This window comes from Triturus cristatus, chromosome 2_1 (assembly GCF_964204655.1).
Source record: "Triturus cristatus chromosome 2_1, aTriCri1.1, whole genome shotgun sequence".
Taxonomy (NCBI): Eukaryota; Metazoa; Chordata; class Amphibia; order Caudata; family Salamandridae; genus Triturus; species Triturus cristatus.
This window is the reverse complement of record NC_140581.1, coordinates 766015109-766591824: the sequence shown is the minus strand read 5'-3', so window position 1 is coordinate 766591824 and position 576716 is coordinate 766015109. Positions and strand designations below refer to the sequence as shown.

Below are 576716 nucleotides of genomic sequence, written 5' to 3'. Positions count from 1 at the left end.
AAGCATCTGCCCAAACAGTTAGTGGTGCTCCTGCTTATTTTAAAGGCACCACCGAAGAAGATTATTAGGTAAATTCCTCCCTTGTGGTGCACTAATGGGGTTCTGTAGCCCCACATTGTGAATAATGAACAGAATCAACCACTTTTCATTTTTCAAGTGGCCTCATGCTATGTACATTCTTCTTTTGTTTTCCTTTTTTAAGTCCTGTGTAGCTGTGCTCACTAGGCACCCAGGTGCAGAAAGGTGTATTTCATGGCACTGGCACTCCAGCCAGCTCCCCAAGCAAGAGACAGCATTCTCTGTGCTCCAGCCTGCACTTTCTCCCTCCAGTGTATGCGAACAAAGCACACTGTTACTCCCACTGCGATAACCTCAGATAAGAGGCACAGAGTGGGGTGCATGCACCAGGCATGGGCACGAGGTGTGAGTGAGCATCCTGCAGGTCCTCCTCCTTCTTCTAGGTCCTGGAGATGAGATTATTGGACCCCGTTCTCCATACGCTCGCTTCTGCGGAGACGGGGGCACCCGGGGTCAATCCTGATTTGGGGGATGGGGCCTCATGCACACCTCTCCTAGAAGTCGGATACTACATTTTTGACAGTGACTGACAGGGGCTTGGCCCTCCCTGGGAGTACTTCCTTGGAAGACAGTGAATCATCATGCGCTTCATTCTCTGCTCAATTCCTCCTAGGGGACTGGGCTATATTTCAGGTCCCGTAGGGTACATTTTCTTTAGTAAGGTGTATTTTTTGCTCCTTGTTGTGAGTTTTATCCTCTGGGAGCATCGTCTGTAATCCTTCAAGGCACTTTTTGTGGGAGCTGGATATTCTGGCTCCCTGCGCTAGACGTGTCTTGCCTCCTGATACTTTTCTCCTGCTGGTGGGGGCGTCTTGCACAGCTTATCAGCATCCAGCCAGCAAATCACGCTGCTTGCTGCACTCCCCCAGCCCCATAACTTCCTGGCTTCTTGGAGGGCACCAGTGGGTCAGCAGAGTCCTGGACCAGTCCACAGAAGTCATAGGGGAACCATCCAGAGTCCCTCAGCAGGACAAATTCCCCGAACTGCTCCACACGGAACATAAGAGGCCCAGGCCCAGCACCAGCTCTGAAGCGACCCATCCTAGTCCTTGGGGTTAGTTGGAGTCCTTTGTACATTCTTGCAGGGCATCAGGCAGTTTCCCCTTCCATCAGAGCATTTGTTCGCAGTTGTTTTCCCAAGTCCAGGGTCTTCCCAACAGTTTCTCCCTTGTGGAGTGGTTTTTAAATGGGGATTGAATGTTTTAGAAGCCAGACATCCCTGACCAAACCTAGCATGCCACATCACCCCTCCACCCCTCTTGCACAGCATTCTGGGATAAACCAATATGGTGCCTTGAAGTTGTCTGTGGAAAGAGCTCTCCTTAGAGCCTTAGTTCGGAACATTTGTGACACAATGCCTGATCCATTCCCACCAAAACCTCAAAGGTGAGCCCCTCCTGTGTTGGCTCTAGATGTCTGGCCCTCCTCTTTTTTTCCAGTGGGCCTGGATTGTCCAAATGCAGTATCACAAGCTAATTTATCAATGTAAATTTTCTCTGGACCCCTTTCTTTCCCAGGAATTGGGTCAGGCACTGTTAATTGCTCTATTTTGTGGGGAGCAGAGTTATAAACTTGGGCCAGCAGGGGGCAAAGGCCTGGAATATGATTATGAGCTGAGCCAGGGAAACATGACTAATAAAAAAGTGCCATAAAGTGCATATGTGAGTTGTTGGGCATTGTAGATTGACACTCAGGGTGCATGTTGTACCCCAGTTTGGTACCTTGCCAGATTGTGGCCTGTAGGCCTAAGTAGTGCAAGACTGTCCTTTAGGACACATTTTGCTGATAATGTATACACAGTGTAAGCACCACAGGCCTTAATTACCACTACAAACCTACACTATGAATACCCACAAACATTAAAAGGCCTAGCCCAGTCCTGTATCAATTTCTGAAGTGTTCATCCTGTGACAGGCTATCAGTGCACAGATACTGGGCTGCACAAGATGGTAGTCACACATGTGCGCACATATGCTCATGTGTAATGAGACCAGAATCTGCAGCTTTATCTTCAAAGGCAGACACTTGCAGTTGGTACGCCCAGTTCAATTGCTATGAATTTGCTATGATTGAGACTCAGGTAATGAGACTCACTCACAGTAAAAGTAAAAAAAAGAGGTCCTCAAAAGAAAATAATTGTGGGGGACTACAAAGGTGGAACACATTTGCTATTGAGAACATATTATTGATTGACAGAGATGGATGCAAGCATTTGTTAATAGGTGTCAAGGATGTGTATTGTCAGACAAGCACCGGAAAATAAGTAAGGAAAAAGTAAATTTGACTTCATTGCATTGACGTCCTTGGAAACATCTGCTATAGATTTTGCAAGCATGTTTATTACCACACATCATGAGATATTAATATTTTTGTGATGGATTACTATTCTAAATGTATTTGTTATGATTTTGTACTACAGATAATGTTGCTGAGATTCCTCAAGAAGTTTTTTCAACAGAGATTGTTCCAGATGTTTTAGTGTCTGACAATGGCACACATTTTGTGTCTCAGAAAATGTTAATTTGTTTGAAATTCCATTCAAACAGGCACGAAAAAACTCTGGGCCTAATTACGAGTTTAACGGGATGGGATACTCCATCGCAAACTTGACGAATAGCCCGTCCGCCATATTACAAGTTCCATAGGATATAATGGAATTGTAATATGGCAGACGGTGTATATGCCACGTTTGTGACAGAGTAACCCTGTCTGCCAAACTTGTAATCAGGCCCTCTGTTGAATTATGCTGCTCTAATGGATAGATGGAAAGATCTATACATTTTTGAAAGAAGGTGTGCAAACCTCTATTGAATCAAGAATGAATGCCAGGAAGTATTTAAGAGAGAAAGGGTGGAGTTACTTAACTACACCCTCATTCTGTTACTAGAGTTACATCTTTCTACCTAGGAAAGTTAAGCAACAATGAGATTGACTCCCAGTATTAATAAGAGGTGTGATCAAGATGTGGATCAGTGGAGGAGAAGACATGTAGAGAGACAACATATTCCGGCAAGACAGCATGTAGAATGAGCTGGGTAATGTAAGGGGAAAAGTATTAATTTAAGAGTCGGAGATGGGGTTTTAATTTTTAAAAAAATGAACGTACAGAAGGGATCTTCAACATTTTCTGAACCTGCTTTATTTGTGCAGGTGTGCAATAGGTCTTTTTTGGTTCAAAGATCGGTGATGGTTGCATATGGGGTTTGTTGTTAAGTTACAACGTTTTTAAAAGGAGATTATAGATATCTTGAAAAATGTAACTCAATTTCTAATGCATGGTTGGACTATCATCAAGAAAAAGAACATGTTACCGGGGACACAGTGTTTGAGCATTCACAAGAAATTTTGCATACTGATTTTGCTCACGCAGATGACGTTCTGCTCATGCAAATAAAGTGTAAGGTGGTGTTGCAATTGTCATGAACAAAGACATCAACTTTGAGAGCAACTGAAGAATGGTCAGATTGCCAGTAAAATTACATGGCTATGTATTGTATTGAGTTTTTCTTATTCGTTTTGAATCTTTCTTACTTTATTTTTATCTTACCATATCATTTTTCTGTTTATTATTCCATCTCTTTTAACTCATTTTGAAAAAGGAGATTTTGCATAGTGTTTATAAACTGTAGAACAGTAAATGTTAGTTCTAATGATGGGTGAAAGGTTCTGTGAGTTCCAAGAATGTCCTGCTGCTTGAACGGATCCCTAGAAGCTTTCTGATGGATAATGGAACCAATGGTTGCTCCTTCATGCTCCTGTGGGCCTTTCACCTATTATGGAAGAAATCTTCATATTTGTTTGTCTATCTCGTCTGGCTCTTTCATTATCCTGCTACCCAAGTATAACAATCCTATTTTGAAAAGTGAATGGCCCATGACAGTTTAGGTAAACACGTCTGATTTGCTTGACTCTGACTGTCTATGAGCTGTCTACATGGAAATGGGATTTGAGAGGGTGTATCAGTTGTTCGGGTAACCCGGTTGCAACAAGCCCTTTTAAAAAGAGATCAAAATTGATGTTTCGAAATTTATCACAAAACACAAATTCTAATGTTTAGTGATAATTGTTTGCAGAGTTCAGCCCCATGAAGTTATCAAAATGCAGTCCAAATATGTACTTTTTTAAAGCGTTAGGGTGCAGATAAAAGACAGGAAGGGAGAGACAAAAATGTATTTATCTATCCATTATAGGAAAATAAACTAACTTCCTTTGTCTGACATTTTGGGACAGGCAACCATCATTGAAATTTATTCTGACTATCCAGTCATGCAGCTGAAGCGGATCTCATAAAATAGTCTGCATTTTGAAGTGTCAATAAAAGACAACTGTGTTGAGATCCCAGAGTTTTCAAAGTGTGTTTAGTTGTGCGTTTTTCTATTTTTCGAGGAAAATGCTAAAAAAAACTCTTATGGATAAAAAGTGGAATTTTGAAAGAATATTTGACACCTGACCAAAAGAGTAAAGCCAGCATGACATTAAAGGTTGTGAGTAAGTAAGGCTGTATCAGCATGGCAAAAATATTGAGTCTGAAGTGTCTTTACGAAGCAGGTTTCTGAAGTAATTGACTGTCTGTTGTCTAAACACCAATGTATCCTCCGATAGGAGTGCCAACATTATTAAGACTCCCTGACATTCGGGACAGTTCTGCCCTGACCTCCAGATAAAGGTCTAAAGGACCTGCAATGTTGAGGGAATAAGGTCTTGGCTCATGGTAACCACTGGGCACCCTGTTGGGTAATTTAAACTTCCTGAATTTGATATAATGTCTAGTAGTGCTGATACCACTCCTACTGATTCTGGCAAAACACAAGAGTTGAACACTGTGTAAAAGACACTTCTTTTTATCAACTGATGTAAATGCTTTGCAATAATTGGATGTTTCTGTGGGAAAAGTGGCCCCATTAGTAGTGTAACAATAGCCCCTGTGGTGCTGGGGGCCCGAGCTCTAGTACTGGGTCCAGAGCATGGTTGGTCCCTCCATATACGTTGGGTGGGCCCCCTCAAGTTATATTACACCACTGTCTCCCATATAATGAACCCTGTGTGGTTGGATCAGACTCTGTGGATGCTAAATCTCTGAGCATGGAATCAATGTTAATCAAAGAGACCATTACATCTCTTATGCAACGTAGCAGCACTGGTATTTCTGAAAACTTAAATTGGTATCACAATCCAATTGGCAGTTCATTTAGATTGATTGAACTTGAGCCTACTTTGGCTTGTTCTTCATTTCAAATATCATTCTTATTGACAACTATTGCATCCTACAATTTCTTTTCACACACTGACAATGACATCCTTCTTGAGCTGGAAAACTGAAGCAATAAGCATTTCACACAGATACCAGAGTGTACTGTGACATTATTGGTCACACTGAGAGGAGCAGTGTGTTCCAAAGCATTGTTGCTGCAGGTACCATTACTCAAGAGAGGAAAACTGCCATATCTCACAAGTGATGACACAGTGTACATAGAGAAAAACTATTAGAACAAGAATCCAACAGTACAACAACACTTTAACTGTATCCCAAATACAACAGTGCACTAACATGATAAAGTGAATTCAGAAAGTTAATGAAGAACTTAACTAAGGTCTTGAGCGGCAAAAGAAATCCTAACTAGGATTGACTGAGCACCATCAGGAGTTCATAGCATGCTGAGTGGAAGTTTCAGTGTTCTGTTGCTGGAACTGATTTCCCAGGGTTGCGGGATGTGCATTTGTTTAATGTTGTTAATTTAAAGGCTGCAATTAAAAGTCAACAAGGAAGTAAAACATATTAGGAGTCTTTAGTCCTGCCATAAAATGTGATGCAATTAAATTAATACACCAAACCTAAAAGCAGAATTCTTGCAGATATCAGGATGGGACTCTAACTACAAACATATGCACTGCAACAAGATGAATAAGGTTTGGAAGGGGTATATCAGACTAACAGTTTAACAATTTAGCTTAATTTGAGATTCTCAGAGTTTATTTGTGGGTGGCAAGTGTTCTGTGTCATAGGAAAGCTTAGCAATAAAGGTGCCTGTTCATGAGAATGAGAAACTAGTTGGTTGAGTGTGGAGGGTTTACATATCTTTATTGATATGATATTGATATTATTGTTATCGCCCTCTTCAGCCATCAAAGGGGTAAGGGAAGGTTACTGGGGAAAAACTGATCGATACTGATCCATATTAAGTGCAGTATTGAAACATTTCGCTGGTAAAGATCGGACAATAAAATAGTTAAGTAACATTTTTGTCATTGCGAACCTTGAAAAGGGAACAAGAGATGTAAAAAAAAGGTTGGTTCAGTATTTGTGCCTTTTGACAAACTGCTAATGACACATGATGGGTAAAATGTGAAGCTCCAAACGATGTCAAATTTGAGTATACTATGAAGTTAAACATGATCAAGAACAGGAAAGAATTTCTCATGAAGTATACTTCAGGAGGAATTTGTCTCTATGAAAATTTCATTTATTTAAGACACCCTTCAAAGAGCCATATAACCAAAATTATGGAGGGGAAGCACATGGTCCATCACACATCCTTCCATACAATTAGCCTTCACAAAATCTCTGATGATCCCTATATTATACTAAGGGAACATATAGTTTTAAATATTTATGTATTACCGACCCTAAGTGTCTCCTTCTCAGCATACACTGACCTTCACCCACCTAGGTGAGATGCTTCATAATGGGGTCATGCTGCACACTGGGTGGGGTGTGCAATACACAACGGGCTCCATAAAAGGAGCTCTTTTATGAGATATTTGTATGATAGAAAAAAACCTGCAAATGCAGTTTTTAAGATCTTTTTAGACATTGCAGTATAGTTGTTTAAAATTGCCTGAGGACATTATGGAGCAACTATTGGAGTCCTATTTTTACCATCCACATTAAGGTTAAAAAAGAGAATGGGGACTCATAGGAACTACTCTTTTAAACAGTCACCAGCTGATAAGTCAGACTGTATTAAATTAATAGTCATATTCAATTATAGTTTTACATTGCTTCTGTCTTATCTGAGAAATTCTGCCAAGCAGCCATTTAGAATAGATTCCAATAGATGTCCCAATGACAAGCCATGTTTTGGGTGAAACATAGTTGGCGTAAATCATTACTAATACAATGGATTAAGTTGTTTTCTTGTGAGTAATAAATCATATAGACGAACTAGCAAACAAAGAGGAAATAAAGGTAAATTGGTTGCTTGTGGTCTGATAATGGATTCTATTTTCTTTGTCCCCTCTTCAGTCGATGGCTAGCTTGTCTGCAAATTACAGGTGCATATTAGTGAAATATAATACATTTCCATGTAAAAATTTTAGTATCACGAAAATATCAAATTTCCTAAATGTATCCATTTCTAATTGTTAGGTATTCATTTCAGATAGCTTGTATGGGGCAATTTTATGTAACAAGACCACAACATGCAAAACCTCAGAGGTCAGTTAACAATCATGAAGTGGTAATTTGGATATTTAATCTTAAAGACAAATATGTGGTTTTATGTTCTGAAATTAGTATCAATTAGATGCATACATGTTGTGTGGTAGGTTAATTTGTAAACCATTTTCCCGTATGTTTCCAGTGTTACTTGCTCAATATTCGACTCCTTGTTTTATTGATGAAGCTAAGATCAGTAAAACATGTTTAAAATATGCAGTTAATGGAGTGGCAATATTTACTAGATCTCTGGATAGAGGTGGTCTCTTTATGGTTATCTTTTGAGTGTACTGCTCAAAGTTGAGACTAATATACTTATTACAGATTTATAATATTACCGGAACCTTTACCAGTTAACTCTGAGAGACTACGTGGACCAGCATTGGATGCTAGACATGCCTGACAGTGAATTTAATTATTTGATAAAGGTACAGCAGTGGGGATTTCTGACTGTGTGTGTTCTTCACATATTAAAGCACTTTTGTCTTCTGAGGCAACAAGGGGAAGAGCACTGTGATGTTGATGAATTTGCTGTAAATCTTTTTTATGGGTCACTAACGTTATTTGAATACACGCATGGATATGTATGTTTGGTGCAAGAGGCTGTGCATTTTGACTGTTGCAGGCATTATTGTCACACGTTGAGTGCATATCACGCGATCCCAGAAACTATAACTTTACTTTCTTGGCAGCATATTGGATAAATTTAGATCACTGGGGCATATAGGAATAATGTAAGTGACATACATTATTAAGATGTCTCCTTATATTGAATTTACGTCCCTGAAGAAGTTGATGGTTTCATAAACACTGTGACAAAATTCATGTTGGCTTTCTTTATGCAATGTATGTAGCTTATTTATGTGAACAGGACCACGTACAGCTGATTAGAGTGCTGGCAATGTTTATAATATATTTGTGTGCATGCTTACATTTGTGGGTGAAATTCCTCCCTAAACCACACACATTGCCTGTGTACTTACTGGACTAGGTATCAATTCAGTAATTTGGTTAATTAAGGGGTTTTAAGAATGTCTTGCCACATTCCTGCCAACTTAGAGTGGCCTAAAAATGTGGGGAGCACCAACTATGAATCCAGTGATGGTGCAAACCCCTAAGTTGGTTTACCGTGCTACAGTCACAGTCTGTGAAGTTAAGGTAGGAAGAAAATGCTTTCAAGTGTTTCGTTTGGTAATCACTTGTGTTAAGTCTCTTGCAAACTAGTATGCAGTTGAAAGAGTCAGTCTTATGCATGTGGCCAGCTGAGGGTGGGGAAGGATTTTGGATTATGGTTTGAGTTGTAGTTAAGAACTGGAAACTCTGAAACATATCCCAATGATGCGTGGCAAGATACTAGGAAGATGAAGTGGGCTTGGGAAGAGTGTTCCGCAGAGAAGATTCATTTACTTGAGACCTACCATCAAATCACTTTAGCAGATGATCAGCAGTAACACGTGTGGAAGAAACATTGTTGACTTCAGGTTAATGCAATGCTGTTTCATTGAAAGCCTTCACACAGGCTAGTGTATTTGCCATATCCTCCCTTTATCTCATAGCAAAGATGTAACATTGGTATAAGAAAAAAGTAGGTTCCTCAAGGTCAAGTTGCTTTCCAAAACAGGTTGATAATGCCAGACCAATTGCAAATTTCCGGAGTTAAGCTTCTGCAGCTTGAAACACATGGTAGCAATGTCAAGTTTTATTAATACAACAAAAGACAAAGAATAATGAGTTATTACTGCAGAGTGTTAACTTATGCAATATCATTTGAAAAAAGAGATGCAATACCGTTGAGATTAATTGTGAATACATCATTTCACAATAGGTTACCCTGACTGCTCTCCATTGTGCCTTAAGTTTTTAATTTCTTTCTGTTGGCATAGCACACAAAAAGTAAACAAACGTTCCTTAAATAATGACTTTAATTACTCTGGGAAAAAAGAGAACGTTCTTGCACCAAAATGATGCTTCTAACAATAAAAAAAAATCTTGAGATAATCAAATCACCCAGAAATACTTTGTTTTTACTTTGTATTTTGTGCGGAGGCAGAATTCAGCTTTGAGAAACTATGCACCTGGAACTTTTGCAGTGCCTGAATTTGGCAAGTACCTCTTGAGTAGTCCTCCATTTCGTGACACAGATGGTGTGTCTAGGATTTGGATAACAACGAATCTTATTTGCAATGTGCACTCTGAACTACTGTTCAAACCCTGGTGCTCTTACAATATGGTTGATGGTAGCACCCTACTTCATGGCCTCATAAACTCCACACTGGCACCGCATATCTCATCCACAGCCTGAAGAACTCCACTGGATCCCGATGGCAGCTCATATCATCTATAAAACCAGCTATAATGATTTACAAAGCTATTACATCTTGAAGACACGGTCAACATCTCTGGTGATTCTTGGCACACCCGCATCCAGGACAATATTAGACAGCACAATAAGAATTGTAAAAAATATCCTAACGCTGCTCTAATTTAACAAAGATTTGAAGACGCATCTCTTTAATGAACACTACATCACAATGCACTAGTAGTTCACAAACCAGCTAACTGTCCTATCACTTGTCATATTTATGCTGGTCGTTGCTCGTGTATTGGGTTCTGTGGCCTTTTGCTAAGCTCTCGCTAAAGAAATACCACATACATACATACACTTTATAGGGCCAATAGACTGTTCACACAACTTTATAATTAAAACAACAATTAAAAAGCACTATTGAATTAAAATGTTAGAATTTAAAAACAAATATTACTCTTTATCTAAAACTTGAAGAAATTGTTATTGGATAAATCTAAAAATGGCCTCTTTAAAATGCTTTGAGATATAGAAAATATTTCTGCTAAAACATCATATCATCATTATACATTTTAGAATTATTTATTGCTTCCATTGTATTGAAAAGTATTATTTAACCATCTCCCTTTACTATCACTTAGTAAGTCTGCTTTTTTTAGGCACCAACTTTGTGGTAGTGCATTCAAATTTTAGCTTTGCTGCTACTTTTGTCTTACACATTTTTCACAACATTCTGAAACTATTAAGATGTTTTCCTTGCTTGAAGAACACATGTTGGTTCATTTTATCATCAGATGCTTGAATGTGAATAACAAGAAACTAAAAGGTATCGGATAAATCAATGTCTCACAGCTTTGTGCAGTTATCTGCGGATTCGTTATACCCCAAACAAGTCGTACCACACTCAGCAATTCCTAAGCCATTAACTCGATCTATAAAATTTGGACATAACCACTGACCCAGTGGTTATTTCTACATCTTTAAAGGAACTGCTGTCATGGCAGTTCCCTTCAAAGTTCAAAACGTTTGGTGGACAGCCACTATTGGTTTCTACTGCCATGCACCAAACTTTGAACTTTGTTTGTTTACCAGAAAGAAAATCTCAAAGCGGTAGGTTTTTTTTCTTCAGAAAAACAGAAAATGAATGACCTTCACATCTTGGAAGTTTACTCCCAGGTTATGGGGGGGCAATCATTTCTTTTGTTCTGTCTCTCACCACCAGGTGTGCATGATGGACAGAAAAAATGACATTAAACATCCATCCTAAATATGGCTGTTGGTGTAATGCCCTATTCAGAAGCTCCAATGACCCCCACTCCATAGGGACTTCAGTGGAAGCTTTCTGTTAATGGATGGAGCCAGCTGGGGTGCTATTGATGGAAAGCCTTAAATCAGCCTATCTCTAATGAGGAGGTGGGCAGAGAGTTTGTCTGGGCACTTAACTTTAATTCAGATCCTAAATTACTTACACATTTTTTACATATGATAAAAAAATCTTTAACATCTTTCCTATACTTTCAAAACCAGGAAATCATTAAATAAACTGCTTAAAAACCAAATGTATTCTAAAAAATATCCACTGCACAAGCTTGTCTACTACGAATCAGAGCCATGTTTTACTTGGAGCAGAACAATCTGGAAAATTATTAGCAAAATACTTAGCAAATTATTTCATAATAAAAAAAAAACTAACATTGAGTCCATAATGAATATGGAAGGAACTGTATATAGAGATAAAGATATTATGTGGGAATTAAGAGACTTGTATATATGTTTGCATTTTCATGAGAAATACATATTAGATTATTTAGAATTGGTTAAAAAGTGCAAATCGCATGAAAATAAATATATATATAGATATATATATATATGTATACACACAAATGAAGAAGCTCACAATTGAGTGCCACTCAGAGCGAGTTTATTCACCTTTTATTACAGGAGGATTGCAGGGTACACAGCATGGCCTTTCCAGCAATTACATGCGCCAAACGCATTTTGGGCTTCCATAGCCCTTGCTCACTGGCATCTTGTGAGGGGAACAGCGGCTGGGATTTTTACCGCACTTGCAGTGATGGCTTTAAGTCCTGCCTTTAGTGGGCGTGTGCTGTTAGCATTGTGGTCTAAGTAGTTCTTTCAATGCCATTGTGCCCCAAAAGTCTCAATTTCCTCAATGGGTCGCTGCAAACAGGTAAGGCTGGGACCCCGCATATATCACCTCACCAAACAGTTCACACTGTTCCTTTGCGCCCGTAGTCCTTGGCGGTAGGAGCTGCAGAATCCGCAGCTGGGCTCCTCAAGACCTAGTGGGCCGCTATACATCCAAATGAAGAAGCTCACAATTGAGGTGCCACTCACAGTGCGTTTATTCACCTTTTATTTCGGGAGGATTGCAGGGTACACAGCATGGCCTTTCCAGCAATTACATGCGCCAAACGCGTTTCCGGCTTCTGTAGCCCTTGCTCACTGGCATCTTGTGAGAAAAATATTTCAATGTAGAGAGCATCAACACTGTAAGCTTATTAACCCCTTCAGCGCGGCGCGGATTTCCGCGCCACGCTGAAGGTTCTGAGCGCGGGCGGGGCCATGACGGAACGGTTCCGTCATAAGCACAGCCCAACCGACGTGCATGACGGAACCGTTCCGTCATGCGCGTCGAAGGGGTTAAAGATAGGGAAGGTTAATGGACATCATTTAGGGGGTCACAGCTGTGACCCCTGGCTTCTCCTTTGTGACACCTGGCTTAGATCAGAAGCACAGGTTATAGGGGGCTACAAATGAGCCTTGTTTTCTTTCATTGTTCCACTCCTCGCCTCTGTTAATTTTTCACTTTCGTTTAATTTTTAATTTTGAAAGTGCCCACAGGAGAGATCCTTTAAAAAAATATTAAAAATCTGCACTATAAATATGGAAACTGACAGAGGTAAGAGAGTTTTCAGCAATCCTATCAGATGCTGTAATAAGGCATTTTAACTATTAAGTTTTCATACATCTAGGTGAAAGCTGACAGCACATTCTGTACAGCATATTTGGGTATTAATAACCCAGCAACAGATTGCAAACCCAAAATGGCTGCATTCATATTAATTTGGAAGGATTTGGAAATAGTTTATAAATTGTTTATAAAAATGGCTCCCTTGAGCTTTGAGCTGACGAGCTCCTGGACGACGCACCTGCGTGCCTGTGCGGGCACTGAGGCCCTTGACGGTTGCTTGGCGGCCCTCTCTTCCACCCCTAACTATTTTCTCTACTGAGGAGGGAAGTTATCCCGAAACCCGAGCCATGTCTCGGGCGTTATTTTAAAACCCGGGACATGTATCGGGTCTAGAGATCATCAGTTCAACAAGTACTTACTTGCACCCATTGGGGTGAACCACTCAAGAACTCCATCAGAGATCATCAGTTCAACAAGTACTTACTTGCACCCACTGGGGTGAACCACTCAAGAACTTCATTTACCAGCTTCCCTTGGGGCGACCCGAAGGAGGAGCTAGCGGAGTGCGGTCCATTGCGGTTGTTTAGAGGATTTGGGAATAGTGGGCAGTAAGTTAAAATAAAATACACCTCTCTCTTACCCAGCCCTATATCACTAACTTAAATCAACGGTAATCATTCTAGAATATTCCTTTGTTTTATGACATCTGTTGGGTTTTGGGAGCTGTTGTGACACCATTCACTTGAATCCCCCTTTATTTATTTTTATTTATTTATTTATTTAGTTAGTGTTTTATAGAACGCGAACGTGACCCATTAGGGTATCAGAGCGCTTTACAGAGATAACACGTTGTATACGAGTATGAAATAGTCAAAGAAAAAAAAACATAAGTTGGAGTAGAAGGAGGTGGAATGTTTGGGGAATATCAGGGTGTATACAATGTTCAGATCATAATGCAGAGAAATCCATCAAAAACATTTGTGGGAGTACAGGGTCAGTACAAGATGGATAGCAGGCAGTCAGTCCAACTCTAGCGGCAACAAAAATAAGCAAGGCCACTGAGCGGTGTGTGCATTGCATGATTTATGGGAGAAACTTGCCCATTAGGAAGGTGTTGGCTTCCTTTTTAAATATTGACAGAGAGGGGATTTTTCTGATGAAAGTCGGCAGCGAGTTCCAGATTCTTGGTGCGGCCCCAGAGAAAGCACGATTGTAAGTTTTTCCTTTTGGAAGCGGGGTGGCTGGAGCACAAAGTCTCTGGCGGACCTGGAGTTTCTAGCCCCTCCAGAAACTATGATTTTCTGGCAAGATATGCTGGAGATTTCGTGTGTAGTGCTTTGTAGGTAATACATGCCAGCTTGAGTTGGATTCTGGCTTTAAGAGGAAGCCAGTTCAGCGCCTTCAGATGCACCTTTAATGTCTATAACTGTCATTGTACTGATAACTGCACAATAAAAAGTGTACTTCGGAGGCAAATAACATGTGGCATCATTTTCAGTAATGTCACCAAGGTTAAAGGGTGGATGATGTGTCTTCCTGTGATGTCGTTGAGGTTTAAGGTAATGGAAGTTCACTTACTGCAAAGTAATCAGAGAGTCATGTGACCTGTGATGTCACTTCCTCTACCCCAGGCATTTTGGAAGGTTTTGAACATTTTGTTTCCAAAAGTACTTTAACTATTTAATTTTTGTCTCTTCTAAATCTGCTCAGAGGTCCTTTCAGGAAATAATGATGTGTCAAAGAGAACCATGATCAAAATATTTGTAAAAATTATACACTAATCCCTTTAGTAAATATTGATTATATGATTTTGCCAAAAGTCTTGCATTGCAGCCCTATTGTGCCTGAACACATTGTTAAAGGTAGTCTTGCCTCAGATAATACCATAACCTTTTTTAATGTCATTAGTAAAGGATCTAAACTTACATGCCCATTCGCGGTCATTATTTTAGATGAAGAGAACACTTTGTACTAAATTAGTGAAAGTGGTACAGGTTTGGTACTAAAATTATACATCTAATTTCCTTGTTGTATGCTTTCATAAGGCTTCCATTTGTGTTAATGGAGTTATGATCAGATTTTTTTTTTGTAGAGAGTTGTTAGATGAGGTTGTCATTGCCACCTCTTTTGTTTATTCGGCCTTTGGAACCTTTTCTCTCCACAGTTAGATATAAACATATCTGATTTAGAATATGGTGAAAAATACTTAAAGATGATTGCATATGACATTCTCTCATACCTTTCCAACCCCAGTGTTTTCATCTCTGCTTTTTTGGGAAGAAGTCAACTTATTATCTAGTCTATCTGGCTTTAAACTAAATTTAGACATGTCTGAGATATAACCTCTTGAAATATTTTCATTTACATCCTCAGGCACTTCCTTGAATTTTACCCTTTTCAGGTGAACCTCTGTTTTCAGACTTCTTAATCGCACATACTCTTTGAGCAAAAACATCACAAAAACATTTAGGGCCAGATGTACAACCATTAAGTTTAGCAAATCATAAATTGAGCAAAATTGTGATTTGCAATTTGAGACTCGCTAAACTTAATGTACAACAGTGTCTCAGACTTTGTTTGTGATTCCCAATGGGGTCGCAATTTGCGAACCCATTGGGAATGGCTAGCACTCCTAGGGATGGTGCCCTGCGGGGTTAGCATACTGAGGAAATATGAATTTTATGATCAGTTATGTCCCCTATCTTAGACCCCAACGGCTCCATGTGCATGCTACAAGTACATGTATGTTCCCTCCAGTTCCAGTTATGAAGACGCAAATGCATGTGCGTCCACCGTCAACATGTCCTCTTTCAGATCCGCCATGAATGAGTCGGATATTCCGTTCCTAAGTATGAAAGGCCACCGACTTTATGTGGTTCACTTTCCACGTTTTACAGTTCAGGCGAGTAGGCCCTGAATTCTGCCATCAAGCCTTTTCCTGCCTTCTGCCTCTGAAAGCTCCAGTCCGAGCCCGCATCTGTATCCATGAACTTTGTCCTACTCCCTGCGCGGCTAACGGTGCCTGATCCGGCCTGTTGCCTGCCAAAAACTGTATTTCACCTTCAAAGATTATCTGCTCTGCTCCTCATCCGATGCATTCCTGTCTAGTAGTTTAGGTAAACATTCTTTCAGCTACCGAGCAAAGGGCCAGGCCTCACTGTCCTCATGCAAGTAATTCATAGCCCTGTTACTATGGAAGATTCCTGCCCCCTCGCATCTCATGTAGACACTTAGACGCTTGTACACGCACTAACAGTCAGTATAGAATAGATTCCGTCCGAGAGACCTTTCCTTTTGGATAATACAGTTCTTTAAACATAAGATATTAGATATGATTTGGGATTAGGTTGACATGACCCCCCAGACTTCTGTCTCCACATGTAGAGCTAAATGTCAAGTCCCCTTCACCCTCTAGTTGCAAGTCAATCACACGTCATGCGGCTGCGCACGCATCTCTGCCAAGTATTTCTGCTGACATTGCAGGATTCTCTTATGGATCCACCCACTTGTGACATCATGTTTAATGACGTTTTTAGTTACGCCTATGTTTACGCCTTTTTCCATTACGTATGTGTATCATTATCCGTATTATCAGCTGTTACGCCTCCTGCATCTGTCTTAATGTAATGCTTTTCATATAAATACCTTTACTTGTCAATAATGTATTGCCTTCCTTCCTGAACCCTCGTGGTGATGGAATTTGATGCCTATGGTTCGAACCATAATTCCTTTGTAGAGGAATAAAGCCTTTCAGAACCTCTAATACCACGGATTCTGCCTCTTATTTTTACTGAGTTATTCTTACTAGACTTTACCGCATAAAAAATAGTACAGGTAATTAAATATTTACCACATAATTGGCGCCCGAATAGGGACACTTTCTCATCTCACGCGCCGGAGGTGCGTTGCAGGCCCGGTCCTCTGCCACAGCTGAACGGACAAAAACGCGTACCCGCAGGATTTCCTGTATCTCCCTCCGGCCAAGCGGGGGTGACTGAGGCTGCGATCAACACCCAGACGAGGCGGTGAGAAGTGCGAAGTATCCCGACCAGAGCCTAGCTGAGAGAGCAAGATCCGAGGTATACAGAGGCCCACCAGGTTCCGAAGTTCCGAGTCGAGTCGAGTCCAGTCCGGTCCAGTCCAGTTCAGTTCCGAGGCCTTCCGTTCCGAGCTACCCGGTGAGTACCGTTGCCGGGGAGGCATTTAGACGTGCACATAGGTTGTGCCGGTCAAGACGGGTTTGGGTACACAAATCCGGTCTGCACTGTTTCAGCAGTGTATCTGTACTGTTTAGCAGTATATCTAGTATGTTTTGCATATAATTCAGTATTATCTAGTGTTAGTATTATGTCAGTAACTAGTTTTCTATTAGTTATCATCGTCCGTTAACTGTTAAATGTTAATTGTTTTAATACGTTTTACATATTGTGGTGTGAATGATTGTTCATTATTGTGTTTTATTGTATTAAGTGTGTTCAAGATCAAGTAATAAGGTCTAAAAATGCCGCTCTTTTCAAGATTAAGACAGATCAAAACCAGAAAAGGGGTACTCAAAGAAGCTGTTCCCATTCCACCTAGGGACACTCCAGGGTACTTTATGTATCATAAGCATGGCCTAGATGCCGTATTATTTCTTGATTTATGGGTGGAATACACCAAAGATTTACCAGAAAGTCAGAGATGGCCCACAGCTGGGACCTGGGATGCAGATTGCATCATGAGAGTAGAAGAAGAATTATGGAAAAATAAAGCCAGACAGTCACAGAAGGATGCCATTGAATTATGGCGTAAAGAATTATATAGACGTACAGAAAAAGCGCTCAGACAGGAAGAGAAAAGTAGGGAGACAGAATCCCTTACGCGAAGTACACCCAATCAGAGGTGAAGATAATATCTTTAAACGCGTGTTTGTGTACACGCCTATAACTAAAATTGAATTATTAGAAATGAAGAAAGTAGTACCCAGCCATGACAAGGATCCAGCGGGTTTCCACCGTGAGATAAAAGACATGTTACTCATGGGAGAGTATACCTACCCCGACATTATGAAAATATTAAAAGTATTAATGCCTGCCGGTATTTACGAGAAACTCAAAGAAAAGGAATGGGAGGTGGGAGACCAAAAGATAGATTGGACAGCATTAGAAAACGAAGAAAAGGCCCGAGCTGCAGGATCAGGGCTTGGGGAAAAGACTACAGCACTACCAGGATTACTAGTGCAGGTACTGCCACGTTTATTAACTACGAAAAAAGAGGACTGGGGTGCAATCTCAGCCTGTAAACAAAAGCAAGATGAAGACACTAGTGATTTCTATTCCCGATTTGAAAAATGTTTTGGTATTAACAGTGGCATAAAAGCAAGTAGCGAGTCATATCCACATCTGTTTGTGACAAAATTAGTTGAAAATTCCCTACCGCAGGTTAAGAATAGAGTATTAAAATTCGAGAGTACCTGGCAGGGTAACACCCCGTCACAGATGTTACAATATCACCACAATAGAATTAGAGAAGAACAAGAACATGAACAAAGACGTATGAAAGACACGAAAATGAAAATGCTTGTTGCCCAGTCAGTTCCAGCTGATGGTCATAAAAAGGGTGATTCCGCAGGTCCGGCGAAAGGGACATGTAACTATTGTAAACAACAAGGTCATTATATACACGATTGTGCAGTTCTGAAACATAATATCGCCACGGGTAAAACACAGGAAAGACCACGTCCACCTAGACAGGATCAGAATCAACAACAAATCCCTCAGCATGCACAATCTAGGCCAGCTCCGCAACAGGCAGCTCCACAACAGACCGTAGCAACCCCACAAGCGCAGCCTATTGCTGCCACACAAGCAACAACGCAACAGATGTACCAGTATGCACAGAATGATTATCCCGATTATCAGCGATACACATGAAATAGCCTAGAGAGGGAAGTTGGCTTACCCCTTATCGAGGTTCCTGTAGATCAAGAGGGACCTTATGTACATAGTGAACTACTAGGGGAAGACAGAAAGTTTTTACTTGATACAGGGGCAAGCAGAACAACTATACGACACAGTGAAGTTCCAGGGGCACCCCTCTCAGGCTCACAGAATATTTCCCTTGGATTCTCAGGAAAACCTATCATTAATGAAGTAACGCAACCCCTTCCACTTACGGTTGGTCCATTGACACGAACTACAGATTTATTGCTTACTAAATCATGTCCAGAAAACTTGTTAGGTATAAAAACATTGAAAGCTCTAGGAGCTATAATATGTTGTTCTCCGGAAGGAGTACGACTATTACTACGTGACTTCAAAGGTCACTACGTGTCCAGAGACATGGATCACCGATTGCAGAATTTACCTACACATTTATGGGCACAAGGCCCCACTGATGTTGGTTGCATGAACATTACACCATATCGAGTCACACTCAAAACAGGAGTAGTATTACCACGAATACGACAATACAAGTTACCACCAGATGCTGTTGTGGCTTTACTGCAAATCATTGACGAGCTCATTGCACAAGGAGTGGTTGTAGAAACCGACTCCAATGTATGTAATTCCCCGATAATTCCGATTATTAAAAGAACGGATCCAAAAGCACCACCAGTATATCGATTAGTTATTGATCTGCGCGAATTAAATAAATGTATTGTACCACAATACCCTGTGGTCCCAGATATCTCTTCATTATTAACAGCTATTGATTCAGAAGCAACGTTCTTTACTGTAATTGATCTCAAGAATGCCTTCTTTAGCGTCCCAATAGATCCGGAAAGTCAATATTTGTTCGGATTCAGTTTAAATGGACGAAGTTTTAAATTCACACGCGCACCTCAAGGATTCACAGAAAGCCCCAGCATCTATAGCCAAGCACTGAAACGAGAACTTGACAGTATCCACATGCCAGTTAACACTGCCCTGCTTCAATATGTCGATGATCTGCTGATCACCGCCCGAAGCGAACCTGAATGTGAAAAAGCGTCACTGACGGTTTTACAATTTCTGGCCGACAAGGGGCACAAGGTGTCCCCTTCTAAGCTGCAATTCTGTGTCCAGCAAGTTGTTTACCTTGGGCACTTGCTGTCCAAGGAGGGAAGACAGCTTACACCCGACCGCATCCAGTTAATTGCTAACATGCCACCACCCAAGACACAAAAGGAGGTGCGGGCTTTTATAGGCCTCACTTCATACTGTAGGCAGTGGATCCCTCAATATGCATTTCTAGCAAAACCACTCATTCAGTTGACAACACAGGAGGCAGCCACATCGACTGTCCTCCCTTGGACTCAAGAACATACGCAAACCTTTGAAAGCTTAAAGAAAGCTTTATGTCAAGCACCTGTTTTAGCAACACCATGTTACAGTAAGCCTTTTACACTCTTTGTTACAGAACGCGAAGGTACTGCCTTGTCAGTACTCACTCAGGAACAAGCAGGATCACACAAACCATGTGCTTATTTTTCTAGTACATTAGATCCCGTAGCTCAGGCTCTTCCTGCGTGCCTGAAATCAGTGGCAGCAACAGCTTTAGCAATCAGACAAAGCGATGCCATAGTGTTAGGACATCAATTGACAGTACAAGTACCACACGCAGTAGAGGTTCTCTTGAACCGCACACAAACACAACACTTGACTATAGCAAGACTCACCGGTTATGAATTAACATTGTTTCAGCCACACATAGAAATCAGACGTTGTAATACATTAAATCCTGCCACACTTTTGCCAGTAAACGGAACAGATCCATTAGCACATGATTGTATGGAAGTCATTACTATCACGACGAAACCCAGACAAGACTTGACAGACATCCCTTTATCAGATCCGGACTTGACATTATATGTAGATGGTTCATGTATGAGAACAAGTACAGGAGAGTTAGTGGCCGCTTACGCAGTCACAACAGACACTGAAGTCGTTGAAACAAATTGTATTAACAATTTGTCAGCTCAAGCAGCAGAGCTCATCGCTCTGACACAAGCCTGTATTCAAGCCACAAATAAGAAAGTCAACATATACACAGATTCACGTTATGCATTCGGAGTCGTCCATGACTTCGGCGTACTGTGGCGAGAGAGAGGTTATTTAACTTCTCACGGTGCCCACATCCAACACGGACCCCTCATTCAAGCTTTATTAGACGCAATTCATCTACCTACTGCAATATCGATTATGAAATGCAAAGCCCATACAAAAGTTACCGATATCATTTCTCAGGGTAACGACCTAGCTGACAGAACAGCTAAACAGACTGCTCAGACCCAGACTCATACAACTGACACGACAAAGACAATAGTTCCGACACCAACACATTGCATGACAGTTAAGGATCCCGCCCTTGATGTAATTGACATACAGACACATGCTACACCAGAAGAAATAAAGAAATGGACTGAATTAGGAGGGATCCAAACGGATCAAGGATGGATGACGAAGGGAAAATCTATATGGTTTCTTCCCGACTCCATGGTTCAAGTCATCATTAACACAATACATAGTCCAGCGCACCTAGGGGAAAAAGCTATGCTAGACAGCATTCAACACATTTGGTTCAAGAAACACTTGCGAGCAGCAGCCAAACAGAAAGTACGTACCTGTATGATATGTTGTCAGTTTAATCCAGGTAAAAGCATTCCCATAGAGCAGGGTGGATTTCAACCTCCCGATCACGCTTTTGAAGTCCTCCAGATGGATTATATCCAGATGGAACGATGTCGAGGATTCAAATATGTTCTCGTAGTTGTCTGTGCTCTTTCCCGTTGGACAGAAGCCTACCCGGTTTCAGATTACACTGCCCCGACTACTGCCAAACAGCTAGTTCGAGAATTCTTCCCACGATACGGTTTACCACGTGTTGTATACTCAGATAACGGCCAGCCATTCTCATCCGAACTAATGAAACACGTTTCACTTCTGTTAGGTTACCAATGGAAATTCCACTGTGTCCGACATCCCGAGGCAGCAGGTCTCGTGGAACGCCATAATCAAACTCTGAAAATTAGATTGTCCAAAATATGTAGAGAAAAAGGTGTCGATTGGATAGTAGCCTTACCAGTTGCGCTCTTTTACATGAGAATGGTAGCACATTCTCGAACAGGGCTATCCCCGTATGAGGTGATCTTCGGTAGACCACCAAATATGTGGGGGACGCCTATACCTCGTAAAATCACTGATGTTGACTGTAATATGCTGACAGATTACCTGGCTTCCTTGATGTCTGCACTACAATCTTGTCGTTCACAGGTAGCTGCAGCTTTTCCCGATAACACTGAGGTGAAGCCCCATGACGTGGTTCCAGGTGACCTGGTTCTTGTGAGGAATTTTGACCGGAAGACCCAGCTGGAGCCCAGGTGGAAGTCGCCCAAACTCGTCTTGCTGACAACAAGGACAGCCGTGAAGATCGAGGGACGTAAAGGGTGGTTGCACTCGAGCCATATCAAGAAATTTTATGGACTACCGTCCGATGTGAACACTCAGCCCTGCATTCCCTCACAGACAGACTCAAAGCTCCCCTTGGTTGAAAGGTCGGAGAACGAACTCTATAAACTAAAACTAAGGTCTAGCAAGTCAGACAATTTGATTGTTTAAGTCCTCTCCAAGGTGAATCGGTTGAATTTGTCTCTGACATGTATCCTCTAGACCGAAATAGAGAGAGAAATAGACCGATACAGCTTAAAAAACATGCGTATTGTAAATCGCTTCGTAGTCATTGCACAGTGACATTATTAATTTTGTTTTTTCTAAGTCTTTTGATCATCATTTCTAGTGTATTGCTACATATGTATTACCCTATTTCTAAGCGTGCTTATAATGCTACTGCTGAACATTCTTTTAGCGAACTACCTCCGCATGAGTTGTCTTATAGATTTGCGCTGCGCAACAACACATTCATTAGTATGCTACATCATTCCCATCAGACCAGCAATGCTACCAACTGTTGGATCTGTGGCCGACTCCCTCCCTATCAGAATTATAAGGAAGTTTTGCCTCTCTTTCCATATCCGTTCACACACAATGGCTCCTGTGGAGCATGGTTTAGTTTGATTAATTCCCTAGATTCAAATTCAGTAGTTTACCAAGACAACTGGGTATGGGGAAACCTGAACCTAGTTTTGCTTAAAGTCTGCTACCCTAACAAGGAGGGACTTCCCAAAAGAACAGGAACTGATCTAGAAAATGAAGTATATGGATTAGGTAACTTTACACTTAACCTCATGATTCTGAATGTTGAATCCGAAGCTACACCAATCTTGCCCGCTATGTCAGTATTTCCAGTCAAAGGAGAATTATGTGTAAGAAAGAATGGTTCCATACACATGGGCCATAGTAAATGCACTACTGTAATAAAATTCAGTGATCAAGGCAAGTCTACATTTAGAGCTTCCCGTCATTCCTACTTCATATGTGGCCAGACCGCATATATACGTTTACCTCTAGATTGGGATGGTACCTGTTACATAGCATTCCTTCTGCCACCTGTTTTCCTAGCCCCTCCTGATTATCACAGAAATACCCATTTAGTACACAATAGACAGCAGAGAGATCTCCCGATTGTCGATTACACTGAAACGGCATGGGAGCAATACACAGATTTCAATAAAGGTTTCTTTCCCTATATAGGTACAGTCACTAATAGTAAACTGATACGTAGATTAACTAGAACCCTTGAAGCAGTAGTGAACGAGACTACTTCCGCCTTAGGCAATTTAACAGAGGAGCAGTCTGCGATGCGGATTGTTGTGCTTCAAAATCGTCTTGTCCTTGACGTCATCCTGGCCGATAGGGGCGGAGCTTGTAGGGTCATCGGATCAAGTTGCTGTGTTTTCATACCAGAAAACTCGCCGTCAGTATATAAAGCCATAACTCGCCTTCATAAGATTATAAGCCAGATACACCAAAGTCCAGGCACCTGGACTTGGTCCGGTTGGTTCTGGAGTGTGTTGTCAGCCTGGGGATGGAGGATCCTATCCTTCCTGGGTATTGGCTTCCTCATACTATTCAGTTGCTGCTTATGTCTACAATGTGGGCCAGCGATTTGTGGTCTGTGTGCCACATCGTGTATCCCGCATCCAAGTTTTCGTTCAAGATCCCGGAAGAAGAAAGAAGAACAAATGATGCTATATGAACAGATTGATGGATTGATGAAGATCGATATCTCCTGAGGGTCCGTAGGGGACAAGGAGGGAATTAGGAAATATGAATTTTATGATCAGTTATGTCCCCTATCTTAGACCCCAACGGCTCCATGTGCATGCTACAAGTACATGTATGTTCCCTCCAGTTCCAGTTATGAAGACGCAAATGCATGTGCGTCCACCGTCAACATGTCCTCTTTCAGATCCGCCATGAATGAGTCGGATATTCCGTTCCTAAGTATGAAAGGCCACCGACTTTATGTGGTTCACTTTCCACGTTTTACAGTTCAGGCGAGTAGGCCCTGAATTCTGCCATCAAGCCTTTTCCTGCCTTCTGCCTCTGAAAGCTCCAGTCCGAGCCCGCATCTGTATCCATGAACTTTGTCCTACTCCCTGCGCAGCTAACGGTGCCTGATCCGGCCTGTTGCCTGCCAAAAACTGTATTTCACCTTCAAAGATTATCTGCTCTGCTCCTCATCCGATGCATTCCTGTCTAGTAGTTTAGGTAAACATTCTTTCAGCTACCGAGCAAAGGGCCAGGCCTCACTGTCCTCATGCAAGTAATTCATAGCCCTGTTACTATGGAAGATTCCTGCCCCCTCGCATCTCATGTAGACACTTAGACGCTTGTACACGCACTAACAGTCAGTATAGAATAGATTCCGTCCGAGAGACCTTTCCTTTTGGATAATACAGTTCTTTAAACATAAGATATTAGATATGATTTGGGATTAGGTTGACATGACCCCCCAGACTTCTGTCTCCACATGTAGAGCTAAATGTCAAGTCCCCTTCACCCTCTAGTTGCACGTCAATCACACGTTATGCGGCTGCGCACGCATCTCTGCCAAGTATTTCTGCTGACATTGCAGGATTCTCTTATGGATCCACCCACTTGTGACATCATGTTTAATGACGTTTTTAGTTACGCCTATGTTTACGCCTTTTTCCATTACGTATGTGTATCATTATCCGTATTATCAGCTGTTACGCCTCCTGCATCTGTCTTAATGTAATGCTTTTCATATAAATACCTTTACTTGTCAATAATGTATTGCCTTCCTTCCTGAACCCCCGTGGTGATGGAATTTGATGCCTATGGTTCGAACCATAATTCCTTTGTAGAGGAATAAAGCCTTTCAGAACCTCTAATACCACGGATTCTGCCTCTTATTTTTACTGAGTTATTCTTACTAGACTTTACCGCATAAAAAATAGTACAGGTAATTAAATATTTACCACAATACCACCATATCTGTGACTGCTTTTATAATAAAGCAGTTCAAAAAATATGCAGCCTGTTTTCCTTAAAGGAAAACGGGATGCATTTAAAAAATAAAAATGAAACTTTTCTGTTTCATTTTTTTAGGGCAGGCAGTGGTCCCTGGGACCACTGCCTGCTCTTAAAAAATATTTGCAAACCCATTCACAACGGGGAAGGGGTTCCCTTTTGACAAGGGTGGTAAACTGTGACTGTTTTGCGACCGCAAATGCGGTCGCAAATCAATGGTACATGGCAATTGCACCAGCTATTAGGAAGGCCTTGGCACGCCCTTTCCTAATGGCGAGTCACTAACCATATTTTGCGTGTCGCTAATAGGTTAGCGGCTTGCAAAATAGGGTTAGTACATTAGCAGACGGTTTTGGCGGTCGCAAAGGGGCTAAATTCCCACTTGCGACCGCAAAAAACGGTCATATATCTGCCCCGTAATGAAGAAATGCACAATATACCACATTGCGATATTAAGAGAAGGGAGTTAACACTTTTAAAGAGGAGCATTAAATTCGGTTGCAGGAGCATATAAATACTTTCAGGACTTTACCTGTAGATCTCAAGCTCTCACATCTCATTTTCCCCTCCATGCCATCTAGAACTATATTAGCCACATGCTTAGATTTTCCCAAAGTCAGTCATCTTTTATATTTTGGCCTTTCTTGGACTGGAAGTTTTCATAAACTTTTTAGGGATGTAATGTTGCAACGTCAGTGGCTGTAGAGTTTCGAAAGCATACAAAAATATCGGTGAAAAACAAAGTTTTGTACATAATATTTTAATTACTGTGCTAAAGTATTTAAAATATATTTCCCATGTTCATCTCAGTCCTAAATTTCAGCTACATATCCACTTTTTGTAGCTCAGTTCATCCCATTAGGTGTTTCAAAATGTTTAACATAATTGAACATATGATCACAGGCGTTTACTGATCAATGGGGGCATTCAATGAGGACATTATGTAACATTACTGTACTAAATCCATAATTGCAAACACATGCTCTCGCCCACTCATACACCCACCTGTGCATCTACAATCCCTCAGTGTGATGTTTAAAATGCATCAAAAAGAAGGGGCATGGCCAGCCATCATGGCCACGAGGATGTGATTCCGATTTCCACAGCGCAAAAAATGCAGAGAAGACTACCGGAGAATGGCGGAATAAAGCGCAGAAGGACTCTAATTGGTCCACCAAGAAGCTGCAGGAGTTCTGCTTTGGGTCCGGTGCCTGACCTGTGAGAGGAGGTGAACCGCAAGATGGCGGCGGTGCCTGCAGAGCGCTGACCGCAGCACTGAGACTGTTGCGCATGACCTTCGCGGCGGTCGGGGACATTGGAAAAGATAACAGCATGCGGCCCGGCCCTCATCGGGGCAGAACACCGAAGTCTAGCGCAGAGAGGCAGCGTGAGTTAGGCCCTGGCGGGTGCAATGGTCCCCCCCTCGCTCCACGCAGCTGTGAACAAGGACAGCTTAGCACTCAGGATTCAACCAAGGTGGGAGCGCGCCCAAATGAAGCAGCGGGGAGATGTCCTGGTCTTGCCCTCCGGGCTGCACCCTGGAACCTGGAGGGGACACAAGGCTTGGGGAAGACTCGTTACAGAAGAGGCTGCACTGTCTGATCCTAACATGGTGCCCGCATGGCCCCCGGCACCCAGCGAGACCCCATTCTGGGGCGAAGGCCACAGAGTCTCAGTCCTGGCCAGAAAGAAGTGGGCCCGGCGCTGGGAGAAGCACCCGCATTTAAAATAGCATAAGAGCGGGTTGGGCACCCGCCCGCCAAAATAAAATCATCAATGCGGAGTGGGCACCAGCGAAGCAAAAAGGTGAGTGCGGGGTGGGCACCGGCTAGGTCAGCACCAAATGCGGGGTGGGCACCCATAATTTAGATATTTATAAAGCGGGGTAGGCTCCTGCTCAGCAGGCACAATGAGGGGTGGGCTCCCACTCTCCAGGCATCAATGGGGGGATCCCCACGCAGGGATTCCCTCCAAACAAGTCTCAGCTCAGCGCTGCAAAGCTATGCAAAGAATAAATGCTCCACTCCTCCTAAAAATAAAGAGTGAGCGTTCTCCAGTCGCTATAGTCCTCAAGTCCATGGGCATGGCTGGGTCCCGGGAGGCCAGCACACAGGGCCCTATCCAGCAGGGAGACAAGCCCCTGTGGTGGCTCCTCCTGGGCCCCCAGCAGCCACAAGCCCCCAGCAAGTCCAAAAACATGGGGTCACAGCCCCTATACTTATACTACACATTCCTTTGTCTGCAGTACAGGTCTTGGGGGAACCAGATGCAACTGGTTCTGTGGGGAATTGGAGCACTTTGTTTACAAGGCTCCTCTTCCCCTTTGTCAGGTGGGGGCTCGGTGATCAGACACACCACAGGGGGCGGAGCCAGCATTGTACAGGCTAGGAAGAGACCTATTCAGGTAAATTAAATATGCCAAACAGGTGTAGACCAATCTTACCATATGTAACACAGAGAGCGCACGCACTTTATAATGGACAGCAGTGCTAAAGTGCCTAGAGGCCTAAAACCACCAACACCATGTCAGAGAAAAGGCTAGGAGAAAGGCAAAAAGTTTAGGGATGACCCTGCAAAAAGGGCCAAGTCCAACATAAACTATAAAGTTTTATTTTAAAACATTAATTCAACCAGTATATGTGCAAAGCAACAACAGTATTAAAAGATATAACAATGCAGTTCAGAGACCAAAACATTCCAGTAAACTGAGTCGTAATAAAATGAGATACAAAATAGTAACAGCCACAATGTAGAGGAAACAGATTGACACAATTGGGCATTCCATAAAGAAACTTTCCTCTCCTAATCTAAATCTAGGTTTAGAATGTGAAACTCTAAAGGGGATTTTTAAAGGAGATGCATTGAAGGTGTCAGGGTGGTCCTGCCTAAAGCCTTACACACAGGGAAACCCAACAGAGAGAGGTCTCCTCCCTCTCAAAGTCAGGATGAAGTCTGCCTATCTAACTATGAAACACAAATTAAAAGTACAACTAACAATTGCCAGAACATCCATATCTCATTCATACCACTGAGAGACAATCTTATCACAGTATTTGAGGGGTGTCAACATACCCCCTAAGTTCCCATCTCCACATAATGAGGTACAAACCCGTTGTACCCAAGTGTTGTAGCCTCCTGATACACCGTGAACAGGAGACTTTCTCTCACCATCATTAGTCCACAATTGCTGCCAACCTTTCTCTCAGGTCTCACTATCAGCCATCTAATACATAACAATAAGCCTTTCACTACCTAATGAGAAGCACAGTATCACACCTGCAGAAGAGAGAAAACAGCATACTGGCAGCATTAAAGCAAACATTGTCAGCTAAGGCCTAATGCCAAGCTAAGTTAACTCGAGAATCAAAATAGATGCACATTACAGTATTATAAATCAGCTGAAGGCAAATAATCATAAGTAAACACGAATATGCAATAAATAATGTTATATCAGTCTATTAATCAAACTAATACACTTGTGTGTAAATCATAGTGATTCTCAATGGTAACATATTATTGATTCATTCAAATGTACCACACACTTTAATGAAGTTGGACAACACTTTGGATATAAAGGTCGTATAAAAGTGCATAAATGTATATGCATGACGTATATAGGGTGAAGCTGAAATTTCGCTGCTCCTCATTCTTGTAAAAGTCCCATTGTTTGCTGAAAATGCAAAAAAAATACCATTCCTGCTAAAAAAGATAAGAAGATGTGACGCAGCCGCCAAAGCTGTCGACTTGGGAGATGGGGAGCCGGGTTACCATCTCGGCATTGGCTCAACATCCTGTGATTCTGAGAAAAACATAATGTCCCCGTGCCTAAGGACAGAGCCTGGATACTCTCACAGGTAATATGCCACTCTATATAAATTGACACATCTATCAAAAACATTCTAGCACTAGGAATTGTACAGTCAGTTTTGCCAACATCTACATCCAGATAAGGCCATTCAACAGCTGTATTTTAACGAGTGTATGGAAAAGGGCTATCAGCAAACCAGCCTGATTCCCCAACATGCTTACATATCTTGGATATGGATCAGCAGCACAGTCACAGTGCAGAACCATGGTGTATGTACAGTTCACTCTGTTACATAAGAGGTTGCTCTGTGCAGCTCCGAGCTGTGATTCAGAACATTACTAGCAACAAGCATGTTTGCCTCATCTACACTCAAGATAGATGTATTTTCAGATGGTGCTTTCAATCCCTCACCACCTCACTCACTGCAGGATCGCCATCTGTCCTTCACCGAAGGCCACGGTTCTCCTCTAAGATGGTATCCGACCGTGCTCCTGCTTGCCCAGCACCAGTATATAGAGGGCAGCTTCTGCTTTACATCTATCTCGCTTCTGTAAGCTACTCAATTTAAATTCTCTGTCCTGTACCAATGTCAACTTGGCACCCCAAATGGTAGGCCAGACTCTGACATCCAGGGCTCCTCGTATCCAGCATTAGTCCCTGGTGCTGGGAGACAAATACCAGAGCTTGAGGGGAGAGTGTTGTTTGTTTCTTCGAGCCCACTCCATGAAGCTCAAACAGGCACAACCATACTGTCAATGGTCCCAATAAGACTAGAAATGTAAAGGATTTTGGGCTGTGGGGTTAGAGCAGCAATCTCAGGCAGCCATAATAGATTGTGCTCAGCCAAGCCCCTGGTTGTTTCTCCTCTTGTATGTCAGACTATTTTCTGCTTCTTTCTTCTTTTTGAGGGTTATGTTTTAGTGGATTTATACCACGCTCAAATACTCAAGAGTGTCCTGGCGCGCAGAGTTACTGTTTCCTAATGAAGTAAAGAGTTAAATTGGCTGGTTAAAAAGAAAGGTTTTAAAAATGTCTGAAGTCCTGAATATACCGTAATTCCAAGGGAAGGGAATTCCAAGCAATAGCAGCTTTGATGGAGAGAGACTGACCACCCATCAGCATCCTGCGGAATCGGGGGATCGCCATCCGTCGTTGGGTGGCTGAGCGCAAAGATCTACAGGGGACATAGAAAGCAAAACGCTTCCTGATATACATTGGTCCAAGATCATGCAGAGCTTTATGGGCCAAAGTGAGAGCTTTAAATTGCACTCTATGGGCCAACGGAAGCCAATGCAGGTCTCGTAAATGCTGTCTTACGCTCGATCTTCCCGAGATGTTAAACAGAAGTCTAGCCGCGGCATTCTGGATGCTCTGCAGTTTTTTTAACAGATATCCCGGGATGCCAATGTACAAGGCATTGGCATAATCAATGTGAGAGAGAATGAGAGCGCGGGTGACCATTTCCTTGGCTGGCCTTGGAATCATAGGGAAGAACCTTTTCAATGATTTAAGAGTGCCAAAGCAAACTCCAGTGAGTTTCTTGATTTGCACCGAAAACCGAAGGTCATCTCCAAACCAGACCCCTAAATTCTTTGCAGGAACGCCCTCTAAATTGGGTCGGGGGAAGTCTGGTGGCCACAAGGCATCTCTAAAGGCAGGCGGAAACCGACCATACAGAAGGACCTCCGACTTGTCCTCGTTACACTTCAGTTGGACATGTGAAAGCCACTGAAACACAGACGAGAGACATTTCTGGGCAATTTCTGTCGACAAGTTGGAGTCCTTCCAGGTAAATAAGAGCTGGGTGTCATCGGCATAAGCTATTATTTTTGCTCCCAGCTCCTCTGCCAGAAAAATCAGAGGAGTCAAACAGATATTAAAGAGCAAGGGGCTCAAGGTAGAACCCTGTGGGACTCCAGTAGACATTTTCCCGGCAGCCAATGAGAAAGGTGGCATCCAGACCTGCTGAGTGCGTTCTTCCAAGAAGGATTTCATCCAATCCCAGGCGGGGCCCACCATGCCAATGTCTGAGAGTCGAGTGAGAAGCAATTGATGGGGCACCATATCGAAGGCGGCAGAGAGGTCAAGCAAAATCAAGGCTGCCCTGCCGCCCGCATCCAGGCATTCCCTAATCGCCTCAGCCATTTCCACCAGTGCGGTCTCGGTGCTATATGACGCCCTGAAACCGGATTGCGCCGGGTGGAGAACACTGGATGCTTCAACATAGGCCTCAAGCTGAAGGAAAACCACCTTTTCACACACCTTAGTCAGTGCCAGGAGGAGAGAAATGGGGCGATAACTGGCGAGTTTGAACGGATCTAAAGAGGGTTTTTTTTTTTAAAGTGGCAGAAGCTTTGCCTGTTTCCAGTTCAGAGGTACAGTAGCATCTGTAGAGATAGATTGATGATCGTGTTTACCTCTGGATAGAACAACTCAGCAACCCCCGCCAGAACTCTAGATGGACATGGGTCTGTCGGGGAACCCAACTTAAGTGATTTGAGGATGGCCAATGTATCAGACCCAGCTATGGGCAAAAACTTCATAAATGAGGAAGCCGATGGGGTGGGGGCTGGAAGGAGCAAAGGAGAGGGATCACTCGGCACCTGGGAGCCCGTCCCCAGGCTATCTTGAATGTTCTGTATTTGATCAATAAAAAAAGAAGACAGCTCCTCACACCATTGCGATGACGCTGGAAGGGCCGATTGTTCAGCGCAGGGTGCCAAAAAACGTCTAACAATAGAGAAAATCTCCTTACTATTGTTCAACTTATGTTCTTTCTATTTTCTACCTTTCCTAATAAACGGGGCACCTACCTCCTACTTCTGAATGATTTTTTTTTCCATTTCCCTTCCACCTTTCCTACTCTCCTGTTGGTTCATTGTTTTTTAGATTTTGAATATCCCTCTGCGATAAGTTTCCTACATTCATATAGGCTCACTAGGTTTCTTACATTTATATAGGCTCACTAGGATTTTGTCCTTTCTCTCGCAACTTTCCACATTGTCGGAGAGGATGGATCACCAAAGAAAATTAAAGAAGGATGATTTGGTTAATGTCGAATTCTGATACTACCTTTGGGGAAAAAGAAGGGTGAGTTCTCATCACCTATTAGAGGGAAACATTATACAAGGTTCCAACTCCGAGAGGACTTGGATTTTACTAACCCTAAGGGCTGAGATAATTCCTATTGGAAAAGCAGTTCTCAAAAACAGATGCTGCAATGAAACCCTGTAGATAGGTTCAAATGGTGGACCTGTCACTCTTTATAAGACCAAATTGAGCTCCAAGGAGAAAAAGAGACTTTGTTCAGGCTTTCAAAAAAGTCTTTAAAGGTAAACATTTTGAAAAAGGATGCTTGTTTTGGACCTTTTCTGTAAACTGTGATTGCAACATAATGGATTTTAATGAAAGAGAACACAAGCTTTACTTAAACCAGATGTAAAATGTATGGAAGAATGGCATCTTCTTTAAAGTTGATTGGACTGTAGCTTATATCTTGACACCATAACCACAATCTCTTACATTTGAAGGAACAGCAAGCCCTAATTGAACGATGTCTGGCTTCCGTCATATTCATAGTATGATTCAGGAAGGTTTAGACATATTATCTGATCTAAGGAGCAGTGCTGCAAAATTCGAGGATGTATGGTTTAGGTGGCATAGCTGACCCCGTGATTTGGTCAACAGGTTTGGTTTGCATGGCAACCTCTTGCGTGGCTTGACAGATATTTACAATAGTTCTTGAGACTACCACCGTCTTTGGCCACTGCTTAGCAGTTCCAGAGTTTCATTATGATTGTCGATATCAATGGAATTGGAGGAAAGGCATAGGGTAATGTCTTTGGCCAACTTATATAAAGGGCATTGCCCTATGAGCCTTGTTCTGCTAGGCTAGGAAAAAATGTCTTGCCATTTTTGTTTCATTTTGAGATGTTGCATAGATATTGATCTTTGAATATCCCTAATCTATGCAAGTTCGATTAAGAATGTCAATTTGATCAATTAGAATTCGTGCCAAATGAAATGCCAGTATTGATAGACCCATGGCCAAGGCCCATGACCAGATTTCTTGTGATTCCAACAAGAGAAAGGCCTCAACATAGTCCCAATGCTTTATTTAGCTAGTGCATAGTCATTGTATCATTCGTTTAAATAAGAATCCTGTTCATTGTCAGATATTCTAGGAAGATCTTGAGATTTAGATGTAGTCCCCTTGGCTATAGGAAATTGATCTGATGAAAGGTGTACTTCACATCTGTCAAAACAGTCTGAGTTGGTGGCTCCTTTTGGATAGGGAGTCCTTGAAATAGGTTTGCTCTTTTGCAGCACTATGGAAGAGTTTGCTTAGCAGATACTGATATGTGGGGTTTGTCATCCCAACTGCTGTTCTTCTGAGATCTTCCAGACACTGTTGGAGGCCTCATATGCAGCCTTCCATTTAGGGACACTGAAATGCAAGAAACTAATAGGGAAAATATTTGACATGCTGTTAGACTGAAAGGGTTTGTCTTTTTTTAAACCAAATTTACACTCCTTCAGGGAACAAGTTAAAGGTAGACACACTGCACAAACTTGGTGTGATCTGAGGCAGCTTCCTTCCTCCTAGATGAGTGACATAAGATAAAATAAAGTCTTTATACTTTTGCAAGTTGTAAAAGATGTTAAGTGACAACTAAAGAAAACAGAGTTCTGTAAGAAACGTATCTGAAAAACAGGTGTGAAAACAAATAAGGCCCAATTATGGCTTTGGCAGTGCAGCGCCGGGTCCTCCCTGCCACCGCACCGGCAGAGCTGTGGAAAGACCGCCCGCCAGATTATGAGTTTCCTCCTGTCTGGCGGACTGGTTTTTGACGTTCCCACTGCTGTGCCTATAAAAATGGGCACGGCAATGGGAATGCCAAAACCTGAGGGGCCTTAGTGGGTTCCGGGTTCCCATTCACATGAGCCAGAAAAAATGAACCGACCCAGTGAAGCAGCTGCCAGTACAAGGCATCATGGGTAGTGAATGTTGCAGGTATCTTACAGGGACTGTATGTATTTTTTCTAACTCTTTCAATGTAAGCCTATTAAGGTGCACTTTTCCTCTTTTCTTATATATATACACAGAGCAGCTTGTATCATTGGTGCAGTGATACAATTTTGAGAAGGGTTTTTTGGTATTCAATCAACCTAAAATTGTGGACAGTGCTCCACAACATACGGACAAGTCAGCTTTTTACTCGGTCTACCGCTATACATATATATACAACTACAGCCCAAACGCCTGAACATATTACACCAAATTTAGCAGAAAGCTACATCCTGGCCCAGAAGGAGAGCTTTTTGTGAAATGGTGTGAATCCATTCACTAGTTTTTCAGTCCATAATCCTAAAAATTAAAACAGAAAAAAATGACATAAGGGGGCAGGGAATGGACACCCTGGCCCCCTAGGCATGGTGGTAGTGTCAGAAAGGGACCCCACCTGGGGCCAAAACATTTTTCTTAAACATTCGTTGCAAATTCTGTGAATCCACAGCAATATATTTTTTTTAAAAGCTACCACTCTACTTTGAAACATCCTCCTGTAGTGGGCCAGGGCCAGGGCCCAGGGGCAGCGCAAATTCTCTTTTTTTTTTTAAGGGGGGGCTCGTGCCCCTCTCGACTCCAGCCCCAGGATCAAATGTGACAAAAAAAGGGGAAGGGCGCCTCGTTCCCTCTCCGAACCTCAATAGGCCCCAGGGACCCCATCCTCTGGGTCCAAATGAGACCAAAAAGGAGAGAGGACCACGTGCACCCACACAAGCCTTGATAGACCACAGGTACCCTACCCCAATGGGCCAGCTCAATTACTGTGCCCTGGGGAGGTCATTCCCGGGACACAGTAGTTTCACTGCTTGCATCAGCATGGCCAGTGAAACATTTGGCCATTTTATCTACCACCAGGTGGGAGCAGACATGCCTCCTCTGCCCACGCTTCAGCAAGAAGAAAAACACCCGGCTCCTGCCCAGATGGAGCATGCAGAAACAGCTGCTCCCACCGGCCCCCAACATGCTGCTTGGTGGATGCCCTGATTGTGCACCAACCTACAAATTAGATAGGCCACAGGGGGTGGGTCCTGGGGCCACAGTAGGCTTGGGGAGGGAGTGTCATTCACCCACTTCCTTTTAAGTTAAGTACTGCCCTGGAGATGGGGTCCCTGGGGTCTATTAAGGCTCGGGGTGGGCTGTGCACCCTTCCCCTTAACATAAATGGAGTGGACCCAGGAAATGGGATGCCATAAGACACTGTTTGCTTGGGGAGTGGGGACCATGCGCCACCCTTCACTTAAAGACCCCGGGGAGTAAGGTCCCTAAGGCCCCATCTGGCTTCAAAGGGGGGCCATGTGCCCCGCTATCCTTTACAAATATCGATTGGCCAGGGAGTCCCCTGTAAAAAATAAAATGCCCTGGGGAATGGGTCCACGGGGCCCAAAGGCCGACCATACGCTATACACGACCAAAGGTCATGCGCAACGTGAGGTTGGTAGCTTATAGGTGGTTGCCCACCTTGCCTGGCTTCAGAAGTGGGTTAGGGTGCATGTGGGGGATTAGATGTAGGGCATGGCCAAAGGCCAGGCCCTGCGGCCATCACTACTCCATGCATGGCCAAACGCTGTGCATCTCGTGGGTTTGGCAGCCTGCAAGGGGTTCGCTGCAGGGCCTTCAGCTCATGGCCAAAGCGCTGCCAATTACCCTGCTATGCACTGCTAAGTACCTTACCTATTACCTAACTCATGACATGATCCAAGACATCATTTATAACATCACTGCATCTTCCGAAATTAAATTATTGATGAAAACACTGTGCATGGTGGAGGCGCGAGTTATAGGTACATTAGAAAAAATAATACAAAGATAACAAAGTGATGGATGAAATGCTTGAATTAATCTCAGCCACTAGCAATCACTTGGGTCTGCATCCCAATTCATCATTTTTTGCCCACCATGCCACCTCAGTTCGGTCCCAGCCATATGCAAATCAGTCTTGACCTTGAACCTCATGGGAACAGTCCAGCTCGAGTTGCAATTCCAGGTCATTCCTAAACCAGAACACAGGCAACCTAGTACAGGTTTTGCCCTAGTTAGGGTTCTTCAGCCAGGTATAGCTTGACTTCGGTGACACAGTGAACCCGGGGAGCATGTCTGGGCATACCCAGTGCTCTTAGGGCATTGAATACAAAAACAAATGGGAGAGGCATGCCCAGATGTGGGTCCCGTGCACACTGTGTCACTGTAGCCAAACTGTAAACAGCTGATGTGACCATTACTAGGGTGAAACGGTCCTGGGTTGCTTTTGTTACGGTTCAGAGTGGACTTGGCTTGGCAGTTCGAGCTGGACTGTTCCAGTTGGAGCAACGTCAAGGCTGATTTGCATAAACTGTAGTGACGTGCAAAATAACGAAGGATTGGGATGTACCCGAGTAATTACCAGTGGCTGAGATTAATTTCACACACGCATTTAAATATTCATTACTTCGGTTTCCGTGATTGGAATTTTAGCGTTTTGGTGTTATTTCATTCATTACCATATGCTTAATTTTTTAAACCTTGGCTTGGGATTTTTCCTGTGTTGTGTTTTGACTTATTACTGTTTGGTGCTCCTTAAATACTTTACTCATTGTCTCCAAGTTAAGCCTGCCATCTCTGTGTCACAGATACCAGGTGGTTGAGCTCAGATTAATGTTCTGGCTTTAAAAATCCACCCCGACCAGGGGTTTTGGTTAATATTTGAGAAGGGTACACACTTGTCTAAACTAATACCACAGTTTCTTAGAGAATCTTATTTAGGAAGGACTTGTAATATCTCTGTGAACAATTCACTGATGCAATGACAAAGCAGTTGATAGTCTTGGTATCTGGTAAAGGGGGCTGAGTTTCACTCAAGACTAAGAGCATGGAGTGTGTGAGCATTGAGTGGAGAATGCAAACACAAACCATGATCCTGGATTGTTAGCTTGGTTGAATGTGGGGTCAAGTCTATAAAAGGAGGAGGACTTGGAATGCACAGAGTAAAGACCAATGGTTTTCAATGTGGGAAACCTAAATACACCACAAAAGAGACCATGTATGGTGTGTACATAAACACAGTAACCATTACCTCATTCTGATAATGCACAATGTAAATGTACAATGAAAAAATCAGCACTCTATGTAATTATGATTTAAAACACTTACACCCCTTTAGAGAGCTTGCAGAGTAACATTGTACAAGCAAAACATTTCAGCTTCAAAGAGTGTAAAGTGATAGAACAGAAATACAAACATTATGCAAATATATAAAAATATTAAAAAAGAAGCAGGCCTTTTTTTTCTTCTTTCATCTACCACTCAACAGCAACAAGAACAAATAATCAAGCAAAAAAACACCAATGTGCTGAGCCCCTGCACATTGTGGGAGTAGGATAGAAAGTGGAGGGAGAGCCATTTAAATGACACTTCATAACACTTCATCATACTCACCAAAAAATATAAAATCATAGTTTGAAGGACTAAAGATTGCAAAAGAATGGAGCACCCAAGTGATATTTGAACCAAGGATAATTTGCTGCAAATGACATGGAGTGTTTAAATAAATATAGAACAGAGACAGAAGCTAAAATTTGGAATGACCCAAATAACTGCCACAGTGACCAGAAATAATCAGTACACAAGAGGATACATCAAAGCCACAAATGTGTATCGTGTTCCAATATTACAGTCCTTCTATTTAAAACCAGAGCTACCAGTCAAGTGCCACCAGATAGGGAAGTCAGAATGGGTGTCCTGCAGGCCCACTGCACTAAGGCAGTTTTTTTCTCGCATGAAACATAGGGTTTGATTCAGGGTGATCTTTAATTTCCCAAATGACATGTATTGGTTTACCCCGCAGAGGAGCAAGTGCTTTCCAAGTTAATCCCTCCAGAAATACAAACCTGAATGCACACAGAAGCAGAATAAAAAGAAACACTTATTTCAGATGGCAAGAATGTATAAATGTATTCAAGTAGAAATTTGAGAGTATCATAAATCAACAAAAAGAACACATTATTGCTATAAAAGCATACTGTTGAGCCTTATGGAGACTGTTTCTCCGAGTGCAGGGTTCTCTTCTATTCTCAACCAATGGGCAGGGTTTGACTTAGTGGAAGACCAAAAACTGCTTCGTAAAATGTTCAAAGTTATGTGCAGTTGGGGTGCTGTTAACGACCAGCCATACCCCTCTCCCTATGCATGGAGGAGTATCATTTTAAATCCTCTTCTGAAACTTTCCCTGCAGATATAATGTTCTGACCAATAGCAAAGGGACTTACGGGATGGTGTTGGGAAAAAATATGAGTACAGAACCATCCTCTGCTACCAACTGGGCCTGGGCCCATTTGTTCAGTTCTTCTTCAATGCCAATCCTTCTATGGTTCTTTTTAGCGGCATGAAAGTGTAAAGGGAGGCAAATTTTGTAAATCAATTTAGTATACAGTGTAACTCAATAAATGGCTATAAAATAACAGAGGTCGACAACGAAATGAAAGTTAGTCAAAATTCATCACAAATTAAAAAATAATTTGACATGTACGAATCTTAGCAGAAGAGTATAAAAATACAGGGGAAACAGAAGGAATCCAAATTTCCTGAGATTCACTCGGTGCAGCAAGAAAAGAACAACAAGTTTTATAACTTTTATGCATGAAGTTAGAAAGCAAAAGTTAAGGTTCCCCTGCATTGGCACTTCATTGGAGTAAAGCATTTAATTCTATCTATCCCTACCTTATATTCCTAAGACATCACTCCACCATATGATGGGTCAGCAGCATGAAGCCATAAACAGGAAAGGAGCAAGCTAGCACTCAGGTGCCCTATGTCAAGAAGGCAAAGAGGAATGAGGGTATCTGTCCCTCTCTACAATGCATCATATACTAAAAGTTAGATTCAGCAAATGTCCCATAATGCTTTTCTCACATATACTCTACAGTAGGCTCAGCCACGAAAATTTCCATGGCGTTAATTCCTTCCACGGCCTTCTCCATGTATGCCCCTCTGCAACAGTCAGTCCTTGGCCTTCTCTCCTTCTCCTGTGTGAAAGCACCTCCCTCCACTTTATCCTTGCCAGGCCAAGCTAAATGCAACTCTTTCATTACTCAGCTATCTAATGGAACCATAAAACCATTAGCATGTTCAGTAGATGCATTCACTAACCAATATTAAATGTGTATTTCAACTACATCATTGGCCTAAGAAGCATTCAAAATACATTTAATATGTCAATGTGTCACCTCGCTAATGAGCCCTACATGAGTGGGTTACATCGTGATATGTTTTTGATACAATTGTATAAATTGTGTTAAAATTCACTCGGACACGTTATTTGGTTCACAATTCCACCAACATCCAGTTTCACCAAAAACACTGAATAATATGTGAGTGCATACTACAAGCGGTTACATTGCATTCCTAACAGGTCCCCCATGTGGATAGCAATCATTGCTCTATCAGGAACTAGAAAGAATAGAGTCACTACCTACTCCTGGGTCCATTTCCCAACCTCTGAGTAGATTATCCAGCAAGAAGAATAACAGAAAATTGCTGAGATAAGAATCTTTGACAGCTGATATAATATAATATGCTAACTGTTCCTCCCCACACCCTATAATACACATATGTTGCTGTGGAGACACATCTCAGTGGAGAGGCCAGTACCTCTGTACACCCTACTACGCACATCCGTCATCCAAGAGAGAGGTCTTAGCAGAGAGGGTAGTCCCTCCCCACTCACACTATTATGCATGCTTTTCACCCTGTGCAGAGGTTTTGGTGGAGAGGATAGCCCCTCCCCAGACCCTACCACATACACCCAATGCCATAGGGAAAGATGTCAGGATATGCCATTCCTTCTCCTGACAGAGAGGTCTCAGTAGAGAGGCTACCCACTATGCACACCTGTGATTTAAGAGAGATGTCTCAGCGGAGAGGCCAGTACCTTTCTACACACCACTACACACATCCATCATCCAAGAGAGAGGTCTCTGTGAAAAAGCTATTTCGTCTGCACGCACTACTATGTATGCTTGTCACCCTGTGGAGGGGTATTAGTGGAGAGGTCAGTCCCACCCAACATCCTACTACGTACACCCGATGCCCAGTGAATAGCTGTCAGTGGAAAGGCCTGCACATCCCTCCACCCTATTATGCACACCTGTCATCCCAGATACAGGTATCAGCAGAGAGGCCAGTCTTTCTACACCCTACTACGCACACAGTCATCCATGAGTGACATCTCAGCAGAGTGGTCAGTCTCTTCCTGAACCCTGTTATGCACAGCTGTCATCCAAGAGAGATGGTACAGCAGTATGGTCATTCCCTCCTCACACCTTACTATGCACACCTGTAATCCAACAGAGAGATCTCAGTGGAGAGGCCAGTCCGTCCCAACACCCGTTGTTTGAGAGAGATGTCTCAGTGGAGAGGCTAGTCCTTTCCCACAACCACCTACTATGGACACCCTTCATTCAAAATAGAGGTCTCAAATAAAAGACCGCTCCCTGTCTACACTCTACTAGTCTGAGTGGAGAATCCAGTTTTCAGCCTTTTTTTATATAATAGGTTTATTGTTCACAAGACCCTCGCTGGAGTTGGACAAATATATGGGGGAGGCAGCCATTTTGGTTGATCCCACTCTAGCTTGAGTCTCCCAATAAAAAGTGAGTTTAACAAGAAAAAAATGATTGGTTATAGTGTTAGTTTTGTAAAGAAGTATTCCATTGGATGAGTTTGAAAATCGGTTGCAATCCAGTGAGAGTCTTGCAAGGGTACTCCGCAAACTTCCACGAGTGAAGCTTGCTATAGAAGATTCGTACAATCCCACGAGACTCTAGCAAGATCCACATTGAAAATAAATGCGTTACCATGCCATAAAGTGTTTTACAACCCCGCAAGAGTTAAGGAGAAGTAGAAAAACAGGAACAGTTTATTTTAAGGTCAACCAATGGTTAACATTGTCACTACATGGTTGAAAAAATGTTGTGATATGATTGGTTGAATAACCACAGATATCTGAAATTGTGCTTGGTGGTTTGGAGGTGAAGGGAGTGTAATCTATTTAAATTGTGCTCAGAAGAGGTGATTTCATTTGGAAGTAAAAGAGAGTAGCGTCTTCAGCTGCTTTTAAGAAACCGCTTTAATTTCAGGTAAATAAAATTATAATTTATTTAATGTATGGTGTGTGTGAATGGAGAGTTTACTAATGTACTTTTTTAAAAATACATTTTAAAATTGTGTGATTTTAAGGGATTGGTGATTATTTGTTAAATTTAAATTGTGAATACTAAGAGAATCAGTAATGAAAAATTTGAAAATAATTCAGAAGGTCTAGTGTTTCTCTGAAATCTTGAACACAGGCCCTTTGCTTTCTTGAGAAATGTTAGTAGATGGACTGCTGTTTATAAACTTATTCTATACCATATGTACTGAGGGAAAAGATGTTTCTAGAGCTGTAGCTTTCTCAGTATAGTCTTTTACCTGTAGAATTACAACGTAGAGAGATGTCAGCAAAGATGGCATGTTACGCAAGAAAACCAAAGTGTTCACCCTTACACAGTTCCAAGAAAAGGAGGCAGCATTTCTTTAATTATTAAACTGAGAATCTGGTGTGTGTTAATAGAAAGCGTAGTCCTGAAGCTTAGTATACAGATCCTTTACCCTTTTCAGAGGTTGCAGTGGAGAGATTGTGGTTTCTAAAGTGAAACACGCTGCTCACTCTCAGCAAACGTCTCTGAACAGGAATGTGTTACTCCCTAAAGCTAAATACAACCACCTTTAACCCTGTACAGAGGTTTCAGTAGTTGAAATTTATGTTACACAATGTATGTGCATCTACCTAGTTTGTCACACTTTGAGCTCTGTAGAGTAAGCTTGGGATGATCTTTATGACTTTCCAAGGCTAGCTAATGGTAACATGGCAGGTATTATTTATAAAACACCTGGTTAATTGTGTTCTGTTGATCCTGCAAATGTTTGAGGGTACTTTAAGCATATATTTGAAGGCATGCTCCACTTTATCTGTAGCAAAAAGAATGATGCAGTGGATGAGGCTGTGAAATTTTTCAGGAGAAAGGTATATCAAATTGGTAGTGTACAAGATATGCATAAGTTACTGTGGGTGAAAGATGCACAAAGGTTTGGTGAACATAGTGATGATTCAGTATTATCATTCATTGAGCTGTGTGTAACTTTTAAATGTTTTGTTATTTTTTCTTTTTGCGGGAGAATAGTGGAAAGCGATGATCATTAAAAAACAAAAAAAACACTTGACAAAATATATAGTGGAAAAACCAAACATTTTCATTTTTGAAGAAGCAGGAAACAAAGGAGGGGTATTTATGTGTCTGTGACGCTTATCCTGGGCATGTCTAGTTGCAGAAGAAGTAATAATTTGCTAACACAATCAACAAAACAGAGCCTTATTTAAATAGGCTGGATTGGTATCAGCCTGACTAGACAGTACTTGAGGTGGTAGTGTATCCCCAGGTGCAAAAGATGTAGAACCTCCTGAGGTACTGTCAATTTCAAAAGAGCGAGCCATCTGAACACTGCCACATCTCTGTGGATGGATGTGGTGTAATGCTTCTTTGTCCCTCTGCTGAATTTTGTGTTAGAAATTTTGCAAGTCACAAAATTTTCATACACCTTTTTTCTCCTGCTCGTATGAAAACACTGTCAAACAAGAGCCTGTTTTACAAGTTGAGCCTCTTGAGCTGCTGGAACTGCAGGTGCCTTTTCATCACAGTTAGGTAAGAAAGTGAGATTGTAAATGAGTGAATTCAGTTGTACTCTTTTTTTTAGAATTGATGATACAGTTTATTGATATATTGTTATTGTAGGTTTGTAATATTGTGAATTTTTTTGTAATAAAAATTTGGTTCATTGTTAATAGTTATTTTAGATTTTATTATTAATAGTGATTTATTTTTACTTACTAGTTATTTTAGATTTTATTATTATTACAGCATTGGAATGTTTACTGAAATTGGCAGTTCACTCTCCACGGATTGCACAGGTGTTCCTGGATGTATATGTATCTATACAATATTATGCACATCGTTTATGCCAGAGAGAGGTGTTAGCGAAGAAGCCAATTATTTGTACACCCTACTTTACTTACTCGACATGCAAGAGTGAGGTCTCAGTAGAGAGATCACTCCTTGTCCACACTGTAGTATGTCTTTACCCACAGCCTACTACCCACGTGTTACTCTGGGGAAAGGTCTGAGCTGACAGGGCAGTCTCTCTCTATATCCTAATCGCTATCCTTATCACTGTGCGGGGACTGGTCAGTGGAGAGGTTTCTTGTCCTTGAGATCCCACTACATACATTAGTCATCACGAAGAGAGGTGAGGGGGGAGTGTCTCTTCAAATCATACTCTGTAAATGTGTTATCCTGGGGAGAGGTGTGAGCAGAGTGGCCACTCTCTCCCCACACTCCACTACATACACTTGTTGTCCTGGAGAAAGGTATCAGTGGAGAGCAGAGTTTCTCCCCACATCCTGCTATGCACACATGTCACACTGGAGAGAGGTCTTAGTGGAGAGGTCCATTCCTCTCCACAGACTACTATACATGCCTGTCAGCCAGGAGACAGGTTTTAGCTGACAGGTCAGGTTTTCCTTACATGATAGTATTTCTGCTTTTTACCATAGGGAGAGATCACAGCAGAGAGACCACTATCTTCTCGTACCCTACTATGCACATGTTGACTAAGAGAGAAGTAGAAGTGGAGAGGCAGTCTGTCCCCACAATCTTCTATGCACACTGGTTATGCTGGGCAGAGGTTTCAACAAAGAGGCCAGTCTCTCCCCACACCCTATTGCATACACTTGGGATCCTGGAAGGGGGTCTTATCATATGTGACTCCCTCGTGGCCTTCTTCCACCGCAAGATCGCCGACATACACGACAGCTTCGCAAACCAGACGCCTCCACCAGCCACAGAACCAACGCCCACCACCGCCCTACTCAGTCGCTGGACCCCCGTCAACACCGAAGACGTCACCCAGATCATGAACACCATCCACTCCGGCTCTCCATCCGACCCCTGCCCTCACCACATCTTCAACAAAGCAGACACCATCATCGCACCCCACCTCCGAGACATCATCAACAGCTCCTTCGAATCTGCCACCTTCCCTGAGAGTTGGAAACACGCTGAAATCAACGCCCTCCTTAAGAAGCCGACAGCAGACCCCAAGGACCTCAAGAATTTCCTGCCCATCTCCCTGCTCCCCTTCCTGGCGAAGGTCACCGAGAAAGCAGTCAACAAGCAACTGAACAAATTCCTCAAAACCAACGGCTCCCTCGACTCGTCCCAGTCTGGCTTCCGCAGCAACCACAGCACAGAGACCACCCTCATCGCTGCCACCGACGACATCAGAACCCTGCTCGACAACGGAGAAACCGCAGCCCTCATCCTCCTAGACCTCTCAGCTGCCTTCGACGCGGTCTGCCACCGCACCCTAAAAACACGTCTCCACAACACAGGGATCCAGGGAAAGGCCCTGGACTGGATCTCCTCCTTCCTCACCGACAGAACCCAGAGAGTCCGCCTACCCCCGTTCCACTCAGAGGCCACCAAGATCATCTGCGGTGTACCCCAAGGCTCATCACTCAGCCCGACGCTCTTCAACATCTACATGAGCCCCCTCGCTGACATCGTCCGAGCACACAACCTCAACATCATCTCCTACGCTGATGACACCCAGCTGATCCTCTCCCTGACCAGATACCCAGTCACCGCCAAATCCAACTTCCAAGAAGGAATGAGGGCCGTCCCCGAATGGATGAAGATCAGCCGCCTGAAACTGAACACAGACAAGACGGAGGTCCTCATCCTCGTACCATCCCCCTCCGCCTGGAACGACTCCTGGTGTCCCGCCACCCTGGACACAGCACCGGCACCCACCGACCACGCACGCAACCTAGGGTTCGTCCTGGACTCATCGCTCTCTATGACCAAGCAAGTCAACACCATCTCCTCCTCCTGCTTCAACACCCTCCGCATGCTACGAAAGATCTTCAAATGGATCCCCACGGAAACAAGAAGGACTGTCACCCAAGCCCTCGTCACAAGCCGGCTCGACTATGGCAATGCACTCTATGCAGGGACAACAGCCAAGCTACAGAAAAGACTGCAACACATACAGAATGCCTCTGCACGCCTCATCCTGGACATCCCCCGCCACAGCCACATCACCGCCCACCTGAGACACCTGCACTGGCTCCCCATCATCAAGCGGATCACGTTCAAGCTCCTCACCCACACACACAAAGCGCTCCACAACGCCGGACCCAAATACCTCAACAAACACCTCTTGTTCTACACCCCGACTCGCCAACTCCGCTCAGCCTGCCTCGCCCCCGTACCAAGCACCAGAAGAACAACAACAGGCGGCAGATCTTTCTCCTACTTCGCCGCCAAGACCTGGAACTCCCTCCCCACCCACCTCCAACTGACCCAAGACCTTCACCTTCAGGAGACACCTCAAGACCTGGCTGTTTGAGCAGTAGCAGCACCCCCCCCCCCCACCCTCAGCGCCTTGAAACCCTCGCGGGTGAGTAGTGCGCTCTATAAATGTACTGATTGATTGATATTCTACAATGTACAGCTGTTGCCCTGGGAGGAAGTGTCAGAATAAAGATCACTGCCACTGCACACCTTAATATGCAGAAAGGCCCCAACAGAGAGGGTATTATCTCCTCACACCCTACTTTACACATCTGTCACATTACGTAGAGTTCTTAATGGAGAGGTTAGTGTTTTCCCACACACTACTATATATCACTGTCACCGTGAGGAGAGGTCTCATTGAAAGAGCCAGTCTCTCTCCACACACTACTGCACACGCTTGTCACCCTGGGGAAAGGTGTCAGCGGAGAGGCATGTCCCCCCCACACCATACAATGCACATCTGTCTTGGAGGAGAGAGGTCTCAGTGTCCCCTTACACCCTGCTATGCACACTCATTAAGGTTCTAAGTGGATAGGACAGTGTCTCTTTACATCCTGCTGTGTGCACCCATTATTCTGAAGAGAGGTTACAGTAGAGAGGCCACTCCCTCCCCACACCCCACTACATCCACTCGTCACCCTGAGGAGACTTGTCAGCAGAGAGGTCAATCACTCACCACACCCTAGCATGTTTGTATATCACTCTGATGAAAGGACAGTCCCTATCTACACTCTACTATGCATGCCTGTTTCTCTAGGGAGAGGTCTAAGCAGAGTAGAAACTCTCTTCCTACACCCTAACATGCATTGCGGTCAACCTGGGAAGAAGAGTCAGAGGAGATACCATTCTATCTGCACACACTCTTATGTACACACATCACCCTGGGAAGAGGAGTTAGAGAAAAGGTCTGTCTCTTCCAACACACTACTATTTTAGGATGTGAACTTGGAAAAATATATCAGCACAGATGCAGTTGTTTGACACAATGTACTACACATGCACATCACCCTGGGGAGAAACCTGCACAGAGGACAACCTCTCCTTACACTCTATTACATACACCTGCTACTTTGAAGAAAAGGCAACTCCTGTCTATATCTTACTATGAATTACTGTCACTATAGGGCGAGCTCTCAACGCAAACCCATCATCCAAGACAAAGTTCTCAGCACAGAGGCCAGTGCCTTCACACATCATACTTGCACATCTGTCACCCTGGGGACATGTCTGAGCAGGGAAGTAAGTCCTTCCACACACCCTAGTATGCTCACCAGTCTTCCCAGAGAGAGGTCTCAGCAGAGGAGCCAGTTCCTTCCCACACCCTACAATACAAACCCATCACCTAAGAGAGGTCTCACCTATGAGACCAGCCCCTCCCCACACCCTACTATGCACAACCATCATTCCAGAAATAATTCAGCAGCGAGTCCAGTCCCTCTCTATACTCTACTACACACACAGATTTCCATGGATAGAGGTCTCAACTGAGAGGCAAGTCAGTCCTAAGATGCTAGTACAGACACCCATTACCCTGAGGAGAAGTCTCACTGGAGAGGCTAGTCCCACCCTGTTATGTATAGCTGTCATCCAAGAGAGAAGTCTCAAAGGAGAGGCAAGTACCTCCCCACATTCTAATATGCACAGCTGTAATCCATGAGATATAGATTTGATGTACAAGCTCGGAGGATTCTCGCAGGAGTGGGACAAATATATGGGTGGAGGCAGCTGTTTGGATGCTTCTAATCTTGTGGGTGCCAATATACCCATAAATGGGATTTATAAAATGAAACAATCACATAATGTAGGAGTAAGGTGGCTCTGACAAGAGCCTTTGTGTTTATAGAGTGTAGTGATTAGTTACATATAAAATTGGATGCATAGATTGATGTTATTGCAGAAGATCCTTCTGCAGTGATTTGCACTCCGTTTCGCCTGTAGACACATGGCATATTAAAACGGATATTTTTATGATAAAGAGAGCCCATGCCTTAGTCACGAAGAAATGCAGAAATTTTTTATTAGCATGCTTCTGGGACTTTCCAATCATAGGACAAAACTCTTTTAAGAATTCCCATTTTTGCCTTTGACATATATTAGAACATATTACGGCTGAGTTAGAAAAGAGAGACATCAATTGTGAAAAGGTGTCCTTCATTTGATTTCAAGAGCAACCCCTGTGATTGTGCCTAGGTCATTACCACCACAGTGCACTATCACAATGCAAAATCCTCTCAACCATTGGTACCAATTGGTGCCACTTCATATACTGTGGCCAATTCAAGGAATTTTCAAGTTTGGAAAACCAAGATTTTTGTCAATACCACAATTAATGGCAAATTCTCTAGCCCAGTTTATGAAGCTGTGTTCAAAAATCCAGAAGCGAACCATGACGCTGTACGGAGATCTCAGACACAAGAGGATGAATGAGTAAACTTCAGGAGAAATATGGAGTTACATGAGAGGAGAAAAAATGGGAGGGACGCTAAAGTACACATGTAATTTGCAGATTTTTGACTGTTAGAAAATTAGGTTAGGTTGTGAGCAGCTGCTATTTGCAAGGTACACAGCTATTTGTTAAACAGTATGAGGTTTACTATTTGATGAGCTTGAAATTCTGCTACAATTCAGCAAGATTCTCACGAGAGTAAAAGGCAAGCTTCTGAGATGAAGCTTGCTAAGTGACCTTGTGCGATCCCGCAAGAGTATTGCGGTATCCGCATGTAAATTTACCAGGTGAGTCTGCCATTTATAATCCTGCTAGAGTCTCACAAGCTGGATTATACAGGGAGAGAAAATGATGTGCCATGAGGTATTTTCACAATCCTGCAAGGGTATCATGAGTCATGTATAAGATTCTGCAGTTGAAGCTTGTTGTGTGGCTTTGTATGATCCAGCAAGACTCTCAAGAGAGAGTTGCATGGGAATTTACCAGGTGACCCGACCAGGAGTTCTTTTTACGATCCTGCTAGAGTCTCGCAAGCCAGCTTGTACAGGGAGAGCAAAAAAAATGTGTATTAGTCCAGTACAAGTCTTATTGACTGGTTAAAACAACCATAACCCACAGGTTGTCATGGTTAATAATTCAGTTAAAATAAAAGCTTACAACAAACACTGAAAAGGATTGTGGTACATGTAGTACATGTACTGTGGAAGAGATGCATTTGTTGTGTGGAGAATGCAAGACTGAGGTCATAATAGGGACAACTAATAGTTGACATTCCCTCGACAAATTAAAAAAAAAACGTTATGATGGTATTGCCTGCAAGGCTTGATGGTTCAGATACTTATATCTGTTGTATAACATCAGACACCTGAGGTTGCCCTTGGCAGTTTGGAGGTGAAGCAAGTGTAATCTCTTTGACTTGTGCTGAGCAGAAGTTTTTTTATTTCTGAGTAAAGGAGAATGGTGTATTCAACTACCTTCAACATACAGCTTTGTGTGCATGTACTTAAAAACATAGTGTAATTAAAGTAGGAAGCGCGTGACTAAATATTTAAATAATATACTTAGAAACCAGTTTCAATATGTCTTTTCATAATGAAAGTACTAATAATTTGAATAGTTTAAATGTGATTGCCAAAGTCTTTACTATTGAAAGATTTTAAACAAATGATAAGAAATTAACATTGAAATGTTTATTAAAATATTGTTGTTCTGGTGCTAATTAGACATTGGTGCTGGTTGTAAGTTTTTATTTTACTCTGTTAGTTGCTGTTGAAATTTCATAATTTTTTATAAAATTAAGTGCTATATATAAATGAAGAGGGCTTGCTATTGAACCATAGTTGATTCTATCTGTGATATGTTGTTGATTTCATAGGTGGCTTTTGAGATATTTTAGTATTGAGTTCCAGGTGTCTCTCCGGAGTAGCTGATGCATATTGCAAGCATTGTATTTACTATACAGAATTTTGGAGAGTAGATGTTTTAAACACAGTCATTAAACTTGTACACTAATATAAAAGATGTTTGAAGGTGTGAGACTTTCTCAATAAAGCTTACAGTACCTAGATATCACGCAGTAGAGAGGTGTCAGCTAAGAGGATAGAGTGCAATAAAAGTGAAGTAGTCACCCTGCATAAAGTACTAAGATAATGAGCTAATTCATCAAAATGTACTGCAGAGATTGTATACCCTGGTATAATGGGAAAAATAGGGTATATTGGTTCTGTTACTCACAGAAGTACAAAGAAGGGTCAAGGCACCCAAGTCCTGCACTAGTCAAAACAAAGTAGTGGTAATAGAAAAGAGTTCAAACGTGGTGCAATGAGCTAGAGACGTGACCCTCCTATATCTCCAAAGATGGGGAGAAGGATCCCCAAGACAAAATTAAACACAGATGGTTCTGCACTCAACCACACAAATAAGTTGATAAGTAATGGATGTTAGTGTCCATAGTCCATCACAAGAGTAAGCGAAATGGTATCTCCCAAATAAACCACTGTATAAGTCGTTCTTTTCTTTGAAAAAGTTAATTTTATTCTTTATTCAATGGTCGTTACTTAAAAACACACGACACAATAGACAGCCGACTAACATGATTCTACACAGGTGTGGGTGGGTTTGGCCAACTATAACAACGGCCTCTATGGTGATATTCAGCTCTTTCTTCCTGAACCGGACGTCACAACTATGTACGCTGGGAGACACTTTACCCCGTGAGTAACAGGTGTTGATGCCTGAGATATAATATTTAAGACTGTGTGTGGTTTGAACCAACCATTTTTCACAAGTAAGAGAATGTGCCCATTTCTAAATGGCGCTAACCCTCAGTGGCAGATTTTTAAGCATCACCACAATTAGAAATTTTGATGTGACCGCTCTATTACAAGTGATTTGCAATTGCTAATTCATTGTGGGGTAAAGGTATATCACATGTCTAATATGATATACCTTTTGATTTATTATATTTTAACATTTTATGCATAACACTCTTCAAAATCACGGATATGTGCTTGTTTCAAAATGGCGCTCATTTGTAGTGTCTGGTTCACAATGGAATCAACTTTGACACTGACTTGGATGTACTTGTTCTATGGTAATTGTTTTGTGATCACTATCTCGTCTTTGGACGAAGAAATATTACATGTCAATCTTACCTTAACCTGCTTTTTTACACAATAACATTTTGTGTGTAACATACAGATTTACAGTATCATGAGTTCATGTGAGTTTTAAAATTACTTTGATCTGCTATAGGACTTTATGTAGGTCAGCGGCAATTCAACCCGTTTCATTGTCCAATGGCTATTAGACTTTGTTGGGGAGTAAAACTTACATGACTATACATATTCGCTAAATATTTACATAGCACCAATGTATCAATGCTTTTTGACTCATCAACCCTTATGGACATGTGTATGTTCCATGATGGCGCTCACTGTAGCATTAGGTTTGAACACAAGACCGGGACATCGTAGTTTGTCCGCTTAATGATAACTTACCTGTGAACCTCCATGCTCAAACGTATTGTCCTATAATGTGACAAACTAATGCCGGTTTAAGAACAACTTAATATCGCAATATGTCATATGACACTCACACTGTAATAGATTAACATGAGTGTGAGCAGTTCCATGGTCCATTTAAAATGCTTGAGGGTTATTTATCCCTTATTTAAAGTTATTGATTGATAATAATAATAACCTTGAATTTGTAGAGCGCACAGCTACCTCCGAAGTGGTTTCCCAGCGCTGGGGGCCCTCAGGAAGATTGCGCGAGCTATTGTCCAGAGTCACATGGGGCTGGGCTGACTTGCCGCTGGCGCCGGGGATCGAACCGTGAACCCCGTGGTCTGGAGTCAGGCACCCTGGCCGCTGCGCCACTCCTCTTCCACCTCTTGATTCACTCCTTAAGTCATCTTGTTTCATAGTTTTTTGTTGGGACAACTGCACACTTATGTGTACTTATCGCGCACAAACATGTTCTTGTTTTCATGTATATTATCATTTCTATATTATAAACATGCACCTACTTCAAATAAATGGCTATTATAGCATTGGCTTTTCATGTGTGTGTAGATCAATGTCGCCGATTGTGTGCCATATTTTTTTAAACAGTTACGAATGAGGACGGTTTTAACCAAAGGTTCTTTTTCTGAACATGTGTCAATTAATGATTGTGACTATTGGTTTTTTGGAAACATGAAATTGGAGCCGCACCTTTATAATAAGGTTGTGGGTATGAGAAGACACATCAGTGCATTTCAGGTGACATACTGTCACTATGAGACAGCATGCTTTACAATATGGGTGTCTTTTGAAATATACCATGCGTTTGAACCATTCATGAGCATGAAAGAAAATCAAGATATATTTGACATTATATTAGGATATCTTTGTGACTTTTCTTGTTAGCTTAACTGCTATTCACGCAACAATTGAGTGAGCTTTTCCTCTAATATCTTTATAGATCTACTCTTCATATCGACATCACATTAGTTACAAGCACCGACATAGAGAATGTGCGAAACATGTTATTACTTGCTAAGGTATGACAGGTAATCTTTGTTACAAACTCACTTAGATGAGTGTCTCACTTTGATCTATGAGTTTTGTTCCTCCCAGTTGAGTGATAACAAGTGTAACTGATAAATCACCAACTGTCTGGATAATAATAGTGTATTACGTTAATCAAAAAGCTAATACAAACATGTGAATAATTTTGTTTTTGACTATCTCCCTGTAAATGTGTTAATATGTGCACAATACGCATTATGATACTTTAAAAAGTGTATACGAACATCGAATGATCTTGTGTTTGGTTATCTCCCCGGTATTTATTGCTCAGTATGCGTTAGTCACTAATGGACTTTTCGCATACAAACTTGTAAGAATTAACATTATGTAATGTCTGATTCAAGGAAGCCTCAGGCGGGACAAAATGCGTCCTGAGGAAGCCTCAGGCGGGACAAAATGCGTCGGCTGCCAATTGTGTGCTGTGTTTTTAAGAAACGACCATTGAATAAAGAATAAAAGAAACTTTTTCAAAGAAAAGAATGACTTATACAGTGGTTTATTTGGGAGATACCATTTCGCTTACACTTGTGATGGACTATGGACAATAACATCCATTACTTCAACTTATTTGTGTGGTTGAGTTCAGAACCATCTGTGTTTGATTCTGTTATATCATCTACATAGAGTCTTTACTTTGTATTGATGTGTTAATGTAGAGCCTGTTCTTTGCAAACCCCATTATTAACCCTGTTTACTGAAAACATATTTACTCCCATTCATGAGTTTTTTCAAACTAAAGCGTCTGATCTAACTAAATCCAATCATAGAAGCTGCTCACTCAGAAAAAAGATGCTTACAAAGCAATGAGTTCCTCACTAAACTCTTTAACACACATGTTTCACCCTGTAGGGAAGTGTTTAGTAGAGAGTGCATGTTGTCTTTAAACTGAACAATTCATGCTGTATAGAAATGTGTGAGATAGACTGTGTCTTATCACATTGTGCCTTATTTAATCTGCACCCTGTTAAAATGTGCTCTATTCAGATTTGTCACTATAGAGTGTTTTCTTTGTAAAAAACAATCATACATTTGGTTCCCTCTGAGAAAAGCACTTTGTAGAGGATGGGTTTTTCACTAAAGCCTTTTACACCCAGTCTTCATCCTGGGAAGAGGTCTCAGCAGAGAGGCCATGGCTGGTATAACCAGCATTTGCAATTCAATCGGTCTAGCATTTGTGAAAGTTTGAGTTAATGGAGTTGTAAATGTGTTTTTTTTATTATTTATGTTGAGTTTGTAGTGGAGTGGAAGTATGTTGTTTGTAGAGGAATTATGTTGTTTGAATTTGAATTGTTAGTTGTGCAATGGTGTGGTTTGGACTTGTGTGTTGTGTAGTTTATTTGTGTATTGTAATTATGTGACATGATGAATAGACAGGAGTGAGAGGTGTATAAAATAGAAAGTAAGAATGAGAGGATAGGTAGGATGTGTATGAAGATGTGAATTAATTTCACAGAAAGTAATATTAATATAGTGTGTGAGAAAGAGATAGAAGGGGAGAGAATGTTATAGAAGTATAAAGAGGTTGTGGTTGTGTGTGAAGGAGATAGTGAAATAAGAGGATATGTGTGTGTGTGTGTGTGTGTGTGTGTGTGTGTGTCTGTGTGTAGAAATGTGTTGCACCGAGTGAAAGTATATTGTGTGTAATTATCTGTTAATGTATGGAGTGTATTTGTGGAGTGTTATTGTGTGGTAGCAAGTGAAAGAGTGGCGAGTGGAGCGGTGTGTAGTGGACATTTGTTGTGTTTAGTGGAAAAGTGTGTTGTGAAGGGAAAGTTTTTGATGTGGAATGTATGTGTTGTAGAATGTAATTGTGTTGAGTTAAACTGTGTGTTGTAAAAATGTGTGGCATCGAGTGGAAGTGTACTGAGTGTAATTATGTGTTATAGTATGGAGTGTATTTATGTGGAGTGTGTATAGGAATTATGTGTAGTGTGAATGTGTGTGTATTTATGTGAGGTGTTATGTGGTGTATATATCAGATTTAATTTATATGGAGTTTATATATGTGGTATATATTAGAGTTTAATTTTGTGAAGTTATGTGTAGTTAAATTATGAGGTGTAATATGGAGTGGAATGCGGTGGATAGCAATTATGTGGTATCTAGTGAAGTGGAATTATGTGGAATGGGTTTGTGGGCTATGGAGTGTTATGTGTAGTGGTATTGTGTGCTATGTATTGTTATGTAGTGGTGTGGAATTGCCTGGTATGCTATTGATTTTTTTAGTATGATTTTAAATTGTGTGGTGTGGTTTGTATGTATGTAGTGTGTAGTGGTTTTATGTGGTGTTTAGCAGGAATATGTGTTGTGCATTGAAAGTACGTGTTGTTTAATGTATGTCGTGTTGAATGGAATTGTGTGGCATGAAAATATATGACAGTGAGTGAAAAAAGGGTGACAGGAGTTCTATGTAGTGGATTTATGTTGTGTTTAGTGGATAATTGTGTTGTGAAGTGAAAGTATGTATTGCGGGATGTATGTGGTGTAGAATGGAATTGTGTTGATTTGAATTGTGTGGCATGAAAATGTGTGGCACTGAATGAAAGTATATTGATTGTAAGTATGTGTAATGGTATGGAGTGTATTTATGTGGAGTGTTATTATGTGGTATTGTGTGGCAGTGAGTTAAAGAGTGGTGAGTTGAGTTGTTTGTAGTGGAAATATGTTGTTTTCAGTGGAAAAGTGTGTTAAGTGAAAGTATGTGTTGTGCATTAATATAATTTACAGATCTATTAGAAAGTGCTAGAGTGATATTAGAAGGTCTAGATAGCAAAGAGGCTTCTCATAAAGCAAAAGTCTGAGATGGTAGTGAAACAGCAGCAGTCTGAAAGCGTTAATCTTTCTGCAGAGGTTCTGTTGGTGCCCAGGACACAGTAGGACCATAGGAGTGGGGGGAGGAGAAGGCTGGAAGGGCTGGTGTAGAAAAAAAAACAGACTTTGGGGTATGAGAAAAGTTACTGACATTTGGCTGTTGCTGGTTTAGGCACTGTGGTGGGTGGGGAAACGTATCATAGGGCTAGGTGGGGATTACAGAGTACTTAATTTGATTACAATGCATCAACCTACTATGCATTTTTCGTGAGAACTGAAACAGTGCGCCTGTGCATTGTCAGTGACCTGGTCAAAGATGGCATGAAGGAGCTGAAACTGGATCATAAATATAAACCTGTTAGTAACAGGGGCCTACAAAATACATTTGGCCCACGGCCACTCAGCCCCCCAAATTTTTAAGATGTCCCTGAGCAGGTATGCAGAATGTATTTACAGTAACATTTGGTAACAACAAAGGAATGTTTTACAGTAAATAGGTTTCTGCTGTAGAACGATTTTAAAAGGTCCTTCTTCATGTACGAATAAGCGATGTCCTACGTTGTCCTCTACCATAATAGAGTGCTGGCACAGGGACAGCCTTACTGTGATCAGAGGATTGCCTGCACACTGAAAGAGCCTGTGACTATTGAGAAAGCTGGAATAAATAAACCACAGGTGCTTACATGGAACAAGCAATGGCAAGCCATGGTTCTTGGTATAATTATGTCTCAGTTTTTGCAAGTTGTGATATAACCAAATAACTGTCATCATTTGTCACCCCATTTGAAGACACTAGCTAAGGCAAGGACATTTCTTTAAAGCACATGTAGATTTCTGCAGCATATCTTTCCATTGACAAGTTTATACTTTCTTTTTTAATTCAAATCCATACTATGTAGTTATCATACAGAGAGGGAGTATAGCAGTAAAAACAGCTAGAAACTGAAGGAGAGGCTGCCCGCATTTTATACTACACAACGCTATCGGGAGGCTATAGTGAAATATTTGGAGATAGCCCTGCTTGATTTTATCAACCTTTCTTGTGCACTCAAGCACTCTGCAAATAAGACTGTTTCTACTGCGAACCCATTTATTAGTGCTGGCTATCAGTCAGGATCTCAAATTTCCATTCAGTCTTTCCAAGTCTGGACACACTTGTTTTGTAGTGACACGGTCTGAAAACAACAAATGCCCAAGAGAAACTGCTGTACTACTACTCTTACACACACAAAAACTGAACAAAAACATGCACGGAGATTAACAGCGTTATACTCCCTATTTTTCTGTTTTTATTTTTAAATAACGTAAAGGGTCCAAAACAATGAGCATAAATGTAACTGAGCTTGCACTCAAAGCACTCATGCATGCCGTGTGCATGTCTGCATATTAGGGAACTCCCGGGCATTGACAAGATGTGTTTGAAACCCAAACTTGCCAGACGTCATGGGAGAGAAGCGGGGAGGAGGGAGAGAGGCGGACAGGAGGAGGGACTAGGGGGAGAGGGTATTGCGCATACCAATGCTGAGAGCAGGCGGGTCCAGCGGAGACTGCAGAGAGACTGTGGAGGGCAGTGGAGAAAGGGGGGCAGTGGAAGGGTGAAAGAAGAGGCAGGATTGTAAACAACCAGTATGTGGAGTAACATATACAGCTGTTGACTTTGGAACTGGGTTCAAGTCTCAGTGTCAGCTCTCCCCCTGGTTACAATAAAAAATATTGTGCAGCAGACAATTGTCAATGCATTATTTCTATTGGTTATATTTGTCATAGGCCCCAAGCTTGTATCGGCTCGAGGAGGAGAACTACGAGGCAGCCATGCGCCTTGAAGAGGTTGTGGTACGCGGTGACATGCTGCTGGAAATGATATAGAGTGCCTGGCAGATATCGCACAGTCATAGTTGGAAACAGGAAGTGCACTACAAACGCAGCCTGTTCCGGAGTCCTAGCAGCAGAGGGGAGTCACCGGATTATAAAAGTCAACCTCCACCTGGCTCTCGGTGTCTGCTCTCACAAGCGCACTGTAGACAGCCAAACTCCCATCTGTGAAAAGCTGTTCATAATAAACCTGAGCCAAGGCAAACAAAACAAGAAGTCCCCAAAGGCACACAAACACTTACAGGGCAAGGACACTGTAGTTGGTCGGAGCTGCCAAGAGAAAAACAGAGGTGATGTATTGGGAGCACCAACCAATGAACAGCCAGCAAAGAAGAGTGAGGCAGGAGTGAACCAATGGCAAGCAGCAGGTGGGATTACACGACTATAGTCATTACAGCATGTCTTCCAGACAGCGCATGCGCTGCCCATGCTCGACCTAAAAATTAAGCATTTACCCTTCATACAGTTATTAGAAAAAAACACTCTTTCATCAAAATCTGCCCTGCAGAATCTAGACCCTCTTAAAATTAAATAACAGAAGGCATACTGTTTCTCTGGAGCTTTCTACATGGATCATTTACCCTTTTCAGACGGGTCAGTAGAGACATTTCTGTTTGTAAACTGAATGAAATACCCAGTTCACTGTGAGAGAAAGGTCTCTCCAGAGAGATGGGTTTATTACTAAAGTCTTTCACACCCACTCTTCACCGTGTAAAGTGATCTCTCCAGAAAGACTATGTTGTTATAAAAAAGAAGCATTTACCCTGTATACACATATAAGAAAAGGATCCCCTCTTTGATCAAACTCTACCATATAGAAACTGCGCCCTTTTTAAATGTGATATTAGAAGGGCTAGTGTTTCCATGGAACGTTCTACAGAGATTCTTTCTTCCTTTTCAGAGGTGTCAGTAGAGAGATTACTTTTTGTAAACTGAGTCATACACCATGTTCGCTCTGATAAAAGATCTGTAGTGAAAGATGGCTTCATTACTAAAGTCCTTCACACCCACCGTTTACCCTGTAAAGAGGTGTCATCAGAGATGGTGTGTTGTTATAAAACTGAACCATTCACTAGACTTAAATGAGGAGTTACTCTTTCATGAACCTCTACCACACACAATCTGTACCCTGTTTAAATCTGCTAATAGAGGGTCTAATTCTGTCTAAAAGCTTGTACAGTTATCCTTTACTTTGTTCAGCGGTATCAGTAGAGACCTTGATGTCTGAGAACCCTTTTGTACACCATGTTCTCTTAGATGAAACACCTCAACCTTTAACTCTACAGACCTATAGTAGAAAGGGAATGTTGTGATAGAAGTGAGCCATTCAGTCTATACAGAATTGTATTACAAAGGTTTACGTTTACATCCAACTTTACAATCCTCAAAATGTAGTAGCAGAGGGCCTAGTGTTTGTCTGAGTCCTTTTACACACACACATTACTCTGTTCCTAGATCTCAGTAGAGAGCTAGATGTTTCTAAAGCTATCTAACAAAACAGGCACTAGCTCTCTATGTTCCTCTACAGAAACCATTAGCTCTCCGCTGAGGTGTCACTACAGAGACTGCTGATACATGGTAGTATGAGATAGGATCTCTATTTCATCAAAGGCTATTATATAGAATGTAAAGCATGTTGAAAATATACTAGCACATGACCTAGTTTTTCTCTTATTATTTTTACACAGACTGTCTATTATGCTCAGAGTAATCACTAGAGAGGGTGGTCTTACTGAGGTGAACAAACCACCCTAGTCAGAGAAAAACACCTTTACAAAGGAATAACTTTCTATGTAAAGCCTTTCACACACCCAGCTTTCACCCTGAAACAAGGTCTCACCAGAGGCTATACTGTCATTAAAAAAGACACATTTACCCTGTATATACTTATAAGAAAAGGAGCCCTTCTTTAATCAAACAGTATCATTCAGAAACTGCACCCTTATTATTGGAACTGGGTTATGGTGGATTCATCGTCTGCAGAGATGGAATCCATCCTGGATTTACTTTCTATTGATCTCATGGGAGACATCATGGATAACTCCAACACACCTTAATCTGGCCACATTTACAAATTGACATGTAATGCTTTTTTATTATCATTATAATTTGTTTTGTATAATGTGCCTATTTGCAAACCATTGAATTTGTTTAGCTTGTGCTTTATAGTATCTACTTAGTTGCTCTGTTACTTGCCTGACCAAAGGGGGGGTGTTGTGAGTTTCCTTTAGGGCCTTCTTGGTTTTCCCTTATTTTAGCCTAACTGCAAGTTGTAGGCTGTTTTGCTTTGCACACGGTACACACAGCATGTGGCTTTTGTGCCATGATATTATTTTAGAAATATGCTGCACATGTTTTTGTTATTTGGTTCTTTTCTCTAGGACTCAGTCTGAACATTTCATACAAGGTCGAATAACACCAGGCCCCTGTCTTTCAGTGATCGGTTAGCAACGTACATTGGCAATTAGACCAAACATAAATTCACATCTCCTGTTTTCAAGTGAGACACCTCTTATCACTTACACCAAGACTTGCCTTTTGCAAACAGAGAGGGGAACTTGCAGAAGAAACGGTCCTGAAATGAACATGCCAGCTTTGCGCAACTTGAGATGTAGATAACCTAATTTCAAATGCCAGATATGGGGGACAGTTCTAATCCCAGAGCTTGCCGATCTATCCCTGTGCCCACATAGTGAGGATAGGCTGCGGTGGATACTTCTCAGTGTATACAGTTAACTTATGATGCTAATTACTTTGCTAGCATACACATGTTTTCTAGTTGCAGCATAGTTGTTTCATAATAGAGAACAATAGTTTCAATAAATATTGTAAACTTTCCTTGTGTCTTTCTTGTGTTTAATATGGGCATGCACGAGTGAGAACATGAAAGGTAATGATCTGTTTCCACTGTTTTCCCTGAGGGCTAAAGAGTTGTGTTCCGGGGTGCCAATTTACCTGTTGCCCTGGGAAGGTTAGGAGGGCAGGTAAGGCACTATAAGCTAGTGGGATTTGGCCCCAATGCGCACTGATGTGGTATGGTGACTCAGTTCCTACATTCTGGCATCCTGTGGTACCAGGCATAGTTCTGTTTCTAGACAGAATCCCTGCAACAGTATGGCAATATATTAAAAGACATGCGAATATGAATTATTAGGAATGAAGCAAAGAAAGCTCTTGTTTCTCGCATGGTTAGGTCTTTGATCCCACACAATGACTCACCAGCTTCTGCAATACAAGATCTTATAAAAAGTCACAAACAGCTTGTGTGCCTCATACCAAAATTGGACGAGTGAGTTCAATTTAACTTAGAAAGGCTTCATTTGAAAAAACAAGAGATTGAAAGATGTAATAGTAAAGATAAAATTGAACACCAAGGTTTAAACTTACTACTATATCAATAAGTGGTAAAGAAATTGGAATCACTTCAGAAAACAGTTTCACACACTGTTGGTTTAGAAAAGACCCTAAACCTGTGTAGGAATTGCAGAATAATTTTGCAACTAAATCTCAAATTCGAGAAGGGATTAGTGAATGGGGCAATAAGGAATGTGGTATAATTGACATCTCCCAATAGAGAGGAGTACAAATATATTTAGATTACATTTGATCATATTGAAGAGGAAAAAAATTGGAAGGTGTACTGCTTGATGTCTGTTAGTAAAAGGCCTCTATGTGAGAAGACAACAGCTTCTTCTGTGTTTGACCTATACTGTCACCAGTCACAAAACTCAAGGATTAAGTGTGGATGCACCAATGATACATATAGGTCACACAGTCTTCAAAGAAGGCATGTCTTATGTTCCTCTATCATGGGTTAGGTAATTGTCAGATTTGTACCTTCAGTTTGATGAAAGCAAAGACAATGCTGACTCATCATGTATGATAGAATGCAATCATTTGCATTGGATGCTCCTCATCTGAGCTTAATCCACACTGTTGAAAAAAATAGAAAGCAAATAACTGCTGAGGTTGCACATTTTTTAAATGTTTCTAAACTAAGTGAAGACTCTACAAAGACTTCCAAAAATGTAAAAACTAATGAAGTCAATAATGTAATATGTTTTCCATTTTCAAACACTTCAGGAGTTTCAGGCTTCTCTAATGTAGTAGTTAATGTTCTGTGCCACCTACAACCGGTGGTTGAAAATATTCAGCAAAACACAGACAAACATTTAAATCAAGCTTTCACATCTCTGCTCAGTTTAATGAACACTGAAAAACAAGTTGGTTCAATTGCATTTATATGCGATATTGTTGCCCACTGTAATGGTGGTTCACAATTCACTTTGCATTTGCAACAGGATGCACTGGAATTTTTAATGGTAGTGCGAAATGTGTTGGAAAATGAGGGAATTACAATTAATGACTATTTTCGAACTAGCTATTCATGGAACCATAAATGTGTTAATAGTCTTACTCAGGCAGAACAGACATTGATCCTGAGTGGTTTGGGTACCTTACAGTACCAGATTTCAAATCAGTAGCTTTTGAAAAACGTTTCGTCAAAACCGTGTAGAAAAACTGCTGTCCAGATTGCACATCAACACTACTGTTTACATTAGATGTGAAAGACAGTTCAAAATATCTTATTCTTATGCTACAAATAAGTTACCAGATGGCAGTAAAATCTGTACTGATATCTGTAACATTAAAGTGAAGCTGGTTAGATATCAATTTATAGGATAACATACTCCGCTGTTGCCATTATTTTTTATCAGGGACAGTCCATAAACTCTGGCCACAACACTGTGTACCTTAAAAATGTATGTGGCTGGACCGAATGTGATTTTCTTACAATAAAGCAAGTCTTGCCCTTGAAACCTCCAAACTCCTATCTCATAGTTTTAGAGAAAAACAATGTTTACAAAACTCTATGTGCAAATAATGGGCAAAAAGTTCATGTTCATTGTCGTTATATGGGTGAAGGTCTCAGTTGCTCAAAACGCTCTATTATACATAGTTATCATTTTGATTGGGACTCTCCCAAAAGAGATGAGTGTGTACATAGCTGGTGTAATTTTAGATATTTCAGTACTGACATATCTCACTAGGCAAGGTATTTTCTTCCCACAGTCTAATACAGACATTTGATCCAAGACAGAACTGTTACTAAAAAGGTGAGTTCCCTTCTACAACCTAGTGAAAAGAGTTTTCAGAGGAGACGTTTTAGTAGAGAAACCAGTGTAGCTCTACACTCTACTACACAAATCCATAATGCAAAACAGAGATGTAATTTTATAGACCAATTCTTCATAACACCCTACTACACACACCTCTTGTCCAAGAAATAATTATTAACTGATATTCTACTGTCAGTTTTAATATTACTGTGCAATGCATTATTTAATCTGGGAAGAGGTCTTAGTGGAGAGACCACTCTTTCATTACTCATTACGATGCACAAACATCAAATTGGAAAGAGGTCTCACTGAGACAATAATTTCTCTCCAAAAACTGCTATGCATACCCATCATATAAAGGAGAGTTGTAAGCACACAAACCAGACCTTTATCAAGATGATACTAAAGAAACCAGTAGATATATAAACTTGGAAGTAAAACTTAAAACGGGAAAACATATACTGTTTTGGTGGGCATCAGTACACCTTGACAAGTTTGTGTCAAGCATTTCTGCTCATTTCACAGGCAACATTTATTGTTCCACAAACTGAGCTTTAGACCACCTTTCTGAGATAGGCAGGCTTGCAATCTGCTTACCTAGCCTACGCATCTGAAGCCATTACTTCTTAAGTTTGCATAGACGCTGTTCTACTTTTAATAATGTAAGCCATTTATAATAATAAATCAAATGTCTTATATGGGAGTGTTTGCTCTTTTGTGGGCCTCTCGCGAGAGGCTCACTGGATCATAACAAGTAAGAAAAACATGCTGTAGGTATGAAAAGTTGCCATGTTTGGTTATTTTATGGGAGGCAGCCGACAACTGCAGAACTGGGAACACACGGCAGCCTTTGGCAAGCAGATCGGACTGTCGCTGAAGAAGACTGCACCGCTTCGAGGGTGATTGGAGCCACCTGCCAATACAAGATGGCGGCTCTGTATTGAATGCCGTTGCACCTGCAGCTCCATATTGCATATTGAATGCTGCTGCGCTCGCAGCACTCGCTGCTACCCTTGCATCGAATGCATCACCCGGGCCGAAACCAGTGGGGAGACAGCTTTTTACGGGAGCTACATTTCGCCTCCCCTTTCCTTCCTTATTTGCCAAACTGCCCGCATCTTCGAGTCAGATGGCCCCACCCACTTTCTCCTGCCAGTGGCCCTGTGCGGGTGAACAAGACAGTGGACACCTGTGGGGCAGCACGGCGGCGGACTGCCTTATTGCTGCCCTCCCCTCTTGAGGCTTTATACTACATGCTGGTGCCAGCTAGAGAGTGGCCCCAGCATTAAGGACAAATAGAAATTAGGGGCATAGAGTCTTGGGGCCTGTGATACTAGCCTACAACTCAGGCACAGGCGGCCTCTGGATTTAATCACCCCCTATCCTCCCCTTTCTACACTAACTGCTGGGCATGAGTGGCCCCCCTGCTAGTGCACATCACCAGTACCCCTTTAGGACTTATGGACCCACGTTCAGAGATTTCTGCAGCTGTGGGGGTGTGACTCACTAGTTGGAGGTTGCTCCTGGTCTGACTGTTCTACCAGCGGGGGTAGTCGGCCTGTGACGCCCTTGTCTGGCCTACATGGCATGGATGTGGATGGCTGGGCTTGAACCGCGGACAGATGGTGAAGGCCAGATCTGAGACACTGCTAGGAGAACACACGGTAGGGGGGACACACCCTTGCCTGTGCCAGCTGGTAAACACACCCATCCCTCTTTGAATGCTGCACTAGTGCCTGCCAGTTTACCTCTCAACACTGACACTGCATAGGTGCTCTATGAGGTTGTTCTTTGACTACTGCTACTTGTGGTGGACTGCCTCCCTTTATCCCACTATACCATGGGCCGTTTCCAGAGACTAAAAGACAACACCTCGATGGACACATCCCATGAGGGGATCAAGCATGGTGCCGTGTTTCAACATGGCCTCTCAAATCGATGACAATTACAATAGGCTGATGGTGGCGATTAATGCCTCTGGGGACTGGCTGGAACTCTTTGATGAGATGAATGTGCGGTCGGTCCCCTGGATTGGCCTGATAGCAGCGACCAAAGTGGTAGAGATCCCCTAAGCGTGGGGCACCCCGACCCACTAAGCAACAGGCAGCTGCGGAGCATACAAAGGCAGTGGAGGTGGCAGCCTCACTGAGTCACTTTGCGTAAGGGGTCTACCTCGAGTTTGGTGAACTCTGTGATACCGAGATTGGATCACACACTGCCTGGAGTTACCCCTGACACATCAGATTACCTCATTTGACCCTCACCGGTGGAACTGGGCTGCTCTGTTTTTGATGACTGAATTATACCTGTGTTATTGTATTCATGGGGCTGTTCTGTGGTCCTTGTTTAATCAACTCTATTCATGGAGGGGCTGGGGAAGAGTTGAGTCTGGCGGTGAGCCAGCATTTTACAGGATTCCTTATTAGAGAATACTAAGGCAGACACTATTGGCCTGGCAAGTCTCTCTCTCCTACAAAACGTTCTGTAACGGAACTTGTGTAAGGATCGGGTCGTGCGCGCCTGCATGGCCTACAAGCCCCAGAATGCTCAGGGACTGAAAAGGGGAGGAGTCGCGCAGTCATAAGGAGCGACGTTCGCACGGGACGTTGTGCGTAATTCCGGCTTGAGAGTTCGTTCCGGATTTCGGTGGAGAGGAGAGTTCGTCTGTGTTTCTTCAAGGCGGGGAGAGACTACGCCGGTTCCAGTCTCTGCCGCTTTTCAGGTGCACGTCCTGGTGTCGGTCCACGTTCCTGTTTCGGATGACGTCAGGTCTCTAGAGTTCCAGGAGACTTCCGAGGGGAACTATCAGATAAGTGTGGTCCTCGCATGAGGCGGGGGAGTGTCTCGTTTATTTCCTTTTCATTTCTGGAGGATCCCGGTGGCCCGTTGGTCCCATGGTGTGTAGTTGAACTGTACATACTGTCACGCCTGGTCAGAGACATTAATCCAGGAAGAGTGTGGGCTACGTTTTCTTTCGTATCTTTTGGAATTGCTTTCCTCACACGGTGACTTAACCGTGTTTAGAAGACTTATAGTGTGGAAACCATAATTCTAGGGAATAGGGTTTTCTCTGAACCGTTGCAGGATACGCTGTGTGAGGCCAATGAACACAGCAACCCATTTCTCCTAAGTTCTTTCAGGCAGCTCTGTTTCTACCTGTACACACATAAAAAGCGGCTCTGGTCTTTCCCTTCAAAATAGTCATGCCATGAATGAATGAGTGTGAGGAAGCGGGGTGTGTGCGGTGTTGTGTATATATGTATATCGGAAAGAAAATACTGGTGAGTGTTATTACTTTATTAAGGTGATGTGAAGGAGGTTTATTCCTTGAAGGGAGTTGTTTTGTAGTGAGAATATGCAAGAGTAGTGCGATTAGTGAGAATATACGAGAGTAGTCTATTCTGACATTGTTTTGCTATTGTTTTGTAGGTATATGTGTTTATTGCTTTACAGGTTCTACTCCCTGCTGTCCCCTTCCTTCCCTTCCCTCGCTTGATCACCCTAACCTTCCGTGCCATCAGTGCAGGAGTTGGGGGTGTCGAGAGGTGGAACCCTTATTGCATCGCCAGAATCCTGAGGAGAGTTGATCTGGGGAACGGAATCTTGACAGAATTACGCACCCAAGTATTAAATCTCCTCCCGGTTCTGGTTTGGGGTACAATAGGGAACTAGTATGGATGAGGTTTTACAAGCACTAGCGGCAGTTCAACAGGAATTGGTGGCGTCTAGGACAGAAACAGCGGCCTTAAGGGAGAAAGTAGAACGGTTGTCAAGGAACCCTTTTGATGCTGGCGCTGGCCCTACTCCCATTCAGGTCACTGTGCCCCCACCCATTCCGTTAGCAAATCCCGAAAGGTACACTGGGGATCCCCAAAAGATACAGGTATTTTTGACTCAAATCCTGATGCATTTTTCTTGTAGGCCGTCCTCGTTCCCGACTAACCACTCCAGAGTGGCGTTCGCCATTTCTTATTTAGCGGGTGACGCAGCAAATTGGGCGGTTCCGCTAGTACGACATAATGACCGTGTGTTGTCTGATTGGGACGAGTTTAGAGCAGCCCTGGAGGGGGTATTTGACCGACGCACTACTACATTCAGTGCAGACAAAGAGCTTTTGACTTTAAAGCAACTGGTGTCCACCCCCACCCACCTTGCCGGACACACTCTCGACGCCGTCTTCTCATCCAGCACAGACATCGACTTCAGCCACGCCACAGAGCTTCACTGGACGGACCACAGCTGCGTCCACTTCACCTTCAAGAGAACGCCGACCCACCATCACCAACAACAGGCCGCCCGCAGAAGCTGGAACAAGATCACAGCAGACCAGCTCGCCACCTCCCTGAGCCAGCACCCTCCTGCCAGCTCAGCGAACCCCAGCCAGGCCGCCGACAACCTCACGAAGTGGATCAGCAACTGCGCGGACGAACTCGCCCCACTAAGGACCGCGCCCAGCAGACCCGGCAGCAAGAAGGCCCCATGGTTCACCGACGAACTCAAGAGCTCCAAGAAGAACTGCCGAGCCCTCGAGAAAGTCTGGAAAAGGGAACCGACACCGGACAACAGGACCTCCTTCAAGCTTGCTACCCGGAAGCACCACCAGCTGATCCGCGCCGCCAAGAAAACAGCATTCAAGGACCGGTTGGACAACAACGCACACAACTGCAAGGAACTCTTCAACATCGTGAAAGAGCTTTCCAACCCCAGCGCAGGAAACAACGACATCACCCCATCGCAAGACCTCTGCAACTCCCTCGCCTCATACTTCCACAACAAGATCACAGACATACACAGCAGCTTCGACAACCAACCAACGCACAGCATGACCGAACAACCACCCCCCACCACCACCCTCCACGCCTGGACCCCGATCAGTACCGAAGACACCATCCGCACGATGAACTCCATCCACTCCGGATCACCGACTGACCCCTGCCCTCACCACGTCTTCAACAAGGCCGACGCTGTCATCGCACCCCACCTGCGAGACATCATCAACACATCCTTCAACACCGCCACCTTCCCGGAGAGCTGGAAGCACGCCGAACTCAGCGCCCTACTCAAGAAACCAACAGCGGACCCCACCGACCTCAAGAATTACCGCCCCATCTCGCTTCTCCCGTTTCCAGCCAAAGTCATCGAGAAGACCGTCAACAAGCAGATGGCCGCCTTCCTCGAGACAAACGGATCCCTCGACCCCTCTCAGTCCGGCTTCCGAGCCAATCACAGCACCGAGACCGCCCTCATCGCCGCCACCGATGACATCCGAGCCCTGATGGACAATGGAGAAACAGCGGCCCTCATCCTCCTAGACCTCTCCGCGGCTTTCGACACGGTCTGCCACCGCACCCTAGTACGGCGCCTCAGCAACGTCGGAATCCAGGACAAGGCGCTAGAATGGATCATCTCCTTCCTCGGCGGTAGAACACAGAGAGTCCGCCTACCACCATACAAGTCAGAGGCCTCCGAAGTCATATGCGGCGTCCCCCAAGGATCTTCTCTGAGCCCCACCCTCTTCAACGTCTACATGAGCCCCCTCGCGGCCATCGTACGCAAACACAACCTCAGCATAATCTCCTACGCCGACGACACCCAGCTGATCCTCTCCCTGACCAACGACCCCGCCGCCGCCAAAGCCAACCTACAAGAAGGGATGAAAGAGGTAGCCGAGTGGATGACGACCAGCCGCCTGAAGCTGAACTCAGACAAGACGGAGGTCCTCATCCTGGGCTCCTCACCCTCCGCCTGGGACGACTCCTGGTGGCCTCCCGCCCTGGGCACCGCACCCAAACCGACAGACCATGCACGCAACCTGGGCTTCATCCTGGACTCCTCCCTCTCCATGACCAGGCAAGTCAACGCCGTCTCCTCGTCATGCTTCAACATCCTACGCATGCTACGGAAGATCTTCTGGTGGATCCCCACAGAGACCAGGAAGACCGTCACCCAGGCCCTCGTCACCAGCCGACTGGACTACGGCAACGCCCTCTACGCCGGCACCACCGCCAAGCTCCAGAAGAGACTCCAGCGGATCCAAAACGCCTCAGCCAGACTCATCCTCGACATCCCACGAACCAGCCACATCTCCGGACATCTGAGAGACCTCCACTGGCTCCCCGTCAGCAAGAGAGTCACCTTCCGCCTCCTCACCCACGCACACAAAGCCCTACACGACCAAGGCCCGAGCTACCTCAACAGCCGAGTCAACTTCTACGCTCCCAAACGCCACCTCCGTTCTGCCAGCCACGCCCTCGCCGCCGTCCCCCGCATCCGAAGAGCGACTACAGGAGGAAGGTCCTTCTCCTACCTGGCCGCCAAGACCTGGAACTCCCTCCCGACCGACCTGCGCCTGACCCAAGACCACCTCTCCTTCAGGAAGAAGCTGAAGACCTGGCTGTTCGAGCAGTAGCGGCACCCCCCCCCCAGCGCCTTGAGACCCTACGGGTATGTAGCGCGCTCTAGAAATGTCTTTGATTGATTGATTGAAGCAAGGAAAGACTGAATTAGTGACATATCTGACCACCTTCAATAGATTGGTGGCGGAAGCAGCATGGCCCGAAGAAAAGAGGATGTCACTTTTCTACCAAGGGTTATGTGACGAGCTTAAAGATGTCATAGCCAGAATAGATACTCAACCTCAGACGTGCAACGATTTGGTCAGTTTAGCCTTGCGGTTGGATGGACGCCTAGCAGATAGAGGTGGTGAGAGGTTTAGAGGTGATAGAGCCAGAAATGAAGCCACCAGCAACACGGTGGTATCAGAGCCCATGGAGGTGGGAGCCATTCGGGCTCCACTATCTAGAGTGGAAAGGGAGAGCAGAAGGACTCAGGGGCTTTGCATGTATTGCGGAAAGAAGGGGCATTATGTCCGGGAATGCCCCTCTCGACCCAAGCGACCGGGGGGGAATAACCGGAATAGAAAGACAATAGCCACAGTCCAGAGTCCGGATCTGCATGAAGGATCGCAAGAAAAAACAGAGGCGACAGGAGAGCCGCTTTGGAGGATCCCTTCGCTTGCCACTACCCATCAGGGTGACACAGAAAAACATATAGAGATGGTTATGTGGTTAGAGAACGACCACCAGTCTCATCAGATTAAGGCCATGTTGGATTCTGGAGCTACAGGAAACTTTATACACAGTGGGTTGGTAGCACAACTGGACCGAAGGAAGGTTTCTCGCAATATCCCAGAGGAAGTGCTGGCGGTAGATGGAAAACCACTCACCTCCGGTCTCCTCATCGAACAAACAGAACAACTCAGGTTGATTACCAGAGTAGGAGACGGAAGACACATAGAATCAGTGGCATTGAACATCATAGAAGCTCCTCAGTATGAGGTGATTCTAGGAATGCCCTGGTTTTGTTTACACAACCCGACCATAGACTGGAGAAAGAGACAGGTCCTGTTCTTATCGGAGGAGTGTCAGGAGCATTTGGTTCCGGGATGGGGGTTGGGTGCGTCCGTCTTGGCCTGCCCGTTCGTAGCAGCCACTGCCGCGGAGAAAGAGGTATGCCTTCCTCCTGAATATTCTTGTTTTGCCGAGGTGTTCAGCAAGACGCAGGCAGAGTCGCTACCACCCCACAGGCCATATGACTGTCAAATAGACTTAGTGGAAGGAGCCACCATTCCGGTGTGTAGAGTCTATGCTCTCTCTGAGCCTGAGACCAAATACCTCAGGGCTTATCTGGATCACTTCTTGGAGATAGGGTTTATTCGTCCTTCCAGATCTCCTGCAGCATCTCCTTTGTTTTTTATATCTAAGGCCAATGGGGAGTTGAGAGCGTGTTGTGACTACCGCATGCTGAACAAGAACACCGTTCGCAATAGGTATCCACTGCCTCTCATTCCAGTTTTATTGGATCAAGTGCGCGAGGCCAAGATATACACAAGGTTAGACCTTAGAGGCGCACATCACTTGGTGCGCGTACGCGAAGGGGATGAGTGGAAGACTGCGTTCAAGACCCGCTATGGTCTTTTTGAGTATTTGGTAATGCCGTTTGGGTTATGCAATGCCCCGGCGGCATTCCAGTACTTCTTAAATGATGTGCTAAAGGAATATGTAGATAAGACAGTTGTTGTCTACATAGACGATATATTGATATATTCAGATTCGGTGAGAAGTCACACAGAACATGTGAATCAAGTATTACGAGTTTTGAGAGAACAGCGCTTATTCTGCAAACTGAGCAAGTGTGAGTTTGGTGTGACAGAAGTGGAATTCTTGGGGGTGATACTTCGCCCGGAGGGTTTGAGTATGTCAGAACGAAAGATCCAAGCGGTGCAAGATTGGCTGGTTCCAAGCAACGTTAGGGAAACACAGTGCTTTCTTGGTTTCGCTAATTATTACAGACGCTTCATACATGGGTTCTCGCAACAGGCCCTTCCGATCACCCGGCTCCTCAGAAAGGGTGTGCCGTTTGAATGGACTCCAGCAGCAGGAAAGGCTTTTGAGGTCCTAAAAACGGCATTTACTTCAGCCCCCGTGTTACGCCATCCTAAGCTGGATACTCCTTTCATAGTGGAGGCTGATGCCTCAGACGAAGCAGTTGGGGCAATATTGTCACAAAGGGACAAGGACACAGGAGAACTGCATCCTGTGGCCTATCTCTCCAGGAAACTTCTCCCAGCAGAAAGAAATTACAACATAGCTGAAAAGGAGTTACTATCCATAAAGAAGGCTTTCCAGGAGTGGCGTCCTTACTTATGGGGGGCTCGGTTTCCGATCACTGTGTACTCCGATCATCGAAATTTGCAGTACCTAAGAACAGCCAGACGTCTATCCCCCAGACAAATGAGATGGATGCTTTTCTTCGAAGAGTATAACTTCATTATTACCTTCAGACCTGGAGTGGACAATAGGAAGGCGGATTCCCTGTCCAGGATGCTAATCACAGGAGAGGAAGTCGAAGCATCAGAGACGGCGATCATTCCGTCCTCCAAGGTGGTCTGTGGGATACAGGCTGAGAAATATCTGGATACCATAAGAGATCACAAGAGTATGGAAAACTGGAATAGGTGGGCTGATCGTGATACTGAGCGGTCTATACGACAGGGGCTTCCTTTTCTGGATCAAAGACTGTATCTACCTACAAAGGCTTTGAGGAAAAAGGCTTTTGCGTGGTGTCATGAGTCTCCATTAGCAGGGCATCCCGGCATACACAAAACCACCCTTTTGGTACAACGTTATTTTTGGTGGGCATCGCTGGTACCTGACGTTAGGAAATGGGTGATGTCTTGTGAGAACTGTGCCCGAGGTAAATCAGATACATCTAAACCCAGGGGCAAGTTAGTTCCCATGCCCACACCTCAGGCACCGTGGCAGACCATCAGTCTGGATTTCATTACCGGACTTCCGGTGGATCAGGGGTATGCAGCTGTACTGGTGGTGGTGGACAGTCTGACCAAGATGGGACATTTCATTCCATGTAAAAATCTGCCTACAGCAAGCCAAACAGCGCAATTATTGTTGCAACATGTGGTGCGGTTACATGGAGTGCCAAAAGTTATAGTGTCAGACAGAGGCCCCCAGTTCATAGCCAGCTTTTGGAAAGGGTGGTGTCGAGCTCTCCACATTGACTCTGCAGTGTCCACCAGCTTCCATCCCCAGACGGATGGACAAACAGAGCGTTTGAACCAAACGTTGAAGAAATATTTGAGATGTTATGCGGAGGAGGCACGAGACTCTTGGGTTGCCCTGTTATGGATGGCCGAATTGGCCTATAACAACGCGACGCACAGTTCCATAGGCGTTTCTCCTTTTTTGGCCAATTTTGGTTTCAGTGCAAGGATCTTGCCAATAGCTATGCCACAAGTATCGAGCACTCAACCCTCGGTCCAGGCACACATGCAAGCGCTCCATAAGGGTCACGCTGCAGTAAGGAATCATCTGCTCAAGACCAAGTTGACATACAAGCAATGGGCAGACAGGCACCGCGCAGAGGGCCCACAGTATCGAGAAGGGAACAAGGTGTGGTTGTCCACCAAGAATATACGCTTCAAACTGCGTAGCGTGTTCCATCCCAGATTTATTGGCCCTTATCAGGTGGTAAAGAAGATCAATCCCGTGGCGTACAAATTACGACTTCCGGGCTCTCTTCGGATCCACCCGGTCTTTCATTGTAGTCTTTTGAAGCCAGCTGTGGGGGGACAGAAGAGGCGGCCACCAGAGATGGATAAGGAGATGGGACAGGAGTATGAAGTGCGTCGCATTGTGGACTCCAAGTATCGGAGGGGTCGGTTGTGGTACCTAATCTCCTGGAAGGGGTACACATCAGAAGAGGATTCATGGGAACCCAGCGACAACGTGCATGCCCCGGCCCGAATTCGGGCCTTTTATCGTAGACACCCGGACAAGCCTGGTTCTAGGAGGCGCGTGGGAGGGGGACCTACTGTAAGGATCGGGTCATGCACGCGTGCATGGCCTACAAGCCCCAGAATGCTCAGGGACTGAAAAGGGGAGGAGTCGCGCAGTCATAAGGAGCGACGTTCGCACGGGACGTTGTGCGTAATTCCGGCTTGAGAGTTCGTTCCGGATTTCGGTGGAGAGGAGAGTTCGTCTGTGTTTCTTCAAGGCGGGGAGAGACTACGCTGGTTCCAGTCTCTGCCGCTTTTCAGGTGCACGTCCTGGTGTCGGTCCACGTTCCTGTTTCGGACGACGTCAGGTCTCTAGAGTTCCAGGAGACTTCCGAGGGGAACTATCAGATAAGTGTGGTCCTCGCATGAGGCGGGGGAGTGTCTCGTTTATTTCCTTTTCATTTCTGGAGGATCCCGGTGGCCCGTTGGTCCCATGGTGTGTAGTTGAACTGTACATACTGTCACGCCTGGTCAGAGACATTAATCCAGGAAGAGTGTGGGCTACGTTTTCTTTCGTATCTTTTGGAATTGCTTTCCTCACGCGGTGACGTAACCGTGTTTAGAAGACTTATAGTGTTTTCTCTGAACCGTTGCAGGATACGCTGTGTGAGGCCAATGAACACAGCAACCCATTTCTCCTAAGTTCTTTCAGGCAGCTCTGTTTCTACCTGTACACACATAAAAAGGGGCTCTGGTCTTTCCCTTCAAAATAGTCATGCCATGAATGAATGAGTGTGAGGAAGCGGGGTGTGTGCGGTGTTGTGTATATATGTATATCGGAAAGAAAATACTGGTGAGTGTTATTACTTTATTAAGGTGATGTGAAGGAGGTTTATTCCTTGAAGGGAGTTGTTTTGTAGTGAGAATATGCAAGAGTAGTGCGATTAGTGAGAATATACGAGAGTAGTCTATTCTGACATTGTTTTGCTATTGTTTTGTAGGTATATGTGTTTATTGCTTTACAGGTTCTACTCCCTGCTGTCCCCTTCCTTCCCTTCCCTCGCTTGATCACCCTAACCTTCCGTGCCATCAGTGCAGGAGTTGGGGGTGTCGAGAGGTGGAACCCTTATTGCATCGCCAGAATCCTGAGGAGAGTTGATCTGGGGAACGGAATCTTGACAACTTGTTAGCCTTAGTAACAAGGCTTTAGTTTGTGGCCATTGCCTATACATGTTTGGACAGGATGTGTTTATATCCCTGGCAGGGTAGGGTGTTGTGAGTGTCTAGTTGGTTAGTTATGTTTTTGGTGAGGTTTCTTTCTTCATGGGTGTGGATGCGATGAGAGAGGCTGTAGGGAGCGCTTGGATGGTGGAGCTGCAGTTGAGCAACTGGCAAGGAAGGCCCTGGTGCGTAGAACCGCACGCTTTAATACAGCAATGGCCGACCACATGCAAGTGATTACCTGGAATGTGAGGGGGCTGAACACATCATTAAAGTATAATGTTCTTGTGTACATGAAGGACAGCAAGGGTAGGGCTCTCCAGAAGAGGTTGAGGAGGCAACTTTATTACACTGCCTACTCTGCATTTGCACAGGGTGCCTTGATCTAGATTAGACCTGGAGTACCCTTCTAATTGCATACGGTAATGGTGGACACCAAGAGATGCTATGTTTTAGTACTAGGTCTACGGGATAGTAAGGACATTGCATTATGAATATGTATGCCCAAACACCGACCTACAAGCTTTTTTGGTTAACTTGCCACACTGCACTTCCATAGATAATTGGCTGCTATTTCAACTGTGTGGAATATCCCCACCTGGAAAGGTCTTATACCCCCACTGCCTGCATCCCTGGCGCAGGACCTTTTTGAAAGAGGATTGAGCACTGAGGGTTGATAGATTGCTGCCGGGCATAGAATCAGAGGACACGGGCCTACTCCTTCTGCTCTGGATTGCACGGATTAGACGTGCGCTTATATGTACAAGTTACTTACCTTCAGTAACGTAGTATCTAGTAGAGGAACACTATAGCTGCAGATTCCTTAACTTGAGAACTCTCCCCAGCCATCAGACTGGATCTGGACATTTTTTCAGTGTTACCTCTGCGCGCCGGGGGGTGGCCCTGCTATGATGTCGTCTCCGGATGTGATGTCAGCGGTGCAATATATGTCTCATCCGGCACGCAGATATTTGCTTTTTCTGTGAAACCTTTCGGGCCAGAACGCAAAAGAAGTGCAGAAAGAAGTCTGCCAAAAAGATAAAAAACTTTGAACCATTAGTAAAGAAGGAACATCGAAACATGAAATGGTATATTAATACCAGACATGGATTTTAATGAAAAGCCCCAAAAGAATCAAAGAAGTATAGGACTACGTGATACCCTGCACGTGATACCCTGCACCTTGGTGAATAACCAGCATGCAAGGGAATTAAAAATCTTACACTTTACAGACCATTCATCAATGGTAATGAATGGCATGCTAATAGCAATAACAAAACAAAACCAATAAAAACAACAACAAGCTTTTTGTTAAAACACACCATTAACGTGACATAATGAGAGTGCTAATACAAAGTATAATGATACTAGACAGACTTTCAAGGAAAGAAACAAATTAATCAACACTGCTCACTGTGGTCTAATTCAGTGTAAAAGAGACCCCCCCCAATCTACCTATCACTCACCATTGGAAATGGGTGGTATGGCAAACATCTAAACAAAACCTATATGATGAGACCAAGTGGTTTTGGAGTCCCAACCTTAGTTGAAACAGTGATCACCGGTATATAAAACTGGTACTGAAAGCGGGTATAACCCTAACCTCATAGGTTGTTCGCTGAATGGGGAGGATGGGCAAGGCGTTAAGGAATCTGCGGCTAGACTGTCTCTACCAAATATTATATAACTATATATTAATATTATATTACTGAAGGTGAGTAACTTGTACATCTTATAGAGACATCTAGTAGCAGATTCCTTAACTTGTGAATCAAATAATATAGCTATACCCCGCTGGAGGCGAATCCGCAAACTAAACCTACGAATGTTCTCAAAGAAAACCAGCCGGTTATGACTAACTACTGCCACAAGTACATAGGAATTGCAGAACAAGTGCTTGGCTCTTAATAGAATCCATGATCACTGTCACAAAACATATAAATAATAAACAAATCTACGGGCCTGAAATAATCTTACCTTGAGGGAAAAAGAGGTAAATCCCAAAACAACCATCTGACAGTTATCAGACAATAATCCTGTATCCACAAAGGGAAAAGAAAACTCACTGACCAAAAGGGCCAAGTGCAAGACAAAAGTCATGCAATCTGCATTCTTCACGGCAAAGAAATTTCAGAAAAGGACTGTCCTGATAAAATCCAAAAAGAAGGACTCTCAGAACTCATTCTCATTATACCAAAATGAGTAAACATCAAAAGAAAGATGAACAATTATACCTCCGAGGTATAAAGAATTTTGTTGCAACAAAATGGCCACTCGAAGATTACATAATGCACTGTACAGAAGCTAAAATGACACAAATCACAATTGAATCCTGTATAGATATTCATCAATTATGCCACAAAGATGTATATATTTATGTGTATATATATTCATATAATTGGACTCCAGCTTTTATATTTGATATCCTCCCTCATTTCTCCAAGGGTAGCAACGATGTTTCCTTAAGATTTGTAGACCACAGATGTCCAAATTTGTCTTGTTGCATGACACAATAGGATAGGTTGGCCTTCACCATTTTTTCTTGTCTGCTTTTTTGCACAACCTTTGCACTTATCACTGGATCCAATTTTAGCATTGATACACAGCATGAATTTTATGTCAAACACACTGTACATATAGCTGATTTTTACATCATTAAATTCAATTATCAAGCCTGTTTAAAACCCTTTGTTGTTTTCCATGTGAACATGATGATTTTCATGTTTGAATGTTTGGTGCTACAGGCATTTATGCCATTATTTTTGCACTAACAACATTGGACATGGACAGCTACTTACATAGTTTTCTAGAGCTGCAGCAAATTCTTATACACTGGGCATTTAAGCCACTAATTTCGGTGTAAATTACTAATATTGTAAATAGATGGTTTGTTTTTATTGACTTACTAATTTATTTATTTATTGTTTTATATTTCAAAAACAGCGAAATTTGCACAACAAAACGGGCAGATCCAGTTTTATTACAGAGTAAACCATGTTTTGCATTTTGCACTTTATTTTCTGACCAAACAAGTGTTTTTTCCATGTTTATAACACCGGAGGTCACATGCCTATGATCTTGCACTTTGAACTCATTTTGTCTGCTATTTATTGGATCGTATTTCAAACTCACGTTGTCATGTGATCAAGGCTCTGCTGAGCCGAAACGTTATGACGGCAACCTAACGAAATAAACTAAGCACTTCAACGAAGGTCCGTGTCCGCCTGTGATTTTGGATTTTGATGCTCATCGTCATCCTGTTGCACTAGCGGTATTTGGATATATTCATATATACACACACACACACATATATATATATATATATATATATATATATGTTAATGAAAAAACTGAGAAATTCGGCTGTTATAGTTAGTTGAGCTAACTATAACTCACGCCCCCGCAATGCACTGCTAATAATGTCACATATTACATCACTCATGACATGGTCAGTGTCATCACTGATAACATCTCAAATGACATCACTCATGACATCACTGATGACATCGTCCACAGACTGGGTGTTTTTAAAAAGTTTATGAATGTTAATTATAGATAAGCAAAGGTGTATTGAAGAATGAGTGGGTGTATGAGTGTCTGAATGGATGATTTCGTGGGTGTGTGACTGTTTAAGTGAGAGAATAAACGTATCTTAGTGAATGCATGGGTGAATGACTAATCTGTGTGAATGTCTGTATCAGTCTGTCAGTTGGTGTGTAAGTGGCTGCATGGGTTGGTGACTAGCTACATGAGTGTCTATATGGGTTAATTATTAGTTGTCTTATTACCTGTATGGGTGCCTGAGTGTCTGTGTGGGTGGGTGGGTGGGGGTTGTGACTCCCTCCATATATGTGTGAGTGGGAGATTCCGTGGGTGTATGGGTTCATGAGTGCATCTGCGAGGGGCTGTATGGGTAAGTGTGCATATGCTGTGCTGGTGAGTTATGTCTCACTGATATATGTGTGAGTAACTACATATGTGAAAGGCAGTATATGTGAATGTTGGAGTATATAAGTGACTGTATGTGACAGTGAGTGATTGTGGGAGTGGCTGTATGGATGAGTGTGTGCTTGTGTCAGTGATTGTATAAGAGAGTAAGTATGTGTTAGTATCTCTATGAATAAGTGAGGTGGTGTGTCTATAACTGTTTTGGTGAGTAAATGGCAGTGTGTTTGAGTGTTTGGGCGACTGACTAGGTGTGTGAGTATCTCTGTGGATTTGTGGCAGTATGTGAATGTCTGTAATGGTGCATAAGTGCATATGTCAGAGGCTGTATTGATGAGTGACTGCGTGTATGAGTGACTATCGGTGAGTGAGTGGGTGGGTGTGTTTAGACCTATGAATCAGTGAGTGGGTATGTACTAACTGGTATTGCTGCGTCTATGGTTTTGAGAATGGTAGTCTGTATTTTAGAGTGGGTGTATGAAAGGTTATATTAGGGTGTGAGGAGGTGCATCAGATATTAAGTGGATGATGTCATTTGAGATGCCATCAGTGATGTCATCAGTGATGTCACTGACCATATCATGAGTGATATAATATGTGACATCATCAGCAGTGCATTGCGGGGGCCCGAGTTATAGTTAGCTCTACTAACTATAAGGGCCGATTTTCTCTGCTTTTGTACTAGTGAAATGTCCAACTAACTATAACATCCCTGAAACCTGCATTTTTTTCAATCTATTTTTAAGGTTTTTTAAATGCTAATTTCTAACTAGAACGTCCCTGAAACCTATGTTTTTTTCAGTGAATTACAAAGGTTTTTTAAATGCTAGTTCCTAACTATACCGTCCCTGAAACCTCTGTTTTTTTTCAGTGAATTTCTATGGTGTTTTAAATGCTAATTTCTATATATGCCTACATAGGTAGGGCATGTGCAGAAAGATGAAGAAAGGTGCAGAAAGAAGCAAGAGAAGTGCAGAAAGACCCAACAGAGGTACAGAAAGAGGTCTACTTTGACTGTATCTTACAACAGACTCATACAACGTAGCCTAAACACTAATCCTTCTCCCAAGATGTCTTAAACCTCACTTTTCTCTTGAAGGTTCACTATTAATCGACTGCTCAGAATGTTAGGCCTACCTACTAAATAAAAAACTGTTATTCTAAGCATATCACTGTTGTAAGTCTGACCAAGTTTGTGAAGGTATGCATGCATGTCTCTGGTTTACTGACTGACATGTTACATAAAGATAAACATAGAAATACTTGAATACCTGTGTTTCAAACAACATACTCTGTGAATATGTGTACAAAAATGTGTATGTATTTCTTTCTGCTCATAATACAGGGACATGGGTATTCAATACTATATTTGAGGGGCTCTATAACACCTATCTTCATAAGACATGTGTGCCTGTTCAACTGAATGACAGAGTAGAACAGAGAACATTTAACCACCTATAGATGAAGCTACCCACTTTTTAAGATACCATCTTCAGATGCATAACACATGTGAGAATACATATACAAGTAGACATATACCTCAGTCACAAGAGCATGCAGACCTTTAAACTTGACAGCTTGAACTTCCCATTTGAGTACAGAAAGAGGCGAGAGAAGTACAGAAAGAAGCAAGAGATGTTCAGAAAGAAACAAAAGAAGTGCAGAAAGAAGGAACAGATGTGCAGAAAGAGGCAAGAGGGGTGCGGAAAGAGGTGTGCAGAAAGAGGTAAAAGGGGTACAGAAAGAAGCAAGAGAAGTGCAGAAAAAAAGAAATACAAAAAGAAGGAACAGAGGTGCAGAAAGAGGCAAGAGGGGTGCAGAAAGAGGGAAAAAGGGTGCAGAAAGACACGAGGGGTGCAGAAAGAAACAAGAGAGGTGCAGAAAGAAGCAACAGAAGAGCAGAAAAAAGCAACAGATGCGGAAAGGGGAAGTGAGGTGGAGAAAGAGGCAAGAGGGATACAGAAAGAAACAAGAGGTGCAGAAAGAAACAAAAGAAGTGCAGAAAGAGGCAAGAGGGTGCAAAAAGAAGGAAGAGGGGTGTGAAAGAGGCACAAGGGGTGCAGAAAGAAGCAAGAGGGGTACAGGAAGAAGCAAGAGAGTTGCAAAAAGAAGGAACAGGGGTACAGAAAGAGGCAGGAGGGGTACAGAAAGAGAGAAGAGGCATGCAGAAAGAGGCACAAGGGTTGCAGAAAGAAGAGACATACATGCAGAAAGAAGCTGGAGAAGTGCAGAAAGAAGCAAGAGAAATGCAGAAAGAAGCAAGAGAAATGCATAAAGAAGCAACAGAGATGCAGAAAGGGGGAAGTGGGATGGAGAAAGGGGCAAAAGGGATGCGGAAAGGAACAAGAGAGGTGCAGAAATTAACAAAAGAGTACATAAAGAAGCAAGAGAGTTGCAGAAAGCGGCAAGACGAGTGCAGAAAGAGGGAAGAGGGGTGTGAAAAAGGCACAAGGGGAACAGAAAGAAGCAAGAGAGTTGCAGAAAGATACAAAAGAAACGCAGAAAGAAGGAACAGAGGTGCAGAAAGAGGCGAGAGGGGTGCAGAAAGAGGGAAGAGGGGTGCAGGAAGAGGCACAAGGGTTGCAGAAAGAAGAGACAGAGGTACAGAAAGAAGCATGAGAAGTGCAGAAAGAAGCAACAGAGATGCAAAAAGGGGGACCAGCGGTAGAGAAAGTGGCAAGAAGGGTACAGAAAGAAACAAAAGAAGTGCAGAAAGAAGGAGCAGAGGTGCACAAAGAGGGATTAGGGGTGGAGAAAGAGGCAAAAGAAGTTATTTATTTTAGAGTTTTATAGAGCGTGAACCAGACCCGTGAGTGTATCAGAGCGCTTTACAGGATTGACAGGTGGTACAAACTGTCTTAGGACGGGTGTATACAATTGGGATAGGTAAAACACAAGCACTTATAAACTCACCCTGGTGTTAACTACCAGCACTCTATCTACTCAGTCACTGTGTAGGTACTTGTACAATGTTTCAGGCATGAAGAGACACTGTGCTACAGTTAAATGTGCACAATGTATGCAGGCCCCTAACCCCCTGTAGACTACGGATTCACTTTTGCAATAATCTATGTAGTACTCATGCAATGCTCCAATCATACTCTCACTCTCTCTTCACTGTTGCAATCATCCTCACAGAACCATGCCCTCATCCAATCTCTGTGCTGAAACACAAGCACTTATAAACTCACACTGGTGTCAACTACTAGCACTCTATCTACTCAGTCACTGTGTATGCACTTGTAAATGATTCAGGCATGAAGAGACACTGTGCTACAGTTAAATGTGCACAATCTATGCAGGCCTGTAACCCCCTGAAGACTACTGATTCACTCCTGTAATAATATAAGTACTACTCATGCAGTGCCCCAATCACTCTCTCTCCACTCTTGCAATCATCCTCACAGAACCATGCCCTTATCTAATCTCTGTGCCGCAACACAAGCACTTATAAACTCACCCTGCTGTCAAGTACCAGCACTGTAACTATGCAGTCACTGCCCATGCACTTGGACAATGACTCAGGCATGAAGAGACACCGTGCGTCACTGCCCATGCACTTGGACAATGACTCAGGCATGAAGAGACACCGTGCTACAGTCAAATGTACACAATCTATGCAGGCCCCTAACCCCCTGTAGACTACTGATTCACTCTTGTAATAATCTAGGTAGTACTCATGCAGTGCTCCAATCACACTGTCACTATCTCCACTCTTGTAATTATCCTGACTAAAAATATACATATAGAGTGGCCTAGCCACTAACACAAGTACACCTCCAGCATTCACTGCACTATGCATGCATACCTCTAACCACATACATACTATTGGAACACTCTTGTAAATACTAAGGTACTACCCATGCAGTCTAGCAATCCTCCTGTTACTGCCTTGCACTTTCTTGATTTACTGGCTTGTAAATCTGCTCTTATGGAGCAGATTTACAAGCCATGTCATGAGTGATGTAATATGTGATGTCATCAGCAGTGCATTGCGGAGGCGCGAGTTATAGTTAGCTGAACTAACTATAACAGGGGAATTTCTAACTATAACGTGCCTGAAACCTATGGTTTTTTAGTGAATTTCAAAGGTTTTTTAAATGCTAATTTCTAACTATAACGTGCCTGAAACCTATGGTTTTTTCATTGAAATATATATATATATATATATATATATATATATATATATATATATATATATATATATATATATATATATATATATACAAGTATAAATAACCTACTGGCCGTCGCCAGTGGGTAGTTCTAGTTAGGACCTTGTTTCTATTCAAAAAGTGTTTTTTGTTTTACCAATATTTTTGACACCGTTTGACAAATCTTCATGAAATCTTCAAAACTAATGGCCTACTCACTTTAGCTGCTGTCTTGACAATTTTGGGTAGATCTGTCAAGCGGGGGCAGAGAAAAAGGGGGTTCCCGTAACGCTTTTCTCCATGTTAATTTCCATAGGAAACTGTTGACGCAGCTACAGCCTGAACTGCTGAACGGAATTATACAAAATTTGGCAAAATGGTAGCTTTTAGTCTAGAGTGCACTCTTCTTGTTAAATGGTGTATATCCGTTCAGTAGTTCCTGAGAAATTTAAACCTTTCTCAGATATACTAATATGGCCGCAGAAGATCCTCAAACCCTCCCAATCTCGAGCCTGCCATTTGATTGGCTGCCAACACTGCAAACCAGGAAGTGTTGGCAGCCATCTTGTGACTCGGTTGAACCGAGTCAGAAGCAAAAGGTAAAAAAGAACATTTAAAAACAAGAAAAGGGGGCAGGGTAGAAACACCCTGAACCCCTAGGCCTGCTCACGGGGTCCCACAGGGCCAAAAAATGCATTAAAAAAAAATTGGCGGAAGTTTGATCTGCGAATCGGACCTAAATTTTTGTTTTCAAACGAAGCGCTTCATTTTCTTCAAATGCTAATACCGAACTATAATGTCCCCGAAACCTGTGGGTTTTTTTCAGTGAAAATTTATATTACCCACTGGCAGCCATATTAGTTAGGACCACATTTTCATAGGAAAATCATGTTTTTCCCAAATAACTGTGATGCCATTCCAAACAAAATATTCTTTCACCTCAGATCCTAACTGGAAAGTTTTGAGGAAACCGCCAAGTAGGGGCCGAGGAAAAGAGGCGATCCCAAAACACATTTCCCACCATTCATTTTTCTATAGGAACTTTAGACACAGCTACAGCTGAAACTCCTGAACAGGTTTACACCAAACTTGGCAGAAAGCTAGATCTTGGTCCAGAAACAGTGCTTTTTGTGATTTGGTGTACATCTAATCAGTAGTTTTGAAGCAATAATTGTGCAAATGAATAGTATGTTTCATGCCGTGGAGCCATCAGACCTGATTGGCAACTTTGTTTTTTAAAAAGAGCTAACACGCTACTTTCAAACACCCCTCCTTCCGGGGTGGGCATAGGCCTAGAACGGTGGCACAAAATATTCTTTTGAGGGAGAGGCAGCAGCTCCCCCAAGCCGTAATAGGCCACAGGGACACCATTCCAGTGGCCGAACTTAACTTTAGAGGGAAGAGGGACATGTAGCCCCCTCCCTGTGCCAGTAAAGGCCCTGGGAACCCCCATCACCCTGGGCCGGATCAATTACTGTGTCCCAAGGACGCCAGTCCTAGGACACGGCGCAAGCAGGGAAACATATGTCCGCTCCCACCTGGTGAGAGCATTTTCAAATCTCCCGCCGGGTGGGAGCAGACATGCCTTCCCTGCCCACAGGAATGAGGGTAGTGAAGGCACATCTGCTCTCATGGCAGGAGCTTTTAAAATGCTCTCACTGGGTGAGAGCAGACTTCTGTTTCCCTGCCCATACTCCTGCGGACAGAAAAAACGCACATTGCTCCCGCCTGGGGGGCACATGCAGAAATAGCTGCTCTCCCCCATGGCCACCAACTTGCTGTGTGCCCCGGGTGGACACACATCTACAAATAAGACATATCATGGGAGATGGGTTTCTGGGTCACAATAGGCTCAGAGAGTGGGGCTGTGCACCACCTCCAATTGAAGCTAACTGTGGCCTTGGGAATGGGGTCCCGGGGCCTATTAATGCTCAGGGAGGGGTCCATACATCCCAGTCTGTTTTTTATTCAAATTGGGATTTGGGCTGGGGTCCCCAGGGCCTATTAAAGCTTGGGGAGGACCTCCAATTAACATATATGGTGTGGCCCAAGGGATGGGATCCCTGGGGCCACTATTGGCTTGAGAAAGGGGGCCATGCGCTCTCTCTCCTGAAAGACCCCGAAGCCCCTTCTGGCTCAGTGAGGGAGACCATGTGCCCCTCCCCTTCATAAATATAATTTGGCCCTTGGGGTTAGAGTGAAAAATATGCCCAAGGAATGGGATTCCCAGGACCCAAAGGCCAATTCTATGCCGCATGGATGTGAGGTTGGCAGCCTGGGGGTAATTGCTAGCAGGTCAACAGCCTGGAGATGGGTGCATGCGGAGGGGCTGGGGGTAGGGTGTGGCTGCAGGCCAGGTTCTGTGTTCAACCTTCCCACCACACATGACCGAAGCATTGTTAGTTGCCCTGCCCTGCCTACCCACCTATTAGATCACTCATGACATGATCTTAGAGATCACTGACAACATCACTGCAATTTCTGAAATTACATAATTGATTAAAACACTGTGCATGGTGGAGCCACAATTTGTAGTTAATTAAGGGCATGAGTACCAGATCAATCAATCAAAGCATTTATATAGCGCGCTACTCACCCAGAGGGTCTCAAGGCGCTGGGGGAGGGGGGTCCGCTACTGCTCGAACAGCCAGGTCTTGAGTTGCTTCCTGAAGGCGAGGTGGTCCTGGGTCAGGCGGAGGTGGGTCGGGAGGGAGTTCCATGTCTTGGCGGCGAGGAAGGAGAAGGACCGTCCCCCTGTGGTGGCTCTTCGGATGCAGGGGATGGCGGCGAGGGCGTGGCCGGTCGATCGAAGCTGGCGTTTGGGGGCGTAGAAGTTGAGGCGACTGTTGAGGTATCCTGGGCCTTGGTTGTGTAGGGCTTTGTGTGCGTGGGTGAGGAGCCGGAAGGTGATTCTCTTGTTGACCGGGAGCCAGTGCAGGTCTCTCAGGTGACCGGAGATGTGGCTGCGACGGGGATGTCCAGGATGAGTCGTGCTGAGGCGTTCTGGATCCGTTGGAGTCTCTTCTGGAGTTTGGCGGTGGTTCCGGAGTAGAGGGAGTTGCCGTAGTCCAGACGGCTGGTGACGAGGGCCTGGGTGACCGTCTTCCTGGTCTCGGTGGGGATCCACCGGAAGATCTTACGTAGCATGCGCAGGATGTTGAAGCACGACGAGGAGACGGCGTTGACTTGCCTGGTCATGGAGAGGGAGGAGTCCAGGATGAAGCCCAGGTTGCGTGCGTGGTCTGTTGGTTTGGGTGCGTTGCCTAGGGCGGGGGGCCACCAGGAGTCGTCCCAGGCGGAGGGTGAGGATCCCAGGATGAGGACTTCCGTCTTGTCCGAGTTCAGTTTCAGGCGGCTGCTCTTCATCCATTCGGCTACCTCTTTCATCCCTTCGTGAAGGTTGGCTCTGGCGGTGGCGGGGTCGTTGGTGATCTGCTCGCAGGACACTCCAGCGCCGCTCGGCCACCAGCCGTGCCGGTGCCCTCTCCCTTCGCTGCTCAGCCTCGCTCAGACCTCCGCCCAGCTCCAGCTCCAGATAACTGGAGAATTTCAGTGGTTTTGTTTATTTAAAATAGCATAATTTAACTGGCATTTTCATCGAACTATAACGTCCCTTCTACCTTTTTTTCAGTGAATATGTATATCTATCTATCTATCTATCTATCTATATATATATATAGGACTCCCAATGTCCTTCGTTATTACAGCCCTCTGGTGGGCCTCAGATCAGCTGTCCTGTTAATGATTCCATATCCCCCGGGCTGCGTGTGAGCTGTAATCCGGTTTCCAGCAGCAGACCTGCTTCCTTCCAGGCGGTGCAGTCTCTATCACGGCCGAGGCCGCCGTGTTTAACATCTCCAACAAAAAGCCCCCGAGCTTCAGAGATGCACTCCCAACAGAGGATTAATTCTCACTGAGCTTTTATTTGGCAAAACAGGACAAGCGTCACCGAAAAATTAACAATCCCTGACGCGTTTCGGTGCAGATGCACCTTAATCATAGGGCGGGGCTTGGCCATCCGGAAAGCGCCGCATTTTACTTTTTACCCCTCTTGGCATACATTCTCCAGTGAATGGTATGCCGGGAAATGCAGTGCCGATTCTTCCCCATCAGTGTGGTCCGTGATTTTTGCCAGGCATATTAAAACTCCCAATGTCCTTCGTTATTACAGCCCTCTGGTGGGCCTCAGATCAGCTGTCCTGTTAATGATTCCATATCCCCCGGGCTGCGTGTGAGCTGTAATCCGGTTTCCAGCAGCAGACCTGCTTCCTTCCAGGCGGTGCAGTCTCTATCACGGCCGAGGCCGCCGTGTTTAACATCTCCAACAAAAAGCCCCCGAGCTTCAGAGATGCACTCCCAACAGAGGATTAATTCTCACTGAGCTTTTATTTGGCAAAACAGGACAAGCGTCACCGAAAAATTAACAATCCCTGACGCGTTTCGGTGCAGATGCACCTTAATCATAGGGCGGGGCTTGGCCATCCGGAAAGTGCCGCATTTTACTTTTTACCCCTCTTGGCATACATTCTCCAGTGAATGGTATGCCGGGAAATGCAGTGCCGATTCTTCCCCATCAGTGGGGTCCGTGATTTTTGCCAGGCATATTAAAACTCCCAATGTCCTTCGTTATTACAGCCCTCTGGTGGGCCTCAGATCAGCTGTCCTGTTAATGATTCCATATCCCCCGGGCTGCGTGTGAGCTGTAATCCGGTTTCCAGCAGCAGACCTGCTTCCTTCCAGGCGGTGCAGTCTCTATCACGGCCGAGGCCGCCGTGTTTAACATCTCCAACAAAAAGCCCCCGAGCTTCAGAGATGCACTCCCAACAGAGGATTAATTCTCACTGAGCTTTTATTTGGCAAAACAGGACAAGCGTCACCGAAAAAGACTGCACCGCCTGGAAGGAAGCAGGTCTGCTGCTGGAAACCGGATTACAGCTCACACGCAGCCCGGGGGATATGGAATCATTAACAGGACAGCTGATCTGAGGCCCACCAGAGGGCTGTAATAACGAAGGACATTGGGAGTTTTAATATGCCTGGCAAAAATCACGGACCCCACTGATGGGGAAGAATCGGCACTGCATTTCCCGGCATACCATTCACTGGAGAATGTATGCCAAGAGGGGTAAAAAGTAAAATGCGGCGCTTTCCGGATGGCCAAGCCCCGCCCTATGATTAAGGTGCATCTGCACCGAAACGCGTCAGGGATTGTTAATTTTTCGGTGACGCTTGTCCTGTTTTGCCAAATAAAAGCTCAGTGAGAATTAATCCTCTGTTGGGAGTGCATCTCTGAAGCTCGGGGGCTTTTTGTTGGAGATATATATATATATATATATATATATATATATATATATATATATATATATAAAACGCTCCAAAGTTGCCCACAGGTGAGGACGCACTCAGGCTGCAGCAAATTCCCCAAATCACCCAAATCACCACACCCAAGCCGGGATGTAGCCTGACGCGTTTTGGATAGATTCCTTCTTCATAGGCTGGTTCGAAAGAGTACACAGCGTTTCTGACCACACCTTTATTTAAACAATAAACTGCCTTCCAATAGGCCAACTCTGCTCCAATGAACAATCCCCCAAGGTGTTGTGGGATATGTAGTGCGGGATTTCTACCCTGATGGGTGCTGCATGCTCAAGGTCCCCAATCAAAGCCCTCGGATGGGCCCAGAGTTGTGCGTGGTTCCTGGTGCTGCTGCCCCGTGATGTGAGCCTGACTTGATTCCAAGCTCCACAGCCCGCTCCAGAAGAGGACCGGACCTGCTGTCTGTGACCGGAGAAGACCTGGAAGACTTGACCATCTTCCCCTGTTGTACCCACAACAAAGAAGTGGACTTGCATGAAAAAAGGCAGACCTCCTGTTCAAGGGATACAGCCAGCAAAGAGGCCTTTTCTGCAAATCCCTAGCTGACCATTTCCAACTGGATCTACCCTGGATTCTTCTGCTGGCCTCTGTTTTCACCGGAAAATCACCGACATCCATGACAGTTTCAAACCCCGGACGACCCCTGCAGACCTCGCCGCACCGGACCTACCGCACCCCACCGCCCACGACACCCTGACAACCTGGGCCAATGTGAGCATCGAGGACACAATCAAGACCATGGGCACAATCAACTCCAGATCCCCGTCCGACCATCTCCCACACCACATCTTCAACAAAGCCAGCAATTCCATCGCACCCCACCTGCACAAAATCATCAACCACTCCTTCGAGACCGCTACCTTCCCTGAGAACTGGAAGCACACAGAGATCAACGCCCTACTGAAGAAACCCAAGGCGGATCCGAGCGACCTCAAGAACTTCCGACCCATCTCCCTGCTTCCGTTCCCAGCAAAGGTCATCGAGAAGATAGTTCACACCCAGCTCACCCGTCACCTCGAAGACAACAACATCCTGGACCCCTCCCAATCAGGATTCCGCAGCAACCACAGCACCGAGACCGCCCTCATCGCCGCCACAGATGACATCAGGATCCTTCTTGACAACTGCGAGACAGCGGCCCTCATCCTCCTTTATCTCTCCGCCGCCTTCGACACCGTCTGCCACCGCACACTACGCACGCGACTCCAAGACGCAGGGATCTGGGAGAAGGCCCTGGACTGGACCACCTCCTTCCTCTCAGGCAGAACTCAGAGAGTCCACCTCCCCCTGTTCCGGTCCAAGGTCTCCGAGATCATCTGCGGCGTCCCACAAGGATCTTCCCTCAGCCCGACGCTGTTCAACGTCTACATGGCACCACTAGCACGCATCGCCCGACAGCACGACCTCAACATAATCTCCTACGCCGACAACACTCAGCTGATCCTCTCCCTCACCAAGGACCCTCTCACCGCCAAATCCAACCTCCACCAGGGAATGAAGGCTGTCGCCGACTGGATGAAGGAAAGCAGACTTAAGCTGAACTCAGACAAGACAGAGATCCTGATCCTCGGGTCCAACCCCTCAGCATGGGACGACTCATGGTGGCCCGCATCACTGGGGACCCCCCCGGCACCCACCAACCACGCACGCAACCTGGGAGTCATCCTCGACTCGAAATTCACCATGACCAAACAAGTCAAAGCAGTCTCCTCCACCTGCTTCAACACCCTCCGCATGCTCCGCAAGATCTACAGATGGATCCGACAAACACAAGGAAAACAGTCACCCAGGCCCTAGTCAGCAGCAGACTCGACTACGGAAACGCCCTCTACGCCGGAGCCTCGTCCAAGCTCATCAACAGACTGCAAAGAATCCAGAACGCCTCTGCACGCCTGATCCTCGACGTCCCGCGCCGTGACCACATCACCCCCCACCTGAGGAACCTGCACTGGCTCCCCGTCGACAGGAGAATCTCCTTCAAGCTCCTGATCCACGCACACAAGGCACTCCACAAGACCGGACCAGCCTTTCTCAACAGTCGACTCTCCTTCTACGTACCCAGCAGGAAACTCCGCTCTGCTGACCACGCTCTGGCCAAGGTCCCACGCATCCGTAGAACCACTTCCGGAGGCAGGTCCTTCTCCCACCACACCGCCAAGACCTGGAACACCCTCCCCCTCTACCTACAACAAACCGAGGACCTGCTGACCTTCAGGAGACAACTCAAGACCTGGCTCTTCGACCAGTAGCAGCAGCACTGTCTCCCCCCCCCCCCCCCAGCGCCTTGAAACCCTTACGGGTAAGTAGTGCGCTTTACAAATTAAATGATTGATTGATTGATTGTTGGAGTGAGTCTTGGCCCACAAATGCTGTACCGAAGGTCCTGGATCCCTGGCAGGTGTCAAAGTGTACTCCTCCTAACTTGTCCAGAAACCAGACATCTTTTAGCTTGAAAGACCTCCACTGGACTGTAACCAACCTGCATAGCCGATTTGATGTACGTGTGATATTGCTGGGCCAAAGATTCAGGTTGCACCTGCTTGGAACTTTTCAACAGCAGCAAATTTGATTCAGCAGGACATCACAGAGACGGTATCAGGCCTTGTGGAGCCGTATTCAGCACCAGGCGACAGCCCCGCTAGAAGAATCAGAGGTCCAAAAAAAAGTGACTAAGTCTGAAATCTTCACCAGGTGAGGCCACGTAAATATCCAGCCTACGAGGGGCCTACCTTGGGTGCAAAATTCATATTTCTCCTGCTTGGAGCTTTCCTGCCAAAAGACAGTGGCTTCACAGAGACCTCGTCAAGCAGTGACCCAATGACATAGAGCCCTGTTGCCTGCTACTTATCCTGTCGAGGCGTTTTTACTTCCATTTTTTAGACTAAGTCTGAAAGTAAAACTTCGGACCGGATCAAACCTGTTTTCTCTATCTGAGCTGCACTCCATCATGGTCAGCCTTAACTTGTGCCTAAGTACTGGTCAAGTGCAACTAGATGACCATGGTTAGAACTTAACGCTTTGAGTGCTAATTTCACACAAGCTTTAAAAATCCGTAACTCTGGTTTCCTTTATTTGAATTTTGTCGTTTTGGTGTCATTTCATTTATTTAAATATTCATAATTATTTTTTAAATTGGCTTGGGATTTTTCTTGTGTTGTGTTTTGACTTATTACTGTTCTGATACTGTATGAATACTATACTCATTGCCTCAAAGTTAGACTTTCTGCTGTGTACCACAGTTACCAGGTGGTTGAGCTCAGGTTAATTTAGTGACTTTAACGATTCACCCTGACAAGGGCTTTGGTTATTATTTGAGGTGGGTACACACTCTTCTCAACTAACTCTACAATTTTTTGCAGGATCATATTTAGGAAGGACTTGTAATATCCATATGAACAATTCTTTTTTTTTTGTTTCCTTTTTTAAAAATGTATATAATACAATGACAGCAGTTAAGAAAAAAACTTACAACAGCCTCCTCGCTAGACACTCCATACAATAGACAATAAACAACAAAAAAGATAAATTAAAATAAAAACTAAGACCATGAGCAAGACAGGGGCTCCATATTATCTAAACATAATCACTTACAACATATATAAAAAAGAGCAACATTATTCACCCAATCCAATTAGTTACTGGAGCCCACAACTTCTTGCCCATATCCTGTCACTTACGGCCTTTCAGCCTATACACTGCTGACGCCATACTATATATGGCGAGTAACCTAGCCCTCCAGTTTATAAACCTGATCCTGAAAAGTTGGCGGAAGCAGCCCGACTGGCAGCAAAGGGGTGTAAGCATTTATATTTGAGATCCCGAGCAGACGCCTAGTTTTTTTCCAAATAAAAAATGCAGATTGAGCGATATTAAACTTCGTTTTCTCATAATAACTAGGTTTGATTACTCTAGTTAGACAATATTGTGCGTCCTCCCCTAATAGAACTTCATAAATAGTAGGTCTAACTGGTTCAGGGACAGATGCCTTGTTTCCGACCAACAATATCCCCATTTGCTGTAATAATATTACCCAGTGATATAGCCTTAAAGAAGGCAGCCACCCCTTAATCTCTGTAGAGTTAGCCATTTTGCTGCCCTTCTGGCTTTGTGGTGACCACATAAAAATCGATTACAAACTCCTTCTGCCTTTGAAATACAGAAAGCAGGAAATTCTAAAGGAGTTGTCCTAAACAAGTATAAAAATTTGGGGAAGGTAAGCATTTTAATAACGTTACAGCGTCCGTGCAAAGAGAAATGAAAGTGGTTTAATCTTGCAAGTGTCTGATCAACACTTTTAATAATCGGCTGTATATTCAACTCTGGTATTTGCTCCACCGCTGCTGTAATTTTTATACCCAAGGAGGTTGCTGATGTTACAGTCAAGATCTCCTGCGGTCTTAAAATATCTGTGTGTATGACCTGAGTTTTATCAGGATTCAATTTGTAACCAGCAACAGAGCCAAATTGCTCCGCAAGATCATACACTGCTGGTAACGCCGATCGTATGTTAGTTGTAAAGATGTCGACGTCGTCAGCATAGGCTAGTGTTTTGTATGAGACGCCATTAACCGTCGCCGCCACGATTCACGGATTGGCATCTAGCTTGCAGAGTAAAGGATCAATATAAATTGAAAATAATAGCGGAGAGCAAGGACACTCTTGTCGTGTTCCTCTGCTAATGGACAATGGTCTAGATTCTTGCCTGGAAATTCGAACACTAGCCTCAGGTGAAATATACAATGCCTGTAAAGCAGTGATGAAATCCTGCGGAAACCCTTTGGTCTTTAGCATCAGCAAAAGAAACCCCCAGGAGACCCTGTTGAATGCTTCCTCTGCATCCAACAGGATCATCCCCAGGGGCGACTTAGAGGCCTGAGCCCAGTCAAACAAGGCTATTGCCCGTCTGACATGGTCAGATGTGTCTCGACCCGGGATGAAGCCGTGCTGACGGATAGACACTAGAGACTATAACCCTTCTGAGCCTCAAAGCTGCTATTTCTTGCCGTCTGCACAGATCAGAGAGATGGGGCGGTACAATGAAGGATTAAGTTCTGGCTTGTCCTTTTTTTTAAGACTACAATGGTTGTTTTGTGCCATGAGTCAGGAGTCTGGCCCTTCTGTGCTCTTAAAAATAGGGATTCGAGCTCTTCAAGGATACTCTGCCTAAATGTACTAAAGTATTCTAGAGGTATTGCATCCGGGCCAGCGGCCTTGCCTGCCGCCAGCGAAGTTATGGCCAGTTCAATTTGCTCCCGCGAAATCGGGGCAGACAGCATGTCCCTCTGCTCCTGAGTAATCTGGGAGGTTACATAATCCCCGAAAAAATCCTCTCCTGAAATGGTTGGGCCGTCTTTCTCAGTAGAGTAGAGCCCCTGGTAGAATTCCTGAAAAATGTCCAAGACCTTAGCTGGGAGATCCTGAATCTGGCCCCTTTGATCTTATATTCGGCTAATTCCATTCGAGACAGCTCTTTGCTGTATGCGCTTAGCTAATAATCTACTGGTATTCTCTCCGAATTCGTAATGATCGGCCCGATGTTGCTGGTATTTAATAGCTAATTCCTCCCCATAATGTTGACGAATCTTAGTCCTTGCGGCTGCGATCTTTCTCTGACGTTCCTCTCCTTTCTGCTGATCCCCAATTACCCAAATAAGTTCCTCCTCTGCCTCACGTAGCTGACCTACCCAATCATTAATCTTCTCTTTAATCTTCCTCTGTTGATATAAGGAAAAGCTAAGGGTCTCCCCCCTTACTGCAGCCATGAAGGCATCCCAAACTGTTAGCTCGGATGCAGTGCCCTTGTTCCTCCCACAAAACTCCACAATCCATTTTGCCATATGTGCAATGTATTCCAGATCTAGTAATAATTTCCTGTCAAATGTCCAAGTTGCCCCTATTTGAGGCACGTTCCCTACTGGGAGTTGAATCACTAGTGGATTATGATCCGATATCAGTCTGGGAAAAGCTTGCACCTAGATGTTCCTATTATTAAATTGGACAGAAACAAATTATCTAAGCGTACACATTTTTATGGGGGGGCAGAGAAATACGTATAACCTAACCCCACTTGACTTTGCCAGATGTCGATCAACCCATGCTCCTGGCACAACCCCTGTAAGGCCTTGAAGGATTTAACCTTCCTGCCAGAATGGCAGGAGTATTACTGTGAAGATTAAAGTTGGCGTCTAAATGGATATTGAAATCCCCACAGAACACTATCGAGGGAGGCCACAAAGCCAGTTCAATATTTAAAAAGTCAAAACTCATAGGGTCATCTGAATTGGACCCATAGAGGGAACATAGAGTATGAACTGTTCCCCTTATACCTGCTTCTAAAATTACCCACCTCGCTAATTTATCTTCCTTAACTCGATTACAGGTTACAGTACCATGCCTTGCCAGTATTGCTACCCCTCGGGTATTAGTAGCGTGCCGGGTACATGCCAGGAGACAAAGGCCCAGATCTTTTAGCCAGCTACGATTATTCCAACAAATGTGAGTGTCCTGAAGGCATAATACATCGATCCGCATATGTCTAAGAAGTTTTGCAAGTATCCCCCTCTTTTTCCTGTCATTCAGGCCACTGCAATTTAATGAGCAAACTCTTAATAGATTTGTTCCTACCAAATCCTACTGATATACCATGATAGCATGAGATTTGTAGCATCTTCTTTACTGAAAAACCTGAAAGAACAGAAAATCTAGCTGAGTATTGATTGTCAGAACTGCTGTATTTGTCAAAACTGTAAGAATAAATGATTGCATGCCCCCCACCCTCACCCCCCTTGACCCCCCCACCCCGTAGCCACCCACTAAGGGTGCCCTCCCCGCCACCTCAGTCCCCCCCACCCCCCACCGCATAAGGCTTGGGGACCAACTGTCCCTGGTGATGCTGAGCTAGCACACCCACACCTCCAGAGGCCTAGACCTATGCTCCTTAACTGTGTAATCAAATAAGCCCAAGAAAGACAAAAGCGATTATGAACACCCCCCAAAAAAAAAAAAGAAAATGGAATAGATATTGAAGAAGAGCCCTAACAAGTAACATACTTAAGGCATCGAAACAGAAAGCAAGATGGACTGGCCAAAAAACAATCAAGTCGAATTCAATGACAATAGGAGTTCTTTGGCCTGAATTTCCGATTGAAAGTATTGGGTATGGCCCACAGAGACCACCTTCAGTTTCACAGGATTTTAGAGAAAAGTTTGAGCCCCTTTTGCTTGAAATTCAGGAATTAATTGACGGAGGAGCCAACGCTTTTCGACGGACAAAGAAATCACAGCCCTTCCCTGCCCTTTTCCGATCTGGTCTGGCAAGATCGTATGGAGATTCCCTGGTCAAAAAATTGTTCAGAGAAATTAAGATAGCACGTGGGCGGTTGTCGGATTGTCCTCCTGTTCTCCTCTGATTAAAAGGGAAGGGATGAGCACGTTGAATCGGAGTCTTCCAGTCCCATTGAGGCAGGTCTGGAAAGGGCTCTCCAAATAAGTCAATCACAAACTGACGAATGTCAGAACCTTCCTTTCCCTCTGGAATGCCCAAAATTCGCAACTTATTACGCCTAGCGCGATTTTCAAGATCAGTCAATTTCAGCAAAGTATCATCTCTGAGGGACTGCATTAAGTCTGTCTTCCTCTTCTGCTAGCTTAGCTCATCCTCCAATTGGGAAATCCTGGTTTCCGCCTCAACAATTCTGGTAGCAAAGACAGCACAAGTCTCAGCAATTCAGCGAATGGAGTTTTGTAATTTTCTACAGGCACCTTGTGTCTGGGAGCTCTCTGCCCTTGTTTCCTCTCGATGAGCCATAATCACTTGATAGATCGTGGAGAATGTCATCTTCTCGGCGCAGATGGGCATAGTACTAGGATCAGCCAGAGGCTCTCCCTTTCCCTCTTGGACTGTCTCACCCAGGTTTGGCGAGTACAAATAATCCCAGATCATACTGCCAGTGACCCCCTCGGCTCTATTAACTGGAGCAGGGAGGACGGGAAGTTTATTAACAGTGCCAGGATTGAGAAAGGACCTATCATTGTCTTCCTCCCAGTGTAGGCTGCTCGTATCACTCCCTTCCCCTGCCCAGTCTTTATCCTGGCTGTCCTCTTCAGAAGAGTTTGAATGATCCGATAATTAAAAAAACGTATCGGTAACATCCTCCTCTATGCAGATGAATTAATTGCTGCTGGAGGGATTTCCAGCCGCTTTGTTCTTCCCCGACTGAGCTTTAAACATCGCCGGTAAAGTCTGCTTGCCGCGTGTTACTGCTCCGTTCTTTGCTGGTTTCTGCAGCTCAACTGGACCCTGCAGCTCTGTTCCGGGCCGGCTGCCCGTAGTCACAGAGCCTCCTCCATCCGCGGAAGCAGCAGATGTCGTTTTCCTCGCACTTTCCAAGCCCGTCTGCATTCCGCGCCCCCTGATGCTCTTGCTGCCCGTCTTCAGCGGCATAGCTGCGTCTCCGAGGTCAAACGAGAAAGACAAGGGAATCACTATGCGATGGTAAACTCGAGACACCAATCGACAGGGGAGCGGCACACCCCACAGCCAATACCACGACCTCCAGAGCATGCAGACCCTCCGAGTGCAGGGCCCACCTAAGATGCGAAAATAATCAGTAAGTAGAAAAGGTCTATTCCATAAATCCAATTATTTCAACGCGTACATCGTTCAAATCGCTTTTAAACGTAGGTCTAGGCTGGAGAGAGTAGGAGAGCAGCTCACTCGACCGGCTGACCGGTCGCCATCTTGCCTAGTTGTCCCCCCCCCCCCCCCCCCCTATGAACAATTCACTGCTGGAATGACACAGTAGTTGATAGGGTTGGTGGTAGATGGTAAAGGTGCAGGGGCTAAGCTTCAAGAACATGGTGTGATAATTGAGTGGATAATGCAAACACAAAGGTAGCATGCATGGCCCTGGACGTTAGCTTGGGTGAGTTTGGAGACAAATGTATTAAAGAAGGAGGACTTGAAATCCACAGAGTAAAGTCAGATGGTTTTCAATGTGGGAAACCAAAATACATCGCAAAAAAGAACATCATGTATGGTTTGTACATAAACACAGTGACCATTAAATCATTCTGATAAACCGCAATGTTAAACAACAATAAAAAAAATGAACAATCTATGAAATTATGGTTTAAAACACTAACAGCCCTTGAGAGATCTTGCAGAGTTACACTGCTACAAGCGAAGAACATCAGCTGCAAATTGTGTAATGTGATATAACTGAAATAAACAAGCACTGGCATAGCCAAAAGGTCTCGCCTTTGGGACCTTGCAAGTAAAAAAAAAAACACTGAAGTATAAGACTTTACATTTACATTGTATTTATGATGCAGTAAATGTAAACGTGAAGTCTTACACTTCAGTTTTTTTTTTTTTACTTACAAGGTCTCAAAGGCGAGACCTATTGGCTATGCCAGTGCTTGTTTATTTCAGTTATATCACATGCAGGAAGGCCACGGACGGGAGGATTCTTAGGGCGTTACAATTTGCAGACTGAAGGACCTTATCATGGTGCCTTAGAATACTTGAACTCACAGGATATTTGACGAAAGCGGAGCATATATAGCTTGCTGGCGATCTCACTTTTATGTATTTGGATAGATTGACACGGATATCCATTACTTCTGGATGTAAGACCCTGTGTCCTTAGACTGTAACATGCTTTACTTTTTGCCAAATCGCACCAAATTACTCTGTATTTACTGGACTCCAACACTCTCCAGGACTTTGGAGGTTGTAGACGATCCTAGTGTAGGATAACCCTTTCTTTCACCCAAAAGAAGCCGAATAAGCTTTGGTATATTCCTAACCTTACGAGACAGTGGATATCCGGAGTCCTCGTGATAGTTCTAGGGATTCCGGAGAAACCTAGGGGATCAGGCCTACTATAGCCATCCCTAAGTCTTTCGCAAACACCAGAATTGAAGCCTTGAGGAAGTCACGGTGGTGACGAAACGCGCGTTGGCTGTTTCAGACAGAACGCTCCACGTGTCAACCCTTGCATTTACAAGAACTGCAAGAACTGAGATGTGTATACCAACACAAAAAAAGTCTTCTTTGTCTGATGTCTTATCTGACATGTGATGTTACACGCTAGATGAAGTGCTTTGTGTCTGACAATTATTAAAACTGAGTTCACAGCACACATTTGTACGTTTCATGACATTCTCTATACCAATTGGTTTCCTCTCTATATTACTTGGTGCGTGCAGCTCATATGATTAATTTCAAACAAATGTGATTGTTTTCAATTTGATAAAGAGTGCCGGGGTTTTTTTGTTTGTTCATATTACGGGCCATGTTTGACCTGTTTAACCGATATCCTTGGTAGTGGGGTATCTGACCTCGAGTCGGCACCTTCTTTACATGTGTCTCACAGTTGATTATATATACTGTATCAAACTGCCCCATCATCTGATTTAAATTGTTTATGTGATTGTGCGACTCACTATCCACCACTACCTTGTGTACTGATTAGACCTATTGGCTATGCCAATGCTTGTTTTTGCAGCAATCGATTACCCCAGCAAGCGTATTAAAGTACAGCGTCTGGTTCAACTTCAGCAATGCACCCTGAGTTACGACCTGCAGAGAACAAAGTCTGCATCAGCAACCAGTAGCGGTTGCAATCACGCACAACTCATGGCTAATTGAAAGGAATAGCAACACGCGGGAGTCCTTAAAAGAATTATTTGAAGGCGCAAACCATGATCCGCTGCAATCAGGGTGAAATAATGGGGCACTTCTGTTTTCCAGGCAGTATGGTGCGCGCTTTGCATGTTGGTAGTTGTAGTTCACTACCAACATGCAAAGCGCACACTTGACGATTCAATCACCACAACAAGAGCTATTAGAAACGCCTGGGGAGCATCGGCGGGTGCTTCCTCATTGCGGAGATGCCAAAGAGATTAGCCCGGGAGTGCAGGCTGAGGCTTACATCAGCATTCAGGCCAGTGATGCCACACGCAAGCAGCATCGCGATTGTGGTCTTCACTTTTCAAGCACTCGCACTCGTGCTTGTGGCGTCACCCACCTTGAGAGAGCGTGCAGCGGCCATATGTTGATAATTAATGTGGCCGCGCTGCTGCTCACTCCCGCAAGGTGGATGCCGCCACGAGTGCAGTGCTTGAAAAGTGAAGACCAATGGCTTAAGGCCCTCCTAGGGCAACGCATGCGCGCTGCCTAGGCGAGACCTAAAAATTATGCAAATATATTAGAAACTAGCCTCAGTTTTACCTTCTTTCATATACCCCTCAAAAGCTACAAGAACAAATAATCAAGCAAAAAACACAACGTCGTGCTGAGCCCCTTTACATTTTGGGAATAGGATAGAAACTGGAGGGAGAACTCTTTAAATGCTACTACATCGTACTCACCAAAAACATAAAATCATAGTTTGAAGGACTAAAGTATGCACAAGTATTCAGCACTCGAGTGGTTTATGAGCTAAAGGCTAATTGACGTAAATTACACTAGGGCTGTTTTAAAATGTATCGGTCTGAGACGGAAGTTAAAATTTGTGATCGCCCAGATAACTGCAACATTGACCAGAAATAACCAATACACAAGAAGATACATCAAAGCCATCAATGTATATCTTGTCCAATATTACAGGCCACCTACTTAAAACCGGAGCTAGCAGGCAAATGCCACCAGATAGGGAAATCAGACCGGGTGTCCTGCAGGCCCACTGCACAAAGGCAGTTTCTTTCTTGCATGAAAGGTAGGCTTTGATTCAGGGTGATCTTGAATTTCCCAAATGACATGTATTGGTTTACACATCCCATTAAAGAGGGGGATGGGGAGCCCCAAGAGGACCAGTACCCTTGCTCCCAAGAACAAGCATGTAGTACACAAGAGGGTAGCTGTTCCTAAAGAAGTAACGAAATATAGGTAGGAGGTTGAGTATTGGTTTACCGTGCAGAGAAACAAGTGCTTTCCAGGTTAAACCCCCCCCCCCCCCCCCCCCCCCCACAAGTACAAACCTGAAGGCACGCAGAAGCAGAATAAAAAGAAACACTTATTTCAGATCACAAAAATGTATAAAAGTATTCAAGTAGATATTCCACAGGGTATGAGAAAGCTGCAAAAAGAACACAAAATTGCAGTAAAAGCATACTGTTGAGCCTTATGGAGACTGTTTCTCCGAGTGCTGGGTTCTCTTCTGTGCCCAAACATTGGGCTGGGTGTGACCTAGTGGATGACCGGAAACTGCTTCGCCAAAATCTTCAAAGTCATGCGCAGTTGGGGTGCTGGCATCGCCCAGCCACGCCCCTCTCCTCATGCTGGGTGAGTACCATTCAATTCTCTTCTGAAAATCTGCTGGCAGATGTAATGTTCTGACCAATTCCAAAGGAACTGACGGATGGCCGTGGAAAAAGAAAAAGCAATAGAGTCACCACCTACTCCTGGGTCCTTTTCCCAACCACTTAGCACAGTAAAAAGAATAACAGAAAAGTGCTGCGATAAGATAAGATATATATAGATATATATATATATGCTACTTATTAGGATTCAAATTTTACCTTGAATGAACAACCATGAGGCATTATGGGACATTGAGGCCTTCACGTTTGTCAGCACATTTCCCGGACGAGGGGATGCCGTTTGTAGATTGGTCCAGAATCCCGCCAATGAGAGACATATTAAAATGTTAAATAACGCAATCCTGTGCTCGTTTTATTGAATTTGGTGCACTGAGGAAGGCCGATGCCGAAATGCATGTGCACATTACAAATCAAGCTATTACCCCGAGAGTGCTCCCTTACCTCTAGCTGTTGTGAAACAAAGGCGCTAGCACCCCCGCCATTGGAGGCGCCCGCCGGGTGTTCGACTGCCAGGGTGAACTGTGGAAGTCGCTACTTATTGCTAGAAGATAAATGAAGACTGCAGGGTGTTTTTCAGACGAGAATGGATTGCTGCTTTTTTAGGTGTCTGGAATTTTTCCTGTATGTAAGGCGGGTTTAGGATGTCCATGGCTAATGAAGCTTTTGATCCCTTAATTATAGTACTAGCTCAGATATTTAGAGGGGAGTCGGAGTTTTTACCATGTGCAGTTACTCCAATAGAAAGATGCTGGAACGGAATAAGCTGTAACAGATCTCTCCATTTGAGTGACAACTGAGGTTTGTTAGAAGTCTCGCCGAGTCCTTTCGTTCTGGTCAAGAAAATGATAAGAGATTTATGGCGAGCTGTTTGGACGGTATTGTCTCATAACCATTTGCTTGTAAATTCTGGAGCCCCTTAATTCTTTTAAAGCCTGCTCTACAGTTCTTGACAGCCGGAATATTAGAAGGATTATATTTCTTTTTGGTTCCCCATATCCTGTAAATGTTTTTTCTATTTTGGCAGGTGTACAGGATGTTATCATTTACCTATACTGATTCCGCTAGTTACTTTCTAAAGTTCTTAAAACATTTCCCTTCTCCTTCAACTCTTGGGAGAACTATTTACAACACTTGTCATTTTAACGGGTATGACGGGTGCTAATTTATCTAAACTATCTAGATGGCTAATAAATTATTTAAATTTATCATTACCATCAGCATTGTTTTTATTAGTGGGCAGTTTAAAATTTGATGTAGTGAGTGCCCTCTGTGGGCGGGCCCACAAACGCCTTGCTGTAAGGTTTAATGAACACATGCCTTTGATCATCTTAATGGGCAATGAACTGGTAGAGGTTTCTACCCATTTACTAAAGCCTCCCAGAAACATCAGGCTCCTAAACAGAAAGGTGCAGAGGTGCTAATGTCCACTGCTTTGGAGCCTCATGCTAAACCGGATGGATTGCCTACCAGGTTAGGCAATTCTCGATTTCTTCTTAAGGAGAGCCAGATAGTACTGCTGAAGGTGAAGATCCTGTTGAAGGTGCAAGAGATGATGGCAACGGTAGGCTGCAGAAACAAGGACAAACTGAGCACCTTAGGCTATGTTTGTACGTCTGGAAGACTAAGAAGCGAGGGGGGAGGCATAGAACGTCCCCAAGAAGTCAATCACGACTTTTCTCTCCATCCTCACAGAAGATGGACGCTCTTGCCCATCCAAGTGTTAAAGCTCTTGAACTTGATGTTCAGATAGATTTCAAACATGGTGATCGAGGCTGTAAAGTGCTGAATTGCCACTTGTGTGTTGTGTATAGGCATCCAGTCAGAATGTCCAACTTTTGTCTCAACACAACTATGTGGGCAACAGCAATAAAGCTTTCTGAAATAATGCCAAATTCTCGAGCTCCAGCAGGGACAATGGAAAGGAATGTGTTTTTAGTGTCCTGTTACCCGATAGAAAATCAGCCTCTGGTGAGCTCTCTGTGGGTCACTTAGGACTTGATCACCAAGAGAACAATTTTGACACCAGCAGCATTGCTGTCACCGCCAAAATATTTACGTGGAAGTACATAGGAGTTGTCCCATGAGGAGCGTGTGCAAATAATCACTAAGCACACCATCTGAAATCTAAATATTTCTTGGTTTCTAAGAAATAATGGAGTCAGAAAGGGCAGGGAGAGTGGTTTGTAATGGAAGTTTAATACCCAATCCTAAATATCTGCCAACTGAAGAGATAAGAGATCTGCTTGCAGTTCGGCACAGACGTCCTTCAGATGCACAACACACCAGAAGTCTCAAACCATCTCATGCTGTTATTGCTCTGTGTTGTCCCAAGGCATCTATAATGTTCTTTGTGACCGTCACAGTCTGTAAGGAAGGGAAGGGTTTTTGGATGCAACATGGTCAGATACCCTCATATCGCCGAGATCTTTTTAGGAAGATAAAATAAAAATTGTGAAAAGTTCAAAGAGCATACAAAATAGAAAATATCAGATCCAATGCAACTAGGTCAATATGGTATGGCTAGGTCCAGAGATGGTGCTCTTCTCAAGCAAACCGAATAAATAAGACAAGAGTCTTAAACAATAGGCGCACTACCCTAAAACTCAGACTGAGTGTATTAGGTTCAAATTGCAAAACATTATTCAAACATCAAACAAGGAAAGCTTTTACATTGTTAAACCACATTAATCCATGAGTCCATAGATGTATCTCTTGAAATCAAAAACCATGCGGATTGTCTTCAAGTCCATATTCACGATGCTTTATTCAGCAACTACAACGTGGTTATGACAATTCTTAAAATGAAAGCTGTTCCCATACAAGGAAATTCATCACTCCCAATGCATTTCGGGTGAACAAACACCCTTCATCAGGGGAAATCTACAAACAAATACATATATGTCAAATAAACTCTCACTAAATTCTGTACACAAAGTAATCTTAAACTATGGTTAAACCATTCAGGATTGTCACAGTCTCTTGTAAGAGCAACAGTTAATGTGCCTGTAATATGATCTCATTCAATGTAGCCTTCATTTCACTCAGCTAAAATCGGGGAAAGATGTAGTGTAACGTGACAGGCCCAACCACCAACTGGTGTCGCAAACCTACAAAAGCCATACAGTGATATTGACAAGAAAAAACCCGTGTCAGTTATAATCAGAATATTAAAAATAAAAAGAAAGCAAAAAGAGTAACAAACGTCTAAATCACTTGGATTACCTCCAGTCTCTGGGATAAGGTCAAAAACAACCATCTGCACCACTATGTGCGTGCTACTCTTATGCTGTGTACCTGTAATATACCAAAATATGAGGGTATGTAACAAAACGTCAGTGCATGCTTATGTGTGGACCCGTATGGACCATGTGTTCCAAAGGGCTTATAATTCTAGTACAACGATATCTCCCACATACACTATAACCAAAAGATAAATAGAAACCGATTGCTTCATATTTACCACATCACGCTAGAATAGTAAAACAGCCGGGTTTTACTCATAGTTCAAATCATGTATGAAAACCTCCAGTGGGCAGACTAAACCAGGTTAAACACTCATCGAGTACACACAGATGTGTCAAAGCTCAATGTTGCTGTTTGTATGACGATTTCTACAAACTCCTCACCAGGTAACGCGTGTCGCTCTAATGAAATGAATACAAAACTATCAGACTATTGTAATCCCACTCAAAAATTATTATTATAGTAATCTCTAGTGCACTGCCCTTCGGAAAAACTCACCCACAACTTTAGAACGTCGCGCCTAAATTCAAAGCCTGGCGTCCTGCTAACTAAGCTGTCCGACATCAATCGGACGCTAGAAAGTTTGCCGCTTTACGTGCTCCATGCAAACAATGAAAATAGAAATAGGACTACGATAGACACCTTTGGGAAAACCTTGTGTGTTACTAGGTGCCATGTTAGTAAAGAGAGTGATGCGTATGTTTCCACATAGCATTATTAACAAAACATTATTCACTATATTTAAAGATGCGATACAATCGTAAAATGCAAAAAATAGTTGTTAATCATACAGAGTATGCCATTCAGATTAACAAGGTCATGCTTGAAAATTACTAATAGTACAGTGCTGTATCTATATAGTTCTTAATGAGCGCACAGGACATGATTAATAAAACCCTTTACTACACCATATTTGAAAGTCAACAGTGATTTTGACACAGTAATAAAAACAGTAATGAAAACTACACTGCTATCCCCTCTAGCTGAGTGTATTAGAAGGAAAGAAATGCCGACGCTAAACTAATAGATCATTGATTCAATGTCATTCAAAATTAAGCTACAGGAAACAAGAGAGTTCCAACTTGTCATTGAGACCCTTCGGATGTAGCGTATTTAAAAACTTTATCCAGAATATTTCCCTTCGAGTGATCAATCTGGACATATCCCTGTCATTACGATACTTGACCACCTCCAGTACTGTAAATCTTAATTGCGCTATGGTATGTTTAAATTCATTCCAATGGCTTGCAAGAGGAGACGTCATCACTCCCGTCCTAATACGGCTTTTATGTTCTGTGATGCAAATTCGTAAGGGTCTCTCTGTCTTCCCAAAATAAAACATGCCACATGGGCACCGTATCGCATAAATAACGATTTGGGTGTTACAGTTATCCGTAAATGACAGTCGAATGGGAATACCCGACCATGAATGTGAAATGGTTGTACCTACTAGAACATTATTACAATGTGAACAATTATAACATTTTTGCATGCCTTTAATGTCCTGTTTAATTTGTTCTCTCTTTTTGAGTAATTCCCTGATATTATTAGACCTCTTGTAAGCGAAAATGGGTGGATCTTGAAAAAGATGACTAAAATCAGGTTCCATCTGCAATAGCTCCCAACGTCTTAGTATTATTTTCTTGATAGCTACAGCCTGAGTGGAAAATGTAGACACAAAAACTTCACGTCTATCCTGAAGTCTCTTCCTTTTAGTCAGTAACTCAACTCTAGGACTCTCATCTGCCCGTTTAGCTGCTGCCTCCACTACCCCTTCTGGATAGCCCCTTTCCAAAAAGAGCTTTTTAAATCGAATTAAAGTTGTCTCATATTCCAGGTCATCTGAAATGATGCGTTTAATCCGGAGAAATTGGGAACATGGAAGATGTTTTTTCAAGGACATCGGATGAAAACTTGTGTACAATAGAGTGTTAATTACAGTCAGTTGGTTTGGTAAACAACTTCGTGGTTATGACATTCCCCATTAGTGTAACCTGTACATCCAAGTACGGAATAGTTTGTCTACTCATGTTGTGTGTAAATTGAATCCTAGGATTCCTGCCATTCAACTGGTCTAATCTGAGTGTCAAGTCATGTGCTGTGCCTTGCCAGATAATGAATATGTCATCTATGTATCGGCGGTACAGAATTAGATGCATTGTCCAATCTGGATCATTCAAAATGTACTCCTGTTCAAACTTCATCATAAAAATATTCGCATAGTTGGGGGCCCCGGAAAAACCCATAGAGGTTCCGGTCGTTTGTAGGTAAAATCTATCCTGTCATTTAAAATAGCTGTGAAAAAGTCAAAATTGTAAAAGTGCTAACAGGAAAACCTTATCAGCCTTAATATCTCCCGATTGGAGTAGCGCCCACTCAACAGCCTCGATCCCCTCCGTGTGTGGTATGGATGTGTATAGAGCTATTACATCTATAGTACATAGCCAAATCTCAGCTCCTGTTAGCAAAATTATATTTTTGAGTAATGTCAAGAAATGTGTGGTGTCTTGCAAGTAAGACACACCAGATTGAACGATAGTCTGCAAAAACATATCTAGATACTGACCCAGAGGCTCATGTATCGAGCCGCAGCCCGACACTATGGGCCGAAAAGGTGGATCTTTAAGATTTTTATGTATTTTCGACAGCATGTAAATCTGTGGTCTGCGTGGAAATCGTGAAAAAAGAAATGCGGATGTTTTATCATTGATCCATCCCATATCTTTAGCATGTGCTAGAATCTGACAGGACTGCCTGAAACTCCAGAGTAGGATCATTATTCAAAGGTAAGTATGTAGTCTCATCTGATAACATGCATTCTACTTTAGCTTCATAGTAGCTTCGGTCCATGACTACAAGAGCCCCACCCTTGTCAGCCGGAAAAAACACTATCGTACTGTTGTTACGTAAATCCCTTAAGGCCTTCCTATCTACTATTGTCAAGTTTTGTTTCTTCTTGGATGGACTGGGTAACTTAGATAAGTCATTCTTATCTAATGTCTCAAATGTATCCTAAACTTTGTGAGATGTTGGCGCCACAACTGTACTTTTAGGTTTGAATTCCTCAACCCTAGCTACATCAGATGCATCTGTTGCCAGTTCTTTGTCAGCAAAGAAATAACGTAATCTAAGTTTCCTCATGAATTTATATAAATCTATTTCCATGTTAAGAGTGTTAGTGTAGAAAGTAGATACAAAAGTTATTCCTTTCTTCAAAAGTTTTAGCTGTGACTCCGTCAGTTGGACTGATGAAATGTTAACAACTAATGTTTCTTCTGTCTGCGACCTGTGTTTGTGGATCTGACCGCCGCCACGACCTCTACGGGTTTTTTTGATGTTATGTCTGGTTGTGCCACCTGTTGTTCTAATGGTGGATTGTTGGCAGCTGGACTGGTTTCTAAAAAAGTTGGCTTAGGGACTAATGGTGTAGGTGTCTCAATGTTGCCTGTTCCACTTGTAGATGAAACTGATGCCCTTGACATGCGTGTATCGCTAACAGATGCTACACTCTCATCCGATGAGTCCGTTCCAGTCTTCTGAAATGAGCGTTTTTGTGCATATACCTCCGCCCAGGAGTAAACCTCGTCTAATTTGTAATCTATAGTGTCTCTCCTGAACTTACAAACTTTTCGTTCATGAATCTCTTTGGCATATGTATCCAGCCTAATATTGATGTGGAATCTGCAAGAAAACGTTGCATCCACCAGAAATACCATTACAGGAAGAAAGTTTCTTTTGATGTACAATTCTTACTGCAGAATCTTCACTTTATGAATTGCGTCCCAAACCAATACTTTCAGGGAGGTGGCATTGAGTAGCACTGATCAACCAAGGAAGTCATGTCACACAGCCCTGACACGGTATCAATCACTGCATGCCTGAGCAGTGGCACAGTAACATACCATTAAGAAGGAAAAGCAGCCACCTAGCAGATATTGGCCATTAGGACACTCCTGGTATCAGCAATAAAAGCAGTCATGGCCCTTGTGGAGGTGGGGATAAATGCTAACCCAAGGGTCAAAGTGTGGGAGATTCTTACACAATGGATAACTCAATTCAATATTGTGTGTTGTTGCATTGCTTTGGCCTTCTTAGCTCAAGCAAAGTCTACAAATCACTTTGACCTGTTGTTTGCAGTCACAATAAGGTACAGCATGCCTGAGGTGCAGTCTTTTTAATCCATTCTTTTTAATAGGATGAGGAGAAAGGAAGGTTGTCGAGAACTTAGCTTAGCACTTGAGGATTCCAAAGGAAGATTTAAATCAGGAGGCATTTGTGTATGGTGACAACGTCACATCCCAGCTCTTCTAGATCAACCAGAACCATATCCACCTCATGGTACAATGGGACTTCAAGGGGTTGGAGGTTCCTAATAGGAGAATAGGTAAAGTGTTTTCCTGAGCCCAAGAGGCAAACTACTACAATGCTGGAATACTTCTGCTCAAAGCTTTAAGTATATGGTCCAGAAATATTTTACTTACCTTCATTTCCTATCTTTCTGGGGATAATCTAGGTGCAGAATCATCACCTTGTGTATATCACCAGGCACAAGACAGGATCTGGGAACATTTGTCATAGCTCTCCTCTGCTGGCAGGTGGCGCTGGCTCAATCTTGCCACCAGAAGTGGCTCAGTTGTGATATCACTGGAGCCATGTAGCACCACTCTGCAGCACAGATATCAGTTCCTTGTCCAGTTTTTCTAAGCGCTTACAAGCATAAACGAGGTGAATGACAGCGTAAGTCTGGATGTGCAGTCCGACAAACTAACTTAGAACCTTATTAATAAAAGTGTCCTACAACAATACTTTATACGGCTGAGGTGGATCAGAGAGGAATTTGCAGATAGAGCAGCTAGCAGAAAGATCATTACAGAAGCCAAGTAACCCTTGCTTCTGATGCATACCTAGGACTACAGATTCCTCATTTTCTGAATAGATACCAGAGTAGTATTTCCTCCCCAGGTGTAGGGCCTAAAAAGGTTGTCAGGCTTGGAAATCTTGTAGCATGGAACAAGCAAAATGACCACCCCTTCTCACTTCTAAGTTCAAGAATTAGTGCTATTTAGAAATATGAAGGGAAACCTATGTCACCACATGAAAATTCTCAGCCACAGTAATAACACCGCCAATTGCTGAAGTTAAAGACTTCGCACTGATGAAATGAGAACATATTCCCCAAGGTGGTTCCTTCTTGGAAGGGGCATAGCCCATCTTAATGCACAAGATAATCCAGCATGATAAGGTTCTCTTCTGGGCTGTCTTTCTCTTTTGTCTGATTACATAAAGTGCTGGTTCTGAGACCTAATCTCTATTGTCCAATCAATGTAATAACTGACTGCTTTAGGAGGATCCAGATGAAGTAGTTTCCCCTACTCCTTCATGGGATGAGGTAGAAGGAAGAAGGTGAGATGAATTGACTTGGATGTAAAGGAGTCTCCACCTTAAGCATGAAAGCCACTTTAGTCCTCAAGATCAATTTGTCTAGAGAGAATCATGTGATGGACATAGCACTTGCAACTCGCTAACGTGTTTCTCTAAAGCGATGGCTACAAGAAACAGTCTTAATGGTGAACAACCTCAACTGGCAACCATCTGAAATTTCAAAACCAAACACCGATCTCATTGGCATATCACAAAAGGTGTAGGAGGAGATATAAGAGTTCCTTCAAAAACCTGATGAAATTTGTGATTTAAACAAGGATTGATCTGGAAGGCATATAACTGCTGAAAGAGCAGCAATCTAACTTTTGGCCATGCCCACAGCACAAACCTTCTGGGCAAGTAAAATAGCAAAGAGCAGAATATCTGATCAATGCTCCTTCAGTGGATCCATATCATGCTCTGCACACCTTGCAACAAAGCGATTCCACCTTGCAGTTGGAGTGGGAGCCACAGGGGGATTCTCAAGAGGTCCGTCTACCACACCATCCTTGCGTTAACCTATGCCCTGAGCACATACGCCAAAAGACACACAACTGATGGACGGAATGCAGAACAAATCAAAACATTCACCCCCAGTCAAGAGATCTGGGTTAAATCCATCCTTCTTTTGCTCACCATGCCACCCCAGTTTAGACCTGGCCATATGCAAGTCAGTCTTGACCCTGTGCCTCATGGGAATAGTCCAGCCCAACACATGTTTCATCTTCAGGTTGTCACCCTAAGACTTCTTAAGGGCTGGAATTTTCAATCAATACAACATTGTCTAAATACACAACAGTTGGTATCAGTAACACCTAACCACTGGTGATGGTGTTCTACCCAAGTCAGTGTGTGCCACATTCTCAGAAAACCCAGAGCCACCTTGCTGCCACTCAAAAAACCACCATTCATGGGGTGAATTAATCTTTGCATAGTAACTGTGACAAATAAAACAAACAATACATGCATTGTCTCATGTTTACATCAAGTAATATCTTGATGTTAATAATAGTAGCTACCACCAAGAACATAGAAGTCTATAGGTATATCCCCATGCATAGAGTCATGAATAGGAAGAGAGCTGTGCAACCCAAGCCTAACTTGGCTGGAATAGCAAGGCAAATACCTATATATCTTGGCATGATATGAATGAGGGAAAATCCAATGAATGGAAATCAGTGTATGCCAATTGTGTCATTAGTGCTAAATCATAATGTAAATAACCTCCCAGCACATACTTCATGTGGCATTCTATCTCGTCTGCCAATTCAAATCGTTATGTTCAATCAAAAATTAACAAGAAAGCGTATTTGTTCTTGTGTCACCTCCTGCAAGGTAAAATAATATATATCTATGCAACCTACGACATGTCCTAACCATACAAGTTTCAACTATCCAATCGCATCTGGCAGAGTCAAAGTATGACTTTAATTCCAACATACTATGTCTGTGGTTCCTACATATAATTAGGTGTACTCACGTGTAAATTTGAGGTGGTAAGATATCCACCACTAAAGCCACATAATAATACTACTGCCAGTATCAAGTAACCAACCCAACCGTAAAACCATCAGTATCAACATCATTCAAATTAAAGAGCAAAGTCTCACCCCCTCACCAATACCCGTCTATACTGTATGCAGCTAGCATGCAAGTAAATACGACATGTGTAATTAGTCACCCCGATATAGCAACCAAATTCGCATGAAAGGGCATCCAATCTATCTAACAATATCGCGCCAGTTTAAATGGCCGTTGCTAAGTGTTGAAGCCGATTTATCATACATCAAAAATAAACGTAGGGGCCCACAGCAACCAGACTAACTCACCTGAGTATGGTCAAGCGATATTATTCCTCACGTTCCAATATCGTTGTGGCATTCAAGCGCCATGTTGTTTGTAACGTGCTATTTATACGGAAGTACCTGCCGGATCGAAGTTCCGCGCCATCTTGAAGTTGTAGAAGATCCCTAATATGGATCAAAAACAAAGTTTACTGTATGCATTGAAGAGCAAAGCCTTAACCCCTCACCAATACCCATCTATACTGTATGCAGCGCGTATGCGAGTGAATACAACATATATAAATCGCCCCCTGATTAATTAACAAAAGTCTCGCAAAAGTGCATCCAATCTATCTTATAATGCCAATCCAAAAGTAGTTAGGTAACATCTATAATTCGGCACCAACTAATTTTATCTCCAATACAAAGTCTGTAAGTGTAAATAAATATAATATGGCAAGGCCCGTAATTCGCTGTCATCTTGAATTGGTGTAAGTGAAACCAAGTTGAAAGACAAAATTGTTCTCATGCATCTCTACAGACCTAACAATTTCGCACAGGGACATTAATAGTTTGGCATTGAAATGGTGTTAATGGCTCAAAGTGGAAAAGTCATACATAAGACCATCAGTACAGTCCCTAGTCTAGCGTCTCCATAGATTCATCCCGTCTTGGTGTCTTAAAGTAAGTGCTTGTGACGCCTATCCACACAAGAATGTAAGGATCCCTCATCATCTATTCTTGATATCAAATTGGTCACAGATGGGATGGCATAGATTTCCACTACTTGGAAATAAAATGCTATATGTATGAATTTACAGAAAAACATGTGTATGAGTCACTAAGAAGATGATTATAGTATAACATCAACATCCTCAAGGAACCCCAAACCGGTAAGTTTCATGCTCCAAAATTCATTATTGCACGATATGTGTAATATATTCCTAGGGGCAGTGACCATTATAAACACCTTACATCGTTTAAACATATAATAGACATACTGTTTGGCATAGACCTTTACTATACAGCGGTAAAAAACCTCATTACTATCATGGAGCCTTTACAGTTAGCAGGAAGTAAGTATGCATTACTGTCGACAGAAACCGCAACAGAAATACAAGAATTTTTGGCATTCCTCACCTATCCCCTAAAAAATAACGAAGTTCATGGTCTGTATTCAGCCCAAGCACAACCTCCTGCAGACGCAATATCCATTTTGCTTCACACCTCGTAAGGTTTAGTTCTCTATTACCTCCCCTCGGATCTCGTGATATGTAGTCTATACCAAATAATTCAAAACTTTTGTGTAGCCCTTGTTGGCCACACTCTCTTATGTGTACTACTACTGGGTATCTGGGGTCCTGCATCTTTAATGCCCTCATGTGCTCATATATCCTGTCCTTGAGTGCCCTAACCATCCTTGGTTAGTCAAGGAAGATTACAATGGTATGGTTCTGGACCCAGCACCGTTTCCTCAAGCACCAAGGAATCAAGGCTTTGGGAGGAAATGTATAGGACAGTGGAAAACTCCACCTTAACTGAAACGTTCACCAAGATTTCCTAAAATAGATACTCAAGGGCAGAGAACTGTGGGTAGTGTGTCTTTTTGGGAGTGGTGAAGAGGTCCACCAGAGAGGTGGGCCACAGGGCAGAGATGTTCTGGACCATCTACAGGGGAAGTTGCCACATGTGGTAGCATGACAGTTCTCACTTTGGCTGTTGGCTCAAGTGCTCAGAGAACATGCACATGATTGGAGACCAGCCATATCCCATATACGTGAGCACAAGCCCAGAATTGCACAACTGCCTGGTAGAGAAGATGAAACCTCATGACTCCTTGCTTGCTGATATATGACACTGCGGCAGCCTTGTTCCTCAAGATCTGGACAGACCAGACACATAGGGTGGGTAGGAAGGCCTACAGGGCCGGGAGAGTCACCCACGATTTGAGCAGGTTGAAGTACCAAGAGTACTAGCCCTGCCCAATATTCTGCTCTGGGAACCGCTCCACTGATCCTTCTAACAACAGGGCCAGCACCTTCTGCTGCAGGATTTGAATATGATCCTCCGATTGAAGAGAGGTGCCTGGTGGAAGGGACGGGCATATGTCCTTTCTATTATTATATTATTATTATATTACAGAAAGGAAGATACCTTCCCTCCAGCTGGCTACAAATGCTCTTGTAAAGGGGAACTACATTGGCTTTCCTTGTAGTGAGGGGGAAAATGAGTAGGAGGGTTGCTGGGCGTATTTTCCTCTTTTACCTCTAAACCTGTATTGCCGTAAAATAGGCATGGCTGTTAGATGGTGAGGGCTTGAGGCGAAAGCCAAATCCCTTGGAGAAGCCATAAAATTTCCATAACAGTCATCTGCATCCATGTGCTGGGGATTGCAACCTCAAAGATCAGGCGGTAGCCCTACCATCATTGAACCTAACCTCGCAAAGGCTGAGTAGGCGTTGTCTCCAAACAAGCAAGCCCCATCAAATGGCATGCTCATGAGACTCGCTTGCACCTCACCAGAGAACCCAGTGGATCTTAGCAACACAATCAATTGTGTCCAGGTCTACCCTTATAATCTGCTTGGAATTGTCCTGTTCATCACTCACCACCTTTGAAAAAAGGTCTTTCAGTTAGACTAGTAAACTAGGGATCACTATAAGTACCTATACTCACAAGGCATGGGTAAACCAGACAAGCAGACATGTGGACTTCTTGAGCTTCAAAATCAAGTTGCAGACAACACATTTTTCTAACCACCTCCAAGTTTTTGGACTCGCTGCCCTGGGGTACTACAGGGAATGCTCCTGGGTTCCGCTTAGTACAGGAAGAGACATGCACCAGCCTTTTAGTGAAATATATGCTAAGCTGAAGGTATAATTCCCTAAAGACTGCCAATACCTGGCAAGGAGGCGGTTTTACAACTAGAGAAGTGCTAGGCTTGTCTGAGACTGCTTCAGTGTGGTTAAACAAGGCCTCATTAAATGGTAGCAGTCATTCCAACATCACCAAAGCAAGCTGCTAGACCTCTGTCAGTATGTTGAACCTGGCCTCCACTTTTGGTAGGGCAGTTTCAATACTTCAGCTGCCTTTCCTATGAAAGGATGGAAGTCCTTGCCAGTGGAGCTGTCCCCGAATGACACTACATCTCAGGAGAGGTGTCCAGAAATGCCAGGAAAGCAATGTCTGAAGGTGGAGGGGGCAGAACATTGGCCACCTAACTGCTGTCTTCATCATCAACAGCATGATGGAGGGATCCCTTCAGGCATTAGGGAATAAGATCTAAAGTTTGCCAATAGGCTTGGCACTGTGTGGGCCTTAGTTGTGATTCCTCTCGGTACCTCACCTCTCCGGGTAGCCTTTGGGCATCTCTCCTCTGTTACATAAGAAATGTATGGGCCTTTGATGGATGTGTCTCTGGAGGCACTGAAGTCAGTGTCAGTGGCTCTAGCTGTATACTGCTATGGGTGGAGGAGCTACCGGTAAGAATCATGGCTACAAACGGAATGCAGAAGTGGCACCTCTGGAGTCAAATGCCATCAGTAAGGGCAAATCGAAAGAAATCTGAAAGGAACCTCAAAAGTGTCTCAGAGGGCTGAAAAACACCACAGATGACAGCTCCTTGCCCAAAAAACACCATCATGGATTGGAGGAACTATGTCAGAAAACAAAACAGGCATGGGTATGGGTACGGGACCCTCTAGCCTTCAGCAGGCCCTGAATGTTCACCGAGGCAGGCGTCTGAGTCAGCAGCACTCCTGGAATGGGCTCCTCTGACAGGAGTGATGCCAAAAAAGTCTGAGGGACACTCCGCTTGAGATCCTACTATGTGACTTTAAGCAATATCAAGGGTTGTCTTAGTCGTCTCTTCTCTGATTGAGTTCTCTCCTCTTATCTTTGAAGGACGGTGAGGGATGATAATTGGATGCTGACCTTGAACAGCATCACATGCGTGAGCCATAAAAATTTGGCCTCCCATTTCTTGGCGTGCATGAGGCTGCATTTTTCACACAATTCATGCGTCTGCCCACGCTCTATAGCCTGACCTCTTGGGGTAAGTTATGGACATCTTTCTATAGCAGATGTGGCATGGCTTTTTTTTTTTTTTTTTGCACGGGAGCCACCCGGAGCACTGCACTTGCTGAGTTTTGGGAAGCAAAATTACAGAAAACTAACAGAAATCAGAGAGCATCCTCATTGAAGAGTGCGGAGCAACAGACATCAGTGCGACACTATATGGCTCCAGTGAAATCACACTTGTGCTTCCATTGTTGAGGTGGATCAGCCCTACCTGTTGGCATAGGAGCGCTATTACAAGATTTTTGGGATTCAGTTTAGTGCCTGGCGACAGTGGGGTTAGAAATCTGCTTGTAAAAGGATCCATCGAAAGCCCACTTGTCACCTATTGGAAGCTATTTTGGCAAAACAAATTGGGATGAGTTCTGAATCCCACAGTTTGGTGAAATTGGTCTTTAGGAGCGACCAACCACACACACAGATAAAGCAAGCCTGGTTGAAGAAGCAATTGCACGCCTCACACAATACAGAGATTTTCATCTGTTACCTGGGGACCAGCAAATGGAGATTAAGAAGTTCGTACCCTCTTTAGCTTTTGTTATGCTCAAAGAGGTCAAGCTCCTGTGGAAATCGGCCTTCTAATGTTCAATATTATCAGTATTAAAAAGGGGTAGCCTGAATAACTGACCGGACAGGATAGACTCAGACAGAGCAGCACTAGTAGTCTTGCACCCACAAAAGGAGGGGCTCTCAGCCCATGGTGCGATCCGTCCTACTTTATATACTGGAATCCATGACAGGTAACAGACTCATTGGCCCGTCACTAAAGTACGGAGTCTGACAACTGAGATGAGCCCAGACAGGGAGGCATCATTTATCCCACAAAGCAACATGCTTGGCCCACTGCCACCAGAGATCTAGCATCATTTTATATTAATAATGGAATGACTGTATGGAGTGACCCCTTTTATGGCGAGTAAGATCTGAACTTAAGATGCAACCGAGTATTGAGTGCAAACAAAAAGATGCCCTAAAAGCTATCAATTCATGGGAGAAAAATAAACCATTCCTGCGAAGCTCAAAATAGGCTCTGCAGGAAAATCTATGGAATGGGGGTAGAGATGGCTTCATAACCTAGCTGTTTCATCGTACTTGAAGTTACCTGCAACAGCTATGCACTCCCCAAGTGGGTGATCTAAGTATGGGAGGTTGGGAGCTTCAGTATAGAGCAGGTGTCTCCAACCAGTCGATTACGAGCTACCAGTAGCTAGTTGACACCTTCAAAGTAGCTCACAGCCTTAAGTTCATTTATTAATTTTAAAAAAAACACAAGGTCATATTTTTCTTTAAAAGTTGAAGGAATGCTTATGTTTATTTTACATTATTATCTTCAGGCTGGAGATGGCAGGGCCTGATAATGAGCACTGTTGGAGTAGGATTTATGACCCAGGGCACAGAGGTGAAGAACTGAAGCACTGACCTATTTAACTACTAAATAAGTACTTTTCAACTCAATCTGGATGTTATATGTGGAGCCTATAGGTGTGCCACTCCCACGTGCCGTAGTCAGTTGCTCTTGCGGCTGTTGGCGCTTCCAGAAGCAGAGCCCCAATAGCAAATTGGTTATAACCAGTGTGCAGATTCCTGGACTTGGGGTTTTTGGTTAGCCACAGATTCCTCAACTTTTAAATAGATACTAGAACAGTACTTATTCGAGGGTAGGTCTGTGAACATTATAAAGACCTGCAGCACCAAGCAGGCAGATAGCACCTCTCGGCAAGCCAGACTTTCGAGATAATAGTACTTTGTGACCACTTGGGGGGACGATCACGTAGCCACCTAGTAAATGTCCAGGATAGGGACTACGCATTTCAATGCAGTGGTAGGTGTTTTGGCCCTGGTAGAATGAACATGCAGTCCTTTCGGAGGCTGATGTTTTGCCAAAGCTTAGCAGATATCAATGCAAAGTGTGATACATAGGGAGATGGTTCTCTTCTGTACAGCCCTGGCTTGTTTACTCCAGAGAGCCCCTCAAAAAGCTGATCGTCCACATAGTATACTTTGATATGATTAATATAAAAGATTAGAGCTCTCTTGGGGTCCAAAAGGTGAAGTCTCTTCTTTTCCTTAAAGGGGGAGGCAGAGCACAGAACGCAGACAAGGTGATGTTGTGACCGACATGGAACATAGTCAGACCTTAAGTAAGAAGGATGCCTTATCTTCAAAACCAGATTCTGTGAGAAGGTGGTGGTGTACAGAAGGTTGACACCAAGTTAGAAGCTCACTCATAGGCTGCATTTATGGTAACCAGGAGCACGATATGGAGGGTGACAAACTGCAAGAGACATCAGTGAAGTGGCTCAAAGTGAGTTCACATCAGTAATGGGAGGACCAGGTTAAGGTTCAACTGTGGCATGACAAAGGGAGGAGAAAACAAACAATGTTAACCTTTCTAAATGTGACTAACAACTTAAGACAAACAACTAGCACCGTAAAAAGGATGAAAGAGCCAAAAGGTACCCTTATACCGTACCTTGCCAGGCTAAGGACAAAACAAACAAAACACGAGATAACTTTACCCAGAGGGGTAACCTGACGAATTCCAACACGGGAGTAATCACTTTTGGTCGAGGGACACCTGGCTTCCAAGATGGCATCCACCACCTCCGGAGGAAGGTCAAAGGTGTTCAGCTGTCGCTGCTCAACCTCCATCCTTGGAGGTAGAGATTGTGAATGCCTGGGTGAAGAACCCAGCCCTATAGTTGAAACAGTAGAGGGGGTGAGAAAGGGGTGGGGTACCTGATCGGAGGACAGATGCTCAAGCCCAAAAGTTCATGATACCATACTCTCAGTGCCCAATGCAGGCCCACTTAGATGACTTGTGCCCAGTTAGTCCTGATTTTCTTCATAATTCGAGCAGGGGTGGTATCGGTAGAAAGACATACAGGAGTCCAGAGTTCCACTTGCGGCAGAGTTTATCTCGGAGTGATAGAAGGCACAGAAGTGCTGACATTGTGCGTTCTCAGCAGTGTCAAGAAGATCAAGCCATGGTTCTCCCCATTGAAGAACAGATTTTGCTCCATTTCTGGGTGTGACTGGCACTCAAGATCCACCAGGCACCAATGGCCGACCTTGGCAGCCCTAGCATGCAAAGATCATGCCAGGTGGTTCACCTTCAGGAAAATTCCCTTGTAGTCCAGAGATATCCAGAGGTCCAAGACCTCCTGGCACAGAGTCCGTTACACCACCCTGATCACTTTGTCCTCCGAAAGTGTGCTGTTACCACTGCAATCAGAAGGCCACTGGTGACACCAAAGGGGAGCACAGCAAACTAAGCATGTTCCTCTCCCACCATCAACCACAAGTAGTGCCAATGTCCCAAAGGACAGGTATAGGGGAAAAGGTGTCCTGCAGGTCTAAGGCTACCATCCAGTTTCCAGGGCTGAGGGCAGCCAAGGCCTGGGCTAGCATACGTATATTCAATATTTCCTTCAGGAGATAGGCATTTAAAAGGAAGAGGTCTAAAATGGGAGAAAGGGATTGTTTCCTCTATGACACCAGACTGTAGTGGGAAAAACAATCATTCCCTACTTCTGGCATGGGCTCCCTCCCGATAGCTCCTTTGGACAAAATGGCTTGCACTTCTTGCAAAATAGACATATGGTCTTCCGCCAGTTACTGGGGGAAGAATGGTGAGGCAGTATGAAAAGAAAGGGTAGGGAATATCGATCTTGTTCAAATTGCAGGATTTACATACTCAATTTTAGGCTGCTAACCCAACAAGAATGGTCGAATCATGCCTCCCACCAGGTAGTTTTGCTCAACTAAGGGCACACTAAAGAGGTTTGGCAGGTGGAGCTGAAGGGGATGCAGGAAACTGGGCAGCTACTGGTGACATGAGGAGCAGGGCAGTAGCCACCATGGCCTTCACTGCGAAACTGCTGGGCGCCTTGTTGAGGTTGGATTGGCTGATGGGGTACCTCGGACAAAGCCTCAAAAGGAGCATTAAGGCTGCTGTGGTTGGCAAGGTGGGGCAGATAAGCCCAGGGAGAATGCCATAGCTCTACGCTAATTGAATCACTCAAGAGTGGAATCTTTCTTGACACAAAACAGGCCATTTCTTTCTAAAGGCATTTCTATGAGGGCTGAGTGGACATCGCCTGAAAAAATTGGTGGACTGCAGCCAAGCGTGGCAGCCCTAGTGCCAATGGCCTGCCCGATAGAATCAGTGGTGTTCAAGCCACAATGAATCGTAAACCTGGCCACTACATGACCGTCCTGTATAACCTGGGCATAGAGAGGTCAGGGACCTTCAGAAAATACATAGGAAGGCTTGACACCAAACAACATGGGATTAGCGCTCCAGGAGGCAGCAGGCCTTCCTAAGAGTCAAGCTGGTGGATTAGTAGACTGTCTTTACAAAATGTCTTCACAAGTTAGAATTCCCTTTCGAAGGGAGCAAAGGGAAATGTTTGACAGTCCTTGCAGGGCTTACCTTTAAAACCTGTTTTGTGTGTTGAAATTTACCTTGCACACAGAAATTACGAAGATTTTGAAAAGGTAAGGTTTCAAAGAGACTAGAGGTAGCTCTGGATTGGCGTCTGGCGGTATGGACAGAAAGGAACGGATGTCAGCACACGAATGGCGCCTATATAGGCTATGCATGTCACTTCCAGAGTGGTACAGTAGCAGTATAGAGTTGCACACCGCCGCAAACTGGCACAGAGATACTGCTGAACAGTTTCCAGGTCCAGTCTGACGCCTAGGGAATATTCAAAAGGGGAGGAGTCTGCAGCTAGAAGCCTCTATCAGAAGGAGTCAAACCATTTGTTCAATCACCTGTAGCAGAAATGGAGCTGCCTGTAGTAACATCTTCTGAGGAGTTTCCTGCCTGACACCAGGATATCTTACATCTGGATATACTAAATTGGGCTTCACCAATAGGAACTAGACATTAAGACTGAAGGAAGGGGTCTCAAATACATATCCACACTACATTGCTGGATATGGTACAGTGCATACAAAAAGTTTAGTATTTGATTATACAAACATAATTTGATTATTTAACATTTTAATACAATATAGCTAGGCTTTCCTGTTTTCCATTTTTGGTAGATTCTGGTGGGGTTTTTTCAGTGATTGCAATACCTTAAAAAAACAGTGGTTATCAGTGATTACACATTTTTGCGCCATTAAAAACAGAAACAGTGTTTTCTGGTGTTTATTGAATGTTTTGCTATCGATATTGATATTTTATTATTGCTTGCATTCTGCACTGATAGTGCAGGTGTAAAGACATTGTGCGTCCAAAGTATATGAGGTCCAAATACATTCTTACAAATCAAACTTCTTTTATTACACCATACAATACATCTTTAGTGAGTCTTTGGTCAAGCGTGCTCACTCTTTCCTTCCCATGTAATTGTTAATCTGTGAAAAGGCCCTCTCAACATTGGCACTTGAGACGGGCAACGCCAAAACAACCAGTACACAATTTGCTAAATCTGGCCACTGACATAGCGGCCCATGACAATACTGGTGCACCTGAAGATTGCAATTCTCGGGGACAGGTTCTCCAACATATGCGTTGAACTGGGTGCATAGAACCTCAGTTGTTGAAGCGATCAGAAACGAAGCAGCACTTTTTAAAAGTCCAGAGAAAATTCCCCTCAACGGAAGGGATCAAGAACTTGTGCAGAGTACCTCAGTGTGGCTTCATTGACTTCAAATGCCATGGTTGGCGAAGGGACATCTCTATGCATCATTGCAAGCCATTTCCCATGCATTGTAAAATCAAATTTCCTGAATTGCTCCTCCACATTTCTTTGCTTAACAAGGGGCAAGAATTCTAACATGGAACATGTTGCAGTGCCAGAGTCACTATAAGTATCACCCAGCCTACTCTCAAGAATATGTTTCACATCTTCACCAATTACACTGAACACTTGGTAGACAAGGGTATTTTCCGACACTCTTTTTTTTTTATTATGTCCACTACAGCAGTCATGTTTTCCTGTAAAAATCTAAGCATGAAGTAGAGTATACTTTTTTCACATCACTATCAATATGCAACTGAAAATCCTCACATTTCTTGCCTTTGCTATCATTACTAAGCTAAAATTCTGTACACAGTTGCCACATGGATAATATAGCATTCACGGCCTCAAGGGTCGAGAACCACCTGCTAAATGACAGTTGGGAGGACTCTTTCTTTGATGTCACACAAAGCACAAAATGAGAAATATTAGCATTTTAGTTCCTGTGCCTAACGAAACAGTGCACCAGAATGGACTGCAAAGTCAATAGCCTTCTTCAATAATTCTGAATACTGTAAAGATGCTTTCAACATACCATCTAGCAAGTGGCAAGGATCTCTTACAGAGAAGCACTTCAGCTAAGATGTTTTTTACAGGTCATCACACAATTTTTTCATATACGTAGCTGACTTACTGCACATACAAATAATATCCCTCCAGTCTTTGTTGAACATGGTAAGAACTTTTTGCAGCAACATTCCAAGTGACACTTTTACATGTTCTCAAAAGTCTGGTGTCATGTTTTCACCACTATCCCAGATGCTTGGTGATAGCCTGAGGTTTTTTGGCAGTTCACCTAGTATCAATACTGACTCGCTAGAAAAGGGGGCTGATATATCAAGGGGTTTCACCCATTCTTTGTCTGTGGGTAAATGTGTTGGTACATATTTTGAAAGATTCTTATGAAACCAGCTATTTTACCCATCAGTGAAAGAATAAAACAGTCAAAACATCAAATATGATTTTGATATTTCCTGATTCTCTACAGTTAATAGAATAATAAAATAAGACCTAAAACATGATTTTAAACACTGTATCTTTAGACCAAAGACCACAAAATTGAAAAAAGCAAAAGGAAGAGACAATATTTTAGTGACACCCCTAAACAACAAAACTCAAGCAGAATAATGTTAGCCCAGTCGTTCTTGCTGCTACCTTGTACAACAAAGTTACATTGTATTGGCCCCCTTCAGGAAGCAATACATTGACTCTTTCACTCACCTTTTCATATATTTGAATGGCATTTAGTTCGTAGTTATGAAGGTGTTTTTTCAGTGTTTATATGTTTACAATGGTGGGGCTATTTTCCTTTCAGTTGGGGTTTTTCAGTTATTTTAGGTTTAAACCTAAAACAGGATAGCCTTAATATGGCATAAACTTTGTTTTTTCCTTTTCTCTGTTTTCATGCTTGTTCAATATAATCAGTGGTCTGTATGAAGCATCACCAACGAATAGTGGGGGAAAAACCAATCAATGGATTGTAAAAAAAACAACAACAAAAACAATGTTGCATAGCACACTCGCTACAATTCACTAAACATTGACTTTTTCTAACGTTACTGCAATAAGCCTCACTAGAAGCATAGCGTTAAAAGCAAAATAGGCTAAAGAGGCCAGTAAGTCTTAGTAAGCCTTTGCAACCACCAGGGCATTGCCATATTCTGGCACATTTTGTGCCTAGGACAAACTATGATGTAACTACCTTTTTTCTTTTGATGGCTGGAGACTCCATGCTCTGCATTATGTCCACGGTGGCACCAAGAGCCTGAACAAGTTATACCTTCTGAAAGTCCCAACATGAACCTTCAATCAAAGGGCTGGACTTGATCTGGAATTTTTTGCCCACAATGTCTAGTGGCCGCTGCCAGGTTAGCACTGGGAGCTACGCAATCGAACTGGAAGCGATGTTACATCTTTGCAAAAATGATTTTTGACTTTAGATCTGCACATTTTTTATGCACTCCACAGAAACTAAGAGCACCTAGTGCTGAACCATAAAAGAACCATTTATATAAATTCCTTACATTCCAAAAAGAGGGGCGCTACAAAGGCTTCAGGAACTTTACCATCCATCAGAAACAACATCATAGAAGTAGCAACTAACTGATGTCTGCTCCCACAGATTTCTTAAATTAAGTTAACCAGTACTGAAGCATCAAAGAAGGTTGAGGAGCAAGCAAGCTTTGCAAATCGTCTAAACTGGAACTTTGCTTCAAAGGATATATGCCACTGCAATGCCCCTACTGGATTCCACACAACACACCTCTGGAGGAATAGTTCCTTCCAGCTCACAGCAATACTTCACGTTAGCGCTATCCACCTTAAGTTGGTATGCTTTTGACCACATTTCACACTGTGCAATCTCGTCTGTTCCTTAGAAGGATGATGAGAGGGCTAAAGGCAACGGCGGTTCCTGCATGAGGGCGTAGGGGGCGGAGCTCCACCAATCTCCAGAGGACGGAGAAGGAGATTGACAGGTCTGAGGCTGCGGCACTCACACTGTCCATTCTGGTGGCAGGGCAGCACATACACACGCTGCGCATGCGAGGTGGACGACTTCAATACCGCCCAAATCTCGCATGTGCAGTGTGTGTCTGTGAAGCAGTGGTGAGGGCAAGCAGGCGCTACTTAGTGCAGCAGTTTTGCCAGTACTTTGGTCGAATACGCGGCTCGACCGGATCGATGACGTATGTCATAACATCCTTCGAGGATCCCGCCTCCTCCTGTGACTGGCTGACCCTTGTTGCTGTCAGCCTATGAGAATAGGAGGCGGGATTTCCAACACTGCTTCCTTCGGTCTGTGCTGGGTAACGGTTCCTATTTCCCTCCTTCCTTCAACAAGGTGCATCTGGGCCCCTGAGACACCTCTGGGAGAAACACCGTGTCCCTGACCAAGTTAAAACCGGTGAGTACTTGTTTTTCAAGGGCCGCCACTGCCTCCGAGACGTCCAGGCATTACCTCCCTCCCCCCCTTTCCCTTCAGCGCGAGGGACCCCGGGTGCAAAAGGGGCATCTTGGAATGTTTTATCATCCCGCAGGGGGTGCCACTGGATTAGACCTTTGCACCAGGATCGGGTTGTGAACGCAGTACATACATTTGTGATGCGAGCCGCCTGATAATTCTCAAGGAAGCAGGGTTGTGTCCACGTGTGATAGGCTGGGAGTATATGGGGTCAGGAGGGAACAGCCGCCCTTTGTACCCGCACGTCCTTCCCAAATGGGAAACATGTTTTTGAAAGGCAGCCTGTGTCCATTCAAGAGCCAGGGACTTGGGGACGCAGCTCTCCACGAGGCCACGTGCGACTCGCAAGGGGGCAGAAACCCCTAGTACTACGACTCCCACAACAGGGCGTGGGCGAAAGTGATCTTTAAAGGGACTAGAATCTGAAGTCCCCGTACAGAGGAATAAACCACGGGACCCCCTCAAGCGTGGCTGGCTGCTGCTCAACCAAATGTTGGTGATAAGGAGTTTTTCCGATGACTGGAAGAAGCTGCGTTATGGTGAGTGTGTGACTGAATGAGAGAACTGAGTGAATGGTAGTGTGCTGGTGAGTGTGTCCTATAGTGTTAGAGGTGACCACGGGGAACTTGGGGGAAGAGCGTTGGTACTCGTTGGTGTGGTGTGTATGGATGAGCGATGAAGGCTGCGTGACTGGAAGCATGTGGGTGAGTGGCGGTGCTTTTGAGTGCTGTGTGCTCCTGTACTGTGTGCCCTGTGTTAAATGGCATCTGGGCTGTTTAGCAGTACCTGGTGGTGCTGCACCATGAATCACTGCGGTGTGCGAGCAGCAGGCCAGGTCACAGAGCTAGTGGCAGCCCGGCCTGCAGAGACATTAGAATATCCCCAAACATGGTCGTGTCTGCGACAGGCATGCACGATTTACGGGAGTGGCACTTCTGAACCCTCACAAAATATCCAATGCAGTTGGAATTTGCGTTAATTTCATAGCACGTACCTTCTTTAAGCGTTGCCTCTCAGCCCTGCTGCCCCGGTAAAAGTGTGTTGTGTCGTTGTTCTGGGCTGTTTGGAATACGTGTTGAAATACATCTACTGTCTGCCTATGCAAATGTGTTGCCACGTGCCTCTGGGGGGCATATTTGTCAGACATATTTGTCCAACACCAGTGCCTCAATCAGCAACTGAAATGTAATGTGTTGTAGGGTTCCTGGAGTCTGCGTACCTCTTCCTGCACAGTGTCAGGAGCCTTAAACATTAAAAACATCTCCTTCTGTCAGCCTTTTCCTATTTAAACATATAAATATTTACATTTATTTGGTCTATACACGCCAGAAAACTACGGACAAGATTTACTGACTTGCTCTCAATCTGCAGAACTGCATTGAGCGAACATTAAAAAAATGTGCAGCGCTGTGTTTTGGGGAAGTTGGGCAATTTTAGCGTGGTGCTAAACATTGTGCTATGGCATAAATGCGAACCAGTGCCAAGCCTCAACCTATCATGAAATGTGCCGGGCTGGTGTGAACAGATAAATGCCACTGCTTGATTAGATATGGAACTGGGGTGGAGTTTGGGCCGTGTGGCTGCCTTCCTGCGCGTGGTTGAACATCGATAAACCTATTGTTTTTCCTCGCATCACGACGGTCAGCATTTTCATTTTCTGTGTCAGGCACAATTGCGACTCTGGGGTTTCTAGATGTGCAGCAGCTGTGTTAAAAGAAGATGAATTTTTAATTTTCCAATGCCTCAGGAAGTTGTCAGGTTTCTTGCTTTCAGGAATGGATTACATTCAGAATGAAGCCTCTTTCTGGGGCATATTATCAAGCCAGGCGATAAAATTATCGCCGCTTTAGCGGCAGAAAACTGCCGCTAAAACGGCGATAATGGGCTTGATAATATGCTCTATGGAATTCCAATTGAAGCCCATGTTAAATGTGAAGGACGTCTAACATGGGCTTCAATTGGAATTCCATAGAGCATATTATCAAGCCCATTATCGCCGTTTTAGCGGCAGTTTTCTGCCGCTAAAGCGGCGATCATTTTCTCGCCTGGCTTGATAATATGCCCCTCTGTTTGGTAACAAAGGGTACACAATTAGTGTCCTAAGTCTGCGACCGCTGCAGAGTGTGATGCCTAGGCTTGTTTTTAATTTGTAGTGTCATTCGGTGACCATAATTTGTTACTTTAAATCGCTTGTGAGTCACGAATACAGGTGCTGAATGATAAGGAATGTGACCCCTGGGCTGCACGGCCCGTGGGCATGCAAAATATTCTTCTGTTAAATCTCGAAATCCGCAGGTCATGGCGAATGCTATTACACAATGTTGCAAGAAGCAAGTCATTATTAAGATGCATGCCGGCGCACAGAGCCTATAGGTTAACATTGAAACGGCCATGTGTATTTGGTGGACTTGTGACTACGCTCCACGTATCCATTGTAAATCACTTGAGAGTAACTCTCCACCCGTTCCTATATTCATATATTAGTATAGTCTACTCTCAAACTACATGGTTAACCTAACCATTTGGTTCTGTATTGGAATTGCTTTATTAACCTTCCTGCTTCCTCAAATTTGCTTGAAAATGCACCATGTTTCCACTCTTTTTTCAAAGTTTTCTAGGCGGGAAATTCCCCCGAACCCCCAGTAGGTTTTTCGGACTCGCTCGCTATGCTGGCATGCCGCTGTGCAGTAAGACAATAATTTTCCGCCCCACTACTTTCAAATGTCACCAGCCGCCCCTGGCTAAAGGTAGATAGCTATGTGGCATTTAACTACTTTTAAATCGGAACTAAGTATTTATTCACTGAACTAGCTTTGTTTTTGATAGAATCTTGTAAATGAAACTAAATCCAAAAGCACCCCTTTCCACTTTATTTCCATGCAGACAATATGGCAAAAAAGCAGTTTTCTCGACAACAACTTTCAAAGGACAATTCTTAGGCTCAAAGGGATACCCCATTAGGAAAGGAAAGTGAAGTTTCCCAAAGAGGAACCTGAAAAGGGACAGGAGAAAAAGTGTTCCACAACTTATTGATGAACCTAGATACTGCAGATGTCCTAAACCGCAACCCCTGCTCAGGAAAGTATATAGAAATGGAGATGGCAGTTTAGTTAATCCATCACCGTTTCAATATTAAGACCCTTCTTCGCAGCAAGGGCAGTAAGATTGAGAATCTGCACTGTCCTAGCTTGTAGCGGGTTTATAGATCTTTCATGGCACCAAGGATCAAACTGACCCCGAACTATAATGTGCAGCCCTCATAACAGCTGGTGGTAAATCCTTCACTTCATGTTCCACAAATGTAGTCTTAAAATAGGATGACTGAGATGAAGCAATTGGTCTTCGTTATTGTACGAAGGCAGGATCCTTCTAGGATGCTTACCCCTACTTTTTGCTGCTGTCAGTATGTTTTGTTTGACTAGTCTGAATGGGATCCTGCTAACCAGGACCACTGTCACTGTGCTTCCTCCCAAAATTTGATGTGGTAAGTACTTCTGTACCTCAAGAATTGGCTATGGTGTACCACTAGAAGTCCCTAGTATATGATACTGCGGTACCCAAGGCATAGGTACACCAGGGGTACCCCGTCGGCTGCAACATGTATTGTGCCCCCATGAGAGACCACTTAAACTGTGACTACAGGCCTGCCATTGCAGCCTATGTAAGGTGGTGCAAGCACCACTTACAACAGATATAAGTTTCCTTATATCGGAGGTCACTACACTTAAAACCTATAAGTCACCCCTCTGGCAGTCCTTTCAGTCCTGAAGGCAGGGTGCTTGGTTATAAGTGTGAGGGTGCCCATGCATGAGCAGGGCACCCCTACAAACCCTGGAGTCGATTCTCCAGGCTTTGCAAGTGTGGTCAGCCTTTTTAATACATATAGTAGATATCAGTCATTACGAAATGTCCAACTATAAAGTGTCTGCACCAAACCTGGTCATGTTTGGTATCAAACACGTTGGAATCATACCCCAACACTGATTACAGTGTTGGAAGTATGATCACATGTACTGGGGGGGCTCCCTTGGGTTACCCCCCTGAACTCCCGGTTACAGTTTTTCAGGATCTGACAGCAAGCTAGTGCTGCTTCTGCTGCTGAGCCAAGCTTGAGCAGGGGAAGGTAGAATGATAGGTTTCCTGTCACAGGGAGGTGTGCCCACCTCCCCAGACAGGACTCAGTGTAGTGGGCTGGGGGCATTTGCCAGCACCTGCTTTGAAGGGCAGATTTGGTGCCCTCCTTGCATACTCCAATGGAAGCGGTTTAGGGAAGCCCTGGCGCAAAACAGGACAAAGGACATGGAAGTATCCACCCCTCTGTCCATCCCTCCTCTGGGAGGAACTTGGAGTCGTCCCAACACCTTTCCTAGGGTATTTAAGGGCTTACCTGTGGGTGGTTCCTCAGATTAGTCATGGTACCAGACTCAGGCCTGAAACCAAGTCACTCTTTGACCATCTGTACACTTAAATTCACCGGACTTTGCCTGGAACAGAGACTGCATCAAGGAAGACACCTGCTGCTCCTGGTCTCGCTGTTCTCCAAGTCTTCGGCGTATATGCTTCTCCCAGGACCTTCAACAGACCTGTGGGCATCAAGGAACACAAAGAAATCTCCCTTGGAGTGAAGGAGTCCCTCCCCTGAATCTGCAGGCACTGCAACAATGCTGGCTGGCTGCTGTTCCTGACATACCACGGACTATGAAAGGCTCAGCAACACAGGTAACGGTTCTGCATCTCCCTCGAGGCCTGACCTGTCTGTTCTGCAATTTTGAAGCTAGTATCCCTCATCAGAACCTCTGTGACCAAACCACTATGCACCGTGTCAACTTGCCATTGCCAAGGCTTGTTGGCTCTGCACTCCAGCGATCTTAAGCTACAAGAAGCTCCAGTCTCCAGCATCTCTTCCTGCCAAGTACAATGTCTACACTGCATCCTCTGCACTGTGGGCCTTCCTTCTTGGTAAGCTGCTCTAGGTCCTCTTGCGACTCCTGTGACTTCGGCCAGTGGGTCCTTCTGAGGGTCTTCTCCTGCTTCAGCGGGCTCCACTGCTTGCTTGGGGCCTGCTCTGACTACCTTACTTGTGGCTAGTCTCTTGGACCTTACAGATCCCAATGATACTCCTTTGCTTTCCGTGCCTGTTGCAGCTGTCAAGGCTTGTTGGTGCTCCTGCTGGACACCAACCCCCTGTTTTTTGACTTTCGAAGTGGGACAGCTCGTGCTGGTCTTCCTCAGTGTTGCCTAGTCCTTACAGCTAGTGACGAGGTCACCATCAACTCCTTTGGACGGTGCATCACCGGTGGGCATTGCTCTTCAGTGCCTCCTGGTCACCTCCGAGTGGCATAGACACCGTTCTCTCTGCTTACAGGTTCTCCTCTTCAAGAATCCACCCTTTGATTCCACCGGACTCTTGCACAGTCTTCTCAAGCAGCATCTTACCTGAGGTCCTCCATTGTGGTCTATAGCGGTTTCTAATGTCACTTCTCACCTATGCACCCCGCTTCCCTGGTTTAGGGATCCTGGTTCCTGGGGTATCCACGGTTGGCATGACTCTCCAACCTTCTGTCTTCCCTGGGTTTCTTCAGGGTCCACTGGGAAGGGTCCTCCTTCTTTCAAACTGCAACCGCGACTTCTCCAATGACTTCTATTAAACACAAAGCTGTGTTTCCTCTGCAGACAGCCTTCGTGGGGTTCCTGGGTACTTACCTTGGGTGGGTCCTTGTGTTTCCGCTCCACTGAGTCTCCTGGTCCAAGTCCAGACTTTGGTCGCAGTTCACATGCCATATAGGGTTTGGTCTCCCCCCTGGATTCAAGCTGGCCTGGCAGATGAGGGGTGTTACCCCGAAACCAGTCCCAGGATGCTTGTTTCTGGTCCTGGGAAGACATGGCTCGGCAGTTCGGGCCTGGACTGTTCCCATAAGGAACAGGGTCAAGGCTGATTTGCATATGGCCGATTCTAAATTGGGGTGGCGAAGTGAGCTATGGAACAAGGATGGATTCAACCTAGATCAGTAACGGGGGGGGGGGAGGGGGAAGTGTCTGAAAAGTTTCAGCACTCGGTCCATCATCTTGTTGCGTTTGCTTTCTCTTCCCCTGGAGACCACTGTATCTTGTGCTTGCTTACCTATTCCAATTGAAGTACTTGTGTATTTGTGTTTATATCTCCATGTAGGAGATATCCGAATGTGTTAGTGAGTGTGGTGTAATAAATAGAACGATTTTTATATATACACTGTGTGGTTCCTTTTTATTTAACCTACGCTACCGATTAGATCTGGTAAAACAAGCTGTTTAACACTCCTACAAGATAAACCTGAAGGCTGCGCTTCACAGCTACCACTTGGAGCTTTCTATGGTTGTCTAAGCCACCTAAAATCACCATAAAGATTGTCTGGATTAGTGCAAGGTGCTCACTCAAATAAGTGTGCCAGCCTCCCACAGTTATAAGACAGTCAGTTGTCTGGAAGTGGAAAAGGTGATGGAGGGGTGCAGATCAGTAATTACAAGTCCAGATACCATGAATGCCTGGCTCAGTCTAGGATAAAGATAACTTGTGCAACCAAATTTGCATTTTATCTCTTCTAGGAGGTCGGGAGGAAAAGAATATTGGAGCTGCAATGGCCATTGTAGACCTTTTCAGGCACTCGTGTCACAAAGAAGTTTACACATTTGATCGCCACCCACCTGTAACTTGGGAAAATCTAATCCACTTCCTCTTGGAGCAGATCCCATTCATGTAGCTTAGGACATCTACCACCTTGATCATGCCCACGACGAGATAAGGTGGTGATAGATCAATTTATTTATCTATGGCTCGGTCCCACAGTTTCACTGCCACACAAAGGATTTTTGACCCCCCCCACGCCCTTTCATAAATTGTCATTGGATATTATCTGCACTTGATTGAGTCTCTAGCAACTGAGGGAAGAATACTCAAGAAGAACTTGATTCCTTTCAGCCCGATGAAGTTGTAGGGGGCTTGTTTTCTTGTGAGAAAGCCATTGTTCGCTGCTTGTTAGCATTTGTAAAAAAAAAAAAATATATGAACCTTGGGTCAATATATCTGTGGCTACTGTAGACTGCAGCTACAGGAGCCTGAAGAGTTCTCCCTTTCAAAGATTCAGATGGGACGTCCACCACTGCAGAGCAGTGATGAGCAATCACCTCACTGAGAGTAGTGCCTCAGAGACCAAGTAGATAAACAAGCCTCAAAGCCTAAGAGTCACAATCTCCATCTTGTAGTCCGACAAGGATTTGGTTAAGAATTGGATGCAAAGCTTTTCCCTTCTTTAATATTTAGAAATATGTGGATAATTTCAATTGTCCATTTCAGAGGGCGATACCATCTTTATTGCTCTTTCGATTAAAAACATCGAAATACAATTGCCTGTTTGAAGACACACGATGGGTAGATTTTCATCAGAAACTGAAGCACATGATGTGAAGAAAAGATTCCGCAGGACACCCTCGTCCCTGAACATTTCCTTGCATCAATGAGTCAATCAATGCATGGGTTTTACAGTTGTCAGGTTATGTGGGGTGGGGAGGAAGACTGAATTTGTTAGTATCCATTTGCACCACTTCCTCACAAGATCCAGAGTAGCAGTATTTTGTTGGTTTTGTTGGGGCTGTAGACCCTAAAGCTCCTGTAGTGCCGAAGGAATTTCATGGATGGCTAAACTAAACTCTGTTCTTGTTGTGTCTGAAAGAGTAAACCATGTTGTCATCAGACAATGCTTGTCAAAGAGCATTTGCAGGTGTTGCATTTTGCACATTTGCAGAAACATCTACAGTAATCATCCATGCGGGCTAGCTTAACACTAGGCTAGGAAGCACAGAATGTGGGAAGAATAAACTGTCTCCAACCCAGTCTGCATAGCTTGATTTGCAGCATCTGTACCATCATGCAGCAGATCTGACCAGAGCTTTCTGTACATCACAGATCAGGTGTCATTGGAGAGCTACCACCCAAAAAGACTGTGTATACCTGCCCAGGAGTCATGTTGCATTTGACACTTGTAAAGCCAGGCGGAAGGAAGCCACAAAAAACTCAGAGCTGGGCAGGTGTTGTTCCGGCGCCAGGTAATTAGAAGAAGTGCAGAGCTGACCCAGTTTCTGCACAGGAACCACCTGCGAGTGTGGTCAGGATTTGTGATGTTCCCTCGCATCGTCCGTAGAATGAGAAAGTCGCAGAGAAGTCGAAGAGCACTTCAACTTCTTATTATTAGACCTTGAGTGTGATGAGGACAGACGTGAGTAACTCGGGGAGCGGTCACAAGAACTCACACATGAACAGAACCTGGAGCGCCGTGAAGTGCACGGAGAGGAGCCAAAAGCTTCATGGCACGCTTGTGGATAGCCTTGGGGTTCATAGTTTTGCACTCTGCACACGACGTGGAGTCGTGGCCCCTTAACAGGCACCACAGACACAACAAGAAAGGGCCCATCACTGACATCTGTCGATGACAGGAGCCACAAGGTTTAAACCCAGAAGGCTTCTTTGGGGATATCTCCGAAAAAGAAGGGAAAAAGAGTTCGATAAAACATTGAAAGCAGTCAAAAAGGGACTGAGGGTAGTTCAATCCTGATCTGGGCTGACGCCGCTGTAAAAAAAAGGAACTGAGGTCAGCGCCCTGGGATGGTGCCTATATAGGCACCACACCTGTCACTTCTAACGCACCGTTGCCAACGATGTCACATGGACCTAAACGACGCCACCTACCAGTGGGAAGAGTAATTTGATTAAAAAATTCCAGACTCAGTTTTATGCCTGGGAATATTCTAACATTAGGAATCTGGGGCTAGACGTTTCCATCAGACATATTGCTAGAAACAAAGAACATAAGAAGCATCAACGGTCTCCAACTCTGTCTGCATAGCCTGATTTGCTGCACCTGTGCCCTCATGCAGCACATCAATCAGACATTTCTAGAGCATGCTACTCACCTGTGAGGGTGTCATCCGTCCATTGCTTCCTGCATGTCTCAGATCTGGTGTCACTGAAGAGCTACTACCCACAAAGCATGGTTATACCCAACTTGGAGTTATTTCCCTTTGACACTTGTAAAGCCAGGTGGAAGGGAGCCAAAATCTATCGACCCGAGAAATCCAGATATTTAGTCTCCCAGGAAGGGTGAAACAGTATTTTGTTTCGTTTGGTTGGAGAAGCCTTCACAAAAAAGATCTTTTAGAAGGGCAGATAAATACTTTGGATGAGTCAATGAGAATTTGGATTTCCTTGAACCCAACCCACCCCCCCAAACACAGTGAAGATGGAGGCTCAGTTTTTTTCCCAACAAAGCTTCTTGCACCCCTACAAGAACATTATTGAATGTAGGATTATAGCCAATGTATGCTTGTAAGCTAGGTCTTTAAGGAGAATGGATTTAGTGTAGAAGAATAACTAAAATCTCTGTTTTTAGTTGTGGAATTGAGTGGAGTTGATGTGTGTTTTGAAATTATGTGGCATGATGTGCAGTGGAATTATATGGATCGTATTGATGTGGTTTTGAGTGTACTGGAATTATGTGGAGTGGGACTATGTCATGGAGTATAATTATGTGGAATGTTTTTTGTTGTTGTGTAGTGGTATGTTGTGGAGTTTATTTTTGTGGTGTGTTGAATGTTGTGGCATACCATAGCGGTGACAGTGTGCACTTTACAAATACTGTTTGTTTGATTGAAATGGTATTCTGTGGTGTGAATTGGATGTATGTGTTGTGCTGTGTAAATGTGTTGTTCAGATGAATTATGTGGCGTGTTGCTAAATTATGTGGTGTGGAATGATAATTTGTGGAGTGGAATTGTGTTGTGTGGAACTGTGTGGCATTGAGCGAAATTATGCTGATTGGAATTATGTGGCATGCTGTCAAGTGTATTTATGTGGGTTCTTGCTTTGTGGCATCAAATTAACTGGGTCAGGAAAAACTACTGGTCAGGGTCTGAATGAGGGACAGAGGCATGGACAAATGTGAATGACTGGTGTAAGAATACCTAGTTTGTGTTTTGCATAAGTAGTGTGTGTTTCAAATGTGCGTGCAGCAGTTGTGGTGCTGGTCTAAGACATGCTTCTTTTGTAACACTGCTGACTGGCTTAGGTAGAAGCGTCTGCCTGTCAATACCACAAATCAGTGACGCAGTACCCAGCTGCAGTACCTGAGACAGTGCTGTGAAAGCAGCCACACCACATGTGCAGCACGCAAAGCAGCATACTCACTGCCTACCTGCAGTCACGCACTCCCTTCATCGATGAGGCTTGCCTACATTTGGTTTTACCCTTATGGACTTTACAGCCAACAGCACAAAATCAAAACCAGGACCCGGCTGGGGCTTTAAACCATCACCGTCCAATGTATTATTGAGGCTGAAGTGAATGCAGCGCCCTCTTCCAATGGCCTCATCACGATTGTTATTTGGCCGTCTGCATGCCAGACTTTATTTGCACTATTATTTTTGAAAAGTTGTATTACAAAATAAAAGCATCTGTCTCCAAAACAAGTCAATTTGGCTGTAACCGTTTGGGAGCTCTGGGGCAGTAAAATGCATTGTATACCTCGAAAGGTATATGAAATGTAAATCTTCAGCACTTACACAATATACATATGCATTTTGATAGTTCACATTTACAAACAGACCATGGTGCACCCCTTGTAACAAGAGGCCTTTCCTGCTGATTACCGCTCGTCAAGATGCAGGTGGCACCATCCACCAGCTGCTATCAACATGATTTACCCAACTACCTACCAGCCAACACGCCTTATTTCAACCTTCCCGTCTAACAACTTGGAAAACGAAGTATTTGGCATCAGTGCTGATCTATCATGAAATTAGAAGGCAGAGTGGGAATCCTTTGCATGTTAAGACCCTGAAAATAGATTTCTAGTACCTCCAAGTGGATGCTAAAGACGCAGTTGGAGAGGACAAAACAAGTGACCATTCAAGAGCATAGCCTCAAACTCTCCCATGTGAACACAGACAGACTTCGAACATCATGAAAATTGCACGCTCTCATGAACCCAAGCATCTCAACGCAAGAGCCCAGACAATATTGTCTTACATAATTCTACAGATTAGATACTCCCCTCTTGTCCATACATACCACTAATAAAACAAGCATTGGCATTGGCCAATAGGTCACACCTTTGGGACCTTATAAGTGTTTAGCCATGCAACAGTTGATGTTGTTGCACCAAGGATGCTGTGTTGCATAGCTAAATACTTATAAGGTCCCAATGGCGAGACCTATTGGCTATGCCAATGCTTGTTTCAATTATTTACCGATACAACTTAAATAAAAAGGCACTTGTAGCTCGATGGCACTGTCTACACAATGACAAGGCCACTAAATCATAGCACCATCTTTTGTTTGTTTCTTTAGCCATGCTGTCAGCTAAGCCAATGCTTGTTTAGTTAACGAATGAAGACTCCGCTGCACAGCCATATTAGTTTTAAGAACAGTTGATCAATTTACAGCAATACGCATCTACCTGTAGACCACAATATATGCACAATGAAATAGAAAACAAACTTACCACTGCCTGTCAGTCTGACTCCCAGTCTAATGCAGGGAGCACTTTCCTCTAAAAGCTAGAAAGTAGTAAGAGCGCCTGCGAGACTAATGAACGTATGTAATATGCAAATTAAGAGTCTTGGGTTGTCTGACTGTACCAGCATTAGTTTTAAAAACTAAATTTGCACACAATGGTTTATTTTGCTTGTCTCGGAACTTTCAGGTTATTGTACCAACGCCAGAGAGTCTGGTGGAACCGAGTAAGGTACCAAGGAACAGGTCAACTGGAAGATCTCAAGGAGTATGCAGGCAGATGAAGGGATGCCTTCTAGCATGGGGCGTCAGTTAGTAAGGGGAGATCAAGGTTTAGGAGGTGTAGGTAAGTTGGGCGTGCTAAAGTTTGTAAAGAGTCAGAGTGCGCTGTTAGGCAGCGCTCACCTAGAAATGCAGCAGAGTGCCAGTGTTACCTTACTCCGTAGCTTAACTGAAGGCTCCGGCTCCCCATCTGTTAATAACCAAAGGCAAAGTTGCTGATGCTGTGCTGCAGGATGCCGCGAAAATGCAGACAAGACCGTGAAACGAAAGCATCCCGGAGACTTCGATGCGTGCAGCTTACAGATGCAGCAGTCAATCAATCAATCAATCATAGGCATTTATAGAGCGCTCTACTTACCCGGAGGGTCTCAAGGCGCTGGGGGGGGGGGGGGGGGGGGTGCTGCCACTACCCGAACAGCCAGGTCTTGAGCTTCTTCCTGAAGGCGAGGTGGTCTTGGGTCAGGCGCAGGTCGGTTGGGAGGGAGTTCCAGGTCTTGGCGGCCTGGTAGGAGAAGGACCTTCCTCCTGTTGTCGTTCTTCGGATGCGGGGGACAAAGGCGAGGGCGTGACTGGCTGATCGGAGGTGTCGTTTGGGAGCGTAGAAGTTGATGCGGTTGTTGAGGTAGCTCGGGCCTTGGTCGTGAAGAGCTTTGTGTGCGTGGGTGAGGAGACGGAAGGTGATTCTCTTGTTGACCGGGAGCCAGTGCAGGTCTCTTAGGTGTCCGGAGATGTGGCTGTGTCGTGGGATGTCGCGGATGAGTCTGGCTGAGGCGTTCTGGATCCGTTGGAGTCTCTTCTGGAGCTTGGCGGTGGTTCCGGCGTAGAGGGCGTTGCCGTAGTCCAGTCGGCTGGTGACGAGTGCCTGGGTGACAGTCTTCCTGGTCTCGGTGGGGATCCACCGGAAGATCTTCCGTAGCATGCGCAGGGTGTTGAAGCATGACGAGGAGACGGCGTTGACTTGCTTGGTCATGGAGAGGGATGAAGCCCAGGTTGCGTGCGTGGTCTGTCGGTTTGGGTGCGGTGCCCAGGGCGGGGGGCCACCAGGAGTCGTCCCGGGCGGAGGGCGAGGATCCCAGGATGAGGACTTCCGTCTTGTCCGAGTTCAGCTTCAGGCGGCTGGTCGACATCCACTCGGCTACCTCTTTCATTCCTTCATGAAGGTTGGCTCTGGCGGCGGCGGGGTCGTTGGTCAGGGAGAGGATCAGCTGGGTATCGTCGGCGTAGGAGATGATGTTGAGGTTGTGTTGGCGTGCGATGGCCGCGAGGGGGCTCATGTAGACGTTGAAGAGGGTTGGGCTCAGCGAGGATCCTTGAGGGACGCCGCAGATGACTTTGGTGGCCTCTGACTTGTACGGTGGTAGACGGACTCTCTGTGTTCTTCCGTCGAGGAAGGAGATGATCCATTCCAGTGCCTTCTCCTGGATACCGACGTTGCTGAGGCGCTGCACTAGGGTGCGGTGGCAGACGGTGTCGAAGGCCGCGGAGAGGTCTAGTAGGATGAGGGCCGCTGTTTCTCCGTTGTCCATCAGGGTTCGGATGTCATCGGTGGCAGCGATGAGGGCGGTCTCGGTGCTGTGGTTGGCTCGGAAGCCAGACTGTGAGGGGTCGAGGGATCCGTTCGTCTCGAGGAAGGCGGCCAGTTGCTTGTTGACGGTCTTCTCGATGACTTTGGCTGGGAACGGGAGCAGCGAGATGGGGCGGTAATTCTTGAGTTCGGTGGGGTCCGCTGTTGGTTTCTTGAGTAGAGCGCGGAGTTCGGCATGCTTCCAGCTCTCAGGGAAGGTGGCGGTGGTGAAGGAGGTGTTGATGATGTCCCGCAGGTGGGGTGCGATGACGGCGTCGGCTTTGTTGAAGACGTGGTGAGGGCAGGGGTCGGTCGGAGATCCGGAGTGGATGGAATTCATCATGCGGACGGTTTCTTCGGTGCAGATCGGGGTCCAGGCGCGGAGGGTGGTGGTGGGGGGCGGTGGTTCGGTCGAGTTGGACGTGGCGTTCGTCGGTTGGGTGTTGAAGCTGTTGTGTATGTCCGCGATCTTGTTGTGGAAGTAGGAGGCGAGGGAGTTGCAGAGTTCTTGCGATGGGGTGATGTCGTTGTTTCCGGCGTTGGGGTTGGAGAGCTCTTTCACGATGTTGAAGAGTTCCTTGCTGTTGTGTGCGTTGTTATCCAACCGGTTCTTGAATGCAGTTTTCTTGGTGTCGCGGATCAGTTGGTGGTGCTTCCGGGTGGCAAGCTTGAGGGTGGTCTTGTTGTCCGGTGTTGGCTCCCTTCTCCAGGCTTTCTCGAGGGCTCGGCAGTTCTTCTTGGAGCTCTGGAGTTCGTCGGTGAACCATGGGGCCTTCTTGCTGCCGGGTCTGCTGGGCGGGGTCCTCAGTGGGGCGAGTTCGTCCGCGCAGTTGCTGATCCACTTCGTGAGGTTGTCGGCGGCCTGGCTGGGGTTCGCTGAGCTGGCGGGAGGGTGCTGGCTCAGGGAAGCGGCGAGCTGGTCGGCTGTGATCTTGCTCCAGCTTCTGCGGGCGACCTGTTGCTGGTGGTGGTGGGTCGTCGTTCTTTTGAAGGTGAAGTGGACGCAGCTGTGGTCCGTCCAGTGGAGTCCTGTGGCGTGGCTGAAGGCGATGTCTTTGCTGGAGGAGAAGACGGCGTCGAGTGTGTGTCCGGCGAGGTGGGTGGGGGCGGTCACCAGTTGCTTGAGTCCGAGGTTGGCGAGGTTGTCGAGCAGGGTGGTGGTGTTGTGGTCGTTGTTGTTCTCCAGGTGGAAGTTGAGGTCCCCCAGGAGGATGTAGTCAGCGGAGGGGAGGGCATGCGGGCTGACGAAGTCGGCGATGTCCTCGCTGAATTGGGTGCGTGGTCCCGGGGGTCGGTAGATCAGGGTGCCTCTGAGGGTGGTCTTCGGGTCGGTGTGGATCTGGAAGTGTAGGTGTTCGGCGGTAGTCAGGATGTCGTCGGTGTAGGTCGTGATGCGGATGGTGTCCCTGTGGATGATGGCGATGCCTCCTCCAATCTGGTTGGCGGTGCGGTCCCTCCGGGTGATCTTGTAGCCCTCTGGGATGGCGATGGCGATGTCGGACGCTGAAGAGGCGTTCATCCAGGTCTCCTTGAGGAAGGCAACGTCAGGAGCAGTGGTGTCGATGAGGTTCCAGAGTTCGATGGCGTGTCTGTGGACTGAGCGGGTGTTGAGCAGGATGCACTTGAGGTGGTTGCTGCTGGTGTTCGGCTTGGCGGGTGCTGGTGTGGGGCGGGTCCGGATGCAGGTGAACTTGCAGGTGCGGCAGCTGAAGGGTCCGTGGGTGCGTCTCGGGGTGGCACGGTAGCATCCCGGGACTCGTCCGTCGTTGAGTGCGATGAGGGTGGCGGCGTCGTAGGTCCGGCGGGTGGGCTGGGGTCTGCGGGGGCCAGGGGTCCTGGCACTGGGCGCGGTCCAGGCACGGACGGGCGCAGACGGGCTTACCTTTGGCGCACCTTCGGCGCTCAGTCGGTGCTCCCGCTGCGCGCGTCCGCTGCGCGGTCGCTGAGGCGGCGTCATAAGAAGGGAGCCGGGAGGGCGGGTCAGCTGGGAGGCGGGGAGCGCGTGGTCCTATCAGCAGGCGTGGGGGCGGGGTCGCGGCAAAACCGGCGCAAAAATCGAGTCGGTCGGCCCTGCGGCGGCTGGGGCGCCGGGCAGGAACGGCGATCGAGGCGGGCGGCCCTGCGGCAGCTGGGGCGCTGGGCTGGAGGCGTCAGCAGGTAGGAGGCAGGCAGCAGGCAGTGGGCGTGGGGGCAACCAGGCCGGAGGGCACAGTGGTCGCTGCAGAACCTGGGTCGGGGTCCCCTTAAGAGGGGAGCCGGGAGGGCGGGTCAGCTGGGAGGTGGGGAGCGCGTGGTCCTATCAGCAGGCGTGGGGGCGGGGTCGCGGCAAAACCGGCGCGAAAATCGAGTCGGTCGGCCCTGCGGCGGCTGGGGCGCCGGGCAGGAACGGCGATCGAGGCGGGCGGCCGTGCGGCGGCTGGGGCGCCAGGCTGGAGGCGTCAGCAGGTAGCAGGTAGGCAGCTGGTAGGAGGCAGGCAGTGGGCGTGGGGGCAACCAGGCCGAGGGCACAGTGGTCGCTGCCGTGAGCTTGAGTCTTCACGTGACACCTCAGCCCGTAAGACAAGCGTAAACGAGCGAGTCATAGACATGAAAGAAGGTCCAGTCCAACAGCCACCAGTACTGAAAGAAGAAAGCGCCACCAGTGCTCTAAGTGGCAAAAAATTATTGCGGAACCAACAAGTCGAGAGTAGGAGTTGGAGTACGGCAACGAGTCTTCACGGGGTCGTATCTTTGAGGGATGAGTAATGGCGCGCGGTGAGCAGAGCAGCAGAGTGTTTCCCTGTGTGTGTTCTTATACAGACTGGGCTAGCTAAAAAAATGATTGATAAAGCAGAAGCGCGATAGTAAAACTGGTCTACTCAACTGGCCAAAAAACAGAAAGCATATCGAGATATTTTTGTGGGTAAAATTAGTGATCAAATGTTATCAGGTGTGTTGGTCCAATTAGAATTAACCAAGGCTACTACTCCCAGAATGCACTTGTATGCAAATTAAAAATCCAAGCATAACAAGGTGATAAATATCCTGGTGCCATGGAGGCATTTGTTTATCTTAAAAGTAAGGCACGTGCGGTAGAGATCTGTACTTGTCAACCTTGTGGCTTTCAAACGAGGGTCAGGCTAGAAGTTGGAAGTTGTTGATTCCAGCAAAATGAAAGAAGAACAAGCCAAGTCAAGCACTCGTGCTTGTGCTGACATCCACAAGAGGCTGACATCCACGAGAGCGAGCAGTGGCACGCAGGCCATCTGTTTTCAATTAGCACGCGCGCCGCTGCTGTTCCCGCAAGGTGGATGCCAGCACGAGTGCTTGAAAAGAGCTGACCAATTTCTAAAGGTCATGTACTAGAGCAGCGCATGAGCGCTGCCTAGGCGAGACCTAAAAAGAGCCTCAACCTCCCGCGATATGATCCAACACTAAACAAATTCAATGTCATTGAGGAATGGGAAAATGATCAAAACTCCCCTCAAATGGGACAGAAGACCACATTTGTTAAAGTCCACACTTTGTATCACACTCCTGCAGGAAGCGGAAATGAAAAAACACTGATATACTGTAAGGTGCAGCCAGACCTCTAGGCAAAAACATAGGTAGTAACAAAGATATCTGTAAGCACAACTATGCCTCTGAACACAATCCCATCTGTAGGGCAAATCAAGAGATCCTGTTTCAGTTTCCCAACAAAGTCTGATCATTTTCAAAAACGACAGTGGTGCACAATTTAAATGACATAGAACCACTACATATTATTAACATTCCCAGAAACGAATCTAAAAACAGGAAAATAGTCACCTGTAACACGCATAATAATCTGTCCTGTACACAAAGATATAGCCTCCCTCCAAAATGATAGAGGGGTACGAGATGTGCCTTCTCAGGTCGAAGTCTCTACCGGTAAGAACGTGATCTTGTTCCTGTTGGATGCCAGCCACCACAAAGAAAGGATGGGGTCTAAAACTGGGCTATAATCATAGGACAGCATCAGTTCCACTCTGTAATACAACACGAGGGATTTCAGTGAACGGCCCAAAGTAAAAGTAAGGTGTGCGCAGAGAAGAGAAGTTGTTAAAGGTTTTAGGGCCCCTCAAAAGTTCCAATCGAAGTAACAGAAGAATTGTCCTGAATTTTATTGTGCAGTATCAAGAAGTTTAATTTCATACACGGAAGAGGGTGACCAAATGTCCCAGGTTTGATGGGAAGTCCTTGTTTCGATGGTCAGTGCTAGAAAATTTATTTTAATACGCTACATGGTCTGGTAATCAAGGAGGCTGGTCTGAGCACAGAACGAGAAGGGTCATCATGTGTGCTCTTGCAGGGTTGGTTCAGCAACTAATCAGAAAACAATTTGCATGACTGTTTGTCAAAGTTGCATTTAATTTTACACGTTTTGTTGGTGGTCTTTTTTGGCTAAGGCAGTCCATGCCCCCAAGTCACTACAAATTTGTAGTCCTGTTTTTTGTCTGCATCCATGTTCTGGTATTTTATTTTTTTATTTTTAAAATCAGGCCATCCAATATATGCGACATGCATCATGAATAACAGCATACACGGAAAGCAAGATACAGCCAGCATGAAACAAAATGGAGGCACTTCCTAAACAGCAGCAGGGCAGGATGGTAAATAAGCATCTGCAATGCAATAGGTCTCGCATTAATATAAATGTGAGCTTTTGGCGTTGCAGATGCGAATTGTTTTTTTTCCATTTCAAATTATGCCAGCAGTAGCATAATACACAAAGAAATTGCTTTCACGGAGGAAAGGGCGCAGTACCACAGGCTGTTAGTAGGTGCCACTATAACCTACAAAAGAAATTCTAGGGACACCTAGTAACAGCCTGTGGTACCGCACCCTTTCCTTCATTGAAGGGATTTCTTTATTAGGTGTCTCAGGGACACCTAGTAACAGCCTGTAGTACTCCGCCCTTTCCTTTGTGAAAGTAAATTCTTTGTTTAGCATGCTACTGCTGGCACACTTTGAAACAAAAAATAATTAGCATCTGCAACGCCAATAGCTCGCATTTTGATTAATGCGAGACCTATTGCATTGCAAAGGTTTCTTTTCTGAGCAGCCTCCTGTGTGACTTCATCTGTGAATAGGTCATTGCAGCAAGAAGCAAATAACACACCAATTTGCCGAATCTAATTTAAAAGGTAAGACAAAGTAAAAGGATACAAGCAGCGACAAGGGAAGAATCAATAAAAAAAGAAATTTCTCCCAAATAGGAGATAAAGTAGGCATGCGTATGAACACCATACTTTACCGGTGCTCATAAGCTAAAAGGAAGGCTGAAAGGAAGTGAGGTATCGGCTGCCACAACAAAACAGGAGAATGATGGTGGAAAGAGCCAACGGTAAGCAGGAGGTTGGAATAGAGTGGTTTTAGTGATAACAGGTCTTGCAGACAGCGCATGAGCACTGAAGCTCAACCTAAAAATGATTCTTGAAAAGCATCAATCGGCATTTTGAAAAGCTACCACTTTTGAACTAGTGTATTGCTTTGTCAGAAGGTGGTCAGCTTCGCCATCTTCATCTGCATCACCCTGAGGTGCTGGAAGAGAAAAATTCCTAACATTCTGAAAAAACTGGAACTAACTAAAAGTAGGGGTTCTTGAAATAGCATGTAGACGGATCACATACTACCTTATAATCCGGTTTCTATTTTTAGCTGCCAAAAATTGGCAACAAGGCAGACTGAATCTGAACCAGTGCGGACAACACCAGATTCAGTTGCACAATGCAGACTTCAAAGCCCATGGCACAGGTAGCTGCTCTGGTATTAGCTTCACTATTGGTATCAGTAAGACTGATGGTTTTCCCATGGAAGGGGACAGACTAAGAAATATGTTATTGTGACACAAGGCCATGAAGGAACCATCACAGCTATAGAAGTGCATCTGAGGGTGAGGTTATAACCAGCATAGCCCTTGGAAGGATTCAATGACCAGAAGAGGGCCAGGAGGAAGTAAACTGACCTAGGATATCACCTAAAGCACGGGCACGAATTCAGATGATGAAGTCTTTTTCCTTCGATGCTTTGAGGTTGTCGCATGAAGAGGAAAGTTGGTCCTTTGTCCGTAGTTCTAATACCAAGAGACACCTAGAGGAAGATCTAGTTTGTGCAGTAGAATATTAAAATTTACTTCAAATGGATGAAATGGGAACCTTCAATACTCTACTTCCAGATGACCTTCCACTAAATCTGGAAGAGGGAACCAAACATGATGTCGCATATCACAAATTCTGTATCTAGTCCAGCGGTGTGCATGTGAAAGTGGGCTGAGGAGGAACTAACAGCAAGAAAATTCAACCTGATTGAACTGAAGGTCAATATAAAACTTATCCTCAGTCAGAACTGCTTAAACAAGCCATACAAAACGGACTCCATTATATGCAAAACAATTATTGTTTTCTTTGAGTAAAGGTACTGATGCACTAATGGTTCCTTATAAGGGTACCCTGGAATAATGTCAGATATTAGCATCCGTGTGTTATTTTACTTGAGTAGTTAACAACCGACACAGTTAACGATCATAATTATCTGTGGTACAATTTAGGAAGTGTCTTGCATCTATAATTATGCATTGAAAAACTTTGCTTAAAAACATTGTTAAAATATTACAACTTTGTCATCCTTTTATGTGGCTCCACAGGACTAAGTCTTGTTGACAAAGTTTCAATTAGACTACTTTGGTTAGGTCTTTTTATGGATTGTGGTTGGTTGCAAAGCATTACTTCGACAAAAAAAACCTGACCACACGTCAAATCATGTCTGAAAGCACAACAATTTAGCACTCAGTTAAAAGTAAGACCACTGACATGCAACTTTAGGCAAAATTCATCCAGGAGCAAGAAACTAACCGGACCAACAATGAAGTTCAAGGTATACGGAGCAACTGTAACTAACTTATAACAACGTATAACTTATCGTTATAGCTAGAACATGTTATTGTTCTAGCTACAACATATCTACATGCTTTTATTAGGCTGAGTTAATTAACTCCACTGCCATGCAGCGTAATAAGTTAACAGGACCTACTGTCATGTCTTCCTTCAATATAAGAGTAAATACACATCTGAAACTTGCTAATTATGAGGATGTATTCAGACTTGTTGCTATTTAGTTTAGGTTTATGAAATCACTCCTTAAAGTAACTTAGTGCTATGGTACATAACAAGTTACTTGCCTTCGGTGATGATGTGTCTGGTAGAGATACAAGTTGTATGTTCCTTACCTTAAAATTTCCCCCAGGGGTCAGTCTAGATCCGAAGATATTTCATCAGCAGTACCCCTGTGCATCGGTAGGCTCGGTTTACATCGTCGTGGTTACCAGGATGACGTCGCAGGACCTATATAGACACCGCCCATGCGCGGACACCATTTCTTAACACTACTTTCTACGCCAGAAGCGCAGAGCCATGAAAGACTGACTACTGGTGCGTCAAAATTAGGGCCCTTTAGGGAAGTCCCTACCCCTAGAAATCAGTTGGCAGAGCAAAGGGGATGGGAGAGGCGATACGGAATCTACAACTAATATGTCACCACCAGATACAGATTTACCGATGGTAAGCAACTTATTCATGTGATCGAGACGAATAGTTGTAGATTTCTTACCTTAGAATAGATACCCCAGCAATACCATCCCCAGAGAAAGGTCTGCGAACCAAGATCAAACTAGGAAGTCCTAGAGGACGGACCGGACAAAGTACCCTTCCCTTCGGGCTTGGCTGTCCAGGCAGTAGTGTCTGGTGAACGTGTGCAGGGATGCCAACATTGCTGCTTATAGGATATTAAGGTGTGGGACTGTGTGTGCTAACACAGTGGTTGCCACTGTTGCCCTAGTAGAGTGAGCACCAACCGCACAGTAGGTTCCTTCTTAGCCAAAGCATAGCATATTTTAATGCAGAGAAAAACCCATCTAGAGATGGTCCATTTTTGAACAGCCTGACCGTTCTTGGTGCCCATATAGCCAATTGATCATAAAGTTGATCATCCACCTGGAATTCTCTAGTACGATCAAGGTAAAAAGACAATGCACGTTTTAAGTCCAGACAGTGGAGTCTCTCCTCTTCCTTGGAGAAATGTAGGGGCAGGTAAAGGATGGGTGAAAAAACCTAAGAAGGGTAGAGAGAGAGGATGGTGAATCCAAAAGGTAGTTTATTGTTCAGATTAAAGTAGGCCATCCTAGATTACAGGAATAGTAGGTTATAAGGTAGTAGAAGTTTCAGTAGCCCACCGGGAGCAGCATCCCAGCTGCTCAGCCTACATACTCCCACTGACCTTTCACTCAACCAGACACACAGGAACATTCAACATCACTCGCACTCTGGCTGAGCAGCAGGGCACAGAATACAAAAGAAGGAATAAATATCAAGAGCAGTAGGATACCACAGTGGGCAACCTGATGGATTTTACCACATGAAAGGTAGTGACCACTTTAGGAAGGAACAAATCTTTCATTAGAAGCACCACTTTATACGGAAGGACAGACAAAGAGGCCTGGAAGACAGAGCCTGGAGCTCGCCAACTCTGCGAGCAGAAGTGATGGCAATAAGAAAAGCAGTTTGAAGAGTCATCAGCTTGAGAGGACAATTATGAAGGTGCTCAAAGGGAGCACACGAAAAAGGTTAAAACCAAATTTTAATTCCATTGGGGCATTATGAAAGGAGATGGAGGAAGCAAATGAGTAATGCCCTAAAAGAATCTAGTAACAATGGGAGACTTAAAGAAGGCTGATCTGGAAAGCGTAGAAAGGCAGAGATAGTGCAAGAGATCCTTTAAGAGTGCCCAAAGCAGAACCCTGCTGGGCAAATTAAAGTAAGTACAAGAGAACATCTGAAAGAGGGGCTGAAAGTGGATCAACAGCCTTTGATGTGCACCATGCCACAAATTTGTTCCATCTACAGACACATGCCATTTTAGTGGAGGGACACCTGGCTGCCAAGATATCACAGACTTCGGGCAGAAGGTCAAAAGCGGTCAGCTCCTGCCGCCGGTCAACCTCGACGGATGGAGGTGGAGGCCGGACAGGTTCAAGTGAAGAACCATCCCCTGCTGCTGTGACAGAAGATACTCCTGAAGAGGCAGCCTGATCGGAGGATCGATACCATGCTCAGAAGGTCGTAATACCAGACTCTTCGTGCCCATTCCAGAGCCACAAGAGTGACTTGAGCCCGGTCATGCTTGATCTTCTTTAGAACTCTGAACAGAAGTGGTATAGCCAGAAAGGCATACAGGAGGCTGAAGCTCCACTTGTGACGAAAAGCGCCGCCGAGCGAGTGCCGCCTTGGAAACTCCAAAGCGCAATGCTGCTAACATAGCGCTTACTCTAAGTAAGCAAAAAGATCTAACCAAGGTTGAAAGAGACCTTGCGCCACCTCTGGATAGAGACGCCATACATGATCCACCAGGCACCGACGTAAGTAACGTCTGTGGGCAGGCAGGACGGGGATATGAAAATAGGCATCCTGCAAGTCCAACTCTACCATCCAGTCTCCTGGGCAGAGGGCAGAATGGACATGGGCCAAAGTGAACATCTTAAACTGCTCCTTCCGGAGGAAGAGGTTGAGGGTCCGGATGTCTAAGATAGGGCGCAGGTATTGGTCATTCTTGGGCACCAGAAAGTAGCAGGAATAACAACCACATCCTTCTGCTGGCACAGGGACTCCTTCTAGGCCCCCCCCTTCGCAAAGAACCGCAACTTCTTTGCGGAGAAGCGCCAAATGATCCGGACATTCGGTCGTAGGAGGGTGGCATGGTGGGAGGGGTTATCGCGAAGGGGAGAGAGTAGCCCTTTCGGATGATTTGCAGAACCCACCTGTACGTCGGGATGGATTGCCAGCGGAGTACGTGATAGCGAATCCTGCCTCCAACTGGCTGTTGATGGGTCTGAAACGTCAGACTAGGAAGGTTTGGAGGCTGTGACGAGGGGAAGAGGATGGAAATGCCCACCGCTGGCTCCCTGATCCATGAGGACGCTGCGTCCCAAGTCAGCAGCCACTCAGGGGCTGGACAGCTTGCGTGACCAGGTGGCTGGGCTGGACGTGGAATGGTGCCCCCAACGTAGCCATGAAAGGGACAAAAGGCAGACTGACGTGGACTGGAGGTAGCCATAAGGCCCAAGGATCTGGTCATAGCTCGAGAATCCTTGAAGCGCTGAGTCTGCCTTGTCGCCAAAAAGGCGAATGCCATCGAAAGGCGTGTCCATCAAAGATTAGACATCCCCCGAGAAACCAGACGTCTTTAACCCTGTGTAGCTACTGACGTGGCAATCATTCTGCCCAGTGAGTCTGTGGTATCTAGTCCACAACGGATAGTGAAATTGGCTGCGTCTCTATAGTCTGCAACTGCTTGGGAGAGAACGGCCCAGGCCGCTTCCGGGCACTGAGGCAGTACCTATGGAACCGTATCCCAGATAGCACGGGAGTATCATCACAAGAGACAAGCGGTATCCACCGACCGCAATGCCAAGCTGGAGGAAGAAAGTCTTCTCTTCCCAAGATGGTCGAGGACCTCTGCTGCCCTACTCACCACCACTCCTCACCACCACAGCATAGGAAGCCCCCACCTCCGTAAACAAGGTAGGGAGCGAAAGCAAGCCAGTGTGAGGGTAAGTGTCCAGACCACTGGCCTACCCAGGGCATCCGCCAGTCTAGTTCTTCCAGCTGGTCAGTTGAAGGGTCAAGCTGCCCCTCCCATTCCTCTTCACCACATACTGACCCAAAATGAATGCCAGGGATGAACATAGAGCCAAAAGTACTTTCTGGTTTCGGAACATACATCGATCGTCGGTCCGGCTCCATTTGCAGTTAGGGGACAGGATGGGGTCAGCGCCGACGGGGGGGCATGGTTGATGCCGGGAGTCGTCGTTGGGCAAGGACGAGTAAGATCAACCAGCGTTGATCTGGATCTGAAAACGGATCCATGGGGGCCCTCGAATAGAGTCCGAAGCCACGAGTGTCAAAGACCTCAGGTCCCCAACCTACTCCGTTGGGCCCAAAGGAGCACCAGCAGAGTCAGGCTGTCCAAAAATTAGTTACAGGGCCTCATAAAACATTTGGATTTGTGCAGGAAATGCTCCAGCTCCTGGAAAAGTGGGGAGGCGCAGAGTCATCTCAGCAGGAGGCTCTGGGACGAGAAGTCTAAGAATGTCTGTGCTTCTTCGTTGACTTCTCGTTGCACTCCAAGTCACAGGGTAAGTCTACAAACATGAGGAGTGTGAGCTCCGTGACCGTCCTCCTGACCTTCACCCGAAAAAGAGAGGTGGAGCCGAACACCGGGCCTCCAACATCATTCAAGACTGCTCCCACAAAGCCTTCAGGTTCATGGCCCGGCTTTCGGAGCACAACTTCGGGTCGTTGTCGCGCTGCAGACACCAGAGGCACACGAGGTGCCGATCAGTCATGGACATCCGGTTGCAGTTACCGCAGGTCTTGAACCTGGTCATACGCTAGGACATCTTTGATGCACCAGGAGTCTAAGACTTGAAAAAAAAGTTGACAAAAAGTCGATAAAGGTTAGCTAAAAAGTGGCTAGGGGTAGCTGTCTGAGGATCTGCAACATGGCTGGTGCGGGAAAATAATGAACTGACGTCAGCCACCTACTGATGTGCAGGGGTACTGCTGATAAAAAATCTCCGGATATAGCCGGACACCTGGGGGAAATTCTAAGGTAAGGAATCTACAACTAATAGCCTATCAGATCAAGTAACAAATACGTTATACTAGAAAGACTGAGCAAATTAATGAATCTGGAAAAAAGTGAAGCCTGTTGAATGGGTAAACCAAAAAACTTTGGTATTGCTATGAGATTTTTAAAGGATGCAAGGTACACTACTGAATGTGTGAACTTGTTTAAGTAACTCACAATTTGTTGCATTCCAACTTATATCCTTGTTACTGATTTGACAAAAGATCAAGGCATGGTTTGATGGAAGGACAGAAAATTTTAAAAAATGTCTATCTATTGTAACACACTAAAATCACACAGGTGAATATATGTGCATTTTATATTAAAGTGCTCCAAGGCACAGTCGATGTCCCACAGAAATAAGCACCAGAATGGGGTTCCTATATCTTCACTACTGTCAGACTCCAACAGTAAGGTACTCCAATTGTCCAGCAACTCCATTACAAATCCATAACACCTGACTTAAGTCTTTCTAGTACAATAAAATTAAAATAAACTGAGAAAGGCAACATCAAGCTGAAAAGCTTAGTAAAATCATTTTTGATGCTGTTAACAATCCATAAGAATGTGTTACTTACCTTTGTTCATGCCCTTTGTGGTGGAACTGCAGAATCCTCAGCTTTCTGAGAAATTTTCAGATATGCTCTCTTATGCCGATAGTAGGCGCAGTGCGGCTGCACAGGGACTCGGATTGTCCAGAAATACAGTGGAGTGCCATATAAGCACCATCCCTGCATGCTGTCAGATTCATAAACTTTCCCCTTCTACGCCCAAAAATGTGGAGTACTCTTAAATTGTAGGTAACAACGTGCCAAAATCTAACTTGGAATCTTATTATGATGGCCAGGAGTCCACTACACAAAGTAGTGGTGGGAGCGTAGTGAGGAATTTGTGGTTATAGTATCTACCAGAAAGAGCATTACAGAAAGAAAGTGGCTTGTTCTTCTTATTGGTATTTTTAAATATATTTCTCACCTTTAGAATAGATACCACAGCAGTATCAACCAAGGGCAGTGGGTTTAAGAAAAGCTTGCAGGACCAATCAGGCAACATGGCTCTCCTGTCTGACTGTCAAGGTAATAGTGTTTTGTGATAGCATGTATCAATGTCTACATTGCAGCCTGACAGATGTTCAGAACAAGCACCCATTTTCCAATGCCATCAATACTGTGGGATTGAGAGGGCCCTCATCTGCATTACCTTGCTTTCTTTCATTGCTCCAGAAAATACCACAAAGAACTAATCATCCACATGATGGTCTTTTGTTATGTAGATTTGTAGAGCACACTATCACCAGGGAGGGTATCCTGGCGATGAGCAGGTGCGATTCTTGTAAAACCTAGGCCCTAGTAAGACTACTCGAAAATCCAGTTATTCAGCTTCTAGCAAAATTCAGAAGCGAGGGGGCTCTTCTGTGCAGCAGCAGGTCATTCCATGCTTTAGGAGAGATGTAGAAGGGTTGGCCGCCATATTTTCTGTACGAGTGGGCTTTGTGCAAGTAGGAGTCCGGATGAGCGGAGGTGTCTGGGATGTTTGTGAAAGTAGATGAGATTGTTGAGGTATGCTGGGCCAGTGTTGTGTAGAGCCTTGAAAGTTTGGGTGAGGAGTTTGAATTGTGATTTGTTAACGTGGAGCTCCTTCAGGTGTGGTGTGATAAGTGCGGTATGGGAGAACGAGAATAATTGTCCACTGAGCTCTGAATGGCCTTCAGCCCCCTTGTGAGGTTTTTGTTGATCCAGATACAGGTGTTCCCATAATCCAGATTGTTTGAGACCAGTGCATGCGCGATGGTTTTCCAGGTGCTGATTGGGAACCATTTGAAAATCTTTCTTAGCATCTTCAGGCTATGTACCCATGAGTCAGTGATAACACCAACTTTGACAGCCATGCTGAGTTTGCTGTTGATGATCCCAAGATTCTTGGAATGGGTGGTGGGGGTTGGATTAGGTCCTAGCTTTGTTGGCCACCAGATGGAGGCCAACTTTGATGTGCCCTTTCCAAAAATCACAATTTCGGTCATGCCGGTGTTCAGCTTTAGACATCTGGTCTTCATCCAGTGGGCAATTTCAGTCATGCAGGCACAGAACTTGATCCAGATACTGGGCGTCTTACTGCGATGAATTGAATGATTTGTGATTCATTGGCGTAGGAGCAGACGTTGATAGTGTGAGCCGAAGGTACTGGCTATAGGGTAAATGTATGAGTGGAGGAGGGTTGGGTTCAGGGTGCCAGGCTGACTGACTGGGTCCTTCCTGTTAAGGAGCAGATCCATCAGAGTGCATGCCCTTAGAATCTGATGTGTAGCCGTTGGAGGAGGATGGGGTGAGAGACTGGGTAAAATGCTGTGAAGAGGTCCAGGAGGATGAGGGCTGCTGTGTCTCCGCTGTCCAGTCACACAGATTTCATCCTTGGCAGAGTTGAGGGCAGTTTCCACGCCATGCTTGGGTCTGAAACCAGACTGAGTGGTGTTAAGCAGCTGGTGCCCTTGAGGCATTCGGTGAGGTGTCAGTTGATTTTCTCAAAGACCTTAGCCAGGAATGGTAACAGAGATCAGTCTGTAGTTGAGCATTGAAGGGTCCATAGAGGTTTTCTTCAGCAATGGAAGGATGGTTGAATCTCCATGTGTCTGGGAACGTCACAAAAAAGGTGCCGACATTCAGAATAGTTGTCAGCATGGTGAGGATGGGCTGCAGTCCTCTGCAGTCGGCGTGGTGGGGGCAGGGGTCCGATGTCGCACCTTAGTGAGTGGAATTCACTGTAGTGGCAGTTTCTCCTAGGGTGATGGGCCATAGGATTAGCATTGGATTTGTGGATGCGATCGGGAAGAGTTTATCAAGGTCTGTGGTTCGTATGTAGGCTGAAATTGACTTTATTGCTAAAGAACATAGATTATTGCAGAGGTCCTGCGAGGGGGTTATTAAGTTGGAGATGGTCAGTGGTGAGACACGTTTGGTGGTCTGCATCATTTGTGGTCACGTCTAAAGGCGGATCTGAACATGCTCTGGTCTCCATTGCTTCATCTCATTTTCCATTTGAGCTCCAGTTGTTTGCAGTGGTATTTCATTAGTTTGAGTTCCTCTGTGCGCCAACCGGCCGGGATCTTCTTGTATTGCAGGGTTGGAGTCGTCGGCATAGGAGGTGATCCAATTGTTGAAATTCTTGATGGCATTGGGGATGCTGTTGCTGTGTTCAGGTCAGTGGGTGTTGAGCTGTGTTCCAATCCTTGTCAGTGATGTTCTAGTTTTGGCGAGCTGGCAGTGATGTGTGCACGTTGGACCAGGACGGGGATACTGAGTTTGATAAGGGGATTGTCTGGCTAGGGGACTGGTGTGGACTCATTGACTCAGATGTTGCTGAAGTTGGTGAAAATAGGGTCCAAGAGGTGTCCAGCAACATGGCTAGATCCCCTTCCTTGTTGGGTCAAGCCCAGGTTTCCAAGGTCTTCAATGAGAGCTCTTGAGTTGGGAGTCAGCATGGTCTTCCAGGTGGTAGTTTAGGTCTCCAAGTAGGATGTAATTGTTAACATTGAGGGCAAGCGGTGGGATGAAGTCTGAGATGGTGTAATTTAGTTGGTGTGCAGTCATTGTGGTCTGTAGATGAGAGTGCTGCATAGGGTGAAGTTGGCTGTGATGTGGAGCTTGATCGACAGGCATTCCATGTTGGAGGATTACCTGTCCGTGGATGTGGTGCAGCGGATAGTATTCTTGTGGATGATGGGGATTCAATCCCCGGGCTTGCGTTCTTTATCTTGCCTGGCATTCTTGCAGCTGGGGGGGATGGCTGTGGTGAGAGTCGTGTGAGCGATATGGAAAATCACTCGCTTTTAGAGTTGAGCTGATAGTCTCTCCTCTTTTGAAGAGTGAGGTAACATAAAAAATGTTAGTGGAGTGATAGACTGGCTGATGTGAAAAGGTGGCTTAACTTTAGGGTACGATGGCAGCCTGAGCTCTCACCACTAACTTATCTATGAAAAAAGTGGTCCAGGACGGTTGCACTAAGAGTCCCTGGTCTTCATTTATGAAGACGGCTGAGGTGAACGCAATCAGGAAAACAGTTGTGTGTTGGTAGTTGCAGTGAGCAGCTGATCATGGCTTGAAAAGTATGCACATAAGGAATATAAACACAAAGCTCAAATCCCATTGCAGTATGACATGCAGCTTTAGTGAAAACATGCAAGACAAACCCTTCATAAAACGCATCACTACAGATGAATAGATTTTATCAGGCAAACACACAACAGCTGACAGGGTCAACAGATAACCATTAACTCTGCCCATTACATTGCCTAGCTGGGCCAATGTTAGAACAAACAAGACAAAAAGTTTTAAAAGTAATGATAGCTTGGGGATGGTATAACGAGCACCATACTTAGAAACAAATTCTCCCAGTACAGATGCACTTTAGAGGGCTCAAACGATGATACAGACTACTGCGGTTTGAAAAACTGAGCACCGGTTAAATTCAGTCAATCTCCAAACATGGAGGTGTAGGCTGCAGCGGCTTGAGAGTAGTACCTTCTTTTGCGGAGAAAAGAAACGTTGCAGAAGTGGTAGTTGTATCTGGGGGCACATGCTCATGAGGTGTGGGTACAATACCGCCCGAGCCAGCTTGGGGCCATATGATGGCTCTGATCTGGATCAATTTTCTTCAGATTCGAGGCAGGAAAGGTAGAGGGGGAGTCACTGTTCAATTACAGTCTGAATGAGTCTCCTAGGGACATTTCTAGAGGAAATAGTGCACAACAGTGGGAAAGGAAAATGCCACTTACCCAGTATGCATCTGTTCTTGGCATATAGAGCTGTAGTCATAGGCTTTTGCATAGATCGCCATCTAGTGTTGGGTCTGGATGTTTGCACTTTGTTTTTCTCCGAAAAAGTCTTTCCAGTCACGAGGTAGGTGACTCCTTTCGGTGATAGTGAGCATGGGCATCAACTCCATTGTTAGATTGTTTTCCCGCAGAGGTTGATAATGGAGTTAGTAAGAGTAGTAAAAGGAGATGTCCATGAATGCATGTATCTAAGTAACATGTTACTGCAACAGGTATAGGTACCTGGGGAGGCGGGTGGGTGCATATGACTCTACAGCTCTATTTGCCAAGAACAGAGGCATACTGGGTAAGTAGCATTTTCCGTTCGAGGCATATGAGCTGTAGATCATATGCTTTTGCATAGACTATATAGCAGTTATCTCCCAAAGCCGTGGCTAATCTGTAGCAGTGGTCTGAAATAGTGTACGTAAAACTGCTTGGCCTACACTAGCTTGCTGTGCTGCCAACACATCCACAGAATAGTGTTTTGTGAATGAGTGAGGTGTAGACCATGTTGCAGCTTTGCATATATCCTCTATGGGTATATTCCCTAGGAATGCCATAGAAGCCCCTAGTTTGCGTGTAGAGTGTGCTCTAGGGGGAACTGTTAATGTTATTTTAGCCTTTGCATTGCATATTTGAATGCACTTGACTATCCACCTTGCAATACCTGATTTTGATATAGGATTGCCTTTGTGTGGTGGAGCAAAAGTGACAAAAAGCTGAATTGTGTTACGGAAAGGTTTTGTCCTTTCAATGTATTAAAGCAATGCCCCTTTCACATCTAATGTGTGTAGTGCACGTTCTGCCACTGAATCTGGTTGAAGGAAGAACACAGGCAACTCAACAGATTGATATGAAAAGCAGAAATGACTTTAGGAAGGAATTTAGGATTGGTCTGAAAAACTACTTTGTTTTGATGCATTTGTAAAAAAAGGTTCTTCTATAGTTAATGCCCGAGGTTCACCCACTCTGAGTGATGTGATAGCAACTAGGAAAGCAACTTTCCATGTGAGAAACTGCAGTTCACATGTGTGCAATGGTTCAAAGGGTGGACCCATTAGTCTGGTGAGAACAATGTTGAGATTCCACACGGGAGCAGGTGGACGTCTCGGGGGAGTAACTCTTTTGAGTCCCTCCATAAACGGGGTCTATTTTGGAGGTATGCAGATATAGCAGCTGGATGTAAACGTATGGATGTGTATGCTAGATTGGAACGTTGTAGATGTAAAAAAATCATATAATGTTTTGGACAGAAGCATCAAGCAGGTTGATGTAGTTATTACAGTAAATAACATACCGCTTCCACTTTGCTGCATAGCAGGCTCTTGTGGTAGGACATCAAGCTTCCTTGATAATATTCATACAATCTGGCAGTAGATTAAGATAGCCAAACTCTAGGACTTCAGGTGCCAGATCGAGTTGACTGGGGTCTGGATGTCTTATGTCTCCATGGCTCTGTGTGAGGAGATTGGGTGTAAGACTTAGTTTTTGATAAGGAACTACCGAGAGTTCCAATAGAGTTGTGAACCATGGTTGCCGTGCCCATGTGGGAGCAACTAAGATAGTGGCAGGGACGCTTGTTAGAGTTTCCAAACCACTAATGGAGTGAGAGAGGCGGAAAAGCGTAAGCAAATATCCTAGCCAAGTTCATCCATAGTGCACTGCCTTTGGACAATGGGTGTGGATACATGGACGCAAAGTTTGGGCATTTTGTGTTTAGGTGCGTGGCGAACAGGTCTATGTGTGAGAAGCCCCACATTTGAAAGAATGGGAGGAGAACTTGAGGGTGTAGTTCCCAATCGTGAATTTGCTGTCTGAAGACTTCGCAGATGTGCCATCTGATTGTCTACTCCTGGGAGGTGTTCTGCTAGGAGATAGATTTTGTGATGAATGGCCCACCTCCAGATGTCCTGGGCTAGGTGGGACAGTTGGAGGGAGTCTGTCCCTCCTGTTTTTGAATTTAGTACATGGCGGTCATGTTGTCTGTACAAATTAGTAGTCTTGCGTACTAGCTGAGCTTGAAATGCTTTCAAAGCCAGAACAATCCCTAACAGTTCTAGATGATTTATATGAAGCTGTTTTTGTTGGAAGCTCCACATGCCTTGAATTGTGTGGGTTTGGAGATGCGCTCCCCAATCTGTCAGTGATGAGTCTGTCAGTACTATCTGTGGAACCGGGTTGCTGAAGGGCCGCCCTTTCAAAAGGTTTTGTGTGTTCCACCACTGCAGAGAGCGATGGGTGAGGCTGTCTACCAACACTAGAACTGATAACTGACCTTGAGCCTGGTTCCACTGACATGCTAAGCATTCCTGTAGGGGACGCATCTGAAGTCTTGCATAGGGAACTATGAAAACGCAAGACGCCATCATTCCCAGTAATTGCATGAACACTCGAGCTGGTAAGGAGTGTTGAGGCTGGAACTGAGACATCCGGTTTCGAATATTCCTAATTGTGGCTGGAGTTGGGTATGCTAGGGCTTTTTGTGTGTCTATAGTAGCTCCTATATAGACTTGATACATTGATGGTTGGAGATGGGATTTGGTCTGATTTACTATGAATCCTAGTTGGTGAGGCAGTTGCACAGTATTTTGTGTGTGGTGTAGACAGCTGTTGTGCAAACTGGCTTAATGGGAGGGTCGGCCAAGTATGGGAAGACGTGAACATGTCTTCTCAGGTGGGCTGCGACTACTGCCAAACATTTTGTGAAAACCCTGGGAGCGGTTGTCACGCTGAAAGGAAGGACTTTGAATTGATAATGTTGGCCTGCTACCACAAGCCTGAGGTATTTGCGGTGCGCAGGGTATATTGGAATATGAAAGTAAGCGTCCTTTAAATCCATTGCTGAAGGAGAGGAAGCACTTGTTGGAGTGTTACCATATGAAAATGGTCCGACAATGTATAGAATTAGTTCTCGGAGGTCCAATATAGGCCTCAGAGAGCCGTCCTTTTTGGGTATTAGGACGTAGAGGGAGTTCTCTCCTGTTCCTGGGTATTGTAAAGGGACTGGTTATATTGCTCCCTTTTGCAACAGAGAAAGAACCTCTTGCTTTATAAGGGCGGGATGTTCTTGTGACATGAGGTGTGACCTTGGAGGAATATTCGGTGGAGTGCTTGTAATTTCCAGGCAATAACCAGATTGGTAATTTGTAGAACCTATTTGTCTGATGTAATCTTATTCCAGATGGGAGAAATTGTGAAAGACGTCCCCAGACAGGAGTGGAATGATTGGGAGTATGGGAAATAAGTCACTGCTTCTGTTTGCAAAGGAGGTGCGTGTTGAATTACCTCTGCCTCTTTCCTTGCCATGGTTTCCTCTATATCCTCCTCTAAAATAACCTCTTGAAGAGGGAGACTGATTGTTGCCCTTATAAGAGGAGGAGGGATTCTCTGTAGATACATTTTTGGAGCCGACCCTATAGAATGAGCAAGGGTAACTGGCCTTTGATACACACAGGGTCATTAAGTGCAGGTTTGTATTTTTTCTCCACCCTGGGAGTGATGATCCAAGCTCTTACAGTGTCTCTAGAGATAGCCTCATTGTGTTTGAGCATCACTTTTACCATTGGTAATGTTCGTGTAGCCCTTTGAGATGAACCCAGTGTCTCCAACAATAAGTCCTCCTCTAAACTTTCTTTATGAAGCTCTACTCCACGATACTGTGCGGCCCTATTAAGGAGCTCAATGTACCCAATGTTGTCATCTGGGGCTAGGGCCTGGATAGGTCAGTGTCATTATCTGGTTGAGGGACATTATAATGATCCCATGGATCAGGATCCTGTGGTACATAGTCCTCCATATCCCCATCCCCTGTATCTTGTGGGTCAGGGGATGTTGGTGTAGGAGAATGTGAAGGTGTTATTAGTAACTTTGGATCAGTAGGTGAAGAAGGTGGAATATATGGTGGAGAAGGGTTAGTGACACATTTTTCTTCTTTAGAGGAATGTGGTAGTCTTCTGGTAGGCCTATTTTCCTTTTCGCAGGAAGTTTGGCATGAATATGTCTAGATTCTGGGTTAATAACGATTTCCTTCTGTTTCGGATCCGAAGGTGGATTATCGGTCCGAGGCTCTTTAGTTGCGGTACTTTCTTTTGATGCCGGTTTTGGAGTAGAACATTTCTGCCCCAAAGATTTAGGTTTATGCAACGGTGCCACAGAAACCAGAAGGTGTTGTTTTCGACAAAGGTTTCGGGTTGGCACCGGCATGAGGATGGGTAGAGCCCGAGCTGGAAGGCTGTTTATGTTTCGGCACCGAGCCTGAAGGCGCGGTGCTCAAAACCTTTTGTCGGTGCCGACCTTGGCCTGAAGGCAGAGGAGGGACTGGAGCCTTTTTATTAAGGAGATGGTATGGGAAGGAAGTGTCTTTACTCACAATCCGCTGTCCCAGTGTGAGGCCTTCGGCATAGGAGTCTGCTTCAGACACGGAGATATGTTCCTCTTCCATTTCGGCTTCCTGCACTTGCGTTTCTTCATGTTCGGACTAGTCTTCGAGCAGGTCTGATGCAGAGCCGCTTTGTTGGTACATTTCAGGACGTCGAGCCAGACGATCACAGAGGGTTTTCTTCGACTGAAACTACGAACCCGCTTCGCAGTCTTTCTCGTCGTGATCTGGGGATAGGCAAAGGTTGCACACCTCGGGCAAGTCGGTGCGTCGAAACTTACAGGACACCCTGGAGTCCGTTCCATCAGCTGCTACCGATCCCGGTACGGGTAGGCCCAACGGCGTTCCACGAATGTTCCGATCAAAGGTTTAAGAGTAAACGATACACAGAGAATGGGAAATGTGATCGATAAACAATACTGTTGAGGGTAGTGGATTGCGTGTCAAAGAGGGCCCGAAGAAACTGTGCCAAACCGGAGCTCAACAATTCACGTCCGAACCAGATGGCGGATAGTCCATGCGAACTATCACCAAAAGGAGTCAACTACCTCGTGACTGTAAAGACTTCTTCGAAGAAAAAAACAAAATGCAAACATCCGGACCCAACACTAGATGGTGATCTATGCAAAAGCATATGATCTTCAGCTCATATGCCTCGAACACTATGTTCTCGATAGTGGCAAATAAGTCTTTCCAGGACATGCCCCATTGATAAGATGTTCCTTGCCACCTTAGAATGTAGATGTATCCTGTTTCACCAATCGAAGACTCCTCCGCTCATCTGTTCTGGCATTCAGCGATAATGCTAGTTAGTGGGCTGCCAGAAAGATATTCTGCTAGTAGTCACCTCCAGATTTATGGCTTCCTGGCACAGGATCCAGAAACTCACTCCGCCCTGCTTGTTGCAGTACTACATGACGTGTGTGGTCTTGAGGACCTCCACTAGCATTCTCTTGATAGATGGGAGGAAGGAGTTTGGGGTCAAGCAGATCATCTGGAATACGACACATAGCTGGCTTTTTGCCAGAGGCCTATTATTTCATCCTTCCTCAGGTGGCCCTGGCACCGAACTAAGCTGTGATGTATCGATCACAACTGTGAAGTCTTGGTGAGGAAATGAGAGTGGCCTGCTGAAGGTCATGTGGCTGCTTCTGTGCCACCACATAAGATCCCGATCAGTCTCCTGAAATAATTGAAAATGGGATAGGAGGCTAGGATGCTCAGTATCCTGCCTGCGGCCCAGAATTTTGCCAAAAACAACAGGATCACATCTTGAATGTTTCAGACTCACTGCAGTAGTGGAAAAGGCTTTGATCATCACTGTGTCTAGGACAGCCCAAATGAAAGAAATCCTCAGCATGGGAGTCAGGTGGGACTCTGGCTTGTTAGTGGAAAACCCCAAAGATTCCAGGAATTCGGCAGTCAGCCATAAGTGGTTCATGACTGACTGCAGCAAGCCCACCTTGATCAGCTAATTGTCAAGGTATTGAAACACATGTATTGTCGACCTCCGATAATAAGCAGCAGCTACCTGCCATCACTCTGATCAACACCTGAGGTGCTGAAGTAAGGCTTAAGGGGAGCACATTACATTTTAATTGGTCTGGCCCCACAGTGAACCACAGTTGACTGCAGGACAGGAACAGGAAAACATAAGGCCAGGAACAGCATCCATTCCGTGTCCAGAGCAAAAAGAATTGGAGACTGGATGAGCATTTTGAATTTGCTATTCCTTACAAAAAGAAGAAATTCAATGGGCTGCAGCCACCATAGGCCTGAGGCTTTGTCTTTCAGTACAAGGCAGTAGCGGGACTAGCACTCCTCCCTCTGAAACTGGCACCTGCTTGATGGCACCATTTGCCATCAGACGGTGGACTCCTTGCAGTAACAAAACAGAATGGCCAGCTGAGCGGTGCTCAGGGGAAAAAAAAAAAAAACCAGATGGGAAGGAAATGAAATCCATAGCCAATTTGAACGATCTGTAAGACCCATCTGTCTAATGTGATGGATCTCCATCGAGGGAGAAAATGTGTCCCGTCTCCCACCAGCTGAGTGTGAGCCTGGGAGAGCTAGCTAAAGCAGATTGGCAGTTGCTGCAGCAGCAAAGCAGCAGTAGAGAAGAGCTGTTCCAACTAGAGCAAACAACCTTGGCAACCACCAGGACCTCTGCCCCAAAAGTACCAGGTCTCCTTCTGCTGCACAGGTTGAGAGGACTGGCCTAATCCGTAAGCTAGTACCCCTGGAATAATAACACTTACATTTTCTGTACTGTTGGTGCAACTGCTTGGTTGGAGACAAGGATCGACTGTCCTTAAATTGTGGAGTGCCAAATCCGCCTTTTCTTGAAACAATCTGAAGACAAAGGGTAGGTCCATTAAGGACGCTTGTACATCTACAAACCCGGCTGATCCCATTTGGGTGTGTCTTCTAAGCACAACACTAGAATCAATAGACCTGCCAACACAGTTGATGGTTTTCAAGCCAGCACACAAGACACATTTTGCGGTTTACCGGCCATTATGAACAGTTCGCACCAGCGAGGCTCTGAGGTACCCTGGGCCTACCAATAATCTCTCACTGGCCATGTACATTACAGACTGGGTGCTGATGATCAGAAGGCACACAGAGTTCAACGATCGTAAGGCTAAACTAGCAAAACAGAACATTCTCTTACCAAAAGGTATCAGATGTTCTGACTCCAGTCAGAGGGTTGGTTGGAAAGACATTAGAAATTATTTCATTTGTGAAAGCCTGTCCCACCAGAATTTCAGCTTTAGAATGCTTCATCAGAAAATCAAAACCACTGGTAGCAGATCTAAGTCGCCTTCCTACAGGACAACTGATTTGAAGGCTCAAGCACAGTATAAATCAGGTAGCCTCAAGAGTGACAGAGCCTTATTGAATGGTAATGGTGGCACAGAAGAGGAAGGACCTGTTTGAAGGAGCTTGGTTACTATATTTGCCTTAGTTTCAACAGCCGGCAACTGTAGATCTAGCAGTTCTGCTGTTTATACTACTGCTAAAGAAGCACTTTCTTCCATTGGTAGCAAATCCAGCTTAATCTCTGAAGGTCTATCCAGCTTACTGCCATTCTGTAAATCCAAGTATAGCAGGTCATTAGAGTAACGTGAGGTAAGCAGGATGTCCACCTCATCATTGGTGTCGTAGGGAACATTTTGCATACCATGAACTATGCCAGTCTCTGATTTGAACTAGGCCTCCAGCCTCTGATTCAATTGGGTTTACTGGAGTAATCTTCTCAAAGGGCATATGCTTGGAGCTGAAGATTAAGGTTTAGGGTCAAAGACCAGCATTTGAGTCTTGTTCAGGGTGGTACAGGCAGAGTCAGCATTGGTACGTAAAGGACTAGCCTGGACCCCAAGCAAGGATGGATGATCTTTCGATTAATGTCCTGGGTTCAAGCTCTACTTAGATTTCTTTTGCTTAAGGTGAGTTTTCAACTTGGTCTTACCTAACATTTTTACACAGTACTCTGCACAGGACTTGGATTACAAGCAGCCCTGCAAGTTGGAGCTGGACCCATTTTTCACTCTTGATCTCTGCTTATGTTTGGCGATGTAGCTTCGCCCCCCCGTTTCGAATCACCATCAGGTGCATGAAAGTACATTTACCGCACAACTTTGATTTGTGACCGGAGCCTATGCAATAGACACATGCTGTGCAGATCTGTGACTAGCAGCTGCTTCCTGAAGTCGCGGCATGGCTTGAATCATGTTTTGTGTTACCTGGCTCACCGAGCTAAGTTTTGGAGTCAACGGAAAACTGACAAAGCTGGGAGCACAGCTCAATCTGCATCAAAAGGCAAAGAAAAAAAAAAAATGTTGGCGTGCAGAGGTGAGGCTTATATATGGCTCTTCTCCATCACTTCAATAGTGGTGCGGAGTCACCGCAGACCGATAAGGTGTCCCAAAGACTACAGGAGCACTGCAGAAAAATGCTTTGGATACAGTCTGGCACATAGGGATAATCTAGGATATTCGAAAGGAGAGGAATCTATGGTCAGAAGTATCCATCACAATGCAACAGTAAAATCAGTGCCTTCAAATCATTTATCAGCAGAAGAGAAACCAAAATGTACATGCTACAAGTAAAACAAAAAAAAGTAAAAGAATACATTGTAAAATAGAGTTTATGAACCCAGCTACCAGGGAATCCTATTAATTAAAACATAAGGTACTATGAAATGATATTATGCTTGGCTGGCATTAAATGCAAATCACATTTCTGGATAAAATTCAACCCTTAGATAAGCATGTAAATAACACCTTTATAGCTGCAGAACAAATAGTATACGAAAATGTGACTATCATTAACTGTGCAATAATAAAAAGGAAATAATTTAAAAAGTATATTTAAAATGTATAGTACAACATCAACAATGTGTATTATTAGCCTTATCCACCCACACCTGAAACTTTACATTTGAAATCAAAGGTAATGTTAGAAAAATGCAGCCCACTCGAACACGTGTAAACACAACAAAATAACTCAGTAAAAGAAAAATAAATATAAATAATCAATTTATTCTGATATTTGGTTCCTTCTTTATCCAAAAAAAAGCAATGACAATATTGTGCCCAAATATCAATTAACAACTGTTTACTTTAAATCTTCAAAGCAACTGTAATATAACAACTGGCGCAAAAATGATCAGAACTCTGCATAATGTGGGAATGGAATTTAAGACTACAGCACTCTTGAATTGGTAACAATTGACTGTTTGAACAATAAGACAACAGAGGCTTGAAATTGTAGACTTGGCTTATAGTTAATGAAGCATTTGCATTTCACAAGTGAAAATCATTCTATATTACAGGCTAGTCACAAACTACTCCCCATATAAATGTATGCATATTTAGTTTGTATATATTTTCTACATGTTTGCAAACCTTTATTTACACGCGTACGCACACACTTTATTCGGTTTCTGCGTTAAAGTTCAATGCGTCCTTCAATGGGCAAAATGTAAGGAAAACGTACCGGTGCAATTCTATTAAGATAGCAGCACTAAGTTTATGTCTCACACACCACCCATATTAACATTGCATTTCATTACTTGGAATCAATATTCTCTGAATACAAGACCACTGTGGTGCTTCCAAGGATCCTTCACTTGTCACTGCAAAATGTGCAAAACGCTGAATAGATTGCCAGGTAAGCATGGGTTTGAATTGCGTAATTACATTTTTGCAGTTCATACCTGTTCATTGCAGAAATAGCTTCAATTCTATACCGGTGAACATTTTTCTCTGTATCCCTCAGTCACCTGTAACACAGCCGTACTCGGTTGTGCTTCATTGACCACTTGCACGGAATTTACATTCAAATGTGTGGGCACCAGAAGCAGCAAAATCTGTTTTACCATCACATTTGGTGAATTAAATACAACTCAAGACACAAGTATGATGCAATTAACATTTTTCGATCTTCCAAAAGAAAAAAAAACAACATCTTGCAACAGAATGGTAAGCTTATTATCAGATTTGATCAAATCTGTAATTAGTTTCTTAGGTATCTTTAAAACGTGAAACAGTAGAAAAACATGAATCATTTGAGGTTTTCCTCACTGTACAACTAAACATAAAGAAGCATCTACAATACATTAAGGCTGTTGCATGTAGTGCCCTTGCGTGGGATTTGTAGTCTTCTTAAAAAAAGCAACTAACAGTTATTAGATAAAACATAATAGACAACTGGCAGTTACACTTCGAGATTGGTAACATGAATGAAGTGTACAGTTTCCAAAGGGCCCAACCTGAGTAAGCACTTGATACAATTAATCAACTGCACATAGAGCATAACAAAACCTGTCACACACGAAATGTGTTCAAAACGAACATAGACATTAATTGTGATTGATGTCCAATAAGGTCACACAGGCATTTAAAGGTAGAACCTGGTGCACTGCCGACCACAAGGTGGCAGTTGCCTTTGCCAATTCCTACTACCATGCTTTTTATTGATTTACGGTAATAAAACCAAACTTGATGAAGATGGTTCAAGCTCTTTCAGGAGGAAAAAAACAAATAAATATAAATCAGGGATGCTGCATATGTTACCACTGAGCCAGCAGACCAGATGTCAACCTACAACTAGGTGGACAAGACTGGAGTAGTTTTTCTTATTTATAAAAGATCGCTTCAGAAAATGTCGGAGGTTTGTAGACACTGCTCCATTGTGCAAAATAAGTACCGTTAAATAATACAAAACTAAAAGTTCAAACACTTGGATAAATTCTGTTTTTTATTGAAATAGCTGACCTGTCCCAATGTTTAACTTTGCTGTTTTTACTTAACAAACATCTCAAAAAATAACATGTAAAACACAATGAAACATCAGAAAAAACTAGCTTAATGGAAGACGGAAAAGCAGCATTTTGTTTTTATCATAACATGGAAGAGACTAGAAACTAAGTAAACTAATCTAACGTCTAAGAAGGCAGTTTTCTTATTCTATACAAGTTTTATAAAATAAGGTGTATGAATGAAATTTGGTTAATTTCAGAAGGCACCTCAAGGCTAAAAGGCTTTTATAAATCTATAATTCTTTCACTGGTCAAAAATAAAACACACTTATTGCTGCTATTCAAGTAGCAAAGAATAACTTGTTTTTTGCACTTCAGTTACCACAAGGAATCTCCAACATGAAGCCAATATTTCACTTGTAAAGAAACAATTGTAAAACTGAAGATTTCAAAAACTCCGGGATCCAGTGACTTTTCCTTGTGTGCTTTAAGTCCGTTGAAGAGTGTAAGAAAAGTCACAGCTGTCCTGCGAAGCAAGTGTTTGTAGCGGCTACGTTCTGCTTTTGCCACTAAAGTACCATCTTAACAAGGACTTTCGGATGCACATTGCACTAGGAGTAGAAGGTAAGCACGCTTTGATGATTTCCACGGACAAGAAGAATGGGTGGGAGGTCTCTAGAGAGAGCATCTATCCAGGCCATATACAGTGCACTTGACACTGCTCCTTTTCGTGCAACTGGTAAACTCCTAGAACAAAAATACAAAAAAAAGTACATGATTTTACTAAGGGACACACAATTTTGTAACTATTTAAACAGCAACAACAAGGTCTGAATGTAAACAAATACCGCTGTTCCAATAAGACTACCACAGAGTAAATCAAACACCAGCAGCGGGTAGGTTGCTCGTCCAGATATGGCTATTTCAGCCACTACTAAAGCCTCATGGATTAGATTGGACAAGTCAGGGACATTCTGTTTAAATAAATCCATTGGCCTAAAAAGTGCAAGTCTAAACTACACTGCTAAGGGCATGACCACTTGGTAGGATTATTGGATGGTGGCACTAGCATTTACTGAAGCATCACACGTTTGTAAAATGTTATGTGGTTCAGAAATATACTCTCAAATCTAATTATGGTTCATCAAACTTCTGTACCCATGCAAACCTGCTAGCTTACAAACTCACAATGAGTCACTGAACACCAAGGGGCTGCTATGATGTAAATCCATACCTATGTACCAAACATTCAACATCCATTTGTTGGCACTAGCCACCCTCCCAATGCTCAGCAACGATTAGCTGCCAAACCAGTGCCCCTCTAGGTTGCCTATCAGCCACAGACCCTTCTTTGTAAGAATATAGCAAGATTAGGCAAAACAATTATACACTAAGCACTCCTACACCATATGGACTATTCCATCTGCTAGGAGAAAATGACAAACAAGCAACCCGATTTAGCAAGGCAGATGTTCACACAAACTTAAGTAGGTTCATTTTCCTCTATCTTAACTTAGTGCATTAACCGACTGTACAAGAAATCATGTCAAAACCCGGCAATAACCCTGGAGGCAAATCAGGCAACTAAAAAACACAGATAGACATCGCCAACCAAGAAACGTAACTCCTATTTCTTCCACATAGAAAGATCTAAAACAATTCACAAAAGTAAATCTACAAAGTCTCACTGGAGCCACCTGTGGACATCTAAAACGGGTTATGAAAATAAATCACAGGTTCAGTCTAGATTTACCGACTTCAGTATTTAATCAGTGGCTTTCTTAACTTAATTAAAAAGAACTATGACCTTAAATCAATAAAAATATGCATGCCTAAATCCAGATTGAGGTAACTTGCCAAAGTGCTGCATTAGTGAACGCAGAGAAGCACAAGTACAATGCATGGAACCTTTTGAGAATAAGCATGCATGCACAAACAGCATATCTACTAGTCTAAAGGGATTAATGAAAACATTCTTCCCACTGAACTAATACTGGAATCATGTCCTGGTTGAAGAGTGGTATGTGAATTGGTCAATCAAATCCTATTAAGCTATAAGATTTTATTTACCGCGAGAATTTCTGCCACATATCGAATAACCACTATCGGAATAAACACAACAACATCCTAAAATGGGAATCTGTCACTTTTATTAAACTATTTTAGCTATCAAGGTCTGACTTTTAGAACTACTTAAAGCTCAGTAAGATCCTTGGAATCTTGCCAGACAAGTGACTATATATTTGAAGTGGAGAAATTCATGATGCCATGCATTCAGGCAATGTGAGAAACACACAATCCAAAAGGAAACTGTTCTTTATAAATGCTGACAAGACCTAGTTTGAAAAGTGCAGAGACTCGGATTCTTGATCACCAAGGGAATGTCCATTGCTTAGGAATATTGGCTAGGGCTACAATTGGATCTGCTTGAAATGCATGTTAACATGAACAATATTGGATCCACAGAAAACTTAATATCGATACAGTTTACTAGATTCAGACAAGTATAAGCTGCCCATGACTGAATGAGTCCTAAGCTGCAGGGGTCAAGAGATTTATGTGAATCTGAAAATATACTGGGAGACAGGTCTTGTTTTGTGGGGTAGGTAGTGACATGGATTAATTTCTTCAAAGCCCTGAATCTCAAAGATAATTCCAGGTTAATATTGGTTAACAGCCCATCTTGCTGGACAATCTCCACAAGCTGTGTTCCGAATCACATCAGCACTTGAGGTGGCAAAATGTAGAATTATGTCACGCACAAAAAAGCATGCATTGATTAAGGAAATCTCAAAGTTGGCAAATACGCAAAGTTTCACATCTATGTCAAAGAGGAGATCAGAGATAGTGAAGAAAATCTGAGATCTGTACATTGAATAATACAACTCAAATGAGCTAGGTTTAGGATACCTGTTTTAACTAGCTCTCCAAGTTACTTAATGGGCAGGAGAATGTAAGCTGAAGAGACAGTAACGCAGAAGAGCACAAGGCAAAGGCCCACGCGTTTTGTGAGCAGTAAGTTTAATATGAGGATGCACTTTACACAGTCATGTCAGCGACTGAAGCTGTAGTTACACCTACACCTTACTCCTCATAGGGAATGCATTACTTTTTTTTTGTTTTTCTTTTTTTTTCAACATTGCCCCTTATTTGATAAAACGTAAAGTAAATGGAGTTTAAAGTAGTTGAAAGGAGAAACGGCAAAGAGGGAGCAGGGTTCAGGGTGTCACAAAATGTACTAAAGCCCCTCATGTTAGTTCTCAGAGGGGAAAAAAAGTGTTGCAGCTACAGCAAAGGGAGCTTGATTAAAAAAAAGATACCATAAAACGTGGGATCAGGTCTCAAAAAGGTGTTTGCGTTGATAACTTCGGCACAGTTCAACAAATCTCCACTGGTTAGATACTTAGGGGGGTTATTCACAAAGGTAAACTTACACTCCTGGTGTAAGTTTACTATTTCTTTTGCTATTTGCAAACTAAGAGGGTAGTTTTACGTGTAGTATCTTTGCAGAGAGTGCCCAAGTCTTTATTTGTGGAGTTCTCTGCAGTCAAAGATAATACACGTCACTCTACACTCTAAGTTAGTGACCAGCAAAAAAAAAAAAAACATAAACTTACACTAAAAGTGTAAGTTTACCTGTGTGAATAAGGCCCTTAAGTATAGCTTACTTGTGGTATCTCAAGTTTCCTGCAGCTCTTTCAAGAGGATGTGATGGGGTAAAGGGATGTGTCAGAAAAGCTTTGATTTATCTTTTAATTATTTTGGGGGCTAGGGGAATTAAACTTTAGACATTCCTTCTATAACATGGAGATGGGCAATGCCCTGTGTCCAGAGACTGATCATAGCAGTTTGAACATCAGGTTTTGGTGAGGTGGTGGCTGTGTAGAGGCCCTGCTCGGGTGCTTTGGGTGTAGCGGGGCCTGGGTTCAGGCCTTCCACATAGCCATATGCCACAGCCCTTTACATAGGTCAGCTGGCATATTCCTTAATAATGGTGGTTACATCCACCTTGCAGTGTCGGCGCCACAAAGGAATAAGGAGCACAATTAAGCTAACAAATTACTTCAACACATTCTGATATTCTTATCAGAGGTCCATGAACTGGATCATGTAAAGTGAGTAATCAGTCCAGTTCTGAATTTCCGACCGCAAACATAGAAACATGAATGCATTGCGTGTTCCTGAGACGGTGTACAATTTGGAATGTCCATGATCAGAAACATAAGAGCAAAAACTTTGAGTGTGTAAGAAAATTCTGCAACATCAGAGGGCCATAAAAATGTTGATTTAAGCTTTCCGGTTGTTAGACATTTCATGGACTATCAAGAAAGTCAGTCTATGATGCTGATTTGTTATTTAGAATTGAAAAGATAATGAAAATTAGTCGAGTAGGGGACCACAAGAAGATGCTACGCAGAATGGAATTATAAGATAATTTGGAATTAAACAGCAGAAATCTGGCAGGATTAAATATGAATGAGCAATTGCCCGTGCTTATTGGTTAAGCCGAGGTTTCAAACAGATGTTATGATTGATATATATTGGTTTATCTGGATGGAGTCAAACTAAGAAAAAGACATTTACATTATGTTTTATGTAATGATTGCAATCCATTGCTCACTTGGGCATGATGCGCATTGTGGAAAATGGAAGGCCAGTCGATTATCAAGAATGTCAGGCAGACATGTCCACAAGAGGTATGCAATCTGTAAAAGCGTTGCTATAGGGCTAAGGTAAGTATTAAGTGTTTAGTCTCCTAGGGACTTTGAATTTAATATCTGGAGGAAGTGGGGTCTGCATGAGACGTTGTGTACGCACCAGGTACTTTCTCACAAATGCATGCCTAATTGTTCACAAGAGAATCAGCTACCTCCAAAGTGCTTGACACATGGTGACGGCTCTGACTAGTTCGGCCACCACACATGGTGCCTTGTGTGTCTATAGGGAGTGGTCCTTCCGTAGACTGGCTATGCACAGGGCAAAGACTGTTTGAAGTAGGTACTTTCCTATGCATGGGTGAGTCATTGCCCAAGAGAAGTCCGCTATGCATGAAGGGTTCAGTACAGGGCAAAGGCTGTGTGTAATAGGGGCTTGGCAACCTGAGAACATGTGTGAATTGGATCAATGGAATCTTCATCTAAGAAAAAGCCACTCCAGGGGTCATCCCTTTCAATCCTGTTCTTTAACAGCTTCAAGTGACAGTTGGCTCAGAACTACCCAGTATCACCTGAACCTCCAAATATATGTGGACAATGCTCAAATTCTCTTTCTACTAGAAAAACAGAGAAATCATGCCAATATTTTCCACCTACAGTGATCTAGCATTTTTCATAATTAGTTTCCATTGCCTGACAGAAACCACAACAGAAGTCTGCATAAGAGTACAGGAATTCACCTGTCATTCAAACAACTTGACAATATAGGAGCACCACCTTTCAAGGCTTTGAATGTTAGCTACCTAGGAGACATTTGACCCAGACCTCTGGATACTCTCGATCAATGTGCTTGTGAAAAGCATCAATCGGCAGCTCTCCCTACTATAGAGAATCATGCGCCCAGAGAAACTCCTCAACAGGCATTAAATGCTGTGTAAACAAATTGAGAATATGTCAAGTACTGTAAAACAAATAGCTCTGCAAGAAATTTGCCAACTCACATGACTATAATATTGGCGGTACTTGAATGCTCCTTTAGCAGTTCGTTTAATCTGATTTGACGGTTGGTCTGCAAAAGAAAGACAAAGATCTTTGTAAGAATTATTCAAGTGTAACCTGGCCTAATCGACAGTTTAGTTGCAAACCCCACATCTCAGGAAAAACAGTAACACATATCATGCAGCACTTCACGAAGACTGCTAGGAAATAACATTATTTACAAACGCAACTATTCCATCAATGCACAAAAAAACCTGAAGGCGCTCTAAAAGGCAAAATATTTACATTCGTCTTCTCTGTGTACAATTATTAGAATGTTTAGTGTACAGTATATAGCAAACATTACTGGCAAAATAACCTATTTTATAGCACCTGCTGTGGTTACATAAATTATTAAACGTTGTACCCTTTCAGCCAACATGGAAATAAACAGAAAAAATTCATTGTCTTCTTGGGTGTAAGGCATCACAATGTGATCTAGCTAGAGGATAAATGGCTAAAAAGCACAGGTAGCACTGTCCTTACTCACATAATGTTTAGAGGTTCGCAAATAAAGATGCCACATCACGACACCGGACATCCTCACTTTTGTTGCTGGGTCTCACGCAAAGATTAACACTTTAGCATTAAGAATGAGGTGCAGAACGCTAACAACTAGAAAGAAAATGATGGCACTGCAGAGGCAGGTGAAAGATGCTGGCTTCAGCACAGGACATCTGGGAAGCAAATGGTTAGGCACATATTACCTAGGTGCACAGGATCCTAATTAGTGAGCTATTATCGCTTAACTGTAACTGCACTTATTAACTACTTTGTCATGGTGGAATGGACATGGATATTTTTCTGACCAGTGCCAGAGGACAGAGTTACTTACCTTCAGCAGTGGAAGACCATCTTTGATAATGTACACATCAAGTGAGGATCACACAAATACATTTCAAACATTACATTTTTAGGCACACTGAGATTAAGTGATATCCCAGAATCACGTGATGCTCAGCCTGGTTCAGTGATCTGAGACTAAGTCATGAGGTTCCAAAGTCAGCAGCTCTAACCACTAGGCCACATCTCTTTCCTGCTTTCAGAAGAAGTAGAAGAGTAAACGGCTGATTACCACACAAAATGCTGTGGCACAGAGCAACCTAAAGCAGCTTAATTTCATGCATCCAACATGTAATGTTTACTAAACAAATAATGGTATCTGGGTAAGCTATCGGCTGATATCAAATGGTAAAACCTCTGAGTAGGACAGAAGCATCAGTTCTATTCCTAGAGGAACTCAACCAGATAGCTTCTGAGGAAGTCCTTAAACTCCTGGTTGGACAAGGAATGTGGAATGTCAAGGAGTCTCAAAAAGGATCAGCAACACTTTCGGAGCACTACAAAATAAAAGAAAATAATCAATCAATTGGTGAAAGCAGATGTTACTGAAACTGCCCGCTATGCACTATGTATATACTATGTTGGTGGAAAGCCATTGAAGGCAAGGCAAAGCCAACTGACTGAGCTTCAGCTCTGCTTGGCTTACATTTGAGCATCCATAAAGTAGTCGTCAGCTTGTGGGACATTCACCCTGACCTCCCCTGAGGCAAGAGATATGCCTATTGCCTCCAGCATCTTGGTCAGCACTGCAGTGAACAAAGGTGTCTACAAAAAGACTAAATGTGGGATGGTAACTTATGCTTCGAGGCATGGTGGTATTCAGTTTCCCCACATTTTCAAAGTCTGCCCGCAATGAACAACTCTAATTTAACAGTTGTATGTTGACCCCTTGGACCACTAAATTATTAGTACGTTTTAGGATAGACCAATGAGCTACAAATTACAATACAAAGAATTAGAATAAACAGATACGTAGTCCTCTGCGACAGATAGCTCAAGAATCACTCAAGTAATGGGTAACGCACTATTGTTATTTCAGGTATAGACAGAAAAGGTTGCCTTTTATGCACTGGAAAGGTGTATTTAAAAGGTATGGTTCTCAATCAAGAGGAAGCGAGTTCCAGAAATGATCTGTGGCTCCTTGATTTGAGCTTTGACTCTACTGAATCTTGATACAATGAACTAAGAACTCCTGCTTCTGAGCCCTCTTTAGCCATGTGAGCGAGTGAGAAGGTTGGGCAGATAAAGCTTATTCAGAAGTTAAGTATAACTGCTTTGCAATCCAGACAAGCCAATTTGAATTAGGCTCTTGCTTCTATGGTCATCCAATGTATGCTATTAGGGACTAAAGTGATAATGATCCAACTTTGATGAACACAGCAGTCTGGCACTGGTGTGCGACGAAGTTTCAAGCAGAAAGCTTGCAGACTTTGATAGCACAGCAAGAATGACCATGCCAGCAGTGTAAGCTGTATTTTGCTGTGAGGTCACTGGCATTAGTAAGAGCACGAAACCTTCAGTTTGGTAAAGTTTATTTCATATTACTTAAACATTTTTCATTCTTATCCATGTAGAAAATTGCAACCGTGCCACTTAGGGAAGACCCAACCACGCTAGACTGAGCAAGTGGTTTCTCAAGACAATAATAAGAATGTCTTTGGGTAGCTGATATTATTGAACAGATATTTTGAGGCAGTTGTTTTAATTGTGACTTTTCAAAAGAAAGTCTGCATCAGGAAATGGGCCTTGATAACTAGCAGCAGCTTCAGTGGCGGACTCGCCGGCAAAGATCGATGGATGAAGATTCAAGTGATTATGTATGCTTTGAGAAATACTTGGGTGGGTGCAAATCCGTGTTCACTATGATCAGCGTATGGCACCACCAAGGGTGGCCTCTAGCTAACAGGGTTTATTGAGAGACTGAGTACCTTGAGCCTCAACTGCTACTTACAGTCCTACTGGCAAAACTAGGAGATGCAGATGAACTGGTGCTAGGGGGCAGCAGGACAGGGAGAATAATAGGTGTGCCAGGCCTTAGAAATGGCTTGGTCAGCCTTTTCAGCTACTGAAGGATTCTCAATACCTGGAGACTTCAATGGCTACAAGGTCAATCCTATCAGGTCTCCACTTGGTGAGAAAGAGACCACGTCTTCTCAGCAGATCTATTTCCTTAACTAGTGCATCCGTGGCAGAACCGCTTCTACACTGGGTCCTAGTGAAGGTGAAAGACGCCAAAAAACATTTCTGGTAGCCATAGAACAGGGACAGGTAAACTAAGGCAAAAAGACAGATCATAAGACTACCCTAATAAAAGAATTTACTGAATGTGAGAAATGGGTCCTTAGTAACACAATTCAGTGGAAAAAAGGGAATTGGTGGTAGTGCCCGCCCGCCGATTGGATCCCGCGCTCCCCGCCGACCCTCCGTCCCGGCTCCCCTCTTAAGGGGACCCTCTCCTCTGCCCCAGTTGCGATCACTGTGCCCTCGGCCTGGTCGCCCCCACTCCTCCCGCCTGCTCCTCACCTGCTGGGCCTCCTGCTGCCGCCTGAGCCACCACAGGGCCGCCGAGCGCCGCCCCAGCCGCCACAGGGCCGCCGAGCGCCGCCCCAGCCGCCACAGGGCCCCCACGAGACCCCGCCCGCCGATTGGATCCCGCGCTCCGCGCTCCCCGCCTCCCCGCAGACCCTCCCTCCCGGCTCCCCTCTTAAGGGGACCCTCTCCTCTGCCCCAGGTGTGACCACTGTGCCCTCGGCCTGGTCGCCCCCACTCCTCCCGCCTGCTCCTCACCTGCTGGGCCTCCTGCTGCCGCCTGCGCCACCACAGAGCCGCCGAGCGCCGCCCCAGCCGCCACCGAGCCCCCAGGTTCCTGCCGCTTCCCACGAGACCCCGCCCCCCCACCCGCCGATTGGATCCCGCGCTCCCCGCAGACCCTCCCTCCCGGCTCCCCTCTTAAGGGGACCCTCTCCTCTGCCCCAGGTGTGACCACTGTGCCCTCGGCCTGGTCGCCCCCACTCCTCCCGCCTGCTCCTCACCTGCTGGGCCTCCTGCTGCCTGAGCCACCACAGGGCCGCCGAGCGCCGCCCCAGCCGCCACAGGGCCGCCGAGCGCCGCCCCAGCCGCCACCGAGCCCCCAGGTTCCCGCCGCTTCCCACGAGACCCCGCCCGCCGATTGGATCCCGCGCTCCCCGCCTCCCCGCAGACCCTCCCTCCCGGCTCCCCTCTTATGACGCCCACAGAGCGACCGCGCAGCAGACGCGCGCAGCGGGAGCACCGAATGAGCGCCGAAGGTGCGCCAAAGGTAAGCCCGTCTGCGCCTGAACCGCACCCAGCGCCAGAACCCCTGGCCCCCGCAGAGGCCACCCCACCCGCCGGACGTACGATGCCGCCACCCTCAACGCACTCAACACCGGCCGAACCCCCGGGTGCTACCGAGCCACTCCGAGACGCACCCACGGACCCTTCAGCTGCCGCACCTGCAAGTTCACCTGCATCCGGACCCGCCCCACACCAGCACCCGCCAAGCCGAACACCAGCAGCAACCACCTCAAGTGCATCCTGCTCAACACCCGCTTCCGTCCACAGACACGCCGTTCAACTCTGGAACCTCCTCGACACCACAGCTCCCGACGTTGCCTTCCTCACGGAAACCTGGATGAACGACTCCTCAGCGCCCGACATCGCCATCGCCATCCCAGAGGGCTACAAGATCATCCGGAGAGACCGCGACAACCAGACTGGAGGAGGCATCGCCATCATCCACAGGGACACCATCCGTATCTCGACCAACGCCGACAACACCCTGACAACCGCCGAACACCTGCACTTCCAGATCCACACCGACCCCAAGACCACCCTCAGAGGCACCCTGATCTACCGACCCCCGGGACCACGCACTCAATTCAGCGAAGACATCGCCGACTTCATCAGCCCGCACGCCCTCCCCTCTGCCGACTACATCCTCCTCGGGGACATCAACTTCCACCTGGAGAACAACAACAACCGCAACACCACCACCCTGCTTGACAACCTCGCCACCCTCGGACTCAAGCAGCTGATGACCACCCCCACCCACCTCGCCGGACACACACTCGACGCCGTCTTCTCGTCCATCAAAGACATCTCCTTCAGCCACGCCACAGGACTCCACTGGACGGACCACAGCTGCATCCACTTCACCTTCAAAAGAACCACGGTCCACCACCACCAGCAACAGGCTGCACGAAGAAGATGGAACAAGATCACAGCCGAACAACTCACCGCATCCCTGAGCCAGCACCCTCCCGCCAGCTCACCGAACCCCAGCCAAGCCGCCGACAACCTCACGAAATGGATCTCCACCTGCGCGGACGAGCTCGCCCCTCTGAGGACCCCACCCAGCAGACCCGGAAGCAAGAAGGCCCCGTGGTTCACCGACGAACTCAAGAGCTCCAAGAAGAACTGCCGAGCCCTCGAGAAAGCCTGGAGAAGAGACCCAACGCCGGACAACATGACTACCCTCAAGCTCGCCACCCGAATGCACCATCAACTGATCCACGCCACCAAGAAAACAGCATTCAAGGACCGGCTGGACAACAACGCACACAACAGCAAGGAACTCTTCAACATCGTCAGAGAGCTCTCCAACCCCAACGCCGGAACCAACGACATCACCCCATCGCAAGACCTCTGCAACTCCCTCGCCTCCTACTTCCACAACAAGATCGCTGACATACACAACAGCTTCAGAACACAACCAACGCTCCCCACGACCAAACCAACGCCCCCCCACCACCACCCTCAACGCCTGGACACCGATCAACCTCGAAGACACCATCAGCACGATGAACTCCATCCACTCCGGATCCCCAACCGACCCCTGCCATCACCACATCTTCAACAAGGCCGACGCTGTCATCGCACCCCACCTGCGGGACATCATCAACACCTCCCTCGACACCGCCACCTTCCCTGAGAGCTGGAAGCACGCCGAACTCAGCGCTCTACTAAAGAAACCAACGGCGGACCCCACCGAGCTCAAGAACTACCGCCCCATCTCGCTCCTCCCGTTTCCAGCCAAAGTCATCGAGAAGACCATCAACCAGCAACTGGCAGCCTTCCTCGAGACGACTGGTTCCCTCGACCCTTCCCAGTCAGGCTTCCGGGCCAACCACAGCACCGAGACCGCCCTCATCGCCGCCACCGACGACATCCGAACCCTGCTGGACAACGGAGAAACAGCGGCCCTCATCCTCCTGGACCTCTCCGCGGCCTTCGACACTGTGCCACCGCACCCTAGTGCAGCGCCTCAGCAACGTCGGGATCGAGGAGAAGGCACTGGAATGGATCATCTCCTTCCTCACCGGAAGGACACAGAGTCCGCCTGCCCCCGTTCAGATCAGAAGCCACGGAAGTCATCTGCGGCGTCCCTCAGGGCTCCTCGCTCAGCCCCACCCTCTTCAATGTCTACATGAGCCCCCTTGCGGCCATCGCACGCCAACATAACCTGAACATCATCTCCTACGCCGATGTCACCCAGCTGATCCTCTCCCTGACCAACGACCCCGCCACCGCCAGAGCCAACCTGCACGAAGGGATGAAAAACGTGGCCGAGTGGATGACGACCAGCCGCCTGAAACTGAACACAGACAAGACGGAAGTCCTCATCCTGGGCTCCTCACCCTCCGCCTGGGACGACTCCTGGTGGCCCCCCGCCCTGGGCAACGCACCCAAACAGATAGACCACGCACGCAACCTGGGCTTCATCCTGGACTCCTCCCTCTCCATGACCAGACAAGTCAACGCCGTCTCCTCGTCCTGTTTCAACATCCTGCGCATGCTACGTAAGATCTTCCGGTGGATCCCCACCGAGACCAGGAAAACGGTCACCCAGGCCCTCGTCACCAGTCGACTGGACTACGGCAACGCCCTCTACGCCGGTACCACCGCCAAGCTCCAGAAGAGACTCCAGCGGATCCAGAACGCCTCGGCGAGACTCATCCTCGACGTCCCCAGACGAACTCACATCTCCAGACACCTGAGAGACCTGCACTGGCTCCCGATCAACAAAAGAATCACCTTCCGGCTCCTCACCCACGCACACAAAGCCCTACACAACCAAGGCCCGACCTACCTCAACAGCCGCCTCAACTTATACGCTCCCAAACGCCACCTCCGCTCGACCAGTCACGCCCTCGCAGCCGTCCCCCGCATCCACAGAGCGACAACAGGAGGAAGATCCTTCTCCCACCTGGCCGCCAAGACTTGGAACGCCCTCCCCACCGACCTACGCCTGACCCAAGACCACCTCTCCTTCAGGAAGAAGCTCAAGACCTGGCTGTTCGAGCAGTAGCGGACCCCCCCCCCCTAGCGCCTTGAGACACTCCGGGTGAGTAGTGCGCTTTATAAATGCCTATGATTGATGATTGAGTGCGCTGTGCATGCCTGCAAGATTTGGGAGGGGAGCTTTACATGGAACTTGCATGCAAAGCTCAGCATTAAAACCGCTACAAAAGCAGTTTGATCAGTTTACTATTAAATTAAGTCTAAAAAAGTGCATGAAAGATGCAAAGACTGCATTTACCACAATGCTTTTAGGCAATAGGAAAATCAGCCTGACAGTGGCACACACTTTTGAAAAGTTGTGTGCTGCTTTGTGTAAATTCTACCACAATCTTTTCATGTCCATAAACAGATCTTTTCACAACCGGCAGTGACATCAAACCTGGAGTTGCTTAGTTACAACTTCTGAAGCCAATCAAACAGCAGCATTTTAAACTATATAAAAGGAGGTTCAGGAAGACTTTGGAGAGCCCAAGGCACACAGACTTGCATAATCATATGCTCCAGTTTAACACTGGAATTACTGAACATTCAAACTGCCAATTTGAGGCAAGAAATAGTTGGTAAACTGTTTTAGGTAATGAAAACAGGTCAGTTAAACTTCTGAAATCTGACTGTGGTGAAAGAACTTTACTAACATTGGACCACAGATTTGACAGTCTTTACCAGTTGAGAATGGCCATCTACTAAGCCAAAATGTGAATCCCTCATAATTCCACTCTACCCCCAGCAGCAATAATCGCAGTCTTGTCAGTTGATCCTTAGGCATTTTTCTTGTATTCAATCTAGCTCAGTCTTTCTAGGTCAGTTATTGGCAGCGGTCACCAACCAGACAAACTGTTACCTGGTACATAAAAGGTTCCAAAAACATAAAAACTACTTGGGGGAGTGAGAAGCAACGTGGCACAAGTTAAATGATTTACCACCGAGGCAAACCTAGTCAAAGCAAACTGTTGAACAAGAAATAAAAGTGAAGGTGGGTTTTTTTAATTATTCCTAGCCAGTGGTAATTGCTATGGACTGAAATAAAGTCCAGTTTTTGGTCTTGAGTGACATAGCAAGCGAAGAAGTATGGTTCAAGAAACTGGCAAGGAAGTCTGCTAAGACAGTTTAATTCAAACATCCCCTTTATCACTTGTTTGCTGCAGTAAGCACTCAAAGTGCAACTGATATTTCAGTCATGGGCCTCCTGCTCACTGTCACAGGATTTAAGGGATACCTCACAAGAGCCAAGTAGGCCAAAACCAGTCTGAAGTTGCTTATGTTCACCTCTGGTGAAGACCTGGCCTAGCAGATGAGGTTGGACAGTTGCTAATTGAGCAGGATAAAGACTGCTTTGCACATGGCATGTCTCCTAGTGTGGCACAGTGAGTGAAAAACAGTCTAGAAAGCAGCTCAACCGACTACTGCCCATGGTAAAATTAATTCAAGTATGCCTTCCATTACTTATTGTTCATGTTGAAAAAGAAAAAAACAAAAGTGATCCTTCCAAATCAACTTCCTATAAGTGAATAACAAGGTTGATGTAGCAAACTGTGCCAAGTGCCATAAGTAAGCTTCATGCATTCCTCTAGGCTATCAAACTATCACACAAAATTGTATAGGAAAAAGAGGAGGTGGTCGAGCAGTTGTGTTCAGGCAAACATTACATAACACTAAAGCCGACGAGGTCTCCAAACAAGGTTGCGAGGCCCTTTTCACCAGATGCAATCCTACACCATCTTCTTCCTGTAACCTCCTGTTTCTTTACAGACTTCCACCTAGGAAGGAAAAATGCTACTTACCAGTATGCATCTGTTCTTGGCATGTAGAACTGCAGATCCACACACTTAGCATTAGATCGCCATCTGGTGTTGGGCTCGGATGCTTGCACTTTCTTGTTGTCTTGGAAGAAGTCTTTGTAGTCACGAGATAGGTGACTCCTCCCTTGGACAATAGTACGCATGGGCATCAACTACATCCTCAGATTGTTTTTCGCCACGATGGGAAATGATAGTCAGTAGAAAAGAAAAGGATGTCCATGTGTATATATCTAAATAAGACAGTACTGGAACAGATACAGGTCCCAGGTGTTCAGGGACGGTTTGTCTTTCGGCGCCGAATGTTCTTTTGGCTTCGGTATCGAAAGGTGCCGGTGGGACTATTACATGCGGTTTGCTCGGTCCCGAGCTACCAGAAGGCTTGTCCTTCTTCGGAGCCGGACCCGGAGGCGGGGCTTCTGTGGTGTGCTTTTGGTCACGACTGGGGTCAACAGGCAAAGTCTTGACCAGTGCCTTCTGTTTTGGTTGGGTTGGGGCAGGGGCAGTAGTACTCACTCGTTGACCTGGCGTGATGGGGTCGTCTGAGTCTTCTGCCTCTGACACGATGTGTAACTCTTCGGAATCTTCTTCTGGGACATCTGGGCTTTTGTCGAAGATGTCCACTGGTTCCGAAGCTGACCTCAGCGCCATGATGTGACGTTGAGCCTGACTATCTCGAATGGTCTTTTTCGATCGAAAAGAGGCGCAGGCTTGGCAGCTGTACTCGTGTTCTGGCGAAAGGCACAGGCTACAGACCTTATGATGGTCACTGTGTGGGAACTTCGCTCCACACTGGGGGCATTTTCAAACTGCGTCCTTTCCATGAGCCGTAGGCCTTAACGGCGTGGATAGGGCCAGCGGCCCGCGTCGACAACTGGATGAAAGGCGATGAAAGGCGAGTCGAAGATAAAGTTCGAAGTCAATTCGAAGAGTTAGAGAAAGTTTTGCACGTCGAAAAAGTTTGAAAACAATGTTTTGAACCGGTGTGCAGAAGTTGCATCTGAACCCAATGGCGGAAAAAAACAATCTGAGAATGGAGTCGATGCCCATGCGCACTATTGTCCAAGGGAGGAGTCACCTATCTCGTGACTACAAAGACTTCTTCCAAGACAACAACAAGGTGCAAGCATCCGAGCCCAACACCAGATGGCGATCTAATGTCTAGTGTGTGATCTGCAGCTCATATGCATCGAACTGCAACATTTCCAGACACGGTTTCAAACCTGATAAAACTACACTCCAACCTATGCATTCTGGGTGACCTTAACATTTGGTTTGACAAACCCAATATGCCCCATCCAAAAACAATCATCACTGACCTAGACTCACTGAACCTGAATCAGATCGGCCGCAAATCCACACACATCGCTGGACACATTCTAGATGTTAATTGTTGCAAATACAGAACTTGCTACCTTTCAAACAGTGACTCCAGTCACAATGTCAGACCACCATTTGCTTGCTTTCCAACATAAAAGCAACGCACCCAACACTACCTTACGTGCATCCACCTATCGACTGTGGAACAAACTCAATTTGAAACACTTAGAAACACAACTAACACCAAGTTCAGATCTAGACACAAATTTGGTTTAAAAAAAACTATACGAGTGGCTACAGGAAGCTTTCGATGTCCTACTACCACTAAAACACCACAACAGAACAAAAGAAAACAGGCACCTTGGAGAAATACAGAGATGAAAGAGATAAAACAACAAATGAGAAAGCTACAAAGTGCCTGGCTCAAAACAAACCAATCAAGACAAACTTCGCCTACAGAAACTTAACAGATTATACAAGTCAGCTATAAAAAAAAGCTAAGAAAAGTACTACACAGACAGATTTCAAAATGTTAAATGTGCAAATAAAAGTTATTACAGAATTTTGAAAACCAATTTGCCTAAAAGCAGCTGATCATGCTACTCAAGGTTTTACAGACAAACTGGCAAATCATTACAGGGCCAAAGCAGACACATTGGACTTCTATTTAAAACAAAGAAAAGCACAAGTGCTGACCCTTTTCCAAAACAGCAATCCAATAATACTCGAACCCAGTCTCTTCATTCCTTCCAACAAATGTCACACAATGAATTTATGGACCTGGTCAAAGCAAGCAGGCCTGCCAGCAGCCCTTCTGACCCGTGTCCACCACAAACCTTCATGCCAACTTTAACAGCCTCTGCTGCCACACCAGTTAGAATCATCATCAACAATTCCTTAACTACGGAATATTTCCAGAAGAACTCAAAAAGTCATACATACGCCCATTACTGAAGAAAACGAACCAGGACCCGCTGTATCCCCACAACTACAGACCGATTACAAATTGACCTTTTCTAACAACCTGATAGAAAGAGCAGCATTCGCCCAGATGTCTTAATTCATTGAAGAACATGCCATACTTTTGGACTTCCAAACAGGATCCAGTCCTGGAAGAGGCACAGAATCTGCACTCGTTGCCATCTAGGAGGACCTTAAGAACACAGCGGGGTTGCTGCACTACTTCTCTTGGTCCGCTCAGCTGCCTTTGGCACAGTTGACTATGACACCTTGATACATAGACTCTAAGCAGCTGCCATAGAGGGGACTGCTCTAAACTGCATCGCTTCCTACCTTCACAACAGACTGTCATCCAGACTCCCCCTTTCACGTCCAAACCGTAGTTCACCAAAAGCAGGGGTCCCTCAAGGCTCAATCATCTCACCCATGCTTTCCAACATCTGCATGTCATTACCGGCACTGTTCAATCAATTTCATCTCACGTGCTATAACTATGCAGATGACACACAGATACTCCTTTAACTGGAATACCCCAAAGACATTAGAAACTCACCCATTTTCAGTTGTCTCAGAGCCGAGGATCAATAGATGACATGGAGCCATCTCAAATTGAATGCTTCCAAAATCGAAATACTCACGTGTGGCGATAGGAAAAATTATGACCCGCTCGCCGCATGGCCTGATGATCTGGGAACACCGCCTAAAGTACCAACGGAAATAAACAAACCTCGGAATGACCATGGACTCCAAGCTATCAATGAATGCCCAAGTGGACAAACTAGCAAGATGAAGCTTTGTTACTATAAAAACTCTGAGGCCTATTCCCCCATCTGGAATTTCCACACAAGGTCCAGGCTACCATCTCGCTTGTTCTGTCCAACCTCGATTACGCCAATAGCCTCTACCACCGATCACCTTTAACAACTATGAAAGGACTACAACGGATGCAGAACTCGGCTGCCAGACTACTGGGTGTCCAGGCCTGGAAACAACGATTATCTACTCACCAGCGTCCAAGAGCGCTCTGTCTGCGACCTACCCTGCCGCCGGAAACCGGGATGGTACAGAGTGCTGTGATTCCAGCACTGATGTAGTCTTCGGTCGCGATCAACGTGGGAGGGGTCGCGTGAGGATGCATAGTCTCGCGAGGTTTGGGTGCATGAATGCGCGTAGTACAGGGTGGGCTGTTGACGTTGCGACGTTTACTATAACTCGCGCGACCGCCACTCTATCACAAGGATGATGTCATGAGTGATGCCACTGACCAGGTCATGAGTGATACATGTGACGTCATGAGCAGTGGATTGCGGGCGCGTGAGTTATAGTTATCTGAACTAACTATAACGGGGGAATTTCATTGGTTTTTTACGAGTGAAATGTCCACCTAACTATAATGTGTGTGAAACCTATGGTTTTTTAAGTGAATATATATATATTTGATCTTATACCAATGTATATAAGAAACAGACATTTTTGCGGATATTTATCCAATCAGTAAACATGTTTTGGTATTTATTATAAAAATCAGAATGCAAATGTTTGGTCTATATTAACACACCAAACCTAAGTCTGTCTTCCTTTTCCATACCCCAATGATATCACGTGCTATACAAGGTTCTTCCTATTTAAGGAAGTGATGTATTTTCATTTGTTGTCATGTGATCAAGGCTCAGGGAGAGCCGAAAAGTTATGACGACATCGAGCAGTTGAGCAAATAAAACTCTTTGCACTACAGAAGGTGGTCCGTGTTTGTGTTGTTGCGCGGGGGCTACGAGGAGGCTGCCAGGGATGCAACTGAACTAATATTATATACATATATATATATATATATATATATATATATATATATATACACATATATATATATATATATATATATATATTACCTACTGGCGGTCGCCAGTAGGTAGTTATAGTTAGGACCACGTTTCCATAGGAAAACCTCAACATTCTATTTTGAATAACTTTGGCGCCGGTCGACGAATCCTCGCGAATTTCTCAAAATAGGTGGGGCGCTATGCTCCGCTCCTACCCTGAAAGTCTCGGGGGGATCCGTCAAGCGGGGGCTGAGATAAAAGGGGGGTCCCAAAACGCGTTTTTCCCATGCATTTTTCCATAGGACCTTTAGAACGAGCTACAGCCCGAACGGCTGAACAGAATTACTCAAAATTTGGCAGAGAGGTAGTCCCTAGGTCAAGGAAGTGCCTTTTGTAGGTTTGGTGTAAATCTGTTCAGTAGATTCTGAGAAAATAGCCTTTAAATCAATATATATATCTGAGCCCGCTTACGGTACGCTTACCGTACGCTTACGGTAAGCGTACGGTGGCGTGCGCGAGCGCGATTCTGATTGGCTCTTAGATCTTAGTAAACATTCGAATCGGCCGAAACCAGGAAGCGGCGGCCGCCATTTTGTGTATTTCACTCTGAAAAAAAAGAGTGAAAACAAGGAAAGGGGGCAATAAGGAGAGTCAAAGAAGGACTGTAAAGTACAAAGAAAACATTTATTGATTTTAAAAAAAATCACGGGGTACGCGTACGGCAAGCTTACGGTAAGCGTACGGTAGAAAAAAGAAAAAAAAAAAATGAAAATCAGATTTAAGTGTTTAGATATTAGGGGGCTCTAAAAAGAGCAGTTGTGTTTATGAAATGATTTTTTAGTGGTACCTACAAGTAAGTACAGATTTGTTGACGTGCTTTCTTGCTTTGTCATCGCACCTCGTGCCCACCGTGCGTGCACGGCACTAACTGCGTAAAGTGGGCACGCGGTGCGCGAAGCGCACCGTGCGCGCACGGAACGAACTGCGTTAAGTGGGCGCGCACGCCACGAATGGCGTAAAGTAACTTAGCATTTAAAAAACCGTACAAATTCACTGAAAAAACCATAGGTTTCACACACGTTATAGTTAGGAATTCGCATTTAAAAAACCTTGCAAATTCACTGAAAAAACCATAGGTTTCACACATGTTATAGTTAGCGGAAATTTTACTGATAAAAAACCAATGAAATTCCCCCGTTATAGTTAGTGCAGGCAACTATAACTCACGCGACCGCAATCTTCTGCTGATGACATATGTGTCTTTATGAAAAAAAAATATTTGTAATATATGTATAGCTAAAAATGTATGGAAGAAGACATGGGCAAATAAGTGTCTAAATACAGTATTAGCATCAGCAGAGGATTGCGGTCGCGTGAGTTATAGTTGCCTGCACGAACTATAACGGGGGAATTTCATTGGTTTTTTATCAGTAAAATTTCCGCTAACTATAACATGTGTGAAACCTATGGTTTTTTCAGTGAATATATATATTCACTGAAAAAACCATAGGTTTCACACACGTTATAGTTAGGAGTTAGCATTTAAAAAACCTTGCAAATTCACTGAAAAAACCATAGGTTTCACACATGTTATAGTTAGCGGAAATTTTACTGATAAAAAACCAGTGAAATTGCCCCGTTATAGTTAGTGCTGGCAACTATAACTCACGCGACCGCAATCCTCTGCTGATGCTAATACTGTATTTAGACACTTATTTGCCCATGTCTTCTTCCATACATTTTTAGCTATACATATATTACAATTTTTTTTTTTTCATAAAGACACATATGTCATCAGCAGAAGATTGCGGTCGCGTGAGTTATAGTTGCCAGCACTAACTATAACGGGGCAATTTCACTGGTTTTTTATCAGTAAAATTTCCGCTAACTATAACATGTGTGAAACCTATGGTTTTTCAGTGAATTTGCAAGGTTTTTTAAATGCTAATTCCTAACTATAACGTGTGTGAAACCTATGGTTTTTTCAGTGAATTTGTACGGTTTTTTAAATGCTAAGTTACTTTACGCCATTCGAGGCGTGCGCGCCCACTTAACGCAGTTCGTTCCGTGCACGGTTTTTATGAACTTTAATAAGCCCTGTACATTTGGTGGCCTTCGGCCACCAAAAGCACAGGGGGTGGGGTCAATGTGGATAGTGTTTTTTTTATTTCGATTTTATAATTTCATGTTGCCAAAATTTACTTTTTTTTTCCTATTAATAAGCCCTGTACATACGGTGGCCTACGGCCACCAAAAGCACAGGGGGTGGGGTAAGTGTGGATAGTGTTTTTTTTTTTTTTTTTTTTTTACCGTACGCTTACGGTAAGCGTACGGTAAGCGTACTCGGCGAAATTGCCGAAAAAAAAATAAAACCGTTTTTGCTCTTGGGGGATGTTTGGGGACTCCCTCAACATGACTATGTGGGAGGGAGTTGTCAAAACAGCCCCGTAACATGTTTTTGGCCATCTTGTTTGATAAACAACACTCAGTGCGAGAGACAAAATGGCGGCCGCCGCTTCCTGGTTTCGGCCGATTCGAATGTTTACTAAGATCTAAGAGCCAATCAGAATCGTGCTCGCGCACGCCACCGTACGCTTACGGTAAGCGTACGGTAAGCGTACCGTAAGCGGGCTCAGATATATATATATTGATTTAAAGGCTATTTTCTCAGAATCTACTGAACAGATTTACACCAAACCTACAAAAGGCACTTCCTTGACCTAGGGACTACCTCTCTGCCAAATTTCTAGTAATTCTGTTCAGCCGTTCGGGCTGTAGCTCGTTCTAAAGGTCCTATGGAAAAATGCATGGGAAAAACGCGTTTTGGGACCCCCCTTTTATCTCAGCCCCCGCTTGACGAATCCCCCCGAGACTTTCAGGGTAGGAGCGGAGCGTAGCGCCCCACCTATTTTGAGAAATTTGCGAGGATTCATCGACCGGCGCCAAAGTTATTCAAAATAGAATGTTGAGGTTTTCCTATGGAAAAGGGGTCCTAACTATAACTACCTACTGGCGACCGCCAGTAGGTAATATATATATATAAAAAATTTATTTTTCAACCGGCGCCAAAGTTATTCAAAATAGAATTTTCAGATTTCCTATGGAAACACGGTCCTAAATATAACTATCTACTGGCGACCGCCAGTAGATAATATATATATCCTCTACCTCAACTCACTCGTCTCAAATCTCATTCTACTACTCTTTCCAATGCACCACCCTATTTCCCACCCTAGACCTTTTATCAATATATCCTCTACCGTCTCATTCATCCCAAACCCCATGCCACTACCATCACCCCCAAAATAACCCTTTCTAGACACTTACCTCCTCTACCCCTCCTTGCATCATCTCATACCATTTTTACTATTCAGATCTCCCAAAAGGCCATTCTAAAACCTTCCCTCGGACTCTTCCCCATCCACCTCCCCTTTACTCATCCCAAATCCCTCCTACTGCTATGAACTCAACAAAAAACAAAAATCGTGACCCTGCCCTCTATCCCTCCACTATTCCTTTTCAATCCAAATAACAGACTAACCGGTCCAACACTCAAATTAACTTCATATTTCCCTATACCAACTCACTAATCCAGGTTTGGTTTCGGTGTAGTGTGCTACTCATCGAAAAAGGGCTTCAACACCTCATCAGGGGTAGCAAGCGCTATATAAATGCAAAAACGTTCCCTCTATCCCTCCACTATCCTTCTCAGTCCATTTAACAGACTAACATATCTGCCACTCAATTTACCTTTATATTTCAGTATACTAATTCACCACTAATCTTTTATTGGTTCGGAGTAGCATGCTACCTGCCGAAAAAACGCTTTGATGCCTGGTCAGGGGTAGCAAGTGCTATATAAATGCAATAACAATTGTGATTCCCCACACTATTTCAATGCTACTTGGTGGTCACTGAGAACATTGAAGAATTTTAGAAAATCATAGAAGTAAGAAAACAAGTTACTTACCTGTAACTACAGTTAACCAGTATTGGTATCTTTCATACATTCCCCGTCGCCGAGGCAGGAGTCCCATGGTAAATACAAAAATAGTGCCAAGAGTAAATAGTAGTAGGCTAAAAGAAAAAGCCTAAGGCCCAAGTCTTAGTAGCCGATCTACATTATAGTAAAAAGAACAAAAGATTGGTCCCAGCCAATCAGCTGCTAGCACCCTGTAGAACCTTCCCAGCAGAGGCAGTTCTCCTCAGATTTTCGTATCACAAGTGAGAAGTAAGTATCCCAGATATAGATTACTGACTAGCCGGGGAGGAGGGTGGGTGCATGTGAATCTATGAAAGATACCAACACTGGATAACCTTAGTTACAGGTAAGTAACTGGTTCTTATCCAGGATTGGGATATCTTACAAGATACACATGCCTGAATCAGAGTAGCAAGCAGTATAACCATATACTGTTTGCGGATGGTGGGAGACAGGTTCATAAACTCCCAAATAGGAACCTCAGTGTTTGAAAAACATCTTTCTCTCTCTCTTTTTTTTTTTAAATGGAGTAGTCTTAAAGAAAGCAAAGCTATATCCAAGTATTATATATATATCATGTATATAGGTCATGTGAACAAGGCTTTGACGAGCTGAAACGCGTCATGGCGATGAGGAGTAAAATATACCATCTAAGCACTTACGCTGGGTCCGTGTCCTGTTTTGTTCAGTGAAAATCGTGTACCGGATCTGGAAAGCAAGTAATATATATATACACATGTACACACACATACAAAATATTTAAAATCTTGCAGACATAAATCTGTACATTTGCATGAATATTAAAGAATGGAATAATGCATAAAAGGGCAAAAGTACCAGAGTCTGATCTTAATGAAAGATAGCGTAGAACAGCCTGTCCAACCGCTGCATCTTCTTGATGCGAAGATTGAAGACAGTAATGCTTCATGAACGTGTGGACATTTTTCCATGTCGCAGCACAACATATTTTCCCGAGTTACTCCAGCAAACCAAGCTGTCGACATTGATACTGTTCTTGTCGAATGAGCTTTGAATTTCCTCTGCAAAGGTTTGTTAGCCGTGTCATGGCAGAAATGATTAGCAGATGCCAGCCGTCTGGCTATTGTTGCAGCATTTCCAAGAGTTGCTTGACCATAGGCCACGAACAGCTGGTTGGATCGTCTGATATGCTTACGTTTTCTGTAGGTAGAATTTTAAACAGCGTTTAACATCCAGCGAGTGTAAAGCTCTTTCAGCTGGAGTGGATGGATCCGGAAATAATGTTTTTAATCTTACTGGTTCATTCAAGTGAAATTGTGTTGGTACCTTAGGAATGAACCTGGGATTTGTTCGAATGGTTACGTAGAGCAGAGTAAAATGTAAAAAGGGTTCCTTTATTGTGAAAGCTTGGATTTCACTAACCTTTCTTGCCGAGGTAAGGGCCAGTAAATGGGCAACCTTCCAAGTGAGGAATTTTAGATCAGCTTTATGGATCGGCTCAAATGGATGCTTCATTAACTGCACTAGCACGGTGTTGAGTTCCCACTCTGGAGGGGTGCTCGCACTGGAGGGAAGGCTCGGAAAAGTCCTTTCATAATTTGTTTGACAAGTGAAGAAGAGCAGAGAGAAGGGAATTTTGAGCATTTCCTGAATCTGGAAAGAGCAGCAAGATGTACTTTGACCAATGAAAAAGTAAGCCCAGACTTGGCTAGAGAAAGCAGATAAGGGAGAACTTGTTCTGCAGGAGCGTGAATTGGGTGAATATTATTCGCCTCACACCAATAGCAAAATCGCTTCCATTTGAGGCGACAAGACTTGATTGTGCTTTGGGCACGAGATTTGGCCAATATTTCACGACAGTCTTGTGAAATGTTGAGGTCCTTGAACTCTAAGAAATCAGGAGCCATGCGTGCAAGTACAGTGACTGAGTCTGGATGAACCACTTGGCCTCAGTCCCTTGACAACATCGCAGACGTCGGCAGTAGGCGAATGGGCTTGTCTTGAGACAATAGTGGAAGTTCCTGGAACCAATATTGTCTTGGCCAACGTGGTGCAATCAGAATTAGATGGCAATCTTCCAGCTTAATCTTGCGGAGCACCTTCGGAATCAATGTTATTGGGGGAAAAGGGTACGCACAAATCCCTGACCATCGCATGGACAGGGTATTCCCTCTTGATCCCTGTTGAGGGAACCTGCTGGCATAATATCGGCATTTCTTGTTTTCTCTCGTTGCGAATAGATCCAGAGCTGGTTTGCCTCAAGCTTGGAACACTGTTCGCCTGTTCCTGTTTCAGCTTCCACTCGTGACAGTCCGACTGAGACGTGCTCAGCGTCTCCGCCAGGGTATTGTGGAGATCCCCCCCGACGTGTTCGGCTCTCATGGCATCTTGTGGAATGTGACCCATTCCCACAATTCCTGAGCCTCTTGCGAGCGCGTAGCTGATTTTGTTCCTCTTTGTTTGTTGATATAATACATGCTGATGGTATTGTCGATCCGGACTAGCACAGAGGAACCCGCAATCCTCTGGAGGAATGCTTGGAGAGACAGAAAAATGGCGCGGAGCTCCAGCCTGTTGATCTGCTGTTTTTGTCTTTGAGACCATCTTCCTTGAATCTGCAAATCCTGCAGATGACCTCCCCATCCTTCCATGGAGGCATCAGTCGTTAAAACGAAATCTGGAAAGGTCTGTAGGAACGTGAGACCCTGGGTTAGATTCTCTGTCTGAGACCACCAATGTAGAGAATTTATCATGCGCGGCGTGACCTTGATGGTATCGTCGTACGAACCCATGGCTTGTTGCCATTGAACGTCTCATTTTGAGCCGTGCCAAGGGTATGAGATCTATCGCTGAAGTGCACATCCTCAGGAGCGAAGCAAACATTCGGACTGAAACGGACCTTCTTTTGAAATTAACTTTGCCAATTTTTGAAGACGCAGCTGGCGGTCGTGTGACAAGAACGCTTTGCACTGGACCGTGTCTAACCTTGCTCCGAGAAATAACAGGACTTTGAGAGGACGTAACTGTGATTTGCTGTCATTGAGAGTCAGCGCCAGAGAAGAGAAGAGATGGATACATTCTGCTGTGGCAATCTTGGTTTCGTGTTCTGAAGGACCTTTGAGCAGCCAATCGTCCAGATAAGGGAATACTTGTATTCTTCGAGCTCTCAATGCTGCTGCCACTGGTGCCAAGCACTTCGTGAAGATTCTTGGCACCAATTTCAGCCCAAACGGGAGCACTTTGAACTGATAATGGGCGCCAGAGACTTGAAAGCGAAGGTATTTGCTGCCATGTTTGGTGTGGATAGGTATGTGGAAATACATGTCTTCCATATCCGGAGAAGCCATAAAATCTTCTTTGTTTAAACAACTCAAAATCTCATGAAGACGAGGGGGACGGGGCCCCCTGGGCGGAGTAGTAGGTGGCTGTTTGATGAATTCCAGGGTGCGGCCGTTGGTTACTAGGTCTAGAACCCATTGGTCTGATGTAATTTCCTGCCACTTGTGAACAAAAGCCGAAATCTTCGCACCCACGGGTAAGGAGGGTAAAAGGGTTGGCGCCCTGTGGAGATCACTGCTTCCTGATAGTGTCTCTGCCTTGATACTGTGATCTCTTTCAACCACCCTGACGGGAGAAACTAGTCGTAGACTATTGACGGTATGATGTCTGGCTGTAAGGCTGTCTATACTGGGAGTGATACAGCCTCTTCCGTTGGTTTTGTTATCCTCCTCTTGATGAAAAACCACGTCCTCTCGCTCCTCTGAAAGATCAACGCCCGTATTGAAGGGTGCCTAATGATCGTGCGGTATCAGTATCAGTTTTTATAGCCAAGAAGGCCTCATTAATAAGTTTACCAAACAAAGACTCTCCATCATAGGCCATGTCTAGAATCTTTGTTTGCTCCTCAGGTCTGAAAGTTGTGGCTTTAAGCCATCCCTGGCGTCTAAGCATTGCAGCCCCTGCTAGTTGACGGAAGTTGGTGTTCACGATGTCCAAGGCGCAATCTATAGTTTCCGATGCGGCACGTTCTCCTTGCAACAGAATCTTGCTTGCTCCCTGCCTTCAGTCCTCAGGAATGAGGTCAATGAGACTCGTCATGTCTGACTACATTTGATGGTCATAACAGCCGATTATGGCTAGAGAATTGGCAGCTCTAATAGAGGCAGGTGCCATGGTAGAGAATTTTTTGCCTATAAAGGCCCAGACGACGTCCTTCCTTGTCAGGCAGTGTGGTGATAGGCGTTGCGGGATTTTTACATCGCTGTGGGGCGGCCTGTGAAATTACTGAATCTGGCTGAGGGTGGCCAATCAGACAGGATGGGCTGTTAGCAGGTGCACGGTATCTCTTTTCTATGCGCGGAAGCACTGCTGGAATAGATGTAGTCTATTATAGGTACCGCTCTCGTGATCTTCCTGGACTCTTCCTTGAAATCATGAAGGAAACATTCTGTCTGTTTGACTGTAACTGGCAGTTGAAATCTAGCTGCTGCCCGCTGCATTAAATTATGTACAGGATGCAGTCATAGATGAGGCCATCGTAGACAATCTCATCGTAAACTAGGCTGTCGTAGACATGGTTATGTAGGCGAGGTTCTCGCAGACTAGGCCGTCATCACAGATGGCCATCATGAACAACCATCATAGGTGAGGTCATCCGCAGGTGAGGCCATCCGCAGGTGGGGCCATCCGCAGGTGGGGCCATCCTAGACAATACCATTATAGATGAGGCAATCATAGGTGAGGCCATCCGTAGATGAGGCAATCATAGATGAGGCAATCGTATGATGGCCATCCGTGGATGAGGCCATTCGTAGATTGGGCCATTTGTGGATGAGGCAATTTGTTCATGAGGCCATACATAGAGGAGGCCATACATAGATGAGGCCTCATTGATAAGGCTATCATAGACGACCGTCGTAGATGACCATTGTAAATGAGGTTGTCATCGAGATGAGGCTGTCATAGGCAATGCCATTGTAGATGAGGCCATCGTAGATGAGGCCATTCGTGGATGAGACCATCACAGATGAGGCCGTCGTCGACGACAGTCGTAGATGAGGCCATCGCCCGTCATAGATGAGGCCGTCGTAGACTACCATCATAGACGACTGTCATAGGAGACCATCGTAGACGAGGCAATCGTAGATGAGGTCAATATTGGTGAGGCAGTAATAGTAGGCATGGAGATTTGTTATAGACTCCTTATTGTCAGGTTATGAGGATTTCCCTGATGTAGTGTCAGGGATGAAAAGGGAGTTGTAGGATCTGACTGAGGAAGTTTTTTTCAATTGCCTCTCTCTGTGAGAAGTGCCTATCAAGACTCAAGGTAAGTCTTTTTATGGGTTTTTTACGCGCCCTCTGGAGACTCCTGGCGTGACTTCTCCCTTTGACCTCTCCTAGGAGGTGAAGGAATCCTCGTTGTCCTCATCAGAAGCGACAGATTTAAGTCTCTGTAGTGCCAATAATAGCCTCATCTCTCAAAACGTGAGAGTTTTTGAGGAAAAGGTTAGACATATTTTGTACCTTGTTTTCTGCCATATTACTGCCTTATAGTGCCAGGGTCAGAGAAATTAAGTATAATCTTGGATGATCCAAAAAGAAGTAATAGCTGGAGAGACTGAGCAGGGCTCAGGGAGACTCCCTTCACACACAACGTGCGGTGAAAATCTGAGGAGAACTGCCTCTGCTGGGAAGGTTCTAGAGGGTGCTAGCAGCTGATTGGCTGGGACCAATCTTTGGTTCTTTTTACTATAATGATGTAGATAGGTTACTAAGACTTAGGCTTTTTCTTTTAGCCTACTATTATTATTTACTCTTGGCACTACTTTTGTATTTATCGTGGGACTCCCGCCTCGGCGACGGGGAATGATTCAGGCATGTGAATCTATGAAAGATACCCCAATACTGGATAAATTACAATGCAAGTTGCTGAGACTTGAAAACAGAATACAGGAAATGGAAAGTTCCTACTTTAGAGATCTCTCCCAACCCACTAAATCAATCCACTGACAACTGGACTGTGGGAGGATACACTGTACAGTGCTTGATCACTTGGTACAATGTTTAGATACACAAACACCTTGCCCCATCTCATTAGCACGGGTCTCCTCCACTGTGCAGAGTATGCAGACTTATTGTGTGCTAAAGTTACATAGGCAGCGCAATAAGTAAAAGGCATACGGAGAAAAATGGTAGAGGAATGCAAGGCAGACAATTTATACAAGAGGGGAGAGCACCTCAGGAAAAAAAATTAAACATTTTTGACTAGATTGTCCAAAGGACTAGTAAAATCAGGTACTAGTTAGGGTGCGTAGCGGAGTATAGGAGGAAGGATCTGTGCCTTCATATGAATAATGTAGTGTCGACTTTTCAGGGTTGGGTTGACAGCTTTGAGAAGTAAACCATTATGTTATGCAACATTGACACACTAAGAAAGGGAGAGGCCCAGGACAAGGGGCTTAGTATACATTAGCTTCTTGTTCATACTGAAGCTTCATTTGCAGATATAACTAGTACATCTGTTCGCTCCAAAAAATGAACAAAACATTTCATGAGTAGTTTATTACAAATGAAGATCGAGAAATGTAGGGCTGGAAAAAGCAAGTATCAGAAAAAACAATCTTTGAGTTTGAATATAGGACAGAAGAAAACACAAAGAATTAGTAAAGTGCTGATCCATTTAAAATAGTTAACACAATCCTGACAAAGGTGGGAGTTGAGGCTGAACTAATAGGCTGGCAAGGTAAAACGTACCTTTGTTTTATATAATTCAATCTCATTATCAGTTATCCTCCATGGTTCATCTTCTTTCATTTTGTCTGCCACGTCTTGGTCCAGATCATCTTCGTGTAGCCTAAAAGGTTCAATCCGTTCTTCAAAGGCAGCGACACTAAGGAAAACAGAAATTCTATAATGCCAAGTAGAAGGCAAGCAAAGTTGTAGTTTTATTTGATACCCCTAATAAAATAAAGAAATCTACAAATAAAGCCTAGTTTAAACCTTTTTGTCAATGAGAAATGTTCCCTGGATCAGGGTGCTGCACGTTCCTCTGTTAACCATGATCTTCTGCATACAAGGGCTTCTAGGTGTCCCATTCCATTTGGTGGAAACAATCAAGCATGTTATTTCCACCCATCCCACAAACACATTAAAAGATATGGAGGACTGTAGGTCCGCCAAGCAGGCTTCAAAGCTGCAGAATGCGGTTTCACTGAAAATGGGCTTTAAATTAGAGATGAGGTATCTAGGACACTTTTACAAGTTAACAGTTCAAATGATCAAGGTACTGTACAACTGTTCAAACATAGCATGTGCTACCCACCACCTTTAAGGTTTTTAATCCACCATCAAAAAATGGTCATTTACATTTTTGGTGAAGAATAAAAGATTTTCTTTCTCAACCTTCAGAAACTATTGTTGCTTATTTTGTAAATACTCTTACCTCAATAACAGTAGGGATTTCTAACAGAAGGGAGTTTATTTTCATAAATGCCACTCAGTTTTTTGGGTATAATGCCACTAGTATGTGTCACATCGTAGCAAGCCAATAATGTAGTTTTTTTTTTTTTTTTAAATGCAAATATAACAGACAATTGCACAACTGAAATTAAAACAAATTAATACAATTAAAGTTGACATACGTCAATGTATTTTGAGCCTTGTTGACAACTGCTTTTTGGCTAGCATGTGTACTGTTTCTAGGACCATCATTATTAGTGAAGTTGAGAATAGTTGCGTTGAATGCACAATGTGAAACTAAGTTTCAGTTGGGCGGAGGAAAGCATTCCAAAAGGTTTATGAAACTCCTCGCACAATATTTAAATACCTTTGCTATATCCTTTGTGCAATTGCAAAAAAAGAACGAAACCAGAAGGAAATCTTATAAAATGCTAACCAGATGCAGGCAACTCTGGAGAAGGCATCTATACCCAACACAGCACACCCACCGTTTGAAGACATAATTCACTTCTGCATTAAACATGAGCCGCATACAACAAAATGATTTTGCATCTGAAACGTATTGCAGGAGTGATTTGTATTGCGGCCGCCATCTTTACCATTTTTTGAACAAACGTAAGGAGTAGTTGAACGTGTAACAATGTAATGTTATTCTCTAAAGCAATTGCTAAATCAGCGGAATCTTAAATCAAACCCGTGATACAGAACTTCCTAGCTGCACAAGCCCTGAGTGATTTCCCAAGAGCAGACAACCAAATGCTACTATTTCAGGACTTAAGTTGCTAATGTAATGAAATGGATAGATGTAAAATACTCCACCAACATACTCAGACTGAAGACCTGAATGCCATGGATTGGCTGGGGTCCTATTTCTAGCTAGACGGCCAAGGTCTGAGATTGGATACTGACATTTGATACTGATGTGGCAACACTGAAACAACCATATTTGGAGACAGTTGCAGCTTCCCTTTAAATTTGGAATTACATTCCGATGGTCAAAACAAGAATCCTATTGGTGGATAAGAACTCTGCCCATCCGTTGATCAGAACGACATCTCCAAGGCTTCCCATGTTAAAGGAGAACTGTAACACACAGGCGCATTTAAGGTCAGTAGCAAAGTACTCCTTTGCAGAAGTCCTCTGGAAAAACACTTGGACGATCTCATGTGTGTGCTGCTCATGCTCCGCTTACTACTTACCAGTTTTCATAACCAGCAAGGGACACTGCAATTAATCAAATTAGCAAGCATATGGGATTTGGATATCTAACTCTTGCATCCTCAAAGTAGAAAACGTCATTCTCATCTTTGTACTACAGATTAGAACCAATTGTCTTCAAGAATCATGACCAAGGGTATCGGAGTCAGGAATGCCAAATTTAGTTTCAGACAATTTGTATGTTACCACCTATTCCCCTTTTACCATAATTAAGAAAAAGAGGATGTTACCAATGGGTTCAACCAAACTCTTGTTGAATCTTTGGCCTGTGTGGAGTGGAAGCACTCAGAAAGAGCTGAAAATGCAATCGAATATACACAATTGAAGCATTAGGCTTGCTTTCTCCTAGAGTTCTCTATTTTGATCCAAGAAGAGACATTTGGATCTGAATTGCAATCTAAGCCTGGCCTGAGGAACTGCCTAAAATGGGGTTAATAGTCTTAACTCTTACCACCACAAAAAGTCTTAAAGCCGGATTTAGAGTTTGGCTGCAGAAGTTGTCTGCTAGTGTGGATGATGTTCACCTTCTGCTGCATTAAGAGTTCTGAGCAATTGAACAAGGAGGTATTTAAAAAAAAAAAAAAAAAACTCACTACGGAATGAGACACTTAGTCGTTTGGGACAGAAAATTTGCCAATGCCTTTGGAAATCACGCCACCAATGTGGGCAATGAAAAAAAGTACAAGGAAAGCATTGGGACATTATTAATCATATATGTTTCACCTTTTCAATATGCTGGGTGAAGCGGAGCCTGGTTCAAATTTCCCATGGGAGCAAAACTACTTTTCACCAGTAACTCAACCTGAAGAAGCACACAGTAGAACTCTGTCCGGGATCTTGCTCACACTAAACTTGTGGGGAAATCTGAGATCTGATGGATTGGTCAGCTCATCCTACTCAGTGTTTAGGCAGTTTTCAATGAGGTACAAATCAAGCCAATTAAAAACTTTTACTTGTTCCTATGGACTTGCTAATACTATTTACTGCCATGTATGAATGTCAGGGATTGTCGGTCTGTTGATGGAAAATATTCAATCATGTGAATCTATAAAAGAGCGAGAGATGAGAATAGTGATTCTCAACATGAGACCCTTGATTTACCTTTCCTCGATCGTCTGCCACACTTTCCATAGCTCTTTTTCACATAGCTAAATTCGCCAAAGATGGTGGCACACCTACCATAGTACAAGTGGTATAATCTCTGGCAGAATTGGGCAGTACCATGGCAGACCAGATGGTCGAGATGTCTACCCCCAGTAGACCATCATCGATGGAGGAAACTCCTTTTGTGATGAATTGACTCATGGCAGTGCACACAGCGAATGCCTTTTTTTGGTGGCTCAGGCTGTAAGGGACAATCAGATCCTTAATCCTCAATAGGACGTGGGTTTTAGTTTCTTTGTTGATTCGTGTTTGCATGGTTGGTCAATAGCGCGTACTAGTTTTAAATGCACACAATTACCGAACCATATCCATGTATGTTTGTATTCAGGCCACTGTATAAACAGGAGCCAACTGAGCATGACTGATTTGAAGCCTTGCTGGTGGCTGTTTCGTAAACTGGCAAATAAAATTCCACAAAACCGCTGTAGGTTTTATTAACACTTCAGTACATGTTTGACAATGAATCCTAAACTAATACAGTTTCTAAGAAAAGGCATTCCTAGGAACACCTTTGTCAAAGGAATCCAATGATAATTATACAGCTGATATTTAGAGTGGTCTGGACTTACAACGGTAGGCAATTTCACGCATGTTGAGTGTTATGTTTACTGTTGCCACACCTGCGTTTCTTTTACAAACCTGAATAAAGACAATCCTTGCAACCACTGTGGTTATGTGATCAGTCAACAGTAAAATAAATACGGGCAAATGCCAACTCATTGCTTTCACAATGATTTCCTTAAAGATAACAAACACCTGCTTCTCTCATAAAAAATAGATTCAAAAGGATTTACGCTGAAAAGAGTTTAATGTATGAGATCACTTCTGGCTTAAATCCTTAAAAGCACACACCCAAGTATCGACAATGAAAACATGCCTAGCTTTCTGGAAACTAAAAAAAAAGGTGAAATCACGTCCTTGCAAGAGTGTGCATGTCAATGTATGTGGGGAGGGGGGAGTAAGGCAATAATTAGTCAATGGTTAGATGGAGGAGTGGTGGATGGGTTCATGCATAGAAGAATGGCTTAGTGCATAGCTGGATGAATGAATGAGGACAGGGATGTCTTAAAAGTCAATAGAAAATCAAGGTACCCATTGACACCAAGCAAGCCTCAATAAAAGGTCTCTCAAACCTCTCATGATTTATAACTAAGATTACGTTTGAATTTTGTTGAAAATACAGTATTTTCATTGGTTTCCTAAATGCTCGTTTCATGCTATCAAATACAAGCTATTCACTTTGGTTAAACAAAACGTCCAATTTGAATGAAAAAAACTATTTGTCATATTATAAGCATTTTTATTTTGTAGTAAGGACAGATTTGGACCCCAAACATTAGGTGGTCATCTTCATTAAGTACTCATGTATGCGACTTGTACACATGCAGATTATGCGGACCATGTACCGTCATCACATGGCAGAGATTTTCACAATTATGTGAAAGATGACCATAATCATAGAACAAATTTCCACAATATCTCATGGATGATGACCTCTATGCCATGGCCAGCATAAACAAGTGTTCAATCATGCGGAGAATTGCCGTAATTAAATCCGAGCAAGCATTACAAAAAAGAGTTGAGCATAATTGTTCCCACCGTATGAAAAGGATGCCCACCGTTTTCTAAAAATTATCACTGTACTTCCAGTGTAGCATTACACCAGATTTGCCACAATACATAAAAAACTGCCGCCAGTGCAACCTTTAAACAAGGCTTGGGCACTGCCATGCCAAGAACTTTTACAGTAGGTAAATATTTACGCCCATTATCCCGCTGCAAGTGATATCCAGGAGTAGGCACCACTGTACAGAAAATGTCAACATTCATATTAGGTCATGCACTACAGAGGAATAATTACCATTATGACAATGCTCACAATGTGTCAAGAATTGACACCATTATGGCACTGCTAGCATGCAGGAATGAGCACCATCATCTGTAAAGAATTATCTACAGGAGCCATTTCTGTCAGGATGACGCAGAGTCCTGGCATCAGTGTGGCCTACTTATTGCTAGCTGGGCTGATGAGGGGTGCTACCCTGAAACCGGTCCCAGGATGCTCGTTTACAGTCCAGGGAAGACCTGGCATGGCAGTTCGGGCTGGACTGTTCCCATGAGGCACAGGGTCAAGACTGACGGATATAGCTGGGTCTGAACTGGGGTGGCTAAGTGAGCTAAAGAACGATGATGGATTCAACCCAGATCTGTGGTTGGGGGGGGGGGGGGGGAAGAGTGTCTGGAAAGTTTCAGCGCTCCGTCCATCATCTCCTTGCGTTTGCTTTACCGAATGCTACTGGTTAGATTACTGCCGAGGGGAGCCACCAAATGCTAGGGGTCATGCTGGTGGTCATCTAAAACACTCACTGACACACAAGCACACATCTACCTCTCAAGAGCAAATATATTATATACCTATAGATACACATATCTAGCTGTGTACATATAGATATATACACACACACATTTGTTTTAATAAGTTACCATCTTTATCGCTGCAACCTAATATATGCAGATGAACACTGCAAGTACGCAGTAGTATAGGGCCGCTGCAGATGTGCTCAGTGTCTCAAGCCCAGAGAGGAGGATGAGGAACGCAAAAAAGTGATGGATGCAATTAAACTACTTACCTTTAACTCCAGTTCTGCAGCATTGATATCGTTCATATATTCACATGCTTGAATCATTCCCTGTCCTCAGTCTGAGAATCCCCGGTAATCTTAAAAAACAGCATTACACAGTGTTAAAATGGCCATAAGCCTCAACAACGTTTGTTCGGTGAGATAGTTAGTTTGAACTTGGTGGAGCTCCCATTTGTGACAGTCTTATAGTATTCAGCTGAGGGCATTTGTTTCCAGGGACTGTCCAGCTGTTAGATGGGTCTCATCTGGAGCCTGCAACAGGGTATAAAGCCTATGCAGGTTATCAGGCCCAACAGATACTCGCACTGCCTGACCGTGACAGACTGTCTGGTGGACAAGTCCTCTGCCATGAGCTGGGACTTCGTTGCTCTGCCTTATGAGAGAGAAGCCTTTTCCCAGTTGGCTGTCTAGTATCTCTACCTGAAATTCAAGAGTAAGATTTGGTTCTATGAAGGATTTGTCGAGTTGTGTCAGTCCTAACTCATGGTACAGACTGTTGCATGTGGTTGTAGAAGTTTTTGCCTTTTTTCCTAATGAGCCAGTTGTTAAAGTATTGCAACACTTGGTGCCCCTGTCATCTGAGGAAGGTAACAACTGATGCTAGACATTGGTAAATATCAAAGGTGGTGATCTGAGGCCAAAGGGAAGCACCTTGAACTGGTAGTGTTCCCTACCCACCCGTCACTAAAGAGGGAAGGTATTTCTTGTGCTTCCGGTGTATAGGGATAGGGAAATGCCCATCTTGAAGATTCAAGGTGATCAGGGAGTATCCTTCCTGGATCATCAGGAGGACGACTTGGAGCGTAACCAAGAACCTGTTCAGTTTATGAACGTCCAGGTGGTTTATGTACAAACTCCAACGTTTGTCTTGATGGTACAATTTTTCGTACTCATCTGTCTGATGTTCTGGACTCCGAAATGGGGTCAAAGAGAAATTCTCCACCTTCCCCACCTATTGAGATTGGGATGGTTGGGGACAGTTGTGGGAAGTCAATCTCTTTTGGTAGTCGTTCAAGCAGGTTTGAGAGGCGCACCTCTTCCATTCAGACGATCTATCACACCCTTGCTGTTGCATCACGTTGGATATGTAACCCTGGTCAAATCCTGTTTGTCAAGGGGGTAATATGACCTCACTTGTCCCCCATTCTCATTGAAGTCTCCCCTGAAAGCATCATATCTACGCGAGTCACAAAAAGTGGCTGAAATGGGACGGCAACACTGTAGAGCTCCAACTAATTTTGCTGTATCCTATTGGTCTTAATATTCTGGAGGGTCTCATCCACATGTTTTTGAAACTGGGTGAGACCACTGAAGGGAATAGAGGACATTTGCATGGACCTCTGGAGAGAAAGCTCCAGATCTCAACCATCCATGCTGTCTTAACACTGCTGCTACTGCCAGCTGATGGAAACCTTCATTATAAAAGTCCAGTGAGGCATCCGTGATTTCTGCAGAGGTGATTATTCCTTCTTTGATTATCACTCTTGGAGCTTGGAGATGTCCTGCTATAGCTGGCGATCATAAGGGCCCAACATTGCTAAAACATTGGCAGCTTTGGTTGATGTCGACATCATGATTGGCAGCTCTGAGTGATTCTGCCGACATGGAACTAGCCCTCTGGCCCAAATTATCAATTTGATAGCGGTCTCTGATTGGCGTTGCTAATGAGGCATTAATTGGGTTCTTTGGTCTGTGTTGGGCCGCTAATATTAGAACAGTGGCTGTCTTCCAGTGACCAGTAAGGCAGGTAGTGGCCTGTACATTTCTCCAGACATGGAACTACAGTTTGAACCTTAGCCGTCTTCCTCATCAGTTTTAAGCCTTCAGACCAAACGTGGACCATTACAGGCATAGACCATGGGGATTTGCATGGCAGTTTTTGAAAATTATAACTGCTGCTCCACTGAAACCACTGGGAGAAGAAACCTTAGAGCCACTGTCTCCATTAGAGCATGAAACCGGGCTATGTTGTCAGGATGGTAGAATGCTTGGGTAAGATTTAGTCAAACCATTCCAGATTATCTGCATTATCTCTATGTGGGAGTTCATCTTTTCCCCCCAAATCTGAATACACAGAATCGGATGAGTCTTCATCCTCCCATGTCCTTAAGAACGGGTGAGAGCAATGGTAGTTTGACAACTCTAGGGGTGTGTGTCCATTGGAGGTGGGAGCAGCAGATGAGACGAAGGTAGAAGAGGCGTGGCAGAGGGGAGGTAGATTAAGTGTAGTAGATACTAAGGGGCAGGCATAGGATACCCTGTAGGTTGCAGAGGAAGTAAACTTTGAACAGAGTGCATCATGTGGTGCAACATTGATAAAAATGACAGGAACCTGCATGAACTCAGATTGTCTACTATAACTAGGAGTTCCATAATATAGAGGAAGGTTGCCAACTACAAAAGACTTTCGTTGATATCCGCGATACTGATAATTATCCTGTTAATCTAGGGCTTCACCCTCCAACTCCAGGACAAAACTCATGTCCATTTGAATAGGACTGTAAGCAGTTTCTGGGCTTCCTGGTCACTGAGGTCTGCCTCCAATTCGGAGTCCAAAATCTGAATAGATAGGCTTGCAGTCACTTTTAAAGGTGAAGAGGTAGCTTGCATAGTAAAATCTATAGTTGATACAACTGTGCTGTTGGCAATATTCCTGGATTTGTCGAAGACATAAGGGGGCTTATCCTTTATGTGATATTCAACAGTGTTGTCATAGATGATGGTTTCTCTGTCATGTATGATCTTCTCATGGTCGTCGAGGCTCGTCCACTGGATGTCAATAGGAATGCAATCAATGGCAATAGGTTTTCTTCAATCCTGAGGATGGAAGATGAGACAGAACATTGTAGGAACCAGGTTTTTACACTTTTTTTGGGCATGTTGGAGTTTATCCTTCCTGAAGTGTTTTGCAGAGGAAACTATTGGCCGGAGGGTATTTTTTCTTCCTTTCCAAAATGCTCAGTGGTAGCCTCGTTTTCCTATCCTTCAGGGTCTTAGATGAATAAGTCTGATAAATGTCACAGCATGACACCTTGTGCGATGGATAAAGGCAATACAGTGCTCATGTGGATCATCACTATACATCTTTTACTGTCCACAGATAGATGAGAGAAGAAATGTCTTTTCAAATCCTGCTCTATCACTCATGATGACAGCTGGTGACAGAGCAGAGGTCTCATTGGCCCTGAAAATATGCATTATCCAGATAATATACTCTAAACAAAAAAAAAACAATTTACAGGAATTTGAAAAAGCTGAAAGTAGGGCAGGTCAATGAGCGGTTAGAGCAGAGCCCTCTTTGGGGACTGTCACACATGACATGCGGAAGAAATCTAAGCCCTTGTAACCTTTAGGGGGAATAGGAGAGCTAGCACTTCCACCTCACTGGCTGAATTTCAGGTTACTTTAAACGAGGTGGATGTACTACTAAACACACTATTATTGAGGCCTATGGCCATGTTGAGAAACGTACTTTCCTTCGATAACGCTCTTTGTGGTGGATACTCAATTTAACCGTGCAACAGACTGGATCTAAAAATTGTTCACAACAACTTCCTCACCTGTCCGTACAGAGCGTTGAGTCCATCCCCAAAGAAGTGACATTAGGGCTGCTACATAGCCACCACCTTTGTGCATGGTCAGTTTTTTCCTGCTCTCGATCTGTGCCATCTAACTAAGTCTTTTGAAATCTGATTGTGCGGGTGTGCACATTTCTAAATTGGAGACTTGGGAACATTGAACTAAATAAGTCCATTCGACAGAATGGAGAGGGGCGAGAGTCAGTGAGAAATCTGCAGTTTGATAAGAGTATACAACCACAAAAAGAAAAAAAAAAGAAAAAAAACCGCAAGCTATGGTATGAATATGCTACTTACCAGTATGCATCGTTCTTGGCATGTAGGGCTGCTGACATTCATATCTGTGCATAGATCGCCGCCTAGTGTTGGGTCCGGATGTTTGCACGTTGTTGTCCTGGAAGAGTCTTCGAAGTATCCTGAGATAGGTGACTCCTCCCCTGGACCACAGTGCGCATGGGCATCCTCTACATCCTCAGATTGTTTTTCGCCATTGTGGCAGTGATGGAGTAGATACAGAAAGTGATGACCATGCTATACAGTAATTCTGAGAGCTGCAGCTGCTACAGGCGCCGGGGAGGAGGGTGGGCGATATGAATGTCAGCAGCCCTACATGCCAAGAACAGATGCATACTGGTAAGTAGCATATTCAGTTCGAGGCATGTGGGCTTCTGAATTCATATCTGTGCATAGAATACATAGCAGTACCTCCTATTAGCGGCGGCCACCAGTGCCAGCTGCAGCAGTCTGAAAAAGAGTTTTGAGAACAGCCTGTCCTACAGCTGCCTGCTGTTTTGAGTGTACATCTACACAGTAGTGTTTGGTAAATGTATGTATAGTGGACCATGTGGCTGCTCTACATATATCCTGTAAAGGAATGTTTCCCAGGAAAGCCATGGATGCCCCTAACTTACGTGTTGAGTGGGCTCGTGGGGGAATAGTTAATGTGCGTTTAGCCTTTTGATAGCAAATTTGAATACATTTAACGATCCATCTGGCTATACCTGCTTTGGAGATGGCATTGCCTTTGTGTTGTGGAGAAAAGGCAACGAAAAGTTGTTTTGTCTTGCTAAAGTCTTTAGTTCTGTCTATATAGTACATGAGGGCTCTTTTGACATCTAGTGTATGGAGCATTCTTTCAGCGACATTTTGTGGATTTTGAAAGAAAACAGGCAGTTCAATAGTTTGATTCATGTGGAACTGCGATATAACTTTAGGCATGAATTTGGGGTTGGTACGTAGTACGACCCTGTTTGCGTGAACCTGTATGAATGGCTCTTGAATGGTTAGTGCCTGGAGTTCACTAACTCTTCTTAACGAAGTGATTGCCACTAGGAAAGCTACTTTCCAGGTGAGAAATTGAATCTCACATGAGTGTAGAGGTTCGAAGGGTGGGCCCATCAGTCGGGTGAGGACCAAGTTGAGGTTCAACATCGGTGCTGGTGGGTGTCTTGGGGGAATTACTCGTTTAAGTCCCTCCAAGAAAGCTTTGATGGCAGGCACTCGGAATAAAGAGAGGTGCTGCCTGTTCTGGAGATAGGCTGCTATTGCGGTCAAATGGATACGTATTGAGGTGTATGCCAGATTGCATCGGTAGAGGTGTAAGAGGTAACAGATTATATTTTGAATGGATGCGTCTAGCGGGTTAATGTCATTGTTGTTGCAGTAAATGACAAACCTCTTCCATTTAGCTGCATAGCAAGCTCTGGTAGTGGGTCTCCTAGCTTCTTTAATGATCTCCATACAGTCAGGTGGCAGGTTTAGGTAGCCAAACTCTAAGACTTCAGGAGCCAGATTGCCAGGTTCAGCTGTTGCAGATCTGGGTGCTGAATTTCGCCATGGTTCTGCGTTAAGAGTGCAGGTTTGATCCGCAGCCTTTGATGCGGCACCACGGAAAGTTCTAGAAAGGTGGTGTACCATGGCTGGCGCGCCCATGTGGGAGCAACTAGGATGAGTGTCAGTGAGTGCTGTCGCAGTTTGCGTGCCACCAGCGGTATTAATGGCGCTGGGGGAAAAGCGTACGCAAATCTGCCGGACCAGTTCATCCATATCGCATTGCCCTGCGACTGTGGATGTGGGAACCTGGCGGCAAAGCTTTGGCATTTTGCGTTTTCGTTTGTGGCGAATAGGTCTATCTCTGGATGACCCCACTGTTGGAAGTACGGTTGGAGTACTGACGGATGTAGCTCCCACTCGTGCATCTGGTGGCTGTGTCTGCTGAGCAGATCCGCCATCTGGTTGTCCTTGCCCGGGAGGTGCTCCGCCATGAGGAATAGGTTCCTCTGAATGGCCCACTTCCACATGCTCTGAGCCAGATGAGACAACTGTGGAGAGTGTGTTCCTCCCTGCTTCTGTATGTAGTACATGGCAGTCATGTTGTCCGTCCGGATCAACACGACTTTGTTGCACAAGTGTACCTTGAATGCTTTCATTGCCAGGAAGATTGCCATCAGTTCTAGAAGGTTGATGTGCATCTTCTTTTGCTGTATTGTCCATAGTCCCTGCACTGTGTAACTGAGTACATGAGCTCCCCATCCCTGGAGAGACGCGTCCGCCGTCAGTATTATTTGTGGAACAGGCTCTTGGAACGGTCGGCCCTTGCAAAGGTTTTGTGGATTCCACCAATGCAGAGAGTTGTATGCCCGACCGCTCACCAACACTAGGTCTTTTAATTGCCCGTGAGCCCGATTCCATTGACGTGCCAAGCACTCCTGAAGCGGGCGCATATGTAGTCTCGCGTGCGGGACTATGAAAATGCAGGAGGCCATCATGCCTATCAATTGTATGAACACTCGCGCAGGAAGGGAGTGTTGAGGTTTGAACTTTGAGATCAGCATTTGCATGCTGTTGACCCTCACTAAATTTGGCTGAGCTGTGGCTGCCAGAGTGTCTATGGTCGCACCTAGGTACTGTTGTACGTGTGCGGGTTGGAGATGTGATTTTGGGTAATTTAGTGAGAATCCCAGACTGTGAAGAAGGTGAATGGTGAGGGACATGTGGCTGGCACATTGTTGGGCTGACCTTGCCTGAACAAGCCAGTCGTCCAGGTAAGGGTAGACGTGGATGTGTTGTCTCCGTAGATGTGCAGCTACTGTAGCTAGGCACTTGGTGAAAACTCTGGGTGCTGTTGTCACACCGAAGGGGAGGACTTTGAATTGGTAGTGCTGCCCCTGAATAGTGAACCTGAGATATTTTCGGTGTGACGGGTGTATGGGTATGTGGAAGTACGCATCTTTGAGGTCTAGTGTGGCTAGGAAGTCTCCCTGTCTGAGCAGCGGGAGAACCTGCTGTAGGGTGAGCATATGGAAATGCTCTGAGAGAATGTAGTGGTTGAGGGGTCTCAGGTCTAGTATAGGTCTGAGTGACCCGTCCTTCTTCGGTATTAAGAAGTACAGGGAGTACACCCCTGTCCCTTGCTGGTGGACGGGCACGACCTCTATTGCGCCTTTTTGCAGCATACTTAGCACTTCCTGCTGCAATAATGCTAAGTGCTCTGAGGACATAGGACGGTGCTTTGGCGGTATGGTGGGTGGAGTGGAGGTTAATTCGAGACAGTAACCGTGTTGGATAACATCTCTGACCCACCTGTCCGTGGTGATGGTATTCCACGTGGACAGGAACCGCTGGAGTCTCCCCCCGACAGGTGTTATGTGGTCGGGGGGGAAGGGAGAGGGCGTCTCTGCTTGTTCTTGGGCGAGGACCTGGTGTTGCCGTAACCGCGTCCTCTGCCATTGGTGCTGGAGCCACGATATCCACCTCTGGTGTTTTTATCGTAGGTACTCTGTGTGCCCCCTTTATTGTAGGTTTGCTGTGACCCCTGTCCTCTAGCCGCTCCCCTATTTCCGGGGCGACGAAAGGAGCCACTACGAAATGTCTGCGTTTGTAGAGCCCCCATTGACTTTGCAGTGTCTGTGTCTTTTTTGATCTTTTCTAGGGTGGTGTCAACTTCTGGTCCGAATAAGTAGTCGGGGTTGACAGGCTGGTTGAGGATGTTATTTTGAACCTCAGGTTTGAATCCGGAGATTCGTAACCAAGCGTGTCGTCGTAGCATGACGCTGGTGTTTATTGCCCTCGCAGCTGTGTCAGCGGCATCCAGTGCACACTTAACCCCTTCAGCGCTGGGCGAATTCCGCCGCGGTGCTGAAGGGTTCGAGCGCGGGCGGGGCCATGACGGAACGGTTCCGTCATGAGCACAGCTCAACCGTGGCTCATGACGGAACCGTTCCGTCATGAGCATGGAAGGGGTTAATGGATGCGTTTGTGAGAAGTTGTCCCTCCCTGATGAGGAGCTCTGCTGCCTCTTTGTACTCGTCTGGTAGATGTTGGAGTAGGGACTCCAACGTGTCATAGTGTGAGCGATCGTAGCGAGCCAGGAGCGCCTGTGTATTGGCAATGCGCCATATGTTTGCCGCCTGGGCTGCAATCCTTTTGCCGGAGGTCTCCAGCACCTTGGACTCCTTGTCCGGGGGAGGAGCATCACCAGTTGTCTGCGAGTGCGCTCGTTTGCGAGCGTTAGCAACCACGATGGAGTCCAGAGGTAACTGGCCTCTAATGTACATAGGGTCCCCGGGCGCAGGCTTGTATTTTTTCTCGATCCTGGGGTTTATCACCCGTGCCCTGGTGGTTTCCTTGAAAATGTCCTTTGCTGGCTTGAGGACACCTTTTAACATGGGCAGAGTCTTTACAGTCCTCTCCTAGGAGGCGAAAGTGTCCACTAAGAAATCGTCCTCAATTGTGTCCGAGTGGAGTTGCACTCCATGATTGGCTGCGGCACGTTCAATGAGGGCGTTGAATGCAGCAGTGTCCTCTGTGGGAGATGTTTTTGCGCCATAAAGCTGCGTCTCCTGGGTATCTGTAGCGGCACCCGGGTCTACGGGGTCATCCCAAGCTTGATCTGGGTCCTGCTGCTCCTCAGGATCTATATCCCTGGGGTAGGTGGTGTCATCACCCATGTAATCCTCCATTGCGTCTGTGTCGGAGTGCGTCGGAGAGAAGGACTGGGGATCTGTATAGGAGGTGTGGAGGCGTTCATATAGAACTGGTTCCGATTCTGCTGGCAGTTTTTGCTTTAGAGGGATTCTGTAAGAGTCCAAAGCCTGCTCGGAAGTGACCTTCCGCTTTCGGAGCATGAGCCTGCCGGTGTCGGCGTCGATGAATTGGGACGGTGAAGGCCCAGTAGGAGAGTGTCCAGTAAATGGGGACCTTTTCTGGGTGACACGTGTTCGGATCTCGAATAGTTTAGGCGCTGTGGACGGCGGCAAACCAAAAGTGATGTTGGTTGATGCCGAAGGTGCCTTTGGAGCCTTTTTCGGCTCCGAGCCCGACGTGGCCTGGAGGGCTGCCTGTTCTGATACGTTGCAAGGACGCTGCAACTTTTCGCACCGAGAACGCCGAAGGTTCTTTGGTGCCGAGTGGTTCCGTAGAGGTAGGTGTGGACTTCTTCGGAGCCACAGGGTCATCGAGTCGAGGAGAGGTAGTAGCGGTCGACGGCGTCGATGACTGGACCGTAGTCGCTGCCTTCGAGGTGGATTCCGATGGAGCGGCCATTTTAACCTTGGTGGTCGGTGCCGATTGCTTCGGTGCCGGGGGCCGAGGCGCTTTGGTGGTACCGATGGCCTTCCTCTTTGGATCGGTGCCGACATCCGCTGCAGCGAGTTCGGCGCCGAAATCCCTTTTGGTGCGGTCGGAGCCGATGGTTTTGGCTGGCGTCGAAGGAGTGGAGGTCTTCGAGCCGACCAGTGCCAGTTTCACTTTCGGTTTCTGTTGAACCGGTGCGACTATTGGTTTCGGTTTCGTTGAAGGGAAACCAGTCTTTTTCGGTAATAATGGCTCTCGCTGGATGTTCGAGGCCGGGCCAGAGGGCGGGGCCGAAGAACTGCGGGATTGATCTCGGGTAAGGCCCGAAGGCGATCCCTCGACCGGAGCCGTAGACTGACGCACTTTAATAGCCTCCGTTTGGACGGGTAGGCCCTGCTCTTCACCAGAGCTATCTTCTTCGACCCCGAAGGCCTCATCGTAGTCCCCTACCTCATCGTCGGCTTCTTCCCTGTGAAAAAGCTCTTCATCTGCGTCTTCCGATCGGGAATAGTGTTCGGAAGCTGGGCTTGAGTTTGTTTTCCACGCTTTCAACATCTTCGTCCTCGGTGCTGAAGATGTTTGTCGGGGCCGGTGCCGATTGCTGCGCTTCTAATCTCGCGGCTCGTCGATTCCGGAGAGTCTTCTTGGATCTGAATCGGGCACAGGCCATACATTTCGATTCGTCGTGATCCGGAGAGAGGCATTTGTTGCACACCGGGTGGACGTCGATATGTGGATATTTTGCGTGGCAAACAGGACACCGTTTGAATGGGGTCCTCGATTCCATCGTCGATGTAAGGTCGATGGTCGGATGAAACGGATCTGAAAAAAGTTGATAAGGGTGCTAAACTAGCAAGTAAGCTGTCGATACCGATCGGGAACAGTACCGACGAAAACTAAAGGCCTTTTGGCCTGAAACTAAATTTTCCTAACTTGAGTCAAGATAAGTACATCCGAACCCAATGGTGGAAAAAAACAATCTGAGGATGGAGAGGATGCCCATGCGCACTGTGGTCCAGGGGAGGAGTCACCTATCTCAGGATACTTCGAAGACTCTTCCAGGACAACAACGTGCAAACATTCGGACCCAACACTAGGCGGCGATCTATGCACAGATATGAATTCAGCAGCCCACATGCCTCGAACATTAACGTTTCCTACTGATTGATACTTTTAAACGCACCCTGAATAGATACTAACGCAGTACCTCCCTAGGTAGTGGGTCTGTGGAATGACTTATAACAGGAAATCCTGTAGGACTGGCAATGCTAAATAATACCACTCCCTCCACTGGACCCGGTTATTCAAGTTATTCAAGCAGTAGTACTTCATGAACATATGGACTCATGGTCATGTAGCAGTCTGTGAGATGTTCAAGACTGGCCAGCACAGTGGTAACTGCCTTCACTCTGGTGGAATGAGCGCACAAGCCTTCCATAGGCTGCTTCTTTACCAGGCCCTAACAGATTTTGATGCACAAGACCATCCACTTAAAGATGGTCCTCTTCCGTACAGCTTTGCCCTTTTTCACCCCAGAGAAACCCACAAAGAGCTAATCATCCACCCGATGTTCTCTGGTGCGGTCAATGTAGAAGCTCAGGCCCCTCTTTGGATCGATATGGAGTCGTCTTCCCCCTGGGAGAAGTGAAGTGTGGCAAAGAAAGCTGGGACAGTGATGAACTGTCCTACATGGAAAGGTGTGATCACTTTTGGGAGAAAGCAGACCGAGCTTGTAGTTGGATTACGTGATGAGCTGAGGTAATCGCAATAAGAAATCTGACTTTTAACATCAAGAGACAAAGGGACCAGCTATGGATTGATTTGAATGGAGTGTTCATGAGGAAGGTGATAAATTAAGGTCCCAGTGGTGCTGGCAGGCACAAATGAATCAGCATTTCAAGAAATGCTGCACAGCGGGTGATTTGAAAAGAGATGGCTGATCAGGTAGTCGTAAAAAAAAAGGCTATACAGGGTGACAACCTGAAAGAGTTGCCACAGCAAAGGTCTGCTGGGCTAAAGAAAGACAATAACAGTATGTCAGCTGTGGCCAAATGTTGTGGGAGAAACACCATCCTACAAACTTAATACAGTACAAAGCTCAAAACTATAGAATGTCTTCAACCGCTTCGAGAACTGAACCTATTTGCATGCATTTCAAGAAACACTTGAAAACTGGGTGAACATAGCGGACCCGCTTCACCCTATAAGAACCATCTGCATTGTTATATTCACAAAATGTATTTTAGTCCTACCTGTCATTGAAGGAAGCAAGATAATTCGAAAGACAGCAAAGATTATGAAACATGTAGGAGAAAGTAATGTACTTAACAGAGATACTCTTAGATGCAATTAACAACTTACTGTTCCTTCTTAGGCTTTGTATTGATGTCTCCAATAACCATTATGTCTGAGAAGTCAATGCGAAATTTGCTGAGTAATGTAGCCATCCTAAAATAAAATACGCAAGCGGAGACCATTATAAACTACTTAACCAGTTTTGCTTTTTTTTTTTTAAATCTTCGAGCACAATTATAAACATTATTTATGATTTCATTGCAGTTGTGAGTTGCAGGACTCTGAATAGGCCATTTGTCATTCTGTTCACGATAAGGTCCATCAAGGTGCTAAAATATATAGAAGCACCACCACATCTAACAGAGGTTAGGAAGAGAGTAATAAGATGTACAAACCCGAATGGGATATCATATCCTCCCAATAAAACCCAAACCTATGCATTGGTTTCACTGGCTGGTGACAAGATAGACTCCATTGATCACTAAGAAAAACTTGCATTCAATGCACCATGCTTGTTCACTTGGGACAAGATTGGTCAATAGATTATTCTATTACTTCAACCCCTATTCAGAATACTATTCAAAACCACAACTGATAGGCGATCAGTATGGTCCACTAGAAAGCAAGGTATTTGACTCAAGTCAGCTGTCATTTTCCCTCAACAATGGTCAGTGTATCTTGAGGAGAATTAAATAGCAGCTACAGTTACTTAGCACTGTGCAGTCGCGCCTCCGGGTCCAGACATAAAATCCCAAGGTCTTTATCTTTGTGAGGGTAGGAATCTCGCAACCGTCAACTGAAGCAAGTTTATATTCTCACAGCAGATGGATTATAACGTCAACAAGTATAAGTTTAGTTTTGCTGATTTTCAAGGCAAGTAAATAGGAGTCTATTTATATTTTTATCATAGAGCAGTGGTTCATCAGGGATTTTTCATAACGCTTTTAAATTGAGACTCCACACGTACAAAAAAGTATGAAAATAGTAAAACATGGCTGTGACGAGCACAGGTACTGTTGGGGAATGGGTTGGGAATTTGGGGAAATAAGGCATTGAGACAAGTTGCAGTATCAACTAAGAAGGGAAAAACTCAAAGTCCAGGAGTATACAAGTTGGAGCCAAAGAAAGTTCAGCTGAAGGCAAATGAACGTTCATTGAGTGCTGAAGGGGTTTAAGTCTTTTAAGCACATAGTTAACAGGATTTCAATCTTGCATGTAAGTTTATCTCATCAACTTGAGCATTTGAAGAATCCACTGTTTGGAGTTCTGCAGTGGGACGACAGAGGACTTCAACAAGGATGTATGTAGTGAATCACATTAAGGGTTCTGCATTTGGAAGCTACACAGATCACGAAATGCAACGACCACGTTGTTACATCGCAGTATCATTACAACACAAGTTGTTGCATCGACTTGCTGTAGGGGGGTGTGCTAACCTAAGGATTATTACTATTCCAACACCTTCCCTACTGTTGCGCACACTGGAGTTGGAATAGTAAATTATACTATTCATAAGTCCAGTGCGCCCCCTACAGCAAGTTGATGTAACGACTTGCGTTGTAATCGTACTGCGATATAACAACGCGGTCGTTGTAACGACCTCATTGTAATCGCATGCATTGTAAACACATTAAACAGCCATCACCTCACATGCGTTACAACGCGGTCGTTACAACGACCACGTTGTTACATCGCAGTACCATTACAACGGAAGTCGTTACATCGACTTGCTGTAGGGGCCCGCTAACCTAAGGAACAGTATAATTTACTATTCCAACACCTTCCCCACTGTTGTGCACACTGGAGTTGGAATAGTAAATTATACTATTCCTAAATCCAGCACGCCCTCTACAGCAAGTCGATGTAACGACTTGCGATGTAATGGTACTGCGATGTAACAACGCGGTCGTTGTAACGACTGCATTGTAATTGCATGCATTGTAAACGCATGCGATGTAAAGGGCTATATTCCTCTGGCACTTAAGATGCAAAACTGCGTCGGTGTACAAGAATACTTTTCAACAATGCAGCTTCAAGAAAGCCAACAATGAAAGAAGAACTGGGTCAAAAAGGATAATCCCACTTTAAAGCAGCTTTCCTCAGTTCCAATCCATAATATTATCAACTACATTGTTACAAAAGTCACCAGTGGATTAGCACGTTCAGGACAGTGCAATTTCTATGAATGCATTCAAACTCCGATATCTTTGCATCTCTCTCAGCAGCTTTCAAATTCTACAGGAGGGCGCATGAGAAACAAAGAGCGGTCACATTAAGCCAGATTAAGACCGCAACTATCACTTAAAGTACTTTTGAAATAACTTACGCTCGTCTGTCATGATCTATTCTGTTTATTTTCCCACCAATAAACACTCGGATCTTGCAGTCCTTCCATTTCTTTTTTGTAGTTAGCAGGTAAGGGATCAATAGCGTGAGGCCTAGGTTAGAATGATAAGAGGGAAAAAAGTTCAACAGCAGTGCAGTTGTGCCAATGCGTAGCAACTTTATTAGTTTATTTCTTTTTATTTTTACATTCCAAGAATGAGTTTGCATTCATATGTACACCTTCACTGTGTTTCTTAGATCGTCACGTGGCATGCACTTAGGAGACCTTTGACACATGGGTGATCTGTGTTAATCAAGTTAAACTATTTTTACATTTGTCATCAAGTTGCATGACCACCAATAATTTGGTAAATGGAACAATTTTCACAATAATAAGCAACTCCAACTCTGGCAACTTGTGTAGCACGCTGCACATTTAAGAGAAGCTACAAGCTTCCATACATTTGGAACAGGCAAAGCACGCATTTAAGAAATGATGCACAGGGAACAAAAAAAATAAAAAGAGGAACTGGGCGAAAGCAGCCAAGATTATACTTATGTTGGAGACTGTTGAAAATATTCCAAGTGATAAATGCTATTTTTAAATCAAAGCCTCCCAGCTGGGCCAGAAGCCACAGATCTAGTTGTTCAACACTTAATAAGCTCAATGTTTTAGAGCTCTACGTACCTCTTCTAGTACTTTTATAGCATTCACAGTAGGCTTCTTCCGTAGCTCAAACCAAAACCTTCTCTAAATTATCAATCCCCTTGTTGTCAAAGACAATCTTTCAAGTTTAAATATAGCGCTCTCAAAAACTTGTCCAGAATTGTATGAATCAGTCTAGCTCTTTTTTCAAAATAAACCATAAACGCTTTTAGCATCATAGCAAAAACCATTCCACCCTTTATGGCCGACATTTTGTGAAGTGTTAATGTTTCTTATATTGCAGAGAACAAATCTATGCAGAGCATTCTAACACATTATTGTAAACATGGTCTAACTAGCATTGCTACTTCACCTCACCGACTTACACTATTCAAACCGGTTGTATTTGCCTCTCGAATCTTATTGGTTTTCAACATGTTGCCAACACGAGACTAATCTACTCCTAAAGATAATACCTGCCTGACAGAACCCTGCTCTTACCTCCGTCATCAAACAGCCACCAGACATCAATGGTGCTTTTGCCTTGCTTCCTCTGAAACTGTGAACTTGCATCAAGAAGTTTTTGGTCTGCTACATTCAAAGGAGCAGGAGGGCCCTTTGGTTCTGTATGTTTGGGAAGAAAGGGAAAACAATTACAAATGTAACCACTATAAATTTTTTTAAAAAAGACTGGTTTTATTTGCGTGGCATAGATGTGAGCTTGTAAAGATTGACAGCTATTGCTTTCCTGCTACCAAAGCGGCCATGTGTCCAAATAACAGCATATGAATGACCAGCTAGAACGTTCAGGCTTAAGGTATTTGAAATACCATGTCAATTGAGGGTGGTATAAGAATATTAGAGCATCTACATTTATAAATTATTTAGGGATATTGGGAACTGAAGGCTGAAAACTGAGTAAACAGAGTTAATAACCAAGTTTGTGCCCGAAGATATTTCAAAAATAAAATCAGGAAGGTTGTTGGCCACAGTGGGATATTTACTGTGAATTGCAACCACAGGCCCCAATAAATCTGCCCTACGTTATGAAACGGATAGCTGAGAGAGAAAGAGGTTACAAGTGAAACCATGAGAAGGATGGGCTGCGTCAGAACCAGAGAATGTGCGTGATGGGGTGCATGTTTTTTGGATTGTAATTAATGCATTATGGATTCAAATTTCACTGGAAATCCTGCTTTTTTTCATTCGAATTGGAGTCTGGTGATGTACATAAAGAAAAATGAAATGCTTCAAGAAGTGGAATTAACCTTTCGTTTCTGTTCCTACAAGGGTCAGTCAACACCTTACGTGTCCCCCGAGTTAGTACGGGCAGCCAGAGCCTGGGGTGGTACTGCTCCAGCTGAAACCAACGCCAGCACGATCCCCTGTATGCACACTCACGGGCTAGGAGTTTTATAGGGATTTTGTTTTGTTCCCTCCCATGTTAGCAGTGGAGGGAATGCTACCTGCAGCGGGAGTTAGAACAATTTACAGGAACATGCGGCATATCTGAGTAGTGGCAGATTCTGTTCCAGGCTGGAGTCCTACTTCTGCTCAGCTTCATTCTCTGGTGGCACTTGTTTCACATGGCACATATCTGTAGGAGACCGACATCTACTACAGCACATACAGCCCTGCTTTCCAAATCCTTGCTAAAACGAACAGTGACAACCTTCTAAAGCAAGCCTACCATTGCGAATAATGGTAAAAGAACTTACACACTCTAACAGACTACCACAAACGCAATACCCTGTTCTATTCTCAATCTAATACATGCTTCACTGCAGAAACCACAAACAAAGGAGAAACGATCCAAAATTCCCAGGAGTTCACTAAAAAACATCTGTTCAAAGACACCCTAAACACAATTACCGAAAGCATACACCAGGAGGCAGAATTCTAAACTTCAGATGAAGGCATCAACTGTTCACATCCATCTTAATCTCATAAACTAAGGAAATAGTTGCAGAATCCAGGGACTGTCCGCGTCAAAACGTGGATACTAACATATTAAAAACTTATTAGATACCCAAATAAATTGGTTATTCATCCGTAATGCCAGTTCTACAGCTTTGGAATCTTGCGTGCTTTAATCATTCACAAATGCCAGACTGTGAATCCCCGGTAATTTGGCAATAAACATTGTTAAAATGACCAAAGGCCCAACAACAGTGTTTAGCAGCACATTCACCTCATTTTGAAACAACTCAAACTTTAGGATAAAGAGTTCAAGTGGCTGAGCACTTTACTTTTCATAGAAGTAACCACAGCTCAGAACTCTACAGCACACTGTGTGAGAGTCCACGAATAGAGCTCTGCTCCTACCCATCTTTGACATAAATCTGTTGCATACTGACTTCTACTTGGTCTTCAGTAAACTTCAGTCAGCCCTAACTTAAGCTTCCACAAACTGACTTATTAAAGGGAGGTTTTAGCTTCTACCCAGGGGGTCATTCCCACCAGTCTCTAGGATACTGGAAGAACAAAGATCTCTTTAAGTCCTCGTCAGACTGCAAGCTAAATATTTATCCAGATAATATGCACAAACAATGCATTTGTTGTCTTTACCCTCTCGCAAGGTATTATGCTGGGTCATCTGTAAGCCACTGAATTACATTTTTTTGTCAGCTTTGTCACATTCACCTTTGAAGATTTCTGCACAACTGCCAGTGCTCATCTTGGATTCTGAGCTAGAGAATGACATCACAGACCTAGACCAAGTCTCAGACATAGCATATAGTAATGTGTATGTGTGCTACTTTCCAGAGAACAAGGAGGCGGCCGCTTATCAAGAGGAAGGAGGTAGACTTTCAGCAGGACTATGGTATTTATCAGCACCAAAATTTCCCATCTGAATGTCGCCCAAATATCTATGAGCTTCCATATGAACCAATGCACCTGAAATTTTCTACAGTGTAGGTAGCAGTTTCTTTAAAGTTAATACTGCAAGGGATTCAAGCTTTCCAAAGACTGACGACTCAACTGCCACATCTCTGCTGGATCTTGGATCATGACCCACACCACCACTTCTGCCACATCCACTGTTACTACCTCCTCCTCAAGCACAGGTTTCTAAACCGCTGCATTCACCGACGACACCTATACCTCCAACACCTAGGGACATTGTGGAGAATGATCCTTTGACTAGTGCTTGGCAATCTGCACTTAAAAGAGGATGAAGGTTAAGTCTTAGGAAGGCAAGAGGACAGAGATTCTCAAGACGAGGAAGAAGAACAAGAAGTAATTTGTCTTTGGTAATGCTCCTTCTGGTGAACATTCTCAATGCAGATTATCACCGCTCAACTTACCCTTCCGAAGCCAGACTTGATCAGGAGACTTTTTTTACCCAAAGTAGTGCTCCTCTGCAACGCAGGTGTTGTGCGACTCAGGCAGATTAGACTCACACCGGAAGTGACGGAGCAGAACCACATATAAATACCACTCCTGTGCACTTGTCAGTTTCTTATCCTACCTTTGAGTCCTAAGACACGGAGCGTGATAAATTGTTGGTAACAGTGTGCTGAATACTAACGTGGGATCTTTTAAAATGTCAAAAAGGGGCCACTTAACAGGGAGGTTGGCAGGGTACTGCATGTTGGATGCAGTATCCAGCATAAAGAAGGGAAGATACTCATTCTTCCGATGGATCCTTCTAACCACAGATTCCTCCCCTCAGTCTAGTTACCAAAGTAATACACCTCCTCTAGGTGGAGGATCCTTGGTGTTGGCTCAGACACAAAATGTTTAGCAGGATTGAGTGGGTGAAATATCGTTCCCGCTGGACCTGGCTGTCAAGTCAGTTGTGCTTCATAAATGTATGCACGAATGCAAACTTTGCAGCATGGCAGATGTCAAGTACAGGCATTCCATGTGCCAACACAGAGGTGGCAGCCTTGGCCGTCGTGAAATAGGCTCCAAGACATTCTGCAGACAGTTTCTTGGCCAGTGAATGCCAGATCTTAATGAGTACTACCAACATCAACAAGGTCCTCTTCTGCATCACCTTCCCTTTCTTCAATCCCACAAGTAGCGGTTCGTCCTTGGTATCAATGTAAAAGTTTAAAGTTAATTAGGGGTTTTAACTGGTGGAGCCTCTCCTTCTCTTCAAAGGGGTGAGAGGTGCATAGAAAACTAGAAGAATGATGGATTGCCCAATGTAGAAGTCATCACAACTTTAGGTAAGAAGGCTCCCATGGTCCTCAGGACCAATTTTCAAGGAACTAGGTACTTTACGGCAGATGCATAAAAAGTGCCTGAGGTTCACTTTTGCAACAAGTTGAGGAAGATGGACTTCAAGAACAGGAGATTGAGCAAGCAGCTATGCATCAGCTCAAAGTGTGCACATATGCGAAATGTCAAGACCAAGTCACGGTCCCACTGTCGCATCTGAAAGGGCTGGCTGGGGAGAGAACGTGTGTTAAGCCTTTTCTAAACCTCATCACAACAGGTGATTTGAACAAGGACGGTTGGCTCGGCTAACATAGAAAGGCCAGACAAATAACCATGGATAGTGCTCATGGCAAGGCCTTGCTGGGCTACAGATGAAACAATCAAAAGTACATATGACAGCATTGCCTGTAAGGGCTTAGTGCTGCTAACACCACACAAGTGCACACATTTGTCCAGTGGAAAACATAAACGTATTTTGTGGAAGGGAGTCTGGCAGCAGGAATGACATCCACTTCAGGCAGCAAACCAAGAGCAGCCAATTGCTGCCATTCAGTCTCCAAGCAAATGGGCGCAGATTGTGTCGATTTATGTGGAAGCCTGGACTCATTGTGGAGCTAGGAGGTCCTCACAAAGTGGCAGCCTGATTGGGGAACAGATGCATATTTCTAGAAGGTTCAGGTACTACACTTCTGGCTCAATCCTGAGCCACCAGGATGACTTTAGCTCTGTTCTTGCTCTTCAGAACTCTGGCCGAAACCGGAAAGGCTGGAAGGCATATAGGAGTGCTGTATTCCGATCCAGCCAGAATGTGTCTCTTAACAAATGTTCTGCGAGAAACTCTATTGTGCACATTTTTTGACACTGTGGGTTCTTCGTGAGAGTGAAAACATCTAGCCAGGGGTCTTCCACTATTGGGAGAGGCCCCCTGCATTCTTGGGATGTAGACACCACTTGTTATCTGCCAGGTGCTGCCTGGCCAGCTTAATTCAACCCTCTCCGGAGACACAAAACCTCTTGGCACAGGACCCCACTCCACCCTACGTGTTGCAGTGCCATATGGCGGGGACATTGTTTATCATAACCTGTACTAGCCTCCCCTTGATGGACAGTAGGAAGGCCTTGAGAGCTAGATGAATCGTCTGGAGCTCCAGCAGACGGAGGTGTAGCCGGCAGTTTGCCAGAGACCAGGGCCATCTAATCTCCGCCTTCCCCGGAGGACCTCATCAGCCCAGCAGCAACACTTATATCACCACCGTCCGCTCTGAGTGAGGAAGGAAGAGAGGCCTCCTGCTGGACCAATTGGGTTCCTACAGCCAGCATTGCAACCCTTGAGCCTTCTCTGAGACCTGGATGATGTCAGTAATGATGCTGGGCCCACTAAAACCTTAGGTGCCAAGGCAGCGCACGTGCTTCCTGGCATAACTGAAATGGAGGATGCTGTAGGCTGAGAGGCTTAGAAGCCTCTGAGCCACTCTCACTGTGCTCCGGGACTGAGTATGAAACATCAGGATCATAGCCAAAATCCTGGACGTGTTTTGGCAGAGGACAAGCCCTAAACCCCACTATATCCAGAATCACCTCAATAAATGGAAGGCTCTGCTGAGGAATCCGGTGGGGCTTAGACTGGTTTTTAGTGAACCACAATGATGTCAATAGGTCAGACGTCATTCACAGGTAATCCACACTGACTACACTGGGCCTGCCTGCATCGAGGTATGGTAATACAGGTATCCCAGACTGCGGAAGGTAGGCAGCCACCACTTCCATCACTTCGGTGAGCACCTGAGGGGCGATGGAGAGAAAGAAGGGGAGAATGGCAAACTGAAAATGCTCCTGGCCTACTTTAAACTCCAGATTACATCTATGGACCAACAAGTCGGAAATTTAAAAAATAAAAGTTGTTGAAGCCCAGTAAAACCAGTTTCCCCAGACAGGATAGATATGATTTGGCCCAATGTGAGCATTTTTAATTTATCCTTCTACAGCAAGCATTGAGGGCCCTAAGATCTAGGTAAAGTCTTTAGCCCGTATTGTATTCTTGGACAAAGAAATAGCAAGAGCAACAACACCCACCACTTTGCATATAATACCCTTTCAATGGAACCCTGGGAGAGCAAAAGGCGTAACAGGATATAAAGGTTCTTGTCTGAACTTTAGTATGGTATGAGAGGAATAGTAGCAATTTTGAACAATCTGTAAGACCCATCTGTTCGACCTGATGAATCACCAACCTGGGGCGAATCGTTTACTCCTGCCCGATATGTTGGACATACAACATTAAGAGGTTTGTTGACCACTGTAGCAGGGGACAAAAAACTGGACGACTGTTGCCCCTGCTGCCTAGCAGACCAGTGTCCACGGCCTTTAAAGGTCTGGGTTGTCTGATGCATCACTGCTGGGAAAGAACTCCTATTTATATGTCAGCACTTTGAAATTGCCTTTAAACTTTCAGAACTGATGCAGAAACTGTCAGGAGTCAACAATACCAAGGAGCATGCTGTAGCTCTGCTGATTTTAAAGCATTCCAATGTGGAGTTTGCCTTCCCCCTGAAAAGGCAGGACCCATCAAATGGCACATACATTACAGAGGGCTTTACATTATCAGGGAATCCTCTGGATTGTATCCACACGCCACTACAAAAGGATAACAAGTGGCCGCATTTGGTCCATCATGCATTATCTGGGTCAAAGAGGCCTTAAGATCTTTCAGGACAGATGTCAAGATCTCGCTGGCCAGATCTCATAGGGCATATGTACACCAGCCCAGCATGCAAATTGCATTTACAGAACATAGTGCTAGACTGGTGGAAGCGAACATGTGCATGCCAAAAGCAGCAATCCTCCTGGATTTCATACCCAGAGTAGTAGATCAGTGCGCATGACAGCACTTTCTACAAGTCAAGGTCGTCTTGTAATTTGTCATCAGTTCTGGTTAGACTCATTTTTATTTCAAGCAATCTTTGTTTACTCCTATTTAAAGTCACAGCAGATCATCAACCTGAAGATGGAGAAATTTAGGCAAGCAAATTTATGATATGACATCATTATGACCAGTCACCATTTCACCTGATTTACTAGAAGGAAGGCACACAGATGGCACAAAACGCGCAACACTGCTTCAACTGCCGCTAGCTTCCAGAGGAATTGATTAACTGCAATTAACGGACTTTCCAGTTTGCACTGATACAATCCTCAAGATTGAATACTTTTCTATTGAGGTATGGACTTCCTCCCGGCTCAACATCCCTCACTATTTCTAAACTCCAATTGAAGATACTGAGGACTTGGTTCTCAGAAGGCAGCAGAGTAAGACATTATCAATATCTGGAGAATTCTAGTTGAACTTTCCTGAAAGATGTCAGCAGTGTGAAAAGCTTCCTTTCCAGTCTTGAAAGCTGGTTTGCAACATTTTCCTTAGATTAAAACAGTCTACGAGGCAATGTCTGTTCCTTCAGGTAAACACTGTCCAGAAATCATTCTTTTGCTAGTGCATTTGTTTTGAACAATATGGAATTATAGCAATCCTTGCTGCAAGGGCAAAGTCCAGGATATTGACTACTTTAGACATGCAAACACACAACACTAAATCAACAATAAACCGAGCTGCCAATTCAGTTTTTATCAAGGAGGATCATGCCATTCATTTAACCTGAAGATTTTGCACATGTTGCTTAAGCTCTGGTTAACCAACAACCTCATATGCTTGACCCAAGCCACACTCTCCTTTGATGCTGCCCTTTTATTTGGCAGAAAGTTTAGCGATAACACTGTGAAACTTGGGACAGGTCATTCTCCCCTTCTCTTTCACTGACCTGTACTGCCACACTTTGAAATGAGAATACAATTTAAAGTCCTTTAAATCAAATTTAAAGTATTATTTCTCCACCAGAAGACTTTCCTACACAGAAACACTCTGCATGATGCTTCTGGCCAACAAGGAGTAAAACATCTCCTCCTTAAAACTTCCAGTACAGCTAAGTTCAAAACATTTAAACAAAGCTTCCAAATCTTGCTCTAATACTTTGGAATGCTCTGTCTGAAGACCTAAATTCAATATCACTGCCTGGCTTGTTAAGGTACCAGCTCATTTATTCATATAATCCTTCCAAAATACGTTCCTTTTCCAATCTGTACATGCCTTTGTATTGTGTATACGTAAAGATACACAAACCCACATGGTTTTGGCTGTGCAAGTAAAATGCCTCCAATATACACCAATATTATCTGGTGGGGTATATACGTACAGTTAGAATGCCGCAATTATGATCTAACCTGCCCAAAATGAGTGCTGTACCTATACTATCTAATGTGGGGTTTGTATGGGTGCCTTTTGTGATAGCTGCGTGTGCACGGAGCCAGCATGTGTAATATGAGTGCATTTGTAGCCATATGGGCATTGCCTCTATGTACTTTGGTGTCTCCAGTGAGAGTGATAAAGGGTGGGTTCACACTATACATAAGTCAGACTTTGTTAAAGGGTTAAATGTTGTTAGGTAGTGAGCAAGGTAGAGGTTGAGCATTCCATAACTGGAGGGGGGGGGGTGGGGTGGGTGGGAGCTAAGAACTACTGAACTCAAACTGGGAAGAGTGAGGCACGTGACAATTGGGGGGGGGGGGGGGAGAATACATTTAAAGACCATATACATGTCAAACTGAAAAAAATGTGATAAACCAATCCAATGAATTGTAGTTACATCATATAGAATAAACAATAAGGAACATGAAAATAAAAACTGAATGCAAGGAGCGGGACACATAGGCAGTCTAACTTTAGAATGACAAGAGTTGAAGTGGGTGGGAACAAAGGTCCAGAGAAACAAATAGCAGAGAAGGAAGAAAGATCAAGTATTAGTTATACAGAAGGAACCAATCAACCAAATCGTACAGCTTAGCATTCAAGTTTATCACCCATTGTCTTCACTGGTCACAAATAATGCACATCATGGTACAAATAAAAGGATGAAGCAATTAGAACGCAAGACAATTTGAATAAAATGGATTAAAATAAAAAGATGGAGAATGCCTGCCTTTTTTTAACAGTGGTTGATTTGGAGTCTTTCCATCGTCTTCCTCATCTGGATTAGGTTTAGAAAACAAAATAATGGTTAGTTGGTGGCTGATACAATTAGTTAAATAATAATGTACAGGTTCAAAAAAGGTGTTATTTGGAAAAGGCACTACCCTCAATATGCACAGTGCACAGATGAAATTAAATAGGCATTAGAGGATTGGGCTATGCTCTTTGGAAATTGCGAAAATGTGCTACACGTCAGAGAAAGACTTCAGGGGAAACGGATAAATGAGTCTATCTTCTAGTTCCAATATACTGCCATTTTAGAATCAGTTCTATGGTTTTAGGTAACTCTGTAGCCAAGTAGCTGAATAGCCCTATAATCACACGTGGCCTGGACATAAGAAAAACACTTTAAACATAAAATCGTGGCTTTTGGGATAGGCACCAAAAACTAAAAGATTATGCACGTCACTTAGTCCATAACGTCCCGTAGAAGAGCATTTAAAATTAAAAAAAAAAAAAAACACATTTTCATTAAAAGGAGCTGTCCTTGCTAAGAAGTCTATAAAATTTATAAAGTTGGATTGCGTTTTTGGTCAATTAAAACCGTAGATAAATATAGCCTTTGGAGCATATCAGCCAACAGAGTAAACTCAAAAAACACTAACTTCAACACAAAGTAAGCCGCTGTACATGCTCCAAATCAAATGCTACTAACCTGCCAGATATAGCCTCACTATTCAACCCATGAGAACTTGTTTATCAGAATACAAATCGCATCTTTAATGGCCATGGAGTATTAAAGGTTTCTTATAAATAAATCGGGGTTAACAACTTTACACAGGGACAAGATTCACCTTTTCCATGACTGGAAAGCGCTCCAAAAATGGAATGTGTATGTTATTGAAACCTACATTTGTTATTCAGGAGTTTTATTTTTTTCATTTCTAAAAATGGGCAGGTAATACAGCTGCACAGTAACCTTCCACAATTTTGCTTTGCATGCAGCATTGCGTAATCATATCACACTCAAAATAGTTTTTGCCTATTTATGCAAGGGGGCTTGTTTTAACAATTAATTAGATTATTGAATATAAATCTGCAAGAAGAGAACAAGAGTTTTTATTTATTTTTTAACATTGATTACGCTACCAATTGCAGTTCAGTTAATTATCACAGGCACCCAAAGCTGAACAAACCCCTTTCTGTGGCGTGACCTCCTATTTATTTTTGTGTAAAAGGTGCAGAGCCAGATGATTCGGGCAAAGACAGATAAGTTATTTGTTTTGTACCCGAGACGCGGTTTATGGGGCAAAAATATGAAGCAGCTATTTGTTCTCTAAGAGTACCACGAGCTGCAAATCATTTCTCACCAAGGTGTTTCCCCCCTTCAGTGACATCAGGCAGTCTTTTCTGGAGTAAATGGGCGACATAACATGGGTCACGCCTGGCCATGAATGGCTTGTGGTACATGCAGCCATAGAGGGGCTTAAGACCGTGAACTCCTGCCCAAAGGGAAAAGCATGTTCAAACTGGTTATCCCTTCCTACACAGCCTCTTTGTTGAAAATCGGCACTCTTTAATTGTTCAGGAACAATGTGGAGCCATTTGATTTATAGAGAAGCTTAACTAGCTCCTTACAGAAGACCTCTATCTAACCTTAAAACCCTTTACCATGCTAAATCTTAGCCACAGACTTGCTTCATTTGTACTGCACACAAATAGGGTTGGAAAATACTTCCCATGCTACAACACATCAGTGGTTCCGTGTGAATGATTAAACCCAGATCAGTTGACTGGGGGTGAGTGCTTGCAATGTTCAACACTCCGTCCATCATTTCCTTTGGTTTTTGCTCCGTGTGAATGTTCTATATATATATTTTTTTTAACTTGAAGGCAATAAAAGAAAACACTAAAATAAACCTGTTCAACGGTAAATTACTTCAAGGGCACTATTCTGAGAAGGTTTCACATTTCAGGCAATTTTTAACTGACACAGCTGAGGAAGCAATACTACTTTTAATTTGGGCAGGACAGACAACACATACCCTCCGAACATGAAGTCTGGCTAAAATATAACAAGACAAAATATAGTGAGAGTGAAATGGGGGTGGTCAATGGCGGTGGCTACTGTCCAGCAAGTTTAAGATGTTAAGAAAACTGCTCAATAAGGAACTCTTTCCTAAATCCAATCCCTCCCCACTGTGCCCATGCGAACAGGAGACAACCTAAAACATCTGGTTCACAATAAAGTGTTCCATCAATTACAAGTGCACAGCATTGTCACCACTTATCAAATCCCATTCGCACTGGCAGGCCTAGCGTGCAATTTTTCTCTCATGCAAATAAGGTTGTAAAGGCTGGCCTTCTAAATAAGCTAAAACATGATATTGTATAAGGCTAACCAATATCTGAAACGGTATTCAGATTCATTTTGCAACTCACCACCCACAATAATGCTACACATCTCGTGACACATTTAGCATTATATTTTACTTCTAATTCATTAATTATCAAGGCAATGATGAATGTAATTTTCATTACAGTAATGTAATTTTCATTACAGTAATGTAATTTTCATTACAGTACCTTTCTGCATGACAGGACTTTTGTCAGCAGATAACGAAGAGAAAGGTTTAGAGGCCTCGGCTTCTGCTTTCTTGCTGTAGTTTATGGACACAACCACATCTTTGGAGCTTGGAGACTTTTCCTGAGATGATAACAGTTCTTCTGCAAGTAGAACAAAAGTTTATTATTGAAACCGGAATATTTTAATCTCAAATAATACGGGATCTTAACATTTACAAGCAATCTGGAAAATTCATAAATAAGCTCACTGAATGGGTTTAATGTTTAGATAACCTACCATTCACACAGTTGTGCAACGCATTCTAGATAAGGACATGAGTTTGATTCAAACACTCCTTTGCTGCTTGCAGTCCAGACGATAAGAAAGAAAGGCCTCAGAATAAGCGAAGTGACATGCAGGCCTATAATTCATCAGTCTTCAGCATAACCTCCAGCTTACCTCAGTATTTACTTTGTTGGGAGCTAAAGATAAATAAGCATGGCTGCTCCAAAAGAAGCACAGGATAGACACGCCAATGTTTCTCCAAGCATTTGTCGTGACTTCACACAGTATAAATTCAGAGATTGTTCTACCAAAAACCTGAACTGTGACTTTAACAGACTGCTCTAGAAAGCGCAAACAAAAAACTTGAAGGGATAACCCTAACGTGGCCTAATGGATTTTTGCCGCTCTACCCCAGACAATTAGTGAGGCTAAAAAAAAAAAGTTGCATCAGGTGTTTATCAAGGAAAAGTGCTCCCATTTTGATCACCTCTTAAAAGATGATGTCCGGTTCATGATCTTGTCCCTAAAGAAATATATGCGCCCTGCATCACGTTTGTGAGGCTTCCCTGCCAGCTACTGCAAGGTCCATGGTATTCAGGCACTCTAAACAGACTCAAGGACACCAAGCTGGAAATGAGCAGTCTTGCTAGGTCAACTCTCTCAACTGGGGCATATCTGCTTTCACTGAGAGCTCTGCAGTAGTTAAATCAATGCAAAACTTTGGCTGCATCACTCCTGGATAGGAACGCTTGAAGGGGCGGGGGAGGGGGGGGGGGGAAGATGTGAGGCTGTTGGATTCTTAAATACCCATTGTGTGAAACCAACACCAAAAATAGGGTGGCAATCAGAGTTGTATTAGCACCAGACTACAATAAGCATTGGTAAATGCACTCGGTTTCGCCTATGGGTTTAATATTAACTTTTTTTTCTCCGAGTTGGAGCTTGGTGAGCAGTTGTGCAAATATGTTAAAGAAACTCTGTGAAAGTGTTCCGACTTGTTTAGAGAGAAAGGCAATATCATGTAAATACTTCATAATAGCAGTATTCTAAAATCCAGCTTACATACCATTTAAGTTCCAGATATTTGCAGCCCAACAGAGCGGTGGCAAGGAAAAATGTAGCCTTGACTACAGAGAGAATTCAACTTGGTGCTTCATTAGGAGTGGCTCAAGATTCCTGCGGGGGCCGTAGCAGAGAAAAGCTCCATCGGGAATCGTAAAGCTTGTGCAAGCCTCGCTCACATGCATGTTTCCCCAGAGATATTGGACTACTGAAAGAAACCAAAAAATCCGAGAGAACTTGCAAGAGCACAAGGAATTACCAGGGACATCAGAACTGGAATTACCGACCCCCTAGTTATTTATTCAGCTGGGGATTCTCAAATTTCAATTGCGAATTCACGTTAATTCTGCAAGACCGGAGTTAACAATGTGGTAATACTGTACTCAGCAGGAAAAAAAAGGCACTATGCTGTATCAGTAATGCTAAGTGTGGAATTAACATATCAGTTAACCGGGGTGCTCATAGTGAGGCCCAGAGATTTTGTAGGTGAGAAACAGACTGTTGGTGACAACAATCAGATGTAATAGAGACTTTCCTAGCAATAAAATTTATTTTGAATTGTAAGTGTATTTTATACTTCTACTAATCTTGGTGGTGCACTTCAAGGTAATTTATGTAACAATTGGTTTTTAAAATCCTGCCGGCTGCCACAGTTTTGGCATCGGTAAGCGGTGTAAATGATAGGAGGCACCTTTATCCTATTTACCAGCACCTAAATTATCGACCGGAGAAGGTTGAGAGGTTAAGGAGGCCCTGCCAGGTTTGAATAATTTGACTTGAATGGACTGACCCTGGGTTTTCACCATAGAACAAACCGGTAGCAAATGCCCAGAAGGCATTTAGTATGTCACTATCTCTGCTGGTATAGCACCACAGCGGTATTTAAAATAAAATAAAAATTGAGGTCAATCTCTCTGCTGGTATATCACCAAGTCGGTATTATTAATAAGAAAAAAATGACTGTACCTGGAGTAAATACGTGGTGTACTGAAAAAAATCTCGGTGACACATTATTCCATGTTTTTTTCCCTTCCACGCATGGCTCGCAGCCATTAACACAACTACAGTTAAGAGGAGTTCATTTTTCCTGGCACAGAATTCTATGGACATTTAACTTATGGCACCCCATGTGCTTCTATACCACTGGCACTATTTTCATAGTCTTTTCCTCTCTGCCAAGAGTCTGAAAGCCGTACACTAAAGACCAATAAGTGCTTCAATCTTTTATTATCGAGGGTAACATTCTATGTGGTTCAGGATCTAGAGTCGCAATTTCGTTCTTGCTAAATTATCCAGACGGTCAATATTTCATATAGGAGGAGAAAGTGATTTCTTTTTCAACATTATTAAAGATGAGCATTTTAATGTTTGGTGGATTCCAAAGAGGCAAGTATTTTAAGATGTGTTGTCCAAAATAATATTTCTCCATGCACAATATTCCACCGTAATAATTTGAGTCACTTGTTTTGAGTAGCTACTTCTTCATACTGGTGTACTGCGTGGAATTCTGCTAACAAGGTATCTGATGTTCAGAAGGCGTGCTCTAAAACTGCGGAGAATATTTGCTTTTTTTTTTAAACCATGAAATCAACTAAGAAATTATTTTGCAGACCGCACCCTAAAATTAAAGTCTGACTAATGCCATAATATTTAACCTGAACCTTATCAGCAGTGACTGAAATCATACTGTTCACTCTAGTGCTTGCATCTTTCAGCTGGACTGTTGGCAGGACCAAATAATGCCATTGAACTATATAAATGAAAATACATCATGTAGCGTATGGCAATATCTTCTCTCATTAAGAGGCAAAGCCACACAGCAGCCGTCTTCTGAAGTACTCATATCTGATCAGCCTCAGCGGGTAGCAGCTTTCGGCTGATAAACTCAAAAGCAGATTACCCAAATTTTAGAACACTATCTCGCACTTCTAACTTTCAATTAGAACCCAAATTCCCTTCCCACTCTAGTATTATGAAATCTCAATTTTAAAATGTTTAGCGTCCGATGAGTGTAAGAGTCAGACACTAACAACGAGGTTTAGGTCAGACTTGATAAAAATACTAAAGCTAGAACTAGTGATCCTCTATATGAAAGACTAAGCCGAAATCTAGTATGAAATGCAAAAAAAACCTTTTGTGCAACCATGTATTTTCAGTTTCTAAAACGATTCAATCCAAAGAGGTAAAGTCTTGTGGAACAGTTCTTACAACATGCTGGCAGCTATTACAATTCAACCATTATGGCTTTCAGAGGATGTCGTAAGAACACCAAGGACAGGTTTCTCCAGTAAATAAAGAAAGACTTCTTTGGATGCCAAAGTTCCACAGGTATTTCTGCATTGCAGTAAACAAGTACCAAAAATTGCCATCAGTGCCAAGATAAAGTAAACCACCGTTTCAAAATGAGCAACAGCGGTCTTGAACAGTACTATTTTTGAGCCAAATGCTAAAGAAACAGATGTTCTGCATTGACATCGTCCTCAATTTGAAGGTTGGTAATGTATTAAAATACATTCTCTTGTCCCTCCACACCACAACTACTGCACATTTTACATAGAAGAATTCCGGAAGTACCCAGTCATGTTTGAAGCCCATGCTAAACTATCAAGCGATTAATCACTGGGCAACAATACCCGACTCCAGCAAACTCCGCCCTCAATTTCTTGTGCTGATTTCAACCACTGGAGCACCAACGTTTTTTGATCATTTCTAAAGAGAACAGCTGCCATACAGGAAAACAGCATAATGGGAGTAGACTATTCCACTCAGTCACATCCTGATCAATCCTTTAATTGTACGTCGACCATCAGGAAGTGCTTTCCGAAGTAAATTTATTTAAAAAAAGAAATGTGGCCACCTTTATGTGCACATGTATGGACCAGTCCTCCGATTATTATTTTTTTTTTTTACCTTTATAAACCCATTTAAAGATGGTCACTCTTGCATACCCATGAAGATGCATACACGGCCAACTTTGAATTGGGTTCAATTAAGTAAAAGGTATTGAAAGGCAGGTGCATGCACATTTGAGATGTTTCCGTAACAAACAAAAAAAGCTAAATTAAGCGTGCAGCTGTCGAGACATGAGTAGCAGTGTTAAAAGAGCTGCAGACCCTTACCAATGTAAATGGAAGATAACATTTAAACAAAATAAAAAAAAAGTCACTAAAATTGAAAAGGTCTTGCCTAACGTCAGGTCTAAAACTGGAGAAAACCGTGCAAGTTAAGCACATCTGCCGAATTTACACACCAAATAAAGAAAAACAGCTACAGAAAGGTTTGGTCTTACAGAAAATGATATAGGCTTCCTGCATTAAAATGTAGTCTGAAGTACATGATTTCAAATATAAATGAGAAAAAAGGAACTTACAGGGAAATAGTACCGAGAAAAAAAGTTATTTAAAACCCTGCACATGACAGGACTTGACAAACTGAGGTAACATTAAGCATCTCTTCCAGCAAGCATTTTATGAGGTGAGAAATTAAAAGCTGCTCTGAACCTCCGCAGAGGGGCATTGGAGGTTCACTTGAGATATTCTGGATATATCTTTCATTTAGGATTGCACAACCCTAGCTAGCACATTAAAAATAAAAAACACTTTAATAGCTGTAATTAGGTATTGTAAATCCACAGCACTACTCTATTTGAATTCCCTATCCTTGAAACATTTGCGACAAAAAAGAATGAGGACACTGCTGTTGAAGTAATTGGCTACACTACAGAAACTGGCTGCCCTAGTATTATATAATGGTGAAACCCTGAAAATTAAAAGAAGCGTTAAGTTTTCTGGGTAACAGCAGGCAAGAGAATAAAGTCTTCCATTCTGGGAGGCGCGTTTCCAGCAACCACTTAGGAAAACATGCACACTAATGTGCGAATTACAATAAAGTGAATCACCGTGCTATGAAGAAACCTGTATATGGTCCAGTAAACGAAGAGTCATCAAAATCTCAAAGACTAACATTGCTTCAAAGCTGTGCTTTAAGAAATGTCGCTGGAAAAAATACAAATCAGAATTGTGTAGGTAAAGAAAGTAGAATGGACAAAGTGACTAACGTACTTCTATAGGGAAATAAAAAAAAATGTAGTTGTACCAAAAATGTTGAGATTTAATTCTTGTGCCCTTTTACCCTAAACTTAGCCATTACCTCAAACCTACTCTACCTCTTTAATCTTTATCGCATCCCTTACCTTCACTACAACCACAACCATAACACTTACAACAACCTTACACCAAAGCTACTCCAAACCTAACCTTTTAATAGAACTAAACCTAATCCCGGACCTAAACCAAAGTCCCATGCCTTTCCTTAACCTGAATCCCAATGCCAATCATTACTTCTACCCAAGCCCTACCTGGAATCCATCTGCTTATTAAAAAACCCACAAAAAAACTCCTAAAATGTACCTTATTCTTAAACCCAACCCGAAACCTTTCTTAATCTTAATTTTCTTCAGAAGCCCATCTCTTAACTCAACCCTTACGCAAGGAAATATTTAATTTTTTCACTTTTCTTTTTAATAAAATACATTTTCCATATTCTAGTTTGACTAAAAATTATGCACTACTTTATGCATTTTTTTTTTTTTTTTTTTTTTTTAATTGTAATCCAAGGGGGTCTTTGGCATCAGTAAATTGGATGGTGGAAAATAGTCCTAAGGAAGAGCAAAAGTCTCCCTGTCTGGAGAGAAGCTGCTGTTTGTCGATGGTTTGAGAAACGACTATAACAACAGGGTTTTTTTTATTTTGCAAACAATGCCAGTGATTTATTCGTGGCTATTTTAAAGGCTGAATGCACATTTCTGAATTTGTTCAAGTGTTGAAGCTTGCTCGATTTGGTAAGGCTGTAATTGGTATTCTGGTGTAAGTTTTCTGATGTCACCAAGAATAAAGTGTTGAAATTTCTTTTTACCTCCTTACACAAGTCAATAAGGAGAAATCTATTTTCCAGAGAAGACAGTGGTGAGGCCTTTTCTTGGCAGTCCAGTGGTAGTCTGAATTCTGGGCAGTATCCTGTTGCTTGTCATTGGTGTCTTACATCCCACAACACCACTACACTCCAACTGGGTAACAGTAGCGGCTCGTGGAGGGAGTGCCACGGGGCGGGGGTGGGGGTTGTAAACGCGACTGGAGTAATGTAAATAAATAAAACAAAATTCATTGCGCACTCTGAAACGCCAAATGCGTTTCAGGGTGCATAATGACATTTATTTTATTTATTTACATTACTCCGGTCGGCCGTGAGCCAGAGTTTACTACCCCCCCACCCTGCCCCTCCCCACCGCACTCCCTCCACGAGCCGCTACTGCTGAGTAACTAAGGTATTCACATTAAGGTGTAAGTGGTAATAGGCATGGTAGGGTAAATAACACAAACTCAATGTACTTGAAAGGTTATAATGGCAAAGAATAAAACATTTATAAACATGTAATTAATAAAGGTTGGTTACAATTATTATTAACCTAGAAAAACAGAAGGTGCTAGAAGAGTCTGAGATTGGGAAACAATCCTAAATGTTCTAACAGCCTATATGCACTAGGCACTGTATTTTCAAATAATATTTTGTCCCATTACTAGGCCTGGGCAGAGTACGCGGAACTCCGCAAAGGGACCCAAAAAGTACTTTTTATTATGCAGAGTGGTCCGGTAACAAATGCAGAGGCGCTCTCACACACCACCCACCCTCCCCCACCCCCCACAAAAAACGGGGGGGGGGGGGGGAGGTTTGAGGAGATAAGCACCCATGGGGGTGAGGGGAAGTGGAAAGAGAGAAGAGCACATGAGGGAAAGAGCAAGATGGAACATGGGGGCAGAAGCTCCAGAGGGAGAGAAAAGCTTGAAAACACATGGAGTACTTAACAAAAGAAAGACAGGCGAGGGAGAGTTGGAAAACACATGCTTTTTCATGGAGCGCTTAACCAAAAATAAAAAAGTAGTGCAAGTATGGGAGTCACCAAATCCACAGGAAGATAAAGACGCTATGCTCCAGGGAAGTGTCAAATATAAAACTAAGCAAATCATTGAATGAGAAACGCAAATGAGTGACAAAACCAATTGTAAGTAACAGCTAGGCCGTAAGCCCACTGCAAGTTTTTTGTAAGCCCACAATAGGTCTTTTGTAACGTAAAAAACAAACTTTTACAAAAAAGGCCAGAGCCCTCCGTACACGTGGACACAAACAATCTTCTTGTTTTTCCACACTTTATGCTTTTTGTGCAGCACTGGATAATATAGGATTAGGACAGTTTGTGTAAGAGAAATGTTTTAAATAAATGGCTAAAACAGTACATCACTTTCTGCAAACACGACAATGCAGGAACTATTTATACAACTAGAGAACTGACCCTGTGTCAACTACGTTCAAATCGTCATACAAGTCTAATTAAAGATATGGGGCGCTGGAGAAATTAGGGAGGGGGAGATATAGCTAACAACCACACATACGTATTGCTGACTTGCTTATAGGTGATGGTGCGGCCTAAAAACACAAGAGGGATGCAGTGCAAACTCTAGCTGACAATAGCAGATTTCTGGCGAGTTTTTAGGCACTGTCTGCACATCACCAAAGTCCAACAACTGTCAAACGTGTTTCAAGCTTATTTAGACAGCAATGGCAACAAGGTTCAGGACATGGAAATAACACAGCTGTGTTTATTTCAACGTATACAGTTTGCTGAGCAATTTTGCAGTTCTGTTTAATCTTTCAGTATTATGAAAACATGTCAATATAAAGGAAATGTACCTTGCCCCTGGAGATGAGAAATATCCAAGCCTTCCTTTAATCGAAGGACGACCACACCGTACTGAAAATCAAAGGCATCACTAAAAAGAAAAAAAACAGACGTTTTAGTGCTAAACACATGCAACTATGCTAAACCTTTTCTCTAATTTACTAGTTTACTTAATCTTGGCAATCTACAAGTCAAAGTCCAAAGCATGACATGTTAGCTACAGAGAAAACTCCTGGTTATAGAAATGGGAGCCAACACAGCAGTCCAGGAACACAAGATTATAAAATAAGGAAATATAAATAGCTTGTTATTTTCCTATCCTATGTGTAAGTAGCTCGGCCAGTATATGTTTAAACTGTGCATTCGAAGACTTGTAGTTATTTCATTCCGTTATGAAATCACGACAAGTCCCAGAATGCAAAGCAAAAACCTGAATTGGATAAGTTACTCACGCACAGACCCGCAAACCTGAGCAGTCAAAATATACATCCCTGCTACAGAATCTCTTAACATGCCATAGGTCTTGTGCAGTGCCTCGCATCTACTGTATATTGTGGGGTGTGGAGCCATAAAAAGAACAGATTCCCACATTAAACAGATTACCCAGGACTTGGAAGTGCTGTCTGCATCATACTACATGGAGGGATAGAGGTAAATGGCTCAGTGAGGTTTTTCATGCCCAATGCAAGGTTACGGAATCGATTTCCATTTCCTTCTTTCTACGCTTTATCTCCGCTTTACATGGGTTAACGCACAACTGATCGTGTTTTTCTGGGGTCTTGGGACAATCTTTACACATAAAAAGCCATCTCGATTTCCCTTTCAGCCACAGAAATAGGTAGGAATGCCTTGTTCGGCGACCGGCAGACGGGAAAAGACGAAGGTGTGCATGCTGGCACCTCTCCTTGACGAATGTGTGACTACGGGGGAGTGCCACCCTGCTCTGACCCGTAATAGTTCGGACCACCCTACGCTTAGGGTTTATCTGTTACATGAGAGAACCAGAAAGATGAGAGCATTAGGCCTCATTTGACTGCGTGGAATGCAGGTGTAGTTTGGCAGGTATTGTAATGGTCCTGACGAAGGCCGGAGAACTGTTTGGGCTTTGCGAACATCCTTAACATATTAGCGTAGTTCTATAGGTGGACGAGGCATCATATCTCATACGATATCTGAAACCGTGGCATTTTTAATCAAATCCGAGATACCCATAATAAAGGTAAAACCACCAGGGATATCTCAATATAATATTTTAAACTGGATCCCTGAGATTATCCAATATTCATTTATCTAAGAACTCCCAGCAATGATTGAGCCTGCCATGGTGGTATCACCTATGATGAAGCATACCACCATGAGTTGTGGATGAGGTGATATCTTCAAAATCTTCTTTTGATTCATGTAGATCTTACCCTATAATACATTTTTAGTGACCTGGCCACTCGTAGTGCGATTATATGTAGGGGAGAAGGACGTGACCAAGTTGTGTTCCTCGGTCCCTTTTTTGTGTATGAACAGGATTGCCTTGCTGCATACTCTTACGTCATACAGGGCTACTCCTACAAGAGCAATCTTAAACATCTCTTGCTCTTTGATAACAACCATACTTGGTTCACCACTTTTCTGGACTCCAACTAGGGGCATCCTTTCTACTCTAGAAAAATAGACAATTTCTGCCTTGGGATTAATGAAATTCTTGGTACATACAGCTCTTCTCTTATAGAAGTTCTTTGTTTCATTATGATGAGTTACCTAGCATATGTAACTCACGCTCCACACAATTTAAGCTATCTACAAGGCCTAGTGTTACCAATACTTTGAACAAGTACATGTAGAAATACTAAGAATGGGCTTTGGGTCCCCCACTTAAATAATTGCATGGATGAGTGGTCTATAACGGTCATCACATTTTGGGAATGGTTATGTGTGCTGTTTGTTTTGCCATTGGTGAAGGTGCTCAAGTAGTCCTTTTGTTAGACTGCACAATCAACAAGACATTTAGAGTGTAATTCAGAGTCCCAGAATTGTTCGATGTAGTTGCTTTACAGATATTCCATTTCAAGTGACGATTCATTCTTTTTTTTATTTAGGAAGTGTGTCTAAAAAATGATATCTCCATGAGCGTTCTCTCCCCTGTGATCTGCACTGCTTAGCGCTACCCATTCGTCTTGCTCTCTGCGGGACCTACCTGTTGTTGAGGGGTAAGTATGCCCTTTTGCCGGGGCTCTTACGACAGCCTCACGACCCCCGGCAGATTAGTCTCTCTCGGATTACCTTAGAGACTGACATGGCACCCTCCAAAAAGAGCGCGCTGTCTTGCATGCAGCGCTCAGCTCCCAACTGCGGCCGGCCAATCCTGAAGATGATCTGGTGGCCAGCCTCATACTCCATGAGTGACCGGGTGACAGATCAAACCCTGCTGCAGCTCCACCAAATGCTGAGCTACTGATGGAGATTGTGAGGGCTTGGGAGGTGGTTTCAGCTTCCCTCTCAGGTCCTTCTGCATTGTCTTTGCGATCTTCCAACAATGTATCTGTCACCTCGTTGGCTGACTCACATCAAGGAAACTCATTAACTTGGTTTGGCTCGCCTTCAAAACCCTTCACTTCCCTAGCTAACAATCTGGCACAGCAAGCTGAGCCCTCCAACTTAGAGGGAGTTAAGGAAGCTGGGGACTTCATTGCAGTGGCCATCGCCCATACCCCTCCGAGGTGGCACACCAGCTAGCAGCTCCCTGCAATAGTGGTGGGGGCAATATACCAAAAGTACTTGTTATCGACCTTTATCCCAGCCCCACAGCGAGGTCAATGGATCCCAACAGCTACTCTGGACAGTAATGGTCAAACATTCACTGCACCTAGCCAGGTTAATGTCTCCGGAGGGGCCCGGGAAGAGTATCATACTGTTTTTCCACATGTACGGAGGGGGTGCAAGGAGTACAGCGGGCCAATCTGGACCTCTGGTTTGAGTAACCAGCATACACCCCGATGTAAAGGAAACCCCAAGAGTAGTCCCCATTGGTAGGGGGTCCCTACTAAGAAAAAGGCTACAGACTCCCGTTGACTATTACATACCTGAGTTACGACTCTCTTGATCATCAGAGAGCTATTAGAGATAGCCAGAATAAGGAGGCCGCTGTTCATGTTGACATTCCGTCTCCATTCAGCAGTATGCTCAATTCAATATAGCTCCTTCTGCTGGGCATGATCGGTCATTTGCGCTGGTCTCTAATGAGTTATATCATATTACCTCTCCCTTTCACCTCTATGTCAGCCCTGTCAGCCAACAGACAACTATCAGTGATTAGCTTTCCATCATCCTACTTCCGTTGCTCCTGTCACATCCTCTATGTCCGAGCCATCATTATCTACCATCATTCCACTTATGCAGGTTCAACGCTCTGAAGCGCTGTAGCATTATGCCCAAGTTAGGGCAGATAACCTGAAACTACAGCAGACCCTGGCAGGGGTGACTGGGAAAGCGCTTGCATGTCGCAGAGCTCCAAAAGCGGGTCAGCAGCACCGAAGAGGTCAGAACAGCCTCTGCGAGAGCACTTAGAGAGCATGAGGGCCGAATAACCTTAGACCAATCCAAGATAGAAGATCTGGAAAACCGTCAACACCACAACTACCTAAGAGTCTTTAGTATCCCTGAAGAAAAAGGAAAGGGGTGACCCCTGGAAATTTATTGTTCGATTGGATCTCTGCAAGCTAACAATGAATCTGGTGTGGAAGCTGCATTAAATGATCGATCCGCTGAGAACAGTGAGGGCTCAAAACTTCCGAGTGCCAGCTAGCTCAAGATTATCAGGGATGGATGGAGAGAGATGTTATACTTAGTGAGACAAGGCTTGGATTCTTAGCCAATGGCAGGGGCCAATCACCCTTAAATGATCTAGCTTTCAATGTTTGCCTTTTACTGTTCTATGCTTTTGATTGATTTATGTATTTAGCATGTTGGCTTCTCTTAGGCCCTTTTTTTTAAATGCGTTTTTCTTGTCTGTGGCTGGCGGGGTCCGGTGGCAGGGTAAAGGGCTGGCATCTCACAAGAGCGGTCTATTCAGCAGACTGCTCTTGGGGTGAGCTGAACTTTTTTCTCCAGATAGAGGGTTCGAGGGGGTTGGGTTTTGTCTTCTCATTTTGGTATTTGTTCAGGTTTATCTTTTGGCTGGGGTTCATTGGTTCATGGGGTAAAGTAGAGAAAAAGGAGTTGGAACGATTACAAGTAACTATTTGATCGGGTGGTTTGTTATGTCATTCGAGATGGAAATACGGGTTTGGCATTTTATGTACTTAAAAGTTATTCACAGTGTATCAGCTCAAATTATTGTGCAGAAATGTAACTGGCCTAAATCGTCTGCTTAAACTCAAGACAGATGAGGTAAGAGATGACACTGGACAAGCCTCAGCTGTTGTGCTTATCTGAGACCCACCTTGCTTATAGAGACTGGTCCTTGCTGAAGCAGATTGGCATAGTTACTAGCTGATCTATATCCATTCGCGAGGTTGCTATACTCTGTTAGGCATCTTGAGTATAAAGTTCTCAAAACAGCCTCTGATCCCAGGGGTAGGTGGGCAATTTCTCAGGTGATCATCTCCCATAAGAAATTTGTTGTGCTATATATCTGGCCCAAACACGGACGTACCAGGGTTATTTGATTGGCGGAACCTAGAATTATTAGATCGGGTGGGTGATCTAATTCTGGTGGGCGATTTCAGTTGTAGAATGAACTATGGATTGATACCACTAATCCGCCCATCCCCTTATGGTCAAAACAAGGGCAGCTATTCTAGAATCTGCTCATGTGCATGGTTTGACACATGGATGGCTCTTCACCCCCTTAGGCCTGGCTATAACTTCTAGTCACCCCACAAGCGGTATTGCAGAATCAATATTATCTTCATTTGGCCTCGGTTAATTCAATCTGCTGAAATGGAGGTTTGCCCTATGATCACCTCCGCTCAAAACCTGGTTTCACCAAACTTATCCAATTCTGGCAGGGAGGGGCACCAGTTTATGTTCCTGTTCTATCCTTTCTTACCCCGCTTATAGAACTTGTTTGTCCAGGACGCTGGGAGTTCATCATTTCAAGTTCCGGCTCAGCTCCTCCTAATATTGTTTGGGACGCAATGAAGGCATTTAAACATGGGGTTACCATGCAGTTCACGCTGGACAACAAGTCAGAGCAAGAGGTAGCAATTAAGCTTAGTTACCAAATACAGGAGCTAGAGTACCGGCATGCCAAAGCTGTGTGAGTCAGATGCCTGAAGAAGCTAGCTATTTATTTTGAGTTAGTAGAAAGTCGCTGTACACTGGACGGAGGATTTAGAGAAAGAGTTGCTACTAATTATCATAAAAACAAAATGCTTCAATATGACTATGGAGAGAATGCCGGTAGGATGTTAGCTCATCAGATTTCAGAGAGGAAATACAGAAATGTAATACAATTTATCAAAGATAATGATAGTATTCCTCAATACGGCTCTCAGGCCACAGCTAAAGAGTTTAGTGATTTTTAGAAGGATATTTACAGTCAGCCACAGCCAGTCAGACAGTCTGAGAGCACAGAATATTTGCAGGCCGTGTGTTCACCCTGCCTCAATTCATTTTAGTTTTTATTTCTGGAGGGAGATATCTCTGTGTAAATGGTAGGAGGCGGCAATTATCGCTCTTCTGACGAGGAAGGCAGCAGGGGAAGATACCATCCCTCTGGAGTCTTATAAAACATTCCGCGAAATTCTTCTTCCTGAATTTATGAGGCTGGTGGACAATATCGATAAATGTGGAGCGAGCCCTGCCTCTTGGAACCTTACCAATATCATTGTCACTTTAAAGAAAGAGAAGCAACCGGAAGACAGAGGGTCATACCGGCCTATCTCCCTGATCAATTCTGAGGGCATTATCTTTTTACAAAATTGTTCGCCAACTGGCTGGCCCCTCTGAACTAGTATCTGGTCAAACCGCAACAGCATGGCTTTGTACCCAGTAGAGAGAACACCAATCATACAAACTTGCTGCGACAGACGCTGCAGAGTGATTGGGCAATAGGGTCGGTATGATATTGCTAGACAGAGAAGGCTTTCACTCTGGTTACATTGGATTTCCTATGAGAAACAAGGAGAGCTTTCGGAGTCGGCGGTAGATTCTTATTATGGGTACAGTTTCTCTACAGAAACCATATGGCCAAATCAGTCTTTTGACGGCTATAGTTCATTATTTAGGATCCTTAGGGTTACCCGTCAGGAATGTCCACTGTCTCCACTTCCATTTTGCCCCTATCATGAACCTTATTTAAGATCCCTTATTCTCAATTAACTGATCCAGCCAGTGTCATTCAACAGTATTGAGGACAAAGCCACTGCTTACGTGGACGATGTTGAAATTTATACCTCAGATCCTTAGTCTACTAGTGATTTAGTGTCAAGACACTACATGGTTCAGAGCCCTCTCTGGATTTAAACTATCTTACTAAAAAGTACGCCTCACTTAATATTCAATCAGAGAACTCCGTTCTGGGCACAGTTTAAACTGCCATTTATGTAAGAATCAGGCTTGACGCTAGGGTTGACCGTAACCTTCAAATGAATTACAAACCTTGATTACAATCTGCCATAGCTAAGATCCAATCCTGGAATTAACTCCCAATCTGCATATTAGGGTGTTGCAGTATTCTAAAAATGAGCATTATACCAACGTTGCTTTACCTCTTTTGTGCGATACAGATCTGGATCCCAGACTCATTTTTCAAACACCTTGAGGGTGCCTTCGGTAGCTTCATCTGGGGATATAGGAGTGCCAGAGCGGCCATTCGTTTTATGAAACTTCCATACAGTGGGGGGGGTCCATACAGTGGGGGGGGGGGTTCTTGGGGTTCAATTACTTCTGGACAGCCTTTGGAGGTCATATTAGGAATTGGACCGGTCTGTACTGGGATATCTACCAGCACTAGGGTCAGATGCCAAGTTCCTTTGTATAGATTTTCAGATCCTATCTACTTTAACCATGTCCAGTTCAAAATCGAACGAAGACACCACTCTAATCTGGGGAGAATCTGTTCTAAATATTCTTTACCTTCTATATATGCATACACCTCACTCTGGGGAATCCCTAAATTTCCATCCATCTTTCAATATCCTGTGGGTAAGGTCTTGTATAATCTTAGGTTAAAGGCGGTTGGGCAGCTCTTTGATGTGAATGGGGTTCGTTCATTTTCCTCTCTTCAAACCTTGTATGATCTTCCCCACAAGTCTCTCCAGGTACTTACAGATACGTGACTTCTTTCTGCACAACTGTACAGAGCGTGCAGCCCTGGAGGATTCTGACATTCTGTCTCATCCATGCAGAGCACCAGGCAAGTCGTTGTTCAGGGAATTCTTTCAGATCTTTAGTACTGGTAACTTCCAGTGTTGAGGTGTGCTTCCTTACCACCTGGTTATCTTTTGTTTTGTATGATGCCCAACGTAGGGGTTTCTGCTCATCATTATTGTTTTTTCTACAGAAGTTTGTAATTATGTTTTGTGATCATGGCCAACTTTAAATAAAAGCATAAATAACTAAATAAAAAGGAAGCGTATCTGGTTTGTCTTCGTGGCTATCAAAGCCTACCTACTAAATCACCCTTGCAAGTCCATGACTTTGCTGTCTTGATAAAAATAAGTATTCACATAATCTTTCTTAGGTTGCACTAAACATACTGGTCCATTCTCTAACGGATCTACGTAAAGCTCCATTTGAAAACACCCTTCTTTGATGCTATGGTTTCATTCTGCAAATGTAGTCTGTTGAACAAAGTAGCACCAAACACAGCTTCCATATTAGTGTAGTCCAAGAGGATGCTTCATTGTGGTATTTTCTTTCTAGGACAGCAAGGTACAATACAACTAAGTTACTCAACAATTACCAAACACTTCTCTTCACCAAAAGTCAAGAACTAATAGGTTTGCCATGGTGTGCCTAAGAAAAATAAAAACGTAATGACGGATTGCCAATGCTCGTTTAAGTAGGATGATGAACTGTCAACTCGCAAACCTGTGTAAAGCTATGAGGTTACAGGATGTTAGGGAAGGAAAAAGAAAAAAAAAAAAAACACAGAGCAAAGAAAACATGGCTGCCATTTATACATGGCCGATGGGCATATTACATTTTCCTTGAATTGGTCGGTATCTAGCTTGGAAAATGTGCCTTAAGTGAGTAACGGAAGGTGTCAACTGCAGAAAAAACAAGAATCATGAAATGTCTGTTTTGGTAATAAAGCATTCCTGATTTAGGCTTTTCCACCACTAAAGTACTCAAACTAGAGAAGAGAAAGGGGGTCCAAGACCTCCCACTAGAACGTGTAGAAACAACCAAAGACCATTACGCAAAGTAACAAGTCCCTTAATGTGAAACCACATCTGACTGTATAGAAGAGAAAGTTAATTATGTAAAATGGAAGCCACCTAAATGGATCACATAATTAAAATACTAAACAGAAGTTGGACAAAACCTACAGATTTTGGTTACTGACAATGGTGGATTCAATTGAGAGTTTTGTCTACAACCCAAGTACTCTACTTCTAGGTGGCTGCCCGAAGCCAAGCACCAGCCTGGCCCCTTCTCCAGGTAGGTGGTAACACATGTACCAAGGTCAGGGAGAACTTACCAACATGACAGACCTCTCTAAAAGGACGCAGTGTACAGATCCATAGGGTGCTCCAAACCAGTGGGCATGCAGCTGCTATCACAATTTACAATTTCAAAAAAAGCTTTATTCGACAGTTTGTCTTAAAAGCACATTAGTACATAAAATGCGGCACAATAAATATCATAAAACTATTTACAAACTTTAAGAAATCCATTAAATCCAATTATTTGTCGAAAATGTGATAAAACGATAAAATTAGCTAATATTTCATTGAACTTGGAAGGAATCTAGTCTCATTAAAGATACTAGTTGACAACTTATTGGGTAAGCATTCGAGTGCGGATTATCCAGGACCATCCGAAAAACTTTGCCACAGCCACCGCTATATAAGGTGAACAATCAGAGCTCAATATCCTTAGTGCCTCTTTACAATTTCGAGTTGCCAACCTAAAACAAATGGGTCTAAGCCACCTATGACGAGGGGAAGCATAGAGAGGGCATACAAAAAGGATATGGGCTACAGATTCACACAAATCTAAACAGTTATGGCATCTGTCATCTTTATTTAGAGACCAGTTACTTGTAAATGACTTAACCGGAAGGGTGCCAGCTCTAAATTGAAAATATAACTTCCGATCTAACGGCCTTTCAATAATGTCCCAATATAGTTCACATTTTGGGCGTGATTTATGATCCAGAAAACGACCAGTTAGATTTGTTGGGAAGTTAATTCTGTGAGACTGTCTGGATCATTTCCCAATATTTTTCTTTTAATTGATGGGAAATTTGATGCGTCCGGCTTGTTCCATAGGATACTCAGGTCTAGCTTTAGCAATAGAGACCTAATTTCTTTTAACCACTGAATTTTGTGGAATTGGTCGGCCAGGATCACATCCTTAAGGCCCCGAGCATAGTGTGTTAATTCTGGGGTCGTCCAAATGCGTCTCCAATACAGTAATGGACGCAGTCTGGCCAGGTCAGCTATGTTCTTTCTACCAAAGGCCAACAAAAGCGGGACAGTTGGAGTGCTTTGGGGTACGCCTACCAATTTACGCAGAAAAGAATTCTCTGCTCTTACCAGGCTATTCAAATTGGTATGACCCCAAAGTTCCGATCCATAAAGAGCTGTGTTAACAACTTTCATATTATACACCTCAAGGGCGGGAGTGATTGGCCTAGTTAAGGAAGACCTATGTTTAAGGGATAGGGCTCCTGCAAGTTGATGAAATTTTAGTAGGGCCGTATCCAAATGTCGATTCCATCCCATGTTTGTTTGTAATAACAGGCCAAGATAAACAAAAGAATCAACCCGCTCAAGAGGTAGACCATTGAGCAATATTTTACCCTTAAAAGAATTAGTCTGGTTCAGTGACATGAACTTTGTCTTTGAGATGTTAATCTCCAGACCGCGCTGGTGGCAGAACTCCCCAAATGCATTAACTGCCTTCTGTAGGCCGCTCGGGGTCCGTGATACAATTAAGGTATCGTCCGCGAACATGAGAACAGGTACGCGGAACCAGCCAATATAGATGCGTCAGTGGGGGAGCTTCCAAGATGTTCCACTATTCCATTTATGTATAAGGAAAACAGGGTTGGGGCCAGAACACACCCCTGGCGAACACCACGCTCAACCGGGAATGGTTCTGTAACCTCACCCTGGGCCCCCGCATCTGACTCTCGCGTAGTTGTTCTCATGGAGGCGGACAAGCAAAGTCAGGAGATCAGATGGCATCCCCTGGTTGGAAAGAACAGTCCAAAGTTTGCAGCGCGGGACTAAATCAAAGGCAGTTTTAAAATCGACAAACACTGCGTAAAGTGACCCCTTAGAAATCAGCACATTCCTCCAATATATCAAAATGAAGAAAAGGACTTGGTGGATTGAGCTGGTACATGGGCGAAATCCAGCCTGGAAAGGAGATAGGATAGCTTGTTCGTCAATCCACATTTGTAGTTTGCTCTGTATCAAACGACCAACCAGTTTTTGGGCTGAGTCTATGAGGCCAATAGGCCTATAGTTATTTGGTAATGATTTGTCCCCCTTTTAGAAAACAGGGATGATCTCGGCTCCCTTCCATGAGGGTGGAATGGGGGCACCCCTGGCCACTGAATTTGCTAATAGTGCGAAATACTGGCACCATGAGGACCTGTCACTCAGGAAAATCTCGGCTGGGATACCATCCATTCCTGGGGCTCTACCTCTGGTGACACAGTCTAATGCCCTGTCTACATCATCAACTGTAAACAAATTATGTTGGAAAAAGATAGGTGGGGAATTGCTAACTGGCAACTGCTGATTTCGGGCATATTGTGGTCTGAAGAATTCCAACCATGAGTGCTGGGGGACATTATTTTGTGGGGGGTCTCCTTGACCATCTCTATCCCATTTTATGATGTTCCAAAATTGTTTGGAATCCCTAGAAGCACATGCCGATTTCAGATCCTGCCATCTGTCCTCGTTCCACTGCCTTTTTGCCGCCTTTTGGGTTGATCTATATAGACCCCTTGCCTCACGGACTCTCGTGGGGTTCTTTGCCTTAACTTCTTTACCCAGAAGTGACCTTACATCCTTACAGGCTTTGTTATACCATTTAGCTGTTTTTGGTTTAAGATTTGTTTCCCCTGGGCAATGACTTCTGGAAGAATGACTTTAGTTTAGAGAAAAGATTTTCATGGGCCTTTAACATAAAGCTAGGGAAATCCTGGGTGTCATTTTGAGCATTTATTTCCGTTAGTGCCTTGTTGACTTCCTTCTTAAGAGAGGCCAGCTCAACAGGGTTCACTGCTATTTTATCCCATTTAATGTGACACAGGTTATTAGTAGCTACAATATTCAAAGTGGTAGTCACTCCAACTTTGAGCTCTACTTTGTCCCCAGTTGGGGCATTAAAAAGTGAGCAAAGAGGGTTGTGGTCACTTTCTAGCCGTGGTTTAATGACCATATCAACCAATCTATGCCAGAATCTAATGTCCACAAGTAAGTAATCAATCAGACTGCTGCACCGTCCGTTATCAAAGGTACATGCACCCTGTTGGTCAGAGGGGGTACTCCCATTGGCTGCGCGGAGTCCTCTTTCAAGGCACATAGATTTTAACTGAATAGCTGCAGCTGGCCATCTTTTGATGGGCGGGAGATCTAGCTTAGGGATCGCCCATCTATTGTCCTGTTCGGCAGAGATGTCCTGATCTTCTTGGCCGAGTGGTTCATAGGTGGTGTTAAAATCTCCACCCACTATCGGGACAAACTGTACTGGGAGCTCCTCTAGTTGAATGGCAAGAGCTGTAACCACCTCTGAGGCACGCCCTCCTTGTTGGCCTCTGGCATAAACATTAAAAACGGCCAATTTAGTGCCGTCGGGCCACTCAAGTCTGACGGCCAAGATATCATTTGTCAGGGCTCTGACCTTTTGTACTTTACAGCTGAGAGTCTGACGAATCCAGATCACCAGACCTCCCGAAGGTCGTCCTTTTAGCCTTTTTTCTGCGGGGATGTAAAAGTTGAGGAAGCCATCTCGATAAACCGCCTCTATCGACCAAGATTCTTGGAAAATAATAATGTCATGTTGATCAATGAATGCACACCATTCTGGGGATAGAATCTGGTTGCCAATTCCAGCAAGATTCCATGAGATGAAAGATAATCCATCCTTACCCGGTTGGGGGATATTCAATTTAATAAGATTATTTATTTGGCCTTGCAGAGCCACATCTTGTCCCTCCAAACAATACTCTATCTCTGGTTCAGATAAGAGATTAGGAATTTGGATTTCGCTATAGGTTATAGGGAAGCTTTCTACTCTCCGTGGGTCCACGCCCCTGGTGGTCGTTACATGATTATTATAGGAATACCCCATGTTCTTATTTGGATCCACCGGGTTATATGTGGGTAGGGATTGGCCGGAGGTGTCACCCTTATTAGGTGGGAGGTGATTATTCTGATAAGTCTCCCATTGTGGGCTGATAGGTAAATTATGAGCTGGGTTCAATAGTCAGTCACAGTCCTCCATATCTGTCAATGCCCCAAAGCGATTCCTCAGGTTAATTCCACCCAGGGGAGATGGTAAACCCCCTTTCATTAATGGTCGAGGGTGGGTAAGCAATAGACGGGGCCTTAAACTACGCCCTTTACACCATGATTGATCATAGAAAAATTCTAGGGTCAGTGGAATTATAGCCGAACTCCTATATTGAGGGGGGAATAAATTTGCTAAAACTGACGGCAATATTTGGGGGTTAGAAAAGTTTAAAACTATGCAGTCCCCCCTAAATCGCTTCTTACTCGTACCCAACCATTGTACCCTTCTGGCCATTATAATATCCTTGGCTAGTTGGTGTTTTCCCCTGTCCGAGATCCACATGTTATTGGATAACCAATAAAGAACTTTGTCAATTAGGTTACTTGCAGGTTCTTCTTTACCTGGGCTTAAACATTAGCTAAAACGAGTACTAGGGGGGTGGCCTCGGGGATAAGTTGGAATGCTTCCCTATCTGTAAGGGCCAGAGAATGATCACACCTGGCGTCCGAACTACTATTAGGGTTGGGAAGTGTGACCCCCCTCACTCGATTTTGCTGGAGCCCTGGTATTCAGAGGACCTTTAAAGCCTAGTGTTTCAGTTCAATGTAGAATCAACATCCTCGATTAAAATGTTAATCTGGCTCAAAGGTTGAGCTTGGTGTATGACAGTGGTTCTTGAGGTGGATGACTGAGACAATGGGACCGGGAGCTGTAATTCACTATGAACTAAGGGGGGGTTGGGTGGTCCATTCACTCCCCAGCTCTTTTCTATACAGGACGTTTTTTCCTCCAGAGAGGATAACCCATCTAAAATCTGAGCTAAGATATGGTCTAATTTCTCTTTAAATACCACCCAGAGGAGATCCATTTGGACCTCCAAAGGGGTATTCGGTTTGGTTTTTTATGCTTGGGCTTTTGTAACCCTGGCCCCTTAGGGGGGGCAATCTTACTTGTTAGCCCTACCCCTCCAGCCCTAGTACAGCGTCTTTTCTTTTGGGCGGGAGTGGGAGTAATACTGGGAGTAGAGTCATCTGTCACATCTATTGTGGGGGGTCTGGGCGACTGATCATAAGTAGACATAGCATTTCCTATTAAATCCCTTGGAATATCCGGCACTGTGGGGTCCAGCTGGGACTCTAGTCCCTCAGGTTCTGCATGAACCGACACAAAAGTAGTAGACCCTATATCCAAAGACAGTCTTTTCTCAGTTCTTTCTATTTCCTCATTCAGCATACTGGAAACTTTCACCAAGTAAGAGTCCAATGTTGCTACATCCCTTCCTTTGCCATTGGCAGCTCTTGTTTTCCTTTTCGCCGTCCTCCCGACAACGATTCCACATACAAATATTACAGTACCTTTGGTTGGTGGATCTTAAGGGGGTGGCCCAGCCCAGCCGCCTTCAGCCCCTGACGGCCCGCCCTTTGCCCGGGCTTAGCCCGGCGCTGCCCGCGCGCGGTCCCGCAACGCGGGGGAGTGCTTGGTTTAAATGCGCCTCAGTGCGCGGAAACGGCGTTGGCGGCTTTCCGGCCACTAGGGAGCCTGGGAACAGTAGTCCCTGTCCTCCTCTCCGCGGCCGCGTTGGAAGTAGCTGCGGCGGCGGGAGGCGGGAACCAGCCAGGCGATCAGCGTAGGATGAAGGAGGTTGCACCACGGCAATTGCTGCCCCTCTAGTAAGTTCAAAGCGCCCGCTCTGCCGGGGGAGTGCTTGGTTTAAATGCGCCTCAGTGCGCGGAAACGGCGTTGGCGGCTTTCCGGCCGCTAGGGAGCCTGGGAACTGTAGTCCCTGTCCTCCTCTCCACGGCCGCGTTGGAAGTAGCTGCGGCGGCGGGAGGCGGGCACCAGCCAGGCGATCAGCGTAGGTTGAAGGAGGTTGCAGCGGCTATCAACTTAACCAGCTACTGCAATAGAAGTATGTTGTTTGGGAGCTGAAGTAGACAGTCTGAAGAAAAATAACAATTTTGCACCAAACTGCAAATTAACAAACGAGGCATCACCAAATACTAGAGACTTGACAACTCTAGCATGGTTTCCTCTGACTTTTTGACTACCTCCTGCATTTTGACTGTGTACTGGATTTAGTTTTTGCTGGATTAGAGGCTTTGGGCACTTTGCCACTGCAGATCAGTTTCAAAGTGCAAATGCTCACTGCGTAAATTGTGATCATGATTGGTTATTCATAATTGGCATATTTGATTTACTGGTAAGTCCCTAGTAAAGTGCACTATGCCTGCCCTGGGCCTGTAAATCAAATGCTACTAGTGTACCTGAAGCAAGGATTGTGCCACCCACACCAGTAGCTTCTCAAGTGGATTTCAGACCTGCCACTGCAGTGTCTGAGAGTGCAGTTTTAACTACCATGTCGACCTGGCAAGCGCACTCACTTGCCAGGCCCTAACCTTCCCTTTTCTTATATGTAAACCCAAGGTACCCCCATGGGCACAGTGCAGAGAACAGTCCAGCCCGAACTGCTAGGCCAGGTCGAACTAGGACCAGACACAAGCATCTTGGACCAGTTTCGGGGTATCACCCCTCATCAGCCAGGCTAGCTTGAATCCAGTGGCAGTTCTCATAAGGATCTGGGTCATATGGCTGGGTCCAAACTGGAGTGGCATGGTGATCTTGTGACTGGGGCTGAGTGTTTGAAAAGTTTCAGTACTCTGTTCATCATTGTGTTGGGTTTGCTTTGAATGATGTTTCCCTACTAACAGCTCAGCCACTTTGTAGGAAGAAAATGTTACTCTTATTCATGGTTCTCCATCCAGAGTGTCTTCATAAGCATTTCTGCCTATGCATGTCAAAGTGGAAGAACGTTTACAGAGAGAAAACCTATTTGAACAATAAATTAGACATGTGGCATAAAATTATTTTATTAAATTATTAGATCGGAATTTTAAAAGAGGGAATGTTTCTCTTTTTAACACACTATTCTAAATGGCAAAAACAACAAAGCCAAAAAAAGGCAAATCTTCCAGAACTTCCTGAATCCCATTGTGCATTGCACTGACATTCAGCACCTTAGTTTAATTTTATGGTTAATCCCAGGCAGTAATTGCAGGCTGCGACTGAGGACGTGGGTGGGCTGTTTACGTCATGAAGATAATCCTAATTGAGAACCAACATTAAAAGCAACTTATGTCATGAGATCACCAGTGATTATCTGGGCCAGAGACAGATGGATAAGTCAGGAAAACCAGATCCAACAAGAAAAAAAAGTAACTTCTACGGAGGAAAGAAATACCAGAGTGGAGCTTGACCAACTTAAAAGTCCACTCTCGAGATGCAGTTAAGGCAGCAGATTTTTGCAAATAAATATGGACGAATTTTCCCATGGATGCTTTAAATACCTCACCAACGAGAGAGAACGCTTCGAAATGTGGTAGTAAAAGATTTGCATTGCAGCAGAATTGTCCTGCGGTTTGTTTGAAAGAGACAGCTTTTCTATCCTATCACAGATGGAAATGCATAGGAGTATCCGCTTTTCAGTGGAGAATGTAGTAGCCTGAAAGTCTGCATTGGAATCACCACGGTTTACATGGAGCCAATGTCCTTCATTTTATCTAGAAACTGCGGCCGTCCTTTAAAGCCTGATGGAAGGGGACTGTAGAGGTATGCCAAAAAAAAAAAAGTGGCAAGAGAAGCACAGACTCTACTTTTAGGGGACGTAACAGTCTGTATGAACAATTAGGAGGCTACACAGCAATCAATAGACTTAAGTAAGAACGGATAGTAAAGGACGATTAAGTTGTTGCAAACAGAGGAAGCAGTTGAGGTGCCCTAGACCACTTAAGTGGACGCAAAAAAATGTGGTCTAGAGAGAAGCAAGTATGTTGTCAGAAAAGTCAACCTTTCAGGGGGTTTGGATCCTTTCACCGGCTTCTTCTTTCCCCTGGTGCTTTACTGTTCGTTCTCTCATCCTTCCCCTTCTCCCCACCCGGTTCATCTGAGGCACTGTTCCCTTCCTTTGCATAGTTTCTGGGGCTTTTTCATCCAGTCTAGAACAAGCAACTGCATTTGTTCCAGTCATATAATAATGTGCGCTTATACTTCATAGTGCAAGAACATCCAGAGTCTTTTGATGTATTTCAGATACTGTGGCTAATCCTTATAGCTTAAAGTCTGTTAACACTCCAATGTTTTGATTGACAACAGATTGACGCAGAAGTCTTCCTGGTTTCTTTTAGAAAGAATTGCATTCTTATTATTCACTAGTTGGAACTTTACAACAGCATATAGGGTTAATACAGCTATCACTTGTTCACTTCAATGCACTTCTCCCTATGCTGTGTATTGATATCATCATTTCAAGTCGTTGTTCCTACGTTTGCACTGCAACCTTACTGACATTAACACTAATATTTTCCACAGATTGTTTTATGTTCAGTTTTTATTAGTACTCATCTAACTTACTAAGCTCACTTGCAATGCATGTTTTAGGATTCATCTCTAACCATTTAGTAAATTCAGAACACAGTGCCCTTTGGTCTTTGTAGGGTTGTTTAAACATTAGATTTATAGCGGATTTTATCATTGTCAATTTGACTATTTGTATTTTCACAAAACCATTAAAAAAAATTAAAAAATGGGGGAAATGGTGAGGGCACATTTCAAGAGCCACCGAGTTTCAGCTGCTAATAGTTTGTAATGGGTCAAATGAGGAGCTCCTATCCCTGAAGGCGATTGAGGTGGTGAGGGATGCAGAAGAGACCCCAGAAAGAGGTTAGAGGTACCTGTGAGTGCAGGGGTGCATGGGGTTGGAGAAGCATGGCACATTGATTGCTTGCATGATTAAGTAGGATGTGGAGCAAGAGACTGTTCTGTAATGCAAAGCATAGACATGCCTGCCTGCAGGATGCAATAGTTAGCCTTGTGCCACACTGAAATTCATTTCGAGATCACTTTTTTTACATGGGGTTCTGAATGGAACAAAAAGTCAATCGATGAAACTATGAAAGTCTTATGCTTTTTGGGTACTCAATTTATTTGAAGAAGTTTGTAAGCAGCATAACACAAGGTTATTAGTTGTTGAGGATCATTCATGAGAATACCTAACAGTGAAGTTAGCAGTTGTAAACCTATGTGCAGATGGAGTAGTAAAAAGCATGTGCAAAGAAAACCACTACATGCAGTTTAACAAACGTGCACTAAGATCAATAGTTATCAAAAGGACAGTTCTACATATACTGATGTTAAAAGTTAGAAAACAAGTTTAGATTCACCGTCGTATGTCACTAACTGGACAAGGTCAAGCAGGATGGATACCTGAAGCAAGGGTTGCCACCATGCAGGAAATTGCCAAGCAAAGGGCGAAAGAAAAAATGGGGGTTCCGTTAGTAACAGCAAAGGAACAACATGTGTTGTGTGTTGCAGAGATGTGGTCAACACGTCATATGGAAAGTTACAGTCCAGAGTAAGTTTTCAGAAAGTAAGTCTAGTGTTTGCTACTCTGACATGAACTTCTATACCATCGAAGATGCCAAAGATGTAAAGTTGGTGTAACGAGAATAGTTGTAGTTGAAGTTTAAAATGGAGGAACAAAAAGCAATCATGTTTTTTGAAAAAGCATACTTGATTGAGTTTTCTAAAGTTGTTGGGGAGCTTTACGTGTTCGAGCTGTTACAGGTTAATTTCTCCAGGACTCTGAATAATAAGGACGCCTAAAGGAAGGGAAAACAGTGTTAGGCAGGAGAGGTCTGAAAGGTCGGAAGAGGCGTTTATGTAAAATATTGCAATGTTGTTCTTAAACTATAAAAATAGCCCTAGTCCTATGTGTGGGTAAAGAATGCCCCAGTGACTTGCAAAGTTCCTAGACATATGTTGGGGGATATTCCACACTTCATCCACGATACATGATCACCCGGACACCTATTTAAGTCCCCCCTTCTATTGTTGGCTGATCGTACCTGAAAAAAAATGTAATATCACTGTAGCAAAGCTTCTATGCGCCGGTCTATTGCATCGAGCAAATCTGTATCCAGCATGAGCAGCTCAGATTTAGGTTCCAGCTGGAAGGTTAATTAAGAACAAAAAAATGTTTTCTTAACCACTCGTTTGAGAGGTGATAGAGGGATTGAATATAAATCTAAAATGCACAGAGAGCTACATGCTGGAGACGACAATTTATTCATGCCAACCAGACCAGATTAGTGCAGCCATTTGCAACATCACATCCCTATCATAACTTTACCACAGGTACAATAACATTTATCATGGAGGTAGTGAAATGCGTCCACTTCTTAAAAGGTTTCTCAATGACAGGATTGGGTGTGTAGCAGTAGCTGAAAGCCTTCTTTTGCACACAACACAAGAATGAAATGTTTAAACCGAAACGGACACCTCAGCTGTTAGGGAAAATTGGCTTGCCACTTATATGTGCTATTTGTTTCTAGCCACTTATATTGCAATGCAACCTGATTGGAGGCATATTTGATCACATAAGATTTGTGACTTGGAACAATAGGAGCATTTTATTTGGTGGAATTTACTAATGGGCTCCTGACAAATTATGCGTTTTTAGTAGAACAGCAGAACCTATATCCTAATGATTAAAGGGAGCACTGCAGTTACGTTTTCAAGGGTGGCTAGTCATGTGAACACATTGAGAATCAGTGAGACGGAATTGCTGTCCAAACAGGATTATATGGTCACGACACCTTCAGATGAACACTGTTTCCAGCAAGACAATACAACCACTCCGTGAAGATGAAAAACGTGCGTTTCCCTGATACCAGGATGCACACAAAAAATTGGCACAAGAACAAGGAAATGTTCTACAGGACATCCTGGGTCCCTGCAGCACACTTTTCGGTTCAGACTGAAACCTAAGGCTGTAATCGTATTACAGCTGAAATCCAGACTTAATTACATAAACATGCTTTCTTCCAGTAGGATGGCCATTAGCAAGGACGCTTCTCTTTTCCCCTCAACTATGACCACTGACAACGTTTTGCCAAAAAGTATTTACAATGTGTTCTGTACTGTAGGGGACAATATGCATAAATCAAGAAACTCTACATAGTGCCAGGAATCTAGACTTGTACTAATTTTAATTACATATTGTTGAAGGGGTGTTAAAATGTAATGGTTGTGAGAGGCCAATATCCATTGAATGAGAATTCTGTACATGCTCCTGTCCGCAGGCTCCACAAGTCATTCCAAGTAAGTAATTCTCTAAGAAGGACCTCCTATTCCAAATAAGATAACAGAAATCTGGAATAGGTACCTTACAGAGTCTGTCCTTATGGAGGTATATGCTCCAAACCTAACCTTATGGAGTATTTCAGAGCATCCAGTGCTGGGTGGAAGGGTGAACACCATTCCAATTTTCTGAAAGGAGGTAAGAATTTGGTGTTCCAGCGGGGCACATTCTGACACATGCTTCCTTAGTTATAGCAGCCTAGATACCTGCTTTGTACACCACCACTCAGTAGTTGCATGTGCAGTTTGCTTTCCGGGAAAATGGTAAATCAGACTTGAAATGGACTAAAAGCGAAGTGTCATTTGGTTCCGGATGAAGAACTATCTGAGCAAGAGGATGGCTGCATTCTATCAAGCTTGTGTCTTCAAAGAAGGTTGGATTCAAACTCCTTAAATTTAATTACTTACACGAAACCTACTTGACGACTAAATTGCTACATAGATGTACCAAGTGGTCACACATACTTGTGCTAGATGTAAGGCTGACAAGGTTTCATTCTTTCATATGAAGTGGTTATGTCCACAGATAGGCCCTTTCTGGATGCAGGAGATAGGCCCTTTCTGGATGCAGGCGACCAATGTAATATTGGAGTCAACCAACACATGTAATGTCAATACTCCCAGAACATGTTTACTGGGTTTGCTACCACAAGCTACATAGAACAATCCAACTGTAAAATCATTGATCTAGCACCTGTGCCAGCCAAGATATGAATGGCAATGAGCTGGTGATCCCAGCACACTTCCAGAGTGGGCACTCGGAAATATGAACCGTTAAACTTGGCCACTGCTGAAAATACAGTTTAAACCTTTATGCAGTGTGGGCAGTGATCAATAGATCACGATCTGGGGTACGATGCTTGTGGGCCGGTCTCTGATTCAGATGATAAACCCCCTGAATACAATGGGGACTAAATGACAGGCAGTCTCTGATGCAAGGAATATGGTGCAGTCCAGGTTGTGCTAGTTTATTGGCTCAAATGGTCCAGCTGTAGAGGTGGCAGTGCTCATTCGGCACAGATTTTACTATTGTTTCGAATAACCACAACAGGCACAAATAAACTTTTTATTGCTTTGACAGCAGGGCCAGCAAAAAATGCATTATAGATTTAATTGCATTTTATTGAATTTAATTTACCAAGCTTTACATTGCTCAGCAGCTCATTACAAACGGATCTAAGCACCTAACATTAAAGCCACGCAAACACCAATCCCAGGTGCCAGGATTTAATTGGCTAAAAAATTGAAAGTGTACCTGCAGGCAGTAAATCCTGTACTTAGTTCACAGATTTGACCGTAAATATGCAAGGAGACTAACTGAGACCCCAAGGTATTACGGGCCAGTGGAACTGCTTCTTGCCAGGGGCTGCATGACTTAGTTTTCTTAGGCAGTGCTCCACTTTGGCCCAATATACTTTTAATTCTGTAAATTTTTCCATTTGAAAAACGTACTACTTGGTGACAGAGTCCCGCCACCTCAAATACCTATTACACAGCTTTGTTTCAAGGAAAATACATTCAACATTTTTTTTGCTAGGGTAGCTTTTCGAAAGGTACTTAGATTTATATAAAAACAAAAAATAGTTCAGTACAACGTATTCAGGGAGGTTCCACATACTGGTGAGACTAAGCCTATCAGCGAAGATGCCAGGATCAGGAACTAAAGAGTTCACTCAACACACTCTTGGCAGTCCATCCTTCGAGCTGAAAAGTGACATCAAGGAAGGAGTGCAGGATCTAAATGGGTGGGGGGGGGGGGTTAGGAGATGCATGGTGGCAGGGATCAAGGAAGCCCACAGGAACTTGTGCCCATTCAGGAGCAAATAGCTGATGCTTTGAGGGTGTACCTAGTGAAGATGATCATCAAGCACTGAGAATCGTGACAACTGGGATCAGCTTCTATTCCTGTGTGTTGCAGTACGAGTTAATCTGCCTGAAAGGTTGCAAAAAACAGAATGCAGATGGAGGACACTGCGCAAAGGCCGGCTATAGCTGGTCTGTGCAAAGCAGGATCGGCCCTGGATTGTTCGGTCACGATAATGCAGTTGTGTCAATAAATATACTCCATATAACTGCGGTCCTAAAGACCTTACTTTAGAACCACCTTAAGCTGACCCTACATATAGGGACTTCCACTCCTGTTCTAGAGGTATTAGCAGTATGTAGGTAAGCCATATATTCAAACAGTTTTGTCTAGCCGACATAGAATCATCCGCATCAAAGAAATTCTGAGTAGGCTAGGAGAAAGAATACTTGAACATTGCTTATGCTGGCATTAAAAATACTTTCCATTGAAAAATACTTTCTATATGTCGACCATTTTGCAACGAGGCTTGTTGGGTTCATGCAGGTGTCTTTTTGTGTTTGGTACAGAGGACAATATCAAATTCCTAGTTAAACGATTTAGGGAACGAAGGCTTTACATTGTAATTATACAAGAGCGCTTTATAAAACACAAGAAAATAAACACCACATCACAGCCACGCATTGACTATTGCTCCCTTAAAACGCCACCTCCTGATCACTACTCTGTCAAATTCAGACTTTTCCTTTTTAATGGACTTCTCAAACTAGAGAAAAAAAAACTTCCATCCACTACATACAGGAATTGGAACAGTCACAATTTATTACAATGAAAACACATACGACCAATGAGGCATATAACATCAGTAGGTTTTAGCAAATTCACAGCACAACCCCTGGGGCACTATTGTCACAGCAAGCAGCAGCCAGAAAGATAAGGAGATCCTGCAATGTCAGGCAAACAATTCCCAACCCCTTCATCAATGGAGAAATCCTGAGCTAATATGGCTGCCACTGCCGCCCAGTCGCCACCTCCTCTTTAGAGCGTTATAAAAGATATGCACAAAACAATCCCCAAAAGCCCTGGCATCAGATAGCAATATGCATTTATTTAGCTGTTTATTACAACATTCAACATCCCTCAGCCAGTTTTTGAGTTTGGGTGGAACCACGCCGCCAGTGGATCGCAACTCTACTTTTAGAAAGCGGCTCAGCCAAGGCAGTGAATTTTGTTTTACTTTGCTTAGGATGTCTTTAACGTAGCACAGAAGAGCCATAAATGGTGTACTGGAAAATTGGCACCAGTCATGTTAGTAAGAGCGCCCAATACCTCAGAGCAGAAGTTAGAAATTGGCGGGCATCGCAACACTAGGTGAAGAAAATTAGCATCAGGATTTCAACATGTAGAGCAGTTTGGGCAGTCACGAAATCCAAGCCTGAAGAAGACGGCAGGGGTGCTGTATATTCTATGTAAGAATTTGCTATGAATAAATCTTAGCTATCGTTAGAGGAGAGACGTCCAGTCTCCACACACAAATATTTCCATTGTGCATCAGTCAAGAAGGTTTCCAGATCAGCACTTTATATCTTCCTGGCCGTAGGGACACAAGGGGGAGAGGATGTAGCCTTAAGGATAGAGCTGCAGACTTTGGAGCTGGGGAACTGGGTTCGAGCCTCTGCATCGGCTCAGCATCCTGTGATTCTGGGCAAATCACTTAATCTCCCTGCGCTTACCACAAAACCAATGTGTCCTTGTGTAACGTAACAGGTGCTCATGTAAAGTGCTCCAATACTTTTGGGTCTAGTTCGCGCTACATAGATCTGCGGAAAAAAAGTAGATTTCTCTGCCTGCATGATGGCATTTGGGAGGAGAATGAGTCAAAGTGGTTAATGTCATGAGTCTAAGGGGAGGATATGGTAGCTATGAACGCTTTGTGAAGTCTGAAGTAGAGAAAGACATCCAGCAGTATGTAAATAAGGCCTTCTTGAAAACTGGTAGCCGTCGGGTACAGAATGCCAAGAGTGTGCAGCTGCAAGCAGTGCAATTGCCTAGTCATGTTTGGTTAATTCTTCAGTGGTAACAGTGCCACGTGATTACCAGGGGAATAGAGCTGATCATGGAGAGCTCAGTATCTTAGCCTGTCACAAGCCTAGAGTGTACACCTCACAGTGTTCAGCTTAGCCATAGGCTGAGTGGAAAGCAAGCAGAGAATAATAGTGAGTGGGGTAGGGCTGGAAGTGTCCAACTGAATCAGGATGTGTGGCTGGAAAGGGGTAGGATGGTTTCCGTAGTATGGAAAGTGAGCTTGTGCACATAGGTAGCACAGCTCGAAGTCATGAGTGGAGAATCAATCTTGCTCAAATTGGAGGGTTTGAGCGTTCCAGCACAACTTGGTCAGCCCACACTAGTTTGACCATACAATACTGCAGCAGAATGACAAAGTGTTTGGTAAAAAGAATAGGGATACTTAAGAAAACATACAGTAGCCTGGGACACACTACCATCTTGGCTACGGTTAGATGTCCAAAAGAACATCATATGGGCCATTCATCTTATAAGTGGAACCACTGGTGCTTTAATTTGTCAAATAACGCATCTCCATTTGTCTATACGTTAATGGCACAAATCTAACAAAAAATGCCATCCAGCAGCAACATCAAGCTGCCCCTGCAACGCTGTGCGAGAACCGTTCAAATCAAACAAAAAAAAAAGGCCACCTTGCAACATCAAATCCAGTCCCTATTAGTGGACATGCACCTAAAGGACTTCTCTTATCTATCACCCACTGGTGGTCCTAAGGTGATTTGATGGCAAAGTGCGACTGTGGCAAAGTATCCAGCAATTGAATTCTCGCCAGCAAGCCTTTGTATTCTCGGAGCTGTATATATGTTTGTTAAATTGCCACAAGTGCAACAACATTTCTAAAATTGGAATACTTATGCCCAAATAGGATGGTGTCATCCAGGCCCCAGGGTAACTGCCAAAGACTGACAGTTTTGCAATCAGTAGGTCAAAAAGCAAATCTAAACAGTCTGGTTCAGGCTCATCCTCATGCCAACAATCAAAACGTTCTGGTCTCCTACATACGACTGCTCTGTCACACATATACAGTGGCAATGTCTTCATGCCGTGCCCCCAGGGACCACTTTGACCCATCAAAAATTGTCCTGGATGCTACGGTCAATCTGATCATTATCCAAAAGAACTCATTTCCACACTGACTTTAATGGCTGCTACAAACAGCCTGCCTTGTATTCAAATCTCCCTGTAAAATTAAGAGGATTCAAAAACATTGGACTGCCTTGCAAAAATAGCTTGCATGCACAGAAGCCTCCGAACAAATCATGTTCCATTTGCTATGAGGCTAGGTAGAAAAAACATGGAAAATCCTGGAAACAAGACCTCTCCTATCCACCAAGAGAGTGGAATGAAACACATGCTACTCCTCTCTGTGCCATGTTTGGCAGCCTTCCCACTTATTACAATGCTCATAACCTCGTACTGGAATTAGTGTTGGCAGCCTCCGACCAATCATGCTGTTCTCAGTGTTCCAGGTAATCTTAAGTGCTGCAACTCTGAGTAAGGTATTCACACTACATACATTGCAAAATAAAATAAAATTAATACCAGTTCTAAGCAAGAAAATAGCTTGATGCCGGTAGGTAAGATTAAGGTGTACAGGTTTGGTAAACAATGAAACACTTTAGTATGGGGTCAAAACCTTATATTTGAATTAACTAGAATAATAACCATTACTCACTGAAAGAGATTAATGTAGGTATCCACATCCTTCATATCAGATTGCACCCAGTTGTTCTTAAATCCAACAACAAGAGTGTTGGGTTTCATCCGACCCAAACCAGCAGCCTAAGGAAAAAACAGAGCATTAATAGAAGCCCAACTTGAATAGAAAAAACGATTCAAGTTATAACAGACAACATACATACTGGATAGAACACATTGAATTGAATATGAAACTGGAGACAACATATGTATTGGTTTCCAAAGCAAACCACAATTCCCCAAAGTACATTCTGTTCAGAGGCAAAAAAGTATACAATTTGAAACGGCTTGCTGCATTTACAACGTACATGAAATCTAGATGTAAACCGTGTTTTGTAAAATTTGTATTCACTGTGTTCATACCACTAAGATGAATGTCACCAGTAGTCCACTGGCTCATTTCCATTATTAACTATATGCGTGCCATGCTGCACAGCGGCAGGAGCAGAAATGTCTTCAACAGCTGTTACTTCACAGCTCTGCATGTAGGCCTAAAAAGAAACTCCTCTTGGTACAAAAAGCCAGTTGACAGTGTGAAGATCTGGGATAATGTAGTCAGTCTCAAGGATGAATTGTCTTGCCACAATGCCCCTAATCTAGTCAACGAAGAAGGTATATGCAAAGAGTTAGAGAACACAAGCATGATTCAGACCTGAAAAGCGCAGGACCATGAGCTCCTGACCCCGGAGTAAGAATCCCTAAAGTAGAAAGTTTCTCCGGAGTATTCTCAAATGGTCAGGTCATGGCTGGCGATTTGAGGCCCAAGAGTGATGCCAAGTCTTTTCACAGAGTCCTCGAATGTGTAGTCCCCCTCAGGTCAATGCTCCATTGTTATGCCCGTAATGAAAAGGTATTTGATCATTGGTTTGCATTTTGTAATATGTGGTAAGGAACACATTTCATACTGGGAATCCCTGCGACAATATGCCTCAAACATTTTCATTAAGCAAAATACCTGATAAGCCAAAATAACTGGCAAGATTACTGGCTACAAACAAGTGCCTTGGGGTAGGAATTAATGAACACGGCAGAAAAGGTGCACGGTGGTAACAGTTTAGGTGGTGGCCGGACTACTTAGCAGAAGGTGGATAACATAACAAAGATCAAGAACAAAAGTCAAGTGGTGATCTGAATGAAGGCATGAACGGGAGTAGCAAACCAAGGCTAAAAAGGTGACATGTCAACAGAGCAGACTGCAAATTTCTTACAAGGCGATTGAGGTTTGAGAAATGCAAAAACAAAAAAAAACACAGACATGACAAAATAACATGTGGGACAAGCAAGAAAGTTATTTTCTAATAAATGCAGATTCATTTGAATGCCTTTTAGTTACAGAAGAGGAATACCAACCAAAAGGCATGGTTACTGTACACAAAGTTTGACATTTTTCGTAGTGAAATTACCTGCATCAAGTACTGTGTCCCATCTCTCAAATCCTCTGCATGCACTGGTGCATAAAATGCCTTCATTTTGTTCTTAATGAGCCATCTCTGGTATCTAGACTGATCCGTTACCAGCTCTTTCATGGCTTGTCTACGAGGTCCCTTTAAAAAGCAGTATTACATTTATTTTTAGTGCTTCAGGAAACTAACCCAATTGCAAGTGATCCAAAAACTTAGTGACTTTATTACAAACAAGAAAAACATTAAGCACTGGACATGCTACTGAATCAAATATATGTTTTTTTTAAAGCAATCTAATCTAATGGGTATGAAGAACTAGAAAAAAGACTTTGATTTACTTAAAAGAACAGGAGATTTCAAAGTAAAAAAAACTGGATAAAGAAGTAGGGCAAAGCTCAATTGCGGTGCAAGCCAAGTATTATTGTGGCAGAAAAGGTACTCCCCACGACTCATGATGCTATTCATAAAATTGCCACATCCCTGCTACTCAATAAAAAAATTAATTAAGCATACTCATCACTTGCACAGGAGGAGAATAATTCCCCTCTGAAGTCGAGACGGCTGAAAACCTTCACACTAGCGTAATGGAAATGCCCTCTTTCCCCCCCACCCCCGCCAAGAACAAGCATTAGTCAACATGTAGCTACAAGATTACACAGTTTTAATGTAAAACAATCTTATATAAAAGTGTTAATGACAGGTGACTAGGTAAAACGTTTTTTACTCAACTACGTGTAGGATTGTGTGCAAATGTCTACTCGCCATAAACTGCTACAATTTCTTTGAGCTCAGATATTTTGCCAGTGCTGGGAAATGTCAGAAATATGAGTGCAAGTCTAATGAACTGCTCCACTAACAAAGTAAACACTTTGCCAAGAACAAACTTACCATGTGAACATGTCCACAGACCATCAACCCAACATTTTTCGTAAAGGCATGGACCAATTGAAGTAAAGCTGGCCGTGAGTTTGGAGCACCAATCAAAACAAGGCACTGGGGCCTTCCATGTGGAGAAAAGAAACAAATGCTTGTTACAATTTCAATGAAATGTTGGGCGTTTGAGCAACTTTAAAACCAAGTACAAACAAAGCAGACTTGGGAAATAACCACTGAATGTAAAAGTAATGTTAATGCACTTAGGCAATGACTGACTTACCAGACCCAATTTAGCACTCTAACTTTATGTACTAAAGATAATATCATTCTGCATACTCATGGGGGTTGGAATTTGGGTGACCCTGTGGTCCCCAATGTCTGAATATGATAAAAACTGACTAAAGAACCAATTACTCACCTTTGGTAAAGATCTTTCTGGTGGACACTCCAACTATAGATTCCTCACCCAGGGGTTGGACTGGATCCAGTCGGCAGAGTTGTGCTAATCCACACTAGAGTCTTTCTGCTCCGGAAATGACAAGCGGAGCTCCATACAAGCGCCACCCATATGCACGGACTTCAGTTGTTTTGGGTGCCCACAGCCGGAGACACAGAGCCCATCCACAGATTGCTATGACCAGTGTACAGCTCTCTAGCTGTGGCGGAAATGAGCCCATAAGCCTTATGGAGACTGCCTTTTAGCCAGTGCGTGGCAGATGTTTATGTAGAGAACAATCCATTGGGAGATGGAACATTTTTACACTGCGTTGCCCATTTTTGCCCTAGAGAACCTCACAACTAGCTGATTGGCCATTCAATGTTCCTTGGTGCGATCAATATAAAAAAGTGGTGCCTTCTTCGGGTCTAATCGATGGAGTTACTCTTCCTCCTTAGAGGGGTGAGTGGGGTAAGGAATGCCTGGAAAATGACAGCCTGCCTGGCATGAAATAGAGTGACCACTTTTGGCAGAAAGGAAGCCTGGGGATTCAACACCAACTTATCAGGGATAAATGCTATAAAAAGCGGGTTTCAGAAAGTCTGCAGCTTGCTCACAAGCCTAGTCAAAGTTATGGTGAAGAGAAAGTTTTTAAAATCAAAAGTCTCAATGGACAACTGTGCTCCAGCCCCAAATGGGTGCACATCAAATAGTGAATACTTAAAGTCCCAATGTGGTATTACACAGGGTTTGGTTGAAATTAAAGATGCAAACCTGTAAAAAAAAAAAAAAAAAAAAAAAAAAAAAAAACTCATCACAAAAGGTGAATTAAAGAAAGAATGCCGATCCGCTAACCACAACATTATGAAGGAGCTGAAACATAGCCTTTAACAGTGCCCAAAGTAGGTCCTTGGTGCCTTGCTGAACAAAGAACAAAACGTCAGACATCTTGGCTCTCAGTGGATCAATTTGGCAGGTGCCATTCCAAGCCACAAATTTGAACGACTGGCGTACACCAATTTTGTAAAGGCACACCTCACAGCCAAGATGACAGTGACCCCAGGAAGAATGTCAACTTCTACCGCTCAGTCTCCAGACATGGAGATGCAAATTGCCTGCCCTCTTGATGCAACAGAAGATCCACCCGAAGGGGCAGCTTGCTTGGAGGACAGATGCTTCTTTCCACGAGTTCAAGGTAGCATACTCTCCTAACCCAATATAGTGCCGTTAGGATGACCTGGCTCCAGTCATTACTAATCTTTAGAATTTGAGGCAGCGGCATCAGCAGTGGGAAGCCATACAGAAGTTGCGCGCTCCACTCTAGACAGAATGAGCCTCCAAGAAGGCCTTCTAGGGACACAAAGGCGCAATCTTATTGACACTGAGGGGTCTTGGCAGTGATAGAAGATCGAGTCTGGGTTCTCCAGATTGATGGAAGATGCCCTGCAACACTTCAAGGTGTAACTGCCATTTGTGGTCTGCTAAGTGTTAACAGCTGGGTTTGGCAACACTGGCATTTAGAGATTCCACCAGGTGGTTCACCAATCGACATTTCCTGGCAATTCAGCTACTTTCCAGAGGCATAAAACCTCCTAGCACAGGACGTGAGACCACAAGCCCCACTCGGATTTTTGCAATGCCACATGGCAGTGGTGTTGTCCGTGAGCACCTGCACAAACTTTCCTCGGATGGTCAGCAAGAAGGCATTCAACACCAAGCAAATTGCCCTAAACCTCAACAAATTTATGTGGAATCGAGCTTCCGCCAGGTACTAACGCCCTTCGATCTCCTCCTCTCCCAGATGGCCTCCACAAACATGAAGCAGTCAATCCCTCACCCCTATCAAATCGGAGTCAGTTCAGGTAAGTAGTGGGGAACGGTCACAGACTCAACTGTGGTCCAGCACGACTGCAGATCTTTTAGAGTCTCCTCCAAAACCTGTGCTGGCCCACAGGGATTTCAAGTCCCACAATAGGGCTCACATATGCAACTGTTTACAATTTACCAGCAGTATGCAGGAGGCAAATAATCCCAACACCCTCAGAGTTATCCAGTATAGAGGTTGAAACATCTGGATCATAGCTCAAATGTCCTGGATTCTTGGCTCAAGGGTAAAGGCATGAAACGTTACTTTATCCTGAATGGCTCAGATAAAAGGGAGTGTCTGGATAGTGAACCTCAATAATATTTTGAGGTGGTTCACTGATGTGGAGTTGCTTGATGACGGACTGGGGCCAGTCATCTAGATAAGGAAAGACTGGCACCCCCAACTGCTGAAGGAGTGCTGAGAACACCTCCATCACTTCTTGAACACATGAGGAGCACTTTTGAAGCTGAAAGGAAGAACAGTGAACTGAAAATGCTCTTGCAGGTCCAACGTCCCCATCCAGTCTCCGGGATCAAGGGTAGATTGGGCCTGCATGAGCATCTTTAATTTGCCCTTCCACAGGAAGGCGTTCGGGCAGAGATCTAAAACAGGACAAAGGCCTCAGTTTTTGACACCAGGAAGTAGGCGAAGGATCACTCATCTACTACCTGAACCCACTCAATGGCTCTTTTGGCCAAGAGGGCCTGCACTTTGTGATGCAAGACGTACAGGTGGCCCTCCGTCAGCTGTCCCAATGGTGGTGGAAGGTGCGGCAGGGTGGAAAGAAATGGAAGGGTTTAACTTCAATGTACAATATAAAAGACACACTTGTCTGAGGTGATGGCTTACCACTCTGGAGGAAATATTGAATCCTTCTTTCACCAGGATTGCTGTGTGCCAGAAAGGACATCATACTAAAGTGGTTTTACAGCTGCTAGAGGGGCAGGAAACAGCTGCACGTTCTCAGACACCCTTGGCACAGTCTTTGTGAGCCACACCCACTGCCACAAAAAGGGTGTAAAGCCCGCTGGGATGGCTGTGGGGTCTGACATCAGTATAACTGAAACCCATGCCATAACCACGGAGGCTGGTGTGATTGTCCATAAGGGAGGCATGGCAGACCGACCCAAAGAATGTGCTGTGGCTCTGCTTTCCGTAATTCGTTCCAATGCTGCATTTGTTACCAAAAATGTGACAGCCATCAAATGACATGTCCATTAAAGATGCCTGGATATCCCCGGAGAAGCCTGTAGACCTCATTTAGATGTAGCTCTGAAGTGTCACACATGTGCCCATCGCCCAACCTAAGCAGTCAGTCATTTCCAAGCCAGAGCGAATTACAAATTTAGCAGCGCCACACCCATCCTTGATAGCTTGGGTCAGGGATGCCCAGTGTCGCTCGGAACTGCCGATAATACTTGGTACACTGTGTCCCATTGGGCATGGGAGTAGCAGCCAATAAGACAGCAGACTTTTACTGATCTTAGAGCAAGGCTTGTGGAGAATAAGATGGGCTTGCCAAATATTTCTATTTTCTTAGACTCACAACCTGGTGGGAAAGATGTTGGAATTTACCTTACTGGTGGATCCCTGCACCACCAAGCTCTCTGGTATGGGAAGTTGTGTGAGAAAGTTAAAGTCGCATGGTGCTCCAGAATGGCGCAGAGTGGCCGGCCTATTAATTGGTGGTCATGAACATGTTTTCACCCAAATGACCAAGACGGTATCCATGAGGGCCTAATTATATGGCAACAGAGGTTCTATAGGTGCTTGACCAAGTTGGAGTACATCTGTCAGAATATAAATCTTCACCTACATGGTAGGTTACGTCTAGAACTTCTGCCATCCTCTGCACAATGGCAGCAAAAAAAGTTCTTTGGAGGCAGGGCTGGGAGGAAAAACAAGGCAAGTATCTGGAGAAGTATCCAAGCCCTTGGCACCTTTTAGTTCTCACCAGTTGTAGTCATCATACTTTTGGGCAAAATCAACCCCTTTTAAAAAATGGTCATGGTCAGTGCCGAAAAGACGGTGCAGAGTCTGAGCCCTACGCGGGTTAAGGGCAAAGTATCAGACTCAGAAGAGCTGCTGGCTGTCTGCGATCCAATGGGAGTAGGGCACAGCCTCCATCAGAGTTGTGGTGGAGGCTGCTTGGTGGCGGACAGTACAATCTACTACAAATGTTCCTCCGCCATCGATGTCGATGCAAAACAACTAGCACAGTAGGTGGCGCAAAAACCAAAGGTAGCACTGGTGCTGAACCGGATTTGGGTTTGAGGGACAAATCTGTATTAGGACCTTCTTTTCAACCAGTCATGGCGTGGAGTCTGAGATTTGGCAATGTCTAGCTTCACCTCCCGGTCCCATATCGTTTTCAGATTCATTTGGCATAGTCACAGGCCCTTGAATCATGCTTTGATCCCCAAGCTCCAGAGAAATACTATCTGAGGGTCTGTTACAGACATCTGTTTGCAACACTTCCTACACACCTTGAACTCTATTTAGGAGGTGACACTTTCCCCTCGCATACTGGAAAATATTAGCAAAAGGGTCTTGAAAGGTCCAAGCAGCGACTACAAGTCCACGTCTGAAGTTGCAGAAAAAAAAGGAACTGAAGTCAGCATGCATGGTTGGCTCTTATATGCACTTCATCACTTGCAGAGTAAAACAACGTCAGCATGGACCGGCATCACCAGCCGGCATGCAGGGGTACTCGTCTTAAAGTTTCTGGGTTCCAGTCTGTCACTCTAGGAATTTTCACATGGTGAAGTATCTGCAGTTAGAAGTATGCATCAGATGCATCATTATACAAGGCTTACTTAATGATTGCGATATCTGCATGGAATATTGATGACTGCATCTTTTTTCCTATGTTAAGCACACTTAAAGCACAATGCGCACAGTTGGTTATGTTATGTGTAGGTGACCAATGAGTAAAATGGTGAGAACATTGTATGAAGAACAAAGGCAGTAAGCTGTTAACCATGCACAGACAAACACACACAATGGGCCGTCATACCTCAATTACCCTGAATAACCAAATGACATTTTCCAGGGCAAGAAAGATGTCTGACTGAAAAGGCTAAATTAAAGATAAAGAGGAGTCCTTAGGGACTTTATTTAAAGAAACTATGCAGTTTGAAATGTAAAAGTTCATCCAGGATACATTTATGTCTTGTAATTCAAACTAATAACAGAGGTAGTTGTGCGAAGGTTACATTAATTTTAACTGCTTGTGGTACCACTTCAATGATCCCTGGGTAAAGGGACAGTAAACTACTGTAGCGTGGGAGAAAGGACAGAGGACTGCATTCATCAGAAGATAGTTATTTGAGATCTCAAATTCAGCATCTTGGGGATCGAGTAATTGGAGTTCCGTGAATATTTCGTCACTATGCTGAATGAATAACCAGACAGTATTTCATAGCATTCAATCTCGCAAAAGAATGTGAACTGCTAACATGTTAGGTTCTTTAAACATTAGTAATTCAACTGTTGAAATGTTTCTTTTAAAATTAAGTCTACCTATCCAGTACCAGCTGACATTCCAGATCCTTTGACTGTGCAATACATTTCATCATCAATAAAGAAATAAAATTAACAATCCTAATTGCACGTTTTACTTTGTCATTTGAAAATACTCTAATTGTAGCAGGATTAGAAATTTAGCTAAATTATGACTAATATTAAAATAAATTAAAATCAAATAAGCGTAACTGGAATTAGGGACCAAGTAAAATCTTTAATAAACCTTTTTAAACACATAATTCTCGTTTCTGGCCACACAGCTACAAAACCCTAGTTACAGACGAGAAAGAGGGCATTAATCCGACATGGTTTAGGACCACTGTACATTTTTATGGAGCCGATGTGTCAATCCACCCAAGCATTGTTGAATTCTGCTCCAAATAACAGCAGAAGAAACATCCATTTAGAAAACGGAGCATAACGCTGTATGCTTCAACAGGACTATCCAGTGATTGATGTCATAATGTATCTCAAACCCCAAGCCTACTTCAAACAAAGCAATACTTTAGTAGACATAATGTTAGTGATTGTGGGCAATCAGGAGTGCCCAGCCTTCTCTCAAATATACCCTTATTACAAAAAGATAACATAGAATTAAGTAATTTAAAATTATCAGAATACTGAGCCTTGTTCACGGATTTTGAGCTTCCTATACAGATTTTAAAATGCCTAACATTGATATTGAACTCCTACAGAAGCCCCAACTCAGAGCTTACTAACGTTAGATTACAGGCTGGTTGGATCAGAGAGGCACACTTTGCTCTGTACTCTGCAGATGCAAGATCAGTAGATCTAGGACGCCTGAGGTGGGAAATTTAGCTGCGAAGACCCTGGCCTACCAACTTAGTAGAAAATAGAAAAGCTCTTACATAACTGAAAGCACATTATGTATCGAACACGAAGATGTCCAAGAGTGCTTTGATTCAAATAAATTATTCTGTCTCGCCAATGCACATAGGCAATACTTAGAGGTCCCATTTGATGCGCAACAATGCTCAAATCTCCATAGCTCATACTGTATGTATACATATAGTGTTATACCTACAATACGCATGAGAGTATATATGTAAATAAATAACACACACACAGGATATGACCTACAGATAAAAACTATAGTGCACAGAGGAGCAAACTGCACCCCATAGTCAGACTACCAAAAAAGAAACCTAATATACACTCTGTGTTACTGCATATAGCAGAGCAAAATCTAAGGATGTACAATACAGATACATTACACCTGTATGTATACTAACAGAAAAAAAGAGAGAAGGGTGCACCTACCATAACCGATACAGGGCGACTCAGCATTAAAATAATGCCAACGGCTTAAAGTCTGTCAAAGAGAAAACACAGATAAGAACACCTGTAAGGCATAAAGAAGCAATTGCCGTACAGAGGAAGTCCTCAAGAAGACAGAACATCCTGCTTCCTACAGGAAAATACACATCTACACTTGCATATTAGAAGACATGGAAAGGATGTTTTAAAGGAAGAGATGATCCATAAAAGTGAACATCCTTCGTAAGGAGAGATAAAAGATATCCTTTCTGAAAAACATTGGGGGTCAATATTCTGATATACCCTTCCAGACATCACAAGCAGTGCTCATAGCACAGCCATATTCTAATAATGAAAGCAGGCCATGGAACATCCAGAAATGGAGGAAAACATTAGTAAAATAATTATCCTGAGAATACAATATAGCTTGAACCTGCCACATGTAGCGTCTCTCAGAAGAGACAGACACCCCAAGGAAGGCAGCCCCGTACAGAGGCAAGGAACGCACAGTGTATTACAATAACCTAATCACCCTAGGGGGGGTTGAAGGCAACAGGACACACAGAAAGGGTGCCACAAAAGAAAAGAACGGCTATAAGCCCACAACATTAGCCCTTAAAGAGCATATAACAGGTTCAAGAAGGGCCAGGCTGTATAGCAGTGATGCCAGCACAGGCAACTCAGGGAAGCTATACAATAGTAACCAAATAGCCCACATAAGTGGGATGCAGAAAAAGCTATACAATAACAAACCTACTCCACGCAGCGTGAGACGCATACCAAAAAGGGTATGACCTCAAGACTAAGCTCCTCAGAGTAGAATAAAAGAATACATGAACATATTCATGGAGTAACAAGGAGAACCAAATGTAGCCGGAAAGACAATCCAGAGAGCAAAATAGGTAAATCCGGAGGCAAACATTCCGCAGCAAGGGCGAAGCAGTGCTTAATACTTCAAAACCACAAAATGCAACTATAGCAGAATCAGAGGTGTGGAATTTAATAAAATATCTACTTGTCCATGGGGCAGGTTGCTTCATAAATGTACTTGTCCTGTAACAAAATCCACTTGTCCCTTTTGTGCCATGTAATGCAGTGACAAATTATGGAAGCAATCTCATTAAAGAAGAGCCCCGAAAGAGCCTCTCTGATCATAATCAGGGCTCCTTCCATAGTAGGGTTTGAATACTTGCAATTCCCTTATGTTGCCACATTATTGCAGCTCTACTTACTGGCGATGAAGGTAATGGTAAGCAACAGTTCCAGGGTTGGAATGCCCTTTTGAATCTGTGCAAACCTATTAACTTGCATGTTTTAAGGGTTTTCACCAACTCTTCTCCAATCTTTTCCCATACTGAGAAAGGTTGAAAATGTAATCCTGACAATGGTTGACATAACATTTCTTCCAGGGTTGGGGAAAAAAGTGGTTGCAGGGAAACTGAACTTACAAATACTCGCATGAGCAAATCTACACCTGCATATTTGCTCATACGCAAATGCAGTTCACAAAATATTTTCTAAGAGTACTTTTTCTTGGGCTACTTCTGTAAAGTCTTGTGAATTCACAAAAATCTACACTTAATGCAAGGACATGAGTGCACTTTTGAGACTTTATTTAATAATTGGGCCCCTAATTAGGTCTGTCGTTAACCATGACCTTTTGTGTTTATTAAAATGCTGTCTCTCTATGTCCATCTTCTAGCTTCACTGTGATTGATAGTTCTCTTCTTTTACAAAGGAGAATAATCGACAGTCGTTTTGTTCTGTGCCAGTATCTACTGTGGCATGTGTGCTTTGAGACCAAAACAATTTTTGCTTTTGCCAATGTTTGTTATAATAATGAGAGCCCGGAAGCTCCCACACCAATAAGGTTTTACAAAAACCATGCCAAAACAAGTAACGCCTTTACAAAACTAAAAGGCTGACCAACAATTTCAAACCTATAGGCTTTACCAATGCTGGTTTATTTGCACGTTTCTCATAATCCTTATTAAAACTGGTTACACTGGTTTTCCATTCTGAATATTTTTGGGAAATACTAGCATACAACACATTTTACTAAATGATGCTGCAAAAAAAATGCTACCTAAAATGTAACAGTAGTTTGGCACATTTTATTTTGAAAGCAAAGAATCATCAATCTTGCTTTCAAGCTTCTGCATATATTTGCATTGAATCAGAGAGCATTCTGGGAGCAGTATACATAGCCTCTTATTGCTAAACATTGAAAACGTGTGTACACATTTTTATACTAGAACCACTGTCAGTAGTACCGTCCGAGCTTACAACATGTACTTAGGTCGCTCACCCTAATAATAAAGGTTTTGCATAAGGAACCATAAATACAAGTTTGAAGAGCCTTAATATCCACATCTGTAAGGCGCGAACAATCACCCGTAATGGTCTCTAGGCGCTGGGGGCCGTCTGGAAGATTAATCAAGCTAATGCCCAGAGTCACATGGTGCTGGGCAAATCTGCCATCGGGGATCGAACCGTGATCCCCAGATTCCGGAGTCAGTCGCCCAGGCCGCGGCGCCACACTTCTTCCTTGCAGCAAAGCATTAGCACACGGACACAAATATCACCTTAACTGCAGGCTGTGCCTTTCCCTGATCCATACTGTGGTACTGTAAACTGGCAGTCAAAGGGTTTGTGATGTAGGGCGTTGGGCCTACTTGTCCCAAGGACAGAATACACATGAAAACTTGTTGCCCTTGACCCCAAACAATATGTCCCGGGCGTCAGGCTATAGGAATTCCACATCCCTGCAGAATTAGGAATTAAATCCTTAACCTAACCTAAAGATCCTCAACCGTGGCTATATGAAAGGGAAAGCAAAAGACACTTCAAAATAGGTCCATCAATAGAGAGACCAGCAATGCTGAACATGAATAGATATGGACATGAAGGATCTTCCCAAAAGGAAGGTCTACGTCACCTTATCAGCGACCAGCCCCGAGGCGTAGCGCAGAATCTGCATGGCTGTCAAATAAACAGACATCATCAAAATTCATATCTATTAAACTCTCTCGAACAGTGTCAGGGAAATTCGAATCACGCAACCAAGAGTGTCTGCGAAGAGCAACAGACTTAGCCATGGCCCTACCAACAGAATAGGTGGGGTCCATAGCAGACAATAGTAAACTTTGCCATATAAAGGCCATCTTGCACAAACCGAAAGAGTTCAGTCCTGACCCTTCATGAAGGGAAGGAAGTAGATGGGCAACTAAATCCCATAAAGTGCAAGAAGCTCTGCGCAAGACTTGTTTAACGACCTCAAGGCTGAACTAGCTGAAGAAAATATTTCGGCCACACAAATCCAGCCACCTGGATTCTCTACCCAGTGGAAGCAAGGGAGCAGCATCTGAATCTGGCAAAGCCATAGCAGCTTGCACCACAAGCCCCTTAGTGGTGGGGTGTCGAGAAAGACTGACAGGGTCATCCGGAGAAGGACAATGGGAAAAGGCACGAAGACAGACCCCGGTCACTGGCCTCGTCCAAGTTCCAAGTAAAATATCATAAAGAAACTCTCCATAGGGCAGTGTGGGTTCAACTCCTGTCGCACCCTGATGAAGCAGATCCACTAAGGGATCATATGACAAAGTTACAGAAGGAAGTTGCAATTGCAAGATATCAGCAGCTTTCTTCACAACTGCTGCATATGCTGCACTAGCCTCAGTCGCCATTCATGGTGGAGAAAGCATGTCAGAAGCAGGGGAAGATTGCAGATCACCGTCCTCACCCAATGCAGCCCAAGGAGCCTCCATGAGAGGCTGAACAGGACCAACTTAACAGTCAACGTCCCCGGCGTCACAGGCTCCTGGACAACCTTGCAATGCTGGGGAAAACAGCAACAGAGACGGTACCGACTCCAGAGTGCAAAGGAGAAGATGCAGGAACTGCAATGTCTAAGAGCGGTGTCTCTGGCGCACAGCGATGTTGGGGCGGAATTGTATCGACTTTAACCTCTACGACTTCTTACAATGCCCGCAGTGTCACAGCTGGAAGTCGCACTGGGCTGTGCAGCGATGACTCTCGGAACGAAGTCAGGAATCTCGACTGGTGCCAAGTGCGAACCCACCGGTGTGGGCCCAGTCAGAGTACCCTCTACCTCCTTGAGGCCCGAAGGAGCTCCAGGGAAAAGCACTGACCCAAAAATGGCATCTAGAGCATGGTACTATGCCTGCATCTGTGTCATAGTCGCCCCTGTTCCAGGATAAAGAGGGAGTTGCAGGAGTTGACCCTTGTGCAACGTCCTCCGCTAAGGAATGGGAAAAGCCAGCAGAAACTACGTCGCGAATCAGTGTGACCGAAGGCCACCGCAACTTCGATCCTTTATGACGGGATTTTCGCGACATATGTGAGCGACTACTACAGGAACGGCTCCTTGGCAGGAACAGCTCCTCCACCGGCCCAAGGGAGGAACCTCAGAGTGGGAATGAGACAGACGTCGCCTGGACACCAGGAGAACCGCACTGCCAGAATCTTAAGCCGCCTCTCCCGCAGGGCCTTTGGCTTCACTCGCTTACAGGCGTCGCACTCCTCGGAGTTGTGGTACTCCCCCAGGAACCACATGCAGATAGAATGGGGGTCCCTAGCAGAAATCTGTCGAGCACAGGATTCACAGGTTTTAAAGCCTGTAGGCAAGGGTACACTGTTCCGATGCAAAAAGGGCATCTAAGTTGATGCAAAAACGGCCAGAACGGCTATTTCAGATCCACAATGTAGTGCGGAAAAGAAACTGGTTTCACACGCGCCAAAGGGACTTATACAATTCCATTGACGTCACATCCAGAGTCAACGTCAGCATGGAGTCGTACGATACCACCCCGGGGGTACTGCTGAAAAAATTCCTGGATCCAGTCTGGCACCTGGGGAGAATTCATAGTTAAGGAATCTGCGGCTAGAGGTCTCTTTCAGATCAATTATATTCAGTACAAAGTTATTGCTGGATGACAACCCACGATTTATAACAGTGCAAAAATGACACAGCTTTAAAACTCATGCTTTGATGAAGCATGACGGCATATAAGGAACTGAGGGCGAATCATTTTGTTTGAAATAACTTTCTGATTATCAAGAACTTTTCAAAAGTAGCTGAATTTCTTAACCCAGATATCAAACAAAGCACAATGAATAGCATCAATAAACGGTAAAAAAAATGTTCAAACCAAAGTAGTAAATGCTAATTATCTCCAAAAAGGATAATCAGGCGCTACATTCTCTTCTTCTAATAAGAGGACCAGAGACCTCGAAATCAAAACAAGTTGTGAAAAGTGGACCCAGTACAGACTAGAACTATCCTAATGCAATCTTTAGACGTGTGTAAAGAGTAGAAGATAGTCAACACAAGAGCAAACTGAAAAAGATTGACAGAAGTGGCACAAATTAGTGTAGACATGTTTTCCTTGGTTTGCAGGGAAAAAAAACTTAGATTGGGCAAAAACCAGGAAATTAATGTGTTGCTTAACAAGGTTGGGCAGAATTTTAAGAATAGTAGATTTTCACCGGTTGGCAAGCTAAGTCGAGCCAAAACTGAAGTAAGATCAATCAATGAAATTATTTTGCATGGGCTCTAACAGACGGCAGGGTAGAAGTATGTGTTTTCAAAACCATCATCAGGGATTCATGCACGAAGTGGATAAATGGAGAGCAAATACACGAGATGGGGTAGAGATATTAGTTTGGGTAATTTGACGGCATGTAATTATGTTCCATTCAACTATCTTTATTACTTAGACTTTGAATCAGGATGGTGCGGAGGTTCCAAGCGAAAACGGACAGCAAAAACATGTTTTTCTAAAACAAACTCTAAACAACCTGACAAAACCTCGACCTTACAAAAATACATCGCTACAAAAAGTCCTGACCTATATAATTCATAATTCCAGTTAAAAGCACTATCAAACGTATTTTACAACTGGGAAAATGTGCTATTGTAATTCCAGTCATAGCATGTTAGTTGCACCGATGAGGGTCGAATTTGTTGTAGGGATACAGTTTATGCAAAGTGGAGATTGTCGCAGTCTATCTATATTTAAACATGCTAACGGTGGACAAGCTCGTTAAAGATTTTGGGCTACTTCTCACACAATCTCACTTACAAATGGACATTCTAAAATGCAACCTCTACTGCGAAAGAAAGAGGAATACCAATGACGTTAAAAAGTGGTAAAATAGGTTTCCATAGCCCACCAATTAATTGCCCACACTGCCATTCACGGCTATTGCTGTGGAACTAAGGTGGGAGATCCACAGCTGCAAATGGCTGCAATCACTAAGGGGATTCCAGCACCAGAATTCCTTGCAGCTCGACTGTTACGCCCTGCCATATGAAAGTTAAGTTTACAGCTAAGCCTGGGCTTTACATAGGTTGGTGGTCCAGTCTGTATCTTTACTCCAAAAAGGGTGTAAAGATCAGACTGGGGATACTAACTTGATGGAAAGAGATGCTCCAAATGCTTTTCACTTAACAAATATTACTTTTTCAGATATGAGGATAGCTGAAGGTACAAAGTATGGACACAATAAGCTGTAAAAAATAAATAAAAGACCCTTGGCTCCATTAGCACTTGCAATGATGCCAGTCGAATCATTTTAGTTAATAAAAAAAACTGTGCAGGCAATGTGAAAGGGATAGAGAAGTCCATATCCAATGCCAAAGCCACTAACTTGGGCAAGGAAGAAGATTTGCACATTTATCAACGAACAATGACGAGCAAACGGATGTACACATCATATGCCCAGGACCCTCCTGGGCATATGATGTGTACATATGTTTGCTGAGAATACCCTATTGTCAAAAACCAAAAGCTTGAATACTGGAAAGTTCCCAAAATGCGCTGTGCATTATATCAACAATTTAACCTAGCCCCCCGACACACTGAGCAGAGTAACTATGCAACCAACACTTAGGTTTTGCAATGATCACTTTGCCACACACTTGCTAAAAGCACTGGTGTCCTTCTGCCCAGCAGACAGTGTCAACACTACTTGCCAGTGTACTTGAAAGTGCTTGGCCCCTAGATTTCTCTTGCATGGTGACCGCACCTCTTTCCAAATCCCAACTCACCATCCCCCTGCTCCATACTATCTTCTCACTGCTGCCACGGTCTTGTTGCACAGGGAGTTTTCAAAATCTCATCACCAAAAGAATGGAGCTCTGATAAGAAGGACCAGGCTGTGGCTTTAACTTGGCCAATCATGGCCAGATTCTTGCGGAAAGTCCTTGCTCTCAAATGGCAACAACTATGTTCATGTTGGACCTCATTTTCCAACATGGGCATTTTCATAATATTTCCTGTAACATCAAAAATGGATGTCAATTGTTTGTGGTCTTTCTACATTGAGATCATAAAAGGTCTGTTCACTTAATTACCTGGTAACAAACGCTATTAATACTTCGGATCCAAGAGCTTAAAATGTAGCACAAAAAAAAGCCGAAGATTAAAAAGCGTATGGTACAGTAAAAACTATGTACAACAAACACCCTGCCTAACTAAAATACAACCATACAAAGAATAAGCAACAAACAGTACATCTCTTGATACCAACCTGTTGCCCCGTAAGCGCCCTACGTTATATTCTGCCACGTTAATGTGCACTTTAAAGGTTGGACCTAGACGACCAGGCAAAAAGGTGTTTTTAATGAAACCTCGACCACTTAAGACAGCAGTTTGATCACGAATAGCTTCAAACCCATAATTGGCTGCCAAGACGATTGTCAGCATAGTTAGTGTTCGGAACGTCATCCTAGCAACGCTTTTATGAATCGACAGAAGAATCAAAGTTTTGTTGCTGGAAAATATATCTTTCCAGCTAATACGAGAGCTTGATCAAGTAGTAAAAAAAAAAAAAAAAAAAAAAAAAAAGAAGACATGAACCTGAACCGCAGTAACATCAACACTGCAGGACCTGTTATGAAAGCCCTTTTCTGGCATCGAACCTAAGCTGCATAACCTAGCAGAAAGTTTTTCCATTTCACGTGGCTCACGTTTTATTTAACATTCCACCAAAAAGGGGCGAGTCACTGGCGAGCCTGCTTTATTGCAGAGGGCCCCTACATGCAAGGAAACAAACGCCCTAAAATCGGACTGGCATTGTGCATTAGTGAAATCGGCATTTGTAAAAACAAACCATTTTAGCATAGTTTTCTGTACGTGCGACAGATTTTCTCAAGTCCCATATGTTATGAAAAAGTCGGTAAATCGGACAGACCATACACGGAGACGGAAAACGGCGCCATGTAAACAAACCGTGTTTGGCAGCTGAGAAATGTGTGCTATTCATGATTACCTCAAAACAGATGACACCTGCCAGTTTCATCTGGTTCCTAACGAGGCTAGCCTTCAAGTGTAACATTTAAAGCTTAACTGGTCCAACTCAAAGGGCGTTTATCTGTTTTCAAAGATGTGGCGTAACGACCAGAGCTCCCGACTTTGGAGCATCTTGAGATTCTGGGCAAATCACTTAATCTCCACATGCCTTACAAAAACAAGCATTTTTAATGCAAGACGTCTCGCATTTTCGAAAGTTTAAGCTATTGGCTTTGTAAATGACAAGCCCTTTTATTTAGGTTTTTAAAAGCAACACACATAAAAGGCATCGTTATTTCCAATCGAATAGCTCAAATCCTCGCAAATGTGAGCCCTCTTTAATGGTGGCCGTGCCCCTTTCTTTAGACGCAGCTCGCCATATTCAAGTTACAGTGAGCAGCGTCTAAAGAAAGGGGTGAAGCTAACATTATAGAAAAAGCGCAGTATGGGGCGCTTAAGTGAAAGTGGACTGCGCTGTAAATTAAATAAATACATTACTAATAATATAAAAGCGGGTAGCGTGCTGCGACATAGTGGGCGGAATAGGGGAAGATCGTTAAAGAAAATAGTGCTCACAAACTACATAAAGCAGACCGTGTAACACCACAAGTAAAAAGTCCAGACCTTATGGGAGGTTACAAAAGCAGACAAGGCGGGAACAAGGAGAGACTCCTAAGCCTATTCACGAATGAAAAGCAACGATTTTGAAAAAAGACAGTAATAGGAGCCAATTGAAAAGATAGGCGAGAAATGGGCAGAGTTTATGGACATGTCCTTGTGTAATGCAACTGGTGCTCATGTAAGGTACTCCAATACCTTCGGGTCGAGTACACACTATTATAATACAGAAGAAAAAAAAAAAATCAGCACTGGAGCCAAAAAGTTGAATGAGGTCTCAAACGCTAACTGGACAAACAACAATTGTCCTTCAAGGGCCATGACGATATCTTAATGACAGCATTAGGTTTGTAAACCGTAAATAGGTCTGTAAATAGATCGCCATCTGGTGTTCGGCTTGGATGTTAGCATGTTGTTTTTGTCTTCGAAGAAGTCTTGTAGTCACAAGGTTGGTGACTCCTCCTTCGGTCGACAGTGCACATGGGCATCAGCTCCATCGTTAGATTGTTTTTGCCACGTAGGGTTAGATGGAGTAGTGAGAAGTAGAAAGATGTCTCTGCATGATGTATCCAAGTAGAAAGATGTCTATGCATGATGTATCCAAGTAAGATCATACTGGAACAAATAGAGGTAACCGGGGAGGCGGGTGGGCGTGTACAACTCTGCAGCTCTACATGCCAAGAACAGATGCATACTGGTAAGTAGCATTTTTCGTTCGAGGCACATGAGCTGCAGATTGTACACTTTTGAATAGACTATACAGCAGTTACCTCCTAAGCGGTGGCTACCTGTATATGTTGCAGTAGTCTGAAATGGTGTTTTTAATACAGCCTGGCCCACACTAGCTTGTTGTTTTGCCTGTACCTCTATACAATAGTGTTTTATGAAGGTGTGTGGTGTAGCCCAAGTTGCTGCTTTACATATATGTCATCTAGAAGAATGTTCCCTAAGAATGCCAAAGAAGGAATGCGTTACTTACCTGTAACTGCGGTTATCCAGTATTGGTATCTTTCATAGATTCAGGCATGTGAATCTATGAAAGATACCCTAATACTGGATAAGCCCCTAGTTTGCGTGTAGAATGAGCTCTAGGGGGAATGGTTAATGTGCGTTTGGCTTTGATGTAGCATATTTGTATGCTATTTACAATCCCCCTTGCAATTCCAGTTTTGGATATAGGATTACCTTTATGAGGTGGGGAGATAGCCACAAAAAGTGGTTTGGTTTTCCTAAAGGATTTTGTTCTGTCACCGAGTCTGGTTGAGGAAAACATGCTGGGAGTTCAGACTGATTCAGATGGAAAGCAGATACTACTTTGGATAAAAAGTTTGGGTTAGTTTTAAGAACCACTTTGTTATGATGAATTTGTAAAAATGGTTCTTGTATGGTTAATGCCTGGAGTTCACTCACTCTTCTGAGAGATGTGATAACAACCAAAAAGGCTACTTTCCAAGTGAGGAACTGTAGTTCACATTTGTGGAGAGGTTCAAAAGGAGGACCCATTAGTCTGGTAAGGACTACATTAAGGTGGAGCCCTTGGTGGAATTATTCGTTTAAATCCTTCCATAAAAGCTTTGATAGCGGGAAATCTAAACAAAGACAAATGTCTGTTTTGTAGGTAGGCCACTATGGCGGCTAGATGTAGCCTAATAGATATATACGCTAGGTTACATTGTTGTAGATGCAAGAGGGAACAGATGCTCTGAATGGAAGCATCTAGTGGGTTGATGTTGAGCATGCAATACATGACGAATCGTTTCCATTTTGCCGCATAGCATGCCCTTGTTGTAGGGCGTCTGGCCTCTTTGATAATGTTCATACAGTCTGGCAGGAGATTAAGGTAGCCAAACTAAGATTTCAGGAGCCAGATCGCAAGGTTGATTTGATTGGGATCTGGGTGCCTTATCTCTCCATGGTTCTGAGTAAGACGTTTGGGTGAGAGGTGTAGCTTTTGATGTGGTACTACTGATAGTTCCAATAGAGTTGTGAACCATGGTTGTCTTGCCCATGTTGGAACAACTGGGATCATTGTGAGGGAATGTTTGAGTTTCCTCACCAGTAATGGAATGAGTGAGAGAGGCAGAAAAGCATAATCAAATTTGCCTGACCAATTCATCCATAGCGCATTGCCTTTGGACAATGGGTGTCGATACCTGGATGTCAAGTTTGGGCATTTTGCGTTTGTGTGTGGCAAATAGATCTATTTCTAGGTGTCTCCATATGCGAAAGAATGGAAGAAGAACTTGAGGATGAAGTTCCCATTCGTGGGTCTGTTGTGCCTGAAAGCTGAGCAGATCCGCAATCTGATTATGTACTCCTGGTAGATGTTCTGCCAGGAGGTATATCTTTTGCGGAATGGCCCATCTCCATGTTTTGCGCTAGGTGTGATAGCTGTAGGGAGTGTGTCCCCCCCTTGCTTCTGTATGTAATACATTGCTGTCATGTTTGTACGTATCAGGACAGCTTTGCCTAGAATGTGTAGTTGAAAAGATTTCAACGCTAGGAAGATTGCTAACAATTCCAGGTAGTTGATGTGAAATAGTTTTTGTTGGGGGTTCCAGATACCTTGAATGGTATGGGTTTGAAGATGAGCTCCCCAGCCGGCGAGCGACTATCTGTGGGACTGGCTCGCGGGAACAACCGCCCTTTGGAAAGGTTCTGTGTGTGCCACCATTGCAGAAACCGATGGGTGTGGTCGTTCACCAACACCAGATCTGTTAAGTGACGTCGAGCCTGGTTCCACTGACATGCTAGGCACTCTTGTAATGGACGCATTTGTAGTCTTGAATGAGGAACGAGAAAAATGCAAGAGGCCATCATCCCTATTAGTTGCATGAACACTCGTGCTGGTAGTGTGTTGTGGCCGAAATCTTTGAACTAGCGCCTGTATGCTAGGGCTGTGGAAGTATTTACTGTAGCTCCTAGATATTGTTGTATTCTGGACGGTTGGAGATGGGATTTGCCCAGATTTACTGTGAATCCCCGACTGTGAAGCAGTTGTATTGTACGTAGTGTGTGTTGAACACAGCTGTTGTGGGATTTTGCTTTTATGAGCCAGTCGTCCAGATAAGGGAAGACATTAATCTGCGGTCTTCTCAAATGGGCTGCAACCACTGCGAGGCAGAAACCCTGGGTGCCGTGGTGACTCTGAATGAATGGTAGAACTTTGAACTGGTAGTGTTGGCCATCTACCACAAACCTGAGATATTTCCTGTGAGCGGTATGAATGGGAATGCGGAAGTAGGCGTCTTTAGATCTAGAGTAGAGAGAAAGTCACCTTGCTGGAATAGTGGGAGCACTTGTAAAGTGACCATGTGGAAGTGGACCGATTGGATGCCAAAGTTGAGCGGTCTGAGGTCCAGTATTGGCCTGAGAGCCGTCCTTTTTTGGAATTAGGAAATCGAGAGACTAGACCCCTGTGGGGAAACGGCCACTACAACGTGGCCGTTTCCACGTATAACCATAACCACGCTTGCATTAAAATGCATGCGTGGTTACCACAAAATGCCTTTACCACGCATACCTTTACTACGAGATACATAGTAAAGGCATGTGTACTAAAGTAATCCCCCCCCCCAAAAAAAACATACCCGATTCCGTCGCGATGTGGAGGCAATCTGCATCATTAAAGGAAACGGAAAGACACTTCCGCTTCCTCTTTACGACATGCGACGCAGATCGGAAGAGCTTACAGAGAACAGAGGACATAGAGCGGTAAGGGGGAATTTAGTTTAAGAAAATAATGAGGGGGATGTGTAGCGAAGGGGTAAATTTAAGGGTTTGTGGGTGGGGGAATCGCACAGGGAAAACATTTTAATGTTGAGGGCAGGGGAATTTATGAGAAGGCATGGGGGCGGGGGGTCACACAGGGAAGGGGTATTATAAAAAATAAAAAAAAACATTTACCACGAAAATGCCTTTACCGATATGCGTGCTAAAGGCATTTTCGTGGTAAAGGTTATTCGGGGTAATGGGATTCGCGTTGTAACGCATGCGTGGTAAACGCATGCGATGCAACAGAATGCGTTGTAACGACATACAACCCCCCGGGTTCTTGATGAAGCAAGGGAACTGGCTCTATTGCATGTTTTTGTAACAGTGCAAGAACCTCCTGTTTGAGAAGCGTCAGGTGTTCTGATGACATTGGACGCTGTTTGGGAGGAATGTTGGGAGGGGTTGAAGTGAGTTCCAGGCAATAACCATACTGAATAATTTGTCTTACCCGCTTGTCTGTTGTAATGGATTTCCAGACAGGCAGGAACTGTGAGACGTCCCCCGACAGGAGTGGGATGATCGGGGGGGGAAGCGCAGGGAAGTCACCGTTTGGTATTAGGGAAGCTGCTGGTGTTATTACCCCTGCCCCAGCCCTTGTTGTTGTTCCCCCTGTAACCTCCTCTAGTGTATCCTCTGGAAAAGGAGCCCTGGTTGGGACTTTTTGTAGGTTGAGGACGGGTGTTCTGGTGTATTTGTTTGGAGCCTGCTCTACAGAAGGAACACCGAAAGGAGCCTCTGGGAGAGGATGATTGTAGGGCTCGCATAGACTTGGCAGTCTGTGTCCTTTATCTTTTCCAAAGATGTGTCCACTGCAGGGCCAAAGAGGTGCTCCCGGTCAAAAGGCTGATTAAGGATGGTATTTTGTACCTTTTGTTTAAAACCAGATACCCTGAGCCAGGCATGTCTGCGAAGCATAACACTGGTATTTACTGCGCGGGACGCGGAGTCTGCTGCATCGAGCGCGCATTTGATGGATGTATTAGTGATTAGTTAGCCTTCCTGTATAAGGTCATTGGCTTTGTCCTTCTATTGTTGAGGTAGGTTTTGAATGAGCTTTTCCAGCTCATACCTTGCTAGAAGGGCTTGTGTGTTATCTATTTTCAAGGCGTTTGCAGCTTGAGACGCCGTACGTTTGCCTGATGTGTCTAATAATTTAGATTCTTTGTCGGGAGGTGGTGCGTCACCTGACCCCTGAGAGTTTGCTCTTTTGCGTGCATTGGCTACAACCAGGGAATCTAAAGGAAGTTGACCCTTGATATATATGGGGTCAGTGGGAGCTGCCTTATATTTATCTATTGTGGAGTTAAGAACCCTCGCTCTAACTGGGTCTTTGAACACCGCAGGATCGTGTCTAAGAAGACCTTTTAGCATTGGCAAGACATGAGCAGATTTTTGTGGCCGATCAAAGGTTTCTAGAAGAAAATCCTCTTCTACAGGGTCTGAGTGTAGTTTGACTCCATGGTATGTTGGGGCCCTATTAATTAGTTGGGCATAACCCACATTGTCATCTGGCGGAGATGGTTTTGAGGGGTAGAAGTCCGGATCATTAGTTAGATCAGGATTAGTATTATAGTCATGTCATGGGTCTGGATCCTGTGGTGGATCATCAGGATCCTCAGTGTCTAATGGTACTATATCTTCATTTTCTTGCCCATCCTCATGTGCATCGTCACTATCCTCTGGTTGTGGAGAATGTGCTGGAGAAATGTGTAAATTAGGGTTAATTGGTGGAGGGGGTGAAGGTGGTGGTAAAGTATTAGTAGCTATATGTAATTTCTTTAGAGGAACTGGTGCATGTGGTAAATGTTCTGGTTTCCTCTTTGTAGGAAGCTTGGTAACTATATGATCAGTCTTTGGATGAATTAAGATGGTGGTTTGCTTTGGATCGGGGAGAAGAAGTTCTTCGGAATCGACAGTTTTCTCCGGTGTGGAAGATTTCTCCTTGGAAACTGGTCTTGGCTGTTTAGTGACAGTGTGATATAGAAGCTTTCCCTGGCTCCGAGACCTTCAGTGCGTGCTGTTTCGGCTACGGAGGTGTTTGTTTAGGAGGCTTAGTTATGGGAGGCTTGCCCTTTAATGTTTTCGGCTCCGAAGTTCTCGGTGTCTGTTAGAAATGGGGGTCTCTAGTTGGCAAGGGCTTGCACCTTTGTCCAAATAGGGACCCTTCTTCCTAGTTAGGGTAAGGGAGTTACACTCCTAAAATAACCCCTGCTCACCCCCTTGGTAGCTTGGCATGAGCAGTCAGGCTTTTCTTAGAGGCAGTGTGTAAAGAATTTGCACATAACCAACAGTAATACAGTGTAAGCACTACAAACGGACACCACACCAGTTTAGAAAAATATCCAATATTTTTATAAACTTAAGACCCAAAACGATAAAAATCCACAATACAGTACTTAAAAATCTTCAGTTAGCAAAATAACTTTGTAAAACAGTTCCTTGATGTCAATAGCTCCGTCCGGGGCTATCACAGCACCATGAGCAAACCAATCCAAACAGTTCTGGCTGACCGCGGCGTCGCGGGCTAGCTACGGCGTCGGGAAGACCCGCAAACAGTACCTTTCAGAAATGCAGGGCATCTATGACCTCTCGTTGAGCTTCCGAACACACGGCGTCCGCGGGCGTCGGTTCAGGAGGTCGGTGCAGGAGTCATCGGGGCCCTTGAAGTCACACGCGTTGTAGATCGAACGCCTCTTTGTTGAAGTCAGGAGCGCTGGCGTCGGCAGCTGTCGGGCGCAGAGGTTGCAAAGTGCAGCGGTTTCCTCAGGTTGCGGTGCGAGCAGCTGCTCCGTGGCGGCGTCAGATGGTGTCGGTGACACCAGGGTAGTGGTGTGAGATGAAGGCGATGCTCGTCACGGTGCAAGCAGCAGCGTCGTGGTTGCTGGAGTGCTGTCGTCAGCTGACGAACTGGAGTCGATGGCACCGGCTTTGGTAGGCCAAGGCTGCGGTGCGGGATGAGTGCGGTGCGTCATACAACTATGAGCGGTGCCCTCGAACCACGGTGTAAGCAGCGGCGTAGATTCCAGCGTGGAGCGACGTCGTCTGGGATACTAGGGCGTCGTTGTGAAGCAATGCGGTGCGGAGTGTGGTGCCCACAGGTCGTGGTGTGAGCAGCGGCATCAGCAGGCGGTGCCATTGAGACGAGGGTCGCATTGCGGCAATGACTTCTGCTGTGCCTTCAGGACACCGAGTCGGCAGTGGCATCGTAGACGGCGTCGAGCTTGAAGTCTTTGCTGTTTCTGAGACTTCTTGAACAGTGGGCAAGCTCTGCCTCATGCCCTTGGAGAAACACAGAAGTAGATTGCAGAAAGTTCAGTCCAGTCCTTTCACTGCCCAAGACAGAAGCAGCCACTGTAGGCCAACACAGCAAAGCACACAGTAAAGTGGTAGTTCCTCCTCACAGCTTCTCCAGCTCTTCTTCATGGCAGTCTTCTTGATCCAATGGAGTTCTGAAATCTTGAGGTCTAGGTCCCAATATTGATACTAGCAAATCCTTTGTCCTCTGAAAGCAGATGGTCCTGTACCTAGTTCAAACCAGTTCCGGGTGCATTCTGCCAGTGTGCACCTTCTTCCTTTGTCAGTGTGGGCCAGGGTCCTCCGATGCACCACAGAAGGTGGAGCCAGCATTGTGGAATGCAGGCACAGCCCTATTCAGGCCCAGGGGCTACTCCCCCACCCATCTGCATGCAGATATGTCTATTCAGCCCTGTGCCAACTCACCCCGTCTCCTGGAGTCTCCCCCAGCCCCTGTCACTCACAACACAGACAGACAATACACAAGCTAGCAGAAGCAGGCTGGATGGTTAGGTAAGAAAATACCTCCTTTCAAAAATTGGTATTTTCAAACACAATGTTAAAACCATCTTCACTAAAATATGTATTTTATCATTCTGAGTTCAGGCATACTAAACTCGAATTTCTATCATGTTCCCTGGGTCAATTAGGATTATAGGATGTTATAATCAAACTTTTCATTCTGGCCTATGGGGACAGGTAGCCTTGCCATAGTGAAAAACGAAATTGGCTGTAATTCCCTATCAGGACATGTCCCACACACCAGGGCATATCCTACCTTTCACATACAATGCACCCTGCCCACAGGGGTACCTTGGGCATACCTTAGGGGTGACTAACATGTAGAAAATGGAAGGTTTAGGGACTGGGAAGTGGGTGCACTTGCCAGGTTGACATGGCAGCCCCAGGCTGCACACCGGCTCTGCAATGGCAGGCCAGAGTTACACTTTACGGGCTGTTTGCGTGGGTGGCACAATCCAGTGCTACAGCCCACCAACAGCATTTGATTTATGGGCCCGGGCACTCACAGTGCACTTTACTAGGGACTGACACATAAATCAAATAGGCCAATCATGGACAACTCAATCCATAACACAATTTACACGGAGAGCATATGCCCTTTAGCACTGATCAGCAGTGGTAAGGTGCACAGAGTCCTAAAACCAACAGAAACAGGTCAGGAAAAAATAGGGGGAAGAAGCAAAAAGTTTAGGGATAACCCTGCAAAAAGGGCCATCTCCAACAGTGTCAAAGTATTTTCTGGGTGCTTTGGTGCCGAGGTCTTATCCGGCTGCTTCGGTGCCGAGGAGTCTTTTGTTGGTTTCGGTGCTGAATGTTTTTCAGGTGCCGACAGAGGAGGGCGCGGCATCTCGGGCGACTTAGCTTTTGGTGCCGAAGATGGCTTTTCGGGACTGGGTGGCTGGCTCGAGCCGGAAGGCTTTTCTGTGTCCTTCGGCGCCGGGCCCAGAGGCAGGGCGCTCAAAGTCTTTGTACAGTGTGGACCTGATCTCGGAGGCAAAAGTGTCACGGGAGCCTTTATTATGGGCTTGGGTGGGGCGGGGGTCTCGGTACTCACGTCCCTTTGAGCCGGGGTGATGTCATCTTCGGCGTCTGAGACATCTGCTTCGGAGTCTGGGACCTGTTCTTCCTCTTCTGGTTCCGGAATCTGGGACCTGTTCTTTCTCTTCTGGTTCCGGAATGCTATCAGGACCTGGATGGAAGATGTCAGGAATGGAACCTGTGTGCCTCGGGACATCTCGTGGCATCAAGCTCCATGATCCCGGATGGTTTTCTTGGACTTAAAGGATAGATAAGCCTCACAGTTGTGCTCTCGATGTTCTGGAGAGAGGCACGGATTACAAACAGTTTGGAGGTCCGAGTGTGGTAATTTAGCACCACACTGGGGACATTTCTTAAAGGGAGTCCGTTCCATCGATGTCAGTCTTTACCGATGCGGGTAGGTCCAGCGGCCCGCGTCGAAGTTCGCAGGCGTCAGTTTTTCTAAAGTGGTCGTCGAGGGTACGCGTCGAAAGGAACGCGACAGAGACAATACCGCCGGTTAGCTGTGATTGCGCGTCGAAAGGAGGTTAGTCACCGACCCGGAGCACAGGAAGTCACATCCGAACCCGATGGCGGAAAAAAACAATCCAACGATGGAGTCAATGCCCATGCACACTGTCGACCGAAGGAGGAGTCACCAACCTCGTGACTACAAGACTTCTTCGAAGACAAAAACAACATGCAAACATCCGAGCCCAACACCAGATGGCATTCTATGCAAAAGTGTACAATCTGAAGCTCATATGCCTCGAACAAGTAGTTTTTCCACATCTGTGGCGTCCGTCAAAAATGGAATACAAATTCCATTTGCCGTAGACAGTCGCCATAGCCTTTTCTACTGAAATTGGGAGTGTTCAGTACAGTTTACTGTAATACAAACCCATTCAATCAATCAAATAATTTGCATGTGTTCGGCGGTGCTGAGAGTGTCGTCGTTGTTTGTTGAGACACTGATGGTCTTCTTGTGGAGGATGGCGATTCCTCCTCCGACTCAGTTGGTGTGGTCTCTGCGGGCGATCTTGTATCCGTCGGGGATGGCTATGGTGATTCCTGGAGAGGCGGCTTCGTTCATCCAGGTCTAGGTCACGAAGGAGACGTCTGGTGATGCGGTGTCGAGTAGGTCCCAGAGCTCGATGGCCTGTTTGCATGCGGAGCGGGGTGTTGATCAGGATGCATCGGAGCTGGTGGTGTTCTGTTGTGGCGGGTGTCTCTGAGTCTTCAATGCAGGAGAAGCTGCAGTTCCGGCAGGCGAAGGGACTGTGGGTGCGCTTCGGGGTGGCCCTGCAGTAGGTGGGTGTTCGTCCTGGGTTGAGAGCGATGAGTGCTGGCGTCGTATCGGAGGCAGTCTTCATGTCTGGTGCGGGTGCCAGGGGTCCAGGCGCAGACGGGCGCGCCTTTGGCACGCCTTCGGTGCGCCCGCTGCGTGGCCGCCATTTTGAGGGGAGGTGGGAGGGAGGAGCAGCTGGGAGGCGGGTGGCAGGGGGCAGCGAATGGGCGCGGGGCCACAGGGGATGCAGCGGCGGGAGCGGCGCGCACAGGCACAACAGGGGGCACAGAAGGCAAAATGGACAGCGGGGTTCAGAGGAGCAAAAGGGCACACAAAAACGGGGGACAAAAGGCAAGTGGGCAACGGGGCGCAGAGGAGCAGAAGGGCACACAAGAATGGGGGACAAAGGCCAAATGGGCAGCGGGGCACAGAGGAGCAAAAGGGCACAGAGACACTCAAAACGCAGGTAGAGCTGCAGCAGGGGGGGGGGGGGGAACGACCTACCTGGCACTTCTCTCCTAATCTGTTCACCCTCCAGTTTTTCGGAGTGGGGGGGTGGGGGGAGAAAGAGTTGCTAATGTCCAACATACAAGATTAAAACTACCGCTATGCAATTGCATCCAAAAACAAATCTAGAAGCCACTAGTCTTCATTCCAGACACAGAAGTGGAGGAATTCTCGTGTCGCCGCTCCACAAACCTATGCAACAGAACAACCCTTGGCTAAGCAGATGTAGAGGATCTGTTTGGCCTTAGTGGAACGGGTCTAGATTCCCTCTGGAGGCTCCCTTTTCACTACAGTGTAGCAAATCATTAAGAAAAGAATGATTCAGTGAGACAACAACCGCTTCTGGACCACCTTACACTTTCTGTACCCAGTATAGAAAGAGCTGGTAGTCAAACCCAATTTGCTTGGTATGGTTTATGTAAAAATTGACTGCAATTCTAGGATCCAATCAGTGCAGCAATTCCTCCCTCCTTCTTAGAATGTGGCGGAGGATATAAGGAGGGAAGGGTAATAGACTGCCCCAGGTGAAAGGAAGTCACCACTTTGGGCAGGAAAACTGCTCTGTTTTAAAAACCAACTTGTCGTGGAAAAAATTAGTAAACGGGAAAGGGACATTCAGTGCTTGCAAATCACAGACTTATCTCGCAGATATAATGGCAACAAAAAATACGGTCTTCAAATTTAATAGCCTCAACTGGCAACAAATTCCATTGAAGAGTGACTGGGAGGTGCGGGGTGGGGAGGAGACTGGTTTATCAGTGGATAGAAATGTGTCCGCTCCTTTAAGAATCTCGTTTTGTGGGGTTTGAAAATGGAAGGCTGATCTGGAAGGCAGATGAAGGCCAGCCTGACTGCAAGGTATCCCTTAAGTGTCAAAATGAACAACTAAGGGACAAAATGCTAAATAATATCAAACTTTCAGAGATCTGGGCCTAAATTCATCGTTTATTTGCTCCCCATGCCATTCCAGTTAGTTTAAACCCAGCTATATATATGCAAATCAGCCTTAACCCTACTCCCCATGAGAACAGTTCAGCTCGAACTGTCAGGCCAGGTCCTCTGGACTGGAAACAATCATCCTGGTACTGGTTTTAGGGCATCACCCCATATCAGCCAGGATAGCTTGACTCCAGTGGCATGGAGAGCACGGGATCCACGTCTAGGCATACTCGTTCCCCTAAATGGGAAGGGTAGGCCCGGATATGGGTCCTAAGCTCACTGCGCAACTGAATTCAAGCTTGTCTGGCTGGTGCCACAAAACCTGTCCCAGGATGCTTGTTTTTGGTCCAAGGAGGAACAGGCTTGGCAGTTCGGGCTGGGCTGTTCTCACGAGGAGCAGGATCATGACTGATTTGAATATGGCTGGGTCCAAACGGGGGTGGCGCAGTGAGCAAAAGAACGATTGATTAAACCCAGATCTTTGTGACTGGGGTTGAATGTTTGCATAGTTCAGCATTCCATCCATCATTTGTTCCTTTTGCCATAACTTAAGTGTCCACACACAACCCTGCTGAGCCAACAAGAGTAAAAAATTAAGGATCTCCAAAAGGTGGGCTTGTAAGGGATCCACCCTGTTCTCTGCGCAACCAAGTGACAAACCTGCTCCATCTTCTAGAAAAGAATTTTTGTGGAGGGGTGATCTGCAGACAGTATGACATACATCACTTCTGGTGGCAGTTGAAAGGAAATAAAGTGCCTTTGCTCAATTTAAAGGAATGATGGTGAGGCACTGGACTTTGGGGTGCAGGATTCTTCCTACACTCTGAGAGGAAGACAGAGCAGAGAGCATAAGAAGAAGCACAAAAGGTCTGCGAACCAACCCCTTCTCTGCCAGTTTGCGGGCAAAAAGATTAACTTAAGGCTGCACTCCACAAAACCTCCTCAGACCTCAAGGAATCAATGGTATTGGGGAAACTTGTAGTGATGTGGAAACTTGCACCTCAACTGAAGCACATTTCCCAACGCTCCCCTCAATGGATTCTAGAGGGCACAAAACAGAGGACATTTAGCATAGTCCAGTATAGTGAAAATATCCACCTGAGGTGTTCTCCAGAGGAATAAGGTGTTCTGCACAACCTCTAGGTGAAAAAACCACTAGTGATCGGCAAGATGACACCTGCTCAGACTTTCAGCCCCCGACATTCAGGGACAGGGCTAGATGATTGATGTTTAACCAAACCCCATACCGCTGCGCCGAAGTCCATTGCCTTAACACTGAGGAGGAGTGGAGACCCTAATCATCCCAGTTTGATGATCTACCACAGGTACTCTTTGGGACTGCTGGATCGTTATGTGGAAATATAGGTCATGCAAGCTGAGTGACACCATCCAGTCTCCAGCGCCAAAGTACCAGAGTCCAGAATAGCATTCTGAGATCCTTGTTGAGAAAGAGGTTCAAAAGACTGAGGTCAAGGTTTAGATGACAGCCATCCTCCTACTGCTTGGGCTGAACAGGTTGGTGATGGCAGACGATGATGGCACAGAAGAAACAAACTTCTGAAACTGCTCATCTCTCTGCAGGGACTGGAGCTAAGGGAATGTGCAGCATATGTTCTGGTTTAAAATGCTGCAGAGTTGAATCTGCATTGTCTGCAAAAAGCTTTGTTCTATCAAAAGGCAGGCTATTAATGTCTTCTACATATCCATGGAAAATCCAGTAATACCCAGGTATGGCAAACACAAAGTGACACCCACTGCCTGCTCAACGGCAGCTGCAGAATCCAGACATACCTTAACACTTGTGGAAGCAACATGGCCATCCCAGACCACCTCTGAGAAATGATCTTTAAGGTGGTTTGTGAATGGGGAGTGGTTATTTGGGCCATGACCCAAAGCAAGTGATGTACCTTACCATGAGCCAGATGGCAGACAAACTTCTTACCACAAACGTCCAGCTTTGTACATTTTCTATCAGCAAAAGTGGTGGGAAATGCTCCTGAAACGTCTTTTGGGCAGCACTGAGTTTTCAGGAAATGGAGACGACAACAGAAAAGAAGGGTCTCCAAGACATGATCGGTACTTCTGTGCCATCAATCTGCTGACGGCAGGGGCTGAAGTTGGTTTCTCCAAGGCCAAAATAATAGGATTGAGCAACGCCTTGTTAAATGGCAGTATAAATTCCAGTTTGTGTTGGTGGCTGAGAAATTTCAGTAAGAAGGTTGTTTGTCTCTACAGTAAGTATGGGCAATTTGAATATTACAGCAGCTTTGTGGATAAGAGCATAGAAGGACACAAACTTTAGAGGGGCAGGGCCAGAAGAAAATTGCATCTCCAATTTAAGTGATATGTCTAGGTCACTAGCTGTTCCTAATACCAAAAGGCTGGCAGCGTCAGACTAAGAGTGAAATTAAGTATCCCTCATCACTGGGATACAGGTCATGGTTATCCATAGGCTCAAAATTCGAACAAAAGAGTGCAAGCATAGCTTCCCAATACTGGGCTTTGGAAGCAGTGTGTTGTCTACCGTAGCCATCTTCCTCCACAGGATGTTGAGGCATTCCCCCCCCCCCCCCCCCCATCCAGTCTTGAGCAGACAACCGCAATTGGCACAGATGGGATTGTATCTGGCAGACTAAGGTTGCTCAAAGAACTAATCACTTTTAAGTCCCTCTCGGTGAGCAAAGCATTCAGATTAAGCTTGCTAGTAGAAGCTGAGCTACAAGGTTTTCTGAAGTCAGGTGCGGAGTCAAGGATGTGGAGTACCTAGGAGTGCACTATGGTGCTCTGCAATCGGCGGCTCACCAGCGGACAAGTACAAGGGTTTGGTCCATGCTGCATAAAGATAGTGTATGACACCATCGCTAAATGGCAACAAGAGAGAGCTCAGAGGTAGTTGGTGAAGGATTAAGAATTCATCAAATTGGCCTCTGGCAATATCAGTGTGAAGGCAAAGGGGCAACAGTGAGGGGAATTATTCAAAACAGGCTGTGTCTTTGTAACTTCATAGCATAGCAAACCATGAGTTTGAGTTGAAGGCTCTAAATCGGATTCTGGAATTGGTGTGGGGTCTGGAAACAGGCCACAGAGTCATGGGCCGGCATCGACCTGGGAACATGCAGTAGGGCCTGCTGCAATTGTGTCAGGGTAAGACTGTGCCAGGGTAGGACCTACTGGTGGGATTCAGACTAAAGCCTCAACAGATCTTGGGGCCCAAATATCCATATTGAACTGCAGCATGGTTTCTTTGAAGGCCTCAATTTGCTGCTAAGTCGACAATGAGCTGGGAAAGTCAGGTCACAACTGAGTCAGTGACCTCTCACTTAAATGGGAGCAGCATTTGGATGCGAGGGGTGTGAGGTAGGATATGGGGAAAGGGTTGAACCATGCTTTGTCTTCCTATGCATAAACCTAGACTTGTTCAACCTCATTTTACAGTTTCCAGAGGATGGCAAACTCAGTGACCCCAGGACTTAAATCCTCTGTGTGCTTGGCAAAGTAAACTCTGGCTTTACACTCCCAGATGGCTTTATGGTGCATCAGGGAGCATTTGCCTCAGGACTTACAACTCCTGCTTGGCTCAGAGACCCCCCAATTTGTGTGCATCGGTGACTGCCATCTGGTTGTGGCAGTCACAGCATGGCTTGAAACTTGGTCGTCATGAGACATCCCTGGTACATTGGCTTGAAATGTTTTAGAGAAAAAAACAGGTCATGAGGCAAAATCAGGAGCGGTGCTTCGGGCTAGCGTCAATGGGTGTGCAATAAAAGGAGTAGACATCTGTGCACAGGGGGGAATCTCTATGTGGCTCTGTGTTGTCACATCCTGAGGTGGCGCCTGTTCAATGTGTCCGTGCATGATAGATATTGCTCCTGGGATGTTTCAAAAGGTGAATCAGCGGTCAAAAGTATCTGTCAGAATAAGTACATTTTAGGATCTTTCTTGGAAAGAAACCATAATCATCTCAACCATATCTATAGCTCATGAACATTTCAATATGCTTCTCACATCTACCTGCCGGGACATTTTGAAATTGCAATAAGTCCACTACATTTTTCATATTCATCCAATAAATCAAATCAAACCAGTTCTCTTCTGTTTTCTGATGGACTACAGATTGTTTGAAAATTTAATTTGAAGTGGATGTTCTCTGTGCAGATTTACAAGTGTATAATCTTCTCCTTCTAAATATTGTTAGTGCTGTGATAACAGTAGCTTGGATCGATAACCCCCATCTCCAACTTGCTAACACAAAGAACCAATGATTTCATATCAGCAAACTCTGCAGGATGACCCAGAACGATAATAGGAGACAAAATGTCTGACAACAGTTTTGACCTCTCCACAAAGTCCAAGATTATGTACCAAAGGAGGGGTTCAGTACTGCTATCCAGACCTCTATCGTGTGACCCCGTTGATGGTGTGAACGTTCCTGCATGCCACTATTTCAGATATCCACTAGGCTAGGAACAAGCTCCCCTCCAAAGCAGCATTAAAACTGATTGAGATAAGAGTACAGCCAGATCGCCCCACATCTATATACAATGCCATATTTAAGATGGTCATATCCCCAACCTTCCATCCTACAAAGCAGACAAAAACAAGTTCTCCGGTGATGAATACAACACTCAGATAATATATCATCACACAAACAGACTAGAGACAAACTTTGCTATGTAGCATGGACATGAAACCGCTCTTCAGGGCAGATATGACAAATCATTTTACTCCGACACTTTAAAAAGATTCTGAACCATCTCCTCTTAAAGGAACACCTCATCCAGCAGAACCAACTCTGTTCTCTCCCTAGACAAAAGCTGAAGGGATCACTCCATTTCTGAGCTAGTGTTACTTGCCCTATTTTTGCATGCTTGCCCATACTACAATGCTCCTTGGTGTGTAGCTTGGCTTACACCACATAAATATGGAGAAAAGCATAGAAAAATGGAGTATAAGATTTTAATCTTTTTGGCCGCTGGCCAATCCAGATGCAGGTTTCACTACTTTACCTGGACACTCCAAAGCTAGGAAGTTTTATTTCAGGACAGTCGTTTTTCTGTTCAAATAAGGCCAATTATCTCTCCCAAGGATAACTTTACTTCCCCATTCAAGGACAGCTGGGTGTCCTTATCAACTTATTCTGAAAAACTGTCAGAATAGGACATCTTTGTATAAGCATCTAAATTGGCAGAGCAGGCTACGTTTATATACATAAGGGCCCAAATTATCCCATTTCACTTAAGGGATGCCCAAAGGTGACCGTACACGTTTGTGTAGGAAGCTGAAGTGAAGAAGTCCTCAACTGAATTTTGCAGGAACGGACAAGTACAGTGAGGAATGTTTAGGATTTGCCCATAGTGGTAAAGCTCCTTTGGGTAATAAGCATTCTGTGAGTACCAGGGCAATGCCAACTCAAAAAAACATTTAGACCTGGTGCTCTTGAGAACTATCATTAGTTCTGGGAAGGAGGAATGGAATTGGCCCTTAGCAGTCAAGCCCCTTGTAAACCTGTGAGCATGGTCGGTCATGCCAAAGCAGCCCTAACTGGAGCCTGCTGGTTCTCTTGACCAATGGTTTGCCGTGCCAATCACAGCTCATGATTCTGCACCCTTAAGCAACATCGGACTATGGCTTTAAGAGTTTCTTCTTTCCTCATTTATGAATGGCTCATTTAGTACAAACAACCCTAAGGTTGAGCAGAAAAAAAACAAGTTACATAAAGAAAATTTCATCTACCTTTCAAAAAAATGCATTAACATTCTAATCCTTTGCTCATTAAGAAATGGGTCTATAACGTTTTCAAACCTGCAACCAAATATTAAAGGCAAGGTTACATGGTTAGATAAATAAGATTCTAAAAAATGGACACGCAATTCAGAAGTGAAATGTTTGCTGACCCTTCCAAAATTGAGGAAACAAGGTTGAGGTTTTAAGACCTGAAGATATGTAAAAAACTGAGACATAAAGAAGAAGGATATTCCAGCAATTTTGCCAAGGATTGAAGTAAAGATCATATAAGAAAATAAAGGGGGGATTATAGAGGGTCTGGAACTGCAATTCATTAGAATGAGTTGCACTGTAGGAGTCTCAAAATGTGGGATGCCCAAAAATAAAAGTCTAGGCACCGGATGCCTAATCACAAACGAATACAGATCCAGTTTGTTCTAGAAACAAAAAAACATTTCTCTACAGGAATCAAACTGGCTTTGAAAATATCATAGGTGGAAATATTACATAGAACCAGTAGAAAAGAAAAGGTCACCCCAAAGCGCAAAACAGGTGGATACATACTTTTACAAGCCAGCTACCCCATGTGCTTACAAAGATGCCGTATTGCCAAGCTTCAAAGATTGTTGTACAGTATAGGGACTTAAATCATAGACCCAGAAACTAATTATGAACGCAGTACACATGCCATTCAACAGTAAGAAAGCATACTCTGGAAAACAAGAGAGTAATAAGGAGAAAATAACAGGAAAGTAGTCTTCATTGAAGATAAACAAGCAGGTAAAGTACAGGCGGAAAGAAATTCTTTGTCCAGCACAAACTGAAAATCACACATATCAATAAACCATACAAACTTAACGCATAACCATGAGAACTAAAAATGGAATGCTACTTAACAGAAAAAGCATGGCATCTCCTTGCACTTGAGGTCAAGATATAAAGACAAGTACATTTCATATCTACATATGGTAAAAACAGGTTTATTCTGATTTGGAGACTTTCCTCAATATAATCTTTTAGTAAGGTGTACGAAGGTGGTAACTAGGTACGCCCTCCATCCAGAGACTAAATTAAAGGATAGACCGTGGTTACTAAATAATTTTCTTCTAGGAGGTACATTAAAAAGGGACCTGTTTTTAGGTCGAGCATTCGAGAATCTTGTACATACTTGAGTATATATACACTCGTATATACTTTAGTACATACTTTTTTTTTTTTTTTCCTATCCTCATATGACTCAAGAAAAGATAACCAGATTCCATTTGAACACATAGGTGTTGGGTATAAAATTGGGGAAAAAACATGGCGGCCAGTGAGTAACCGGTCGCGGGTGCAGCGCCCGGGAAAGCGTCCCCGGCATGCTAAATTAATCCAATACTTAATACTCAATACCCAGGATTATGAGACTTTAACCCTTCACGAAACCCTTTCCTAAAACCTGAAGAACCCTCTTTTCCCGTACTTGATAGGAAGAAAACTTAGCGGCACTAAATACCTGTTTGGGAGCTTTGGCTGTTCGTGCGACGGGTCCGTGTTGTACACGGCGTGGAGGAGGAGCGCCAGTAGCGACCGTCGTGGGCTCGGGTGCTTGTGAACTCGGAGCGAGTTTAGGCGTGCTGCTCTGTGCATCTTCCTCGGCAGACGAGACGGCGCTGGAGCGGACCTGGTGCAGAGCGGCCCTGGAGCTCCGAAAGGGAAGAGGAGCGGCAGTGAGAATCTCCTTCCGGGGAGGAGGAGGCAGAGGGGGCTTCCTCCGGAAGGAGTGTAACGGCGACTTGCAGAGGGGAGAGGAGGCAGCTACGAGAGATCGGTGTGTCCCGCTGGGAAGACGGGGGATCCACGAGGAGGAAATTACAGCGCCACAGAAGCGTTGCCCCAATACAGTAAGGAGGGGGAGAAAAAAAGTATTTACTGGGGATAAGGTGGAGGGGGCACCCATATATGCCCTTCGAAGTCTGTCAGAAACATCAGAGGCCAAGGCTGAGAGGGAATCCCTGAGCAGATGTGAGCTTATTGCTGGGCAGAAGAGCGGGCAGAAGGCATTAAGAGGGAAGGAGGGGACAGAAGTGACAAGAGCGAAAAGAAAATAGAGGGGAGCGAGCATGAGTGGGCTGGAGAGAAGGCTGAAATAATAGGGAGGGAAAAGGAGATAAGTACAGAAGCCCCCCGAGTTCCGGTATACGGTAGTCAAAAATATACCACCTTCTGATATAAACTTGAGACATAAAAGGTCCGCCCCAAGATCCTCAAAAAAAAACTGGCTAGATCCTAAAATTAAAATCACTCCCTCTCTTAAAACTTTCTTTAGGGTTCTGCCTAAGGTATTAATCCTAGGGGAAAGTGCTATGGCAGGTTTAAATGATTCTTTAGTCGCTGGGAAGAAGGTTACATCTCCAGAAGGCTTCCCAGATCTTTCAGTCCGAAGGGCCGACGAAGCATGCATCTCAGTAACTGACACTAGTAATATTCCAGGGAAATTTGGAACAAAACTCAACGAGACCCCAATACTGCTGGATAAAGAAGATAAATCAGTGGGGGCACTTCTAGCAGGTCTGACGGCTGAAATTAAGAATAGATTCGAAATATCAGAATTTAACCAGTCTGAAATAAAAAAGGCCTGTGAGGTCATGGAGAGGAAGATAGATGATCTCAGCAGTAGAACAACCTCACTGGAGGAAGAGGTCAAGGAGCTTAGAGAGACTGTGCAGGCTAACTGCGCAGAGATTGAGAAACTGAAGACTGTGGAAAAAGAGAATATGGATAGAGTTGAGAGGCTAGAAAATTTTCAGAGACGAAACAATTTAAAAATTCTGAAGGTGCCTGAAGGCAGAGAAGGTGATGATATCAAATCATACGTGGTTAGACTTATCAAGAATAAGCTCCAACTAGAGGAGTCGGAAGAAGACCTAGCTAAGGACATACAACGTGTCCATAGAGACCCCTTTAGACTCAATGCAAACAGGTCTAAGCCCAGGAAAATTCTATTACATTTCCTAACTTACTCGTTAAAAGAGAAAATCCTCTCCAAGGCTCTGGGGTTGAAATCAATCGAGGAGGATGGGTCCAGATACGAGATAAGATCGGACGTCTCTCTTACCACCTCCAACAGGCAATGGGAGATGGGGCAAAGGACCGAGAGCTTAAAACGCTTGGGCGCTTCAGTTCAGTTAAGATTTCCAGCCTACTTGAAAGTCATGCTGAATAACAAAATGCATATTTTCTATTCTGTGGATAAGCTTGACGACTTCATCAAAAGTTTCCAATCTGGCAGTTAGGAGGAAAGAAGGGCGAAGGAAAAAAATAAAAAGCCACGAATATAATCTAATCAACTAAAAAAAACAAAAAAACATTTTCAGCCTGGGGGCGTTTGAAGGCGGGGGGCACTCATATGGCCTTCAGCCATGTAGTTATAAGGGGTTTTTTCTATGGAGTGGGAGGGTGGGGGGGGGGGGCACAGGGTGGGGAGCAATGGGAAAAAAAAATAGATCCTCTAGAGCCTCTGAAAATATACCTAACATACTTTAGTATATACTTATATGTGTATGTATTTTGTGGGCTCTGGAGATCATCCCTAGGACTGGTCTGCTTCCGCTTAGGGACTTTTTTTTCTGTTCAACTGCCTCGGTCTTGATAGAAAACGACCAACCGAGGTCAGTAAAATACCAGAATCACTTTAGCATTCTCTAGATTACAGTCCATAGAAATGGTCTTACACAAGCGCGCATAGACAATATTTGTTTCAAATCTTGTATTTTCAGTGATATGACCACCGAACGCCCTGCTTTTATATTAAAAACAGAGTTTTGGACTATACCATTTCCCACTGAAAGGCAATATTTCTCTCCATTTGTTCCCATACCTGGAGTGTCACGCAGTTTGGTGCTTAATTTCTCTCCATGTTAAAGAACAGTAGATGTTTCAGCACCCAGGCTAATGTGCTCCTTAGCTAAACACATAAGGTCCCACAGGTAAGACCGATTGTATTGCAAATGTTTGTTCCTAATAGTTGTGAGATATGATAGTTTACATGGATTCCAAATGCTGTTTCTTATTTTTCAATTGGATTTGAAATAATCCAGTTGCATATCTATCGATTCGATTCTAATTTTTCATCGTTGATAAAGCCTATTCGTAGCAACAGTTCCATCATAAAGTAAAATAAGATAATTCAGACGAATAGGACACCATAAGGATTATTCTAACGATTTTCATGGCATTAAGGTATTAATTTCAAAACTAAGCATTTCACTCGGCAATACTGTGTTTACCTGAAGTTCTTCACATGGTCTTCCACACCTGCTAGGCGAATAGTGTGTTGTAATGCATTCAGGTATGTTAATGCTTGAGTAGATGAACCCCAGTTCACATCTGCAATAAACGTCAATATTGTTCAAAATGAATATAACTTTTACACATACACTAGATTACCATCAAGTGCTGTGAGCTTACTAAAGCATATCAACATATTACCATCACGGTTGATCGAGAAGGTTTTTTAAGCAAAGCATTTGTTGAGCATTAGCAATCTAAAGTTGGTTTAAAGATCATAGTCATCAGAGCAATGCTCTCAGCAGCAAATCAGAGGAAATTGTGGTTCTGAGGTAATGCAATAATTCAGGCTATTGTCAATCCTATATAAACTAGGGACTATTTACTGAAAGCACTCCTCTCATGTAAAGGGGTATAAAACAATGTGTCATGCATGCCCTGCTAATCAGAAATAAAATGTCACTTAGAATGATGGAACTAGTCAAACAATTTAAAAAAAAAAAAAATAATAAATAAGATGTACACCCTAATATCCAGTACCAATAAATAGGTTTGATAATAGAAAAGGAGCCTAAAAAATAAGCTCATTCTTATGTCCATGTTTTCTTCCTTTCTCAACAATTAGGACAGTCAACTAATTTCTCTGAATGGTGTATGGCCATACATACCAACATTTAGGAGAAGGTAAGGTGCAGAGTTAAAGAAAAAAAACAGTGGCATTCACTATCTCTTGTATAGAAGAGGAAGACATCCTGAATGACATATGCTTCATTTAACAAAATCAAGACAACACCTGTTGGACATGTCATATCCCAAGAACGACCTTGGGTAATGCTTCATCCCAACTAAAAGTGTCCAGTCTTGCATGCGTCACATTCATACTCTTTTTACTGTTTGCGGATTTCACATTTAACCTCTTGAAATTCATAGATAACATTTTAAACAGTCGTCTTAGATTGGCTTAATAAATCATGCTCTACAATTTATTTCAGGGGTGGCAGTTATGCAGGATCCCTCTGAGACAGCGAGAAAATCGAAGGATAAGACCAAGGAAACAGTTTTGCTACTGAAATACGGTCTCACCAATCTCACAAAAGTTAACATTGGTTTCATTTACCCGCACTGCGTGTACTGATCTGTTTTCAGAGTAAACTAAATGCAGAATCACCTTCGAGTTAAATAAACTCAGCAACCATCTGCCACCTTATCTTTCGAAAGTTGCATAATACATAATCAATATCCACTCATGTTTGCACACAAGTGTAAAATGAACAAACCTGGCTTCTTGTAGGTGACGTAAATGTATAATCCGATGACTATGACGTAAGTCAGTAGAGCTGCCCACCAGTTGATGACAAACATAACTCCACAACAAAGTAGAGCTCCAACTAAAGATACCCACATGTTGTAGTACTTAAAAGCTGGGCGCCAACCTAAAAAAGAATGCACAATATCAAAAACACATCTCAAAAATAGCAATCAGCCTTACTTGGTGAAAAGACTTTGCCAAATTTAACTGAAATTTAATCCAAACGACTGCAAACAAGTTACTGTAAGAGGAAGGTGATCAAGTTGAATGAAAAGATTCCTAGAAAAGTGTACACACGCTGGTTTGTTTTGGATACGTTAATCCCAGTGCACTCTTCACAGTTGGCTAAAAATGTGGTGCTCTTCCATTTCCAGCAAAACTTCACCCAATAATTAACAAGCTCTGGCAAAGCCAATAGGTGTGGTTTTTTGTTAGCTGAAGTGTTTTGTAATAATTGGAAAACTTTGCGTGTGTTTGGCTAGGACTATCCTAGAAAAAAACCTCATACCAAAGCAACAGCAATGAAGTTTGGAGTCGTGACCCTTCGCTGAACGGACTGCATTAGCAGAGCTGTACCCTCAAAGAACAGCATCAAGAGAAGGTATCAATATTAAAGTTTGTGTGGTCTGTGGTGGATTTAAAAGAATTACACAGCAAAATATTGAATACTACTTTCGATAAAGGCCCAGTAGGTTTGTTGCACTTTTAAGAAAGCCTAGGAGTGTGAATCTTTACTTTGTGAACCAAAACATCTATAAAACCAAAAATGTTATCCTGACAGCAAATAAATCAAGCAGGTATGCAAGTGATAGTATTAATAGTCTAAGTTATCCAAACAGCAAGCCGTTATGAAGCAAACAAGCCATTAATCAGCAACCACAATGCAGTCGTGTCACAAAGTAAGTACATAGAAAAACCGACACTGGCTTATGTCGAATCTGCAATGTAACAAAAGAACTGCTTGAATGCCTATCTGCAAAACCTAATAATGGGAACGCAAATGGGTTAATGTAGTCATCAAGGAAATGCCATAGTCTTTATGAGTAGACCATCTTAGCAATGGTAAAATATAAAAATACATTAAAGCCTCTGGCCAAAGCGTGTGACCAATGCCCACTCTCTAACTCACTATGTGCTTTTTTGAAGAATTAATGATATGAGGTCCTCCAAACATGCTACAGAGGTCTGTAGTCAGACCTAAAAATGATTTTCAAGTGGAGCACCACAAGGGTACTCTACAGCATCAAAAGGGATTAATCTTAGAAACACTCACGAGTATCAGAATAAATGTAGCTCATCAGCACACTTATGATTTACATTGAAACACAGGCAATCTGCTAAAATTAAAATGATTTGTGTGATTCGAATGTATTCTGCTATAAAACTATTATGTACTTTTCGTTTTTTGTTTTATGGGGAGAAAGAAAGAAAATACTAGTTGAACAATAAAAAACATTACACAATTACTTGTTTTACTCTATACATCTTTCATGAATCATGTCATAGTTCAAGGATTGATTTGTCATATCAAGAAATTGACGGAAAATATTGCTATCAACAATGAGATCATAAAACATAAAACCGAATAGCATGGTAAGCCGGCAGATGGTGAAAATTGTACTAAACTAGTTGTAGTATTCGGCAGATTATAAGGATTAATGAATTCTAATAGTTAACGCAATTCCAGAAGTTAATATTCTCAGTATAAGAGAACAGAACTGATGTTTAAAAATTAAGGTAAGGTGCAGAGTCTCGTCATGCTAGCGAGTTAAAACAACTTGAGTAATGTTGGTCCCGTAGTTCTTTCTAAATTCACTGAGTTCCCGATTAGAACTCAATAGTGGTATAATAAAAAGTGCATTATAAATTCTGACTAAGCCGACGGATTTTTTCAGTTGGAATGTTCTTTCTCTGGTAATACTTTCAGCATTGAATCTGGCCTCCTAGAAATTACACTCTAATGGTGCAAAAGAGGGGTGTGGGTTGTACATCAGAAAACAACAGCCAGTGAATTCATAGCGTGTTACCAAAATTAGACATGTCAATTTACCCAAGTAGACAGAGGTGTACAGTTTTTCAACAAGAGTGTACAGAATGGAAATTTAACAGTCCACGTAATATTCATGCCCTTCTTTCCCCAGGCAGGTTATTAATTGTCGACTGCAGTTCGTAAGTTCCTTAATTGCCAGATATATGCGTTTTACCAGCCTACAGGTCAGTTGATGATCTGTCCATTGCAAACATGGTATGTACCCCACTCCTAATGAAGCAAGGTAGCAGGACGTTTCTCGAATATTCAGCAAATAAGGGCATATACAGATGACATGCTTTACGACTAGACAATACCCGTAATCTCTACAGAATTTATATGATGGTACACTGTTCAGATGGATTCTGGTGTTGAGACAGGAGGTGGACCAGTAGGAATCCAATCTAACAGTTTGAGTCGGAGACATGCTTAGATAGTCCTGTGACGACGGAGGGAAGAATAGTAATAAGTTTGCTATGGACAGCTCTGACATGTGCACAATGTTTTTGCCAAATGAGGATTTTTAAATTTTTTTTTTAGTCAACAAGCTTTTACATTATTATGCTGTTCCTCCTTCAACAGTATCTACTTAAGAATTATAGAGTACGGTATGCCATTAGTTTGTATATATTTCGGTGGTTCCAATAGTTATTTCCAGATAATATTGAAGAAATCTGCCCCAGATTCCCTAAAAATATAAAAGCAATATTTTATTAATTAAAGATTGGCAATTGGTGGAAGACTGATTAAGCCGATTCAAACTTGTTTGGCTGGAGTGCTATTAGGCAAGCTAAACACAAACCTTATTGTTGTCAAAGGAATTTTTTCTAGTGCAATTTCTCACCATATTTATGAGCAATAAGTTATGGCAGGAATTGTTGCCCTACTCATCCTACATCAGGAAATTTTGTTTTTACCTTATTTGCTTCGATTTCCCTTTGGTCTCTGGGATAGCACCACAAAGGTGCTTGATCTCTTCTGACAAATAAGAAATGGTCAGGGGGTTCTCTACAGGGAACATTTGAGCGAGCCTTTAAAGGGAATCTACAATAGATGCAGTGCTCTCTATTGTAAGGGACATTGTTTGTGCAACTCAATTAGCTTTTATTTTACTGGTCATAGTGCTACATCATCTTAAATCATTTATAAAAATGTATTAAAGCATTTATATAAACCAAACCGATAAAAGATATACACAGCGTTTTCTATGTAAACAAAAATATTTAATCCATTAATAGGCCTTGTAAAATATTTAAGTATGTAGGTGCCTCGTGGTAAATAATAAAGAGTCCACCTTAAGGTAGTTACTTCAACGCATCAATCTCAACACATAAGGGAGATGTAACTTGTTTGAGTCTATCCCTAGGTTTGCTCTTCTAAGTGAATTCAAGAACTCCACAAATTGTAATGATTGACAGGTTTCGTCCCCTCCTGCCCTCCCATTAGGGCCTCCTTAGGATATGAAACAAGAACGCAAGACCTTTCTCATCACACAGCAAGGCGAAGGATCCCTTGGTCTGTGTAAAAGTGCTAAAATAAATCAGATAAGATGCTCACAAATGAGGGACTTGGCAATACTGGTGAATGAATCCTAGGGAACGTCATGGATCTCCCATACGTCGGAGTCTGGGGCAAAGAATAGCTCCAGTCCTACATCCGGTGCAGCCCCCCTCATTTGTTCAAGGAGTAGCAAAAGCAGCATCGCCTTGACTACACGGCCATTGTGTGGTGGAAGCATGCATGCAGTATAGCTAGCAGGGTACTTACTTTAAGCAGACAACCACCGGATGTGTATTCATCGTAGCCCTATAATTCTACCTACTGAGAGTAGCAAGCAGATTACCTGCAGTATTAAAAATATTTCCCTGCAACTCACTTTAAAGCAGAGTTTTAGAACAAGGAGGAACAAACAGCACTTCACCATGCTTCAAAGCCTTGTCCAAGCAACTGGTCACTTCCTTTTTCTTTAAGGATATGTAAACTAATGAGAACATTATACACACGTCAACTAGGTCATTGTGTTATGTTACAAAATCATTTTTTATTCTAGCTGTTCTATTAGCTACTTTGCATATTCCACTGGTCGAAAATGAATTGCCAAATAAGGGATCAATAATTGAATTCTCTCAAATATTTAAATATAGGCAGGTGTCAGTCTTACTCTTTTATCTCCAGTCTCGTTTCGACTAATAAACTGATTTACCAATGTAATCACAATAACGTATAGTTTACCCGTCGGTGTAGTTTTGCAGCTTGAAGACTTTTCTGGATTCACTATGCTGTGCATTATTCCGCCATCTAGTGGTTGGGTCTGGAATTGTAGTCTTTTTTTTCTTGGCCTGGTGGGCGTCGACATACCAGCATTTGGGGTCCTTCTGTGACGTCGACGTGCTTCCTCCGGAAGCTCCTACCTTTGGGCGCCATCTTCGGATTCTTTTTTTTTTTATTGCCCGTTCTAGTTTCCCTTTCTTTATTCCTCCTGTGTCATCTTCTTGGCGGAGGCGGGTGGGTTTGCTTGTGAATCCAGAAAAGTCTTCAAGCTGCAAAACTACACCAACAGGTAAGAAACTATACGTTTTGCTGCATGAATCTTTTCTGGATTAGTTATGCTGTGCATAGACTTTGTAGCGGTCTTGAGGTGGCTGGGTGGAAGATGGACGCTGGTTTGTGAACATATGTTATAAGACCTTCTGTCCTACTTGTGCTTCTTTGTTCATCTGAAAGTCCACGCAGTAGTGCTTTGTGAACATGTGCACAGACGATCATGTTGCCGCTTGGCAAATGTCCTGCATAGGTGCGTTTGCTAGGAAAGCCACTGTTGCTCCTTTTCCTTGTTGAGTGAGCGTGCGGCGCTCCTTGCAAGGTTTGACCTGACTGATTGTGGCACAACTGTATGACTTGTGCGATCCATCTCGCAATGGTATTCTTTGTGACTGGTCGTCCCAGAAAACTATTTGCAAATGAAACAAAGAACTGCTTCGTTTTCCTGCATTCCTTTGTTCTCTCAATGTAGTACGACTGCCCTTCTGGCGTCCAGGGTGTGCAATGCTCTTTCTGCTGGAGTTTTTGGGTTTTGGAAAAAACTTGGTATTTGCACTGTTTAGGTAATGTTGAACTTAGATACCACCTTTGGCATAACATTCGGATCTGTTCTCATGACGATTCTGTCATTATGTTTTCCGAAGTAGGGCTCTTGTAGTGTTAGAGCCTACAATTCACTTACTCTACGTAGTGATATTATTGCCACTAAAAACGCTGTCTTCAGCGTGAGCATCTGTAAAGATACTTTGTGGATTGGCTCGAATGGCGCATCATTTGTGCAAGTACCACGTTGAGGTTCCATGAGGGTGGTGGCACCCTCTTTGGAGGTGCTATACTCTTTGCTCCTTCCATGAATCTCTTGACCACTTGTGATGTGAAGAAACTCTTTCCGGTTTCTCCCCTTGTGTAAGCTACGATTTCTGCCAAGTGTACCCTTATAGATGCGTAGCTTAGTTTCTCCTGTAGCAAATATGTCAAATATTTTAGTACTGTGGATTCCCTTGTGATCTTTCTTGAAAGTTTCCTTAAGGCAACAAAGTGAGAAACGTTTCCATTTTGCTGTGTAACACATTTTTGTTGTAGGTCTTCTCGCCTCCGAGTACTGACATTATGCTCTCCGGTAGTCTGAGGAGAGAATTCTACGTCCTCCGGAGCAACGCTGCCAGGCTTAGGCTCTCTGGTTCTGGGTGTAGCACCTTTCCGTTTTGCAGAGTTAGGAGGTCCTTCCTGTTGGGGAACTCGTGCCTTGTGACATTTCCATTATCTGTGAGAACCAGGTTTGCCTAGCCCACCGTGGTGCTATGAGGATCAGTGTCATGCGGCTGAGCCTGCACTTGAGTACCCTGTGTAGCAGTGGTATCGGGGGGGGGGGGGGGGGGAGGGGGTGAAGCGTAAGCAAATGTCCCTGACCAGTCTATCCATAGTGCATTCCGTAGGGACTGTGCGCATGGTTGTCTGGATGCAAAGTGTTGGCATTTTGGGGTGTCGCAAATAGGTTGATTTGAGGAGTCCCCCATTTTTTGAAGAGTTTCAGAATCTGATTGATTCATCTCCCATTCGTGGGACGCCAATGTTTGTCTGCTCAGTCTGTCTGCTTCTACATTGTCCTTCCCTGGAAGATGAATTGCTACCAAGTCTATGTTCCTTGGGATAGCCCATCTCCATAGCTCCTGGGCTAGGGTTGACAGTGTTAAGGATTGTGTTCCTCCTTGTTTGTTGATGTAAAACATTGTGGTTGTATTGTCTGTTTGAATCAAAACCCTCTTTCTGTAAAGCTCCTTCTGAAAGGCTAGGAACACTGTTTTTAAGTCCAGGAAGTTGATGTGCTTTGTTGCATCCTGTTGTGTCCATAAACCCCTCACTTGAGGTTGTTCATGTGCGCTCCCCGCCCCAGTTGGGAAGCGTCTGTTGTAATGTTCACTGTAGGAGTTGGTTGTGTGAAAGGTCTCCCCTGTGTAATGTTCTTCCTGTTCCACCATGTAATCTCCTGAAGAACTGTTTGAGTGACAACCACTAGATCCTCCCAACTCCCTGTTGCCTGCGACCATTGTTGTTGAATCCATTCCTGGAATGATCTCATGTGCAGTCGAATGTTTGGGACTCGATGAATGCATGAAGCAATCATCCCTAGCAGTTTCCCCACTGTCCTCACTGTCAGAGCTTGCCTCTTGCGGTATAGATGCATCTCCTTCAGTATTGCTACTGTCCTCTTTGTGCTCGGGAACACCTTCCCTAATGTTGTCCATTTCTGCCCCTAAGAATCTTTACCTGCTCTGGTGTAATTGATGACTTTCCCAAAGTATTGAGAAAGCGAGCTGGAACAAAGTCTCTATGACCCTTTGTATGTGCTGTTTGCAAAGGTTGTATGTGCTTGCTCTTACTAACCAGTCATCTAGGTATGGATAAAAACAGGGATTCCCTTCCTTCTTAGGTGGGCTGCTACTGCTGCTAGACATTTTGTGAACACTCTTGGTGCCGACTTGACTCCGAACGCTAGCACCGTGAATTGGCAGTGCATTTTGTTGATTACGAATCGGAGTAGGTTTTGTGCATGTAAGCGTCCTTTAGATCTATAGTTGCTATGTAGTCCCCTACCTGTATCCGGGGTATTACTTCCTGTAAGGGTGTCATTTTGAATTTGAGTCTTTATGAACTTGTTTAGGAACCTTAAGTCTAATATAGGTCTTAATGTTCCGTCCACCGTTTGTATGACGAAGTACGTTGAATAGACACCCTTGTTCTTTTCCTTGTAAGGCACCCTCTCTATGGTCCTTTTGTGTTGTGCTTCTTCGAGCAAATGATACAGTTCTCTTTTTGAATGAACCTTGTCCTTTGGTTTTCTGCATGGCGGTTGTTTTGCCAGTTCCATGCAGTAGCCGTATCGTATTACGTTTAATATCCATTTGTCGGATGTAATCCTCTTCCACTCCTGGAAGAAGTTTCCTATTCTGCTTCCCACTGGTGTTGCATGTTGGAGGTATTCCTTGTTGTTTGGGACCTGATGTTTTTGTATGCATTTGTTGTTGCGCCCTCCGAGATCTTTCTAAAGTGTGCGCCAAGCTTGTAGTGCAGTCACTTGGAGGTGGGTTGGTGTCCCCCTCTTTGCTGTTGGCCTCTTCGAGTGCGCACTCCAAAGGATTGCCTCCCCTGTTGGTATTGCCAAGCTTGTGGTTGTTGACCTGGTTGTTGACCCTGGTTCCCTCGATGGTAACCAGGTTGAAAGGTCAGGTGTGAGGCTGCTGTTACCCCTGCCTGCTGGTCTCCCGGAAGGTGTCCCCCTACGCATCCCTCTGAATTGTATAGCCCCCATGGACCTTGCAGGTTCATTTTCTTTCTTCAGCTGAATTAGCTTGTTGTCCACAGCTGTTCTGAACAGTTCTCCATTGAACGGGGTGTTCAAGATGATACTCTGAACCTCTGGTTTGAACCCTGAGATTCTTCTCTCCCTAACCCCGATCATCATTTGCCTGCTTGATGTCTCAGCAGCATCTAGGGCTGATTTCAAACATGTATTGGCCATGTTCTTCCCCTCTTCCACCAAGTGTCTTGCCTTTCTCGGGAACTGGTCTGGAAGATTCTTGAGCAGTTCGCCTACCTCCTCCCAGTGCTGGTATGCATGCCTATTGATCAATGTGTTAGAGTTCGCTATGCGCCACTGAACAGCGGCACTTCGTTCTATCTTCCTTCCTGTGAGATCCATCCTTTTGCTCTCCTTGTCTGGTGGTGGGCCCAGGCAATCCTTTGGAGGGCCTTCTTTCTGGCTGTGGAAGCTATTATAGAGTCAGCAGGCACTGAACCTCTGATGTACATTGGGTCTTTGGAGGTGTGCTTGTATTTTTTCTCACCCCTCTGTGTTACTGCCTTGCATGTGGCAGGTTCCTTAAAGGCTTCCTTTCCCTGGTCCAGCATACGTGGAAGCATGGACAGGAATTGGCTTCTTGTCTGTGTGGGCAGCAAGGTTTCTAGGAGAAAGCAGGACTTTGGCTTTTCCTCCTCTAGCTGTAATCCATAGGTGTCTAGGTGTCAGCAGCCTTCTTTATTACTTGATTGTACATCCAGATGTCGTCGGGGTTGAGGGCCTCGAAGGGTATGCATCTACCCCCTTCTTCTGGGGAGTCTGCGTCGAGATCATGCCACTGCAGGTCTTGTGTTTCAGAGGTCACTGAACCGTGATAGGTTTGGTCCTCTTCTCCCTCGGCTTCAAAGTAGTATTCTTCTCCCGCCTCTTCGTCAGCTGGCTCTGGGATTGTAGGAACCTGTAGTTCGAGGTCTCTTTCGAGTAGTGTGGAGATTTGGTGGGATCTTGAATTGCCTCATTGTCTCGTCGAAATCTCTAGTGCGCTGCAACATACTTGCCATTTCGGCTTCGAGCCTCTTCTTTTTCTTCTCGAGCTCCGAGGCTTGTGCTTCGGCATGGAGATTGTCGGGCTCTCTTGACGCTTGTCGACATTGAAGTCGAAGCTTGCTTCACCCTCTCTTTCTTCGACATTGAGGAGTCTCTTGTGACTGCTCTTTGACGACTTCGTCTTATCAAGGGTTTTCGCAGTCAGGGAGTCCTTGTCAAAGGGACCGACGGACTGTTTGTCCTTGTACGAGCTTGCGGTCGCCAAATGTTGCGACACCGGGGCTGTTTTGGAGGACTTAGATTAACTCTTTCGGGGCTCGGTCGACTGTTTCGGGTTCGCTGTCTCCCTTACCTCCTTCGGAGTTTTTTTCGGTGTCGACGACTTGGACGTGCGCGTCCTCCTCGCCCTCGGGCCCTTCGGCGACGTTGTCCTCTTCCTCGCTGGAGAGGCCGAGGTCTCGAAGCGATGGTGGTGGTCCTTGACCCTGCATGTTGTGATTCGCTCTTCTTTGCCTTTCCCTCACCCTCAAGGTCTTCGGGGTGAATGCAGAGCACGCGTAGCAATCTTTGGAGCAGTGGTCGAGCGGCAGGCAAAGGTTACAGACCGGGTGCTGGTCCTTCTATGCGTACTTGTGGTGGCAATTGTCGCAGAACTTGAATGGTGTCTTGTCCATTACAGCGCCCAGGGAGCCCCCTGTGTGCGCATTCTCCATCAGACGATTCGGTGGTTTTTTCCCTTCTCTGCATCCCGGTTTACCACCTCGAAGGCCGATAAGTTGTTTTCCTGTTCTTCTAGCTGATTTTCGTGGATTCTTCTCTCCAAAGTTCTGGAGCTCCTTCCATCTCGATCCAGATCCAACGGCGGCAAAAAATAATCTGAAGATGGTGACCAAAGGTGGGAGCTTCCAGAGGCAGCACGTCGACGCCACAGAAGAACACCAAATGGTGGTATGTCGATGCCCACCAGGCCACAAAAAAAAAAAAAAACCACTACAATTTCTGACCCAACCACTAGATGGCGGAATAATGGACAGCATAGTGAATCCAAAAGATATTCATGCTGCAAAACTATTTTACCTACTTAGATCTGCAACTGAACTGCATATGCAGGGAAGCTGGTAAAATTGAACTTACCCTTTACAGTTTCAGAAATGCAGGAGACCTAGCAAACGTGGCAGTTAAAACAGTTTTTCCTAAGTTTGTGTGATTCAGATGGCAGACTGATGGCATGGGGAAGGGGTGGTACAGAGAGGTTAGCTACCCTGAAGAGTTTGAAGATGTTGGAAATAGATCGAACACACTTTTGCATGGTACACAGCAGGGGTGACAAACCGTGGATCACAAGGACCAGAGCCATACCAGAATTTGTAGGGATACACTTGTAAACATCCAATTTAAATGTTAAACCATTTACAGCAAAAAGTGACCCTAGAAATGTAAATTGTTCTTGCCTCTTATGAACCAACACTGAACATCAGATGCAATAAGAATAGGTGGTTGTGTCTGCACAGCTGTATCGTCAGACAAATGTCTATTTAACATTCTTAAGGTTCATACAATAAGCGAACAGCTAACTGACCCAATCAGAATGCTTCAATACTATGCTTGTAAAAATGACCTAAAATGATGAGACATACAATGTGTAAATTGTAGAACTGCAAAAAGCTGTAGTTCAGAATCTCAATCCACACAAACGTCACTGCATGTTATTCATGGTTACAATAACTAAAACGAACAGTCCTGATATTATTTAGCCGTTAGGAAATTTGTTATGACGAGGCAAAATGAGTTAGTGTTTACATGCAATCGCAATCACTACACTTATTACTTCACGTTACTTTGCTAAAACAAATGACCCTCAAAGAACAGAAACTTCTTACCTGGGGACTTGGCAAGCGATGCATGGAACACAGAGAAATTAATTAAGGCGTAAGAAGCCAAGAAGAAGTTTGAAATTATCGGAGCTATTACATTCAATTCCGCTGAAAGAAAAATTACAACCGTTGAGGGCACTGTGACTCAAACTCATTTTCAATATTAGAGATTGTAAACACACTAATAATTTGAATTACTTGATGATTTGTTTAGAAAAACAAATATTGCTTGCATTGGTCAAAACATTTAACCATAGGATGCATTTAACACAGGTGGTGATGCTTCACTTTGGTGTGTGAGAATTTTTGTATTTTTTAATTAAAGATTACTCACTAAGGGCCTGAATATGATGGCGGTTTGCGAGCGTTTGATCGCCATCTTGTCAGGAACGGGACCACCCAACTAGCTGTCAGTGGTCCCGCTATTAGGATTAGTATGCAACTGCCTTAATTGCGGTCTCAATCTGCATATTTTGTATTGCAGTGTATGCTGCCGGCTGCAGCACACGCCGCAGTCCAAAATAAACACATTGCACATATCTCTTTACTATGCCTGCCACATGGTGCAGGGATATGAAGGGGGGCACCAAAGGTGTTCTCCCAGGGCCCATATCGGAGGGCGAGGGGCAAGTGTGGCCTACTACGGCCCACAAGTTACTTCCCGCCTGCCTTTTTATGGCAGGTTACCGCCATGAAATGGCTGGCGGAAAGGGACATTGTTATCCCTACGGGAGTGCCTGAGAAGGCACCGCCGCTGTTGTAGGGATTACAGTCCCTCCGACGCACTGATGTGCTACTTGAGCCTGTCAGATGCGTGGCGGTCAGTCTCTCTGCAAGCCCTCCATCCGTCAACCATCATAATGCAGAAGGCGGTCATGCAGGGTCCGATGGCGCTGGGGCCCCCACCGACGGCAGCGGTCCCACCGCCATCATAATAAGGCCCCAAATATTTTTAGGACAAGTTAATGATACTCATCCGTAATTTGTGTTGAAACATGTGTTGTTTATAACCTGTAGCATTGAAAAAAAAATTGTATTCATGTACGTCTTGAGTATTCTAGTAAATAAGAAATATTGTAGAAATCTAGTTATAATTTGGTAAAAATGAGTTAAAACTTCATTAAAAAAAAAAAAAAAAAAGTCAGGATTTTGCATACCACTAAGCAGCATCCGGTCCTTAAATACATCTAAACAACTATGCTCAGACTATTGATTTTGATCCCAGCAAGGAACTATACCAGTGGCCTATGCAATATGGTCTAATTGTCTAAAGCCTACAGACCGCACAGCAATCACTTTTGCTTTATTGCTATTTCCAAAAGTATATTTCTGGACTCTACAATAAATATTTTAGCAGGAAATTTATCAATGACATTTCACTATAGCATACTTTCTCTTCCTTACTAAATCCAGGATTGAATTCCTCCAGTACTTCTTAAAGAGGTTACGATAGTTGCAAGTGATGTTTGGCCACTCTCACCAAGCCCATACTCAAACATAGAAGCATTCTAGAAGACGCATGAAATTGTGTAATGCACAAGTGTAGTGAAAAGGGGTCAAGTATTCACATAGGGGAGAGGGCGAATGGGGTAAAAAAATAACTGAGGTTTGAGTGGTGGAAATGGCAGGGAAAGGCAACATAGCACCTCTGCTTTCACATTTAAAGGGTATGAACTGCACTGTGCAAAGGTGGCCAGTTTCCTAGCCTTGTATATGCAAAAGAGGGACTCAAATGTACCAGTAGATCCACATTGTATTAAAGGATATCCCCCCTCCTCTCTGTATGACAGGAGCCCTAATCTGACATAAGTCTCCACTGATGTTTTCACATCTCCTTGCCATCATTGCTTAATAAACGGGATCAATTTGTTAGCAATTAAACATAATATCCATCTAGCACAGAGCATAAGCAAAGTGTAAATGTATGAGTGGAGTAAAAAGAGTACCAGACAATATACTTCATCTAGATCTTCACTGTGCTATTAAAAAAAACATACTTACTAGGACATTGGTAATTCTATTGACATTTTATCAACATTTTAGCTGTGGTCATTTACACTTCAATGCCTATAATGTGATCAAGGTTTCCTTTAAACAAATTTGATGTTGTAAACTGAAAGTTGATTTGATGTTGTAAATTACTAACCGATTAAAATAAATCCTAGTGCAATGAAAAATGTTAGAAGATAACCACGTAGAGGCTCATTGTTCTTCCCGTATCCTTTTCCAAAACCCTGGATCCCAGGGTATATGTTGTCTTTGCACAATGCCTATAGAAGAAAAGAAAAGGTGCGTTTTACATCTCTATTTACATTTTAATTTGGGTCATTCATCATTTCAACTAGGGAGGAATTTCTAGCAACATTTAACAGAAGAGAGAATATAAAGATGACAGTAACCTCAAAATATGACTCCCATTATTCTACAACACTCCTGTAATGGTGGACAGAGGACTCATTTTTTTACTTAACTTAAAATGTAGTTATGCAAAGACCAACTTTCAAACCTGCTGCTATAGTTATAGGCTTGCTGTTTATATAGCCAGCAGTTTAAATCTATACAAATAAATAGTCCACAACATTACACCTACTACACATCTGATGTACTTTGTTTCATAGTGTACTTAAATTATATTGCATCATACCAAAGAAAGAAATATTTATGAAGTGCTACTACGACCTGAAAAGTTATCCTGGTGCTAGTACAACAAATACCTTGGGTAAAGCTCAATCACTGGATCACATTAGATAGGAAATAGCCAGGTCTCAAAGACTTTTTGAAAGTCTTGAAGTTTGGGCACGCTCTCAGTGAGAATGATAAATTGTTCCAATATTGTCCTGCTCGAACTGAAAAGGCAAAACCACCTGGTCTCACATGGATGCTCAATACTAAACAGGACTTATCAAAAACTATTAAAACCTCATTTTATAATGTATGTGTCAGGAGAAAGTAGCAAGACAATGTTTTTGATTTAGAAATCTCAGAGACATGGGGGTCTTAGAGATACCTCAGTTTCATTTAGTTAATTCTCCGCTCGTTTACTACTTGAATTTACTACCTAATAAAGTGGCCAACATAACCAAGTCAATGTTTTAATGTCACTCAAAGTAAGACAGGGGTTGTGTAGAAAGCTCTGCAAAGGGATGGATAGGAAGATGGTGGATAGGTAGGAAGGAAGATGGCGGATTGATTTCGCGCTACAGGTCATCTCCGGCTGCTGTCCCCACGGGCTCCAGGGAGAGTCGCCGATAACCGCCCACTCCCTCCAGAACAGATGGTTAAATAAAACCACAGCAACAACAATTCTATGGCAGTGTTACGACATCGAACTAAACTTGAAAGCTGATGCTAAGTGAGCAGTGGTAGTGAGATCAGAGAGCTGATGTGCCGGATTGGGCGGCTTCAAAACGCAATCTACGTGGGCAGAGCGGCACGGTGGTTTTCGTTAAGGCTACCGCGGCCGTCGCTTTCCGAATGCAGGAATCCCTTTGCTTGCACGTAGTAACAAACCCGGAGACAGCGGCCTTGTTGGAGACTGTGCAGGGGGTTCAATAGCCCCGCAGCGGTCCACAAGGGGATGCGGCTGTACGGAAGCACTCAGCGAGGCTAGACCAGCCTTGGGGGTACAGCGCAACGGAGGAGGCGGCGGTGATGGGTCTACGGAGGTGCTAGCGGATCTGGAGATGGCGCCTAGTACAGGCTCAAATACCTGCTCTCAACTGGGGAAACCAATTCTTCGTTTGCTACGTTCCGGTAGAGCTGCAGACCTGCTCTGGTCCTGTGGCTGAGACTGCCATTCCGGGTCTTGAAATGGCAGAGGTGCTCAATGCCGCCGTACAGGAGGGCTGGGAGGACGAGGAAAGACAGGCGATTTGCTCAGTTATGCTATCATCGTCCCCTGCCCCGGATTGTAAGGAGACCGGCAAAGAAGCAGAGCAGCTGGTCAAACCTCAAGGGATCCGTGCTAGCAGTACAAAACACATGATGGGAAAGAAGAAAGATACTCGTGAAGATAAAGAGACAGGTAGTGAAATGGCAACCGGATCGGTCCTTGATATTTCCGAATTTAGTGTATTGGCCTCAGAGGATATGTTGAAACAGTTGCAAAAGGGTCTGCCAGATACAGACGCAGGGTGCGGAGATGGTTTAATTAATACTGCAGTTGAAGAAACGGAACGGGTTCACGGTCCCACAGATATTGGGATTGATGGAAAAAATGCTGAGCGGTCATTGGACATGGAACAGTCTAACCCAGCCCAAAGTGTGGGAAATACTCAAATGAGGTTTCAGGTAGGGGGTGCAGATCAGCAGAGATTTCAGATAAGCTGCATGGGAGAGGCTGAGGAGCTTCGGAATCTGAAAATCAACGCCCCAGTAGGGGTGAAAGGGGCAAAAGCGAAAGGCCCTAAAACCACTAGAGCTGGTAAAGGTCACGGTGGTGGAGTGAAGCCCCAATTTACGGATGCACTTGGTCGGCTGAAGAAGTCAATGGCAAGCAGTTCTAAAGCCGGACCAGGGGCGAGTCCTTTGCGTAAATAGGTGGCCTCCAAGGGCAAAGTTAAGGCCGATATCTCTAGGCTAACACTGGTGATATGGGAGCAGCAGTGGCAGTAATTGGAGCCGGAAGCAAAGGTGAACTATCAGCATCTGTGCTAACTCGTGGCTCCTTCTCAATACAACATGATGGCTCCGAAGGGGGCGGTGTGGCATCTGAAGCTCGAAGTATTGATTTTCACATCTCCTCTGACCGATCCTTGGCTGGGTCTCTCAGATTGATGGTAACATCTATACCCATGGTCTCTTTAACATCCTCGGATCTAGCCTGTTGTTCAGCTTGTACAGTATCTGTATCGGTCCCAATGGAATTGGGAGCCTCCACAAAGGGTATGCAACTTAATGACTGAGGAGCAATCGTTGGCTGCCATTTTGCAGGCATTAACTACCCAGAGAGCGAAGGCTCAAAAATACTACATGCAGGCTAAAACGGACAGTAGAGAAATTAGGCAAGCATCACATGTCACTGCTAAGGTTACGCAACTTTCGTCTGAAGTCCTCGATCTCCAGGAACATGTCGCAGCAGTAGAGGACTGTTGGACCTAAAGTCCTTGGGTAGCTTGGCTCAGGTGGAAAGGCCTAGTTCCAGAGTAGCATGTCGTGCTTGCATCCCACTCACCTCAGCACTCCAGCGTACCACCACTAAAAACGACACTACACCAGAGGATTTAGAAAAATTAGAAAAGCTTTATCTTTCCTTCTATCATGTTTTTCTTTTCCTTCAAATGAAACCAATCAGTTTTTATCTACATCACATTAGGGTCAAAACATTTCATCGTGACTAGATTGGCATTGCATAAATATCTTAGACCTGGTATGAAATCAAGCGCACCATCTGGTGGTCAAACAGCACAGCAAATTCCATAGCGCTTTAAATAAGAGTTATTAAACATAGCGCTGCTCAAAGCGATTTCATAGCACCTTAAATAGTTATTAAACATAGCGCTGCACATAGCGATTTCATAGCACCTTAAATAGAGTTATTAGACTTAGTGCTGCACATAGCGCTGCATCTGGCAGAACATTCGCACTTCAATTATGGGATCGATAACACGTCAGAAGTGGCCGTCCAGCATAACGTAGTGATGCAGGAATCAATAGCGCTTTAACACATGGCAAGTCTTTGAGGCATCTGCTAGACCCTTCTCCCCGTGGGGCACCTCGTGAAGGGGGACCGTGGCCCAGTTCAGTCATGCTCTGGGGTCGAAGGGGGCCTCACGTTGGATCTTCCCGGGGAAGGGGCGTGCTCCGGGCCTCGTGGGCCTCCCGCCCTCCTCCCCGGAGATTACCTGTATCTTCTGCCTTTTTCAGGCCCTTGCGCCGGTCTCTAAGGCTTCGGGCCCGGGCCCACAGCTGTCGGCTGGGAGTCCCGCGTTGCGGGGACTCCGGCAGACCTCCCAGTCAGCTCCGCACCAGAGAGGGATCCGGCAGAGGCGCGCGCCCGCAGCCGCCAGTGGCAGTGCGGCCTGCGGGGGGCGCGGCTCACAGATTGAATCCTGCAGCGGCGGGGGCGGCTTTGTGCAGTCCGCCCCCGTCACGTGACGGTGGATCACGGCTTCAGGCCTACGCGGCCTTCTTTGAACTCCGGCGGCCCTCTCCTCACAGAGCCGCGTCGATGAGGCTGCGACGGCAGCGGCAGTGCCCCTGTCTTCCCTGCGGGCCCCCCAAGGATGGCAGGAACAGGTGACACGGCCTAGGGCCACGGCGGTAAGTTACCCTCTGGGGCAGCCCTGACGGGGGTGGCACAAATTAAGGGGTGACTATGTTCTCTTTGCCTAGCGCTTCCTTTTTCCTCACACAAATTAAGGGGTGGCGATGTTCTCAGCGCCTAGCGCTCCCTTCTTCCTCACACAAATTAAGGGGTGGCGATTTTCTCAGCGCCTAGCGCTCCCTTCTTCCTCACAGCTACGCCCTGGCTCAGGGCAGGTGGGTTGGGAGGTGGCAGTCCACACGCCAGAGGCAGATCAAGATAGGGGGGGCCCAGGCCCAGTCAGGGAAGTAGAAGATAAGGTTGTAGGTGTTAACTCCTTTCCCCGGTTCTCTTCAGGGGTCCTGGCTAGGTGGGGAGCACAGAAAGGTTAACGTGATCCTAGGGTCAGAGGCTGACGGCAGGGCTAGGTCACGAGGTAGGGGGCAGTGTCAACCGAGGGGGGAAGAAAGCAGGCCCTAAGAACAGTCAGTTTCCCCCTCCAGCGCACCTACCTCCCCACTCAGGTGCCTTACTCACTTCACACAAAATGGCCGACGCACCTCACCTCTATATATAGCCTGGGCCCTGACTGTCCAGAGTGGCCCAGAAGGTTCTGGAACTCCTCATGTCAGCCTATGGCCCAGTCTCTGAGGTGATAGTTTATGCCACCATTTTGTAGAGGAGCTCTCACTCTCCCTCCATTTTAGGGAAGCACCTTGCGCCACACCATCAATTAGTGATAATGGGGCACCCAGAGCCTCTAAGTCAACACCAAAAAAAACTAGTGGACAGAAAAATTAGAGGGTAAAGGAAGCAAAATGAGGAGGGGACAGCCAAAGGGCTGGCAGGTCTAACAAGGACGCCAATATATTTACGGAGAATTTGCCTAAAACGTAGGACTCTCGATGATGCTTATGAAGGCTAATAGAGGATCTCGAGAATCGCCAACGGCAACAGAATTTGAGGATTTTCAGTGTACCGGAAGGGAGAGCTCTGATCCCTGGGCCTTTATTGTTCATCTTTTTCAACAAGCAATTCCGGACCTAGCAGACTGGGATATGGATTCACAGGTCCAGCAGGCACACAGACTGCCTTTGACTATCTCTCAAGGGAATCAAGCTAAGAAACATTTCACGGCCAATATTGGCGTTTATGGGCAATTTTTTTGTTACATCAAGCAATTTAATTATTTAAAGGCACGCCCTTCGGCTCCCGTGAAATTGGACACTATGTCTATATTTGTATGTTCTGATCTGTGCAAATCAACAATGGACAAATGGTGGAGGTTACATCAATTAATAGATCCTTTTAAGGCAGTGTGCTCAAGTGTTTCTTCAGGAACCAGCTCGCCTCAAGATTATTAGCGATGGCCAGTCACACATTTCTTTTTTTCCAGAGAACATGATGCCAAGCAAGCGTTAGCAAAATGGCAGCTAACTGCTAGAAAATGATTTAACTGTCAAAGGTGAAACATGATGGGACAATAGAGAAAGTATTTTTGGTTTGTCCACTGTTGGCGTCAAATTTTAGGTTATTTGTTTTTCTCCCTTTTTGAGTTTGACACTTTGAACACATTTAAGGCGAGGAAGGGGGTTGGGGGGGGTGGTAGGAGGGGCATTCTCGTAAGGCTGGCTTTTAGGGACAGCAAGGAAGGGGGTGATTTTTGTTTTCACAGGCTCTGGGGGGGGGCGGGGCGGGGGGGACAGGGGCGGGGGCGGGGCGGGGTGAGGGAGTAGTAGGAAGGGTGAGTGAAAATAATAGAATGGTAGTTGGCGGGGCATGGCCAAACTGGTGGAACGGCCAAATAGCGTCCTCCTAGGAAAGAACGTCTTCACATAGCACTCACTGGTGGAACGGCATAATGGAAGGGGGCAGGGTGGGAGGGTTGCAAATAGCAACAGCTTAGTAAAAATTTCATTGGTAGAGCATAAGGGACAGGAGTATGTAATAGAGGGGGGGATATCTAATGCTGGATTTTAAATACATGTGCTAGAATGTAGCGGGGCTTAATCAGGCCAGAAAGCTCAGGCTAGTAATGGAGGAGCTTTGGGTATTTAAACCTCATATTGGGTCTCACAGAAATGCACTTAGCATTTAAGGACAGAGCTTTACTTAAACAGCTTGGTTTAGACTTACTAGTATGTAGTTTGCAGGCAGTCTCCATCCGGGGATGGGGGGGAGCTATATTATAGTCTAGGAATTGTAGAACGACTGTCTTGCAAACTATGGCCGATTCTAAAGGGAGCTGGCAATTGCCCAACTGTTGATTGCTGGGTGTAAGACTACGATGTGTGGTATATGGCCCGAACACGTATTGCCCTGAGATTATTTAACATTTATGTTCTGAACTATTGGAGTGGGTGGGCGAGCGGATAGTGATGGGGGACTTTAATTGCATAATTGATTTAAAAAAATTGATACTACCAATACTACAACTCGTGCTAGAATGCGCAGGACTAGGGCTGCTATTTTGGAACTACTTCATACACATCAATTAGAAGATGCCTGGAGGAGACTATTCCAATCTAGTCCAGGGTATACATTTTATTCGTCTCCACAGACAGAATTCCCGAATCGATATGATTTTTATCAATAGAGGAATGTTGGAAAAAGCATCTATTGAGGTATGTCCCAAAATTACATCTGATCACAACCCAGTCATGTCAACCCTACAGACCGAACCCGGGGGTAAAGCCTCAACTAGGGAATTTTCATTTCCTAGACATCTTCTTAGTAATTTTGACTATCTAAAATGTATTCGAGGAACACTAGTAGAATATTTGGAGAATAGGGGCACGGCATCTGCAGCAGTGGTATGGGATTGTCTGAAGGCCTATGTAAGAGGGGCTACACTACAGTTTATTTTAAGGCAGAATCATCATGTCTTACGGCAAAGGGAGCAGGAGCATAAGCTCTGCTTGGATTTAGAGCAAGAAAACGCAAGAGCTATTGCTGAGAAAGATAATACGGAACAACGAATATATCAGCAGGTGGTAGAAGTGAGAGCCAAACTTAGGAGAGGGCTGAGTGATAAAGTAGCCAATAACTACCCTAAGTGTAAATCTAAACAGTATGAATATGAGGAAAGGGTTGGCCGTTTGTTAGCTACACAGATTGCCGACCAAAGGGCTAGATCTCGTGTTACATTAATAAAAGGGGTAGATGGTCTGTCTTGCACTCAGTCAGCTGATATAGTGGAACAGTTTAGACTCTACTGTGCAGATTTATATGGCAAATCAGCATTTTTTAATCAACATTCTGCTTTGGATTTTATCCAGGAGAGTGGAATGCTGGTTTTGAACTCTTTGGAGTCCAAGACATTGCAAAAAAAAAAACAAAAAAAAAAAAAAGTTGATTTGAGAAAGGTAGAGGAGGCGATTAGTGTACTGCCAGCGGGTAAGGCTGTTGGGGAGGACACTATTTCAATTGAATTTTATAAAGTCTTTAAAGATGTTTTGGTACCCGTTTTAGCTGCATTATTTGATAAGAGTGTCCCCTCCGCTTGGAATGTTACTAACATTACAGTCTTTCCCAAGAAGAGGAAACCGGTGGACAATACGAGTTTGTATCGTCTTATATCGTTGATTAGTACGGATGCTAAAATCTTTTCCAAAATCCTCGCCTCACGGCTTGCTTCGGTTATTCACCATTTAGTTTCGGAACAGCAGCACAGCTTTGTTCCAGGCAGACACACGGCTGCCCATATTAATACAGCTATTGCCGCATTTGACGTCTCTGGTCAACAAAACCAACGTATAGGGATGCAGATGCTGGATGCCGAGAAGGCCTCTGACCGAGTTGCATGGGGAGCACTATGACTGACTATGTCAGCACTCGGCCTTGGTCAAAGGTTAACTTGGCGGTTCAGAAACTGTATTGCAATTTGACAGCTGCAGTTAAGCTTAACGGCCTTGTTTCAATTCAACTCCCTGTTAGAAGGGGTACGTGACAGGGATGTCCACTATCCCCCATTACGGTTTGCTCTTTATATAGAAACATTTGTTAAGCACTTGTTAAATAATGCTAGGATTCTTCCCGTGTCCCTTAGTGGTCTGGAACTAAAACTAACTGCATATTCAGATGACATTGCTATCCTTTCCACCAGTCCGATAGATGCTATAGCTCAAATTATGCAAGAGGCGCGACGTTTTGGCTCATTTTCCGTCTATAAACGAATCCCGAATAAGACTCAGAATATTTTTAACTTTCAGCTGTTTGTGGCCCCATCAACGCTAGGGATTACTGCAATGGCAACTTATCTTGGAGTCAGTCTCAGTAGTCGAGTGGATGATATGGTCTCACTGAACTATGAGCCACTGCTAAATAAAAATGGTGGCAAAATTACGAAGTTGGCACCGGCTTCCGATTAGCATAAGGGTGTGTTGTAGGTAGTTTTATTTGGGGGCAACAAGCATGCAAGGAGAGCCCTTCGGTATATAAAAATTATCTTATAAACACGGTGGCTTTAAACTCCCAGATTTTAAATGATATTTTTGGGCTGCTTTTGTAGGCCGAATCCAAAGTTTACTTAAGGGCCCCGATACCCGTGCCACGTGGTTGTCATATCAGTTATCCTGCGGACCAAGCACAGGGTTTCTATTTTTATAAAACGGCCAACCCCAACTATTACAAACGGGTTTGGTTCAAGATAATAAAAGCTATTATGAGGATATGGCAAGATATTTGCAAAAAATATTCTCTGCATGTGTTGCATTCCTACATGTTGTGGGGTAATCCAAAACTGCTCGACATATTTCACGATTACACAGGTAGAGGCTGGCTATGTAAGGGATTATCTCAGCTTGGCCAACTCTACGACGGACAAGGGTTTCAATCCTTCTCAGCTTTGCAGGATGAGTTCAGGCTGCCGCAGAGTACATTCTTTAAATATATATAAATTAGGGACCACTTTATTACCAGTCAGAGGCTAACAGAGATGAAGCCCACAGGAGTATTATCTGCACTGTTTAAGACCTCTGGTCGAGGAACTATTGGCATAGTTTATCAGAAACTTCTTGCAGCTGTCACGGATGATATCGTGCAAGTGGCAGCAAAATTAAGTCTGGTCCTAGAAATCGATATAACTAAGGAGGAAATACAGGTTTCTTTGAGATTCATTGACGCAGCTGTAACATCTGTCAACTTTCAAGTGTAACAATATAGGACGGTATTCATGTTGTATTACACTCCTGAACTTCTTTCTAAATGGGCTTCAACTCAACCATCGGCTAAATCATCCTGCCCAAAATGTCACAAGTACGCAGCAGATTTACGGCATAGGTTTATTACTTGCCCTAGGTTGAATGCATTTTGTTTAGATATAACTGAAGTTTTAACAACGCTGGTAGGCTACGGTGCTCCGATAGCGGAGGAGGAAGTAGTATTAGGGGTAATACCGGATATAGGCAGCTATACGAGATTTGTAGTATCAATTATCATAGCCTGTGTGCGTTATGTATAGCTCGTGCATGAATTCAAAACACGTGTCCAGGCATGAACGAATTTTGGGTTTTACTTCGGCATATATACGAAATGGAACTAGCACTAACCAAAGCTAGAGGCCCATGTTCTTGGTTAAAATTTAAAAGGGTGTGTTCTAATCTGCAATGGGATTAATGACAATGTTTTTGTTTTCTGGATCTTTCTTACAGTAACCTTATTTTGAATTGGGAGGTATTGGGTTCTTCGATGCGGTCTCTTCCAGGTAGTAGATTATTATAACTGTATTATTTTATATATTATACCTCAGTGGATGTTACCCTTGTTTTTTGTGATTTGTATGCTCTACCTGTTGCTATTTGTCATTTGCTGTTGGTATGTTCTTTTTGTTTCTTCTCTTTTGTGTAATGTACTATAATTGTGGCAAAGAAAATAATAAAAAACAATAAATAAAATTAGGACAGTAACTGCACCATTCTGTTATGGGTAAGCATGTTCAAGTCGACAACCCTTGGTTTTCTGAATATTGTCATATACAAAACAGACTGAATTCTTCGATGCTCTCAAATACTTAATGAGTGGAGAATGCCAACACTGAATGACAAAGGTGATTACACAGTGTGGTACACAAAATACTAACATTTCGCTCAATCTATTCCGCCATACTATCTGTGATGCAATATACTTGGTAGCTTATCTCCTAATACTCATAGCCTCGGCCCCTTATGGCTTCTTCTACCCCAATTTCCATTTTCTTGTATCCCACACCCAGGTTAAGCCATCTTACTCAGATTCCCGGTCCTTCACTGCCACCTCCATCATTCAGCTAAACTGCCCAACTACCATCTAATGCTGCTCAGCAACAAAGTTTTCTATGGGAGTCAAAGAGAACACCACTAAAGAGAATTACTTTTAGCAAGCAGAGTGTGCATGGATATAGGTGACAGCAGTGAGAGATTGTAGTAGGAGTTAACTGGAAAGGAGAAGAACAGGCAACCAGAGAAGCCTATTTATCGTGTACTGAACACAATTAGTGAGGTGAGGATGGGAGATATAATCTGATGTACTAAGATGAAATTCTTCTACATGTTAATAAAATACACTTATTGGAAATTAGAATAGACGTTTTATATGTTTGCTGCACAAGGTCTTCAAAAATAAATATGCTTTTAAAAATAAGTGTTGCAGGACACCTTCTTTGCTCTTTTTCCTTTACTTGAGTTAGTTTGTAAATAAATGCTTGCCCTTTAAACAGTTTTCTGAATGTTGGAAGTCGTAAAGAGTTCATTCAGTAGAAAGGGTCCAGTGTGTCTTTGTTGCTGAAGGGTTAACAGCATAAACTAAGCAAGTACGTTTTTAGGAGGTGGAAATAATTAGCATTCATATTCCCGAGACAAGATTTTAAGATGTCAGTTTAACAAGACTTTTTAGGTAAAGCTGCAAGGCATCTGCATACTGCTGTATGGGAAATTCAGTCTCTTAATGTTTCAGAGAGGAATTTTAAGAAGGGGATAAATAGTAAGGGTATCAATCTAGATCTTTCTGGGACTCTACAGCTCATGGTGGATGTTGAGATGTGTTCAAACTTTAGCTGATGGTTACAAATCGGAGAGATCGAAAGAAACCCAATTTAGCACCAGGCTGTGGAGGCCCATTCTGCGTTCAAGTCCTATTGGCGTCCTTTGATAATCAATACTGTGAAAAACTTCAGAGAGGTCCAATGCTATCAGCAAAATTTGAGCCCTCTATTGAACAAGTTAATAGCTATCAAGCACCTTCAGGTTGGCTATTGCCATGCTCAAGTCCGATCTGAATTTAAACTAATACACCATGAGAGACAAACTAATTTACAAATATGGATAGTAGTTTGGAAATGTAGCATTCATTCAATGGCTTTGACTAATTATGGTAGGCTAGCAACCAGCCTGCAATTATAGTGGTTGCTTGTATCAAGATTAGACTTTAAGGTGAGAATAATCTAGCCAGTTTTTTGACCATCTGAAAAGTGCCCTTGTGAGCGAGAAATATTGATCATCAAGAGCCAGGGTTTCTAAAAAGGAATCACAGATGTTGGGATAATGTTTCCGAAATAGTGGATTTTAGATGCACTACCCTTTTCACAGCTCATGTGATGTGATGAGCGATAATTGGTTCTTGTGGCTGAAGGTTTAGAAGGTGAAGGTTCAACAACTTATTGCCACATTTGCATGTGGAAGACTGAACCACCTCTCCTGTCCAGCCCTTATCTGGGTGAACTTAACCATTACGGAGCAGAGCAAAACTCCTTCAAAACTGCCTAGAATTCAAATCACCACCATGTTTACAACAATTTTCTACTTTTTCTCTTAGATCAATTCATTTCAATATTTTTTGTCAACGAACATCCTTCAACTTTGCAACATAACTGCTGTATTCAATACCATTGCATCTTGTTTTCACTCTTCAGTTCTGCCTGCGAGTTTGCCAACCTTAACTCTTGATTTAGTGACACACTTCCATTATATTACAAACAACGGTGGATTAACAAGACAATGCCCAATTAAGGAGACTTACAACTATGAGTGCCAATGTTATTAAAAAACAATCTTTAAAAATAATTTCCATTAAGGTGATTTAGGACAGCAATTCAAGATTAAAATTAGTTTACATGTGACCTCAAATGTTTGACAAGCAGTTGACAACTAGGCTATTTCAGGTTGAGGGTGGTTATAAGGGGGGGGGAGGTGTTGAACATCTCAGACTAAACAAATACACGTTACCACTGCTACTGAAACTGTCTATTTTCTATTATTACCCTTTCCAATCATAGACGACTCTTTGATGGTTAATAGCCTGCGCTCAAGCATCCAAACAAAATATTCATACATACATATTTTCCTGCTCAAAGAGGTCAAGCACACAACTGCAAAAAGTGTAATATGAAAGAAGCTAGTCTCCATGAGAAAAATAGATCTGTGGAGCCATGCATTAAAACACTGATTACGTATAAAGTTGCCTTGTGCAGCGCTATGTGTATCTGCAGAGCTACTTGAAGGCAATATTGATTCGGATCTAGTAGAAACTCACTTTAAACAATTTACTGTTTGGATTAAGGCTGCCAAGCAGACTGCAATTGAAGCAATAGCAACAGCTAAAAGGATTAAAACTGAGGCAGCATCAAACTACGTATCGCTCATTCGAGACCCAATGCACACGTTCCATTTACTCCAAGGCAAAACAAACCTGAAAATGTAAATAAAACCTTCCATATTAATTTTTTTTTTAAATAACACGTTAGATTTATTGAGATACCATTGCCCATATAAAATGTTATTGATTACATTTACATAGAAATGGAAGTGGTTGCAACGAACATACCTGGAAGACTTTGGGAGCGCTGACTAAAGATGCCAATGCGGAGGAAAGCGTGGCTGAAAATATGCCAGCAGAAATCAGGGGTGCAAACCCCGACACCATGCTCATTACCTGCAAATAAGAACAGAAAATAAGGTAACAACATTTATCAAATTTTTTAACTAAACATATATTTTGTTCTTCAGTAGTTTTTCCTGAAATACACCAAATTGTAGCAAATCCTTTCCGCTCTCTTAATAGCATTTCCACCAAGTACTAAGATAAATAATAATGGAGAAATGTATTTGGGACAGTCTTTCTATATATTAGGTAAAGGTGCACTTGCATACTTAAAGCAAGTCTGACACAGCCTTTACTAACTTAAATGAGATCCATTATTCTGTAAAACGTCATTCATGATTATGTATTTAGGTTCTATAGAACGCATAATGTAGAATTCACTGTATTATAATCAGAAGATTAACTAACCACCAACATATTTGAAGCCTCTCACTGAACAAGCATATTCTAAAATAAATATTTTATTAAAGCTCTACGGGCAAGTTTTGCATTTCCTTTTGTACAAGACTGCAACCACAACAGGACTTTAGGGTGATTTCTGCTGACCAAAAACTAAGTGCAAGACAGTGCACAAATAAAAAATATTTCTCTCTCACCCCCCTCACCCGCAAAAATGTTGAAACCGTCGTGGAAGGAGGTCTGTAAAGGCCTTCCTTCACTCTGGAAGGCCTAACGTCACATTAGTCAATACAGAATGTGGGGTAGGTTGTGGGGCTAATGTGCCTGACGGGGGGTACTTCACTGATCAATTTCAAATGAGAGATAAGAACTGTTTTGTGCCACTGAGTGATATGGTGCCTGTAACACTGATCAACACGTTTGATCTTTACACAAGTCAAAAGCATACAAAAAAGTACTTTAAATCTACAGGCATTGTAATCTCCAACTCAAGCCAACTGTCATTACAATGAAGCTACAGATTTGGTATGAACAGAGAATGCCACCACACTGGGAGCTGCTGTACTTGTGAAATTCTGCTCCAGACCATCACCATTTACAGGTTACAACTGGAAAAAACAGGTAAGTCCATCACTTGTCCAAAGGGCTATATCCATGCTAGGTAATTTGGATATCCACTGAGGCCAACGTTACACTCTGAATGTAAAGAAAATACTTAATGTCAGTGGCTATCCTGAAAATGTGGCATAGATCCTACCTTCAAGAATCAAAAAGCAGCAACCCAGGGTTAGAGCATATGCCTCTTGCCGGAATTCATTCAGGGTCCATAAGGGCTACTGGCTCAGCGGTAGGAAAGACAGTTTGCCACTGATAGCCAGTGGTCTATAATACTATTGCTCTGCAAATTGGACCAAATACACCCTCCTCTATGTATGGGCTTTAGAAGCAGTACCAAGCCTTCAGGCGTCACAAGGGTGGCAGATTGCATTGCATAACTTCTTGGCCCAAATTCTGTAGATGGTCTTCTATGGGCTGCCACGGGAAATCCCTCACAACACGGGGAAATGGGGAGATTTACTTTGGATCCCACTTTTTGTTTTTCAACACATTTTCCAGACATGGGATGTGGATCCACTGTCTGGTTCTGAAACCTTAGTTTGAGACTGTTCCCTTCCGAATTTCATTGCTCTTGAGTTAAAAGCGTTTGTGGAAGATGGTGGCTCTCACAGCAGGTGGCAAGGGGCCTGGCGCCAAGCACGAGTATATAAAACAAAGGCACAATAAAGAGTGAGATCTCAGCACTTGAATGTCAGCCATCCTGAAGCCATAAGAAGGACCACATACACACTTCTAAAATGGAATCCCCAAAAGCCTCCATTACTTTGGTTTACTCATTCATACAATGTATGAAACAGACCTCTGAACAGACAGTGGTATTGAGTTAGGTAAAACGGCGCCACTCAGGAAAATCACATATATTAGTTTCAATTGATCCTAAATTCGGAATGGTGCTGTAAGGTGAGGAGAACCACCAACCTCCCGCAAAATTGCGGCCAAGGCCACTGAATACACAAAGGAAATCCTCAGCACACGTCTGTAGTGTATTGAATATGCTACTTACCAGTATGCATCTGTTCTTGGCATGTAGGGCTGCTGACATTCATATCTGTGCATAGATCGCCGCCTAGTGTTGGGTCCGGATGTTTGCACGTTGTTGTCCTGGAAGAGTCTTCGAAGTATCCTTGGATAGGTGACTCCTCCCCTGGACTACAGTGCGCATGGGCATCCCCTCCATCCTCAGATTGTTTTTCGCCATTGTGGCAGTGATGGAGTAGACACAGAAAGTGATGACCATGCTTGCAGTAATTCTGAGAGCTGCAGCTGCGACAGGCGCCGGGGAGGAGGGAGGGCGATATGAATGTCAGCAGCCCTACATGCCAAGAACAGATGCATACTGGTAAGTAGCATATTCAGTTCGAGGCATGTGGGCTGCTGAATTCATATCTGTGCATAGAATACATAGCAGTGCCCTCTATTGGCGGCGGCTACCCGTGCCAGCTGCAGCGGTCTGAAAAAGTGTTTTGAGAACAGCCTGTCCTACAGCTGCCTGCTGTTTTGACTGCACATCTACGCAATAGTGTTTTGTAAATGTGTGTGTAGTGGACATGTGGCTGCTCTGCATATATCATGCAGGGGAATATTTCCTAGGAAGGCCATTGAAGCCCCCAACTTGCGGGTTGAGTGGGCTCGTGGTGGAATAGTTAATGTGCGTTTTGCCTTATGATAACAGATTTGAATACACTTAACTATCCATCTGGCTATCCCTGCTTTGGAGATGGCGTTACCTTTGTGTTGTGGGGCAAAGGCAACGAACAGTTGTTTTGTCTTCCTGAAGGGTTTAGTCCTGTCGATGTAGTACATGAGGGCCCTCCGTACATCTAGTGTATGTAGTGCCCTTTCTGCAACAGTTTGTGGGTTTTGGAAGAAAACGGGCAGTTCAATAGTTTGATTCATGTGGAACTGCGATATTACTTTGGGCATGAATTTGGGGTCGGTACGTAGCACGACCCTGTTGGCGTGAACCTGTATAAATGGCTCTTGAATGGTTAGTGCCTGGAGTTCACTAACTCTTCGTAGGGAAGTGATCGCTACAAGGAAGGCCACTTTCCAGGTAAGGAATTGAATCTCGCATGAGTGTAGAGGTTCAAAAGGTGGACCCATCAGGCGTGTGAGGACCAAGTTGAGGTTCCACATTGGAGCCGGTGGGTGACTAGGTGGAATGACTCGTTTGAGCCCTTCCAAGAATGCTTTGATGGCAGGTACTCTGAATAGAGAGAGGTGCTGCCTGGTTTGCAGATAGGCTGAGATCGCGGTCAAATGGACACGTATAGAGGTGTACGCCAGATTGCATCGGTATAGGTGTAAGAGGTAACAGATGATGTTTTGGATGGATGCGTCCAGCGGGTTAACGTCATTATTACCGCAATAAATGACGAACCGTTTCCATTTGGCTGCATAGCAAGCTCTGGTAGTGGGTCTCCTGGCCTCCTTGATGATGTCCATACAGTCAGGTGGCAGGTTGAGATAGCCAAACTCTAGGACTTCAGGAGCCAGATCGCCAGGTTCAGCTGTTGCGGATCTGGGTGCTGAATCTCTCCATGGTTCTGCGTCAAATGCGCGGGTTTGATCCGCAGCCTTTGATGCGGCACCACGGAAAGTTCGAGGAAGGTGGTGTACCACGGCTGGCGTGCCCACGTGGGAGCAACTAGGACGAGTGTCAGGGAGTGTTGTCGGAGTTTGCGAGCCACCAGCGGTATCAACGGTGCTGGGGGAAAAGCGTACGCAAATCTGCCTGACCAGTTCATCCATATCGCATTGCCCTGCGACTGCGGATGTGGGAATCTGGCGGCGAAGCTTTGGCATTTTGCGTTTTCGCTTGTCGCGAATAGGTCTATCTCTGGGTGACCCCACTGCTGGAAGTACGGTTTGAGTACCGATGGGTGTAACTCCCACTCGTGCATCTGGTGGCTGTGTCTGCTGAGCAGATCCGCCATCTGGTTGTCCTTGCCAGGGAGGTGTTCTGCCATGAGGAACATGTTCCTCTGAATGGCCCACTTCCACATGCTCTGAGCCAGATGAGACAACTGTGGAGAGTGTGTTCCTCCCTGCTTCTGTATGTAGTACATTGCGGTCATGTTGTCCGTCCGGATCAACACGACCTTGTTGCACAGGTGTACTTTGAAAGCCTTCATGGCCAGGAAGATTGCCATCAGTTCCAGAAGGTTGATGTGCATCTTCTTCTGTTGTGACGTCCATAGTCCCTGCACTGTGTAGTGGAGTACATGAGCTCCCCAACCCTGGAGAGACGCGTCCGCTGTCAGTACTATCTGTGGGACAGGCTCTTGGAACGGTCGGCCCTTGCAAAGGTTTTGTGGATTCCACCAATGCAGAGAGTTGTACGCCCGACCGCTCACCAACACTAGGTCTTTCAACTGTCCTTGAGCCTGATTCCACTGACGTGCTAGGCACTCCTGAAGTGGGCGCATATGTAACCTCGCGTGCGGGACTATGAAGATGCAGGAGGCCATCATGCCTATCAACTGCATAAACACTCGCGCTGGAAGTGAGTGATTGGGTTTGAACTTGGAGATCAGCAGTTGTATGCTGTTGATCCTCACTAAATTTGGCTGAGCTGTGGCCGCCAGAGTGTCTATAGTCGCACCTAGGTACTGTTGTACGTGTGCGGGCTGGAGATGGGACTTTGGGTAATTTAGTGAGAATCCCAGACTGTGAAGAAGGTGAATGGTACGGGACACGTGGCTTGCACATTGCTGGGCTGACCTCGCTTGAACGAGCCAGTCGTCTAGGTAGGGGTAGACGTGTATATGCTGTCTCCGTAAATGTGCTGCCACCGTAGCTAGGCACTTCGTGAAAACCCTGGGCGCTGTTGTCACGCCGAAGGGAAGGACTTTGAACTGATAGTGCTGCCCCTGAACAGTGAACCTGAGGTACCTTTTGTGTGAGGGGTGGATGGGTATGTGAAAATACGCATCCTTGAGGTCCAGTGACGCTAGGAAGTCTCCCTGCTTGAGAAGCGGAAGAACTTGCTGTAGAGTGAGCATGTGAAAGTGCTCTGAAAGAATGTACTGGTTCAGGGGTCTCAGGTCTAATATAGGCCTGAGCGACCCGTCCTTTTTTGGGATTAAGAAGTAGAGGGAGTAAACCCCCGTGCCCTGCTCGTGGATGGGTACGACCTCGATAGCGCCTTTTAGAAGCATACTTTCTACCTCTTGCTGTAAGAGCGTTAAGTGCTCTGAGGACATAGGACGGTTTCTTGGTGGTATTGTGGGTGGAGTGGAGGTCAACTCCAGACAGTAACCGTATTTTATAATATCTTTGACCCACCTGTCCGTGGTGATGGAGTTCCACATGGACAGGAACCGTTGTAGCCTTCCCCCGACAGGTGTTATGTGGTCGGGAGGAAGGGAGAGGGCGTCACTGCTTGTTCTTGGGGGAGGACCTGGTGTTGCCGTAGCCACGTCCTCTGCCCTTGGTACTGGAGCCACGATAGCCACCTCGGGTGTTCTTATCGTAGGTGGTCTGCGTATTGCCCTTGTTATATGTTTGTTGTGACCCCTGTCCTCTGCCTGCTCCCTTGTTTCCGGGGCGACGAAAGGAGCCGCTCCGAAAGGACTGAGTTTGTAGGGCGCCCATGGACTTTGCAGTGTCCGTGTCCTTTTTTATCTTCGAGGGTGGTGTCAACCTCAGGCCCGAACAAATAGTCGGGGTTGACGGGCTGGTTAAGTATATTGTTTTGTACCTCAGGCTTGAATCCTGAGATACGTAGCCAGGCGTGACGTCGTAGGATGACGCTAGTGTTGATGGCTCTGGCAGCCGTGTCTGCAGCGTCTAGTGCACATTTGATGGCAGCATTTGTGAGTAGCTGTCCCTCTCTGATAAGGATTTCTGCACCTTCTTTGTAGGGGTCAGGGAGGTGTTGAAGAAGTTGTTCCAGCGTGTCATAGTGCGCTCTATCGTAGCGAGCGAGGAGCGCTTGAGTGTTAGCTATGCGCCATATGTTTGCAGTTTGTGCGGCAACTCGCTTGCCGGAGGTCTCTAGCACCTTGGACTCTTTGTCCGGGGGAGGAGCGTCACCCGTTGTCTGCGAGTGTGCCCTCTTGCGGGCATTCGCCACAACGATGGAGTCGAGTGGTAATTGGCCTCTGATGTAAGTAGGATCCCCAGGTGCTGATCTGTATTTTTTGTCGATCCTGGGGTTTATCACTCGTGCCCTGGTGGGTTCCTTGAAAATGTCAGTGGCTGGCTTGAGGACTCCCTTCAACATTGGCAGAGTTTTTACATGTCTTTCTGAGGATGCAAAGGTGTCCATTAGAAAGTCATCTTCGATGATATCAGAGTGAAGCTGCACATTGTGGTTGTTTGCTGCACGTTCAATTAGAGCGTTGAACGCTGCAGTATCCTCTGTGGGTGATGTTTTTGCCCCATATAGCTGTGGGTCCTGTGCATCCAGAGGTGCACTGGGGTCTGCAGGGTCGCCCCAAGTTTGGTCAGGGTCCTGCTGGTCATCAGGGTCCGTGTCCACATGGTAGGGGACTTGTTCATCCATGTAGTCCCCCAATGCATCCGTGTCGGAGCGTGTGGGGGAGGCCTGGTGTGGATCCTGGTAGGGTGAATGGAAAGGTTCATACAGGAGAGGTTCTGAGTCCACCGGCAGCTTCCTCTTTAGCGGGATCCTGAAAGGTTCCAATGGCGGTTCCGAAGTTATCCTTCGGTCGTGGAGAATCATCCTGCCAGTGTTGGCGTCGATGACGTGTGACGGAGGCGTCTCAACAGGTGTAACCGTAGTCTTGGTGACCCGTGTCCTGAGTTGAAACACCTTCGGGATTGTGGATGGGGGCAAGCCGAAGGTAATGTTGGTCGGCACCGACGAAACCGCTGGAGCCCCGATCGAACCGGAACCCGACGGGTCCTGGAGGGCAGCCGTGGTTTTGCAGCCTGGCTGTGCACCAGGTCGTACTCGGGGCGCCTTAGAGGACGTGTCCCCGGTCTGGGTCGCGGCTGTAGATATCTTCGGCGCCAGCGGTGCATCGAGTCGAGGTGCGGAGACCACCGTCGACGTCTTCGACACGTGAGGTTTTGGTGTCGTCGAGGGAGTGATGCGAGGAGTAGCAGGCGGTACGGCCCTCGGTGTCGGCGGCGTCGAAGCCGGTAACCGAGCAGGTTTGTCGGCGCCGATGACCTTCTTCCGTTTGTCGACTCCCACGTCGCCCCTTTCGAGTTCGGCACCGAAGTCTCTCTTGGTGCGGTCGGTGCCGACACGGTGCGCCGGCGTCGAAGGTGTTGAAGGCTTCGATCCGACTTGCGCCACTTTCAGTTTCGATTTCGTAGGAGCTTGAGCAGCTTTCGGTTTCGGTTTCGTGGAAGGGAAACCAGCTGATTTAAGCGGTAATGGCTGCCGCTGAACATCCGAGGCCGGGCCCGAGGGCGGGGCCGAAGGACTGTGTGATAGGTCTCGGGTAAGGCCCGAAGGCGATCCCTCGACCGGAGCCATAGTCTGTGGCACTGGTGAGTTTTCGGTTTGAACAGGTAGGCCTTGTTCATCATCGGCGCTACTCTCTTCGGCCCCTAAGGCCTCCTCGTCGTCTCCTACCTCGGTGTCGTCTTCACCTCTGTGGAAGAGTGACTCGTCGGCCTCGTCCGATCCGGGGTCGTGGTCGGAAACGGGCCCGGAGGGTAAGACTTCTACTTCTTCGACGTCGTCGGCTTCGTCGAAGATGTCAGCTGGGGCCGGTGCCGCGTGCTGCGCCTCGAGCCTCGCCGCTCGACGATTCCGCAGAGTCTTCTTGGAACGGAATCGGGCACAGGCCATGCATGTCGATTCGTCGTGGTCCGGCGAAAGGCATTTGTTGCACACCGGATGGACGTCGATGTGTGGGTACTTCGCATTACATACCGGACACCTTTTGAATGGCGTCCACGATTCCATCGTCGAAGTAGTCGATGGACAGGTAAATGCGAACAAAGTCGGTGCTAAAAGTCAGTAAACTAACAGATAGTATCGAAACCCGATCGATAAACAGTACCGACGCGAACTAAAGGCCTTGTGGCCTCGACAAAAGTTTTTCCTAACTTGAGCTAAGATAGCACATCCGAACCCAATGGCGGAAAAAAACAATCTGAGGATGGAGGGGATGCCCATGCGCACTGTAGTCCAGGGGAGGAGTCACCTATCCAAGGATACTTCGAAGACTCTTCCAGGACAACAACGTGCAAACATCCGGACCCAACACTAGGCGGCGATCTATGCACAGATATGAATTCAGCAGCCCACATGCCTCGAACCTAAACATTTATCTGCACATTGCATGCATAAATATTAACACAGTATTTTGAGTTTTGTTTATCGTTCTTTATTCATAGTTTCTCTTCAGCCGACATGTTTCGTCGCATACACTGGGAAATCGTCCTGTGACTTTCTCAAGGCTGAATAAACACAAACAAAGACCGATCTAACACCATACATACACTGGTGTAGATCACATTAGAAGTACCCCATGTCTAGAGGTGTAATTATACACCTCTAAGGAGAAACGTGATAAAACGCATGAACATGACACTCATGACAAAAGGGCCCAACCTTACTATTCGAACTATTGATGGACAGAATGCAGAACAATGTCATACATTCACCCCAGTACAGAGATCTGGGCCTAAATCCATCGTTTTTTTGCTCACCATGCCATTCCAGTTTGGACCCAGCCAGAACAAGCGCCCGAGCCAGAACAAGCGCCCGAGCCAGAACAAGCACCAGAGCAAGAGCTCGAGCCAGAACGAGCGCCAGAGCGAGAGCTCGAGCGAGACAGAGCACGCAAACTGCCGCCTGGCTGGCGGTGCGTGTGGACTGCCGCCTGGCTGGATGTCTTTTAGTGATCTATAATTTTGAAGTCTCCACAGTACGGTTTGGGCCATTTCCTGTCGTGGGCACTAGGTCTACCCAGACAAGTGAGGTACCATTTTTATCGGGAGCCTTGGCAGAATGCTGGGTGGTTCGAATTTTGAGGCTCCCCAGAGATTCCAGAACTTTCCATCACAGAAATGTGGGAAAATTAATTTTTTCCCCAAAGTTTGAGGTTTGCAAGAGATTCTGGGTAAAAATCTGGTGAGAGCCAACACAAGTGACCCCATCCTGGATTCCCCTGGGTGCCTGTTTTTCAAAAATGTACAGGTTTTATAGGTATACCAATGTGCCGGCTGAGCTAGGGTCCAAATTCCATAGACACATTGCAAAAAAGGGTACTTTTTCTGTGGAAAAAATTATCACCGTTGCGTTTTGGGCAGTTTACTGTCATAGGAACTGAGCCTACCCACAAAAGTGAGGTACCATTATGAGAAGATTTGGGAGAATGGTGGGAAGAAGTTTGTGGTTTCCCACAGATTTCAGAACTTTACAACACATAATTGTGAGGAAAATGTGTTTTTTGTTGTTTTGTTTTTTAAACAAATTAAGGTTTGCACTGGGTTTTGGGTAACAGAACCTGGCAAGAGCCATATGTCACCCAATCCTGTATTCCCCTGGGTATGTAGTTTTAAAAAATGTGCAGGTTTGCTAGTTTTCTCTAGGTGCCTGTTGCGCTAGGGATCAAAATCCATAGCTAGGCACATTACAAAAAAAGTGTCAGTTTTCAGTGGAAAAATGCGATGAGTCGAGGTTGCCTTTTGACCAATTTCCAGTTGCAGGCAATAGGCCTACCCACACAAGTGAGGTACCGTTTTTAATTGGGAGACTTAGGGAAACACAGAATAGTAGAACAAGTGCTATTATCAGTTGTCTTTCTAAGCATTTCTGCCATCCAAATGTAAGAGGGTGTGTAAAAATAAGAAGACACTTTTAAAAATGCCCCTCCAATTCACATGCTGGTACGTCTACCCACCAATTCAGAGATATGCAAATAACCACTCCTCTAAACTCCATATTTTGTTCCCATTTCGGAAATACATTGGTTTCCTTGATACCCATTTTCACTCTTTATATTTTACCAAATGAATTGATGTATACCCGGTACACAATGAAAAACCACTGCAAGGTGCAGCTCAGTTTGTGGCTCAGGGTACCTCGGGTTCTAGGTAAACCTACAAGCACGACATATCTCCGCAACCAGAAGGGTCCGTGGATGTAACGGTATTTTGCTTAAAAAAAAAAAATCTAACATAGTTAGAAGTTACAGGTGAAAATTTAGGCACAAATGGCTGTTTATTTCAACTCAATTCCAATATTTTTTTTATTTCAACCGTCACTTTCTATAGGAAAACCTTAAAGGATCGACCACAAATGACCCCATGCTGAATTCAGAATGTGGTTTTTCAGAAACGAATAGCTTTCCGGGGTCTATTATTGGTTTCACATCCATTTCTACCACTCACTGGAAGGAGATTGAAAACACAAAAATAGGAAAGATAGGCTATATCCCCGGAAAATGCCAATACGGTGTAGAAAATGTTGGTTTTCTGACAAATGTCTGCCTGATCCTGTAAGCTTTGTTGATACCATTTGCAGGGAATAAACAGACACTGTCTTCTGCAGCATTGTTTTCCCCATTCTTTCCACGAAAAAAACAAAATGTAGCTGTATTTTGCCTAATTCCTCGGTCCCCTCTATGGGAATCCACAAACCCTGGGTACATTTAGAATCCTCAATGTTAAAATAAAAGGATGTAAATTTGTAATGGATACCTTATGTGGACAAAAAGGTATGGGGCACCCCAAACTGCCAACACAAAGGATGCGGACACCGGGGGGATGGAGGCCTGGCAGCGAAGGGGTTAACAGTTGGAGAGCACTACCAATAATATAGGCTTTGCTAAATTCCACCAAAACAGTAGCTTACAGCTATGTTTACATGTGAAAAAGCCTGAGAAAGGTTCAATTGCATGCAGTTTTATATTAACAATAATAAACTAGAAGATTGTGGTAGAAGGCTGTAAATGTGTGGCCCATTGTTTTTTAGCAAAAATATACCACATGACTGAAGCTCCTGATACAATAACAGCTATTTGTCCATACAAATATCAGTAACAACAGAACACTGTACTTCTCTACAACCTCTCACAAGTGCCTCACATTTCTAATTCAGTGAGTAAAAACAACAATTGTTCCATCCAAACAATACACCAGTCTGAATAAAGGGCAGCTCCAACTGTAGGCTTGAAATACTTCTTTGTTTAAGTCTTATGACTATTAAAACAAATTTCTAAAATCAGATCAGTTTCAACTTTCTGAATGTTTTTCCTTGCACTAAATAGATTACACAAAATATAAATTTAATCAAGCAATTTCAAATAGATTGGGAGCCAAAGCTTTCAAAGAGATTCATAATTAGACAATTTGCATCCATAAGAGGAAAGTGGGTGGAGGAGAATTGGTGGAGTGAACCAGAGGCCGATTTACTGACTGTTTTGAAACAGCATGCATTGGTTTTAATCTTTCTACCTTCACTTGTTAAAAACTGCATAATACTGGGTAAATCACTCCTCTCCCTTTGCCCCCCAACTTGACTATAAAAATGACACCCATTCTCTGGGTTCTCATATCTAAAGGTGATCAGTTTCAGAGCTTCTGGTAATGGCCGAGAAAGTAAGACAAAAAGAAACAGTGAGGACATGGTGAAGAAAAAACAGCACCAATCATGCATAACAGTTTGTTACAACCTCAATGCACATATATCACTTTGGGGCTGCACGTAATGTAGGCCTAGAGTGGTTCCTGTATTCAGCCTTTGTGAAGTTTTGAAATTTTACAGACTCGCTATAAGAAAAAAAACTCCTTCAATATTTTGAAAAGGCGAAAACAAACTGAATTCCATAGGTAAGGATTATCTGCTTGCATTCAGAAAGGCATACATACTTCCATTTAACCTTGCATAGTCGGCAGGCATTTAACCCTGGAGTTCTGGCTCTAAGCTTGTGTGCGATTCCCTTTAGCTCCTGCTAAAAAGGAGGATATATATTTTTGGTGGCTGTATGGTCTTCCCGATTTGACGGTCATGGTTAGTTTTAGTCTCCGTTACATGAAATTAGAAAAAGGCAGAAAGTGCATCAAGTAAATCCCTATATGGCGTTTAAAATGCACGGCAGCACATTATGTACAGAGTCGAATCAATCTCATCCCCTTCTCTCCCTGCATCTTACAAGCCAAGCAGCGTTTTCTAGCAACTGGAGCGCCACTTGGTAAACATGTGTACTGGATTCAAATGGCACCAACCTTTGGCCATACAGTCTGCAACTCCTAGGGCACCCATTGGAGCCAGGTTAAGTAATAAGATGAGAGAACTTTCAATCTGCCACGGCTACAAGTAGCTCTTAATTGTAATCCTGGCAGGCTCCATTTTGGGAAGGTGACTAGCTGCAGAGGACTGATCTACAACCTTTTTCTGCCAAATCCTACAAACGCTGGTACACCCGAAAGGAGCTTAATTCATAGTGTTACCTAAAGCTTCTGTGTTGAACTTTTTATGGCGAAATAAACTCCAGTTTGTTTGTTTGATGGCATTGCACTTAAAATGCATTTGGTGCAGGTTTGGATCAGTTTCACACTGTTCTCCATGCCCCATCCTACCATGTAGTGCTTTCTAGAAATGGGGTTAGACTTGGTAAACATGTACTGGGTTCAAATTAGGCCTAGCTTTCGGCCTGTCACTCAAAGGGTTACCATTGGAGCCAGGTCACCAGATTGTTCGGAATAAGGCTCCCATTGGATCTAGGTTACTTAATATGTAGGGCTTTCCCTCCTACTTGAACAGGTCCTTTATTTAAACCTGCTAAATGCTGAGAAGTTAAGGGGCTGCATATTAGCACCTGGAAAGGGCTTAAGGCCAGAAACCCTGCCGCTACTTCCAGATCATCAGGTAAGTACCTACTCACCATACTGGTCTCCTGGGGATTCTAACTCTGGCCATTAACAACATACTTTCAAATGCCACTCCTGGCTACAAATAACCTACTGAGCTCCAAGAGCCCATCATGTGAGGTACTGCCCCGCCAATAGATAGAGACAGATCGCCACCCCAGATGCAACTCACCTGCAGTTCCAAAGAGAGAAGACGACAATCAACCCTGGGATACCAGTAGGCTATTCAAACGTTCGCAGCACCATAATAAACTAACTACCTCTAACCACAAGATGGATAACAATAAATCTAAACTTTCCGAAGGCCCCTCTGTTCTTAATCTGATGTGTTCTGTGTAACCATTTAGCAATTCCCTACCTGATCTTCGATCTTCAACGGGACAGACCTATTGTAGGAAAGGTCCAGTGGAACCTTGCTATGAAATGGAGGACACAGATGCAAGCTAAACCAGCCCAACTAAGAAACCACTCTATACTAACCAGAAAGTTCAACAAGACAGGACATATTTGCACACATGGCTAGTCACTGGAGGATTAATATGGACCATCCTGCAGGTACCAAATAGCCACATACACAGAATACCAAAATCCTATTATGACGCAAGAATGTTCATAACTGTATGTGTGCAAATCTCCTTCACTGATGTCGCACAATGCCAATCCTTTAAAGGAGAACTGTAACAGTCTTATCAGGGCAGATCTCAGATTACTGCTCACTCCGGTTACCTCCACAAATCTATAAGATCAGAGTGGACAACCTCCTGCCACAACCAGCAAAAGCAATGGAATTGAGAACAAAAAGTAAAATTTCCAACACAATAAATGAATATTAAGAACCATTCAGGTCTCCCAGCATACTGCAAACTATAAACACACACGTCTCTCCCACATGTCCTCATTCATCACACCACACCCTACAACATGATAAACAATATTTAATGGCCATCACACACACAACATGAAAACACATCACACAGGTTCAAAGACAAAATACTTTCAATAACACATGATTTGGAGTGCTATCCTTTGGAAGAAGGGCTTCAGCAACGCATTTGTGGATAGTAAGCTCTATACGAATGTTATAACAAACTATCCCACATGCAAATAATGTTTCTCTACAGCTTCACATCCTCAGAATGCATGCCCTCTCAAAAAGACTTTCCCCTGGATTCCAACAACTTTGATTGAACAATTACCTTTGAATTTAAATTGATATTTTTCCCTACTTTATTTTTTTATATAACCGATGACCTTGTCATTGCCTGTATTCCAGTGCATGCCTCCTCTCAGAGTACTACCTACTCGAAGTTACAGGATTGTCTCATTCTCCCTTATTGTAGCTCTACAAACTGCCGACACCATTTCATAAATCACAACTTCTCCTTTGAAACCACATCCCTGCAACCTAAAAATACTTGGATGTCCTCTATTCAGTCCACAAGCCATCTGTATGAACTCATACCCCACACCACTATAGATCATTCACAACTCCTAATAATTTAATCTACCACAAAAAAATGGAGTAAAAATATGCAATGGTTTCCTTGAGTGCACAAAACTAACCCCAAAAACCAACAATAACCAGAAGATTAATCACTCATCTTGGATTCCCGAGGAGTGTACTACTCACCAGAAAGTGATTGAATCATGGACAGTAGATGCTATATAATGTAATTACAATACAATATTGTCTTCTTTCAGCTGCTGGTAGGCTTTTAGAAAGAAGGGGACTGATTTCTCTGCAGGAGATATCTCATGAACAGTCAGGCTCCCTGAATAAGTGCTATTTTAGATCTGGTTAGAGAAATGCAGCTGTTTTGCAGGAACAATTATCTACAAGAACTGTGTAGTCTGGGGTTACACATTAGGATTTTCATTGGTTCATTCACTAGGTTATATCTAAATTAGATGTTGCACCAAATTTGCAGCCCCATTTATATACATGGAGGGGGGCAGAGGGCCAACAGCAATCTACCGCCCTTTTGCTGTTAGTCCATGTGCCCAATCACAATATGGTTTAACCGCCATAAACAATTCTGAGCTGTCACTGTGCTATGTGCCCTCACCACAACTACATTTGAGTAGTATAAAACCCAGTGTATTTTTTTTCAAGTACAGTTTAGAGAAGCTGGACAACAATGAGAGTTGAACACCACAACAGAAAAACTGCATTCATTACATAGATCTGAAATACCTTGAGGGGCAGGTTTTTCAATTCCGCAAACAATTTTATTCTTGCAAGTCTACATCAGATTATTTACAATTCAGATTCTCAAACCATATAAAAACGTAATCATCTACACTAAGGCGCGATTAAAATAGATGACAAACTTGACACCCCAATTGTGCAGGAATGAATGCTACAAGTTATTAATGATTGTATACCAAGAGTCTCACCTGGAAATCTTTCATCAAACCATATTTACAATCGTTTATTTTACAGGATGTGAAGTTGAAGGATAATTTGCATGCTGCTTCAGTGCAGTTGGAGAACTCTGTAAAAAGTGTGTCATTCAAGCTACCCGTGGCATCCCGGACAACACAAGAACCTAGTGATAGATACAGAGACATTAGGAAACCAGTTTAAGTTTCAGAAACAATATGCAACTCCGCTGATGACATAAACAGCAACAAACAGATATTTGACAAACAGCAAATAAATTAAAAATAAAAAAACTGGCCAAATGATGGTGTCAATATTAAACATTGGTCACATCAATCTCGCTGAAAAGAAAACAGTACATTTGGCTCTGATCAACAAGAACATTAAACTTTAAAAATATAATTTCAATACTTTTTTTTTTATACTTTGGGTCAATCAGTCGTCTGAATTACAATGCAAGTAAGGAAAAAGTCAATTTTTTTTTCATTCAGCTTGGTTTAAGAATATCACTGGCATGCATTAGAATTTGTTCTAATGCTTATGCAATATACCATGTGCACTGCTACCATTTCCTTTTCCTTCAGGTACCATGATCAGATGGAAGGGAGGTCAAGGTACCCATATTTCACTATCAAAAATCGTACCGTGAGACAGGAGAAGTAGGTGTGGGGGGCCACAATAGATGTTGTACCCAAAGTGTTTAAACATTACTTAAGATTGTTGAACCCTCATTTTGGTGGTGGGAGAACAAATTTCCTGGGAGACAGCAGAGTATAGTATTTAAATGGCATGCATTTTTCTTGCAACATTTCAGAGCTCCAAAAAGAGTTTGTGATGACTGGCTCAAGTCCGGTCTAAAGTATAGCTTTTTCATTTTTGGGTGTACAATCTACAGAAGAGTAATTCTACATGGTTCAATATATGGATCCCACTACTTTTGACTGCAAAACTGAAAATCATCCTTGGTTGGGGGTAGCAGTTGGATAGTAAAGACATTAGAATAATAGTAGGTCACACTAGTACAATTCAAAATGGCCTTTGTTTTTAGATAGAAAACAAACTTCTGACTAAATAACATCCTCGGGCGAATTGAAAATTTGCCGTGCCATCCAAGGATTAGAGGTTTTGAAAGCGTATGCTATTCCCCAAGGACGAAATACTTCCAGGTCAACAATCCAGAGTATAGTGGTTGCTCAGGTCTAACGGCAGTTAATCATATATGGAGGAAGGAAGGAGGGGGGGGGGGGGGGGGGGGAAATAAGAGTAGGTTTGTATCTCAAGATGCCATAACAGCAATTGGGAGCAAGAGCTTCGGCATCATAAGAGAGGAATGTTATGGTTTAGATGATTTTTTAATATTAGGTGCAACAGCTTCCCTTTGAATGCAACTTTCGGCTATCAGCCTGAAATTCAGACAACTTTTCCCCTTGGAAGGGGCCAGCTGGTCGAGGAAGCTGAAGCAGTTTATAAAAATTCTCAAATATTGTCATTTTGATCCAGTTAGAAAGCAAGTATATGGAATATCTGTTAGACAATCTGAGAAATGTATGTGCTAACTGGATAAATAAAATCTCCAATGTCAGATTTCGTCAGCAGGAGCTGAGGGGAGAGGGGAGGGTCACAGGTGTCTAGTTTCGGCATATGTAGCATGGAAATCAAATATCTTGGGGTTTTGTAATAGGTGCTTTCAATGTACACATGTGCCACAGTCCTTGCCAGGAAGATGAGACTTGCATGTAAGCTCTTTCAGTTTTCATGTAGTATGTATAGGCTTCCAACAGCACAAATCGGAGCTCGTGATAAGAAGCATAGTTATATTTGATGTAAACTGTGAGGCAGCATAGAAGCCAGTCCATCAAAGAAATGGTAACGAGGTTTTTGTCTATAAGAGGTAGAAGGAAAAGATGGATAGGGTGAAAACAATGATAGACATCCAATAGAAAACAAGCCAAAAGAGTGACGGTAAATCTAACCAATGGTAAGCAACTGCAAGCCACTGTTCTAGTAAAGCCTACAATAGGTCTTTTGCAAGCAGAGCTTATGAGGTCTGGTAGGCTTGACCTAAAACTGGAGAGCATTTGCTATCATATGCTTTTGCTGGCAGATGAATCACCCGACAAAATCTTAATCAAGGAATACGTGTCCTTTTGGTCAAGCAGTGCTGAAGCGTGCACTTGCTAAACTCATAAAAAGCAGTATTTTGGAGTTTCTGCTGCATTTATTGTCTCCTACATTGTGCAGTTTCACTCTATGCAAAAGCACTTTAACTTTGCAGGTGGTGTGGTTACCACATCATTGTATTTTCAGAACCTGCAAGTTATTTAGAGGTCAAAAAGATGAGGAACCTCTTGTGCTTAAGGAAACGTTTGAAGGTTCTTGATTAGTGCTGGCAAAAATGAGCACATAGCCTTGTTGCTGGTGGACAAATACATTGTCCATTTCCAGTCCTAAAGATCTGAAATGCATGAAGGGCAGCATTAGTTTGAGGTTTCTGTTCAAATAACCTCCCTTATAATTAAAATAGGTCTTGCGAGTAAAGACTTTTCAAAAATGTTGGACAAGCTCAGTCGTGAAGGAAAAATTCCAATGAATCACTATACCCTCACTTACACCACTACTGCTCCCCTTCTCCACTACTATTCACGATAGCATATGAACTATACGCTTACCTGATTGGATAAGACACAAACCAATCCACTGGGCACGGCTGATGGACTCATTTGACTCCTGCCTGAGCTAAGATGGCAGACTTCCAGCCTGTTTGAAAAGCATTGTTCTGCCTGCTGGGTATAGACCAGCTGGCTGTAGCATGGGATGCATGAGGCTATACCTGGCCTGCCATTCCCTTGTCCAAATTTGTTTGTGCCGGCTTTCCACTGCTATGCCAACTCAATGCCTTTTATTTTGATTTAGGCTCCCGAGTCTAATGTTTTATGATTGGCTGTCTACCCGACGGTCCGCACGAGCCCCATGGTGTTTTTGTAGATTAGTCTGTTAATTTACCAAAAATGTAATGAAAAAACATTTACACACACAAAAGATAACCCCATACGATTTACATGCATCATCTGGAGATCTTTTCACCAAGAAGCAATGCTCGATATTTGTTATTTATAGTTTTTCACAATTAACTTAAACACCGCAAGCAGACATGAACTTTACACAGAACTTCTTAAGTAAAGGCTGCTTGAAAAATCGATTACAAATAATTTGATAGTCTTTGAAAGAAAATGAAGAGCAAAAATTATTTGAGGAAATTTGTCAGGGACCATATTGGACAATGGTAACAAGCCCCGACAATTGGCGTAAATTCATGGAGTGGCGACATTCTTTTGATTGCTCCGTGTTGTTCCTTGAGAAATCTTCCAAAGGTAATGCATGTGCACTATTATTTTTGCCTTTCCTACAATACCCTTTGGAGGATTTCTCGTAAGCTAAAATAAGGCACCTTCAGTGGTTGATAATGAATGTGTGAATTTGTTTTTATAATCTCTGCAGCATTCCTGCAATATCTGTGCTCCAGCCCATTTTCCTTTGCAGGCCACAGCTGTCCAAATATAATGGATAAGACTTCCAACACTTACACCAAACACCCTCTCACTCCAGTCACAGGATTAGGCTGCATTCGTAAATGAGGAGCATTTTCACCGCTGGCAGCAACCATCCAAGGCCACTCAAAAATATATGTGCACTCAAATCATTCTTAACCGACTATATTGAGATTGTGCTGTTTCAGTACCATGTTAGATGTGTTTGAAGGATTATTTGCCATTAACAAGCAGGCTACAGCAAGCAATGTATGCTGGGTCCAAACACAAGTATGGGGTGGACAAGAATTACAATACCATTTCCATTTTCCACTGAAGCATTGTGCTCATCACAAAAAGCAAAATAAACCAACTTACCTATAGATATCGCAACACCCACGTAAACTATAGTGGTTATTAAAATGGCCAACATTGTTCCTTTTGGTATGGCTAATGCAGGATCCTGGGGAAAGAAAATAAAGGAAACATTTATATTAAATGTCCTATCAACTCTGCTGAGCTGTGTAGATAACAAAAAGCCTTCAACAGCACTTACCGCAAGATCACCTGAGATATTCGCTCCTGCTAAAATTCCTGTTGCAGCAGGAAAGAAAATAGCAAAGACGGTAAAGAAAGTTTCGCCATCGCGAAAATCTGGTCCAAAGTTTTCAGAAAATATTTCCGCTGTTGGGGAGACAAAGGAAAAAAAAAGTCTTAGAAGTAACAACTGCATAGGGGACGCGCACACACAAAAAAAAAAAAAGAAGTATATAGGATGATGAAATGGGGTGCCAATCATAGCAACCGTATTACTGAACCCCCGATGTACATGTCATGCCAAAAAATAAAAAAAATTTCACCTAAAAACAAGAAAACATTCCAACACCACAGTTTGATGCAAAATATAAACACGGAATCCCATACTTAACTTGCATTAATTGAATATTAAACATTAAAATCCTTATTTACACATTTCACACTTCGTAGAAAGGCTCCTACCATCTTGCAGGTCACCAAAATGTGACTGTGTTACAGATGTGTCGAGTCAAGAAGCAGCTCAAATTACAGTCTATTTAACATTCACACGCTGCATTTTTTTAAATCTCCCCTTCCATGCCACCCCAAAGCTCCTCAATGCCACAGCTTAGCCATTCAGTACAGCAGCCCAAATGGGACTGTATGTTTCCCAGGGTTTAAAGATAGCAATGAGAATAGAAGGGGGAGATATTTAAATAACACTACAAGGGAGACAGGAAAGTCACTTATCCCTTTCTCCTACGTACAACTCCCTTCCTTGCAACCTGTGGATAAAAAAGTTTAATCAACACAACAATGGGAAGTAGTGACTATGTATTAAACCAGATGGGCAAATCTAGAAGACTTTACCAATAGTCCTAGTTCTCCTTCAGGGTACTAGCCACTCACTTCCTATATACCAAGTGGCAGTAGCGCCATTTTGATTTGAGTCTAAGGATTCTACCGGGTAAGGAATAACTTTCCCATTCTTTCTACTAGGGAGGGTTGCTTATCCATTTATTGAAGATTCCCTGAACAAGGGAATCGCAATCAACGTAAGACTTGAACAGAGCAGCACACCCATAAAAGAGCAACAACAGAATGCCCAAAGAGGTTCCACAAAGAATCACCAACTCGGATGTCCACTCTAGAGTCTTACAAAAGTGGGGCTAGACCTCCAGGTAACCGCTTTGTAGATTTCTGCATTGTTCCTTAACAATGAACATTGATTCAATAAGTCAAGGCCATAATGGCTTTTTAGAACATGATCTGACAAAAGAAACTTTATGAATAGACTGTTTTAATGTCCCCATAGCCATTCGAAAGTGCCCACTGGTGATAAAGATGTACCCTTTTTAAGCTCTTTGATTTGGACTAGATAAAGTATCAACACTAACATCTATTGTATGAGGTGTCCTTTCTGCTAGAAAGGAAAAGTTCTGAAGGAAATTGCCTTGTTAACACAGAAGTCCAGCATTAACCCAACAAGTTATGCAAGTCATGCCCATGATCTCCTTATTCTTATGCAACAGTATGCTGAGTTCATGGTAGCATATAGCTTCAATCTTAGCATACCCCGATATGCTGGGTTAATAACAAAAAAAGGCAGACTTACACCACAGACGTTGCAAAGAAGCCAAGTGGAGCAGCTCAACCGCGAGCCCTCAAGCATCAAGTGGGCAATATTCAACTCCCATGGAGTTGAGTCATCTGACTAAGAATACATTTAAAACCCTCTTGGGAGTCCCTAATCACAGGGACTCAGAAACAATGTTTGGGAAATATTTTAGTTGGGTGGAAACAGCAGTGCAGTATACCAAAATAAAAGATACTTGTAATCTTTATCTAGCAAGTAGAGATGTTTTGGCAGTATCACTTATTCTTGACACTGGTTTGTTTGTTGGTGGTCATGGTCTTCTGAATCAACCACATGCTGAAGCTCCTCCACATGAAGGTGTAGGCAGACTTGGTGGATAGACACCTGGCTTCTTACAGAATGGCCACAGAGGGAAAAAAGATTTGGAAGGCCATACTGTAACAATTCAGGAAAGAAAACGGTAAATTCAAAGATGGAAGGCTGGGTTCAAGGTGTGACCTGGAACTTGTGTTCATAAGGCCGGCACTGTAGCCTCCTGTGCAGTCATTCTGATAGGTTAAGGAGGCCAGGAACCACCAAGATCAAGACTATCAGAATGATCCAGGCCTTTGAGTACTTGAGTTTGATAATCAATAGAAACCGATGCAACAGTGGATGTGTGAAAACATCCCTAATCAGTTGATCAAGAGTATATTTCCCTTTAATCCTGGATGTTAACTTCTGGGGACCAAATCTGATTTGGTTTTCTGCAGTGTTTGTTTAGAACCCACTTGTGGTTCTCAAAATGTTTTTAGAGAATTCCCTCCTGCATTCCATTCAAGGTTAACTGCGAGACCTGCAGATTTCTGGTTGAGAGATCGGTGCTTATTTTACTGAGAAACAACTGACGATCTCATGCTTCTCTGTTTGTTTAGTACACTGGAACAAGCAAAGAAGTTGTCCCTATTGATGGAACGAAGGACATGAGAGTGAAGAGCTCAGAATTCCAAAAGGTTATAAGTTAAGATATGTTTGCTATCACATGCCTTTACCTGTAGAATTTTTTTTGCCACCACCACAAACACAATTGGATCGATGTTCAAAGGAGCATAAACTCATCCTCACACTTATCTGAATATTGGGACCCTGGGTCCTGTAGGCATTTATGGCAAGGTCTCATTTTGAGACAAACAATTGGGACCAGAAAAGTTCAAGATGCCAAGTAGCCTAGAAGAGATACCCATTTTGGTTTTGGATACATACGAGGTGAATAAAAAAAAATCTTAGAAGAAAATACTTTCTCCATAGTGAGTGCCCATTGTAGATCCAGAACATAAAGAATGGGTTAGAGCCGGGGTGCACTTAGCATGGTTCACATTACATTTTTGGGAGTGAGGCATGTTGTGTTAACTGGCAATGATGGACTGCCTGTTGAAGACAATACCTTGATCTTCCAGGCATGACTAGATTATTAACTTTGTTCGACTCAAATGTGTGCCACTCCTAATAAGTATTTTGAAAATTACTGTGGGGCTGAATGGTGGTTGACGGTTAGAAGATTGCTTGGTCCACCAGAAACCCCTGGAACTTTGTTTCAGTGCAGTTGTAATGAGCAAATATGCAGCTTGACAGTCTATGGTGCACATCCAGTCTGGTTGATATAGTTTAGGATATATGTGGTAGACACCAACATTCTGAATATTTCTTTCATGAGTCATTTACTCACCGAGATAGAGAATAAGTCTAAATTCATGCTAGGATCTCATTATTGTGTTTTTTAAACCAAAGTTAACAGTAGGAAATTCCCTTTTGTTTTTATGTTAGAGGAACCCGCTCCACAGCGCTCTTTTATAGAAAGATATTTATCTCCTGCTGACCTCTTTTTGCTCTTGCTGGTCTGCACTTTTTCTACTTTTGTATCTGCTAATTTTGCTGCGGAGACCAATGAGTGATCAGACCCTATTCTGGTAATAGACTCTCCAATATGTGTTCTGTGCTCTTTTCTTCAAACCCAAACGTTTTGAAAGTCCTTCTCAGACTTTATTCTCTGAAACTTTGTCCGTATGAGATCCAAAGTGTGTGGCCTAAAATGGGAAGGTTGAGAATTCTGTTGAGTTTCTCTTTTGAACCCAGTGAGATTGGGCAGGACGAATGCCTCATACCAAGACAATGGCTATAACTATGTACACTAGGAGATGAAAGAATCATTTAATTCTTTGAGGTATGATTTACTTGAAATCTTCAGTTTGTGAGAGTCACAGATCACTATTACACAGATACTTTTTTCTCTACTTTGAAGCGGTGCCACTGGCTGTTTTCATGAAGCTGAAGATGTGCCAAAAACTTTGCTTCATAGAGAGTCCAATTGTTTACTCACCAAGCATAGAAGGTACATAGCCGAAAAACAATAAGGCGGCTCTTCCTTGCTAATAAAGCAATGACGGTCAGGCAGAAGATTTGATCAACGAAACAAGGAGGGCTGTTCAGAACGCCAGTATTTTCTAGGAATTGCATTAGAACCGCCTTCATAGGGAAAGTAGAGAAAGATCTCAATGGCAGGTTCAAGCAAACCTGGGAAGCGGGGGGCATAGGAAATGATTAACTCTGATAAAAGGTTTGCCATCCCTCTGGCCATTCCCTTGAAGGTACTAGTTTTCATTAAGAGACCTCCTTGCAGGCGGAGATTTATTAAGAGTCAGAGAATACCTTTTGACAGGAGTTGAAGATGGCAAAGAAGATTTATTTGCTTGCCTGTGATTAAATATGCATGACCAAGCCCTCTGTGGAATGGCATCTCTACAAGGTGCGTGTTTTCCTTATAAGAAGCGTTGAATCTCAATGAAGTTTATGATTTTCTGTGTGAATACGTTGACCAATGAGAACAGTACCTGGAAGGAGTGAGAAATATATTGGGAGTGGAGACAATTCTGTTTGTAGAAAGAGCTGATGTTGGAATAGCTGGAAGAGGAGCAAGAATTCCTGGCGCTAAATAGTAGCAAGCACAAGAGGAGGAGCTATGGACTAGAGGAGAAAATTGTGGCGAAGAAGAGACTAAGAAGTCCATCACTGGGCCAACTGAGCAAAGTAAAGTGTAAGGAGTCTCATAATCCTAAAGGAAATGCAGAATTGTGATGCTGAGCCCCCTCTACTTAACTTCTAGAAGAGCACATGTATAGCAGTCCATCATATTTTGTTCTCTAGGTCCAAGTGCCAATTCATCCAAACTACTTCAGAAGACCCAACAATGCAACCCTTCCAGCTTTTGGGGGTAAAAAATAGTTGCAGTACTGCCTTTGCAAACCAACAGTTAAGTGTGAGAAGCAGAAGAGCATGAGTGCAAGTGTGTATGAGTATGCACAAAATTCTATGGAGAAATTATCATCTGGTTGAAAGAAAAGTCCTTCACATGAAACCCCAACCAGTGAAGGAGGCATCAGTCACCACCACACGCTGCAGAACATTTTGGTCTGGAAGATAGTTGGTTTCCCACAGAAGGGATTTGGATCAAAGGATAATCTCACACTGTCCTCCAAATCTCGTTGGTTCCGTTTCTTCTGACTGACAGCAAAGGTGGACTTGGAAGATACTTCATCAATGGAGTACTAGAATTCTTTCAATGAGAAAAGTCAATAATCGTGCTCTACTGCCTAGGAACAGGATTTCTACTCATTTTTAAGGCAGGCTTACAATTCTCCTGAATGAATTCAGAAGGCCAGGCAATGTAGCTCTTTGGCACTGTGCTCATCAGACCGCTTGAAGAGTCATGTATTTTGTTTTTTAATGGCTCTAACTAGCCCTTTTACACTGTTCAGTATAATGTTGGTGTAAAACATAACGCGCAATCAAGATTTTCTGGCAAATGAAATAACAGTATGAATAAGCTAATTCTAAACAAAGGCAAAGCAACATAATACAAATAATAGTGGGGAAAGATGAAGGCACACAGGTAGAGACAATGTAGCCGACAACAATCAACAAATAAATGCTCAAAATTGAACGCTGGAAGAGTGACTAGAGTGACAGACACTGAATGAGAGAAGACCAGGCCAATGAGCTGACAACTAGCGGGGGCTGTGGGAGTGTAAAAAACTAGTTGATCATAAAATAGGTGCTGGATGTTAGGTACGGAGAGACAGCAGAATTAAGGGCAGAGAGAGTGGGAGTAAGACTGTGGTGGATGGTACAGAGGGGAGATGATCAGGTTTAGATGGTAAGAGTGAGGTGAACAAGTAATCAGGAGCTGGCCCAAGGAAGATACGGTAGGCGACACTTAAGCTAAGGGGGGGGGGGGGGGCAATGTGTGAGACAGGTGAAGACTTGACATGGTAGACATAAGAAAGGAAAAAGGTTGGGAGAGGAATAAAATAGAGGGGTACAGGTAGCCAGTTATCAATGAAGAGAAGGTAAGAGGATAAAAGTATATAGTTGAGGGAAGACAGGGTGAGGAGAGGGGGAGACTGTTACCCCTGACCTTCGAAAGCATGCTGCCACATCCACCATCATTTTCGTGAACACCTAAGAGGCAATGATGAGACCAACAGGGAGCACAGCAAACTGAAAATGCTCCTGTCCCACCACTAATAGCAGGTAGCGAAAGTGGGCCAGCTGGACGGGGATATAGAAATTAGTGTCCAACTCCACTATCCAGCCTCTAGAGTCGAGGCCAAACCAAAACTGGGCCAGGGTGAGCATTTTTTATTTCTCCTTCTAGAGGATGGCGTGGAGGGGGTGCAGGTCAAAAATAGGCTGCAAGCCTCTATCTTGGAGAACAGACAGACAGAAGAGGGAATAGCAACCATGACCTGCACTTTGTGCCACAAAATGGAGATATGGTCCTCCATCAGTAATTGGGGGCGGTAGAAGGTGCGGCGTGTTAGACAGGAAGGGTTGAGCATAGCACTTACGCACAATCTGCAGAACCCACCTGTTTGAAGTAATAGCCTACCAACCCAGATAGTACCCCTTGTGGAGGATAAGCAATCTGGAAGGAATGGGCACCTCAGCCAAAGCCACAATAGGAACAATGGAACTGTAGTGGCTGTGAGGTGGGGAAAAAAGGCACAGAGTGTGTGCAATAGCCATTCTCTCCTTAAAACGTTCTAAACCGAAATCAGCCTTGTACCCGAAAAGGTGAGTCCAGTTGAAGGTCATGTACATGAGGAAGGACTGGACATTGCCTGAGACATTGCAGCCAGGTATGATGGCAAATGACAACAGGGGTGCCAATGCCCCATCCAGTGGAATCTGTGGCAACCAAGCCACAACGAACCATGAATTTAGCTGCACCCTAGCAGTCTTGAATCACCTGGGCAAAACACACTGAAGGTCTTTGGGTACACTTTGGAGGCCTCGTGCAACAAAATCAAAAAAAGAAGTGGGAGTAACAGCCCAACAAGCAGCTGCCAGTAACTGAATGGAGAGCCAGACTAGCTGGAAAAATAAAAAAATAAAAAAAGTTTGTCAAAAGTTTCTACCCTCAGATTCCTATCGGGGGAATGGTGGAAAATGTGTTGGGGTTAAAGTGACATGCAATAGCCTCCTTCACCAGGCTATTAGGCATGAATGCTACGAAAGAAAAAGCGGGGTCACCCGGAGCAGGGCGATGGCACCTGGCAATGTGACGATTGATAGGGGGAGCAGGAGCAAGTTTTGGCCCATGTTACAATAAGGTATCAGTCAGTGCCCTGTTAAAGTGAAGAAGGGGCTCCAAAGACGTTTGCCCCGGTTAACTTCTGTCGAGACATTAGCTTTCACCTCCATGGGGTGAGAGGTGATCAGTTTCAGGAAAGTATCGAGATCAATAGCATCCTGAAGCTCCTTGTAACAACTGTGACCATAGTAAGGCTGAGCAAACATTGTCAGAGTCTTGGCTATTGCCAGTGTCTGTCCCAAAGAGGGAATGCAAAGTGTGTTGCTTCCCTTATGGAGGTGGCAAATCAAATAGGAGAAGTGACATCTCAGATAGAATTACACAAGACTTTGATAGAGGTCGGACTGGCATTGGAAAAAACAATCTGTACCTCCTCCTGTGTAGAAGTTCGTATCAGCAAGTCTGAGGCCTTAGTTGGTTGTGGTGCGGGAAGTGGCATAGCTGAGGACCCCCAAAACTCTGGTTGTGCCAGAACCAGTTGTGGGATCGGGTCCGAAGTCAGCTGACTTTGGGAGTGAGCTAGGGAGATGTCTCCGCACCAGCTTCTGCTCAGATGAATAACAGTGGTGCGAAGAAGCAGAATGCCACTTCAATTTCTTGTGCTTCTTGTTGGTTGCACGTGAGGATTTCAACCAGGACTAAGACTGTCCTCCCAAACAGTTTTGACAGCTCCAGGACCAAGAACGGGACCAGAATTTGGATGCGGACGGTGAATGGTTTTTTGATGCAAAGGTTTGTGCTTGGTGACGTAGAGATTCACCTTAGGGTCCCTGATGGCCATCCGGTTCATCAAAGCACAGTAGTTGCAGTTCTTGGAGTCGTGGCTCAACCCCAAGCACCACAGGCATACCGGATGGAGATTCGTCACAGCAATTTGTTTGTGACAGTCCCGACAGGAGTTGAAAACTTTTTTTTTTTGCAAGTGACATCCCTTATCTAAAGCTCCTTTTTGCAGGAGTTCTTGTATCGCCAGCTCCAGGAGTTTTGGTTCTTCTCCTTTGCTAGCACTTTTCTTTGGCTTGACATTCAGTGGTATGTCCTAGTTCTATACAGTATCCATGGTCTATGGCCACGAGTACCAATCTGTCAAGAGGTGGTTGCGCTCCACTCCTTGAGAAAAACTTAGCCTTCCCCCTACATGTATTTGGAGTTAGAGTTTATCTTTACGTTTCTTAGTGGCTGTAACGACCCTCTGGTGACCGGATCTTTACCTTGGCTCTGCCTCGAAAGGAATGTCTGTGATGCTGGTTATTTCCAGCGTGTACTTGGAGCTTGCACACCGGCTGCCTATGTGCTCTTGGTAGGGTTTCCACAGATGTGGCTGTGTCAAACATTCTTCATCTGCTGGAGGGAGTTATCAACCATTGCTCAAAGCAGACTCTCTCCAATAAAAATCATGTTTTGTTTCAAGCAAAGATACAGGGCTTGATCATAAAGACCATTAACAAGGCATATCTACAGAGTGGTACCCACGTACACTTGCATACTCGCAATGCCTGCTGAACCTAGGGAAGATTTAAGGCAAGTATCTATTACAGTCTTTTCTTCCTTGATTACTATTTTTGCCCTTTTCTTGTAGTGATCAGGGAGATGTAGCATTATCTCCTCTATCTTTTACTGTTGCTAGTGTCCATACCGATTAGACTATTTTAGAGTTTGCAATTCACCACTGTGAAGCTGCTAATCTCTCCAACTTCTCCCAGTCAGTCATCGCCATCATCTTACTTTCCATGTCTTGTGGTAGACCTATGGAAGTTACGGCGTCTGCCCTTTTCCTAGCATTGGATACTAGGATAGTCTCTGCCTGTGCATTATTTCTGTACACTCTGTCTTTCCGCTCTACTCTGTTACAGCTCTGGAAGAAGCTAGTTCTTTAAAAGCTTCATTCACCTGGTCAATAATGCTGGGTAGCATGGGCAGAAACCGTTTTAACTTTACAAACTGAAACAGTGTTTCTAAAAGGAATCATGTTTTTGTCTACTCTTATTATACATGCATGTCATAGGTTTGTGCAGCCCTTATTTATGACTGCATTATACATACAAAATGTCATCTGGTGGCAATGGTCTATAAGGGTCTTCAAAACAGTCTGCATCTAGGTCTTGTCATACAGCTTCCCCTCATGATGAATCTAAAGTGGGCTCTTCATACGGTTTCCCTTCATCTTAGAACTGTTCTTTTTCTTCGTTGTAGGTTTCAAATGTTGCCATGGACTCTAGTTCAGCTTAGTTCGCCTCTTTCACCCTACTGTCATCTGCTGTTACAGGAATTCAACAAACTGCTTGTTCTTGTAAATTGGAGCCACAATTTCAGCCTCCACTCAATGTCTTTTCCTTAAGGTAGGCCCTTAGGGGAGTCTTGCTGGGACTGCATCATAGTCTGGGAGAAACAGAGGTGGGGCCACCATCCTAACAGTACTGTGGAGAAACTACTCACACCCTTCAGACTTTCAGTCCTTGAACAGGCAAAAATTCTTTTTGAACCAAGTTGTGGTGAAGCGTAGCTCAGCCCCCTCCCCCTCTCTCACACCTGGATAGTGCATTTCCCAACCCACTTGGTCAAACTTCAAGTGAAAAAAACCTGTGCCTTCTGTGGTTGTCGGTCTTCCTCAATGCGTGTTGTCTAAATTGATAGCGTCTTCTCTTTTCAGTACCTTTCACCCATCCTTGACCCAGTCCCCAACAACCTGACACAATGCTGTGAACCGCACTTCTGAACCCCAATGGTGGGTGGGGGGGGGGGGGTGAGGGGGGTGTTGGGAGACTGGGACGATGACCATACATTTGGGTATAGTGGCCATGTCTGATTTCATAAAAGGGGGATGGATGGCACTATCCTCCTACTGGTTAATGTCCAAAAGAGAGAAAGAATAAAAAGAAGGACCGCAGAACAATGCACATCATGTGAATCCAGAAAACAACCAGGTTGCAAAACTAGCCGCAACATATATGGCTGAAGTTAGCAGCCTCTACGTTATAAATCTTCTCTCCCCAAGCAGGTATTGCAATACCTGTTCTCAGTGATGTTAGCCCACCTTAGCTGAACTTTAGCTTTTCAATATGAACTGAATTGTTTGAGCCAGTAGGCGATTTCAATCAAAACACGGTGTCAAACACTGCCAAAATGCATGATCTTTCTGGATGCATCAATATACTCTGGCAGCAATCAAAAGGGTCGTTTAGCAAGGTTTCATGATACTTTGGGTTTTAGTACTTACTATGCTTGCAACAGCCCAAGTACGCAGCACGTCAAAGTTAAGAAAGTGGGAGGAGGATGTTTCTGTGGAAAAAAACTGTGCGTGTATATGGTCAGGAGGCGATTCCCGACTGCACCCTGCTCATTCACTGAAGGCAAAGGGTCAGCATCCATCCAATCATCAAAAGGTTCTTCTTTACAACCTTCCTCTGGATCAACCGGGTCCACACCATATTCTACAATGCAATACATCCTTTCTAAGTGTGGGCCCTTCTTTGAAAAGTTCCCTACATCACTGGCTTGCCTCCTGCTGAAGTTCAAGTTCACAGGTCCACTGCAGTGGAAGGAGGTATGAGCAATGCCATTTACACAAAGTTCAGTAACCACATCTTATTTATTTTTAAAACATGGTTCAATGAAACCCAGGTCAATGATACATGTTCTGTTCTAGACAAGAATTTGTTTTCTTTTTTTAACATAAGACACATTGCACTGTATCTAAGGGAGACTTAGAACATCCATGAATAAGATTAGATGCACCTTTACTCTTCTCATTTATGCATCTATACATCATAATAGAGATGCACTTGAAGCAATGATATGCTGGTGTGCACGCTTTTAAGATTTGTTTCAAATGGTATTCAGAAAAAAAAAAAAAAAAAAAGCAAAACAATTGCAGCTCACGGGCATTAAATCATAACTGAAGAATGTAAATCAACTGGAATGTTTCCATTATCTTGCAGAAAGCTAAATGTACAGTTAGGGACAACTACAGGTGAGAACATTTTGTTTATGGTCCATCCATAAAAATGTTATCAGATGAAAGGGAAATAAACTAAAGGAATCACTCTAAAATGTACTACAATGGTACACAAATGAGCCCAGATTATCAAAAGTGAGATGCAGGTCACCTGGACGGAAGGCAATCCAATGCATTAAGGGGCGTACAATACCAGAGGACTGATTCATTACTGGATGGATTCCTAGCCACAAGATGGCATATACAACATTAAAGTCATCCTTAGAGTATCCCCTACATCACTGTATCCAGGCCAACTACTTTAGAAGCATACAAGGTGTGTACACTTTGGTGCCTGCGGGTTAAGTTGACATCTAATTACCTCTAAACAATAATGTGAGAGGAATCAGCACTCCATACCAGTTATACAGAATATACCATTAAGAAGCCTAAACACAAAATTATGTATCACTGCTTCACATTTTTCTTGGAGTAGGACCCTTTCTTACTTACGTTTATAGCCAAAGAAACCTTTAGGCTTCTTATCTTCAAATGGAATAAATGTTCCTATGAGGAAATCACAAATAGCCAACAGAAGAATCACCAGCAAAACAATCTGGGCCTATAACAAAAAGAATAAAAGATAAAATCTTAGAAACCGATTATTAATACTATTGAATTCAAATAGAATATACTAACAGTCTACTGCATTCTGATTATATGCAAATACTAAACCACAACAGTTTTTTTTTTTTTTTATAAATCATGCATGCGATTCAGTAGTACAGTACAGGTCTTATCAGAACCACTTCATTTTGACCATTAAACCTGCCAAAATTGCTCATTATTTCTGCAATGAGCCATGTTATTTTAATTTTTTTCAAAATCTAATTGCAATCCATAGCATATTTTAAAAGCAGCAAAAACAAGAACTAAAATAGTGTTACGTTGACCATATAATTTGTGCTCCAAATTCAAATGGACGTTTTCATTAACAACCACGAAAGCCTTCCATGATCAGGTAGGGGGAAAAGGAGCTAGTCATAAGCCGTCAAAAATGAATGTGTGGAGTCAACATTGCGAGTGTCCGTCCCTCCAGTGCAGTGAATTCTACTCTTTAGGGCATACTTTTTATACAAAAAATAAACAGTTAATGCAACTGCACAGACCTGGAAATGGAGCAGAGACGCATGTAGGCACTATTCCCAGCACACTGTCATTTATGCTTTGTTCTTTTTCCTCCCAGAGATATGCATCAGCTAAGACTTACGGGCGAAGTCTGATGAATTCCAATTTTTAATGCTTTTAGAATGAGCAGATATCCCCTCCACAGAACAGGTAGTTGACGGCCATTGAGTAATCTCAGATTAGGTTGAGTATCCATCAGAAAGAACACTGCTGAGGAACTTGTTCTTCTGATAGAAACTTCAAACCATAGAGTCCTCATCTTAGAACAGATACCAAAGCAGTACCACCTACCCACAGGTTGAGGGCTCAAGAAGTGTAGTCAAAACAATGCCCTATGGGACCAACCTGGCAAAATGCCCCTTTGCGGATGTCACGGTCAAGGAAGTAATGCTTGGTAAATGTGTGCAGCGACGCTCATGTTGCAGCTTGGTAGATGGCCAACACAGAATCCCAGCCCCATGCTGATGCCGTTGTAGCAACCTCAGCTCGGATGGAATTGGCCCATAGGCATTCATGGGGTTTCTTCTTGGCCAGGTTGTAAAACAGTTTTATACACAGGACGATCCAGCTTGACAGAATCCTCTAAGCCTCTTCTGTATGGTCTTTCCTTTTTATCAAACCCCAAGAAGAACAGATCTGCATGACATACATAGTTGTGCATTCACTGAAGGACATCTAGCTGCAAGAACTACTTTGTTACATCCGATGGCAAACAACATCTACTCGAATGCTGCTATTCAATTTCTACCTGTGGCGGTGTAGGGTTTGGATATTTGGGTGTAGGACCCTCCCCATTGCAGAGACAGGTGGTTCTCTGGAAAAGGTAGCCAAATTGGATTGCAAATTCTTGGGCTAAAGAGATCTAAATACCACACACTCCTGTTACAATCGATGGCACATAAAAAGGGCTTCGGATTGCTCATGACTTTCTTCAGAACTCTACGCACGTAAGTGTAAAGGTAGGAAAGAGTACAGGAGACCTGTGTTCCATCACAGGTGGACTGCGTCCCCTAGTAATATTCTTGGTGGAAACTCCAGAAGGCAGTTGTCTTGACACTACATTCTTGGCAGTGGCCTTAAGATTCAGCCAGAGCACATCACACTGGTCTAAGATGTTTTGATCCACCTCACGATGGATAAGCCATTCGTGGTTTGACACCAAACATGTGCTCAAATCATCCGCTCTGGCCTTCAGAGATCCTGTGTGAGAACGGATCTCCAGAAAGAGTCCTTGCTGACTCAAACCCTTCAAAGGTGCATAGCCTCCTGGTACACAACCCAGGACCCCATAAGGTCAGCTTCTGGTAGTACATGATGGGAACCTGCACCATCCTCTCCTTTGTCCGTAGGAAGGGTTTGAGAGCCAGCTGGATGGCACAAAGTTCAAAAAGGTGGATGTGGAGATGAAATACTAAACTCCGTCAGTGTATCCTTTACAACTGAATTTAGATGGAGTAGGAAGAGAGGCCTTCCACAAGTCAGCTTGATGTCCACTTGCTACCAGTGAAGATACTGGGCTATCTCTTCGCAGATGCAGATGGCAACAGAGACCGCTCCTATGCTAAGCCCACTGACAACAGAGGTTCCACTGTAAGGCCTACATGTGCTGCTGGTACACAGACGAGGAGGATGTAAGATGCTACAAGGCCAAGATGCCTCATAACTGTCCTCAACAAGACCCAGAAATGAGCCCAACAAATGGTATTATATCCTGAATGTTTCAGCTCCAATGCAGCAATTGAAAGGCATTGAATACCATCATGTCCTGAATAGCCACTATAATGTGAATGTTCTGCACAGGCATGACTGGTTCACTGATGAAACCAGGGATGTTAAGTCGACCATCATCCAGAAATGGTTGGGACGGATTACAGTAAGGCCCCCTTGAGCAGCCAGTCAGTGAGGTACAGGAAAACATGCAGCTCTGACTTCTGATAATGAACTGTAACATTTGTGAACACCTAAGGGGCTGAGATTAGGGTGAAACGTAGAATGCAAATTAGAAGTCTTCTGCCTCTCATCGTGAAAGGCAGGAATAGTCTGTGGGACTGCAAGATGTGTACACGAAAACACATGTACTACAAGTCCAATCTCCGGAGTCCAAAACAGAATCTGTGCCAAAGAGGGTCATTTGAATGTTTTTCCACAAGAAGCCATTAAGAGGTTGAAGGTCTAGGATGGGCATGATCCCTCCATCCTTCTTGGACACAAGGAAGTGGCAAAACTAACACCTGGCCTCTCTTTTCAGCATCGTCTCAATAGTAGCTTGGCCATAAAATTTAACCTGAATCAAAACAGTAACATGGTCTGGCAAGACTTGTCATGGTATGGGGGGGGTGGGGGAGATGATTGGGGAGGGTACTAAATAAATGGTAAGATGTAGTCCCTTTGAATAAAATGCTATACCATCAATATGAAGTGATCAGTTAGGTAGGATGGCAGGGGCATAAAATCCAATCTTGGTCCCTACTGGCTGGTCGGGGGGGGGGCGAGGTTCAAATCAGACATTTGGCAGCCTCTGCAACAGGGGGAAGATTAAAATTACTGCTTCTGATGTACATCACCTTAGCCACTACCTGGCCCCAGGAACTGTTCAACACGTGGGTTGGGTGCTGAACAAGCTGGGAAGATTATTGCTTGTTATATGCCAAACCAAGTGAGTTGCCCCTGAATTTCCAGGTATGCTAGTGAAATTGACAGGCCGGTGAAAGCAAGGCTAGTGAGGGAGCTGTAACACTGCTCTAACTAAATGTCTCCAATGAAAGGTGAATATTCTACCCTAAAAGTCCTGAGGACCTGACAGCATATCCATCAGGGATGCTTGAACATTCATCTAAAATCCAGTTGCACACAAAGCCCTAGTGGTCACTCGAAAACTCCAGTCTAGGCCAGCATACAGCACATACTTTGGCAAATTCGGTCTATCCTGAATGGTCCTCTCCGATGACTAAAGCTTTTCAATGACCATGAGCTACAAAGCATGGCTGTAACTGCCCAGCAGGCAGACTAGATTTAGCCAGCACAAGTCCTGGCTAGCCTAAGAAGACCAATTTTCAGGTGTCAATACGCTTAGATTCTCTATTGTGAGGGTAGGGTTGGTCGGAAAGGCATTAGGATTCACTTTTCTGGTTTATGCCTGTATCACCAGGGTTTCCGGCATAAAGTGTTGCTTGGGGAATCATGGGTTAACAGGAGGCAGTCTGTGCCATCTGGTGACAGCCGACTGACTGGAAGAGCAAAGAGCATGGTTTTGTCTAAGTGGCCATAAGAACATCAGAGTACCTCATTCAAAGGAAATAGGGTTTAGTGGAAGCCATCCCTGGCTGAAGAATTGCGGTTAGTAAATTAGATTCAATTTTGACAGCAAGCAGCTGTATGAAGGGGATGTCTGCTGCTCTGTGCAACACAACTATAATGGCACTCCTGCCCCTGCTGGTGGATTAGGTGGCAATTGAAGTTTATTCTCAGGAGAGGCGCCCAACTCACTTGCATTCAGCAGTTCAAAAGCCATTCAGGGGGAAGCAGTCAGTCTGTCTCCTTGTCATAGGCGTGGAGAATACTCTAGACTGCATATAAATAAGAATCAGGTTAATTTATTGTTGGCTGTGCCTTAGTGATTTTGTAAAGCATAGTCTGGCATTGGGCAGATGTCGGTTGTGGGTCAGAAACAGATGTCAGCACCAGGTCCAGCAGGGACGCACATGGACTCCGGGTTCAGAATGGCATGTTAGGACCTTCATTAGCACAGGGCTGGTGATGGGTCCCAGAGGGACAGTTAGTGGCTTGGAAGAGCTTGCCGGTGGGAGACAGGAGGCCCCAGCAGCTGCGTGGGATCCAAAGGTACTCAAGAGGGAGCTTTAAAATCTTAAAAGTCTGCAATATTGGCTTACTGATGGCCTCTATCTGTAGACTATAACCCAGTGAATTTGGGGCACGCCAGCACCAACTGTGGAAAAGGTTCCGAGCAAGTCCACACTGGAGGTGAAGGGTCCTTGGAGTAGTAAATGCATGGCTTCTTGCCTGTCAGAGTTGCAAAAAGGGTTCAAATTCCAATTTGATGTTTTACACTTGTGACTTGCTTTGGATTTCAACTTACCAGAGAACTTCTACTGAGATACAGCAAATGATCGGCCTTGTGACATGAAGCAAGAACAGCCTCACATGCTGAAGTGCGGTTTCAAATGTGACCTCTCCTTATGTTCGATGACTGCACCTTTCATTCCCTCTCTGATCAACTGTATGTGCATCAGAGTGCACTTTTGACACGGCTGAAGCCCAGGCACCATAGACCAATAGTGTGGTGGTAAAAATAAGAATTCTACTTTGAGTATTATTCAGGGGAGATTTTTTCACTGACGCACACTGGCTGAGAAATTTAGAGGATGTCAGAAGACTGACACATTGAGTGGTACTCCAGATCTGCATCGAATGACAGGGAAAGAAAGGAAAGAACCAATGTCAACCAGGTTGGTGCATACATGCTGTTCTGCACCATCACTGCTGTGTCCTTGCGGGGTTGCCACAAAGCCATGTTATACCAGCTGCCGACATGCGGTAGCTATAGTTTGAAATTCTCAAGATCTGGTCTGGTGCTCGGAAATTCTTAATGTGAGGAATCTGTGGTTTGAAGTATACATCAGAATAACAAACTACATTTTGTTTCAGAGGGAAGGGAGGGCACCAACACTAATATTTTCTTTTTGAAATACTGGTTTTAAAATTAACTTGATAATTAATATTAAGTCCTGACTGATCAGATGCCTTGGTCCTCCCTTTGCACTAGGAAGTAACAGGAGAAAGTGCTCTGGTTTCGTACTGGAAATGGGACACCATTTATTGCACACTTGTACAGCAGTAAACAGATTCTGTGTACAACTGCCTGAGGTGAATCTTGGATCATGTATGAAGAGCTAGCAGTCATGTCTTGCTTGTGAATTGGAGTTTAACATGTTTAAAGTTTGTACAGGCTGCCCAGCAACCACCTGGCCAACAAAATGTCCTATTTCCAGGCACATTAGAAAATTTCCCTTGCCCCCATTTAGGTGTTACGTTATATTGCAAGTGGGTGCCTCCAAAATGTGCCACCCATATTCCAGGCCCATATAGTAACAATCAATAGTAACATGCCTAAATGCGAAAACAATAGTGTTTGTTCAGTAACACATTCACCCCAAAGGAAAATCCTCACACTGGCTTATCAGGTGAATAAGCCAAGCACTCCAAAAGCACACAATAGCTCAGAATTTAAAACACTATGGGAAAACCATTTAAGAATCGCAGACAAGGGATTCAGAGGTGGACATGCGACTATGAAAGATAACACGGGGCCTACCAATATATATATATCCATATGCTTAAATCAGACTGGCAACGTTAATAATAATGGGGTAGCCCTGTGTCCCTCAGATCCTGGGCATTTAACAAAAATACTACAATTGGTTCTGTCAGCTAGAACTATTTCTTAAAATGCCATAATTGATATGAACAAACAAAAGAAACACCAAATACGTTATACAAGTGATTTACACAGTTACTCTTATTTCAGTTTGTATATATGGCAGTCACATGAACATTAAACAGATTGTTCTGACAAGTGAGTGACTTTTTGTGAATATGTGAATGGCGTGAATAAAGTGAGAATGTGATAATGTGATTATATACAACAAAGGAGACTGTACAACAGTAAGATGAGTAACTCAATTCGAAAACTTTATTCGGTTTCATGTATTAAAACCATCAAAGCACAAAATAAATCAATGTAATACAGTCATCACAAGAACATGCCCAGTTTAAACATGATTTATACAAGTTAAAAAGGAAGAAAATAATAGTAATATCATTTACCAGGGCTCCACAAACACACAGATAGTGCCTGCTAATCAGAACACTCTAAAAGGTGTGATGAGGTCTTACACTTAAATAGATTATTAATTATACAGGCAGGTAGAGCAGGCTAAAATGCATAAACCCAAGAATAGTATTGAGAGTCAAGCTAATTGATCACAGCTTGCTCTAAGCCTTATCGCAGATTTTAATAAATTAAGCACATAAAAGAGTGTTACCCGTCAACATTTGTAAAAAAATGAAAGTGGGCCGTACTTGCCTAAAATTTGCCAGTTTCAAAATAGGGATTAAAAAGGATTTTCTGGGAGTATCATAAAATGAACAAAAAAAATAATCGTTAAATGAACCATATCCTGTGGAGATTTTCCATCGCAGCCACAGGACGACAGACCCATGGGATGGATAAGGAGGAGATGGAAAAGGTCGAACCGGAACCTAGTCAGGTGAAAACGATCATAAGAGTTTGACCCCCACAGCAAGTACAGCTCCACCATCTGGGTGGTCCTTAACATAATGAAGCGATGTACACTGGGCTTCAATAGCTCCTTCTCCTCCCTTGCCGTAGTGTGGTGCGCAAGGAAGGCAGATTTAATAATGGCCAGATCATTCTTGTTCGTCACATCGGGGTTAAATAAAAGGATACAAGGTGCTGGAGTTAAGAGTCTGATTTAGAGGAGACTCGGCAAGACAGTGAATGACAAATGAGTTGTCATTCACTGACGTGAGCACCATCAGATTGACACAGAATGGTTTCGCACACTGGGAGCATACACTTATCGAATGTCAGTTTTCAGATTAAGATTACTCCAAATCCTGAACTTGCCCTGAATTGTGATACAAGTACATTTAAACTGAGATGCCAATCTGGACGATGGAATCTGCCAAACATTAAAGTGGTCTTCCCGCATCCCCTACCACTTGGATACTACAATATCTGGCGGTCGCTCTTCGTCCTTCTGTCCTGAAGAAGACCTGCTGCAAATTGTTGCCAAATTAATGCGCCTTCCAGGTTTGAAACGTCAACGCTCCACACACACTCATGTCCTATGGTTTCATCGCCTCAAAGCTTAAATAAGTGTTATGCCAGGGTTTTGAGAAAACATGGGAAACTAATTATAGAAGGACAGATATTAATTGAGTTACTGTTGTACAGTCTCCTTTGTTGTATATAATCCCTTTATGCATATTATCACATTGTCACTTTATTCACTCCATTCACATATTAACAAATAGTCACTCACTTGTCAGAACAATCTGTTTAATGTTCATGTGACAGCCATATATACAAACTGAAATAAGAGTCTAACTGTGTAAATCACTTGAATAATGTTTTTGGCGTGTTTCTTTTGTTTGATCATATCAATTATAGCATGCTAAGAAATAGTAAATCAGACTGGCAGCAGTAATTTCAGTCCCCCCCCCCCCACTTTCTTTCCCAGCGTTTCAATAGGAAGTTCATTTTTTGGATTTCTAATAACTTTGGCACCGCTTGAAAAATCTTCAAACCACCCTGGAATGTTTTGGGGGTGATCAGTCAAGCAGAGGGGGGTGAGAAAAAAGGCAGGGGGAGTTCCAAAACAGAAAATCACTGTGCATTTTCCATGGACTTTTTTGAAAAAGTCTACACCCAAAATGGCTCAACAAAATTACAGTAAATTCGGCAGGAATCTAGATCTTGGCCCAGAAACTGAGATTTGGTGTAAATCAATTCAGTAGTTTGAGAAATAAAGGTTAAGAAATATTTGTCTATGTGGATAGTTTAGTTCGCGAGAGGCTTGTGAGGGTTGCAAGACTTAAAAAATAACCATCAGATTGGTCGAGAGGGCTTCTTTCCCCGTGGGCCATCTTGCTCCCACGGGGTCACAAATTAGTTACTTTAGGGCATAAGTTATAGTTATTTGAGATAAATGGGACTGGTTAATTTCAGTGTTTTGAGTTTAAAATTTCACATTACTTTGAGCTTTGTTGTATTTTTTGTGTCTCTTTAGTCATTGAAAAAAGCAAAGGTTAAAGTAATGTTCTAGTGAGGTGAAATGTTCAGTAACAAAGTAAAGTTCTAAACACTAAAAAACACAGATATTCAGATATAGTTATCTGTAGCTATAACTTGAGTCCTAAGGCAACTAAAGCGCACGCCCCACCATGCAGTTCTCATCAATAATTTTATTGTAAATCTTGCAGTGATATTGTCAATGAGGTCATAGACGATGCCATGAGTGAAGTAATATGTGGGTTAATTAGCAGTGCATGGCTATAGCTACCATAGAGCACAAGTTATAGTTACTTAAGATAACTACAACTGGTGAATTTGAGTTTTTTTGCGTTTAAAAATTTACTTTGTTACTGAACATTTTACCGAACTATAATGCTACTTTAACCTTTGGATTTTTTGAGGGGAGCACTGCGTTCAGCTACCAGCAGGCAGCCACCCACAAAGGCTGTGCGCAAACAGAGGGTTGGCCACAGGTCTTGGCCTGCCGCCAGGCCTTGTGACCAATCCTCCAGGAGGCTGCTAACCCCACACCGCGCACAGCCTTCAGGGCACTCGCCTAGAATTTAGAAGTACACCAGATAATGGGAATTCTGGAGACAAAATAGGTTCGGGGGGGGGGGGGGGGGGTGATAGGGGGAGGGAGTAGCAGGGCATGCAGTCTCCCCTGACCGAGCCAATTTTGGTCCGAGGGACCCCACCTCCAGTGCATTTTTAAATCTTAGGTGGGCACCCTGGCACCCACCAACCATCACGATGGGGGCCACGAGAGGAGCCCCAGGACTCCAGCGGCTCCAGTTGGCTCTCCGCATGGTGGGAGAGCAGACATTGTTGCCTCCTGGCCAGGAGCAATATGTTATCTGTTCTGTCTACCTGCCGGCAGGACTGTGGGGAAGGAAACCAAAGTCAGCTCCTCACCAGACAGGTGCAGACATTGGTTTTCCTGCCCTTACCAGCACAGGCAGGGAAACATCTGTCCTGGGGGTGGGAGCCCTGTAAACCCATAACTGAGGCAGCCACAGGGGATGGGGTCCCTGGGGCCTATATATGCTCTGGGAGGGGGCTGCAAAGCCCTACTACCCTTTTACTTAGTGGGATGACCTCTTCCTAGGGAATGGGGTCCCCCAGGGCACGAAGGGGGCCACAGGTGCCCTCTCCATAAAAAATACATGCATCACTCCCCCCCCCCACCCCCCAGCAGAGTGGGGGGTGGGGGTGGGGGTGGGGAGGGCAATGAAGTATGACGAGTTTGCTCTTTATGTAACAGATCCAAAAGCAAATCCAAAACAAAATGCATTTCCTATGGATACACGATCCTAACTAGAACGGTGTTGTGACAAACGCTACTGGAATGGCTATATACTTCCACAATACTCCAGCTACCAAATGGCATCCCATGCCCTCCAGGGGTGGAGAGTGCCATTCAGAGGGAGCGAGCCACTGAGAAAATTATTACCACCAAACAAAAGCAAATCAGGAATATCACACTCAGTCTGGCTTCAGTGTCAGCAACCTTTTACTTCTGAGGATGCAGCAAACTACAATGACACCTTTCGGCAATCTTAGGCTTTGATCAAGGCCTACGATGGCTGAAACGTTTTTTGTTGTTTGCTGTGCCCACATAAATAAAAGGATTGCAGACACTGAAGCTGGACAGGATCAGCATTGTTCCAGTTTTGAGATTAAATATATATCCTTAGAAATTCTATGAAAAAAACAAAGGTTAAAGGGACTATATAGTTAGGCTTAGATGTCACTTGTAAAAAACCATCGAAATCCAGCAGCTATTGGTACCTGAGCAAACAAGAACTTACATCCCCACAATGCACAGATTATGACCTCCAATTAGATCACTCATAACATTGTCAGTGACATTACGGATGACATATCCAATTACATCACTGATGACATCCACAGAATCACTCACACCCTCATCCCAGAGACCCCATCACCCAGGGCCCTGCATCTTTGCTGGGAGCTGCAGGGGGAGACTGAATGCCCCTGCATTCCCTGCCAGCTCCTACAGAAGCCGGCATTCCTTTGACAAACAGTGAGCTGCTAAACAATACATGCAGCATAATGTGTGTCAATGCAATTGTCCTCTGTTTCCCTGCCTGCATGTCTTCGGGCAGGGAAACAGAGGACACCTCAGCTCTCAACAAGGGGGAACACAGTTCCAGTTTGCTGACAGCAAAATGTTTGCTCTGATTTGGCGGGAGCTGTCAAAGTTCCCCCCAAGTCAGAGCAAACTGCTATGTCCCAGTGTTGGGCACCCCCCAACCCCTGCATTCAATGCTACAAAGCTTCAGGAGGTGGTGGTCCCCCAGGGCTTTTCAAAAGCCAGAGGGGGGGGGCATAAGCCCCCTCTATTATAATAACCACACATGCCTCTGGGATTCGGCCCACCCGAAGGATTCCTAAAAAAGAAGCACGGCAGACCGCACGTCTTTTTTCAATTCTGCCATGAACCCGCGAATCCACCTGCAAATTTGGTGCAAAATTGGGATTTTAAGAATCACTTTTAACGCCGCCACCACTCGTAGGGGGGTCAGGGTGTTCCTAACCAGCCCCCTTTTCTTTTTTTTTATGGGGACTTTGCTTTAAGCAGAGTCCCAAGGTGTCTGCCAACCATTCCTGGTAGAAGTGCTGGCAGCCTATCAGATGTCAGCACAGGAAAAGTGGATCCGCGTCCCTAACGATATATATTCTTAGCCCTTTAATATCTCTAAAACAACTCTGATTTACACCATATCATAAAACACATGCTTTCTGGACCAACATATTGCTTTCTACCAAATTTGGTGTAATTCCGTTCAGCGGTTTGGGCTGGAGTCGAGTTCAAAAGAGTTGTGGCGCAGCAGCCAGGGCAACTGACTCCGGCACCCAGGGGCTCACGGTTCGATCCCCGGAGGCAGATCAGCCCAACACCATTTGACCCTGGGCAATAGCTCGCTTAATCTTCCCGACGACCCCTAGCGCCTTGATACCATCAGGTAATTGTTTGCACTTTACAAATACTGGGCATTTACATTTATGGGAAAATGCATGTGTAAAACATATTTTGGAGATCCTCCACTTGACAGATCACCGCAAAACTTTCAGCTCAGCAGCTGAACCGACAGATGTATAGGTTGTCAAACTTTCATGAAGATTTGTCAAGCAGTGCCAATGTTATTGGCAAAACAAAAAATGCTCTTCCTGTGGAAATTAGGTCCTAACTATAACTACCTACTGGCGACTGCCAGTAGAATGAAAATATATATACATACACACACACACAGATGTCATGGAACATAGAATGTTTTTGTTTTTTTTCCAGTTCAAGACGTTAATGTTCATACTGACAAATTCAAGTATAATGTTACTTTAACCTTAATTTTTTGGGGAAAATTACTAGGGTTTCAAAAAAATAAAATAATTGTGAGTGTATGTATGGTAGAATTACATTATAATATACTTTATGTTAAGACATTATTTTAGTAAAAGATTTTTATTTTTGATTTATTGTAGCAAACTAGGATATGGTTCATAGTTTGCAAAATCTTTGTAAATTGTGTTGGAGTATTAAACCGGTAAATATCCAATAGAAATTGTTTATTTGCTCATTTTATAGTAACTGATAAAGCAATCTTTTTTGGAGGAGTCATTAATCTCGAAATCACAGGTGTGAGAACTAGGGTGGTAGAGGGACTGGTCCCTCTGCGGAGGCCTCTCTCTGTAACAATAAGGGTGCATAGTAGGGTGTGGGTAGGGACTGGGCGCTCCTTTCAGACCTCTCTCTCTCAGATGACTGGTTATGTGGAGGGACTAGCCTCTTTGCTGAGACCTCTCTGTAATGATGGGTGTGCATAGTAGGGTGTGGAGGGGGACTGGCCACTCATTTCAGACCCATCTAAGATGATGGGTATGCGTAGTAGGGTGTGGGGAGGAAGTGCCCTCTCCTTTAAGACCTTTCTCTCAGATGACGGCTGTGCATAGTAGGGTGCATGGAAGGACCTAATGAAAGGTGCGCGTAGTAGGGTGTGGGGAGGAACGGAGCTCTCCTTTCAGATCGGTCTCTCAGATGACAGGATAACATAGTAGAGTGTGTGGAGGGACTGGCCTCTCCTTTCAGACCGCACTCTCAGATGCTGGGTGTGCATATTGTAGGGTGCTTGAATGAGCCTTAACTCTACACACAACTCTTCTCAAACAAATGAGCATAAATAGTGGAGTCTGATAAACAGCATCTCCAGTAAGACTCCTTCATACAGTAACAAGTGAGCAGAGTTTATTCAATCACCTACTTCTTCCTACCTTTTCTGATCCTGCAAGATCTTAACATTTATAATAAATTAAAAAAAACTTCAACCATCTAATCAAAGACAGTACTTATCTTACACACTTCCACTCAAACTACAAGGACCACAATAATGCAAAGCTACAAATAAAGTGGATTGAGAACTCATCTACTCTTTATTATTCACGATCACTCAGGAGTCCTGCAAGATCGTAAAAATTACTTGAAAACAATATACATTCATTATCTTCACAGTAGTTATCCCTTGGACACCTCTCCAAATCTAGGGGGACAGCATACCTTTCTGCTGCCCCCTTATATACCTTTTTGACATCATTTCCACAATACCTCCAATTTTTCACGATAAACAATGGCAGCCATGTAATTTCTAATATCCAACAGCCACCTAATCAGAGCGCCAGAGCGTGAAGGTTCACAGGAAAGATTGGCCCCTCGACTAGTCCTATGCCTCCGTTTTTTTTTTATTTAAGGCTCATGCGAACCCACCTGCCAAAATATACAATTATTCTCAAAATCTCAAAAGAACTACTGAACAGATTTACACCAAAGTAAATTTAGCAGACCAAGGCCTAGCCTCCTGCCGAATTTGGCGTAAATCCATCCAGCAGTTTTTGCTATAACCTGTCTTAAACCAGTCTATGTAAAATGCATTGAAATTTTACGTTTGGGACCCCCTCTTTGCCCCCGCTGGTCCGATCACCCCGAAACTTTCCAGGAAGGAGCGGAGGTGGATGAACATTGCTTTCGGAAAGTTGTGAAGATTCATCAAACTAACCCCATTGTGCTATGTGGGAAAGCTTTTCTGAATCGAAAAAGGTTTTTTCCGAACCATAGTGAATTGTAATTTGAAAGGGGCATGTAAAGGGCATGCCTTTAAAACTGCAAGTCAATATGGTATGTATCAATTGTGTTAAACTAGAATTCCAGTTGCAAACCATTGATAAGTTACAGTCTCTCAAGCTAAGGTGTGCACTGACTGGTTGACACCTTTCCATTTTGAAATGGAGATGATCAAGTTTGAAAAACTTTAACCCCTTGTGTGCCCCGCCCTGTGCCGGGCGTTGAATTAGCGGGCGGGGTTCATGACGAGATAGTCTCGTCATGGGCACAGCGCAACCGCGGCCCATGACGAGACCATCTCGTCATGGGCACTCAAGGGGTTAAAGAAATACAGGCCGCAAAAAAATTAAAAAAAAATAAACCCCACAAAAGATATAATTTTTAGGCAGCAAACATATGGTGGTCTGCGGTACCTTGCAGTCCCATCCATTTCATAGCTGCTAATCACAAGCAGACGCAAATTGCAACCCCACTAACGAACATTAATTAGATTGTTTTGGGACCACTTTTGAGTCCTTATTTTGCTGAGAACTGCTAGTACATAGGTAGATTCGCAAAATCTGATTCACAATGTGCCAATTTGACCTCTTTGGAAATCTGACCTTAGAACATCTGGTCCAACGTCTCTACATATGATCTTTGAATTCTGAGGTAGCAGAATGTGACAAAGAAAGTGCCAGTGAATCAGCACTTCTAGCCGTTATACTGTCTTCAAAGGACCGGATTTACCAGAGAAATCTCTAAGTCTTCCCTGACAGCATTTAAAAGCATGCCCATAAAATGTGAATAGAAAGGCCATATTCACTAACAATTTTGACGCAGACTGAAGGTGTTCAACATAACTGAAGTAGGTGATTGCTAATTTTAGTGAATCATTTCTGCAACACCATCTTAATAACAAGCATAATATCACAAAGCCAGAACTGCAGGTACCACATATTTTTTTAAGCTGTATTCTGGCTAGGGCTCACAATGACAGCTTCACTGAAAAAGGTGCTATAGTCGCTGGCACTATCAGAAAATTAACTGTTTCAGGGTACGTCATATAGTACACTGGATCTTCAGCATAGCATGTCTTGCACCATCAGCACGGTCAAATTTAGCCTTGAGGTTTGGGGTATGGGTGACAGTGGGGTTCATTTATCCATTTCAATATTAAGTTATTGAACACCGTAGTCTATTCACTGGGGCATTCTAATTAGTAATTTACTTTTTCAGTGTTAAACTTGACAGCTCTGCAAGAGGGGAAATATTTTTTGTGTTCATACTTGAGGTACCGATAGCACAGGGATTCCTTTCTGAGTGGGTGCATGTAGAATTAAGCGATCTAGATAGTTTTAGGTCTTGCAATCTAAGTATCAAGTAGACAGTTAATAATGGCTAGGGAAGTGGGGCAACAGGGAAGTGGAGCAAGCAATCTGCATACATTGAATGTCTGAGTTGGCATCAGGATGGTCACTCCTCCCTGTAACCAGGGTTTGTGAAGACCTTTTATCCATCTTAGTGGCACTACACATCGAGTTATCGCATGTGATAACATTTAACCCATTTAACTGTTCAGAAATTTGTACTGCTAAATGAGATTAATGCAGAGGAAATACTGCCTAAAGAAGATAGTCTAAATTGAACACATTACACCACTCATCTCTTTTGGGCATAACGACGGTAGCAGATGTCCCCAAGATAGAGAAACAGGCAATTTGAAAAACAATTAGGAAGACGGTCATCTTGTAATTTATAGATCTAAAAATGTTTAGACAACCAGAGAAGGAAATGGGCAATATAGTATTGATATTTTAGCAACAGATTTGGGTAGAAATAGTAAAGAACTATTTCACCCACACAAAGATATGAAGAAATTCTGTATCACAAAAGGGAAGGTGAAAAATGGACCCTATCCCTAAACAGCATTGTGATTCGATTAGGGGCAAGTGGTATAATCAATTTAAAACTCAATATACGGATTTCTAAAGGAACACCCCCTTCAACAAAAGAGTTTCAATACATAACAAAAAAGACTCATGAAAAAAAACACATTTTAAAAGGAAAAATATTAAAATATGTCTAGGCATTGACAGTAGGATATGAAAACATCTTATCTAGATGCTTCGACTTATGTGCTTACATACTTTTGATTCCCACTCCATGCCTGCTACAGAGATACCCAGGAGAACTACTATTGTAATGGCTCCAATGATTCTGATGTCATTCATCCCGTCTATCATAATGGCATCATTTTCCTAGAAAAGAAATGCACACTTTATTACAACAGCCAAGGGAGAGCAATATCATCCAGCTTCACAAGATTATGGAACATTTTCATTCAATCAATAAAGCCTGCGTTAAAAAGAGCACCGGTTACATTCAATAAACAATGCCCAGACGAGACACAGAAATTAATTTTAGTTGTTGTTCTAATAATAGTACAGTAGAAGAGCACTGGCAAGAACCTATTACCGCCTTACCGCTCCAGGACAGCGCATCACACACTAGCTTTGAAAAAGGGGAGCAGCAACAGGTGAAGTTAGCAGATTTCGGTAATGTGTGCAAAGCCACTGAGAAGGTCGGGAGAGCACATTTAACAATACTGGTCAATTTAGGAGTCTGAAATTAGGATGCTCCATCTCCTAAACATTCATTCACAGGGTCCGGATGAGACAGAATGGTCTTCAATTGATCAAGGACACTGAAAAAAGGCCAAACCGGCAAAGCAGCAAAGTTAAACTGACCAAGCAAATTATGTGCAGACGGGGGAAGAAACATTTGCAAGAAGGACAGCTCCCAAATCACGGTCAAACAACAATATCCAGTCATCGAGCGTCCCCTCAGTGAAGGAACTGCAAGTTTGTACAGATGGGCTTTGACCACAATGCACTGAGCGGGCTACGAGCCGCGTTTCACCTCAACCACACAGCAGCAGGTTATCGGTGTGAGACATTTCAAGTTGTGGCACCTCACGTAAACGTGCCAAACACAGTGTCAAGATTCCCAGCTCGGTTTGCCATAGTCTCAGGTCCGAAAAAAGACCGTAATTAGACCTTGAAAGCTACAATCATATAGACTATTTTCAAAGTGGTAGTCTGCTGCTTGCGTAACGAATGCCGAGAACCTAGGAAATTAAGACATTGCATTGACTTATTTCTAATTGGATCCAAATTCATGGTTAGAAACCAACCCACCCCAATCGATCACACTCTAGTTCTGGAAATAAGGCACTTTACCACCCTCGCGCCCCCCACCCCATCCAGCACACTCACCCCTTCACATACACACACACAAAATAGACCATTTCATGTTTCAGATGCTCCTGCAGCAACAAGTAAGCATTGGCAAATTCAATAGGTCTCACCAATGCAAGAGCTATTGCCTTTGCCAATGTTTTAGCCATGATATACACCAGCGTGGCTACTGCATGGCTAAAGGTTAGTGGAATGGCAGGGCATAGACTGTATTCCCAGGGAGGCCTTCAGAATGTCCCCAAGATGTTGTTAGAAAACCAGACAGCAGCAGTGTCTGGTAGGCTTCAACGTAAAAAGCTCTCTGAAAATACACCCATATATATCTTCATCTTGGGAGCTAAAACCGCACGATAACAAATAGCGAAAAAAAAAAAGAAAAAGCAAAAGCACTGGCACCCTCCAGCTGTTGGGAGTGGCCTTTTCTTCGAAGGACCTATTACCGCAATCTTTTGCTGAAACAAATGGCTGTATACATTTAAAAAAAAAGAAAATGCAGGTATTAGCTAGGAAAACCCAAAAGTCGATTGTCTCAAAACACACAACTAATGAGAAGGCCAGAGTACAAAATAGCAAGCGGCAACATGAAAAACACATTATGCCTGTAGTGCAAAAGTGTCAAATATCATCTGAGGCCCAGAGCAATTTCTACCGCAAACATGCCAGAAAATCTCGATTACATTTTCATCTATACCAGGTGCAAAAAAGCCCACACTGCATTCTGAAATTACATTGAGTATTTCGATAAAACCTAAAATAAGTGGGCACAACAGTTTATTAATGTTTGGATGCAAATTCCCATTTAAAGCTAAAATGTGCTATGCACTTTATTCGCTTGGAGCGTGCCACCTCGTACATGGGTTGTCCCTCGTGCTAAACTGTTGAACTCCTCTCCAGCCCCCATCTTGCTGTCTCACATACAAACAACGCCGAATGAGTCTCCAACGACAGCAGTTTGACATGCCAGAATTTCTCCCTTCCAGGTCTTTGGATACAAGGCAAATTAATAAATAACTTCTCAAAAAAGTAATTTGCTTACTAAATATTAATAAAGTCAGACAGCGGAAAGTGATTTTCAAGAACTGCAGTAATGCTTGATAGGAAAACCTACAAAATAAATATAATCCTGTGGGTGATGGAAAAACGTCAGTCTCAGAAAACCGACGTTTATTTAACGCAATAACAGCGCACAAAAAGAAAGAAAAGAAGTGATTGAAAGTGCATAAACTAAACCACTTGCCTTAAGTATGTCGACGACGGTTTCGGAAAAACCAACCACGTACATGGCTACAGCAACAGCATTTGCAAACGCAAAAATAAGGCCAATTGCTCCTCCGAATTCAGGTCCCAAACTTCTGGAAATTAAATAATACGCCCCACCTAAAAGTAAAAATAGATACTCAATGTGGTATTACTTCTAAAGCTATTAACTTCGGCAGAAAATGGAAACAAGGTCTACGACATGCACTTTATTTTAAACGCGGTCTCAAACACAATTGGCTTAGTGGCAGGATTACATTTCGAAGATATATACCGATAATACACTTCTGCCCAGGGGATGAAGCGGGCATTAATTATGTGTTGCACTTGCAGAATATTTCATTCCCTTTAAAGAAATGGCCCCCTTAACATTACTGCAGAAACAGCTCTCGGCAGGCACTTACACAGCAGCGGGTTTTAAGGCTACAATACACAGAACCTCTCGTTTGACCTTCCATGAAGGCTGAAGGAATGAGAAGTTATACTGTGGCACAATGAGCTTAATTTCAGTATGTTAACTCTAGTTTGCTTCTAGGATTTGCTCGAGCCAAGCGGTTAAAAATACAAAACCCTTTAAAGAAAGCAAAGCATGATCATATGTGCTCTAAAGAAATGCACCAGTTGCCAACATGAAAAACCCGAAGTAGAACCACCATAACATCTAGCAAGCTTTGAGCTACACGCTTTGAGATGTAAAGGTTATTTTACATAAATGGTGTCATTTGTTTGGTTTACATTTTGTGAATAGTTTATAATCTGTAAATTTGTACTAATATCTTGAATTTATTAAATTAAAGTACTTCGTAGCTCTGTGATGGAGCTGTCCATTACACTGATTAATTTTCTTGCCCAGTGTTACGTCTAGCAGCCAACTATAGACCGCTTTTAAAGCCACCAGAGGGGCGTGAGGGAGAACACAGAGCGTGGAAATTCCACAGTCAACCTACAAGTTGAAAAGTGCATGTTCACTTAATGATATTGTAGTAAAGTTGGAGCAGATGACAGATTTTGCCAACGGATGTGGGTATTGAGCGAGAGGTTTGGACCGTAACTCTCCCACTTGTAAGAAGTTTCTGCATTATTAGGTTTCAAGTCTGGGGAGATCTGTATTCCTTGTGCCGGGTTAGCCAACTTACCTGTTCAGGAAGCGTTTTGGGCAGTTATGATAGTGCGCCAGTTCTTGACGCTTTATAGGCAATTAGCAGCTTTTTTTTTTATATGTTCCCTTTTTTTTGGGGGGGGGGGGGGGGGGGGGGGGCAACCAAGCCAGTTTCATCTTTTTACTTCCAAAAACAGTGTAAGGAAACGGTGTTAGTGTGCTGGAGGACCATCAGGTCAGTATGTTGCTGATCTTATGACTGTCATTAAGGGGAAGATGGCTGATACGATGGTATCTTGCTCATAAGCTCCAAAGCCCAGGATAACAATTGATGTAAATTACTTTGTGCCTAGAGCCACCCTCCTGTGAATTTGCTGCTGTCCCACTGCCCTACAAATATACATCCTTTTGTAGGCACGATTACTGACCTGCACTTACTTGGACAGGGTGAACTAGATGGCTAGTCCTAGGTCATTGTCCTGCCTAGACATCTTGGACCAGCAGCAGCTAGTCGATGTGCTTGGGCCCAGAGCAAGAATCCGATGATCTGGGTAGCCTAGGGAATCTGGTAGCTGCTTTGGACTGATCTTGGCATGACTGTCTCCTGAACACTGCATTGCAGATTCAAACTTTAACTGCCCAACTAATTACCATGGTGAAGGAAGCAGACTCTTCTGTGGAAGAGCCAGATTGGGGAGACCAGTTCTGTGTCAATGAAGTGTCCAGCCCAAAGGCCTCTAGTAGGTCTATATAAAAATGTCATCATAGTGTGGATGAAATTCATTCACACCATAACCATCCACAACAAAAACTGTGCCTCTGGTTACAGTCTAATCCGAAAAGTTGTTGGAGCACTGGGGAGCGGCTTCTAGGCAAAGTCCCAATGTATTGGGCCGGGCCTGTAGGGACAGAGCCGGAGCACAGTTTCGACAAACGTAGAGACTGATTCGGCTAGTAGAACTATGGGATTCTTGTCCTCCTCGCGCATCAGTGCTGGTGTCAACGAGGAAGGAACTGGCATAAATAGTCTTGCCAGGAAAGAAGCCCGCTCCAGAGCCAGAGTTGATCCCGAAGTGGGTTCAGGAGGCACAGACAGCACATAGGGTGACCCAATGGCAGTAATTAGATTGGTGGCCTGCTGGGACCCATGGGGCTCAAACGTTCACCAGAGGGAGTCATTAGAGTGCCAAAGATAAGTACCATGGCCTCCCTTAAGCACATTGTCATGCGGAGGCATCACTGACGGACCCCGAAATTCAGGGCGAATTAGAATCAACTGCTAAATCACCTCCTCAGTAGTGGACCAAGAGAGACTGCGAGGCACCTTGACATCCTTGTGCTTTTCAGAGGGAGGGTTGACAGGCTGGGACCAGACCCGCTTGGACATCTTGTTTTTCTTTTTAGGTTTAGAATCACCCAAAGGCTCTAACCACAACAACGACTTGTCACTGGACCAGCCCTTCTTGACTGAGCAAGAGAGGTCCTTACCGGACTTCGATTGATGCTGGACGACACACAGCTTGCCCTTGCAGTCTCAGGTCACCTTTGAGTGCATCAGTACAAACTTCTTGCATGACTTCGAGTCATGACATGACCTAGAACACCAGAGACACATCTTTTTTGAGGTCGGGGGGAATCTGTCACAGACATGAGCATGCAACAGCCCCTACAAGAATTATACCTTCTAGTTTTAAGAGGCAACACACTGGATAGAAAGTCTGGAGAAAACCTGATGAGAAAAAGTAGGAGCTAGCTCCATATCTGCATCCAAATGTGTGAATAGATAGGAACAGACATAGTGCCTATACATCTCTCCACTCATCGCTTCCGGGGCATAGTGGAGTCGACACAGAACCACAACACAAACTTCGACATGCAGGGGCTATGCTGAAAAATCTTCTGGATCCAGTCTGGGTCTTCGGGGATAATCCAAAGGTGAGGAATCCAGAAGTATCCACCAGAAAAACATTTTTCAGTACAGTTTGGCCAACTAAAGCTTCTTGGCAACCTGAAGTGTTTACACAATAGTGCTTAGTGAACGTGCGTGGAGTTGATCATGTAGCAGCTCTGCAGATATCTGCTATTGAAATGTTCCCTAAAAAGACCATAGTAGCACCCTTCTTTCCAGAGAAATGTGCCATGGGAACAGTATGCAGTATAGTTTTTGCTTAAACCTAGCATGTGTGTACGCATTTCACTATCCATCTTGAAATGCCATACTTTGATAAGGGACTTGCAAACAGTTGCTTAGATTTGCAGAAGGTTTTTGTACTGTTCATTTAGTATATTACTACCCTCTTGACATCTAATGTGTGCAATGCCCTTGCTGCTACCGTCTTAGGATGTGAGAAGATGTTAGAAATCCTGGGTTGATCCCTAGGATGTCACGGTTTTTATGAACTTGTATAAAGGGTTCCTCAACTGTGAACCCCTGCAACTCACTAACTCTCCTTAGTGAAGTGACTAATTAGGAAGGCCACTTCCCAAAAGAGGAACTGCATTTCACAAGAGAGTGCCCTGGCTCAAAATTAAGGCCCATAAGTCTTGTTAGTGCCACATTAAGGTCCCATGTAGGGGGCAATAGAGTCATAGGATGTATAACTCATTTCCTTTTTCAAAATACCGGTTTAAGGCAGTGTTGAAGAGTGTTCCCTATTCTGTATGCAACATGCACACTGGCGCATAATATCACTTAACAGAAGTGTAGCCTGACCCAGTTTTTCGAAGGTGCAGCAGATAAATAATATCCTGCATCTTTGCTTAGAGTGGCTGGCATGGCTTACTTAGTAGGATACAAAACCTTTTTGAGGTATGGCACGCCTAAATGGCGGCTAGTGCGCCTCCCGCAGGATTTGCAACATACCTAAAGCAGTTGTAAGTAACCAAACTCTAAAACATCTGGCGGGTAATAACTAGGTTTATTTCTTTGAGGTTTAAACTTCTGAGCTGACCCACAATGCTGGGTCAGAAGGTCTAGTCTGTTAGGAAGCTATACGTGTGGATGTGAATACATGAACAGTAACATTGAATACCAAGGTTGTCTCGACCTAAATGTTTCATATCATGTGTAGTAATGAAAATGAGGTAGTGGCAGTGGAGGAAAACCATAGGTAAAGATCCCTGACCAATTCATCCACAGTGCATCTCCCATGAAATGTGGGTGTGGCTACCTGGAGGCGAAGTTTGGCCATTTTACGTTTTCTACAATAGTGATTGTTGGCGAGCTCCATTTTTGAAAGTATATCCAAAGAATTTGGATGTTTCTGTTCCATTTGTGGACTGGCTCATGTGTCCAGAGATCAACAAACATTTTTTCCACCCCAGGCAGATGATCCACTAGAAGTTGAATGTGACTGAATGGTCCAATGCCATGTGTTTTAGGCAAACGCAAACCCCACAACCCGCTCCCACCACACAATTTCTGCCCCACCACCGGCTTTTGCGATGTTGATATCTATTTTAATCTTTTTCAACATGCTGTCTAACAGCGGGCCAAAGATATGTTCCCCATCAAGCACATACATGCTCTTGTCCTCTGCCACTAGTTCTTAACCTCAACTGGATAGCCACCCCTAAAGTAAACTTCCTTGTTGCATCTGTCTTTTTACTTTCCTAGTCAGGAGGACAGGAGTCCCCTGATGCCTGGGTGTAAGCCCTCTTCATGGCCATATGTACAGCCAAAAAGGCCAGCAGTACATGCCCCCTGAACAACAGAAGGTCATCCTGGGAGAGTTTACACTTCTTCTCAAACCTCAGAATGACCACTAGAGCTTTCACTGGCTCCCTGAAATGTTCGATGGCACACTTCATCATGCTTCCAGTTTTTGAAAGTGTCATCTACTCCCCACAACCACCGCATAGAGCTTGCTCTATGTAGCACAGCTCGATACACTGTTGTGTCGCAGGAGAGGCACAATGAAATCCTCCCATGTACTGGCCACCTGCATAGGTGGGGGTGGGTCAAAATAAGGGCCCTCAGGGTCATAGGCATTCCCCTGGTTCTAGTCTGCATGATACAAGTGCACAGACTCCTGAAGTGATTCGGTGATCATGATGTAGGTGTTGGAGATGGGGGCTGTGGAGCGATTGGAGGTGGATATGGTAAAGGGCTGGTAGCCTTGTTGTTGCTCCACCTTTGAATTGGACTGAATTTAAACTGCGGTATCTGCTCATCCAAAAAAAAAACCAAAAAAACTCCTTTCTTTGGTAGGGGTTAGCAGTGGCGTATGAGGCTCCTCTAATGGTAGGGAGGGAGGATCTCCTTAGATCAAGGACCTCGGGGAACTCACTGGCGCTGGTGGGTTCACTCTAAGTATACCTAGATGACTAGGTCTTTTGGAGCAGGCATCAGGGCAAATTTTGACTCCAAAAGGTGCGTAATTTGAGACTCTGGGTCAAGTCTGTATCAGCTGAGGTTTTAAGCTCTTTGGGCCAAGTCTTTTCGGGAGCTGAAGGGGACTCTATGCCAAGAGGGATCAGTGCCAGTAGCCAAGCCCAAAAGGTCATGCCTCGATGCCCAACTCCCTTAGGATTCATTCTCAACATCTCCATGAGTTTTTTTTTTATGTTGGTCTTCGAGGAATGGTGGGCCTAGACACAGTCTTTGTCCTGGCCCCGGTGTCTTTCTGACCTGAAGGCTGCAGAGCCCTCAGAAGGGAGGACAATTGGACATAGTTCTTTCTGTGCCTCCTGTACAATGGATGGGCCTTCATTTTTGCAGTAGATTTCGGCAATTTCGTCGGCAGACAGTGCGGGAGGCAGATCGGTAGGGTCTTCACGTTGCACCTTGTAATGAAGCCAGTGGCGTTCTCAGCGACACATAATGGTCTTTTGATTATGAACACCAGGCAAGTAGAATAGGTTAACCCCTCATGCTTTGGGGGAATGCCAAGGCCAGTGTGGTCTGATCAAGGGCATCTGGTGTTAAACTTTGGGCAGAACTGAAAAGAATCTCCACACTCCCCTGCTCTGAAATTTATTCTAGATAAAATCGGAGACCTGGAAGCAAACTGTTTTGATGCATTTTAGAACTGAATAGACAATGTTACCAATGCCCCTCTTGATGATTCTTCAGACAACAGAGAAGGATACTCTGTAACTGAATCCGAAGGGACAAAAAGATTGTAAGCAGTCCACCAGAGTTCAAGCTGAAATGTCCAAATCCGATGACAAAGTATTTGTCCTGGTACACTGTGGGAATAGGAAGTTGTTACGAGACATTAAGACTGAAAACGTCAATCATGAACAACTTGCAAATGTCTGCACCCAACTAAATAGCAAGAGAATGCAGAGTATGTGATTTACAGCTGCACAGGTTACAAATAATGGAATTATCCTGCTAATACTTCAAAATTGGTATAGAAGAAAATTCCTCCCTTTTTGTGAATGAAGCTTAACAATTCTGCCGTGCCCGAGTGACAGTTCAAAATCACCAATTAGCTATATAATGCAGGAGGATGAAGATTATTCGACCTGCTACAGCACTCGATGTTAAGTAAGGAATTGAGGAGCTTGAAAGATAATCAGCCTACACATGCAAACCACAAAATGTACCCTGAATTGTGACCTACTAAACTCACAAGTTATTGGCTACCGAGTACATCAAGTGCTACTTATATCAAAAAATGTATATACCTCCTCTTACAAACCCATTGGTCGCTATCGCAGACGTGGACAATCCTGTGATAGTCGTCACAACAGTGGCCATTGCAATAACTAAAACAGACAGACCTTGGAGAGAAAAGAAGAAAAATGTTTTACTGCTACTTCATTAGAAAAAACAGAGGCATGAAAGTTTAAAAAACAAAAGCAAATGGGGCAATCAAAATGGAAAGCCACTTTTAGCTAATAGAAGAGAACTAACAATACCTAACCAAGCGACAGATTTTGCCTCAGTGATTTGCTCATTTCGAATTTACGAGTACCAACTCTACTCATTACTCTCCATGCACATCACATAGCACAGGTAGCTCAAAATTAAACATTTGTGCATATTTAACTGCAATTACAGTGCAAAATATTACACGTACCTATCCCAGCGTGTCCAACAATCCATGACAATCTGATGAAGAGCATCACACCCCAAATATTTAACATACATCGTACCTGGGGAAGGGGAGGCGAGGGAGGAAAAGATTAATACGAGACCCTGTCCACCAAGACACAGAGCGTCACACGTGTAAAACATTACAAGATCAAGAAAGATTTAGGAAAAGGACACTGGGAAAGAGGGGGTAATGATTAATGGTATACAAAAATCAGCGTTTTCAACAATCTGCTTTGAGCAAGTAACATCTTGAATTCTACTTTGTGACTAAGTAAAGGAGCAGATAAATAAAATGCAACATTTTTCTAAGAGTTCATAAGACTATATAATCAGGGTATCACATGGGCGTGAAGCACATAGGGAATGAACATATGTATTCAGTCTGTAAAAAAATAATCCAATCCAAGATGCAAGAGAAATGCAGTCCACAGCTGGAATAACGCCAAGCAACTTTGTTTGTGTGAATTTAACAGTTAGGATAATCAAATCAACAAGGAGTGGATACATTTTCTCTGGTTAAATAGATTATGGGAGGTATTCCGATGCATAGTCAAAGTAGGGTCGCAAATGTATGGTATGGTGGCCAGATAAGGAGAGCGGACATGAGGATGTGTGAAATCAAAGAAACTATTTTGTGCCCAAGAAGAGTTCTATAAACAGGAGCAACTATGCATGACGCATTATAAAAAATAAAATACAAATAAATAAAAACATTTGACTCAGTTCAACAATAGGAAATTTGGAGCCTCATTCTTTTTACTTTATTTGATGCAGAATTTAACAATCATTGGCAAGCCAATAGGTCTGGCTTTAAAGGAATGTTGTATGGTAATGAGAAACATTACCAGTAAATAGCAGGACAATGCAAAACGTGGATTTCAATCTCAATTTTAACCTGTAAACACAACATGCTCCCTTTATGACATACCCGAGTAAGTCTGCCAAAAGGCACTAGAAAATAAAACAAACTTACTGATCACACTTTCAAGGGGAATCGCTCTAGCAGTCAATGTTACTTTCCCTTTTATGAAAAGTGATCAGTCAGTCAAAGAGAAAACTAAATGTATATTAAGGTCGGCTTTACATCTATAAGTACGTTTCCGGCTGACTCAGTTTATACAATTACTGCCATGCCCAACCATTTGTATTATTTAAGTCAATATGCAGAGAGCAAAGGGACAACACCCAGCGTGTCACCCTATAATTCGCTTTCAGAATGTTAAGTGATGAGCTATTTTAGGCATGCCTAATTACCTGGAATTCACCTGCAAGACTTTGCTTGGTCGGTATAACTTGCTATAAAACCTACGTAGACGACCTACTGATTTATTTTAATTTAACTATGGGGCTGGACACAGACCATTTTCGAAGCTCTCTCCAATGTGAGAGAGGAAATGAAGTCACTATCACAGTGATTCTACTAAACCACTTACCATCCCCCCTTCAGAAGAGTAGAAGACAAGTGTTCCAGTCAAATCTAGAAACCACAACCGTCACAAACAATCATTTGCAATGAACTAGGTCTCGCATTACTGATAGTTTGAGGTATTGGTGTTGCAAATAACGCAGCGCCAATAACTCATACTTTCAGTAATGCAAGACCTAGTGTATTGCAAATGCTTGCGTAGGGAGCCAGGAACCAGCATGTACCGCAAGCTGCTCCTAGAGGTCCCTAGTAAGCAAGGTACCAACACTGTAGATCTTTTGGTCACATATGGTACTGCACCCTGCAAAAGATATGGTAAATCCACCCTACCCATAATGCATTGCATGCAAGAAAGTACTACAAGTACATTCAAATAGCTATGTCCATATATACACTTAGTAACTTTGAAATGGGACAAAATAATTACATTAATTTTAATTTCGGATTAGGTTGTACTGTGTGGAGCCGATTAAGAAATATTTATAGACGGTCTCATAAATGTGAGATGTTCTAGTGAGCGAAGTAACCACTGCCAGCCTAGGTTAGGACCAAGTGTGTGTCTTGCCTGAAGCCTTTTAAGAAAATAGTGTCTTGAAGCTGTAATTAAAACCTAAATTAAGGAGGTACTACTACGCATATTGACCAATGTAAAGCCACCATTTACAAAGGACAGGGACAGGAGCCAATTAAAAAGATTGGTGGAGCTTCATGCACATATCTTTAATACAGCATGTCTCGAAGAGACAGCGCAAGCGCTGCCTAGGCAAGAGCTAAAAAGGAGTCCCGAGAACGACCATCTTGCTGAAGCACAGTTTAGGGTATGTCAGAGGAAAGCAACTGCATCTTAATGTTCCTGGTGAGCATGACCACAATAAGGAATACAGTCTTGGACATCACCAAAGTGACGCCACTGGTGGAAGGACAAAGACCAAATGACAAGATGGAGTCTTCCAAAGGGATTAGATAGATGAGGAGAATTAAAGACTTAACTGACTAATGAAAAAGGCATTTAACCATGGCACTTTCTAGTAATATATACACTGTAACACCTTTACTGCAAATAATTGTTCTAATTGGATCTGTAGGACAACCTTTGGGCACTAGATTTGGCAACAAGTGAGAACAAGCATTTGCAATGCAATAGGTCTCACAGTTACGAGAGTTTAAGCTATTGGCACTGTACAGGACAATGCCCTTTATATAAGTTGTTAAAATGAAAACAAAAATCAAAGGCATTGTTATTTGCAATGTCAATAGCTCAAACTCTCGTAAATGCGAGACCTATTGCATTGCAACTGCATTTTTTTTTGTTTATTCCAACGCCCACTGCCTTCCTGGGCGCGTAAAGAGGGTTCTCTGTTAGGAGGTGTAGGGCGGCAGATTACAATCTTGAGAATAGTCACATTATGCAACCGTCTCCTCACTGAGGGCACGAGGCGCATCAAGTATGCCCGTCTTTTACACGGGGTTCACGTGTTAACACAGGGGGTGCACCGAGGGCAGCACCTTAATGCACTGGGTGGTCTGAGTGCTGCGTGTTTAACCATGAGGTGCACTAAGCTCAACGTGTTAAAACACTGGCGGCAGCTAGTGCAGCGTGAATGGCAAATGGGGTGCCTTGAGCGCTGCGTGTTTGACATAGGGGGTGCACTGAGCGCAGTGTCTTTAACACACGGCGTGCACCGAGCACTGCGTGTTTGACACGGGGTGCTCTGGGTGCTGCATGTTCAACTCACGAGGTACACTGAATGCAAGAGTTTAACACAGGGTGGTACCGAGTGGGGCGTGGTTTATTTATTTATTTATTAATTAAGCTTATTAAGCGCGACAGATACCCAAAAAGGGCTTCCCGGCGCTAGGCAGAATACTGAACCAAAGAGACAGGAAAGGGCAATGGGATAAAAATCTGAAACCGATCACTGGTTAAAAAGCCAGGTCTTTATGGCTTTACGGAAGTAAGTGTACCTTGTTTCTAAACGGAGAGGTTGCGGAAGGGAGTTCCAGAGCTTCGGGCCAAGAAGGGAGAAGGATCTTCCTCCCATCCTCGCACGGAAAGTCTTAGGAACACAAAAGAGACCTTGTGTGGTAGATCTCAGGCATCGTGCAGGCGTGTAGGTGTGTACAAGGGTTTGAAGGTATTTGGGAGCGTAGCCCCACTTTATCCTATGCATGAGGCTGAGGGTCTTGAATTTGACCCGGTTGTCAATTTTTAGCCAGTGGAGTGCCTTTAAATGACTGGACATATGGTCTCTTCTGTTACACTTACGAAGCAGTCTAGCTGCCGCATTCTGTACTGCCTGGGATGCCCCTAAGTAAAGGACATTCCCATAGTCCAGACGGGAGGTAATTAATGCATTGATCACTGTCTTTTGGGAGTCATCAGGGAGCATCCATATGATTTTCCTGAGCCATCTCAGGATTGTGAAACAGGTGGCTGTGAGATTGTTAACCTGGGGCTCCATGGTTAGGCCACTGTCTAGGATAATGCCCAAGTTCCGAACTTGGTGTGATGGAGTTGGCAAGGGGCCCATTTCAGATGGCCAGTGTCTGGGATTCCAGAGGTTATGATTGGGACCTACTATCAGAACCTCGGTTTTACTACCGTTAAGTTTAAGCATATTGTTATTCATCCAGGAGGAAATATTTCTAAGGCCAATCTGTAGGCGTGAGGGAGAGTCCTGATTTTCATTTGATAGTGAAAAGACGATTTGGGAGTCGTCAGCATATGTGAACATGTTAAGACCAGCTGATTCAGCTATCTGGGCCAGCGGGGCTGCGTAAAGGTTGAAGAGTAGGGGGCTTAATACTGATCCCTGTGGAACTCCGTGCGGAGAAAGGTGGACCTTGGACGCCGCATTGCTGGAAGAAATTTGGAATGTCCTGCAAGTCAGGAAAGAGGCAATCCAATCTAGTGCCTTTCCTCTTATGCCCATGTTGGAAAGGGAAGCAAGCAGGGTGCTGTGGGAGATGGTGTCGAACGCCGCGCTGAGATCAAGAAGGATCAGCGCGGCAGTGTTACCCTTGTCGACCAGATGTCGTAGGTTTTCCACGACTCCAAGTAAAGTGGTCTCCGTCGAGAATCCGGTGCGGAAACCCGATTGGGATGGATGTAGGATATTATTTGCCTCCGTAAATTTAGTGATATATTTGTGGACATGCTTCTCCAAGATTTTGGAGAGAGCAGGTAGAAGGGATATTGGACGGAAGTTTGCCAAAATTTTTGGGTCGGCAGATGGTTTCTTAAGAAGGGGCGAAACCATGGCGTGCTTCCAAGATGGCGGGACCGTGGCAGAGGAAAGGGACAAGTTGAAGGTTTGACATAGTACTGTGAGAGGAGGAGTGTCCAGGAGTCTAAGGATAGACATCGGAAGGGGGTCGGCAGGAGATCCAGATTTAACCATACCTAGGATGTCCCGCAGGCCTTGGACATCAATCTCGGGCCAAAAAGTAAGTGGCGCGTAGGGTAAGTGGGATTGGGCACAGATGTCGTCTGTCTTGGGTCCAAAGTTCTGCGTACTATTTGATTGAACTTGCTGTTGTGTTGTTATGTCCTGGTGGATATTTTCAATTTTTGATGTGAAGTATTACATTAACACACGGGTGCCCTGAGCATGGCTGGTTAAAAAATACTGGTGCACTGTGTGGTTAACACGGCGTGCACCGACCGCTGCGTGTTTGACACAAGGGTTGCTTTGGGCACTATGTGTTTAACATCAGGAAGTACAGTGAGCATGAATGTGTTTATGTATCCAGAAATGCATGTCTCAAGAAAAAAGTGGGCGTTGTGTTTAACTGCCTTATTTATCTAGGGGTAATGCGGGTGGTATAAAAATTGATAGGGTGTTTATTAGCGTTGATGTATTTTAAGGCCTATTTACGGTACTGCTTTTGTAAAAGCGCAGCAAAATATACTGGTATATTATTATAACTGGTATGTAGTCCAACGAACACACGCCTACAGAGAATACATATGGGCACACAACGAAAACTACGGCGGTATATACTACTAGACACAAGTTATCAATCGCTCTATACGCTAATGGTGACTATTACTGGGTTTAGGGAGGGGCCATGGCCCGGGAGAGGTGGCCACACACGAGTCGTGCTGCCTCCCCTCCTTCAATAATGACAATAACTCGGGGTAGATCGATTTATCCACATACATGGCGAATGCTGGTCTGTTTCTCACAGAAGCATTAAGTACATTCCGAGCAGGGAGATACACTTACATTAAATATGGCTTTTGTGAACTCAATGAAAGACATTTTAATCTTTGTCCTCATATACACCACTAAACGGGGAGAAATATTCATCCTATTTTCTCGGTTCAAAGTTTATGCAACAAATAGCAATTTTGTGTGACACATTATACTGCATTGATAAGTTAAAGAAACCAGTATATATTTATGATAGGATATTCGATCATTTTAAAGCAGTAACATTTCTGGTGCCCTTTTTATGTTGTAAAAATGGGAGATTGTTAATGATTAACAGGGCAATTCTCATTTGGTGCACTGTAGAACAGACTTTTGCTGGTCTCTCATTTGGCCTCCATATTTAAGTTGACACATTTCGGACCAGTGCATTTTTTTTTACATTGGCCTCTTCCATATTGAAAGGTTAACCACATATCTTGCCCATAGTTAACTGAAATAAATTCACCATGGGATCCCATTACTGTACCTGTGGAGAACATGAGCAATAAATCTTAGCAATCCTTCTCCTGTACACAAACCTCACCTCTTTTTGATATACTAAAACAGATGAACAGTGACTGTGTACTTTAAACTGAATCACTGGCTTAAATCATTCATTTATACATCCATACATTGGATTCTTTTGCTGGTGCCGACTGCTTAGGTCTCTTATCATGGAAGTTAATCCATTTATTTGCTAAAGAGGGCTTGGCTCTATAGGTGAAAGTGTGGGTCTCAGTCATGACAAAAAAGCCTTTTTGTCACGGTCAAGTACATAAGCAGAAAGATTTAACACTAAAGAGACATTTCAAAAGCACTGTGATTGACCCACTTTCACCTCAGTACCAGAAACATACTCCTGTCTAAGAAACCTTTGAAAAAACATAATGCAATCCTCATTTTCCCTCATGACATCTGGGGCTACTTACACATGGTGTAGCTTTCCAACAACCACTAGTCTGTAATTAGATCTTTAAGCATTGCCTTAATTTCTAAGGTATGAAGACGTATGTGCACGGATTACAAGTGGAGGTTTCTGGAAGCAGGTAAAGTGGTCAACATGACTGCTCATTCAAATGTACACTTACAAGGAGCTTTAGAACGAACCATACATTTAGTGTAGTTGTTCAAATGATGACCCGACAGATACTTACGGAAAATGTTACTTACCCTGTATACATCTCTTTGTAACATGTAGTGCTATAGATACACATGCTATGCATACTCCTGCCACCTAATGTTGGGCTCGGACATGTACAACTTGATTTTGTTCAACGAAAGTCTGTCGAATCACAAGGTGGAGCGACTCCTCCTTTAGGCAGTATTGAATATCAACAATAGTTCCCTCTTCAGATTGATTTTCCCATCCAGGGGGTGAAGAATAAACAGTAAAGTGTGTTCTACAGCTCTACATGCCACAAACAAGTGTATACAGGGTAAGTAACATTCTGTTCACGGTATGTGTACAGGGCTCAACAAATCCACTCGACCGCTCGCATTTGCGAGGTAAATTTAATGAGGTCGAGCTATTTTTAGGTCCTACTAGCCCTTTCTGGCAAGTAGGAAAACATACTAACTTTTGTCCTCTGTCTTTGAAAACAGAGAAAATGTGACAAGATAACAAGATTTAAAGGCCTTTTTATTGCTCACAAAGCAAATGAGCAATAAAGATACCTTTAAATCTTGTTATCTTGTCACATTTGCTCCGCTTTCAGGGACAGAGGTCAAGTAGGTTACTGTTGGGTCGAGAAGATTTTTCAAGGTACTAGACCTGCTGGACTAGTACCATTTTTCAAGCCCTGGTGTAGCTGTGGCTACACATGCTATTCATAGACTAGAAAGCAGTTTCCCTACAAGGTTGTGGTTAGCCAAGGGAGGTTGCAGAACACTGGAAAAGTGTACAAAGGACAGCTTACGCACTTGGGCTTGCGGTGGTGCTAGAACGTCCACACAATAGTGTTTACTAAAAATGTGTGGTATGGACCAAGTTGCAGCCTTACAAATGTCTGCATTTCGAATGTGCCTTAAAACAAAACATGGTTTCTGCTTTTTTCTTAGTAGAATGTGGCCTTGGAGGTGTTAGAAGCGGTCTTTTAGCATTGGCATAGCAAGGTTTTTATGCATTTGACTAGCAAGCGAGGTATTCCTTGTTTTGAGACAGCAATCCCTCTACAGGGGTTTTGAGAAGGCTACATACAAGCATGTTGGTTATGTACTATCTATATAGTATAATGAGGTTTAATTTTTTTTTTATTTCTAGTATATGAAGTGCCCTTTCTGCTACTGTGGTTTAATGTGGAAAGAACACAGGTAGTTCTATCCCCCCCCCCCCTCAAGAGCAGCCCTCTAGAGCGGGGAAAAGGGGGTCCTATGGAAACACCAGACATCCCATTGCAAGCAGGTGCAGTCACTGACTGCACCTGCCTGCAAGGGGATCCTAAATCCCCTTCAAAAGTGCAGGAGGGTTGCTGCCTGCACTGTGAAAACATGGAGCAGCTGCAAGCAGCCGCTCAGTTTTTTCACATGACAGGGGGCAGCGTAATTACACAGCTTCTCTGGGGCAGTGTTCATAGTAATTGGGTGCATTTTCATAGTTTGCATCCGGAGCACCTTTTAACACAAAGAAAATAAGAACTAAGCCCCTAGAATGGGATTGGAGGTCGTCTGGGAAGGATAACTAGTTCCTCCATGAAAGCTTTAATTACAGGGATTTGAACAGTTAGGAGGGTTCCTTGTTTTGTAGATATGCTGCCACTACAGCTAAATGTAAGCGAATCGATGGGTATGCTAGGCTCGAGCATTGCAAATGGAAAAGGTAACTAGGTCTTGTACCTTTGGTTCTAGAGGACTGATGCATTTGATAATGTAGTAACGTACAAACCTTTTCCACTTTGCTGCACAACAAGCCCTAATGGTAGGGCGATGAGCTTCCCTGAGGATAGCCATACACTCAAAGGGTAGAACTCAGGGTAAGGTTCACTTACAGAATCTGGTCCAGAAAAGGCCTGCTCAGCTGTAAATGTTTGGTATTCCACCACTGCAGAGAGATGTGTGCTGGCCTTAAACACTAGATCCTCCCATCGACCCTCCACTTGTGACTACTGCTGTGCCAAGCATTCTTTGAGTGGATGCACATGAAGCCTAGCATGAGGAAAAATGGTGATACAGAACACCATTATTTCTAGCAGGCGCATGGTTCTGCAAACTTATTGGACGATTCGGCTGAAAAAGAGTTAACAGATCCTGAAAACTGGATTTGAGTAGGGCTGGGATAAGCTTTGTCACTTAATTTACTATTGCCCCTAGACAGGGCTGGATTTTCAATGGCTGTAGATGGGATTTGCCCAAATTTATGGTGAATCCTAAATTATGGAAAAGTCCAAAGAGAGGATGTGGCTGAACGGCTAGAGTGGCAGACTTTGAAGCTGGGGGACCAGGTCGAGTCAGGCAGGAGGCTCAAACATCCTGTGATTCTGCGCAAATCACTTAATCACCCCGTGCCTAGAAATGAATGTGTCAGTTTGTAATGCAACTGGTGCTCATGTAAAGCGCTCAGATTACCTTCGGGTCGAGTTCGCGCAATATAAAACTGCAAAAAAAAAAAGTAGCCTGTGTGTGGGCAAGACAGTGTTTTCTGTAGCTCTTTATTAGCCAATCATCAAGATACAGTAAGACCTGTATGCCGCTCCATCTTAAGTGAGCTGCAACTACTTCGAGACATTTTGTTAATACCCTGGGTGCTGTGGTGACCCCGAAGGATATAACTTTGAATTGATAATGTTGGGCCCGAACCTGACGCAACACTGATGTGCTGGGTGTATTGGTATGTGGAAGTAGGCACCCTTCAAAACCAGGGCAGTCATGAAGTCGCCTTGTTTAAAGAGCAGTAGGCCATCTTGCAGCTTGACCACATGGAAATGCTCTGATCTATATGAGAGGCCACAGGTCTAGTATGGGTCTGAGTGAACCATCCTTTCTAGGGATTAGAAAATACAATAAGTACACTCCTGTGTTTTTGTGGTGGCGTGACACTGGCTCTATGGCTCTTTTTGAAGCAGGGGTTATACTTACTCTCTGAGAAGGTGCAGATGTTGTGGGGGGAAAGAGTGTGGTTGTGGTGCTAAGTTTGGTGGTGTTGCAGTGAGCTCTAAGCAATACCTGTGTTTCACAATACATAAGACCCACTGGTCTGAAGTGATGTTGCACCATTGTGGTAAGAATCCCTGCAGTCTGATGAGGAGTGTTGAATGGTTGAAGGGAAAAGGAGTCACCGTTTGGCAGGTGTGGCCGACTTGGTCGCTCCTCCCTTACCTCCACCTCAGTTGGTACTCCCTCTATACGACCCCCTAAAGTACCCTCTGGTAGACTGGGCGAGCGCCTGGTGCCTCTGGGGTGTGTGTCTAGGGGTGTGGTGGTGGAGCACTTATGAAACTGAATAGTGAAAACTAGTTTGAGGGGATGGAAATTTTAATGCTCCTATCGCCTTTGCTGTGTCGGTGTTTTTTCTAGCATCTGATCAACTTGTGGCCCAAAAAGATGTTCTCCATCAAACAGCAGGCTGATCAGATGCTGTTGAACCACTGGCTTTAATCCAGGAATTCTAAGCAGAGCATGCCTTCTAATGGGGGTGCTAGAATGAATTCCTCTTGCGGCAGTGTACCCCGCGACAACGGCACTTCCAATAAATGCATTTGAAATTGTATGGCCCTCTGAAACCAATTCTTGTGCCCTTTGCTTACATTACTCTTGTAAGGACGGTATGAGCAATCCATCTCATCCCACTGAGCATGATCACATTGTGCCAGTAGTTCCACTGAAGTGGCAATACATCAATGGGTTGCAGATTGTGCTGCAACCATCTTTCCTGCAACATAATACTGGTTGTGCTTTTGCCTGGGGGTGGAGTGTCTCCAGTCCCTTTGGAGTTTACCCTTTAATGTGCAGCATATACCACTAGCAAGTCAGGGGGTAGCTGGGCAGTAATGTATGGTGGGTCAGTATGAAAGTGTTTGTAGTTCTAGTTTTAGCATGCCCTTAATCATGAGCAGGAACTGGGTGGCTCGCTGTCTGTGCAATATCCTTTCCAGCAAGAAATGTTCCTCCTCTTGGGTTGAGCACAGGTCTGCTTCATGGAAGTGTGTTGCCATTTGAATAATCTCATGACAAGGAGGTGGTATCATCAGGGTAACCTGGCTTCACAGGATATAAATCTGGGTTATTGGGTCTCGGCAGTGCTACCCCATCATCCTTCCATTGATCCTCTTGCATATCCTGTGGATAGAGGACAGCCTCAAAATCTAAAGAGGGTGGGCTACACACCCGTAGTATGAAACGTGTGACCCCTGCGGTGATTGGGGTTGTGGTGGAGGAGGTGCTGATGATGGAAAAGGTGGAAGAGGAGGGAGAGCAGAAGGCTGTGGTAGGGGGCTTGTACTCCTGTCCAGTCTTTCTTCTGCTTGGGAGGTTGTGTTTCCATTATCAGTTGCTTCTCAAAAGTGAGTTTTCTTTCAAGGAAGAGTATGCTGAAACTGAAGTGGAGGTTTGGTAAAGATTCACGTAGGAGGATAAATCTCCAAGCGCTGTTGCAGAGAATCCAGATCCTCCTGCAGCAGTTCCAGGATAGGTTGCGGAATCTGAGCTCGCTGCCGAGGGCTGACTGTGCTGTGCCAGGTGTCTCGGGTTTGAAGCCCACCATTTAATTGGGCACTGAAGTGCGCTTGCCCATCGATGGTAGCTTCGACGTCGAGCTTGTTTTTGGTGCCGATGCAGCTTTTAGTGCAGACATAGGTTTCAGTTCTGAAATGTCCTTTGGCGTGAATAGGACTGCTGACGTCTAAGATGCTGTCGATGCTAATGAGTGTTTTGCTTTGGGGCACAGACTCTTTGTCAAAGTCGGGCCCGATGTCAATTCCGAAGCTTTCGCTCAGTGCCAGCCATGGATGGAGAGCAGGGGTGGCCCAGTCAACACGGAACAAGGCCTTGAAGTCCTGGCCCTGGAGGAGCAGGGGAGTGCTATAGTCTGGGGCGGATCTCACTGAGCGGGCACCATATCTTTGTGTGGAAGCCAGCTGCGGATTGACTTCTGACTCAGGACTGAACGTTGCTGTCTGCCTGGAGCCGATTTCCTCCATCTCAAGGTCTTTCCCAATGATATTGGGGGGACCTCCTCATCCCTTTCTACACATCGCACAAGGCGTCGTTTCTCTCAAATGTTGCAGATGGTCTTCTTAGACCTGAAGGGGAGACAGGCGGAGCAAGAAGCCTAGTTGTTTTCTGGTGAAAGGCAAGTTACAGACTGTGTTAGCCTGTCCACAATTACTTGGAGTGGCACTCTGGACAGTACAAGAAGGGTTTTTTCTCCATCACGCTGCCACCATTCTTGATGGTGAGTGACACTTAAGAAAAAGGTCAGGCCGCTACCCTGCCCAAGAAGATGTCCCTCGACGCAGACGTGATTGACTGTGGCACTGTTGATGGAAGAAACAGGTGCGGCGATTGTTCTTCCGCTATTGGTAGCGGAGAAATAATTGAGAGGCCCTGACAAATGTTGCCGCACTGCGTCGAATCGGAGCCTCGACAAAGCACATCCGAACCAGATGGCAGGGAAAAAACAAAATCTGAAAATGTAGCCGATATTAATGTGCAATACTGCCTAGGGGAGGAGTCAGTACACCTCGTTAGTTGTAAGACGTTCTTCAAACAAAAACAAATTGAACACGTCCAAGCCCAACACTAGATGGTAGGAGTACGTATTGCATATGCATCTACAGCTACACATGCCACAAACATATGGCTCCAACAGTAAAGCACTGTATTCCACTGATCCATCTAGTCTAGGTCATTGCTAGCAAGAGATTGTTCCATTACAATCATTTCTTATTTACCTTAGGCAAAGCTGCAAACAGGAGTCTAATCAGGAGTCTCACAATGTTTAGAGACAATAATGTTGCATGAATTCTTAAATGATTCCGTAAGAGCAAAGTAGTTGCGTGTTAGGTTCCCTTACATCATGAGAAATCACCATTGGGCAAGGTCCCCTTTTATAGCAATAAATCACCACAGGGTGGAGTCTACTTAAGTATGTGAGGTTTAACTTCGCCAGATACAAGAGGCAAAGAGGAAATTTGTGACCTTTCTGCAACAAATGGTCGTAACTTGCTGTATGTGTCCACTTCAACACGTAGGTTCGTCTTGGACTCTCAAAATGTCTCTATCTGGGATATAGCGGTAAAACAAAGTACGTTCAGAGTAACCAAGCTGTCAGCTCTAGGAAAGTGAGGTTGTGGTGCTTAAATTGGCCTCTGTCCCTCATCATCAGGCCTGTGTGAGACTTTAACATAATGGGCTTGATACACACATCTTGCATGGGAATGGTTAAAAAGAGCTGTCTGGTCAAGGCCAAAATCACCAGATTCATCTTGCAGCTCTCCAAGTTTTCAGATAAAGGTATGAAAACCGAGGAATGGGCAGAAAGCCAAACCACAGGCTATCCTGCACAATGGAATAAAAAACGCTTCTCTGTTGGTCCTCCACCAGCGAGTGAAAAGTGGATCTTTGGCATTCTGTTGGAATTTCAACAAATTTAGGACATGGGTAGCCCACAATTGTAACCGGTCATCTTTAACCCACTCATGACATAAACCTTAGTCGAGCTAAGAGTGCACCAGCTCATTGCTGAAGCCAGATAACAAAGATCTGCCCTGCGATTCACTCGAAAGAAAAGGGGTACACCTCATGCCTCCTGGTTTTCAGACACAGAATATACTTTGTCAATAGGCACTCAGATTGTCTTTTCTCCGCGCATAAGGGTGCAACAATCTGCCCTATGCTACAAAATAAGGATGGTGGGTGTTCAACTGCTTAAATAATGAAGTACAGCTTGTAGAGAACTTGTAAAGCTGGGTGCCCTTACAGAGACATACCCATGGTAATGTAGAACACTGATGCATGATGAAAAATCAGTGGTATTTGAGTAAGTGCACCTTTTAAATAAACGGGGACACTCATCATTCTGGTTGCGAGCTGGTGTTTAAAACGCATTTTGTAATATATATATTTTGGGCATAGTCGTCCAAGATCCTTTAGTTTTGATGTTTTACTGGGGTGAAATATTTTTTGGACTCCTAAATCATAACCACATCCAAGCACCACAGATCATGGTGATAGGAAACCGCTCACTCATCGAAATGGAGGAGAGGAAAACGAACCAGATTAAAAGAAGGGTTGTAAATACGTAGAGTTGTTAAAGTTTTTCTTCACTGCAGAGCTCAGGAAAATTCAATTTACTCAATGTACAGTGGGGCATGGAAAGCTGGATGCATATGGGGGGAAAAGTACGAAGCTTCTTGATTTAATATATTCCAGATAATGTAACAGCTTTGATCAACAATACAGGATTCAGGATACAGGATCGAGTTTAAATCATTGGTTATGGTGTACAGAGCCCTTCACAATACTGGTCCATTACCCGTGTGTGACAGATTCTCATGGTACGAGCCAAAGAGACTTCTTCGATCCACCAGCCAAAGTCTGGCAGTGGTCACCAGAGTAAAACATACCAAGATGGGAGGCAGGGCCTTCAGTACGGCGGCAGCCCGCCTCTGGAATCAGATCCCCCAAGAACTACGCCAAGCCAAAACACTGCTGAATTTCAGGAAAAATCTTAAAACGTGGCTTTTCGGCAGAGAATAGAGTGTAACAACCCTGTTCCGTTCGGCTTCCATTCTTACAGTCTCAGGTTTTTACAGTCTCTCAGAGCCAGGATACCCGTAGGGTGGCAGATAGCGCTATAGAAGAGTTTATACAATACAAGTGTTAAGACCCTTTCTGCAACACTGTTTTAGTATTGCTTACAGAGGATGCTCAATCTGATTACATGCTATTCTTCAATAATGGGAATCAATTTATGAAGAAATAAACTGTACAGGACAACATTTCACCTGCATTTAAACAGTCCAATGGTTTAAAGGCCGACAGAGGAAAACTCCAGGCAGATCAGAACCAGCGGAACCAGATAAAATATTATTTTGGAGCCAGTTTCAACTTTGTCGAGGATAGTAATCTGGTGGCAAGTAAGGGATGTTTCCTGACACCAGTGCAGAGAAAACTGTTCTGCGAGAGATGTATCTAGAGGCACGTGTCGAGAAAAACCTGGCCAGAAGGTCCTCTGGTATCAACAAGCCATGGTGGAAAAGTATAACTGCAGATACCAAGATTTCTCAGATCGGATAAAATTTTCCTTGTGAGAAGTAGGTGATGTCTTTCCACACCACTTTGTCCAGAATGGCTCCAAGACGATCAGTGGTTGGGACAGAACCAACTAAGCCTTTCCTTAATAGGAAGTCCAACATCAAAAGAGCAAGATATCTATCGCTTGATTGAGAGCGCGCCACTTATTGTCCTGGAAAACCATTGTCAGTGGTATGAAAAAATTAAAACAAGGATTAACTATAGTTTGGTGCTTATATTGATGCAGACTGGCTTACAAGTGACCAACTGTCAAGGTTATCTATGGGCATCCTACACTTAAGAACCAGGATTCAGGGGTCCGGTATCGAGTGGGTTTACAAGATGATTTAAGTATGCTACAGGTATTAACCTTTTGTGTTGGGAGCAGGAAACTACGCTCTTGGGACGTCACCTGAAGACCGATACGTTTTCTAGATACTTTACCATAACTGGTTTCTCTAGCTCACATGACATAGCTAGTGACTACTTAAGTTTGTGATTTACGGACTTTTATAGATATTGCTGTACTCCTTGGAAAATTCGCACTTGAGAAAAGAAGGGTGCTTTCGTTGACTCTTCTGCATATAGGCACTGACTGAAGCCTTGAGAAAGTCGTTAATCGACGAAACACGTGTCGGCTGTTTACATGCTACAACTACGTGTCAACATTTCTGAAAACGGATCTATAGAGGATTAAGATCTTGCCATACCGATTGTTATATTTACTGTTCATTTTGTAATTAAATACATTACTGACTATTGATAGTCAGTTGTAACTTTGTTGTGCTGTGCTCCGTTTTTCGAATTGCTATCCTACAGATGTTAATCACTGGGTTTCCCTTAACATTACATAACTGTATAAAGGAGTCAAAAATAAGTTAAAATGCAATGCTACTCAAAATAACTAAGTTTACTCAAACTACTTTATTATTCAACATCAGTTTGATTTTAAGCGTTATTTCACGATGGGCTTACAAAATGATGTTAAAAATGCAAGCCACTACTCTAATCAGACATAACGAACACAAAACTATGAAATCGCAATGACAGGCATTTCATCAACAAGACAAATGCCAAAAGGAAAGAAGTATGTATATGCTAAATAACAAGCCAACAGCAATTGTGGTCTCAAACACCACTCAATTACACTTAATCCACTCCGAAAGACAGGTCGAAGATTACAAGAGACAGAAAATTAGTTTAGTAGGAGACACAAAAGATGGATTTATAGATCTGTCCTCTAATAATCTACCAGGTGAAAGAATCTTCAAAGAAAGACGTGGATATTAATATTTAAGAGATAATACAAAATTGTGTTTGACACTTATGAAGACAGGAAGGATAGCGGCAATAGAATTACTCACCAGCACCCCTTTAATCCATCCAAACTTGACTGCTCCTTTGCCATCAGCAACATGATTCGTTACTGCGTCCCCAGTTGGGGTACCATCTTCACCATTTGCAAAACCATCCTCAAACGGCTCCTAAAAGGGGGGGAAAAAAAACACACTGCTTAGTGGCTGAATAGTAGATGTTCCACAGAGATGAGGATTTCTTTGATGGAATCTTAGTTGCCTTACATTTAGGGCATACTTCAGAGTTAATCTTCAATGTCCCGCAACATTTCTTCTAAACATGGAACCAGTTGAGCACTCATGTACAAGAAAACCACACTTACATTAACGGATACCACAAAAATCGGACGTTAGCAGGTGCACAACCTCTGCACCTGCCCCAAATGTGCCACATAAATCTACAAACAACTGTGTTTACTAAATGTAGACAGCCGGTAAAAACATAGGAGTTCACGATAAATAGGGGGGGGGGGGGGGGGGGGGGGGGGGGGGGAGGGAGTGTACTGTACACTGCTCCTCTACGCTCGTAGTAGGCTGGAGTTTTGCACTTTACATCTTTTCCTGCCCAAACAGATGAAAGAGAAAAAAATATATATAATAATCAAATGAGGCTCCACAAAGAGACAGCAAGAAGTGGCCATTGTAAAGTGCCCTGGGGTCGAATACTACCAAAGGCACCATTTTGCACCAACTAAAATATAGCTTATGACGGGCATTATAATAAAACTTAGTTTGAGCATCCAAAATTCCTAGATAAAAATCATGCACGTTATAGACCGGAAGTATATATTCTTTATGCGGGGCCAGGTAAAATACAGATGGTATGCAACAATGATTTCTAAATACACCTCTCCAAGTCAGTCCTATGTGCTGGAGTCCTTTTATTTTTAAATGGATAAAACTTTTGAAAGCACATACTCGAGCTGGTTTGTTTTTGTTCACTAGGGCATGTGGATGGGGCGCTTCTGGTCTAATAGCAGTTGTAGAGACCCGGGATTCTAGGACAACGTTGTCACACACTTCATATCTACTTCCTCTTTTAGCTACATCAGAGACTAAACCAGAGTACTACAAGATTTATCCTATTTTTGTTTTCGGGTAACAGCCAATGCCCAATCATTGTAGATGAATTTGCCTGAACCTTTCCGCTATGGTGCATACGTTTAAGAAAGCGTTGTAACCAATTGCCAGATCAAACCGCAACCTTCTGCAGTGTAAGTGATCACATGACCTATAAAACAAATGCCTCTACTTTGGGGTGAGGTAGCAGTTTATGAAGTGACTGCTACTGGTCTTTAAAGGGATTCCTAGTGCCTAAACCCGTCACGGATTCTGTAATAAGTTACATCAGGAACCTTTTCCCATATTCTTTGGCTGTGTACATTCTCGCGTGACTAAATTCACAATTATCAATAAACAGCAACTCAGAGGAACAGTATTCATTAAAACAGAGCTTACTTTATTGATTAATTTGTTCAGGGTGGATGAAGTTGTTGCAGTTCGTAAATTGTAGTCACATTTTAGTGGTTAGGTTAGCTACATGGTGCAACAATTTCATCTTCTGAAGCACCACTTTGTACATAACATCTTAATCCCTTAAACCAATGTATTGATTTATATATGGTTTAAATTAATTTACTAAAGATAACTGCTAAAAGTTAGTTAATTTAGTTTGAAAACTAGAGCTAAATTTATGAACTGTAACACCGGAAAATCCGTATACTAACAAAACATCTGTAGGTCATTTTGACAGTGAATCACATGTAGGAAGCCTTTTGCTTGCGTAGATCTCAAACCACAACGATAATTAAAAATCTATGGTTTGAGTCACTTTCTTATTAGTGTACAAGTCTGTAATTCATTGTTTGTCATCAGGTCACTTAGGAGCTGCATTATATGCTTGAAAGCACTCACTACCTAGTTCAATTTCAATTCCCAGAGTAACAGCATATTAAATGTCACCCAAATAAATAACCATCTTTCTAAAACAAAGTATATATCTTTTATGCAAACTATTTGTGGCCAGTAAATTTAGTATTTTATTTAATATTCTACTCTCTTATGGCAACATCTTTGAAGGCCTTTACAACTGTATTGGTAACACCATACTTCTGGATTAAAGTTCCAATAATAATATTTCCACTTCAGAATGCTTGCTGAAATTCGCTTAATTTGTGGAGTGAAGGGTCATTAAATTATAAGAAATTAATAGGTAGCAAACAGCATAATTTTATTAAAACACCCAATAGAGAGGTTCAATCTTCATCATATATGTTCAGGAAGGTGGTTATCATACAAGAGACTCCAGCCTCCGTTCGATATATGTGGCTTGGAAGCCAGAGGAAACTAAAAGCTTTTCACATACAGACCCTTGGGAGGGAAACAAATATGGACGGCACAAAAACATTGATGTTCTGCAATAATTACATAAATCTAAATGTTTGAAATATATAGCAGGGGCATTCACAAATGCCTTCTTAGAAGTTATGTCTGGCATTTCACCAAACCACAGCATTCCCTGCATCCAGGACAAAGTAAGTATTTGCTTCCACCAACTTTATTACAATCAAAAAACACTATTACACACCAGGAAGCACTTCCCTTCTCTGTACTAGTCACTGGGGATAAAAACACAACTCCCACATGACTGACACTGTGCACCACCTGGACGCCTCACAATTGCAGGAAACAAACATATCACCTAGAGGAATGACTTAGTTATCTTTCCTCCTCAAGCTACTTCCATGGCCAAATGCTACTACGATGGTAAACATCACATACCTACAAACAGTGAAACAAGTATAACCTCATGAAATTTAAAATTTATGTGGCCGACTCACCACCCAACCACATGACAGAAAGAAGTTTGTCAACCACCTGAGCAAACGGCTCATCAAATGCATTAAACTAATCCCTCTTAAAGCAATAACGAATCCCAAGCAATGACAAAAAAAATGGCTTAGATCAATAAGTGAACGGCAGCCCTTTAACGTCAATCAATGAAATACATTACTGTGCCTTTCAAAATCCACCTCCAGAAACACTATAGAATCCACAAATTCTCGAACCGGAAAGAAAGCAATAAAGCTACATAAATTAAAGTACAGCACAATGAACGCCAAAGGACAAACGTAGAATTTAAAAACCATAGTATACTATGACAAGGACAATTTCAAGACTTTAGTAACTTCATTGGAGGCCATTCCAAATTTTTTTTTTTTTTTTTTAAACACAGATGTTATGACCACCAGGAAGGTACTGCAAAGACATTGATTGAAGTGGTTTGAAAAGAGCCCATAAGACTGGTGAGAACTATGTTGAGATTCCACACAGGAGCTGATGGCATGACTCTTTAGTCGTGCCACGAAGGCCTTAATGACTAGAACTTAGAAGAGTCAAATGGGTTCCCTGTTTTGAAGGTAGGCAGCAATGGCGGGCAAGTGAATTCTAATGGAAATCAAAGTGAAGCATGACGTTTGCAAGTGAAGCAGATAACAGACAATACCTTGGACTACTGCCTTGAGAGGGTTGATGTGCCTGGGACTACATTAGTGCACAAACCTGTCCTACTTAGCTGCATAACAGGCTCTCGTGGGCCTGCATGCCACCTTGAGGATGGACATACACTCTGGAAGTTGTTCGAGGTAGCCAAATTGTAAGACCTCTGTAAGATTTGGAATTCAGGTGTCTAATTGTGCCCTGGCTCTGCCTGAGAAAGGCTGGCAGTTTGGGCAGCTTCTCATGAGGTACTATGGCGAGGTCGAGAAGACTAATAAACCAGGGCTGTTTGACCCAGTTGAGTGCCACCAGGATGAGAGTGAGGGATGTTTGGCGAAGCCTCCGATCTACGAACAGAAGTGAGAGAGGTGGAAAAGCGTAGGCAAATATCCTTACCAATTCATCCACAATACATTATCCATGGAATGTGTGGGTGTGGATACCTGGAGGCGAAGCATGGGAATTTCACATTTTCAGAGTGGGAAAGAGGTCTACATCGGGGTGCCCCCGCTCCCCCAACCACTGAAGTACAGGAGTAGGACTTGTGGGTGGAGTTTCCACTCATTAACTTGTTGCTGCATCGTACTGAACTGGTTTGCAAAGTCATTGTCTACTCCAGGTAGTTATTCTGCTAGAAGATGGACTTTGTGATGAAGTGTTAATCGTCAAATGTTCTGAGGCTACACAAACAACCGTGGGAGTGTCGCCCTGCATCTGTAGGTAGTACGTGACTGTCACGTTGTCTGTGCGAAGGAGAACTACCTTGTGCTGAACATCAGTGAAGATCGGCTTGAGTGCTAGCTGGACGGCCAGCTGTTCCAGGTAATTGAAGTGGAGACCCTGTCAATGGTGTGCCCATGTACCAGTCCAATCTTTCAAGTTCGCCCCCACCCAGTGAGTGAGGCATCTGCTGTGAAGGTCAGTTGCAGAACTGAGTCGAGAAAGGGCCTGCTTTGTAACAAACCGGTGCGGATTACCACTGCAGAGAGTGATGAGTGCTGCCCTAGATCAACACGAACATCTTTCTAGCAACCCTCTGCTTGTGACCATTGTGCAGCTAGGCACTCTTGCAACGGGTGCATATATAACTTGCTATGGGGAACTATGGTAATATAGGAGACTGCCATGTCAAGGAGGCGTATGATGGTCCTTGCTGTGAGGGGCCAGTCTAGCTGAAAACGGGGAGCAACGTTTGAAAGGCTTGGGGCCCCCAGCTGGAATAGAATTTCCAGTGGTTGAGCTGATAACTGCTCACAAGAGCTCGACAACAAGGGGGGGGTGGAGTTGGGGCTTGCCTATGTTAACAGTAAAGCCCAGATTATGCAACAGGTTGATGGTGGGTTGGGTGTGTGCCAAGGCTGTGCTCTTTCCATCACAGAGTCTTTATTCTTGGTGGAAAATGAGGAGTAGAAGGCTCTGCGAGAGGGCAACTGCCCAGAGGGTGGCGATGGAAGAAACTTAGTTGCAGAGGTAGACAGAGGTTACCACGGTCGAAGCAGAAGAAAGATTTTATGCGATCTGGGTGTATGAACAGAGAGGTACCAGTGACGAACAGTAGAAGGTGTCGACCCAGAACTCATGGAGCCAATGCCCATAAGCATTACCAGTAATAGGTGGAGTCACCATACCTCATGACTCGAAGACTTCTTGCACAGCATGTGTACGCACTGCTACATATGCTACGAACATATACAATTATTTGTTAGCATTGTAAGTCAATTTAGGAGAAACATTAGGTTTGAAATTATAACCATGATCATTCATGACTCGACTGGAGTGACTACAATGACAAGGACTGTAGTTCACAAAGTTCATGTGATGGCTATGGTATAAGTTACAGCTATGCACAGGCTAAGTAAATAAACAGTATTAACATGTTTCTAAATGTTAAGTAGGAGTATATTTAAAAACATAACAGAAAAATGAGAAGCTTAATCTAACTAAAAATATGGACCTTTCAATTGCTAGTAATCCCAACAGCTACAACAGCTGCAGTAGCCAAATACAAGGTACACCAAATGCCAACTTGGACTAGTACCCTGTCTGACAAACTAAAACCAATCAGATACAGAAGTACTCAGAATCAAATATCGAGATAACATTTGATGAACTGGCTGTTTAGAAGCACTCAATACCACTTGCGATAACAATGAGGTCTTGGTTATGTTGTGTCATTTAACTACTGTGGTGAAAACGGCTTTGTCTTCAGATAAGTAAATAGTCAATTTTAGGCCATCCAGGTGTACAGCTTGCGGTACAGGATGTAGCAAACTTGACAATCACAGCATACAGACCATCACATCCAGTACAACTGGAACAGCAAAACAAATTGCAGTGTTAACTTGAGTAGTTTCTCCAAAGTGCACCCTGCTTCACCAGCGGTGCCCTTCAAGAGTTCATACGGTTATTCTTTATCAATTGGCATCTGGAAAACAAAGGCTGTGTGTACAGCTATGAAGGCAAGACAGTTTTAAGGGCCTTAGGGATCTCATCTTTCCACACTGTGTAATGTTCTTTAGAAAGCGCTCGCCAGAAAAGCGGCTTTAACTAAAGGGTTATTGTTAGTTATCGGTTCTCCCAGGCACGTGGGGGCCTCTTTAATAATGCATGAGCTACAACAATGGAGCACACTGAAAACCATCCCCGTTGTGGGCTTGACACAATTCCACTGTACTGCACGGACCTCAGGACCAAGCCTTCGCTCTTGCATATCCCTCTGTTGCCCATTGTGTGTTTAGCATCACATGCGCAGGACATAATTAAATAGTGGGAGAAAAATAATTTCCCAACCTACTCAAAGTATGCTGGTTGCTAGATGCGAGTTAAAAAAAAAAAAAACACATCTAAATTCATAACATTTTTGGTAATTGCTCAAATTTAAACAGAAAAAAAAAAAATCTTCCTCCCCCCTTGATGAAGTCCTACACAAAAGAACTTCAAATATTACTTCTACCTTAGATTTAGAAAAACTATGGAATAACATCACATCAAAGGGCATGAAGGGAGGCTTCAATAAAATCTTTTTGGAGTTATAACAACCGCAAATGGTATTCAGACGCAATTAACAATGCTTATCACGAACTGAACAGAATTTAAAAAAAAATTTGGTCGCTCTAGCTAAGGTTAGTCAGATTCTGCAGACCACAGACGCTTGTATAAATCCTCCAACAAGGACCAGAACGCGTTGTACAACTCAACTATTTAAGACAGGTGGCACTTCATTTCTATGCATACTTCTTATCCACTTTCAGTTCTAATAATAGTAAGGTGGCTGAATGGATAAAGGCAGTTTGCAGATCTACTGTGAAATACCACAAATGGACTGACAAGGCACACGCAGCCCCAAGGGCATATCTTTTGGAACTAAGTAAATGTTGTGAATTGTATATAAAGCATCACGCCTTGTAATAAGTACTGCAGCAGAACGTGGATGTCATGCAAGGAAAACAATCACGTTTAGGACAACTAGCCCCTTAGTTACTGATCACCTTCTAGGAGGAAAACAAAAAGATGGTTCTTGCGCAGGCCACAGCCAAGATACTCGCACAAACGACGGATACACCCTAATAAGAGGCATACTGATCAAAACTGTCAAAATACACACCCATTTAAATGCCTCACCGCTTAAGAACAGGTCTTTGAAAAGGTAATGGTGCTTCACAGGTTTGCCATATTGCTCCAGGTCATGAGAAAAGCATGTATCCAAGTATGGGCTTACCTTTAACGAGTCACTAATGTGGTACGTCAGCCGACTTACTTCAACTAAAGCCAATCAGTAAACAGATTTCGCTGGGGAGGACAAGAGCCCTATGAAATTTCTGAACTTTAATATTTGGGACGGGAAGGGTCACTATTTAATTGACATGTAACTAATTATGCTGGGTGGGTATTAACTGGAATCAACTAACCTAGGTCTCACAGATGGGGAGGGGTGGTTTAAAAACCATGGGGAGGGGTGGTTTAAGAACATGGAAAGGGGAACAAGCGCAGCACTGTTCAAAGTTAAGTTTAGAATAGACTTTATTATTGAGGAGGAGCCTAGCGCGCAACCAAGATGGCCGCGTAGGTGCGAGGCTCCCGAGGACCTCCGCGACCTCCTGCATAAATCCTGACCATATCCTGTCCTAGACGAGGGGACTGTGTTCGTGAGACCGAGCTGAGGTACCACCCGTTTTCCGTTTCCAAATCGGACCTCGGACACCGGCGGGAGCATCGATTGAGGTTTGCGGCCTTCTCCACGCCGGCCCCCCGGACTGGAGTTGTGGGGCGATCCGGAGACAAAGTGAACAGCAGCGGCGGGCGAGGCTGGGCGATTCGCGTACCCCGCACTTTCACTTTCGCGCCCTCCTTGCTGCCAAGCGAGGTGGGGTCGCGAGGCGGCGTGCGGTGGTGTGGCTTCGTCGGGGTGCCCTGCCGGCCCGCCAGCTGTGATCCGCCCTTCGGAGCTGTGGTCGCCCCCCCCCGGAGCCCGTGAACTGGTTTGTCAGCCCCTTTCAAGGAGATTGGCACGATTTGGGGACTGGAGCCATGTCCACGAAGCAAGATGGCGACCGGGCAAAGGTGAAATCGACCCGCCGTGGCGCAGCCCCTCAATCTAACAGCATGAACCGCTACACCCTCCAGAAGGGATCTCCAGAGGCGCCGCGTCGGTCCCTTGTGGGCCCGACTGATGCTCCTGCTCTGCCCGCGGATCTGACCCTCCGGGACGTCATGGGCGCCATCGCCGAGATGAAGGCCTCAGTGGACCAGCGCTTTGACACTCTGGCGCAGAAGATTGACTCGGTCCTCGTGGATGTGGGCCTGGTGAGGGCCGATCTGTCCAAGACGAATGACCGGGTCGACTCTTTGGCCCACACCACCTCGGGCCTCACAACGGACGTGGCGGCCCTCCAAAAGGAGGTGCGCCGACTTGGCCAGGCGAGCGCCCTGATGGATCGTCGACTGGAGGATTCCGAGGGTGGGGCCCGGAGGAACAATGTCCGCATTGTCGGGGTGCCGGAGGGACGTGAGGAGGAGGCGGCGGCGGATCTGTTTGTGGAGGACCTGATCCTCACCCGTCTCCAGCCCCGGGGGCTGAGTAAACTCTTCGCAGTGGAACGTGCCCACAGGGTCCCCGGAGGAAGACCTAAGATCGGAGCCCCTCCTAGGCCTCTCATTGCCCGGATCTTCAACTTTCGGGACAGAGACGCTATCCTGCAGACTTCTAGGCAACAAGGACCGGTCAGACTCGACAATATAGACGTAAACTTCTATCCTGATTTTACTCCGGCGGTCCAGAAGCAGAGACTGAGTTTTCTCGGAGTCAAACGTCGCCTACGGGACCTGAACCTCAAGTATGCGATGCTTTTTCCAGCGAAGTGGAGGGTAGAGGTGGATGGCCGCACGCACTTTTTTGATCGTCCCGAGGCGGCCGGGGACTGGTTGGACACTTTGCCCGGGGATCGGAGCCGGGGGGGGGGGGTGGGGGGGGGTGCGGTTGGTTGGGAGGGCTTGCCGGATCAGGACTGAGGGACTAATAGTAGGCCTTGCTCTGGACAACATTATTGTCATCATTGACTGATTGTGTAAGTTCCCCTCCCGTGGAGGTCGTACGGGGTCTCTTGGGGGCTTTCCCTCCTCCTCTGGGGGACTAGTTAGTGTTTTCATCTATGGGGCGACAGGCACACTGCACTTTGGGGGGGCTGTTTGGGCTCATGCAGGGGTGCAGGGAGGGGGGAAGTTCTGTTGGGACGGGTGGGTTGGGGTGGGGTGTTGTTTGTTTTTACCGCAAGGCAAACCCTTTACTGTATTGGTGTTTTTGAGGTGCTCTCGGGGGGACGAATGATGGCTTCTGTATGTGATGGAGGGTAGGGACTTGACTTTGTTGTCTTGGAACATTAATGGACTGGGGGATAGGATTAAGCGAGGTGTGGTCCTGCAGTATCTGAAACGAATTTCGCCAGATGTGGTCTTTCTGCAGGAGACACACCTTATTGGTAATTCCTTTTGTGCCATGAATCGGCGTGGCTATCGTTTGGTGGCCCACTCGGGCTTCACGTCTGGCTCACGGGGGGTGGGCATCATGGTTAAGAACTCGCTCCCTCTGGAAATAGACGAGGTGCGCCATGATGAGAGGGGACGCTACACTGCCTTGATGGGGAGAATGGAGGGCAAAGTGGTTGTCTTTGTTTCAGTGTACGTCCCACCGGGGCTACAGTCTACCACTTTTGCGGACCTGGGGCGCCTCCTCCTTGACCTTCCCGGGGGGCTTCTGGTGGTTGGGGGGGGGATTTCAATGCGGTGGTTTCTGGGACTATGGATCGTCACCCCCCTAGGGACCTCCCCCGGGCGCAGGCGTGGCTGTCCGGCCTCTTAGATACATTGGGATTGGTGGACTGCTGGCGCTTAAAACATCCCACGCAGCTGCAATACACCTTCCATTCGGGTGCCCATGGTAGCCTCTCGCGGCTTGATCATATCTTTGTCCCTGCGGCCTATGCTGGGAGGGTGGGAGAGGTGCGCCATCTGGCGCGGGGTATTTCAGATCACTCCCCGCTCCTGTTGCACTTTGGTGTCCTCCCGAGGGGGGAGGGCAGGGTAGCTCCAATCAATGCCTGGTACCTGCGCGACCCCACCATTCGTGCTGATTTGATTAAATCCTTGCAGCGGTATTTTGAGGAGAATGTGGGGTCTGTCCCTTCGGCTATCTCCCTGTGGGAGGCCTTCAAGACAGTTCTTAGGGGGGAGGCCCTCTCCTTCATATCCCATGCCCGGAGGCGCGAGCAGGAGGAGGTGACCCGGGTGGAGGCCGAAATTACTGAATTAGAGGGTGATCTGGGGAGTGGGGTGACGGATGCTGCACTGCATGTTCTACACCTTAAGCAAGCGGCCTATAGGGCCCTCGTCACGGAGGCAGCCAGGGGCCTCAGTAGAGAGCAACAGGGGCGACTGTATGATGTGGGTGATAAGGCTGGTAAATTGATTGCGTGGTTGGATAAAAAGGAGAGAGCGAGTCGTGTGGTACCGCTGATTGAGAGGATGGATGGTGTACGTGTCACCGAGCCAGAAGACATTGTCTCTTGCTTCGCGGAGTATTTCCGCGAGGTGTATTCCCCGGTCTCTCCCTGCTCGGAGGCGGATTCCCATGCCCTGCTTCGAGATATCGCGCTGCCCTCCCTTTCGGTGGAGGACAGGGAGTCGTTGGATGCTGCTCCTACCTCGGACGAAATTGCCCTCGCCATACGCTCGGTCGCATCTGGCAAGGCCATGGGCCCGAACGGCATCCCTATCGAGTTGTATAAGCTGCGACCGGATGTATTGGCACCCCACCTCCGCGCGATGTTCCTGGCGGCCCACTCGCTGGGCTCCCTCCTGCCTGACCAACGTCTGGCTACAATCGTGGTGATCCACAAGGAAGGGAGACCTCGAGACCGGGTTACATCCTACCGGCCTATCTCGCTCTTGAATGCGGAGCCCAAAATCCTCGCCAAGGTGCTAGCCAACCGGCTGGTCGGCGTGGTGGGCGATTTGGTCCACCAAGACCAGTCCGGCTTTATTCCCCATCGCAACACGGCCCTCAATCTGCGGCACTTGCACGGGGTGCTCGCGCGTGTTCCGTTTGTGCGGGAGCCGGCCATCTTGGCGTCCTTAGACGCCACCATGGCGTTTGACACGCTCGAATGGCCATACATTTGGGCGATTCTGGCGAAATTTGGATTTGGACCGGGATTCATCAGCTGGGTCAAATTGTTGTACTCGGGCCCATTAGCGCAGGTGGTAGTGAATGGACGAGTCTCGGCCCCATTCGCGCTGGGACGGGGCACGCGACAGGGTTGCCCCTTGTCGCCGCTCCTGTTTGCATTGGCCTTGGAACCCCTGGCGGAGTGGCTGCGGTGGCACCCTTCCATCCGTGGTCTCCGTTGGACCCCCGAGTATGAGGACCGCGTGTCCCTTTACGCTGACGATATCCTTTTGTACCTAGCCTCCCCGCGCAAATCACTGATTGTCCTGGTTGATGTCCTGCGCTCCTTTGGCCGTAACTCAGGCCTCGTCATCAACTGGGCTAAATCATGTGTCTATGTGCTTTCCGGGGAGGCTCCCGTCCTCCCGCGGGGCTGTCCGATCCGGATTGCCTCACAGGGGTTTCGGTACCTGGGTGTCTATATCACGCTGGACCCGGAGGCCCGCTACGAGCGAAGTTTGCTTCCCCCCCCTCCAGCGCTTGAAGGACGACGTCGCGCGCTGGCGGCGCCTGCCGCTTTCGCCGCTCGGCATTGTTTAAGATGATGTCGTTGCCGCGCTTCCTGTACGCTCTCCAGAACACTATGGACCTAGTCCCGGCGCGCTACTTCCGTGAGGTGGAGAGTCTACAGCGCCGCCTGTTCTGGGACGGGAGGCCGCGTATAGCCCTGGCGAAGTTGACGCTCCCGTGGTATGACGGGGGGATTGCCCTCCCGGACATTAAGCGGTATTACTGGGCCTCCCAGATAGCTGCAATTAATCACGGCCTCTATGGGCCCGCCCTGAACCCGGCATTTGAAATGGACAAGATGCTCCTGCCCGGTGGCGACTACAATCGAGCGCTCTACTCTGGCGCGCCGGATCCCCGCTTGACGGGGCCCACGCGTGTCATGGTGCGGGTGTGGCACGCGGCCAATGCAGCTATGGGGTGGAAGGACCGTTTGACCCGGGCGTCGCCGTTGTATGCGCCTCAGCGGTTGGGCTCCCTGTGGACCTCGAAAAGTGGGACACGAAGTGGGGGACCTCTGGACGAGAGGGGGATTTAAAACATTCGAGACGCTGCAGACGGAGTTTCAGCTGCAGGGCAGTGAATACTTTCGGTACTTGCAGGTCCGTCACGCGCTGGGCTCCGTCTTCCCAGACGTCGCCTCCATCCCGGAGTCCTCCCCCCTGGAGGATAGAGTGCTGGATGGCCACGTTCCGGATAGCACGATCTCCCTCATTTACAAAAAATTGATTAATGACCGCTCGGGCCTGCTGACCGGCCTCCGTGAGGCTTGGGTTGCCGACGGGCTGGAGTTGGACGACGAAGACTGGATTTCCGCGGTGGCCTCTCCGAAGGAGGTGGCCATACCGGCTCGCCTTCGCTTCGTCCAGCTTAAGATACTCCACCGGGTTTACATGACGGGGCCAAGGCTTCTGCGCATGGGTTATGCTGAGGATGGGTTGTGTAAGCGTGGGTGTGGTGCTTTGGCGACTTTTTTGCATATTTTGTGGGAATGCCCGAAGGTGGAGCGATTCTGGCGTGGTGTGCATGAGGTCCTGCGTCTGGTTACGCATGTCGCGCTGTTGCCTGAAGCGAGGAGATGCTTGCTGAATGTGTGGGAACCAACTGATTACTCGGTTCCGCAGACGCGATGGGTGACTCTGGGATATATGATAGCTAAGCGTGACATCGCTCAACTGTGGGGATCCCAGCGGCCCCCGGCGGTGTCGGCCTGGAAAGAACATATGGATTGGTGCATGTTCCGAGAAAAGGTGGTGTATGTGGCGAGGGGCAAGCCTGGGGCGTGGGTGAAAATATGGGGCCCCTGGAACGCCTACCGCGGGGGTATCTGCGAGCCACCACTGCTGCCTGCTGCCTCACCGGCTCCGTCCCCCTAGTTGACTCCCTCCCCCAGCCCCGGGCACAGAGTCCCCCCAGTCCTGGACTTGTTTCCCTTCCCCCTCTTTAGATTCCTGTGGATGGTCGGGGTCCCTCATTTGAGGAGCACGTGCGGTTACTTTCGATTGCGGGTTGCCTTGCGGGTGTGGTTTTTCTATGTTGTTGTGTTTGTATAAAATGAAACCGTATTGTGGGCTTAAAGTCATGTGGCCCACGTCGTTGATGCCTCCTGATTTATTTCTCTGCAACGCCAAGTGCCCTTTTGTAAGTTTGTCAGGTGCTCCTGTCACTCTAGCGGCCGGCCGGAAGGTTGTAGGCCCATACTTGTATATACTTGAGATTGCAATAAACTGTTTAAAAAAAAAAAAAAAAAAAAAAAATAGACTTTATTCAATAAGATGTAAAACAAGCTAAATGCTGGAATTACGGATCCCAGTGCAAGAGAAGGTTTATAATATGCAATATATGCCTTCTGCAAGGGGCTTTCCTTACTCAGAAAAATGCAATGAAAAGTAAAAAAAAAAAAAAAAAAAAAACCCACAATCAGGCATATGAAAATGAAAGGAACCGAGAACAAATCTGTTGCTCAACTTCTAATTTGATGTGCGAGCATTCCTAACACACCATTTCTGCTCCTTGATCATTACCTTTATTTCAAAACTTTTTGCCAACCTGGACATTTAAACATCTTAGCACTGAAAAAGTACCCAAAAGGCACAGAATGTAGGCTGGGATGCGAGAGCCAGAGTAGTAAGAGAATGAATGGGCGAGTGGATGTATTGGAAAAAAGTGCACGGGTAAGACAAGTGTACAGGGATGGGCATAAAATAGTCAAGGGGCAGTGTGGAGGTAGGAGGCCTGCCTAGATCAAACTCAGGTCTCACTAACAGATATTGGGGTAGGTAGTAGGTAGACAAGAGGAGCCCACATTGTGCGTGTGGGTCTGCTGAGACATGCCTATGCACATAGACCCTAATGTACTGCCGATAGCCAGCGTGGGAGCAATTCAAAGAGGGCAGAGAAATGCTTTACTGACCAAGGGTTCTCATTTCCCATCACGGCTATTATTTGGGGCAGAAAGTGAAGGAAAGTTTCAGAGCAGGTGCTCCAAGGACAGCTTCAAGCTTACCCAGCAAGGAGAAATCGTTGTAGTCCTCACTGGCAACTTTCATCCGTCATGCATTGGCATTATGGCAGAAGGATCTAATAGTAATAAGAGTAAAGACAAGCAAGAGGACGTAGTGAGGCAGGAACATGCTGTGGTGGGAGGAATTTGTCTTGGTCTGATTTATCGCCTCCCACTTGTCAAGACTCGGACAATACTCCGTTTCTAAAGCTTCATTAGTATTTAGATTTGTTTGGAAATTTTACAATTAAAATTATTACATAGGACATCAAGCACTGAAATTCGTCATCCACACAGTAGAATCCGATTGCAAATCGTTAATATGTGCCGCATAAAAAAATGGGCATACATATTGACCTAAGAAAATGTAAATCGGTCAAAAAAAAAAAAAAGCCATATTGACAAATCAAATTGTTTTACTACCACTGTCACCCGAAATTCACAAAGCTGGGTTCTGCACATTCTAAATGATATCCATGGATAAACCATAAATAAGTTAGGAGAAAAAGATTGAAATCTAGAATGACAAAGCGGAAAATGGTGTCCAAGAAGCAAAAATGTTATGTTATAGGTACAAGCATGTACAGATCAATGTGACTTACTAGTCATTGGAACGGCTGCCGCAGGCGGGAGGCCGGGCTGCAAAAAGAAACTACTTTGAAAGAGGATACTGGTTAAAGTGCTGCGAGTGCAGACCATGCGCTAGGGAGCTAATTGATTGACATGTCAGCCACAATGATGGATCAAATTCTGCTAATACCACTGTTCCCAAAAATTCACACAGCTGGGTTCTGCACCCTCCAGATGATAACCAAAGCTGAAACCAACAACCGGAAGGGAAGAACGATTAAAACCTAAAAACAAATGACTTGCGAGAAAATGTTCAAGCTACATGAAAGAGAAAGGTTCCCCCATTTACCTTGGGGTGGGGGGGGGGAGGAACAATAGTTTAAAATATGGTTAGCGCAATACAGTACCAGATGTAAAGGGGGAAAGCCCACATAGAAATTATTAAAACCTTTTAAAGTGCTATGCGTGCAATCCTGTACAGAAAAATATTGGATACTTACTTGGATCTACCACAGCAGGCGGCAGGCCAGGGCCACAAGAAGGCTACTTTAAAAGATGATATTGGTTAAAGTGCTGTGAGTGCAGACCCTGCCAGGGGACTAATCGAATGGAACATACAGCTGCCTCTAGGAAGAGGGGGCTTAGGGCTCTATAATATTAATCTTTTTGGAGGCCCCATTTGGGTTTGGAGAGGGGCTATGGTGAGGGGACATGGGGAAAGCAGGGGCTCGTGGGTGGCAGCCATGGGGGCTGAGGTCATTTGCCTCCGATATACAAGACTGCTTCATGTTCCAGGTTCATCCGCCTACTGGGTCAGCACTAGACCCAGTGGTAGAGATTGTGAGCAGTTAGACTTTAAGGAGGTAGTGTGCAAGCTCAGAACTTATTCACCCACCAGCACGATAACATCGTCCAACCCAGTGCGTTAATTTGGTAAAGAAAAGTGCTTAAATACATACTCAAAACATTATACAGAACAGGCTAGAGGTACAATTACAACACTAGAGCTTGGGCTACTGCGCCTTTTGTCCTAGTCTACACCTCCCTCCTGGGTGTCCCTCCTTTAAGTAATTCTAGGCAGTATCATTCGCCCCTTTTTGGGTTCTCTAAGGGCAGGAATCAAGGCCCAGCAGCACACTACCCCAACCGATTAGTTTGTAGCCCACATAGTTGTTAGCTACTTTAACAGTCCCTGGATTATCACAGTTCTCACCAATGCAGCGATGTTCAAGTCCTTATTGGGCAGCCACTGGGGGCCTACAGTACACATAACCCTTTGCTCTTTGTCAACACGTTTCGTCTCTTGCTGTTACAGTCACAGCAGACTTCATCAGGGCTAACTCCAAGTATCTATGGCTGATGTGTATTTTGAGCATGAAACCTGGGCAAGTAAGCCCCAATATCAGCCTTGCGCCGTCCCATTCATATATATGGAGTATGGTACTCTACTTATTGCATTATGGCTAGTGATTTGTTAATCTGTATCTTTGAGGAACATATCCAGGACACATCAGGTCCCATAGTGTGGTCAGACGTATATATGCCCGACCCCATTACGGGACCTGATGTGTCATGGATATGGAATAACGGAAATAAATCTGTATCTTTGAGGAACATATCCAGGACACATCAGGTCCCATAGTGTGGTCAGACGTATATATGCCCGACCCCATTACGGGACCTGATGTGTCATGGATATGGAATAACGGAAATAAAGAAGTGCTGAAACCACAAACTCAACTTTTGGATTTCTGTGTGCCCTGAGAACTTTGTAACAGATTTTTGGGATAGTGCCTTTTACTGCTATGATGAAGTTACAGAGAACCCACAGGGAATGATGATTCAAGCCTATGTATATATGAAAGATCCAATGCTGGAAAAGTGGCATTCGCCCAAGCAGTACAAGCTTGTACCATGCAAGTGTAAACCCGGCATAAATATATCACGTTATAGAAAGTTTCTCTTGCCAACCATTTAAATAAACTTGGAAATGTAGGAACACCAAGAGAGGAGGGACTGGTAAGAAACTAGTTACTTCATCTGGTTGCAGTTCACCAACCGGTATCTTTCATAGTGGCAGACACTTAAATCTTCACAGTCTGAAGACCAAGATTGTTTCAATCTTGTGAATCTATGGCAGATTAAATGCTGGAGAAGTGTAGGAGTAAGCTTCATCAAAATATTTGTTTGGGTTTCATTTGCCTAGCTTTCTTCCATGTTTTGTGCCTGGCAATCGGGAGTATTCTTGCAGTAATAGCTTTGCCAGTTTGGCTCTAGGTGCACCACACAACACAAACATGCACTGAATTAGGGTGGAGGTGTGCTTGGTGTAAAAAAAAAAAAAATCTAATCTGGTGAATTCTAAAAAGGTACAAAGGTAAACGAGTTTTACAATTGCATGGAGGAAAACAGACAAGTGGCCAAGAATAATACTATCAAAGATATCCAGCTTTGAAATACACAAATGCACGAATGGAGAGAGCACAGACTCAAAGGGTCACACATTTTACATTAATCAATCGATGCACATAGAAATGGTCATAAGGAACACAAAGTTGAGGTCTAAAGTTTTTATGAATAACATTACTGTTGCCCTGTCCTCACATTTTGAAGGGGGTCGCTATCAGCACATGTGTGTTAGAGTCAACCGGTAACCCCTGTAGCACTTTCAATGTTTCAGAATTTCTTTAAATGTTTTATGTTTGCAAACAGAAGTTTATTTTTATGAGTAAAATGCCATCAGAATGTTGAAATTCTATTTTTAACAAGTCATGCACGCTGAACATTTTTTCAAAATGGAGGTAGCGAGGCTGAGCTTCATCAGACGAGCCAAGAGGAGCTCCAAAAGCTGCATGACCCGAGGAGTATTAAGGAGAGCGAGAGAGCGAGAGAGCGAGAGAGCGAGAGAGCGAGAGAGCGAGAGAGCGAGAGAGCGAGAGAGCGAGAGAGCGAGAGAGCGAGAGAGCGAGAGAGCGAGAGAGCGAGAGAGCGAGAGAGCGAGAGAGCGAGAGAGCGGTCAAGGTAGCGGAATGAAGCCCGACACTGCCTTCAAGGAATGTGTGATCGAACTTTGTTGGTACCTATTGTCTGATTTTGAAGCTAGACGATAACGATGCTTTTGGAGCGGGGTACTTGCTGAGCCTTATTAAGGTCAGTGCTTGGAGGAATAGTTTGCCGTGGTATAGCAGCTCGCATTGGCTTTCTTGAGGCCAGTAGGAGAGAGAGCCACCAACCCAGCAGGGAAAAATGCAGGAGCACAGACAACTCTGTGCTGGCCTGGAGGCCACACTGGGCCAGCGCACAACCACAGAAATAGCACTCCACGGTTTCTCGGCTTCAAACCTCTTTGTAGTCACCAAGCCTCACTTGCAACAAACTGCTACTAAAAAAAAAAAAAAAAAAAAATAAAATAAAATAAAAAAAAAAAAGGACAGGAGACAATTTTTTGACAATTGCCACCCAGTAGCAACACTGTCTGACTGAGGCTACCAATATCGTACCTACATGACCGATTCTATTGAAGGATCAGCGCTCTAACATCCGCTACAGACATAGCCACTGGCACAAGTAACCAGACCAGGACACTCTAAATACCAGACAGGGGCAGATCATGAGGGCAACTTGAGAGAAACTATGGAGAGACTCAGACAGCACTAGCCTCTCAGTCCCTTTGGCCTAAAGTTCATCAATACTTGCAGCTCACTTGTCCCAGTAACTGTCACACAGAGCTATCAGATAAGGTGCACACAAAGGCATTCATCTGAGGCAAGTAATAAAAACCAGAAACAATACACACTGTGGCGTGGATGGGACAAAAAGATTAAAGGTTAAGCTGAGCCATACATGTCCAGGGTATCAGCCTTCCGAGACATTTCCAAATGTACCTCAGAGCAGAGGGATGCCCTTAAAATGAACACGAGTGAGGGTCCAAGGCATTTAATTTTGTCCTTTTCTAGCGATAAGGGTGCACAAACAATACAAAGCATATAATGGCTCGGTAGGTAGAACAGGTATTTTATACTCATTCCTCTTTTTATGGCTGAACCAGAATACCCAATGAGATTTAAGGCCGTAGCTAGCAGAAAATATCATCTGAAAGAAGAAACTTAAAAAGAGAAGGTGCGAGTATTGTGATGCATGCCTGGAGGTCTACACTAAACCGCAGTCTCAATCTCTATTCTGCAGCTGGAACATTAAGGCCTGCTCATGTAACACTATTTCCAAACTATCCACTATATAGCTGGCTTTCCATCACATCAGACATTATACAGCAGTGTAAACTGCCAAAAATGCACAAAATATTATTAAGCTTCACAAATGTAATGTGATAATGGAAATAACGTTTGTTGGAGGGATGCAAGTCATATTATGAGGACGCAGACTGAAGGAGGAAATTCACCATAGCAAGAAATGTTACAAATTACTATTTTTCCATAGTAGAGTGGATTTCCTTGCAAATGTCACTCTGAACTGTAAACTCTGAGCAGAGCCTGGTTAGTTCTTTCTCATGGGAAAGATTCGTACATTAGTCCTTGGGGAAATCTGAATAAAACGCCATATATCAACAACTTCCAGGAAGTTATGCTACAATCTGTAAATATGCAGCATTTATATATTTTTGTTTAAAAGAACGCAACATCCTGACTGATGGGTGTTTCTTGCAGATCGGATCAAGGTATATAGAGATGTCCGCTCGCAAATAACTAAGGCGTACTTACTTAATTGAATCATCAAGTGCTTGAGGAAAATTAAGTTCAGCTTTCTGAACGACTACAGAAGAAACCAAGAATATTTATTCAAAGGTTCACGTGGGCCAAGAAGTGTAAAACTAAACGGATGATATTAATGCACTGCATTTACTGAAAACATTTAAACTTTGCCATAAAGACACTTCTCACAGGTGTCATGCACAATTCTTCTGGTGCTAAAAAAAAAAAGCCAAAGTGTTCGGAAATCTGACCATAGAGACTTCACTACGGAGGATCTAAAAGGTTCTATGGACTAACTCCAGAAGAAAAAAATAAAGTTAAAAAACAAGAACGCAGCCCAGACTAGAAAACCGCCTCAATTGTATAAGAAACTAAAGAGGAGACAATCACAGGGAAAAGAGCCAAATGTGTACCCCACCCTTACAACTCCTCAGGCCAATCCAGGTTCAGACCGAAGAGACAGACTTACAAATTAATTGCAGCTTACCATGAGATAGGCAAAACGCTCTAGAAGCCCTGCTGCCCTCCAAGGACAATAGACTATAGGACATGTTGTTCTTAGGCTGGGACGACGATGGTGATACAGAGACACCACAATATGATGAGCCCCAAAAAGGAGTTACAAGATGTAGCAGGGGCATAGGAAGAAGAGAACCGGGAAGAAAGGCCCAACAGTTACAGATGAACAGGACACTAACCAGAGACCATATAATTTCCGCGCGCGTCTTCCGCGGGGTCACTAATGGCAGTGAGGGACACCTCCGATATGAGGAGGAAGTCAATCCTAAAAATAAGTAGGTCAGATTTAACACCCATAGGAGATAATAGAGCAAAAGTAGGGTCATTACTATTGTCAATCCTTCTTGGATGAATTGGCAAATTGGGCTAAAAGAAAGGGATAAAGCGATGGCTCGACAATGGTCTTTTTAACCTGTCAAATTGGCAACTTCCGCAGATTGGATACGGCAGGAACAGAGCAACCAAAATTGGAACTACCCCTATAAACAAGAGTGCCTCACGGTCTGGGAGAAGTATGCTATACACAAACCAACTGAAGTGATTTGAAGTAATAGACCAGATCCAAGGCTAGGTCTGAGAGCAGTAAATTCTCAATCAATAAGTCAGTTACCCCTCGTTTTCAAAGGTGGGCCAGTGCCCACATATGTACCATGGTCACAAATGGATAAAGAGAATTTGTAGAGGCCACTACCTCCGCTGTCTCTGGTGGGAGACGAAGTAAATACAATTTTTACCAGAACAGGGTTGCCTCAAACATTGATAAACACACAGTCTGACAGGTCATCCTTCAATAATATCCATCAACATGTACAGACTACATTGGAGCCCTTATGGCAGAGAGCTAAAACAGGCTGAAGACTGTAGTAACTTACTCCAAGCTGGTTGTGGTATTTCAAAAGTATTTATTGAAGTAGTTACATGTTCAGTCCAAGACTAGCCCCACCAGAAGCAGCCAGCATGTTGCTCAGCCCTTCTCCAACTGTAGTCTCTGACCCTCCCAACATTCCATATGACATCATTCTAGGAGGGACTCACTGACAGAGCATGAACAGATAGAAACCAGGATATAACATATCCCCCTTTCTTCCAAAAAGGAAAACAGAAAAGAACACCATAGTGGATTAGAGAGAAAGTAGAAGCTAGATGAACGGAAAAGAGTAGAGAGATCAGAGAGACAAAACAGGGATGCAGAATTCCTATAGCCAGACGCCCAGGACATATTGTTTGGGGTCAAGGGCAACAAGTTTTAATGTGCATTTTGTCCTTGGGAAAAGCAGGCCCAACCCCCTGCAGCGCAAACCCTTTGGCTGCCAGTTTGCACTACCCCATTAAGGATCAGGGAAGGGCACTGCCTGAAGTTAATATTTGTGTGCATATGTTAATGCTGTTCAAACTTGTATTTATGGTTCATTAATTGAAAGCCTTTATTAGGGTGAGCGCTCTCAGTAAACGTAAGTTCTGACCGCACTACTGACAGTGGTTCCAGTATAAAAATGTGTACAAATGGTTTCAAAGTTTAGCAATATGAGGCTATGCATAATAGTCCCGGAATGCTCTCTGATTAGATGCAAACATTTGCAGAAGCTTGAACGCAAGATTAATGATTCTTTGCTTTCAATATAAAAGGTTACTAAAAAATGTAAGTAGGAAACTTTTTTTTTTTTTAACTGCTGTAAAATTTCAGGTACCGTTTCTTTGCAGCATCATTTAGTGAAATGTATTGATGCATGCTAGTATTTCCCCAAAATATTCATATTAGAAAATCAATTTAACCAGTTGCAATAAGATTTTGGGAAACAAAAATAAACAAGCATTGGCAAAGCCAATAGGTCGGAAATGGTGGTCAGCTTTTTAGTTTTGGCAATGTGTGACTTGTGTTGGCATGGTTTTTGTAAAACCTTATTGATGTGAGAGCTGCTGGACCCTCACCATTATAACAAACATTGGCAAAAGCAAAAATTGTTTCTGGTCTCAAAAAAGCACAAACTGCCACATTAGTTACTGGCACTGAACAAAACTAATTTGTGCACCGATATGCTCCTTGTGAAAGAGCAGAATGCTGTCATTCGGAAGGAGAAAGAGAAAGAGAAAGAGAAAGAAAGAATTTTAATAAATACAAAAGGTCATGGTTAACGCCAGACCAAACTAGGGGCCCAATTTTTAAAGTAAGTCTCAAAGGGGCACCCTTTGGTATATGTCCTTGCATTAAGGGCAGCAATATGGCTTTCGTGAATTCACAGCAGTAGGGCAAGAGATAGTACTCCTAGAAAATATTTGTGAATTGCATTTTAGCATGAGCAAATATGCATGAGTAGATTTGCTCATGCGAAAACCTGAGTGTTTGCAAGTTTATTTTCCCTCCAACCACTTTTTTCCCCATTTCTGGAAGAAAGTTTACTTCTGCCATTGTCAGGAGTAAATTTCCAACATTTCTCAGTATTGGAAAAGATTAGAGAAGAGTTGTTGAAAACTCTTAAAACATGCAAGTTAGTAGGTTCGCACAGACTCAAAAGGACATTCTAACCCTTGAACTATTGTTTACCACCACCTTTGGTCCCAGTATGTAGATCTGCAGAAATGTAGCAACATAAAGGGATTGCTGGTATTCAAACACTAATATGGTATGAGCCCTGGCATAATCAGAGAGGCTATATAAGAGCTCTTCTATAATGAGATTACTGCCATAATTTGCCGCCGCACAACATGGCACCAATGGGACAAGTGGATTTTGTTACAGGACAAGTAGATTTATGAAGCAACCTGCTCCATGGACAAGTAGATATTTTAATAAATTCCACACCCCTGAAAACAAACAATAGAATTAAGAACAAAACAGATAAAAATGAACCATTACCCCTCCTCCCTTCTTTTATAACCAAAGAAAAGAAAGAATGGAAGGAGAAACCATCAATGACTATGACCTGCACACCCATTGGCCAGAAAGGTATGCGAGAAGCAAGTCAAAACAGGAGAAAACAAGAATAGAGAAATACAAATGATTACACATACTTCTCCATTACAAATAGGAAAAAATGAAAACAAAATTGTAAAGAGCACTGGGTTAAAGAGTTAAAGGCGAGACAAGAAGCATAAACACCCAGTGTGGCATAACCCATGCACTGTAGAAATCTGACTAGAACCCAAACTACACACCCAAAAGGGTAACAATTTGAATGCGCAAAGGCAATCTCGAGTGGAGATTAATATGTTGTGCACTATTATAAACAGAGTACAACTCACCCTACACACCTTAAGAAAGGTAAAATTATGCACTAAGAGAAAAGGGTATAAATGAATGTGAGTAAGTACATGAGCAAACGCACCTCGAATTGAGGTCACATGTTGTGCACAAAGAGTAAGGACGCACCTCGTGGAGAGGTACAGAAAACGTGCACTGAGCAATGGGAAAAGGACTTATGCGTGACACCTAGAGTGGGGGGGGGGGGTCATGTGTTATGCACATAACGATGGGAGAAGACCCAACAGACACCTCACGGAGAGGTCAAGAGTAGTGCATTGTAAGAGCGAGACTACAGTCCACGCAAAACACCTCCTGTACTTTGAGGTAAAACATTGTGCACTGTAAAAATGGGCGTGATGCCTGTAAGGCACACCGTGAGTAGGGTAACAAAACAAGAAAAGACGACCATGTGGCGGTCCATTGATGTGCACTGTGGTGACAAGAAAACCATAAGGACAAACCTAGAAACAAAAAAAAAAATAAAAAAAATAAACCACAACATGCGCTGTAGTAAAACAGACATTGTGCACAGTGTGAGGTAAGTGTAAAATTAGAGTACAGACATCCTTGGTAGAGGCAAAAACGTATAGTGATGTGACTGGAACCCTCACGACACCCTATGTAGGGTAACAGTAAGACATAAGCATGGGAAAGGTCTCTTGCAGTGTTCTAAAACTTAAGGACTGAGACCTGAGTGAAAAGACATGTTGTGAGCGAATGCCTCACACGAGCAGAGTGAGTGACCCAAACTTGCGCAGACCAATGACAACCTGCAAAGTGAACTGTAATGTAAAAGCCACTGACCGTGCTGCCTAACGGTCATTTTGGCATTGGAGAAAACATACATACATAGCTTCTGTGTGCCCAGACATTAAGAATCCAAACAAACAAGCAATCGCACAAGGCGGAAGAAATGCCATATTTTGGAACAAAGTGTCTTTAAAACATGCCTGGTCAAAGTCTTCCCCAAAATAAACATAGACCAAAGGCACCGCAATAAAAATATACCTTGTGTGAGAAAACAAATTTACGCGTAGACAAATGTCAATGCGTGTCTCGACAGTTATAAGTGGTGGACGGCACCAAGAGTGTCCATGTTCTGAAGCAGTCTGTGGCAGGAGTCATGTTCCCAGGGAAGCATCCAATGAGCTGTAAAGAGCAGAGTGAAGACAAGAGAAGATGGCGGCACGCAGGGACGGCTGCGCAGGGTGGCTTACGGCATGCTCCTGCTGCAGAACGTCAGACAGGAAGTTGAAGGCTGGCAGGACGTCACGAAGGGTTCTTGAGCAGCTCCGCGCGACAAGGACAAGGTAAGATGCGCAAGCCACTTTTGAATCTTGAATCAAAGCGCAACTGTTGTTGTAAGCAGCCTCATTGTAATGAAATGAGAAAAACCAGAAAACGTACAAAACTCACCCAGATGGCATATCCCTTAGCAGGCAGGCAGACAGGTCCATATAGGTGATAACCAGCCGTATTACTGTAAAAACACCAGCAGCAGAAAATAAACTGGAACAAGCAAAGTCCAAGACGGTGGTGTGCTTACTTGGAGACAGAAAATTCATCAAATGAAGAGCTCGTATACAGTCTCAGATGAAAGATTCAAAGAAATTAAACATCACGCCAAACAAAATCACTTCACTCCGCAAAGGAGGCAGAAACTGAAACAGCAACTGTTTACCATACTTGAGGCACAGAAGACGTTTGTATTGGCACCATGGACATTTGTAGAGGCTCTGTAGACATTTGTTGTAGCGTAGGATCATCTGCAAGACGTAGGCGGCACTTGATAACATATTTATCCGCGTTGAAGGCACAGAGATCATAGCACGATAGGCAAACTTGTTGCACCTCTGAGAAGCTCTTTGCTGGCGAGACTGTCGACAGTATGAGTCTTCCAGGTGACAGCAGGATGACAGCAGATTACCAGTGATACTCCACGCGTTGGTTCTTTAATTGGCACGGTTGTGTGGTGGGCGACTGATGGCAGAGGTCACTGGTGGGGCTGTGGTATGCCAGTTGGTTGAAAATACGCAGCTGTAGATTAAGGAGTTGTTTAAACTTGAGTGTAGGTTCTCTGATACTTCAGACTTGAAATTGAAGGCCATAGAGGTAAAACACAGTCTTTGCTTCAACTCGTCGCCATAAAATTGTAACTTACTCCAAGCTGGTTGTGATATTTCAAGAGTATTTATTGAAGTAGTTACATGTTCAGATGTTCAGTCCAAGACTAGCCCCACCAGGCGCAGCCAGCATGCTGCTCAACCCTTCTCCAACTGTAGTCTCTGACCCCCCCCCCCCCCCCCCCCAACATTCCATATGACATCATTCTAGGAGGAACTCACTGGCAGAGCATGAACAGATAGAAACCAGGATATAACAAAGACATTGCAGAATTCATCACCAGAGTGAAGAACGTTGGGTACAGGAAGCAGGAGGGAAAACACAGGAGAAAATGTAATGCTATTTTATAATGTATTGAAACAGGGCCTGCCCACAGATATACAAGCAAGCCTAGGAGAAGTAGTTGGAATAGAAGCTAAACTGTGGCCAGAGATGCAAGCCCATACAATACATTATTTCAAGCAAAAACAGAAGGATAAGAAGACAGAACAGGCAGAAAGGACCACAGCTAAGTTGGTGCAACAGAACCTTAAGAAAAACAAGTACAGAAGGAGCACCTGTGGCAGCAACACAAATGGCTGTCACAACGCCAGTGCAAATGCAGGCACTAGGAGAGCAGTCAGTAAGTAACATGGCATGGGACGAGGAAGTTTTTCAGGAAGCCATGGGCCAGCACAGGGAAGAAGACGAGGAGGATAAAGGGTAGGACAACAGTGTTGGGTCATTTTGCAAGGGAATGTAGAACAAAAAAGAACGATGAGCAAGTGCAGAGACGGATCACCCCGCAGAGGCAGAAATCGATGCAATGGGCTCCACAACAAGTAGCACAGGGACCCTCTGGTTCAGTGGACCGCGCAGGTCAAATACCACAGAATATATCCCAGGTTCTCAGAAATACTACAGGAGGACCAACACAGGTCCAGATGAGAGGAGTAACAGTACAAGGAGGCAATCCCTTTTATGCACAACCCCAAATGTCCGAAGGGACACCGACCGACACCTATACTCCATGGAAAACACCACAGACAACCATTGTGGGTCCAATACTATTGGTAACCCACAGATCAGATGAGAAACCCACTATGATGGTAGCCATAGTAAGTCACCCCTATAGTTTCTTTTAATCGACACTGGAGCCACCAAATCTTGTATAAAGGAAGGAACACTATCACTTTCTAACAAGTCAGGGGACACACAAGGGATTTCTGGGGCTGTCAGGAGGGCTTCTTTTACTGAATCAGTGAGCATGACTGTAAGAAAAACGTAAATTGAAAGGTCATTGTTATATTCCCCAGAGGCATCAGTCAACCTCCTCAGAAGAGCCTGAAGAGTAAGCTGAATATGAACATCTCTTTTTTGGAAGATGGGTTGATGACATGTTTCACACCTGGTATCACACCATGTAGAATGTGGTCACTCATAGCTCATGAGGACTTGGGACAACAGGTCAGAGCAATCCCTGTGGATACAGAAGCCTTTTTTGCATGGCATATAGGTGTAGATTGCACATACACCTGCGCTGCTAGGGAAGACAGTGCAGATACCAATAGAACTATTGCTCTGACCAAAGAGGCCTGCGAGTCCCATAGAAGAACATGACATGGTGTTAGAAATAGTAGCCCTTGAAATAAGACCAAGTTATGCATGGTTAATAGCATTTGTCAGGAGACAGGCAACATGAGTATCAATAGTATCAACGGATCCAGGGACCAAATTGAGAGATATCAGATGAAGAAATGTTTGATGACCGCCCATCAACTGAGAGAGTGACATTTCAAATGGATATTCCCATTAGAGTACAGTTGCAATACAGGACGGTGCCAAAACACACCCAAGACAGTAAAATGAGAGAAAAAGGTTTGGCAATGGTACCCGAGAGTCTGAACAAAGGGGCCACACGATGTGTGACTGATTAAAGAAGCTGAGCCTATGAGAATAAAACTGAAACCAGGGGCGATACTGCCCGGGGTACGCAAGTATCCCTTATACAAAGAAGCAGAAGAAGGCATCTTCCCCACAATACAGGTGTTACTTGAGCAGGGAGTCACATGAGTGAACATCCCCTTGTAACACCCCGATTTTTCTGATAAAGAAGATTTGGGGGGGCTGGAGGAGAATTTAAGATTTCCGCCCACCGAACGATATAGTAGTCCCAGAATTTTCAGTGGTACCAGACCAGTCAGTCATACTGACAAAGATTGGTAAGGATGCCACTCACTTTCTAGGATTGATTTTTCAGCATTCCATTGCACCCAGGTAGTAAGTATTTAACAGGGTTTACGTACAGACAAACTTAGTATTACTATAGAAGGCTCCCTCAAGGCTATTGTAAGTCCCAGAGTATCTACAACGGGACAATGAGAAAGGATTTAGCAAAAGTAAAATGCAAAAGCACCATTTTACAGTATGTGGAGGACATTGTGGTTTGTAGACCCACTGAAAACAATGAAAACATATGCAGGCATGATATCTATTGTTCTCCTTTGCATGGTTGCAGAGAAAGCCACCGTGACTGCACCACTTCTGACAGGTATAAACAGAGACCCATACCAATAGAAACAAAATAAACTGAACTGATGGAGAGTCAGCATTTCAGGAGATAAAGAAAGCAATCACAAATGTTGAAGAGTTAGGTACGCCTGACTGCAGCAAACCATTTAGGAAGGACAATGACTGCCATACTGACTAAAAAGACAGGCATTGGTTTGTGTCCCATAGATATTACAGTGGACTGCTAGATCCGGTCATGAAAGGCCACTACACCCATGTGTGCAGCCATTGGCTACAGTAGCACTTGCAGTCCAGAAAAGCACTACAATAGTGAAGGGATCACCTTTGACACTGTATGTAGAGCATGCAGTATTTTACAAACAATTAAGAGCAGTCTCACAACTCAGAGGGCATCTGGGTACGAAGTGATACTCTCAGTACCGTCTGTACAAGTGATCCGCTGTCACAGTTAATCCAGCAACATTCTTTGTACACCTGGTTACTGATGATGAACAAGTACATGACTGTGTTAATTGAATACCAGATGAAGAAAGTAAGGTAGGGGAAGACCCCACCCAAAGGAGCAGGTTGCTTTTTGTTGATGGGTATATACACACACACACATTATATTATATAAAGATATATATCAGGAAACTGGGATTAGACATTTAGGAGCAGCAGTTCTAAGAGCAGAACAGCAGGGATCATCCCATACATTACAAATCATTAGCCATATGCCACTTCCTTCTTAGTTCTCATCACAAGCGGCTGGATTAGTGGCCATCATTGACACACTGCAGCGAGCTGAGGGACTGATACCATCATTTATTCGGATTCAGCAAATGTCACCACCACTGTTCATTCTAGCATTCACAAATGGGAAAGGAGAGGATTTCTTAAATATGATAGAGCCTCCATGATGCACAAAGCTCTACTGGCACCAACACTTTTACAGGAAAGAGCACAGGCAAGCCAGAAATGCCACAAGCTCTGTTCTACATGGCTCTAGATTAATTACACCTACCAGCACACACCACAAAAGAGGTTACTACATTACAGGCAGATTGGTTTATTCCAGAACTATCTGAAATTATCACAATGTACATTGCCGAATGTACAGTATGTCAACAGTACAGCCCCAAGCCTACGTTGAGTGATTACTTAAACAATTGTCAACATGATAGAAAGATGTAATAACTACAGCTATCTTATAGTAATTGTTTGTCCATTTTTATGATGGTTGAGGCAGGACCCTGTGTACCCAACAATGCTAAAACAGAAGGCAACTTTCTGATAAGAGGGGATACCCAAGTGGGGCGTGCCAGAAGCAATCTGCACCGATAACGGCCCCCACTTTGTTAATGTAGTATTCCAACACATTTGTACCACCCTAGCAATAAAACAAACTCATCTGTCCATCACCCCCAAAATAACAGTATTGAGGACCGCCTAAACGGCCTTCAAGAATAAAATAAGCAACCTCTGTGCTATTCTGCAAAAGAAATGGCTGCACTGCCTACAGCTGGGTTTGTACGCCCTCAGAAATCAGCCAGAAAGGGATCACCATTTGGCACCACATCAAATAGTGGAAGAACATCCCACCCTTTTAACAACAGTGTGGCAAAAGACAGATACCCATAAGACAGCTGAGGTTTTGGGGGGATTAAATGAGTGGCTACTTGTCTAAGTTAATGAAGTCTGCCATTCTCTAAACAGGTATTGCGAAAGGAGAAGTATGCCACCGCAGACCAGTTCTATTCCCGTTGGCCAACAAGTCCAAGTCTGTAATTTCGCCTGCAAATGGAGGGACAAGAAGTTCGAAAGCCTGTTCTCTGTGACAATGAGCACCCCACTGCAGTGAATGTGCATGGAAAAAAGCCATGGATGCATCCAACAAACATTCGACTGGACCCCGCCTTGCATTCAACACCTCCACAGACAGAAGGGGAACAGGAGGAAAGTGAGCAACAGGAGTAACTAGGTCTTCTTTCGAAGCGAGAGTGGTATTTTGTCAACTTTACTAGCAGACAGTTACTTATTGCAGTTTTGCTTTTCTTTTTACATGTCTAATGCCGACTACATTACAATGCTATTTTGCCTCATTTATGGCATTATGTCAAAATATTAAGCTCTTGCAGTGAGCAGTACCCGAGAAGAAAAGTATAACTCCTAGTATTCATGCTGGCTTATTAGATAACATATGGTACCAACATACAATGGAGATAGGTATGTAGACTACATGAGCCTTATTGTGTGTGTTACTTGATGCCACCGATTAAGACAGGTTACACTCAAGAGGTATCTTTGTACATTACTATATGTATTACACCTTTTCCTTTGCAGAATATGGAGCACAGATGCAACCCCTGCAGGTCAAACAGGGAGAATTCCTAGCGAACACCACGCAATATAGAATTAGCAGATATAATGAACGTCCTAACAGACCGCAAAGAGCTAGCAGGGAAGTTCGACGCAATGGCTAAGACAAGAATCATGAGGCACAAGGATGAAGCTTTGAGAACTAACCTATAGCAACAGCATTTTTTAGGGGTATACCGACCTACACTTTTCCTTAAGAATTACTGCATCACACCCCGGCCCCAGAATGGTCAAGAGAGGCCATAGTTCTGAGTAAATGGATCAATATAGGTTCATGGTCATTGGCACCACGGCACTACATTTGTGTGTAGGGCCCTCTCTCTATGGAAAGAAAACCAGAGTGATAACAGAACACAACAGAAGTGCCAGGAGATGTGGGATGAGAACCTATCTATATTAACTTGGGTAGAAACTGCTACAACTCTTCAAGCCGCTGGAAAACCAATTCTTTTCTCTTTATGTTTCAGAGGTAAAGGAAAGGTCCTGCAGGGAAACATCAATTGCAATACTACAACCTTTAATCCGGACATTCAACAGGGCATCTCCAGCCTAATGGACTACTACTGGAATTGCAGTGAGTGGCTGTGTACGTGACATCATTCAGATTTGAGTGGTCTCTGCTCTTTGGTCACCGTGCACACCCAGTCCTTGGTGATTCCAAGAGTGGTCATCTCCAAGGTACATGACCATCCCACGAGCCGTCCAATTCCCTTGCTGCATCATTATCGGAAGAAGAGAGCTGCAGACTATTTTTGCACTACAGCCTGGGAAGGTGTCCTGAAGGAGCACAGTCTGTTTAATGAAGCACAGCTGTTTTTCAGCAGCATCCTTCTGTTAGTTCAAGCTAAACAGTCTGCAGGTTGGCTGCAAGTTACCTGCTGGGAACTAATGAAGTCCATAAATGCCAAGGAGGATGGTTTCAATGTAGTCAAAGAAAAGTTGTGAGCTATGAGAGTAAGGCTTATGAAGCATAGATATGTATTGGACGTCATGACCGCCATGGGGTAGGGGGGTGGCGGGGGGGGGGGGGGGGGGGGGTAGGGGGTGGGAGTATGGGCCAAGATTAAAACCACCCGTTGTAAGCACATTCCAACCAGTGACGCAGGTAAGGAACATTAACAGATGCCATACAAACACTGCATAGCTTACAAAGGAAGATGATGGACAAAGGGGCATGCCCCCAACAAGTTGTTCTCAGGGTGATTTACTTGGATACCATGTTGGGTGTCAAGACTATTTAAGGCCTTGTTGCCTGTTCTTGTAGTAATGCTTTTGATGTTTTGTGTCTTCCAGTTAGCGATAGGATGCTGCTAAAGGGTTAGTCAGAAGCTGGGAGGGATGTTCACCACTAGATTGATCAATAAAATGCAGGACACTGTGGAGAAAATCTACACATTAAGGACTCCAAGCAAAAGGGAAGGAGGAAATAGTTGCAATTTCAACTAAAGTGAATGTACAAAAGGGAGACCGCCTACTCATGTCAATGCAAGCATAAGCAGAAAGAAGTGTAGAAATGTAAATGGCAACAAAAAACAGGCCCCAGCTATTTACAATAGCAGACTAGAGAACAAGAATGGAGTGGGGGCCTGGGAGGAAGCAGACACAAGTTTTGGTAGAATCAAGAAAAATAATTAGTAAACACAGCACAAATGGAAAGTCACAGGCAGGCATTGCAAGGACACGCCTCTGAGAAAATATGAAGATAAAGTAGATACAAACGATAAAGATAAGTAGGAGGTCAAGCCCTGCAGAACAGTAGAAGCCTAGGGAGGAAAGGCGTTGCTAGGCTTCATAGCACAAGACAGACAAGGACAATCAGTAGTGCGGGGAGCATTAAAATGATTTAGTAACATGTGCACTTGAGTCGCATTCCATAAACATGTAGTTAAATGTTTTTATAGAAACTATTGCCTTTTGCTGAAATAAGAGGTAACGATGTGCTTGAGCAAGCGCTTGATTTGCTAATTAAACGTATTGTGGTTTTTACACTATATAAGACACTGCATGATACGTTGTAAGCGGAGTTCAGTTTGAAGTTCCAAGGAGCGGACGGACCTTTTCTCGCGTACTTAATAAACTCTATACTATGAAAGGAATGGGAAGCGTATAAGTAACAGCACTGTACTGAATTCTAAATTTGTTTGTGATGTCCAACTCAACAACGTATTACCCGAGTGTCTGAATGTATAATTTCCCACTCCAACAAAAGTACATGTGTACAAAAGCCCCTGCACTAACTGCAATATACAATAGTTCTACCACCCAATGCAAATGGAAAGAATTTTTTTTTTAGAATTTCTGCTAATTCTATGGTTGGCATTCCACTGTGTGGGCCAAGGAGTACCTCATTAATTGCTTCGCTCATGTAGGGGCTCTGCATAGTTGTAAACATTTCCAAGACATGCACTCGTTAATGGGCAACACGGTTTAAAATGTTAAGGCAGAAGTGAATGCTACATCTCAGAGGTGTAATCTGCTTGGAGATGACAAGCATCCATGTGCTAACTACAGCCAGACGAGATAACCTTCACTAGTTAAGGCAGCAGTTAGTAGACTATCAATAAGAAGAATATGTGCAACAATGGAGTGGAGTGCAGCTAGGTGCCTACTTTAGAGTAGGTACTAGGCTGTATAGTTTGAAAAGTGTGCTTGTTAACCTCATTATCACTAGTGATGTTTAATCCAAGAACAGTAGCTGATTCGTTCACTCACGCCTAGGGTAGCTGCAACTTAAATGTAAAGCAAAGGGTATAAACAAGACAGTCCTTAGTAGAAGACATGCTTTTATGGAGAGAAAGAAATGGGGGGGGGGGGGTTTGGGAACTAAAGGATTGGTAACTGGTTCAACAAACCAATACACTGCAGATGAGTGTAAAAATACTAGCATAGATCGGACTTTGATAACAGAATTTATAAAACCTCAATCACTTGATTTTCCAGAGCGCAGGTATCCACAGAGTGGGGAGGGAAGTACTTTATTTCAAACATTTATCAATATTTTTTAATTTAAGAGGAACTGGAGATTCAGATATGAAATAAAAAAAAAAAAAATTAAAAAAAAAAACCCGATAAATGATCAATAAAGTAAGAACAAGACTCAATAAGGATATGTTCAAAGAAATAATTGGATCCTCATTTGTCATTAGGAATACACATCAGCTCTTCATTCCAAAATGCTGGGAATACTTCTGAGATATGGTCACCTTCCTCCTACTGAGCCATTACTGGATAGCTGGTTTAAAGCAGCATGCAGAATAATTTAGTGGATCCACAACTGGATTACTTCTTGATTTTTCATTAAAAAGGGGACACAAATCCATTGGACAGGACTACATGGAGAGCAATTAGACGACTAAACAGAGAAAATATCATTGCACTCACACAAGGCATTAGAAAGGTTGACAGGAAGAACTGAAAAGGAAAACCAGCATTGGCAGAGCCAATAGCTCTGGCGTTGGTCGCCATTCTTCTGGCAATTCCCATTTTGTTTTGTTTTGTTTTTGCAAAGCTATTATTGGAGATTATTTCGGGCCCTCGTCAATCTCAAAAACAATCATTTGCGACAAAGGTTCTAGCATTACCATTGTACAGCTTGGCAGTGAAGGGAACATCTGTGTGTGGATGTGTTTCTTGTAAAAAGGAGACATGCCCTAACTCCTAGTAAAGCCATCTAATGTCTGAAGTGGGCCGATGCATTGCCCCTAGATGCATGTTGGCGTGGGTGGAAGATAAATGTTAATGGCACCAACCACAAACGAATGGGTGAAGTCTTGCTGAAATATCTACAAGTAATTATCTTATACATTCAATTTTAGTAAACTCAAAATATCTTGGCTAACACAGACCTAAAAAAGTCAATCAGTCTGGCACTGGACGCAAGCCTCTTGCCTTTGAGAAATAAATACACAAAAAAGAAAGAAGGGAGGAAAGAAAAAAGTAAAAGATTAAGCATTCAATAGCTCGGTAACCTAGTACCGGGAAGGTTCTCATACTATGACATCATCAAAAAGGAGTTATTTTTATCAACAGACCGCAGACTTTAAGGAATGTATGGTGCCACCATCCATGATAGAAAGGCAGAACCAGCCAGACGGTGTAGTGCGAGAGATCGCTTTAACCCCTTCAGTGCCACGCCCTTTCCCCCTCCTGTGCCGGGCGTTGCATTAGTGGGTGGGGTTCATGACGAGATGGTCTCGTCATGGAGCACGGTCGCGCTGTGCCCATGACGAGACTCTCGTCATGGGCACAGAAGGTTAAAATAAAAACTCTTAATAGAAGACAGCATTACAATAGTCCAGGTGCGACAGCACAAAATTAGCCATTTGAAAAACAAGAGTATAATTCCATTTCGAGTCTCCCTTTAAACTACAGTGAAACCAGCACTAATAAAATGTCAATAAGCATCCTCACAACATCCTAAGAACACTAGAACACTTGGGTGTGGAATTCCTATTGGCCGAAGGGCACAACGTATTGTTTGGGGTCAAGTCTATATTTTTCTCCACAGAAAAAAAAAAGAGGATTGCCTGCTTCTAAGGTGGGTGTACGAAAGGGTTGTTACTGTTGCAGAACACGTAAAGCCTCAACTGCGAGGGTGAGCTGTTGAAGAAATACACGAAGTTGTAAGCTCAACTAGTGTTAGTAACAATGGATTCAAAATAAGAATGTGTACACGTATTGCAAAAGTAAAAAAATGTGCAGCTATTTATAATGCTCCTTTTTATATGCAAGTATATGCAGCCAAATGGAAGCAGGGTTAGCATTTTTATTTTGCAAGTAAGCAAGGTCTATAACTCAGGAAGAAGTTACACTGCAATGGTCAAGAGTCCTATATCCGGAGAGTCTGAGACAGAAAATATTAGAAGAAGCTCACGGAGGACATTATGGCATCATTGCCACCAAAAGAACTCTGAGACAGAGGTTGGTTCCCATATTTAGATGAGAAGGTTGAAAAAGAACTCCAGTTCTATCATTTATGCAACTGCATTCCTACAAACATTACTCAACATACCCTCACCATGTCAGAACTCCCCAAGCATGCATGGAAGAGAATAGCCATGGAGTTCATTGGTCCACTCGATAATGGACATCATCTGGTGGAAATTGTGGCCAAATACTCAAGTTTTCCATTAAAGGAGGGTCTCTCATTCACCACTAACCAGCGAGTCATTGAGTGACTAGACTGCATCTTTGCAACATGGGGGCGTTCCAGCCATGTTGAAGTTTGATAATGGCCCGGCGTTTAACAGTCGAGAATTCAAAGGGTTTTCTAAAGCATGTGAACATAAAGCATCAGAAGATTACACCTTGTTGCCTGCGGACTCAGAGCATTTTAGAGGTACACTAAAGAAAGCAGCATAGCATGCAACTCGAGGCTCAATTTTTAAACTGTATTGAATTCCACCCTATGATCCTATCATTCACCGCCTCTCTCGACCACAGGTGAAAGTACTGCAACTCTGATGCTCAGGAAAGCAATGACAAAGTTACCTTAATGGACCAACAAAACAGAAGGAAATTAGAATATCTCTCACCCGAAGGACTTCATTAACGGGGAAAAAATTAAAGCCTATTCAGACAAGAGGCGACATGCAAAGAACATTGAGTTTTAGACAGGAGATCTAGCGATTGCCCGACAAATGTGAAGGAGCACATCTGATGCTCCATATGATGCTGAACCTTTCCAGGTGTCCACCAAGAGACATATGGTGACTGCCCAGCGTCCTCGAAAGTCTAAAGTCTATTACCAGAGACTCTTCGCAGTTTCGGCATTTGATTCATCAGGCTTCTGACTGAGATGGTGAAGTAAAGACTGAACCAGAAAACTCAGTGACCGCGATCAGGTCAAATAATTAAAGCGCCAAGAGTGTGAGCATGTATACATACACACATTCGTAAGGATTTATTTTTTTAACCAGAGGGGGTGAGTTAGTCTCTTGCAATATGTTATGATGGAATCCTTTTGGTTCCTGACAGACTCCGTAGAGCTATGACATAGGTGTCAGATAACCATGACCGGAAAGCTTGTTTTAGAATGTTGAATTGGCAGTTACACGCAACAGAATAAAGAAGTGTAATACTTAGCTCAGAGTGTGGCTTGGTCATTGGTAGGTATCCAGGCTGGGGAAGACCTGAATACTGTGAGGCAGTCCAAGTAATTAACAGTAGCGGAGATTGATTGAAGCATTCTATCCATCACTATTTTTGTATTCTTCCCCAATATGAGCTCTAGCGTAATCAGGGGCCATTGTCATAGCTCCGATAAGAAAATGCTCAAATATTTTTTCACCCTATCGTATGGCTAACATATGCAACATACGGATTTTATTTCCTTACACAGGACTGGTAGATTTTTCAAGCCACTAGTCCTTTGGGCACATATATTTTTATAAAATTTCAAACCTTTGTACACGTTTAATAATGGACACTTTGGTCCAATAAATACTACAGTAAGTTTTTCCTGCATTTAGATGGTAAATATTCCCCTACTCTAATCTCAATCAACAGCTGTTAATGTAAAATTTCCTAGCTATCATGAAGGAAAGTTTCAAATCTATTAAGGACACAGAAGCGAGGATTATGTTTAACTCTACCATTATTTTCCATTCAGCAGCCTTATCAATATGTCAAAACAAATACTCAAATCCCAGGAGTCTTTGTGTTAGAACCATTAACAACCATAGCGATAGTTCCATATAAACAGGAGCAAGGAACAGCCCTGACTCTCTCTTCGGGCGAAACAAAAGTTATCTTGTTTTCCGATTCATAATCTTACTTCTGATCCCACCCTACGAAGGCAAAGTGATCGCATCAGAAAAGAGCAGCAGAGTCAAAATGTACAATCACAGCATACAATAGATTCAAATCTATACCATGGAAACAGTGGCACCAAGTATTTTCTCAAACATATCTGGGAAAACAATACATCCTGATCAATAACCAAGTGAAGTCGTCATGTAAACATGCGACAGGTAGATCTACTGATCCAACAGTCGATGGCATAGGTGTTCAGGGAGGGTACAAGCAGGCAAGATGAAATTGGGAGGAATAATGCTCGCCTCTGCGTCCTTAATAGAATTGAAACTTTCCTTCATGATAGCTAGGAAATTTGACATTCTATGTCAGGACCAGAGGCTCGGATTATGCTAGTTCAAAGCTGGTCGGCCACTAGCGAGGCCGTGCCTAGTATAGGCTTGAAATAGAAAGCCTTAAAAATGGAGTCCAAGGACCAATCCGCTGCCCTGAGGATGTCCTCTAGAAGGCCCCCCAGTAAGAAGGTTTTTGACGCCATGGCACCGCTCGCAGAATGTGCGCCAAAGGTGGAGGTATCTATTCCAGCTTCCTGCAGTACCCATCGCACCCAGCGTGCAATCGTAGCGGAAGAGACCGTTTTGAAAGGTTTCTTTAAATGAAAGAAAAAGTTGTGAGATCCAAGGAGACGCTACTCCTCTGTCATAGTTTCATAAGCCTCAAGGCAACGTACCACGCACAACTAAGGATGATCCGGAAAGGCCAGATAATGCACTACTCTAGTATTGGATTTTGTCCGTTGACCAATCGTAAAGGACACACCTTCCGGCGTGAAAACACGAGAAGATACTTCTAGCGCTCGTACATCCGATACTCCTTTACAAGAGATCAGGCACAAAAGCATGGCCAGCTTTCCCGTTAGTTCTTTCAGTGAAAGATACCAGTTATCCTGGCAGGATTGTAATAGTCTGAGGACAAAGTTTACATCACATAAGGAGGAATACCATGGACATGGACATGGAGGAAAACAGTCGAATACCCCTCATCAATCTACAAACCAAATCTCACCCACTGGGATCTCCTGTAGAAGAATATCACCTGCCGAGATAGCGAATCGACTGGCATTAATTGAACAATAAGCTAAGCCTTTCTCTGCCAAATACGATAAATAATTCACCAAGTGAACAACACCCACCCCCACGGGATCGTAACCCCGTCGTAGACACCTACATGACCACTTGCGTCAGGTCGATTTGTATCATTTGACCGTGGACTCCGACCATGCCTTTCTGATAAGCAAGGTAGCTCCTGCCAAAAGGCCAGGGATTTCCCAAAGAACCCTGTAATCTTCCATGCCATGAGGGTCAGGGTCCCCTCCTGAACCAGAGAGTGCAACTTTTCGTTCGAGACAGTCAGCAGAAGGAGTCTGGGGTAGTGGGATTGGAAAAACCGTAGTAAGTTCCAGCAGAACTGAAAACCAGACTTGCGATCTCCAAACCGGTGTCACCAGGATCACTTCCGCTTTCTAATGTCAGATTAGAGCTGTGAGCCTGGGAATCATGGAGAAGGGGGAAAAGGCATACCCTTGAAACAGAGTCCAGTCCTGTAAAAACGCATCCGTCGCTTTCGCAAGTGGATCTGGTCTTCAACTGAAGAAGCAAGCTAGTTGGTGATTGAGGTGCGAGCCGAACAGATCTACTTGACTTGGGTCCCAATGCCCCATGAGTTCTCGAAATATTCAAGGGATCCAACTTCCAGGCACTGTAATCCTGCAGGTGTCTGGAGTGCAATTCACCGTTTGATTGAGGCTCCCTGGAAGGTATTACGCCGTGACGGACAGATTGTGACCGAGGTAATAGTTTCAAAAGTCCTTGGCCACATCTGCCAGAACCTTAGATTTTGTGCCCCCCAGGCTATTGATGCATCTCACTGCAGAGATATTGTCCATCTTTAGGAGAATGGCGCAAGACGACTTGTTGGCCGCTAAGCTCCAGATCATAAAAGAACCCGCCAGGAGCTCCAAAACATTGATGTGGAAACTCCTAGTGTTCAGACCATTGAGCGCCTGTGGTAACATCTCCACAACGGGCGCCCTATCCGAGGCGGCTGGCGTCCGACTCTATCACCAGCCCCGGAGCTGAGCCAAAAATGGCTCTCCAGTTCCACGCTTGCATGTGCTCCAACCACCAAAGCAGCTCAGAGTGGGCCTCTGGAGAGAGGGCCACATGTTGGGTAGAAGAAAGGAACTGGTGTAAATGTTGAGTTTTTAGGAGTTGCAGCGCCCGATCATGAAGAGGTCTGGGGAAGATCGCCTGGATCAAGACCAACAGGCAAGTGATCCGAGCCAAATGCCCCAGGGAGAAGGTGTCTTGTCAAAGTACGGGGTAGTTCCCTGCGAATCAAACGAATATTTGGTTGGGGCAATCTCAGGCTTTGTTGCACGGTGTCGACTAAGAACCCCAAAAAGGTCAAGCATTGCGTGTGGGCGAACATCTACTTCATATCGTTCAAGATAAACCCCAGGTCCTGCAGGAGGGATGGAGTCATCTGAAGCTGGGAGACCAACACCGCCTCCTCCTGGTGCATCAGAAAGATGTCGTCGAGATACACTGAGGCGTACGCCTCGTGCACAGGGCCATTCCATAACTGGTCTCAGCAGCTTGGTAAAACGACAAGGTGCGGAAGACAGACTGAACGGAAGACAAGTAAACTCGTAAAACTCTTTCCTCCTTTGAAATTGGAAGAAACAGGGGGGGGGGGGGGGAGAGAAAGAAACAATGGCTCCTTTTTGGAAGAGTTCTGCCACTTCCTTGTCGACCACCTGCAATCCTTCTCACAAGAAGGCCAGAGGGAGAGTACGTGACCGTTGGCATGGTATGCAGTGAAATTCTATATGAAACCAAGTGACCATCTGTAGCACCCAAGCATCTTGTGTAATCTCTGCCCACTTGCGCAGGAACCCTTGCAACCTTCCCCCCCACCTCTGGTAGGAAAGAAGGGTTATGCCTTACCTGCGACACCTCTTGATGCAGTGTGGTTACACAGAAACCGCCTTTCCCGCCACAGTCCTTGCCAAGGCCTCTCCAGGGGTAGAAGCCCCCAAACCATTTCTGGTCCTGCCACTGCATGGAGCATTTAGTCTGGAGCCTGTGGGGGTTGGGATTGGTCACTCGGCCGGAGGCGCGTCCCCTACCTCTTCCTGCCCCTCCAAAAATTTGCTGGCTAAACACTTTGATGGATTGCTGAGCCTTATCGAGAGAGGAGAAAGTGTTGATGAACCAGGAGAGTTATTTTATGAACGGCTCTCTTAAGAGACCTCCGTTCGCCACTGGGCCAGCCTCCATGGTAGCTAGTTCACCAAGTCTGGGCTCGATTTTAATGAGCAGAGAATGTCTGCGTTCTGTTGAAAGCGCACAATTTGTTGTAATGGAGTTAGCAGCCTAGTAGTTGGGGAGGGCGGAGCCAGGGTGGTGGAAGGAAGAGGAGGAGTCATGACAGGATAGGGGCAGATAGAGTAGGGACAAGGCAGAGATAACAAGTAGAATAATAAAGCTCCTGTTACACCACAAGAAGTGTCTGTGGTTATTTGTAGCGCGATGCTACAGCTGGCGACGAGGGTGGGATGAGCAAGCCCCACTGACCACGGAGCCCCAGAGATCGTCGAGGAGCCGGTAGCAGCCACAGGAACAAGTGTGGACCGGCCTGAAGTGACGAAGCCGATCGCTCCGAAGCGCGACTCACGCTAGATGCGTGTGTCTTGAATGACGCTAGTGTTTGCAGAAGTCGGGAGCCCACCCCGACCCTGCCTTGTGCCCAAGAGCGGAGAGAGAAGTGCCCCAACGTCGGAGACGCTGTCCCTGGAAGCCTGCCAGCGAGCGCCGGTGAGCGCGTTGAAATAGGAGCTGAAAGCCCGTCGATGCCGGCAGACCTCACGCCCGATGCGTGAGCTTTGGCACACTGTCGCGAGGGAAAAGCGGGAAGCTGCAGAATAAGGCGGGAGCCCACCCCGACCTCACCTGATGGCTGTCGCCGCTGAGGAAAAGCAGGGCCTGAGGAGTGCCACCCTTGAAGCTGCCCGCCGGTGAGTCCAGCATGGAAAAGACTGAATGAGCCAGGAGAGAAAGCCTCGTGCGTGTGTAGTGACGGCGGCCATCTTGGAGTCAGGCGGCTTTCAAGACAGACTCCTTGAGTGTTGCAGAGCGGCCATTTTTAAGTGAGGCACCCAGCAAATAAACAAGCATTGCTAAGTGCAAATAAACAAGTTTTGGCAAGAAGTAAACAAGCATTGTCGAGTGCGAATAAACAAGCATTGGCATGTACAAATAAACAAGCATTGGCGAGAACAGATAAAGACACAGGCACCAACAAAAGTGTGAGAATAAACCAACGACACTATGGTGACTCCTCCCGTCTCACCGTCGAGGAAGCTCCTTGTTGCGGGAGGATCACACCTGCGAGCTCCGGAACCTCTGACCGTGACCACAGGAGGGAGTATGGGCCCCAAGTGGCAAGAATGGTTAGAAGACTTCGAAGATTACATCGAGGGATCCAGAGTGACGGAAGACAAAGAGAAGTTAATTGCCCTCCGCAACCTAGCAGGCCGGGAGATAAGTAAAATCATCAAGGATTTCTCACCTGCAGATAGTGGAACATATGACAAGGTGCATGAGGCACTAAACAAAAAGTTTCTACATAAAAGAAACGTGGACTATGAGCGCCACGAGTTTCACCAAGCGCGTCAAGGAAAAGAGGAGGCAATGAGTGCATTTATCACCCGGTTACGACGGCTGTCGAGACACTGAGTTTGAAACCTTCTCGCCGGACGCGGCTATCAAATCACAAACCATAGTTGGCTGTCACTCAGAAGCTCTCAGGAGACGGCTACTGAGGAAATCCCACGAATTGGAAGAGATAGAAGAAATGACTCGTATATACGAGGAAGCGGAGGAACACGCCGCTACCATCGAAACGGGACACAACGGCCGTCAGGAGCAAGCGCACCGTGTTCGAGACAGACCTCGTAGCAGAAGGAAGTATTTGCTGGAGAATAAATGGAGACAGAGACAGTCGTCTCACCAACGACGCCCGGAGTACAGGAGAAGAGAAACGGGGCGAAGGGACCAAAAGCCAGAGAGGACTAGCCGATGTTATCGGTGTGGTTATGACTATCCCCATATAGACACCTGTCCGGCCATGGGTCAGCGATGCAGGAAATGTGGGCGATCCAATCACTTCGAAGCCATGTGCGGGGACTATCACAAAGAAAGGCGAGGTGAGACAATGAGATCGTCCCGCTCTGACACAAGAAAACATCACATTAGAGCTGTTCAAGGAGAGCCCAGGTGGTCCCCAGGTTCATCACATTCCAGCCGGGAATCACACAGGTCACGCAGATCCCCATCTCGGGACTCGTGATCATCTTCCTCCAAAGACTCGACCTACACTGTGGAACACTTGAACCTGATTGCGGACCCTGATCAGCTGAAAAAGTATCCACGCCTAGATATTAAAGTGGGGAATCACGACACCAAATTTATATGGGATAGCGGAGCCTCGCTGAACTATATCCCAGTTGCGGAACACGAGAAAATGGTCCCGAAACCCCCACTAACTTTTGCACCGGTCCGCGTCTTCACGTGGATGTCCAAAAGACCACTCCCCTGTCTGGGTAAATTCCACACAACTCTCACCCATGGCGACATCACCGTACAGGCGGTCATACATGTCAAAGGGCCTGAAGCCGACTGCCTACTTAGCCTCCCCACTGCGGAGCGTCTTCGTCTGGTGGAAGTCTTATTCACGGTCAACGACAATAAGAACTGTGTCAGCAAGTTTACCAAATTACTTCCCAAACCGGGGAAGGCGGAGAACCTGGCTGACTACATGCCCCACCACCCTCTGCCGTCGTCAGAATCCAAACCATCGATTGCTGAGGAGTATATCCAGTTCGTGGATAACCAAGCATTGCCACCTGCCATTCCCATGGATGCCATTCGGGAAGTCACCGCCAAAGACACTGTCTTGCAAATGGTCCTCCACCGGATTCAAACTAATGGATGGCGATACAACCCGCGAGAAGAAGACACAGCCTCTACAATCCGGAAAGAGATACAAGCATTCCGCCACGTCTGTGATGAACGGTCGGTCACCACCGATGGAGTCATTCTAAGAGGTCAACGACTTGTCATCCCCAGTCAACTACGGCAGGGAGTTATCAATCTGGCCCATGAAGGCCACAGAGGAGCAGTATCTACAAAGCGAGCTCTACGGGAAAGCGTCTGGTTCCCCTTTCTGGACCAAATGGTGGAAGCTACACTGAAGGATTGCCATCTCTGTCAGTTGACCAGCAAAGCAATCCACCGGCACCACTACAAATGACAACCTTACCCAGTGGAGTGTGGCAAGAAGTTGCCATGGACTTCTATGGACCGCTGCAGTCTGGAAAATATGTGGTTGCCATAATTGACGAATATTCACGATTTCCCATCGCACAAATAATATCGTCTACAAGCGCCTCCTGCACTCTCAAAGTACTAGATGAGATATTCGCAACATGGGGTGTCCCCAAGGAAGTCAAAACAGACAATGGGCCCCCATTCAATGGACACAAATTCAGTGCTTTTGCGAAACACATGGACTTTGAGCACAGAAAAGTTACACTACTCTGGCCACAAGCGAATGGCACCATTGAGAGATTGATGGCTACGATCAAAAAGACATTTCAGCAAGCCACTGCTGAGAAGAGAGAACTGCAGGCAGCTCTGAATGAAGTTCTAAGAGCCTACAGGGCAACTCCCCACTCAACCACCGGACAATGCCCTGCGACCCCCATGCTAGGGCGGCCAGTGAGAAATTGTATCCCGACAGGGGAAGGTGCTCTGCAAGCGGTATCACCAAATTACATGCACCAGGAAATAGCTGTGACTGACAAGCATAACAAGGACAAAATGAAAATCGTATGCCGATGCCAAGAGGAGGGCGAGGTCTCCATCCTTGCATGAAGGGGATCTTCGTTAAACAGGAGCAGCAGAGAAAGACTGATTCCCGATTCCGTGACAAGCCACTATTAGTTACCCAGCAGAAGGGCACGATGCTGACGGCGGAATCTGAACAACGCAGAATCACCAGGAACACCTCCCCCTTCAAGAGGTGTCCGCGAGACATAAAAGGACCTGGGGTGAGCCCGACTGACACTCCCGCACCTGAAGAACCTGATCCTAGTTATACAGGAGGCAGAGGTCAGCAGAGTGAGTCCGTGCCGAGCGTGTCCACTGGGAACATGTCACTACGGCCACGTCGTGAAATCCAGCCACCCAAGAGACTCATTGTAGAAATGGACTGAAGCATTGTTGATTGTTTGTTTTATTAAGAAAGGGGGAGATGTAATGGAGTTAGCAGCCTAGTAGTTGGGGAGGGCGGAGCCAGGGTGGTGGAAGGAAGAGGAGGAGTCATGACAGGATAGGGGCAGTTAGAGTAGGGACAAGGCAGAGATAACAAGTAGAATAATAAAGCTCCTGTTATACCACAAGAAGTGTCTGTGGTTATTTGTAGCGCGATGCTACATTTGTGTCTGAGGTAACAAAGCCCTTTGGGCCCAACCTGAGAATATCACACGGTCTATCAAGTCGCCAGTCTCCTTGGCGTCTTGGTGTCCACCCCGGTACTGTCGTCTTCTGCCTCATCTTGAGGGCAGGAATCTTCCTCGGGGGTCTCTCCCGGTTGAGAATCCTCTTGGGCTTCACTCTCAAGGCGACTCTTTAAGAAGGCCTAGCGTAGCCTTTCGAAGGCATCCATAGAGGTGGTCTTAGGGTGTGCTGCGCGCGCTTGGCCCTTGCTCCTGGGGGCCTCTTTCGCAAGAAGAGGGAGCCACCCCCAGTCTCCCTCTGACGAGGGCATGACAGTCCTCTTATCAGTCAGTTCAATGATTCTACGGCTTACGGGCTCCAGCGCCGAGGATACTGCCCTCTCCAAAGACATGTCAATCGCGTCCACTAATTCCACATGTATGGGGAGCAAGGACAACAGGCTCCCAGTTGTCGTATTACCCTGCCATGATCAGCAGACTAAAAGAAAAAGATGAATTACTATTTGCCTTAGCCAAGGCTTGTTGGGTCAACGCTCGTGGACGTGAGACTGGGAGGTATAGAATGCTCAGCGGAGAAACTGCACACTGGAGCCGATGGAAGCTGTTAAGGTTAGCCTATAAAAGGCAAAGAGGAAAAACAGGCTACGGTAGTCTACCCGAAGCGGTCTCAGGCTCACGCGACCTCCATTGAGTAACTGCCGGAAGAGTCAGCGCAGCACGATGAGACAGGAATGCAAGAAGAAATCCCCGTTCCTCAGAAATGTACCCGTGTGCCCCGCCCTCTATCCAGTTTGGATCCCACCGTGCTTCGAAACCAAAGATGTGAGAAATTCCCTCACTACCCGGAAGCACAAGCGAGCGCCCCGCCCTCTATCGGTGTGGAGCGCGTCGCACCTTCGTCCCCTACAGTGTCTGCCACAAGGAAAAGCAGCAGAGATTGCCAGGCGAGCACTAGGAAGCACCCGTAGCCTCGCCCAACGGACTGGGTAAGGGGAATGACATGCAGATCTCCCTGCGGGGGAACCAAAAAACACTGAGGACAACGGACGGCATCCAGAGACCAGGAGGCAGTGTGCGCACCAGAAACCAACCACTCTACCACCTTAACGAGGTAGGCAATAGGGTACAAACACAAGAATAAATAGTAAGGAAAAGCACTTAACTGGCTGCTGAGCAGCGAAGTAAGAGGAAGTGCCGTTCCTTGCTACTGTTTAGATGGGACTCTTTAGTTGTTACTGGTTTTAACGCAAAGACTCATGGGATTTGTTTTGACATATCGATAAGGCTGCTGGGTGGAAAATAAAAGAAGAGTTAAGCATAATCCGAGCCTCCGGTCCGGTAATAGAATTTATGGAATAATAGTGTGTAAATGAAATAATAGTTTGTAGCTTGAAACTCTAGATTCACTTGCAGTTCTTTAGCATGTCAGCTAATGGATAGATTCTGAAAAGTGCTGTGGCATGGTGAATCAAGTTTTTGGGAGTCAACATTCGATGGTTTTAGGACTACTCTGATGTTGTGCATCAGAAGCCCAGAAAGTACCCCAACTAATATACTGGCTTGACATCATGGCTTATGGGATTTAAAAATAACCTTTAACATTCCACTTCACCAGGGAGTTTGGGGGGGGGGGGGGAAGTCACTGCATGCTTTTAAAACAACTACAGGCTACAAGCCTAGTTAAAGTTAAGTCACCTTTTCCATTTTCAGTGAGAAACTATTTCGGTTGTAAAATTATGTACATAGACTACAAAGCAGAATTCTACTTACAGTGATGGACAAGAAAACAGTAGTTGTAAACAGACTTACAGGATTGTGGCCTCCTACCTTGTTTGAATACCTATATAATGATATCTTACAAGTATGTCAACAGATGGACAGGTCATAGTACAAAATGCGTCCGACAACGAAAAACAAAAACAACAAAAAAGCCAGGGAATCATGTGGATTGTACTTTTGGGTGATACTACCGACACTTGCCAGCTAGAGAATAGCATAGCACAACAAAATGCACTGAACAATTGCCTGACTGGATTCCCAAGTAAATCCAGAGTTTGAGAAACAATAAGTGTGCATTTGTTTAGTACCCCACCCTCTTGGAGTCTTAAAAAGAATGGACAGTGGGAGAAGGGCGGGTTAAAAAGAACAGACAATCGGAGGTGGAGGGCCATGGATCGGACTGACACCAAGGAGAGCGAGAAGAGTGCGACACCACAGAGAGGAGGAAGGAAATGAGTTGGAAGGGTGGCACCACAGAAAGCAGTGGAGACGAATAGGAAGCAAGAGGTACGTGGGCGCCAACCAATTTATTTATTTATTTTAATTCTTTTAACGTGCAGACAAGTAATTGGAAAAATGTGCAGCCTAACTGGGTATCCAACAAATGTAAAAAGTACCATAGTAGAATTGATATAGATGGGCAAAAGCGCACTACGCTTGATACAAAGAAAGTAAGTGCTGCTATTTTGCAGAACCGGTCTTAGTAGATGGCTTGCACAGCTTGCTTCTGATAAACATGCATTTTAGAGGTAGAAGCAAATATCCAAATGCAGGGAGTGTGGCAGTCAAGCTGCAAAGCAGACTGAACTTTAATTTATAATTTCTGGTCTGCTCCTGGTGAACTGTGAAAAGCAGCTGTAGAGGGTGGAAGTTACCCGTATGGTGCAGCCAACATGACCAAATGAAGTCAATCATAGCAGAGATACCTACAGGAGCTACCATCATAAAGATCATACTAGACTACCCTTAGTGATGACCACAATTATCATTTTGGATTTGTGAAAACGTGTGTGCTTTACATACAGCTCACAGGCGTTTGGCTTTTTTTTCTCCTCTTCTTAACATACATTGCCAATCTATGAGAGGTTGCCCACAGTGAATTTTGTCTGCCACGGATCTAGCTGCCACTCATTTGTGTCCAATTGCTTGCAGTGAGGTTATCTCACGGTAAAAATGGTGCGATCAACTGGAATTTGAGGAGATCAACTGGAATTGGTTTTGTATTGCTCAGTGGCAAATATTTAGTGGTTGTCTGGAGTATGGCGCAGACTTCTACCTTTGCCTTTTGTTGATGCATGGCATTGTAATGGCACTGTCTAAATAGGTGTAGCTATAAAGCGATCAGAGACAGACCAATTATTTTGCGTTCAAGGACCATGCTACTTTGTCGATCCATGATTAGAGACCATAGTCCTTTGACAGCCAGAATACCCAGGTGAACACCAGATCTAGTTCATGAAGCATCTGTTATTACGGTCACAGAGAGACTGACTATTCAAAGCTCACTATAGATACATATTCTGCATTGTCAACCAACAGACTTACGTTTACACCTCAACACAACTGTCAAATCTTCCAGTCCCTCAGAAGCAAACTTGTCTGCCACTGCTGGAGCTGCCTTATATGTTCACAGGTAGAGAGTATCAAGTGACTGTAGCAAACAATTGTACTTATTCACTTTATTACAGAAGACAGTTAGAAAATTAGAAATTCACTATAGGGCTGTATCCTGAAATACAGATTCGTTTTTTCAAATTGCATTTATACAGAATGCACGTGTAACAAACTGTCACTCAAACTACATACAGAAATGTATCTTTAAATATTGAACCTTGACAAAATTAGCATGCATCTTAAACCTTGTTAAGCAACCGAGTTATCAAAAAGTCAATACAAAGTTAAATTACTTAGCCGTGCTCAATTCTCTTGACAATTTCAAAGATACCCCTCCCCATCGCCCAGTGAAAAATGAGGACCAGTACTGCAGAGGCAAAAAGAACAATTGGTGGGCAGAATGTTGAACAATGTCAAACATTCATCCCAGTGCAGAGATCGGAGCCTAAATACTTCATTATTTTTGCTCCCCATGCCATTCCAGTTTAAACCCAGACATATGCAAATCAGTCTTGATCCTGTGCCCCATGGGAACAGTTCAGCCCGAACTGCCAGGCCAGGTCCTTCCTGGACCGGAAACAAGCATTCGGTGACCAGTTTCGGGGTTTCACCTCTCAGCCAGGCTAGCTTGACTCCAGTGGCATGGAGAGCATGGGACCTATGTCAGTGTATACCCGTCCCACTCGTGCGACAAATGCAAAAAACGAACAACTGATGGATAGAAAGTTGAACCATGTCACTCATTCACTCCAGTACAGAGATCTGGGCCTAAATACATCATTTTGCAGAGGACTAAAATGCGAGACAAATTCAGTTTTTTTCACTAAGATTTGGCTTTCCCATCACAAATCTGTTTTAAGGAACATGGACGTTTGTATTTGTAATACAAGCACTCAAGGACAATGTAAACCATGGGATACATTACAGTGTTAGTAATATTTTTTTCCATTGTAGATAATAAAATTCATGTCTACAAGCATTGGAAATGAAGAAAAAAAATATACACAACTTGAAAATAATTGTTCAGTGGGATATATTTTCAGATACATTGTTAAATGTTATTTCTTTTAGCAATTTTAGAAAAAGTTCCCTGTAGAGTACCCTTTGTTGCTTTACTCATTAATGTTTTCCTAACTTCAAGGACACAGAGAAGTTTCATAATTTTCTTGCCCAGTACTATCACCGGAGGGCAGTAGACCCACTAAAAAGTATGTACTTCATCACACAATGGACAGGTCAATGTAGAGGACATTTTCCTCATTTCCACACCATCCACCCAGATTGCATGAACAGTTCAAATTATCTGGCCCAGCTGTAATCACATAAAATATCCAATCATTCGCTTTGTGAAAAACACATTTCTGTTTAGGAGCGTGATGGATCAAAAACGCAGTTGTGATAAGTCAAACATTTTGAAAGACCCTTTCCATTTTATTTCAGCACTTTAAAGAGGGAACTTTTACATGGCCAGTCATTCTTAGGATTAGCCATACCGATTTACTTTATAGCTCAAAACTTGTGTGTTTATAACCCTTCCCAGTGGATTTGCACAAAAAGCAATATCTTGCACCTAGAGCCATATTTTTCATAAAAGAGCTTTCTCTCTGTACAACGAGGTGTGTCTCTACCTCATCTAGAGAAAATGGGTGAAAGCAGGAAAGTTACTTTTCTCCTTGAAAGTCAGTCATTCCATACACTTTCTTCCTTATTTCCTGTATCCCTCTACATCTGCAGCGTGGAACCCTTCTCATCTGTGAAAGAAAGTAGGTCTGCAGGTTCATGAGCCAAGACTTCAAAGCAGAGTGGCGCTTAAACACGAGTTGGATAATCACCCATCACAGTCAGCCTCTTATTTATAGCTGCAAAGGAAATTCAAAAAAGCTAGCTTTTTGTTGAAAGATATTTTCTTTCATCCAGCCAGCTCACTTTGAGATTTTTCAGCACTGAAACGGAAGACCTTTTCAGCAATTGACCTTGAGCTTTGGCAGCAAGAAAATCCATAGCGCCCAGTTTTTTGGAGAGACTTGTGCACAAAAGTAATAGGCTTGGAACTTTCATTTTCACAGGGAAAGTCTAGATTTGTTTTTAAATCATCTTTTGCTCCAATTGACTATCTGCTTGGGTCAATATAGGCCAGGATGGATTGCCAAAATTAAAATACCTTTAGTAATTGACCCGGAGAAGTCTCAAATCTAGGATTTAAGGTCTGGTTCCTCATCAGAATAGGAGTTCTGTTGTGCCAATGGTAAATTTCTCATTGGTGCAAAAACCTAGGTTCTCTGACAGCAGCTCCAAAAGTAACTATCATAGGAAGCTGATCTCAAATCTAGGGCATAAAAAAAAAAAACCTCAGAATATTTACTGCCCAGTTTTTAACAGGTAATGCATGAAATCCTAAAAGCTTGTCTGTATTAATGTGGTGGGCCAGAGACCGACACAAATCACACACACTGAATCTAGCCACTGCAACATTTCAGGCAGTAATTGCTTATTGACCAACACATAAAAAAAAAAAAAAAAATACATACATACATACATACATAATCTACTGGCGGTCGCCAGTAGATAGTTATAGTTAGGACCGTGTTTCCATAGGAAATCCGCAACATTTTATTTGGAATAACTTTGGCGCCGGTTGACGAATCCTCGCAAAATTTTCAAAATAGGTGGGGCGCTCCGCTCCTACCTTGAAAGTCTCAGGGTGATTCGTCAAGCGGGGGCCGAGAAAAAAGGGGGGTCCCCAAACACGTTTTCCCCATGCATTTTTCCATAGGGACCTTTAGTCCAAGGTACAGCCCGAACGGCTGAACAGAATTACTTGAAATTTGGCAGAGAGGTAGTCCTCAGGTCAGGGAAGTGCCTTTTGCAGGTCTGGTGTCAATCTGTTCACTAGTTCCTGAGAAAATCAAAAGTAAAATCATATATTACCTACTGGCGGTCGCCAGTAGGTAGTTATAGTTAGGACCACGTTTCCATAGGAAATCCGCAACATTCTATTTTGAATAACTTTTGCGCCGGTCGACGAATCCTCGCGAATTTCTCAAAATAGGTGGGGCGCTACGCTCCGCTCCTACCCTGAAAGTCTCGGGGGGATTCGTCAAGCGGGGGCTGAGATAAAAGGGGGGTCCCAAAACACGTTTTTCCCATGCATTTTTCCATAGGACCTTTAGACACAGCTACAGCCCGAACGGCTGAACAGAATTACTTGAAATTTGGCAGAGAGGTAGTCCTCAGGTCAAGGAAGTGCCTTTTGTAGGTTTGGTGTAAATCTGTTCAGTAGATTCTGAGAAAATAGCCTTTAAATCAATATATATATCTGAGCCAGCTTACGGTGCGCTTACGGTGCGCTTACCGTACGCGTACGGTAAAAAAATAGTTAAAAAAAAAAATTATCCACACTCTCCCCACCCAGTGTGCAAATGGTGCCTGAAGGGCACCATTTGTGCATGGCTTATAACAGGTGTGAAGAATTAAAATATTACCTTTCAAAACGAAGTGCATCATATGTCCTCCATGTGCGCACGGTGCGAGAAGCGCATCGTGCGTACATGGCCCATCTAGCGTAACGTGGGCACGTGGTGCGCGTAGCGCACCGCGTGCCCACCGTGCATGCACGGCACTAACTGCGTAAAGTGGGCACGCGAAGCGCACCGCGTACTCACTGTGCGCGCACGGTGCGCGAAGCGCACCGTGCGCGCACGGAACGAACTGCGTTAAGTGGGCGCGCACGCCACGAATGGCGTAAAGTAACTTAGCATTTAAAAAACCGTACAAATTCACTGAAAAAACCATAGGTTTCACACATGTTCTAGTTAGCGGAAATTTTACTGATAAAAAACCAATGAAATTCCCCCGTTATAGTTAGTGCAGGCAACTATAACTCACGCGACCGCAATCTTCTGCTGATGACATATGTGTCTTTATGAAAAAAAAATATTTGTAATATATGTATAGCTAAAAATTTATGGAAGAAGACATGGGCAAATAAGTGTCTAAATACAGTATTAGCATCAGCAGAGGATTGCGGTCGCGTGAGTTATAGTTGCCTGCACTAACTATAACGGGGGAATTTCATTGGTTTTTTTATCAGTAAAATTTCCGCTATCTATAACATGTGTGAAACCTATGGTTTTTTCAGTGAATATATATATATATATATATATATATATATATATATATATATATATATATATATGTGGGCGGAGCCTAACCACACATCTCATCCTGAGATCTGATTGGCTGTCAGCACTTCATCCAAGAAGTGTTGGCAGCCATCTTGGGACCAATATACATGATAACACCTCATTAAAAAGCATTGCAGTTAATAGAAGGTTTTAAGACTTTAGTTACATTATAAATCATTTGTTGATGGTACCATACTCATTTTAGGAATTGTGGTATGTTCTAAGGTGATTTCACCATGTGAAAAAGCCTTCTGCTGGGATATCATGATTGAGAGAAAAATATTTTCTCATGCTTTTCCCACAGAGGTTTGGAAGGTGATCTATAAGCTAAACGGAGAGCATATTTTCTGTAAATTCACATTATCTTTTTCAGTCATGTGAGAATGAAGTCTGACATTCTCAGTAAAACATGTACATCCAACAAGGGCAGAGACTGTCAGTTGATTCCTTTGTGTTCTACTGCAGCTTCCCAGAGTGTTCCAAAGAACAACTAGAGCGCTAACAGTCCTACTTATGACAAACGTATGGCACACCTGAAGCCATCTTGCTTGGATTAAAGTGGTAACTCTTAAAACATTTAATAAGGAACAAAATGAGGGGGTTCATTTTGCCATAGAAATTATGATTAATGCTGAAGAAAGAAATTAAGGGCACATTTTTAGTGACTTCTCAAATCCTCTTCTATTTCATTAAAACATTCTGACATGCAGACTGAAACATGCACTTTTAATACCAGGAACAGACTTCCATGGTGAACAGTAGTTTTACTACAGTGATCTAATGAGCAACTAGAGTGCTAACATTCAGAATTTATGGCAAATGTGTGACATATCTGAATACCTTCATGATGGAACCAAAGTAAAAAACTGAAAGCATTTCCTACTGAGGAGACTGCAGTACATTAGGAAACTTCATAACAAATAAATCTCCCAAGATGGCCACCGGAGACAAAAGAGCCCAAATGAAGCCCAAAATCACCCAGATGTAGCCCAAATATAGCCCAATGACAGAAGTGTGCAAAACACTTATTATTTTGTGTTTTTGCAGTGTTATATAGTGCAGACTTGTCAGGTGTTGGAGTGCTTTACATGAGCATTGGTTACATCACACAAGAACAAATTCATTTTGGTTGTAGACATGGGGAGATTAAGTGATTTGACCACAATCACAGAATGTTGAGCGGAAGCAGAAACTCCACCTGGTTCCCCAGTTGCAAAGTCTGCAGTTCTGGAAGTAACACCACATCCTCTCCCCTAAGTGCAACATTTAATCAAGTGGTCAACTGAATAAAAAAACATAAAGATAACAAATAATTTAAAAGTGCTTTGTCGCCATTTGAAAACTCAGAAAATATGTCCTTATTTTAGTCTTTTAGAGCACTAACCATAATTGTGATGCCAATAAGACCCTCTCATATATGTAATTTCTAAAGGAAATGCTCTAGGTATTACAGTTTTGATTACATCAAGATGATGTCAGGCGTTCCCCACTTTTGTAATAAATATAGAATGTTAGCAATCTAGTTGTTCATTAGGATACTGTTGAGAGGCAGAGGCCAGGGGCACAGACTCTGAAAATTGAAGGCAGGTAGGAGGGTGCAAAGGCAACAATTTAAGCACACTGAGCAGCAGGAAGGGCCGTGGCAGCACAACAGACTATGGAGGGCAGTGGAAAGGGGGGCAGGGGCAACAAACCAACAATACAGGACTTGCAAGAGAGGCTGTGGCAATGTAATAGACCATTGTGGGCAGAAGGAAGAGGCAATGGTAGTACAACCATACATGCCAACAGACCCGATTCAGCCAGGAAACGTCCAATGTTTTAAGGCTCAAATGAGCTTTATTTGATCCGTCTGTCTACAATCTCCTCTTTTTCAATATAACTCAAAGGGGAAAATCAATACCCCAGTTTTACCAAGTTCAAAATGTTCGCAAGTATGGTACATTGGATCATGGAAGGAAATGGGGTAGGGACATGGACTTGGATAACAGAGGACAGGAGGGACATGGAGAGGTGCACCAAACGGACCCTGCAGGGCAGGCGTCAGGGTTTGCAGCAGCACAATACACCACACAGGGCATGCGGGACGGGAGTGCAGCACAACAATCCATAGAAAGCAAGAGGGAGGGGACAGGACCATGCACATGGACAAGAGAGAACAGAGGGGCAAGAGGGGCAAGAGGCAATGGTAGCTAGCTGACCATAATGGACAGACAGGAGAGAAAGCTGCAGCATAACAGACCATAAAGGGCAGGAGGGACGGATCAGGGGCATTACAATGGAACAGACAAGCCAGGAGGGAGGGAGTAGGGGTCTGCACATGTAAACAGAGGGCAGGGGGCAAGGAGGCAGGGCAGGAGCAGCAAGATAGCCATGGAGGTCAGGCAGGATGGGCACTAGAAGCAAGACACACCATGAAGAGCAACAGTGAGACTGTGATGGCATACACACAGACCATGGAGGGAAGGTGGGAGGGGGTCAGGGGCAGCTAACTGACCACACAGGGAAGGTGAGAGGGGCCATGGCAGCACAGAAGACCATGCATGGCAAGTGGGAGGGTTAGTGGCAGCACAATGGCTATGATGGGCAAGAAGGAGGGTGCAGTGGCATGCACAAAGGACGATGGAGGATAGAAGGGAGGGTCAGGACCTGTGCACAGACAAGAAAGTTCAGGGGAAGGGGCCTCACAACAGACCGCACGGGGCAGGCAGGAGGAGCAGTTGCAGCACAACAGACCAGGGAGGGCAGAAGGGTGTGGCAATACAATGGACCATGTGGACAGGAGGAAGAGGATAGGGGCATGGCATGTGGACAGGCAGGGTGGAGGTGGCAGGGACAAGTTACAGTCATCTGACAATGCTAGGCAGGTGGGAGGGGAGTGGCAGCTCAACAGAACACTCAGAGTAGATAGGAGTGGCAGGTCCATGGAACATGGTGGGCAAAAAGGATGGAGCAGGGGCATGCACAAAGACATCGGAGGGCAGGGGGAAGGAGAATAGGGGCAGCAAGCTAAGCACAGAGGCTAAGCAGGAGGTCAATGATGGGACATAGAATTGGGCCATGGAGGGCAGGAGGAGTGGACTGGTACATCATACTAAATTGAGGGCAGTGGCAGCACATCAGACCATACATGGCAGGAGGGAGGAGGCTAGTCCATGGATTCACACAACAGAGGATAGGGAGGAGGGGGATGGGGCAGCAAGCTAACTGTTCAGAGAAGGCGGGTATTAGGAACTTTATTGTTTTTAAAACGTGTGTCTGTGCGAACTACTTAAAATATGAACAAGTATGCAGCATAATCTCACTTTTATTCAGGAAGAAGAGGACGTTTGTGACTGTGACTCCGGGCTCACTTGGCAGAAACACCCCCTGACCCTCCACCCCCTATCGCAAAATGTAATGCCCGTGAAAAGGGTAGGTGAACACAGTGTTATATAGAACATAGTCCTGAGAGCACGATTGAAAATGAAAACTAGATATAGTGTATGGTATAAACTATGCACCAAAAAGTGTGATACAAGATGAACCGGGCGTGAAATATAATATGCAATACATTGGGCGCAATGACAGATTCATTGGAGAACGCGAGATAGCACAGGCACTAGCGCGTGCTATGCGATATGCGCCTTGGAGTGTAATATGCACAGGGCAGTGTTGTGTAACCTAATTAGTCTCTAAAATTGTAATATAAAATATGTGCTGGGGAGTGTAACGTTGCATATGCACTGTGACAAAGATATGGATCCCAGATTGTAATATGTACGGCATAGCACTGTGCGTTATAACATAGGCATCGAGGAAGGCACGTTAGATGGGGCAATATAACCCGTGCGAAGACAAGTGTGGCATGACATATTCACGGGGTGGTGTTACAGTGCACATGGGCTAGAGAGTGTCATAGCATATGCACTAGCTAGTGGAATACAACACAGAGGTGTGTGGCACTCAGCAGGCAATGGTGGGTGTAACACAGCATTGGGCTCTGCCAGGAGCGCGCTGTGACTCTCAAGTGATGTTCGTCCCCTTTCCAGAGAGTAAAATAAAAAGTATTACACATCCGGCAGTGGATGTGTGTTTTATTAATCGTGAGGGGGGTTTCTTGCATAGTTTGTCGAATTTTTGTCGAATCCCCTTTGAATGGCTTGGTGTGCATGTGTATTAAATGTGCCCGTCAATAGCTACCCATGTTTGTATAAATAAACGACAAGGGTGTCTACTGGGATTAGGCACGGTAGGGCATCAGACATGTCAGAGCTTCACTAGTGGTGTAAATACATTCCACGTGGATTCATTGTATGCAAAAAATTAAAAAACAGTGGCCGGCCCTGGGTATTGGGGTAAAAAAAAAATATAATTAGGAGACAGGCCCTGGGGGATGGGGTCATCAGGGCCAATAAATTAGAATAAGAAGGGGAACCACCCAGCCCCCCTTCTTAAAAAATTAAAATAAATATAAGACTGGCATCGTGCCGGAGGCGACGCCCCCTCCTTGCAGCACTCTGCAAACGCGCCCCCTGGCGAGTTGTAAGTTGAGGAATTAATTCCTCTTCAATACTGAGGGTCCCTGAGGGCCAACTAGCCCAACAGACATCTCCAGTATGCGCCAGGGAGCTGCGCTGCAGACAGGTGTTCTGAGGCCAAGCCCCTTTTTACACCTCTCTGCAACGCAGCTCTGTGGCGCTTACTGGAGGTACCTAGTGGTCTAGTTTGACCCTAGGGACCCTTAGGATTCAAGGGGACTTAATCTCTCAACTTAGAACAGCCACAGGGCGCGTTTACACAGTGGTGAAGGGAGGGGACGGGGCCTGAGGTGACGTGTGCAAACACGCACTATGGCACGTTTTAAATTGGGGATATAATTTCCCTTCAATACTGGGGGCCCCTGGGGGCTAACTAGCCCACCAAGTGCTTCCAGTAAGCGCCACTGAGCTGCATTGCAGAGAGGTGGTCCAGGCCGTGCCACTTTTTACACCTCTCTGCAACGCAGCTCTGTGGCACTTACTGGAGGTACCTAGTGGGCTAGTTGGACCCTAGAGACCCTCAGGATTCAAATGAACTTAATCTCCCAACTAAAAACGGACACAGGGCGTGTTTACACAGTGGTGAAGGGAGGGGACGAGGCCTGAGTTAACGTGTGCAAAAACGCCCTGTGGCCTGTTTTAAGAGGTAGTTTTAATCCCCCTGCCCTATTATATACTAGGGGCTTACAGAGGAGGTCATGCTAATCACAGGGGGACCCCAACGCATAATGTTCCCTAATGTATGTAGGTGTTTTCACTGTATTCTAAGTGTCTTTTAACATAGCACTGGCTCTAGGACTGGTTAGTCAGACTCAGTTACCACCAGTATCCGTCTGAAAAAGTTAAGGGTACAGGATGATTTTGCAACAAGGCTTCTTTCTGCACGTTATCCTTCTTCCTGCACTTTTCTTCGTCTTTGAGGACTTCTGTTGCTTCTTTCTGCACTTCTTTTTTTTCTCTGTGCATTTTTTCTTCTTTCTTCACATGTCCTATCTCTGTAGGCATAGTTAGAAATTAGCATTTAAAAAACCTTTGAAATTCACAGAAAAAACCATAGGTTTCAGGCACGTTATAGTTAGCTGGACTTTTCACTTGTACAAAACCATTGAAATTCCCCCGTTCTAGTTAGTTCAGCTAACTATAACTTGCGCGCCCGCAATGCACTGCTGATGACGTCACATATTACATCACTCATGACATGGTCAGTGACATCACTCATGACATGGTCAGTGACATCACTCATGACATGGTCAGTGACATGGTCAGTGACGTCATCATCCTTGTGATAGAGGGGCAGACCTCCTCTCACCCTAATATAACCTTTGATACACACATTCAAAAATAGAGACTACAATTTTCAAAACCATGGACATACCAATACCAGTTACAACAACCACTTCAGTAATTCTAAGATCCACATACACATCCACTCATTCACCAACAGTCCTATACAGTCACTCATACATGTACTCACTCATCATATGTACTCATACACCTATACATCCTGTTACAGAATGCCACTCATCCATAGAGTTACTCACACACATAGTCACTCATGCTAATAAAGAATCAAACATACAGTTATACACACACCACCACACTTACTTCTACGGAAACTTACACATACTTAATCTTTTAAACAATCACTTATAGAAACACATACTTATTCATACAGGAACTCTTTCAATCTCTCACTCTCACATATACTCACTTATATACACCAACAGTCACATATACTAGTTTAAAACATGTAGTTACTCATGAAGACACTATTGAGACAGTCATTCACTCACTAACACACCCATACACACACTCATCCACCCATACAGTCCTGCACACATGCTGTCTTCAACACATACAAACAGTGAGTCACTCATTCATGCAACTATGCACTACGTAATACCCCTCCACCGAACCATGCAGACACTCATACTGATACTCAAAAAACCAACTAATAACCTATATAGACACCCATGTAGCTACTCACCAACCCATGCAGCCACTTATACACAAAGTGAGAGACTGATACAGATATTTACATATTTAAACATTACTCACTAAGCCATGTATTCACTATGATACACTTAGTCAGTTACACAATCAATTTTTCAAAAACAAATCCTCCATTTAGACACTTATATACCCATTTAGTCTTCCATCGATCTTGAGATATACATATATAAAACATATTTAATTTTCAGAAAAACACACATTCACTGGATGATGTCATCAGTGATGTCATTTGAGATGTCATCAGTGATGTCATCAGTGATGTCACTGACCATGTCATGAGTGATGTAATATGTGACGTCATCAGCAGTGCATTGCGGGCGCGCGAGTTCTAGTTAGCTGAACTAACTATAACGGGGGAATTTCAATGGTTTTGTACAAGTGAAAAGTCCAGCTAACTATAACACCCCTGAAACCTATGGTTTCTTCAGTGAATTTCTGAGGTTTTTTAAATGCTAATTCCCAACTATAACGTGCCTGAAACCTATGGTTTTTTCTGTGAAATATATATCACACTAATTGAGCCAAAGTTAATTACCACATCCAGATCAGATCAAACTATTTCAGCTGAATTTTGAAAGTCAATGCCCAATCACCTCTGCCCTTTACGGGCAGGAGAAACAGGTCACATTTGTTTCTGGACAAATAGAAGACACAAGGGTCATTTTTTCAGGGCTTAATAATTACTACACAACTTCTTAGAGGTAAACTAAATTGGTTTTGAGGTGAAAGGGTAATACCTTTGCCTGTCCCTTGAACCAGAAGATGCATATATTCCAACTCTAAAAGATGGAGGGAGGGGGCAACAGCGTCAATGGGAGTATAGTCAGTAATGTGCCATTCGGATCAGTAAATTCATCTGCGACTCTGAAGCAACACCAACATAAAAAGGATTCCACTGGGGTGGCGAGGCGGAGCTTGCCTGTGCCCAAGACAGCCGCGCAACTCAATAGATCCGTGGAGCCATCGTAACATCCTACATCAATCAGTCACTGGTGCGGATTATATTGCCCTGATTTTCACGGTCGTTTGCCCCGGAAGGTGCCGTGGGTCCTTTGTGCCGATTGGGGATCTCTACGACCGCTGCAGTGTTCTGCAGCCGAGAAGGACCGCGACGCACCCGCCCTAGGCCGTAAGCCCCGGTCTCATGTGACGCGGAGACGGCAGGCAGGAGGCGCACGCTGACGATTACCCTGCCGAGCCGGCTCACACTGAACTTGGAGGACTGTGCTGGGGCATGACATACCCTTGAAGCCCCGTGAGCAACGGCCGCACGGTGAGGCACATGATGTATGCGTGATTCTAAGTGGTGCAGCCCTAAACAGCCGTTACTGGTACCGGGCGGCCCCACAAATTGCGCCCAAAGTAGCCGCGTGCTGGGACACAGTCGTCAGCTATTCGGTTATTGTTGCCTGCACCTATGGGTGATCTGCGCTGTGGCCCCCTGCTGCTCCCCCAGGCTGAAGAAGATAGTGGACTGAGATTGTTCTGGCCGCCCGGACGCCGCCATACTGAGAGCCCTGCCAGCATTGCTACTTACCCGCCGCACAGCACACCGATTGAATTGTACACAGCGCAGTGGTGGGGTGGCACGGTGCTCCTTTCTGCTGGCCATCAGACTAGTGCGGGTTTGCACATGCTGGAGTGGTACCTGTGCTGCTGGTCGGAGTCGCTGGGGGGCCCGGAGCACGGTTAATGTTACCGCATCAATGCTATGAGGAGGTGAGCTGCAGGCAAAGCAGTCCTGGTGCTCTGCAGCTTTGGTGTCCAGTGTCGTGAGGCCCTACTCCTGGTCACTACTCTTTCTCACGGAGTCTGGTTGGCACTGAGCGTAAACTAGGGTGTACACGCTTTGCAAATTTACCTGCTAACCCCATACCTGTGGAAAATCTGGTGCGCTCCATTGGACCATTAATACTGCTGTGCAACGGTGTGACTGAGTTCTTGGTAGTGCCACTGGATAGTTGCGGGGACATACCTGTGTTATCCAGGTTTGGTTCCCTGATGGCCAGTGCTCCCCAGAACGAAGCTGGTTTCGCAACGCTTGCCACCTACGAGAAAAAGTAAGACTAATCTGCGTGAGAAAGCAGAGTTACCATGGATACCAGTAGCCCGGCCGAAATGGGGAGAGTGAACAAATCGCAACCCAAACTCACCTTTGACCAGCACCAGTCAAGAGGGCGGGAAGACGTCCTTGAAGAAGTAGACAATGTGCAAGACACACCGCAAGCAGTGGCAGATAGTGGTATCCGCAGCCTACTAGAGGCCATGGAAAAGAGCTTGCAGAGCAGCCTATCGATCCTTGGAAACAAACTAGACTCCCTATCATATCGCATGGACAGAATGACTGAACGGATGGATAAGCAGGTGGAGAGACTTGATCTGGCCGAACGCAGGGTCACGGAGGTTGAAGAGGCTCAGACAGACCTAGGTACGGAACAGAAACAAATGGGAAAGGCGCTACAAGTCCTGCACGACAAGGCGAAGGACCTAGAGGCAAGATCTCGCCGCAGCAATCTCCGCATCGTGGGCCTGCCGGAGATGACTCAGGTCGGCAATATGGAGCTCTTTATTGAAAAACTCCTGGTAACACTGCTGGGAAGCTAGGCTTTCTCCCCCATATTCGTAGTGGAAAGAGCACACCGCTTGCTGGGTCTTCCGGATTTCACGATCCACGTGCAGGAGGCATGCCAACAATTTACAACATTGAAACGACAGCTGCGGGACCAAAACCTGGACTATGCCATTTTATACCCCGCAAGACTTTACGTAAATAGTCAGGGCAAATCGCAGATCTTCACGGACCCCAAGACGCTACAAAAAGCCCTGAAGGAGTAGTCCAAGGAGAAGCGGATGGACTCGGGGCAGAGCACCTCGGAAGGAGCGTCAGGAGGCAGTCTAGATGACCAGGACTAAGGATTGGGCTGTTTACGACACAGCTAAGATGGTGGCTGGTGAGAGGGATCGGGACGGCCAAAGGACTGTGAATGGGGATACAGCAATGGTGGTTTACTAGCATTGCACTGGTTAGCGGATTATTGTTGTCTGGGGTGTTAGGTCCCGGTACCAAAGGCAGAAAATGCAGGCACGAAACGCATGTGCTTCAGCTACCCAAGCAAAATAGGAATGGGGGGGGGGGGGGGGCACAGTTGTATTCTTGTGTGATGCAGTGGGAAGGGGTTTGGGCGGATTATAATTAACGTTTATGGCACTAATTTTGATAACCCTGCCTTCTTTACAAAGTTATTAGAGAGCATGAGCCGTTATGGCTCGGTCCCTTACTCTGGAGAGGTGATTTTAATTGTGTATTAGACCCCACTTTAGATAGGTCAGGAGGCCCGCCTAGATGCCCAACCGCCTCAGCCCGGTCCATTAAGTCAGCCACTACCCAACTAGACTTAAGCGATGTGTGGCGCACACGTTCACAGGGCCCGGGAGGCTACACACTACTCAGCCTATCATAACCTCCACACTAGGATAGACTACTTCTTTATTTCAAGGGATTGGTTCACACAGATCCGTGACTGTGCTGTCCTGCTTCACACACTCTCGGACCACACCCCAATACAGATTGCTTGGAAACCCAGCAGACAGTCATACCTCCCTTTACTTGGAGGTTCCCCCCCGTATTAATTATTAGACCCAGTCTTTAAGGCTGAACTGGCTGAAACTATAGAGACATTTTTTGAGGTCAATGTAGTATCTGTTGACTCCTTTGCCACAGTGTGGGAAACCGTCAAGGTGTATATCCGTGGTATTGCCATGGCCAAGCACTATGGAGTCCTCCGCACTATACGCCAGCACCTTACAGACCTAGCATCCACCTTGGCTACCCTAGAGCAACAATTACTATCGGGAGCGGACGAGGGTATCACTCAAGAACTACACCGCACTCTGGAAGAGTATGACTCGACAGCTGACACTGAACTGCAGCACATAGGCAAAAATGCAACAGCTCGCATATACGGGGAGGGTGATCGCCCGGGGTCGGTAATAGCTTCCCTGCTCAAAACCAGAAGAGAGAAGTCTAATGTGACAACACTACACCATGCGGACATATGCAATAGAGTTAAGCAATACTATGCATCCCTTTATAGCACGGAAGACGGGTGTGATGAAGCCATCTTAGATTACCTCACCCATATTAAACTACCTTGGCTATTGAATGGACACAGGGAATACCTTACGCGCACACTAGAAGTAGAAGAAATAACCGCAGCCCTAGCTGGAATGAAATCCAATAGCGCCGGGGTAGATGGCATTACTGCCTCATTCTACAGAGTTCAGGGACCTGCTGATCCCGCACCTACACACTGTTTGAGGAAATCATTGAAACAGGTGCGATGCCTCCTACATACGGGAAGCCCCAATTGTTTCTATCCTTAAACCTGAGAACCCCTCGACTGCTGCAGCTCTTATCGGCCACTATCGCTCCTCAATGTAGATACTAAAATTTACACAAAGGTCTTAGCGACCAGATTATCTCCCCTACTGCCGCTGCTGCTATCACCAGAAAAGGATAGCTTTGACCCTCGGAGAAACCTCACTTCTAAACCTAATAACCGTGTTTGGGACTATACAACATACCCAGCGGGATACTCAAGCTGTGGCGGTCATCCTCGATATGGAGAAGGGCTTTGACTCTGTGGAGTGGAAATTCATGTAACATGTACTGACCAGAATGGGGCTCGGGAGTCTCTTTTTGCAAATAATGGGTGTGCTTCACAACTCCCCTACAGCCAGATTTAAAATCGGAGATCTGTTTACTGACCCTATTTATATCACTGGAGGCAAGAGGCAGGGGAGCCCACTCTCACCATTGCTATATGCCTTAGTTGCCGAACCCCATGCATGTGCGATGCGGGAATATCACAGCCACAGGGGCATACGATTTCCGACGTACAATCTGATCTCCACGTATGCACACGATAGTTTATTATACACATCAGAAACCCCCAACAGAATCTATTGACTTTGTTACGCAAAGTGATTCTGTTTGGGACCAGGTCAGGCCTCAAGGTGAATTGGAATAAATCGCTTATTTTCCCGCTCAAGGCAGAAACAGTCCAATTCAAACCAGACTAACCCTAGGTTGGACGACAGAACCAGTTAGGTACTTGGGAATCAAAGTGCATACTGACTCGGAGGTGGTTTTTAAAGACAGTTACGGGACAGCGATATCCAAACTTCAAGACTATGTGGACAGGTGGACACAGTTACCCTTATCCCTTGTGGGTAGAATCTCTATAATGAAAATGGTGGTACTACCACGGTTTCTATTTTTAATCACCAACGATTGTTCTCCCGAGCTCTTTTTTCGGGTACGGACATCTGATGGTGATTTTAGCTTGGGCTGGGAAACATGCAAGAGTCAAGTGGGAGATTCTCACACTCCCATACAGCATGGGTGGGCTGGGAGCACCGGACCTAGAACTGTAATATAGGGCTGCGCAGGGCGCGCATGCCCATCACTGGATACATGGTCCCACGGATGCCCCACATTTCTAGATAGAGAAGGTGGTGGCGGCCCGACTCAATTGCCAGCGCTTCTGTTCAAGCCGAATGATCGTAGAACAGGGATACTTTACTCCATTAATGCGACAACTCATGCCTGGCATTACCTTCTGAAATTAGAAACTGGCGCCATACTTTAGTCCCCTAAGACGCTGCATCTGGTTACCCCCGTGTAGGGAAAAAAGGGGTGGTTAGGGCTCTGAAAGCTAGACATCCACACAATAGGGGAGTTGTTTGACGAAGGCAAAGTGATATCATGGGACGACACGATTCGAGGGTCAGACGGCAACTACACTGACCCAATTTCAATTTCACAGGGTAAGACATTCACTAAGGGAAATACTGGGCACGAGCTGGAGGAGCCACCAGAGGTTACATATGTGATCAAGGCCGTATCGCCTGAAAGTATGGCCTCAAGAATCTATAATATAGCGCAGGGCTATAGAGCTAACCACTACACCAAGGCTCGATTGGCATGGCAGACAGACCTGCACCGAGAAATTGATGGCGCAACTTGGAAATATTGCTGCGAGAACACGAAACGGATCTCATTAAATGGGCGTCACAGGCTGATACACTTCAAATTTTTAAATAGGGGACATTACACGTCAAAGAGACTCTGCAGGTATGGGTTATGTGACTCTGCGGCGTGCGAACGCTGTGGAGCAGACCCGGACGATTTTTACCACCTGGCCTGGTTAGGTCCTAGGATGGCGGCTTTCTGGGAATTGATCTTTAAGACACTGGTGAGATCACGGACACTCCACTTGAACCAGACCCCATGCTCGCTCTATAGGGTTACTACAAAAATGTACCCAAGGGAATCAGAGGTCTGGTAGATATGGGGCTTCTTATGGCTAGACGTAGGGTGGCGATCTGCTGGCCCCGAGGCTCGACCCCCACCATAACAGGATGGACTCACGACATGACGTACGGTAGTACGTAAACTGAACACTATAGCGAGTTATTACCTCCCCGCAAATCGACCTAAAAACTTCTGGGGGCTCTACCAAGCTTATTTGACTACCAAGACAAACAGCTCACATGTCCCAATTCTCCTGAAGCATAATGCGGGGGCCCGATATGCACGATATGTAGCTCAGGGCTGGACGGAGTGAGGGACCCGGCCTACGGGCCCTTTATTGAGGCCGCAGATTTAGTGTTAAGTACTAGGCGGGGGACAACATTCAACTGTAACATAAAGACTATTGATATAGTGATTATATGGATAAAGAGTACTATAGGCTCCTAGACCAGTCTTAAAGTGTTGATTTTCATGTATTGTGTCAAAAAAAAAAAAAAAGGATTCCACTGGGGCAAGAGCTGGGATGAGAACAAGTAAGCAAAGGTGGTCCAGCAATAGACTACAAAGGAAAAGAGACCATACAGCAGAACAATGGTCAATCATTAAGTCCACGATGTTACCACATATATGGTGGTCACACAATCCACCATCTGACACCTAATTTGCAGATATAAAGTCTACGAAAACAATCTACTCAAACGAATCAAAACTTACTAAAAACGCACACCCTGAGCAGACACTTAGCAAAACAGAAACAATGACCTTTTAGCTGTTGATTTCAGTATTCAGGACTTGAATAAGGGATCATTATTCGAAGACCGATTTACTACCACCGAATGATTCGTTTAGAGTTCTTTAGAATGCAACAGGAAACAGACACTTAACATTTTAAAGCTAGGTGTAAAGGCGGTTACATTTCAGTATCTATGCAGTTAATGTTTACAGCACAGAACTGCGCTCAAAGCACTAATCACTTATATAGGGAAATCAAGAGTTTACAAGAACCCAAAAAATCTTGCTTTTTTTTTTTTTTTTTTTTTTTTTAAAGTGTGAGGTCTTAACTCTTCACAAGACTCCTTTCCAATGGAGGTATGCGCATAATAAATATGTAATCTGCTCGGGTGTTTTGGCAAGCTATTTATTAAGGGGAGAAGGTGCTTTCTGAGAAAGCAGAATAAACTTGAAACGGAATACAATTTTTACAAAGTTTGAGATACTCAGAATTAACCAGTTGAACTTTTCACTGCATGTAGGCTTGTTTTCCACCGAGTAACGCTTTAGATGTTTTACTCTAATAATTTCACTCTAGGGAAACTAATAAAAGAAGCTTAATAAAAGTTAAGAGGAATTTGTGTTTTGATGGCCCATACTCAAAAATAGTGAAAAATATTTTTTAAACAGTTTGCGGACCATCGGTCTTAAAACCAATGTTTAGGTGGCGGAATCTCTTTGGATCAATTACTGTAAAAACGTCAAACTAGGTGGAAAGAAGTCATGAACACATTTAGAAAATAGACCGCTACACCTACAAAAATTGGAAGTTAGGAAAAACAGTTGTCCTACAAAGGCAATTAATAGACCACTACACCTACAAAAATTGGAAATTAGGAAAAACAGAGCTGTCCTACAAAGGCAATTAAGGCCTAGATTCATATCTAAGCCCTGGAGAAATAGAGCTTAAAAAGGTTTAAGTAGATGAGAAGATTTGGAAGTGGGAAAGCCATGTCTCCGAAGTAAGCTAAAAATATGTTTTGAAGGGGACGCAATGCGCACAGAGAAAACATTCAACCTTTTTTTCTGGAAAATAAAAAATACATGAACCATCAAGAAGAGAAAGTTCATCGGCACAGATGCTGCTGAAAGTCTCATGAATGGACCCAAATTGGCACCGGACTAAATAAATTTGTGGGTCTCAAAGATGCAGAAGGAAAGTTAAAGAAAATCCTAGAGGTAGAGCACAGTCTAAAGAAATTAAGGATGGGGAACACTGAAAGGACCACAGATAAAAATAAGCAATTGATGAAAATGGCTGAGCAACTTTAGGCAAAATGCTGGAAAATAGAATTTCTTTGTCACAGAGAGGGAGCACCATGTATTTGTATCACATGCGATTGTGGCTACTGTTGCATCGTAGTATTCAAAGTTTCAGGAGTAATTATAAGCTAACTGATAGGATAGGGCATGCTTAAAATGTGCTCTATGTAGGAAGAGTTGGATGTGGTAGTGGATGCCCAGATATGCGGTAGCTCCAACTACTGTCTTTCAGCCAGCACAAAGGTTAAACAGACCAGAATTTGATCATCTGAATAGATGGTTTTTAACACAACACTGACTAATGTAATTCCCTGGTTAAGGTTAGGATTTAAAACTGTGTTTTGCTCTTCGAGGTCTTTAATTCCCTTCTCACTTTTCTCCATCTTTTGTTTTATTGCACATTTTAGTCATGAACAATGTTTTTCGACTGATCTGTGAAAGTTATTCAATGTTAAGTCAATTCAACATTATCTGTGCTTGAGAAGCAACAAAAGAGGAAGGTGGCTGCCAGTTCTGAGACTATTATACATGTTCAATGTTCTAGAGTTTTATAGTGTTCTGATTCTAGTGTTTGTTGCTGCAGTGTTTGAGAGCAATAAAGGTATTCTGCATAATATTAGCCTCCGTGCCTTTAATAAAATCCTGATTTTCTACCCATTAAAACTGGAAAATCTGCATTTTTCCATAAAAAATTACAATTAAAAAAGGTTACGATTTAATATTGCAATTTTAATAAATTGCTGTCATTGCTTTAAACAGAAAATAACTGCAGCGTCTATTTTTTAAAAATAGACATTAAAACAATCTTTCGCCCTTGTTCAACAAAAACTCTGTGGGACCAACCTGGCTGGAAAGAATTTTACCAACTTGACCGCTGATCGTACCAAATCGATGTCAATTTATAGCATCATTGTTGGTCGGCAGTTTCTTCCTCTCCTGTGGCATTCTACGTTCGAAGGCCATAAGTGCCATAGTAACTTCAGGAACCGCCTTTCCAGCTACTACATTTAGGAGACTGCCTTTCAAAGATCTATTGCTATTGCCCTGGTAACCAACTCCAGGCGCCGTGTTTATCACTAGACGTTTACAACACTTCCTTTCACATATTCACAGCCCTCTTTCGTCAGACATCCGCCCTACGACGTTTACATGCTCTTGAGCAAAGCATTTATGAGCAGTCATTAATTTACGATAGTTTATTTTAAAATGTAACTTCAATTCTACTTTGTTAAAGAGGGAACGTAAATTATCGCTGCTAAAACACCGCCAGAAATATTTACACATCATCCCTTTCAACTGCAATTCATACACCGCTGACTAGGTACTTTAAAAAGCACACTTGCATAACTTAAAACCAAGAACCCGAAAGGTTTATAAGACAGAATCCTCGCCCCCCCCCCCCCCCCACACCCAACTGCCCCCCTCCAACTTCAAAATGTACGGCGCAGAAGTGCAGAGTATGAAGCAGACTCCCTCCAACTACTGATCGTATCCTCAACCAAGGCCCGCTGACTCTCCCATCCCTGCTACCGGTGATTGTTGTATTATTTACAAGGCTCGCAGGGCCAGATGACCGTCTCAAAACAAAGACTTGTTTTACAGAAACATGATCCGCTCGTGCCACAGTGCCCTATTAATATCCTGGGAATTACTGCAAAGCTCCGTGCCCGAAAGGTACAAATAACTTTGAAAGTTAGGGCTATGTACGTTCACAGCACAATTTGCGATGGTGAAAAAAAAAAAAAAAAAAAAAAACCCACCACCGTGCGTCCTAGGCTGACCGACAATGTGCTTTACTCCACCCAGTGTTATCACTAAGTTTTTTTAGTAAACTAAACCACTGGGTGTTAACTCTTTTCTCAACCAGTGAACACTGCTCAAACTAGCAGTTCTTAACCTTTTAGCTCTATGGACCCCTACGGAATCGAAATGTACAAAAACCGAAAATGTAATAAAGGTTGGGGGCATTCCAAATATGGGCTTTTACTTCTAAAAGCAATGTTTGGATGTAGCTTTAGTTCGAAATGCTTGCTCTCGTTTTGTTAACACAAATATGCTTTAATCGAGGCCATAAATCCTTCATACCAGATACGGTTTACTATACATGAGCCGATTCCACAAATTATGCCGCGGATAACCTCTTCATTTTGAACCCTGGGTTGCAGATTCCTTTACATCAACATGGCGTTTTAAAGTTTGTATATGCATGTATGCACACTTTTAATCTAGTAATTTTTCATTCTCAACAGTCCCAGACCCCCTTCAACCCCCCCCCCCCCCACACACACACTCTCCTATTAGGCGTCCTTGGCCCCGTGGTGTTCCAGGGCCCAGGTTAAGAAACGCTGACTGAAACCATAAAAACAAAAACATCTTCAAGAATTATCCAAGTTTCCGTCGATTTAAGCATATTTCTGCGATAATTTCAAACAGCATGTGATCGCTAGTTTATTTTACTTATAGGCAGAAGGCATAGTGAGCCTGCGTACAAGGATTAAAAAGAACAGTGAAAAAGTACGCAATTTAAATACAAGTTTGTAATATCTGTGCAGCTTCACTCAAAAGCAAACCCAGAGTCTTAAGCGGACTTTCAAACAGAACATCAAGGAGTGTGAACAAATACGAGGCAGACTATCCGGTTTTTCAGGCGCATACAATTTTTGCATAGGGCAACTCTTAAGAAAACAGCAGAGACAAGCCAACAGCATTACTATATCACGGGTATCCGCACCACATAATATGGAAAGGTTAACAACCAACATGTCCTACTCCAAATTCATTTAATAATTACAATTCACACTGAACTAGATGCCCAACAAAACTACTCCGGTGTAGAAAAGGATAAAGATACCTACAAGGTGAAGAGCTTCTGCAATAATGCATCTTTAAAGTGACCCTAATTGAGACTCTTCAAACTACAAATCAAGAGAATACAAATTCCAGATGACTATGCTCTAATACTAATGTGAATTTACAACCGCGTTAAATCTGAAATTGTGCTGAATGTTGTACCTTTGTATACTTTCAGGTGAGGTGATACAAGATTCATGAATCAAATCCCACACATCAATCCCACAAATTCACATGTGGAAAAGCCATTATTCTGCATGGCTCTTACCATCCAAAGCTCAGTTAGTCCTAAAAACTCTAACGTCGTCAATAGTTTATGCTATTAACTTTCTTCAACCTTCTTTTAGACACAAAACAGGTATACTTGTGAGCAACTGCTGTGCATACTTCACTTCCATACACTGGGCAGGTATCAGACTAGGCACAGTACTAAAAGAGACATCCACATGGAAAGTCGATAGTGCAATATTTCCACATACAGAAAGGGTACAGTATTGGTTTGTAGAGCTGCGAAAGGGTGACGGGATAGGTAAAGTGCACGTTTGTAGAGGTAGACTATGTAGATGACTGCACATTCCACTCAGAAGAAAACCCAATGACACCATTCCTTGCTTGAAAACAAGTGGACATTGCAGCTACAAATTGACTTTTTCCATTTATATTATGGTACATACACACAGCCCCTCTTTTCCTCAGCTGACTTTCAGCCCATATTTCAGCTAGTAGTACATAGGATGGCAGGCTCACTTTCTTTGGAAACAAAGCTCTACACCCAGAACTAACAAATACATTATTATTAAAATGAGGTGTGATCAAAACAAAGAAATTGGTCTGACTCACTTCTGGTATCATCGAAAAGAGGGATTGTTTCACATCAGAAGGGAGGTGGTTTGATGAACACCTTGTTAGTCAGACACTGTCTTTCCAAACCCACAAGAACACAACATAAAATCTGCAGCATATCGTGAACTACAAAACCCAGGTCACCCAAAATATAAAGATTAATCTGCATTAATCCAACCACTTGCTAAAGCTGCTCATGACAAGATATTACCTGCGAAGGACATCACTTTCATCTCAGTACCAAGGAAGAAAGGGCCACTTGACAATAAGTGAAGAGGTGCCCAACAAACTCACTCTAGAAAAAGTTCGGACTTTTGGGTCATTTCAGGTCATGCTTTTCACCATTTACTAAAAATGATCTCATGACACACAGACCTGAGCAACAGTATCCATTTTGGAGGCCGGGAATCTGGGCTAACATTCTAAATGGTCAGGAAGAAGAGGGGATGGCAAAGAACCCACACAAAGTATTAAACACTTATTTTGGCATGGTTTGGTAATGCAGGGAAATAAAAGTAAAATGCTAAAGAAGGTCATTGGCTGAGCCGAAGTGTGCACGACTACAGGATTATCATTAGTTACTATGTCAAGAGTATGATAAATTACCAACGCACAATCCTCCTCACTTCAGGGGTGTCTTACTTTGTATCACATGTGGGACCAATCAGGGACGTATAGGAAAATACATCGCAATACTACGAAATATGTATGAAAAATGCCTTCACAGATACCATAGTAAACCGAAATCCTATTTTATAAAAATGTAAACATCACACTCATTTATGAGTCTTCAAGTCTGAGAAGCAGCAATAATTTGCTCCAAAGCGAGACACCTTACAAAAGGCTCCACTATCGTAAGTTTTTTTTTCTGCACCTTAAATCCAGGCCAGTAAACCAGATTCAGCCACTGGGCACAAACTACACGTTTAAGGATAAAAAGGGGACCACTAAGAGAAATTTGTTGCCAACACTAATAGCTTGAGGTTAAATATATAGGTTACATTGGGCATATATGAAGAGTTCAAAGTTTGGGGGATACGACATTGTAAATAGGGTTTGGAAACCTCAAAGAGCAAACTACAATCACTCACTAATTAAAGAACCAAGACAAGTCCTAAGAGTACAAGTTATCTGCCACTGAAAAATAAAAATTGTAACTGAACTGACCAGGGTTCATTGCCCTTCACTAGCAGAAAAGAAATGAGAGTTCAGGCCAAACAGCAGGTTGAAGACCTACGAAAAGGATACAGATAGCATTGTAGTCCATCTGAACTATAAAGGCTATAAACCTGGAAATTTTTTTCGACTACAAGTGGGAAAGACTAGTAACACCACCTTTGCCTAGCCAGTAACATCACCCTCTACATTAAATTAATTTTATAAAAGACTACTCCAATTAAAGCCATTATGCTTACTGACCTGAGAATGGCCTTCTATGCAGGCCCTGTACAAAGCAACAAGGTCAACAAAACGGATACTAATCTTTAAATCAGACAGCTACATAAACCCAACCCTCTGAAAACTTCCTTTAGCAACTAGTAGTACCCTGTAAGATAAAATTCGAAACACTTTACATAACAAAAAAGCTGTATTGAAACAAAAAGGGCCAAATATTTCATAAGTAGTGCAGGTTTAATTTTGGGACTAGAACCCCAAAATCCAGAAGTGTTCTTACAGGACTTGGAAAGCTGTGACTAATCAATATTCAGTCCTAAACTGTAAAGGGGGTACTATATAATCAACTTAAGATAAATGAAGTCATCCTATTCCTCCAAGAGTGCTATTATAAAACGAATGAATATAGTGTACACACCAACCTGAGTCAAACATATGTTTTTCCCCTTGCTGCATTGACACTTTCTAAACCCACCTCTTCTTGCATATTACACACTTACTCTGAAGCAGCCTTTGCGAAACACATTGCACTAAAGAAATATTTTTGCTCTGTACTTTCACTAGGATTTTAGTACGAAGAATAACAGAAAACAGCACGTTACCCACTTAAATACACTTTCTGTAAAATCAACGTATGGAAAGCAAAAAAGGACATGACAAAAAGTAAGTTGCAAAGTAGGAGAAACAGCCCCTTTCAGAGTAACTCCCCCTTCCCGGCATTGCGAAAGGATGTCCATGTACCAATCTTAATGCTGTGTGCGCATAAAACGTTCCACAAGTGTGCATATGTATAAATAGCACTGGAATCAAAAGTGTAATGTAGTTTATGTTGTAATAATTACGGACACTTTCATGATCCATTACTAGTAAATAACAGCCTTAACAACATACTTATTGTGTATGGGGAAAGCAAACTTCAGGAGACTCGCAAGCGCCATCAATGCACTGGACTGTCATCACTAATGAACATTACAAATGTTAACTATCCACTCAAAAAGGACATCATGGGGTTTGCGAAACATGCTTCGAGCCAAAAGGGCAGGTGCTGGGTGACCATAATTTTTTTTTTTTTTTGTAAAACGTACACATCTTAACGTCCTTCATGCATGAACCAAATACACATTCTCAATTAAAGTTAAATGTGAGCCAATAATTATAATTTGCCCTCAGGTGAAAATTAAAAAAAATAAAAATAAAAACACACACACACATTGCTGTTCCTCAAAGTGAGGATGTACCCACACCCCACACACAAAAATACATTAAAGTGCAGAAGGAATACCATGCCAAAAAACGTGACGCTACGAAGTCTCACTTCAAAAACATCACCTTTCTCATTGCCCACAAACCTTCCACTACACAAATACGAGAAGCATCTGAAAGTCTTAAAGCTTCCCTGGAAAGAAACCCTGAGGGAGACTGTTATTCCCAAAACATGCTGTATTTTTTGATACCTAAATGAAGTCAGAATTTTTAATTGAAGAAAATAAAGGAGGACATTGAATCTTTAAAAAGAAGCTTTGAAGACTTAGAATGCTTTTCCGATGTGTGGCGAGAGGCTTGTGGCTTGCTTATAAGAAAGTTGGTATTTTGTATTGGACATTGTTGGATGCAGTCCCGCAAGACAGCTACCCCCAACCAGTATATATCAGCATGTACGAGCAAAGCTCAGACAATGGGAAGCAAGTGGTAAACAAAGACTCAATATTAAAATTACAAAATAGGAACTGAAACTTAGAGGGAACGTAAAGTTCTTTCTTAGCAGTGCTCAGTTTATAATCAGTTTCGTAAAGTCTGTGAACCGCAAGTACGTCAATTGCTACTGAATTTGGAACATTAGAACAGTCCCATATCATACATTTCTACGGAGAAGGAAGTACATGTGTATACAGTCATTCTAGCATAGACATTCTACCAGGAGTTATTTGGCAGGACATTCTGCCATCAAACTCCTGCTCCAAGATTTCTCACTGCACCTTCTACTTAACACACCACAGACCAGTTCCTATTCAGAGCTCTTGGCACTCTAACAGCTCACTGCCTACAGAAAAGGAATACTTCCGATGCAGTTAAGCATTCCAGGTAAGACACACACAGAACAAAAGAGAGACTTGCATAAGAATTACTAGGGTCATAGGAGGCCCACTACAAATTGCTTTAAGACTGGTTGGTACACGTACCAGATGAGCTACACAAATACTACCATATAATACCTTCACTATGCTGGAGGGAATGTGAAGGAGTGGGTGATCTTCCTCATTTTTGGTGGTCATAGCCGATGATACAGCCATATTTGAAGGAAATGCTAGCTTGGATTCATATGGTTTTGGTGAATCCTCTGTAGCGTCCTCCCCAGCCTAGGTACCCGAAAATGAATACCGCACACACTGAGCTTAGTATTTATTCCTCAGCATTTAACTGCGAACTCCACAGTCTAAACATAAACTCTATTCACCACACACAAACACTTTAGTCATACTTCTACGGAGTCCATCAGGAACCAAAATGATGCCATAATCGCTAAATCACAAGACACCATCTCTCCCATGTAAAATCCCCCCCCAAAAAAGACTTAAACAGATTTATGTATACACACACTCTTTAGCTCCTCATCGTGGAGCTCTGACCAAACGCCCAAATTGTGCCCTAGGAGGCTGAGAAGAGAAGCATCCATCACTGGCATTGATGACGTAGGGAAAGACTCAGTCAAAGGGCTCGCTACAGTCTCCATAGAACCAGTCTCATCTCTGGCAGGTACTAGTGAATGAGGAGGCAGATGCCTGTAGTGCAAAGACTCTCGCATAATGGAATTTCCAGGACTATGAGCAGTCACCATGTGTCCTTTACTAGTAACAACCTTGAAGGGTTCAGCATCAGAGGGAACGTCAGATTTGCGTTTTCTGTTGCACCAATACTTGATCACCTTTACTGAAAAGTGTTTTCAGCACAGACACTTGTCGGCATATACTTTCATCTTTGGCTTACGGCACAAGTCTGTTTGATGAAGTTCACCATCTGGTGTAGATCTTTTGGTCTATGGTGGTGGCTCTCGCTACTGGGAGTAGCGCCTGCCACACTCACTTCTGGGGCACACCGTTCCTACCACGGGTGGCGGTGCAGTCGTTGTGTTGGTCTACGTATTTGAGGACCAGCACAACGTGGATACCGCACTTGCGGTTACTAGTAGTGGTAGTCACCATGCGTAGCACACTTGCTCCTGAATATGGTTAGCAGACAGGTGAGATTTACTCTGTCATTCGGGCTGCCCTTTCCAATTCAATGGACACGCCAGACGGTTTCACAGTGGTGTCCTATTCTTTCCCCCCACAGCACTCCTCGGCTCCTAGGCGCTACACGCCCGAATACCAGTTGAAACTCGCTCGTGTTACAAACGCAACGGAGGTGGTAAATTTCTTTACCTCGCCTCTCTTCAAAGAAAGTGGTTTTACTTTACATGATTACTCGTTTCTCTCGTCTCCTGGTGACCCTTATGACAGGAGATTAGACTCGGGCTACTGCCTGGGACGAGCTGCCTTTCGGTACTCACTTCGGACTCCGATTGGCATGTACTTGATCTTCCAATTATTGTGCTTTGGAATCAATTGCAGCGCAGAGTGTGTTTACTCACAATACCTCCTCTCTTCATTGACAGTGCAGTCCCTACCGAGCGCCATTACTTAGTCCATACCTCGGAACCACCCGCATCCGCAGAAATCCTATATTTTCCCAGTCCAGCCGGGATGGAATTAAAACCAGCGGAGAGGTGAGCCACCTCTTTCCCTCACCCATGCTGCTATGTTGCTCCCCTTCCAATTTTCTCTCCGAGCCTTGATGTTGTTCTTTTCCATCATATTGTTTTTCTCCCCAGATCTTACACGACCCCTCACTTGCCTACAATGTAGGACCTCGCGCCTTGTGGGCCACCAGACCTTTAGCATTTCACTCTAATAGAACCTGCTACCTTCCTTATTTGCCCTACGCTCTCCTTAAAACTTTCTTCATGTTTCTATCATGCACTCTCCTTCGCTATCCCTTCTACCCTCTCCACAACTCTTCCTCCTTTCTCTACCCCTCGTAAAATACGCTCTTTTAATTTTGTTGTCAGTAAGACATATGCACTTAGCTGTATTACAGATCACATAACTGTAGATTCAGCAGTGTCTTGCTCTTATAACTAAGACTACATAGGTGTCCACCTGCACCTCTGACCAGGTCACTAGGGTTACAGCACTCAAATAGTAGATCCAATGGATCTGGCACTCACAAGTTGTGTCACTTAGGGTGTCAAATCACCATGTCACTTGTCACCATGCATTAAGCATATTCATTACCCTTTGACTTTTAGTGTCGGATGTTGTCTTATTGTATATTCTTTCAGCCCTGAAGAAGTCTTGGGTTACCACCCAGACGAAACACATGTTGGCTGGGCAATCGACCAGAATTAAAATAGAGGAACAATCAATAATACTGAGTGTTGTCCTTCATATTCTATCCTTGTAGAACTACTGTAATACAAGTCTCATAATAAGTGTAACCACAGAGAAATTGCTCTGTAAACACAGTCAACGTGTGCACAGGCCCATTGTAAGTCTATTATGGTAACCTGGTCATGTTGGCTCTCCTGAACATCAAGGTGGCAGGACTTTCACCGGTCGTTAAATGAGGAGTCAACCAGTAAGCAAGAAGAGCGGACTTCAAATTAAGTTCGGAGAGCGGACTTAAAATAAAGCTTCTCCAAAGTAGCATGCTGGACAGTCTTTTTAAGTGTGTTCTTAAAGTGTCCAACAAAGCCATATGCTTGTGGCCAAAGTGGTGTGCTTTTCTGATGCTTCACATTGACATGATTAAGTCTCTGAATTCGACAGTTGAATGGTGGACCACTGTCAGACTTTAGAATTGAAGATCACCCCTGTTGGACCTGTCAGCCCTAGGGTGGTCTCCCCTTCTATTTTTGTATCGTGCCACATTTTTTCCACCCTCATTTTTATGTTGGACTAGGTCTCCGGGCGCCTTTTCATTGCCAATCAGTGTTAAGGTGCAGGTGCTCCCTTCTCCCAAGATGGCTGCCACAGGCCCCTGCTACTGCAGAGTGGTCTTTCATAGTAGCACCCTAGCTGCCAGGTGCTGGCTGGAACCCCACAACAATGTTGCGACTCCAGCCCGCCTTTTTGTCCCATAGGTAGAGTGGGGAAGCTCCTGGAATGTGCTGGAACCTTCTAGAAGGAAGGTGTGGTTTTTCTTTTGCTGCCTTGGCCAGAGGTCACCTGACCTAGGGCTACTTAAGAGAGGGAGGGAAACTTGTGGTGAGTTGGCCATTGGGGTGAAGCAGAGCTGGAAGAATCCACCAGGAGTGTAGGCGGTAGGGCCTAGCCAGGGACTTATGCCTCTGAGAGTGACAGGATTTAGGTGCTGCCTCTTAAGTGAGTGAGGGACCCTGTGAAACCCACTGATCTTGCCCAGCAGTAGGAGGACCCAGAGACTCTCTGCCAGCCTGACTAGGAAGGATCTAGTCGCCCTCTCCATTCCTAACCCCCTGTAACAGAACCCCTTAAGGGCGCCAGATACATCTGCGCCAACAAGACTTTATCTAACATCTGAGAACAGACTTATATGCCAAGCACTGAGACTGCGTGTCCAGACTGACCCCAGAAGCCGTATGCAAAGCAGATTGAAGAGCCACCGGGGATCGACCAGGTATTAGCGCTGTGACCCCTGCGCTCCCTGACCTGGCCTGGGACCCCCGGCAGCGTGCTCCGCTGAGCGCGGAACCCCCATCCTTAACTTGAGCCCCCCCCTGTGACGTGGAAGCCAGCGCGCTCACCACCGCGGCCCGGAGGCCGGAAGAAGTGCCCTGCAGAGTCGCGAGGCCCGTGAGAAGCCCGGGGCCCCGCCGCTGCGTGAGAAGGTGCGCGAGGCCTGGGGCCAAGTTTCCCCCATCGTTGCTGGAGCGGACGCCGTCTGACGCCGAGAACGAGGTAAGCCCGGAGGCTGGGATTGCCCCTGGTGCGCCCCCTACTGGTCAGGAACCGCACCGCACCCTCAGCCCGGGTCCCCTCTCTGTGGGAGTTCCCCCCTGCCAGCGCGACAGAGAGACCCCACCGAGGGATCCTCTCCTTGTGCCCCCGTGACTGCTCTGAAGCGAGGTGCCCTACGAACTGCACCGGAGCCGAGAGACTCGCTCCTCCCGTCCCGGGCGCTTCCCGCTAAAAGCTTCGTGAGGCGCATTGACTGTCCTACCCCGCATTGAAGTACCCAGCGCCAATAATTACAAGTAGCGCTCTGATATTCCTGTGCCGGATTGAAGTGCTCAATGTCAGTCATTACGAGTAGCGCTCTGTTATTCATGTGCCGTATTGAAGTGCTACATGCTAGTAATTATGAGTAGCGCTCTGTTATTCCTGTGCCATATTGAAGTGCTACGTGTTAGTGATTACGAGTAGCGCTTTGTCATTCATGTTCCATATTGGAGTACCACGTGCTATTGATTACGAGTAGCGCGCGGTTATTCACGCCCCTGTTGAAGGGCTATGTGCTATTGATTACGAGTAGCACGCTGTTATTCATGTTCATAATGGAATACTAAACGACAGATTCAGAGTAGCTCTCTGTGCTAGATGCCCCGTTCTGAGGTAGTCACCAGTTAGCGCGCCTAGCGCCATCCTCACCCCCCTAAGGCGCTACAGGAACGTGAAGCGCGCGTGTACCTCTAGGTGAAGGGTAGTTGTACCTCAGGCAGTACTGGTTTGTTATGAATGTCATTTGTGGTATCACCAGCTTATGAAATGTACTGCTACCTCATGAACTGCATCTAACGTGATCTGCTTGGATAAGTATTTACTTAACTCCTACCGTGTGGCGTCACTTATTGTGTGTGTTCCTTGTCCCATGAGAGGTGCGTGTTGTATGGTTGCTTTACACACAGACCTTTGGTGGCCCGACCGCTCGTGTCACGTTACCGCCCCATAGGGCCTGGAGACCCCAGGTCTTACAACCCCATATTGCAAAAACGCCATCTAACCTCTTGATGACCGAGTGGTCGATGAGAGATCTTCAACAATGAAAAGTGGGAGTATTCATATATGACCACCATCAGGCGATGTCCATTGTTAAGAGGATCAAAGAAATCTGATACTCTCTCCCATACATGTTATGGTAAATCAGTCAAGGCATGTGGAGTGGTTTTGGGAGATGAGCAATGGCACAAATGGCAGTGTTTCAACTCTCTCTCGTCAAGATGAGGAGACCAAACTCTTAGAGCGCTTGTTTAGTGGCAGAAATTGCATGATGTCCATCACCCGCCACTTCAATTAGTTGTTGTCGTAGACTCTCCGGTATGACAATTCTTGAACCTCGTAAGACAACACCTTCTTGAGTACTGAGTTCATATTTCAATTTTTCTAAGTTTTGATATTCGTGGTCATGTGTGGGAGATCGAATGTGCGGTTTCCAGGATTGATGTGCAATGATGTTCTTTAGGATCAACATGTCTATCTTTGCAGCAATGATTTGTTCTAATCAAATAACGGCAGGTGTATTGGACCGAACAATGAAGTTAATGTAGACTTCGGCCACTTAAGAAGGATTGCCAGGGCACTGTACTGACTCATGAAAAGTAGTTTCAGGGTTTTGATCTTTCCCTGGTTGGTGTACGATAGTGTAGTCATATTCTTGTAGTCGCAGACCCCAACTCTAGGAGGCATCTTGGCTTGCTAAAGATAATAAGCAATGCTAGAAGATCCGTTACAAGAGTGAAAGCTTTTCCATATAAGAATACACGGAAATGTTCACAAACCCACACCACTACTAAACTAAGTTGTGAATAGGCACGTTCAATTTGTGACTAACTTTTGCTTGAATAAGCCACAATATGCCTTCAAGTATTTGCGTGTCCGCTGTGTTGGGGAGGATCATGCCAAACCTCAACCGGGCTAGCATCTACAGCAACCTCAGTATGGAGCTTCGGATCAAAGTAGAAGATTTTATTCACATTTGTGCGGCCGGTAGAATGAAACATTTCTTTTTGTATTTCTCCTCAGGTATGAGGTTTATCCTCACACCACTGTCAATAATAAAAAGTCAATAATAAAAAGTATTGAGCAACCTTTTAGTCTTGGTGTAATCTTCAGACAACGTTTGAATGACTTGCGATTTTACTGGTCGACTTTTCAGCGACTCTTATTCTTCCCAGCAGCCAGTCAGACATGTGCACACTTTGAGCTAAACAGACATCGCACAACCGTCTTCCTCATTGTCGCTTGACAATACACTGACAAACTCTTGGATGAGGATTTAGACGACAATGGACTTCATCGATTTGCCCCTGCGGATGTTGCCGTTTGGCCTGTAGGGCTTGCGTAAAATGTCGCTTCTGGAATGTTGGTGCATCAATTTTGTTTCCTCGTCGTGAGGCACTTCGCTTTTCCTCAGCCTTGCAAACAGTTACAAATGGTTCACATTCCCATAGCATTTGCATACTTGTCCAATGGTGGGACATTTACCTTCGTGTAGAAACGAAAATCCACATCTAAAGCACAGTTTATTTTCTTTAAAGACATCACTGTCAGTTTAATGTTTCTTATATTTCATGTTCATGACTGACTAATTCTGGGCACCTCTCGCCTCCATGTCAGGAGCATATAGATCAGCTCATTTCTCAGCAACTCTGGCAGCCGTGGGAACTCGCTCTAGATGAAGAGTTCCTCTGATTTTTCGGTGCCTGAGTGAATCTGACAGTCATCCATCGATAACTTAGAGATGTATAGCTTTATCATTAAATTAATTGAACTTAGAGTTTGATGAGTAAATTTGTTGATTGTTTCACCAGCTTTCTGTTCTTGACTGAAGTAGGCATTCAGCATTGGATTGTACTTGAGATTCAACGCAGGTTTGATTTAACAGTATGTGACTTCGTCCGTTCGCTACAGTTTCTTTATTACCGCTTTTATTCCTTCACCTGCTAGATTTAAAGTATTTGACTCTTTCTCCAGAAGTCGGTGTTTCAAATTGTCACCATTACATAGATGTTCAAGGACAACCCACTTAAAGTCATTGGGTGTGTGTTTTGACCATGATGCAATAACATAGCATTAACAGAAGTGCGTCACAGGGATTACTTCTTTTATGTAATATGTTGTGTTATACTGTCACGCGTGGTCTTGTCTCACCAGTGTTTTTGAACGAGTATTTCCACTAATCTACATTGTGTGGCATACGTAGGACACACAATGCGAGAACACTGGATAGATCTTACGAGCACCCACCATATACAGGTGGCATACATTCATATATTCTAAGTTGCATGAATAACTGAGCTACCGTGGCCTGTCAGCCCGGCTGACAGGTCGTTGTTTAATGAATTTTCGTTTTCTAATTACAGATAATCTTCAAAAAAAGTATGTATATACAGTGCATGCGCATTAGGTGTGCACATTTTGCATCCGCATAGGATTCACTAGGAGTGGCACCATGAACCCTTAAAAACCCTTTCCATGTCTAAAACCACACAATCCATAGCCCTTACAACACCTCGGCACACCCAAACTCCACCCATCTCTGAACACTAAAAAAAAAACATCACCAACCTTAAGCACCAGCTATCCAGGACCCTAAACGTCATCTTAGAACCCTAAAAACTGCTTTCTACAGCTAAACTCACCCATCTCTGAATCCTTGAATCTCCTCACCACCCTAAACTTCCACCTCCTCTTGAACCAAAAGAAACAATACAAAAAAAAAAACAAAAAAAAAAAAAAAAAAAAAAAACACACACACACACACACAACACACCTCTCAGGCACCCCAGCACTACCCATAATTGAACCTTAAAACCCCTCAGGAGACCCAAACTCTGCCCATCCATCAACTCTAAAACCCCTACGACTCTCCACCCATCCCTGAAAACTAAAGAAATAAAAATAAAAATACACCTCAATACTGCTTATCTTTGAACCCTAAAAACCCCTCATCACTTACACTCCACCCATCTCTGAACCCCAAAAACCCCCATCCATGCTCAAACGCCAATTATTCCTGGCCCCTCAAAACTCCTCCGCACCCTAAACATTACCCAACCATGAACCCAAAACAAAAACCCAGTAGAACGAATGGTTTAATGTAATTTTTCCTTAAAAGTATCTTTCCTTTTAAAGGATTCCTTTAATTTAGATTTTTTTTTGTATTGCCTTAAACATGATTTGGTTTCCTCTAATGTGGTTTCTCGTTATCAGTTTTCCATTAATTCACACAAATCAAAAAAAAAAAAAAAAAAGTACTCCCCACATAAGAAAGTCTGCAGATGCACGTCAAGTCACACTGTCCTGCAGAGAAGGAACCCTTTGATTCATCTGTGTGCTCTTTCAAATGCGGAAAGACATTCTCTTATTGATTCCATATTGAGACACTTTGCTTTTATTGCAACCATGTGCATCCAACTCACATTACTCACCATCTCAGCAATAATTTTAACTAACACATCTCTTATTAATTTTCCTCTTAAGGGGACTCCTGGCCTACTAGCTGTGCTGGTGGAATGTAGATTAAAAGCATTATTATTCATTGACTCCAAAAATGTAACAGCACTCTCAATGGGTCACTTCCAGATACCAAACAGGTCAATGATATCTAGATCACAGTAGGAGAGACATGAAATGCCCCTGGAGCACCTGCTCCTCCCACCAGCCCCTATGCACATTTGAATAACTGGGGGCGAAGTTATCGTGTAAACGCCAGTATATCATGGACAGCTACATTTGTGAAGATTTCCATAACTTCTACGGTCTAGCGCTCAAAAAATAGTCTACAGCTCTTCACCTCTAAAGTCAGTAGCACAAAACTGCTCTCGTAGGGAATGTGAAATATCCTTTAAAAAAAAAAAAGTCCACACTCTCTTCTACTTATGAAGGGAGTGTCTTTACATAGTCTCTTAAACAATAGTCCACCTATTCTGTGATATGTTCTTGTGAATTTTGGTAAACACTGGTGTTCACAAATATATTCTTCTTGGCTTAACAGGTCTTAACAGGGAACATTAGCTTTTTTTTTGCCTCAATAAATGGAGTTTGTTCGTGAAGAAACAGATTAAGATGAGAATGGAAGGCAAGATCGACCCTGCAACAAAAGGAACGTATTTCTTTCTACTGCGGCGGAAATCATCCCACGTTGACGTTTGGTTATCAAACTTATAGCCCTGAAGTGGCTCAGGCTCACTGACTAATCATCTCTCTGGAAAGTAATCTGTGCTCTGTAGCATCATTCTTCGCAAGGTAGAGGTAAACTAACATTACCCCTAGAGACACTGGACCGGACTGCAGCTGGTCCTTTTGTCATTTACACCTTACCAATGAGTATGGTCTGTAATTTACTTATTTTGGTTAAACGAGCAGAGTGATAATATTGATAGGTCCTGATGAATGCCGCGAACAAGTAGTCATCTGGCAGAAACATGTCGACCACCAATAACTAGGATATTTTGTCAATCCTAGATCACCTCATTTTAACTCTAGCTGATGGGAACTACTATTAAATTTGACTTGGTTACCCTGTAGCTAGTTTTATTTACCCACATTCTGTTTAAATTCACACTCTGCCCCTTACTCCCCCTGCCAACTTTGGTATCCACATTAAAACACCTCACGCTCCTCTCTTGTCCCTTTTTTGAGAGTCGCAGCCCACACTGTATACCTTGCGGTTACAGTGTGCAAGAGGGGACCCAATGATGAAGCATGTCACCCTCGGGTGAGTGAGGGTTCTCGTCTTTAAAAGAAAATATTTCTTTTGCCTCCCTTCTTTACACACACTCATTTTGCGTTTTAGGACAGTAGCATTTCATCACTTTTAGTGAGATACATTCATTTGGAGTTAGTGATGCCTGATGCTTTGTTTTACTCCACCATTTGAACCCCTTAGTGTGATACACTTTATTTCTCCATCCCATTTCTTTGTAGTCATGCTTCATTTCAATCAACCTTTGAGTAGAAAGCCGTTCATATAACATCACATCATTAAGCTTCCTGTAGACCTCTTTCTTGTACATGTTGATAGAACCCTTAAATAATACAAGTTCAATTTGCTTTTATTGAGTATACATCCATCTGAATGTAAACAATCTCATATGATTGGATTCAGATTGAGCCAAACTCTGAATGTCAGACATATGTAGGTGACTTTTGCCAACTAGGGCATGGAGAGAACCAGTATGACTAATAGGGTAATAAACAATGTATCCACAGTTCAGTCACCTATGCCCATTGGGGCAAGGCTTTGAAGACTTGTACTGTCAAGCGCCTTTTTAGCAAAACTGGATACATTTAAAAATCAGAATGATACGTAGAGTACTGCTTTTAAATAATATAGGACTGCCATGGGAAGAGTAAACATCCAATGAGTAATTACCTTATGCTGTAAAGCATCAAATAAGATCTGTAAAAAAAAAATTAAAACCATATGCACGAATGTAGAAGGTGAAGTTACACATGGATGGATTTTTGACTACAAGTTAACTAAAGGTCATGTCTATGATAGATTGGGGCTAGTATCGTCATTCATTTTTATAAGCGTTAAATTGGCTTTGTTCGCATAGGAAGTGAGCAAGACTGTCAGAGTCGAAATTCGTTTTCCTCTGTCTGCACATTAAACCTATTAAACTCAAGTGTGTTCCTGGTCTATCTAGGTTAGAAGGATTACCATTAAAGGACACATACACAAAGACACACACACAGCCCTCCACAGCAGGGAATATAGTGTAGGTTCATAACTACAATGCAAAGATCAGATTTAAGTTTATTGTCACAGTAAATAGAAATTTACATGATAAAACACTGTTCTGCCTTAACATAGATTATAATTTTCAATCACAATACACAAGGAAACACTCATTCATCATTTTATTATATTTTTCTTTTTAAAAATCATATAGAAAACTATAAAAATGCATACAAAACAGGTTACAACCATTTTAAGTAGATATAATGGAAAGAGGATTCTAACATTAAGTGCCCCAATAAAAAATCTAATTATTGCTGAACAAGTAGGCTCATCAGACAGCAATTGTAAATAAAGGCCTTTAACAATGGTGTATGGTTATGTAAAAGAGAAAAACATGGTAAAAAAAAAAAAAAAGATAACATTCATAGACGCTGAATCACAAGGACAAAATGGCATTTGGTGATTTGAGACCCAGCCTTTGGGGAAGCTCAAAAGAAAGGGCACGGGGCTCAGTGTAACTGACCACAGCTTAGATCAATTAATATGGTCAAAAGTTGAGCAAAGGTCCATAAATGGCAACTGTATGGACCTCTTAGCAACTGTAGGTTTGTTATTATTACAAGTTGAAACATTGGCGGATGGCACCCAGCCCAGGTATGAAACCATATTGAAGATCCGAGATGATTTTATTAGTGTTTGCCCACTAGACTAATCTTTCTCCAAGTATTCATCCTACAAGTTTAACAATATAACAGATTAACAAGATTGGTCATTAACATCCAGGATCTTCTTAATGTCCTTTCTTGAAGTCAGGTAGGATTGATAAATTAGCCCAAGACAATAGGAGATTGGATTATGTAGAAAACTTAAGTATTTGTGACAATGCCACCCTTTCACTGTTCTATTAAAGTACGTGCCCCCCCCCAAAAAAATGGTGTATCAACTACTTCCCAAAAGGCCCCGCTGTCATTTAACACAAATGTTGCTTCAAGCTCCTCCCATGCTTCCTCCCGAATTGCTGATTCCGTACTCTTCAGAGGTTTCTATATATACAATTCTGCAGTGTAGTGTGGAGTTGCTCCTCACTGCTTGGGTGTTTAGGCTCTCTGGCCCTCAACGATTACTAAACTAACAAAGTAGTTTCAGAAAGTTACACATAAATGCGGCAGAGGGTGCAAATAGGGCCCTGGATGAATCTAGCAAGTCATTCTTATTGCAAAAGACACGTCCTATCAAATTGTAGAAAGATTGCGTATTAATCCGGAGTATTTCTGCTGTCGACACCGACAATTTCTCAACACATTGCAACCCTGAACGAAAATAACTAAAATATATGCAACTAATTTAAGATTTACTGCAAAATAATTTCTACCTGATGACCAAGTGTTGCTGGTACAGTCAAGAGCATTTCCTTCAAATCGTGTGCTCAAGCCGGTTAAATGTGTGAATTTTATATGATAGACTATATGCATCTGCAGACTGCACTGTGCTAAGTAGGCTACTCAGGCAGCGACATGTACATCAACGAATGGCTATTTTAGGACCAATGCTCACCACAGAAAAAATAAACCAGCATGAAAGTGAGATTCACTTACACCCCCTACAGAGCAATAGCATGAGCTTGATATCACATTTAGTCCGAAGCAAATGCTACAAAACAATCGCAGAAGATACTCCTTGTACACCTTTCAATGCTTGCAAGTGCACGACCTACTCACCAAGTCCAGGCTTAGTTAGAAAATATGTAATCAACTAATATTGACAGACTACTTTTAAGTGTCCACTTAATATCCCACCCAGCTGAATGATGAAACCCCAATATGGCATCTAAGGGGGGGGGGGGGAGTTACAGGGAGTCAGGTCTGCAGGAGTGTGAATGACTGATTGGGAGAGACAGATGAGGGCACATGCAGGGATGTCAAACATGGAAAGCACAGAAGGATTCTTCTTGAAGAAACATTCTAGAAACATAGGTTAGATAGATGTACGGCTGTTGCCTGCTATATGGTTTGTGGCATTAAATGGCTATACTAGACCACATTCTGCAGTCGGGCTTCCTGGCAAGCTACCACTTCATGTGCATACTATATTTTAGTGTCGATGAGGAACATCTGGATTGCTCGTCTTCTGCACCAACAGTGCCCAGGTCTGGTGAGGAGCTGGTCAGGTCACACTGTTAATTAATGTGAAAAAGCAATGAACCCATCAAGCTGCTGCGGAGCCCACCCACATCCAAGCCTAGGTGCTAATGCACACCTACTTCCATCCAGTTAGATGCTGACCATGGCAGTTGGTTGGTGCCGGCCTTCTTTACTAGGTTTTTATACTTCACCAGGTTCACATGCAGCATAATGGTCTGCTTTACACGTAGAGCTTGCAAATGGTCCTCAAGGAGTGTTCAGGTATGCAACTGAATACCAGAGTGATTCTTTGCTGGTCAGTGGTGTATTGATGAGCCATCTCCGCAGTGTTTTTTGATCAGGGATATTCAGAATTTAAAAATATTCACAAAATGTAGTATACACAAGGTAATATTGAATTGGGTTCTCCAAGAAAACCAAGAAGATGGTTGTCAAAATGTTTAAAAGTGGTTTCAACATCATACAAAGTAAGTGTGTTACTTTATTTATTGCAGAAAGAAAAACCTGCTTTAACGATGCACTGTAAGAGGGTGAGGTACAAATCTTTTTTTAAGCATCTGAAAGTCTTCGAGTGAAGACGTCAATATATTAAACGCCGAGAAAGTAGAAGTAAAACCCCCAAGGTCAACAGTCCTCAAATGGATCAATCTGGTATGTGGAGTAAACAGTGGGATGCTTGTTACAAATTTTGTATATAGGCTTGCCTCAATACCAAAGTTGGGGAAATTCTATGGGCAAGAGAATGAATTGTCTATTTACGGCAAAAAGCAATTATGGGTAGATATAAAAGGAACCGAAGATGAGGAACGAGGGAGGTCGGTGTAATAACTGAAGGAGTTGTTAATAATTAGTGGAGTTTTAGTAGTAGTAAAGTTAGGAGTCCTAACTTTACTACTACTAAATGCCTTCTGAGAATACCAAAAGCAGCAAGTTTAGGATTTTCTCTCAGATTAGTTATGTGAGTCGGCCCCATCCTAATTACATTGTTAACTCTTAATAGAGTCTCTGTGCCACAAGGATGTCACACCTCCCCTTCTTTCCAGTACTTGATAGGGTGACAGACCTTCCAAGAACCCCAGTCCTTGCTGCAGGGAAATCCCCAATTTCTGGGGTTAGATAACTAAACTTCTCTAGATTATCAAAAGAAGACCACCCTGCGTATTCCTACATGTAAACCGAACGTATCGAAACACTTTGTGTATACTACTGTGCCAACGTTGATACAATATAATATAGCATTATAGCCCGCCGTAGCGGGATATACCGGCTATTAAAGGCCCGCTGCAATGTTAAAGGCCCGAGCCGAAGGCGGGGGACTTTAACAAAGCAGCGGGACTTTAATAGCCGGTGTAGCCCTGCTACGAAGGGCTATAAGGCTATTAGAACATTCTGCCCTCTAGTGGCAGAATGTTCTAACAAATAAAACAAAGCCTTCAGGGAGCGCAAGGGGATTCAAATCTCCTCAAGCTCCCTGAAGCCTTTGTTCACAGCCAGAGCTGTGACAAAAACATTGGAATGTTGGAGCTCCGGGCTTATACCAGCCATTATAAGCCCAGAGCACTCCATGGATGCTCCATTGAAAACAATGGAGTGCTCTGGGCTTATAATGGCTGGTATAAGCCCGGAGCTCCAACATTCCAATGTTCTAATACTAGATATCATCGCCATCAACCTTCTTTTCCCTTCTTCCTTGCCAGACATCCACGGACAACTATCTACGGCTCCATTTTGAGGAATAACATTCAATTCATAAGGTTCATTGTTCACTTTCCTGTCACATTGAGCATTTTGATGTGGCCATAGAAAAGCATAAAGCGGTATGCAAGCAACCAATTTACTACTGGTTTCCTGGTCTGTACAGGAGTGATACCTAATGTCAGGTGGTCAACGGTAGCTGTTGGTGGGGGAAACTGCTTGTAAGGCTCATGGCTACAAGCAAGGCTAAAAGGTGGCAGGTCTATTGGTCCGCGTTAGTGAAGGTCTATGCATATATAAGACAGTGCATTTCTGCATATATGGACAGAATCTGTACTATATAGAACTCGGGCCCATTTGCTTTTTTTTTTATGACAGTTCTTCCCGATTTCCTGCAATGGGTTCACCCATTATACAGTAAATCTCACTGGACTAATAGAACATTTAACCATTAACTACCATATAAATCAGCCAAATCATACGCAGCCCATCAGTATTTCACAGGAAAAAAAAGTGTCAAAATGATTTGCAGGTATCAACTATTTACCATTGAGCTAGGATTATTCACACCACGTGCCCATAGAAATGAGCGCCACTGTGTTCCCATGTTTAGGAATACCATAACTATTGATGGATGAAAAATGCTGCATGTTTTTGGACCCTGGAATGGTTAAGCGTCACTGAAACAGTAACAGGTTTAGAACAATCACGTTATGGGAATGACACTGATGAATATCTATGCATCAAACAAACCCCCTTATAAATCTGCTAAAGAATAACATTTCAACAGACGATGCTTGCAACAATCTACTTTACACAGGACTCTAAATACAACCTTGTTGCTAATGTTCTTGAATGGGCAGCGTTCGTAGAACTGTAAAAAGGACGAGGAGAACCCTACAAGATGAAACACTAAACCTGTATTTCAATTACATCCTGGGAGTTAGCTTGCCACATAACCTGCCTTAAATTCGAATAGCAGTTGTTCATACAACTAACACAAGAGCTGCTGTGTACAGAGAAAACTGCAGTGGCAATTGTACGAAAATACCATTTACATTAATTAGTTCAAATGCATTCGAGGGAGCCTGCCAAATAGTTATAATCAGACTGATACAGTATTTCGAAAATGTTGACATTTGCCAAGTAGTTTCCCTCTCTTTTCATTACTGAACAGTCACCCATTAACGTACCTGAAATAACACTGGCGCATGCTATCTTTGTAGAAGAGCCCATGCTTGCACAATGGTAGTTTCTTATCTTCACCTTGGAAGTGTATTGACAAAGCAACTAAATGTTTGCATAGGAAAATAAGGCACATAAAACAAGCAGGAGAATGTACTTTTCTCCTTCTGATGGTAGACTAGCTCGCAGGGATAATGCACCATGGACGGAGTAGAAGTAACACCAATGTATTTAGCAACGGCGCAGTGCTGTTTGTTACATAGCCTACGCAAGATGTTTATTATGCTGAAGGCAAGAGATGGATAGAGGTTTACTGTACGATTCATTCAAACCATTACTATTTTGCTTCATCGCAGTGAATCAAAGAAACACCTACTGCCCATATTCAACAAAAAAACTGCATAAAGTGTTTCTGCTTAATTTAAAAAAAAGACAAGTTTCAGCTCTCCGTCCATCGTCTCTTTGTGTTTGTTTTGTTTGCACTAAGTTGGCAGGGTATGCCCAGACGTGGGTCCCTTCTTTACTTTGCCACAGAATTTAAGCCAACCTGGTCCCAGGAGGCTTGTTTCTGGTTCAGGGAAGACCTGGCTTGGCACTTCGGGCTGGACTGTTCCCATGAGGCACAGGGTCAAGACTGATTTGCATATAGCTGGGTCTGAACTGAGGTGGTGAAGGGAGCTAAAGAACGATAATGGATTCAACCCAGATCTGACGGGGGGGGGGGGGGGGGGGGGGAAGGAGGGATGAGTGTCTGAAAGGTTTCAGTGCTGCGTCCATCATCTCCTTGTGTTTGCTTAGTTAAAAAAAGATGCAGTCTTCTAGCTAGAGCAAGTCAATGCAATGTCTATTGCAGATACATACAATGGAATACATTTAAGACTTGAGCGATAGAAATTCAATTATGGTCTTTTAAAAAGAAAGAAAAACAACTATTATTTAAATTTCAAAACACCCCTATTTGCACAGTAGACTTAAAAGGATATAGGCAGTCACGACTATGAAGCTCAATCCCTCCAATAAATTCAACAGCAGCATCTGAGATGCAGGCAACAGCTTCTATCAAATTGGACAGCATAACCCTCAAAATGATATTTTCAGACGTTCAAAGGACTTGGGGGCAAGCAAATCGTAGCGCCGTAGAAGTCACTTTAAACTAAGTTTTTTGCATAGCAAATACACAATGAAAGAGCTTTGCCTCCACCTTGTGAATCTGTGGATTTCAGAATTCTTGGCATTCATTACGATAGAAAAGGGTGTTTTAAGTGAAAGCTCTCACAAAATGAGATTCCTACCTCACTGTCAAGGCTATTAATGGTGCTACACTTCGATACTGGAGCAGTAATTAAGAACCATTCGAAAAGGCAGAGTAAAGTGCAACTCTGGCCTGTACCTTCACACCAGTGCTCTTCTCCTCAACCGATCTCTTAGGAACCGGACGGAGGGGGGTGGTTGGGGGGGGCTAATAATGTAAATCTACACAAGCGATCACAAGTGTTTTGCACCCAAGGACACATACGAAAGTGTTGTACTATTAACACCACCAACTTGTGCATCTGCAGCAGTCTTTAAATTATATGAAGTCCTACTAAAAAGCCAGTTCTCTAAATAGAATCACAATCTTTAAGGCCTTAAATTTGGAATAACAAAAAACAAAAAAGTCTTGCTACACTGGGGTTACAGAATTGTGACTGGTAAAACGTGTTCCTAGATGTGAAATTCAATAATCATAAGAACTTCGATAATCACATGAGGCGCAAACTCTCCATTTCGAAATAGAGGAAACCTGCATGTGTGAGATGGTAGCACCATATTTATAGCTAAATATCAGAGGGGGCGGTGTCAAGACTGTTATTCTATTCAATATAGCATATGCTGTTAAGCTCACATCGATGTTAAACTCAAGGTTTTTCTTGGTAAATTAATTCACTGAAATAGGGGGGAATTTTTGGACAGGTCTGCTTTGTAGGAGAACTGGGTCCACATTTGTGGCCATTAAGAATTAAGTAGGAATGTGAGAATCAAAATAAGGGCAGTCGGGTCTACTCATACATAGCTTGGCAGCACTGAATGACAGCTGTACAGTCAAAGAAACACTTGGGGACAGAAATTAATGGTGCTGTAATTAATGCGAGGAAACTAGTTTCCTTAGATTAAAATTGCTACATTTTTTCAGTAAAAGCATTTTATTTTTTTATAGAGTTTTATATAGCGTGAAATAGACATGATCGGGTATCAGAGCGCATTACATGAGCACCAGTTTCGTTACAGGTAGAAACATTCATTTTTTTTGTTAGGCACAGGGAGATTAAGTGATTTGCCCAGAATCACAGGATGTGGAGCGTCGTTGCCGAGACTCGAATCCAGTTCCCCAGCTTCGAGGTCGACAGCTCTAACCGCAAGGCTACATCCTCTCCCCATTGAGAGCTACATATTGGTATATTCATATTGAGAGAAACAATGAATGAGGCGGAAGCAAGCTCTATTTTGCAGCTCAGATGTTCTTATCACAACAGGTAAGCAAAAGACACACATCAATTGTGTGTCTTTTGCTTTCTCGCCCTAAGTGAGCCAGGTATGACCAGATGTGGGTCCTGGTCTCACTGTGCCACTGGAATCAAGCTATCCTGGCAGAAGAGGGGAGAAACCCTGAAACCGGTCCTGGGATGCTTGTTACCGGTCCAGGAAGGACCTGGCTTGGCAGTTCGGGCTGGACTGCTCCCATGAGGCACAGGGTCAAGACTGATTTGCATATGGCTAGGTCTAAACTGGGGTGGGATGGTGAGCAAAATAATGACGGATTTAACCCAGATCTCTTGACTGGGGGTTAATGTTTTAATTTGTTCTGCATTCCATCCATCAATTGTGTGTCAATCACAACGGGAGGTCAAAAACCTACTCCAACAGATAAAGCATGTGTATTTTCAAATGTCTTCAGTTTTTGGTGATTTCAGCAATGAATAGGACGAAGGAACTGGGCAATGGGGTGATACAATCACTACTGGGAAATGTATTGCTGCATTAACAAAACCATTAGTAGCTATTCTCCGATACAATATTCTCTTTGTATTGCTTGAACCGTACATTTGAGGAAGATGATTAAATCACAAGAAAAAAAAAAAGAAAAAAAAGTCTTTTTTACATTTGTGGCTATGCGAGAAAAAAAAAAAATATATATACACAACCTCCCGTGCCCCAAAGACCTTGCGGATCTCAAACGTTGCATTACCTACACAAATTTTCATCAGAAAAAGTTAAGGATCAAGACACCCAGAAACAAACAATAAAAAGACATGCATTTCCCAACAAGAGCGCCCCCCCCCCCCCTCACTCTATAGGAAAAAAGGGACCCACATCAACCTCTACATGTACGCCCACCTTGGAACAGCACAAACATCCACCACTGTTCACTGCACACCTGACAGCTCTCATACAAACCTAGGTAGCATCATTGAGTCCATAAAGAAACTTAGTATGAGGATGATATGCTTCCCTGCTAATATAACTATGGACTCTGGTATCCAGAACGTCAATACCTCCGTCCTCTGAGGCACCTTCCAATCCCGAATGGACTAGATTCTACTATTAAAACAAAACATTTACCAAAATAACTTGGCCAACTGTCCACTCACTCACCTAACTTTTCCCGGGTTAAAGTCAGGACAAAATAGCAACAATCATACTCCAAGAAAACACTAACTTATGTATGCTCTTCCAGACTATCAATCAAGTTTCCTTCCAGACTATAACTATCCAAGTCTTAATCTGGATAACTAGCTCTCTTTTTTATGCCAAAGGATAATGTATCCAGACGGGCTCCTTGAAATATAGCCATTTACCCGTCAGGTACGGGCTTCCTCAGGGTAAATTAGGAGTGTTCGAAATGCAAGTAATATCCTTTCGCATAATTACATTAGATCGTTGGAAAATTACGCAGTTACCTGAAATGCAAATCCATCATTTAGCGCTGTATTTTAATGAGAAAACACATACTCACTTGAATTATGAACAAGAGGATGCATTTTGCAGTGAAAAATGTGTGTGGAAACAAAGTGGCGCAGGAAACAGCCACTCTCAAGTTCTGGCCGTTCACGTTATTCCAATACGCTTACATTATAATTGCGCCACGAATAGGATGCAATTGCCCGACGTGGCATAATTTCAGGAATTTGATGAAGCACAGTAATGCGAAAGTCCCAAAACTATGCACATTCCACCAGCGTAATTTACATTTTGCCTGGGCCTAGCCTCATTATTTCTTCAATGATCTTGAATCTCTATATGGAATTAGACTATTTGGGGGTCAACTAGCCAAAGAAAAATTCACACTTTATACATACACCAACAACAAAACAATGTGCAAAATATCATCAGGCACTTTCAAAGGCACCAATCTGGATGACAGCAGCTACTTACCGCTACACATGACCAAACAGAGCCATTTGTCCTTGGCTCTGGGACAGACCATCAATCCTATTTGGCTCCAAATTCACTCTATCCTACATGATGAAGTCTGCTTAAATTAATCATTTGCAGTCTTCGGAACAAAGACAAGGACCTTTTATGTTTCTAAGATCAATCTTACCAATGGCAGACACCATGCCGGTGCCCAAGACCCATGCATTTGCAACACTTTCTTCCCAAGGATAATGGTATCGTTGCCTCTCTGGGAAAAGCTGAAGGAAAGCCCTTTCTGCTAATAAGGTATAAGGCAAGCACGAAAAGACCCAGACTCAGATTGAGGCACTATAGAAACACAGTCAGCCAAACACATACTTTCAGGCTCACAATGTTTGTCCTCTTAACACAGTCCTGTTGCCCGCCTAGTCACTGGGCAAAGCACATATAACCACAACATTTCCACAATCTTTAACACTTACTGGCCACCCAATCCAGTAGGCATCATATCCAACCTGTGTTGCACCACCGACAAAGCAAGCAAAATCAGTAAATGTACTAAACCAGACTTCTCCCACAATAGCACATGAGCTACTTGTAGCTCTCCAACTACCTGTGAGTAGCTCTGCTTTTTGCAGCCCAGCCTACTAAAGTAGAAGCTCTTGTTTGAATTAATATAGGATTAAAAATTAAGAGCAATTTCAGAACTCACAGGCTGATGTTTGGGGGAAAAAAATGCGTTTTCACCTTGAGAATCAAAACAATAAATCAGGAACTACTAATTTGTCAATCTGTTGCCACATACCAGGCAGATTATGCCGTCTCGGGCTCTATAGCATCTACACATTCTCAGCCATAAGCATGTCATTTGAATTCTTCAACTTCCTCGTCCGAGCATAAATGATCTACCGGTCAATAACAGTCGTTATTGGTTTCTCTCCCCTCTTCCTGGTTAGGAATGGATCTTCAGTAAGACAATGAAGTTAAGAAGAAATTACTTTTGTAGAAAGGAAATGATGGTATGGCTTGGACTAAAAGTAAACCCGACAAAAAATGATTTTCAAAACATCTGTAGAATACGGTGCAAGTGAAGATTTCAGTAACTAGATTGGCATCCTACATACAAAATGGCTTGTATTAATAGTTTTGGGGAAATCCGTGCATATATTTCTGCCCATGCTGATGCACCTTTCATGTTAAAGTGTTGCATGGTTTCAGGTTTTTTTGTTAAGATTTAGAACAGGTGTCTCCAACGAGTAGCTCTCCTGTGTGCAGCCCAGCCTATGACTATCAAAACGTTTGCTTGGTTGAATTAGATTATGTATACCAAAATTTAAAAAGCATGTATTCATAAGCTTATATCTGTAGAAAAATAGTTGAAATTTCAACATTTGCTTAATGCTATTATTTGAGTTGGAGGGTTTTATTACTTATATTTATACCTTGGTGCCAGTGAGAGTGCAGCTATGCTTCGTATGTACTACCCATGTAATGTTTTAGTTCAAATTGTCAAAGCCTTTTTTTACATTACTGCTGGAAACTCTGCCTAATGCACCAACGTTGTCGCTACTGACACTCTTTGATGGGGTGTTCACTTTCAAAATTGCTAGTATTAGTAGCTCGGGGTGATTTCCATTGAACATAAGAAGGTTGGAAACCCCTGGGTTAGAAGTAGTGGTCAGCAACTGCAACTTCCTCCTGGACAGTGGAAAGTTTCCAAAGATAAATATCGAGATTGCTTGATTTTTACAAAAGGTTAGTAAGGCACACAGCAAAAGAGTGGGAGGAAGTTACAACAATGGGTTAGAGGCAGAAGTTTAAAACACGCTAACAAGAGACTCATTGCAACACTGACGTTTGAAGAGAGTATGAGTCATTATACCAGCTAAGGTGCTAACTCTCAATATCTATGACATAAGTGAAGCTAGTCTGAGCACTATGTTGCTGCAATATGGAGCTGTTGAACAAAAGTGTATATTAAGGAGGCCGAAATAAATATGTAGAAGCAATAAGTAGAATTGTTAACCTGTTTTGTTAGTTTTTAAATGCAGATCTGAAACAACTTTTTTTGGTGTAAATTACTGCACAATCTAGTTTCAAAGGACCAGAAATCAAAGATGCCCTCATATATCCAGAACCCACTGACCATATAGATTTCCTTACATGACTCAGCCTCCAACGCTTAATATATAGTACATTTTAAACATAACACTGGGAACATTTGGTCCCTAAGATTGTTAGTCATCCATTGAAATGTGTACTTAGTAAAAAATAAATATATATTACCTACTGGCGGTCGTTAGGACCTATTTTCCATAGGAAATCCGCAACATTCTATTCCCAATAAGGCCGGCGGCGATTGACGAATCTTCGCGAAATTTTCCAAACTTTTGGCCAGCTCTGGTCCGCTCCTATCCTGAAAGGTTCGTGGTGATTCGTCAAGCAGGGGCTGAGAAAAAAAGGGGGGTCCCAAAACGCGTTTTCCCCCCATGCAATTTCCCCATAGGACCAGTTGACGCAGCTACAGCCCAAACTGCTGAACGGAATTACACCAAAGTTGGCAAAGAGGTTGTCCTCAGTACAGACTTGTGCCTTTTGCATAAATGGTGTAGATCCGTTCAGTAGTTCCTGAGAAAATTAAAGTAAAAAAAGATAGATATATCTATGGCCTCGGAGGATCCGCGCACCCTATGTGCACCCTAAGCGCACCCTCTGCGAACCAAGCGCGCACCCTCCCGATCACGCGCTGAATGCTAATTGGCTGTTAAGTGTCTGTCTACATTCGAAACCAGGAACTGTTGGCAGCCATTTTGTGCCTCGGTAGAAGCAAGGCTGATTAAGTAAGGGAAATAAGTGTGAGAAAGATGTAAAGGGGGCAGGGTAGAAATACTCCGACACTCTAGTGTTGCTTAGGGGGTCCCAGAAGGACCCCCTGGGCCCCCTTTTTTAAAAAAAATAAAAAACGGCAAAATGCACGCAGGGTGCGTGGATCCGGCTGAAAAAACAAACAAGAAGTTTGGGCTTCCATGCTTCGTTAATAATTAGCACCTGGTTGGGCCAAATCCCGGGGACAAAATCTTTATATATTAATGGGGGAGGGGGGCTGCGTGGTCCCCCTCCTGGAGCCCTTGAGGGCCCTGGAGACCGCCACCCCCCAGGGCCGGCTCCTACAGTGTCCTGGGGTGCCCACCCCCAGGACACTGTTTGCTATGAGAGGACGGGAGTCTCCCACCCTCCCATAGCAAACTTCGTTAGGATTTTCGTTTAGGATTTTGAAAGAGAGCAGGGAAACCTGCTCTCTTTCAAAATCCAAACGATATTGCTTTTCCACACGGGGAGCTGCATGTTAGCAGCTCCCCATGTGGAAAAGCAATGCCGGCTCCCGAAGGACGTGGGGAGCCGGCTGGGACCTTGGGGGGGGGGGGGGGGGGTTGGGGCTCTCCCCACGGTCGCCAACGTTTTTTTATAAGCCCCAGGGGATGGGGTCCCTGGGGATAATAAAAATTAGTGATTGCTATTTTTTATTTATTTTTTAACTGTAAAATTAGGAGTCGCGCATCCAAACGCGTTGGGTGCACGATTTCTCTCGTGTAGGGTGCGCGGTTCCTAACGCCTTGGGTGCACGACTCCAAGGGAAAAAAAAAACTGAAATTTTTGGGAGATTTTAAATGTAAACTATTTCGCGGGATTCGCACACCCACCGCGTCATACACGCATATGACGTATCGTGGAAGCGAGCAAGCATCGCGTAACGTGCATCGTATGTGTCGCGTATAGGCTTGGAGTCGCGCACCGGTCGCATTGCAATCGCACACCAAACACGTACCCAACGCATACCGTACATGGATGCTTTCGCGCAGGGATAGAGAATGGTGCGCGAATCCCCAAAAAATTAAAAATAAATAAATAGGGGGGGGGGGGGGAAATATTTAAAAAGAGTTAGAAAATATAGTTTAAAAAATATTTTTTTTAAAGTTACAATTTTAAAAAATACAAAATAAAAACATAATATTTTGTAATTTGTAAAAGAATTAATTGAAAAGTTAAAAATGGTGATAAAATATTTACAAAAAAAATTAGAGGAATTGACACACTGAAATAGAAACATTTAGAAATCCAATGAAAATCATTAAACATCATAGCTTTAGAGATAAGTTATAGATAGGAATTCGCATTTAAAAAAACTTTGAAATTCACTGAAAAAACCATAGGTTTCTTGGGCGTTGTAGTAAGCAGGACATTTCCCCTCGTACAAAACCCTAGTTATAGTTAGTTCAGCTAACTTTAACTCGCACCCCCCGCAATGCACTGCTGATGACGTCACATATTACATCACTCATGACATGGTCAGTGACATCTCATGACATCACTGATGACGTCATCCATGCAATAAATTAGTGCATCTTCTCACACCCTAATATAACCTTTGATACACCGACTCAAAATTTCAGACTGCCATTCTCAAAACCATAGATACTCCAATACCAATAACTACATACCCACTCATTGACTCTTAGGTCTACTCACACATCCAATCACTCATACTTACAGTCACTTAGTACAGGACTATCATATGCACTTATACGCCTATATAGACACTCACACACCGCTAATCCATAGAGATACTCACACACCTAGTCAGTCATGCAAATAATTAATCACACTCCCATTTACTCACCTATACACACACACACACACACACACAAGTTCACTTACTCATAAAAATAGTACCACATTCTTACGCTCTTATACACTTACTGGTACAAGCACACACTCATCCATACACTCTCACATATAGCCAGTTATATACTCTTACACATATAAACTTCCTTTCACATATGTAGTTACTCACACATGTACCATTGAGATATACATTCAATCACTAACGCACCCATACATACACTCACCCAACCATACAGTCCATTACAGATGCACTCTTAAAACCATGCACCCATAGAATCACCCACTCACACATCTATGCACAGTCATACACACCCCACCCACACAAACACTCAGGCACCAATACAGATACTCAGACAACCAATCAATAACCCATATAGACACTCGTATAGCTATTCACAAAACCATGCAGCCACTTATACACCAACAAACACAGATACAGACATTCACACAGTTTAGTCACTAGTCTGCAGTAAGATACGTTTAATGACTCGCATAGAGTCAGTCACGCACCTACAAAATCATCCATTCACACACTTATACACCCACTCATTCTTCCATAGGCCTTTCCCTATATATATTAAACATTTAAACTTTACAGAAACACAGACTCACTGGATGACGTCATCAGTGATGTCATTTGAGATGTCATCAGTGATGTCACTGACCATGTCATGAGTGATGTGACGTCATCAGCAGTGCATTGCGCGGGCGCGAGTTATAGTTAGCTGAACTAACTATAACGGGGGAATTTCTAGGGTTTTGTACGAGGGAAATGTCCAGCTAACTATAACGCCCCTGAAACCTGTGGGTTTTTTTAGTGATTATATTCACTTAAAAAAAAACCATAGGTTTCACACGTTATAGTTAGAACTATAACTTGCGCGCCCACAATAAACTGCTGATGACGTCACATATTACATCACTCATGACATGGTCAGTGACATCACTCTTCACATCAATGATGACATCTGAAATGACACATTGTGGATTGCGGTCGCGCAAGTTATAGTTACCTGATCTAACTATAACGTGGAATTTCATTGGTTTTTTACGAGTGAAATGTACAGCTAACTATAACATGTGTGAAACCTATGGTTTTTTAAGTGAATTTGCAAGGTTTTTTAAATGCTAATTCCTAACTATAACGTGTGTGAAACCTATGGTTTTTTCAGTGAATTTGTACGGTTTTTTAAATGCTAAGTTATGTATTTATTTTTTATTCTGGTTTTTCACCATGCGTGCGCTGTGGGCACTCGGTGCGCTTCACGCACCGAGCGCCCACGTTGCGCAGTTCATACCGTGCGCGCCTCGCCTTTTTTTTTTTTTTTACACAGTAACAATTTTTTTTTCTCCCTTGCGGGTCCTACAATTTATTTAATAAATGTGATTGTTATTTCGTTTTTTTTTATTTTTTATTTTTTTTGACGTGCGCGTACGGCAAGCTTACCGTAAGCGCACGGAGCGCGCTTACAGACATATATATTGATTTAAATGCTATTTTCTCAGGACCTACTGAACAGATTTACACCAGACCTGCAAAAGGCACATCTCTGACCTGAGGACTACCTCTCTGCCAAATTTCAAGTAATTCTGTTCAGCCGTTCGGGCTGTAGCTCGGACTAAAGGTCCTATGGGAAAATGCATGGGGAAAACGCGTTTTGGGACCCCCCCTTTTTCTCAGCCCCCGCTGGACGTATCACCCCGAGACTTTCAGGGTAGGAGCTGAACGGAGCGCCCCATTAGTTTTGAAAATTTCGCGAGGATTCGTCAACCGGCGCCAAAGTTATTCAAAATAGAATTTTGAGATTTCCTATGGAAACTCGGTCCTAACTATAACTATCTACTGGCGACCGCCAGTAGATAATATATATACACATACATATATACACACACACACACACACACACATATATATCTGAAAATTAAAATCACTAGTTTTATCCTCAAACTAGTGTTCCATAAAGGTAACACTGGAGACACTGCATGTCTTTTTGCATCTTCGGTTTTTCAGTGGCTCATTTATTGTTAACAGTGCTAACACCTACCTTGAACAACATTGCTGCTCATCCAAACAGACTAGACACAACCTGTGAAAATCTATTAGTGAAAACCATAGCAGGCACCTTGGAAATCGCATGCTTAGTTTCAGAAACAAATATTTGTAAAAAGGTCTGATTAAATAATAATTCTGGTTAAGACACGATTCACAGAAAACATTTTGCAAACCAGTCAGTGTTGAACCAAAAATTAGGGCTGCGCTCAATAGGTCTAGAGCAGCCTATAATGTTGCACTGAGAATAGGCAAAGAAAAATTATGATCCTCTGATTAATACTAATTGTATAAATCCTCCGTTTAATACCACTTCTAGAAAAACACTCAATGTATTGTTCTAATAGCATGATAATAACATTCACGAGCAGGCATGTGACTATATAACTTCATTAGCATGTACTAGGAATGACATTTTTAAAGGGCATTGTCTCAAATACAAATTTTAATCATTCCAGTCTTTACTTTTTTGCATTTATGTTCTTGCGCATAAACAGCTTTAATTTCCCCGATAGTGGAAGATACGTCAATGGCTTTGAAGTGGCAGACTTAATTATATATTTTCAGGAGAATAACTGGTTGGGACAGAAACATTTCCTAAAGAATAACTTTTCTTCCCTTTGAATTACCTTTAGAAAATCCAAGTTTTGGCCTAGGTAGGAAGTTTAGAAGGCAATGAACCATAAAAACTCATGTGTCTTGACCTTCAGCAACATGTTCAATGTCAAGGTTGTATTTTGAAGCCTATCTTGCATACCATTCATTTGGTACAATAAGGTAAACCAGTAGTCTTAATTGCCTACTCCTTAATCTAAGTCATCTGACCGTCAGATTTTGGTAAAACTGTGAGATACTCATTTAAGATGACATCATTGGTTGTATGGCCTGGATTGGATTCCTCAAATGTGGAATGCCTCCAATTTTGACACATTAGAGCATTAGTGAAACTTAGTTATTCGATTTTGTTACCAGTTGTCCAAGTACCTTACTGCAGAGGAAAAACTTCCAAGAATTAAATGCAACTGGGAAAACATGCTGCATGTCCAGCTTCAACCAATGACAGAGGCCTACAAATACTGTACCTTTAAGAGCAAACGAACAAGAGCCATTGCAAAACCAAATTCATTAACTTCTAGCTTTGATTTACAAGATGGAAAAAAAAGAGATAGGGGGGGGGGGATGCCTTAATATCAGCCATTGCTTATTAGAGGGGGCTGCATTCCAGTCCATCGTTATTTTCCCTCCACTTCAGATAGCGAGGAGCAAAACAGGGATGTATATAATAACAGCTGAGGCCAAAAAAAAAAAAAAAAAAAAAAAAAAAAAAAAAAAAAAAAAAAAAACCACCACACAGGCCATGATGCTATAGACAGGATCCCCAATAAACCCAAAGACGTTTCTGTCTCTGAAGAATCACCGTGGAGTTGCAGTACGAGTTCAATCGCAGTCAGCAAGGGACCCATGTTGGGGCAGGTATCTTGTACGCAGGTTTCTGTGCCATTTTTAAATGTTTGGGCTTACCCATTATTCTGTGTTTCAGAGATCTCAAACTATGGTAAACTAATTAAGTTAAAGTCTCACTTTGTTACTACTTGATATTAATTTAATTCCTGATGATGCAAACTGCCATTGTATGTAGTGGGCTACAGTAGACAATTCACTACACAATGTTAAATATAAAGGGACTGATCAGGGTTCATTAGAAACAGACAGGCTAGGAAAACGTAATGCAGTCGGTGAAAGTGTTTGATATGCCAGAACTGACCATCCTTCTCACGCTAGATGCAGAAAAGGCTTTTTACCGGTTTGATGGGCAGTTTCTCCGAGAGTCCTCTCAAACTCGGCAGGGTCCTCATAGGATTACCTATTTGCTGGCCTATTACGAAATCCCAAGTATTAAGACTCAATGGAGCCCTTTACTCGCAAATTCCCCTTTGCAGGAGTACCAAACAGGGATGTCCTCTATCCCCGTTAATTTTTGCACTCACAATGGAGCTACTAGTCCATTGACTAGAAACAAACCCTGGGATGCGAGGGCTCGAGGTAGATGGAGAGCATTGTAAACTACCACCCTTTGCGGATGATGTATTGTGCTTCCTGACATGTCCAGATACATCCCTCTCACTTCTGCTGGATGAATTAAAACAATATGAAGCAGTCTTGGGCTTTTGTATTTACTATGCGAAGTCTACAGGCATGCAGGTTGTGCTGTGTAGTAAACTAGCACTAAAAGTTCATGGCAAATGCGGAAATGTCCATTTGCAAGCGACTACTTGCATAAAAGTATCTTGCCATGTGCAACCAGGGTGTTACAACGAGAAACAGAATTTAAATATTGTAAGGGCAGCCATACGCATTGTGTCTCAATTTTAACACTTTATTTGAATCTCCAGCTTTACTCTGGTTTACATAGCAGTGTAGCCTCATTTTCCATGTCAGCTCTTTGTCTCCATGTCATTTACATGGACTTTCCTGCACGCTTTGAAAAAAAAAAAAAAAAAAAAAAAGTGCACTTGTGCTGAATAATACCACAACCACATGTCTGCACTCTAACCGTCTACTAAGCCACTTTTAGTAGTTTTCCACTTTAAAAAAAAAAATCACAGCAGTTGAAAAATTGCTTCTGATGAATAACACGTTGGGTAACAAAGGCGCCAAGAGCTTTTGTAAAACTACTGCTTCCTAGCTGTGATGCTCAGAGTGAGTAAAATTATGTATAGCATGTCATGGCTGGTAGGAGGGAGACAACTAGCAAAGAAAGCAATAGATCTAACTTAGGACAGATCCAAATACTTGTTAGAGCATAGTCACCATTTTACTTTGCAACTGGATTACCTTCTCGCGGGGTTGGAATGGATTTTCCAAGTCATGAGCAAATCCAGCTTGTAATTCAATTAGAACGTGTTCGTGGGGTGTACAGCAGCAGCTTTAAATAAATGGCAGCAGGTTTTAATGCAATTATTTCTAACTGATTAGATATGCTGCCAGGAAAATTCCATCGCAAGGGTAGAGGATTTACGGCTTGGAATGTTGGCAGTAATTTCAACAACAGTTTCCTAAAACATGAAGGGGTGCTAAATGTAAAGCAAAATGTTCTTACCCACCTAACTCCTTCCTTGTACAGGATTTCAAACCAAAGATAATACTCCGCATTTAAAAACATGGTCGCCTCAAGAACAACTAGCTGCTCTGTGGTTCGGTGGAAAAACCTGCACAATGCACCTTTCTTCCAAACAGTAGTGCAACCACTTCTACTCCTAGTAAAATTGCATGGGTATTTTTATTTGCAAAATAGCATATTTGGAAAGGACTATGTGAATCCCCTACACACTACTGGTTTTACAATTGATGTTTTCGCCACTAAGACAAAAATAAGGGATAACCTTTATTTTCAAAGGCAAGCGGGACATTTATGTAAAATAAGACTGTTAAATGTGTATTTTTAAAGCTCCATTCATAGACACGTGTCAGTTATCTTGCAAGTTAACACCATTTTGAAAATGATTTTACTTTAGACAGAACATTTCTGAACATGTGCCATTAAAAGTTCGGCTGACTACTTTGTGTCAACTGAAAAAAATGTCAGTACTTCATCGGAGCAATGCTCGTTAACTATATGTGCCCATTGTGTCACTTTAGTAAGAAAATCAAAACTGTGTCAAAGAACCTGCAGATACTAACTGACTATTCACACATCCCCTTAATAAGTGGTAAGTCGCTCCCTCCCTCCGGGCTTCCACCCTTACTGGGAACACCACAAACACAAAGGGTGGCCATTTCACATAACAGACACTTGGCATGCAGCAGAGATAAAAGAAAAAGGAGTTGTAACTATTTTTTCTTACAGCAAAGGGCCCCTAAATTAAAGACAGACGGAGGAGATCTAAATGTGTCCTTGAGAAGCTAAGAGTATTCCTTCAAGGACTTCTTGGCGACCTTGTGAATTAACAGCCAGGTATCCTGAGGTGATCCCAGCAACACTCAACAGGTCCATGCACAGTCACATATCACAGACCTATGACAATTGTATTACTCATACAACAGTCACAACACCCTCAAGCGTTAACAAGAACTCTGCATCACAAGAGAAGCTTAAATATTGATTACAGGCACTGTTCCAACCTGGCTAAATGCTTGAAGCTGGTGAGTTAAGAGGTTGCTGTTGAAATGACATCACCTTGAGAGTAGATTTGACGCTGTGCAAATGCAAAGAGTGGGGGAAAAAAATTGCCTCTTAATTGAGAAGCAATCAAATAACCAAATTATTGGCCAGTACCCCTATTGCCACCAAGTCAAGCTGAAGTATTGGGGGTGGGGTGAGGTGGTGGCACAATATTATTCTTGCTTTGTCAAGTAGAACAAAAATAATATATATTACACACACACGTCTGCGTAACTTTACTCTAACACTCCTCCTTCCACAAGGAAACAACTGCATCAGACACGAACGAAAGGCATGTGCAAGCTTTGGGAGACTGGGCGACCTGTCCACATTTTGACGCACATTTTTATTTTCAGTAGGAGCGTCCCATTTTTTCTACAGACAGTTATGGTGCCCAGCTGAAGAAAATATTACTGACAATGAAAATTGCACAACTGGTTACTCTAATTGGTCTGAACCATAAGTGAATAACCCCGATGCTGCAGTCGCTGTGAACCTAACTGTTGTTCTCCTGCACATAGTGCAGACTTGGTACCCAGCAAAATACCAGCAGCGTTTCTTCAAGGTTCCATTGGGGCAGCTGCAAGGACTCATACTGCTAGAATTCAGTAGCTTTCTCATTCACCTAGGAAAAGGCAAACGCTAAAAATCAAGAAATTTGCAAATCCGCTGTGGACAAAGAATCTACAAGACAACTGTTTATTATCAAACATTAGCCATCAGTATCCTAAATCACACCTATACTAATGTAGGATGCAAACAAACTGGGTTTTACATATGTATCCTTATCAAAAAGGAACAATTTTTGTTAAACTGCCAAGATACAGTAACTCCAAAGCTTTTCCTAAAACCAACGTTATACCTATTCAGTAGAAATATGGCCACCGTGCCACATATAGCAAGCCAGAGGAATGAAACCTTTCCAGTATTAAAAACAAACTGCAGTGCGTGTACACGACACAAAAGAAAAAAAAAAGCCTTAAGAAAAATGAAGCACAGAACACAGCATCGTTAGTGTCCGGCCCTTGGGAGCCTGCTAAGTAACCGGATGCAAGAACTATGAATAGTTAGCAGCAGAAGATGGATCTCCAGGGAGACAAGCCAATCCTCAATGATGAGCTCATGAAGACTCCCAGCTCTTTCATGGGCCGCTCGGGGAAGTTCATTTGGGAGACTGGTGTGGGAGGGTCATCGGTGACATCTAACGGCAGCGAGTTATTTCCAATACAACTCAAGATTAGCATCCTGCCGAGAGCATGGGAAAACTCAGACAAGAGCTTCAATTAGACGTTGGGACTAGACGGAAGAAAAAAAAAAAAAAAAAGCTTCATTGATAACAGATTCGCGCTCATTCTAGGATCATGGAGCTGTGAACATAATGCAGATTTAGATGGAGCAAGGGCATTTACTGCCCCGATAGTGCGACTGAGATGAACCAAACACCTCACAACGTCTTGTCACAGCAAAAAAATCAAGGATAGAGTTTATAACTGAAATCTGCAACCGCTACCCAAAATACCAGTACAAAATATATTCCTTGTACCGCAAAAGGTCTTCCTCATTAAGCAATATTGGCACTTGTTTTGAACTACAACAGGCGAATATTTAGATGCAAGGGTCACTCTTTTCTCCTGCTGTTCTCCAAAGCGCAGTATGGGCTATTACACAGTTAAAACAGAGTACTGGGCAATATGCAGTTCAAGTAAAAAAAAAAAAATAGAAAACTCAGAACTGCACCCTCAGACAACAAAATGCACCAAACTACTAGCAAACAACATGAAAGCCAAAGCACATAAACGGGTATCAAGTTAAAGCGTTCATTGAGTAGTCACTTAACTAACCAGACTGATCAGAATGTTCTTCCGGCACCCAACTGCACTTGGCTATTATGTGTATCAGCAATTAAATGGTGTTTAATTCCACGACCAGGCAGCATATAACCTACATTGCATGGTCATTACTGACCCATTGATAGTAAACTAACTCTAAGAGAACACAGTAAACCAGCCAATGGGTGCCATGTCGGTGTTGTCACTTCAGGATTGAATAACTATGTATAATTCTCACATGTCATCTCAAACAAATACTAAACGTCCATCTCAATTCCTCCATGTTGTCCCGGAAGGACTCTGCACACCCCGTGCAATTTTATAACAAATATAGCACATGAACAAACCGTAACAGATGCAAACACACACACGTGACCCTGCACCTGCTCGGTCATCAATGCGATGTCTGCACATCCCATTTCAGCCAACTGACACGATAGCTGTCCTTCATGCCCCATGCAATCAGCAATACATGGCGTACCACTTTATTCTGCAACTTCTACATGCGGATCTTCCACATTCTAGGACATGGCCCTCCACTTACACGACTGCATGTACAACAAACTCAGGACGGTACCTTCTGCTCACGTTGCACAAACCATGTATTAAGTGACAAACGCAGTATCACTGCTATGCGCATACTTCTAAATGCGGTCTAATGCACCCTTGTAATTATGGCTATGTGGCAGGTTCAAACACACTTGGAGGTATCCGCAAACATGAGTTTAAAGACATATCAGATTCCTAACCACCAGACAACCCCACTCCCTCCACGATTAGGGTGGCATCTACACCCACCTATACATGACTCATATCCTCAGCGTGGCACTGCCGTCCTCTAGCCAACCTACACCAAAAGATCGCTATACTCGGTACTGTGCCTCTACTACTGGGCATTCCTACTTACCTTCGCCTGCCCGTGTCTCTTCGCTCTGCACCGGTCCTCTATTCCTTTGTCTGTCATGAATACACTACACATTGCGCATAGGATGCTCCCCGAGCATTGTATGGGTAGAGGCACAGACCAGACCCACGTCTCTGCCTCTATCGGGTGACCTCCCCATCGCGATCAACATCTCTCCATCATCCACCCTCAGCATGCCCTGATCGCAGCCTCACCTTCTCCAGCTCATCGTGCAGCTCGGCCAAGCTGGGACGCAGCAGCTTCTCGCCCAGGTCGGCGGCAGTGTGCCGGTAGTGGTCGATGCGGGGCACGGCATCGATGGTGTTGTGTCCGAAGGTACGCATATAGTAGGTGTTTGTGTGCGTGTCATAGTAGTAGTGATGCTGACCGCCCGAGTGCTGGCTGCCGGCCTCGCTCAGCGCTGTGTCCCCGTTCTGAAAGCTCACCCCGCCGTGCGCCGGGGGCTCCGGAGAGTCACCGCCGCTGTCCCGGTCCGCCGGGTCCACGAAGTTGACATGAAACCGGCCCTTGGCCTCGTCGTCTCGGGCCTTTGGGGCTCCCCCCTCCGTCACCGGGTCCACCTGGAAACGGCTCTGGCTGGGCGTGGGTCCGAGGGGCCGGTTGGGCCCGTCGCCGGTGCCTACGGCAAGCAGTTCCTCCTCGCCTGGGGCCAGCGGGGCCTGGGCGCTGCCCGGCTCCTCCATGCTGCTGGTGCGGCGGCTACTCGGGAGGTCTGCGGTGCTGTGTGCCTCTCCCCGTCCTCCCCTCGCCGCAGGTAACAGCTGCACCTCCTGCTGCACACCTGAGCCGGCTCAGCGCGCCTCCTGAGGGAGCATCCCGCGCTCAGAGCCCAGGCGGGGAAGGGCACGGGCTGTGTCGGCAGATGCTCAGACACAAAGACGCTCTCCGCGCCTCTGCGCACATGTACAGGGAAGGGATGAGGTAGCGGCGTCCGCCTCTTCTGACAGCGCCGCGCTTAGAGCTCCCGCCTCTGTCCCGGGAATGAATACCACACACACACTCCTGCAGGGCTGCCGCGGCTCCTGGCCTTTTAAAGAGAGCGGCTGGGAGAAGGAAAGGAAGGACCGCGAAAGCCTGTCGGCGCAGGACGCCTCCCCCTGCAGCCCTCCCTCCTCTCTGCCACCGCCCCTCCTCAGTCGGAGCTCTGGATGCTGCTGTCTCCTGGGCCCCTCCCCGGATTCCGGGCGGTCCTCCCGCGCTTCTCTTCCTCCTCCTTTCACGTAGCAAAAAAAAACTTGTCAAAACTCCATGTCGGTTTACTTCTCCGTGAAGTATCGCGGGAGCGGGGCTGCGGTAGGGCAGGAGTGGCAGAAGCGCCGTGGCGCGCACACGGGGATGCCGCAGGCCACCGCCAGGAAGGGAAGGGCGCGGCCCGTAGACAATAGCTCTGCAGCTGTCGCCGCCTTTCTGCTCATCCACACCGTCACCGGAGGCGATGAGGCGCCGGGGCCGGAAGGCATCGGGGTGGTGCGGCAGCAGACTTCGAGAGACGCTTCATACACCGGAACCGTCAGGCAGCCTCTTAAACCGGACCCCGGCCTTTAACCAGCCCCTGCCAGACTACATGCGGGCCTCGACACCTGGAAGGACACCCTGCGAAGTTTCAAACCTTGGGCTTCTGGTCTCGCTCTCGTAGTTCTGCACCGTGACTTTAACCTGTTCGAATTTTCTCTTTATTTCGTTGAAAACTCAAAGTTTTAGAGAATGTATGACCATTAACCCGTTTTACTTTATACGGTCTAGAACGTTGCTTTCAATAATCGTTTTGAAAAGAGGAACTTCAGTACTGGTTTAGATCTATGGTATTTGAAAATTACAGTGCTTAAGAATGTTTAGGGGCGAAGCACAGAAATGGAATAAAAACAAACTGAGGAAGGAGTTTTCCTGTCATTAAAGAGAAGAGCTAGCAAAACTCTGATGATTTTTTGGGGCTGCTCGTAGAGTACCAGCCATGGAATTCCGAATACGACTTTACCCATGGCAAAATGCTTCAAAGACGTGGTGCATTTCTGGAGGTGGTAATTCATCTGCCATGCCCCTCGTTTTTTGCTTTCTTTATTCGTCTTTCCTCGAGCTGCTCCAGTTTGTTGTGCCTTGCTGTGCAGTAATTTTCTATTTTCGAACATGTGAAACAAGTATGGATTCCTGAAAAAGTCTTCATCAAAATATTCTAATACACGTATCACTGTCTGTGTGCTAAATCACAATACTGATCCTTGACCATTGCACCATCTTAAATGCGTTGAAGACCGAGCTCAAAACACCTTGTTTACATTCAATTTGGCAGATCTATCCTGTCTGTTTTGTGGTGAAGGGCAGAAAAGTCCACTTTGCATTTTTACTGAACACACTGTTGTTCGGAATTGCGTTCTCTAGACTCCAGAGTGGACGAGGACATCTTTACCTCAACTTCTCCTTTACCAAGAGAGTTTTGTTTTGAATCAGAGCTGGAATTCCATTGGAGCATGTCTGTAAATGTAGATACAGCGGGCAGGTTTGTCGCGATCAGTGAGCGTTAAAATTGCAGTGTCCTTTCTCTTATCTTACTTCATCTGTGCTCCAAATATGTTACCCATAGACTTTGTACTTCACTTAGCCAAGCTGTTGGGATAAGGAGGTAGTTTCACTCCGGAGTACGGCTGGGTTGACGGGTTACTTTCATGGTGTTCTCTACCTCACTTGACAGATCAGATGGACACCTGTTCTGAATGGTAACTTCCATGGTCTTTAGTCAATGGCTTATGCCACACAATCGTGACTCCTATGCACAAATTACATAAACGTTTGAATAAGTTTCTGATAAACTCATTGTGTGCTTTTGCCAACCAATACTGAATATCTGGGTAAACTATAATCACAACCTGCTACTACTGATGTTGCTTGGGGTAAAACGCTCACCTCCATACCGACATGGCCTCCACAAATAACTGGATTGTATGTCGTAGCTTTTAAAGGAATCGTAGTCACATCATACAGAACTTTTTTACAGGCGAATAAGCTCTCTACTGTAAACATCGCAAAGGAATGGGACGTTTTTAAGGTAGTGGTGTGCAGTACCTGCTTTGGAATTACTAGCAGCCTTCACATAGTCCTACTCGGGGAAGGAGCTACTCTTGCGGATGGACAGCAAAATCAAATGACCAACTGTTTCTTTGACCCTTCCCTCTGTGGGGAACGTCTAGAGGAGAAAACCTGATATAATGTTTTCATGGGGCAATTGTTATAATTAAATCACAACTTGTACGTGGTTAGGCAGGCAGTTGAGGGTGAAAAGGCAGGGCAACCTTGTTATTGTGGGTCATCACCGCAAGGAGTGAAATACAGTGTTCACGGCAAATAGATCTCTAGTATGCTTTCTTAAGGACATTAACTAATTGCTTCTTTGTGTGCCTCATACCCAGAATGTGGATTAGGTTGCACAGTTTCACTCCAGTGATGGCCTTGTGGCAACAATGGTACAAGCAAGTGCAAGCTATCAAAATCCTTCTCTCCTCCTGATGAGCATCCTCCCACCTCCTGTGTGTAACTACAGAATAGTGACGAGAAGCTGTGTGCAAGGGGAAATAGGGTTGGAGCAAGAGAGGAGACTCTCATTCCAGTTGGTTGTTAGTTGGAAGACTGAGGTTGAAATAGGGACCATTGTGAATGGAACATTGTCTTGAAAAGTTGTTGAGAAGCACTACTTTCATGCTAAAAGGCAAGACTCGCAGTAAGCACGGAAATCTAGTCCACATAAATGTTAAATCAAGCAAATCAAGTATTTGACAGACTCATTGAAGAGTGCAAGTGGACTGCCAATAGGTCTCAGGCATTCAATAATTCTGCCCAAGAACCAAATTAGAATGAGAGGACTTGGCAGCAGTATTATATCAAAATCTACAAGAAGGGAAACAAAGCAACAACTGCACAAATAAATGTAAATGTCGAAGTCAACAGGGAACTGAGATGGGAGAAAAGCAATAAAGGCAATGGGACGGTAGGCTGGGTTTGAACTGAAGTGTAAGCAAAGGAGTTATAGCTGCTGTCAGTAGCACTTCTTTCTACCCGTAGGGGATCTTTCTAAAACTCTACCTAGATTGACCTGGAAGGGTGAGGCTTTTTAAAAAATCATTTGACACCGAGAATACGTTACGACCTCGACATCAAGCATTGCTCTCAATTAAACCATTACGAACAGTATGCAGAATCAATAGAATACAAATACCACCAACAATACATTTGTTTTACCTTAGGGAATGGAGTTCGGCATTGTATCATTTTATAACTGCTCGGGATTCTACCTTTAAAAACACTTACTTCCAGATGGAACCTCACTGAAAACGCCACCAGTATCTGTGAGTTATGTGACATAGGAGTGCAAGACTTGCTGCATATTCTGTTTGAATGCCCAAATCCGACATTAGTGGAGACCAGACGCCGGCATTTAAAACCTATTCAACCAGATATATCACTTCAGTCCAAGGCCTTATTTGGCTTCTTAAATCGCCGCTAGATGAATTAGTATGTCATAATGTTTACATTTTTAAAGAGCTTTAAACAATTGTTTTGAAATGAGTTCTATTAATGTTTTATAACAAACATTTTTTAAATTTGTTGCTCAGTAAAGCACTAAATCAAATAAAACTTGACTTGACCTGAAAGGGTTCCTTATAGGACAGACCCTATAATTGCTGGTGTAGCATAACTAAACTAAAATGTCCAGGAAGTATTTCCTTTCCATGGTGGTAGCTTCCACTAATCTGTTCTCCATCTCCACATATGATGTTGTTTTGGTCTCTTCTGAGCTACTTTGTCCGGTGACCTAAGAGTAACCACTTTCCAAAGCCCCCGGGTTAGATCGAGTCTTGACAGGCCAAGCGCTGCTCTGCCAGGCAAGCTGTATTGGTGTATGTCCTCTTATCTCACTGATGCTTGAGAAAGCTGTGCAGATATTCTTCAGACATTTAGTTGAGCCTTTCTCTCATGGTACAATAGCTGGGCGATAAACAATGCAGGTCTTAATAAGGTTCTCCAAAACATACCTATAAAATGGAGGGCTGTATCTGTGATGGTAGTGAATGGTAACTGATGAGGATGAAAAACTTCTACAAAACTGCTGCTAAAACAGGAACTCTAGGAATCTTTTAGAGTAGAATAAAATGTTCACTGTTGTGAGCTAATCTACAACTACTAGCAATACCGACTTCCCATCTGATTGTAGTAAATCCGTGTTGAGATCAATGGATATTTGTCATCATGGTTGTTGTAGCGTGACAGTGGCTGCAATAATCAGACTGGTTTCTTCCGAGCTATCTTGGCTTGAGCTCGGATTACATGCTGCTTCACATATAACTATCTCTTGTCGCACATGGCCACCAGAACTGGCAAGTTATTAATTAGAGGGAGAATGTTCGTCCTAAAGTAATCCCCACCCAGTGTCTGTGTGACTCACTGAACTGTTATTTTAGTGACAAAATCACTGACATAAAAACGAGCATTCCCCAATCTAAGACTTTAACAACAACTGGCATGGCAATAAAGACTGGCTCTGCCACCCTTAGTAACTTTCAACCCATGACCAGCTTTTGGAACTAATGATAAGAGTCAAATCGGGTTCCCCACTGGATATCTGTCCCCCGCGTATCCTGAAAGAATGCTTCTCCACCTACCCAACCCCTGTCCTTGCCCTTCTAAATGACTCCATCTCGTCGGGCATAGTCCCGTCCGCTTTCAAAGAAGCCACGGTCATACCACTATTAAATAAACCCGGAGCGGATCCTGGTTGTAAGGCAAACTACAGGCCCATCTCCCTATTGCCTTACTTGGCAAAAATCCTGGAAGCACACGTGGCGAAAACTCTTTCTAATTTTTTGGAGGAGTCCTCCTGCTTTGATCCTCATCAGGCTGGATTCCGGCCTGCACACTCTACGGAGGCAGTGGTCACTGCAGTGTTGGACACACTTCGAGACTGCGCAGACAGACATTCTCCCCAGGCCCTGGTGCTTTTGGACTTGTCGGCCGCCTTTGACACGGTCGACCATAATATGTTGGTCGAGCGTGTCGGACAGGCCGGCATACAGGGCGTGGCGGCCTGCTGGGTGAGGTCTTTTTTGGAGGATCGCTCCCAAGCCGTGCGTCTGGGGGACTTGACTGGTGTTAAACAGTTCATCTCATGCGGAGTGCCACAGGGTTCTTCCCTGTCACCCCATCTTTTTAACATATACATACTCCCCCCTCATACAAACCTTGAGGGACAAACAGGTGAGAGTCTTTAATTACGCAGATGACCTGCAGTTACTCTTTACCATTGACAACTCTGAAAATTCCGTAAGTCATTTCCAGTCAACAATGAGGTTTATTAAATCCTGGATCGATCAAAATCAATTGAAACTAAATCCAGGTAAAACCGAATTGGTATTGACCGGGGACAGTGTCAAGTACTGGGGCCCTCACTACTGGCCTTTGGATCTGGGTCAAGCTCCGCAACCCTCACCATCGGCCAAAACGCTTGGAGTCATTGTGGACAGCGACCTTTCACTAAAGGCACAAGTGGTCTCCAAGTGCTTTTATCAGCTAAAAAAAATTAGGAAGGTCAGGCGATTTTTAACGCCAGAAGCAATTACCCAGGTTGTGATCGCCACTGTTCTGTCCCATCTGGATTACGTGAATGCCATTTACTTGGGTCTCTCAAACTATTTACTCAAGCGTCTCCAGATGGTGCAGAACCATGCTGCTAGGCTGATCCTGAAGCAGCCTAGGTGGCAGGCGGCTACTCCTCTTCTTATTAAGCTGCACTGGCTTCCGGTCATGCAACGCTGCTTCTTCAAAGCAGGCTGCATGATCTTTAAGTCACTACATGGTAAAAGCCCTAAATTTATTAATCAACTAATCTCCAGATATGTTCCTCCACGTAATCTTCGCTCACTCCACTTAGGCTTTCTTCAAACCCCTCCCTTTAAACTCAAACGCTCTGGTGGACGTAGATTTGCCACACTGGCCTCTTGCCTATGGAACACCTTTCCCCTGGAAATCCGGTCCTGTCAAAATCTCTTACTCTTCCGGAAAACGCTGAAGACATGGCTCTTTAGACAAGCATGTTAATTCATTTCTTCCGCCTTTGATTGTGTTACTGTCAAGTTAGCACCAAGAAACTAATCAGTGTTAGCGCGCTTAACAAATGACTTAATAACATAACATAACAGGGTGTTGCATATTCCATGATGACATGCTACCAGCGAATCATGGGCCAATTGCATGGTCTGTTTCTGTTAGTCTATCAGTGATCAACATTTTCTACAAATTGCACAGCTGCTTATTCCATTGGTTTCCTGACTATTGAGTAGTTGATAACTTTCAGTTAGTCTCTGTCTCCACTGACAACTAGAATAGATTGACTGCTGATGGGATTCAGTTATTCTTGACGGGCTAAGGCATCTACCTTACTACAACTGTTTCCTGGACAATAGAACGGATAGTGGAACTTAGAAAAGAAAAGTGACCATTTAGCGTCTCTGGAATTCATACACTTAGTTATCATCGGGTATCCCAATTTTTTTGTGATCTTTCCAAATAACAATACAGTATTGAGCCCTGTCCAAATATTGTCTCCAGTGTTCCAATGCCTCCTTAATGGTGAGCAGTTCTCAATTGTAAATAGTGTAATTTACTTCTGAATATGTCATCCTCAGGTTGAACTGCTCCCTTCTCAGGATATTTTTGGGAAGAATGACACCGAAAACAAATGATAATGAGTCTATTTCATCTATGAAAAGATCACAATTTGCCTGTTTTCATAATAGACCCTGCAATAAGAGCATCATTTTACTTTGAAAAGCAGTTTCCTGTTCCAAGTCTCGAGTTAATAGTGAGATGCAACGGTATTATGTTAAAAAAAAAACTGTGATTGAAATGGTGATACAAATTGCAAAACCAAATAAAATTTTGTTTTCTATTTTTGGTGATAGCGATTCTCTAACTGCTTCAACTTGCTCCTGAAACCTCATGGAGTTTACAAGAAGGTAAATGGCAACAGCATAAACAAATCAAAGGTAAATAGAGGCTGAGCGAACCGAGGAGGAAGAAAAACAGTAAAAGTGACAGAATGTAAGTCTGATTGTGAATTGGACCTGCCGGACTCATGCCGACTGCACACCTCTTTCTAACCCTGGGTTTAACTCCATGCGCCCACCGTGGCCCGTAGTAATCGGATCCCCCAACCAGAATGGGCCTTGATCCAATCTACTGGATGCACCGTGACGCCTCCCACCAAACTGCTGCTTTGACCACAGTTTCTCCCCACCTGGACCCACTTCTTCTAAGGGCACCCGTCCGGTGTATAATTATCAGCTCTCTACAGCCTTCCGCTAGAGACCAACTCGGCCTCTGCCGCGATTCGTTCGCAGCCACACTGTTTTGTAACAACCTGTAACCTGGTCCTGATGATGGCCTAACATTTCATATAGGCCGAAAGGCCAGCGACTTTTACAGCGAAATGTACAGCGGCTTTCTCGTGTTTGCCCATTCAAAGCACCTTGTATTTATTTGCATTTACTGTATGGATGGGCACTACTACGAATACACCATGTATAAAATTTGTTTTGTTTGCGCACCTTGCCCTCGGTACATAGTTTGTCGCGTGACACTTGCGTCATTCCCTGTTTCACGACCACTTGTGCACAGGTTACATGTCATTTAATATAACACAGTGCTTTTCTTTAAATATATGATGAAATATAAACAAAATTCTATCTTTGTCTTTGCAAATTCTCGTCGTCTTGTTTTCCCCTTCCATGCTCGTAGCAATTACTTGTGCTCCCTTAGAAATTGTCTGACAAATAATACCCTCTGAGACACTGTTGTATGTTACACACCTTTGCCCTGATCTCTACCGGGTTTATGGGCTACCTCCTGTGGTTTGTTACTGATTGTGAATTGAAGCATAAGAGAACAAGTCATGACAACCTCTGCTACCAAGTGCCTACTTAATGAGCATGGGAGGGATTTATGCAACTCTGCCTAGATTCACTTGTAGGGGTTCCTCACTTTGGCTGGCTAGACCTATAGCTGCTGGTTTAGGGTAACTAAACTATATTGTCCATGAAATATTTTCCCTCCATGTTTGTAGTTTCCACTGCCCTGTTCTTCATCTCTTCCGCATATGACATTGTTTAGGTCTCTTCTGAGCTACTGCATCCAATGACCTAACAAACCCCTACGATCTTCTACAGATCACATGGTCTTGCTGGAAGCATAGATATCAACAGCAGAAAGGGGCTGTTATCAGGTTGCTTGCCAGAAGTTTCGGATAGCTTCTTTATGGAGTTTTACAGTGCATGTAAGAGGCTGCTTACATGAAAATAACTCCACCTATCCGACTGTAAAAGTATGAGCTGGAGGTTTCCCCCATCCATTTTTTCCCAACCATCTTTATTAAAAATGTTTGCATTGTCATGAATAGAATCTATGAAAGGTTACATAGAAAAACACATTTCACTGGCTATGATACATACAAGTTGATGCTCCCTGATAGTCTGCAATCAAAATGGTGTATAGTATATAAGAACAAAAATAGAACTGTGAGCCTGGTTTTCCAAAATACATGCAGTCAATTGTGGGCATGGTGCAGTCGTGCCTGGAGGCTTCCTGGAGTAGGGGGCAACAGTGCTGCCTTTTTGTTAATGTGCGAGAGAACGAGTGTCACACCCTTCGCAGACATGGGGGAGGGATTGAGACTTTGGTGAGGAGGGTAGTAAAGTCAGAGACGCATATGCAGTGTTGATCTTTGTGGAACGGTCATCGAGTGCTCTGGAAAGGCAAATAGACGGTCGTCCCATGTGGCTTGTATGGGGCACGGCCTTAATCCCCATTTCTTCAGGGTGGAGCACTGCAGATTCTGCCTCACCCCATCGAATATTCATGTCCCACCATCGGGTGGCACTCCACAGCACCTTCCAATGCATATTGGATGATGCCCACAGCGCCCTACAATGACTCACATATGCAACATGAAGAAAGCTGTTGGAGGACAAGGGCAAACCTGGAGGGAACAGCTCTCGGATGTGGTACAGAGCTCTTATCTCGAACCCCAAGCACACCTTCGGTAAATTGTGATCAGATAGTCAGCGAACTGGCCACTGAAGCTGAATCACTAGATAAAAGTGCTGAAATATTGAGGCCCCCAATCCTCCATGCTCTGTCAGGAGCTGTAACTTGGTCAGGGATACACTTTTCCACCCTATGCTCCATGTGAGATTACCCAACATTTTATTTAGTGATAGAAATGTACTGCGGAGGATGTTGACTGGTAGGTCAGTGAAATAGTACAAGAGTCTTGGCAACATTACTATTTTGTAAAGGGCGACACAGTCCTTCACTGTGAGGGGGACAGCACCAAGAGGCATTCTGGGGCCAGGGGAAGAGATTTCTTTTGTGAGGTTGCCATCTGTCAGCTCAAGGGGTTAAGTGATAAATATTGACACTCTGGTATAGAAAGGTGCGTGGCTCCCATTTAATATCATGAGTACCAACTGTTATTGTATGCAGGGGCAGTCTGGATGTAGCGGGAACAGACGCAACTTAGCCTAGTTCACCCCTAGTCTTGAGGTATTCTTAAAGTTTGCCAACATGTGCACCGTGTCAGCTATGCGGTTCCGTATATCATTTATGTACACAAGCACATTATTGGCATACAATGAGACAATATAGTTTGCTGTTAATGGGTGAACCCCAAACATGCCCTTACTGACGAAGACTCTGCCCCTGGGGCTTCATCTCCAAAGCAAAAAGCAAGGGGTATAGCGGGCATCCCTGGCGTGTCTTTATCTATTGGGAAGGGATTTGTAATTTGCCAGCTTATTTTAACTCGTACATAGGCTCTCTGTAAATTAGTCTAATCGTCCACAGCATCCTTCCGCACCCCCCATACTTCCCTTCTGTAAGACAGTGAACATGTGGTCTAGCACCAGACCATTGGAGTGGAACCAGTGAGACAGAGCTTCCTCCAGTACTCTGTGCAGTTGGCAGATATTGAGTCGTTGATCTGCCCAGTATGAACCCACCCTTTGGTCAGGGTGGGCCAACACCAACATATATTCCAGCAACAGTGTTGGCTGCATTTTACTAAGGACCTTCTAATCCCTACCTATCATGGACAGGTGTCGGTAAGAGGAAACCTCTAGGCGTCACGTCCCGGGTTTGGGAGCGAAACCAGGAGTGCCTCCCGCATGGATGGCTGGCCGGCAGAGTATAATTTGACTTTGGGCCAGCAGGGCTTTTTATGTTTTATAAAATTCAACAGGGATCCCAGCCAGGCTTAAGTTTTGCAGGGGGGGGGGGGGGGATCTCATATGGCACGAGGAATGTCTAGTTTATGTACCGGGTCCTGGGTAGTGGCTACAGATTCAGGGGAAATACGGATTGCGGGCACCAGCTCTATATCCAATGCACATTTGAGCAGTGATGCCAATAGATGGCCAAATTTGACTGTCTCTCCGTGCATCTTGCATTGAAATGTTCGAAAGTCCATACAGCGCAGAGTCTAGAGCAGTTGGGCATGGCGATCTCTTGCCTCTGTCAGTCGTACTGGGCAAAACCATTTGTCAATGCAGCCTGTTCCAGACCCGCCGGAAGGTCTCTACTTGGACTAATTGGTGGCTGAGTGTGCCTCTTGCTCTGATAATAGTGTGAATGCAACTTCCTAGCACCACTATTTTTAAAGCATCCCACTTTACTAGTCACGTTGTGGCTGTGTTGCTGTATTTGACTATGTAACTGACTGGTTTCACAGGTCATTTTGCAGAACGCTAGTTCCTCAAGTGCTGTGGCCTGTAATTGCCTGGTGGGTTCTGGTGGAATGGTCTCACCCATACAAGGCATAAGAGAAGCGAGTTAAGGTCCGACAGGATCTTCGCCAGGTATTCTGCATCAGTGACAATGAGTTGTGTAGCAGAGTGGCAAAGAAAGCGTTCTAGTACAGCGTGGAGATAATGTGGTGGGGAATTAAAGGATCCTTTCCTACTAGTCTGACGGAGGGCCCACCGGCTGTCAATTTGGGACCATTGTGTGAACCATTGTGACAGATCTGCCACGATGTGCATTGTGGTGAATAGGGGGATATGACCTGTCCAGTACAGTGTGTAAGACACAGTTAAAGTCACCAACTATGATCCAGGGTAGGTGGGAATATTTAGCCAGTATTAATATGTGTGCGAGAATTGTAGTTGTGCTATATTGGGTAAATATACGCTTCCCAGCAATACAGCTATGCTATCCAGTGTGCCCTCTACAAACACATAATGCCCCTCTGGGTCCATCTAAACAGTTGCACTTCAAAAAGGCACAGTTGGATGAATCCCTTGCATAGCCAGAGTAGGCTGTATGAAAGCATTTCCCCTCCAGCATATTTGAAATCTGAAATCTTGCCCTTTGGCTATGTGAGTCTGTATCTAGAAAGTTACGTGGGCCTTTTGAGGTATTGATGGATAGAGTTACATTTCTGGGCCGTGCCCATTCCACAGAAAATTCGAAGTTTAAACAATAGTTTATCCATGTAGGATCAATGGATAGCGGGGGTTGGAAGGCAGAGACCTAATCGCAGAGAAAGTGAACTTCTGGGCAAGCTTCAGACATGTTGCAATGTGAATAGAATTGGAGGCTTGTAAGAAATTGTGTTACTTGTTGAGGGGGGTGAAACCCTTCTCAAGCAGCAACTACAATTCTCGGCGAAGTCACAAGAAAACCCTATATTAACCTGTGCTCAACCCTCCGGTAGAGCAGCACAGAGCAGTCAAGCTTAACTCAGAGGCAATGTGTAAAGTATTTGTGCAACATTTCCAACAGTAACACAGTGAAGACACACCACAAACATGGCCCATAACAGAGTTAGAAAAATTAGGGAATTCTAAAAAATAAAATGACCTAAACTGCAAAAATCCAATTAGTTGTACTGGAGATTTGAATTCTAAGATTTTTAGTGAAAATAGTGACAATAGGTGTAAAGTGCCGACCACAGATTTCTCGTCCTGCCGGACTGGGACAAAGTCAGAAGATCAGGCTGACCGCGATGGAGTACCTTAAATCCTGGTTTGTAGAGCAATGCCTGGATCTGCGTAGAAGTTGCATTGCGCAGCCGAAGCGTCGGTTCCAAGGTGAGATGAGCCTGTGGCACGAGGGACTTGCATCGGCTTCGAATCGCCCATCTTTGTGGCTTTTGATGTGAAATCCCGGCGTCAAGGATGTGTTGCACAGTCGGGGGAATGTGTTTGTTTCGAAATAGTGCGAGACTGAAATGTGGAGTCCTGCATAATTGTTGCGTCTGCAGTCGAAAAAGTATGCAAGGTCCTGTGCCAAGGATGCATTGCACAGCGGCTGTTCTGAAAGTGATGCGTGCCACAGCGGCAATGCTGATCTTTGCAACAGATCTGAGCCACGCAGCAGCGGAGATATGTCAGTCCTGCTTGGGGTTGCGCAGCATAGAAGCTACATCGGTTCTGCTGGGTTCACAGAGGCTGGCAAATACCCTAAGCCCACTTCCATTGAATCCAGGACTGGAGTAGCACCACTTGTTAGGGTATATTTGCAGATGCCAGGTTCATGTTAGTGATTTATGGTACTAAAATTAAAAAAATGTTGTACTTATTTCTTCTTCACTGATAACTCGTAGTTTAATTCTTTTTTTAAATTTCTTAATCTTTTATGCCTATTTATTGTCTTATTGTAATTGTTGATGTACTTTTGTGTACTTTTATGGTCTTATGACCGAAATAAAGTTATCACTGACACTGGTACTAAAACATTTCTTTTTTGTGGGTGTAGAAAATCATCACTATTTGTTTTTTTGTATTTCACAGGGGTTTTTACTATTTTGAATATATGTACGATTTGTGATTGTGTATAAAAAGACGATACAAATAAAAAATGTATAAATTGTTTACAAACAGGATTAATGTACTGTTTTGTGTATTTTATTGAATTGATCGATAGGAGGTGGGGGCCTATTTTTGTTGCTTCTTCTCCAATCAGGTTTCAGTGCTTCCTGGGAACTGAATTACTTCTCTTCTCTTCTCACTGGAATACAATAGCCCACAGACAGCAGTGCGAAGTTTGCAACTTCTTTGTATAACTTTTAAGTTCATGTGGGTCCTTTCGTCATTCAGGTCTACTTTCCCACGTATTAACTACACCTCTAATCTTCTGAATATCAATTTGTATTACTTAAAAATGGTCTATGTAGCAAGCGAAACATCTGTATTAATGAAAAGAAAACATTTGGCGTAGCAATCAGTCATTGGGAAAACACAAGTAAGTTAAAAAGGTCAAGTTCCCGTTTTAGGTTGCATCTCTATGTATGAATTTTTTTATTACCTCACTAAAATTACAAAATCTAATCAAGCGTGAACAGTGTTCTTTGTGTAAAGAGAAACATTTTTCAGAGTTTAGATGAAAACATTTATGCAACTTATTTATTAAAAAAACATGTTCATGGAGAGGTCAAGCAATAAACATTTTATGCATGCTTAAATATTTCTAGCTGTTCAAGCAATGTGGCTTCATTCATTTGGGGACTACTAAATATGATTGCCTTCTACAATTTTTGCATTTACATTTTTTTTATTTTCGTTTAAGCTTGTGCATTAATTCTGCAAGTTTATTGGAAACTATATAATTTTCTCAATATTGTTAAAACACACACTCAATTGCCCCCTCTGATGGTTATCTAACAATCACAATTTTTTCACAAATCTTTAGAGTTCGCTCTCATCCTCCGCTGTCAGTTCTCTTTCTTTTTAAACCTAGAGATTCCTTTAACCTTTTGTATTCTCAATTGATGTGATCATTTCATTCTAATTCCTGCTCTATCATTTTGATTGTTTCTCTGCTCTTTCTATTGTTAATGCAATAGCTAGAGCCTTTGAGAAAAGCAAACAAGACAAATAAACAAAATCCTAATATTATTATTGGCATGAATATAGCTTAAACAATTCCTCCTCCAGCAATATCAAACCGGTTGTCAATGGTAAAAATTCCCTTGGCAAAAATTTCTAAAGCCACAGGAGTCTCTAAAGGTTATAATTCAGGTTCAAGATCAGAAATGTTCATTGCAAATTCCTGAATTTTCTCATCATCGGGTATATATGAGCAGCAGTGTTGAGCTTTCAGCATCTGCCTTTATCTGCAAGTCAAATGTCCAGTGCTAAGCTATCTTGTAAACCACTAATTCAGTATTAACAACTGATAAAGCCCCAGAAGTACTGGTTGCCAGTTTGGCAATAACTGTTGAAAGCTTTCTAATTTTCACATAATTTATTATAACCCCTACTGGTGGTATAATTCTCCTAAAATGTCATCCACTAATTGTCTTCCATCTTCTGTGCTACATGTAGGTCTGTGTGATGGTGTCATTGTAAGTGCATCTAAACTATATACATGATATGTCTTAGGAAACAGCAAAGCTAAGTAGCGAATCCCCTCCCAATCAACTGGTAATGGAAAATAGGCAACTCGTCCACAAACAAAAAAGATTACTGTTTCTTCTGCTTGTAAAAGTTGCCATGTACCTCCCACAATTTCAAGTGTGTGTTCACAACTACTAATTTCTACGTGTTTATTTCTGGTTTAGGTACTTCTATAAACACAAATGTTTCCTTTTTGTTTCCTGTCCAATTTCAATCTTGGAAAATCTATTTTCGTTTTAAATTCATCTTATTCCTTTTTCCAAACATTTTTCAAAACATCCTCCTCCCTCTTCTTGCTATGCAAAATGTTTGTACTTCGTCCCTCTAATGTTATATTAGATACTTTTCTATAATGGTCTCATTAAGCAGGTTAAATTGTTTTCATAAGCCTTAACACTCTATATGTCAGGATGGTCTAAATTAATGCCAAGCTGTGTCCATTTTTTTGCCAGTGGGTTTAAATTCATGCTTTTTTGTAATGGTACTCGTGGAAAAAACAAATCATAATTTGAGTAAAAATATTCAAAGTGTTCTCGCATATACACTAAGCTAAGCAAAATCCTACATATGATTGCGTATGGTAAAGGTATGTGGTGATAAGTAACTTCTTCTGCAGCTGATGAAGATAAGTATGCACAGATGTAACCATCCTTTGTATCTAACTCCTAACTATAACTGTATTCTTGAACTAACCTAGAATAAATATTTGTTGAATAATCTTTATTGTAACTCACAAATGTAGCCTTTAATTTAATTTCATCTATTGTGTGCGCAGATGCCATAGGAGCAAATGTTGACCTAATTTCCTTATCTGATGTGAGATAAAATCCTACTGATACTTTTATGATCATTAACACTGTTACAAAAATGTAATACCCATAATTATCTTGCCTCCATTTCTGTTTAGACAACACATGTTTGTAGTGATATCATTTAAGCAAAATACAGCAGCAATACCTTAACCTTCTGTCTTCTAATATGTTATCCCTACTCATCTTCAGCAGCCTTGAGACTAAGAAAATCTTATTTAATACAAACATTTTGATTTCAGTCTTTTATAATCTCTTAAACTTTTGTTTCTTTTCAGACAATCTTATCAAGCAACTTTTGTCCCAAATTTTGTCTCTATTGTGATGTCATTGTGGCTCTAAAAGTTCAGATCTCAGATCAATCAAATCTTCCACTGATGCATTCAGCACTTGATACGTGTAGTATGTTCCATTCAAGTGCTGAATACCTTTGGCAAGGCACTGTAACTCTCTTTTATCTTCCGCTTGTCTGTTGACCTTCAAATGTATCACTTACACCACCTGACTCTGTTTCCTCAGCAATAGTCGGTGGTATGCGATCAATTGACACACTGGTTGTCCGTTTTCTTTGACCATAATTTGGCCATTCAGCATTTCGTGTGATTCTTCTTGATCCAGTATTTGTTCATTCACTCAGATTGTCCGTTTGTTTTGGTGCTGTCTCTGCTGCTTTCTCTGGTTGAGGTCTTGTTTCTTCTTCTTCAAAGACTTCAATGACACTGCGAAATCACAGTAACTTGGATTGGTGAGACTGTTTTCAGATCTTTACCCCTCTATCCTTTTTGCTGTGGCCTCTCTTGCTCTATTGCTCTTTGCAATTGATCAGCTTGTAGTGATTTGAATATCAGTGCTCTTGATTCTGGCTCAAAGAACACTATTTCTTTATATGGATTTCTTACTCTCTGAGTGTGCGTTGTATGTACTGAGTTTGGTACTCCAATATACTTAACAGCAGTTTTCATGATGAGAATCACCTGGAAGGGGCCTTTCCATCTCAGTTCCAGACAAGACTTCCAAAGGTTTTCCTTGACCAACAACAATGAGGTCATGGCACGGTTCTCAATGTGGATTTAAGGTAGCAGCTTCAACCTGGTGAGAAACAGAACTCACCACATCAGCCAGTCCTTTGCAGTAATCAAGAATCATGTCATCTGTGATGTTCAAAAGTGCATTCACAGGTACAGTAGGCAGTCTCATTGTATGCCTTATTAAGATCTCATAAGAGATAACCCACTCTTCCGGTCAGGAATACTTCAGAGACTCATCAACACCAATGGTTAAGCATCTGGCCATTTCAGTGATGTAGAAGCACAACCGTTTGCCAGTCGGGACTTTATGGTTCCATTGAGCTGTTCAGCAATTCCAGAGGCTGTTGGTCGATAACTTCAGTGTACTCTCTGCTCAATCTGTAAAGCTGCATGAAGCATTCGTAGGACTTCATTATTGAAATGAGTCCTACAATCTGACTCCAGAGAAACCAGCAATCTGTACCTAGTTATGAACTCCCTCAATAGCAGTTTAACTACAGTGAGACTGTAATTTCTTCGTGATGGTCAGGCTTCCACCCATCGAGCGCAAAAGCACACTGTAACCAGACATATCAACTCTTTACAAACAGGCATGTCGATGAAGTCCATTTGCATTCTGTTGAAATGACCACCTGATCTCCCTATGTGACTCATGTTCTCTTTCCTACATTCACCTGTTGACATAAAGGTCACACAGCAATGGCACCGTTCTTCTGCAAGCTTCCTAAATCTGGGGTTAAGCCAATTATGTCTAAATAGTCCCAAAATTGCATCTCTTGCGAAGTGTGTTTAGCCATGGAAATGTCATGTTATAGTAAACAACAAACTGTTGGGCAACACTGGTCTTCCATCTGCTGACATCCAAATGTCATTTGCATTTTTCTCACAACCTGCTCTGATCTAACCCTGCTGTTCTGCTTCTGAAACATTCCCCTGCAATCTTTTGAGCTCTTCCCATGTATCAGCTACTGACAACAACATCGAAAAGACAGCATCCCCCTCAAACTCAATTGTGTAAGCCCCATTAAATATGCAGGCCACAAATGCATAATAACGTGCAACTCCCTCAGCATATCTTTTTCCAACTGTGACATATTCATTGCCACACAGGTGAGCTGTGCAATCACAGCGATTTCTGTTGGTATTTGCAATGCCTCACGCAAGTTTCTAGAAAGTTTCTTACATGCTCCCCATTGAGGATTAGAGTGCCAGATGCGGTCATAAAACATCTTTGTGACCATAACGTTCCAAAATCAATGACAACATTAAAGCCATATTGACTGTCTTTAAATATAGTCACTTTCAATTGGACTGTTACACTGCAAGCTCTTGTAAGGGCAATTAATTCAGCACCTTGTGCTGAGGTAACACCTTGAGGCCCTTCTACAACATCTTGAAATGTACAGACAGCGTAAGCTGCTCTCAGGGTGCCTTCACTGTTTCTCAGACATGAGCCATCGACAAAAAAGTACATAATCAGGCTAATTTAAAGGTTAATCTTTTATGTCTGGCCTTGGCTTGGTGCACGAGTCCATGACATCTAGACAAGCAGGTTCAACTTCTTTTCAATTGAAACCTCATTTACAGGCAGCAGTGTTGATGGATTTAAAATTTGACTGCTTTAATACAGTATTTTTGGCAGCTAGCATCCGCTGTTTGTACTTTGAGAGCCTGCTATATGTAATGTACAGGTTCTTTGTTATGGGGAGCAATAGGTCAACTGAGTGAGGGATCAGAACAGTTAATGGGTGTTCCATCACTATGACCTCATATCTCTTGATACTGACTCCAACTGCTACAATAGCTTTAAGACAGTCTGGCAGTCCTGCAGGGACAGGGCCAAGAGTAGTCGAAAAATAAGCCACATGTATTTGTGCATTTCCATGTATCTTAGAAAGCACTGAGAGAGCACAGACCTCCCTCTTCCTGCAAAAGAATGTGAACATTTTACTGTAATCAGGCATGTGCTGGGAAATGACAAAGACTTTCTTTCAGCTCTTACAAAGCTTTCAGGCAGTCATTGTCCTGTGTCAGCTTCTGTAAAGGTTGAGCCACTAGGAAAATGTTTGGTATCCACAGTCTACAGTAGACAACCATTCCGAAAAACATTCTAATTTTCTGTGTTCTGGGTGGATTCCTTTGTAAACTGGTCTCTACTCTGTCTGGTGACACCTTTCTCGCTCGTTTCTCAATGATATGTTCCAAGTATTAGTCTTCTTTTTGACAGTATTGCAATTTACCTGGAGATACTTTATGTCCATTCTTGGCCAGATGATTTAAAAGTGCAATCATATCCATTCAGCAAGTTTCTCGTGTATCTGACGCCAAATATAGGTCAGCAATGTACTGCTCAAAAACTGAATTGTAAGGCATCTGTAGTGATTCAAGATTCTTTTTAAAGCTTTGCTTGAATATGAATGGGCTTTCTGCATACCCTTCCACAGCGGTGAACCATTATGCAGTGCATGGAATCTGGAAATGGAGAGTGGCTGGATTCGGTACCATGGGACAACAAAGAACAACAATGCTGTTAACCTTTTGGAGATTCTGCATGACCCGATATTTACCATTGGGTTTCTGCAAACCCATAATCTGAGAATTGTGGGGATGTCCAACAATTTCTTTTAAAGTCTCTTTCCTTAGCATGTCTTCAATTACTGGAGTTATTACTGCAATAGTTTCAGGGTTCCAATTGTATGGTGGCGCCCTCAGATAATGCAGCATTAGGTTTCACTGTAACTTGGACTGGTTCTGCACCTTTAATCATTCTGATATCTTTCCCTGGAAAGTCCTATAATAATTGGTTCACTCTTTCTTTTAAATCTGGAGGCAACTTTTCAATTGTTCTCACTGGGTACAATCCCACACCTGTGTCTTCTCGGGCCATTTTAAATTCAACATCTTCATTTATTTAGAAATCTGTTTATTCAGTTTGCAGGTGGAATCACATATTACATCATATTTAATCAGTGAGCATCATTACATATATCACTTGGCTAAATGTCAGCGCACAACGCATGTAGTCCGGTTGCGTTACATTAACTGAAAAGTAAACAGCAGTGCCCAAATTTACAACCTGCGAGGTTCTGAGCAAATCTCTCGCCATGCGTGATGCTGTGGCCGTAGCCCTTGTGGAGAGCATCCGCTCACCATCTCCTGTATCAGTTACGTGCTAATCCCGGTGCATCCCCAAACAGTTATACAAACAGTGCTAAACTCCCCGCTCAGTGACCGGGTAGCTGTCTCCTCAACAGCCTAGCAACTAAAACAACTTCCAACAGCAGCTCGCAAGTTCTATTCTAAATGGCCCCTCCCTTCTGATCCCCTTCCCCGTCAGATTCCAAACTCCCCAGCCCCCACCGTCAGGACCAATTCAAGCACTAAGATTCGGTCCACGACATGCACTGGCCTCACTTTTAAGCCTGCCACACCCACCAGCGCAGCATCTCCACCAGGCTGATTGCGCCCCATCGCCTAGCGCAGCTCCGACACCACGTCCCTGCCACCACCCGGGGTCACCCCTTCCGATTGCAGCAGAGTCTGCAGCATCTCTCCCCATTGGGATGCGATGGGTGTCACTCTAAGGCCCAGCGTCTCCTCCCGCCGAAGTGCCACCTCCTCCGCCTTCGCCCACACCAGTAAAGAACTACGCCATGCTTGCACATGTGGCGCCACGTCTGCCTTCCAGCGTTTGGTGATAAGGCGCTTAGCCACTACGATCCACAGATCGAGAAAACGAGAGGCCACCTTAGCCGGGGTTGGCCGGTGAAAGAGATGTAGTAAATAAGTGGGCCACTCAGATGGAATTTCCCGGCCCGTACACCTGCGGAGCTCCCCATGTATCGCCTGCCAGTACATTTGCAGTGCTGGGCAGCCCCACAGCATGTGGAGCAGGTCGGCGTCAACCACTGCGCAGCGGGGGCAGCATGCGTCTACGCGATGAAAATACTTAATAATGGCAGCCGGCGTAAGGTAGGCCCTGTGCAGGATAAAAAACTGTATTTGACGAAATCTCATGTTTTGAGGTATCCTCCTCGGCCCCTGCAGCACCCTCTCCCACTCTTTATCTACCATAGGGCGAACAAGATCCCCCTCCCATTTCTCGCGCAGTGCCCCTAGGCTCGGCGCCACATGTATCCGCAAGGCCGCAGCAAACCATTTGATTAGATGCCCCCCTCGGCCCATGACATGGAGGTATTGCAGCACTAAGTGTTGCTCCGGCTCTTCCCATAAGTCCCCCCCAATGACCCGTCAGCGTCTCTATCAGAGCCCTGTGTCGGAGAAACTGGCCCTGCGCCAGCCCTGTCTCCTCCGCCAGGGTCGCGAACGGCAGGAGGCCCCCTTCATGGTATAAGTCCGCCAGTGTGTGGATATTCGCCGCGTGCCAATCCCTAAGTTCTGCAGCACCAAGCGTGCCTCGCCCGCAAGGGGAACCCTCCAGAGGAATGGCCGGGGCGTATGGGATCCTGGCCCGTGTCAGCCGGAGACATCGACGGTAGCATTTATACGCCACCATTAGCAGCAACGGTTCAGGCTTGTGCGCTCTAGTCGTCGGGTGAAAGATTCTGAGGAGCTCCGTCAATGCCAGCGGCGGGTTCACCACCGTCGCCGTGTCCTCGCGGCATCTGTCAGCTAGCCAGCGGGCCACCCATTGCAGCTGCGCTGCCAGATAGTAGTGCTCAAGACACGGCATCCCTAGCCCGCCCTGGCCCACAGGAAGACACACTTTCGGCAGCGCGACTCTGTGGCGCGCCGTTCCCCATATGAAGTCACGGAGGGAGCGCATGAAGGGCGTGAAGAAAGACACCGGTATGTATACCGGGAGGTTGGCAAAATAATACAGCAGCCGGGGCAGTACTACCATTTTAACTAGCGCTATTCGGCCGGTCACCGAAAGGGCAAGCGTGCTCAGAACGCCATCTGGGCCCGGACTGCTGTCACAGCGCGCCCCAGGTTACCCTCCACCAGATCCGCCGGGCGGCGATATATCTGGACACCCAGATAGCGAAAGGTGTCCGGTTGCCATTGGACCCGCACTCCGCCAAGGTGGTAGTCTGGGTCTTGGACGTCGTCCCGGAAGGCGAGCAGACAGGATTTAGCGGCGTTGACTCGGAGGCCTGAGAGCTGCTCAAAAGAGTGTAGGATGCAGTCCAGCCTCGCCGGGCTAGTAGACACGTCCCTGACATAGACCAGTAGGTCGTCCGCGTAAAGGGACACCTGGTGAGTTGCATCCCCCAGCGGGATGCCATCCGCTAGCTCCCTGCGGAGCGTCGCCGCTAACGGTTCCATTGCAAGCGCAAACAGGAGGGGCGACAACGGACACCCCTGCCTGGTACCTCGGCGGATTATGATGGGGTCCGAGACATATGGGCCAGTGCGCACGCGCACCGTGGGTCCTTTGTACAGTAGAGCCGCTAGCTGAAGAAAGCCCAGCCCCAAACCGAAGTGCGATAGCGTCGACACCAGGTATCCCCATTCCAGGCAATCAAAGGCTTTCTCCAGGTCCAAGACCAGGCAGCCCGCCCTGGGCCATTGTCGGGTGCTCTCCTCCGTCACCCGAAAAAACCGCCGCAGATTAAGCGAAGTGCTGCGTTTGGGCACAAAGCCATTTTGATCGCTGTGCACCAGCGAGGGCACCACCGGCGCCAGTCTCTCTGCCAGTATCTTCGCCAATATTTTATAGTCTGTGTTGAGCAGGGCGAGCGGGCGATATGACCCCAGCTGAGTGGCGTCCCGGCCCGGTTTCAGCAGGGAAATCAAATAGGCTTCTTTCAACGATGCTGGCAATGTGCCCTCCTCTAGTGCCGTCAGGTAGAGGCTGTGAAGCCTCAGGATCAGGGACTCACGGCAGGTTTTGTAGTATTCTTCCGGAAGTCCGTCCGGCCCCGGCGCCTTCCCCGAAGCCAGAGAGAAGATAGCCTCCCCTATCTCGTCAACTGTAGGGGGGCACTCCAGGGCCGCATGGTGTTCCTCCGGAACCCTGGGCAATCCCACCACTTCTAAGAACTCATCCAGGTCGCTCGCACTCCTCCGCCCCGTTGACCGGTACAGAGAGGCGTAGTGTGCCGTGAACGCCTGATGGATTTCCCACTGTGTGTGGACCAGTGCTCCATCAGGTCCAGCGATTGTACCTACTGGGATACGTGCCGTCTCCTGCCTAATGAGCCAGGCCAGGAGTCGTCCCGCCCTGTCCGACGTAGCATGTACCTGGGCTGAGTGGGCCGCATAGTTGAGGCAACGAAGCCGTTCAAGGAGGTCGGCATGGCGTGCCCGGAGATCCAGCAAGCGACTCGAGTCTGTGCCCCCTCCCTCACCATGCAATTCGCACGAGAGGAGGCGGGCCTCCAAGGCGGCGAGAGCACGTGCCAACTGCTTTCGAATATTCCAGGTCGTGCCCAGACAGTGCCCCCTAATATATACCTTATGGGCATCCCATTCTATCAGCTCGCTATTTGTGGAGCCCTCGTTAAGATCAAAATACTGTTCGATCGCAGTGCCCAAGGAGGCCCGGAATTCCGGGTCCTCCAGTGCTGCTGTCTGGAGGCGCCATGTCGGCACCGGGGGGCGATCGGGCCGCCATCGAAGCCCCAATATGAGGGGATTGTGGTCTGAATGTGTCCGGCCCATGTATTCCGCGCGGGCCACCCACGGAAGTACCGAAGGGGTGCCCACCACTCTGTCCAACCGGACATGGAGGCCGTGAACCGCGGAGTAGTACGAATAGACGCGCTCGTCCGGGTGGACATTCCGCCACATGTCAGTGAGAGTCCAATGTGACAGCCAGGCGGTAAGGGTTCTGGCGTTCGACCCCCACCTGCGTGCCCCGCAGGGGCGGGAACGACCGGTCTATGTGGATATCTAGCACGGAGTTAAAGTCTCCTCCCAAGAGCCAGGGGAGGCCAGCAAACGGCGCTAGTACCGACGACAGGGTGGCCAGGTAGGACGACTGCTCGACATTCGGCGCATAAAGGGACCCCAGCAGCACCTGCTGACCATCTATCCTTCTGTGTACTAAGGTGTACCTCCCACCAGGATCCACCAGCGCCTGCAGACAGACAAACGGGGTACCCGCCCTCACCCATATCAGCATGCCTCTAGCATGTGCCGAGCATGTAGTGCCATATACCTGCCCCCTCCAGCGCGCGTGCAGCTTGCCCAACTCCCCAGCCGTCATGTGCGTCTCCTGCAGGAGTGCTATTGCCACTGCGTGTCGCCGCATGTATGCGTAGACGGAGTATCTCCGCGCCGGCGTGTGCATGCCCCTAACATTCCATGTAATTACATTTGTTGCAGTCATGCGGAAGTCCTAAGGGTAAGTCTGTGGCGGGGGGTCTAAGGGCGGCCCTCCAGGGCGGGGAGCAGCGGGCCTTCACCTGACCATGTAGAGAGCTGCGACATAAACCCTTCAACACAACAACGCACAAACATAGTACCGTGTGCAAGAACAAGCCAAACTGCCCAACTGAACTGCCAGGGCGAAACCCTCTACGGGTATTCGTCCAAACCATGAAACAATGCTCACAAAGCGTAACTAAGCCCAATTGTGGCTAGGGGGCAGGTTAGCGAGAATCCCTACGCGCGGGTGCACCTCCACAAAGGTGCCTGTGTACATGTGAAGCTAAGGGACCCCCAGGATCAAAGCGCGGCGCCTATCCGGGAGATGTAGAGTCCCCCCCTCCCACATCATGCAAGGGCGGATGAGTCTCACCCCAGGTGGCCACCCCGCTGCGGTGGGGTAGGAGCCCGGCACCCACCCCAGCTCACCTGTCCCGTCAGCCCCCAGAGTTCCAGCAACAAGTCCTCTCCTGTCTGCCTCTCACCCCTCTGACCACCGCTCGGGCGGGAGCCGCAAGGTGTCAATCTGTTGGTTACAGGACCCATCTCCAAGGAGTACCCCTGGGGATGACCCCCGATGCCCTTCGTGTTCTCGTACTATATCCCAAGATCTGCCGTTTGCGGGGTGACCAGCGGCAACAGCTGGTCTTCGGAGATCATGGTAGATGGGGAAGATGAGCCGCTGGTCAACACATCACCCCGGTCCTGGGCAGTCTCTCCACTCCCGCCGTCCGGTGATCCGAGGGTGGCCACCGCTGCCAGCGCATCCTGGCGTTCCAGCCTGCTCCTCTCCGGGCTGGGAGCCACCCCCAGGCCTCGTCCCTCTGCGCGCCGCTGCCTCCTCCCTCTACGCTGGCGGGATCTTCTACCACGTTCCGTGGCGGCCTCCTGGCTCCGCGGTCGCCGGCCATCACTTCGCCCCGTGTCCTCCAGCCAGTCCCAGACCTCGGATGGCGTGTCAAAGAAGCGAGCACCATCTGTAGTGATCACCCGCAAGCGGGAGGGGAACAGGAGAGCATACGTTATTTCCAGCTCACGCAGGCGGCGCTTCACCGCCAGATAGTTGCTGCGGCGCTTCTGCACCAGAGCGGTGTAGTCCGGGAAAAAGTGTACCTGTCCGCCCCCAACAGTGATGTCGCCTATCCTCCTGGTCTCGCGGAGCACCACATCTCTGTCCCGGTAGTTAAGGAGTTTGAACAGGAAGGGCTGCGGTCGGGACCCCGGGCTGGATCTCTGTGCGGGGACCCTGTGCGCGCGTTCCGTCACAAATTGCGGAGAGAGCTTCTCAGATCCGATCAGGTTGCGCAGCCACTCCTCCACATATTGCTCCGGTTTCCTCCCCTCCTCGCCTTCCGGCAGGCCAACCACGCGCACATTGTTGCGCCGAGAGCGCCCTTCTGCATCGTCCACGCGGTCCTCCAAAGTATGGACACGGTCGATGAGGTCCTGAAGGGCGGCCGTGTGTGTGGATACTACTGGCCTCACCTCCTGGAGAGTTTGCTCCTGCTGTGTCACCCTGTTCGCCAACTTGCGGTGGTCCGTGTGGAGCAGCGTGAAGTCAACCGTGACTTTATCAATGCGGGCTTCCAGCGATGACCTTGTCTGTTCAAGAGAGGAGCCGATCCGCTCCACCGCAGCCAGCACCGAATTCAGCTTAGAGGCCAACAGCTCAGTGCGCGGGGCCGCGCCAGCTTCTCCAGGCACTGCGACGGGACCCGGCCCGGCCGTCGGCGTCCGGCCATCTCTCTGGGCATTGCGCAGCCGGCCCATGACCAGTTGTTGTGCAGTGGGCATCCGCCCGCAGTCCGGTCGGCCATCAGGCAGGAACGGCTCAGTCCCAGCAAGCCTCTCCGCCACCGAATTAGCCGCCGCAGCAGGGCCCCACCACACTCACGGGTCCACCGCGCCAAAGGAGGAGGAAGCGGAACGGGGGGGAAGGTAGAAGATGGCCCAGAGCGACAGGGGGGCTGGGCGACCCCGGAGCAAGTGACGCACCCCTCAGCTCTCTCCGGGCGCGGGATCGCCGCGGCCCCCAGAGACCGCCCGCCAGGCTCCGTCGAGGTCTCCTTCCGATCCGCCTCTCAGCGTCCGGGTCTTCTCGCCTAGCGGCCCAGGCCCGGTCGGCACCACTCCACACCGCAAGGCGGGCCCCGGTCTCGGCCCAGCGAACTCCGTCGCAGTCGCAGCCCCACAGCGTGGGGAGCCGCAAAGTGACCTCAGGCCGCCGGCCTCACGCGAACGTCGAGTGCCCCTGTTCCTCCTCTGCAGGCCCCTCAGGGAGCCGGGTCTATTGGGCTGTAGGCCCCACCGGGGTCGCGCCACACCCCTCGTCCGTCGTCTCCTCCCCGGGCCAGTAACTCAAGTGCCGCGTTCCTTCACCTGTCCCCTCCGGGCAATCGGGCACCAGCGGGCTCTGGACCACAGAGTCCTCCCAGTCTAGTCTCCGGGCGCGTCTCGCCCTAGCGGCGTCCAGCCAGAGGGCCCCCACGCCCGGGGGCCGGCCGCCTCCAGTGTCCGTACCTTGGGCCTTGGCCAGCCAGCCGCCGATGCCCCCCCGCAGGCACTCACGGGGCGGGTCGCCGCTGAACATGCGCTGTTCCTCCGAGGTCCGACCTCCTCTGTGGCTCCAGGCCGCTAAATCCGACGCTCCGGCAGTCGCGGCCCAGGGATCTCTCATCAAGCCGCGGAGCACAGTAGAGCGTGTGGCCGGTCGCGGAGCTCCAGCGCCTCCGCCCGCCGCCGGTCTCACCCCTCAGGCGGTCCCGAGCCACCGCTCGATACCCTCGCTCGCCGCTCGGCCCGGCTATGTTGCGGTGGGTGAAGGGGCTACCTCCGCTCTGGCTCCCGATGTCAGAAGGGGGTCCCTTACAGGAGATATGCCAGGATTGGGGCACCGATGTGCCGGAGCTCTACAGGCTTGCGGCCATCACGGTCGCGTGCCAAGCCACGCCCCCAATTCAACATCTTCTTCATGAACTTGAAATGCAACACAATCCGGTGTCCAGTACATTTTGCAATTTAACTTGCGCTAAAAACCTCTTATTAACAGGTTTCCTGGGCTGGAATCACAGACAATGAGTTGATGTTTTTCTTCAAATGAACCAATTTTTACCTAGACCTTCTCTGAAACTGGGTTTATTTGTTTATTTGAAACTCCTACAACTTGGATCTTCATTCTCACGAGGGGTAAGTCTGTGACTTCTGCTGTTCTAACAGTGGAACGGGTAGCAGCAGTGTCAATCAAAAACAACACTTTGTGGCTATTAACTTCTCCTTCTAAAAATGGTCTACTCTAGTCTACCTCCAAGACTGCACCAAGCATGCAATCTGCTTTCTCCATCATGCACTGTCAGTGGGAATTATCGGAGGTGAAGCTGTCACTTTCTAACTTAGGGTACTGTTGAAATACATTCTGGTTCTGAAATGGGTGAAGATTTGCTTTGGGCATCTGATTCATATTAAATCTAGGATTTCCCCTAATCTGTGGGACCATCTGAGCTTGTGGAACCTGCATTGTTGTTTAACCTATTTCTGGGAACTTCCATTTACTGAACTGATATATTCTGCATCCGATTTCCTTCTTGCATTTGATTATTTTCACTCCATTCTATCTGGATTCAGCCTACACTCCCTCTTCCAATGCCCAATCTTGTTACGAAGGTGACAAAGGGTTATTTTCTTCAACGTCACAATATCCTCACCAGAATTCAAATCAATTACCCTGTGAAATGCCAAATGCTCCTGGGGTGCCTTTTACTCCGGTTCAGAAACCAACACCTCGCATGCCACTAGCATTTCCTGCAAATTACTGATTCTGAAAACCTTTCTGAGCAAACCTCAATTGGCTTAACACAAACATTTCCTTAAGCTTTTTATGTTTCATCTCTTGCTCATCTCTACAATATTTTGCATACCTCATGATCTCATCCACTGATTTTGGTTTGCCAGCAAATCACACTCTGTTGTATGTGCATACTGATCTCTGGTCTCAACCAAATAACAAAGTGAGACACAAAAAAACATATTGTTCTGTTTGGGATATTCCCTTTCACTCTGTCGTTGAAACACCTGAAGCAACCGCTTATAGTAATCATGCACTGATTCTTTTGATCTTTACCCAATCAATATATTTTAGAGGAACCTTGCCTTTCAGGAATGTAATCACTGCTTCGTATTTTCCATGACTACAGGAGATGATGCATTAGTGCGGTCATCTCTCTTTAGTTTTGCACGTGGCCATTGTACCACAACTTCACATTTGTCCCACAAATCCTGTAGGCACTGCAATATCAAAGAATATATTCAAATCGATCTACATCACTTTTGAAATTCTGACAAATACTTGCTTATCTCTCAATTTTGGAAAATTGTTTGTAAACACTGCAAGATCGCCTCTGCTCTAAGGTACATGAACATACCCTCCACCTGGTATTTCTCTCAATAAGTTGGAGCTTCTCCTTCTGGTTTATTGTTTTATCCAACTGCCTCTGATTGTTTCTTTCTCTTCTCATGCATTCTTTCCCATTTTCGCTCTAACTTCTCAATCACTCAATTTACCAATGCATTTGACTAATTCAGTTATGTGTAATGGTATTCATTAAGAACGCATTTTCTCAATAACTTAATCTTACAATTGTACCGTGAAATCTGCAATGGAAACCTTTTCAAAAGATCAAATTCATATTTTTGGGTTAAATCAGTCTGTTTATCACGAGTACCTGTTACACGTCTTGTAATTTCTTTGCACAAATATATCTGCTCTTTTTCCTGGTACTGATTCATATGCGCAAGATTCAAACAACCTCTAAATATTTCTTCTGGTTCCAGCTTTAATCTCGGAACATTTAGTGGTCTTTCCTCTGTGTCTCTCGTGTAATGGGAACCTGATTTTCGGTCGTTTACTTCTCTGCCATTTCTTCAAACCATGGGCGAAAAATCCAGTCTTCAAAAAGATCAGTCTCACCCTGTGTTATTTTTGTTTTAGAGATAATCCTTCTCTGAATTACTGGACTTTTTATGGTTGTGTCCAAGCAACAATTAGTGAATTTAGTAAGTGGTTGAAAAGTTTCAGCGCTCTATCATCTTGTGGTGTTTGCTTTGTTCGCCTTAAATTGGCAGAGTATGCCCAGATGTGGGTCCCTTTCTCACTTTGCCACTGGATTCAAGCTAGCCTGGCCTGGCCGATGAGGGGTGTTACCCCAAAACCGTTTCCAGGATGCATGTTTGCGGTCCATGGAAGACCTGGCTTGGCAGTTTGGGCTGTACTGTTCCCATAAGGAACAGGGTCAAGACTGATTTGCATATGGCCGAGTCTGAACTGGGCTGGCGAAGTGTGCCAAAGAACGATGATGGATTCAGCCCAGATCAGTGACTGGGGTGAGTGTCTGAAAAGTTCCAGTGCTCTGCCCATCATCTCCTTGTGTTTGCTTTGGGATAAACTCTGTCACAGGTGCTTCCTCAACAGTTCTTTGAATCACTGGAACAATATTTATCGAAGCACCTGTTCATATCGTCAATGGCTGTGCTGTTGTAACCCTAGTTTTGGGTACTGGCACAGTTACAATAGAAACAGTAACAGCTGGAGTCATCACTGTAGGAACATTATCAATTTGTGTTGGCACAACATTCGATATAACCAGTCGTACAATAGACTGTGTCATCTGTAGTGGTCTTTCAGTGTGAATCATATTCGGGTTAACAGGGGCAGTTGCCACTGGTGCATTTGATGTCGAAGCATCCTCGGTATTTGATACAGGGGCCACATAAGGTGGAGGACATGCAGCTAACAATGCATCCAAGATATCACCCCTGAATCACTTTCAGAAATCTGAAATCCTTTTAGCTACCTCATCATCTTCTCCCAGTGCTTTAGTCTTTTTCGACTACTTAGGTTTTGTAGTAATAATATTTGGATACAATCTAGTTCCCTTGACTATGGCTTTTTTCTATCTCTGTTGTTCATTATCCCATCGAGCCTCTGTATAATTACACATCGCTCTTTTGGTTTTGTTCTAGTATTTCTCTCTCTCTTTAACGTGTTGTCTTCTTCCAAATATTTAATGCTTTGTACTGTGTGGGTCTAGGTGGTGGCGTCATCTCATAAAGCTTTTTTCTCAATCTTTCAATGATTCTCAGTTCAAATGTATCATATCTTTCAAACCTCAAATGACCCTCATTTTCAGTGATCTTGCACCATTGATGAAGCCACAAACATGTATGCAACCCCATATTCGTTATCATATAATGTCTAGATGTACACTTGGAAGGCACCTCTTCACCTTCCTGCACTGGAACAGTTAAACCACCTCTCATAAGACTCTTAAATCCTTTGAAACATTTTATTTTTGTGACAATTCGTGTTCAGTGATTCAATCCAATGAAATGTTTTTCATTTTCAATTCTGTATACGTCTAATCTCTTTCTCTAATCCTGTTACATCTTTAATACTTGAAGACTCGTTAACCAATCTCAAGGTGCCACTTACACAACAATTCACCATTCACACCGCGGCACTCCGTGTCATCATCAACCTATAACTGCAACAGTTCACTAACCAACCAGTCACTGCGCGGCACACTCCGACGTATGAATTCACTCCTTGCAGTGGTTCACCCACCTTTACAATTTCTCTCATACACACAATTTTACAACTAAGTGAACGTAAATAAGCAATCTTTATCTGCTCTACTAAAGAAAGCAAAGGCAATTCAACCATCGAAATGAAAAGGTTTTTATGCCGTCTGATTTTTCCACACAGAAAGAGTTTTTCGCACACATGAATGAAATCTTGACCAGCAGGAAATTCCACTATTTAATGTAGCTGCACCTTTTGCGCAATTGGGTTCGGCCAACATCATTCAATATTAGTACATTCACAACACATTCATTATAATTCTTATCTCAATAATGTAGTCAACAGTACCTCATGACCTACACCAAAAATATTTAGCAGACAAGAAAACCATAAAGTGTATTCTACACTTATCTCAACATCCCTGGATCTTTCTACTTCGGAATCCAATAATCTCTTCAATTTATTCACAGTAAGCACATAAACATAACCAACTCATTCAACACACATACTCCAAAAACTCACAAATAAGACACAACCATAATCGCAATTAACACCTCTTAATCTATTTGATACTCACACCTCCAATACAGCAACTGCCTTCAAAACCGTACCTTGTCAGTCTTCATATTCTGGGATTTGAGCTATGGGGCTCAATATTATTTTAACTTGGGATAATTATTTATAGCTCCTCTTCTCATAACATAAACCGTCCTCCTGCTATCAAGTTTGATGGAGCGGGAATCGGTTCACAATTTTAAAGTATTCTCGGTTTACCATCACACAGGCTAATTTACGCTCTGATTGTTTTTGCACTAGATCTTTGCTGTTTTAGAGTACATCAGGAGCTGAACATCACATAAATTATAATCACAATTTCTAATAAAATTTTTTGGTCAATCATTAGAGTTAAGTATAAGATAAAGGATTTTTATTATAAATCCTTCAGTTTGTCATCTTAGGTTACATGTTAAATCCATCAAGTCTAGTCAATTAAAATCTTATTAGAAATCAATAATCTAGCAGTTAATAAATTGTATTAAAATGCTTTAAGCGAGTTCCATAAAGGAAAGAATCCCTGTTCTAGGAATCGGGAGTGGATGGGGTCAGTCATTACCCATAAAGGGTTGTACTTCTAGAAAGCAAGAGTACAAGCATTAAGCTTTGCATATAAAACAGTTTAATACATTAAATAATCGATCAGAGCAGAACTTCCCAGAAAGAGAAGTCCAGAAAACTCAGTAGATTCTCAAACAGTGTGAGTGTTAGACAGGGTAAGTGGCATGGAATAAAAGGTCGGAAAAGTTTTAGCCTACTCTAGGAACATGTGCTATTTTAGACAACACATTCTCAAGCTTTTGCAATATGTTGCTTCTTCCGTCTCCAGTCAGCCATAAGCTGCTCTGATGGAAACAGGATTACTCCTTTTTTTTCTCACAGGAATACAATAGTCCTTAGACGACAATGTTAATCTTGCCACTAGGTTGTATAATTTCATCTCGATTATTCTCTCATTCAGGACTGTTTTTCCACATTTAAACTACATATCTAACATTCTAATATGGCACATTTTATTAATTTCTAACAATAATCTATGTAGAAGCTGAAACATCTATATTTTTAAAGAAAACGTTTTTCACAGCATCATCCTTTGGGAATAGAAACACGTAAGTTAAAAGAGGTCATGGTCAGTTTAAAGGATGCATTTTATATGCAAGCTTTTTCATTACTTCATTAAACAACAACTCTCTAATCGCATGTTAACAGCGGTCTTTGTGTAAGTAGAAACATTTTGCAGAGTTAACCAAGAACATTTATGCAACTATTATTTATTAAGAAAAGACATGATCATAGAAAGGTCCATTAAAAAACAATTTGTGTGTGGTTAAACATTTCTAGTTAGGTCAGCTTTTCAGGCAAAGTTGCATTAGCCATTTGAGGCCTAGAACGAGTAAATATGGTTGCTACTACAATTTTTGCAAGTAAACACATTTTATTATCTGTTAAAGCCTAAACGTTCATCTTGCACATTTATTGTACATGAAATTATTTTCCCAATATTAATAAAACGCACCCTCAGTGGTCTGTTGTTTTGCCACAACTTCTACTGCCTGTCCTCCATGGTTGGTTTGTTTCCCCTGCCCCTCTTTCCCGTGCCTACCATGGTCCATTATGCTGCCACTGCCTCTCCTTCCTGCCCAGTACAGTCAATTTGCTGCCTTTGCCCCCTCCTCCTTGCTCTCAGTTGTCCGAGTTCATGTCCCTGATCTCTGCCTCACCACAGTATTCTAATGAACAGCTATATCACTAACATTCTATATGTATTACAAAAGTGTGACCCTCCTGAAGTCATCTTGATGTAATCAAAACTTTCTTACCTACAGCATTTTCTTTAAAAATCTATAAAAATGAGGTGGTCTTTACCCCACAGAAATTATAGTTAGCGCTTTAAAAAAACTTTTAGTTTTTTTTACAGTTGATCACTTGATTATTTGTTGCACTTAAGTGAGAGGTTGTGGCATTTAGGCCAGAGTTGCCGACTTTGTCACTATGGAGCCAGGGTCAATTTTCGGCGTCCACTCACCTTCCTGTGATTTTGGACAAATCGCTTAATCCCCATGCCTAAAACCAAAATGAATGTGTCCTTGTGTAATGTAACTGAAACTCATGTAGAGCACTCTAATACCTTCAAGTCAAGCTTGCGTTATATAAAACGGAAGAAATTAAGCGCTTTGGAAGATACTGTTATTGGGCTATACTTGGGCTACAATTGGGTGATATTTGTGCTACATGTGGGCTCTTTTCTCTGGTGGTTATCTTGGAAGACTTTTTTTGTTATGAAGCTCCCTAATTTCCTCAATTACTGCAGTATCCTCAGTAAAAAATGCTTTCCGCTTTCTACTTCGATTGGATCTAGATGGTGTTCAGATGATTCACACTTTTGGCATAAATTCAAAATGTTAGCATTCTAGTTGCTCATCAAACACTGTGGTAAAGCTGCTGATAACCAGGGAGATAACTGGTAGTCTGCTGCTGATGTTGCAAGTGCATGCTTCAGTCTGCATGTCAGATTGTTTTAATGAAACAGAAGAGTAAGATATTTAAAATGGTGCCTAATTTTGCTTTCTACAGCACTAACCATAAATTTTATGACAAAATGAACCCCCTCATTATGTTATTTTCTAAATGTTTCAGTTTTTACCAGCTTGATTCAATCAAGATGGCTTCAGGTGTGCCACACTTTTGTCATAAGTAAGACTATTAACGCTCTAGTTGTCTTCAGAACACTCTGGGAAGCTGCAGTAGAACACAAGGGAATAAAATCTTTTCTAGCAATCGCATCAAGAATTTTCAATTCTATTACAGACATGGGTGTGAGGATTATGCTTTTCTTTATTTAATCATTACAGCATCCAATGAAAACCTTAAACTACATAACCCAATAGCCTTTTCTACTCCTTCTCTTCACCAATCACAGATCACCTCATTAAGTGTATATATATAACAATGGAACTAAAGTCCGCCCTCTTTCTTTGCCAACCAACAATGTAAGTCCATGAACTTCGAACCCACAGGTAAAGAACTCCACCAGCCATTGGACTCCGTCCGTGAACCAGCTCCCACAAACAAAAATTAAACTCCTTCTCCATCAACAGGTACAGGAGCTGCTGCACTTTAAGACCCTTCAGGTTGCTTTGGTCTCTGATCTTGAAAAGAGAACAATAGCCATAATATCCCACTTCCAGAAAGGATATCATAAACACTGGAGGAGTTTTTAATATAACAAAACATGTATCAAACATACAATAATCAACATATTATGACTAATCATGACCTACGGTGGGATAATCCTCACCTCCGTGTCCTTAATAGAATTGAAAATCGATAGCTAGAAACCTTTATTCTATGTAAGGAATGGAGACTTTGGATTATGCTATTTTAAAGGTGAGCCACCAAATTAGCTGCAACATCAGCAATTGGCTTGTAATAAAATACCTTAAATGTTGAATCAGAAGACAAAAAGGGCGCAGCCATAATGTCTTCCAAACGAGAACCGGTAACAAAAGCTTTTGAGGCCATAGCCCCCCTCACTGAATAAACCCCAAAGACGGAGATATCAATACCAGCTTCAGACAGTAAACATTTAACCATACGGGCCAAGGTATATGAAGAGACCGGATGGAAAGGTTTCTGAAATGAAATCAACATTTGACCTGCCACATTATTGCAAAATTCATGAGTACAATCCTCGTAACATTTTAGACATTTCACAAAACACAGTTTCTGATGATGTGGAAAAGTAGGATAACTCACACAGCTGGAGTTTGTCTTAGTATGCATAGAATTTTCAAAAGAGACTCCTGAAGGAGTAAATACCCTACCTGCCAAATCCAGGGCCCTTACATCAGATACCCTTCTGCAGGAAATAAGGCACAGTAACAAAGTGAGTTTTGCCGACAATTGCTTGCGTAAAAGACCTTCATTGGCATGCCAGTTCCTTTGAAAACTGAGCCCTATATACATCTAATACCATGAATATTTAGGTTTTGGTGGTCAAACCAACCAAATACCCCTCAAAAGTTTACAAACAAGAGAATGCTCTCCCACGGGCCTACCATCCAGATGAGGATGGCCAGACGAGATAGCTGAAAGGAAATTATTAACCATCCTATAAGCCAGACCCTGACTTGCAACATCCAATAGAAAATTAACAACCATAGGGATACCTGATCCCAGGGGATCCACCTGCTGTTCACCACACCAACAAACCCATCTACGCCACGCTGATTCATAATGTTTGGGCATAGAGGAAGCCCAAGATTAAGACAGGAAACACAGTGAGTCCTGCGAAACTCCCGGCACTTGCCAGCGTCGCATGGAAGTCTCCAGGCCATGAGGGACATCTGACCCTGCTGCACTAATGGGTGTGGTAATCTCATTGGATCCAGAAGAAGAGCCGGAAATGAGAGAAGAGTTACCAAAGGTGCACACACCAAAATTAGCGCCACTGGAAACCATAATTGTGCCTTCCAATAGGGAGAGACCCACATAATCTCTGTTTTTTGGCGGCAAACCTGCACCAGTACTTGCCGAATCATAGCAAATGGGGGAAATGCATGCATCTTGCCCATTGACTAAGATTGAAGGAATACATCCGAGCTGATTGCTCAGGAATGATTGAATGAATGAATGATTGAATTTATAAAGTTCTATGTTCACTCCAAGGAGCATCATGGTGCTAGCTGAAAGTTGGCCTCCAACTGTAAACTAGGGGCAATTGTGTGTTTAATCAGGATGCGAATAGATCAATTGTGCAAGGACCCCACTTCGAATCCAGTTGTTGAAACACCATAGAGAGAAGCCTCCAGTTGCTGAAATCCCAAAGAAAACAAGAAATCCAGTCCACCACCACATAGGAACTGCCCGGAATGTACTGGGACATCACCAAAATGTGATGTTGAAGGCAATTTCCACCAGGAGACGCAACCTTGTGCCCCCCAAATGATTGATGTATCGCACTGCAGACACATTGTTCATCTGCAACAGGATGCAACGACTAATTTTCCTCTGAGACGATGTCTGCATAGCAAAAGAACCCGCTAGGAGTTCCACACGATTGATATGAAGGTGAAGTTTCTCCGGAGACTCCCCTGAGCCATAACGGGCTCCCCAGCCCCATTAACTGGCATCGGATTCTATTATCACCTCCGGGATTGATGCAAAAATTGCCTTGCCGTTCCATGAATCCATGTGATCTATCCACCAGAACATTCCCGTTCTGGCTTCCATGGATAAGACAATCTGTTCTGAGTAACTTAAACCCTTGCGAAGGTGTAGTATCTTCAACCGTAGTAGGGCCCGATATAGAAGCGGGCAAGGAAATATCGTCTGGATTGAAGAGGCCAAGAAACCCACCAGGCAAATCAGGATCTTCAAGGATATACCGGAGAGGCAAGCACTCTCCTCAGCTCCTTCTTGATCGAAATCTGTTTTTTCGACACGAGCAACAGTTGTGTCAAAATTTTGTCCACTTGAAGCCCCAAAAACTCCATTGTCTGAAAAGGAATCATGATAGACTTGTCCGAATTGATGACGATCCCCGGATCTTGAAGGGGCTGAGTCCAAGACAGATGAAGTAAGATCAAGTCCACGCTCTGTGCCATGACCAGAATATCGTCTAAATAAATTATCAGACGAACACCCCGTTCTTTGAAATACTGTACAACCGGTCTGAGCAACTTGGTGAAACACCAAGTGGCGGCTGAAAGTCCAAAAGGCATGGCAATAAATACTTGAACCAGCGATGGCGCCATTGAAATTGCAGAAACCTCCGATGAGGGAAGATAAGCACCGCCAAATAAGGGTCTTTAAGGTCAAGACGAACCATCCAGTCTCCCTCTAATAACAGATTTGTCAACAATTGTATGCCCTCCATCTTGAACTGACAGTACACAATCCATTAATTGAATTCTTTGAGAATTAGAACTAAACGAAACCCTTCATCCTTTTTTGGGACCAGAAATATGGAGCTGATTAACTCGTGAGGGTGTGGACTTGATTCTGTTATTGCCCCTTTCTGGAACAGCGAAGCAACCTCGTCATCAAACAAGAGACCGTTGGCCAGGGTCCCTCCCTCCGTGGAGGCCAAATCCGCCAGTTGAGGATCAATCGTCATAAGAAAATATTTTTGCCGCTCTGTAGACCAGGCTCAATTAGTATTTCCCATGAAACATAGGGCTCTTTGCGCCCATCCGAGAACTTCGGTCAGGTCAAGTTAAGAGTTGGAATCTTTAGTCCTGATGGTCATGTCTAAAATCTTGGTGAGGGGTCCTGGCAGATCCAGACCCTTGTCTTGACATCCTCGCCAAGCTCTTTCTAACCCCTTCTTCGGGTCTTTTGCAAACTTTAAAAAAAATGTAGCCATGTTAGGGTCTACCTCCGGGTTCTTGGTTACTTTGCCTAGAAGAGAAGGACGAGGGCACTCTGATTTTAAATATTGCGCACTTCGCACTCAAAACCCTGTCTCATATTCTCCTGCACATAGTGTGTGACTTCCACGCATGACACCCATTCTATAGATCTCGGGTGTACACTGTTTTTGGGGTCAAAAAGGAGAATTTTGTTGGCTGGGGCTTCAGACTCCATATAATGGGTCTTGAGCTTATGTTTAATTGCTAGTCATAGCTTCTCCTGCACCTCCTCGGAATCGGAAGTGTGAGGAGAGGAATGAGAAGACACATCAGCCACCCCTGGGGTGGACATCGAGGAGGCACCCAAAGTGCCCTGTGTAAATAAACTTCCATACCCATGGTCCATAAAGACCAGGGATGCCATCTGCAACAGCACTTCCGCAGAGATGTAACTCCTGGAAGTCACCTCATGGGCAAAGCCCAGTTCTCCCAATTTTAATCCCTTGGCAGAGGATTCCCCTAAAGGTCCTCCCAACACACTTGTGCCATAATTCTTCAGGGGTTAGGTAAAAGGTTGCAATGCCACAATAAGTGCATGATTCACTGAATCAAGTGCTTCAACAAGCTGGTCCTCCATGTTGTGCATATAAGACACCTCTTCTAACTCAGTATACTCTGTATATTTATCACCATCCTCAGTGTGCTACGCTATCTTGCTAATGGAGGGGTGGCGGAGGTTCAGGGGGAGACTATTCCCAGGGGTGATCAAATCTTGAACTGTCACAGGCCTTGATCTCAAGTCAGCAAGTCTGAAATAATTGCTAAAATCCTTTAAATAACACTGTTCTTAGACTTGACCATACAATTTCATCTGGAGGGAGTCACCGCAAACATTCCTAGGGCAGTACCATCTACTGTTTACGCACCCCTGTAGGCATTCCAGGGACTGAGGAAGTGTCTACTCGCTGTTGCACAGTGCGAGGAGCCGATTGAAATGCAATTATCTCCGATCACCTTCTCCCGCATTCACAAACCAGTTAAAACTAAAAAAGGGACTTCCCATTTTAGTGTGTACCATGCGCGTCTGTCCCGCTCCCTCTCCACTCCACTCCACTTCACTACACACAAACGCAGGCGCCAGCAAGACTACACCGGGCATATACGTGCACCTTTTTTTTTTTTTACATTTATTGTGCATGATGAATTAAAACATTTGCAGCGATAAAACAAAATTTTAATTCATTAAACAACTCTTAAAATTACACTGTTCAATTGTATTCACCAATGTGTTAAAGTGCAAATGCATTAGAGTCAGGCAAACAATTTGTAATTGTTCTTAATAAAGTTGATTACAAAGTGCTTGGATTTCTGGGCGATAAACAGTTTGTGATTGACCTGGTCTGGGTGGCAGCTTTACAAAATCAAGATAAGACTTAAAGTCCTTCTTTCATATTGTATTAGATTACACAGTTCGGTTCCGGAGTCGTCCATAGATCTTAAGGTGGATGGCTCGTTGCCCAATAAGCTATAGAAGTTTAGGTTGAGCTAGTCTTTAAAGTGCTTGTGCTTCTCTAACCAAAACCTAGTCGTGGGTAGCCTAAACCTCACTCTTAAAGTTTATTCACAATGCACAGGTTAAGTAAAAGATATTAACGTTTTGGGTGTCTTTCCCAAGGTGGAGCTAGTTCTGGCGTTGATGAGCTGAGGGCAAGCTGTTCACTTCTAAGTTATTCCCTTATTACTTCGCCGCCGATGGACCGTAGGTGTGACTTGGGTATTTCAGGCTGCCGTCAGTCCACCTGCAGCATGCTCTTGTGCTTTTTTTCTACTAGATCGAAGAACTTTGTAAGCCGGCAGTTTAGTTGTGTTTCGACTGGGTTGAAGCACAGTTTTACTGCCTGCCTGCAGGTTGCAATACCGTGCTGCTTAAAAAATGGGCGTTGAAGGCTTTGCCTAATGTCCATTAAATTGGGACAAATGCAGATTACATGAATAATGTCCTCCTTGCCGTCCCTGCATAAGCGGCAGAACTGCGAGCTGTCTTTCCTTTCCCAGGGTGGGAGATGAAGAGGGAGCGGGATTACTCCGAGGCGTAACTTTAAAAACTTTTCTTTCGTCTTTATTTTGACTCCGGTTTTATGATAAGATTGTGGTTGCAATGTTCCGTAGTCATTAAGCATTATCCAGCCATGTGACCTTTTGGCAAGTGCCTCCTTATCCTCAATGGCAGATATAATTTGAGTTGATTTTTTCACAATTGTTTTAAAAGTCGAAAGGTTGTTGGGGGTACCCCAGAGGTCTGACAGTCCCAGTACTTTGAGGGATTCAAACAGGTAGTCCCTGGCAGAGGATTTTCTGTGGCAGAGTAGCTCTTCCCAGAGATTGGAATTTAGAGATCCAACCTCTGAGCTGCGAATCTTGTGCCGGCTGATTATGTACACAGCCCGTCTTCCCAGCGTTTGTTTTTGTAGGCCAAATTCCAGCCTTATTTGTGCTGGTGAAGCATTTTTTGGCAGGTGGAGATTGCTCGATAGGAATTGGCTATCACTGTTCCAGGACTGCAGCGTCCTTTCCTTGAAGGTATGCACTCCCGTATGTAAGGGTCGGCTGCAACTTTGCACGCAGTACCTGGAGCAAGGGATCAAAAGTTAAGTCGGGCAGTTTGTTCTTTATTGATTTAATTGCCAGATACGTCGCAGTCCCCTTCCCCCGCAGGGACTCTAGTTGGGGTTTGAACGTATTTTTGTGGTCCATAAGTACTCCCAGGTATTTATAGCTGGTTACCGAGTCCAACTTCTGTCCGTTAAGATGCCAGTTGATCTTTTTCTTTTTTAAGTAATTTACTGCCATGACCTTGGTTTTCTAAAAGTTTATTTGAAGGGAGTTCCTTTCTGAGAAGGTATAGGTTACATTTAAAAGATGTTGAAGGTCAATAGGGGTCCGGCTTATCAAAACCAAATCGTCTGCGTACACCAAGTTTGACAGCGGTATTTTCCCCAATTTTGGGCAAGAAAAGGGCTTTTGTCGAGTTCTCCTGGCAGGTCTGTGAGAAGGAGATTAAATATTAACTGAGCTCGAACGCATCCTTGCTTTAGGCCTTTTGTGGTCGGAATTTGTAAAGAAAGGTGCGTTCCAGCTCCTAGTTTCACCTTAATCCAGGTGTTTGTATGCAGTAGTTAAGCTGGTCCAAAAGGAGTTTTGGTACTCCCCAATTTTCCAGTTTCCGCCAGAGCTTGGAGCGATCAACATGATCAATAGCGGCAGTGTAATCAATGAAGCAAAGGGATAGAGGGGATTGAGCCTCTTTTGCTGCGTCCATTAATAAGGTTAGTGCCATGATGTTTGTGATGATACCTTGGACCCGGCAGAACCCTGTTTGGCTAATTGTAATAATGGATTTATCGGACGCCCATGATGTTAATTCATCCAATATTGCCTCTACATCAATGAGGGTGATAAGCCGGTAATTATTTGGGAGATTCCTGTAGTCCTGCTTGAAAATTGGACTAATTATTGATCCTAGCTAGGATTCCGGGATTTGTGCAGTATCCTTTATGTCTTTAAAGACAGGTGTTGGTGCTGGGCTCCAAAATTCTGCTTCGGCTTTGTACAGCATTGGAATGCCATTTGGACCGGGGGCACCTGTGGGTCTGCCCCTGGCTATTTGCCTCTTGATGTCAGATGGTGTTGGGCCATGTTGTTCTGGTTTGGTAGGGGGAGAGGAATTTGGGCCATGTGCCTGTTCGCCTACCCATGAGGATTTTGCAGTTCCATATGGATCTTGCAGCATGGCAGTTGTATAGCTGTTTACTGTTTTTTCACTGTTGGTTTCACCGCTGTGCTCCATCGTATTCCCTATTTCCTTAACAATCAGCAGCTGTACGATTAAAATGTGTGAAAAGCTATCTTGCCCATGCTTCCTCCGTTATGTTGGAGTTTACTTCTGGATGATTTGGATTCTTGATTCTTTTAATTATTTGCCAGAACCTGACACTATTTTTTTGCTTGACTTCATGGAGCAGCTTGGCCCATAGTTCTTCATTTTTTGATTTTTGATTTTCCAATTTTTTCCTCTTCATCAGCGCCTTTGCTTTTCGGAGAGCGATTTGCGAATCCTGGTTGAGTGAGTTTTTGCGTACCTGTCTCAATGTATAATTTAGGGTGTTTTTTCGTTTTTTTGATTCCAGACTGGCAGGTGATCTTATCGATGCTCCCCCTAGTTGGCTCGGCCTTGCCACTATACCTTTTAATAGTTTATCTCCGACACTCACTGTGAATCTTTACCATTCCATGCCATGGTTTTGTTGGAAGACCTGCCCTTTGGGTATATAGTGTTTTAGCCGCGAGAGATACTGCATCGATGTTGCTGGGGTTGCAGCACAACCGCTTAAGGTCTGAGGCCCCTTCGATGTTGACCCCTGTGTATGGCTCGATCTTGAGGACTGTATTGGCTTTTATTGTCGTTTCTTGAGGCAGATGGTCGCTGTGTTCTTTAGTACCTATTGTGAAGGTTACGACTTTGCCATGCAAATTTAGAGATGTAAATGTAAAGTCTAGGTGAGAAGATTGTTTTGTTGAGTGAAACGTAGCAACTAGTGGATTGTCCTCCTGAAAGCGCCCATTCAAAGCTCTTAGGTTAAGATGTTTGAGTTGCTGTAACAGATATTTTGAGCTTCTTGTGGCTTTTTTAATTTTTGGAGAGCCCTGATTTGGTACATCCCAGGCAGCGCTAAGGTCTTGATCGAGGGATTTGTCTGATCCGGAGCCAATAAGATGCATGTTAAATTCGCCTGCCAGGATAATGCAACCAGTGTCCTCCTCATCCATTATCTTTTTTGTTACTTCTATTAGTTCCTTGGCCGCTTTTAGTTTTTGTTTGGGGTGGACGTAGATATTAATAATATGACTTCTTGGCATGCGTTGTTGAGCTCATGTGTTATCTTACCCGCTTGTATGAAGCTTGGGGGTGCTATTTGTGCCTCTATTGGTGTAATTTCTCCTATTGTTGTTATGGATGCCAAGGGCATTAAGCTCCCCGATCGGCAGCCAAGGTGGTGTAGCCTTGAAGCTCAAAGGCTTTGTCCTCCCGGGTCTCTTGAAGTAGTACCAAGTCGAATAAGTATTGCAAAAACTCAGCGTCCTCAGTTTTGCTAGCTAGACCATTGAAGTTCCAAGTACATATCCTGGTTCCCCTGGGCTCAACTGGTGCTGGTCGCTGGCTGCTCCCCCTCTGTCAGTTTGTTTGATCCTCGGTGATGGTGCACTGTATTTTCCTCCAGTTTTCGGTTGCTGCCAATGAAGCGTAACATGTTTTCCTCGGATCTAGATTTGAGGCACATGCCTTTATATCTAAGGCATGTACTCCGGGGGAGCTGCTCCTACCTCCTTTTAATATTGAAGTGGTATGTTCATGTTGAGCAATCATGCTGGAGGATAGAAAAGGTGTAGGATAGGGAGGTTTTTGTTCGACCTCCAATCTTATCCCCCATTGCTTGAGCGTGTTATCTTCTATCATGATTTTGTTAACTACCTCGCTAGAATTCCAGGTTGCTTTAGTTACTTCTGGGCACTGCGGGTTGTTGGTTGGTTGAAACTCTATTGAGAGGAGATCGGCGGAGCTAATACTGTCCAGGCTTGTGATGGAATGTAGAAGCCGCAATATATTCCCTCTATTAAGTATATCTTCTCTGCCCCAAGATGCGCATTCAGGCGTGAATATAATTGTGGTTATGCCTTCCCCGTATTGCACCTCCATTTGTTTTATGGAGGGTGCCTCGTTTTCAGGTGGTCTGGGTTGAATGAGACGACTTGAGGTGACCCCTAGGTTGACGCTTGTGGGGTAAGTTAGCTGTCGGTCGCATTGTTATGTTGTGTTCCCAGAGCCCCGTTTTGCATTCGAGATCCCTCCTGTTCACTGTTGCATTAACTCTGTGTTGTTAATCTGAGTATCACTGCAGGGTCTTAAGCTTGAGAGTTGTTCAGTTTTAATGGTCTTTCTTGGGTCTGGTTTTGATGGAATTACTCCTTTTCTTGCTTCAAATAACGCCTGCTTGTTGTCACTAGTTGGAGCATTCTGTGTTGAGTCTAATGGAGGTAGGTCAGAGACCATTAGCGAAGCGGCATTGGATCCCGTAAAGGAGCATTCGGGGTCATCAACCGGGGAAGAGATGGAAACCTAGCTGGTGTTCTCGGCGGCTGGCCCATGAGTGGTTAAGGTTAGATGTGGCTGAAACTTTATACGTAATCTTTCGCCTGCTAAGTTCCTGTATCTTCCCTTCCTTTTTTGCTTCCTGCGAGCTTTCCATGGTGTCTGAACTTTGATTGCGGCACTTTCTGCTGCTGTTGCTATTGGTTCGCAGGCTGATGGCTGGTGATTTCTGGTTTTAATTCCACCACTCTCTAATGGGGTTATTGATGCTTCTATGCCTGGTGTTAGGGGGTTTCTAGTTTGCGCCCGCTCTGCTTTAGGGTGCTCTAGTGCCGTTGTTGATGGTCTAGGTGATACGCTAACCTGATGGGGGTTCGGTAAGACAGTTGTTTTTAAGTCTTATATCAGGTCCCCTATCATAGATGGTAATCTTTGTAGCTTATCTACAATCGGTGCACAGGAGCATACTAATGACGGTGTTTGAAACACGTGAGCTGCTTCCTGTCCTCGCTTTATGAGGCTGTTGAGCTCAGATATCTTCCAGTCTATCCCGGAGATGGAATCAGCCATTGTTTGGAGGACCATGAGCTGCAGGTCCATTTTGTGGGGTTGGTATTGTAATGCTGCGGCTGAACTTTGCAGAGTACTTAGCATTGCACGTTGGGTTTTAGATTGTAGGAGGTGACAAGTTCTTCCCATTCCTGTGTAGCTATAAAAGTCATAACGGTGTACATCGAGTGGTCGTCGTCGTAAGGTAGCAGTGTGCGACGCACTGGAGGTGTGTTTACTGTTGAGTTGTTGTGCACTGCTAAATCATCCAGGGCTTCTGCTTTAGCTGCTTCCATTTGAATGGGAGAACAGTTATTTGGCTGTGGAGGTAAGTCTTGTGATTTTTGGCCATGATGGTCCCGACCCAGGGTGAAAGCAGGTGTATCCTTGAGATCCCTAAGATCTGCCCAGTCATCAGTGTCTATTTGACTTAACCCCTTGCGTGCGCACAATGTCTCCCGGCCGTCGTGCATTACGGTGGGCGTGTGCGCACGACGGCCGGGAGACGTCGTGTTCCCGAACGCCGTTTATTTCTCCCGCACGGCGGGAGAAATAAACCCGCACGCAAGGGGTTAAGTTGACTAAGTGGCTGTGTGTGTCCTGTTGGGGGGGTCCGCCCACCTTCTGACAGCCCAGTGAGCTGTTTTTGCCACTACAGGGTGTGTCCTTGATGTTGCAATGCGAGCCGGACGGTGGATCGACGCCAATTCTACCAGCTCTGGCCCCTTCTAGGCTGCCTGCCTCACCGTTTGTCAGGATGGCTATGCCCCCTTTGCCGTTCTTTTCCCACGAAGTTGATGGGAGCTAATCCTTACACATGGTGAAGGCTCGGCACAACTGGCGTTAGTCAAAGGGCTATGATTGAGTTTGCTTGGTTGAAGTGGTGTTTGCAGCCCCTTTATGTTCTCAGTGTTGGAGTAGATAGCTGTTCCAAGGTCTTTAAGGAAGGAAGATTTTGTGTAGATCTTGAGTTGATAGATGCACAACTTTTTTCTCTGGGGCATCCCTTCGATGGTTACAAGATCCTGTTGGTCTTGATCCCTTGGCGGTACAGGTAGCGGTAGTGAGGTTGGTAATGATAATGGTAATATGCTGTCAACCGGGGTTAGAAGACTGGTTGACGCTGATTCATGGACCTTACACGCGCCTCCGCAAATGAGCTTGTGGGGGCAGCACTATTGGTTTGTGTGAGGTCGTTCGTATTTGTGATTATACTTGCTCTTGTGCTTGTGCTTTTACTTGTACTTGTACTTGTACATGTACTTGTATTGTTACAGACATGGTCTTGAGCGAAGTCCTTATCGTGGGCCATCTCTAATTCTTCCTTAATGTCTTTAGGGTCAGTTTTCCTCTTTTTTGACTTAAGTTTTGGGTCTAGAAGTGGTTTCCTAACTCGGCCTTATCTCATGGCGCCCCCTTGTTGTCTTAATTATTACCAATTCTTGGTCAAGGCTCTAACAGGGAGGAGGCTAGATTGAAGGCTCATGGTTAGTTTCTGGCTTGAATAGTTGGACACTGTTGAACACTGATTCTCGAAGATGCAGGTCACTCAATGCTCCTCAATATCCCTCAGCGCGTGCTTGATCATACATGGGAGGCCACACTGCACTAGGTAATGTTTAGTGAAGCTGGGGAATATGAGAATATGATGCTGACCCCCTGTAATTCTGGTGGGCTAGAGGTAAAATTGTGAGTGGCTAATAAGGTAGGCTAATGGGCTAGAGGTAGAGGACAGCAGGAGGGAACAGTCAGTACTCTTGCACACGTCGTGTGCAGGCCCTTCTGTCAACTGTCAGCTGGCTGGGGCTCGCCGTTGCTGACAAACAAACAGTGCTAGGCTGAACCGCACTACACCGCGTAGCGCCACACTGCGCGGATCTTTTGTGCGCCGCAATCTCTACCAGCGGTAAAGATGAAAATGCTGGCCTCCGGCCTCTGAATAAGCCTCTGAGTTGAGCGGGGGTGAGCAGGTGAGAGGTGGGAGGCAAACCAAGAAAGGTTCACTGGAGCCCTTGTCCAGCTGCACAAATCTGCAGGTCTCTCCCCCTCGGCTATGCACACCAGTCGAGCCGGCGAAGGAGGTCAAGGGGCAAAGAGGTGAAGAGGTGAGGGGGCAACTGGCTACAGTTAACGAGAGGCTCCCCCTTGGAAGTAGCGGGGAGAGAGGTGCTGTTGGGGCAAGTGGGTTGAGCAGTTTGAGTGATGGGCGCAGCAGGGCAAATCCAGGCCGGACCAGAGTTGATGGCAGGGAGGGGAGCCCGAGAGCAGGGCACACTGGGCACCGCAAGCTGCGCCCAACCTAGTTGGGCCGCCTCCGTGTTCGCACCTGGGCACTACACTCTGTGGCCGCCACTAATGGCGGCCACGCTCTCGCTCTCTTCCTGCCACAGCATGTTGTCCATGTTGAGACCAGCTGATAAAGGGGTGGGGGTCCCATTACATATCCTTTGGGGTCTGGCCCTGCTCACCCCCCGCCCTTAAATATTTTTTTTTAATTAGTTTACAGAACACAGGGACCAAGTCCCTGGGTCTTGTAATGGCTGCCAAAACATATTGTTCAGGTTGAATCCAACCAATCAGGATTGAATAGTCCCCTTTATATTGGCCAATCAGAGCATATCTGTGTAATGTCTTGTGAGTTACAGATGATGGGACCCTTTGGTTACTGACAGACTCTGTAGAACAGTGACATAAGTACGTGGTTGTAGGTAATAGAATTAATGATATAAAATGTTCAGTTAACGGTTATACGCAGATGAATAAAGACTTGTAATACCAAGCTCTGTGTATGGTGTGATTATTTACAAGTACCCAGACTAGGGCAGGATGCTACAACCGGTGATGTGATGGGGTTTAACATAAGTCATGTGGCCCAAGGAACAGAGGGTGCTCTCCCAGGGAGTTTGCCGTGCTCTAACGGACTGCTCGTGCATGGCACATGTGCCTTTGTCAAAGTGAAAATAGACGGTTGGTGTATCTGGAGTCAAAGCAGCAGTCCTGCTAGTGTTGTGTAGTTCCTATAAAACCTATACAGGATCTGCTCGTTTAGACAACATACACTGTAGGATTGGTGTCAAACTGATTCTAGACACCCCCACCGGGCATGTTGGCCTGTGTTCCAGCTAGCTCACAGTGCCACTAGAAACTCCTCTTATCAAGGAAAGAATAGTTCTTGGCAACTATCGAACGTGACAACCCTGATCCCTCAGGATCGTGCAAACAGTGTACTACTTTTTGCTCAGTCACTCATGCTCACTTTGTCTCAGAGAGATACACAGAATAAACGTTAGGGACGTTTTCAATAAGTATTTATTGAGCAGTCGTTATTCTAGTGTAAAATAGGTGTGCTGAAACAATCATTAGACGGTAACAGATATAGATGATTAGAAGCACTTAGAAAGTAAAAGGATGGTAGATTTTTACCAGGTTGCTATAACCATGAATACAGGCAAGTATGTAAACTACATGACAATAAAATGCGTACTCCTATGATGCTACCCTAACTAGATGTACCTAAGTGTACCTAGCGTGTATGTAGGTGTTAAGCCAAGAATCCCTCTAGGATAAGGTTTACCCCATTACCTTAAGTGAGAGACTGTGGGACCCCTTCTTGATCTAAAGATGGACACCCCGCAAGGGATGTTCAGACCACTGCGAGCTGGAGTATCTGCTTGTAGGGGCTTCAGCGTCTCGCGTCAGTGTGTCGGCATGCAAGTACGGATCTCGCCTTACTATCTCAGCAAGATGTGATGTTTATATACCCGAAGGTATCCCCAAGGGTTCTACCTTGCTGTGCCACAGTCAGACTTAGAATGACGCTGGGAATGAACCTCGTACATAGTTATTATGCAGGAGAAGGTAGTCTTGCTGAGCTTCCAAAAATCCAAGGATCGTCATGCATAATGTATGAGGCTATTGTTCAGGGAAAACCCCATGTTCTGTAAGGAGTACTGTAACTAGCTAAACAGTCAGTCGTAGCAGCCGTTATGTATCTAATGTAGGGACGAATATAGTTGAAAAGGTTGTGATGTTACCCGGGCCTATATTGAGGTACCTATAAGGAATACAACACTCACTCCTCATCTGACTGAACGACAACATAATCTAATTCTAATGTACTACCAGTCTAGGTACTAGTACGCAAACATATGTGGTAAAAAGACCATAGTACTGCTAGAAAATGTTAAAAATGTTTAAAACCTCTAAAAAGTGCTAAACAGAAAATTTGTCACTCAAGCAATAGCTTCTAATATGTCCGTATATATAGATTGAACGCCTACAAGCATCGGAAAGCCATGCAGGTCATAAAAAGTGTTAATTGTTTTGGAGTTCCAATTTGGTGTTTGTTTTAAAAATGCCAAATTTCTTCCCAGCACATGACAAGCCAAAAGTTTATGTGTCCTGGCTGGTAGACGCAACATCGCTGTAGCCTGCCTTCGCAGACGACGATCCCTGTAACACCTCGCAGATTACGTCAATTGAGCACAGATGATCTTCCGTAAAGCCTGAAGTCAATGCTGGGGCAGCCTGTTTGCCATCCAAAACTTGGGTGTTAGTGGAGGAGCTGATGTCCATTCCAACAGGAGTAGAGATTTCCTGTCACTAAGAATACTGCCATCAACAAAGGAGTTCGCTGGGGACACTGCATAACATGGGCTGTTATTGGGTCCAGCAATGCATCAACGTCCGGTTGCGCAATCAAAGTGTCAGACACAGATCCAACATGCATTCTTCTCCACAGAACAGGCATCGGAGAACAGGTAAGATGCAGTCCATCCAGACGCACTTAGTTCCCGTAAGCGAGGTGTGCCCAGATGTTGTACCATGCGATCACGGTATTTGCGCTCTAGGAGTGCTTTTCCATCTCCTTGGTGACTGGTACGTCCATTGCGTAGCAGAAAAATTACAATCAGGATACCTGCTATCAGATGCTACCGGAGTAATCAAAGCTGCTGGGGTACCACTTAAGTGGCAGGATAGGTTTGCTACCGAACCATTGCAGGCCTTGTGCAACATAATATCCTGGCATATGAGAGATCCACTCAAAGCGCTCTCACAGTTTGTACCGCTTAGAAACACTTTTTGATCCTCACTCCTGCATCAAAATCTGTATGGTAATTTCCAAGATTCCTTGATGTATTCCCTACCCATTTCTTCATATCTGCCTGCCAATTGTTGATCTAGGCAGAACTGAAACTGGAAAGTTGTGACCGGTAATGTTATATGGCCATGGATCAACCACTTTGTGGAAGGTGATTCTGCCACAGTAAAGGCTATTCAGTTTTTCAATACGCAGCATTGTATATTTTGCTCCTCTTTGTGCCATTTTCATCTGTTTTTCTGTTAGATTGTATGCAGAAAATAGTGACCTACTGTTGATAAAACATCAAGGCACATAACCTGCGTGCAATGATTGCTTAATAACATAATAGAACATAATTGTGATTATGGACAAATCTTGTTCTAGTACATCAATCTATTTATTTATTTATAAAGTTTTATATAGCACGAACATGACCCACGGGGGTATCAGAGCGCTTTACAGTACATAATTCTCACAAGTTATACATACAATCGGAAATCGCATGTAATACAAAAGAGGTAGACATTGGTGTGTGGATATAATTGGTGGCAAATAGGCAACAAAGTGTTAAATATTTAGGATGTTAGTTTGTTCATTAGAAACAATTTCGCTTCTTTTTTGAAGGTGGTAAAAGAGGAGATTCTGGGTATGTCTGGTGGAAGGTTGTTCCAGATCTTCGGTGCGATACCTGAGAAAGCTCTGCACCCAGTTGTCTTTTTGTGGAAGGATTGAGGTTTTAGTAGTAGTGAGCTTGCGCTTCGCGTATGTCTGCAACCTCCCGACCGCTCTAGCTTTTGTGCTAGATAGCTGGGGGTGTTGCTATTTAGGGCTTTATGTGTCATGCAGGCGATCTTTAGTTGTATTCTCGACTCGTAGGGCAGCCAGTTCAGAGCCTTTAGGGCCGGTGTGATGTGGGTATTTCTTTTTGTTCCGGAGACCAGCCTGGCCGCAGTGTTAAGCGATGCCCTGATCGGTGCTAGCTTGTATTTTGGAAGACCGCAAAGCGTGGTGCTTCCATAGTCCAGTCTTGGTAGTACTAGCGCTTGAACCGCCATTTTTAGATCAGTCTGTGGGAGGGAGGGTTTAAGTTTCCTTAAGATACTCAACTGAAAATTGGCTCCCTTGGTGGCATTGTAGATTTGTGCCTGCATATTTAAATGTTTGTCAAAGGTGACTCCCAGGGATTTTGCGGAGTCAATGATGTGTGGGGCGCAATCAAAGGAAGTTAGATGCTTCAGCCATAAGTCTATCTTGGGTGTGTGATTGGGGGGGGAGAGGAGGAGGAACACAGTTTTCTTGGTATTGAGCATGAGGTGGTTGCCATTGAGCCAGTTTTGGGTATTATGTAGAATGGCTTTGAGGGAAATGAAGTCATCTGGTGAGGAGATTTTCATATATATTTGAGTGTCGTCCGTGTATAGGTGATATAGAATGTTTGCGGAGTTCAGCGCATTAGCAAAGGGTTCCATGAGTAGATTAAAAAGGATTGGTGATAGTGCTGATCCCTGTGGAACTCCTAGGGGGACCATGGATGGTTGAGAGAGTGATTGCTTCATCTTGATTCTTTTGGTTCTGTTGCTTAGGAAGGAGGTGAACCCTTGTAACACTGGACCGGTAAGGCCCATCCTTCGTTCAAGAAGGGCCAGTAGATTGTCGGGTTTAACCGTGTTGAAAGCGGAAGATAGATTAAGGAGTATCAATAAGCACGATTCGTTATGATCTAACATTTTTAAGATATCATCCATTATATGAGTGAGTGCTGATTCAGTACTGTGACCTTGCCGGAAGCCGGATTGGTGTTTATCTAGGAGCTAGTCTTAACTTGCGCCGATCCGAGTTTAGATTCTCGTTGAACCATGGTTTGGAGATTTTGGAGGAGATATTTTTCTCTTGGAGGGGCGCTGTGGTATCAAGGATTTCAAGCATAGTGACGTTGTAGAAGTCTGTGAGATCATGGACGTCAGCCATGTCTGCTGATGGGGTCAGGGCTGAATTGCATTGGGATATCAGGGCGTTGGGATTGATGTTTTGGATATTCCTTTTCCATTGTTTTGTTTTAGTAGGTTGGCTTCATTTTGGAGTTACCTTACTGTTGATGGAGAAGAAGATGCTGTAATGATCAGTCCAGTCACATGGGAGGATGGATTCTAGTGATATAGTGTTTCTTTTTGCTATGATGAGATCTAATGTCTCTCCCTTGTTGTCGGTTGGGCTGTCACAGAATTGGGACAGCTCCTGGTCTGCCAGAAAGGATTTGAGACTGTTTACATCATGATTGCCAGTATTGTTCCAATGGAGATTGAAGTCTCCCAGAAAGATCTGCGGCACTTGTGAGTTGGCGTTGGCTGTAATGACTTCCATTAGTTCATCAATGAACTTCAGATTGTCGCCGGGGGGGGTGGTATATTATGTGGAGTTGGTAGATGATGCCCTTGCCGTCCGATATGTTGGTGCAGAGATATTCACTGGAGGATAAGGATATGGAGTCTGCTTGATTAACTGTGATTGTGTTTCGATAGATGCAGGATAGTCCTCCTCTGGGTTTCTCATTTCTATCCATGCGAAGTATGTCATGACTAGGGGGGCCAGTAGGTCAAGGATGGGAGCAGAGGAACTCTTTAGCCATTTTTCGGTGAGGATGATGATGTCCAGATCATTCGAGAGAATGAGATCATAGATGACCGTAGAATGTTTGTTGGCTGATCTGCAGTTGATTAGTGCACACTTTAATTTGCTAGTCGAGTGAGTGAGAGTCGATTGCGTTATCTTGATTTTTGTGAGGTTTTCCCTAATTATGGATCTGTGGTTGTGAGTGGGTTCTCTGTAGGGGTTGGGTCGGATGGATTGGATAGTGCCATCTGGAGACTTGCTACTGTCATTATGGCTTGTGTATGAATTGAGAAGGTTGTTTAGGTCATTGTTTGATAGATAATCCAATGCCCTCGTAGGGCGATACGGGTCATTGAATGAGGGTATTTTACTCCGCGATGTATAGACTGGGTGTGGATTTGTGGTGAAGTACCTGCTGGTGTGCTGACTAATTCGGTTAACGGTGGCGCTAGTGACTTTATTAGAGTTTAGGAGTTCATTGGTGATTGATGAAAGATTTTGCATTTCATCCTTGAGCTGGGCTAGACCTAAGGTTAACTTGTTGAACCGAGTGGTCCAGTCATGGTTAGGACAGTTAGTTAAGTGTGTGGGCGTGTGTTCCCTTATAGTGGTAGTTCCTTCATTATGGCCTGGTTGCTTTGAGATCTGGATATCATATTGAGTGGGGATATCATTATTATTTTTTGATTGGGTTAGTTGAGTAGTGAGGGTAGTAGGTGGGTCAGAGTCGATGTGAGGGGTGGTCTCATGAGGTGCTAACATGAGAAGGGTAGCTGCAAGTGAGGGGGGTATGGTCACTGTGTGTAGGGTTTGATTGAGCGGGTAGGGCAGCGAGGGTGTTAGGAGTTGACAGGGGATCAAAGTAAGTGTCGTATCAGGAGGAGATTTGTCAGGTAGCTCATCTGCTGGTTGGGTGATTGGAATGTCAGGGGTGTAGTTTCGGTTGTTAGATTCTCCCTTAGTTATCCGGTGAATCAGGTGTGTGCCTGCATTGAGGTGGTCGCTAACAAAGCTTATGGACCCTGGTGTGGTTGAGTTAGTTGTGAGGGACGGGTAGGAATCGTTGGGGGAGTAGGGCATGTTATCTATGCTTGTGGCTGTCCTAGCTGGGCCCCGGGGCGCTGGTGTGGTTGAGTCGGTTGAGAGGGACATATAGGGATCATTGGGGGTGTGGTGCTCGTTATCTATGCTTATGGCTGTCCGAGCTGGACCCCTGGGTCCTGGAGCGGTTGAGTCAGTTGTGAGAGACTTGTGGGGGACGTTGGGGTTTTGGCGAGATATGAGGTCGCTATGGGTCATTAATGGATTACATTGCAGAGATTGTGTGTTTACCTGAGAGATGGTAGTAGTCGTGTCGGGGAAAGAATCTTTCTTGCTGTTCACTGCTCTTTTGAGAGTAGGAAAGATCTCGACAATGAGTGCTAGATTGCTGTCAGAAGCTTGTATGAGGATATTACCATTATTGTATATGGATATGGTGGCATTCGCCTTGCAGAAGTCCGAAGCTGTAACCGTCAGTTTGAGGGCATGAGGGTTTTTTTTGGTATTGGCGGTTCGAAGCAAGGAGTAGAGGGTGTTCCTCCACTGTGCACGTTTTTTGGTGTGGAAGATGAGGTCATTCGATATTATGCCCTTGTTGGTGCAGAAATAAGGGTCTGATATCAGTGTCTCCGGGTGAGATTTCAGTATTGTATGTTTGTACTTCTTGGCTGCGTTTTTAGATAGGTTGGGGGGGTAGGAGATGGTGAAGGCATGGCAGCCTGATGGCTGTAAGCTTATTTCCATTGTCTCACTTTCTTACTTCTATCTCTCTTTCTTCTTTACCCCATCCCTTTTGGCTGTGATTCTTACTTTCCTTCGCTTTTGGGGTCATCTTCTCTGTTTCCTCCTTTCCTGCATGCTTTTAAACACCGTTCCAAGATGGCCGCTGCTTTTCTCTTTACTTTACTTCAGTCCTCTTTTCCTTACTATGTTTAGTCCTCTTTTTATGCCCATTATTGATGGATCTTTCCTTGTGGAGCTGAGTGTCCACGAGGCAATAGGGGACCTAAAATGGAGGATTGGATCCCCGGGCACTGGGACCCCCCCTCTCCCCCTGCGGTCAGGAGGAACGTGTTAGATCCGCTGATCCGAGAGGTCAGTGCCGATCTTCCCTCCACAATGCCGGCAACGTGCTCGGCAGCGTGTTGATGCACTCAGGCTTGGGGGGGGAGGCTCCTATCATTTAAACCAGGAGGCGCCCCCCGCGATAGGTGCGCGACAGCAGGGCAGGGTATATATCTATTGGGCAGTGAATCGCTCAATGCCTCGAGGCGGTCCGTGTTGGGGGAGCGCCCGGCAGCGTGCTGGTGTTCCCGTGATGGTGGAGTGCTCATCTCCTCTGAAAACAGGTGGCGCATCCCGCGAACGTTATCTGGAGGTGACTCACCCGTTTTTAATTTTTCTTTTTGGGTCCCGTGGAGGCTGCTGACCTGCAGTAGCTTCCCCGCCAGAGCCGATAACTCTCCGAAGCGAGTGGGGGCTCACCTCAGTCGATCACAGGCAGGATTGCGGTCAACCACCTCATCTCGATAGCTGATGCAGATCACCAGCTCTTGATGGCTCGGGGCAGATGCTCAACGCTCATCAGAAGTCCGGGCACCCAATGCTCTCACCAGACGCTCCTCTTCACCAGTGTCCGGCACTCCATCGTCCTGATGGTCCAAGAAGCGGTAAGTGAGGTCTGCGGGCAGCGGGCGGGTTGATGGTGATGTTCTGGGTGATTATTGGGCTGCCGGGTGATGAGCTGGGGGAAGAATGGCTGGGTTATACAGGGATATCGACCGTTTTAGGTGATCCCTAACCCGGAGCTCATTCCAGGAGCTCCTGTCCACCGGCCATCTTGCCTTGTCCAGAAGAAGACACAATGTTGCCCAGTGAATAAATCCTGGATGTTAACGTAGTCATATCATTGTCAACTACGGCTAAAGCCTTTTCTAAATTGACCCTATCTATTTCTCATAGTCTGTCTGCAGCTTCTTGTTGGGAGATTCTCCAAATTTCATTTTAGACAGCATAATAGAAACATTTTTGATGGTGCTTCCAAGGACATAATAAAAAACCCTGTAGGTCCACATCCTCTGTGAGTAAGGATAAGTTTTGTTTCACCTGCGTTTGTGCTGAGGTTCTTAGCCAATCGAAGCATTACTTCCTAACACTGTATGATGTCGCCACCCCTCGGATGTTCTCTTTGTACATAGCATTGGTCTGGCCTATGGATACTGTACCCTTTGGTTGTACCCCTGAATCTTTCCTGAAATATATTAGTGTCTGTGGTCCTAACCAACCATCCCTTCCAATTGGGGGCTGATCTATTGTATTGTAAAATGTCATCTAATGTAGCCCCTTTCAGTGATGTAAAATTACCCTCGGCCTGTGATGGTGTTGGAATTCGAGGTGTGTTCAAATGCTTGTTCTTGGCTATTCCAAGGCAGGAAGTCTGTTGCACAGTCTCATTCAGAAATATCATCTGATGAGGAAGGAGGCATGCTCTAAATAGTGCTTCTGTTCCCTGGACCTGCCAGTCTCTACAACCTAAGACTAATTGTAAGTCTTTAGTGTCCTTCCATAAGTCGAAACCCTGTTCAGACAGTTGGGTAATAATGGAAGCAGAGTAAATCTGTTTTGTGTTAGTCAACATATTTTTCTGTGCAGGTGTAGATGCAACCTTAAAGTAATATGAGGTCGTGTCTGAAATATTAAATCCTGAAAAATATGAACATTTTTGTGCAAAAGTTTTCGAACTACTTTTCGGCGGTGTTGGGCAATTTTCCCATTGGTGATATGTGAAAACATTTCTAGGGTTCCTGGATTTGTGTAGAAAATTATGACTATAATGTTGATAACAATACATTGTGTTAAAGTCTAATGTGTGTTCTAACATTTCATTGCTAGAAAATGCAGAAGATTGTTCTAAATCAGACAACATGTTATTCATTGTTTCCAAATCCCTAATCATTGGAAAAATACTAGAGGTAATGATATCATTCAAGGACATTTTAAATAAATGTGGTATTTTTAAATGTTCTGTCAGTCCGAATATATCATAATCAACCTTGTCCCATACTATACCATTGGGTATAGGAACTGCTGTAATGTTCACCGATGACAAGTCCCTTTGTTCACAATGTGAGGAAACATAAGGTTTCAGGAGCAAGTTCACTTATGATGCTGCAGAGCTTTGGCAAATGTAAGTTCCATTAACAAGTAAGTAGAAAACAGCTAATAAGCCTAATCAGAAGAGAAAGAAAAGTATCACTGTGCTTATCCAAAGTTCTATCCAAGGTGACACCAGGTTAGTCTTTTTAAGAAAAATGTAGAAGTCTTTGATTTGTTGTTTACGAGAAATTGGGGCTGGCGTTGTTTCAGGATCACTCGGATCCAATGAAAATGTATCAAAGTCGATGAAATAGCCAGATGCAGCTCGATCTATTTTTGGTAGCTCAGCAGGTTTTGTTGGACTTGCAGATGGTGCTTGTTGAGGCATATTTATGTAAACATCAGTGTTAGGTCGAATTGAAACTTGTCTTTCTTCTTGATTTTGTACTCCTTGTTCAAGGGAAACGAGTTCCATGACATTGTTGCTTAGTCCATCATTCCGTAAAGGCGGCTCTTCGGATGTGATGAGCCTTTCTGTTTGAATTTCCTGTATGGTAGCGAGAGGAGTGCGTCGGCTATCCAGTAGCCCGCGAGACGTACTATTCAGTACCGGCCACATAGTGTGGTTTTATCAGATCAATGGAGACAAATCTTTTCTCCTTTTTTCCGGCAAGAGGTGGCAGAAGTACAGTTCTTGTTCCTTCAACGGCCAGGACAGGTACAGGCTTTCTGTAAGATGGTCCAAATTCTTTTTTGTCCTTTATCTTTTCCCTGACCATATCCCAGACTTTTTGAATCCAGAGAGGTATTGCCGTGACTGATATGACTTCCCCAGTGGCGAACCTTTTCACATGGACGTTGCTCTGTAGTGCCCGTGATTCATTCAGATCCTGTAAAACAGCCAAACGTTTATGGATGCCAAGAGGTTTTTCATCCGCTATTGTGCCTTCGCAATCAAGATCAGGTACCCACATTCTCGTCCCAAATAGGACCTTATAAGGAGTGACTGCCCCCCCAGAGAACTTCCTAGCATGTTGGCCTCCTTGTAAGCCTTGGAGCTAAACGCGGGGCCACAGTCAGAATGTAATGTATGTCCCTATAAAGACTCGCAAATCTTTGATAACAGTTTGAGCGTCAGCCGAGCGCTGAGGCCATACCCATAGGAATCTTGAGCAGGAATACAATGCAACCATTATGTACTTGTAAGCCCCATCAGATTGTAAGGGGCCGCAGTGGTCTAAATAGACACACGCAAGAGGTCTGTCTGATATTAATAATTGTATCTGCGCTGGACTTGTTATGGTGGAGCCCTTCATCTGTTGGCAGATGTCGCACTTTAAGACATAGTCTTTCGTCTGCTTTATTAAACCTGGCCACCAATAGTGTTGTTTCAGTAAAGAAACCGTCGCTGCCTGCGTGTGCAGAACCCAAACCCTCATGTGCAGCTAATATTAAGCCTAATCTGCGATCCATGTTTGGTATTACTCTTTCCGCTCTCCAGGAATTTGAGCAAAAGGAACGTTGTTTGCATCTAACTTGTAGGAGTACTTGAATGGAAAACCTTTCGAAAGTGCTTGTTTGTCTTTGCGTGAAGCAATGACAGCTACCATTATCTGTCCGTCTATTCTTGTTTGTGAATGAGTGATTGCAGCCATGGACGCAGTTCGTACTGCCCCCTTCGCGGCTACATCAGCCAATGAATTCATTTCAACGTGAACGCCATCACGTTGATGACTCAGTGTGTGTATCACGTGAGCTCTTTGTCGTTTTTTTTTCAACTCAGCTACCTGTTCCTATAGCATTATGTGCTTAATTGTGCCACCTTTTGAGTCTTTAAACCCATTTTGTCCTCAATAATGAAGATATGCATTGTATGACTGGACACAGTAAAAAAGAATCGCACACTATCAGTGTGGGGAATCATCCATTTGTATTTATCAGTGCCAGTAAAAGAGATTTTTGTTCTGCTAACTGAGCTGTGCAGTCTCCTAGAGACTGAGTCTTTGTACAGCTTGGATGGAATTTACCATCTCCCATATGTCCTTTTACAATCGGACATGCAGCGCTGTATTGTTGTTTAATTCCTTTGGCCGGTTGAGCAGATCCGTCAGTGTAAATTATGTATTCATACTGAATTAGAGGCATTATTTCAATCGGGAGATTATATTCTTGGCTGGATTGCAGGAATGCTTGTGTTTTTAGACTTGGGTCTTATCTGTATTCTACATCTGATGCAGTGAGAGAATTAGCCCATTGTATCCATCTCGGATGTAAAGCTTTAGCGTTAGGAACGCTTGCCTTTGTAGCAGCCTCTAAAGCTGGTACCGGAGTCATGACAATAATTCGTTCTCCCTAATCCAGTGCTCTTTCCCTCACTACAGCAGTCTGTACTGCTGCCAGAATTGTTTCTGTGGATGCAAAACGCATCTCAGCGTTGGTGTACAAGTAGGATTTGTATGCTATTGGTACAGTTTCACCTTCATTGTATGTAAAGTAGGTGTACCCAGATTGACCCGCAGCTATTCGGATCACTAGATTGCAGACATTTACGCGTGTCTGTAAATTTTTAGAATCTATCATATCAGCTTGTAGGGAACGAAGGATATCTGTCTGTTCCTCTGTCCATTTCCTAACTGAAAAATCAGCTCTTATGAGGTCGTAGGAAGGTTTAACCTTTTCTGCGTAATCTAAAATGTATGTTCTACCAGAATTCAGAAATCCCAGTAAGGACTGTAAAATTTTCAATGATTTTGGAGGTTGGAGCAGTCCACACTTTTCTAAAAAGTTGTCTGCCAAGCTTCTTCCTTCACTTGAAAGCTCATATCCCAAGTATAGGACACTGAGGTGGGCTATTTTTTTTAAATTGAATTTGTACCCCTCAAAGGCGAATCCCAAAATTATGGTGATCACCCTGGTCAAGTGTTCCTCCAGGTCATCGCCTGTTAGATAAATATCATCTACATAGGACAATGCCTCTTCATCCAGATTCTGAAATAACTCAGTTACCCCGGCGGAAAACAGCCCGGGCTGTTCTTATACCCCTGGGGGAGTCGACAAAATCGTAGCTGAGACCCCAGCCCTGAGAATGCTATCAAGTATCTGCTCTCAGGCGCTATAGTTTGGTGGAAAAACCCCATTTGAGATATCTAGTGTTGCTTTCTATTTGTTCCGCACAATGTTATTCATTAATGCGGCACTGTGTGCGTTTTCCACTGCAAATGTTTTTGTGCATGAATTTAGATGTCTGTAATCCAAAACTAGACAATATGTATTGTCAGGTTTCATTACCGGAAACAAAGAATTATTTATTGAGGAGGTGGAAGTTTCAATCGCCCCCTGGTATTTAAGTTGATCTAAGATCTCCCTGACCTGTTTTTTAGCATCTTGCTTTATGGGATACTGTCTCTGTGGAGTTGGGGTAGATTTTAATGGTATCACGTGGTGGGTCAACTCTTCATCCCATCCAACATGGTTTCGATATAGTGCTGGAGCAAGAGCCACCGCCCACTCCTGTGCATAGATCTGTTCTAAATATTGGAGAACGAGGTCAGAAAAAGCTGGCATAACTACGGTTTCCCCTTTTGGGCAATTGATAAAAATAGCAGGTCGCCAATCTTTTTCAGCTAAAAAAAAGTTATAGCCAGATGTTAGGTTCTCCCAAAATACACCTTTAATTTTCCTTGGCTTGTCCCCTTCCATTCAGAGTGTTATCTCATGTAACCTATGTGTAATGCTTACCCTAGTATCAGGCGTTTCCACTGTGATATGTTCACTCAACTACGCTGTCACCAGAAATTCCATCAGGTTCTGGCGAGCTACTGTTACCTCTGCTGCACTGTTTAGCACCATCAGACCCCATTCCCCATTCAGCAGTTGAAGCATAAAAATGCAAAAGTACAAGCGTCAATTCATGTCACCCCAGGTACTTCATTTAGCGCATGTTTATTCAGTTTCAGTACTGCTGCTGACTTGGGGCAGATTTCTGTAAACTACAATGTCACTGCTTATCATGAGATAGTGAAGAAACTGCAACTTCACATAAATGAGGACATTCATTCTGTTGCTCACGACTTTGTCGAATTGTCTTCACATTTATGCATCACTCTATGCCTGAAAGGGTTTTGTTTTGACTTGTACTGGGTGCTCCCTTGAGTCTGGACAAAGCTAAACCTCTCTGAAGAGCTTCAATGAGAGCAAAACACGTGTCAGGGGTTGCTTTTATTCATTTCAGGTTGGCTTGGATGGTATGTTACCAAGTCAAAGCTGTAATACTGTGCCTGGAGTGGTGCCTGTGCCTGGAGTGGTAAAAGGCTTTGGCTATTTTACAGATCGGCATGGATAGCACTGTGCTTATCCTATGCTTAAAGACCTTGCTGTAGAAATGGCAAAATACTTTGTCTCTTTCTATCTCGGCATGGATGGCACTGTGCTTATCCTACGTTCAAAGACTTTGATAGAAAAGCAGACATTTGAGGTGAGCAAATTTAGAGTGTTGTTGGTGTTGAGAGTGCTCTATACTGGAGCTGCTTTCCACCTAAACTTGAGAACTACGCATAATTTATGCATCACTCTATGCCTGAAAGGGTTTTGTGATATATATACATAATAATCACTGAAATAAGCATAGGCTGGCATTTCACTCGCGCAGAATCTAGAGAAAATCAGCAGTTATAGTTAGCTGAGCTAACTATAACTTGTACCCCAACTCACTTATTCATACAGATACTAACACATTCATACCTATACAGTCACTGACACAGAAACAAACTCACCCATACAGCCACTCTCACAATCACACACTTATACATAGTCACTTACATACTCCAACACTCACATATACTGCCTTTCACATATGCAGTTACCCATATACCACTGAGCTATCCATTCACTAACTGACACAGCAATACGCACACTCACTCGCCCATATAGCGCCTCTCAGATACACTCATGAACCTATACAGCCAGTGATTGATCTCCTTACTCATTCATGCAGGGAGTCACGCACCCCTCGCCCACCCACACAGATACTCAGGCACCCATACATGTACTCAGACAACCAATTAATGACCCATATAGGCATTTACCTACTCACCAACCCATGTAGCCACTTACACACCAACTGACAGACTGATACAGGCAATCATACAGATTAGTCACTCACCCATACATTCACTGAGACACATATAATCTCTCACTTATACAGTCAGACGCACCCACTAAATCATCCATACAGGCACTCATATACCCACTCATTCATTAATACACCTTGGTGTATATTTATTTAACACTCATAAACTTTTTAGAAACAGTCACTGGATGATGTGATCCGTGATGTCATTTGAGATGTTATCAGTGACGTCACTGACCATGTCATGAGTGATGTAATATGTGAGGTCATAAGCAGTGCATTGCGGGACGCGAGTTACACGTAACTCAGCTAACCATAACTGCAGAATTTCTCTGGTTTTGTACGAGTGAAATTCCAGGCTAACTATAACACCCCTGTAACCTTTGGTTTTTCAGTGAATTTCTAAGGTTTTTTAAATGATAATCCCTAAATGTAACTTACCTGTAATATTTGGTCTTTTCAGTGAATTTCCATGTTTTTTTAACTAGTAATAACGTTTGCAGAGTAGTAAAGAAAGGGGGCTGGGCCTCGAACCAGCTCTTTGGAATCCCGCTGTGTACCAGAAGGGCTTCTTGCCCCCAAGGTCTCTCAGGAGTAAAGTGGACTTTATCCCCCAATCAGTAGTGTACCACAAGCCGTGTTTGCAGAACACTGGAGGTAATAGGATGGGTAGTTGCCCCTCAAAGACGTCCTTGGGGCCCAACTATTCCGTCCTGTTACCTCCAGTAAGTACCACACAGCGGGATTGCTGAGACATCATAGGAGGTCACGCCCCCTCTCTCCACCACTCTGAAACGGGCCTCATGGTATGCTACTAGTAGATGGATGAAGTCCTCTTGGCTATTGAGGGTCCTTGGGGGCCAACTACCCCTCCTGTTGCCTCCTGCAAGTCCCACTCAGCAGGTTTGCTAAGAGGTTTTTGGTGGCCACCCCCTTTTTTCACTCTGCAAATGCACCTCCTGGTGCACGGCTGGTTGAGGGATGAAGTCCCCTTGGCTCTTGAGGGTCCTTGGGGGACTCCTCCAGTTACCTCCAGCAAGCCCCATACAGTGGGCTTGCTGAGAGGTTTTTGGTGGCCACGCCCTCTTTCTCCTCCCCTTTTCAAACCCCCAGGACCCTCAGTCAAGGGGACTTCATCCCCTAACCAGGAGCGTGCCAGGAGGCGTATTTGCAGAGCAGTGAAGAAAGGGGGCATGGCCTCCCGTTATTTGCAGCACTTTTTAATTTTTATAGGAAGGGGGCTCGCGACCCCCTTCCCTGGACCATTTTAGGCCCCAGGGACCCCATCCCCAGGGGAGCCTGGCCTTTATTTTTATTGAAAAAAAGGTGGGGCCATGTGGCCCCCTCCTCAGGTCATATTGCCCCAGGGACCCCATCCCCCAGGGCATGGGCAGGTCATTGGTGACCGCGGGGGAAGACTCAAGGCCCCTGCAGTCCCTGCCAGCTCCTGCCTCCTGCATCTCACTTAGACACACACACCCACTTAAAGACCCACTCTGAGATTCATGTACCCACTCACTCACCCACTGAGAACTTAATCTGAGAGTCATGCACCAACTCACATACCTACTCACAGACTCATGTACCCACTCACAGACCCACTCAGGCACTTATGCACCCACCCACTCACTCACCCACTCTGAGGCTTATGCACCCATTCACAGGCCCACTCAGAGAATCACACACCCACAGACACACTCATGCACCCACTCACAGACCCACTCAAAGACTTATGCACCTACTCACAGACCTACACAGAGACTCAAGAACCCACTCACATACCTACTAAGTGACTCACACTCCCCATACCCACTCACACACCCATTCTGTCAGCCCTACTCTTACTCACCCAGTCAAATGGTCATGCACTCACTTACATACCCAGCCAGACACTTATTCACCCACTCTCTCACCTACTCAGAGGATTCTTCACCTACTCAGATTCTCATACCCACTCACTCCCCCACTCAGAGGCTTATGCACCTACTGACAGACCCACTCAGAGACTCATGCACCCACTCACATATCCACTCAGACATTTACGTACCTAGTCACAGACCCACTCAATCATGCACCCACTCACTCATTTGAATGCTCATGCACCCATTCACTGACCCACTCAGACACAGATGCCTCCACTAAATCACCCATGCAGGTGTATGCACCCAGTCACAGACCCACTTAGAGACTCATGCACCCACTCTCAGACCCACTCAGAACCACATGCACCCACTCACAGACCCAGTCAGACACACACACCCACTCTCAGACCCACTCACTCATACATACACTTACTCACTCACCTAGTCAAATGCTTATGTACCCACTGACAGACCCAGTCAGACACATGCGTCCACTCACAGACCCTGTCAGAGACTGAGACACCCACTCACAAACCAACTCAGACACTGATGTACCCACTCACAGGCCCACTGAGAGACTCATGCATTCAGTCACACACCCATTCAGAGATTGACACACCCACTGACAGACCCACTCATAGACTCACACACCCACTCACAGACCTACCCAGACTCATGTTCCCACTCACAGACCCATTCAGACACTCATGCACCCACTCAGAGATTCACCCACCCACTCATAGACCCACTTACAGACTAACGCATCCACTCACAGATTCACTCATACTCTCATGCAGTCACTCAGGGGCCCACTCATATTCTCATGTACTCACTCAGAGACCCATTCAGACACTTATGCACTCACTCACAGACCCATTGCTATTCATAGACCTACTCAGGCAGTCATACTCAGAGATCTACTGAGGCTCATGCATCCACTCATAGACCCTGTCAGAAACTGAGACACACACTCACGTACCCACTGACAGACCACTCAAACACTCCCTCACCCACTCACAGAGTCACTCAGACATCTTACACCCACTCACAGACCAATTCAGACACTAATGCACTGATTCCGATGCACAGTCACTTTTGTAGTTGTAAATTTAGAATATTGTTTGCTTTGTTTTTGATAAGAAAGTTAGTGCAGATGGAAAGGTGATCAACATTTAGGCAAATACCCTGTTGAAGAGAAACGGATAATCTGTTCAAAAAGGAAGATTACAAAAGTGTGTACAGATGCTGAAGAGCAGAAAGAACACAAGGACAAACTAGAAGCTGTTAAGAAGAGTAAACTGCAAAATGATGGAGATGTTGTAAGCTACCTGTTGGGAAACAGTTCAGGTGTCAACTGCTATGCAAATTTTTTTCTCAATGTACTGTTTCATTAATCACATCTAGTCAACCAAATTGAACAAAAAGCAGATAAGAGTATGTCTTCTACACTGTATTACTTACTGCAACATTTACTGACTGACAGAACTGTGACACATTCTCCTCAAGGTATTCAAGATCTTTTAGATATATGTAGTGGATCAGTAATGTTTATTCTTAATAGTCCGAATAATCAAAAAGCAGAGTGAGAAGATGCTCAAGAGCTCACTCATCTTACCCTTATGAATAGTAATACCAAACAAGAACAAGCTTACTACCATTTACCTCTGATGTCACAAATGTCATTTACTCATGTCACTGACAAAACCATTTGTTTTTTTTAGGAGAACCTTCACACACCGACCTTGTTGGTGGCATGCTTCACCATTGGGTTCCCACCCAAGATGCCAAGCGCATCCCAGGTGTGCTGACAAGCCTGATTACAGCACAGCTGGATTCTTTGTATGTGATTGTGAGTTTGTGAGTGGTTTTAAAACTACTCCAAGGTTGTCCGTACTATTTAATTGTAGGTATGTTAAAAACAGTGGATGTGAAGTGGGAAAGTAATTGTCTCACACATTCTGGTGTTAGCCCAACATGTTTCAGCCAATTATCATTGCTTTGTGTCACAGTGGCTTTCTTCAGCACCAAGTGTACTAGGGAAAACCTGTGTGCGCGTGCGCCTTAAGACATGCATCAGTACTATTTCAATGGTTGGTAACTTACAATTTTCACCAATTCTTCTTTCATTATCTGGAGTGGATATAATGAGAAAGCATTAAACGGACAAACAATGGTAGCATATAGTGCTAAGGTTATTTTACGTAGTCAGCAAACGTGTCCATGTTATGCAGTGGTGCTCAAAAAGCAAAGACACAGTTCACTCCACTGTGTATATAAGTACAATAGAGAGTTTGGCACTCCAGAAGCGCTCAACATCCTCAAACACAGTTAATTTCACTGTGTCTACATTCATGTCATAAAAAGGACCATAAAAAGCATACCATTCCATGCCGACATATATATCCTCTACTTGTCATAGGTGTGGTCAATATTAACAAGTGTCAGGCACATGGGGTGCATACACATGTACATTGCAGGACCAAGGGTTGCTGTATACATTAAGTAGTTTGTGTGTGTTTTGATAATTATTGAGTAATGGTGTAGAATCATATCTAATACATACTTTAGTCGTGTTATTTTCAATCAGCATGGATCGACCTGGGGCAGTGGGGCCTGTAGTTACACACTGTGGAGGGAAGCTGTAATTGACATATGTACTCAAAATAAAGATATCAGAGAGTAGCCTCCATTCCGTACTGGGCCTGTAGTGGTACAGCTCCATCTCAGTTGAGCCTGCTGAGGCTACTCTCCGATATCTTTATTTTGAGTACATGGTATGTCAATTACGTCTTTTCTCCACAGTGTGTGATTACCAAACCACTGAAATATTACCGACGCATGCTTTAGCCCTAAACTAGGTTTTCCCTAGCACACTTGGTCCTGAAGAAAGCCACGGTGACTCAAAGCGCTTATCATTGGCTGAAGTATGTCGCCCTAACACCAGGATGTGTGAGACCTTTACTTCTCACTCCATATTCACTCTTTTCAACATACCTACCAAAGGTATCCATAATTACGTCTCTTTACTAGTATGGACAACCTTGAGGTAATTCACAATCGCATACAAAGAATCCCATGAAGCCTCCCACACAAGCAGTCACTGACCCACACAGCCCCTCACATACCTATTTTTTTACTCACAGAGATCACACCCCACTCATTCATGCCAAACAGCCACTGACACACCCATTTACTCATACATACAACCAGTTACACACTGACTCACTCACACATCATGTCACACAGCTGCTCAGTACAGTAGTACTCACTCACCTATACAGCTATTTACACACCCTCTCACTCATCCATACAGTTGCAAACACTAACAGACACTCACTCATACTGCCATTGATACTAGTAGTCACTCACCTATATGGCCACTCACACAGCCACTCATCCATACAGCCACTCACTCACTGATGCAGCTACTCACACACCCACTTATTTACTCATACAACCACTCACACACCCATTCACTCACCCATATAGCCACTATTACTACCACTCACTTACCCATACAGCTACTCACATACACTCTCACTAACCCATATAGCCACTCACACCAGCAGTCACTAACTCAAACAGCCACTCACAGTAGTGGTAAGTGACTCACTGACCCATAAGCCACTAAGACAAGCATTCACTTGCCCATACAGCTACTCATACACACACTCACTCACTTATACAGCCAGTCACACACCCACTCAGTCACTTCTGCAGTCACTCACATACTCAGACAGCTACTCACACATCTACTTATCTCCATACAGCCCCTCACACACCCACTCACCCATACTGTCTCTCAACAGAGCCACTCACTCACCCATCCAACCACTCATTCACTCACACACTCAACCACTTACATACCCATTCACGCATTCTTACAAGCACTTTCACACCCACTGACCTGCCCATCTAGCCAGTCACACAGACACTCACTCTCCAATACAGCCACTCACACCCCAATTCACTTAACCTAACACCCACTCAAAACACCCAGCCAATCACCTGTGCACCCACTTACACACCCAATCACTCTCTCATACTGCCATTCGTACACCCATTCACTCCTATAAACACTCACACACCCACTCACTGACACATACAGACACTCAGGCAGTTGCTCACTCAGTAACATAGGCAGTCATGCATTCATTCACTCACTGATATATCCTCTAGTGCAACCTCTGACTCACTGATACAAACACTCACTCACATACTCATACTGCCACTTACATTCTCACTATCTCACTTCTACAGCTACTCTTACACCCACTTGTTTACTACTAAACGACTCATATGGTAACTTGCACACTAATACAGGCACTCATCCACCCAGTCACTCACTCATAGAGCCAGTTTTCACCTATACAGACACTTACACAACCAATCAGTCATTCATGCTGCCACTAACACACTCAGTCACACACTTATACAACATCTCCTCTTTATATATATATACACATATATACAGTTTATCTTTTTTTTAACCATGAAAGGTGGAAGTAGATGGTCCATCTCCTGCTCTCTCCATCTGTGCCCTTTTGAGATCCATCATGTGATAAGTTTTTAGGTGGTTTAACATGCTTGTTGATCTGCATGATTTCGTTTTGGCAATGCCCTTTGAAAGGGTCTTATCACAAACTGCATTTGAAAAATGTCGCCACTCTCTTGGATTCCCCAGATGGAATGATAAAGAAATCCCATGAAAAGTGTCCCCCTTATCATATCTCTTTGTTTTCAGCTTATATGATTATCGACGTCATCGTGAAGACCAGCATTGTCATGATGAGGTGAAAAACAGCTGTTCACAAACAATAATTACAACAGGTGTGTATATGAGTTTTACACTTTTTCAAAAACAAGCAATCTTACCGATTTTCTGCGAAACCAGAAATTATGTGTCACAATAATTTGTGACATCATGCTAATGTGCAACAACATCATGAAGAATTTGCAACAAAAAGAATACATAGTAACTAACCCATCAAAACAAATGGCAAAGAGAGACACAGAGAAATACGTAAACAAGTGGTCCATTACACAGTTGTAATGTACAATTAAAAGTAGGTATTTACCCAATGAAAAAGCATGTAATAATTTACCAATAGAAAGTACTCCACTTCAGTAGACATCTTTTTCCAAAGTTGTACTCTTCTTCAAAAAAATAATGTTTCATTATAACACCCTTCCGTATTACAGATAAATTAAACATGAAAGGGAAGCTCTTACAAATATAAACATAGCAGATGCCCCAGGTGAAACACCACTGGAGTGTAATGGATATGATCCTTAGTTCTTGAGAATATGTTTCCTTCACTATTCTACATTGAAAAATGATCTCTAAACTTTAATAGGAATTATTACATTGTAAATCTATTGGAGCAGAATCTCAACTTGGATGACTGTGATGAGTGGCACATGCACAGGCACTGACGCCATCACTCTTAGACACACACCCACTCACATGCCCACTCACAGACCCATAGCGCCATTCAGAGTCCCAGTCATAGACCCATAAAGAGACTCATGCTCCCACTCATAGACCTACTCAGCAACTGATACACCCACTCAAAAACCGACAGCACCACTCACAGATCTCATACAAACACATAAAGCCACTCATACACTCACTCACAGAGCCATACAGCCACTCATTCACCCAGTCACTGACCTAAACAGCCACTCACACACCAATTCTCAAATTTTTGAGGTTACAATAAAGCAAAGAAAGTCACTGAAAAAAACAAACCTTACAGGGATGTTATACTTAGGAAAATAGAATAATAAAAAAAAAACTTTGAAATTCACTGAAAAAACCAAAGGCTACAGGGATGTTATAGTTAAGAATACAATTTTAAAAAACTTCAAAATTCAGTGAAAAAACAAAGGTTATAGTTATGTTATAGTTAGGCTCACATTTTACTCGTACAAAACCAGAGAAACAGTGATGTCATTTGAGATGTCATCAGAAATGTCACTGACCATGTCATCAGTAATGTAGTATGTGAGGTCATAAACAGGTCATTGCGGGGACATAAGTTATAGTTAAATCTGCTAACTATAACTGCAGAATATCTCTGGTTTCCTACGAGTGAAATGTGAGCCTAACTATAACGTCCCTGGATCTGTATTTGTATACTAGCACCAGTCGAGTAGCAAATAAACTGGGCCCACACGATTCAGCAGGCATGCTTTGATCCTGGCATAGGTTTTTACTTCCGAATTCAAATGTTATACTTGGAGTAAAAAGTAAAAGCAGACTTTCGAATAAGCATGAAAATAAAATTTTCTACAGTGACATGGAATATTTCATAATCGAACACTGTGACATTTCCCTCTGTATCAAAGACATTTATAGTCCACTGTGAATGTTCCAAACACATGGTTGGATCCACTATTTACTTTTGGCTGCAAATATGCAGCAAGCTAAATATACTTTATGAAACAGCTTTATTTTACTTCAGCAATGAGAACAGCATTTTCAAGTCTGTATGGAAATCTGTTTTGAATGAAATCTGTTTTAGTTGTAATCTCAATGGCCACATCTTTGTTACGTGTTGTTGAATATTGTATTGTTTTTAAGAGGAAGTGATTACAAAACAATCCAGTGCTCAGTTTGAAGATATATTACTAATTGAAATAGTGCACTTTGATATGACACATCCTTCAAGATCCTAAGATGGTAGAGCTGATACCTACACAGGTGCAGCTGTTGCTAGACTTTTTTATCTGCAAAGATGGAGAGATATTGCATCCAGATATGCTGATGGCTGGACATGCTGGGATAATTTTCTGTCCAAGTAATTTTTCTGACTTCAGGTACTATTGCTAGATAAAAACTGTTGAATGGTTTCCTGTCTAATCCACATCATGAGAATCAGATAAAACAAGATGATCTGGTGAAGATGCAGTTATCTAGATTTGGAGTCAATAGTTTAACCAAATATTTGCATTCTGTTTGTACGGAGGGAGTTAGAAATTTTTTATACTATGAGTATATGGTTGAAGTTAGAACGCAAACTACATGCCGAAATTGTCATGTGACATGTTGCATTGCCAAGAAGGTGAAAAGAGGATCGGTTAAGTGATTACTGACATGAAGCTGGGTAAGTGTAAGAGTAGACAAACAGGGGAATGAAGCTTAAATAGGGCTGCCGATCTCGTTTGAAGGTTTTGGAGGATATGTGGACTAACAGCCAGAGATACTGAATGTGGAATTAGGGAACCAGGCTCAAATCCAATGTTAGCTAAACATGCTTTGATTCTGGGCAAATTACTTAATGTCCATATGCCTTAACAATAACAAAAATGAATTTCACCTTGTGTGATGTAACTGGTGCTCATGTAAAGCTGTCCAATGCCTTTGGGCTGAGTTTGCGCTTAATAATACTGCAAAAACACTTTGGGGCGGGCTTGTTGCTGCAGGTTAGTAGGTGTGGCAATACAAAACTATGGAATAAGGATGCTTCCAAGTTTTAAGATTTTGTAATGAGATCATAAACAGAATTCTCTGAGTTTTAAGTACACTGGTGTGTATTTTTCTCGTTATGATATGTAAAAAAAAAAATCTAGATTGAGCAAATACCCGTAGGTGTCTTGGCACTTGCTGACCTAGGCATGCTGAGTTAGGACCATTTATTTGCTAAAGAGCCATTTTTTAAGCTCCTTCCTAAATGTAAGAAGGGGTGAAATGGCTCTAAGATATGGAAGAACACTTTCAGAGTCTCGCCGTGCTGGTGACAAAACTCCTTCCTCCCCAGTTCACGTTCTTGAATCTGGGGATGGTGAGTGTTCTAGCCTTGCCGCTTGTAGAGGGTCTTTTGGGGAAGTACCACCTAAAGTGGTCCGATAAGAATTCAATTCCTGCATGATGCAGGACTTTATGGGCCACACAGAGGGCCTTGAATTTAACCCACTTATGAATCGGGAGCCAGTGCAGCTCTCGGATTCCAGGGGTGATCGAGTAAAAATTTGGGATGTTCAAAATTGTTCTGGCTGCTGCATTTTGGACCAACTGGAGCCTTCTAATCAGGTTTTCATGTAGGTTCATATACAGTCCATTGCAGTCCAATTTTGAGAGGACTAATGCTGTGATCATGTTTTTCCTGGTCTTGCAAGGAATTTAGGGAATAATTCTCCTAATCATCCTCAGGGTATGAAAGGGAGACAAAACCACCTTGGATACTTGTGCTCTATATTTAAGCATA

General features: G+C 44.1%; 1 protein-coding gene across 1 annotated transcript; it reads right to left on the bottom strand.

The window, feature by feature from the left end:
- Positions 1 to 161129: 161129 nt before the first annotated feature.
- Positions 161130 to 506341, bottom strand: SLC12A2 (solute carrier family 12 member 2). The gene is made up of 27 exons (XM_085632709.1): positions 505099 to 506341; positions 397004 to 397123; positions 380773 to 380848; positions 380378 to 380473; positions 373625 to 373764; positions 371278 to 371388; positions 355500 to 355608; positions 343867 to 343994; positions 343689 to 343773; positions 339798 to 339949; positions 324522 to 324629; positions 311628 to 311751; positions 309488 to 309589; positions 298661 to 298816; positions 297383 to 297482; positions 260023 to 260134; positions 259135 to 259275; positions 257709 to 257815; positions 232326 to 232405; positions 224255 to 224395; positions 221679 to 221726; positions 212983 to 213105; positions 211837 to 211948; positions 209577 to 209663; positions 192335 to 192470; positions 168527 to 168594; positions 161130 to 163617 (listed from the first exon to the last, which is right to left on the bottom strand). The coding sequence occupies exons 1-27, from the start codon at positions 505585 to 505587 to the stop codon at positions 163482 to 163484; spliced, it is 3387 nt and encodes a 1128-aa protein (XP_085488835.1). The 5' UTR covers positions 505588 to 506341; the 3' UTR covers positions 161130 to 163481.
- Positions 506342 to 576716: the final 70375 nt, after the last annotated feature.

Bases quoted from the DNA above. Each gene is read 5' to 3' on its own strand.
- SLC12A2 (XM_085632709.1), bottom strand. From the start codon at position 505,587: ATGGAGGAGCCGGGCAGCGCCCAGGCCCCGCTGGCCCCAGGCGAGGAG. The intron at 298,817-309,487 runs GTAAGAAGTTTC...ATTCTTTTTTAG, and splicing joins ATCGCTTGCCAAGTCCCCAG to GTTGGCGCCCAGCTTTTAAG. The intron at 260,135-297,382 runs GTAAACACAGTA...TCCACATGGAAG, and splicing joins GACCATGTGAAGAACTTCAG to GCCCCAGTGCCTTGTTTTGA.